This window comes from Gouania willdenowi, chromosome 19, assembly GCF_900634775.1.
Source record: "Gouania willdenowi chromosome 19, fGouWil2.1, whole genome shotgun sequence".
NCBI lineage: Eukaryota > Metazoa > Chordata > Actinopteri > Blenniiformes > Gobiesocidae > Gouania > Gouania willdenowi.
The window spans coordinates 22,244,948-22,796,745 of record NC_041062.1 but is presented as its reverse complement, the minus strand read 5'-3'; the positions used below and the strand labels follow the sequence as shown (position 1 = coordinate 22,796,745).

The 551,798-nt window shown below is 40.3% G+C and overlaps 9 protein-coding genes, 1 non-coding gene and 1 pseudogene across 29 annotated transcripts in view; 7 read left to right on the top strand and 4 right to left on the bottom strand.

The window, feature by feature from the left end:
* LOC114481074 (1-phosphatidylinositol 4,5-bisphosphate phosphodiesterase delta-3-A-like) overlaps positions 1-27,839 on the bottom strand; it is a 38,709-nt gene extending 10,870 nt beyond the window's left edge. The window contains exons 1-9 of the mRNA XM_028475440.1: positions 27,642-27,839; positions 21,342-21,397; positions 21,149-21,260; positions 14,448-14,676; positions 11,371-11,500; positions 9,564-9,789; positions 6,198-6,399; positions 5,142-5,286; positions 2,382-2,534 (exon numbers count right to left, since the gene is read on the bottom strand). Coding sequence (XP_028331241.1) covers positions 2,382-2,534; positions 5,142-5,286; positions 6,198-6,399; positions 9,564-9,789; positions 11,371-11,500; positions 14,448-14,676; positions 21,149-21,260; positions 21,342-21,397; positions 27,642-27,726 — 1,338 coding nt within the window. The 5' untranslated portion in view covers positions 27,727-27,839. The remainder of the gene's footprint in view (positions 1-2,381; positions 2,535-5,141; positions 5,287-6,197; positions 6,400-9,563; positions 9,790-11,370; positions 11,501-14,447; positions 14,677-21,148; positions 21,261-21,341; positions 21,398-27,641) is intronic.
* A 5,024-nt stretch (positions 27,840-32,863) lies between these two features.
* On the top strand, positions 32,864-60,215 carry acbd4 (acyl-CoA binding domain containing 4). Of its 5 annotated transcripts, XM_028475445.1 has the most exons (12): positions 32,864-33,001; positions 36,146-36,267; positions 39,718-39,838; positions 41,659-41,743; positions 42,548-42,668; positions 43,421-43,549; positions 49,785-49,873; positions 49,940-50,144; positions 52,742-52,953; positions 53,021-53,074; positions 56,080-56,120; positions 58,757-60,215. In XM_028475445.1, the coding sequence occupies exons 2-12, from the start codon at positions 36,177-36,179 to the stop codon at positions 58,944-58,946; spliced, it is 1,338 nt and encodes a 445-aa protein (XP_028331246.1). In that variant the 5' UTR covers positions 32,864-33,001; positions 36,146-36,176; the 3' UTR covers positions 58,947-60,215. The 5 variants fall into 5 exon arrangements, with proteins under 5 accessions (XP_028331246.1, XP_028331247.1, XP_028331249.1 ...); XM_028475446.1 differs by lacking the exon at positions 56,080-56,120; XM_028475448.1 differs by lacking the exons at positions 49,785-49,873; positions 49,940-50,144.
* Positions 60,216-71,337: 11,122 nt separating this feature from the next.
* LOC114481167 (rho GTPase-activating protein 23-like) lies at positions 71,338-181,280 on the bottom strand. Of its 9 annotated transcripts, none has more exons than XM_028475692.1 (25): positions 116,326-116,699; positions 100,369-100,560; positions 98,108-98,138; positions 97,294-97,386; positions 95,920-95,998; positions 95,773-95,833; positions 93,891-95,274; positions 93,285-93,449; positions 91,373-91,481; positions 89,835-89,874; positions 89,515-89,652; positions 87,460-87,768; positions 86,590-86,651; positions 86,289-86,395; positions 86,086-86,198; positions 83,996-84,148; positions 83,838-83,916; positions 83,073-83,146; positions 82,902-82,991; positions 80,484-80,609; positions 80,364-80,405; positions 79,545-79,638; positions 78,400-78,424; positions 73,710-73,744; positions 73,501-73,638 (listed from the first exon to the last, which is right to left on the bottom strand). In XM_028475692.1, the coding sequence occupies exons 1-24, from the start codon at positions 116,539-116,541 to the stop codon at positions 73,729-73,731; spliced, it is 3,798 nt and encodes a 1,265-aa protein (XP_028331493.1). In that variant the 5' UTR covers positions 116,542-116,699; the 3' UTR covers positions 73,501-73,638; positions 73,710-73,728. The 9 variants fall into 9 exon arrangements, with proteins under 9 accessions (XP_028331491.1, XP_028331486.1, XP_028331488.1 ...); XM_028475693.1 differs by having other exon boundaries at positions 73,710-73,741; XM_028475690.1 differs by lacking the exons at positions 78,400-78,424; positions 116,326-116,699 and adding an exon at positions 180,800-181,280 and having other exon boundaries at positions 71,338-73,638.
* Positions 181,281-186,811: 5,531 nt separating this feature from the next.
* On the top strand, positions 186,812-229,675 carry csnk1db (casein kinase 1, delta b). The gene is made up of 10 exons (XM_028477035.1): positions 186,812-187,229; positions 195,498-195,608; positions 207,037-207,185; positions 214,577-214,805; positions 214,904-215,074; positions 215,165-215,313; positions 220,135-220,297; positions 221,528-221,667; positions 222,566-222,627; positions 229,036-229,675. The coding sequence occupies exons 1-9, from the start codon at positions 187,154-187,156 to the stop codon at positions 222,596-222,598; spliced, it is 1,221 nt and encodes a 406-aa protein (XP_028332836.1). The 5' UTR covers positions 186,812-187,153; the 3' UTR covers positions 222,599-222,627; positions 229,036-229,675.
* slc16a3b (solute carrier family 16 member 3b) lies at positions 227,909-248,280 on the bottom strand. Of its 3 annotated transcripts, XM_028477034.1 has the most exons (7): positions 248,134-248,280; positions 236,820-237,060; positions 236,595-236,738; positions 235,113-235,708; positions 234,213-234,393; positions 231,425-231,701; positions 227,909-230,421 (listed from the first exon to the last, which is right to left on the bottom strand). In XM_028477034.1, exons 2-6 carry the CDS (start codon positions 237,040-237,042, stop codon positions 231,427-231,429), a joined length of 1,419 nt encoding a protein of 472 aa, XP_028332835.1. In that variant the 5' UTR covers positions 237,043-237,060; positions 248,134-248,280; the 3' UTR covers positions 227,909-230,421; positions 231,425-231,426. The 3 variants fall into 3 exon arrangements, with proteins under 3 accessions (XP_028332835.1, XP_028332832.1, XP_028332834.1); XM_028477031.1 differs by having other exon boundaries at positions 227,909-231,701; XM_028477033.1 differs by having other exon boundaries at positions 227,909-231,701; positions 236,820-237,056; positions 248,134-248,245.
* Positions 248,281-251,532: 3,252 nt separating this feature from the next.
* ccdc57 (coiled-coil domain containing 57) lies at positions 251,533-326,393 on the top strand. The gene is made up of 17 exons (XM_028476943.1): positions 251,533-251,653; positions 255,302-255,464; positions 272,928-273,050; positions 275,826-275,934; positions 286,022-286,158; positions 286,231-286,302; positions 287,991-288,191; positions 290,371-290,529; positions 290,729-290,891; positions 291,904-291,996; positions 312,623-312,794; positions 312,900-312,982; positions 313,747-313,966; positions 316,118-316,218; positions 324,151-324,240; positions 325,164-325,323; positions 326,206-326,393. Exons 2-17 carry the CDS (start codon positions 255,319-255,321, stop codon positions 326,391-326,393), a joined length of 2,217 nt encoding a protein of 738 aa, XP_028332744.1. The 5' UTR covers positions 251,533-251,653; positions 255,302-255,318.
* LOC114482061 (U6atac minor spliceosomal RNA) lies at positions 277,196-277,285 on the top strand. Its single transcript, XR_003676310.1, has one exon. It is a non-coding gene; the product is annotated as a U6atac minor spliceosomal RNA (small nuclear RNA).
* Positions 326,394-329,255: 2,862 nt separating the features above from the next.
* fasn (fatty acid synthase) lies at positions 329,256-400,273 on the top strand. The gene is given in 43 exon segments (XM_028475419.1): positions 329,256-329,660; positions 332,276-332,411; positions 333,843-333,995; positions 334,086-334,259; positions 335,856-336,056; positions 336,325-336,447; positions 336,527-336,642; positions 337,397-337,531; positions 337,611-338,070; positions 338,148-338,335; positions 344,715-344,904; positions 348,330-348,424; positions 348,580-348,714; positions 350,948-351,151; positions 352,648-352,763; positions 352,854-353,029; positions 353,099-353,290; positions 353,373-353,453; positions 357,468-357,650; positions 359,229-359,408; positions 359,505-359,708; positions 362,546-362,862; positions 371,605-372,000; positions 372,072-372,236; positions 373,769-373,884; positions 376,191-376,333; positions 377,818-378,021; positions 385,642-385,792; positions 385,970-386,148; positions 386,722-386,841; positions 387,859-387,981; positions 389,185-389,408; positions 389,487-389,676; positions 390,213-390,364; positions 390,665-390,756; positions 392,110-392,504; positions 392,650-392,841; positions 393,705-393,908; positions 394,010-394,221; positions 394,305-394,350; positions 394,353-394,405; positions 394,486-394,737; positions 399,598-400,273. Coding segments are annotated over 42 exon segments (7,470 nt in total). The 5' UTR covers positions 329,256-329,660; positions 332,276-332,284; the 3' UTR covers positions 399,709-400,273.
* A 22,223-nt stretch (positions 400,274-422,496) lies between these two features.
* rab3gap1 (RAB3 GTPase activating protein subunit 1) lies at positions 422,497-477,517 on the bottom strand. Of its 3 annotated transcripts, XM_028475527.1 has the most exons (25): positions 477,419-477,517; positions 477,254-477,309; positions 475,560-475,638; positions 475,340-475,472; positions 470,306-470,384; positions 469,861-469,980; positions 466,414-466,579; positions 460,829-460,928; positions 460,417-460,498; positions 460,221-460,289; positions 456,908-456,981; positions 456,735-456,827; positions 448,829-449,001; positions 448,348-448,434; positions 445,888-446,060; positions 445,524-445,578; positions 443,612-443,941; positions 442,131-442,268; positions 439,483-439,710; positions 439,283-439,379; positions 436,688-436,791; positions 435,958-436,073; positions 435,780-435,882; positions 426,874-426,897; positions 422,497-422,985 (listed from the first exon to the last, which is right to left on the bottom strand). In XM_028475527.1, exons 1-25 carry the CDS (start codon positions 477,455-477,457, stop codon positions 422,752-422,754), a joined length of 2,952 nt encoding a protein of 983 aa, XP_028331328.1. In that variant the 5' UTR covers positions 477,458-477,517; the 3' UTR covers positions 422,497-422,751. The 3 variants fall into 3 exon arrangements, with proteins under 3 accessions (XP_028331328.1, XP_028331330.1, XP_028331331.1); XM_028475529.1 differs by lacking the exon at positions 426,874-426,897; XM_028475530.1 differs by lacking the exon at positions 426,874-426,897 and having other exon boundaries at positions 422,843-426,118.
* An 8,033-nt stretch (positions 477,518-485,550) lies between these two features.
* LOC114482066 (uncharacterized) lies at positions 485,551-485,668 on the top strand (annotated as a pseudogene).
* Positions 485,669-534,802: 49,134 nt separating this feature from the next.
* The window catches only part of si:ch211-214e3.5 (zinc finger protein 518A), a 21,919-nt gene continuing 4,923 nt past the window's right edge, over positions 534,803-551,798 (top strand). The window contains exons 1-3 of one of the 4 annotated variants that reach the window (XM_028476932.1): positions 534,803-534,920; positions 538,200-538,282; positions 551,488-551,798. The exon at positions 551,488-551,798 is cut by the window's right edge and continues 4,923 nt beyond it. In XM_028476932.1, the coding sequence (XP_028332733.1) occupies positions 551,508-551,798 (291 nt within the window). In that variant the 5' untranslated portion in view covers positions 534,803-534,920; positions 538,200-538,282; positions 551,488-551,507. Of the gene's footprint in view, positions 534,921-535,035; positions 535,409-538,199; positions 538,283-539,355; positions 539,912-551,487 lie in introns of those variants that run through there. The other 3 variants (XR_003676279.1, XM_028476931.1, XM_028476930.1) reach the window with 3 other exon arrangements.

Below are 551,798 nucleotides of genomic sequence, written 5' to 3'. Positions count from 1 at the left end.
ATATCATCCCTGAAAATAATTTCCACATTCATGTTAGCTAAGAAGGGTGAACAATTAACTGCATTTACGATCTGGTATCATGACTTGTTGTGAGCGAGCAGAGAGAAGAGTCAATGCTGTGCTTTAAGTTTTGTAGCTTTTTTCTGTCCGTTTACACGGCAACAGCTTTTTGGTGATTGAAAACTTGCATTTTGAAAAATGTTTTGTAGAGTGGAAGTTTTTGAAAAGGCTTCCCTCTCTCTCTCTGTGTAAACAGGGCACAGACACTTCCTGTGTCACGGGTAGCGCCTCAGAGTGAGGAACACTGTTACTGTGTCTCATTCTTTGGAATTTACCTGAACTTCTCCAACAAAGTGTTGATTTACTTCATCATCACTTGGATCCGTGTAAATGTATTTTATGCCTGCACCAGATTCTGACCACAAGCACAGTGGTGCACTCCTGCTTCGGGCTTTAGATACAGTATTTACCCGAACTTTTTAACATAGACATAGGTTGGATTCTGCTTGGTTGCTGCATGGATGAATGAACAACAGGTGATATGTTTGGATTAACGCGAGAAAGGCGCAGAAATGTTTACTGAGGAGGTGAATGGAGGTTTTTCTCTGGTACATGAAGAAATGATGTTGCAAAATGCATAAATGACTGATTCTTGTCTCATGGAGATGTGTGTGTCACATATGTGTGTTACAGCAGTGTAAGCACGTGCTTTACAGCTGAAGTAAATCTCTATGTAGCATGTAGCATCACATGAAGCTGCTTGTCATGTTTATGGTTGGATGAAGAACAAGTGACTAATAAATAAAGCTGAGTCATTAAAGAAACTTGCCTACATGTGTGTCTGCAGCACTGTGTTCAGGATTAAAGCAAGATCTGCTTTATTCTGGTTCAGGGCGTATTCTGACGACCACGGGCCAGGTCAGGTCTAACTTTGTAGGTCTGATTTAAGTTCGACTCTTACTTGTGTTCAGAGGAAGTGTCTCTGCACCAGTGGGCGTGCACTGTAGCTGTTCTCACTCAACGTAAATGAAAAATGACAACTTGAACATGATGTAGGGTGATAATAACTAATCATCAAAGCAGCGTTTAGGTTTATGTGATGGGTGTTTTAACTTTACAGTTTGACCCACATCCCATCTGTTATCATTAAGGAGGTGGGGTTTATGACCTACACTGCAGCCAGTCAGCAGGGGAAACTTTAAAAATAAAAGCTTCACTCCATCGGGCAGCTTGTCCCATCCATTCTTTTTAGTCTATGCTCTGCACATGCACTTATTTTGGTTCATTGCAAAACTCCACCTCCATCTATTGGCCTGGCATGTATACTACATTATTTTTTATGCTTCCAGCGGTCTCATGTAAACAGAGATCATTTTGAAAACATTGCCGTGCGAATGTGGAACGTTTTGGAAACAAAAACAAAACAGAAGCAAAACGTTTTCAGTGTAAACAGCCTTAATCTGTTGCAATAGCCTTAGCCGCGACAAAAGCTGACTCTGCAGAACAGTATAAAAACCTAGTAAAAATTGGGGCCACAGGAGCCACAGGAAAGAAGTAGTGCTCATGGTTCAGAGCCAAAGTTCAAGCAAACAGGAGCAGCAGCGTTGCAACATGGGGCGCCCTTTCCTGGCTTTGACACTGCGTCTGTATCCTACAACACAGCAGGGACTAATAATACAAATGTAATTGTCATTTATCTATTGAGTGTCTAGTTAAGTTCAGACAGTGTTTAATTAATTGTTGTAATCTGCACTTTAGTTTGTGTAATTTATTACTGACATATACTTATGTTTACTTTGAGTTGTTGTGGTGAAGGCCTACAAGACTGTAAGACAAAGTATTTAGTAATTTTACAAATGTATTTGAAGTTGATTAACAGAAGAAGAAAACCCAACTTTCATATTCATTTGATTTGAGATAGATTTATTGCTTGTGTTTGTTGAAAAACACATGAAAAGAGAACCTCGAAAAATGTAATCGCATATCAAAACACAATCCCAATAATGAGGGTGGAAAAGAATCCCAATTATTTACAGATTATTTTCCAAAATTTAATCCAAAATATTATCTGTTTAATCTTGTTTTCTAAGCATCCAACGCTATGGAATGGGTTGGACAGAAATCCAACCTACAGCTGTTTAACAGATACAGAAAGACCATGATGCCCAATCATCAGAGTCGCTCACAGAGTTCAGAACTTTATCTGAATATTTTACAATCCCAGCTAACATTAGAGTAATGAAAGGAAGCAAACAGGAACGTCTTCTGTGATTATCTCCCCTCCCCCCAAAAAAGTAACCACTAAAGATCACAGTATTTGTTTCTGTTAATGCTCGGTGGCATTTGCACTTTTTTATAGCAACCCAACTATCATTGCACACCTCTGGTGATGGCAGGTAACGTGAGTCCAGACCAGAGAGGGGTTTGGTGAGCAACTCGTCCCCTAGGATGGAGCGTAGGAGTCGGGCCATGACGGCCTGCTGGTCCACGGAGCAGTGGTTCTCCAAAGACAGGATCAGAGGGTACGGAGATGCCTTAAAAAGAGGAATAAAAGGTGCAAAGTCAGGGAGACAAACTGCTTTTAACAGTACTATTCACTTTATTATCCATCATTAAGCCATGTACAAACTTCAGCAGTCCAAGCTACGGTAACTCATCAAATGATCCGTACCTTGAGCCAAATAATATTTTTCCTTTTTCACTTATTTTCCAGCCTTATTTATTTGCACACAGCCACAGACGCGTGTGATAGAATCGTACTCTGCCTACAAATGTTAAGGATGAAGGGTCAGAAAGAGAAAAAGCCTCTAAAGCAGTGTTTTTCAAATGGGGGTTCAAACTCGGCACAGTCGGTCAAACTCCTGAAGTTTGCAGACGACACGACCATCATCGTCTCATCTCTGATGGAGATGAGTCTGACTACAGGTGGGAGACAGACCGGCTGGTGTCCTGGTGCAGCCAGAACAACCTGGAGCTCAACGCTTTAAAGACAGTGGAGATGATAGCAGACTTCAGGAAGAACCCAGCCCCCCTCACCCCCCTTACCCTGGGAGACTCTACAGTGAGCTCTGTGGAGTACTTCTGCTTCCTGGGGACCTTCATCACCCAGGACCTCAAGTGGGAGCTGAACATCAGCTCCCTTATCAAAAAAGCTCAGCAGAGGATGTACTTCCTGCGGCAGCTGAAGAAGTTCAGTCTGCCAACAAAGATGATGGTGAACTTCTACAGCTCCATCATCCAGTCCATCCTCTGCTCCTCCATCACCATCTGGTACGCTGCAGCTACGGCCAAGGCCAGACTGCAGCGTATCATCCACTCTGCAGAGAAGGTCATCGGCTGCAATCTGCCCTCCCTCCAGGACCTGTACGCCTCCAGGATTCAGATGCGTGCAGGAAAGATTGTGGCCGACCCCTCCCACCCCGGTCATAAACTATTTCAATCTCTCCCTTCTGGAAGGAGGTTTCGGTCCATCAGGACCAGAACCTCCAGACGCAAAAACAGCTTCTTTCCCTCTGCCACCATCCACATGAACACACCCCAAGTCACCCACTGTTTTCACAGTATTCTGAATATTTCCACGTTTAACGTATTAGGGATGATGATTTTATTTTTTTATTTTTTTCACTTTTTCTCGTTTTTGTGTTTTGTGTGCATGTATGTGTTGATTGTTGTGTGATAAACAGCAGAAGTTCAAAGTGCTGACCATTGAATATAATGAATGGTAACTTTTAATAAATATAATCAATAAATAAGTATAATGATTAACTACCAAAAAAACTTATTAGATCAGATTAATTTAGCAGCTGAATTGAAGAAAGGCTCTTTATGAATATACAACACAATTCAAATCTTACATTGTTTAATTTTGCACAGGAATTGTAGCAGAATAGATATGAACAAGGAAAGGGAATGAAGATAGTTATGGTAGATGAAGTGTAAATATTCATTTTTGTGTGAAGCTGTTTATATCAGGTGACAACAAAGGCTGTCACCTGATATCCAAATGGTAATTTGGGAAAAAACTAAAATAATATAACAAAAAAGCAATAAATTGAGCAGTGTTTGTTTGTTTTGTGCTCTCTTTTTTGTAATTTCAGGAACATGAAAAATGTAATCCAAAATGTTTGTTTTAGGACCTAAGCATTATTTTGTTATAACACTTGGATGGGAAAGGTAGTGAAATGTGCGGAGCACTTTTGATCAGTGGCGACGGGCCAATAGAGGGCACTGGGTCGCCGGCCCACCACTCACCACATTAGTTTGAGTAAGACATAAAAAAATAATACGCATTAATAATTAATTTAAAATAATACAAAACAAATGTATATCTGTATTGAGATAACCAGAATAAATATTATATAGATAATGATGATGACTAAAGTTCAGTTGTTTTGTTCATCTGTGTCTGACTGGTGACCCATTAACTCTTGTTAAAAGCTGTACATGCGCAGTAACTCCTCTTCAATACAAGTCTATGGACGTCTAGAGACAGTGTACGGCTGTGCAGCAGCTCAGTTACATAACAACACCTCCCACCATGGGAGGGGCTGACGTAACAGTGGTCCGTCATAAAGTGACTGATTGACAGGTGAAGCCGTGGGACGGTAGAGAAGCAAAATGAAAAAAGACAAATTAAATAATTCTGCATTTTAACACACTTTTCAGAAAAGGCAAAGAAACATGAAAAAACTAGGAACAACTAAATTTGATGATTTCCAATCTTGAATATGTCCATATTTTGTAAAATAGGTCTTAAATTATGTATGTGCATTTACCACTTCCTTTTAAACCCAACTTTTTTTATTTAATTACTTGTTCAACTAACTTTTAAAAAATCTGAAAAACTAAATTAAAATAAAACAAATTTAATTTCAAAAACTATAATAACCCTGACACACACTTACTCACTCCATTGTATTGGTTCTTGCTCGTTAATTGGTTCTATGGCAATACATTTGGTTAGTTTTAATTTAAAGCAGTTCTGTGACTGTAATTTTCCTAACTTATTTGTTCAAAGCTGCACTTGTTGTATGTCTACGTTGAAGTTGTTGCCCCCCTGGAGAAAAATGCACCATCTGCCACTGCTTTTGACTAAATCAGACACTGACTTTCTAATAGTAACAGTCAAATGAAGTCCTCACTTTGAAGGCATATTCCTTGATGGTCTGGATGACTTGGACAAAGGGCACTTTGGAGGTGAGTGTATGTCCATGATAGATGACTGGTTCACCTTTATCTCCATCCCAACAGTCCAGCTCCACACAGCGACAGCCGTTTATCAGAGCTCTGCCAAACACACCAACAGGACAAAGGTGTCATTCAAAAAGGTTCCTTCCATTAACCCACTGTGTTCTATTGTTTACAATAAATGACAAACATCCATCATTTACTCAGACAATAGTTACCTGAAGTGCTGATATTAAGAGCTACAGTGTGTGAACCAGTTTGTACAGTTACAGTTACAGGGTACACCTTGAGCCCTGTTACAGCCTAATATGTGATAAGAACCCCAAATGTAACATGACACCCCCCCCCACACACAAAAAAACATAAAAACTTTTTGCCTTTTTTATAAATATAAACTTTAATATATATATATATAAGCAATAAGCCCTTTAATCCATAAATTGATTCACTCTATAATGTAATGAAATTATCACACTATTAGGGGAAAAATATTTTGCCTACCTCATAATCTAATAACAAACCCAAAATGTTAGAAGTGGTGACATTATGGCCAAAAAGGTTTTATGTTTTGGGTTCAGCACCTTGTTACATTATTGTCCAGTAGTAACAATTTTGGTTTTACTACCACTTTTTGTATATTATTGCATTTCGTGTTCTATTACTTCTTTTTCTTTTTTTTAAAATAACATTTCGGGTCATTGTTACATATCTCTAACAAGTCCTCAGCTGCAATCAGATCTACTGTCTTTCTTTCCTGATCCAGCATTTTTACATTTGTTTTTTATGCAGGTGAATAGCTTAATCAGGTTTTTGATTTTTGGTTTCTTTGTGAAATATGAAGTTACTTGTTCCCTGTTAGTTCGATAAATTTGAAAATGAGTTATTTTTTAGGTGGAGCTTGAAAGTCACCTTTGTTCAAAGTGGAGAATACCCAAAAACAGTGACAGTGTGTCTACGCGTGTGTGGCTGTTAGTTAAGGAAAGTATTTCGAACAGAGCGTGTATCGGTACCGAATGTACGGCTCCACGCTGCTGTCTCCCGTCAGCTGATCCTTGGTGAGGTACGTGTTGTGGGAGGAGGAGATGTAGTAATGTGAAAGAGGATGCTTCATGTCCTGGTAAACTCGACCATGATCAGGGTTGAACATGCAGTTTTCCTTGGACAGCATGTACATGGTGAAACCATTGGGTGTCATGAACTGGTTCTTCTGGGCTGTACTGGGCAAAAGGAAGACACAAGTCAATAGAGACAAGGAATCAGTCATGATACAGTGTTAAATGAGATATCTACATGTAGTATGACAAGATGGAGGTGATTGTCTTTGGTAACAGAAGAACGAGGACAGCGGTCAGTGAGCATCTGGAGTCTCCATTTTTAAAAGATAGAGACCAAATCCCAAACCTTGGTGTTCTGATTGACTCAGATCTGACATTCAGCAATCAGATGAAATCTATCACAAAAACAGCTTCTGCCACCTAAAGAACATCTCCAGAGTAAAAGGTTTAATTACTCAGAAAGATCAGGAGAAGCTGGTCCATGCTTTGATCTCCAGCAGACTGGACTATTGTAATGGTCTTCATCAAACATCTACAGCTGGTTCAGAACAAAGAGGTCAGAGCACATTACTCCCGTTGTAACGTCCTTACACTGGTTCCCAGTGAGCCTCAGCTGCTGGTGTATAAATCTGTGAATGGGTTTGGTCCAGAATACATAGTCAGGTATGAACCCAGCAGGTCTCTCAGATCTAGCAAACTAAAAGCTGCTGCTTTTAGTTGTTATGCTGCAAAGAAGTAAAACAAACAGAGGGAGAAGAAGATGTAAGCACCCAACAGAGAGGGAGATTTTTAATAACTTTATTGTTATTTTATGTTTTTAAAAACTATATATTAATATGGATATTTATGTAGTATGTATATATATACATATATATATATACATACTACATTATATATATATATATATATATATATATATGGCAAGCCATTCAGGAAATTATATATGTATATGAAACTTAATATATATTTACGAAAGACAATATATATATATATATGAAAGACTTAATATATATATATGAAAGACTTAATATATATATATGAAAGACTTAATATATATATGAAAGACTAAATATATATATATATGAAAGACTTAATATATATGAAAGACTTAATATATATATATATGAAAGACTATATACATATATATGAAAGACTTAATATATATATATGAAAGACTTAATATATATATATATGAAAGACTTAATATATATATATGAAAGACTTAATATATATATATGTATGAAAGACTTAATATATATATGAAAGACTTAATATATATATATATGAAAGACTTAATATATATATGAAAGACTTAATATATATATATGAAAGACTTAATATATATATATATATGAAAGACTTTATATATATATATATATGAAAGACTTAATATATATATGAAAGACTTAATATATATATATGAAAGACTTAATATATATATGAAAGACTTAATATATATATATGAAAGACTTAATATATATATGAAAGACTTAATATATATATATGAAAGACTTAATATATATATGAAAGACTTAATATATATATATGAAAGACTTAATATATATATATATATGAAAGACTTTATATATATATATATGAAAGACTTAATATATATATGAAAGACTTAATATATATATATGAAAGACTTAATATATATATGAAAGACTTAATATATATATATGAAAGACTTAATATATATATATATATGAAAGACTTTATATATATATATATGAAAGACTTAATATATATATGAAAGACTTAATATATATATATGAAAGACTTAATATATATATATGAAAGACTTAATATATATATGAAAGACTTAATATATATATATATATGAAAGACTTAATATATATATGAAAGACTTAATATATATATATATATGTATGAAAGACTTAATATATATAAAGACTTAATATATATACATGAAAAACCCGGACGCCATCTTTGTAGTCATTTATGTGGTTTGATAGAGAAGAGGTAAAGACAGGCAGACACTGTGATTTTTTCAATCGTATCAGCTCCAGCTCAAACTCATGTTCTAACACCTCTTCTGTATCGAATGACTCTGAGTAAATGGGCTAAAGTTGTAGATAGAGGCTGTTAGGGAACTTTCTAGAGAAGTGCTGCACCTCGTTTCGTCATCCCCCCCCCTGTCCAGGACGTCTCCTCACACAAAAGGACTGTTTAGGATTTATTTCAGCAGTTTTCTGGTCCTGCTCATGTTTTCATTCAGTCTGTGGATGTTTTAGCTCGTAAAAAGCTACTCACGTTTATGTTTCGTTTCGCGGTGTTACGATCCAAATAGTATCCAGATAATCTGGTGACTGACTATCAACTGTGAGGCTGGTGTGAGGAACAATAGATGTTAGAACTTCTACATTTGAGACTTTTACCAAAACCAATTTTATGGGCAGTTTATTTTGCACGTTATAAAATCTTTTAAATGAAACGTCATCGACACAAATGACACCTCTGCTATCAGTGTGAGGTAGAAAACATGATACAAGATCATTTTTATCAAACGCAGCAGAATAAAAGTCTGTCTGTCGGTCGTTCTGTGTGGTGTTTTTCATATATATATATATATATATATATATATGCAGTATTTTACGTTTATATGTAGTCTTTTATGTAGTATAGGTGCATTATTTATTAATATACGGTAGATATTTGTGTATGTTTAATATTACCAAGATAAACTCTTGTCAAATTTGTGAATGATTTGTTGTTTTTGTTTAGCTTTTTTATACAGTATACCTGTTGAAAATAAATCTCATTCATTCGTAATTATTCAAACTGTTTGTTTTCCAAATGTTACTTTTAATCATGTAAAGCACACTGAATGACCTTCTTTCCTTTGCCAAATACAGCGACCTTGGCTCAGTGGTAAGTCATCCAATAACTGAAGGGTTGGGTGTTCGAATCCTGCTCTATCCAAGTCATTGTCATTGTGTCCTTGGGCAAGGCACTTTGCCTCATATGAATGGGTATGAATTGTGCATGAATGGTGTAGGCGTGAATCGGCAGCCACACTGCTGTAAGTATGTCCAAGGGCAGCTGTGGCTATAATGTAGCTTACCACCACCGGTATGACTGATGTGAAGGGACTGGTGGGAATGAATATGAATATGGTCCCGGAAAAAAGTGCAATATAAATCCAAGGCATTATTATTATTTGTAGTAGGATAATAAAAACTGTCAGCACATGATGCATTTGATACATGAATATATTGTGTTCTCTTTCCTCACCTGCTACTGTACATAACGAAGGACAATTTGGGGAAATTGTTTAAAAGTCAAAGAAATGAACCTTACCCCACTCGTTAAGTTCATAGGTGAGGATGAGACTTTGGGCGTGAATGAGCGAGGCGTCCTCGCCCTGATCCTTCAGGAAATCCCGGAGGTCCACAGTGGAGAGAACGCAGCCGTTGGCAGAGTAACGAATGAAAACAGCATCTAGTTCTGGTCTGCGGAGCAACTCTCTGCAGAAGGCTTCAATCTCTTCGTGATCCAGGCGGCCGTCACCAGACTGATCGCATTTCTGACAGAATGACACAGATCAAGAGGAAATGATGTCATAGAACAGTGTTTCCCAAACTTTCCACAGTCCCCTCCCCCTTCAGAAAGATAACCTGTAGCCATGTACCCCTACTCTTACAAACTTAAAAAACACAATAATGTAATGCAGTGTTTTTCAACCTTGCGCTCGTGACTCCATGTGGGGTTCCCTGGAATTCCAATCGGGTCCCCAGAAATGTCTAATAAATTTTGTAATAATAAAAAAATACTGAAATGTTTCAATTATTATTCTTTTTAAAATTATAACGCCACATGCAAAACCATTTTAAACAACTGTATTCTATACTTCCACTTTCTACAAATGTAGTTCAAATAAAATGTGTGCAATAATCCTGGCAACAACAAACATTATCAAAAGCTAATTCTTGAAAGAAAAAAAAGGTCTCTGGAGACGCCAAAAATGTGTGATATTAAAATGGGGTCACAACCAAAAAAAGGTTGGGAACCACTGATGTAATGTCACATACAATGCAGCCCTACAGTGAAAATTGTCTCTGAATTTTACCTATCCTGTTGAGGAACAATGTATAATAAAAAAAACAATAATAATCTGTAACCATGGTTACTCTTACATCTGCTAATGTGTAATTTATGCCAATGCATGGAGGCTCCTGGCTGCTGGTCATGTTATATTCTAGTTTCCAATTTTTCTTTTTTAATCATGTACCCCTATGACAATTTGCGTACCCCACTTTGGGAACCTAGGTCATAGAATATCTAAGTCTGATCCAGTGTTTTTCAACCTTGGGGTCATGACCCCATGTGGGATCGCCTGAAATGTATAGGAATTGATTTAAAAAATTATGTTTTTGTAATTTTTTAGATTATTATTCTTTTGTCAACTTACTACACCACACAATCTCAAATAACTGCATTCTATACTTTCACTTCCTCAAATATAAATCTAGTTTTAAAAGATATGTTATAAAAATAAAAAAATTACTTAAATAATTAAACAATAATAAAATACAATAATATTTTTGTATTTTTTTTATATTATTATTCTTTTTCAAATTAAAAACACTGCAAACTATACTCTCAAACTGTATTTCATACTTTCTCTTCCATCCATCCATCCATTTTCAGACCCACTTATTCCTGTTTGTCAGGGTCGCGGGGGTCTGCCGGTGCCAATCTCCGGCTCTCATTGGGCGCTGGGCGGGGGTACACCCTGGACAGAACGCCAGTTACTTTCTATTCCTCAAATATAAATTGAGTTAAAGAAAAAATATATATAGTATAAAAAGATCTGAGCTGATGCATCTCGTCACCATAGCGCAACTCATAACGCTATATCACAAACATGATCAAAAAGTTACTTAAAAAAGTGTCTGGGGTCGGCAGAGCTTTGTGATATCAAAATGGGGTCACGATCCAAAAAAGCTTGGGAACCACTGGTCTGATCATTTATTTTCTCAATGAAAATTCCACTAGTCATTAATACATTAGTAATTACAGCAGTGTTAGATACTTATAATACATGTTTTTGATAAAGTAACTATAAGTTCTTATTTGAATAACATGTTATGTGGTGGGATCCTACCTGGAACAGACTGCGGGCGTATTGGTCACTCAGGTCAATATTGATCATCTGCAGCAGCACCTGCACTTCATCATAGCTCATTTTGTCATCGTGGTTCTTGTCAGCTCGACTCAGGTAAGCATGAATCCAGGTGAAACACACATACAGTTAAGGAAGCAGTGTTATATTAGAATCATATGCTTGTCAACAGGCTCGGGAAGGTGTAAACATGCAGAGAAAAACAATGTCTGGCAGCTTCTGCTCTAAAGATAGAAAATACAAATGGTGAACTTAACACAGATAAAGACACAGTGTAGGCCTCAGACTCAGAGATCAATCAATCAAAGTGTTTTCTTCCAAAAAATGGGAAAAATTATATACAGGTGGAATTTGCTGCTTGCAAGTTTGTTATTGGCTCTTCAGAAAAGTTGCATTATGGGATTGGGAGTCCTGTAGATGAATGGAAAGGTGACGCTTTCATAAAAAAGTTTCTTTAAGAAGTGATTTGACCTTCTTGTGTTTTTTTGAAAAGGAAGACAGTGATTCACACAGACTTCAGATCATACAAAATGCTGCTGCCAGACTTTTGACCGGTGAATCCAGAACAGTCCACATTACCCCCATTCTGAGTCTTCATTGGCTTCCAGTCAAATTTCGCATCGAGTTTGAAATTTTAGTCCTGACTTTCTGTGCGTTGCATGGTCAGGCCCCTCATTATATCGCTGACTTGTTGTGCCCCTAGACTTGAGGGCGCAGCCTTCGGTCTTCAGGCCAGGGTGTCCTAAAGATCCCAAAAACTCATGTTAAAACCCGGGGAGAGCTTGCGTTCCAGGCAGTGGCCCCCAGACTCTGGAATGACTTGCACCAGTCCCTCCATGAGCTTGACTGTGTGGACTCTTTTAAAAAGCATTTGAAAACTTTGCTTTTCAGAAAAGCTTTTTAACTGATTTTTTACTTCTGTCATCCTCCTGTTGTTTTAAACGAACCTTTGTTTTGTACAGCACTTTGTGATTTTTATCTGAGAAAAGCTCTTTATAAATAAAAAATAACTTACTTATTTAATGACATGATCAGGATTTTTGGGCTGATCGCCAATCAGTGAGTTCAAAAAAACGATCACTCATCACCGATCCAATCATATGAATTCAGGTTGTTTTTTTAGGTATTAACCAAATTCCTTTGGTACCTGATACAGATTCACATTAAATCAAACGGTACCATGTTTCTGGAACGAAACGCAGATTTGTGACTGTGAGGGAGAGGGCATGAAGAACATAACATTTGTTGTGAGTGTGTGTGTGTGGGTACGTGGCCCTTTAACTGTGAATTAATGCCCTAGTCGCTCGACCATGTGCGGAGTGAGGGAGCGTCTGTGAACGAAGCAGATTGATTATAAGCTGTACGCCGTTTTTGAATGATTGGTAAACGTTGCCGCTGCTGAATTAAACCTGAATCCAATGTCATACTCAATGACTGCTGTGAAGCAAGGGAGTTAACCTCGAAGTTGAGGATGGCTTCAACCCCCGGAGCGAAGTTAGACTCGCAGGTGTACAGCGGCGATGGGGCGCACACACACGCACACTTCTGTGTCCACCACCGTCCTGAAACTGACAGAAATATCCAGTATGAAAACGCTCCGCTCCGCTCTCACAATCTCCATGTTAACAAGCACGCACACACATATAAACACACACAGCCAGACACTAACGGCTTTCAGAGCCAATAGATACTGTGTGTGTGTTTGCTGTGTGTTGCTGCTGAGCTATCTCACTGCATGGAGTTGCTCCGTTCCTCGGACAAAGGTCTTCTCTGCCTTTTTTTGCTGGCTTTGCCATGATGTAAGTTTGAGAAAAGTGAATTTGTAGACAACCGTGTGCAGCCATGGGACTGGTCATAATCTAGCATTAGTGTGTATTGGGCTGCCGTAAAGCAGTACGTCTTGCCACCGGGTCGGAAGCAGGGAAAGTTGCAAGTGCTGTTTTCTGGCCAGAGACAGCAGGGGGGATGAAGACCCCCGATCACCCTATAAACACTTGTATTACCCTCACGGGGACTATGAGAAGGATTTATTAAGGTGTAAAGTTACTTAGTTCTGCTTCAATTGCATAAAATGCAAAAAATCGACCAATCCAGTATAGCCAATCAGATTGGTGTAAAGCCTAATTCACTTTGCTCTGCTTTGTTTAAGCTGTTCCCCGTGATATGACAATTTCAGCCATAAAAAGCAAAAATATTTACATCCACTATGGTTTTGACACAACTTTCAATTCTATGAAAACACCACAAAAGTATCTTTGGTAGTGTGTTGGGGGGTCACAATGGTATCAGTAGTGGGTGAGAACGAAATACAGGTAGTTTTAAAATGGTTCTTTATGTGGTTAGGGAGCTTTAATTTGCAACTTCAGCCAAATCAGAAGAGAAAAACAGATACGCCTTGTTTTATTTTGAGTTTTTTTTTTTAATCCTGCCTCAAGTCCCTTAACCCCGAACTGCTCCCCAGGCGCCGCAAAATGGCTGCCGACTGCTCCCCAGGGATGGGTTAAAATGCAGAGGACAAAATTCAATGTATGTGTACTAACATATATATATATAACCAATAAAGGCAAAAAGCCCAATTTAATTTAATTAATTTAAAGCACTAAGCTATTTTACTATTTGGGGTGGAGTTAGAGTTAAGCAAGGCAAGTAAGTAAGGGTTAAGTAAGTTAAGATTAGTAGTCGGGATGGTTAGAAGTCTCTGGAAAAAGAGAAGCTTCTTGAGAAGAAAAGAGAAATGCCATTTTATTCTTTTTAAACATATTAAACTGTCTGGACCTTAAATTGAAGGACGTGGGTACCTCTTGTTGGGTTTCACTTCAGTTCATGTTTTGATGTCTGTTACTCTGATCCGTCTTTGTCTGCAGGTTCCTTTTATCTCATCACTAATGGCTTTGTCTGACAGAACGATTTTATAGTTTTTTGAGTCCAAGAATAAGTTTTTAGTTTAATAAATATAATTTCCAACCAGGTACATCTGATGTGATGGATAGAGTGTATTATTACCAATACAAAAACAAACTGTTATAAACAGCTCATTACACCTGCAATTACAAGGATATTGGTCAAGTTTCTCCTTCTGAGTCATGTTCTTCACCCTTTCTTTCAAAGTTCTGATGCCGCGGGCCCAGTGCTGAGCTTCCTCTTGGCTTTGGCAGAGCAAATCCAGGCTTTTGCGGTTCCCTTTGAAGACCACAGTTAGACATCTCCCCTCAGGTACCGAGCTAGCCATCTTACGCAGGGTCTCTGACTGACAGCCTTCACGGATGCACTCCACCTCCATCACAGGGACTGACAAAGAGATTAAATTAACATTTAGAAACCAACTCATAACAACAGCAGGGTTCTCTGCACACCCCTGAGCATGATATTAGGTCATCCTGTGTTTGAAATCAACAATACAAATTGATTTAGCAACAAAATGTAAGTTACAAAGTAGGAACAATGAGTTTAAACTGGCAAATAAGGGGCATGACAAACAATGAATGTGGCTAATTTTGCAAAAATAAGCATGAAAAATACAATAATGGGTCAACATATGCAACATCAGGTGGGAAAATTGCTGGAAAGGATTTATAAGTGCTGACAATGTCTTGAAAGTGGAACAAATGAACAGAAAAGGCAATGACATTTGATGGAGAAGTGGCAGAAATGGGGGTAATGCAGGCCCGTCGCCAGAGGCGCCCTCCCAACAATATAAAGAAACAGTTGTGTTTATGTAAGTTTTTAATTTTATTCATGTAAATCTACATAGCAACAGCCGAGTCCAAAAGGAAGTGACGTCAATTTATTTAGCGCATATTTTTTAAATGATCTGCCTACCAGCATATATTTCACCTAACAGACAAATACAAGCCAAAAATATGGATTTGTACACAGCGGTTACGCTAGTGATCAGCACATCAAACTGTATAAAGACTGCGCACAGATAAAGGCTTTGACGCACAGTGGGACCTCAGCTCCTCCAGGTACTAGTTCAGGGTGCGATGCTGATCCAGTGAGCGTCAGTGTAGAAGAACCACCGATACTTTACAGTCGAGGAAACATTTGGGCAGCCACAAAGTGAAATAGATGAAAAGCTCGAGTTTAAGAGGCTTTAATACAGTGTTATTAATGCAGTGCAAGGTGAGATAGATGTGCACAGCACCAAGCTCACCGGACCACCTGCTGCTCTGAACCAAGAGGTTGAGGATCATTTCCTGGATCCCTCAAAGCTAATCTCTTAACTCAGATTGGCTGGAAATGTGGCTTGTGAATTTCTGATGATCCCAAGGTTGAGAACCCCTGCTCTAAAAGTGGATGCTGCAGTCTTTAGGGGTCTGTGATGGAAGTGACACATGGAGCATGGTTTACAGAAGGTTGCTCCAGTGACACAAAGGCGTTAAAGCTGCAGTATGTAGAATCCTCTCTCCGTTCCCTGTTTCGAAACCAAAAAATAATTTCCCTTACCGGTATCCTCTTAGCATTTTTTTTCTCAATAGAGACTAGTGACAAATGTAGTGACTTTATCTTGTGAATTTTCTGGTGTTTTAGAGACTGACATGAATGTCAACTGTATCTGCAAATGAATTGTCTGGTGTCTCCACCTTGGATAAGGTTCTCTTATAGGTTACATGCGATGTATCCCGTCTGTTCTCACTCTCCCTCTGACACCAGTATGTGGGGCAGACCCTGCGCAGTCACGGAGGTACGTGAGGACGCAAAGCGGTCCGTTCCTCCCGAACACATTGTCCTTTAAACTGTTGCTACTCCACCACGATCTTCCTTTTTTCCTCCTGCTTTGCCATGTAACCGCTGTGCCGAGCGCCGCGATGGAGACTTCTGCTGGAACATCTGCCATTACACTTTCTCTACTGAGATCGTGAACGCGCATAGACTTTTGACGAGCAGCCAATACTAACGTCCAAAACAGCTTATGGATTGGCTGACATCCAGCTTCACGCTCAGAACACTTTGAATTACAATATGCTCAAAGATGATTATGGATTTTTGACCAAATGATGCCAAAAAAAACTTACATACTGTAGCTTTAAATTAAAAAAAATAGTATGTGTACGTGTACCATATCCCACAAGGTGTGAGCAACTATAGACAAGAGAACCTTTAACACTGACAGACAACAGGAGGGACTACTGTACAGTAAAACCATTTATTCTAGTGTACACACTTACTGACACACACTAACTCACCAGATGCCAGCTCACAGCCAAACCCAGTCCTGTGATGATTAAAGTCATGTTCTGTACTGGAAAGCAAACGCAGTGGTTGAGTGTATAAGAGAACCACAAACTCCCGCCTCCAAACGCTGTCCTCTAATCTAACAGTTTAAAGTGCAGCAGGACCGTCTGTGTTTTTACACTAAATATAGATGAGCTCTGTAATCACAGCGCTGTGTGTGTCCCTAAGGTTGAACGAATGAAGAGAAAACAGTGTGTGCAGCAATAAGTAGCATTTAAATGGAACTAAAATAGACTCCCAGTCAAAGTGTAGCTCCTCTGAACCCAAAAAGGAAAGGCAGCTTGTTACTAATTATCATATGGAGATAACTCCTAAATGTTGGGTGGCGGCCCAGCAAGTAAACTTTAAAAAGCCTTACAAACCACATTTGAGTTTTTTACTTTTTCCAGATATGCGTTTTAAACTTATACTTCAGTTATTCCTGTTCCGTGAACATGAACATGAGCAAATTCTGCACAAGCAGTTTTTACTTTTGAGAAAGCAACTAGAAGTTTGGAACACTGAAAAATTATCTCTTACCCTGCACTCGTTTGAATAAATAAACAAATGCAGAACTGTCGAAATCTGCTATGTTAAAGCTTTAAATGCCAGATCTTTTTTCAGAAAAAACATTTTCCTGCTCACGTTAGGAATTGTGAACATTCAACACAAAGACATCTTCCCTCGTTACACATCTCCTTTACTGCCTCTGATTTGAGGCTAACCTGTCATTTACATGTTTTGAGCAGTGTTTGGATAATAACACTTGTAACACTGTGCAAATTTCAGCACAAGATTTCTCTGTAAGGAGAAAGAACTTATTTTTGTTGTTCAATATATCTTTGTGTGTCTTACAGAATGTTAAAATCTCCGCATAGAATTAGTCTTTTCTTGTGCAGAATTTGTCTTTTATATGTCAATTTATAGCCCAGCAACTACATGTTAAGGGAAGTTATTATCATTTTGATGACCAATAAACTGGAACTGGACAGCATACAGCTGCAGTCCTCTCTTAAGAACAGGTCTGCATTCAATTATGTCAATCAATGTGTATGATTTCCTTTAATTACAGGAAGTGGGAGGACAAACAGTATTCACAATATTTGATCAGTGCTGAGTGACAAACAGCTACTGTCTGAAGGATAAGACTTATTCAGCATAAATGATCCACATAGTTTCCTGCTGCTGCTTTGTTTTGTCTGGTCTTGTGAATCTAATAGGAGCCTCTCTTTGCATGTCGTCCAAAACTGGACTTATGGAATTGATCAGTTGGTCTCTCAATGTAATTGACCAATTTTTTTGACAAAAAGATCTGGCAGTAGTGAGCCCGCCTGTCGGAGGAAGTGGCGAGTTGTGTGTCTGTTGATTGGAATTATGGTAGCAGGCATGCTGTTGATTGGAGCTGGCAGCTTTCTGACCTATCGCAAAGTCTGTATTACGTTGAAAGCTGTTTTGGGAATGCTGCCAGCCATTTCTGCATTTCTCTCAACACTCAGGTTCCCGTGAAAAATGTTCTCAAAAGCAAGCAGGAGCTGCTTTGGAGCGTTTACGCAAAATTTAATCCAACTTGGAGAAGGCTTGCAAGTTAAAAAGGATTACTGCTGGGAGACCCGGGACTCAAGGCTATCAGAAATTAGCTAACCTGAATCGAAAACAAATCGCTCATCATCTTTGGCTCCCAAAGCCAGCCATCCAAGGCAGTCTCATCGATCACCAGCGGCTGGCAATCCTTTCCTCTTCTCCACCCTGGACTGCACTTGTTGTACGTAGCTTTGGATAAAAGCGTCTGATAAATGAAATTGTGGAATTGTAAATTTAACAAATTCACATTCTGAAAGTGAAAAACCATTCTGCACCAGGTTTTTTCTTTTTTTATTGGGCCCCAACATGACACAGAAATGCCACACATGCATCTTTTAGGAAATGATGCATTTACCCTTTATTTTTCCCTGGAAAACAGGAGTAATCCTGTCATTGGTCTACGATGCACTGGCACGCCTTGGGATGTGGGATAAAACTCGTACTGGGCTTAACTTTAGACACGTTAATCCCAAATACCTGCATTAGGTAATACCACTCACTCCTTCCCAATGTCCACAGCCACCACCATTATAGCTAAGCTTCACACTTGTCACCAGACTGGCTTGATTACACAACATAATAAGCACAATATGTTCTACTACAACTTCCTCCCTGCTCCCTTTCCCCTTCCCCCTCCCCCTCCACCTAGGTGTAACACTGCTCTCCCTTTTTATATCCTCCCTATAATAAAATATTTCTTACCCTTCCTTAGGGAGGGCTGGTGATGGTCGCAATTAAGCAATAAAATAAATCAATTTATTTTATTGCAATAACAAAACATGCATTGCTGTCTCATAATGATTGCACTTCTTGTAGTGTCGACCTTTGACAGCATGTGCAGACAAGTTAAAAAAAAAATAAATAAATAACAGTAGTTAACTGGCGGGGGGAGCGGCAGACCCATCCACCCACATACCCAATATCTTGAAGAAGCGTGTCTAATTAAAAAAATGTAATTCATAAATACATTTTAAAAAGTAAGTTGATAACAGAATAGGAGAAAAGAAAGAAAAAACTGTTTCTCCTTCTCATGATTTTGATTTATCCGTATAAATTTCGCTAATCTGTTTTGTCAGCTTCTGTGTGTTTGCTTTAAGTTTTAAACATGTGTTCATGCATATTGTATGTATGAGAGTCTGTGCATAGTGAGGATGTGTTTGTATGTACTGTATGTGTGCAAGTGAGTCAAAGAGGAGGGGAGGTCAGGGAGGAGAAATATATATATAATTAAATAAACTAGTGCAGTGACCGTAGGAAGTATGTTTTGCTATAAAAAAGTTGGAGTTTCAGTGGCTTTTTCATGGATGGCCAAATGAGGTTGTTTCTGAAGGTGAGACGTCAGGGACATTTAGGTTAGTTGTGAAATATGTAGAGTGATAACTATTGTGTTTTTATATATTTAAATGAATAAATTGGGAAAAAGCAAAGCACCAGCATGAAGTTATGCCTGGAGAAAAACTTCATGCACACACACATACACACACACGCGGTTCACCCAAAGCGAGCAAAAAGTGAAGCCACAGCGGTGTGTTGGCGCTCTGCCGGCCGGGATGCCACATGACTGCCGTGAAGCACCGTTTCTCGAGTACCCCTGTCTCAAGTCTGCTATCCCAACACAGAGCCTCTAACCGGCCCACTGCGTGCATGTTCACTAGACACACACACACAGAGCGGATCGCTGCTCAAAACCAGAAGGTGAGGGGGGTCTCTCCAGCGATTGGCTGTGGCGCGCACACGTGACTCCACTCCGGTGGACAATTTTATAAAATAATTAATCAATTGCAGTCCAAACAAATCTGATGTTGTACACCTTTGAACCAAAAGTCAGCCATGTTGAAAGTCTCAGCTCTGTCTGTCCCTGATAGATAGATAGATAGATAGATAGATAGATAGATAGATAGATGATAGATAGATAGATAGATAGATAGATAGATAGATAGATAGATAGATAGATAGATAGATAGATGATAGATTGATAGATGATAGATAGATAGATAGATAGATAGATAGATAGATAGATAGATGATAGATAGATAGATAGATAGATAGATAGATGATAGATAGATAGATAGATAGATAGATAGATAGATAGATAGATAGATAGATAGATAGATAGATAGATAGATAGTAACCCTTTGTAAGCTGTTAAAATTTTTCATAATTTTGCGTGATGTTTGGTTCTGTGTAGTTTGGATTGGTGTTCAATGTTCATAGTGAAAGGCATCCATAAATGATATACTTCAGCCTTAACCCCTTCAGCCATTATGTATAGACATTTTTATTTGTTTGCCTGTTTTTTTCTGTGTAAAGCCTTATTTTAATGACTGAACAAAGAATAAATAAACTAACTAAACTATTTGAAGAAATGTAATCGCCAGTAAAGTCATCAAAATTGGGAAAGACAAAGAAACAATTACTAAATGTGAAATAGGTATATTTTGAATCTGAAATGAAATTGACTAAATTTAAAAACTGAAAAATCAGATTTCCTATACATTAAAACTAAGTAGTGGCTGTACTGAAAATTCTGATGTTTTATTAAAATAATGGTCCTTTTATAAGCCAGAGATTCAAACACTCACCAATAACTAAAACAACTGATGTTTGCGCATATGACTACTTTACAATCAGTGGTGAGTAAGCACTTTTTCTGTTTCAGGATATTAGTCTGTCAATTTAAAGAGTGTATATTGTGAAAAACATGCAATGTATGACTACTAACAATTTCTAAAAAATTTACACAGCAGTTCTCAGAAACAGGACGATGCTAAGAGTTGATTACTTCTCAAATGAGTTTTTGGCCTAAAAATATATAGACTTGTTGAAAATGGGTCAAACGTAACCTATGAGAGTCCAAACTGTAGTAGAAGAACACACGATTCAGGCGTCTAGTGTACGATCAGCAGAGGCTTCAAACAATGACACGTGCATGCTCACTCTAACCAATGACTACGTGCACACTTACAGGATTGTTGCTCCTTGGCCCGGCTGGATGTCTTATGTGACTGACACCACACAGTCACTCCATCGTCCAGCAGCTTCAGAGTTCGTCGCTTCTGCCAGCGAGGCGAGCGGACCTTCACACGAGCAAAGATGATCAGACATTAATCCTGGATTCCTTCTCACTGAGTTTAGAGGATTTGGAAAATGAATGATACCTTTATCATACTGGAGCCCTGCAACATGTGCTTGACATCTTCGTCATCCTGCACTCCTACAGAGCACAAACACAGTCTTTAGACTGAGTCTTTAGACCAAACTTGATTTAGTTCAGGGGCCGAATACGGATCATTTCAACATAAATGTGCCATAGTTTACACTTCTACGTATACATAAACTACAAAACATGAAACAAACTGACAATATCCAGGATCTTCACTTTAAATTTCCTGGACAGCAAAGTTTTACACCATCACAGCCCTAAAGGATGTATTTGATCTCTAATCCTGGTATGTCAGACATAAATAGTAAGCTGATAAATCACACAAACCAAATAAAGCACAAAAACATGATGTCCTTTTGACAACCTGTGAATCTCTTTTATGATATTTTAATACTTTCCTTTTCAATTATAATTTATAACTTTATGGCTCGTCTCTACATTCTTACAGTGTGTATTATTCATTACACTGTGTTTGTGTTTGTATGGGACTTTTTGTCACAATGGAAACACTAAAGAACCCTTTACTCTAATGAGAACACATTATAGGGAGGAGGTATTAATGATGTGTTCTCATTAGAGAGAAGCCAAGAATATAGTGAGGAACTCATCTCATCCTGGTCAACACTTGTTTGTTTGCTGATATAGAACATTCAAATCAAAAACAAGCAGAATAAGAAACAGTTTTTATCCTAGTGTCATCGTCGCTGCCCTGAATGCTGCTCGCTGCTAAAGGGGGAAACGTGCAATAGATTGGACGTCTGTGTGTGTGTGTAACTATTTATTTATGCATTGGTGCATAAATAAATAGTTACACACACACACAGATTGCATTAAATTTCATTGCATCTGTGCAATGACCATAAAGAATATCTATCTATCTATCTATCTATCTATCTATCTATCTATCTATCTATAGATAGATATCTATCTATCTATCTATCTATCTATCTATCTATCTATCTATCTATCTATCTATCTATCTATCTATCTATCTATCTATCTATCTATCTATCTATCTATCTATCTATCTATCTACCTACCTATCTATCTATCTATCTATCTATCTATCTATCTATCTATCTATCTATCTATCTATCTATCTATCTATCTACCTACCTATCTATCTATCTATCTATCTATCTATCTATCTATCTATCTATCTATCTATCTATCTATTATCTATCTATCTATCTATCTATCTATCTATCTACCTACCTATCTATCTATCTATCTATCTATCTATCTATCTATCTATTATCTATCTATCTATCTATCTATCTATCTATCTACCTACCTATCTATCTATCTATCTATCTATCTATCTATCTATCTATCTATCTATCTATCTATCCATCCATCTATCCATCCATCCATCCATCCATCCATCCATCCATCCATCCATCTATCTATCTATCTATCCATCCATCTATCCATCCATCTATCCATCCATCCATCCAGGTCCTACTGGAGAGGAATTGGATTATGTTGTTAACTGTGTCACTGCACACAGCTCTGGATGCTCCACTTTAAAAACACATTAAACCATAAAAGTGTGGTGCCTTAGTGTAATTCTAAATTACGTTATTTAGAATAGGCAACACTAAAACTGGCTTTATCCTATAAAAAAATGTTCTCCTTAAGGCCAGGCCTTATTACAGGATAATCCTGCATTTCTATTCAGCACTGACTCTATTCCTGTTAACCTGAGCAGTGATCACTTCATCAACTTCTTCACAAATTAGATTTCAACATTTACACAAAGCTAATGTGCTCCCTGCAGCAGTAATCAATGATAAGTCCAACATACAGCGTTTATCCACTTTCTCTCCTGTTGGTGTTTCTGAATAGATCTCAATAGTTAGTTCTGCTAAACCAACAACCTTTATTACCTCCACCAAGAGCAAAGTGCAGAGCGGTAAGGTTATGTTTTACCCTCTGGTTATCTGTCATTCTGTCTGTCTGTCAGTGTGTCCGTCATTCTGTCGGTGTGTCTGTGAGTCTGTTAGCAAGATAACTTGAAAAGTTATGAACGGATTTCGGTGAAATTTTCAGGAAAAATTATAAATGGGACAAGGAACAGGTGATTAAATGTTGGTGATGTTCTGGCTACCAAAAAAAAAAATATATATATATATATATATATATATATATATATATATATATATACATGCATATATTGAAATGACCAGGATAGTTATCAGGCTTCTTCTCAGAGCTTGATGATGAGTTAATCATTTGAATTAGGTGTGTTGGAAGAGGGAAACATCTAAAACATGCTGGATAGTGGCTCTTGTGGACCAGGGTTGGTCACCCCTGTCATAGGTTCTCTCAGAGTCAACAGCTCAATGTTGACAGATAGTCATGGTAATCCTGAGTTTACATGTAGCCGTGACCGGAGCATGTTAGCTGAGCTTGAGCTGCTTGGTGGAGGTCTGTGCTCTCTGAGTGCTTTTCTAGTTATCATTATTATTTTATTAACCTGTCTGCATGTTACACTAACTAAACTTTTCTGTGCTTTAAACATCATAAAGTGCTATATGGGCTTCATACACATGCCCAAAGTAATTTTTTCATTGATTCCCTCAATCGTTAGTTAGAGGGTGATTTGCTACTTTCTTACTGCAGGGTGAGCCCAAACACCTCGCTACAATTTGATGAAGCGTTCCCACTTTAATGACAAATTTGATGCAGCACTGAGCTGGAGAAGCCGCGCCTCCAGGAAGCTCTCTGCCATGATTGACAAGTAAACATACACGTCCACGAAGGTGATCATTTTAGCGTCCTTCATGCAGTGCTATGTATGTATTTTCTACAGTCTATGTATGTACTGGGGAGCGCCCCGCCCCCACGCTCTGTCTCCTGTTTATAAAGCAGCATCAGCTCGGCTATGGAGTGAGTAGGAGGAGGGCGGGCCGTCCTCTGGGCCTATGTCACCGTACAAGGAGGAGGAAGTCAGTGTCCTGTCTATAGACGCGCCTACTCAATATGAATAAGTAGGACGCAAATCAGCCTGTTTGTGTAGAGTTGCTCAGAAAGTGAGTGTGGGAAAATAAACCTCAAATACTGTTTTTGGGGTTTTTAGAACAAATGGAGATGTGTGAAAAATAGCATATGGGACCTTTCAGGATGTTTTTTCGCTGATCAGCACTAATATTCTGAATTGGATCAACATGTCCTTAGTAACTGGTTTTGTGCCCAAGCTGTTTTTAAACCTCTAAGCTGACTGTTGATCAACCATTACTGACCAACATCCAAACTTTATCTTGTTTCAAAAACTTGAAAGAAGCCATTGCATGTCTACCATTCTCGAGTACTACAAACTATATTTTAAACTATTTACAAGATGTATATATATATATGTGTGTGTGTGTGTTTAGGTTATTATTTACAGCGTAAACACTAGTGTATTTAAGTTCAATTAGTTTTGGTATTAGCACTTGTGGTAGCTGCCCATTAATTACAAATACATATTTATAATGTTCTTCAGATCATAGAACACAGATAACCTCCTACACACATGGTTATATATAGTTGTGTGACAAAGAGGCCCCAGTGTGTATTTTAAGGCTCTGCCTGGAAACAAATGCCGTTCCACACCTGCTCTAAATGCAGATGTCAACGAAGCCTTTCTTTCTAATCTCACTCATTCACTGCTTTTTTTTTTTTAAAGGATTTTTTTTGGCTCTAGTGGCCTTTATATGACAGTTGCTTGACAGGAAGGGGGTGAGAGAGAGCAGGGAATGACACGCAGGAAAGGGTCCCAGGCCGGGAATCGAACCTGGACCCGCTGCAGGTGAGGAACTACAGCCTCCGTACATGGGGCGGGCGCTCAACCCACTGAGCTACACACCACCTCATTCACTGCTTTTCACGTATTTATTTTCATTAAGTTGTGTTTGTCAGTGTGTCTTGGGTTCCAGGGTAGCTTCAGCATCTACTCGGCTGCTTTAGAAGATGTGAATGTTCCCTTTAAGGCAGGGGGCACCAAGTAGCCCACATGGACCACAAGACGTACCCTCAGGCCTGTTCTTACAGGAATAATAATAGTTTAGATTGATATAGCACTTTTTTCAAAGAGACTCAAAGCATGTACAGAAACCATTATTCATTCACACCAGTCATACCGGTGGAGGTAAGCTACAATGTAGCCACAGCTGCCCTGGGGCGTATGACAGAGGCGTGGCTGCCTCTTCGCGCATACGGCTCCTCTGACTACCAAAAGTCATGCACATTTCATAAGAGGCAATGTGGGTAAAGTGCCTTGCCCAAGGACACAACACCTACTTGGATACTTGCCCGACCCACAGGAGCACCAGTGACCAATGAGTTATGTCCAAAATCTGATTTACCTGCCAAGCTTAGAACTCACAAAGATAAATACAGGTGACAGATGTAGTCAGAGCCTTAGAAGATAGTACATACTGCTGCACTTGTCAAATTTTTCTATTAAATTAAGCATCTTTCAATTTTTATTTCATTTGTTAAAATAGTTGTTAGTGGCGAGTAAACTCAGAACCTTGATTGCCTATGAAATATAATGAAAATTAAACAATTGCATGAATTAAAAAAAAAAGTGTTGCATGTTGGAACATTACCTACTTTTTTAAGTTACTGCTAGTTTTCCTTATTATCTTACTCTTTAATTAAAGTGAAACCGTAAGAATTTAGCATTTAAAAAATGTTTGATTCACTGTTGAAGCCTTTTTTTCTGAAGCAGGTCAAATACCCTCAGATAGAAAATCTGGTTAAAATGATTTCATTAAAAAATATCCCATTCTGTCGGTAATCGCAGTGACCCAGTTAGAAGTTTATCCAATCATGGAATTCCACCTGAACAAGAGTATTTTATATCATTATAGAAAAATAGCATTGATGGCAGGAAATATTAATCCTGATGACAGAGGACGCTCCATTTCATTCTTTAATGAATAGTTTTCTCATCTTCCACTCAAGAGGTTAAGGATTGGATTTATCTTGTGCGTCTCTGAGTGTTTCATCAGCAAAACACTGAAGCACAAATTAGATGACAATGAAAAAAATTGGTAGGATTTAATTTAAATGGATAATTACAATACAATACAATATTACATAATCTATATAGTTCAAACTTTGGTCCCCAATCTCTGTCACTACTAAGTGATTTCATGTAGAAATGTATAGTAGAATTAAATAATGTTACACATCATATAGTTTTTGTATTAAATCTACCATTTTTATATGTTTATTTTACTGAAACATTGAGACTAATGGATTTTAAAGAGATGTGATCATTTCCAGTGAAATTTAATAAAAATTAAACAGTTGCATAAGTTAAGAAAAATAAATTGTTGCATGTTGAAACTTAAAAATGTCCCAACTTTTTAAGTTACTTTTACTCTTCATTCATTATCTTACCCTCTAATTCCAGTGAAACTATGGGGTTCCGATTGTAGAGTTGTGCATGCTAAAATAAACAGCAACTTTTTGCATCATTTAGCAACAAACCATCTTTAAAAACGGGGATTTTTTTTACATTACTTTTGACTAGATTTACAGCAATATCTGTGAAATTTGTGATATTTACTTGTAAAAATTCAATGTCAATGTTAAATCTAAATATTATAAATCCAAATCGGAATGCAAAATGTTAAATCTGAATGTTAAATATTGAATTTAAATTTAAATTTAAATATTAAATTTAAATATTAAATTTAAATATTAAATTTAAATATTAAATTTAAATATTAAATTTAAATTTAAATATTAAATTTAAATTTAAATATTAAATCTGAATGTAAATGTAAATCTTAAATGTTGAATCTAAATGTCAAATGTAGATCTAAATGTTAAATCTAAATGTCAAATGTAAATCTAAATGTTAAATCTAAATGTTAAGATTTTCATTTAGATTTAACCTCCACGACCCTGACAGAAGGAGCAAGCGAATCAGAAAATGAATGGATGGATGGATTTAGATGTAACATTTATATTTAAATGAAACATTTTGATTCATCATTTAGATTTAGATTTAACATTTAACATTTAGATTTAGATTTAACATTGACGCTATACTTTCATGAGAAAACAATTATCACACATCTCACAAATATTGCTGCACTTCTGGACAAAACTAAACATAAAATAATTCACATACGTTGTTTTAACTGTAAAATTGTAGTATTTAAGAAGTGTATATCAAACTGGTAGCATTGGGATTATTCCGTTTCTTTGATATAAACAGTGAATGATTCCATGGCTACAATGTGACGTGCATTGAGGATGGATCACTGATACTAATGCTGATGCTCATACTCACCCAGGTTCCTCAGAGGGTCGATGGCCTTCAGCCCGGACGTCCCGTTCTTCTCCCGCGGAGCGTCTCTCTTTTTGTGGCCCAGCATGATGCGCCTCGCCGGGCTGCTAAAGGCGGTGTGTCAGTGAGGCTGGAATGTTATCCATGCCTTAATCCAGGCCGTGTCACTGATTTATAAAGACGGAGCAGCGACGGACAGAAGCTGCTCTGAAGGACCACAGCAAACACAGCCACCGCATTTTTCAAAATAAGAGTTTGACATCAAGCGGGTTTCCTCAGCAGGGTTGTCGTCCAGCTATAGCTCAGTAAATACAGCATTATAGCATCTTGGAATAATAACAGGTCTTTTCACCTTTTTATTACACCGTTATTCTACCAGGAAAGTTCCTTTGAAATGAAGGACCTTAAAGTCGCTGAAAACCCAAGACATTGTTACAAAATCACTAACAAAATAAACATGTGACCGTACAAGAAACAAATGAAAGAGAATCTTTAATAGCTTAACTTTATTTGTAAAAAATTATAATAAAATAAAAATAAATTACGTACATGTTGTTTGTCAATGAGTTAAACTCGATTAAAGGCTCTATTTTTCTCTACTGCGTATGACTAAGAGGGAATTTTTTTTAATCATATGAATCATATTAATGTTTTTATTGCTGATTTGAATACTGTCAATGGTTGTAATTTTTTTCTGATACACTTTTTAGTCATGTAAACACATTGAATTGCCTTGTGTATGAAATGCGCTACACAATTACATTTCCCTTGCCATGCCTATTACTTTCCAGTAAGGGTGGGACAATATATTGTGCGACAAGATTTCACAATATAAAAATGTCACAAGACACATCACAGATGGTACAAGTGGTATCGCAATGCTGGAAGTTATATGCTAAGATTCTTTAAAAAAAAAAAACATTCACAGACAGGAATATGTTTTAGAAGGATGTCAATGTCAATTTCTCAATTTGCACAGTGGTGCTTTTTGCACTTTAAATAGGAAAAATATATCTTAATATGTTGTTTATTTTGTTTTTTTATATTTACTTGAGTTGAAATGGTCACACCCAGAGGAAGTAAGAATGTCCAGAGTTAGTTAAATAAAACCACGTCTTTCTTTTTTTCCAAAAACATCGTCCCCTATCTTTATTGTGAGTATATTGTACATCATATTGTCTCGTGAACTTTGTATATCATCCCACTCCTAGTTTCCCCTCATTTTGCAACATATTCAATGAAGCAGAAGAGTGAACAACACCCTTTTATACTCAATTGAGAGCAAACAAAATGAAAATATGTTTTTTTTTTGTTTTTTTTACCATTCAAGATTATTTTTCCAACAGCTAAATTTGGGGGTCTTTTTTTCCCTTTTCAGAATACATATTGTTATCGTCAAACATTATTGTCTATCGCACCGCATCGTAAACTCTGTCTATTGTCCCACCTCTACGATTTACAGAACTTGTTATTGTAACTGTGCTTTTATTATGAAATCCAAGGCGCCATATTTGATGTGTGTGTCCGGCAGCTTCACAGCAGCCTTTAACCCGATTATAGTCTGAGGATGGACGCCCCTGAGCACGAGTAATAATAATAACCTTCATCTTCTCAGTCCTCTAATCTACAGCGTTGACCTAAATTACAGTCGAGGCGATAAACTGTAAATATGAGATCCTATAATGCTGCCCACTGTAATTTTGGCAATGGTGCTGCGCTGACCTGTGCTGGTCTGTAATGAATTATAACTGATGCTCTCTGATCTGACTACATCCTTTAAAGCAGTGGTTCTCAAACTTGGCTCAAGTACCCCCATTCTCTTATTTCTGAATCCAAGTACACCTTTTGCTCAGGTTACTTTAAAAAAAAAAAAAAAAAAAAAAAACAGCTATAGAGCATAAAGATGGAATGAATGAGTATTAACAGACACACATTTTAAAGAATTTAAATTCATAAATAAATGGACAAAACTGTATTTAGTGTCTCATGAATAGATCTTATTCTTCACTTCTACATCATCCCACCTGGTGTGGGACCAAAACTAACCTTTGTATTTTCAGTTCATGTTTCAAGATCATTTCATAATAATTATTATAATGATCATTTTGAGCTAAAAACGAATATACCATTGATCACCGTTTGTTTTTGTTTTGATTGAGTGATTATCCTTTTGTAGTCACAAACACAAACAATATTATCACACCCAGTGGGTTCTCATGCTGCCAATTTATTCTGTCCATCAACACCATCAAACCAGTACATCTCTCGTCTGACGTCATCACCAACATGCGCTCGCTAACATTGTATCCTCATTAGCATTAAAGAAATAAACAAATATAGATCAACTGACATCAAATAACTTTATTAACACACACACGTATATGTATACATATATTATAAACATGTTCAGAATCAGTTTTATTGGCCAAGTACAGTTTAAAAACAAGAAAAGGAATTTATCTTGGTGGATGGTGCGAAGAACAAAAAGCAAGCAAACCAGAAACACTATAATATTTTTTTATTATTATTATTATTATTAAGCGGCATTGTAGGGTTCGAAAGAGTGGCCGGGGTCGGCAACCCATGTGTATCAAATATGAGACTGTTGGAACTTTGGATATGAGAGTTATCGCGGTTTTCAATTAAGGCGTGCGCCATCTAAGAACGCAAAGCATGATGGGTAATTTTCACATTTATTCTTGTTTAGGGCTGGAGAGTCAACATGTGTATCAAATATGAGGCTGTTTGAACGCTGTATATGAGAGTTATAGCAGTTTTTCTATTATGGCGTGCAAAATGACGCCAGTTGAAAAAATCCCAGTATGAAATGGAAAACCAGTTAAAAATCACTCTCAGTGAATTTGATGCAAATCCATTGAAAAATGGATACAGCATTTAGAATGTGATGGCAAAGGATTTTCCAGTGACATAATAGGCCCCTCCCACTGATCACAGAATCTTTTATTCTCCATCAGCGACCTGCTCCCATCTTATAAGATTTATCCAACACTATTTTGAAGTCAACACCACATCGTTTTTCCTCTAGAGCTGGTAGCGTCTGACGCCACATGATGGGTAATTTTGACATTGAGTCTTGTTTAGGGATGGACAGTCAACATGTGTATCAAATATGAAGTAGTTTGAACTATGCATTTTTTGATATTGGCGTGCTAAATGGCGCCAGTCGCGCCACAACCAAACCGTTAAAAATATGCAAATTTTTTTGATGATTTTTAATCTTCAGTGGGTCCTAAGTGTTCTGGCCAAGTTTAAAGCGAATTGAGTAAAGCCCCTCAGACTAGTTTGCGCAAAAGCGAAACTCCATTATTCCAAGATGGCCGACTTCCTGTTTTGTTTTGGGCAAAGTCATCTGTAACTTTTTGCTCATCCTGGGGTCAAGAATACATGTGGTGAGTTTCGTATGAATAGGACAAACCTGCTGGTCGTGCAGTTCCATCGCATTTTTTACATCTATAATGCGCCTCATGCAGCCATTTTTTGAGCGACTTTTTTCAATTTTCATTTCAATTATCTCGTTTTTCAGCAGACTGGAGGTGTGTGCAAATTTTGGTGGGACTTTGGGCATCTTAAGGGGGTTAACAGGTGTGGAATAATAATAGGGAAAAAGAGCAAGAACAATAGGTTCCTACTTCCAGTATGCGATGTGGGTCAAACTGTAAAGTTAAAATAATCGTCACATATTTTTTTTCCAAACCTAAACTCTGCTGTGATCATTAGTTATTATCACCCAACATGAAGTTTGTTTTGAATAAGTTATTTGAGGTTGAAAACGGGATTTGATGTCATATATGGCAATGATTGACAGTCGCGGATCTTGCCTAGCTCTCTTTGTGAAAAACATCGTGAGGGAAAGCCGAGACGCCATTAAACTTTTTCTTTTTTTTTTGAGCCATTAGTACTAGTACTAACCTCTATGATCTGATCATCTGAACAAGATATTGGTAGAATTTCCAGTGGGAAAGATACTTAAGTTCTTGGCGTAGCTGGGCTGCATAAGTCATCAGGGCAGTATGCTAAATGGGCGGGGTGTGTTACCAGGTCTCCTCCCACCGGACCTTACTGCGCAGACTCTGGCACCAAATGACATCAAATTTTCAGGATGGAAGTGCCCCTAAGCTCTGTATTTTGGCTTCAAGAACGTTGAGTGGGAACAGCTACAGTGCACGGCACGCCCACTGGACCAGACGTGTGTATGTTTGACATGTCTGGGGCACTCAAAGTCCAATTGTTTGGCTTGTGTGAGTGTAAATTGTGCTGAATCACAACCAGCCTGACCAGGAAAGTAGAGGTGAGCCAAAGTAGGGCCCAGTCGGCCATGCCTCAGCCTTATCTGAATCTGATGACGAACGTGCTGGGCTGACAGTGTGTGAGTGGTCAAGCCAGCGGGGGAGAGCGGAATGGGGGCATTCCTGCTTTAACCCAGTACGGCCTGGAGGGCATTATCCATTACGTTTGACGTATTGGCTAATATAATATAATATAATATAATATAATATAATATAATATAATATAATGTATTTTTGATAATGATATTTTTCGTATTTGACGTATTCACAACATTGAGCACCAGTTTTGTTCCCAGAAGGTGCAGCTAGTAACCTTCTTGTCAACTAGCGTAAACCCCAACAGACAGGCAGAGAGTCTGAGTCACCCAGAATAAGTTCAAACCCTCTCAGTGACTTTGGTTCTAGAGTCGATGCTGTGTGTGGAGGTGAGACAGACAATGTATTGTCTATTCAGCAATGCTCAACCTCCTCCACCAGCTCCAGCTTCCTCCACTCCAGAGATGTGACAATCACTGTCCAAAATAAGTTTCCATGACTGAGGATTAGGCTGCCGGGCCAGACCTACAGGCCTCTGGTCAAGGCCTGGTTTCAAGGAGGGGCCCTGGCAACCTTTGTGGGGTACACAACCTCTCATTATTGTCAGACATTTGGGTTTTTATACAATTCCTAGTGGTTTGTAGTAATCTATCATCTTCTGGCCCACTTGTTCCTCTTCAGGCTCTGCTAGGGCATCAGCCTATTGCACACACACACACACACACACACCCACGCACACACACACACACACACACACACACACACACACACACACACACACACACACACACACACACACTACATTTATTATTATTATTATTATTATTATTATTTAAAAAAATTAAACGGGGTACTGGGCGTGGCATATGTATCACCACGTGACTGGACACGGAAGTGGTGTCTCTGTGTGTAAACTGCTGTGGTCCGTCCCGGAGGGGCAGGAGACTGCAGGTCAGTCTCAGCTTAGGTGGACATACGGACTTTACCGTCACCGTGGAGCTGACAGAAGCTGCTGACTCGGTGAGCACTGTGTGTCTGTGTGTCCAGCGTGCTGTGGTAGGAATAGTTACACACCGCTCACTGCTAGCTTAGCTGTTAGCAGCCAGCCCGGTGTGTCCGTAGGGCTGCGTTCAGTCAGTGTCGGTCCTGTCCAGAGAATAAGATGTTATCATGTCAACTTGGTAGTTAGATCAAAACAGTGTGTGAACAATGCAGTTTATGAGCGGGGAGCATAATGCTGCTGGTCCCGAGAAACACATTTTTTATGGAAACATTGATAGATTATAATTTTTTTTAAAAAAAGGCTTTAAAGGCTGTTAAATGTCTTTCCTCTAAAGCGGTGGTTCTCAACCTTTTCAGCCCGCGACCCCCAAAATAAAGGTTCCAGAGAGTGGGGACCCCCACTGTAGCTGAAGGTGGTTGAACATTGAAGAACAGTCATGTGGAGACAGGGGCATCTATAGAGGGTTTTCACCTACATCATGTTCTGGGCAGTAACCCGGATGCGATGGATAAATGTCCAAACCCACAGAAAAGCTCCTCAAAATGTGATACAGATGCAAAGGCATACAGGGAAGGACTGAAAAGTTAGGGTTTATTGGTGGTGGAGATCCATACGAGTTGGCTCCCTCGACTTGGATCAATGACGACCCGGAGAGTCTCCCATCTATTACGTATCCTGATATGGTCAACTACCTGGTTTTAAAGGGGACATATCATGCTAAATCCACCTTTTTAGCCCTTAAATGCATTTTGTTGTATATTTAGAGTGTTTAGAAGTACAGAAAAGTTCAAATTAGTCTCTTCAGGTGTTCCGTTGATATTTTTATATTATGTTTTGGTCATATTTTCTGTTTCGATTTTTCAATGCTCTATTACGTTTTTTGAACAATAACGTCACAGTATTTGCAGTGGAACTACCAAATTAAGACATCAACTCCAGGTCCAACACTTCGAGCAATCCGCCATTTTTATTTCTCGCTTTTATTTTGTAGTCCAAGCCCAAGGATGCCGAAGTTACGAGAGGATAAGTCAAAATGTTTGGTTGTTGGATGTAGTAACCCACACGCTTTATTACACCGTCTCCCAGCATCAGAACCTTTCCAAGTGCCTGGTTGAGTTTTATTTTTACGGAAATGTACCCACATCTGTGGGTAAGGTCATTTTAGTGTGTGCAAAGCACTTCAAGGATGACTGCTTCAGCAACCTCCACCAGTATAAAGAAGGATTTGCTGAAAGACTTTGTCTGATTGAGGGTTCAATTCCTTCTATTTTTGGAGACGACGAACAAAGCATTTCGGTAAGCTGTAAATAACGCTAAAAAGTGTGATGATAAGACGTCCCTGTCATTGTTTTGTTAGCATTAGCAGTTGCACCGTCTTCATATGTTAGCGCTGTGTGCTCGTTTTAGATCCTTGATGATATGGCCTACGTGGTTTAATTTAAGTCTAAAGTTTTCATTAGTCATTTCATTTTGCCGTTTTTGTCTCAGAAAAGACTATTAAAATGCATTTCGTGACGTTAGCTTGGTGCTAGCGTTAGCTCAGTGCTTTCGTTAGCTCACTTGTTAGGGTTCTGCAGGTTCATCATCTTCATTTTCATCTCGCTCCGCCGGGTCAGACTCTGGCTGGAACATGTAAGGCTGGATGGACAAGTCTTCTGTTGTTGACATTTTGTAAATAACGTGTGAATAAACATTTTTTGCGCCGCTAGACAAGCGTATCCCTCCCATCAAACTACAAAAATGGCCGAACAGGGTGGAGTTGAACCGAGTGTCACATCTGCAACCTGGAGAGGGATCGGGGTGTGAAGTGTCTCATTTACATTCAAAGAGACCGCACCAAAACGAGTTGCTCTCAGAAGCACATCAGAAAAGGGGTAGAAAAGGGGCCTGTGGAGCTATAATAATGAGGAATTCAGACCCAAGCATTGCAGTTCCGCTTTATATAGACCACAACTGTATGATTTATATGTAAAAAGGAAGGATTTAAAAGCATGATATGTCTCCTTTAACCCTAACCCAATCTGGGTCATCCTTTTGATAAAGGTTAGACTTTTTATCTGGAATACAATTAGAAATACAGCACATTTTAGCTTTACTTTTAACAACTGTGTTGCTACTGTAGCAGGCTATTAAATGTGATTATATTAAGTCAATAATGCACAATCCAGTAGCTTCATATGGAATATATTCTTATCATCACACTAGAAAATTAGTTTCGAGCCACCCCCATCAACAAAGGGGAATAAAGGGGAGAGCTTTTTGGCGCCCATCCAAGTCAGCAAAATAATGGTCCATTGTTTTATGGATCTGTGATAACCTCATTTATTCATTGATCTGAATAATATCCACTGTTATCATTGAAATGTATTATTATTTGCAGAGTACCTCTACGCATGAACAAATAGTGCTTACACTACAATGTATGTTCACTGTGGAGACGTGGCACCGGCAGCAGGAAATTTCTGGATTTAGCTTTACCGGTTGCCATCACTCCTTCGCTAGAGAGAAAAACAATGACGGACTTTCGAAAAAGTTTATATCAAGTTGGGGGTTGAGGCCATGGGTGGAGTTACCAGCGGATGGGAGGGTATTTTCTTTCTTGATATCACTTGTGACGTCATAAATCTGGAAAATTTGAAACGGAGCAATTTTCTGTGTTGTAAGACTTACAAAGACCACAAATAAACGACTTGATGGATTTATTTCACATTTTGTGTGCCGGTGGAAACTGAAGTTACCGCATATGTGATAAAAAAACTGCAAAAGTGGATTTTTCATAATATGTCCCTTTTAAAGTTCTGCTGCTGGTGTATAAATCTGTGAATGGGTTTGGTCCAGAATCCATCAGTGAGATGTTAGTCAGGTATGAACCCAGCAGATCTCTCAGATCTATGGACACAGATCAGTTAGTGGAGCTCAGAGTCCACAGCAAACATGGTTACGCTACTTTTAGTTGTTATACTGCAAAGAAGTGGAACAAACTGCCACAATCTAATGATAACATTCGGAAAACAACGCATGAAAAAACACTAAGAACTCCTTATTACTGAGCCCTTCTCCTCTTCCCTTAGTGAAAGGAAGGAGCTGCAGCAGGCCGTACGCTTCGTTAGAAACATTATCATTGTTCAACTTCGTCTGCTTTATGTTTTTGTCTCCTTCAGATCAGGCCACACTTGTCCCCTCCAGAGTGTCATGCCTGTTCCAGCCATGGCTGAGCCTGTCCTCGATCATCAGAGACGCTTTGAGGCTGCTGTGGACGTCATCCATAATCTGCCCAAAAATGGTACTTGCTCACCAAATCTTTTTACTGACACATTAATAATACTGGTGTGTTAATTAGAGAAATATATGTACCCAAGTATTAAAGGTGGGATGATATATTGTGAGGCAAGATATCAAAACATCACAAGATGCATCATCTAAAGCAGGAGTTCTTAACCTTGGGGTCGTGAGGCATCGGGAGGGCGTTCCCAGATGCCTTCAAGAAACTAAGAATATTTTTTAACAATTTGAACCCATTTGTCTATTTTTACCCTTTTTCTGCAACTACACCAAGCTTGCCATATTTTAACCTATTTTCATAACTTTTCCTTGCCATGTTTTTGCCACATTACTCCCATTTCTGCCACTTCTCCATCAAATACCTTTTACACATTTTTTCCACTTTTAAAACATTTTCAGCACTTATAAACCCTTGCCACCACTTTCCCACCTAATATTGCATATGTTGACCAATTATTGTCACTTTTAACCTCTTTTCACCATATTTCACGCTTATTTTTGCCAATTTAACCACATTCATGATTAGTCATGCCCATTATTTGCCAGTTTAAACTAATTGCTCCAATATTGGCACTTAGAAAAAGTGGATAAAAGGGTTCAAACTGTCTGTTTTTGGCCACTCTAATTTACAACCTTTAACCAATTTCTGTGGTTTTTAAAATCCCCTACAACTGGTATTGCGCAAGGGCAGGGTCAGGTAAAAAAAAAATCCACATGATTTACTACAAACCATATTGTTATGATTTTTTTTTTTTATTTCATATGATACCCAGAGTACCATATCTTCCAGGCTATAGACCGCACCGATGTATTGGCCACTTTCCAAGAATATAGAAATTTGTCAAGAAAAATCCACGTAAAGGCCGCTTCGTCACATAGGCTGCACTCTATTGGCTGTAAGAATGTGCGATATATCGTCGTTCACGAAATATTGTCAAAAACATTCAGAATCAGAATCAGAATTCCTTTATTGATCCCAGGGGGAAATTGCTTTTGTTTCAACCACAGAACACATCACAAAGAAAGAATAAAAACATTAACAAAGACAAAGAATAAACAATAAATAAGTGTATAATTAAGTAAAGACTGTTAAAAATAGGGGTCAGAAACACACACATTACAGTAGTAGAAAAAAGTAGGATAGATAATAATAATAATAGTAGTAATAATAATAATAATAATATACAAATATATACCAATATGATTCAGATATTTACAAAATAATACAAATATACAAATATGATTTAGATATATACAACAATCAAGCTGTGAAGTTACAAAGATAAATTATACAGTTTGATCGCCACAGGCAGGAATGATTTCCTGTGGCGTTCTGTGGTTGGATCAGCCTGGTGCTGAAGGTGCTTTTGTAATTGACCAGCACATCATGAAGTGGGTGGGAGACATTGACCAGGATGTATTTCACCTTGGACAGGCTCCTCCTCTCACCGGTAAGAATATGTCATCCCACGATAGAAACAGTAAATGCCCATGTCACAAATTAGCGAGGGCCACAGGCCATTTGTCCCTCAATTTAGACAAGAATGTCCCTAAAAACCTTGTTCCACGGGCTAAAACTGCCTCTGTTTGTTGTCAACAACGTATTATCCTCTGGAGCGGAACGCTGTTCATGGTAGCTCTGCAGCGGAGCCTCCACGGTGTGCACCACCGCCGCTCAGCCCTCACACACACAGAGACGTCGGTGTTCGTCACAGCTACCTGAAGCTGACGTGCTTCGATACATCATGGAGCGCTACTTGGTTAAGACCAGATAACCATCCAACAAAGTGAACCAATCCAAGTTCCTCCATCAGATCCACAAACATGGGAACAGAGATGAATTCGTAGCAACGATTATGAACTGGAAACTCAACTAAAGCTAACGATGCTAAGCTAACCCACCGACACACAGACTAAGAGCTAACGCTAACCACTCCATAATAAGGAATAGACCAAGTAAAAAGAACACGTCTTACTGTCATAAAGCCACAGAGAGCCATTGATTTGTTTACGGTCAGATTTAACACTTGTATGAAAGGATAATGTCACAAGATGTGTGAAATGTTAGCATAAATAAAAATGTCACTATTCATCCGTCCCAACTTGTGAAACACAATATTTTTTCATTATATTTCAAGTTCACAAGACAAAGCTGGTCCCATTAGACTAATGTAACTATTGAGATTATTACACATAAATATACTGAATGATTAAATCATAAGCTTGATCTGGTTTAATTATAGGAAATCAGAGAAATAATTATTAACCGTAACTTTATGTAACTCATTATCAGATAAATAAACAAGATTCAGCAACAGTAAAAACACTAAACCTATTTTAATGTGTCTAGTGTTGATGTGTCTAATGTTGATGTATTCAGATTTATTTGTGTTTGTAAGGAACCTGTTTACACTTTAAGTTGGGAATTGTTTTATTTGTTTATAGTTTTTTTATTTATCATGATATTTATTGTTATCGTGATAAATACCAGAAATTATCGGGATATTTTTTAAGTCCATATCGCCCATCCCTAATTGGCTGATAAGGGTGCCCTTCAAACGACTCGACCAATCAGAAGGTGCAGCTAAACGGGCTCCTATGCTACGGTTTGGGTTAACGGAGATTTTTGTGTATTCTGATGAGTTTTGATCTACACATGAAGTCCCCTCCTCACTGCTTCACGTCTACATATTAGTGCATTTACATTTTTTACGGATGCTCTGCTCACTTTGTCTCTCAGCTTTCCTTTACCGTCACAGAGTCCAGTCCATTATTTTAGTCCTATTACTACAAACTGCGCTCTCTGCTCCTCAGTTCATCCTTACATGAGCTTCTTCCATACTTACACTGTGTATAACCTTTTCAACTTAACAGAACAAATATGAAAGCAAACCAGAACAGTCCGGTTTGTAGTAGATCGTATGTACGTTTTATTTTAATCTAAAGTGACAATAATGGGTCAACATATGCGTCATTAGGTGGGAAAAGGGAGTAATGTGGCAAAAATGCATTAAAGGGAGCAAATATACGGCAAGAAAATGTGATCAAAATTTGTTAAAATATGGCAAGTTTGGTGTAGTTGCAGAAAAAGGGTAAAAATAAGCAAAAATGGCCACAAGTTGTTGAAGAAATATTCTGAGTTTCTTGAAGGTATCTGGTGACTCCTCCCAGTGTCTTGTGACCCCAAATGTGGTCCTGACCCCAAGGTTGAGAACCACTGCCTTTGGAGAGAAAAGCACAAATGTGTGCATATTGTTGTGTGCTATTGTGCTCCAGTGATTTTGACTAAGAATCCTCTTTCTGGTCAGACTTTATTAAAAAATAAATATTTAAATTTATATTGTGTCACCATCTTAAGAAATGATATTGAGATTTTCTCCATGAAGCCCGGCCGTAGACATATGTTAAGCACAGAGTTAGTAGTGACCACGCTGTGTGTGTGTTTCTACAGGCTCATACCGGCCGTCCTATGAAGTGATGCTGCGTTTCTACGGTCTGTACAAGCAGGCTGTGTGTGGACCCTGTTCAGTGCCTCGACCCGGCTTTTGGGACCCAGTGGGCCGTTACAAATGGTCGGTGGGTGTGTGCATTGCATATCTATTAGAAAGTGCTTTTCTTTGCTGCTGTTAACGTTTCTAAATACATACGCTCTATTAATTACTAATGCTCAGTATTGAGACATTCCAGCAGCACCAGTGGTTCAATCTGTGCTGATGTTGCTAACCAGGCCTTCTCTGTTAGTGCTTGACCTTGACTGTCCATAGGCCGACAGCTGAACACGTTATATTGTCTATGCTCCTTTGATGTAAAAAAAATTAAATGTGTCATTAAGCTTTGCACTTGCTCGACTGACTGATGATTAGGGTCGTCTGTGGAAAAAAAGTCAGTTAAACTGTCTGACAAGATTGTGTCTGTTACCTTCCTGGGGCCTTATTTATGAAACAATGAGTAGAATCGAAGTTAAAAGTAAACATATGTAAAAAAAAAAAATCTGAAAATGAGCTAAGCCAAAAAAAATTTGTTTTATAAAACCATACGGACGTCACCCGCACGCACTTTTCCCTTTAAAAATCACAGCCCAGCTGGAAGTTTGCGCAGGAGATTTCACTTCATAGGCCACCCTTTGACATGCCCACATTCTACCATAAATGGTGAAAGAAATGCATTAATCATTTTTAGTGGCAGAAGTGACCAGGAAAAGGAATTTAAGAATGAGAAAGCGATGCATGTGTATGATGGGCAGAAAAAAGAGGATTTATTTAGTGGCCATAGTAATAGTGTAAATAAATGAAAAATAAGTTATTAACAGTAGTGTAAAATGTGTCAGAGGTGAAAAGAGTGTTTCTGATACAGGATAAACCTGAGCCCACACTGTCACACCTTCACAGGTAAACTCAGCATTTAGGGAAGTTGTAGGGCAGCAACAGAGTGCGAACACAGCTGACCTATTAAGGCTTGGTTATTGTAATTCACGGTTTACATGTCTTAGCAGCTGAAGACCTATATGTTCAGATTTGCCTTTAGCTAATCTGTCTGTATTTCTGCATTGTGACTGTTCTGTATTAACTCTGTTTTATTTTTTCTGATTGTGAAGCACTTTGTGATGTTTCTGCTCTTGAAAGGTGCTATATAAACAAACTTTTACTTACTTGCCTCCTCCATGCTATATAGGCTAACGTGCAGCGTGTTAAATGGCTTTCAACACTGCTGTCTGTTACAGACACACAGACACCGCTGTGCTTCAGGATACATGAATCATGTGTTGATGCCACCGTGCACCAACTTTGTCCGATTGTATTCACATTTTACAATCCATATACTGTACTTGCAGTAATTTTCACTCTGAGCCTTAATATGAAATACATGAGCTAATGTCTCACTGTTCACATCTATAATAACATAGCAGGCTTGGGTATGATCATGTGGATCTACAACTCTGATCTGTGAGCACATTAAATGTAGGAGATGAATCTTTCTTCAATTCACCCCCTACCCATCGCTTCACCCTCACTCTCATTTTCCCATGTCTCCAAAGTGTCTGTGCTCCAGGTTCAGAGTTGGCGCACCAGTGCGTACATTCTTACGCTACGTTTATTTTATAAATCACAACCTTTGCTTGAGAAGTGGCGGATGCCACTTTCAAGCCCCTTTTTTTGCATAAGCAAGCTTTATAAATAAGGCCCCTGGTGTCCAGCTGTAGCGTTGTGGCATGGATTAGCAGTCAGTCACATGGTAAAGGCTGCAGAGAGGTGGATTTTCTGTCTGTTGTTTCTTGAAAATCTGCTAAGTTTAAGTATGGGTGAAGGTGAAGATGTGAGTAAGACCTTATGACAGTAAGCGCCCACTTATACTGCTGTGTGTGCGTGCGCGTGTGAATGCGCGTGTTTTCCAGGGATGCATGGAGCTGCCTGGGACAGATGAGCAGTGAGAATGCCATGGCAGCGTATGTAGAAGAGATGAAGAAAGTAGCACAGGAGGTGTGTTTCCTTCAGCTACTCTCACACAATGTGCATTGACATTAAAGTGTATGCACACATACGCCACACCTGGATGTCCACCTAACAAACATAAATATATCAGTCACACATAGAAGCAGGTGTGGCGTGAGTGAAACTGTAGCGATCGGGCTCATCTCTATCGATCACCGTCTACGTGACATGTAAACACTTTGAAAAAAATATTAGGCGCTTAGGCATGTACAAGTGTGCAGGTATGTAAGTGTGTGTGTGAGTTTTGAGTGTATAAAGGACCACCATTTAGTCCGGTTACAGTCTGTGTCACGGCATCTGTCCATAGAGTGGTAGTGACTGTAGTGTTGCGCTCTGAGTCAGATCATTGCTGTGATTGGACAGGATACAACACTCGCACACACTTACTGACGTGCACGAGTGTACACGCCTGCACGCGTAAGCGCCTAACAATGTTTTCCAAGTGTTTACATGTCACTAGACGGTGATCGATAGTGAAGGTCACCTGATTGTTATAGCTTCACTCACGCCACACCTGCCACTACACCTATCTACTTAAATTAAGTAAGTTTAGTGAAAGTTAGGCAGGCAGGTACACGTGTGATGGACTGGTGCGCATGAATTTATGAATTTAGAATGGATCCACCCCCCATACACACACACACACACACACACACACACACACACACACACACACACACACACACACACACACACACGTGTTCATCACAGTCAGCACCAGGTCTCACAGGCCTCTGTTTATGAGGAGGAATCATCACGGCATGTAATCAATCTTCTTGAATCCTTCTCCAGGTCATTGACACGATGCCAATGAATGAGAAAACTGCTTCACTTTTCCACCATTTTGAACCTCTCTACCTGGTGATCGATGACATTCCTCGGCCCCCAGACTCACTGCTGGCCCTCAGAGACGGTCAGTCACACATTCACCATTAGATCAACAAACCTGTGTTGTTTCCATTCCAATTAAACTTCTGAAAAAACGTGTAAAGATCAAGTCGACCGGCCTACTACTGTCAGTTGTCTTTAATCAAACTTTATTTATACTGCAGCTTTCAAACTAATTCAATTGTAGTCCAAAGAGCTTTACAGGATTTTACTCAAGTGTTTGACAAATGTAAAATGATAAAAAAAAAGGTTTAGAGACTAATGCACACAGAAGTAATTTAATGAAACAATTGAAAATACAATGTTTATATTTATAAACAGAGAAGGGATAATTTATAAAATATAAAACATTAAAATTAGCATAAAAACAGTAACAGTTAAAAATAGCATCAATAATAAAAGATTTAACATATTAAATAATTCAAAAAACTAAATTAATAAATTCTAAGCAAAACAATGTTAAAGCACTACATAAAAGCCAGATTGAATAACTAGGCTTTCAGCTTGCATTTAAAAATCATAGTATTATATACTCAGTCTTTGGAGACATTATAAAACATAATGGAACTCAGTTCTAATGATGTCAGAGTTGGATTTAGTTTGATTTTTTTTGTTAGGTGGAACCAAATTCTCAGCAAACAATGAAAAGAGAAAAAGCTTCTGTGTTGTGCTTCGTAAGACGGATTTTGGTTCTTTTGCATTCAGTCCACATGGACGTGTTGTTTTAGTGCTACCACCACGCTTCCTCTCACCGGGCTTTCCTGTGCGTCCCTGCAGGCCTGAATAACAGAGAGAAGACTGAGAGTCCAGCACTAAGGACTGATGAGCATGAAGAGCACACAGACACCCCCCAGGAACTGAACGAGCAGGAGAATGTCCAGCTCACTGCCAACACTGTCCCTCATGGTGCGTCCGACAGAATTATTATTATTCAGGGGACACAGGATTATTTTTTATCTGTATTGGTGACTCAACACTTTGAGAAACTAAAATGGCTCCTATGTTAAGTTGAGGTTTCGTTTATTCAGACAAGGTTTTTCAGGAAATTTTTATCTCCTGACATGTTTTGACTGTTAACTGCCAGTTTTCATCAGAGGAGTTCTGCTGATTGCCTTTGAAGTTTCACTTGACTTCCATGTAATAGTTCCAACGAGATGAAGATGAAGGCTGGCAGTTGACAGTCGAAACATGTCAGAGATAAACATTTACTGAAAAACCTTGTCTGAATAAACAAAACCTCAGCTTAACATACTATTCAAAGAAAAGACCAAATGAATGTCACTGGAACTACAGAATGGTTCCTATTTAAAGGGATCCTCCACTCTTTTTACAAACGTGGCCTAAAACCTTTGAAATGTACTTATTAGAAGATCTATGCCAAACAAAACACATTATTACGTGACATATTTGTTCTATTAATGTTTGAACATAGGTTTTAAAACCGTATAGTTGTCCTTTTTTAGCCATCTTGAAATCACGTGATTGAGGATGTCACATGGCCCCACCGCCTATAAACATTCCATGGTTTTCTATTGGAGTGAGGCATTCTTTTTAGATCATTTAGTGGCTTTTTCAGTCAAAATGACAACTTCTGCTGCTTTCGGTTGCTCTAAATAATCACGAAAAATTAAAAATGTTGATGTAAACCTCTTTTGTTTACCGAAAAAGGATAATGACAGTTGTGACTCGAAAATACACTGTGACCGCAGGAGGCAACAGTTCCAACTCTGTGGTTTGGTAGTAGATAATGAAGCAAAGAAGAAAAGCTCTCCTATGGGAACTTTACTCTCCCTTAAAGGGTGGGTATCATGTTTTTTTCAGGCACATAGTATCATTCTATAGCATACTCAAATAATTATGCTACTCAATTTTTTGAGGTAAAATGCAGCAAATATAAAAAAAAAAAAACCTAAAAGAAATTTCCCTCTGTTGCACACGATTCATAACGCCTCGATTTTGTCTCTGTCTCTTTAAGAAACTCCAAGCTTGTCTGACGCACCCATACTCATTCATATTCATATTCATATTCAGTACTCATACCAACACGCATGGATGTTTACTTCTTCTACTTTTTTACTTCGCTACAATACATTAGAATGATTAATCAAAGTAAGGAATGCTAACGTACGGATGGAGATCTCTATCACCAACACGCACACACGCTTACCCGTGCTGCTGCTGCTGGCGCTATAGTCCAGAATAGGGATCACATTGTGTCTGTGTACGTATTAATCAACATTCAAATAAGCTCTTGTTTTAAAGCAGTCATCTGAAAAGGCAGGCAGCTGCTACGATGAGCAGAGTAGACCGATAAACACGCAGTTATCTCTCGGCTGTTTGCTGTGACTGCAGCTGATTTGACGAAGCTGGAAGCGGGGGAGGGGTACGAGTTTTATTTACATTTTTATTTTGTTTTTTATTTTAATGCAGACATTAATAAGTACAGACAACATTAAGTCATGGGTTTCTTGCAGAAGTATTTAAAATAAGTAAATGAAAAGCTACTGTAAATCTGCGGAGGTGAACATAGGAGGGGGGGCTCTGCTGTGCAGCAGTGGGCGGTAACTCGGCTGGTGTCTCTAGGAGGTGGGGGCGTTCCTTGGAGGACTTAGGCTTATTTACATACATGAATGAGCCATGGCAACACTCCAGGCATGTTTTTAATGAGGGAATGACATAGTAACATGATATAAATCTTGAAAAAGTTGATTTTACATAATATCCCCCCTTACACAGTGTGCAGCTGACACTCCAATGGCTAAAGTTAGCAAGTAAATCACAGATTGTTGGACACACAAACCGTGAGGATAGAACTCCTTTTGATTTACTGACTAACTTCAGATTATTTAGAGCAACCTAAAGCAGCACAAGTTGTCATTTTGACTGAAAAAGCTGCTAAATGACCTAAAAAGCAGGCTGAATGCTTCACAGATCAGGCTCAAGGCCTCTGTTTCTGCAGTGATAATTTCATCTGAGGTAAAAGGCAAGCAAGCGCCACCTTGTGGTTGTTTTAGAACCTTCCTGTAAAGCAGAACAAGCCATGTTGTGTTGAAAGAAAGCAGCCGTGAAGTCATGTGCATGGTTTAGTGAATGCTCACATACTCCCTTAGGCTGGAACAATGAAATGAAGGAGTGGATTCATGAAAACACTGTAGGAGAACAGGAATAAAGAACTATGGGCTGTTTGTGCCTTTTGTTGTTCTCTCAGTCAAACTTTAACTGGGGGTTTCCACTGGATACGTCTCCGCTGCGCCACGGCACCGACCCGGTATTTCACCGCTGTCCGCCGTTCGGTAATCCACACCGCTTGCGTTTTGAGTGTGCCACAGTGCACTCCGGTTGGACGACTGTGACGTCATGAGACAGAGTAGTTCTCACGATATTTATGTAATCGCGCGAGAACGCAGATAAATGCGTTAGAAACGCAACAATAAACAAATAAACAGGTCAGTGTTCCTAACGAAGGAGAACAAGAAGGTTAGACTCTGGATTTGTCATAGACACATTTTTTAGCAACAGCCAACAGAGAAGAGATAAAACTGCACCAGTAAAACATGAACTAAATCAAAGTTGCTGCAGTTTACAGTGTAGTTACAGTATGTGAGGAATCAATATAGTGAGTGTGATTTTGTTTTTACACATTATGATGTTTGGTGACTTGAAATATAATCTGAAGTGTTTTATTTCGAAAAGTAACCTGATATTTTATTGCGGAATAAGTAGGGATGTAACGATTAATCGTAAGGCAGTTAAAAATAGATTCATAGGTATCACGATTGACATCAATACTTTGAAAATTGAATCGCAGTACTTCTTTTAAACAGCAGAAGGCGCTATATATTTATCCCTTCTCTTGTCCAGCAGTGTACCGGCGGGCGGAATCTGCTACTATTTTCTTTCTGGCCGCATGTTACATGTTAATAAATGATTCCTTACCCCTTTAGCACCGAAAGAATATTTGTAATATTATGTGAATATCTGTAAAAGTCACATTTTTCTATTAGCTCTGTCTGCTAGCATAGAGTCTCTTCTTCACTGCCAGATTAGCTGCATGCCAATCGACCACTGGGTTACCAGCGCCCTCTGCTGGTCCAAACAAATATCTGACGTAAATCAGTGCAATGACGGGTTTTTTTTTTTAAAGTCCAATTGTTAAGGCACAAAATAAATATTCAGTTGCACTTTTAAAAAGAAAAAGAACTATTATGCAGTTTTGCATTGTTTACTATAGAACCAGAATTTTAATTAATAAGCTTCTTCTTCATTGGTATTATTCCTTTATTTATTTATTTCATTCAAGATTTATTTTTAATTAAAGGGGACATATCATGCTAAATCCACTTTTTTAGCCCTTAAATGCATTTTATTGTATATTTAGAGTGCTTAGAAGTACAGAAAAAATCTAATTAGTCTCTTCAGGTGCTCTGCAGATATCTTTATATTCTGTTTTGCTTATATTTTTCAATCTGTTTCGATTTTTCTATTCTCTATTATGTTTTTTGAACTATTACATCACAGTATTTGCAGCGAAACTGCCAAATTAGTACATCAACTCCAGGTCCAACACTTCGAGTAATCCATTTTTATTTCTCGCTTTGATTTTGTAGTCCACGCTCAAGGATGCCGAAGTTACGAGAGGATAAGTCAAAATGTTCGGTTGTTGGATGTAGTAACCCACACGCTTCATTACACCGTCTCCCAGCATCAGAACCTTTTCGAAGTGCCTGGTTGAGTTTTATTTTTCACGGAAATGTACCGACATCTGTGGGTAAGGTCATTTTTCTGTGCGCGAAGCACTTCAAGGATGACTGCTTCTGCAACCTCCGCCAGTATAAAGAAGGATTTGCCGAAAGACTTTGTCTGATTGAGGGTTCAATTCCTTCTATCTTTGGAGACGACGAACAGAGCACTTTGGAAAGCTGTAAATAACGCTAAAAAGTGTGAGTCTAAAGTTTTCATTAGTCATTTCATTTTGCCGTTTTTGTCTTTGAAAAGACTGTATTAAAATGCATTTCGTGACGTTAGCTTGGCGCTAGCGTTAGCTCGGTGCTTGTGTTAGCTCACTTGTTAGGGTTCTGCAGGTTCATCATCTTCATTTTCATCTCGCTCCGCCGGGTCCGACTCTGGCTGTAACATGTAAGGCTGTATGGACAAGTCTTCTGTTGTTGACATTTTGTAAATAACCACTGAATAAAAACTTTATGCGCCGCTACATAGCCGTATCTCTTCTATCAAACTACAAAAATGGCCGAGCAGGGTAGAGTTGAACCGAGTGTCACCTGAAGAGGGGGCGGGGTATGGAGTGTCTCATTTGCATTTAAAGAGACCGCACCAAAACGAGTTGCTCTCAGAAGCACATCAGAAAAGGGGTAGAAAAGGGGCCTGTGGAGCTATAATAATGAGGAATTCAGACCCAAGCATTGCAGTTCCGCTTTATATAGACCACAACTGTATGATTTATATGTAAACAGGAAGGATTTAAAACCATGATATGTCCCCTTTAAATTGCATTGTTTTGAATAGTTTATCAAGGGCAATTAAAAATAAAAGGAAAATAATACAGTATTTTCTATATTCTATATTTTTCAGTCATCATTTGACTACAGTCCCATTTTGTAAAATAAATCGTGAGAGAATGGTATGGTGAACCCAGTATCGTGAATCGAATCGTATCAGGAGTTGAGTGAATCGTTACATCTCTAGGAATAAGTGCTTAATTTCCTGTTTAGTTTCATTTGCTCTGTGCTGATTGATAAGTCGTGCTCCAGTGTCCACCAGAAATAGAAGCCCTGCGTATATCTGGTGGAGGGCACCGGAATACCGCAGCTGGGAAGGACTGACGCGGAGGTGATGTAACGCAGCTGAGCCGCATCCAGTGGAAATTGGTGGTAACACTGTTCCTGATGGTGGGCGTCTTAGAGCAGATTATTATTATCAACCCTGCAACACAACAGGGGAGCATCAGGAATGGGTTTGAGCAACACAATGACCAGCCTCCATCAGTAAGATGATGCTGGACAACAACCTTGGGATCAGGACCCCATTTGGGGTTGCAAGACACTGGGAGGGGGTTCCCGGATGCCTTCAAGAAACTAAGAATATTTTTTTTAACAGTTTGAGCTCATTCTTGCTTATTTTGATCCCTTTTCTGCAACTACACCAAACTTGCCATATTGTAACCTATTTTCATCACTTTTTCTTGCCACATTGTTGCTCCTTTTAATTTCTGCCACTTCTCCATCAAACTTCAATACCTTTTCTGCATTTCCTCTACTTTTCCCTCCTAATGTCTATATGTTGGCCCATTATTGTCACTTTTAAACTCTTTTCACCATATTTCATTCTTATTTTTGCCAACTTAACCACATTCATGATTTGTCATACTCATTATTTGTCAGTTTAAACGAGTTGCTCCAATAGTGACACTTTGATCCTTTTTTACCACTTTGTCTGTCCGTTATTGGCCACTCTAATTTGCAACTTTTAACCAATTTCTGTGGTTTTTAAAATCCCATCTTTAAGATGTCTATATACTATGGCCCAAATAATAATAAACTTCCATGATAACAGTGGATATTATTCAGATGAATAAATAAATGTGGTTATCACAGATTCATAAAACAATGGACCATCATTTTGCTGACTTTACGGATGGACCCCAAAAAGCTCTCATTTTTATTCCTCCTTATAGATGGTCCTGTCTCCACATGACTGTTCTTCAATGTTCATGTCTGTGTTCAAACACCTTCAGGTACAGTAAGGGTCCCCGCTCTCTGGGACCTTTATTTTGGGGGTTGCAGGCTTGAAAGGTTGATAACCACTACTTTAGAGGAGCAGTGGAGTGTATGTGTATACACATATAGCATATAGTTATAACTCTATGGCTGACTCACATATTGTAAAGTACACCAATGCAATTAATTTCAATGTAAAAACTTAAGAATTGTAAAAAACAAAAAAGAATGTTCCATGATCAGGGAGCTCAGTAGTTTGATGGTTATGTTGTTTTTGCGGTCGGTCAATTTGTTGTCTCAATAGTGTTGGAGACGTCAAGATGATGTTCAAGTGTTGCGTGTGTCCGACAGTGTTGATAAAACTGTGTGTGTAAATTTGACCCACTGTGAGTGTTGTGGTGCTGCAGACTGTAGGCTGGCAGAAGGTCTGGTGGTGACCAGCGACTCAGAGAGCGACATATTCTGTGACTCTGTGGATTCAGTGGAGCAGCTGAAGGTCAGACTATGAAGTTCTGCAGCGAAATGTTGGACAAACATTTCTGAACTCAAACTCTGCTTCCAGGTTCAACTTGTCAAGCCCAATGGATTCCACAACAGCCCCGTGTCCCAGGAAGGCTCAGCAGGTCTGTGTGGCCGGGGACTGGTGGAGGGCCGACAGGTGGGAGCAGGCCGAGGCGGGGAAGGAGCAGAAGAGGGGAAAGGTCTGGGTTCCAGCAGGAGAGGTCGGGATGGTGGGCGGGATGGATCCCACCACAGCTGGAGACAACGTAAGACAACGTAACCACACCCACACATCTGTCACTGAAGAGAGTCTTCCTCAAACGTTCAGTCCACACAATCCAGCGATACTTTTAGAAACTCAAGACTGAAGTTTAAGCACCAGTTCTGCTTGTTCTCTGCATAAAGATGAAGATGATTTTCCTCTGGTGTAGAACTAAGATTCTTTGACGTCTGCCTTCCTTAACTCATTCAATGCCATTGACGTACTTTTACGTCAATTAAATTTTTTCACTTGGATTACTAGAAAACACCCTGGCGGAGGTCCCTCATCAATAGCTAAGCTGTAGGGTGATGTAGTGCTCTGAAGGTGGCAGCAGGGCACCGTTTAGATGATAGATTAGCCACTGATGCTACCATTAGCTAAGGAGGAAGAAGCAGGGACGAGGAAGATTATGGTGCTACGGAGTGATATTGTAAAGTATCCAGCAGCTCACAGCTCCACATACTAACAGAGAACATGTGTGGACCTGAGTGGATTATTGATAATGTTGCGATCGCGAGATAAAACCGTCAACTAACCGAGCCAAACGGTTAGCTCTGCGTGTCGGGAGGAAGAGGAAGTTACATCTGTGTGATTGACGGGGGGAGGCAGTCAGCAAAACATTCAACTGTGAGCCAGATAGCAGTTTAGAGGCAGAGGAAATTAGTTTACGAGACATAAAATGACGCTACGAGAGTTTATGCTGAAGTTCCCAGCAGCTCACACTCGACCAGAGCATGTGTGGAACTCTGTCAAGTAGGGATGTAATGATTCACTCAACTCCCGATACGATTCGATTCACGATACTGGGTTCACGATACGATTCTCTCACGATTTATTTTACAAAATGGGACTGTAGTCAAATGATGACTGAAAAATATTCCTTTATTTTTTTGGGAAAAAACTCTTTATTTTCAATTGTCAAAAGAATCCCTTGATAAACTATTCAAAACAATGCAATTTAACTAAAAATAAATCTTGAATGAAATAAATAAAGAAATAGTACAAATGAAGAAGAAGCTTATTAATTTAAATTCTGCTTCTATAGTAAACAATGCAAAACTGCATAATAGTTCTTTTTCTTTTTAAAAGTGCAACTGAAAATGTATTTTGTGCCTTAACAATTGGACTTTTGAAAAAATAAAAACTGTCATTGCACTGATTTACGTCAAATAATTGTTTGGACCAGCAGAGGGCGCTGGTAACCCAGTGGTCGGTTGGCATGCAGCTAATCTAGCAGTGAAGAAGAGATGCTGAGAAAAACGTGATTTTTACAGATATTCACGTAATGTTACAAATATTCTTTCGGTGCTAAAGGGGTAAGGAATCATTTATTAACATGTAAGAGTAGAAGGCGGCCAGAAAGAAAATAGTAGCAGATTCCGCCCGCCGGTACACTGCTGGACAAGAGAAGGGATAAATATATAGCGCCCTCTGCTGTTTAAAAAAAGTACTGCGATTCAATTTTCAAAGTATCGATGTCAATCGTGATACCTATGAACCGATTTTTAACTGCATTACGATTAATCGTTACATCCCTACTGTCAAGTATTGGAGAGTGTGGCGATGGTGAGAGAAAACGATCAAAACATGGGACGGGCGCTGACACATGTCCGGGAGGAGAAGGAAGTTGCGTGTGTGCAGAATGACAGGAGGAGGAATGCCAAAATACAGTAAGAAATCCATTAAACTCTGACCCAGATAGCAAAATAATAAGAATTTTGCCATCAAAAGCCTGGTCTCAGTGGTTTTTTTTTTGTAGTTTTATATGAGGAAACTAATGTTGAGGTGTCTCCAAAGCAAAAAAAAAAATTGCTTCAAAGTCACTAATAGATTTTTTCAGAAAAAGCAGTTTTTCTCAGCTTTTTGTCACAAACTGGCGATTTGTGTGAAACTTGCCTCTATTCACTTGCTGATTACAGAAGAATGAAACAAGCTAGAAACAAAATTATTTTTGTGATGAAATTAGAGACTAATCTTTCAGAATTCAGATTGTCATAATACAAAATATTTGGTGGGTCTTTTAAAATCAGTCAAAATGCTCAAACACAGCTGGCATTGAATGAGTAACAGTGTTTTAAAGGGAAAAAATATCTGACAGCAGGGGGCGACAGTTGAAACTCTGTGGTTTCTTAGTAGAAATGAAGCAGAGAAGAAGAGCTCTCCTAATGGGCCTTAATGTCCCCTTAAACAATGCACGGCTCTACTACAAAACCACAGAGTTGGAACTGTTTCATTTACTTTTGAAAAGTTAATAAAATTAATATTTAGGCCACATTGTTACAAAAACACTGGAGGATCCCTTTAACCCCATGGTGTGTAAACGTCCATCAATAATCTCCTTCCCAGTCCTTCCCTAGTATACTGTTACCCACCAGCATCAGACAAGCCTTACCAGTAATATCAGAAACAGCTTCCAGAGCTTTAGTTTGTGCATTTACCTAACAATCTAACATGCACACACACACACACATCTTTACTGGTTACTTTTAATGAGTTTTATCACATTCTTGAGGACTCTTTATATTATTTAATGTTTGTGGACTCCATTGACGCTGCAGTAAACCAAAGTGCTCACACTCACTTCAGTGCTCCATCCTACAGGCGGTGACCCGCAGGGCAACGCCCGGCGAGGGCCACCAGGGGCCGCCGGTGGGGCCGGACGAGGAGGGGGGGATGGATCAGAGGGCGGCGCAGAGCTGCTGCACGACGCCCACCTGCAGCAGCAGATCATCCTGGCTCTACGGAGGCTCAGAGAGGACATGAGGAGTGTGATGGACAGGCTGGAGGGGGTGGAGCGGCTCGCTGCCACACACGTGAGCTTTGAAGTGGAACCACCCTTTTAAAATACACCCTCAACTCAATTACTGTTTTGTGTCACAGGCTCAGGGAGCAGAGTGGAGTCTGTGTCGACGCTGTGCAGACCTCCAGGAGCAGGTCAGTCACTCTACACGACACAGTGTCAGAGACGTTACTGTTGTTTATTAGAGGCTCACAGGTTTGTAAAAAACACTGATTAAAACTATTGATGCACCGAAAATGGCCCAAAAGTAAATTTTCAGTTTTCAGCTGAAACATTTTCCTCACCGTCTGTATTTACTACATCTGAGCACTGAATCTTTTTCTGAGCAGAGTTGACAGTTGTTTCGGTGTCTCGCCGACACAGTAGTTGCGTCACATGTAGCCCTCTGTTAACACGGACCACACGGAAGCCATGCGCCTCAGCAGTAGAATCTGGTTTCAGTTTGTCAGTGCACGTTTAACAGAGATGCTCTTTACTACATCACGACAATAAGCCTTTTCACACTCTGGAACTGCGCATGCATGACTTGGGGAGTTCATAGGTTGAGAGGGATATAAAGTCAACAAGCTCGTTCACTCTGTTGATATTTTCAACCTAACATCGTTTATAATTTTATTACAGAGATCTTTAGTGTTTTAATAGTGTTTATATTATTAATATTACACATATTCAGACTTGAGGAGGGGACCAAGGTTTTTCGCTGATGCCACTTTCGGCCGATCCGAGCACTTTTAGGGGATATGCTACGAATCTAAATTACCTCTTATCGAGCTAAATTCCGAAATTTAATCAGTGTGTGCTGGACTACAAAGCTCGCTGGAGCCTAATTACAGTTGGCAATTAATGATGAACGTCTAACCTGGTCACGACCAGGTTTGGCTCTGGCTTGGGTGTCAGCGATAGGGATGGACGATATTGACAAAAAAAATTATCCCAATAATTTCTGGTATTTATCACAATAAGGATAAAAAATCACGATAAATAAAAACTATAAATAAAAAATAATTTAAAAGAAATTCACAACTTAGTGTAAACAGGTTCTTTGACTCAAAGAGTTCATAAGCTGATATTTTATGGACTATATTTGTGCATGTGGGTCACTCTATTAGTGTTATTGTATGTAATTTATTTCCTCATTTGAAATAAAATTATTTTCTAAAAAAAAAAGCACATGAAAAGCAAAAATAACTCCATTATTGTTTTTACTGCAGATGAATCTTGTTTCATTTTTCTTATGAGTTACATAAAGTTATGATTGATAAATAACTCTGATTTCCTATATTTAAACCAGATCAGGCTGATGATTTAATCATTCAGTATATTTAGGTGTAATAATCTCAATAGTTACATTAGTCTAATGGGACCAGCTTTGTCTGTGAACACGTGAAATATAATTAAAAAATATTGCGTTTCACAAATTTGGACGGATTAATAGTGACATTAGTATTTATGTTAACATTTATTTTGTTATTTATATTGTGTGACATGTTTAGCTTTTATTCTTCCATACAAGTGTTAAATCTGACCATAAACAAATAGATGGCTCTCTTAAGACGTGCTTTTTTTACTTGGTCTGTTCCTCATATGGAGTGGTTAGCATTAGCTCTGAGCCCAGTCTGTGTGTCGGTGGGATAGCTTAGCATAGTTAGCTTTAGTTGAGTTTCCAGTTCACAATCGTTGCTACAGGTTCATCTCTGTCCCCGTGTTTATGGAATTTTGAGTGGATCTGACGGAGGAACTTGGATCGGATCCCTTTGTTGGATGGTTATCTGGTCTTAACCAAGTAGTGGTCCATGATGTATCACAGCACGGAAGCTTCAGGTAGCTGTGACGAGCACCTCACACACTCAGACAGACGGCGGTGTGTGAGGGGGCGGTGCACGTCAGAGCTTCCGTAAACAACGTTTCGCTCCAGAGAATAATAAGTTGACAACAAACAGGGGCAGTTTTGGTCCGTGGAACATGTTTTTTTTTGGGAGGCATTCTTGGCTAAATTGAGGGACAAATGGCCCGTGGCCCTCGCTAATTTCCGACATGGTAGTTTATCGTTTACATCGTGGGATGACAAATTCTTACCGGTGAGAATGTTTTTGACGATAAAATATCGCACATTCCTAGTTAGTGAGTCGAAAAGCCCCGCCTCCTGACCAATCAGATCTCTTTAAAAAAGGACCTGCCCATTGTTAGATGATCCTGGTTGGTGCAAATCTGACAGCTGAGTTTAGGAAAGAAAATTAACTCACTCAGTGCCATTGACAAGATAACTCGTCATTTGCATTTTTTCACGGAGATTACAAGAAAACACCCTGGCGGAGGTCTTTCATCAATGTCTAAGCTGTGGGGTGACCAACTGTGCCCCGAAGATGGCAGCAGTGCACCTTTAGATGAGACATTAGCCATTGACGCTACCCAGCAAAGACGGAAGAAGCAGGAGCGAGTGTGAGGTATCCAGCAGCTCACAGCTCCACATATGAACACAGAACACGTGTGGACATGAGTAGATTATTGATAATGTTGTGATGGTGAGATAAAACCATCAACTAACTGGGCTAAACAGGTCATCACTGCGTGTCGGGAGGAGCGGGGAGGAAGCTTAAATCTTTCAGAATCTGGTGTCAGATTTCAGATAGTCATAGTAGAAAATATTCTGTGGGTTTTTAAAATCAGTCAAAATGCTCAAAAACGGCTGGCACTGAGGGAGGTAGAAAATCTGAGAATGGCTGGCACTGAATGAGTTAATTATAAATGCAATCCTTTCATTTACTGATGACATCATTTAGGAAAGATAAAGATTTATATCTAATGGGCTGCTGCAACCTGTGTCTCGATCCGTGTGCGCAAACGGCTGAAGTCATTCATTCTTTCATTCATTAATTCATTCGCTGGGGCTGACATCAGCAGGAACAATGTGCTCTCATCCCAGTGTGTGTGATAGGTCTACTTGAATAGAGACACGTGTGTACTGTAATAAAGTTTATCTGCAGAGCACTGTCCATTTATCATCCAGTGGATTAATATAATAAATAATCTTGCGCTTTTACGCATTAACAGTGTCTTCAGCTTCCTGCCTTTTCTGTAACAACAGTGTTGTCTTTGATCTGAATTATGGATTTTAATTATTCATCATTTTAAACTTCAGCAACCTGGTCGGTACCAAGTTATGAAGTGGATCAGATCTGAGTGAGTATAGAAGCTCCGCCTCCTGCTGTGCGCTGCACTAATTCACTGTTGCTCTTCACTGTCATCATGGATTTATATTCATTATATTTGTTTAAGATCATAAACTGTTCCTCCATTCATTGTAAAGATGCTCAGTCTGCCAGTTCTCTCCATTGATCGGTCAGATGCTGCAATCTCCACCCCTTTCATGTGCACATGTGTAGCGAGGCTGTAATCACTTGGCTTAAATTAGTGTTGTGATTATTGGTGATCGACGTTCGTAGTACAGCTCCTGTCTGACAGGGAATGTTTGTTTAGTTGAAGCTAGCTAACGGAGATGAATCCAATCTAGATTCATAACATACGCCCTTAAAAACCAATGGAAGCAGCTCAGCAGCAGTGTGAAAGCACGACAGTCCCCTCACTTCCACACAGGTGACCCCTGCTGTGGGAAAACACTGAGGACCTGGGTCTTCAGTGGGCGGGATTCGGACCCTACATGGGAATGATGCACGTATGTAGAAGCAGTATCAAAGTTTATCACATTCTTTCTCCCAAGCTTTTAACTTATGATTGTGTTTTTTTCTGTTTTTCTTTGTTGTTAGTTTCTTTTTCTGACTTACTGTATGTAGTTGTTCTAACAACTGTAAAGTGTATTTGAGTTTTTTTTTAAAAGCGCTTATGAATAAAATGTATTATTATTGATGGTGAGATTTCAGTGTGAAAAGGACAGAATGAGTTTTCACTTTGAAAAGGTACATTTATGAAGTCCACTATTCACTAATTAGGTCCATGATTATTTTTATCAAGCTATTATTATAATTCAATTTACAAATTTGAAGGAAGTGCACAAGATAAACACTAAACAGGCCGATAAGTGAAACCGCATTATCAGCTGATTGGTCACTGTTTGAAAAGCAGGAAAAACGTGCAGCATTAGCAGCTAACTCGGCATTTCTGCCTTAGAGAACGATACCACGTATCCGCAAAAAATCTTTCAAGGAATTAACGAAAAATAATTAAAATCTCTGTCAGCCAAGGCAAGTTTATCCCTCTTGACCTTTGAACTCATGCGTGAGAAGTTAACGAGAGCGAGATTTCTGAGTGTGAAAAGGCTTAAACTTGGGCCGTGTTTTAAAGATATATACTGTATATTGATTTATACTTTGGCAATGGTTTAATTTTTGTGAAGTTGGTACACATTCAGAGCCATAAATGCAACGTGACTAATAATTTCTTTAGATTTTCGGCCTTGATAATTAAAGGATTCAGAAGTTAACTGGGACCTCTGGTCAGGTTTGAACATTAGAGGCTGAGCCACTGCACAATCAAAAGGAGAAACCACACTTTAGAGAGATTTTTCATATTTTTGAGTATGATGTAATGATCTATTTAATCTTCAGACCTGGATCAGCCTTTGCACTATTTCAATTAAATGTGTTTCCTTGTAGAAATGAGTCTTTCTAGTGTAACTGAACCCCCAGGTTTGTGCTGATCTGTCACAGCAGCCCCGCCCCCACAGCACTGCACAATTCCACATGGAGCTGTCAATCAATGCTCACTGAGGAAACCAGTTCCTCCTCCCATCTTTTATGAGAGGGGCGGGGTCAACAGTGATGTCACTGATCCAAAAAGACATCAATGATCTAATCTCAGCCAATAGCAAAATTAAATTACAGTAGCTATTGTTCAACCCATAGAGGGCAGTCACTCACATTTTACAACTAAAAACACTACATTTACTGTAAATACTGAGACTAAAATGTGAAGAGTGAGACTAGATCAATAAACTATATAACTTCATACATAATCATAAATAGATTCTGCAGAAAAAGTGGTTTTAAGGTGGAATTACACTTTAAAGGTGTGTTCATCTAATGCAACTTCAGTGACTATAGTGTCTTAAATCACCCGTGATGAGTCGCTTGAACATAGTTTCATCACTTCATTTACCCCCGTGACATAGGGAGAAACTTATTACCTGTCATGACAGGATTGCTTGAAAAGTTCAACATTAACAATTGTGAGCGACTTCCAGCTGAAATTGCGCGAGTCGCGTGCAGCGTCATTTACATTGTTTTTAAATGTAATCTAGTTGCCAGAGTCGCTTTAGTCCCTTTCGGTATGAACGCACCTTTAGGATTATAAAGGGCTGGAAAATTCCCAGTAAATTTCCAAGGGAACTTAGGCTTTGGAATTTTAGGAATATTTAATTATTTAAATTTATTATTATTTACTGAGCATTGAGGGTAATTTTAATTGTCTGATGCTGATATTTTAGTTGATGTTACAATATTTTTTCTAACTGTATGTAACATCCCCGTTAAGGGAACTTTGGAAATTCCAGGTATTTTTTCCTGTTAATTCCTATTGAAAGTCCAATTTAGAAAATTCACAGAACTTTGCAACCCTTGTTTGTATTATTTTGTATATATGCTAATAGTTATGTTTGCTTATGATGATTATTTAGAATTACTCCTCATTTCTGGTAAAATATTCCTATGAAAAGTTTATTTGATATTACATTTTCATGGAAATGTGCCAGTTATTTTCCATCTCATTTTAGCTGTAGTGTATGTACACAGATACACAGGGTTGTGATGCAGTGTGTAGTCGTGTTTGTGTAGCTGTGTTGTTTTTGTGTGACTGTCCTTCAGGAGGAGAAATGGTGGCCGTGGGATGTTTCAGCTCAGACCATCATCGTGCTCCTGCTGTGGCCTTTCGTGGCTCAGGGTTTGGTTCACCTGCTGCGGAGAGCTCACAGGAGAAGCAGCAACGCTCCATGAAGAACACACACACACACACACACACACACTACTTCCATCCCTCCACAGCAGAAGAAGGTGAAATCTGAGTGGACTGGAGTGATCAGAGGATCGTTGGCTTTTAAGATGATTTTAATTTAACCCCAACATGTATGGGGTACCCAATGAAACTCTGCTTCACTGTTTCATAGCCGACATATTTTGAACATTTAGGTTTTTTTTTTTTTTTCATTTGAGACAGAAATTAATATAAAACAGCATGTTCTACATCATTGTTAAAAATGTGTAAACATGGTAAATGTGAACTCTAAAATCAAAAGGTAAATGTTAAATGTAAATCTAAATGTTAAATTGGTCACCAAGTGTAAAGCTAAATGTTAAATGCTAAATTATACAAAGTGGGCTGCTCAGTGCCTGTTGATCACGAGGCTCCGCCCACACACCCCACCCTCCAAGGTCTTCTGCATCCTCTGTGTCTTCATCACTGGCTAAAGTGCTGCTACAGTTAGGACAACTGCTGATGTGCAGCCCGTACACCAGTCATTACCGCTCTTTAGAGTCAATTTGGAGCGATCCTGCAATGTCTCGCTCCTCCCCTCTCCCCACTCACTGAGCTGCAGTCGTGGTGTGGGCGGGGCCTCATGATTGACAGGCGCTGACCTGCCCACATTGCATGATTTCTAAACATTTAGCTTTACACTTGACGACCAATTTAACATTTAGATTTACATTTTTAACAATGTGCTGCGTATGGAACACATGCTGTTTTTAATGAATTTCTGTCTCAAGTGAAAAAAAAAATGAGCTAAATCTTCAAAATATGCCAGTTATGAAAAAGTGACTGAGTTTCTACATTTGGCACCTCTAAAACACATGGATGTTTATCAATCACAGTGTGAGCAAAGGTGCTGTTTTTAAATGGAATAAGTTACTGTATTAGTCAGTAAAGCCCAGGATAATCACTGAATGTCTCTTAATTGACTCAACCATTAACACCAGTTTGTGGGTCACTGTAAAGTCCAATCTGTCCTCAAAAGTAAATACAATCATGGATCCACTTCTTGGAAAAAAACTTTCTACAGTTGAAACGAACTGAAGTGTGAGAGCGAGGGCAGAGCGGACACTAAAGGGAAAGAACCAACAGTATCTGTTTCATAAACCAATCAAACATGAAACCAGATGTTTTTAACAATGATGAATCTGAGACAAAAGACTCTACGCTTGGTTTTTTCACATCATTCCCACATTATGGAACCTGGAAAGGGATAAATGTGGTCAATATTCACACAATGTTCTGGGATTCCTTCTTAACTCAGAAATGAGTTCAAATTAAAGATGACATTAAATTAAATACTGTGTGGTGTTTGAAAGAGTGTTTGGGAATGATGGTCCAAATCAGGATTTGGAGGTTTTCCTTCTCCGTGGATGATGTTTGCTAAAATAATCAGCTCTACAGCACCGTGTGTACAAACACTTATTTCCTTTAGGTCCATCCTAAAGTTTACACAGCTGGATTCACTTCATGCACTTTTTTGAGGATACTGAGTAAGAAATCTAGTTCAGGGATTGAATAATAACTTGAGAATGTGAGACTTAAAGCTGCTGGAGACAAGTATTTTACAACAGATAAAGACAGTAAATAAAGTGATAATAAATAACAGTAAATTATAATAAACACTTGGTTTATTGACATTGTGAGAAGTGGAGTCCCGTAGACGCAAAGAAGTATTTTTACATCATTCTTCACTCGTCAATAAGATTCAAGATACTTTATTATGCAGACATAATAAAAATTAGGTTAAGGCTCACAACACAATTAAATATAGAAATGTTTAAATAGAAAATATAAAAACTTTAAAATAGCACTAGAAATATTTAATATGGAAATAAGCAAAGGAGTTTACAGTAGAGATAAAGCATTTTCAACCTATATTTGTTTTTAATTTATTGAGCTCTATGGCGTACATATATGTATGTATGTATATATATAGGGGTTCTACACTTGGTCTTTATCTGATAAAATATATATACTGTTTCTAGAAACATTTTAAATTTGGTCTTATGGTTTCATTGTTTGGTCAGTTCTTGGCAGCATTTGGAGTATTTCTGAGAATTCTGATCAAGTCGTTCTCATGCAACAGGGTTAATTGGCTAGGCTAATACTGGGGAAATGCTAAGCTATTGCTCGGTTAATGCTGGGTTAATATTATTGCTAGCTAATGCTATTGCTCTGATTGAATCATTTTCATGCAACGAGGTTAATTGGCTAGGCTATTGCTAATACTGAGTAAATGCTAAGCTATTTCTCGGGTAATGCTTAGCTAATGCTATAGGTTAATGTTATTGCTAGACTAATGCTAATATTAAGTTAATGATAGTTTATGTTAATACAACGTTCAATGATGCGGGTCAGCACCTGCATCCTCACATTTTCTTCTGGTTTGTATGATTTTTGCTTTGATGCTAATAGTTAAGTTTGGATATGATACAGTTATTAAAAGTTTTTGGGGCTCCTTGTCTCCCATTGTTGCTGCACTTACGGGCCCGATGCGGCACCTGGGTTCACAGAAGTGGCTCTTGCACATACATCGGTCGTGGATGTACTGGCCCTGGGCTGTGGACTCTCTGACAGTGGTGACAGAGGGGAGGAGCCTGTCCAATGTGAAGGCCATCATGGTCAATGAGTCCCACCCACTCCATGATGTGCTGGTTAGTCACAGAGGCACCTTCAGCACCAGGCTGATCCCACTACGGTGCTCCACAGGAAATCATTCCTTTACAATTAACTGTAACCTCACAGTTTGATTGTTTTAAATATTACTTTGTTCTTTCTGCTTTGTTTTTATTTGTAATATTTTCTTGAGCGGCTGTAACGAGAATAATTTACCCCAGGGATGAATAAAGGAATTCTGATTCTGATACGCACAACTATAACATCACATTTTAGTCTCACCTTAATATAGTCAACTCCTTCCCACCACTTTCATCGTCTTACCCTGACTCCCTCTTCCCTGTTCCCTTCCCCCTCACCCACGTGTAACAGTGCCCCCTCTTTTTATATCCTCCCTTTAATAAAGTGTTTCTTATCCTTCCTTAGGGAGGGCTGGCGATGGTCACAATTATGCAATAAATTAAATTCATTTATTTAATTGCAGTAACAAAACATGCATTGCTGTTAGGGATGTAATGATTAATTGTAAGGCAGTTAAAAATCGATTCATAGTGTTATGGTCATTTTTATATTCATCATATCGTCAAATGTATGTTCATGTGTACAATTTGTCATGCTTTAATACATGATGACTGCATTACTCTTTACACTTTTGAACAGCTGAATCATGATTAAACAGTACAGATCGTATTATTCTCAGTGCAGCACAGAGTCTCTGCTCACATGCAGATATACACTGACGCACACACTTATCAAGGACAGATAAGAGTGGCGCCCGATCTTCCTCACTTTTATACATGTCTTCATCATCCTCCAACATTTTCACTGTGGGAGCATCTGACTCCCTCCCTTTTGTCTCTCACTGCTGGGACCTTTTCTTATCTGTATAAAACCTTAAGCTGAAACTGTTGGAGGGGAGCGGCACTTCCTTCGGACGTCCGCCTGGACGGACGCTAATTTTTTTTCACTTTGTTCCATCTTGTACCTTTTTTCTTAGTTTTAGAATAAACTTTTTTTTATATAAAATCATCAATGCTTCTCCTGGATTCCATCATTAAACCAGAGCAATAAATCATGTCTCCAAATGAGGTCAACCGTAAATTCAGCCGTAACAATTGGCGATCACGAACAGGACCATCTTCTGTCCACCCCTCGGACAGAGACTGGATCACGAACCATCGGTTGAACCTCAAACACCAATTCGGACTAAGGTAAAGCTGCCTTTATAAAAATATATAGATATGTAAATTTTCATTTACATATATATATATTTGCTCTGTGTTGATTTTTTTTGTAACCAGTCAAGCATTGTATTGATTTTCAGCTTTGATCTTGATCCTCAGCTGTTCTGTGTTTTGACGCAGTGAATAGCCATGAGAAAGGCTCAAATGGTTGCTTTTTAATGCTGTAGGTTCTCTCTGGTTTTCTTCGGGCTCGGATATTCTGTTTAGGCATAAAATACAGCTGGTCATTATTTACTTTGTTTTGTTCGGACACCCACAGCCTGTGAGGTCATGACCATAGATAGACGGGCAACCAAAGTTTCCAAAACATCCCAGCGGTGCCATGATCTGAGTTCACCTCTGTACCGAAAGCAAAATAGATTAAAACCCCGAACCTAACCTAAATTGTGTTTCTGTGAATCAAACAGATGAACAACCCAATAAACAAATAATATATGCATACGCATATACAATCTTGGTATGATGTGAACTCAGATCATGCTTTCGGTGAGTTTTACTTTTTTTTATCTTTGTTTTTATTTTGTGAATGGTTGTTTGGCTTTAAGGCTCTCATTTTGGAGAGAGCCGGGTTTGGTTTTTTTGGTTTTTTTTCTCTCTCTCAACACACACACACACACACACACACACGAGAGAGAGGGAAGTGCGCGCACGCACACGCACAGGCACGCGCACGCACAGAGAGCCAAACACACACACGCACAAGAGAGAGAGAGCCAAATACACACACACGTCGCTGCTGTGTTTCTGCTTTGGTTTTCTTTTTTTTTGGGTTTTTTTTTCCTCTCAGAACGAGGACACACACACCCACACACACACGCGCACACACAAACACGCACGCACGCACCCACGCACAGAGAGAGAGAGGGAAGCACGCGCACGGGAGCACGCACAGCGCACGCGCACACAAAGAGAGAGAGAGAGCCACACCCATGAGGGAAACACACACACACTCAAACAAGAGAGAGGTGGTGCCCCTCACTGGCCAGTTTAGTGCACTACACACTTGTGACACAACATTGTGATTTCTCACTTCTCCCCCTGCCTACAGAATAGTGCCATTACACACAGACACTATTTTTATTTTAATTTTAAATTTTATTTTGATTTCATGTTTGATGGGTTCACTCTAAAATGAATATGAGCAATACACACTCAAACACACACACAGATGAATACAGTATTTCATTTTATTTTATTTTAATATTACTGTTATCATCATTATCATTTTTTATTATTTCAATGTTAGTTTCTGTTGGCTTTGCGGTTGCCCCTGAAGAAACGACATCTTCAATGAAAGAATGAAATCACCTTCAACTCTTACGCTAATGAAATGTCAACATCATTCAAAGGACCAAGCATCAGAAGGAAATGGACAATCAAAGGTCTGTGACCTTTCAGGACTCAAGGACTCAACTCCCATTCAGCAAAGCAATGCTGAAATAACTCGCTCAGTCCCAAGTCAACTCTTCATCGTCTATGAATGGGCCGCATGCCAATGCTGGGATTAACACATCCTGCCCCATCATCAAAGACTGAGAACCTGTGGGCGTCGGAGTGGACACTCCCCCACCAATGAGTTGCGAGTTAAACGCCACGACTACTGCCTGCATGATGGGCAGCAACTGCAGACTGGTCACACGTCTGCTGGAAATCTTCACCAAAAAGGACACTGTTTCAAAAGCCACAAGGATACCAAGCAACAAGAAGTCCACCACAGCCTTTGGTGGTAGTGCTAAATCACTTTAGCCTTGAACTTTGGCATGGAGGGGGACAACTAGCAAATAGCCAACAAGCTTCTCCTTCGATAGCACAATACTAACCCCTCTATCTTTTGACTGTGCACTAGATTATTTTGTTTTCATTTATTCTCTCACACGCAGACAGACCAGACATACAGTCACACACCCACATTCATAACTATGAGCTGAAACACAGGGCCACCAGACCAAGTGTGCCCATCATTTATCTTTGCTTTTATTCATTATGTTGCTCATTTATTTACACTGCTTTTGCCTTTATGAGAAAAGAACAAACAAAGGGGAAGAAAATAGTGTTACTGATAAGGTGGTTTTTGTTTGCTTTTCTTTCATTTATTCTCTTGATTGAGGGGAGGCCCCCCACAATGCAAGATATGTTTACATCCGCTGAAGAAAGAGCCCTCTGTTGCCTCAGCTTTTGGAGCTGAAGTTTTAATTTTTTATTATTTTATTGGCCATGATTTTTTTTGAGCTCACACGTTTTTCTCCTTTGTTATTTCTGAACGATTCTTCTTTTTCTCTTTTGTTTTTACTCAATTTCAGGAAAATTGAGACAGAGATTGAGGACTGCAGCCTCAACCAAGTTTACATTTTCAGAATCAGAATCAGAATCAGAATCATCTTTATTGGCCAAGTGTATGTTGTACACATGAGGAATTTGACTCGGTCAACTGTGCTCTCTCCAATAGTGAAAACATTCAATAATAAACAATCAACTAGAAGAGATGATAATAAGTATAAACATAAGTATAAATATAAACAGTAGTTAGACTAGAATGTGCAAATAACAAGATGATAATAATAATAATAATAATAATAATAATAATAATAATAATAATAATAATAATAATAATAGTATAAAAAAAATAAACAAATACAAAATAAAAATTAAAAAAAAGAAGATAAAAAGAAGGAAAAAAATAATAGAAAAGAAAGATAATAATAAAATATAATAATAATAAAAGGAAAATAGTGCAGTAGAGCATTGATAAGTAGTGCAGGAGAACATTTAAATTAAAGGTATGTACATTTTGACATTTTTTGACCGATACCCTCGTAAACAATCTGTACCTTACCCTTTTTGAAGCTGCTTGCGACAGACAGCCTAGTTCAACATTCATTGTTTTCATTTTGCGTGCCTCCCCCTTACCGCGTCGGACTGTCTGGCCGGCCCAAAGCCACTCGACAGCAGGGGGGGATACCAAATTTTTCCTGAGAAAAAAATGTCCCATTAGTTGCTATGAGTACATAGGCAATTACTTTTCAAACAAGAAGTCCTGGTTTAATGTGCAGAAAAAGGATAAACCTTGCTAGGGAAAGCACTCTTCGGGGGATAGTGGTCCACCTGATTTGATACATGCTTGGTAACCGAATACCGTTCTGAACAAATTTCTACGTTCCCTTAGAGTGAGGGTTATTAGAGGTTGCGTGCTCCGTTCAATCTTAGAGGTGCCCAATAAAGTCCTGACAGTCTGCGTTGGTGTTTATAATTCTCCTGCTAATTCGGAGGGTTTTTATATCTCCGGAGTAACGAGTGGTCGAGTTTGAAATTCTCCCAGCTTTATATTTTAAATAAAGTCACAGGTTGAGAGGTTACCCTTCCCCCATACTCCTCCCAGCTTTATATTTTTCTTAAAGTCAGAAGTTGGAAGGTTCCCCTGGAAATTCTCCCAGTTTTATATTTTCATAAGGCCAGGTTGAGAGGGTCTCCGGCTAATTCAGATATTTGTTTTAAGTTTCTGGAATTTGCAGCTGTTGAGAGTTTCCCCCAGGTTCGGTACCGGGGTTGAGTTTGTTATTGAGGCACGGCCGTGCGAGTTCTGCCTGATCAGCAGCTAGTAGACTGTCAGTTCCGCGGGCGATAATCTAAGACTCCGCCAAGGCGGAAGTAAAAAGGAGCGTACCTCTTAGTAATCAGATGATACCAGTAAAAAAGCAGTTAATTAACACTAAAAGGTTGCCAAGCATGGTGGGGCAATAAGAGCTCATTGACCCTGAGAGACGAGGTGGACCGGCTATCGCCGCTGGTGGGTTAGATGAGACCTATATTCTACTTAGACACTGCAGCAAAACCTTGTGAATGCATGGACGTGAAAATTGAGGCATGAACGTGTGCGGTGCATGAATGACTGAATGATGACACGTTACGTATGCCTGAGAGAACCGCGTTGTGAGTGCGAATGTGCCGTGGACGTGTCACTGAGTGATTGACCGATGAATGGCTGTTTGACTACACATGTTCCTCTGTTTCGCCTTCCTTTCCTCCTGGGTTTTGATGCACTAGATCTTCTCCCTGTTTTTGCCAATTATGTAGTGGGGTGTTCAGAAAACACTGCTGCTTGTTAAAAGAACTATGGTTTTAGGCCTTGGGCCTTCTAAAAAGTTTACCAGGTTTTAAAGGTTTTTTTCTGGGTGTTTAAAAACACCAAACGACGTTTTTTATATATGATACCACTTTCAGTGGAATGACTGGCTTTGACCTTGACTGACCTTACTGTTCATGTTCAGTGTCCATGTTTTTGTTGTTATACGTGTATACTCGTTGTTGTGTGCACTTGTCTATGTCTTCGTCTTAGTTGTTGTTATTGTGTAGTTTTTTCCAATATACAGGTCGCTGGCTGTATACTCAAAGGAGACGAATCAAATCCAACTAAAGAAAAGAGATATTTTAAATTATTCATTTAAGTCTTAATGTTTTCCTCTCTTTCTGTTTCTGAGTGTTTCCTAACAGACAATGCCACCGCCTTCTCGACTCCGATCCTGCCTCCCCCAGCCGCCATGCCTGGTCACTGCTCTTATGATGAAGAATGAGAATTAAAGGGAAGTATTGTCCATAACTATAACGGGGAAGCAAAGGAAATAGATTGAAATAGACACGTGACAATATGACATTTTGTGGATGTTCTAACATAATATCTATTCCAGAGACTACAGAGACTTCCAATCCAACTGCAAAAGTGGGGACAGATCTTCAAATTTCCAAAGGGAGCGTACAGTTGACCCTGGCTTTGACCTTTTAAGGCTGAGGAGGAGGAGGTCGAGAAGGCTGGAGGGCACAAAGGCAGGCAGACACAAGAGAGAGGAAAACGGAGACACATCCAAAATGATCAGATAAGTAATTTTCCAATGATATTTATCATATGGTTTTAAGAATCCAAATGCATTCTTATGTAAAAAAGGGAAGGGAGGGGCCAACGTCCCTCTGATTTTTGATTTATATTTTATCATAGGAAAATAATATACCCCAAAACCCTCCAACCATTTTCTTCTTGTTCCACCAGCACTTAGCGTGCAAGACCATAAAACACCTTCACTGGGTTTAGACACGTTTAAGGGAAAAATTAAGTGTTCTCAACATTGGGTTGGTGGCCCAATCTGGGTCGCCTGAGATTTAAAAAGGGTCCTCCTGAAATTCTTGATAATTGATATAAGAGATAGTTTAAAGTTAAGTAACTTCCAAGTATTTAAGGAAGCTCTCCAAACCGTGCTGGGGCTCGTCACCCCTACGAATGGGATAAACACAGAGAGCAAAAGACAATATGATTGTTCGACTCAACTTAACTTTAATTCTGTCTAACCTTAAAGGGCCAATAATCTTGCTTAACTCTAACTCAGACACAGAATAGGAGACACTTTTGCCACCAATTGACCTTCAAAATTAAGTAAATTACATCTCAAATAATAATTATGAGGGAAAATAATGAAATAAATGAACTGACAAATTCAGCTCTATAAAAGAATTAGGCTATGTAAATAGGTGTGGAGTGTTAACATTATTCAGAATAAATAAAGGATAGAATAAGATTTCTCCTTCACAAATAAGAGATAGCAAAGAAAAATGAAACAAACAATTTAAATAAATAAATAACATAATTTATTTATTTGGTTAAACTTATTTAGCTTTCTCACATCTCCATGTCTCCCAATTGTATGTATTCATCTTGAGAAGACATGTAATCACACTCCACACTTGTCCGACTTGCATGTCCTTCTCCGTCCGACTTGCATGTCCTTGTAAGCAGTGGTTCTCAAATTGTTGCTTCTCACCAGGTAAGTAGACGTACCACAGTTTGAGAATCACTGCAACTCCAGCTATGCTTCTTCTTACTCCAGGAAAAGAAAATCGAATTAATACTTCCTGCTTTTCTTTCAGCCTCATATTTTCCCACTCGCGTGCGAATGGGCTACAGATAACTTTGAGCTAGGTATGGCTAAAAGCTCACTAACCCACACCTAACCATTGTGTGATTGTGCAGCAGCACCTTTTAGGATCTGAAAAGCTCTCAGATCCTGACCTCTGACCTGTCTCTGCCTTCCTGGAAGCTATAACTGAGTGCCAAAGCCATACTAACTATTCATTTAGTTAGTTAACTAACCCTAACACCCCTACTCTTTAAACTTTTTTATTTTATTTTATTTTATTTTTATCTTATTTTATTTTATTTTATTTTATTTTATTTTGTTTTGTTTTGGTGTTTCCCCCCCCCCCCTTCTGTTCAGGTACCAGCCAATCCCAAGAGAGGTTGCCAGGTGTGTGGAGACTACCCTTCCTCAGACAACAACCAATCATCTACAACGCCGACCGGAAATGAACGACCCACACGGCAGTGAAGGTCGCGGAGCGGGCGACATGGATCCAAGATGATTGCCGACACCAGCTGATGCTGAGACGGAGGCTGACCGAACAATGAAGGGGGAACCGACAAGGCCACTGAGACACACACAAGAAAACGCTCTAGAACAAGGGCCTAGCTTTGTTTATAAGCCACACCAAATGCTCATAGCTAGGTTGAGGGTGGACAACCTCACACCTAGCTGCAGGAATACAGTCATAAACCCTTCTGCTACGATTGAGGAAAATACTCAAGGTTCTTCACTCATGGTGCCGCCAATCAAGTGTTACCACTGAACTCAGCCGATGAAGACGAGTGATGTCCTTGATGCAAATGATGATTTTTGCTTATCTAGATGTAATAAAGGATGATTTTTGATGATTCATGCCATTGATAATAATGATGAAGTTTTTTTTAAGGTTTATTTCCACATTTTTCTTGATATATCTGTGCCTCACAAAAGAAGAATATATCCAATGTATGACAATAACGATGCTAATGGTTAACCCTGACAGACAGCAAAGGTGGAATATAATAATTTTGTTTCTTGATTTGGTCGTTGAGGGCGACCAAAAGTGGGGAATGTTATGGTCATTTTTATATTCATCATCATATCGTCAAATGTATGTTCATGTGTACAATTTGTCATGTTTTAATACATGACGACTCCATTACTCTTTACACTTTTGAACAGCTGAATCATGATTAAACAGTACAGATCGTATTATTCTCAGTGCAGCACAGAGTCTCTGCTCACATGCAGATATACACTGACGCACACACTTATCAAGGACAGATAAGAGTGGCGCCCGATCTTCCTCACTTTTATACATGTCTTCATCATCCTCCAACATTTTCACTGTGGGAGCATCTGACTCCCTCCCTTTTGTCTCTCAGGGTTGGGACCTTTTCTTATCTGTATAAAACCTTAAGCTGAAACTGTTAGAGGGCGCGGCACTTCCTTCGGACGTCCGCCTGGACGGACGCTAATTTTGTTTCACTTTGTTCCATCTTGTACCTTTTTTCTTAGTTTTAGAATAAACTTTTTTTTATATAAAATCATCAATGCTTCTCCTGGACTCCATCATTCAACCAGAGCAATAAATCATGTCTCCAAATGAGGTCAACCGTAAATTCAGCCGTAACAATAGGTTTCACGATCGACATCGATACTTTGAAAATTGAATCGCAGTACTTTTTTTAAACAGCAGAAGGCGCTATATATTTATCCCTTCTCTTGTCCAGCAGTGTACCGGCGGGCGGAATCTGCTACTATTTTCTTTCTGGCCGCCTTCTACTCTTACATGTTAATAAATGATTTCTTACCCCTTTAGCACCGAAAGAATATTTGTAATATTATGTGAATATCTGTAAAAGTTACGTTTTTCTATTCGCTCTGTCTGCTAGCATAGCATCTCTTCTTCACTGCTAGGATTAGCTGCATGCCAACCGACCACTGGGTTACGAGCGCCCTCTACTGGTCCAAACAAATATTTGACGTAAATCAGTGCAATGATGGTTAAAGTCCAATTGTTAAGACACAAAATACATTTTCAGTTGCACTTTTACAAACAAAAATAATTATGCAGTTTTGGATTGTTTACTATAGAACCAGAATTTAAATTAATAAGCTTCATTTGTATTATTCCTTTATTTATTTCATTCACGATTTATTTTTAGTTAAATTGCATTGTTTTGAATTGTTTATCAAGGGATTCTTTTGACAATGAAAAATAAAAAGAAAACAGTATTTTCTATTTTTTTTCCCAAAAAAAATAAAGGAATACTTTTCAGTCATTTGTCTACAGTCCCATTTTGTAAAATAAATTGTGAGAATCATATCGTGAACCCAGTATTGTGAATTGAATCGTATCGGGAGTTGAGTGAATCCTTACATCCCTAATTGCTGTCATTAAAAGATTGCACTTCATGTACTGTTAGGATGTGCAGACAAAGTTAAAAAAAAAAGGGTTTTTTTGTTTTCAGAAAATTTCCTTTTTATATCCTTCCATGTTTTGACTTAAAAAAAGTTGTCTGAATAAATAAAACCAAAACATATTCAAAAAGAAGACAAAATGCATTTGCTGGTATTAAATTACATCCCATTACTCTGATCAGGATAAGCAGGTACACAGTGGTCAATGCTTCCTTTGTCCATTTTCTTTGCACACAGAATGAATGACAGCCCTAATTTCCAAAAACAATAATTTATTATATATATACTTTATATACACAGGTTAACTTAACAAGGGTTTGTACAACTGTTACAAAATTGGTCCACACCATGAAGTACATGCACAAGGGCACAGATGGACAGTCGGTATAGACGTGTTTAAGACAAACATGGAAATGAGTCTGCAGTGCAGTTGAGGTTGGACTGTGAGGTTAAAGGTCGACACAGACACTTGGTTTGCTCTGTTCAAACATGCTCATCCATCAAACTCTTCACAGTTCTTTGGTACACGTCCGTTTGAAAGAGAAAATGCCCGGTGAATGTTTTACAACTGGAAGAACCAAAGTTACTGCAGTCAACAGGTGTGACAGTGCACGTGTGTCCCGTGCACTCTGCAGTGTAACCACAATAGGTTGGGTTTGGCATGACATCACATAGCTGCCTTATAAACAGATCCCACACAAACACACACACAGGGAAAACACAGAAGGCTTGTGTTGAACACTTATGGTTTGCATATTTTGTTTTGTGACATGGACTCCATGCGAACAGGAAGCAGGTGCCTGAGTGTCCTCATCTGTCCACAGAAACCTTTGGAAGAACGAGTAAAGGGCTGAGCGGTCAGTGAGGAGAACATGTGTGAGAATATCTCATCTTTGTGATGGTGAGATCAGGTGACAGACTGGGAGGAAACAAGTGGAGCATGGATGCTTCATTAATGGTGGACAGTGTTCCTTTCACCAAAATAGGAGACTTTGAGACTTGTTTTGTCTTCTGTGACTCATGAAAATAATGCCCCGCATTCTCACATTTGAATCATTAAAGATGGGACATAATGTTAAAATGTTTTTTGTGCCAAAAGATAGTAGTCGCATGAGGTTTACCATGTGAGAGTGGCTTGGGAGCTGTGTCTCAGATATAGAAAGGAAGTAAATTTGGGAGGCATCATCAGTAGTGTTCCTTTGTAGTAGGGGGTGTTTTTGCCTTTTTAACACCAGGCACCTTCATCATAGGTGGCCAGCTACAGGGTGGTCAAGTGTTTCCCATTCTCTCCTATCTGCAGCTTTGGGCCACCCTACCCTTTGATCTTTTTTTTGTCCCTAAAAGTGTCTGCTCTTTGATTTCTTCCCTTGATGTTTTCTGTGGCTGGGTGGAGTCCTCCACCAGCATCTCTGCAGCTGCACCAACCTCTTCAGTGGCATGGGTGCTGATGCTCTGCAAACTGTGGTTTTGTTCCTGTCGCTGTGCTTCAATGGACTCATTTGATTGGTTGCTTCGTAAGAAGTACTGGCCAATGCAGTTCTCTTGTCTCTGCTCTCTCAACCATCCTCCCTTTCCTTGGTGGACTCTCAACGCCCCAAGTGATGTTATTTTTCCCAGCCACCGGTGCACACCTGTCCAATGCCAATGAGAAGCCTGGTTGTTGTTGGTTGGTGACCAGGGTTTGCAATGGAAGATGAAACAGTCAAGTTAAACCATGACTGTGTGACGGCGCCACATCCTGGTCTTGTCTCGCGGTTCAAGTCCAGATCTTCTTAAAACCACCTGTGAAGGTCCAGCAAATCTTTGATCCTTCCAAGTCAACGAGGAGAGTGTACGCCTGTCTCTCCTTGCATCTCTTGGCTGATAGCCAGGATGTGGGTGTGGTTCTTGAGGAACCCAATCATATGTGTGCCTACCTGCTGGTCCTTCTCTCACCCTGATCACTTCCACCTTGTCTGGTTTCCATCCTCTACCCAGCTCCAGCTCCACGTTCATGGACACGGCTCGCGCTCGGGCACTTCTACTCTTCCTGTAGCAGACTGGCGCACACTGGTTCCACTCTGGCAGATGGTTACCAGTCAGGTATGGATTGGGAGGCCTAAGTGGGGAAATCCAGAGGGGCACAGCGGGCCGTGCTTTGGACTGAATCTCCTGAATCTGAGTCCTTGGATAAGAAAGCCAACAAGCAGTGTAGGTGCTGTGGATCTGGTGGTTTGAGTGTAGAAAAGGCTTTGGGTTTCTATCCCTCAACCCCTTCACATGCACTGATAAACCTTTTCTCTCTGTGATGTCGCGCAATGTTTCTTGATGTGTTTGGTTTCCTTTCACTGTCACTTTGTCTCCTCCCTGGTCTTCTTCTTCTTCTTCTTCTTCTCCTCCTCCTCCTCCTCTGAAGTTGCTGGCTTTGACTGGTTCATGTTCGAAGTCGTCGTCGGTGCTGCTGCCTGGCTGGGAGGTACTGAGGCTTTTTTTACGTTTGCGGGGCAAAGCAGAGATGATGGATTTTGGCAGGAAGTCCTTGGCATTCAGGTCTTTTCTGGACCAAGAGGAAATCTGAAAAATTACAACCTTGGATTAGCTATGTTAACTAGTCAAGATATTTGTTCTAAGACTTTGTGTCTTACCTTTGACTTAACTGAACCGCTAGTGGTGGAATCTACTGGTGAGGAAGAAGATAAATGTTAGAACCATGTTGTCATTGGACAAATGCAACAAGCAGATACTTCCCAACTTACTAACAATAATAAGACGTCAGGCAGTGAAATATGTCTGAAAGTGAACAAACATCCTACAGCAGTCAGCCATTACATTATGACCACTGACAGATTGGGTTGAGTGGGTGGACTTTACTAGGGAACTTAATGTGTTAGAATGAAGGGAAGTGGGAAAGTGTAAGAAGGGTTGAACACAAACACATGAAGCTCCTAGTTAAGCACTGTTATTGGGTTAGGGTTATAGTTAGAGGCCCAGTAAATTATCAACCAACTGATCAACAAACAAAAAGCCTAAAACTTTTACAGCTTTACACCCATAATCACGTGTAACGCAAACCTAAGTAAAAATATTATTCACAGCTCTTAAACATTGAACCAAACAAGACAGAATCTTTATTTCTTCAGAAAATTGTCAGATTCATCCTTAATGAAACTGATGCAATGTTTTTAATTTTGCTTGTTTATTTTTCATATTCTTCATTATTATTTATTATTTTTCTTTAAATTATTTTCCTTTGTGTTATTTGAAAATTGACGTAATGGGTGGAGTAGATTTTGGGTGGAGCTCCAAATGTTTCCACCTGAAAGTTAATCGGAGTGAACGGTTTAGACCTTCTGACAGAAACCGGATTCCGGGGGGTATTTCATCAAAGTCTTCTCAGTAGAACCAGGCCTATGGTTTAAACCTGGTTCAGCTAAGCCTTCCGTGACCCGCTGGCTTTTCCTATTCCATCAAACTCTTCTCAGTTTGAAGCTCCCCGGCTGAGCCAATCAGCTGACAGTGTTTATCTTAAGTGCTCGTGCACGGCTTCCTGCAGAAGACCGTGAGGTAGATACCAACGGGACATGACATTAAAATTAAATCAGGGCTTTCGCCTTTAATTGGCCATGTAACACACATGGAATTTGTCCTCTGCATTTAACCCATCCCTGAGGAGCAGTGGGCAGCCATTTTTGCGGCGCCTGGGGAGCATCATCTGTTAGTGAGCAGTGAAAATAAAGTTGAAGAAGTTTCTGTGCTGTGAACATTTTAAAAGTAGTAAATGGTTAAAGTTGGTGTTATTTAGTCAATTTATCACAGAGAACAACTGAAGCATGTGATCACACACTGATCGAGTTTTTAACATCTGTTTATAATAAAAGACGATGCTGTAACTCACAATTAAATATGTCATTTATGAGACTTGTGAGTGTTTCGATGAATAGTTTTTTGGAATTCAGCACGAAACATTAAATTCAAATGAACGGAGGGAGCAGCTCAGCTATGTGCACCGCTGGATGTCACATCCAAGTTGAATGATCCAACACTGCTCCTGGTGCAGGAGAGCAGCTCACCTCCTGAGCTGCTGATCAGGGAGACTTAGTGCTCTGCCCTGTGACTGTCCCTGAACAGCCCCTCCCTCTCTGTATATTTAGAGCTTTCTCATTATTAATCTCTGGAACCTCAATGAATATGATATATACAGTGCAGTAAACGGAGGCGATGGATACGTACGTGTCCAAATGGGCATGCTATTATTACTGATGGTTTATACACATAAAGACTGATTCAAATGAAACTCGTTAAAAATACGGGACACATTAAGCACGTATGATGATTCTATCATTATTTAATTTGATTTTAAATCTTACTTAAGCATTTACCATGATATTCTGTTTAAATTCCTTTAAAATACCTTTACTTATTTGCTAAAGCCTATACTGTATAATAGTGTTAACCGAACCACTAGGAAAAAAGCTCTAAACCTAAAAATAGGAACTAAGAACTAAGATTATATCGTAGAACACCAACATTATATTCATACATGATCCACCATCTACACATAGGTCTAATGGGCTGCAATGGGATGATGTCCAGTCAGACACAGTTGTAAACAACATATACAGTATATATATAGTTTTTCCTGCAGTCTGTGCCTTCTTCTCACCCTCCGCTCTCTTTTCTGTTTCAGGTGTCTTAATGCTGACACACTCGGCTGAACTAGAACACTCGGATGGACTTTCTTTCTATCCTATTCTGTTCTCTTCTCTATTGAACCAGTCAAAGCAGATTGCTCCCACCTCTGAACCTGGTTCTGCTGGAGTTTTTTTCTTCCCACTGTCGCTAAATGCTTGTTCATGTGGATCTTGTTGGGTTCTTTCTTTTTTACTATGAAATTTATATTTTGTTTAGCGCTTTGAGATGACTTTGTTGTATTTTGCGCTATATAAATAAAGTTGAATTGAGATAAATACTGCATTAAAGCGGTATTTAAAAGTATATCTGAAGTCTTTTTGACTCCTTTTTCCTTTTGTAGATCTTTAAGTGTTTTAAAGCATCACTAAAATTTTTTTAATAATGATGACGTGGTTTCATGAGAGTTCGTCTGCAGCTTAAGTCAAGTCTGCTGCTTAAACCTGGTCGAGAACAGGTTTGACCCACAAACTGTGTTACTATGGTAACCAAGGTGTTTTCTCGTTGATGAAACGGATGTTCCAGTTAGAACCCAGTTTAACGGAGCCGGACTCTCAGGTTAAACCTGGGCTTAACCCTGAGCTGGGTTTGATGAAATACTCCCCAGAATGGCAGTGGCCTCTTTCAGCAATATGAAGCTCCTGACATAAAGGTCCTACGACGATATATCGCAATATTAAAACGTAACAAGACATATTGTCGATGGTACAGTTACTGCCAGGAACTGTAGCCATGCTAATATTAATGCTTGTTTGATGTTTTGGAAAACATGCAAAGTTCGTCCACGAATAGAATAAATATTTTGAAGAATGTCAGGATGACGACATGATTTGGTTTTCAGTGGCATGAATTGTCCGTGGCACATGTTGCACTTTAAAAAAAGAAACATTTTATTTATGTTATTGTTTACCCAGAGTAAGTATGTGAGTATGTCCAGAGTTAAAGTCAAATAAAAGCAAGCTTATTTTTTCAACTGCACTATGTTCTGTCTCTTTTCCTTTCTAACATATTGTCTCATATCATGTCTATCGTCCAGTAAAAATAGGAGTAAAATAACAAGTGTACGGTGTACATTTTAGGACATCCTCAGGTCTCAGAGTGATGTATCAGGTATCAGCAAAACCTCTGTCACTTGTCAAACCAAACAGCATCAGATGAAACGGCCTCAGCCTTCAGAATAAAAGTCATCAGACATTGTATTTTAAAAAAACTGGAAATAAGCATCAATATGCTGCTTCGGACACGAGAGGAAGTTGAAAGCTGTTAATTTCACTTTATTTTTAAAGGTTATTTCACAATGTATTTATTCATCAAGAAATACGTTGAAAAAGAAAAGAAAAGAAAAGATTTTCAACTTACTTCATGTTTTCTTCCGGTTCCTTCAAAATAAAACACCATGTATGATTACTTTTATTTTGAAACCTGAGGCTGTTTCATTTGACGGCCTTTGCTTTGACAAGTGAGGCCGAGTCATCTGACGGATGTTTTAATGAGTCATGAGTTTGCTTGGTTTTCCTGAGACCTGAAGATGTCCTAAAATGTAAAAGTGGTTTAAGGTTTCATTTGGTCTTCAAATCCCTATATCTCAATCCAATGTATAGTGTATAGATTATATATGTATATGTATAGATTGGTAAGAAGGGGTGCAGATATCATATAATAAAGGCTAGATGTCTTAGGGCGGAGTCTCTAACGTCATCACCGGCGGCCATCTTAACACAGGCAGCTCTCTGTTGGAGTCTGTGGTACCTGAGGGAAGGTGAGTGATCTGCACAAACTTAAACACTCTTATCTCTTGACGGATCTACAAACTGTTTGGTTTCTTACAAATGTTATTAACGTGTTAAAATTGCAGGTTTCTCTTCAAAAAACTCATGCTGCATAGTTGTGTAAGGCTGAGACCACCAGATTTAAGTTTGTTAAAAACATCTTACATTGTAATTCCTATGTGAAATTGCTGAGTGAAGATGTCAGACTTTTGTGGGGCCTGATGCTGTAATCGCCATGTTGTTTTATTATTATTACTTGTTTTAACCAAACATGTAATTATTAAAACTATTTTAATACATTAGTAATATTCATTTCATAAAAGTATACATATATCTCATGTTGCCCTTCTGTACGCTGAGTTTTAGTAGCTCATATATTGATTTGACATAAATTACGTGTGTGTGTGTGTATGTGTGTGAGTGTATTCATTACACCTGTCTAAAGTCCAATGGAGAAATAAGCAGGTGATCCCAAACTATTGACCAGAAGTTTTACATAATTATCCATAAGTGCTGTGTTATAACGACACCTCTGACTTTTAAAACAAACCAAACAGCTTGAAAATTGGTAGAAATTGAGCAAATATGGTTATTTAAAAAGTGGATTCACCACTACTACACAACGTTACGGGGAGGCAAGATGGCCTCCAGTGCGGACGTGCGACTCCATTAGCCGGCAGCGCAGACTTGACATCTAGCCTTTATTATAGATGTCTATGGGAAGGGGAGCATCAGTGGCACCAGGATAGGATGTGTTGGCATCATTAAAGGGAAGCGCTAACATTTTCAAGAGTGATTAGCTTCAAGATCAGGCAAAACACGCGTGAACGGTCCATCGTGAAAGGACAAACACACAGTGAAGGAGACCTGGTCCTACCGGAGAGGCTGGTCCACAGTCTCAGCTAGAGCAAAGGTCAGCACGGAAACAAGTAGAGAGACATTGGAAACACCATGAGTGCAAAGAGCAGAAGAAGAACAGCAGGAGAAACAGTTCAGAGTCTGTACGGACAGATTTCAACGATGGTCACATGGTTTTACATCAATGTCAGATTGGAGAGCAGTGGATTTGATTGAAGAAGCTAACGTTAATTAACTGTGAGATGTAAAGATGGAATGATAAAGATGATTGTTTCATTACATTTCACACATTATCAACCTGAAATTAAAGAGAACAAAGAACGTTGATATCTGACAATGTACAATGACACGTCAACCAAATAGAAGCAGTACTATCTACTGCCACCTAGTGACATGGAGGTGTATCACATTCATCATCTTCTTAATTTATTTTCATTTGGGCCATGTTGGAAAAACCATTGAAGGTGTCAAATATTTTATATTAATATCTGTAACTCATATGTAGGCTCCATTTTGTTTGATCCATTCAACGTGCGGTACGATCATTTTTAAAGAGATGCATTGATTTTCTTCAATAAATTCAAAATAAACAAACCTCAACAGCCTTAAAAACTTTAACTGCCAAATACTGAATGGAGTAACTCAAAGAAAAACTGTAGAGCAGACATGTTCAACTGGACGCCCTCAGTCTACTTTTGTGGGGCCGCCAAATAAAATAAAGGTCATTCCAAATTTCAGGACATCTTACACACTTCAGTCTCAAAAAATTCTGAATTTTTACCAATTGTTCCGTGATTTTTCAATAGTCACACTGTACATTTTTAGTTTGATCAGATGAATACTTTGTATTTGTGTTAGGGCCGGAAAAATTAGCGCGTTAACGATTTGTGTTAAATTTTTCATATAAACGCATTAAAATGAATTGACGCATCAATTAATTTGACCATCGCTCCTTCCCGAGGCACAGTACAATAAACTCCATACAGAGAAGAGGAAGTAATGTGCCATGGACACCCAGTGTGCCAAGAAGACACACTTCAATTTCTGACTTGAATGTTGATCATCGGATCAGATACAATCACATGTTAATGGCCCTGCTGTGATCGCTCTGAGCTGTAGACTGTATGAAGTGATGCTTTAAGCAGTATTTCTCCCTCCTCATACCTGAGGCCTCTCCTGGCATCCCAGGCTTCCCAATGTTTGACAGCAGATGATCAATGTTGGGTACAGGCTGCAAGTCCTGCTTATCCTCTGGAGCCTGCACACACACACACCAACACAGACACGGTGACCAACATTTTTTCCATCTACAATTATAATTTTTCTCCTGAAAGTCAATTACAATTACATTCTCAATTACTAAATTTCAAATTGAATTAATCACAATTACTGAGCCCGACATAAAAAGACCCCAGAAAACGTAACCTTCGTCTTGTGTTAGCTTTCTGTTAGCATCTGTAATGACAACGGGTCAGTTTTGACTCATGTCCTAAATCAGCTGTAAAATACACTAATAAATATGATCTATCATCTAATTTGTTTCTCATCTCTTGGTTAACTTGTTAGACTTCCTTATCTAAGAACATTTTTAGTTTTAATATTTTTGGTGTGGGCATTTTCTCTCAGTATACCCTTTGATTTCAACTTTTTTTTAAAAAAAAAAATAGTAAAATGATCCTCAAGAGCAGTGGAAAAAAGTTGATATGAAACATATTTTAATAATTGTTAACTACGTATGTGTAAGCCATGGAACTGTAGCATTGTTCCCATGTTTTGCGTTTAATGAAATGGTAAATTACAGTTTTTATATAATTTCCATGCCAATTACAATTACAAAGTCAATTACCTGAACTCCATTGCAGTAACATATTTTTTCAATTACAATTACAGTTACAGTATATATAAGTCATAAATATAATGACCAATTACACAATTACAATAATTACCCTTGGGGTAAGTTCTTTTTCGTTTGCGCTAACGTACCTTCTCCTCATTAAGTTCTCCGTCACTGAAGAACCAGTCGGACTGTTGGAAGCAGGAAACACAAAGTTAAGGCACAGAAACACTTCCTGCAGCAGTGGAGGACAGCTTTATTATCCTTACATGCAGGATGAGCGTTTCCACTATTTTGTAGCGGTCGGGCATGTGTGTGACCATATCAGTCATATTGTCCTCTGACGTCCTCACCAGAGTCGGCCCAAACACCAGGGCTAGGTTTCTTGGTTCCATCTGGAAAAAACGGTTTGTATAAATTGTGTGTAGTTTCTCTCTGCTCCAGCCTTAAAATCAAACCCTCTACCACCTGGTCCATGGTCTATGGGTGCTTTCACACACACCTCTTTGCTCCACACCATGCTTTGCTTCTTCGGATACTCCGCCCTTTTTACAATATGTGAAAGGTGTCAGGGCAAAATTGTTAGTTATGTTTATTAACATATTTACTCATAGACCTTATTCTTTTTAAGGCTTTAAGTTGAGACTTTTCATTTCTGCTGTCTCATGTTTTCTGCTCTCTTCTCGAGGTCAGCTTCCCAAAACACATCTTATCCCTCAGACACAGAGGCGTCACACACTCACATGCCTACACACACTCACATAGTCACACATACACACCCAATACACATCCATTCATACACACAAACACCATACACGCACACACCTCCAACACTCACGACAATCAGGAGATACCAGAGAACTGGTTGTTTTGACCTAAAGAAGAAACTGTCTCTTTTCACCCTCTTCTTTCACCTCCACCCTGTCCTCTTTATCTCCTGGGGGGAGGAGGGAGGGGGACTGAGGGGGAATATACGTGATGAGTTAGAACTGTGTGCCACTCTGTCATCGGACGTCCGCCCGGGGCGGTCACTAATTTTGTCCATCTTTGTACTCCTTTTTACAATAAACCTTTTTTTTTAATAAAATCATCAATGCCTTGCCTGGACTCCATCACTCAACCAGAGCAATAAATCATGTCTCCAAATGAGGTCAACCGCAAATTTGCCGTGACAAAGGTCACTGGAACTCTGGTGCAGAGCAAACAAGCAAACTCTGATCCTCTAAAAAATGTAGGTCTCGGTTCGTCTGTGTGACGTTCAGAAAGTTTGGTGAGCTTGGCAAATAGAATGTGTAAAAGCGGACAGGACCAAATTAAAATGCAACAATGTTGCAAATTCACCGCCTGAATTGCACAGAGTCCACCAGACTATGTGTGTGAAAGCCCTCAGTCACATGTCAAACTAAGGCCCGGGGGCCAAATCCAACCCTTTACAAATTGGCCCGCAGGAGGAAGTAAAAATGACTGAGAAAACATAAATCATTGTGTAAAGGACCAAATAATCTAGTTGTGGGTATCTCAGTAGGGTTGCAAAGGGGTGTAAAATATCTGAAAAAATTCCACAGGAACTTAAATATTGGTATCTATGCCTAATAATCCACTAAAAATCCACAACATTTCAACAGATTTATTTGGAAGTAGAACTTTACAATTGTTCAAGTGGAGTTTCAATGAATTTGTCACAAATTCAATGAAACTCAACAATATTTGTTTTCCCAAGCTTATAGAACACAATGGAAGTCGTTTTTACTCTTAAATTGTTGACAGAAATCCAAATGTTTCCAAATTCCTGCTCAATCCTCAAATTATTTGACAAAATGTCTCCAAAATAAATATTGCCACTAGCTTTTACCTGTTGCTTGGATATTTTCGGTGCCTTATATACGCTACATACTGTACATGCTTTTATTTCATTTATACATAGAAACGCAAAGTAGCACTAATGTTGAAAATGTTTGATTCCCCACCTCTGTGCCCCATTTCAGATCAAACTTTTGGCCCCTGAACTAAAATATGCTCGACACCCCTGGTCTAAGAAATATTAGTAACTCAGAGAAATGTGGGGCTTTGACTTCTTCTTCTTTGACTAATTTTAATTCTCTGCTCAGGTAAATGAACAGAACCAGTAAAGTGTAGAATTAGTGTTGGTCCAAAGCAGTGGTTCTCAACCAGGGGTACGTGTACTCCTAGGGGTACTTGAACACATGACAGGGGTACATGGAAACATTGATGAATCTATTTCCAACATGCTGAGTCACTTTTAAGCCTATTTCAGACACTGTACATGCTCATCCATAATCATTTCCACCCGTTGACAATAAACAGCATTAATGGAATAAACAATATTGTGGCCTTAATATCCTACTAAATTGTTACTAACATGTTATGCACATTACTAAAAATTGAAGTAAATACATTCTCTGATATACAATAATTGTAATGCACAAAATTGATTTGGTGTGCGTTAAATGTAGTTTGACATTTTCAAGCTGTAAGAGATTTCAGAGGCCAACATGTTATCATGTAAATAAAAGAAGAAAAGTTCCTAAATTAGAGTGACGAAGGGGTTCTCCTAATCTGAAGAGAGGGGGTACATGAGACAGAAAGGTTGGGAAACCCTGGTCTAAAGAATGGCAGCCCAACCTCTTGAAAGAGTTTGCTATCATCTTTCTTTAAACCATATTTACCTTGTTCTTCTCGGCGTGGTCTGCTACCTTTTTAAGGTGGCCCACCAGGAACTTCATGGTGTGATAATAATGATTTGGCAGGTCATGGATCTAAAGTCAAGCAAACAAGAAAACAAAGGTAAGAAGAGCACTAGAAACTGGCCTTTGTTCATCCTACACAGCTTGTGTTACCAGCTTCTTCATCGTCTTTAGTCTCTCCTCCGTGTCTTCTATTCGGTTGGCCTCAATGAAGTCATTATATTTGTCTGTGGGAAAAAAGAACATTTGTTTTTCCAATTCAATAATGCTGTCTATTATGATCCATCATCAGTTGTTTCTTCAATGTCTTCTATACGTCCTGTACATCAGAGAAGGGACACGTTTATCACAGCAGAACAAAAGAATGTGATTGTCATCAGAGCCAACATTCACGCTCCGATTTATCACTAACCTGAGCTTTAATACAGGAAAGAAAAAGGGTCATTTTGTGTATTTTTGGAGTCATTAACATTTTTTTAATAATGTTTTAGTCGTTTTACATTTTTCTGGCATATTTGTTATTTTTCAAGATTGGAGTAATTTGTGTTTTTTTTGTTGTACCTTTGTATAATTTTCTGCCATTTTCTTTATTTTTGCTCTCATTTTCTTTATTTTTCTGTTACTCATGTATTTATTTTCACATTGTATTTTTGGCGTTATTGTTATGTATTTATTTTATATTTTCCTGTTATTTTCTGATTTTGTGTTGATGTGATATTTCATTCAGTTATTTTGTGTATCTCTGTCATCATCGTGTGTGTTTTTGGAGTCATTTTCTATATTATTGCTGTTGTTTTCTGTATTTCTTTTGTGATTTAGTGTGTTTTTGGAGTCTATTTGTGTGTTCACTTTGGGTAGTTGCTGATGTCTGGTGTACAGAGTGCTTGCTAACTCAATGATGCCACATCTGAAACTCACCATCAGTGAACAAAGGCTCAGGCAGTTTTCGAAAGAAAGATTTTAACAGACTGCTGATGACATTCAGGTCCTGCCATCTCTGAGGAGACACACAGAGAGCAGAAGAACATGAGCTAAGAAAGAAGACAGAACCAGCTGAGGTGTGCTAGCATCCATACCTCCTCTGCAGTGTTGATGTCCATCCCCTTGTTGAGATGCTCCTGTAGGTTGGACACCATAGCGTTGTTTCCAGGGACACGGTAAATACCAGTGTACTCTAGACCTGTGGCTTCCACATTCCCACAGCACATCTCCACTACCAGAGGAACAAACTAAACAGAGAAACCAGGGTCACCTTAAAGGACTTCTACTGCCAATCATTATCCAGTACAGCCATCAAATCCAGGTTCTCTCTATAGAACTTAGGCTCACTGGTTTATACCTTCAGGACCCCATTTGGGGTTACGAGACACTGGGAGTTTTTGGCCACTCTAATTAGCAACTTTTAACCAATTTCTGTGGATTTAAATCCCATTTCACCATCTTTTCCACCATTTTTGGTCACTTTTAAAACCATTTTATTACTGATTAAACAACGATTTACATCTTCAAGATGGCTATATACTATTAATAGTAAACTTCCAGGATCACAGTGAATATTATTCAGATGAATAAATAAATGTGGTTTTCACAGATTCATAGAATAGACCATCATTTTGCTGACTTTATGGATGGACCCCAAAAATCTCTCCCCTTTATAGATGGCCCTCTCTCCACAAGACTGTTCTTCAATGTTCATGTCTGTGTTCAAACACCTTCAGCGACAGTGGGGGTCCCTGCTCTCTGGGACCTTTATTTTGGGGGTTGCGGGCTAAAATTGTTGAGAACCACTGCTCTACATGAAAACGTCCTCCACTGGCCTTTATTCAATGATAGCTGAGGCCCGGCCCACTTTAACACATTTTCTTAGCCATTCATCCATCTATCATCCATCTATCATCCATCTATCATCCATCCATCCATCCACCAGTTCTTAGGAGATGAAATAGGTTGTTTGATAAGGTGATTAGCTAAATGTGTATTGTGAGCAGTAGTTTGCTCAACTTTGAGTTGAAACTGCAAAATGCTAAAATCCCATAACAGCAATATCTTCAGACAAGAATGAACTAATCTAATGTTTGCTGAGAGAAAAGCTTTTATCCACACAGAGCAGCAGAGGCTACAGGTAATAAGACCTGCAGGTGCCACAAAACAATCACTGTGAGCAAACACTCATTTTTACACTGGACGTTAGCTCAATGCTAAGCTAACCTCCCAGGTTTGCTAGTAAGTTTGAGGGCCTGACCTGTTTAGGAAAAACAGACATGACTCAGCTTTGTTTCTGCTCTCTCGTAATGTTATGTCATGTGATGCTATGTCAGATAGTGTCCAGGGCAAGTTGATGTTTTTGTATATTTTTAGGGACAATAACGCACCCAATTTACTTGAAAGGCCTTTATTAAGAGAACACTGCTTTATTAGCACTTCAGAGGAAGATGTCTGTCACTATTATTACTAATAAACTTAATAAGGCTTCAGTCTCAGCTTTTAGAGTTCTCAAAGTAACAGTATTTATCTGATAAATATCCACTGTTATCCAGGAAGTGTAATATTATTTGGGGCATAGTGTGTAGTCATTTTAAAGATGTAAATCCTTGTTATAAAAAGTAGGAACAATTAGTTTAAACTGACAACTAATGGGCATTACAAATTGTGAATTTGGTGAAATTGTAAAAACAAGCTTTAAATATGGTGAAAAGGGCTTAAAAGGGAAAATAATGGGTCAATATATGTGATATTAGGTGGAAAAGTGGTGGAAAGGGTTTATAAGTGCCGAAAATGCCTTGAAAGTGGAAAAAATGTGCAGAAAAGTGGTCAAAATGGGAGTAATATAGCAAAAATATATTATAAGAAGGAAAAATATGGCAAGATATAGTGATGGAAACAGGTTAAAATATGGCAAGTTTGATGTAGTTGCAGAGAAAAAGTAAAAATAGGCAAATATTTGTTTAATTGTAAAAAAAAAACTATTCTTAGTTTCTTGAAGGCATCTGGCATCCCCCTCCCAGTGTCTCGCGACCCTAAATGGGGTCCTGACCCCAAAGTTGAGAACCCCTGCTCTAAGAGACCATGTTAAATGGACTCTAATGAGCGCATTTCTTTGTTCATCTCATCATTTAACGGCAAAGTCTCCCATTCCCATTTAGGTGCTGAGTCATTGGGTCTTTACTTTATGGTTGACAGCTGGCTGACAGTCCTCCAGTCGCACACCGAAAGCCTTTGGGCTGCCTGTCTTCTTGGTTTTCTTCATAATGTTGATGCCCCAAAGTGCCTTGTTATCATCTTAGTGCAAAAAGATGTGAAAGATGTGAGGTAAAGCATGTATTTACACCATTGATGGAAGTAAAAGGAGTAGAAGAAGGGTCGACCCACCACATTTTGAGGCTCGGTTCACTGACCCGTTGTCCGCCTTAGTCAAAAGGAATGGCGGTACCATGCGATGCGCTCTGGGAGACGTGTCGGGCTTGGTACTGGTCAGACTGCACAGACAGACTGGTTTAAGAATGGCCTTCAGTTATGAGGCACACTGGTTTATTCTGCGTCCTCAAAGATGGGCTCAGTTCAATGTAAATGAAAACTGACTGCCTTGATTCTCTTGGGTTTTTGGTGCCTGCGTTTCAACAAATTTTTTCTGACGTCAAGGCATCAGTGATTAAACTGTTCATGGACTGACCTGTGTTTCCTGTAGTCATTCATCTTCTTGTTGATGAGGGCTTGTCTTGAAAATCCGATCTCCTAAACATGAGCAAAGCAGTGAGCACAGTGTGGGTGCAGCACTTACCCTGGATTTCTACTGGATGTGTATCTGCACCGAAACTGCTCCACTGCGTAACTTCAGCGCAATCTGTAGTCCAGCAATCTCCACCTCCTCCGGTTTTGCTACGGATCTGTTGCAGCAAGGACTCAGGAGATCCCGCTAATTCACTTTTAATCACACATATGTGTGATTAAACCAAATGCAATATTTATATGCGACATAAGATTTTAAAAGTGCTCAGATCAGGCCAACCATGGTATCAACGGAAAGGTCTGGTCCCCTTGAGTCCGAATATGTTATTAGTTTCCGGGTAGAGTCTGAATTGCTCAGTGTTCATTTTTTCAAAAATGTGGTATCAGACATGTTTTATTCCCCCGAGTCTGAGTATGTGCTCGGTTTTTGGATAGAGTCCAAAATGGACCAGTTAGAGGTCCTGGAAGGTCGGTGTTTTCCCCCTTGAACAAGTAGTATTTTATTTTGAAAATAATCCAGATATTTTATTCTGTGTTTATGTACTACTTCCTGTCCCACACGGGCTTATTTTTGTTAACTGGCTGCAGCACAGCTACAGCATCCAGCAAAAACAGGAGTGTTGTGTGTTTGATGCAGAGGGCAGCAGCATGACTCAGCAGTGACTGTGCTGTGCTGGAGCAGATTCACATGCGATGGAAATTGACACACTGACTTTAATGAAAACCTATCAATTGCGTTACTGTTTTGCAGCAGTAACTGTGCAGTGATGGATCCAATGGAAATCCAGGGTGACACTTTTAACTTCACACTGACCTCATTATCAGTCTTGCTGTTTTCCCTGATAACTCTGATCCAGGCCAGCATGTCATCCCTGTCCTCAGCTTGGAGCAGGTACTCACAGAAGTCCTGTGTGGTCAGCCTCAGGGTGTGTTTACGCTTGGTTTCACTGTAGGCGATGTCGATAAGGCAGCCACGGATGCTGATAGGTGGATGCTCGTCTTGGCTGGGTCCTGCTCCAGCTCCATGAAGCACGGCCTCTCTCTTGTCTTTGTAAAGGAAGAGTGAATAGGAGCGCAGCACAGAGAAGGCGCGCTTCCATGGTCGTATTCCACCTCCGACTTTCTATAACAGGAAAAATCAAACAATGACTTCCTGCCACTAACAGAACCAAAGCTTATATTCATAAAATACAAAACTATTCAGATCAATTCATCTTCTTTCAGTGTAGATAGAGCTGCCAACTCTCACACATTCACACATTGGTTGATTTCACACGGTCTCACTTAAAATTTCTCACTGGGAAAAAAAGTCGCTCCACTCCTGAACGAAAACCTTACTACTACCTGCAATGACCATTGATGCCGGTCAGAAGATGAAGAGGAAATATACAGTAAGTAATTTCATTTACCAAAGAATTCAGAAGTCGGAGCTGGAAATGATGTCACAGCTAAGTTATCAGCTTTCCAGTTGCAAAGACTGTAAACAAGATGGTGAAGTCTACTAAAGCTAATCTTTCTGTTGCCTTGTCTGAATATAAGCAACATCTGAACAACTGCAACTGTCAAACTATGGAGGTTACTGTCAAATGTATTGTGTGCAAAGATGTAAAATTCCTATAATCAAATCACAGTTGCATTTTGGGATTGTATTCCTGTGGACCAGGCATTAGGCGATTAAAACAGGGATTCTCAACCTTGGGGTCAGGAACCTATTTTGGGTCTCGAGAGGGGTCACCAGAAGCTTCGAAAAACTAGGAACAACAATTTGAGCCCATTTTTTGCTTATTTTTACCCTTTTTCTGCAACTACACCAAACTTGCCATATTTTCACCACTTTTTCTTTCCATACGTTTGCTCTTTTTAATGCATTTTTGCTATTTTACTCCCATTTCTGCCACTTTAATATCAAATTTCAATGCCTTTTCTACACATTTTCTCCACTTTCAAGACATTTTTGGCACTTTTTCCACCACATTCCCACCCAATATCACATGTTGACCCATTATTGTCACTTTTTACCTCTTTTCACCATATTTCCTGCTTATTTTTGCCAATTTAACCACATTCACAATTTGTCACGCCCATTATTTGCCAGTTTAAATTAATTGTTCCTACTTTTTTCTGCCACGTTTAAGCCAGTATTGACACTTTGAACTCTTTTTACCACTTTTTCTGTCTGTTTTTGGCAACTCTAATTTACAACCAATTTCTGTGGTTTTTAAAATCCCATTTCACCACATTTTCCACCATTTGTGGTCACTTTCAACCCATTTTATTTCTGATTAAAAGAAGGATTTCCATCTTTAAGATGACTATAATAATAATAAACGTTCCTGGATAACAGTGAATATTATTCAGATGAATAAATAAATGTGATTATCACAGATTCATGGAACAATAGACCATCATTTTACTGACTTTATGGATGGACCCCAAAAATCTCTCCCCTTTATTAACCCTCATAGATGGCCCTGTCTCCACATGACTGTTCTTCAATGTTCATGTCTGTGTTCAACCACCTTCAGATACAGTGGGGGTCCCCGCAGTAGGTCTCGGGTTGAAAAGGTTGAGAACCATTGGATTAAAAAACTGTAATGCAAATGCTGCGTTTCTGCCAGTAGTGGCAGAAATGTATGAAAATACTGGATGCCAGCCCCTGTTTAACAGAGGAACCCCTCATGGAGACATATTACCTGTTGTAACTTGTTGTGAGCATTACAGTTTACTTTACTCAATAAATGTGCAGAATTGAAGAGAAAATCACTGATTTAAAATAAGCTTCAATCCCTTGAGTTTCATTCTATTAGATATCTGTAACATACTGTGGATGTGAGAGGTGACAGAGCGTTAGGTATGGGCGGTTCTGTACCTTTCCCTTTTCCGTGAGGATCTGTTTGTAGTGCAACCAGCCCTCTTTACGCACATCGCTAAAGGTGATGGTTCCCAGCTCAGAGGTGGAATGACGCTTTGAACGAGCCTCCTCCTGCGCTCGCAGGCTCTCCAGAGACTGCAACACAAAGTTCAAAAACTCACAGTACATTTACAACCTCCGATTTACAGCTCAGTGTTAAACAACAGACTTGATGCATGTTTGTATATTGAACCTAAAGGTACACATATTATTAAAGGTATGTATTTAAATTACATCCAAAGTTTTTATGGAATAAGTATCCCAGACCAATCACTCACCCCATCAGTGAAAAAGCTTTTGACCCTTTTTGGTAATTTACTGTGGAGACAAAAAAAAGGAGTATGCTGTGAGTAAAACAAGTACGGTAAGTAAGTACAGTATGTAGAATTATCATACACTTGAACTATGTGAAAAACACAACAGGTACAAAGCTGCTTAAAGCTGCTGGGAACTATATGAAAACATGTTTAGACCACAGATAAAGACAAACATAGTTGAGGCTTCAGAGTTCAATAAATCATTGGTAATTTTTCTGAACACAGGAGCATTCACTCTCAAACAGCTTTCACTCTCAAACAGCATTCACTCTCAAACAGCATTCACTCTCAAACAAATGTCGAAGGTTGAAATTTGTGCTTGCAAGATTTTTTTTACTCCATCACAAATAATGGGTTTGTTGAAAAATGGTTTGGACAAGTTTTAGGCATTGCATTGTGGGATTGGGAATTCCGTAAAAGAATGCAAAGACTGGGCGAAGTAGAAAAGCTGCTTTAAAAAGTGTTACTGCTCGCAATCATTGACGAACGCCTTGCATGGCAGCTCTGTCCCAACTGTGTGTGAATGGGTGAATGAGCCGATACAATAATAAGCGCTTTGGGACTACCTTGGTGGCAACAAAGCACTATATAAATCAAGTCTGTTTAATGCTTGTGTTTCTTTGCCAGTAAAGAAAGACAGTGATTTGCTGGATGTTATTTTTGTTCTGCTTTGCTCATGGCGTTCCCTTTGATATGATGTCACTCCACGAGTCATTACATTTTGGCTATATTCGGGTGTTCCAATGGAAAGCCACAATATCAACATCCACCATTGTTTTGGCTAGGAGTGTGACAATCTCGATACGGCGATATATCGCGATATTTTTCCTCACGATCGATTATCAATATGCTCCCGCTATCAATTTTTTATTTTATTTTTTTGAAATTTTTTTTTTTCAAAACGTTTTCTGCTTTTACACTCAAATGTGCAGGAAGGTCTTCACAGAAATTTTGTCACTGTTTATTGAAGGAACCAATATATTGTTTACTGGAATATTGCACTATAATGGTGTCACTGGTAAGAAAGACCCCATTTTTTGTTTATAGAAAGCACTATTGGAGATACTTATTAGTTTACATTGGTATGTTGACAATTATATACAGAAATGTTGCACTAAAATAGAGTCACTGTTCATAGGACACTTTTTCAATTTATTGTCCTTCAGAGATGTAAAATAAAAATCACTTAATCTTTTTTTTTTCTTGTTATGTCATAGATTATCATAGATTGATTTCTGACCAATATATCGATAATCGCAGTATCGTCATATCGTGAGATAATCGTTATTGTGAGCTTTGTATCGTGTATGGTATCGTGAGGTACCCAGAGGTTCCCACCCCTAGTTTTGGCACAACTTTCAATCTATGAAGAAATCTTGAAATCTTTGGGTCACACTGGCATCAGTAATGGATGAGAACAACTTTTGGATGAATTACAGGCAAAGTTTAAAAAACGTTAGGATCATCCCCAGCAGCTTTAAAGGTGGTTATCAACTCACGAGAAGACCCGGCCTTCCTCCCTGAATGTGTTAAGGCCTTCGTCGCAGGACTTGGATCTCTCAGTTGTGATGGCCAACAGGTATGATGAGCGGCGCCCTTTAATACTGCCTGTAGAGATGGCAAGTAGACACAAAGAAGACAACAAAACAGATACACAAATTAGACATTGAGTTACTATGACAGCTGTGGTTACAGTGATAATCAGGTAGAAGATGAATGGGTCTGACATGTGTGATGAAGAATAAGGGTACATTCATTGGGTTAGTTGTCAAGCTCTTAGAATTTTTCCGTTATGTAAAAAAAAAAGATTAAACTACTCTCATGTACTAGCCAATAAGATGATGTAATGAGTCCCTCTGGCATCTTGTCTATTGACCATTTAACATGTGATAAGGCAGCCCAAGCACTAGCAGACACTGTAGATAAGTAATCACAACAACCCACTGCAAGAAGCAACAGCCAAAATAACTTGGAATATAGTCACAATCTCTGATGTATACATCTTTTTTCCTGTTTTCAGAGGTTTTGGCACTTTGTTTTTTCAGTACTCTAAGGGGCGTATTCACTAAGATCTGAAATAAAGGGTAGTAAACCAGGTGCGTCCCTAAATCCTTTGGTGGCGCTGTTTCCTCACCGGCTGTGGGGAATTCAATAACATTGAGGCGTAAATTGGTGAGCGTGTAGACATGGTTGACGCCGCCCTATTTAAATGAACATTTTGCTCATTAAATGTGGAGAGGTGAGTGCACAGAAGCACAAAATGACATTTGAAGAAGTTAAATTGGAGGCAGGTGGACTTCTCCGTCTGCTGCACACAATTTAATAAAGTAGAAAACTAATTATACAAATAAAAATGCTGTTTAATAAACGTTAAAACCTAATATTATTTTTCCCCTCTGATTTAATGTAACTGTCCCGTCAGGTCCTGTAACTTTGCTCTTAAACATCATCCAGCAGGTCTGAGCAGCTGAGTAGCGCTGTGTCACGACTCATGCACACTCTCAGATGTGAGCATTGTGTCATCGCTGGTCTGTTGATTCTGACCTGATGCTCCTTGTATCAATGCAACACAAGAGTTTGAGTCAAAACATGTAGAGGACAACACAGGAGCGTCCGGAGCGACAGCACAGAACCACGCTGGACTCCCGCTGTTTCTCGTCCTCACACATACTTTACTCTGCATTTTCTTTCAGTGGTTCTTTATATTGATTATTGTTTTATGTAAATTATTTTTGCATACTTGAAATGTTCAATGGAGCCTTTTTTTCCATCTCCGCTGCATTTTGTGTTGATATTTATTGCAGCTATGATCTCTGTGTGTGAGTTTGCACCTGCCCGTGGGTCTTACTATTTTCGGCGCAGAAACAGTCACCGCAAACAGTTCCAGTTTATATGAATTGTATTGTGTCCACTGCATCAATTTGTTTGCATTTCCCCCTCCTAGTTTTTTGCGCTTCTTTTAAAATACGCCTACATTACATATTCATCAGAGGACAACGCGCTAAATGGATTGTGGGCCGATTGTGATGCGCTGAAGAAATGCAGTCCTGATTCCCTTGGGTTTGTACCACATATCAGTGCTTGGAGTGATGTTTGCACTTACCCCTAAACCTTTAGTGAATCCGCCCCTAAGTTTTATCTTTCAGTGCTGCCACATCCTTTTACTCACACATTTAAGGAGTGGAACAAAGCACTATTCGTGGAACCAATGAATATTACAAGTCTAGTAAAGCTTGGGTGGATGTTTTATTTCTCCAGTTGTAAATAATTGTTAACTTCCTACTGACAAAGGCTAGACAAATGAACTCTACCATATCATGCCAACAGCATTAGACATAAAAGACTTGAGCAATATGGAGAACATGCATTCGTTTGTAAGGACCATATCATTACTGGGTGAGAGAGACTCACTGCAGTCCTGAGAATGAAGACGGACAAAAGGGGAGATGGAACACAGGGTGGGGGAGACATGGGTGGAGGTGAGGATGGCCAGACTGGGGGCCTGGGAACTGGAAACCACAGAGCAGGCTGGTACAAAGCAGGACTGCTGGTCAGTACAGGGACTGGTGACTTCATCTGTAAGGTCATCATCACAATGGAATAATGAAAGGTGAGTTTACACCCAGAAGCCTTAGAGTTAGGTGGGGTTTGGTTGTCAAAGTGGTGTTAAAAAAATCAACTTATCAACTGTGGAACGATGGGAACAGTGGCAGCTGCCTTTTGCACTGAAGACTTTGTTTCTGCTTCACAAATGGTTTAAGTATCACTATAATCCATTTGTGGTTTGATCAAATATACAAAAATTCTTAACATGATTGTTTTGGCAACAAAAGCAAAACCAAATTACTCGCACTTTTAGTTGTGACCAGTGTACCATGACCTGATGACACTGGAGTGTGATGCAATTAAAAAAGCTGCTTTTTTAAGATGGAAAGGGGTTACCTTTATGTGAGCATAGAGCTGTGTAAATACCTCAATGCTGAATAAGTGAGTAGTTAAAGAGAAAAGTCCACTGACCTATGAAGGGAATAGAAGACAAAGAGTCCAATGCATGCTGTGCCAGGCTACCATTGGCTTTACGGTTCAAGCCTGTTTCTCCTGAGACTGGAGTGGTCCCGGGTGACGAGGTTAGTCCAGGTGGCTCAGGTGTCTCCACAGGTAGGGTGTGGTGCGAATGTCGTAGAGACAAAAAGTGAGTTCGCCGACCTAGGGGAGGTTTCTGCCTTAGCACCACCTCTTGATGAAGTGAGACAGGAGAACTGACTTCTAAGTCCTCTCTGAGACGGAGCTTCTCCTCTTCTGATGAAGACAGGGTGGGGGTGGACTTAGGACGGGGTGTCATGCCCCTGTCACGGTCCACAGGACTGTTTCTGTTGCTGGGGATCCAGTTGAGGTGAGGGCCACTGTAGCTGGACTCTCTGAAGGAGTGGGCTTGCTGGAGGAGGAGGCCGGTTTTATGAGAAAAAGAGGGACTGTAGCCCACTACTTGGTCGTCTTTCACTCTCCTAGTCTGTGGCTCGGCGACTTGCTGGCCAGACTGTCGCCCATTGGGCAGCATCGCAGAGGAAGTCGACGGTATGGTGGTTTGGTGGTGATGTTCATGTGGGGCTTTGTTCTCTCTCGGTTCGCTGGGTGAAACCAGAGCAGAAGCTTTTGCCAGTGTTTCTACAGAACGCCCATAGTTGTGCTCATATTCAGCATAGGCTGCCAGCAGGCCCTCTGAACATGATCTGCTTCCTGACCCCGGTGCTCCGAGCCAACAGGAATCATGGGAACCAGCAGCTGCCTGGTGGTGCTTCAGCAGGGTGTCTCTTTGCCGTTGCTCTGCTGTGATTTCAGGGACAGTTTTGGGTCGTGGACCAAGTGCCAGCCCAAGCCCCAGCCCTGCCAAGCGATCCTGAGATATACTATGATGACGGGGAGACATGTGCTCTGCAGCCTCCGCCTGGCTGTAGTACCAGTCCGATAGAGCTTGGTGACAGACGGCGTCAGCATGTGCATGACGTGAAGCAGGAAGGCTACTCTTTCGCAGTGCCGGTAGAGTAGCGGATGCGATGGCTGCATTGTGGTTTGCAAAGTGGAAATCCAATGCATTGATGGCTGATGCGGAGCGGCCACGATGCCGCCGTGATGCTGCAAAGTGGCCCAAAGACTCCTCAGCACTCCCGGACCAGCCAGAGGTTTGTGTGGCAGAAGCAGTAGGGTAGGGGGTATTATCCAATGGCAGCGTGGCATGGCCAGGCCGACAATGCCAGTTGTCCTCGTGGAATGTGTGGCCCGGCTCTGGGTTGGTAGCATTAGGCTTGGTGGAAGTGTAACCACGAGGTGGAGGCTTAGGGAGATTCTGCGCTTCACCTGTGTACGGCTCATTGCCTTTCAGGTAGGCGCCTTGGGAATACGCCTACGGACAAAAGGGGCAGGGCACGTTTCATCACATGGTTAAAACAATCAAAGAACCAGCACTAAAGGAATGGCAGCAGGAAGAACTGAGGCAGCCAAAGTTAGGAGCTGATTTCCACATGTCCAGATCTCTGGCCTCAACTGGTTTCAATGGTTACATTAAAGTTTATAATTGCCTCATTTACTAGATTCTGACTGTGATTGCAGCCTCTTACTCTTTTAAAACAGTTTCAGTTTGCATGTTTATGTTGTTTCTGAACAACAAGCTTGTCCAAAAAAAAGACCACATGCCTTTGCCTGTTTGTGAAGACACCGAATGGACAAAAAAAAAAAACAGTTTTTAAACCTACATTTCTTTAGTAAAGTCAATCAAGTTGTTTTACAGATTCCATCTTTAATTCTAAATAACAAAAGTGAAAGGGAAAATTTGAGAAGTTTTGGTAGATTCAAAGAGCAGGAGAAATTATGGTAAGAGGAGTAAAAAAAGAAGAATACTCACACTTACCAACTGCAACACATCTTCATCCTTTGGCATGATTGAGAGCTCTAAGATGTTTTCACTGAAGAACAACAAATGTCAGAACACGTAAAAAAAAACCTGGTCATGAGCACACACCGATAGATGTTATTGCCGACAGTCTCACACCTGTTTTGTATGAGCGCAATAACCTGAGAGTAGGTCTTTCCCAGGATGCACTCTCCGTTCACCTTCACAAGCCTGTCCCCTGGAATGAAGAGACACATTCAGAACATGTGTATAGGAATGACTTATTTTAACTACTCTATAAACTCACAATGTACACTGCTTTAATGGACTGAATACAAACAGTACTAATAACCAATCCTAATCTTATCTTCTGTTTAGTTAACTGAATAACCAAATTGGTAAATATCGCCACTTGGTTATTCTGATTCTTTCCTTCAGACCATTTGGATTTAGTTGAGTTGATACATTGCTACATTTACACATAGCTTCTATTATTGTACTGTTTATTTTATCGTCTTTGCACTATATTTTTATTCGGGTGTCTTTTGGGTTTTCTGTGTTGCCTTCTGTTGTATTTTTTTACTGTACTTCATCTGATGTGAGCTGTCATGATAGTAAATTTCCCCACTGCTGGATCAATAAACTACTAACTACACACAAATAAAGTAATAATGAGAAGCCTAAAAATCTAGCAGAATTTAAAATAGCATTAAATTATTAGTCTTAATTAGATATGGACAAAAAATACTGATTTACGTCGGCATGTACTTCATATTGAGTAAAAAAAGAAACAAACTTTCAATAGCTGACTTAAAAAATGTATTTCCTTTTTGGTTTTCTTATGTTTCTATGTTACTGGCATTATGAAACATGATGTTAGTTTATTTAATTTTATATGTGAACTGAATTTCCTTTTTTGTTTTCTCAAGCTTTTAATCACAGATTATAAACAATGTTTTTTATTTCCTGTATTTTTGACTACTGCTCTTTTAAATTAGTTTTTTATGCAGTTGATTAGTTTAATCTTTTGATTCATTATGAAAAATGACGTTACGTGTTCCCTGTTAGATCAATACATTTGAAAATGTGTTATTTGTCAGGATTATTTCGGGGCAATGGGTGCAGGAGATTCTTGACAGTTCACCTTTGTTCAAAGTGGGGAATACCCAAAACATTTTGAGAACCACTGTGTTAATTTAAGCCTTAAAAACTGTTATGATGTCCCAATTTGTCTGACACATAAGGCACTGGAAAAGACACTCAATCAGTGAGCTAAGGCTAAATGTTTGAGGGTAAATTTAATTACAACATGAATTAATCAGGAACAGCTCACAGTGTTTCTCCTTATTATCACATTAATGAAGGTAAAGAATAGAGACCAAGAGCTTCCAAATGTGGTCTCAAGTGCTACAACACTAATCTGTGCTATTTTCTAACAAACTTTTAATCATAATGTCCTCACTGATGGAGAGCCTGACTTGCTCCTTGCGTCTCACTGTCCCTTTGTGGAGTTGAAGCGATAAATGATTCTACCTGTACACATTCCGGCTTGTTGTGCAGGACCATGTTCCTTCACACTCTTTACAAAGATGGTGTCCATTGGCTCCAAACGAGGGCGCCAACAACCTGACAACATACAGACAATGCTTGGCACTCCTGACGGGAACCCCAAATATCAGTGCACTGTGCAGCCTGTTCGGTCAGTCCTTGTGTAACAGAGGCTGATGGTTATTATTTATGGTTATTATTTTCCCCTAAAAGTCAATTACAATTATGTTCTCAATTACAAAAGTTCAAATTCAATCAATCACAATTACTGACCTTTAATAAAAAACCCCATAGGACTTCCTCTTCTGTTAGCTTTCTGCTAGCATCACTAATTCTAACAGGTCAGTTTCTTCCCATGTCTTAAATCAGCTGTAAAATACACTAAAGAATATAACATATCATCCAATTTGTTTCACATCTCTTGGTTACTTTGCTAGACATCCTAATCAATGAAAATATTGGTGTTAATATTTTTGGTAATATTTCTGTCAGTATAGCCCTTGATTTAAATTTGCTATTTTTTAATAATTGTTGATTACGTATGTGTAAGCCATAGCACTGTAAAATGGTTTCCTAGATTTATGTTTGAATTAAACTGAAATTGAAAGTTTTTATATAATTTCTATACCAATTACATATACAAAGTCAATTATTTGAATTACATTAATTTTAAACTATGATTATAACAGCAACAGCTTTTTTCAATTACAATTATGTCATTATTGTAATGAATTATCAATTACGCAATTACAATTATAATTGACTCCAACCCTTGTCGGTGGACACATAAAGCACATACCTTTCCCATGTGCATTCCCGTTCTCCTCATCCTGTCAGAAAACAAAACAAATGTTAAAGGAAAAAACAACCACCAGGGGGCGCTGTTAATATTCAGCTTCATTTGGTCATATTTTTCTCCTCATAGCTGTGTCACTGAGTGACATGCTGACTCCCCGTCTCACTGTCATTCCTGACCCTCGAAATTCAAAGCGTTCAACGCACAACAGTGATTACACGTACAGGCCTGATGCATTAAAGCTGGTGAATGTTAGCACTTTTAACATACTGTATGTAATGATTAGAAGTCCTAACTGAACATGTATAAAATCAAACTGAATCTATCGGCGATTATTCTACAGATCTTTGACTGATATTTGATTAATCTACAGATATTTAATTGTCCACTGATGTCGAGCAAAAGATTTAACTTCAACCTCCTGTTTTACAGACAGGCTTAACACGGCTTTAGTAAAGAATTATTCACACTATTTTGTGCTTTTTAATTACTTAATACTAACACAGTAATAATATATCATATTGAGAATAGAACAGAATACACCTTGACCCCCAGAGGAGAAATTCACATTTGCAGCAATACAGAACAAGAAGAACAAAAATAAATACTAACATAGGATATAGGGTTAAAGTTAGGTTTAAGGAATCTCATGATAACACTAACATTAGGTTAAAAGACACTGAGAAGTGACAATAAACAATCCTACAAAAATATATCAGTACCAGACATGGGCAACTGGTGGCCCTCGATCTCATTTTGTGAGGCCCCCAGAGTAAATGCAACCCCCATCCAATAAAAAAAATATTAAAAAAAACACAGAAGACGTCTCACACAAAATAAAATAAACACAAAAGGATTTCAAAAAGATTCAAAACAACAACAAAAAACATAAAATGACTCCAAAAAACACATAAACAATAAAAACAATACAAGAACTGTACATACATTACAGAGAAATCACCATAATGACCACACAAAAAAAGACAGAAAAAAAGACTATATACAAAAATGAAAAGAAAAAATACAAAACAAATCACAAACATAAACCCTTAGTTTGTTCCTGTATCGATTGGTCAAATTGGTCATTATTTTAAAGCTTACATAAATGTTAATAATGTAACCTGGGGGGTCACAGGTCGAGAGGAATAAAAACGTCAACAAGCTCATTAGCTCTGTTGATATTTCCAACCTAACAGTGTTTGTAATGTTATTCCAGAGATCTTTAGTGTTTTAATAGTGTTTATATTATTAATATTACACATATTCAGACTCTAGGAGGGACCAGGGTTTTCCGGTGATGCCTGATCCAAAAACCAACGGGAGCAGCAGTATCAAAGGGCAGTCTTCTTGCTTCCACACAGGTGACCCCTGGTGCATGAAAACATCGACTACCTGGGTCTCCAGCAAGCAGCATTCATACTCTACCCGGGAATGATGCACGTATCCGAGTACTTTTGTAAAATTCCGCCCGCTGGAGACCCAGGTAGTCGGTGTTTTTGTCCACCAGGGGTCACCAGTGTGGAAGCAAGGGGAATGCCTTTGCTTCCATACTGCTGCTGAGCTGCTCCACCGGTTTTCAAAAGTGGCATCAGCAAAAAACCCTGGACACCTCCTTGAGTCCGAATATGTGTAATAATAATATAAACACTACTAAAACACTAAAGATCTCTGGAATAAAATTACTAACGCTGTTAGGTTGGAAATATCAACAGAGTGAACGAGCTTGTTTATGTTTCTCTAACCTATGACCCCCCCAGGTCACGCATGCTTAGTTTCAGAATGTAAAAGCCTTATTAGAAATGTTTTTGGTTTACACGTGTTTATTTCCTTTATGTGCTCTGAAAAAAACACAAAAAGGCCAAAGGAAAAAGCCACACACACACACACACACACACACTTTTTTTGTGTGTGTAAAATTATGTCAATTTTGGCTTTTTTTCTTCTGCCTTTTTGTCTTTATTCAATGCACATTAAGGAAATAAATATGTATACCAATTTGTAATTGCAATAATTACAGGGGTTCTATACTTTTGTCCATGACTGTATGTACTATTAGTAATTAAAAAAGTACCAACAAAATGATCTTTTTAAATGAAATGAAATAGGTTAAAATTATTTTTACACCATGGGTCATTTTCCATACCGATCTAGCAAATGGATATATTTAGAATCTGACACACACTGCACTACATAACTGAGGGTGATGTTGAGTTATTTTGAAGAATAAAGTTATGAACAAGAGAAGCTGGACAGCTGAGCGTCACCTTGAGGCTGTGGAACGTGGACTCTGGAGGGTAGACGATGAAATGACGTAGAGTAAATCCAAAACCCTGCGAATTCTTCTGGAGGAAAATTGTCCGAGGGCCTTGCCACGACACGCCCTCCACCTCCCCCGAGGACAGCGGCCGGCGCCTGTTCTCAATAGCAGACACCATGGCATCTCTTCGCCCTTTGGCCTAACCAGGAAGAAACAGAGAAAAAGTAGGGATGAGAAAGGACGCTCCTTTTGTCTGTTATAAGGAAAACAAACGATGACTAAACATTACCATGTGAACCTCAAAAGACAGAGCAAGTATGATTTTCAAAAGCCTGCAGAGGAATGGTGTGTGCTACTGTGTCACAGACTTAGGAGCACTTGCAGAGGAAGCGTGTGGATGTGGGCGTCTGTAGTCCATTCACCAAGGACTCTGCCCACAAGGCCTGAGCGGGGCAACATTCTCACTTCCTTTTCCTTGAGAGGAAACACTAGGTTCATACACAAGCTCACCAATAATTACATTTATTACATTCATCTGACAATAGAAGAAGTAAAAATACACAACGACTATAAATAACAGTCTCGGAACAACAGGAAACTATCAGTGCTCATAAACACAGATCTGGAAAATCAGATGAACAATAGACAAAGCACAGATCAGTGTGTGACTACACCCACCTGACATCTATATGTATTTCCAATAAAAAAGATCAGTCAACCTTTTGGAAAACAACATGGCAGAATCAAAACACCCATAATTAAAGGAGATGAGCGTTATACTGTAACAGTAGCACAACAGGTCAAAACATGGAAAGTCAAGTTCTTTCACATTATTCTTTCAAAGCCTATAATGTAATAATATGAGCCAAAGCTGACAAACACACAGGCTGTGTTCAAAATCACATACTAGCGTACTTAACAACGCCAGCGCAGCCCGGATGATGGCGGCCCCCAGGCCAAAAGCCCCACCCCACCATAGGCAGCGTGGCGCCACACCAAACCGCAGCCAGTCCTCGGGCAGACGGCAGGAGAACGCACCCCGAGACGCCCCACCCAAAGACCCACCCCCGGGATACCAACGCGCCGGCACAGCACCCACGGGGCCCGGCTTACCCAGCCAGCAGACCAACCACTCCAGGGGAGGCCCCTGCATGGGCAAGGCCCCATTGCGATGCACCAACACCCTCCCTCCCCTTGACATTTCTGGCAACAGTGCGCTCCAGGGAACAAAGCCAAGGCGCTCAGACGGGCCGGCGGAGCGACCCACAGTAACACCCCCCGCCGAGCAGTAGCCACCCCTGAAACCACCCCCACCCCGGACCCCCCGGCCTCGAGCCACAAACCCCACCACTCCAGGCCCCCCGATGGGCCCACCCCCAAGCCAACCCACCCGGCCCGGCCCCGCCCGCACCCCCAGGCAAAAGTTAGTGCGTTAGTAAAGAGTGATGCTGGCTGTTGCTTGCAGGTATTTATTGCTTTTTAATGTGTTTTTAACCTTTTAACTTCTTAATTCTGTAGATCATGCTCTGTTTGTGTGAACGTTAGCAACAAACTACAGCACAATTTCATTCGGGATCAATAAAGTATCTATCTATCTATCTATCGTCTATCTATCTATCTATCTATCTCATAGTTCTGTATCTAGCAGTAACACAAAGCACCATGGTAGACTTCATGTAAGTTGCAGTGAGTCTTTTTTTTACTAATCTTTTCTTTGTTTTTGGCGCGAGCCACTGCCACACATTTAAAGTCAACCTCAGTCCGCTGCAACAACAAAAGGAAGTGTTTTTCTGAAAAGAGGAAGTAGAAAGCAAGACCTTCACATGTGATCTGCTAAAGCTGTTGCTTCTAAGAATAGTTCCAGGGTGGAGAGACACACTTTCCACAGAACACAGCCATTTACTACAAGATATTTTCGTCTTTTCACTTGTTTACATTAAAGGAGTTGTTTCCAAATGGTATCGTTGGAAAATAATTTGCATCAATTTCCGGTTAACAAATTGCTAACTATTTAAAAAGGTTGGGAAAAAATATTGTATATTGATCTTGTCATATCATGATGTTTATTTGTTATATACAGTATGTACTTCTTTCTAGGAAATCCTACTTCCCATAAGCAAACAATCACCAAATTTTGCACAAAGGTCCAGTCCCATCCCAGATTGCCTCGGCTATAAAACAAGGCCAATCGCCATATGTATCATATGTGTTACAGATCTGCAACTTCCACCAAAAATGTAGCTCCAATACCCAAACCTGTAAAACTTATTAAACTTATCTCCTCCCAGAACTTTTTCCTAATCGACACCAAACTTGCTACAGCACTTCTTCAAACTGTCCTGCACAAACCCTCCACACAGATTTTTGACTTATCTAAAAATTTAACCTACAGTGCATCAAAATGTTTAAATGTAGACAGTAATGCAAACATAAACTTGCAAATCTTTGGTAATTTTTTTTAATTGTTCAAAATTGTCAGAATTTTGTCTCAAAAACAGAACAAAAAAATTTAAAAAGTTTACAGCAATTTTAATTTCACCCTCATGCAAAAAAATAAACATCCTTTTTTCATTTATGGAGCCAAATAAATCATTGTTTTTTTTGTTTTTTTTTTGTTTTTTTTTTCTCTTTTACCTTGTCTGCACACGCTGTTGAAGGTTAACACTACAAGAAGTGTAATCTTTTTAACAGCAATGCATATTTTATTATTGCAATTAAATAAATGAATTTATTTCATTGCATAATTGTGACCATCACCAGCCCTCCCTAGGGAAGGGTAAATACTTTATTAAAGGGAGGATGTAAAAAAGAGAGGGCAGTGTTACACCAGGGTGAGGGGGGTGGGGGGGGGGGAGTTAACAGGGAGGAGGGATACAAGATAGGAAAACGAATGGGTGGGGAATAGTCAATAAGTTTCAAGTGATGTGATGTGAAATTGTGGTTGTGTATATTGTGCTTATTATTGTGTTATCAAGCCAGTCTGGTGACCAGTGTGCGGCTTAGGAATAATGGTGGTGGCTGTGAGCAGAGGAGGAAGTGAGTGGAAGTTACATAAAACAGGTATTTGGGAACAACGTGTCTATGGTTGAGCCCAGTATGAGTGTTATCCCACAGCCCGAGGCCAGTGCGTCCATGACAAATGTGATTCCAAGAACCGCTCCTGCAAAACCCATGAGCCGCCCCCGGGCCCGAAGAAGCAGTCGGGCCAGCAGAAAGAGCGGGAGATCTAGGGGCCCCCGGCGACCACCCCACGGCCAAGCAGCCCCCCGAACGCCCCCAAGATCCCAAGCCGAGAGGCTGCCATTGCCCCCCCATACACACCCGAGAAGGCCCCAAGGAGCCAAGGACCCAGCGCACCACGCCACCGACTCCAACCCCCACGGGGGACTGCCCAAGCAGGGGCAATCCGCCCCAGAAGACCCCCGCCAGGACCGGCCCGGCCAGCCGGCCAAGCACCCCGGGCCCCAGGAGCACCCCCAGGGACCAGGACCCCCCAAGGGCAAGCCCCCCGGGACGCGCCCCCCACCCCAGCCCAGGTCCCGGCCACAGCCCAGCGGGACCGCACAGCCCCAGACGGCACAAGGCCAGCAGCCCAGGGCCCGCCGCCCCCCGGACAGCGCAAGCCACGGGGCAGCGCCCCCCGCCGGCCCGCGAGCAACCGGCGACCCCCACCGCGGGGACGGAGGCACCCCAACGGCACACATCCAGCGCGGGACAGCAGCCCCCAGCCAAAGATGCCCCGGACCCACCCACCAGTCCGCAGATGGCAGGACATACCCACCAGGCGGCCGAAAGCAACCTCAACCACCGGAACAGCTAACGCCGCCCCCCCAGTAAACAGCATCATCCCGAGGCGCCAAACAACCCTGCCCCAACCCCGGTGAGGACACCAGCACCCCCCCAGCACACCCATCCCCCAAACCGGCGAGGCAGGCCGCCCCGGGCCCGCACACCGCGGGGCCCGCCCCCAAGGCCACCAGGAGACAAAACAAGCACCAAGCCACACCCAAGGGGGAGAGGCACCCCCGCGCCCCACCCGGCCGACACAGCCCGGAAAGACCCCGCAAGGAGAGACCCCCCGAGACCCACCGCCACGCCCGACCGCACCATCTTGATGTACTTTTACTCTATGCAGTGGCCCAGCCACCAACAGAGGGGCCAATTGTTATAAACAATTTACCAACATATCCATGCTGTTTGGATACTAGGTATAAAAATGAAAAACAGCATGACAACATTGAAAACTAGAATATACTGTAAATAGACCAGCAGTCAGGAGCCTTCATGCATTGGCCTCTGTTAGACTGCCCACTAGTGGTTACAGTGAAACATTCTTATCAAACAAGTGCAAATATGACAAGAGTAACAAGTACTGTCATGACTTTGATGCCCTCTGACATCATGTATTTGTGTGAAAGTGGATTTTCAGCTTTGAGAAACATGAAAATAAAATACAGGAAAAGGCTTTTCGTGGAGAACGATTAAACTCAGACTCTCACAAATTCCACTAAACATTGCTTGCATTGAGTGATGTGCATACTCTCAACCTCAGCCTTCTCATTAAAGTTGTAGAGTTCTAATTCACAGTTTCAGGCTGATAAACATGTTGCATTACTGCTATGTTCAAGAAACAATTTATTTTCCTGTTTAAATTATGAACACATAATTTCCTTATATGGAGGGATCTTCAACCATCATGTCATGACCATCAAATGCACAGTAAAAAAAATTGGACACATTTCTAACTGTTCTAAAAATCTAATAGAAAACAAAAACTATTGTGTACTTGCTGTAGTTATGTTAAAATAAATAACAATAGGCTATAAAAGTCACCCTGACGTTGACCTTGAAACTAATAACTGTAAAAAATCTTGTGTTTTCCATTTACAGAACATGAACATGTGTGTGTGAAGTTAAGGTTTATACTGACTAATCAGTGTTTATATATTGATATATTTATATAATGTGTGTTTATTCCAACAGGGCTGGCCTGAAACACTGCAGACGCTCTGTGTGATTCTGATGAAGCGTGTATGATGTGCTGACTCATTCTACATGTTTTATTTCCCACAGGCGGAGGCCTTCAATGTTTTGGGTCAGTGGGGTTCACTATGGTGAGCTCATAGTGATCGTCCACTAACTCACTATAAACCAGAGGTTGTCCTTGTAAATGGCAAAAAATAATAGGCACAGAAGTCCTGCAGATTTTGATGTCAAAATAAGATGGCTTCCTTTAGTTCAAAAATAATAAAAATTGTAACCTCAAAAAGGTTCTGTATTATTATACGTATATCAACTAGTGCAGTGCCCATAGGAAGTATGTACTGCTATAGAAAAATGGGAGGGTAAGTAGCTTTTTATGGGTGGCCGTGTTCGGGACGTCATCACTGTAGAGCTAGGACTGATGACATCATCGCTAAGTCCGTCTCCTCAGGAGGTGAGGCGTGGGGATGGGGCGTCCAAACAATTCCGACGTTGCACACCCTTGAACCAAGCAGCAGCCATGTTGAAACTCTCAGGTCAGTCTGATCCTGATTAGAGGTGTGAAAATAAATCAATTTCACAATATATATATATATATATATATATATATATATATAGATTTTATGATGCCAGTGTTTAACACTGTATTTACATTTTTTGAAAATGTGCAAAAACACTAATAATAAATAATAAATAGAACGTTTTGACTCAATTTGTCTGAATGATCAATATCTTCTGATGCACATATACAGCAACATGATTTTTCAACTCTACATTTAATTTTTATATTAACTGGGTAGAATATATCGCGATAATATCGTATCGTGACCCAAGTATCGTGATACCTACGTATCGTATTGCAACATCCTTGCCAATACTCACCCCTAATCCTGATCTGCAGATATATTTGAGGAATACACACACAAACACACAGAGATTCCTTGCTTTTATAGAGAGATGAAAAATCAACCCATGATATCAATCAACAGATTTGTAATGAACTACGACACCCTACATGCACTGGAAGCTTCTATTTCTGTATCATTTACAAAAAAAGTGTAGATGCAAACATTTGAACTGCTTTGTTTGATAGACATCTCGATGCTAAAGCAGTAAAGATAAAAAAGTAAATTTCTGCCTAGTTTTAAACTGGTGGCAATGATTAAGAAGAAGAGTGTTCAGTCATGTATGTTGTTAATGAAGTGTGTGTGGAGGTTCTTTCAATGAGCAGCCAATCGGATCCTGCACTAATCCCACTAATGCTAATGCCTGGGGTTGATGCAGTGGTTCTCAAACTTTTTTGGGCATTTCCCAGTTTTAACAAAGGTGAACATTCAAGCCCCACCTGCGACCATTGTCCCTCAATTAATCCTGACCAATAACACATTTTTGGAACAACGTAATATTTCATACTGAATCAAAAATTAAAAAAACTAAATTAAACTAATCACCTGCATGAAAAACAAAAGTAAAAGTGCAGTAGTCAAAAACAGAAAATAAAGAAACATTGTTTGCAATCTGTGCCAAAAAGCATGTATGAAATAAACTATCAGTTAACAAGTAACATCATGTTTCATTATGCCACTAACATTTAATAAATCAATTAAAACAAAAACTAAATTAAACTAATCACTTGCTTGAAAACCCAAATTCAAAGTGTTAATGACTAATAGTTAATTAGTTAAAAATACCTGAATTAATGGTACATTGTTTGCAATCCGTGGAAGAACATTTTCTCAGAACATTTTTTCAGTCACTTCATCTTTACACTTTAGTTCCATTTTGTTCCCGGCCGCATATCTAATGCAATCCATTAATTTAATGCTCTTTTAATTTCTGCTACATTTTTAGGCTTCGCATTATTACTTTCTTTGTGTGCAGGTGTTTTGTTTAGGGAGGTATGACAGGTGGCGTCATACCTTTGAGAAGCACTGTGAAGGCATTTTGGCACATTAATATTTGATATTTAGCCTCAAAACACCTAACCACTCCAAATATTATGGCTGTAAATCACCAGTTACATGACAATATGATATGATACTGATTTATTGGGCAACGGTACAATATTTGCCAAATCACAGACCTTTGATTGTTTTATGACATTATATTCCCATTAAACACATTCGGTTACATTTCACCTAAAGCTAGAAAAATACCAAGGAATGTTGATGTTTTGACAATTGAATTGTTTTAGACATTTAACTGAAAATCATTATTTTAGACAAAAAGAGAAAATATTTTTTCTGTTTTACCATCAATGTTGATTAGGGCAGTGTTTTTCAACCATTGTGCCGCGGCACACTAGTGTGCCGCGAGAGATCGTCAGGTGTGCCGTGGGAAATTATCCAATTTCACCTAATTGGTCTAAAAAAAATTTTTGAAAACATATTAATTATTATCTGCAAATAATATACCATTGTCGAGTGTCCGTGCTGCAGTAGTGAATAAAGGTGCGTGCAAACCGAACGCGACGGAAGCGATGCCGTTGCCTTAAATCCTCCCTGATCGGTAGTTTGCACATAGTGGTGCTTTTTTGTCAGTCCATCATTTCATCGCTCCAGCGACGCGATCACTATATGTGTGTGTGTGTGTGTGTGTGTGTGTGTGTGTGTGTGTGTGTGTGTGTGTGTGTGTGTGTGTGTGTGTGTGTGTGTGTGTGTGTGTGTGTGTGTGTGTGTGTGTGTGTGTGTGTGTGTGCGTGCGTGCGTGCGTGCGTGCGTGCGTGTGTGTGGCCCCGGTAACAGGGTAGAGACAGAGAGAGAGAGAGTGTTGATGACGTCTTTTTTTTTCCTTCTTGCTCCGCTTCTACGGTTAAATGATCAACTTAACGGAGATATTAAAGGATGACTTCACTCAGAATGTGTTTGATCAGTAGTTACTGTGGTTTTAAAGAAATTTACCGCTTTAATTTTGAACCTGATACTTTGAGGAAGTAGAACAGCCTCCGCTGCAGCCGTCAGCACTGAAGCGGGAGCGGGAGGGAGGGGCTGCTGCCTCCGCTCTACAGACAGTGGAGGACGGGAGATATCGCTTCATGTCGCTTAAAAAGTTAAAATTTTTCAACTTTGATCATGCAAGTCGCGTCGCTGAGGGGGGGATAAATTGACGTTGCGTCATTTACATTGATTTTTAATGTAATCGCATCGCTTCAGTCACTTCAGTCGCGTTCGGTGTGAACCCACCTTGAGAGCGTAATCATGTAAAACTCTTCCATAACACTAGATGGCAGCAGGTAGCGAATTGCATTGTCCGTTGAGACAAGAGAATTAGTGAGGCATGAAAGTGACAGCTGGCGGTAAAAGCATTGTGGGTAAGCGAAACTACGGTGACAGTGATGGAGAAGTTTTTGAAGAGGAAAAATACCAATTCCGAACTGGGCCCTGGACAAAATTCGGACCCAGAAGAAGGCCCTAGTATGAGTGGAGGAAAGAAAGCAAAGACGGTGAGCTCGAGGCAATACAGCGAGAGTTATGTTTCATTTGGATTCTCAGTGTAGAACAGTGAAATCTTTCCCAAATATTATTGCTTCTGTCATAATAAGCACGATATTTCTGTATTCCTGGTAATTAATAATTTTGGACAGAATTAGAGTTTGCAAAACACTTTGACGTTTTCTACTACCTTTAAGACCACATTGTTGTTTCATTTGTTATGTTCAAGCTGTATTTTTGAAGTGGACATGTTAAGTGCACTTTTTATTTGAAAGAAGAAATACAAATGATGATAAAGTCCTTTATTCTTTGTGTTTATTTGATTCCTATTCAAGACACTTTGATGAGAATGGCTATATTGTTAATATAGGCTACAGAGTATCATTTTTTAACATGTTTGGCTGGTGGTGTGCCTCGTGATTTTTTCAATGAAAAAAATGTGCCTTGGCTCAAAAAAGGTTGAAAAACACTGGATTAGGGGTTTGAGCTTGCATCGATTTAATTTGATTGATTAATCCTTATCATATCAATATATTGATCTCGATCAGTGGTGGGGCCCCCACCTCATGACTTAGGGGTGGCGGGGGTCCTTGACCATGAAAAATGAAAAACAAAAAAAAACAAAGAAATTCTTTGAAGTCAAATAACTTTCTTGTTACTGGTTGTAAATATGTGATTGCACATTTTATGTTATTTTTCTGAATTTTGAAGAAGAATCACAATTTTGACCTTTTCAAATAAAGGTTAAATTTGTTGACATTTTGTTGAGATGGGGGGGGTCATCAAACCCCTACTAATCAATGTGATTGGATGCAACTTATCAGTGCTTCTTTGCTTATTACAGTACACTAAACTTGTGAGTAAAAATAAGTAAAAAATCAGTTCGCGTTGCTCTTCCTGTTGTGTCACCATGTCTGATCTGGTGTTTGAATAGTGTGAACTGGTTTTTGTTTGACATTCAGACTGAAGCAGAGCTTTGACAAGGCGAGACAAAGCGCGCGCACGCACGCACACGCACACACACACGAAGAAAACAATCAAATGCACCATCAGGTGCTGTGATCCTTGTGCACACTTGAATAAATAGCATTTCAAATGATGGCGACACACACACACACACACACACACACTTTTCCATCTTTCTTTCCCTAAGCTCCAGGCCCCTCAGTGCTACATTATGTAATGGCTAAAGGAAGTTCAGAGATGTGGCACAACAAACATGAATGACTCAAACAGTATGTCGACGGGACAACCACAGCAGATCCATGTCCCTACCTGCCTTACTCGCATGCTGCCTGTAACGAATGCTGTTCCACAGAAACAATATGTTGCTGTTTTTGGATTTTAAAAACCGTCGAAAACACTGTTAAATTCTAGCGCTTAAACCAATTCCATGGTCTTACAGTGAAGTACTAACACTGCATAAGTTAGGATCTGGTCCATATCCCAAAAGGGACAGAGGCTAAATATAAAATTAGATTTTGCTCCTGAGGCCTTGGAAGCTCATGGTGGACTGAAGCGGTCAATAATTATGCCAGTCTTGATCAGTAGCTGAATCAGAGCAGAAATGATTCAAGCAAAATGAGCAGAAGGATCATCTCTGAGGAAACACATCAGTCCAAAGTCATTAGATCACATCGAACATGGAACACGATGGCGACAACTGAAGCTGCTTCTCCAGTCAGAATCAGTCGAGCCCAGAAAGATTTACTCACATTCCACTGATTCCTATAGATAACCACACTCACACATAAGGGACATTAGAATAACAGCACTAAGCTTACTAATGTACTAATACAGAAAAACTAGAGGAGTTTGATTTTACAAATACAGAATGGTTCTTAGAGAGGCACAATACTGGACTTTTGGCCGATATGGAAATTTGGAGAGATCATCTAGTTTGTGTAGTGAAATTAACAAACAGAAATATTCTGCAGACTCTTTATTATGCAGGTCCGCTGACAAACGCAGACATTCCTTGTATAAAAACAACAAATAAGAAAAATATGTCAACTTATACTAAAACACATCATATCTATTAATGCTAATTGTTTTAAAACCAAACAATGAAGATACTTGCAGCCTATTAAAACACTCATTAACATCTTACTTACACAAAACGGCATTTTAGCTATATATGAGGAAAATATTAAACTATTAAATTCATTGAATAATTCTACTTTGAGATTGTTGATTGGCTCGTACCTCCTACACACACAAGATGACGGCATTTAAACCCATTTCTCCATGAGGCGTCTACGTGTATGATGTCTATGGGTTGGTCAAGGAAGCAAAGCCTGTTATTTTATAAGCCTTTTCACACGCTTCCTCTGGTTCAGTTCTCGCACATGAGGTCAAAGGTCAAAAGGGATAAACTCGCCATAGCTGACGGTGTAAACGAGTCTGACAGAAACTTTTCTCTGTTGGATCATTCTTTGAAAAAAAATTGCAGAAACGTGGTGTCGGTCTCCAAGGTAGAAATGCAGTTAGCTGCTAATCCCAATGCTGCACACAAGTCTTTCCTGCTTTTCAACAGTGATCAATCAGCTGATCAGTGCTGTTTCACTTACTGGCCTGTCCATCTTGTGCACTTCCTTCAAATTTGTAAATTGAATTAAAATAATAGCTTAATAAAAATAATCATGGACCTGGTTAGTGAATGGTGGACCTCATAAACACTCGGAAATGTCACTTCACTATCAATAATAACACATTTTATTTAGAAGCGCTTTTGAAAAACAATTTACAGTTAAAACAACTACAAAAGTCCAAAAAAAAAAAAAAAAAAAACTACCAACAATAAAGGTAAAAAGAAAAACTACAGAAGTTGGAGACAGAGGAGGCTGGTTGCTTTAAAGCTGGGGTACTCAAATTATTTTCTTCAATTAAATAAAAGATTCATATTAGCATCATTTAGTATATCATAAAAGTAATCATTTCTGAAAAAACCGTACATCTGCGTGCAATCTGCGCCTTACAATTAAGTATTTTAGTTAATAAAAGCCCGGAAGACAAAATCTTGGCGGTCACCCCGTCCAGCTCCAATCACGGGATTCAGAGAAAGGAGGGGTGAGCAGAGCCCCCGAAGGAGCCTCCTCATTGGCTGCTGTGATATATAGAGAAGCGTGTGCACGGCGCAAACTTGTTCTCAGTCTTAGACTAACTTTGGACGCGAAAGTTTTCCTTCTAGACAGGTAATCTAATGTTCCATTTTCCTCTATTTTGTGTGCATGCTTTTCCGTGGCGACGTGCTTTACCAATAGTGCACGTTCAGCCTTGTGCATGATTTCCTGCACTTCCAGAGAGGAGGAGAGTGGGAGGGATTATCAGAGTTGGGGATGGGAGTTACGGTTCAAATTCAGCCATGCCCCTCTGTCGTAGTTGAAGATTCAATAGTGCAGCTTTAATATTGCTCACACAAGTTTTACTAAAGTACTCAGATACGTGTATCATTCTCAGGCAGAGTCCAAATTCCGCCCGCTGGAGACCCAGGTAGTCGGTGTTTTCGTGCACCAGGGGTCACCTGTGTGGAAGCGAGGGGACTGCCTTGCTTCCATACTGCTGCTGAGCTGCTTCCATCAGTTTTTAAAAGTGCTCGGATCGGCCAAAACTGGCATCAGCGGAAAACCCTGGTCACCTCCTCCTCGAGTCTGAATATGTGTAATATTAATAATATTGATAATAAACACTATTAAAACAATAATGATCTCTGGAAAAAAATTACAAATGCTGTTAGGTTGGAAATATCAACAGAGAACGAGCTTTTTATGTTTTTATTAGGGGTGTCCTGATCCGATATTGGTCTGATATTAGCCTGAAAACAAATATTGGATTAAAAATTCTGGATTAACCGATATTTTTATTTTTATTTTTTTTTCCCCCCAATTCATTTTTTATTTTTTTTTCCAATTCATTTTTTATTAAATTGTAGAATACTTTAGATATTATGTTGAAGGTTAAAATTAATGTAACCAACTGGTTAATAATAAATGGGTCAGTTTTTCTCAGACCTACTGTTTCATCACTTGATCAAGCCTTCAGTAACATTCCACACTACCAAATAAGTATTTTTTTTTTTTATTAAATACAAAATAAAAAAAAAAGTTTCCTGACATTTTATGAAATCATGCTAAAATCAGTGTGAAAAGGGCAAAACCCATAATGTTTACTTATTGGGAAAAAAAATTAAAAAGGTAACATTGTTATTATATCCTTTATTTAACCAGATAAAAACTTCATTGAGATTAGAAATCTCTTTTTCAAGAGGGAATATCAGTATTCATTTTGACATATACAATACATTTTAATATTAAAACAAGAAAAAAAAAAAAGAGAAAAATAGCAGCTTCTATCAGATTCTCCATAAACCGCCACATTGGTACAAACTTTATTTATCAATTCATCATGTGGACTTCCCATAGAATTAAACCAGGGAAATCACACAAGCTATTTTAATTTACTCCTTTACAACTCTAGTATGTATACCTCTTTGTACATCCAACCTTCAAACACATAGGGGTCTATTCTCACATCTGGACTTAACCGTACCACACGGTGATACAGCTGGTGAGGATGAACTCAACGATGCAGCTGTAGAAGTTGGTGAGGACTTTTGGTGGCATGTAAAAATTTCTCAGCCTCCTCAGGAATTACAACCGCTGTTGAGCCTTCTTCACCAGTTGTGTGGTGTTGAGGGACCAGGTGAAGTCCTCACTGACGTGGACCCCCAGGTATTTTATACTGCTCACCTGGATAGACAGTGGTTGATGAGAGCTCCTCTCCTTCCTCATGTCCACTATCATCTCCTTGGTCCTTTCCGTGTTGAGGGTGGGGTTGTTGTCCTCACACCATGTCATCAGACTGGCCAGCTCCCTCCTGTAGGCCGCTTTGTCTCCACCAGTAATACATCCTATCACCACGGTGTCTTCTGCAAACTTCAGGATGGTGTTGTCCTTGTGGGAGGTGACAGTCGTGACTGAACAGGGTGTAGAGGACGGGGCTGAGAACACAGTCCTGTGGGGTGCCAACATTAATGCAAATGCTGGCTAAGGTCTTGATCCCAATCCTGACAGACTGGGGCCTGTCAGTCAAAAAGTCCAGCAGCCAATCACAGAGGGTGGAAGGAAGTCTGAAGGAAAACACTTTTTAAGTGAGTGTGTGAGGAATGACCGTGTTGAAGGCTAAGCTGTAGTCGATAAAGAGCATCCTGATATAGTAGTCTTTACTCTCCAGGTGAGAGAGGGATGCATACTGTAGGGGGTCCAATGTGTCCAGTAAGCTGTTTTGAATGTGGGTCAGCACCACTCTCTCGAAGCACTTCATTATATATTGGAGTGTTACTGGCCTGTAGTCATTCAAACAGGTGGGGGGGCTCTTCTTTGGGAGGGGGACAATGGTTGTGGTTTTAAGGGAGGTTCTGGTTAGGACACACTCAGCTTCACTTCAATTCATTGAACTGTGCTTTTCATGCTGTTCTGAGAAGTAGCAAAAGCAGCCACTCCTAAAACAAGTATTTTAATACAAAATAAGCTATTAAATAAAAATATACTGTTAAAGAGTAAATAAACCCCAAAAACACTTTTTCAGATGAATGTCAAGTAGTGCTGTTTATAAATCTTAGTCCCACTCTTCACATTTTAGTAAAAGTATTTCAATTTTGCGTATGTAGTTGTAAAATGTCAGAGTTACTGGCCTCTAAGGGTTGAACGCTGCTATTCCAATTGAATTTTGCTATACGCTGAAATGGATTCTTTGGATTGCCCTGCGTCATCGACTTTCACTGTTGGCCTATAAAATCTGAGAGGAGGGAGGAGGGTTTCCTCCAATCACAGCCTTCAGTGAGCAGTGATTGACAGCCTCAATGAGGAAGTCCACTACGTCCCGTGTGAAACAGCCCGCTGTTAGCAGTGATGTTTTTGACTCTGTGCTTCTATAAAGAACAGATTCTGCGCTAATCAGGGTTCATCAAGCTGTGTGTGTGTGTACAGACACATCATGAGTGTATTCCCGTCTGTCTCTGTGCGTGCGCGGACGTGTGTCTACAACTTAGTTGTGGGCATGTCTTACTGCTACAGCAGTAACGCCCATAATCAGGGCTTTTATAACGCCATAATAGAACTCTCTATATATCAATCCTATAATCAAATCTATCCTGTCTCAGAGCGACGCCGAAAAGCTAGTCCACGCTTTTGTTACCTCTCGACTGGATTATTGTAATTCTCTTTTAGCAGGCTGCCCAAGCAAGTCGCTTAAGACACTTCAGCTGGTTCAAAATGCTGCAGCACGTGTACTGACTAAAACTAGGAGAAGAGATCACATTACTCCTGTATTAGCCTCTCTGCATTGGCTTCCCATAAAATATAGAATAGAATTCAAGATTCTTCTTCTCACTTATAAAGCCCTAAATGGACAGGCACCAGTCTATCTCAAGGAGCTTGTAGTGCCATACAATCCCCCCCAGAACACTACGCTCTCAAAATGCTGGCCTACTCATTGTTCCATTTGTCTCTAGAAGTAGTATAGGAGGAAGAGCTTTCAGGTATCAGGCCCCACTTCTCTGGAACCATCTACCAACCACGGTTCAGGGAGCAGACACCCTCTCTACCTTTAAGGTTAGGCTCAAAACATTCCTCTTTGGTAAAGCTTTTAGTTAGGAACCTGCTCATAGCTCATAGTTAAGATGCAATAGGCATAGACTGCCGGGGGGGGTCTGGCATGTTCGGTTGAAGAGAGGTTGGAGAGGGCGTTAAGAGAGAAGTCATTTAGGTTAGAGAGGGACCGGAGAGGGTCCCATTCCTCTCGCGAACACTCTGTCTTCTTCTTCCCTTGTGTGTTTGCTCCTGTACTCCTTCTGGCTTTTGTCTTGCAGGTCCGTGGGATCCTTAGTGTGGAGTTACAGAGTCTCAACAACTCTGTCTCCACCCTTTCCTCTGCACACACCCAACACAGCATAACGTGGATGGCTGTTCATCATAGGAATGGGATCCACACAAGGTTCCTGCTGCTTAACAGAAGGTTTTCCTTGCCGCCATGATGAATTCATGTTGGGTGTGGGATACATATGTATGTGTATACACGTATATATGCATATGTGTGTATCCATAAAATGAAGAGTCCGTCCTTAAGACTGCTCTACTGTAAAGTGTCTTGAGATACCATTGGTTATGATTTGGCGCTATACAAATAAATGATTGATTGAGATTGATTGATTGATATCTTGTATCTCGATAAATTGCCCAGGCCTAGTTCCAAGACTTTCATCAATTTGTCCATATAAGAAAAAAGTTTAGACGTATGATGTTTTTTCAAGTACCAGTAACCATGTGAAAACACAATAACAGTTAATAACGCTTTATAGAAGTTATCAAGTTACTAATAACGTTTCAATACTTTGAGTGTTTTTTCAACACTCCAAGTAAAAAATTGTATCCAGGACTATTATTCCAGGTACAGGTATTACAGTTTGCTAAAGGCAATTATTTACTGTTTTGATTTCATGTCAGTGTTGAATCAAAAGTTAGAAGTATCTCCAAAGAGTAATGTCAACCTACCGAGGACAAACGCTGACGTTGTAAAACTCTCCGTGATCCCCGTCGTCTTGGAGATGTGATGTGTGTCGGACGAGGAGAAGAGCACGGTGAAATACTCCTTAGAACTGCCAGCCAGATACAGCGAGGTTCAGCATCGCTACAGTCCACACCAACGGAACACTGAAAATGCCACTCGTGGCCCAATGGAGCTGGTGCAACACCTGACACTCTCAGCATAGCCCCAAAACATCAGCGTGATCATGTACCGTCTCTGCAGCAAGTGCTGCTTTAAAGCACACAACTGCTTTTAAGGCGAGAAATCCAAAAAACTAAGATATCTGATGACCTTTCCACAATCAAGTGCAAAAAGTCCTTAGTATGTTTGGGTTGAGCTTGAGCTTCATCTTTTATGCATGTTCACAGAGCAAGACAACATTGGATTGAAGCAGAACCGTTCACAGACATTAGGATCTAATTTCTCTAATTTCTCGACCGTGGCTCAGGTGGTAGTGGGTCGTCCTCTGATCGAGAGGTTGGGGGTTCGATCCCAGTACCTGACTATGTGTCGAAGTGTCCCTGGGCAAGACACTGAACCCTAAGTTGCTCCCAGTGGTCGACTAGCGCCTTGCATGGCAGTCCTGTCCCACTGGTGTGTGAATGTGAGAGTGAATGGGTGAATGAGCTGTTATGTGAAGCGCTTTGAGACTGCTTCAGTGTGGGGATAAAGCGCTATATAAAATCAAGTCCATTTACCATTTACCATTATCAAAGTGACGTCTCCCACTATTCTTTCTTGACTTAGTCTTCGTCTTTCTTAAGGGTTTGAGATCTACAGCGAGGAAATTCAATTCACTTATAGAGATGAGAAGTTCATTTCCCTGTAGGCTAAAAACATTCCTGGTTCCTGCGTTACCAGTAGTAAACAGAAGTAACTGTCTCATCTGAACAGTCCAAATGCAAAAAAAAGAAAGTATCAATTTCATTGACATTGTGCTTATCTTCAGATGTGTAGATCAGCTTCTCTTTCAAATCCATCCTGGCCCAAATAACTCCATTCATTGCCCACTTGACCTGAGAAGGCTCACTGTTGTCCAAGGTAAAAATTCCACAGTGATCATGAGCTTCATCCACTGTGTCCCCCACCATGATGGCACCATAGTGCAGTGTTGGCTGTGGCTGCCTCTCTTCACTGCTAAGTATAGTCCTCCCTCCACTCAACCCTGCTCTGCCTCACTTTTTGCTTTTTCTCTCTCTCCCTTTGGGTCTATTTGCTGACATCCCTGCACTCTCTCTCTCTTTCTCTCTCTCTCAGTCACATTCCACTCATCCTTTAGCCTCACGGTTCAGCCCATTGGTAGAGTAGTGTGTGTGTGTGTTGGATCTCCCTGTCATCTCCTTTTAGACTCACTACCTTCTAGCTGATGCTGTTGTTGGTGTTCAGGTTGCACAAATGCTGAAAACTGTGAAAGAAGCAGTGATGGAGAGAAATGCCAAAGCAAAAAGTGGTGCAACACAAGTTCAACATGCACGTAAAGTATTTATTTCTCACTATGTTGCGGAGGAGCCTTCTATTAAAAATAAATGTGGGAATGACAAGAGGTCAGACTGGGGCTTCATTATATAACTAGGAGCCTGTACACACGATTCAGGCATTCCTGCCTAATGTTGTGATGATTTTTCTTTTAACTGCCCTGACCCATTGAGCCACAAATAAGGAAACATCCCCGTGGAGAGCTGGACTGATTCCCAGCACGTTTTCTAATGCAGCATGCCTACATCAATATGCCAGCTAGATGTAGTGCAACCTGATGACGTACACTCCCCACCAGGGCACATGTTGATATTCTACTTAGTCACTTTCTCACTTAAAATGTTTTTATAACTTTCAAAGGTGGAGAATCAACAGAGATATTTAGCCTCAGTGTGCTTCAGGCTTTTGTTGTTGTGGGTTCCAAATGCATCTTGGGAATCTTGGAAGTATACTTCAGTGGGAATGGTCACCATACTAATCATAATAATTAATTTCATAGGAAACAGTTTATACTTGAGTTTGTAGTGTGTTGTACAGTGTGACATTTACAAACCAGCCTGTGTTCAGGCCACAGCAGGTGAACTGTGTGTGTATGTGTGTGACACCTGAACACAGCTGAGCAGCGTAGCAGTGAGAGGAGAGATAGTGCAGCTGAGGGAGGAGATGCTAAAATAGGATGACAGTTATACAAACATCATTTTATCAGCCTTCAACGTGCTTTCATTGTTGTGTCCTCCTCTTACCTTTTACATTTCTGTTCTGTCATTTTCTAGTTTACTTCTCCTTTACTTCCCTTTATTGTAAAATCTAAATTAAACAAATACTATAATGTATTGTTGCTGTATTTACTATATTATTAGTGAGGATGTAAGCGGTATCCTCACTTGTTATCCGTATACTTTCTTATAGTTAATATTGGTGTCAAAACGTTCAGATAATTTCTGGTAATTCTGCTATGTATGGGCTTTTTCATCATATCTTCTGCACAGAGGGTTCAGTGGCTAGGCTAACACTAGGTTAGTGCTAATGCTAGGCAAATGCTCATCCAGTGCCAGGTTAATGCTAATGCTATACTATACTATATACTATACTATGTTAGGCTGATGCTAATGCTGGGTTAATGCTAATGGCAGGCTAATGCTATTACTAGGCTAATGCTAATGCTAGACTAATGCTATTACTAGGCTAATGCTAATGATAATGCTAGGCTAATGCCAATGCTAGGCTAAATCTAGCTAATGCTAATGATAGGCTAAATCTAGCTAATGCAGCGTTCAATGATGCAGGCTAGCACCTGCATCCTCACTTGCATTGTCTTCAGGAAATGCAAATATTATTGATGGGATATTTATTATCTTGTACCATGCAGGTACGTATGTTACTTGTTACCCAGCTCCAGTAAAGTTGTGCTTATTAGTGCTCTATTCTTATTACTACTTTGGATGCTTTTCCTCACTATTATATTAGAATAGTGTGTAAGCCAAGTTTTTTTGCTGCAATGCAAAAAAGAGTAAATAGACATTGTTTTTAAACCTCTACCCTTTGACTATTGTGTGTGTAGCTTTCCTCTCATCCAAGGAGAACATGCAAAATAAAAAATACTTCAATTCCTCCCCACAGTTCATTGATTGGTATGTTAGGTTCACAGAAATCTCCAAATTGACTGTAGGAGTGAATGTACGCATCTGTTAAGCCTGCAGTGGACTGGTGACCTGTGCAGGCTTTACATAGTGTCCTGGGTAGGATTCAGAATGGCTGTGATTCTGTCTCTCACTGCAGGACTGGTATAATAAATATACATGTACTCCTAGGGGTACGCGATGGTGCTACTTGAGAGAGAGAGAGAGTGGAAAATTTCAAACGAAAGCTTTAAAAATACAAACAACAAAGGTATACAAACATGACAGTGTTTGTATACAAACAACAAAGGTATACAAACATGACAGTGTTTGTATACAAACAACAAAGGTATACAAACATGACAGTGTTTGTATACAAACAACAAAGGTATACAAACATGACAGTGAAATATACAAATTCATAATAAAACCCTTTGTCCTTTCCCGTATTAAGGTTTGTCTTTATTCTAAATAAAGAATAAAGACAACAGTGCAACTGTGATAAAAGTTTCCCATCTCTGCTCTAGTACTACTACTTCTCTCCTGAGCTTGATTTTAATTCTCTCCATCTGACTTTCTTTTTTAAACCAAACAATAATTGTGGAGAGTATTCTAAATGTGCATGATTGCTTTTACTGAGTATTGTGTTTAAAAAACATATAAATAAATCTTTACTGGTGACATGTCTCTAAATATGTGATGAGTTAATTCCTGCAGTGCATTCTTGACATTGTTTTAGTGAGTGTAAAGAACTCAAACTAAAAGAGGACAGAAGCCAGAACAGAAATAACATAATGTGATGTGTGAGTCAGAGGAGTGGATGCGTCTGTTCTGCCCTCATTCTCTGTTCCTCCAGTTGGAGGGTGAATGGCTACATGACAACGATGAGGAACGACATGCTAACGCCTACGCCTATTTTTATTTATCATTAATGACTTCTTTGAATTTGAATGACAATTAATAAAGTGAAGTCTTTGAAACATGTGAACAGTGTTTAAAAGATCCTCTAAAGGCCTATAATCTTTGAAATGTACTTATTATTGCACCATATTTATATTATTAACTTTTAAAAATAGGATTACTTTACAGCAGGGGTCACCAACCTTTCTGAAACTGTGAGCTACTTCATAGGTACTGCATGGTCCCAAGGGCTACCAATTAGAAAAGCACTTCTTAAATACTATATTTTCACAGTTTCACTTTCAATAGAGAGTAAAATAACAAGGAAGGCTAGCAGTAACTTAAAAGGTAGGAAATGTTGACGCTTTATTTCTCCGAATGTATGCAATTGTTTCATTTTCATAAAAATTTATAGAAAATCCACCTAAAAATTTATAGAAAATCCACCTACAACTATACACTAGATCCGCAACACTTAAAAACATTTGTTACAATGTTTCAGTGAAAATTAACTTTTAAAGATCACTTTATCTGCAGTTTTTAACTTTACTAAGTAGTAACTACATCTCATATCATTTATATTTGTGAGTTTGAATCCTGGAAAGTAAATCAAATTTTAGATGGAGCTCATTGGTGACTAGCTCCTGAGGGCCCCTCACATGGTCCATGCGGGCTACCTGGTGCCCACGGGCACCATGTTGGTGACCCCTGCTTTACAGTAATAGAGCCTGTGTTCCTTCATATTGAAATCACATGATTGATGATGTCACACGGCCTCACTGCCTGTGAACATTCCATTGTTTTCAATTGGAGTGAAGCATTCAGCCTGATTTTTAGATCATTTAGCAGATTTTTCATTCCAAATGACAACTTGTACCGCTTTTGGTTCAGGAAAAGTTAAAGATGCTGATGTAACCCTCTTTTGTTTACCTAAAGAGGATAAAAACAGACCGCAGGGGGCGACATTTCTAACTCTGTGGTTTGGTAATAGACAATGAAGCAGAGAATAAGAGCTCTCCAAACATACTCGGGCGAACACCCGCGCGAGGAGAGTGGACAGTCTGTGCAGAGTCCGCCCGAGTATGTTTGAGCCTTTAGGCTGCGTCTGAATAGTCCCTTCTATCTCTGTTCCTATCCACTTTTCCTTCCAATTCATATGAATTTCAACTCATTTTTAACAGTATTTGGAAGATTGATGATTTCCAAAAAACAGATGTCGTTTTCTTAAAAAGAGGGAACATTATTAAAAAGAAAATGATGCTTTCTGAATGCTTTGTCATGACATTCCCCTTAACCCATGAAGCATCTCCTTTCTGACCTGAATAAGACTTTTAAAGCAGTCACTTCTGTAAGAATGCAAAAAAAAGAAAACTTACCTTAAAAAATAACAGATAATACATCATCAGCATCACTCAGCCCACAGTTAGTCACTTGAGTTATATAAGCTGATAACTTCTAAATGTTCTAAGTGCGTGCTTCAGTTTGGGGAGGATGAGCGGTGAGGGTGGCATAAGAGAATGTGTAGGAAGAACAACAATGCGGGATAATAGAGAGCTGTCAGCCACAATCCCAGGCTCTTCACATGGGCCTTTGGAAAAGTGTTTGACAGAAGTGTGATGGTAAAAAAACAAAAAAAACCTTCTATTGTCTCAGTCTATGAACCCTTTAAAATAAAGAAAACAATGCTGTCTAAATCCTGGGCAACATGAATTAAAAGAAAGCCATCCGTCTCCATGTGAGAGAGAAACTTTGATTACTACTCGTTGTGCTTTTCAACAAGATGACTGATGTCTGACACTGTTGGCCTGTTGGTCATGATGAAGCTCTTTAAACTGACCTTGTAAACACCTAATTCCGAATGAAAATGTATTCATTTTATTGCATAATTATGACCAGCACCAGCCCTCCCTAAGGAATGGTAAGAAACACTTTATTACAGGGAGGATATAAAAAGAGAGGACAGTGTTACACCTTGGTGAGGGGGAAGGGAACAGGGAAGAGAGACTCAAGGTAGGAAATGGAAGGGCTAGGGAAGAGTACACTGTTTTAAGATAAGAGTGTAATGTGATGTCATAATTCCACATGCTAAATTCTGCTTTAAATTAATTCCAGTCATTGTGCACATGCTCATTTTGTCTTGATGACGTGCTGGTGACGACATAATCTAAGAAGGCTGCCCGAAGCATGTGGGATTTATTTAATAAGATATGGAAGATATGGATATATTGAAAAGAGTGGATGGACGAAAGCATAAACAAATAATACATAAACACATTCACAAGAACATATTACACACACAGACAACAGCAAATGAAACAGGCTTTTCATCAGGGTACATGACGCGTGGGTCTCCATAGTAAAACCCACCACATGTCTTTTAGATCCAATCACGACTTCATTTCTTTAAACATGTTATGGATCTTTCAGGGATGAACTTTTAAACATTGTTAAAACAGAATTAAGTAACTTTTTCACCTTCCTTCTCAAAGACCCTGTGAGGGTATTACAAGTGTTTATGGAGTGATTGGGGGTCTTTTATCCCCCCTGCTGTCTCTGGCCAGCAACTTCCCCTGCCTCCAACCCTGCTTTACGGCAGCCCAATACAAACTAATGCTAGATTATGCACACGGTTGTCTACTAATTAAAAACATCATGTAACCGTTGCCTATGTCTGAATAAAGCTGCTGTATGAACTCATTACAGCTCTCAAGTGAAGGTAACACAGCATCAGATTCACTGACCTAAGTTTTTAATATTATGTATGAAATTTATCCAAACAGTCTGTTCAATCATATTTTATCCATCGCGTGTGTAGGCTTTCAGAATCAACAGTGCAGGCTTAAAATGTTGTTTTTCTCTTTTGTTTTTCTTAATAATAGTAATCATAATAAAAATAATATAATATAAACTACGTATTTCATTTTGCTATCTTTAGTCTTGTCTATCTTCTCTATATGTAATGTTGCACCATTCCACAAAAACAGATTCCTCACATTGTGTAAAAGCTACAATATACTTGGTAAGAAAACTGATTCAGATTCTCTAAAAGCAGCATACCTGTCAAGCCCACTACCAGCCGTCCCACCCACCCAACCAAGCTCCAGTATCACTTATATTTTAAGACAAGTGTACAAGAAATCTAAAATAGTCACTTGTCAACCACTTCCTAAATACAATTATGTGACTAGAATCTAGTAGGTCAACCTTTTTTTTATTAACATTGAAATGCTGTAAACATTCCTACTAGGGCTGGTGATATGGACTAAAACTCATATCTAAATATATTTTCTCAAAATGGTGATATATGATATAAATATAGATAATTTTATCAAATAAAGTCTGACCAAAAAGACAATTCTGGGTTAAATTTGCTGATGCAAAATGCTACAAAGTGACATTTATTAACAAACAGCTGATCAATATGTGACACTCATTAATCATCTAACTGAGCTTTACATGTTGTTCTGAAAAGTAAAAGCAGTGACTCCTAAAACTAATATTTTGATTTATATGATATATGCAATATTATAGTTTTCTATATCGCCAAAATAGAAAACTCGATACATCTTGAATCTCCATATATCTCCCAGCCCTAATTCCTAAATTATAAAACAGCCTAAATAAAAACAAATGTGTATATGAAGCACGTGTTTATTTAATTTACTTACAGTTTATATACAAGTCAACACGTTGTATATTTACTGTTAATTTAACATTGCTTGTCTTTAAGTTAGACATTAACATTTTATTTTCATTATATATTTTATTATAATTTCTCATGCTCACTCATGTGGTTCTCTGGTATTCACTAATGACTTATTAGATACATTTATTTCAGACTTTACATTATTTAACACTTTTTTTAAAGCAGTGTATATTTGTAGAGCTTGTGATTGGCTGATTTTTCATGGTGACTTACATGGTTCTTCCACTGTGGTAAACGTTAAAATCTCAGTTATTAATCTAACAGAACGTGTAACTGTGTCACATCCTGATGGTCTTTATGAAGATAAACTATATGTTACATTTGACAATGTTTTTACACCAGTTCTTTGTTTTTTTTTTGCCAGAACGTCTTCATTCATCATCTCTGTTCTGAGTTGTTTCCAGGTTTGTTGCTGCTGTCAGCACTAATCTTGCAAGAACTTCAACCCAGACCATTTCAGGTGGAAGTTCTCGCGAGGTTCGTGACGGTGTTCAGTTTAGTAAGGCATCTTTTAATTATTATTATTATTATTATTATTACATTCAAATACGGGATTAATACAGGAAGATGGCGGGAAAGAGGGGTAAAATATGGGAGTTTCCCGACCAAAACGGGATATTTGACAGGTATGAAAAACAGCCACATTATAACTTTAACCAATCAGATGTTAAATCATCAAGCTCTACACACACAGTGTTATTATGACTTCTGACTGAAAGTCAATGAAGCTTTGCACAAACAAACTGAAAATATACAAAGAGAAATCAAATATTCAGATTAATTAAAAACAGAAAAAGTTGTTGAAAAAAAAAAAAAACATTAAAATGAAAAGGATAATATATTGGCCATGATTGCTTCACAGGAGTTTCACTTTAGATCAGTTTCAGTGTTTGCACCTACCAACCACTAGGTGGTGGTGCTGCACCGGTGGTTTGAGATGCTCTGACTTTTTTCTCAAACTTCTAAGTTCACAATCCTGCAGGTGGAGAACTGTGGCTTCCACCAGGTTGGAGTGAATTTTACCAGCACTGAGAATGTTCTCCAAATTAGTTTGTGTTTTAGTTTTCTATCCACAATACAAAGTGGATAGTAAACAATATCCAATTCTAATCTGACATCATTTTCCAAAAAAACAGAGATGTTTAAAGTAATAGAAGCTGACTGAAGAAGGAGATATATGTGTAGGATTATACATTTTAAGCAAAATAAATATTATAGTATTATTACACTGACAGTACGTAATTCTAAAGAATCGTAAATGTGTTCTGGGTTTTGCTTTTATTTTTCAATATTTATCCTGACGTCTCCAGCCTGTCCGTTATCAGTCTGTGTCGGTCATGGTTTAGGTGACAGTGAGTAATATTTCAGTTTGGTTTACATACTTGGTGTTGGCTAAAAAAACTAACAATAAATGATGATAAGACAGAGAGGCAAGCTACAATGATCTCATATAAAGGATTTTCAATATCAGCGAGTGGTGAAATAACCCAAAGTTGGGGTCCAAAATAAAATGAAACCTTTACACTATCAATTAAATCAGAGGTCAGATTATTTTTACATTCCAACATAGTTATAGGCTAATGAAGGAAATAGTCACCCAATAGCCAATGCATACAGTATATGTGACTAATCAGTGATGTGAACAGTCTATGTTCATAGCTCAAATCTGATCAAATTACAGGGAGCTGAGGCATATGCTCAATTGTTTACTGAAGGCCCAAACATAATCCAGCCCCAAACCCAGACAAACTTTTTGCCAATTTTGAGGGGCTGGCATGTCCACCAGATATGATGTATATTATATAAGAGAGTAGGTGGAGCAGTATTAGTATCTCATTTTCAGTTTCCTATGTGACGTCGTTCCTGAGATATTGAAAGCTGAAAATGGAAGAAAAATAAGGACACAAACCACCCTCCCTAAATTGTCCATATCTCAAAAAGTATTTATCCAATCAAACTAAAAATGTACAGTGTGTCATTTGAATTATTACAGAATTGGTAAAAATGTCAATTTTCGAGACCGAAGTGCATGGGATGTCCTGAGAAATTGTTGAAATGACATAAAATTACCCATATAGCATTTCTTTGTTTTGGAGATTGTTGTCAAGTAGGCCTGGGCAATATATCGAGATTCAAGATACATCGAGTTTTCTGTTTTGCGATATCAAACTTCACAATATCGTTTACAATGATATATTTTTATTTTACATTTTTTTTTGTAGTAAAATTAGACATGGGCAATAAAACGAGAACGATATACAGCATATCACGATAGAGATGTAATCAATGTAAAAACCCGGAAACAACCCCTGACCCAGAACCCAGGAATTCTGGGTGATGTATGCAGAGAAACGGTTTGAGCCGCTCCAAAATAGCAGTTTCCTGTTTCACCATATAGAGGGTTTTCACCGATGTCACGTTCGGGGCAGTAATCCAGATGAGCGGCCATGTTGGATGCACTCAAAGGTAAACACTGCATGTTGATTTTGGTAAATCAAACAGTTATAGTCCATTAGACACGGCTACTCTAGACCTACTATGGAGCCTTGGATTGCTACGCCAGCTACATCCAGCGGCGTGTGAAGCAGCGTAGCCTCGTGCCAGCGGAGGAGACGTAAGCAGTGTGATCGGAAGCAGGAGCGGAAATGACGAGCAGGGCTAGCAACCAAGCTAAAAGCTAATCCTCACAGAACGCCGCATCCGTACACCCTGGTTTCTAATATCTGCTCCCTGGAGAACAAACTGGACTGTCTGAAGCTGGATTTAAATGCAAGACGGGAGAGGAGGGACTGCTGCGCCATATTTCTTACAGAAACGTGGCTGAAACTAGGGCTGGGCGATATGGCCTTTTATAAATACCGCGATATTTTTAGGCCATGTCACGATACACGATATATATCTCGATATTTTGCATTACCCTTGAATTAACACTTTGATGCACAAAATCACACCAGTATGATGATTCTATATGTCTACATTAAAACATTCTTGATCATACTGCATTAATATATGCCAATTTTAAACTTTCATGCAAAAAAGGGGATATCACAACTAAGTCAAAGTTGACATAACTGTATTTATTAAACAGTGAGTGGCTCAAACATAAAATTGTCAACAGAAAGTGCACGTTCTGTGCAAAATTGTCACAGAGACATTTCAAAACAAGACATTAGTGCAGGATGCAACTCACATGGCATTTCAAAACACAAAATTAAAGTGCACTTTTTGTACATAATGCCACTACAATATTTTAAAAACAAATAGTGCCCTTTTGTGCATGTTGTCATTAAGATGACATTTCAAAACAACACTAAATTTAAGTGCACCTTTTGTGCATAATGCCACTAAGATATTTAAAAAAAAAAATCTATTCCAGGTGGGGCGGTTAGCATTGAGGGGCTAACACTCTTTTGGTCGGACAAGTGCAGCAAACTCACTGGGAAATCCGGAGGTGGTGTTTGCATAAACACCAATAACAACTGGTACAACAACGGTGAGCTAGTCTCATGTCAACTACTGACTATAAAATGCAGACATTGTTCTCCCTGATTTATTCTAACTTTTGACAGTCTATAAAAATGTTTTCACGCTCTGACTGATTGGTACAGCCAAAAATACGGCAATATTTCACCATTTCCTCTCAAAATTTGGCATTTACTTGTGTGCGTGCGCTTTGTTTATCTACTGAGTATCTCCAATATAGCGACTTCCCGGGTTGATGACGCATCGTGAAAACCCTCTATTGTGAAGCTGTTTATCAATAAATGTGCTTGTGTGGAATTTTGCATCAGCAAATTTAACCCAAAATTGTCTTTCTACTAAGACTGAGTTAAAAATATCAAGATTTATATTTATATCGCTATTTTGATAAAAAATATTGACTATATATATAGTGGAATATGAGTAAATAGTAGAGGTGGGGGGAAAAAAAATCGAGTCTTATAAGAATCGCGATTCTAATCATCCACGACTCTGAATCGATTCATTAACTTAAAAAATTGATTAAAGAAAATAAATAAATAAATAAATAAAATCTTTCCTTTTTTATTCTTTGCAACATACAAGACAAAAGACAGGGACAAACAACAATGTGATAACCCAACAGCATACACCCAGAAAAGAATGGGATGGAGAGAAGAAAAAATGTAAATTAATAACAAAATAAGATTCATTCATTCATTCATTTTCAGACCCACTCATTCCTGTTCAGGGTCACGGGGGTCAGCTGGTGGGCCCCAGCGCCTTAAGAGGCTGAGGGGCCCAACCCAGCAGACACGAGAGGCCGCAGTACCCACCTCCACCCCAGGCCCCCTCGACTCTTTTTGTTATGCCACCTTTTTTTGTATACCTTGAACTTGTATTTGTAGTCAGTGAGAGTTGAGACTTACTTCTGGAAGAAAGGGGCAGCTGGCCTAAGCTTTTATTTAGGCAATTTCATTTACGCAAGTTATTTGTTGAACAGTTATTAGTTTTTATTTGTTTAGCATGAATAAATGTTACCTTTTGTCTTAAGTTTGCCTTTTGTGTGATTTCATAACTGGAATCAGTTTATTGAAAAATATCTCATACAAACAATAATTTTTTGATGCCATAATTTGCCTTAACACACTATGCATTGTATCAATTTTTGAATCAAGAATCGTTTGAATCAAGAATTGGTTGAATCGAGAATCAGTTAAAACAAGAATCGATTTGAATCGAATTGTGACCCTAAGAATCGGAATCAAATCGTGAGACACAAAGATTCACATTCCTAGTAAATAGTGAACCACTTTCAAGAGTTAAGTTAATTCAACACATCCTAAATCTTTAATTCAATGTTTCTTTACTAGGGATGCCCACATTCCTCTTTAATTTAACATTACATCGATTAAAGGGCAGTAGTGGCTTCATAGTTAAAGAAGTGGGCTTGAAACCAGTTCAAATCCACTGGGAGTGGGTTAAAAGCAGAGCACAAATTTTGTGTATGTACTTATATAAGACAAAAAAGTGATGTATCCTTAATACCAGAACAGAAAAGGTGAATGCTACATGATGCGCACAATTCCACTGACCCAGAATGCATCTGCAGTGATACTTTAGAGCATCAGAAGATAAAATGTCATTGAAAGACAACATCCAGCATGAAAGTTTGCAAACGAGAGGTGAAAGACATCAGTTGGAATGATAAGAGTACAGATGTGTTCAGAGTGTCTTTGACACACTCAGTAATTGACCTATTTTTAGTCAACTGTGAAAAGGGTTTGCAGCTAAAAATAACAGCAAAATCCTTTTTATTCATTCTTTTGTGGTTGTGTTTGAATCTAAAGAAATCAGCTCAGTCTTTAAAAATAAACCCAACTGATTTCTTTCTTAAAATGAGATGATGTGTGAGCAAATCTATCTTAAATTACAGCTGAACACAAAGATTTCCATCTACAGCCTCAAATACAGAAATAATGACAATGTAAATATATATTTACCAAGAGATTATTTCATCCTCTTTACTTCTGCTGCAACATAAACACACTAGATCTTTTTACCAAACACTTTACCTAAACAATTACAGTGACAAACATTCCTGCAACATTATCCTTAGCATTCACATATAACTCTCTGTAATAGGAAACATGTTGGCCTTTAAATAGACACTTTACACAAAGATGTATCTGTAGGAGAAATGAACAGTTGTTCAAAGCTGGTAATTCATTACTGGGTAAATTAAGTTTACTTCAGAAATGGAAATAATGTTGTTGTTATAAGGTTTTAAAAATATATATTTTTATTTTATTTACTTAGAAATTTAGCAGAAATTGCAATCTGGCACTGAATAATATATCCTCACATGCATATTTTGGGAAAATCACACATTTACATGCAGTTTGTCTTTCTAAACGGTGGACAGATACAGAAATGTTTATTCTAACACAAAATCTCACATAATAAATAAAATAACCTGCTTTGAGTAACGTTGGACTCCTTTTTTAAATGCATTAAATCTTAATTTTTAGCCTGATAATCTATCTTGCAAGCGACTGCCAGCACCACTCTTTACTGGACACACTAATTCCAACAGACGAGAATACACACATGACTTATCTACACACACATAGCTTGATGAACCCTCTGATTAGAGCAGAATCTGATCTTTATAGTAGCACAGAGTCACAAACATCTTTGCTGAAGAGAGGAGTTCTGCATTAAAACTGTCAATCAATGCTCAACGAGGGCTGTGATTGGAGGAAACCATCCTCCTTCCTCAGCTTTAATAGGAGGGGCGGGACCAACAGTGAAAGTTGATGATGCACAATAATCCAAATAATCGGTCTCAGACAATAGCAAAATTCAATTGTAATAGGTGGCGTTCAACGCTTAGAGGCCAGTAACTGACATTTTATTCATGGTACATCATGGTACATCTAGATGTGTTTAACGATTCAGGACAGAGCACCTTTTGTTTGAACCCACCCACTTTTCAAGTGAGCAAAAGTATTGGAACATGTCGCTGAGGTGTTGCATTTTACATTGATTGCTTAAACATGAAATAGTTCTTGTTTTTAGAACGTTTTACCTCCTGAAGAGGAGACTAAAGGTAGAAACCCCCAGAAACAAACAAGAAGTGAAAGAAGCTGCAATAAAGGCCTGGAAAAGCATTTCACATGAAGAATGCAACAGTTTGGTGAAGTCAGTGGGTCGCAGGCTTAATGCAGTTAATACAAGTAAGGGTTATGCCACCATATATTTAATGTTATTGACTTTAAGTTAATTTAATAATGTCTGTTCCAATACTTTTGCTCACTTGAAAAGTGGGTGGTTTCATATAAAAGATGCTCTGTCCAGAGTTGTTTAACATCTAGATGTAAATACCATGAAATAAAAGCTGAAATTCTGAACTTTTGTCTTATATTAATGTTTTAATCTGAAACCCAAATGTCTTCAGTATACAACAAAAACAAAGAAATTCACCTTGCCGTTCCAATACTTTTGGAGGGGACTGTATGTATTCAGCAGAAAAAAGTGGGTTTGGGGTTTAGTTACCCTTTAACCTTAGATACGTTGATTCCAACTATCAGTTTTAGGTATAACCACTCACTCCTTCCCTGTTTACGCCCACCATCATTATACTTAACCTGGGTGCTGTGTCACCTTCTCTTATTTCTCCACACTTGTCACCAGACTGACTGAACTGATCACACAACACAATATGCACAACTACAACATCACATTTCACTCTCACCTTAGAAGAGTTGACTCTTCCCCACCCCTTCCATTTCCTACTCTGACTCCCTCTTCCCTGTTCCCTTCCCCCTCGCTAATGCTAGCTCACGCTACATGTGCTGCTGCTGTGAATGCTGCCAGAAGGTCCTGGTGCTTGGCAGCAGACAAACCATGACAAATATCTCTGTCTATGCTAAAGCCAAAGTGTTTCCACACACTGGACCCCAAAAGTGGTATGATAAATTTCTCCTCCATGCTAGGTTTTGTTGTCTGCTGGCACGTGGCGTTCACGTCACAGACAGTCGACAGAGTCGGCCGTAACGTCTTTATTATTAAAAGAGCTTTTAAAACATATCCATATAAAGTTTGCTGCTTAAATCTAATGTGTTATTTCCTTAAACTCAATCATTTACCTTTTACCACGATTTTAGATCAATATGTACCATCCGGAAGGCCAACTTGCCGAGCACAGATTGATGTATTGGATCATAGGACTATTAATCGATTAATCAATCTAATGGATGAATCCCTTAGATGAAACAGAAATAAAACATAAATGTGTAAACTGACACAGAAATGGATGGATTTTGAAACGGAATTGGGGAAATTTTAAAACTGAAAATTGAGGGTTCTACTACAGTGCCTATGCTCATCACTGAAACATGAGGTGGTTTACAAAGTCAGAGCAACAACCTTTCTACAGCTGTGAGATAGGAAGTACATATGTTATGATTTGGTGACCTTCAGGTGAGATAAAGCCACAGTGTGTAAGTGCAGTGTTATAACGCTGTTGCACAGGATATCTGTGTATGTAGCAGAGGGCATACTAAATAAAGTTTATAAACTTCCTTATCATTGAGGAAATATTTGAGGTCTGTGTGCATCCTGGACTAGCAGTGGGGCCACTTCTTTGTAAACCAAAACTAAAACACAGTACTAAATAAAATTCAACATTATGCAGATACTAAAGCACATTTGCTCTGATTAGTTAGCAAACAAACCTGTTCATCAGGACTTTTTGTAGTATGATTCTTTGAAAATTTGACAGCAACCCTTGGGATCCACTGCTGTACAGACTAGTAAGCAGGTACAGCAGGTGAGTTTAAATGACAACCTAGAGAGAAGCAGCACTCAGATCTTCCAGATGGAAGCAGCTACATCTGCACTCATTTCATCACTTCCACACGTTCCAGAGCAGAAGCACTCCTAAAATAGTCTGCTCGTCTTATATGGCAGGTCTGTGTGAGGCACAGGAGCGACGGCAGCGTAACAAGAGAAGTGGCTGCACAGCTTAGACTGCTGTCAGGAGAATTCTCCATTCACTGCCTAAATGTCTGCAGTCAACACCCAGGAACCAACACTGGATGGAGTCACTGGGTGATCTGTTCACTTCTCTTCATCCTTTCCACTAACCCTTAACAGTGAAGGCAGCGAGTCTCCACCCACTCTGCTTCTGCTGGAAGTTTCTTCCTGTGACCATTGTCGCTGATGCTTGCTCACTTGGAAATGCTGTTGAGATATGTCTGTTTTTAGTTTGAGGAAGTTTTCCCTTATTCACAGCAATAAGTTTGATCTCAAGTGAGCGACAGAAGTGGGAATCAAACAATTTCCACATTAGTGTTAATTTGCACCTCCATGTATAAATGATATAAAAGAATGTAGTATATAAGGCACCGACAATATAGATGACAGGGAGTGACTCATTTTTTAATTTGGGGAAATCTTGTCAAATAATTTGAGGATTCAGCAGTAATTTGGGAAAAATCAGTTTGAGAATAAAAATGACTTCCATCGCATGATACAAGCATGGGAAAACTTTCATTGAATTTGTCAAAAATTCAATAAAACTCCACTTGAATAATTGTAAAGTTCTACAGTACTTCCAAACTATCCATCCATCCATCCATCCATTTTCATACCCGCTTATTCCCGTTTAACAGGGTCGCGGGGGTCTGCCGGTGCCAATATCTGGCTCTCATAGGGCGCTGGGCGGGGGTACACCGCCAGTCTGTGTTGCCAGTCCATCACAGGGCAACACAGAAACAGACAACCATTCACTCTCATTCACTCCTATGGGCAATTTAGAGACTCCAATCAACCTTATTTCTGGTCATATACACTAGGGGTCGACCGATATATGGACTTTTTTTCAATATTGGCCAACATTGGCCTATAGAGTAGCCATTAAAGGAAAAAAGAAAGAACATAAAAAACATCCATTTGGATGTATGAATATACAACAATACTAGTATTAGTAATAATAATAGCAAGTGCATGGGAGAGGTAGACACCAATAGGCTAACAAATAAAAAGCTGATATAATAGGATAAGGATATAATATAATAGTGCCTGATCAAATATCCTTATCCTATTATATCCTTAATAGGATAAGGATTTTTGTTACTTGGTTGTGTACGGGTATAATTAAAGTTCAATAAATGTTAAGTTTAATTTCTAATATATATATTTATATCATATGAGTGTTTCAATTGTCTTTCATGATCAATGTGCTTTAAACTAAAAGTATATCGGCTTCCAAAATCGGCTTTAGATATCGGCCATCGGCTGAATTATTTTATTTTTTTTTTAAATCGGTCTCTGCGTCGGACTTTGAAAATCTCATATCGGTCGACCTCAAATATACACTGTTTTCTCGGCCATTTTTACTTTCCTCTGAGGGCCAGATTGGATGTTAAAAGGCCAGATTTGGCCCCTGGGCCTTGAGTTTGACACATGCTTTACTGGAACAACAGCCACTCTGAGCTCATGTTATCACTATGTGTTTGTGTGACTTCCTTTCTATCTTCCTTCTTTAAAACACAAATGCTTTTGTCCCATTGCCTCTGTGACACACACAGCAGTCAAACAGCAAACAATGGTCTGATACATCTGCACCAGCTGCTTTATGTTCACTGATGACTGTATGTACAATATGAGCATGGGTGCGCTGCATGCACACATGGTCAACGTATTAAAGTAACTACCGTAATTTCCTAATTAACTTGTAGATGAAGAGCGTGTCCTAAGAGTCCATCATTGATATGGCCCTGGCACCTTTTCTACTGTTTCTCTTCCCCTGCCTGTTGGTGCCTGTGGGGCGTGGCCCATAATCTTTTGGACCACCCACCTCTTCCTGGTTCCATCCCCAACCTAGTTCCTCAGCTGCCATCTTCAATCAAGCACCTTCTACAAGAACCCCTGGCTTCTCCTCTCCCAGCTGCCAGATTGTCTGCTTATCTATGCGATATCTAGTTGGCCGAACATTTCTAAAGACAAGGAAAGATTTTCTAAACTAGTTTTCAGACCCTTTTCATACTCAGTTATTTGTTCTCCTCTCGACCAGTTTTCTGCCTGCCTGACTCGGCATTGGGACTCACTTCCTCCATCAGTCAAACTCTTTGGAACTGTGTTTGGTCATCTGTTGTGTTGCTCTTGAGTTCACTTGGGGATACTGCAACAATCATCATTTTTTTAAACAAGCTGTTGGTACCAGAAGAATCCAGTGCTGTTGCAGCTGTGCTGTGGTGTCTGTAGTAAAATGTTGAATAGAAATGTCATTCATCTTTCGCATTTGTATTAATGAATTGTGTTTATATTATTAGATATTATTTTTGTTATGTAATTCTTTGTAAATAATAAAATAATTCACCTTCTCTGTTTACATCAATGAAGACTCTTGGTGAAAGTCACTGCTGTAAAATGCCACACAGTTACTTTTATTATCAGCAAGCAGCACAATATCAACATCTGATGCCACTTTTTTTTATGTTGCATCACTTTTGGTTTTTTCTTAAGGACCCTATTCAAGACAAGCTAGTGATGAAGATTAATTAATAAGGAAATTAATAAATTAATTGTATACTTGGTCCAACTAGCACAGCTTCCAGCTACAGCTAACCACATCCTTACCGGAGAACCCTGGCTTCCCAAAGATAGAGAATATCCTAGCTCAAAAAAAAATTTCTGGATACAAAATCGTTGTTCTTGTTGACATTGTCTATCAGCTCACCAAATTCCATTTAAATCAGTTGAGAACCTTTTGAGATATCCGAACAAGCATTCACATTAGTAGACAGACAAACGCCGGGGAAACATTAGCTTCTTGGCGGAGGTAATGATGGAGAGAACAACCAATTCCTCCTCAGAACGACCTCATCCCTCTGTCGTTTCTACCTGAAAATGGTTGGTTCTGTAGTCTGATTGTTGATTTTCCTGTTCACACACAATCATGCCATTGCTGTAGCGTCATCTCAACCACTCTACCATTGACAACATTCCTCAGCAGCCCACATGGTGGAAAAAAGAATGACCCACCGTCTGCACAGTCCTCTCTAACACTCACTTTCTTTCAAATATAAAAACGTAATGAGAAATGTATTAATCCTATGATAGATGCCTAAGGACTCAGGATGAACGAACAATGTGGAGCAAACCCCTACTTGTAAGCTAGCAATCCCACAACCTGACATCCAACCAGTTTCAAAAATCTGGAGCATCTCCTTCAGCAGAGAAACTTTGATGGCTCTGTCCACATCCACTTCTAACACCTAAAAAATGCAATCAAAAAATGCAGCAGACACCTCACAAGGGAGGCCCCCAGGAGGCATTAGAACCCCCATAACTGATTTCTCTCGCTAAACCATTTTGGCCACTTATACTCATCTTGTTCATGACTGTAAAGGTTTTGCACCAACGTCACTGATACCATGTGGGTTTTGTTTATGCTTCCATCTTGGATGGCATCAGCATGTCAGCAGTCCACAGTTCAGATTCTGTGACTGTGATCATGATTTATAACTGAAGCCACATTTAACAGGGTTTATACTTTTAAGTTATACTAGATCCACCTCCGAATGCCTAATTCAGTGGTTCCCAATCTTTCTTGTCTTGTGTACCCCTTGAGCCTTTTTGTCATACCATGAGTACCCCCTCATACGCGTGCATGATTCTCCAAAAGTAGAACATAACACAACTGAATATTCAACGCAAGTCATTTTATTTCATCTTCTTAAATTGAACAATTAATATTCAGGCAAAAGAAAGTATTAGCAGATTCCGCCCACCGCCAACACTTCTGGATAAAAAAAAGTACTGCAATTCAATTTTCACAGTATCGATGTGAATCGTGATACCTATGAATCAATTTTTAGAAATGTTAGCGGCGGGCGGAATCTGCTATTACTTTCTTTCTGGCCGCCTTATACTCTTAAACATTTTCATAAATGATTCCTTACCCCTTTAGCACCGAAAGAGTGTCTGTAATATTACGTGAATATCTGTAAAAGTCACGTTTTTCTATTAGCTCTGTCTGCTAGCATAGCATCTCTATGGATGGAAACACCAGTGACCCGTTTCAATCTAGGGGGTCCCTGTGGACACTGTAGAGGAATACAAGTATCTGGGGGTGTACTTCAACAATAAGTTGGACTGGACTAAAAACACCAAAGCAGTCTACAAAGCCGACTCTTTTTCCAAAGGAGGCTGAGGTCCTTTAACATCTGTCAGACAATGCTGAGGATGTTCTACGAGTCTGTTGTGGCCAGTGCGATCTTCTTCACTGTCACATGCTGGGGCAGTGGGTTGAGGGTTGCAGACAACAACAGACTGAACAAAGTGATCAGGAGGGCTGGTGATGTCGTGGGGGAGGAGCTGGACACCCTGAATGCTGTGGCTGAGAGGAGGATGCTGTCCAGGCTTCAGTCCATCTTGGATAATGTCACACACCCTCTCTATGACACACTGGCCCACCAGAGGAGCACTTTCAGTGGGAGACTCCTCCTACCCAGATGCACCACAGGACATTATTCCTGCCTGTGGTCATTAAACGCTATAACACCTCCCTAACATAGTCAGACACCCCCGTTCTGTAACCTGACTCTAATACAGTCGTTTTCATTTTGCACTTTCTGCACCTACTTCAACTGTACAGTTGACATTTTATACATGTATATGTATAGTTATATTTATAATGTTCTTAATAAATGTGGCTTGTATAATATATGTTGTTTTATTAAAGTATTTCTGATTCTGATGCTGATCTCCGTTCACGCCAATAAGACCATTTTTTTACAGCAATGGTGGTTCATGGAGCCTCACAATAGTTCCTGGAAGTGATCAGTTGATTATCGCAGCGCTAGAGCTACAGCAGAGTAGACAGTTTGTGATGCACTTCTGAACGGTAAGAAGACGTTTAATTAATCATATTGAATATTATTATTATTATCATCATCATCATCATCAGCTTATCTAAACCCATTAATGTGTGCATAATCAACTAATTATTAATTAATTAATAATACATTATTAACGTGTGCATATGATGATGTACTGTATAAATATTGTAAATCAATGCAGTTATTGATGACAAATTACCTAAAATCCCAGTTGTGTCACTTGAAATCAATGGATTCAATTTGTCCGCCAATAACTTCCAGGAACTATTTGAGTCAATTTCTAACTTACGTTGTTGCAACTCTCTCTCTAAACGTCTCTGGGGAAAGCCAATTAAAGTGAAACGATACAGAAAAGGGTAAACTAACAGAAATGGAAAAACTAAAACACATTTGGGAACATTTTGAAATGGACTCTAGCCTCTATTAAGGCCAATGTCTTCCAACCTTGAGGTCACCAGAAATGTCTAGTAATTGAATAAAAATAACTACGAATGAAAATGTTTTATCATTATTATTATCATTGTTATTATTATTAAATAATTTTTTTCATTTAAACAACAATCTTAAACAACTGTATTCTATTCTTTCTTAAATATTAATCTAGTTAAAATAAAATGCAGTATACGTAAAAACATCTGACCTGGCGCAATTTGTCAAAAGTCCTCATGACTCTAACACTGTAAAAAAAAAAAGAAGAATTCTAGAAAGAAATAGAAAAGGTCTTTGAGGCCGTTAGAAAGTTGTGATTAGGGGAAATGGGGTCACAATCTAAAAAAGGTTGAAACCACTGCCCTAAGCTCTGCAGTACGGGACGATGATGAGTGAAACTATGTGTAAAACTTGATTTGGTATTATGTGGAATTTATCTTAGCAGAAATAAACCAGTGGTTTCTTTCAATTCAGTTTTCCTACATTGTCATTTAATGTCACTTACATTAACACAAGGGGGTTAAGGTTAGGGTTAGAATCTTGATGAATCATAGGGAGAGATGGAGAGGAAAAATGTCCTTCGTACAGAGAGAAACGTCCAGCAGAACCACTCGTTTAGAACTTACACCATCAGCCTGGATTGGTTAGGGTCGGTCAAAAGGAAGCAATATGCCACCAACTGTACAGTTCCTATAGTAAACATTAGCATTAACAAAAGTCATCCATCAGAAACACACAAAACGTCTGAATAATGGACACTTTTCTTTAGTATGAGCTCATAAACTTGTTGCTGCCTCATCCCTGAACTTAACACTAAAGAATAGTTTGATCCCAGCATTCACTAGTGCTTGATTGAAGCAAGCAACACAACAGAGCACTCTCTGTGGATGAGACTGAAGTGTACTGGCCTCATGTCTGACCTTTTATCCTTGACCCACGCAGCATCCACCCACATCATTCTTGTTTTTCTCACTCCAACGCATGCATACACACACGCACACACACGCACACACAGCTGAACAGAGCTCCATTGTGACACTTTTCACAGCAAGTGTAAGCCTGTCTGTTCCCTCAACCCTAGCCTCCCTCTCTCTAACAGTCCACAAAACCACAGTGTCACTTATGGTTTGCCTTTATCCCAGATGTGTGGGGTCTCAGCGGCTCCATTCTGTGGGGGCTAGTACCGCTTAGTGCAGGGGCTTCATTACAGTAATTGTGGGAGTCACTTAGTGATATTGCCTCTTCAAAAAAATAAGTAATTTATTTACTACAGACCTTCCTTTCTTTGTCAAATGCTCTTACAGCAAAGTGCTCACTTAAATGTGCAAGAAAGAAACATTTCATCCATTTCTCCAATGAAGCCAAGAACCCTGGATTAGAACCTCAAATTTCCTGTTTCAAAAATTCCCAAACTCTGTTTCAGAGTTTACTAATTTGCACCTCATTTCACCGTCTGTTTACCCTTTTCCATTATATTTCCATTCCAACAGCTTTCCCTAATCAGATGTCAATACAGACTCTTAAACTTCCTGAAATCAGGCCACATATGCTAAATAGTACATTTAGCATACATACATACGTTTTTCATCACTATGTATTTGCACTGAATACACTCTGAGATTAAGTGAGATTTTGCACAAGATTTGACATCTTTTCATTAGCTAAGGTTGGTACATAATAGATCACCTGTTTTACAGTGAAACATCATGTTGGTGAGGGTTTAGTCTGTCATATTGCTTATTCCATTTCAGGAGGTAAACTGTCATATTTCATCATATTGTGGCAGATTTTGTTCACAAATTGACATTTATTGGTTTGTTCCCAGTATTCTGCCCCCCAGGAGATGGGTTAAATTGCAGAGGACAAATTTATATGTGTAACATTGTGTAACAACATATACCAATAAAGTTTGAGTTTGAGAGTATTCCCAGTGATATTAGAATTAAGTTAAACACACAAGTTAAAAATTGTTATATATCCCAAGAAAGAGTAATACTGAATGAAAAACAGAGTTTTCTTACATTTCCACACACAGTTATGGGCCAATGAAAGTAGTTTTAAAAAAAAAAAATGGTATTTTTTTGGATTTCCAGAGGGTGTCACCCAAGAACCAATGCATATATTTGACTAATCATTAGTGATGTGAACAGTCTATGTTCATAGCTCATAGTTTACTGAAGACTAGGGATGTAACGATTCACTCAACTCCCGATACGATTCACGATACTGGGTTCATGATACGATTCTCTCACGATTTATTTTACAAAATGGGACTGTAGTCAAATGATGACTGAAAAATATTACTTTATTTTTTAGGGAAAAAAACTATAAAATACTGTATTATTTTCCTTTTATTTTTCATTGTCAAAAGAATCCCTTGATAAACTATTCAAAACAATGCATTTTAACTGAGAATAAATCTTGAATGAAATAAATAAAGGAATAATACAAATGAAGAAGAAGCTTATTAATTTAAATTCTGGTTCTATAGTAAACAATGCAAAACTGCATAATAGTTATTTTTCTTTTTAAAAGTGCAACTGAATATTTATTTTGTGCCTTAACAATTGGACTTTAAAAAAAATAAAAACCATCATTGCACTGATTTACGTCAGATATTTGTTTGGACCAGCAGCGGGCGCTGGTAACCCAGTGGTCGGTTGGCATGCAGCTAATCTAGCAGTGAAGAAGAGATGCTATGCTAGCAGACAGAGCTAATAGAAAAACGTGACTTTTACAGATATTCACATATTACAAATATTCTTTCGGTGCTAAAGGGGTAAGGAATCGTTTATTAACATGTAAGAGTAGAAGGCGGTCAGAAAGAAAATAGTAGCAGATTCCGCCCGCCGGTACACTGCTGGACAAGAGAAGGGATAAATAGATATAGCGTCCTCTGCTGTTTAAAAAAAGTACTGCGATTCAATTTTCAAAGTATCGATGTCAATCGTGAAACCTATGAATCGATTTTTAACTGCCTTACGAATCGTTACATCCCTACTGAAGACCCAAACATGTTCCAGACCCAAATTCTGAGGGGCTGGCATGTCCACCAGTTAGGATGTATAGCAGATTTTTGATAACACTTTATATTAAGGAACACCTATTAACCACTTATTAGTTGCTTATTATCATTAGTAACATATTGACTCTTAATTAGTCATTATTAACTACTTATTAATGCCTTAATAAGTCCAAACAGGGTTAGGGTTAGCGTTATTCATATACAAATACTTCCTTACTTATTACTAATAAGTAATAATTCTGAGGTTATTGAGGAAAAACTTTTAGTTAATGGTGTACTGGTTGTATAATAAGGCCATTCAGAATAAGGCATTAATAAGTACTTAATAATGACTAATTAAGAGTCAATATGTTGCTAATTTGTCTGCTATTAAGCAACTCATTAATGGTTAATAGGTATTTCATAATATAAAGTGTTACCAGATTTTTTTGTACATTGTGAGAGAGTAGGTATTATTATACCAAATTTTAGTTTGACACAAACCCCCCCTCACTAAATTGTCCATATCTCAATACGCATTCATCTGATCAAACTGATTGAATAATCACGGAACTATTGGTAAAAATGGCAGAATTTTTTTAGGCTAATTTGTGAAATGACATGGAATGAACCATAAAAGACTTTGGTGTCCAGCAGCTTTAAACACATTTACAGGGCTGATTAGACTTCAACATTCAGCTGTAACATAACAATTCAACATGTAGAAACAAAAGTTTGGTCTATGCATGTTGAAAACATACGTAACAGACCCACTTTTTTCTAGCTTGTTTCTGTAATGTCGTGAAGTGAATCCAAGTCAGAGATAAATCTGTTGTTGCTGCCGCCTGGACTCAGGACTTATAAGGCAAGAGGAGTCTGCTTGACTGAACACGCAGAATCCAAGGGCTGAAGGCTGGCACACCTTAGATAACCCATAGAGTCAGACCATTACGATTCAAACAAATTCCCAAAATCACAACAGGAACCTTAGGAGCAGTTGTACAATTATTCAGTTATTATAAGTTGAGTAATGAATAAAGCAAAGAGGTGATGCGCAGGAATGAGTGGACTTCACCGTGAGGCAAGGACCGTTTTTTTATGGGGAAATGTCCTCATTAGGTGAACCGCTCTCCACCCTCCTGTCCTGGTTGCATTAAGCACTGTCTAAACCACCCAAACACTGTCTAAAATTGCCAAAAAAAACTGCACAAATCATCATTAACTCCTCCATACAGAGCCACCAGTGCCTATTTCTCATGTAGCGTAACGGCGCTCCATAAAAACACAATCAGCTTTAATCAGCTTCACCTGCTCAGAGCCTTTAAACAACATCTCATCAGAGCTACAGAAGATCTGTGGATAAAGTTGTTCTGTTGTTGTGGACGAGGCCATCGATGTAGAGTCTGAAACATCGTAGATTATTAATAACTTCTGATACTGTCAAATATTATGGCCCCTAGTGTGAAATAACTGATGTATCCTTGTGTCCATTTACTTTTGTGTAATCATTATGGTCTGGAATGATGTCATCAGGATCATTGCTGTTCTCATCTTATATGACATTAATAATTAAAAAGGAGCAGTCAGAATAATTTTGTTTAATTATGGGGTTTTTTATTTCTTAGTATTTATTTTGTTTCCTCACAGGAGTTAAAAACTAATATTTTCCGAAAAAAAAGATTATGTCTAAAAAAAAAAACAAATTTTAAAAAATTAAAGTGGAAAACACGGAATTTGGAAAAAAATAAAAACTTTTTTTACAGGGCCCTACATGACACCCAGCGCTACCTCTCCTGCAAAGCCAGTTCCTCTCTCTCCCACCTCCCTCCCTCTCCTCCTGCCTCTGAAATAAAATCATGGTTCACAACAAACCCAAACTTCTTCTCATCAGCACAAATCCACCCTCTACAAAGTCAACAACTTCTCACTTTGCATTGATGGTACGTCGGTTTCCCTCTTCTCAGGTTAAGAGTCTGGGTGTCATCGACAGTACACTATCATTCCAGTCCCATATCAATAACATCCCACGGTCTGCTTAATTACACCTGTGCTCCATCAATCGTCTCCGCCCCTCCCCCACCACCCAAACCAACACCATCCACGTCCACAGCCTCTTCACCTTCCGCCTGGATTACTGTAAGTCCCTCCTCTATTCCCTCCCATCAAAACTCCATATTGTCACTCCATCCTGCTCACTCCAACCCTCCTCCTGCATCCACCTCACCGTTCCCACTGCACCATGGGGAGCAGAGCTTCCAGTCGCTCTGCTCCGCAGCTCTCGAACTCACTGCCACCTGACCTCCGTAATTCAACTAACCACCCCACCTTCAAATCCAAACTCAAAACCCATCTGTTTAAACTCACCTACTCACTAACTCCATAATTTGTCCCTCATCCTCTGTATTGTTTGCTGTCTTCTATCTTTTTGTCCTATTTATACGTGTTTTTATCTTGTTCTGTACAGTGTCTTTGGGTGACCTGAAAGGTGCTTTTATATTGAATGTATTATTATTGTCTTTTTATTGAAAGAATGCTAATATCAGCCTTAGCATTCGAAAGGTTCAACTATTATAAACACTAATCTTGTAACCCTAACATACTTTCCTGTTTTCCTACTACATAATTGAAAGAATTACTTTAAGGATCACACCATACATTTGTAATTGATTTAAAAAAGAACCGGTTTCAGGACGTGCATAAATAAATGTAAATAAACAAATTAAAAAATGCAGTAATAAAATAGAGAGCAGTTTTCCTGGCATTATGAGTCTGTGTGGTAAAAAACAAAAAACATATGAAGCCAATTCCATGACCGTCGGCTACAATGATGTGTAAAATATAATGGCTTAAAAACAGTGGGTAACTCAGCTCTCTTTCTTTAGTGCAATAATATTCACCTTTAACATGTAAACATTCAATGTGCTTTTTAACCTTGGAAATGTTAACCCCAAATGTCTGAGAAAAAAAAAAAAACTATGTTTCAGGAAAGTATAGAAATGATTTGTGAAAAGAATTCCTGATATTTGAGGGTAAAATACTCTCCGACTGAATGTTCTTTCTATCTGATGTATACATGTAATGTTCTAATGCTAACTCCACTGCTATTATCAGTGCTATACAAGCCGACCTTGATGCTAACTGGGCCATGACACAATCCCACAGTAACAAAGTGTGAGTAATATGAAAACCTAACAATGAACGAAGGAGACAACTTCAACGCTCTCAGTCAACATCCATGTGATCTAATGTTAGATAACAATCACAACAATTTTTAAACAATCGCTCTTTTGTCGAGCTGGGTTTAAAAAGCCACATTTTTCAAATAGTCATTCAACTTTCAAATAATTTGTCAGCGTAGAAAGACGACTTGACAACGACAATGTGCCCTCTGTGATGGACGGCACCAGTGGGATGCCATATGGAAAAACATGCATTCCAGCCTGGTTTGTCGTCTCTATGCCCACCCATGTGGAGGGGGATGAAAAGCTGTCCCAGGAAATCATGTCAAACAATTCAAATGCATGTTTTTATACTGGTGGAACAGGAACTATAGATACTATGGGACTCTCCAGCTAAAGTCAGGAAGCATCAACAATGTCTACTACTACTGTATAACTTATGCTCCTACAACGATAATTCATGTTCTGAAACGTAAAGAGCAATCTAACCTGTTTTATGTATTATTTTTTATTTAAAATCAGGCCCCAATATGACAGAAATACCTCACATGCATTTTTAAGTACAATATCACACAAAACAGGTGACTGAATGACGAGCGAGTGAACAAAACGAATGTTAGCGCTAATAGAATGGAATGTGACGAGGGTTGGGCATCGTTTGGATTTTAACGATTCTGATTCTCAATTTCAATTCCTGTTCTAAACGATTCTCAATTCTGATTCCTTGAGTTGTGCAGGTCAACAGGTCAGATTTCACAAGATAATTTTTTAGTTTGAAAAAGCCTTTACACAGGCCATTTTTATTAATTCACTTAGTTGATACAGTGTAATTTGGTTGCTGTAATATAACTAGGGTATTCAATTACAAAGGTCCCCAACTGTAACTGTAAAAGTGAAACTGAAGCTGAAATAAAACTACAAACGAGTTGGCAGCAGTCTAAAAAACAAAGAGCTAAAAACTAAATAAAACAAACTCAAACCCTGGGCCAGTCATGTGACAAATCAATCAACAGTTCTTGTTGAGAAAAATTATTTCTATTCTGGATACAGAAACTATAAAAATAAATAGTTATATTGTGAACCTGTTTATATTGTAGGCAAGATATTATAAACATAAATGTAAATAGAATCTAAACCCACAAAATGCACCACTTTAAAAAGAAAGTAGACTAAAATAAGACATTTTTACAGTTCGTTTGGGTTGTTTTGCGCTTGCGCGACTTGCGGTGATGACACGCAGGTGACGACATAATCCAAGATGGCGGCGGCCCAGACTCCAGTCGAGATTATTTAATAAGAGCCTTAAAAAACATGCATATAATGAAAAGAGTGGATGGACGGAAGTAAAAACCTGCAGACTTTCACACAAACTTATTAAACACACACGGACCTCAGTAAACAGAACGGGCAGGCACTAGGACCCAGAGGTGGAGTAAATGCATCCCCGTACTGCATTCACAGGCTGTAATATCACCAGTTAATCATTTTACCTGCTGTTAGAGATACTATCTTTACCAGGGAGATAATATTTATTACTGGTGATTTTTTTCTGGAGTTTAACTGGTGATCAAACAAACACACACACACACACACACACACAAAAACCCCGCATAAACAAACGGAGCAAGCTGCGGAAACAAAAACAAACAGTGCAGGCTTTTAGAAATAAAAAAAAATAATTGAAATGCAAACATCTTCGTTAAGATTGCAGAACTGGACATTAGGAACCGCTTCTCAGTGCCCAACCCTAGATGTGAGCTTGTGTATAAAACATCCACACACGTGAAATACATTTCATGTCACAAATGATGGGAAAAAATGTATAGACTGATATTTAAACAAATAAAATTGCAGCTGTAATCCAATATTTATTTGCATAACTCTCTGGTTACAATCTGCCGCGACAGAAACACAAACTACTTTTCTCCTGTGAATCTGCGCTGCTTGAGTTTTGCAACACAATTTGCAAGACGTCTGTAGCAAAACTGATTTGTGCTTGGAGAAATCTTTTTTACCATCATTTGTGACATAAAATGTATTTCACGTGTGTGGATTTTTTATACACAAGCTCACATCACATTCTACAAGCTCTCCCATTTTGCAACATATCTACCTTCATATGATAAAAACCACCAGCTCAAATTTCATTGCTACAGGTTCATCTCTGTCCCCGTCTTTGTGGAACTTTGAGTGGATCTGATGGAGGAACTTCAATAGGTTCATTTTGTTGGATGGTTATCTGGTCTTAACCAAGTAGTGGTCCATGATGTATCACAGCACGGCAGCTTCAGGTAGCTGAGACGAGCACCTCACACACTCGGCGGGGTGTGTGTGTGTGTGTGTGTGTGTGTGTGTGTGTGTGTGTGGGGGGGGGTGTCAGTGCACACCGTGGAGGCTCAGCGACAGAGCTTCTGTAAACAGCATTCTGCTCCAGAGAATATTAAGTTGTTGACAACAAACAGGGGCAGTTGTGGACCGTGGAACAAGGTTTTTTGGGACATTCTTGGCTAAACTGAGGGACAAATGGCCCGTGGCCCTCGCTAATTTCCAACATGGGAATCTATCATTTATAACGTGGGATGACATATTTTTACCGGTGAGAATGTTGCTGACAATCAATCATAAATGATAAAATATTGCACATTCCAACTAAACAGGGAAAAATCAAGTGTCAGTCACTTGATTACACACAAAACCACAAAAACACACAATGACTCCAAATAAAACAACAAAACCACACAAACTGTGTTGTTTCCAATGTTAATGCTGTGATAAAAGTAGCTCAATCCTGTTCTAAAGCCTGATTCAACACTTAGGGTCGTGAGACACTGGGAGGGGGTCCCAGATGCCTTCAAGAAAAAAAGAATATATATTTTTAACAATTTTAGCTTATTTCTAGTTTTGTTTTACCATTTTTCTGCAACTGCACCAAACTTGCCATATTTTAACCTATTTTCCTTCTTTTAATGCATTTTTGCTACATTACTCCCATTTCTGTCACTTCTCCATCAGATTGAAATGCCTTTTCTTTACACCTTTTTTTTTTTTTAATTTTCAGCACAAATAAATCCTTTCCACCACTTTTTCAACCTAATGTCACATATGTTGACCCTTTTTTGTGACTTTTAACCTCTTTCAATTTCAACCCCAGTTCCAACTCTTTAAAGTATACATTACCCCAAACCCCTCCCCCCATTTCTGTCACTTTTAACCCATTTTATTTCTGATTAAAACAAGGATTTCCATCTTTAAGATGACTATAATGATGATAAACTTCCTGTATAACAGTGGATATTATAGAGATGAATAAATAAATGTGATTATCACAGATTCATAGAACAATGGACCATCATTTTACTGACTTTATGGATGGACCCCAAAAATCTCTCCCCTATATTGCCCCTTATAGATGGTCCTGTCTCCACATGACTGTTCTTCAATGTTCATGTCTGTGTTCAACCACCTTCAGCTACAGTGGGGGTCCCCGCTCTCTGGAACCTCTAGCAAGGTTGTGGTGAATTACAATTCTTCAATTACAATTACGTCTTGTGTTATTCATGTTCAATTACAATTGAATTACAGCAACCAGAATTTTTTCCAATTACAATTACAATTAATTCTACCCTGTAAGCCAATTTCAATTACTACAGTTCAAATACAATTAATCACAATCATTGAGCACCATAAAACATAACCTTCCTCTTGTGTTAGCTTTCTGTTTGCATCTCTTGTGATGACGGGTCAGTTTTGACCCATGTTTAAAATGGCTATAAAACAAACTAAAAAATGTTATCTATCATCTAATTTGTTTTTCATCTGTTGATTACCTTTTTAGAGTTCCTTATTCATGAAAAGATTGGTGTTAATAACTTTGTGTCAGTATACCAGTGGTACCCAACCTTTTTCTCGTTGTGACCTAGATCAACGTTTATAAATTACTTTTAGTCAATTAATGGGGAGATAATCAAGTGGAATCAAATCAAACTGGAATAATGAATCGTAATATTAAAATCGTTTATCCCAGCCCTATTGTGACCCCATTTTTAAATCACAGATTAACTTTCTTTTTTCTCTAAATATTGTTTTTTGATCTTGTTTGTTAACCTGTATAGACAGTATTAGTGCACAAAGTGACAATATGCTCCAGCTCAGATATTTTTTATACTGTATTTTATTTCATGTAGATTTATATTTGATAAATTCAAAGTCTTGTGTGTGTGGTAAATATGTATTATTTGAAAAAGAATAATACATATTTAAGCTCTTTGAGTTTTCTTCCTCTTCCATCACTTTATATCTATTTCTGTGCAATTATGTATTGTTTTTTTTAATTGTGCAAAATAGATAAACAAACATTAAATATGAATTTTAAAAAATGAAAAAAAAAAAAAACAATCTTTAATGTGTTTTTAAAATATCATTATTACTAGACATGGGGTCCTGACCCCAATGTTGAAAAATACCACACTACTGTAAACCTTTTTTTTTTAAAATTGTAACATGAAAAGCAGTGACAGGTAGTGGGAAAACGCAATATGAGTCACATATTTTAATAATTGTTAACTACTTATGTGTAAACCATAGAACTGTAACAGGGTTCCCAAGGTTTGCGTTTAATTCGATTGTAATTGAATTTTTATTAAATGAAATTTTGATGCCAATTACAATTACAAAGACAACATTGAGAAATAACAGTTACTTTATGGGAGCTTTGCTATCTCTAATCTTGCATTCGTTGAAACTTTTGGTTCATAAAGTCTTTTATTCTGCATTGAGCTGCACGAGCGAAACGGCCCGTGACAGTGAGCACGTGCAAAGTGCGGTGTTTACAGGGATGCTAAAGTGAAGGACAGCTCGGCTCAACTTGGAACTAAAGCCGCAAACACTGACCTCATCGTCCGCCTCCGGAGGGATTCCAACCAGGCAGAAAGCAACTCCATTCATTTGGTTCTCAGCGTAGGGTTCGTGGCCGTCCACAGAAGAAGGCAGGTGAACTACTACCGAGCGGACATGACGGACAGACTGTCCTCAGCTGCTCACAAGCTGCACTGAGGCACTGCTGTCCCGTTAGAGCAGCGTCAGGCCGCCATTGTTTCACAGCCATGCTGACGACCGGCCCTTCAAAATAAAAGCTTTACACGAGGGGCGTCAAACTCATTTTAGTTCAGGGGCCAAATACCGGAGCACCTTGACCTTAAGTGGGCCACCGATTTAATGCCTGAAAATGAGTAATAAACCGACAATGTCCAATAAAGAAGTTATATGTATCAGTCCGAACAGATCTACACTTTAGATTTCCTAGATTTTATGACCAATTTCTATTTAATTAGTGAAAATATGTATATTTTTTAATACTTTTATTTCAGAATCAGCGCCATATAAACCATAAAAACAAACACCAAAACATTACGTACTAAATTAATGTTTATTTCTTAGAGTTAAATGATTTTTATTATCACAGATGTTTGTTATTCCCTACAAAGAAGTCAGATTTTATTTATTTAGTTTTTTGCCTCAGATAAACCTGAGGCAATGATTTCATAATATTTTTAAGGGATACATATCAATACACTGATCCTAAATCAGTTTTAATTATGAAAAAATTGTTATCTGTTATTATTAGTTAAATTTTCTTTTTTTTTTGGGCTGGTCCAAATACAGTATGCACCAGTCTGTCACTTAGACACAGATTGGAACAAGAAAGAATGAGGAATGTCAAAAACGTGTAGCAATTCAGCTACAACGACAATATTTACATTTCCTGAAGAAAATGCAAGTGTGAATGCAGGCCCGCGTCACATGCTAATGCTAGGTTAATGATAGCATGATAGCATTAGCATTAACCTAGCATTAGCATTAGACTAGCATTGGCATTAGCATTAATATTAGCATTAGCATTAACCTAGCATAAACCTAGTATTAGCGTTAACCTACAATAGCATGCTAATGCTAGGTTAATGATAGCATTAGCATTAACCTAGCATTAGCATTAAACTAGCATTGGCATTAATATTAGCATTATCTATCATTAGCATAAACCAAGCAATAGCAATAACCTAGCAATAGTGTCAGTGCCCAGTTCAGTGTTGCCAACTTGGTGACTTTCTCGCTAAATCTGGCGACTTTTCAGATCTTCTTGGCGACTGTTTGTGTCAAAAGCTCCTAGCTACAAATCTAGCTACTTTTCCCAGTGTTATTTGAGACTTTTCTGTGCAGAGGAGACCCTGGCCCACACCACTCTGCGTCCAGACCTGCTTTCTATGAAGTGTCTTGCAATAACACATGTTATGAATTGGTGCTATACAATTAAAGATCAATTGATTAATGAAGTTATTCTGAGACGTAATGGCCTCTTTCAATGGCAAGATAAAAACATGAATCAACAGAAGAAAGTTCATTGGTAATTCTAAACATATTTATGGTGTTTTTTACTAGCTTTTCACCTCTCCCACAAGGTTATTCTTCTCCTGCAGCATCCATTACTATTTCATGCAAACGGAAATTACGTAAATTAGGCAATGATGTCATTCAGAAACTTCTAGCGCCTTTATGGGACAGCCAATAGCTACTTTCCTTACTGAGGAATGGACAACACTGGCCCAATCTTTTCATGAGCCTGATAGTTTCAGATCCTTCCAACGCATGTGCATAGACTATACGTCATTTTATTCGCTCGCAATCCTTACAACAAAGCTCCTGGGACGTGATATTTGAATGTAAACCGACCATACGATGTTTGTTAAATATTTTAGTAGTACACATTTAAATATAGGACTGTTTTGTGGTGTTTTCAATTGTTAATTAAAAAAAATGGATTAAAAACACAATCCACAACACTGACAATTCAAAACCAAACAGAAAATAAGTCGTGCAGGGTTTCAACCTTTTAAATAGTACACAAACTGCCGTAAAATAGGCCAATCGGATGTTGAGGCTTGTGAAAAGATTGTGCACTCACAAATAGCATTAACCTAGCAATAGCATTAGAATTGACCTAGCATTCATATGCATCCTCACTAATAAAGGGAAGGCAGTGGCTATCCGTATCAATATACCGACATTCTATCTGTACGCAGCGCCCCTATTTGGCCAGTTTAGGTCACGTGATAGGTCAGTCATTGGTCAGTTTAGGTCACGTGATAGGTCAGTCATTGGTCAGTTTAGGTCGCGTGATAGGTCAGTCATTGGCCACTTTAGGTCACGTGACAGGTCAGTCATTGGCCAGTTTAGGTCACGTGACAGGTCAGTCATTGGCCAGTTTAGGTCATGTGACAGGTCAGTCATTGGCCAATTTAGGTCGCGTGACAGGTCAGTCATTGGTCAGTTTAGGTCACGTGACAGGTCAGTCATTGGCCAGTTTAGGTCACGTGATAGGTCAGTCATTGGCCAGTTTAGGTCACGTGACAGGTCAGTCATTGGCCAGTTTAGGTCACGTGATAAGTCAGTCATTGGTCAGTTTAGGTCACGTGATAGGTCAGTCATTGGTCAGTTTAGGTCACATGATAGGTCAGTCATTGGCCAGTTTAGGTCACGTGATAGGTCAGTCATTGGCCAGTTTAGGTCACGTGACAGGTCAGTCATTGGCCAGTTTAGGTCACGTGACAGGTCAGTCATTGGCCAGTTTAGGTCACGTGATAAGTCAGTCATTGGTCAGTTTAGGTCACGTGATAGGTCAGTCATTGGCCAGTTTAGGTCACGTGATAGGTCAGTCATTGGCCAGTTTAGGTCACGTGATAGGTCAGTCATTGGCCAGTTTAGGTCACGTGATAGGTCAGTCATTGGTCAGCTTAGGTCACGTGATAGGTCAGTCATTGGCCAGTTTAGGTCACGTGATAGGTCAGTCATTGGTCAGTTTAGGTCACGTGATAGGTCAGTCATTGGTCAGTTTAGGTCACGTGATAGGTCAGTCATTGGTCAGTTTAGGTCGCGTGATAGGTCAGTCATTGGCCACTTTAGGTCACGTGACAGGTCAGTCATTGGCCAGTTTAGGTCACGTGACAGGTCAGTCATTGGCCAGTTTAGGTCACGTGACAGGTCAGTCATTGGCCAATTTAGGTCGCGTGACAGGTCAGTCATTGGTCAGTTTAGGTCGCGTGACAGGTCAGTCATTGGTCAGTTTAGGTCACGTGACAGGTCAGTCATTGGCCAGTTTAGGTCACGTGATAGGTCAGTCATTGGCCAGTTTAGGTCACGTGACAGGTCAGTCATTGGCCAGTTTAGGTCACGTGATAAGTCAGTCATTGGTCAGTTTAGGTCACATGATAGGTCAGTCATTGGCCAGTTTAGGTCACGTGATAGGTCAGTCATTGGCCAGTTTAGGTCACGTGACAGGTCAGTCATTGGCCAGTTTAGGTCACGTGACAGGTCAGTCATTGGCCAGTTTAGGTCACGTGATAAGTCAGTCATTGGTCAGTTTAGGTCACGTGATAGGTCAGTCATTGGTCAGTTTAGGTCACATGATAGGTCAGTCATTGGCCAGTTTAGGTCACGTGATAGGTCAGTCATTGGCCAGTTTAGGTCACGTGACAGGTCAGTCATTGGCCAGTTTAGGTCACGTGACAGGTCAGTCATTGGCCAGTTTAGGTCACGTGATAAGTCAGTCATTGGTCAGTTTAGGTCACGTGATAGGTCAGTCATTGGCCAGTTTAGGTCACGTGATAGGTCAGTCATTGGCCAGTTTAGGTCACGTGATAGGTCAGTCATTGGCCAGTTTAGGTCACGTGATAGGTCAGTCATTGGTCAGCTTAGGTCACGTGATAGGTCAGTCATTGGCCAGTTTAGGTCACGTGATAGGTCAGTCATTGGTCAGTTTAGGTCACGTGATAGGTCAGTCATTGGCCAGTTTAGGTCACGTGATAGGTCAGTTTAGGTCACGTGATAGGTCAGTCATTGGCCAGTTTAGGTCGCGTGACTAACCCTATCCCTAGTCTTATAAGACTAAATCTATCCCTAATCCTAACCCTAGACACTACATACGTGTACTTCGGTAACAGTACCAATAGCACTAAAGGGTTGTTCGTACGGCAACCGTACGAATAGACACTTTCTAAAAGGAATGACATCCATACAGTAAATAAATACTACAATAAACTGCGATGCACTGTGTAATCATGTAATTAAAAGGAACTTTCTATTAATGTTTTATTCTGACTTTTATTATATTGCAATAAAACCAGACGCCCATCATCCTGATTATGTTTATGTGGACTTTTATTTTCTTAAGAAATGCAGGCCAGCAGTGGTGTCCTTGTTTCCGTGAGCTTGACAAAGATGCCGCAGCATTGGTTCCAATCCCAGGCTGTTTGAAAGAACGGGTGTGGCGGCAGTGCTCGTGCTCAGGTTTTCTGATGGTAACCTTTTAATCCATTATTATAGTTATTAACAAAAACCCACCCAGCAGCAGAGGACACACTCAGTCCTCTGGATCATAATTTATGAGGCTTCAACTTAAAAATAATAATAAAATAAAATACAAAATAATAAAACAGCTATTTACCATTACTCAGGAGGGAGTAAGTTCATAAGGAGTTCAGTGTGTGAACGACTGGAGATTATCAATCATGGTTCATTTTGTTTTCATATTTAGTAACATACTGTATTTTTTAAAGTGACAATAAACAACTATGACTAAAAATAAAATAAAATACTTATACAATATCAAAATATATTGATAGTTTTGACAACTACTAAAAACTGTATTTTAATTTCGTCACAAGGGACGAAATCCTGTCAGAACTCATGTGGTCTTACACATTGATCACATTAATATTAAATATAATTATATTTAATACAATTAAACTTTAATAACATCCAGTTTCAGGTTATGTGGTGCCGAATGTAAAAACTTGGTCACCGTTTCATAGCCGACATATTTTGAACATTTAGCTCACTTTCCTTTCATTTGAGGCAAATTAATGAAAAACGGCATATCATTGTTAAAAAATGTGTGCTTGTGAAAAATAAATCTACAGTAAATACAAGCGTTAAATCTAAATGTAAAAGTTAAATATAAATGTTAAATGTATATCTAAATGTCAAAGAAAATTGTGCTAAATGTTCAAAATATGTCAACTATGAAAAAGTGAGTTTTTACATTTGGCACCAAATATCAATTAGCTTGATCAATGCTAATTGAATCTTTAAAGATAATACATAAACTCATCCACTTTAGTTGACTATATCTAAACTTATCAGCAGACCATAGAAAATGACATCAAAAATACCCATGATTTAATTTTATATATACGAAAAATAACAACAAAAAACACAATGAGACTTCAAAAACATAATAACTGAAAATAAAAGTGTGCACAACCCTTTGTTGTTTCCTGTGTTAATGCTCAGACTGGTCCTCATAATAAATGTCGACATGGATGTCGATCATATGACCCTCAGATCAAACGATCATGCTGTGATTAAAGTTGCCACCTCATACATTATCAGGTCTGTCTTGTATCACTGTCTTATTTTACTCAGTTATGCAAAAAAAAAAAGCTATATTACTGTTATTAATACAAAAGTAGTAGTAGTATTAGTAGTTCTCAGTCTGTTTTTTTAGCCCCTTGACCGCCAAAATAAAGGTGCCAGACCCCCATTGGGCCTCAGGGTGGTTGAACACAGACATGAACATTGAAGAACAGTCATGTGGAGACAGGACCATAAGGGGGAATAAAGGGGGGAGCTGTTTGGGGTCCATCTATAAAATTAGCAAAATAATGGTCCATTGTTCTATGGATCTGTGATAATCACATTTATTTATTCATTTGAATAATATCCATAGTAGGTGGAAATCCTAGTTTTAATCAGAAATAAAATGGGTTAAAAAATCACCAACAATGTTGGAAGAGGTGGTGAAATGGGATTTTAAAAAAAAAACACAGAAATTGATTAAAAATTGCAAATGGCCAAAAACAGACAGAAAAAATGGTAAAAAAAAAAAAAAAAAAAAAAAACGGTTTAAAGTGTCAATATTGGAACAATTAGTTTAAACTGGCAAATAATGGGACTGACAAATTGTGAATGTGGTTAAATTGGCAAAAAATAAGCATAAAATATGGTGAAAAGAGGTTAAAAGTGACAATAATGGGTCAACATGTGACATTGTAGCTACTCCTGGTCGGCTCAAAAAAGGACTTCACGCCTCGTACTGATGTCCACAGGCATTTATTTCTTCACAGCAGGAGAAAATAGTTGTGAAACACCGTGAAAACTATAAGTGGGACAACACATAGGACATGTTGTCAACTCTCCCATTAATTTATAGTATTTTGATCACAAATTACACATTTCAAATGCACAACAATACATAAACAAGGTGAAAATCATATTACCGTGTGCGCCTAGTTGACCAGTTGTAGAATAGTCTCTTTAAGGGAGAAAAATCTCATTTTCATCACCAAACCTTCCGTCCTGACTCTCTCCTCTGTAGGTATTTTCACACTCTTACATCTGGTTCCCTTTCGCGGGTATTTACACACTTTCATATCCGGTTCAAACGTCATGTCCTGTGACCATCAACAGGTAAATTACTCCTTTTACATGTTAAATAAAATATTAAATAAACTTTTACAACTTAAAGGCTGTGTTACTTAATGCTGTGGACATTATTTTTCCATTTTAATACTTAACAAATTAAACTTAAAGTAGCATAGTCTGAGCTCTTGTGGTAACTTATAAAACAGCGCCAGCTACACTCCCACCAAATCACCTTTGACAACAATGAAGAATTTACATTTCACACATTCAACACATCAATGGTGATTTCCAAACAAACCTTTCTCAATCATTGCAATAATTGCAGGTTTTAGCTTTTAGCTACTTTCAATGAGAACAACCAACTTTTGAACAGGTCTGTCTATTATAGATTGCTTTTGCAAGCGCTCTCCTTTCTTTCCCAGTTTCTTATCCCCGACTTGTAAAGTCACCTTTCTCACCAGTCCATCATCACTCTCATGTACCTTAATAACTTTACCAAGTGTCCATTCATTGCGAGGAATGTTCTCGTCCTTTATGATCACGATATCACCAACTTTCATGTTGCGTTTTGGAGCATGCCAACGCTGTCTCAGTGCTATGTTAGCGAGATACTCTTTCTTCCACCTGCTCCAAAATTGTTCTGACAGGTATTGGACTCTTTTCCAGCGTTTCTTGGCATACACATCTTCCCGAACAAAGTTGCCAGGTGGGGGAAGTGGTGCAGAACATTTCATGGTAATGAGATGGTTAGGTGTTATAGGCTCTAAACTTGTGGGATCACTCATATTATCAATCGTAAGTGGGCGACTGTTTACAATGTACATTGCTTCATACAAAAAAGTTCTTAAAGATGCATCATCCAGTCTTTCGGCACTTTGGGCAAGAACTTTACTCAGCACGCTTCTCACTGTTCTGATTTGACGCTCCCATGCACCTCCAGTATGGCTTGAGCTTGGTGTGTTCATAAGGAAGTCACATTGTTTCTCTACCAGGTAAGATTTTACTCTGGTTTTGTCCATTTCGTTTAGAGCTTTCATCAGTTCATTCTTAGCTCCGATGAAGTTAGATCCTTGGTCTGATCTGATCAGTCTGACGGGCCCACGGATAGCTATGAAGCATCGTAGAGCATTAAGAAATGCGTCGGTTGTCATATCCTCTAACATCTCTAGATGAATCGCTCTAGAACTCAGACATGTGAACAGAAGACCGTACCGCTTGTATACCTTTCGACATTGTTTGGTATAGAAGGGTCCAAAGCAGTCCATGCCACAATAGGTGAATGGTGGTGAGGGGTCAATGCGGTCGTTGGGTAGATCTGCCATTCTCTGTTGCTCTGGTGGGGCACGAACTCTTCTGCACCATACACACTGTCTGATGTACTGAGCTACTGCTTTGCTTCCTCCAACAATCCAGAAGCCGTGTGCTCTGATCTCATTTAAAGTTTGGCCTCTGCCTTGATGTTGGGTCTTTTCATGGTAATGTGCAATAATGAGATTGGTTATAGCACAGTCTTTAAGTAGTATTACTGGATGTTTTATTTCAAAGTGAGATGATGCCTTTGTTAGTCTTCCTCCTACTCTCATTACACCATTCCGAAGGAATGGGTCAAGTTCATAGAGTCTGTGGTTGCGGGACAGCTTTTGTGATTGATTGAGTTTGTTAAAGTCTTTCTGAAAGGCATCTTGTTGTGCAAGCTTCACAAGAGTTAGCATTGCTTGTTGTCTTTCCTCTACATTTGGAGGGTCTGCTGTTTTTATCTTTTTAGCCATTCGTTGGATGCGAGCAATGACGTTTATTGCAGTAGTCCATTTTGAGAATCTTGACAAGAACTCTTTAATATGGAACTGTTGCGTAGCAGTGGTTTGCAACACTTGTATTGTTTTGATTTCTGGATCTCCCACCATAAGCTCAGGTGTGCTTTGCTCCGTGACTATCTCCTTGTTCCATAAGAACTTGGGACCCGTGAACCAATTTGAGGTGATAAGGTCTCTGACTTTCAGGCCTCTTGAGGCGTGGTCGGCTGGATTTTCGTTTGTGCCTATGTAGTACCATTGCTCTGAGTTACTGGTTTCATGAATTCTTTGGACGCGATTAGCCACAAAAACATGAAATCTTTTTGCGTCATTATTAATATAACCCAGCACTACTTTTGAATCTGCCCAAAAGTACTCTTTATCAACTTTAAGATCTAACTCTCTTTTCAACATGCACCCAACAGCAGCTGAGGTTACTGCAGCTGTCAGCTCTAGTCTTGGGATGGTGACTATTTTGGTAGGTGCCACTCTTGCTTTACCCATGACTAGTGTGCAGTGTACTTTGTGATCACCCACTAATCTGATGTAAGAGCACTGACCGTATCCTTGACTACTCGCATCAGAAAAGTGATGAAGCTCTACACTCTGCACTTCACCAAAGTTAGCAGGTTTAAAACATCGGGGAATCTGAATTAACTTAAGATTTTCCAAATCATTCATCCAACCCTCCCACCTTATCTTTAGCTCAACAGGAAGAGGATCATCCCAACCAACACCCTTTTGACACATTTCTTGTAACACTTTCTTTCCTTCAAGAATAAAGGGAGCTAGGAACCCTAATGGGTCGTACAGGGATGCTACAACTGAAAGAATACCCCGCCTAGTCATTGGTTTCTCATCAAGTGTCACTTGGAAGAACAGGTTGTCTCTTTCAATGTCCCATTTTATGCCAAGAACTCTTTGTACTGGAAGGTCATTGCAGTTAAGGTCAATGTGTTTTATCTCCAAAGCTCTTTCTGTTGCATCGATAGAGTCCAGGACCTCTCGGTTGTTTGACAGGAACTTATGAAGATGCAGCTTTCCTTTTGCGCACAGAGCTTGGGCCTCTTTTACGAGTTTGATTGCTTCCTCAATGGTTTCTACACTTGTGAGGCCGTCGTCTACGTAGAAATGCTTTTTGACAAAGTTTGCAGCTGATGGGTACTCTTCCTCATTTTCTTTAGCCAAATGCTTCAAGCCATAATTGGCACAGCCAGGGGATGATGTCGCACCAAACAAATGAACTTTCATTCGGTATTCTTGAGGCTCTGACTCTGTGTCCCCATTTTCCCACCAAAGAAACCGCAAATAGTCTCTGTCCTCTGTGCTAACGTGGAACCTGTGAAACATCTTTTCAACATCACACATGACTGCAATGTTGTGCTTACGAAAACGGCAAAGAACTCCTGTTAGGCCATTTGTAAGATCAGGTCCAGTTAGTAGGTGATCATTTATTGCTATTCCTTTAAACTTGGCTGAGCAGTCAAACACCACCCTGATTTTGTCTGGCTTACGGGGGTGATAAACACCCTGGTGTGGTATGTACCACACGTTTCCAGGTGTTGGCTGTGAGTTGGGCTTTTCAGCATCACCGTCTCTGATAACTCCATCCATGAACTTTACATAGTCGCTTTTGAACTTTGCGTCTCTGTCCAGTTTTCTTTTGAGGTGCTTTAGACGAACCAGAGCAAGAGCTTTGTTGTTTGGGAGTTGTGGGCGTGCTTTAAAAGGAAGTGGCATTTCAAGATGACCATGCTCATTTTGCCTAATTTTGTCATTCAGGGTTTGAAGAAACTGAATATCTTCTTGGGAAACGTCACTGTGACCTTGTTTGGTGTCTGCAAAGTCCAACTCAAGTACCTTAATAATAGCAGAAGGTGTTACTGTAGGAACTTCTTTAACACTCACACGGTGACATAAACCAGTTACATTACTAGCATTCACAAGTTGAGGCGCACCCCCCACAATGCTCCAACCTAAATCGGTTCTTACAGCGTAAGGCTCATTGTCACCACCAGTGATGATCTCTCTTGGAGCTAGGGCTCTGGAGCAATCATAACCTATCAACAGTCCAACAGCACAGTCCATTAATGGAGGGATATCTTTAGCTAAGTTAGCAAGGTGTGGCCATTTTTTGGCTGTTTGACACGTGGGAATATGAGCATGTTCTAGTGGAATGAAGTCTCTTGTGTAAGCTGAAGGAAGCTCAATGTAAGTGTTTGAAAAGAATCCTCTGATCTTGAGTCCTTGTACTCTGTGGCTTTCCACAATAGAGTCTCTTTTGACCATAGTGGCAAGTTTTAGTTTGACTGGTTCTGTTGATACCTGCAAGATTTCACACACTTCCTCGTCTACAAATGTGTGAGTACTTTGTGTATCTAAGAGAGCATATACCAAAGTTTCACTGTGAGACGCATTACTTGCTGAGATCCACACGGGTACTATCATTGAAGTTCTTTCAATCTCCCCTTCTCCAACCGAGCAGGACAGTGAGGACATGCTCTCATCGACTGTGCTTTGAGCAGGGGGGTTGTCTGTAAAAGAACGCTCTTCATGTAAAGGAGTTGGATGGCTTCTTTTGCAAATGCTACACATAGCTCTGTTTTTACAGTCCTTTGAGTTGTGACCCTTTCTCAAGCATGCAAAACACAATTTGTTTTCCTGCACATAGCTTTTCTTATCCTTTGCAGACATTTCTGTTAGCCTTTGGCATTTATGTATGGTGTGGTTTTCTCCGCAGCAGATACATTTGTTCACATTCAAATTTTGTAATGGGAAGTCACTTTCCTTTTGTCTGTCTGATTCATTAGACTTGGATGCAGGGCTGGAAACATTTGAGGATTTTACATCAGTGATTAAGGTGTTTGCTTTGGCGTGCTTTGTTTCTCTCACTGGGATTTCTACCGGGGGCTTGAGAGCATGCAAAGATGACACTGGATTACAAGCTATACGTGCTTCCTTAGAAATGAAGGAAGCAAACTCTTGGAAGCTTGGATAGTCTTTGCTCTTGTCCAGTTGTTCAGTGACAAAGCGATTCCATCTGGATGTTATCCAGTCTGGGAGTTTGGTCAGCATTTTCTGATTTTCTTCACAGTCATTTAGTATTTGTAGACCTTTTATGTGAGGCATTGCATGACTGCATGTTTGGAGAAAATCACTATACTCTCTCAGCTTAACATACTCCTTTCCACCTATCTTTGGCCACCTATTGAGCTTTTCTCTAAAGGCTCGCTGTACAACAAATGAATGCCCATATCTATCATTTAACCTATCCCATGCTTGTTTATAAGCTTCCTCATCTTTGCGGTAGAAACTGCCTTCTAGAGTTGATTTAGCCTCGCCTGCTATGTACTTCTGTAAGTAAAATAGCCTGTCTGCGGGATTTGAGCACCGTCTTTCTATAAGAGCTTTAAAGCTTGTGCTCCACTCTATAAACTGTAGAGGATCACCTGCAAACACAGTAGGCTCTGGAGCTGGTAGTCTGCTTAGAGCTACTGCCTCTTGAAATGTTTGGAAAAATGCTTCATTTGGTGTGACTGGCTGTTCACATTTAACATAAGAGGTGGACAGATGAGGACCTACTTTGCTATTTACAGAACTGCATCTCTCACTTTTCATCTCTACCTCTGTGTATGCTCTCAACTTAGCCTCCATCATCTCGATGTCTCTTTTATTTTCAAGTTTTCTCAGGTGTTGACGCTGAGCCTCAATGACATCTTCCATGTCATTTTCTGCTTTCTTTGCAGCCAACTGAGCAGCAATTTCTGCCTTTTTGATTATAATGCTTGGTGATTCTGAGGGTTGTTCAGAACGATGACTGCATGCAGAAACTCTGGAAGATGTAGACCCATATATAGATTGAGCATAGTCATTGTCTAGGAGAGCACGTAACTTTGCTCTTTCTGCCTTAGAATCAAAGTCTTTTTCATCCTCAGTTAGTCTAACTTTCATGAAATGTAACAAATCAAATGTAATGGCAGAACATGCATCAACTTTTCTTCTGATCTCTTGGCTTGGGACTGTGAGCTCTCTAATGTTGTCATACAGTTTTTTTATGTCAGAGTCCAACATCTCAGCCTCATCCATCATGTTACACAAATCCTTTTCAGAACACTTTTCCTTTAATGTTGTACGAATGTCTCTTACTTTAATTTTCCATTTTTCATACAATGCGATGAACCTTTTCTCCTGTTGACCTGTTTCTTGGTCTTTTATTTCTTGCATTTTTGGTGTATAACGCCGCTGACGAGAGGATTTTCTTGTTTGTTTTTCAGTCAAATCAGGAATATTTTCACTTTCCACTTCCTGAACATTTGTTTCATCTTGCTTTTGAGACTCTAGGTCAATATGAATATCATTCAGAAATATTTGTTCATCTTGGAAAGACATTTTGGATATTTTTTAATTAATTATTTGTAGTTTAGCAGTGCTTAATCTTTTTGATTTATTTATTTTTCTTTGTTCATCATTAGCTGAGGCTTATTTCCATACTTGCACCAAACCTTTGATATGATTTGAGCCTGCTCCTGCAGATGGTAGACACTGTGGCTCAAAGCTTGCTGCAGGGTGAAGACAAATCTTGTACTCTGGCGTCATCGTCTGGATGAAGGGGGAAGTACAGCCAAGGGCTCTCACCGACGCGGAGTCTCGTCGGCAGGCATTACGTTTTCACTGTAGCTACTCCTGGTCGGCTCAAAAAAGGACTTCACGCCTCGTACTGATGTCCACAGGCATTTATTTCTTCACAGCAGGAGAAAATAGTTGTGAAACACCGTGAAAACTATAAGTGGGACAACACATAGGACATGTTGTCAACTCTCCCATTAATTTATAGTATTTTGATCACAAATTACACATTTCAAATGCACAACAATACATAAACAAGGTGAAAATCATATTACCGTGTGCGCCTAGTTGACCAGTTGTAGAATAGTCTCTTTAAGGGAGAAAAATCTCATTTTCATCACCAAACCTTCCGTCCTGACTCTCTCCTCTGTAGGTATTTTCACACTCTTACATCTGGTTCCCTTTCGCGGGTATTTACACACTTTCATATCCGGTTCAAACGTCATGTCCTGTGACCATCAACAGGTAAATTACTCCTTTTACATGTTAAATAAAATATTAAATAAACTTTTACAACTTAAAGGCTGTGTTACTTAATGCTGTGGACATTATTTTTCCATTTTAATACTTAACAAATTAAACTTAAAGTAGCATAGTCTGAGCTCTTGTGGTAACTTATAAAACAGCGCCAGCTACAGACATAACAAGAAAAAGTGATGAAAACAGGTTAAGAGAACAGAATTATAAACAATGTTGATCCATTGATGATGGTTTACATACTCAGGGTTGATTGACCCACTTCATACCAGTTGTAATGGAATCAGATACCCAGAGTTTCCCATCACTGGGTATGTTGACCCAGAGTTTATGGATAAACTCAGAGTTTATTAACCCTCCTTTATGGAACACCCCTCTGCTGACTTTGGAAGACAAAAAAACACAACTCTTCCACCCTCTACTGGCTGAGATCAGCTCTCACTAACAACATTATCTCTGCTCTTTATGCTCATTATTTTTCTCCCAAAATGATTTGACTATGACATCATTTGTGACGTCCAGTCATGCGTCATAGACCACAGAGGGTCAGTCAAATACTGTTATGTCAGCATTTAATTATCATGATGTGATAAAACATCAGACTGCTTCACAGCATTAGCAAACAAGTTCCATCCTTCAGTTTAAAACGGTACGATGATGTCAGCCACTATGGAAAGATGTTTAGATTATATGTTAAGGATAATTAAGCTCTACTGGTGCTCACATTTAGGAGTATGTGTACTAGTAGCAAAGTGACAACAAATATATACAATACGCCTCCAGAAACAAACAAAAGCGTAGCAAAAGTACACAAAGTGACATCAGAGATACACACTCACTCCAAAATCACGCAAAATGGCTCTAAAAACACCAAAACTACTCCAAACAAAAAACAAAAATAACACAATAAACACAAGTCCAAAAAAACAAAAACCAATACACAAAATTATGACACAAATACACAAAACAATGAGATAAATACACAAAACGATGACATAAATACACAACATAAATAACACAAAATTAAGGATGTATAAATACACAAAACGATGACATAAGTACACAAAAAGATGTCATAAATATACAAAATGATAGGATAAATACACAAAACAATGACATAAATGCACATAATTTTGACAAAATACACAAAATTATGACAAATACACAAAATTATGACAAAATACACAAAATTATGACAAACACACAAAATTATGACAAATACACAAAACAATGACATAAATACGCAATCCAAAAACACACAATGGGCGATGATGCTCCTTGCCTTGGTTGCCAACTGCAGTAAAACTACACAGAAGAAGAAAAACATACAAAATTACAGAAAGACGTGGACTAAACCTTTTGTTCTGTCCCGTGTTGATGCTCTGATTGGTTGTAAATGCTGACGTGAATGTTGATAATGGTGGTCCTCAGACTTTTGAGGCCCCCGCTGTGATAACAGTTGCCTGTGTATTTGCTCACAATGGTTACCCTGAGCTCATTTGTTATGCTCATGTCGTGACACACTGGTGTTGTGTCATTAGCTTGTATTTAGTGTGTTGACACAAAATGAGTTCAAACTATCAAATACAAACAGAAATATCTGACACCCTGTGTGCACTAAAGATAGCATAGCATGAAAATGACCAAAACAATCATTGTCTCCAGTCACTGAGCTTCAATAAGAAGAGAATACTGCGCTATCACCTGGTTGTTTTTACCGTCTCTGAACAAATGGATTCCAACCCTAATGTTGACCTGAGACTGAGGGATTTTCAGAATGAATGGATTCAATCCGCAATCAAAGAAGATTAGCATCTCTGCTTCTTCCAAAACATCTGCAAACAAAACTAAATTTTAGCAAAACATCAGACCCCTCCCACCCACCCACCACTCCCACACAGTCCCAGTAACAACAACAGCTGAGGATTTATTCTACACATTGTGTTGGAAAGTGATGATTGTCTGGGTCTGTGTGCGTGTGTGTGTGTGTGTGTGTGTGTGTGTGTGTGTGCGTGTGCGTGTGTGTGTGCGTGTGCGTGTGTGTGTGCGTGTGCGTGTGTGTGTATGTGTGTGTGTGTGTGTGTGCGTGTGTGTGTGTGTGTGTGTATGGAGCCACTAATCCTTCCAGAAAGCTGTGTTATCCTCAGTGCAGGGGGAGGTCTGTGTGTGGAGACACGCTCTACCCACACCCCCACCCCACCCCACAAGTTTCACCAGGATCACTGTTTGTGCACCGTGTGACCTCCCTCCACTCACCCCCCTAATGCATCCTGTATTATAAACTGATTCCTTTGTCATGTACACTTTCCTGGTAGATGGCAAAGGTAGACAACATGGAACATGCAATGAAGATGTGGAATATGAACTATCAAAACTGGTATTTATGGTACATTTTAACATTGTCCTTCACAATGTATCTAACATTGGCCCAGCGGTGCAGCTTTGACATGATCACATGTTTTCCTTATTATCAACAATAATTTGTTTCCCATGTTCCTTTATTTTTTCCAAAAATAGCTGAAATAAGAAACTGTATTAAGACTCCAAAGTAGTGACAGAAAGTAGTGTAAGTGTGTTCTCTCAGTCAGTCAGTAGATTTTAGGTTTTTAGTTCATGTTTTGTAATGTAAAATTGTCCGGGACTGGCTCCAAGCTCAAAATCAAACATCTCGTTTTGAAGTTAACTGGAAGTTTTGTCAGTAGCACAACGGAGGGTTTCCAAAAATCTCTGAAATGTCAGCATCAAATGTGTTTCCGTGAGTTTTATGGATGAAATGAGCACATGTTGATATTCTACTTTGTCACTTTCTCGCTTAAAATGTTTTCAGATGTTGGTGAAGAATCGACAGAGTTATTTAGCCTCAGTGTGGTTTAGGTTTTTGTCGTTGCATCTTGGTAAACTTGGAAGTATACTTCAGTGCGTACACTCATCATCCTCATCACTATAACCATACTAATAGTCAGTGTTGGGAGTAATAGTTATTTTTGTCATATATTACAGTAATATATAACTCAGTAATGTAACTCATTATAAAAGTGAAAAGTGGTCATAAATTATATTATTATTATTATATCATATTATATTATATGTTACTTAAAGTAACTCAAGTTACATGCATATTTAAATTAAGTACATATTTGCTTTGTTTTCTCACTGTTTGCAGTTATTTGAGGAAAAAAAGATGATTATTATAGTTAAATATAACTTATGGGGAAAAAAAGAGCTTTCTGCTCCTGAAACAGCAGAAGTATTTGAAACAAAACTTAGACCAATGTTAATCAGACACTATTAGTGTGATATAATTAGTGTTCTGGACCAAAAGTAACTTCTGATCGAGAGGTTGGGGGTTCGATCCCAGTACCTGACTATGTGTCGAAGTGTCCTTGGGCAAGACACTGAACCCTAAGTTGCTCCCAGTGGTCGACTAGCGCCTTGCATGGTAGTCCTGTCCCACTGGTGTGTGAATGTGAGAGTGATTGGGTGAATGAGCTGATATGTAAAGCGCTTTGAGACTGTTTCAGTGTGGCGATAAAGCGCTATATAAATCAAGTCCATCCATTTACATTATAAAAAAACAGTAATATACTATACAAATATATTACATTTTTATCCCAGTAACTAGTAATATGAATATATTAGAGTAACTTACCCAACACTGGTAATAGTATATAGTAACCAGTATATACTCATTGGGGCGACTTCACTAAAGGTTTCCGGGTATTAAAACGTGTGCAAACGTCATTCCACATGCTGATAAGTACCCCAGGGATGTCCGTGTGTTCAAGCACGTCACAATGCGCCCACAATCCCTGATGAATATCTAGTATAGGTGCATTACATAAGGGGAGCAAAACATTGGCTGGGGCAAGTGCAAATAAATTAGCGGACACAATGCAATTCATCAAAACTGTAGTGACTGTTTCTACACCGGAAAATAGTACAACTCACAGGCAGGTGCAAACTCACACACAGAGATCATAGCTGCAGTAAATGTTTACACAATACACAGAGGAGATGGAAAAAAATGCTCCAGTGGAAATAATTTAAATGAATCAACAGTCAATATTAACAACCACTGAAAGAGTAAAGTGTGTGTGAGGCAGAGAAACAGCTGAACACCAGAGGCAGCATGTGTGGCTGCGGTGCAGAGAGGATGCTGTGCACGGACATCCATGGATGTCACTCCGGATGCACCTGAGCTGTGTCTTCCTCTACGTGTTTTGACTCAAACTCTCGTGTCGCGTTGATAGCAAGGACATCAGGCAAGAATCAGCTGATCAGCTGCGTAATTTATGCAGTGATGGCACAAAGTTCCTATCTAAGGGCTACTCAGGAGCTGAGAACATGCTGGATGATTGTCAGTAGATCATCTTCAAGTGCTGCAGATGATTTCTCTGAAGCTGCATTAACTCGGATCAATGGCATCAACGGATCAATAGGATGGTTTCTGTCAGAAGCTGCTCTTGTTTTCCTTGGACTGATATGAGCAACGTTACAGGAACTGACTGGGGCAGTTATGTTAAATAACACACACACACACACACACGCACGCACGCACGCACGCACACACACACATTAGTTTTTAATGTTTATTAACACTAGAAGTCCCAGGGATTTCTATATCCCCCCAGAAGTCCCAGAGCAGGGTCAAATGAACTCTAGGACCAAACTGACGACTCTGATGGCTACAATTTGCATCTATTCATTTGTAAATGCTCTTTTCGGCCTGGGGGGCCTGGGGTGCCTGGTCCCTGGGGGTGAACCTTAACCCCAAGCCTAGCTCAGCCCGGCGGCCTAGTCCCATCCAGGGCGCCAGGGGTGCTCTTTTCGGCCTGGGGGGCCTGGGGTGCCTGGTCCCTGGGGGTGAACCTTAACACCAAGCCTAGCTCAGCCCAGTGGCCTCGTCCCATCCAGGGCGCCAGGGGTGCTCTTTTCGGCCTGGGGGGCCTGGGGTGCCTGGTCCCTGGGGGTGAACCTTAACCCCAAGCCTAGCTCAGCCCGGCGGCCTAGTCCCATCCAGGGCGCCAGGGGTGCTCTTTGCTACCACTGAGACCAGCCTGGGGGGCCTGGTCCCTGGGGGTGAACCTTAACACCAAGCCTAGCTCAGCCCGGTGGCCTCGTCCCATCCAGGGCGCCAGGGGTGCTCTTTTCGGCCTGGGGGGCCTGGGGGGCCTGGGGGGCCTGGGGGTGAACCTTAACACTAGAAGTCCCAGGGATTTCTATATCCCCCCAGAAGTCCCAGAGCAGGGTCAAATGAACTCTAGGACCAAACTGACGACTCTGATGGCTACAATTTGCATCTATTCATTTGTAAATGAATCACCTGAGAAATCAGCAGGGGGGAGAGCCTGACTCTAACAATGGAAGTCTGGAATGTTAGGGGGAAGTGCCCTGGAAGCTAAAGTCACAATGCCCCGTTTATTAACTCGTTCTGCTTGATGCTGGGGGAGAACAAACACAGACTACAAACATTGAAAGAAACAGAGTCACCTCTTCCAACACACCTGATTCAAATGATTATCAGGCTTCTGCAGAGCTGGATGATCATTTGAATAAGGTGTGCTGATTAGTGGCCCTCGAGGACCGGAATTGGACACCCCTGGAATACCCTGTTGTCATGCAGCCTTTTGTGCTGTGGGGAATAAATAGCTGGCTGCTTCCACCTGCTGACACTCCACACTTATTCTACTCAAAATGCAGAGAAGATTTACCACTCAAGAAGCGTTGGAATTGATCCTGAACAATGCAAACCCTTGTGACTCAGATGGGGAGGACATAAACCTTCAGCCAAATTCGGATTCGGACTCTGAGCTGTCTTCAGGTTAGATTTCCCAAACATCCTATTTTCATTTCCTGACTTTATTTTTATTTAAAACCGAAGAAAAGAATAATTTGAATTTGTTCACATTGCAGATGACGAGACTGCTCCTCATCTGGAAAAGAGAGCTCGGTTGGAGAGTGAGCCCACAGAGACGGCGAAAGAGGGCACAGTGTGGCATGAAGAACATGTGGGTACAATTCTCCGTTTCACTCCAATGGAACCGTACGCTGCAGATGGAGAGCCAACAGCAAAGGCCAGAAGAAGAATCAGGAGTTGCCTTCAGAGCTTCCTCTGTTTCATTACTGTTGGCATGCTCCGTCCCATTCAAGAATGGACTATTCAGCATGCACGGCAAACGGAGCAGACGGACTGGTTCATGATCCTCCATGAACTAATGGCATTTATTTCTGTTATTATTTTGAGGGGGGTGACCAAGGTTCCATCTCTGCGTGACAGCTGGTCAGCATGCCTGGGAAACCCACTTATCACTGGAATTATGTCACGAAACCGTTTCCAAGACATCATGCGTCACCTACGATTTGATGACATGTTTACGCGCAGTGAGCGAGTGCAGACAGATAAGTTTGCTGCAATTTCAGATGTGTGGGGATCGTTTGTTACCAACTGCATCACATGGTACAACCCTGGTCGACACATCACAATTGATGAACAGCTTTTCCCATCGAAGACTCGCTGCTGTTTCCTGCAGTACATTGCAACAAAACCCGACAAATTTGGCATAAAGTTTTGGGTGGCTTGTGATTTGAAAACAAAGTACATCTGCAATGTCCTCCCATATCTTGGAAAGGACCCCAGTCGTCCCAGTGAGGAGAGACTTTCTGAGAGTGTGGTGATGAAGCTGATGGAACCATTTATGGACAAAGGCAGGACGGTCACCACGGACAATTTCTTTACATCACTGACACTTGCACGACGACTGCTCAGCCGGAAAACCACCATCCTCGGGACAGTCAACAAGATTCGCCGGGAAATTCCTCAGTCAACTAGAAAGATGGACCGCAAGGAATTCACCACTCAGGTATGTTGTTGGTCTTTTTTATTCCATCAACACCTCTGAGTGTGTCATTGTGTTTAAAACCGCTATAATAACAACAATTTCTTCTTTTTTAGGTGTTTTCCACCACTGGTGCCACGCTGACGGTGTATGCGCCCAAACGAAAAAAGACCGTCTACATTCTCAGCAGCATGCACAGCGTGGTTGAGACTGAGGAAACCATCAAAAGGAAGCCAAACACCATCACCCAATACAACACCACAAAGTGCGGAGTGGATGTGATGGACCAGATGGTGCGGGAGTACAGTGTGCGCACAGGAACACGGCGATGGCCAGTCGCCGTGTTCTACAACATGATCGACATGGCGGCACTCAATGCACATCTGCTTTATCAAGCATGCACCGGGGTGCAGGAGAGACGGGTGGACTTCCTGGTTCAGCTAGCAAGAGAGTTGGCTAACTCTCATGTGAGTGAAAAGAAGGCACTCAAAGAGCAACTGCGCCAACAACAACCGCCTACACCTGGCCCTGGGAAAAGAGCTAAGTGTCAGATCAACCATTGCTGCAAGAGCAATCGCGCAACTGTGCGATGTGTTCATTGCCACAAATACACATGTGGCAGACCCCCATGACCTTGAAAAACAGGAACAAGTGGGTCTGAAGGTGGATGGATGGATGATTATATAGAAACAAATTAATACTAGCATGATTTTGCAAGAGGTGACTTCACAGTCTAGTCATGGTTATGCCGTGAATCATACGAACATGTCCCAGATTCTCCAGTCTGAACCTATGAACTCTGCACTGAGTCAGCAAAAACTTTATTTGCACTAATGCACTAAACAACCTCCTTTTAGAATTCAGTGTTCTGCAAACAATTTTCCTCTTTAGAAAGTGCTAAATATCAATCCTGTTTGCTGAAAACCTCAACCAAACACAAAGCAGTCCAACTGTGTTCTAGAAGATATTTGTAATAAACGCCCCAATAAGTGTCATCTATACATTACATTTTTGTTCCTGGAAAAAAAAACAGAGATCATGAGAATAAGAGTCAAAAACACATGAACATCTGGTAGGAGCAGTGTTGGATAGAACCTGGCCTGGCATAGCAACAGAGAGGCTGGTAGACCAGCACTGGGGGAGGGTGGGGTACACACCCATCTGTCTATTTACAGCACCATGCAGAGATTTTGCTAAATATCTAATCCATCTAATCCCCAGTGGATCTATGGGCAGAATGTGTAGCAAGGGGTGCTGACCAGTAGAGGGTGAGCTCACTGGTAACAGCTGATGAATGGGATGAATGGCAGGCCAATGGGGGATGCCTTTGGTAACACTTGGTCCATCACAGGGCTCGTTCTTAAAGGGTTGTAATGGCCGTCTCACTTTTATATCACTGATCGAATTAGAGTTGTGTGGCTTCAGAATGGTTCAGCTTTACAGAGCAATCCACTCACATCAGTGTCACCAGTCTACAGCCACTGGGAGGAACACACACTCCCATCTCTGGATTCTCTGAGCATCGCTGAGATGATAGCAAAAAATAAGCTGCATCAAACTTATCTGAAGTTACACTTTTTCATCTGAAGTATGGGAAATGTAATACAACAGTCCAATCTCACTGCATTTCTGGAGCCAGAAGATCTTTTTAGATAGAAACTTCCAATCTGACCATTTCTAACCAATGATCACATCAATAAGATTGGTGGGATTTATTCTTAATTGGAAATACATTTCTAAACTACATCTGAAGCCCTTTATTAAGAGTGCCTTTCAAAACTAACCATTGAGTGTCAGATTATATTATCATATGTTTTCAAATGATTGTTGCCTCTGTTACGAATCATTTATATCATGTAGCTGGAAACAAATGCTATTTAAAAAAAACCACTTGTTTTTCCCAATATAATGCTATCACACTCTTGTAAATAATTGTAATAACAGCTGTAAGTTAATACATTTAACAGCAACTCATTATCATGAGCTTAAAAATACAAAAAAATCAGATTAGAAATGACGCTAGCAGTGACAATTCTGTTGGAATCATTTGTTTTCCATCCAAGGGACCAATAATAGTTAGAGAAAGAGAGACCACATGGCAACATGCCATTACACAACAACCTTAATCTGCTGTATTTAACACCCACCAGCACTCCCATTCATAGCATCATCAGACCTGTCCAACAGTCTCTGGGAGCTCAGCTGAGCAAAGAAACCATCCAAATAAAGACACAATAAAAATAAATGACTGATTTACCACTCAGAAAAATACAGGTTTTCAGGGGACCACAAGATGGTTTACTAGATCAGACATGGGCAACTGATGGCTCTGGGACCACATGTGGCCCTTGGTCTACATCAGGGGTGTCAAACTCATTTTAGTTCAGGGGCCAAATACAGACCAGTTTGATCTCAAGTGGGCCACAGATTTTAGCAGGAAAAGGAGTCATTTCAACATTAATGTGCCATAGTTTGCACTTCCAGGTATTAATTACATATAAAGTATATGAGACAGGCAAAACCCAAAAATCAAGTGACCTTAAACTTAAATCCAGTTACATTTCCTTTATATTATAATGTAGTAGGATACTTTGCATTATTTTTGTTTTTTTCATCAATTTGAGATGAAAAAATGGCTGTCATCATGTGATAAAAGCGTGGGGAAATTTGTAAATTTGCACCCATGTGTATTTGGAAGGGAGGGGGGATCTACGACTACCAAATTATTTTGTAACTTACACAACGATACAGGTTTTTTTCTGTCATTTTCACTTTCTCCTGCGGGCCGAATTGGATGCTCCAAAGGGCCGGTTTTGGCCCCCGGGCCTTGAGTACGACACATATGGTCTACATAAATGTACAAAGTGTCAAAAATACACAAAACAACAGAAAAAATACACAAAATTACTCTCAAAACACACAAAATAACTGAATAAGGGCATCAGTATTTTGACCTTTAAGACTGAAAATTTATTGGATGTTGATTTTTTTTTTTTGTCTGAATTTGAGAGGTTTTAGACGTCATGTTACTGCAGTCTATCACGTTTTGTTTCTTGTATTTATGTTAAGTCTTCTCTGCTCATGCTTATACATCATCTGTGCTGTTACACACACCACCCTAAGGGATATACTATTATCAGGTCAGGAGCAAACAGACACACACGCACACACACACACTGCATGTAGGACAAAAATGAGGCTTTCATGGCATGATGCTATTTTAAAACCTGGATCCAGCTGAATGAAGTAGAGCGCAACAACAACTCATATTCACCAAATACTGCAACATATGCTGTGTATGTGTTGACCTGATCAGAAAAATCTGCTATAAAAGATGGATGAATGGATGGAGGCAGAGGCTGGAAGTCCAGAACAGAACATCTAGACCAAGCTCTGGTTAGCAGGTAGTAAGCTCCAGATCAAGCTCTGGTTAGCAGGTAGTAAGCTCTAGATCAAGCTCTGGTTAGCAGGTAGTAAGCTCCAGATCAAGCTCTGGTTAGCAGGTAGTAAGCTCTAGATCAAGCTCTGGTTAGTAGGTAGTAAGCTCCAGATCAAGCTCTGGTTAGTAGGTAGTAAGCTCCAGATCAAGCTCTGGTTAGTAGGTAGTAAGCTCCAGATCGAGCCCTGGTTAGTAGGTAGTAAGCTCCAGATCAAGATCTGGTTAGTAGGTAGTAAGCTCCAGACTGAGCTCTGGTTAATAGGTAATAAGTTCCAGACTGAGCTCTGGTTAGTAGGTAGTAAGCACCAGATTGAGCCCTGGTCAGTAGGTAGTAAGCTCCAGATCAAGCTCTGGTTAGTAGGTAGTAAGCTCCAGATCAAGCTCTGGGTAGTAGGTAGTAAGCTCCAGATCAAGCTCTGGTTAGTAGGTAGTAAGCTCCAGATCAAGCTCTGGTTAGTAGGTAGTAAGCTCCAGATCAAGCTCTGGTTAGTAGGTAATAAGCACAAAATCAAGCCCTGGTTAGTAGGTAGTAAGCTCCAGATCAAGCTCTGGTTAGTAGGTAATAAGCTCCCGATCGAGCTCTGGTTAGTAGGTAATAAGCTCCAGATCAAGCTCTGGTTAGTAGGTAGTAAGCTCCAGATCAAGCTCTGGTTAGTAGGTAATAAGCTCCCGATCGAGCTCTGGTTAGTAGGTAATAAGCTCCAGATCAAGCTCTGGTTAGTAGGTAGTAAGCTCCAGATCAAGCTCTGGTTAGTAGATAGTAAGCTCCAGATCAAGCTCTGGTTAGTAGGTAATAAGCTCCAGATCAAGCTCTGGTTAGTAGGTAATATGCTCCAGATCAAGCTCTGGTTAGTAGGTCGTAAGCTCCAGATCAAGCTCTGGTTAGTAGGTAGTAAGCTCCAGATCAAGCTCTGGTTAGTAGGTAGTAAGCTCCAGATCAAGCTCTGGTTACAAGGTAGTAAGCTCCAGACTGAGCTCTGATTGGTAGGTAGTAAGCTCCAGATTAAGCTCTGGTTAGTAGGTTGTAAGCTCCAGATCAAGCTCTGGTTAGAAGGTAGTAAGCACCAGATCGAGCCCTGGTTAGTAGGTAGTAAGCTCCAGATCGAGCCCTGGTTATTAGGTAGTAAGCTCCAGATCGAGCCCTGGTTATTAGGTAGTAAGCACCAGACTGAGCTCTGGTTATTAGGTAGTAAGCTCCAGATCGAGCCCTGGTTAGTAAGTAGTAAGCTCCAGACTGAGCTCTGGTTAGTAGTTAGTAAGCACCAGATCGAGCCCTGGTTAGTAAGTAGTAAGCTCCAGATTGAGCCCTGGTTATTAGGTAGTAAGCTCCAGACTGAGCTCTGGTTAGTAGGTAGTAAGCACCAGATCAAGCTCTGGTTAGTAGGTAGTAAGCTCCAGATCTAGTTTTGGTTATTAGGTAGTAAGCTCCAGACTGAGCTCTGGTTAGTAGGGAGTAAGCACCAGATCAAGCTCTGGTTAGTAGGTAGTAAGCTCCAGATCTAGTTTTGGTTATTAGGTAGTAAGCTCCAGACTGAGCTCTGGTTAGTAGGTAGTAAGCACCAGATCAAGCTCTGGTTAGTAGGTAGTAAGCTCCAGATCTAGTTTTGGTTATTAGGTAGTAAGCTCCAGACTGAGCTCTGGTTAGTAGGTAGTAAGCACCAGATCAAGCTCTGGTTAGTAGGTAGTAAGCTCCAGATCTAGTTTTGGTTATTAGGTAGTAAGCTCCAGACTGAGCTCTGGTTAGTAGGTAGTAAGCACCAGATCAAGCTCTGGTTAGTAGGTAGTAAGCTCCAGATCTAGTTTTGGTTATTAGGTAGTAAGCTCCAGACTGAGCTCTGGTTAGTAGGTAGTAAGCACCAGATCAAGCTCTGGTTAGTAGGTAGTAAGCTCCAGATCTAGTTTTGGTTATTAGGTAGTAAGCTCCAGACTGAGCTCTGGTTAGTAGGTAGTAAGCTCCAGATCTAGTTTTGGTTAGTAGGTAGTAAGCACCAGATCAAGCTCTGGTTAGTAGGTAGTAAGCTCCAGATCTAGGTTTGGTTAGTAGGTAGTAAGCTCCAGATCTAGGTTTGGTTAGTAGGTTGTGCCACTAACTCCTTCCCGTCGCTGGACAAAATGTTTAACAAACACTTGCATTAAAAACAGCTGACTAAAGAAAAAAAACATTCTATTTTTAAATGAAAAGATGAGATTGAAAAGAAGCACATGTTATCACTCTTCCTTTTATTAATCCATCTCAAGTGTTGTTATCATTTCATCCAGCATATTTCCATTGGATAAAGATAAAACACAATTAACGTTTAAGACATGTAGGAAAGAAGAGCTGGTGTAATTTTAATGTATCCCTCCCATCCCCCTCCTCTCCTCTGTGGACTGCTGATAACGCTCTGATCCGGTTGGAATGTCCTTTACACAATAGCATGCATACATTATGTGTCTCACTTCATCGTGTTTGTGGAGCACTTTTAAATCTCTGAGGTTTTACCATATTAACCAAGTGAAGTGTCAGATATTCAAGAAGAGACGACAGTTCCCTGCATAGAATACATCATTCAATATTTACTTAGTATTGTGTCATCTCAGAGGGGTAATGCTGTTTGGCCATGCTTTATTTTCTAACATCAACATATCTACATCTACATATGTTTGGGTCCTGCCCTTGAATATTAATTTTATTTAAAGAGAGTTTTTGAAACTGTGAATGATGTACTGGTGTTTGAAAGAATGTATATCTTCACGTTGGCATCAGAAGTCATCCCAACTGAAAATGAATGGCTTAATATAGTAACAGAAATTAAATATGTTGAATGTAAAGAATGATGTTTAAATTAAGACAGAGGAATTTGACTGAAAATGGAAACTATTAATCCTAAAATGAAGTATTTCATTCATTCTTCACTATTTAATGAGCTTAGTGAGTCTGTAATGTTTGTTTTGTGTTTTTCTACTTTGGATATTACTGTGGTCATTGCTGCGGTTTCTGTTAGTGTTATTGTGCTGAGAATATGTGTGAATTTGCAGAGCGATGGTGCAAGGTTCCCATCTGAGCGTGCATGACTCAGCTCTTCATTGGATATAGCAGAAATCCAAAAAATTCATCAACATTTCCATAAAATTTGACATATATATTTATATATTTATATTTTGGAATATAGAGCATCAGTCTTACAGCAAATACTTGAATCTAAATTGATTTTAGGGTATTTTCAGTGCTTCTTTTACCATTTAGTCAAAAATATAGTTAAAATGCCTGGTTTTGAGTAAAACAGTATCAAAATTCCCCGCCAACCTAACGGCTGGCTGTGGGGGACCCAGAAAGGTTTCTTTTCCTGTTGCCCAAAAACCCTGGCAGTGCCCCTGGGTGTGATTAATATAAAAGTGTCGGGCCAGCTCTCAAGAAGTTTTTATTTAACACGACAGTCACTTAAAACATGAAATTAGCACCGCAGACACATTTAGTTAGTAAACTAATTATAGTCACTGTTCCCCCAAATTTTCCAAACAAACTGTTGCGCTTGTATATATACGTATATAATATACATACATATACATATATATATATGTGTGTGTGTGTGTGTGTATCCATCTTTATCAAATAAAATAAATCACAAAAACAATAACAACAACCATGTTTGGACTGCAGGAGTAGACAAGACTTTATGAAGTAAACAGGTACAAGCATAGACTAACTTAAAAGTTAGTTAAATACTACAAATATTGAATCTCTATTTTTTTATTTTGGAGAAACAACTTAAAAGCAATAAAATGACCCACCAACGTCCATAAACTCCCACCGTGACACTGTCAATAAAAAAAGATAAAGTGGATGTTCATTTAGCCTGACTCATTGTTTTACCAAACCTTGATCTTACTGGAATTTAAAAGAATCTACGTGTATTTCCCAGCAACGTCACTGTTAATAATGAGTCTGGACAGGATGACTCATCAACCTGGAAATGTTTAGCAATAATGGAACCAAAGAAATTAGCATTCACACCACATGGACATGATTCCAGATGCTGGACCATCACAGTGGTGACTATGTTTCTATCATCAAAGATTTCAAAGATCAAATAACAATATGAGATCTACTTTCAGGATACTCTGCTCATTCATAGTCCACTCTTTATCTTGAATTTACAGATGCTGAATTCAATTGGATTGGGATAATTTCTCCCATGGTGATGTCTGTCAATGATGAGCTGCTTAGTTTTATATTAAACAAATACATGTTTATCTTGCCTGATTTTTCTTTTTATTTCTGAATCCAAAAAGAAAGCTGTACACCATCTTAAAAACTTAAATGTCGTTTTATTTCTCAAAACATTAGGACCACTGGCATAGGAATCAATGATTCATTTTCTCCTTCTGTCATTTTTATAACAATGAGAATGTTGTGCAGTGTAAAGCTTTGGAAAATGTTCTGCTGAGGAACTTTGGATTCCTCTGCCCTCATTCAATGATGTGACTTTAACTTGTGTGACACTTATTGAAGCATTTTACATGCACAGTATTCCCTGATATCAGAGGCCTCTTTCAGCAGGATAACCCTAACCCTCACATTAAGAACGAACAGGATGGGAAAGGTTAGAGGTACACAACAAATTTCTCCAGATCATCGTCCAATCAAACACATGGTCATTGTGTTGGACAAACAAGTCTGATCAGTGTAGAGCAGAGATGGCCAACGTTTATCACAGAGAAATGTGATTGCCTGATCTGAGGGGCCACATTATCAACACTCATGTCAGGGTTTAGAATAATGACCAATCTGAGTGAAACAACAAAGCGTTTTGTGTGTTGGTGTTGTTTTACATATTTTATTGTCATTTTGTGTGTTTCAGATCTCATTTTGTTTGTTTTTGCTGTTGTTTTATATATTTTTCTTTTAGTTTTGCATATTTTTCTGCTGTTTTTGTGTATTTTTGTAGTCATATTGGGCCTGTAATGCAACACTGGCTAACTTCTAAATCACCATGGTAACTTAAGCTGAACACACTTTGGCTGAAGACACCTAACCTGGTCGTTTTGTTCTGGATAAGATCTGAGCGTTCTAGGATCTGCCAAAGATAAGATCTGTCCATTGTTAGAAGATCCTGGTTGGTGCAGATCTGATAACTGCATTTAAGAAATAAAGGTTATTAATGGAGTCAGTGATGAAGCCTGTGTCTCCTTATGCATGGACGGATCAACTCATTCATTCATACACTACAGTGACGCTGTCAGCATCAGCAGGAACATACTACAGTGAAACAATGTTCTCTGATCCCAGTGTGTGTGTGATAAATTAAGTAGGACTACCTGAACAGAAACACGTCTGTGACGTAATAAAGTTAAACTGATCAAAGCGCTGTCCGTTTATCATCCCATGGAGTATTATTGGATAATTTTGTGCTTTTACGCATTAACAGCATCGGCAGCTTTCTGCCTGTGTTCTTTTCTTCCTGCTTTTTTTTTTACAGCTACAGTGTTGTTTGTGGTCTGAATTATGGATTTTAATTCTTCATATTTTTAAATAATTATTCCTGAATTGTGACGTAAATTGCTCTACACAGTTTCTCTGAGATTGTGATTGGTCTGACACTGTAAGCTCCACCTCTGTTACAGGAACACGCATGTCGCCAGGCTACAATCACCTGTCTTACTGTAAGTAAATGTGTTTATATCCTGCTTCTTAGTACAGGGGCTCTCTGACAGGAAATGTTTGGTTAGGTGAAGCCCGCTAACGGAGCGATATCAGGATATACTTATCCAGCTTCGTAGTACAGGTTCATTGTGTGTTTTAGGAGTTAGTTTAGTTTACTTTTGTGTATTTTTAGGGGATTTACTATTTTGTAAATGATTTTGTTTGTCTATGGAGAGTGATTTTCTGCGTTTATACAAAAATAGTCCGAGGGCTGCATGTGGCCCCTGGGCTGCCAGTTGTCCATTTGCGGTGTAGACTATTCTTGGTTGCTTTCAAGTTGTGTTTTCATTGCTCTTCATCTAAGTACAGGTACGATTATCTTTTCAAGTCAATTTTGATCAAGATTTCACAAAAGCTAACATAACATAAAACACATATGAACACTTTTTAAACATCTCATCTATGCTTTAACTTGGCTTTCTATACATAAATATCGCCATTTTGATCAATTGAATCCCTCTCATGAGTTCAGATCTTAAAGAATCTCACAGGCGTCAGGGTGTACAACTGTAACTGGTAATGAAGGAATTTTTGGACACAATTCGAACTGTGCAGGATATCCTGAGCTTTTCCCATGCGCACATGCACTCCCTCTAAAAACACAATGCAACTCTACAACAGGAGGTATTCCAGCTTTAATGGTTGTTGTATCCTGAAATAAACACTGCTACTGTTCACACACAGTAGAGCTCACAGAGCTCCATGTCTTTCTTTCATAGTGAATAGCAAAGAGAGAAAGACATACAGGGTCCAACTCCACATAGCACTCACAGCTAGTTTGAGTTCTTTGGCTAAAAATACACAAGGCTCCATTCACTGTGAAACATGCCTTCATTCTCACACTAACAGGCCTTAATGAACACACACTGTATTAAAACTCAGGCAGTTTCTCTAAGGCAGTGGTTCTCAACCTTTTCAGCCCGCAACCCCCAAAATAAAGGTTCCAGAGAGACCGGGGACCCCCACTGAAGAACAGTCATGTAGGGACTGGGCCATCTATATGGGGGAATAAAGGGGAGAGCTTTTTGGGGTCCATCCAATCAGTCAGCAAAATGATGGTCCATTGTTCTATGAATCTGTGATAATCACATTTATTTATTCATCTGAATAATAACCACTGTTATCCATGAAGTTTAATATGATTGGGGCCATAGTCTGTAGTCATCTTAAAGATGTAAATCATTGCTTTAATCAGAAATAAAATGGGTTAAAAAGGGACCAAAAATGGTGGAAAAGGTGTTGAAATGGGATTTTAAAAACCACAGAAATTGGTTAAAGGTTGCAAATTAGAGTGGCCAAAAACGGACAGAAAAAGTGATAAAAAGGGTAAATAATGGGCAAGACAAAACATGAGGCAGGCACAGAAGTCAAAAAAATGAGCATGAAATATGGTGAAAAGAGGTTAAAAGTGACAATAATGGGTCAAATATGTGACATTCGGTGGAAAAGTGGTGGAAAGGGTTTTTAAGTGCCAAAAATGTCTTCAAAGTGGAAAAAATGTGAGGAAAAGGAATTGAAATTTGATGACAAGTGGCAGAAATGGGAGTAATGTAGAAAAATTGCATTAAAAGGAGCAAAAATACAGCAAGAAAACGTGATGGAAATAAGGTAAAATATAGCAAGTTTGGTGTAGTTGCAGAAAAAGGGTAAAAATAACCAAAAATGAGCTCAGATTGTTAAAAGAATATTCTTAGCTTTTTTAAATGATCTGGCGACCCCCTCCCAGTGTCTCATTTCCCCAAATGGGTCCTAGCCCCAAGGTTGAGAACATCTGCTCGAAGGAACATGATTTAATTTGTAGCCAAAGAAAATAAACCATGTATGACTTAAAGATTCATCTTATCAGTCCAAGTTTATCGGTAAAATAAACTTGCATCATCATCCCTGTAAAGCATGAATTGGACATCTTTGATTTGAAACGTTTGCAGATGTAGAAAGTAATAAGAAGTCGTTCCTAGTTTCAAAATAAAAGCCTGCAGGAAGAAGCTGACCCCATAAACTCAACATAAGTTTGACAATATAGAACCCAGTAATGAATACCAATATTTACCTTTTCTCTTTTTAGACTAGAGTTTTATTCATCACAGCAAGACCAATGAAATACATTTTATGCTTGTGTCCCTTTGCATTTCTTAAGAGAAAAGTTATGATGTGGCCCTTTGTTTAATGTCAAAGAACAGTCTCAATCTGCCCCTAACAAAGTGACTCTGTACCTTTTTAAATGGAAAAGAAAATACAGTCAAGAACTCAAGAGAACCCTTTATTGAAAGATGATTAATGCCTATTTAAAAGTATGAATACCTTTGGAAAAACAGCCACAAAATGTGAGTGAGGGGCTTGAGCTGCTGTGTGAGACAGTCACCCTCTGATGTACACCAATCACTTCAAAGGGATGCAGGTGTGTGTGTGTGTGTGTGTGTAGGCTCACCTGGGCCATGTTGCTCAGCAGGTCTCTGAGAGGCTCTTGGTCCTCAGCATGGCTGGTGAAACCTCAGGGCTGACGTTGGTGGATGATGATTTCAAAGCTTCCAAAACTCTTCACTTTGTTGTGTGTCTCCTGTGATGTCACTGATGTGTGGCAGACCCACACACCAGCATACATCACCTACTTTCCTCCTCTTCTGAGATCTAGAATAGTACGCGGCTCCTTAGTGCAGCCCTCCTCCTCAGCTTTGTGTAGTTGTTGTCTATGACTTGTGTTCAACCTGATCCCTGTTTGCTTTTCAGACGACACAAGAAAAGAATGTTAGTGGAGCTTCTTTAGATTTCATCAGATCGATGCCTCTCCCTTTTCCTCCTCGTCTTCTTCTTGCTCATTCTACTCTCTCTCTTGTTGTCTGATGCCTCTCCTTGGCCTTCTTTCTCCAAAGCCCCCTGTTATGTGTTGTGTGTGCCCTCCCTCAGTGGACGCAGCATTAGTGAGAGACAGAATGAAGGGGAGGGCAGGAGGGATCAGAGGGATAGAGTGTGTCTGTGGGTGCCACGTGACCTGATAGTGTAGTAGGATTCCCCAAGCAGCTGTCACACTCATTCCTTCATGCTGTCATCAACTCCCACAATCTCTTCTATCACCTTTAAACTAATACAAATAATAATTATAATTATTATTATTATTATTGTGTGTGTGTGTGTGTGTGTGTGTGTGTGTGTGTGTGTGTGTTTGTGTGTTTTGAAGTATTTACAAACACACATTTTGTGCATTTTGTTGTCCTTTTTTGTGTTTTTGGAATCATTTTGTGTGATTTTTCTTGTCTCTCGTGTGTGTTTTGGAGGCATTTTGTGGCTGTGGTGGGTAAACGGTTAAGGAAGAGGGCATGTAATCGAATGGTCACTGGTTCTAATCCATTCACTGTGGGATGTTGTCAGACCCTAACTTCTTGTCTTGTACGTCGCTTTAGGTAAAAGTGTAAATTAAATTGTAATCTTATCTAGGTGAAAAATAATTTGTCATTTAGTGCATTTTTATTATGTTTTAGGAATCTTTTTCTGTAGTTTTGTGTATTTTTGGACTCATTTTGTGTGTTTTTGTTCTTTTTTTGTATATTTTTCTGTCTTTTTGTTGCTCTTTTGTACATTTTCAAGTAAGTGTTTTTGGAAACATTTTGTCTGTTCTTTGTTGCTTTGGTAGTCATTCATATATTTTTCTGTAAATAAAAATCCAGTAAGTTTGTGATTTTTTGTTGTTGTCCTTTATTGTGTTTTTGGAATAATTTTTGTGTATTTTTGTTGGCCTTTTGTATTTTTGTTGTTGTTATAGTTGTCTGTCATTGTGTGTATTTTTGTGTGTGAGAGTCAGTTTGTGTATTTTACTGTATTTAAAAATGCACATTGATTTGGATTTTGCGTGTCATTTTATTGTCCTTTATTGTATCTTTTGCATTATTTTGTGAGTTTAATTGAGGGGCCACTCAAAATAAGGGGGCCGCTTGTGGCCCCGGGGTCACGGGTTGTCCATGTCAGCTTTAGATGAATGATGTAGTTCAGATCCATGAGTGTAAACCCATTTTGATCTGGTGTTAATGCCAACTTTGTGAACATGATGAGCTAAGCAGGGGTTAAACTATAGATAAATCAATCGGTTTATTCACATGTGCCCAGCTGTGTCTAAAACGAAAAAAGCTCAGAAACGTCTAATGGGGGCAAACTGGCAACATGTTTAGTTATTGAAACATGATGGGATGCACCGAGTCATTCTACACGTCAGGAATGAGGAACCCAACATCCTGTGGTGTTTCCTATGGGCTGTAAAGCTGGAAACTCCCTTCCAACAGGAACGGGCAGGCCAGCAGGTCACTGTATCCTATTGGGGTCCAGTTCACTCTGTCAACAAAGTACACTGACTCCTTTCATCCAGGCAACTGTTTGGGGCTAAAGAAAATGCAATAAACTTCCATATTAATGCTAATGCTTCTGCTTCAAAACAGCTGCTGAGGAACATTTAGCTCAGTGTTCTACAATTTATAATAAAAATGTTTACCATTCCAAAGTCAATGGCGCCATCTGTTGTACATTATGCGTACTACTCACAGGGTGTAGCTCACTTCATGAGTAAATGACAACGTTTCCATTTTAAGTGATGTAAAGATATGGGGTGCAGAGTGTAAAAACGTACACATTTGGCTCAATTTCCTCACATTTAGCCATTTTTTCTCTCATTTGAGACAGAAATGAATGTAAAATGGCATGTTCTATATTATTGTTAAAAAAAATTGTATAAATAAATGTAAATATTAAATCTAAATGTAAATCTAAATGTTAAATGTAAATCTAAATGTTAAATGTAAATCTAAATGTTAAATGTAAATCTAAATGTTAAATGTATAACTAAATGTTATAACTACATCTAAATGTTATAACTACATCTAAATGTTAAATCTAAATCTAAATGTTAAATCTAAATGTTAAATTGATCGCCAAGTGTAAAGCTAAACGTTTCAAAATTAGAAAAAGTGGGCAGGTCAGTGCCTGTCAATCTTGAGCCCCCGCCCACACTACTGACTACAGCTCAGTGAAAGAGTGAGACATTGCGGAACCGCTCCAAACTGAAGAACTCTAAAGAGCTCTAATGACTGGTGTATGGGCTGCACATCAGTTGAGGTACTGTGAGGACAAATTGAGCATCATATTTCAGGCAGGCACAGAAGTCAAGCTAGCCCAGCCCCATCAGCTGACAATAGCTGTTAACAACAGACAGCATCCTGCTGACCGGTCTCTCTGCTTATGGCTTTCCATGTAGCTAATGGAAGAGCGAGGGAGAGGTCCCTTCACTTCAGGCTTTCCATGCAGCTGCGTAAAAGCGCAGAAAGGTCCCAGAACAGAGACTTACCGCCAAATCTAAACTGCATGCTAATAAACAATTTGATAAAGTGATCCTGACTGAACTGCCCTCAGACAGTTTAACAGATGTAGATTCACGGAGAGTACCACCATGCTGTATGTCAACTCACTTTAGCCAGTGATGAAGACACAGAGGATGCAGAAGACCTTGGAGGGTGGGGTGTTTGGAGCGTGGGCGGGCCTTGTGATAGACAGGTGCTGACCTGCCCACTTTGTACAATTTCTAAACATTTAGCTTACACTTGGTGACTGATTTAACATTTAGATTTACATTTACATTTAAATTTAGATTTACATTTAAATTTAGATTTAACATTTAGAATCAATATTTATATTTCCTGTTTAAAGATTTTTGACAATGATATAGAACATGCTGTTTTAAATTAATTTGTATCAAATGAAAGAAAAATAAGCTAAATGTGAGCTAAATGTTCATAATATGTCGGCTATGAAACAGTAATCGAGTTATTACATCTGGCATATAAAGGTGTAACAATAGGGTGCTGAAAGTTGTGCATGTTAAAATAAACAGCAACTTTTTGCAACATTTAGCAACAAACCACATTTAAAAAAGTATTTGAATTTTTTTTATGTAAAAAAAAAAAAAGCAAAACATTAAATCTAAATCTTTCATTTTGGTATTCCTGGTGAATTTGCATATTAGCTAAATATTTAGTTTCACCTGGAACATTTAGATTTGACTTTTAACATTTAAATTTTAAGTTAGATTTAGATTTGACATTTAGATTTAGAGTTAACATTTGGGATTGATATTTAACATTTCGATTTAACATTTATATTTACATTTAATATATAACATTTAGATTTAGATTTAACATTGACATTTTTTTATGAGAAAAGTAAATATCACAAATACTGCTTAATAAATGTTACAAACACACACACACACACACACACACACACACACACACACACACACACACACACACACACACACACACACACACACACACACACACAGTCTTATTGCAATATATTACAGCATATACAATAATTTAGAGCCATCAAAGTGCAAAGAGCTTATTTAATAATAAAATACTAATTTACCTGACAAAAAACATTCAAACTTGAAAGATAGATGTATTTTATGTAACACTCTTTGTTGTTAGAAATGTATATGTTTATGAGATACACTTTTGAGAATGAGAGTACCTGTTGAGCTGAGATGCATGATGGACATACAGACTATATTAAGAGTTTTGAACATGTGACTTCAGTTCTGACCAATGCTTGTTAACAATAACTTGATAAAATATTTGCAAATTACAGAATATTACACCAAAAGACAACAAAAATAAACTAAATGACATTTTCAAAACAGAATATTACACGAAAAGACAATAAAAATACATTAAATGACTTAAAAAAAACAGAATATTTACTAAAAAACAAAAGAAAAGACTTTAAAAAAGAAAGAAAGAAAATTATAGAATATAACACTAAAAGACAACAAAAGAACACGTAAACATAAACGTTATTTATTAATGATGAAGAATGCAGTGTACGTGCCGTTGATGGGGGCGTGACATGGGATTCCACGTGCTTGCCATCGTTACACAATCTTGAGAACAACAGTTCTGCCACGTGAGTGTCTCCAGAACGTCGTTTATTGGTCCGCATGCAACCAATAAGAAAAATGCTGATGGGCGGGATCACGTACATCCAATGAGAACAATCCAAAGAGGCTCGTCCTACTACAACCAATCAGAAAAAGCCATAGAATTTCAGTAGGCGTGGCTAAGAAGTGGAATCTATCTTTTCGTGTGAATGCCTACAGTAGAATGTATCAATTTATCTGAACATTCTAATACAATGCTGCACTAATACAGTCATAATAAACATATATACATATATGCTGTTTTGCATTTAATAGTCTTACCCCAGCAAACACAGTTATAAAATTAGGTTTTTAATTGTGTTCATCTTTGGATTTAATATGCAAACTTGTAATAGAACATTAATTGAGGTTCTTTAAGGTTCAGGACCCCATTTGGGATTGCGAGACACAGCTAAACCACATTTACAATTGGTTATGCCTGTTATTTTCCAACTTTAACTAATTGTTCCTACTTTTTTTCATTTCACTTTTAAGCCAATTTTTACACCTTTTCTACCACTTTTTCTGTTCGTTTTTGTTCACTCTAATTTGCAACTTTGAACCAATTTCTGTGGTTTTTAAAACCCCATTTCACCTCTTTTTCCACCATTTTTGGTCACTTTCAACCCATTTTATTTACATCTTTAAGATAACAATATAGTATGGTGTAAATGATAATAAACTTCCATAATAACAGTGGATATTATTCATATGAATAAATAAATTATCACAGATTCATAGAACACTGGAACATCATTTTGTTGACTTTATGGATGGACCCCAAAAATATCTCCCCTTTATTCCCCCTTATAGATGGTCCTGTCTCCACATGACTGTTCTTCAATGTTCATGTCTGTGTTTAACCACCTTCAGCTACAGTGGGGGTCTCTGGAACCTTTATTTTGGGGGTCGCGGACTGAAAAGGTTGAGCTCTAATTCATGTGAGTAGACTTTGTAGTCTTTGCTCATTTAGTAGTAAAATAATTTATTGTGTATGCATAGTATAAAAAACATTATGTATACAATGCAGTTCTATATTTCAGACTCTCGCAAATACCATATATACCACAGTAAAAGCTAAAAGGTTATAAACGTATATTTCTAAAAAGAAACACACTTTTAAGCCATGCAGATGAGATTTGCAGCAGTTTGTTCCAATTATTTGCTCTAAGATTCGAGTTCAAACCTTTATTTAAATATATTTCTGAACTTTTTACACAGAAAATTACTTTTTGATTTTAACAGAGTACGTTATTTGGGGCAAGCATGGCAAATGTTTGCGTTGTAAAAAGAAGAAAGTATGTGGCAAATATTGGGGGAAAAAAAAAAAAAAAAAAAACAGGACCTTAAATACTTTTTCAAAAAATGAAATTGGTGAACTATGACATAGTTTAACACATCTTAGCATTTATTGCGTCGTCTTTAGTTTAATTTTGTGTCTACAGTGTGTTTCTCGTGCGGGTCGTTGCTAGGGGAAGTGACGTCACCGTCAGCTGTGGACGGAATGACGCGGAGAGGTGCAGGAAATGGACTGAGCAGTGGCTGAAAATCCATCTCCATCGTCGCGTTTCTGGGAATTATTTTTTTTTTAAATCATGTAGAACACAAAGTTAACTTTTCATACTTTGGGCTGAGGATAATATTACTGGTGATTGTTGGGCAGAAAGACCGTAAAGGGATGGTGACATCTGAGCTGGTGCTAGAGAGTAACAGTAACAGGAAGAGACTTTGTCAACACTGACTGTATTAATAACAGTTTGGATAACAGAGATATCGACATTACAAACAGGATAGTTAGTGAGATAGTTTGAAAGCGATCCTGACAAAATGGAGCTCAGAGTGGGGAACCGTTACAGACTGGGCAGGAAGATTGGAAGTGGATCATTTGGAGACATTTATTTAGGTGAGTGTGTCATACACGTCTTTGCTTGCTTGAAGAAAGAAGGTCAAATGTGGTGTAATTATAGTAAAACATTTTGCCGTGTGTTTTATTTTTAGCTTGCCACTGCGCTTCTCCTTTACGGATTTAAACACGATTCACTGATCATATGCAGCTAAAAACCGTGTTTACAGATTGCACAGCTTCTACAATCTATAAAGTCAGCGGTGACACGATCAGCAAAACCTGCAAATCTCTGACAACAATAACATCTTCCTTCTCCTTAAGCCACACCCCTTTATTCAAGCCACACCCCTTTAATCAGCTTGGAAAGTATGAGCCAGATGAGCTGAGTGACAGCATTGTTATCCAATCTTTCTGAGGAATGTAAATTATTGGAAGAACTTACAACTATCAGGTGTTGTTACGTCTGGAGACGTATGAAAACGGAAACGTATGAATAGCATGCCACTCTATGCATACGCATCGCCCCTCATTGGCCAGTTTAGATAACGTGATAGGTGCACCACGTGACTTAAGGTCCCATCAGTTTTATTTTAGCTCATATTTATTGTTAGCTACCCCGCTAACCCTTTTATTTTAGCCCTAACCCAGGAAATACCCTGAAATCAGAATCAGAATCCTTTTATTGTCATTGGTACTCTTTAGAAGCACAACGAAAGTAAAAAATAGCAGCTCTCGTAAAATAAGTGTGAACAGCAATAAAATGTTATTTTTTTCATATATGTATTTTTAATGAGGGAACTTGCTGTGTTAAATATGTTAAAATGAAAGAAGATATATGACCAAAGCGGGATTCGAACCCACGGTGGCGGAAAGGAAGAATTCTTGAGTCAAGCCACTCGGCCAACCTGGCACAGTGGAAAACACAGGCCACATTACGCATATGTAGAAAAGATCCGGAATACGTACATTTCCGAAATCAATAGTCCTGGGGTCTATTGATACGTTTCCATGTCATTAGACAATAGACACTTAAATAATTAATCTAATAATAATCACGCCTGCCCAACTTGAAAACTTTTCCCATCAAACACCTGATTTAGCTGCTCTACTGTGCCAAGACATATGATCACCTCTACTAGGGATGTAACGATTCACGATACTCTCGATACGATTCGATTCACGATACTGGGTTCACGATACGATTCTCTCATGATTTACTTTACAACATGGAACTGTAGACAAATGATGATTGAAAAATATTCCTTTATTAAATACTGTACTGTTTTATTTTTATTTTTCATTGTCAAAAGAATCCCTTGATAAACTATTCAAAACAATGCAATTTAACTAAAAATGAATCTTGAATGAAATAAATAATGGAATAATATAAATGAAGAAGCTTATTAATTTAAATTCTGGTTCTATAATAATGCAAAACTGCATAATAGTTCATAATAGTTCTTTTTCTTTTAAAAAGTGCAACTGAAAATGTATTTTGTGCCTGTTAAGGCATTGGACTTTAAAAAAAACAAACAAAAAAAATAAAACAGTAATTTCACTGTATTTACATCTGAAATTTGTTTGGACCAGCAGAGGGCGCTGGTAACCCAGTGGTCGGTTGCCATGCAGATATTCTGTGCTGCTATGCTAGCAGACAGAGCTAATAGCAAAACGTGACTTTTACAGATATTCTCGTAATATTACAGATATTCTTTCAGTGCTAAAGGGGTAAGGAATCATTTATGAACATATTTAAGAGTAGAAGGCAGCCAGAAAGATAGTAGTAGCAGATTCTGCCCGCAGCCTACACTGTTAAACAAAAGAGGGATAAATCAATATAGTGCCCTCTGCTGTTTAAACAAAATACTGCGATTAAATTTTCAGAAAATCGATATCAACCGTGATACCTATGAATCGATTTTTAACTGCCTTAGGATTAATCGTTACATCCCTAACGTCTACTGTGTAAAGTTTGAAGTAGGGGTGTGCATTGCCATGAATCTGCCGATACAATTCACAATTTGCATGCCACGATACAATATCGGGGTGCTGCTCACCAGCAATTTTTCATCCCCACCTAAAATGTAGAAATATATAATTCTAAGGGCCAAATTTGTGAAGTAAAGCTAAAGTTTTTTTAAAAAAAATCTTTGTTGATAGTGCCCAAATTTATTTGTTGAATTGATGGTCATGATTAATGTGTTATTCATGCTTGTAAAAGTATCAATACTAACAGCCCCATGTTCATTTCTTAATATATCTATGGTTCATCTCCAGTTTTTTTCCCCCGCGCCTGTTTCTATTGACAACTTTATTTGCTGCTGCTGACACAGACAGACACACATGCAGCTGAACACTAATAGGGCCCTATAATTCCCGGAATCAAACAATGAAACTGGTTAAAAGCGGAAATGGACAGAATCAACATGAAATGCCGTGGCAAGGAACGTTTTTTATGGGAAATGTTCCAGGGGACCACTGATAAGGTGCACCACCCTACCTCCTCCTGCCTTGGCTGCATTAAACACTGCCTAAAACACATCAAACACTCTCTGAAATTGCCCCAAAAAAACCTGCGCAAATCATCACTAACTCAAACACAGAGCCATCAGTGCCCGTTTAACTTTGCTGTGCGAGTCAGCTTTAATCAGATTCACCTGAACAGAGCGTTTGAACAACATCTAACCAGAGCTACAGAAGATCTGTGGATAAAGACCATCAATGCCAGGAATTGTACAGTCTGAAACATTGTAGGTTAATAATAACTTTTGATACTGTCAAATATTCTGGCCCCTAGTGGTGAAATAACTGATGCATCCTTGTGTCCATTTATTTTTGTGTAATCATTATGGTCTGGAGTGATGTCATCAGGATCATTTAAATTAAGTTTTGATAAACTTAATTTAAATGAACCTAAATAGGGCTGGGCGATATGGCCTTTTATAAATACCGCGATATTTTTAGGCCATGTCACGATACACGATATATATCTCGATATTTTGCATTACCCTTGAATTAACACTTTGATGCACAAAACCAGTATGATGATTCTATATGTCTACATTAAAACATTCTTGATCATACTGCATTAATATATGCCAATTTTAAACTTTCATGCAAAAAAGGGGATATCACAACTAAGTCAAAGTTGACATAACTGTATTTATTAAACAGTGAGTGGCTCAAACATAAAATTGTCAACAGAAAGTGCACGTTCTGTGCAAAATTGTCACAGAGACATTTCAAAACAAGACATTAGTGCAGGATGCAACTCACATGGCATTTCAAAACACAAAATTAAAGTGCACTTTTTGTACATAATGCCACTACAATATTTTAAAACAAATAGTGCCCTTTTGTGCATGTTGTCATTAAGATGACATTTCAAAACAACACTAAATTTAAGTGCACCTTTTGTGCATAATGCCACTAAGATATTTAAAAAAAAAAAAAAAGTCCGCGAGTTTAACGGTATGGTCATTTTCAACACCGCACAGACTACAAGCTGCGATATATCGAGTATATTCGATATATCGCCCAGCCCTAAACCTAAACAATAAACCTGATCAGATTCAGTAAACCATTGATACCTGAGGGGAAATTGGGTGACTGTGACATTAATCCTGTTTTCATACATCTTTATATGACAAATTATTGAAAAGGAGCAGTCAGAATAATCAATGTCACTAAAACTTAAATCTACCTTTTAATTGGATCTTACTTTATTTTTGACAAACATTTTTGTGTAATTATGTTTTGATTATTATTATTTTTCTTATATTATTTTTTTTTTGAAAAAAAATATATTATTATTTCTAAAAAAAAAAAAAGATTTAAAAAAAATTAAAGTGGGAAAACATGGAACTTGGAAAAAAATGAAACAGAATTTGGAAAAAAATAAAACTGATTTTATATGGCCCTCATCGTAACACTGATTTAGCTGATGTCGACACGGCTGCAGCTTGGCTAGTGTTGCTGCTGGGGGCCCTACACAACCAGTTTTAGTCAAAAATGAGAAGGGAAAAAATGTAAAATTTTGTTATACTTTCTTAAAAAAGTTTAATAGTTTTTGTTGTTTACAGGTGTTGTTAAATGTTGCGCTACATGTCACTTAATTTAAAAATACTTTGTATACTGTTCATAGTTTCTATTCTCAACTTATTAAAGGAAATTATGCTTCTAAATTTTTGTCTTTTTTTGAAATTCTAGTATCGTGACAACCGTCGTAATATTGGGACTGTTATAATATTAACGCGCCAAAAGTCATTAATTTTATATTTTTCTATCTTTTTTTTGTCTATTGTTTTTAATGAGATTATGAAGCACACTGTTTATATTGGACGGTGATTATGGATTACAAAGCAAAGGATGCACACAGTAGAGTGAGAAGAAAAAACCTGACCTGACAAAACACGGCCTGAACCTGTCCGACCTGAATGGAGCCGATGTCTCTTTAAGCCCGAACCCGTTTCAACCCGACAGTATTCACATTTGTGTGCGCGCATGTAGAATGATCTGTTGCAAGTAGGGATGGGAGTTGATAAGAATTTAGCGATTTCAATTCCATAATCGATACTGCTTATCGATTCGATTCCTTACCAATTCTCTTATCAATTGTCATTGGGTGAGGGAATTAAATATTACTAATGGATTTGTTTGCTTTAACTCTTTATTATATTATTTTTGTTCCCCTTTAATTAATCCACCAGGTATAGATTGTTTTCACTGGATACTATTATATACAAAAGTGCTATATAAAATTGATGAATTATTATTATTACAACATTTGACACAATTTGGCTACAAACATTTAAGAATATTTACAGTGCTCCTTTTGAACTTGAACAACTTGATCCAAAACTAATTCAGACATAAAACAAATAATTCTTCTGTAAAGAACAACATATTAACCAAAAGTACAGCTGCACTTATTGTTGTGTTTAAACAGTAAAGTTTTAGTTAATTGCCTTTTTTAACAATTCTATACAGTAAATGGACCTTCAGAGACACCGTCCCCTGGTTGTTACATGTGACATCATCGGCCGTAGGAGTAGGGATGTAACAATTCACTCAACTCTCGATACGATTTGATTCATGATACTGGGTTCATGATACGATTCTCTCACGATTTATTTTACAAAATGGGACTGTAGACAAATGATGACTGAAAAATATTCCTTTATTTTTTTTGGGAAAAAAATAGAAAATACTGTATTATTTTCATTGTCAAAAGAATTCCTTGATAAACTATTCAAAACAATGCAATTTAACTAAAAATAAATCTTGAATTCAATAAATAATACAAATGACGAAGAAGCCTATTAATTCAAATTCTGGTTCTATAGTAAACAATGCAAAACTGCATAACAGTTCTGTTTTTAAAAATGCAACGGAAAATGTATTTTGTGCCTTAACAATTGGACTTTAAAAAAAAAAAACAGTCATTTCACTGTATTTATGTCAGATATTTGTTTGGACCAGCAGAGGGCGCTGGTAACCCAGTGGTCGGTTGGCATGCAGTTATTCATGCAGTAAAGAAGATATACTATGCTAGCAGACAGAGCTAATAGAAAAACGTGACTTTTACAGATATTCACATAATATTACAGATATTCTTTCGGCACTACAGGGGTAAGGAATCATTTATGAACATGTTTAAGAGTAGAAGGCGGCCAGAAAGAAAGTAATAGCAGATTCCACCCACCGCCAACACTTCTGGACAAGAGAAGGATTAAATAGATATAGCGCCCTCTACTGTTTAAAAAATGTACTGCAATTTTCAGAGCATCGATATGAACCGTGATACCTATGAATTGATTTTTAACTGCCTTACGATTAATCGTTACATCCCTACGTAGGAGTGCGACAATATCTTGATATGGCGATATATCACAATATTTTCAATTTTTCTTTCAATTTTTAAACTAAACACAACGATCAGTACCAGTTTGTCTCCCGTGTCTGATTACTTGTTATGAGAACATAAACTGGTGATGAGGTGTGTGTTTTGCTGAAGTTTGTTGTTTTTGGAAGAAAAGTCAGTGCAAGAAGCAACTTTTGCGCAAGTGTGCAGAACCCGGAAGTGAGTAGCGTAGCAACAGAGACACTACAAACACAGCATGGAGGACAGTGCTGCTGTGGGTGGAGGAGGTGGAATTTTCGTAGTGGACAGCAAACAACTATATGGTGGAAGGAGCTTCATTTGGTGCTAGCATTAACTCATTATACAGGACCTGGAGGAGTTTATGTTACATATTTGCGACGTAAGAGGAACCGATAAGCGGAATTGACAGGCAAGCAAACAAACGATTCCTAGGAATTGGATTACCGGGAACCGGTTCTCTGAAAAAAAAACGGTTTTCGAGTCCCATCCCTAGTTGCAAGTTATAATAAACATGACAAGCATGTTAAATAGATGGTGGGGCTGACGTATTTTTTTCTGGGTTATGCAGATTAAAAAGAGAGTTAAAGCAACCCATGCATGCCTGGTAGTCCCTTCTATGTGTAACAATTATGACGACGGTACCGATTAGAAAGGAAAAAACAACAGAACAGCTTCTTACGCTGGTTGAAACACAGTGTAGGGGCTGACATTACAGCGTAGGACAGGGTTGCACACACTTTTTTTGGCTCGTGAGCTACTTCTACCACATACAGCTCTTCACAATTTACTGTGTACAGGGGATTATAATTGTAAATAATTTGATTTTAATATTTACACTATTACAATTATTATTACTCTTACAGTTATTAAAAAATATTTAATATTTGTATAATATGAATGCAAAGCAAATGTATTTGTATAGCGCATTTCATACACAAGGCAATTCATTGTGCTTTACATGATTAAAAGTGCAACAGAGTTTGTTCCACTTCCAATACAAAAATATTATTGAAACAGTAACACCTAAAGACTGAGTGTGTGTGTGCATGTCAGCAGTTTGTTTCCAGCACAGCAGCATCTCAGATCATCTTTCATCAATGAGCCACAATAAAAAGCACATTAGCGGTGCCAGTCAGTAGCACACAGAGCGTTTCAGTATTTGTAGCTCACTTTGTTCTTTAGAAGAACTTCCATGGCGTTCACACACGTAGGTTGTCAGGTGCTGCTAATAAATATACATGGTTGGCCGGTGGAGCAGGCAGTGGCTGGCGGAGGTTCTTCTTCTTAGAGTTTATAAATGAACAAATTGGTGAACTAGTGCCCCCCACCAATTGAGGTCAAAAGCTGAATTGTTTGGTTTCATTTCTGATATATGTGACTGTGCCGTTGACATTCATTTATGAGGTCTTGCGGCCCACGTGCGCGATTGACACAAAATGCCTCAGCGATTGACCGGTAGATCGTAATCAACGTATTGTGCACCCCTGGAATAGGGGATCAAAATCACAGCATCCTACGCTCAACAGCGCTGGCGAGAACCCTGAATATATTCCTATTTGTCCCGATGCTAAACAGTATGATATATATCTTCATCAATGACAAATTTCTCCTTCACAAGTACAAAATGGTATGAAATACAATTTAATTCATTTTTTCAAACTTGTGAGATCAAGTAAATGGTAACTAACTGTAATTCAAGAACAAATATCCAAGACAAGTGGTAGGTTTATCAAACTGTCAAATTACATTTTTCAAACAAATGTTACTTTTGCTTCTACAACAGATTCTGGTTCTGTTCAGTTAAGTTCTTCAATTCTTTTAAAATTGTAATCTCATACATCTATAAAAGTGCCCTGTTTTTTTTTTAATGAAAATAAAGGGCAATCAACTTCCAGCTAAAAAGTAGTTTAACTGATGTGGTTCACTAGTGAGCAGGAGTTTACAGTATATGTCGTGCTATGCATATGTTAGCACAATTAAATTGGGTTTTTTTTGTTAAAAAAATATGATTAAAAAATTGATTTGGACAGTTTTTGGATCAATACGATAATCGCGCTGTGAAATATCACAATATATCACCGAATCAATTTTTTCTTACACCCCTTGTTTAAAGTCTTAAAAATTCACAGGAAATAAAGAGCTATCCATGGCAGTAAATGGTTTAACACAATACATTTTAAATTAGTTTGATTTGGGCAGCATAATGTGTACTGATGATATGACTGCCACATACTACCCCCATCTATCTGAGTGCACCAACATGGAGCATGTGTGTGTCAGAAAGGGACACCTGATCCATTTCATCTTCAGGCAGTATGGGATAAAAGTAGGACAATTACTGTGATGTAAACTAGGGTTGATAAATGTTTGTTCTTTTACTCAAAAACCACTTCCTCAACTGTGCTTATCTCCATCTTCAAATCTCATTTGCTGTTTTATAGGCACAGATATTTCTGCGGGCGAAGAGGTCGCGATCAAGTTGGAATGTGTGAAGACCAAACACCCCCAGCTTCACATTGAGAGCAAGATATACAAGATGATGCATGGAGGAGGTGAGTGAGAGCATGACATGCTTGAGCCTAAAACACACTTACCTTCACTTTGTCTATTTTTCATTCTAGTGTCTCCTTTGTTGACATCTTCTATCTACACAAAGGCAGACAAACTTGATAAACCTTCATAAAAGTGAAAGAGCAGTAAGACTTCACAACTGCTGTTTCTTTTATGGCTTTTTCTGGCACACTGATTTTCCACCTTTGAAAGTTCTGAAAACATTTGAAGTGAGAAAGTGACCAAGTAGAATATCAACATGTGCTCATTTGATCCATAAAACTCACGGATACACATTTCATGCCAACATTTCGGAGACCCTCCATTGTGCTACTGACAAACCTTCAGGTTAACATCAAAACAAGAGCCTTATTTACTAGTGATGCACCGAAATTCCGGCCAGAGAATGTTTTTGGCCGAAAAAAGTCGACCGAAACACAATCACCGTGAGCAAACAGGGCTTGTCTGGAAATGGGCCAACTTGTCTGCGGCTGTATTTCAATACACCTGAGCATTACATTGTCTTCTGAGCAAAGTTGATGCGTGTTTAATGTTTCTGTGTCACATTGACACTGTAGTTACGTGTCACACTGCAGCCTGACGCATCGCTGCGCCTCATCAGTAGGATCTGATCTCAGCTCATCAGATGCTCTTTACTACATCACGATGGTATTTGGTCCACGTTATAAAGATCATTACTTGGATGGCATTAAAGCAGCGTGCACAAAAAATTATGCACAGTGTTATCAAAGCACACAGAGACGCATGCACGTGTGCGTCTTAGAGATCCACACGCTCTGGTACTAAAATCAATGGTAGAATTTATTTGTAGGCTTTCAGAAATACAGCTTTTACTTCTAGTTTAAAAAAAAAAGTCTGATAAGAAAACTAAAGTGCTTCTTTCAGATTAACTATTTTTATCAATAAAATTTAAGAAATATGTACTTCCCTAAATCCATGGGAGAAATTTTACTAAGGCTTTAAAAAAATACAGTTTTTCCATCCAAAAAATAAAACCTCTTCATGAGAAAATGAAAAATCATAGTAAAAGAATTTTAACTGTTAACTGAATTTTTAAATATAAATGATTTTTAAAAAGACATTAAGTTACACTCATACAGAGTAAATTAACCTTTACTTTCCAATGTTTTAGTGGGAGAAGTTGACTTTAACTTTTAGCTCTAATCCATTGAATTCTCAGTGACCACTCATATACTCCTTGCTGTGCTGTGAGGGAGTGGGAAAAGATTCTTGGAGATCGTTCATACTGTGTACTTAGCTCCGGGGTGTCCAAACGGTAGTCCACCAGGTTTTCAATGTGTTCCTGCTCCAAAACTCCTGAAATCCTGAAGTAGCTTTGCAGGAAGTCTGCTAACGAGACACATTGAAAACCTGGTGGACTACCGGCCCTCAAGGACCACGTTTGAACACTCCTGACTTAGCTCTTTGATTTTGTGTCCTCACCTCGGAATGCTGCGAAAAGGTCTCTTCAAAATGTTTGTGTCTGGTCTCATAGTGGTGTTTAATATTTCTACTCTTTACGACCGCAACAGACTGTAGGAAACGCGTACATATCCGTCCACGCATCTTGGAAAACAGTTTTTGCGGTAAATTTTTCAGATTTTTGACAAGGCCAATGTCTTTATGCAGTGTCTCTGTTAAACAGGTACCTTCTCTGGAGGGGAGTTGTACATTAGGACTGTAAACTACACCTATTTAACTTGAAGCACGTCTCTTCAGAGTGTCCAACCTGACCCATACATTGATTGAGGAGATTGAGTAAATATTAGAGAGATATCATCACGGGTGCACAGTCAGTGCCATTTTGTTGACCTCAGCCTGTCGTAGTGACATCACAGCATTGGGCCTAACCTTCCTCTGAATCACATCAATGTCCACCCAGAGTGGTTCCCCAGTACTGCCACTCCCACTCCACCTCATTCATGTTGTGCAGCAAGATCTCAGGAAACCAGATTGTCTTTTAAGCTGTGCGTATGAGACCGTCTTTAGGTATTATAATTTTTTTTTTTTTTTTTTTTTTAATTTTATTTATGAAATGCAAGTCACAGATATAACTGTATACAAAAGCGTACAATTTCTTTTCTTTTTATACAATTGAACAATTTGGACAAAAAAGACAAAAACTTGATCCAAACAAAACAAAGAAAGCCCCGTCCTCCCCTCACCCCAAACCCCTGAGCCTCTTAAATAATTACCGTGCAAATATGACTACAAAATAGATATGAAAAAGTACATACACATATATACACTCACTGTAGCTCTGCACAGCACATACACACATGTCCACACATATTTAAGTGCACATGTGCAGCTACCCATCTACACATGAACCATGCATGTGCGCATCCTCATACCTGCCTGAATAGCTGTCAACAACAGTACAGAATGAATATCGATGGCTGCCCACTCCCTGGTTGTTGATGCGGAACCGCCATGCTGGCATATTTTATAATGAATATGTGCTGGGGGGGTCATCTGCCGCCAGTGGACCGACACAGTGAGAAGTGGTGCTCACATGAGCCCACAGTGGGTGCTTACAAACAGACTTCCATAGCTGGGAGCCCATCCAAATAGGAGAGCAATGGTCTCCAGTGGGAATAGAATTTATTAGATCAGCCTCGAAGTGAGAACTTGATCTTTTCAAGTTTAAGAAGAGAGAGAATGTCGTGTAACCAAACTTTGACTGAAGGTGGTTGGGAAGACTTCCTTAACAAGAGGATTCTTCTACGAGCAATAAGGGACACAAAGGCTATGACATTGTTTTGAATATTCGTAGTACGAAGGTCGTCTGGAGGTTTGCCGAAAATGGCAATATGTGGGGTAGGAAGTATATTAATGTCCAAAACATCTGAAATTGTTTTAAAGAATAGTTGCCAAAATATGGACAGTTTAGGACATGACCAAAACATATGAGTGAGATTGCATGGGGTTTGAGAACATCTATTGCAATTTTGGTCAACGGTGTCTGGATAGAGGGTTGAAAGTTTCTCCTTGCTATAATGTAATCTATGCAGGACCTTAAATTGTATGAGAGAGAGTCTAGCACAACTGGACGACGAGTTAACAGCCCTCAAGGCCCCCTCCCAGAAATCCTTAGAGAAATTAAGTTGTAGTTCTGACTCCCAGTGTACCTTTTTTATTAATAGATTCGCTCAGAGGAGAGAGTAATTTATAAAAGAATGAAACATGGCCTTTTGTTAAGGTTTTAGCCTTAAGAATCAAGTCTATTCCACTGGGTGTTGGAGTCTGTGGGAATGATATAGTGTGCGTTTTTGCAAAGTTCCGCAGTTGAAAGTACCGGAAGAAGTCTGATTTATGTAGGTTAAGAGTAGAGATTAATTGATTAAAACTTGCAAACACACCATCCATGTACAGGTCTCCCAAATTACATAATCCCTTCTTTTCTAAGGTGGCAAATCGTGAGTCGGTCTTCGCTGGAATAAAGAGATGATTATTGCAAATAGGAGATGCTAGAGGGACAGTGAGCCATCCAAGGTGATGCCGTATTTGTGCGCAAATTTTAAGAGTTTCAACAACAACTGAATTAGAAGTGAAATCTGACAGCGTGAGGGGCAAGGTACTGCAAGCCAAAGCCAACAGAGATGAGGAACATGAGACGGACTCACTTCGGCACCACTTGAGGTGAGGGCTTGTGAACCATGCTATAATCTTGTTCATAGTGGCTGCCCAATAGTAGCCAATAAGATTGGGCAGCCCCAGCCCCCCAATTGATCTATCCCTGCAGAGCAGTGTTCGATTTGCCCTTGAACGTTTATTAGCCCAGATGAAAGATGAAATAATACCATTTATGGCTGTGAAAAACGATTTCGGAAGAAACACTGGGAGGCATTGAAAAACATACAAATATCTCGGTAGTACATTCATTTTAATTATTTGTATCCTACCTGCTAAAGATAACGGCAGATAGTCCCATTTTTGTAAATCTGATTTAACTGCAGCTGTCAATGAGGTCAAATTCCTCTCTCGCATAGTTCGTATAGAGTGTGTAATTGTAATGCCAAGGTAGTTAAATCCTGTGATGGCTGGTTTGAAAGGAATAGACGAGGGAGGTATGTCTTTGGCTGACTGGTTTATTGGGAAGTATTCACTTTTAGAGATGTTAAGTTTATATCCAGATATGCGACCAAAAGAGTTCAACAGTGTCAGGATTTGAGGAATGCTTTTCAGAGGATTTTTGACATATAAAAGCAAGTCATCTGCATATAATGAGACCCGATGTTCTATGCCCCATCTTTCAATACCCTCAAATCCTGCTCTCCTCTTCAGAGCAGCCGACAACGGCTCAATCGCCAGTGCAAACAGCAGTGGGGATAACGGGCACCCTTGTCGGGTGCCCCCCGAAAAAGTGAAAACGGTGTAGAGCGTTGATTATTTGTGCAGACTGAAGCATAAGGAGAAGAGTAAAGTAGTTTGACCCATGAGATAAGATTACTATTAAACCCAAACTGTTGCAGGGTAAAGAAAAGATATTCCCACTCCACCCTGTCAAATGCCTTCTCGGCGTCGAGAGATATTATGGCCTCTGGGACATTGGAGGGGATGGTGAGAGGATGACGTTAAGGAGCGTTCTTATGTTAGAATATGAATGTCTTCCTCTTATAAATCCTGTCTGGTCATCTGAAATTATCAGGGGCATGACGGACTCTAATCGACGAGCTAATAGTTTTGCGAGTATTTTAACATCTACTGGAAGGAGTGATATTGGGCGGTAGGATGCACAGTTTAGTGGGTCTTTACCCTTCTTGAAAATTAAGGAGATGGAAGCTTGCATTAATGTGGGTGGCAGGGTGCCTTGTTGAAATGAATAATTAAACATGTCGAGTAAAAGTGGAGCTAACTGATCTGAGAATTTTTTAAAGAATTTGACCGGGTATCCGTCAGGACCAGGTGATTTGCCACTGTTCATTAACTGTATCGCTTCCTTGATTTTGGACAGAGTGATAGCAGTGTCTAGTTTCAGATTATTTTCAGGTGAGACCTTGGGTAGGTCTAGATTTTCAAAAAAATTATTTAGTTGATTTCTATCCGTGTGAGATTTTGATGTGTATAGCTGGGAAAAGAATGACCTAAAAGTACTATTTATTTTGTCCGGGTCAAAAGTTATGGAGCCTGACTCGTCCATTATCTGGATAATTTGATTCGAAGCGGATCTCGTTGTAAGCTGATGTGCTGATAGGCGTCCAGCTTTGTCCCCGTGCTCATATACTAGTCCCCGAGAGCGAAGGAGGAGCTGTTCAGCTTCAGTGGTGAGAAGGAGATCTAGTTCGGTTTGAAGTTTTATTCTTTCTTTGTACAGGTCCGGTGTACCTGTATTTGACAATCGATTATCCAAGTCTCCGATAGATTCCTCTAGCTCTTTTTGCCGGGACCTCCGTAATTTATTTGCATGTGAAGTAAAAGAAATTATTCTACCCCTCAGATAGGCTTTGAGAGTGTCCCATATTATAGACGGGGAGGTTTCATTATTTATATTAGTTTCACAGAAGAATGTATTAGAGTCCGAGATGTACTTACAAAAGTCAACATCTGTTAGTAAAAGAGGACTCAGACTCCAATGTCTGAATCCTTTTGGTTTCATACTAAAATGGAGGTCCAAAATTACCGTGGAATGATCCGACACTGTGATGGGTAAATACTGAGTAGAGATAATTGCTGAGGAAAGTTTTTTATCTATCAGGAAATAGTCTATACCGGAAAAGGAACGGTGTACATGAGAAAAAAAGGAGTATTGTTTAATGGAGGGATGTAAGAGTCGCCAGGGGTCAATAAATCCGTATTGTGCCATAAATGTGAAAAAAGCCTGGGACATTTTAGTTGGTGTGGCTGATCGTGTGACAGACCTATCTAGTATCAGGTCAATTACACAATTCATGTCTCCTCCCAGTCTGTTAGTACTCTATCTGGGTTAAAGTGTACATTTTTCCTGATCAATATAGCTGTACCCCTTGTTTTCACATTAAATTGAGAATGAAAACATTTGTCAATCCAAGGCCTATTTAATTTTCTGTGATCTGCGTTACATAGATGAGTCTCTTGAAGAAACATTATGTCGGCATTGAGGTTTTTGATATGGGTCATAATTTTCGTACGTTTGATCGCAGCGTTTAGCCCACCAGTATTTAGTGAAATGATCCTCACAGCCCGTCCACTAGCAGCACCCCCATTGACTACACTAGCCATGATCCAGCATCCAGCAGTAGATTGGTAGGTCAACTCCAGGGAGCAAGCAGCCAGAGGTGCATGTGAACCTCTGCACAGAGACAGCACAACATGAGATGAAGACAAACAAAAAACAAAATTCTAAGTTAACAGTTTCAGGTAAAGAGGTTCTTCCCCACCCCACTTCCCCATTCCCCAACTCTTCAACCTTCCCTTTCTGTGTCATCTTTCCTCTTCTTCTGTCTGTCTCAGCTCTGCAGCTTCTTTATACTGTTTGAAACCCCCAAAGTCCTTTGTGTGAACCTTGAACATGTTAATAACTTTTGTACAACGCGTAGATAGATATGGGAGAGGTTTTGAATATTCAGTATAAATCAATAGCAACAATGAATTGAAAATTAAATAAAGTAAAGTAAATAATGAAAAGAAAAATAAACAAGTAAAATTTAAAATAATAATAGTAAAGTAAAATAAATAAATAAAATAATCTTGTGCAATGTACGTATAAACATTTGAGAGGTATTGAATACCTGAAGCGATTAAATAGTCACAACATGGTGAAAACAAAGTAAAGCAAATTAAAAATACTAATAACAAAAAAAAATAAAAATAATAATAATAAGAGATACTGAAATACAATACATTAAACACTTGGATTTGAAAATTAAATGGTCAATTGTAGTCACAATTCCTCCCTCATTATATACATAGAAAAATTATAGTAGTTTCTCACCATGTAGTAACTTAATAGCACAACATCATCCTATGAACTATTGTCCGGCTACACATCAGAACAGTCAAACAGTGAGGCTTCAGGCCTGAGCTCCACAATGTCCAACACGACTCCAAACCTCTCCAAGCAAACAAGATAACCAAGTATATTGTCCAAATAGAGTAAAAAATAAATAAACACTGACTGGTGCTAAGGCACGAAAGGTTCCCGTTTGAAACCAGCAGCTTACCGATGTGTAATGTTAATTTTGCCCCCTCTTGTAAGGAGACTAGGTTACCTTAGCCCACATCAACGGCCGGTGAGTTAGAACCTAAGCTAATCAGGCCTCGAGGTTTGTTGATAATCGGCCACAAAGACTGAGGCCTCCTCCGGAGATGAGAATCTCCTCCTCGCTCCGTTCTCTAGGGTAATCTGCAGTCGGGCCAGGAAAAGGAGTGCAGGCCGAAGGTTGAGATTGTAGAGCTGGGCCATCACCACACGGTATTTAGCCCGTTCCTCGGTGACCTCTGGCGTGTAATCCTCTAAGATCTGAATTGGTGACCCCCGGTACTGGAGCTTCCCTCGGCTTTTACGGGCCTCTCGGATGATCAATTCCCTGGTCTGATAGCGATGGAGACGGACTATCACCGGTCTCGGTCGGGAGCCTGGTTGTGGTTTAGCGGTGAGCGTCTTGTGGGCCATGTCCAACTCAGGAGGAGACTGTAGAATCTGGTCACCAAATATCTCTGCCAGAACGTCAGCGAAGAAACTTGTGGGTCTGGGGCCCTCGATGGATTCAGGCAAGCCGATTATTCTAATGTTATTTCTGCGGCTGCGGCCCTCCAAATCGATAGCCTTAGCCCTTAGCTTGGTGTTGTTAGCCTCAAGTGCCACACACTTCTCCTCCAGTGCCCGGATCCGCTGGTCTTGCAGCTCGACATGGGATTCTAAAGAGTCTATACGTTGACCCTGCTCTGTCATCGTTGACTGTATTTTTTCAAGTCTCATTTCCAAAGCGGCAAATGAAGCTTTAAAGTCGGCTGCGAGGCTTGCTCTGTGGGCCTCCAGCATGGCGGCTATGCTAGTTAGCGCTGTGTCGCTATTAGTCGCAGAGGCATCCGCTTCTGTCTTTTTTGCCGACTTTGTAGTTTTCGACATCTCTCTGGGCTGGTTTAGGTTTAGATAATAGTTATAACCCTCGAAGCAGGTTGGGGGTTTTAAGGAAAAAGTATATTTTCAAAGTTGTAGCTGCGGGAGACAGAGACGACGCACCCTATCCCATGTTCACCCAAACCGGAAGTCTCTAGGTATTATAATTTAAGGTGATATACTTTTTTGTGAGTGCTGTCATTTTCTCTATTACATTTACATTATTAGTATTATTATTATACATCAATTTTATATAGCGCTTTTCTGGGTACTCAGTCGCTTTACAATGAAGGGAGCAGTGTTGGGGGTCGGTGCCTTGCTCAAGGGCACCTCGGCAGTGCTTGAGAAGTGCCCTGGCACCTCTCCAGCTACCAGAAAAACTTCTGTTCTTTAAATCGGGGCTTTTGCCGAACCCTCGGGGTTCCCAACCCATGTTCCTACGAACTAAGTCACTACACGCGAGAAATACTTTTTCTGCATTGAAAACAATCAACGTTGCACAGGATTCTCACAGATTTCATGCCAGTAGAGTTTGTCAAATCCAAGGTAAAGCAGACCGCTCACTGTTTCTTCTCCCCATTTGTTAAACAAATGCAAACATTCACCAATTGTTAATTAAAAAAAACTAAATTAAAGTTGTATGAAAAAAATAAATGGCTCAGTTCACACTTGTCTCACCTTCCTTATCTGACTGCACATCTTTTTGCAAATAATCTGTATTCAACAATTCTTTTTTTTTAACTTTATTTTTATTATTATTTTTTTCGCAGCAATTAACAAGGGGTACTCTGTAATGTCACACAATTATGCAGTTATATGTCACAATTACATATCACTGATGAAAACTACAGAACAAACAGAACGGCAACAACAGTAACATTTTGGGGGGGTCATGTGCATCGCAAGCAAGTATCATTTACATCATTCGCACAGACAAAGTATTTCAAGTTTAATTTGTTCCATATGCTGTATATTCTTAACAATTTCTATCCACTGATTAAAGGTGGGTGGTTCCTTACAAAGTCAACGCCTTTTTGCTGGCAGCCATATAAATCTACAGAAGGTATCTATTCTTTTTGGGTAGTTCCAAGTCTTTTTTCCCAGGTAAAAAGTCATGAAGGTAAATACAAAATTGTTTTTTACAAAACTTATTACTATATTATGAACGTCATTCCAAAAGGGTCTGATAACTGGGCACTCCCAAAATATATGTGTGTGGTCTGCCATATTGTTACCACATTCTCTCCAGGCGTTAGATTTTTGTTTTGGAGTTATAAAAAATCTGATCAGGCTTTTCCATAGGAAATCTCTCCACCATTGTGAAGCTGAAGTTGAGATTTGAGTCTTGGTCATATTCATCCAATCCTCCTGACCGATGGAAATTCCTGATTCCTTTTCCCATTTTTCCTTCACATAATTAATTGAATGGCCTCTTAATTCATTTATATATCTGTACAGTTCTCCAATAATCTTTTTAAACAATTTTGTTTTATAGGCCCTAACGAACATTTGTGTGATACCTGTCATATTTGTAGGTAAAAATCCCTTAATATTGTTATAGTAATGTCTGAGTTGAAGGTACCTATAAAAATCCTGTTGGGTAAGGTCATATCTCTCTGACATGGATTTAAAATCCGGGAATTCTAAATAATTGAGCAGAAGACGCAATGTAGTGACTCCCTGTTGCTCCCACTGTTTGAATCTTCCATCATGAATGGCCAGTCTAAATTCTGAGTTGTAAATAGGCCATATTAACTCACTCGGTGCCATTGACGAGATAACTCGTCATTTCAAATCCAAAGGCTCAGTGCCATTGTCGAGATAACTCGTCATTTGCGTTTTGACATGGGGATTACTAGAAAACACACTGGCGGAGGTCCCTCATCAATATCTAAGCTGTGGGGTGTTGTCGTGACCAACTGTGCCCTGAAGATGGCAGCAGTGTACCTTTAGATGAGATTAGCCACTGATGCTACCCAGCGAAGCAGGAAAAAGGGAGATCATGGCGCAACAGAGTGATATTGTGACGTATCCAGCAGCTCACAGAGCCACATACAAACAGAGAACATGTGTGGACCTGAGTGGATTATTGATAATGTTGTGATCGTGAGGTAAAACCATCAACTAACCGGGCTAAACGGGTCATCTCTGCTTGTCGGGAGGAGGGGGTGTGGAGGGGGGCACAAAATACCCCCAGCCTGTGAGCCAGATAGCAAAATAATGAGATGAGAGATCATCCATGCTCAGCAGAGCTGAGAGGGAGAGAGGAAAGGCGTTTACGAGACAGAAAATGGCGCTACGTACGAGAGTTGACGTTCCCAACAGCGCACACTCGACCAGAGCATGCGTGGAACTCATGGATGGTGTGGCGATGGTGAGATAAAACCATAAAAAAAACTGGGCAAGCAGTGCATGTCGGGGAGGAAGTTACGTGTGTGAAGAATGACGGTAGAGAAAGTTGGAGGAATGCCAAAATACAGTAAGAAATACATTCAACTCTGAACCAGATAGCAAAAATAATAATAATTTTGCCATCAAAAGCCCAGTCTCAGTGTTTTTTTAAAAATGTTTTATGTAAGGAAACAATGTTCAGATGTTAGAGTTGCTGACAGGGTTTTTTTTTTTTTTTTTTAACAAAAAGGCTTTTTTCTCAGCTTTTTGCTCTGAAACTGAAGATTTGTGTAAAACTTGCTCTAGTCAACGGCTGATTACAAAAGAACAAAACAAGCCAGAAACAAATGTTTTTTTTTTGATGAAAGTAGTGACTTCAATCTTTCAGATTCTGGTGTGATTTCAGATAGTCATAGTCGGAAAAATTTGTGGGTCTTTAAAATCAGTCAAAATGTTCAAAAACGGCTGGCACTGAGGGGGGTAGAAAATCTGATAATGGCTGGCACTGAATGAGTTAACATCCTGTTGAAACTTAAACTGGAACTCCAATAGCTATTTAGAAATCTTTTTTTCCAGTTCTGACTTTGCTTTGGTCATGGTCTCGTTAATGGTGTCCCGGATAAAAGCTAGCGAGGCCGTTCCTGCTAGCACAGCCTTGTCAGTGCTAGCCGTATCCTCGATATCCATGTCTCTTCTCTTGCTCCTCAACGCCATGTTGCAGCTCTTTTTGTCTCCCCCTAACATTGGAATTTGCCGAGAGACACTTAAACACAAAATTCCCTGATTTACAGGGGGAAAAGTGGAAGTCCAGTCTGGAGCCGAGCTCTCACACAGCCATCTTCACCCACACATGACCGGAAGTCCCCAACAATTCTATGTCTCCTAGAAAAGCACTCCAGCTAAATTGCCAAGTACGCAGTTAGGTTTCCTTTATTTTTTTTCCCTGTGTATGATGTTTTACTTTTGTTTGTTTCAAGTGGGCATTCCGATAATAAAGTGGTGTGGAGCTGAAGGTGACTACAATGTGATGGTGATGGAGCTGTTGGGGCCCAGCCTGGAAGATCTCTTCAACTTTTGTTCCCGCAAGTTCAGTCTCAAGACGGTTTTGCTGCTTGCAGATCAGATGGTGAGTCTGCGGAGTTGGCAAACAGCCCATGAGTGTTTCAGACATCGACTCCACAGGAACTCTGGAGTACTAGAGATTACCGTGAAGCTTTTCCATTGGCAGTAGCCAAGCTGTGAATAGATTTAATTGCAAACTAAGGCTTTTTTGGAAGGTCTTAAAAAGGTATTGAAATCAACCTAATGATTGCTACATACTGTATTCCCTGATATATACTGAATGTGTTTTTCCAAGTCCAAGGTTGGTCATTGAATATTGTCATTATTTGTCTGTTCTATGGTAAATGGACTTGATTTATATAGCGCTTTTATGCCTACACTGAAGTAGTCCCAAAGCGCTTTACAATATTAACTCATTCACTCATCCACCGATTCACATGCAAGGTGCTGGTCAACCACTGGGAGCAACTTAGGGTTCAGTGTCTTGCCCAAGGACACTTCGAAGCATAGACTGGTATAGAGCTCTCGATCAGAAGACGACCCCTCTACCACCTGAACTATGGTCGCCCTGTTCTAGGGATGGTATATCCTAAATTGGCTAAAAATCAATGCAAATACGAGGGGATTACAATTGATTCAGCACAGTATGTGATGCTTGTTTTGACATCACGCTCTTGGTTCAGCCGCATACTTGGTTGAAACAAAAGCAGCAGCGGAAGAAGAGCTTTAATCATATCAATAAAAGAAGACAGAAATGCGTCCCAAACCCGTCCGACCTGCAAATTAAGCCGATGTCTCTTTCAGCCTGAACCTGTGTCAACCAGACACTATTCACATCCATGCGCGCTAGGGATGTAGCGATTCACTCAACTCCCGATACGATTCGATTCACGCTACTGGGTTCACGATACGATTCTCTCATGATTTATTTTACAAAATGGGACTGTAGACAAATTATTCTATTTAGAAAATACTGTACTGTTTTCCTTTTATTTTTCATTGTCAAAAGAATTCCTTGATAAACTATTCAAAACTATGCCATTTAACTAAAAATAAATCTTGAATGAAATAAATAAAGGAATAATACAAATGAAAATGAAGCCTATTAATTTAAATTCTGGTTCTATAATAAACAATGCAAAACGGCATAATAGTTCTTTTTCTTTTAGAAGTGCAACTGAAAATCTATTTTGTGCCTTAACAATTGGACTTTAAAAAAAAAAAAACCGTGATTACACTGATTTACGTCATATTTGTTTGGACCAGCAGAGGGCGCTGGTAACACAGTGGTCGGTTGGCATGCAGATATCTTGCAGTGAAGAAGAGAAGCTATGCTAGCAGACAGAGCTAATAGAAAAACGTGACTTTTACAGATATACAAGTAATATTACAGATATTCTTTCGGTGCTTAAGGGGTAATGAATCATTTATTAACATATTTAAGAGTAGAAGGCGGCCAGAAAGAAAGTATTAGCAGACTCCGCCCGCCGCCTACACTTGTGGATTGCGCCCTCTGCTGGTTAAAAAAAGTACTGCAATTCAATTTTCAAAAAATCGATATTAACCGTGATACCTATTAATCGATTTTTAACTGCCTTACGATTAAACGTTACATCTCTAGTGCGTGCCCATGTAGAATGATCCAATTTGAGTTGACATGCATTTGTGCACCTTTCTTGCACTAATCGTCCAAAACCATGCTATAACGAAGAGTTACCCGGGGTTTCCACTGGATATGCCTCCGCTGCGCCACGGCACCAATGATATACCAAGAATATCTGTAATACTACGTGAATATCTGTAAAAGTCTCATTTTTTATTAGTTCTGTCTGCTAGCGCATAGCATCTCTTCACTGTTGCCAACCAACCACTGGGTTACCAGCGCCCTCTGCTGGTTCAAACAAATATCTGACGTAAATACAATGCAGACTGGTCCAATTGTTAAGGCACAAAATACATTTTCAGTTGCACTTTTAAAAAGAAAAAGAACTATTATGCAGTTTTACATTGTTTACTATAGAACCAGAATTTAAATTAATAGGTTTTTTCTTCATTTGTATTATTCCTTTATTTATTTCATTCAAGATTTATTTTTAGTTAAATTGCATTGTTTTGAATAGTTTATCAAGGGATTCTTTTGACAATGAAAAATAAAAGGAAATAGTACAGTATTTTTTAGTTTTTTTCCCCAAAAACATAAAGGAATATTTTTCAGTCATCATTTGTCTACAGTCCCATTTTGTAAAATAAATTGTGAGAGAATCGTATTGTGAACCCAGTATCGTGAATCGAATCGTATCGGGAGTTGAGTGAATCGTTATATCCCTAGTTAAGAACGTAACTATGGTTTTATGAATCCCGAATGACCGCCAGAGGTGGTGCTTTAAGCACTGAATATTCCCCTTCGAGCATGCGCAGTGCGAGTATGTATACCAACAATGTCACCCGTGACCCCTGGATGACCCGGAGGAAGTTTATATCTTCAGGTATCACTCTAGGGCACTTTCCTAGAATCTTCTCGCGAGCACACGAGGATTCTGAGTGACAAAGAGGTGGTCATTCGGGATTCATCGAACCATAGTTACATTCGGAACTCTTTGTTGAATCGGAGGAAACGAAGGGAAGGCATACAAGAGGCCATCTGGCCAAGGATGAGCCAATGCGTCCTGGCCTAGAGGACTGGTCGTCTCGGCCAAGGAGAACCACAGAGGGCAGTGGGTCGACTGCTCCGAAGCAAAGAGCTCTACCTCTGCCCTGCCGAATATGCTCCATATAATGTTCATTACCTCCGGGTGGAGGTGCCACTCCCCTGACGGAGATTTCCGTCGGGAGAGGAAGTTTGCCAAGTGATTGTTGCTGTCATTGTTACACTGTTCACTAAAACCCCAATGGAAGTTGTGACCTGGAGTGGCACCAGGCAACTCTTTTCCACATTCACTTTGAGTCCAAGTCGAGCCGCATGGGAAAGGAGACGCTCTGTCTTGTGACGGATAAAGCACAGATCAGCCAGTCGTCCAGGTATTGGAGAACCTTCAAGCCCTGAGACTGTAGAGGTGCTAGGGCTGCAGACACACACCTCTTGAAGACCCTTGGGGAGAGAGAGGCCGAAGGGCAGCACCCTGAACTGCCAGCGGCGGCCGCGGTATGCGAAGCGCAGAAACTGCCTGTGTTGCTGAGCAATTGGAACGTGAAAGTACGCGTCCTTGAGGTCTATCGATGTGAAAGAGTCCCCATGAGCCACCATTCTGGGGACATCTGCTGTGGTCTGCATGTGAAAAGGTATGACCTTCATAAATTTGTTCAATCCTCTGAGGTCTAGGATTTGGCGCCTTTGGCCAGGAGGGCAGACAGATCCTGGTCTAATGTGAGAGCCTTTGCCGGGTTGCTGATGGATCCGGCCGAATGTGGAGGGGCCGGCGGCGGAATTGAAGTTTGTAGCAGTGGGTTAGGGTGGCAACCACCCATGGGTCTGAAGCATGAGTAGCCCACTGTTGGAGCTGCTGATGCGAAGGCCTCAATCTCGGCCCCCCCAGCCCCTTGGGGCCTTAGTGGGAGGGCGAACAGGCAAGCAGAGCCCTGAAAATCCCGGACCGCTCTCCGTGCGGGACACTGGGCATCACAATGACCAGTGGAGTGAGTTTTTGGCGGCACGTGGGTGCGAAAAACAGCCGGGAGGCCCCTAAGCCATGCGACGAGCACGCGCTCCAGCATCATAAACCCTCGTGAGAAGGTCATCGGTTATTAGACACTGGGGTCGAGGGCACCTAGCATCCCTTCGCAGTGCTTCATCCGGGGACACAATAAGAGAAGCGATGGCAAGCTCGATGGGCGGAGTGCGAGCCAGGCCAGCCCCCACTGCATTATGCATGGCCGCCAGGGTCCGCCCATCTGCAGAGCGATGGGAGCAAGCCTTACTGTCCTTCCAACAGGACTGTAACTTCTTCAGATAATCCTCCGAATGTGGAATAGCGAAGGCTGTGGGGGCAGGCCTGCGCCTGAAGAAGACGCTTGCAGGTGCCGTCTCCGCCTGCTGTGGGACAGCTGTAGAGCCAGGCGCATGACAGCGGGCATGGAGTTGTCTTCCACCTCAGCCCCTGAACTCTGATCTGAGGAGTGGGAGCCCTGCTCAGACATCTGAGATCTGACATTCAAATTCTCTCCATAATCAAAGAACTGGTTAGCCGAAGCCGCCAAAGAGAGTGTATCCTCCTCGGGCAACAGCGTTGGCATTGGGGGAGAGAGTGCCGCATCAGCCACCAGGAGAATAACCGGCTTGCTGTCGGCCAGCGGGGATCTCATCTGAGCCATTTCAGCAGACAGCTGCTTGACTCTAGATGATAACGCTCTATGGCCAGACTTTGTTCTCTTCCTGGAAGGGGCAACTGCTGTAGCCTCTGCCTGGGGAGGGGAGGTCGACTTTGGCTACTGAGCCTTCCACCCCCGCCAACCTGGGAACCCTGGCTGCTCGAGGCAAATAGCTGCAGTTCATGCAGGGTTTGCCTGATAGCGCCTCCCGCAGGTGCTCAGGACCAAGGCATGCGGGGCATAGGTTGTGGCCATCCTCTGGCTGTAAAGAAGCCCCACAGGATGTGCAGACATTAGAGCCAGCCATTGTAGCTGCACTGAGAAGCCACTAATTTCAACAGAGGGAGCGGACGCCTGTCCGGTATCACCCTGCACTCCTCGACTCAGCCTGAGCCCGGACGCCGTAGCTTGGGCGAGTATAGGGACCGTATATTGGGGAAAGGAGCTTGCACGCTGCCTGCACAATAGAGGCCTAAATATACTAAACAAAAAACAACCACCATACTGTGGTCCTCACCCGAACTGGGCTCTTTAATAGAAGATGACACTAGCTTACAGCCGGTGAAGCTACTGTAAACAAATCCACGCTGGGCTCTGTGCGTGACCATATGACCCACCAGCAAACAAATAAAGTCAGCTCACTTAAACTTCGAGAATAGGCTGGGCCAATGCAGCAGTCACCGACAATCTTTGTCTTTTGTTTTTTTTTCTTTAAGACAAACCGTTGATCTGCCGAAAGAGAGGCTACTTACCCCGTCAGCATGTGTCGTCGGGACCAAACAAAAACCATATGCTGGGGGAGGCGGCGCTTACGCGGCCTGTGCCAACAGAGGTTGCTAATGGGTGAAGCTCCCGCTTTCCAAGCACTCACTGTCGTAGCTCCTGGAGAGCGATTGTACGCTGCTCCGACCTACCACGGTCACGAAGCTACTAGCGACGGCAGCTGTATGCACAATATTCCAGCAAACCGCGTGCAAGAATAAAAAAAAGGAAAGTGCCTTGGAGTGATACCTGAAGATATAAACTTCCTCTGGGTCATCCAGGGGTCATGGGTGACATTGTTAGTATGCATACTTGCACTGCACATGCGCGAAGGGGAATATTTAGTGCTTAAAGCAGATGAAATAGAACAATCAAAATTAAGTCAGAACCGTTGCAAACAAACACACAGGCACACACCCACCTTAAGAAAAATATGTAAATTCCAAGCCAGGAACATAAGCAAGCTTTTCTTATATTTTTATTTTCTATGTTTTTAAAAAATAGATTTTTTTGTTTAACTTTGCATGGTGATGAATTAAGAAATGTGCCGTTTATGTAAGATTTTAAGAAAGTTATAAGAAGAATGTATATTAGTTTAAAAATTCTTGACAATTTAAATAAATAGAAGAATATTCTGTATTGAGTGTATCCTTTCACTCCTAGTCTGTTTCTATAATATAATAAAAAAAGTCGTAGGGCAGACTTTCTTTAATCATTTTATTTCAAAATATGGGAACGAGTTGAAGTTTATGAAGATATTGGCAAACTCTGTTAATACCAGCGACCAATTTACTATTTTTTCCGGGCTATTGGCATTCCAATTATTTAGCAATTTTCTAGGAGAGTTCTACATAAATGCCACACCATCACTTAGGCTGCACTCTATTAGCTGATGAGGGTGCCTATCAAATGACTCGGCCAATCGGAACGGGCAGGTAGGCAGATAGATATTTTTTTTCATTGTACAAGACAAGTCATACAACGACATTGTAGCTGATTGGATTACTGTTACAACATGAAAAAATACATAAAATAGCAAGTCTTGACACGATCGCTTCTGAACAATTTAACCCAACGTGGTTATTTGGCAACTAAATGCTGTTTATTGTTTCCTTTTATTACATACTGGCTGATAGTTACACTGTCCGGAGTGTTGCAGCATGCTCTCTCTCTCTCTCTCTCTCTCTCTCTCTCTCTCTCTCTCTCTCTCTCTCTCTCTCTCTCTCTCTCTCTCTCTCTCTCTCTCTCTCTCTCTCCTCTCTCTCTCTCTCATCGTCTCTCTAAATCTCTCTCGGTCTACCTCTCTCTCAATCGCCTCCCACTCTCTCGTCTCTCTCTCTCTCTCTCTCTCGATCATCTCTCGCACTCTCTCTCACATCATGAGGGCATCAATACTCTCGCGTCTCGGATCTCTCTCTCTCATCGGACTTCCGGTTCTCTCCTCTCTCTCTCTCTCTCTCTCTCTCTCTCTGTGTGTGTGATGTGAGCAGTCAGTCTCAGCACCGATCGCTCCTGATAAACCTAACGTGGTGATTTGACAACTTTAAGTCATTTATTATTTCCTACTATTAAAACTGGCGGCGATATCTTACATTTTAAACCTTTTTGTTCTCTTTATATGCTCTATACATACGAGCCAGCACTGCTCCCCGGTCCTCAAACTTCAATTTATTACCGGTATTTGCTTCTTATTTAAGCAATCCACAATCTTATTTTAGGCACAGAAAATAAAAACAAATATTCAACAGATGTATGAGTTCGGCTGTCCCTCTCTTAAAGCTGTGAGTGCTTTCACTTTCCCCGCATTATCCGTTTAGTTCACTGTGATGTTCAGTGGCGGTTGCAGTTCAGTCATTTTGCTGTAGAGATGACTGTCAGTAATAATCTTCTCTCCATCAGTAGATATCTCACATTCACCAATTTATTGGAACTCTACACTATTTTTAGAGGCTTGTAGTTTTTTTTGTTTATATTACATGAATGCAGTCATTTTTAATTGCAAATTGTAGAAAGAACTCTGATAAGTGGCAGAAGATGGATGGATGGACCCAGCAGGGACTGATATTAGAAGCGAGGGCACAATGGTGTTAAAATTTTTCCCCCCTAAAATCTTAAGCCCACTTGAGATCAAACTGGTCCATATTTGGCCGCTGAACTTAATTTAGTTTTACAACCTTGCCTTAGACCACAGAGTGCACACACGAACACGATGGTTGTAAAAAGGCAGTGTTTAACTATTTGAATGTAAACGCTGACTGATAGAATTCTAACGTGTGACTCCTGATTCAACAGAAGATCAGCTTGAACACATCATAGCTTTCATGTATGGGATGAATAAACGCGCTGCTCTCCAAGCTCCTTTTAACACTGCGTTCTTCTCTCCTACAGATCAGCCGTATTGAGTACATCCACTCAAAGAACTTCATTCACAGGGATGTCAAGCCAGATAACTTCCTAATGGGACTTGGCAAAAAAGGCAATCTGGTCTACATTATTGACTTTGGCCTGGCTAAGAAGTACCGCGACGCTCGCACACACCAGCACATCCCTTATCGAGAGAACAAGAACCTGACTGGAACAGCACGCTATGCCTCCATCAACACACATCTTGGGATCGGTACAAAGATTCACAATATTTTCCTATTTAGACATTTAACTCTTTTATTAGTAACTCAGGTTAGCTTGTTTACGTTTTGTTCTGCTTGTTTACTACAGAGCAGTCCAGACGTGACGACCTGGAGTCTCTGGGTTACGTTCTCATGTATTTTAACCTGGGATCACTTCCATGGCAAGGACTTAAAGCAGCCACTAAGAGGCAGAAGTACGAGCGAATCAGTGAAAAGAAAATGTCCACCCCAATCGAGGTGCTGTGTAAGGGCTACCCCTGTGAGTGGACGTCTGTGAGCCTCCTTTTTGTTGTTGTACAGTAGATATGACCAGAACTCCAGAGTGAACGCTTGTCCTTTCTTGTCACAGCTGAGTTTTCCACTTACCTGAACTTCTGCCGCTCACTGCGCTTCGACGACAAACCCGACTACTCATACCTGAGGCAGCTCTTCAGAAACTTGTTCCACAGACAAGGCTTCTCCTATGACTATGTGTTTGACTGGAACATGCTGAAATTTGTGAGTGAAATTTGTTTCTGTCTTTACTTCTGTGAAGGTGTTGGTTCCAGGGTTGGGGTCAATTCCATTTTAAAATTACAATTATGTATTCAATTATCCATGTTCAATTCCAACTCAATTATTTTTCCATTTACAATTAAAATTACAATATTTTTTCCCCCAAAGTCAATTACAATTTCATTCTCAATAAAGTTCAATTACAATTAATCACAATTACCATATCTTAAATCAGCTGTAAAATACACTTAAAAATATTATCTATAATCTGATTTGTTGCTCACCTCTTGGTTACCTTTTTAGGCTTCCTAATCAATGACAATATTGATATTAATATTTTGGGTGTGGGCGTCTGACCCTGTATACCCTTAGATTTCAATTTATTTTTCAATGGTAAAACAGAAGTGGGAAAGTTGAACTGAAACATATTTTAGTATATGTTAACTATGTATGTGTAAGTAATAGTGATGTAACAATTCACTCAACTCCCGATACGATTCGATTCACGATACTGGGTTCATGATACGATTCTCTCACGATTTATTTTACAAAATGGGACTGTAGACAAATGACTGAAAAATATTCCTTTATTTTTTTTTGGGAAAAAAAATAGAAAATACTGTATTATTTTCATTTTATTTTTAATTGTCAAAAGAATCCCTTGATAAACTATTAAAAACAATGCAATTTAACTAAAAATAAGTCTTGAATGAAATAAATAAAGGAATAATACAAATGAAGAAGAAGCTTATTAATTTAAATTCTGGTTCTATAGTAAACAATGCAAAACTGCATAATAGTTCTTTTTCTTTTTAAAAGTGCAACTGAAAATGTACTTTGTGCCTTAACAATTGGACTTTTAAAAAAAAAAACCATCATTACACTGATTTACGTCAGATATTTGTTTGAACCAGCAGTGGGCGCTGGTAACCCAGTGGTCGGTTGGCATGCAGCTAATCTAGCAGTGAAGAAGAGATGCTATGCTTTCGGTGCTAAAGGGGTAAGGAATCATTTATTAACATGTAACATTGACATGTAAGAGTAGAAGGCGGCCAGAAAGAAAGTAGTAGCAGATTCTGTCCGCCGGTACACTGCTGGACAAGAGAAGGGATAAATATATAGCGCCCTCTGCTGTTTAAAAAAGTACTGCGATTCAATTTTCAAAGTATCGATGTCAATCATGATACCTATGAATCGGTTTTTAACTGCCTTACAATTAATCGTTACATCCCTAGTAAGTAATAGAACTGTAACAGGGTTCCACTACTTAAAATTATCGCCCTAAATGGAAAAAGGGGATTAAAAAAATCTAATTTCAAGCATTTTTTTTAAAATTTCTGTAAGCATTTTATCAAACTGGTTACAAGTACAATTAACATCAAACAAAAAGGATGAGTTATTTTTGTCAGTCTTTTTACTCTTTAACTAAAGTGGTGTAGCATTAGCAACACTTGCTACATGTCAGTCTCTGATTTTGATTTGTTTTTGAGGTAACACTCATGTTAATGAAGTCCTACTTTAAACAATCATATGAGCTAAGGATGCACCGATCGGGGGGATTGGCGATCGGCCGATCCTTGCATATGAAACCGATCTTTTCCGCCGATCTTTTCTACACATGCTGCACTTTATTATTTCTGTAGAATGTTTGACTTTTAGCTTTTGTCCTGTCAGCTGTTTCAAGTTATTTTTAGAATAATTTTTTTACATTTAAATATCCACAAAGCTGCTGCATTTGGAAATTTTTTTATTTTTGCTCTACAAGGAAACTTAAAACTCCGGACACTTTATTGGTTAGTTTGTCCTGTAGATTATTATTATTATGTCATCTACCCTAAACTTTTTGATTTTCTTTATTTGTAAAATCAAAATACTGCTGTGCACTTTATTTTAGGCAAAGAGCTGAAAACGGGGCTGCAGTGAAACTTGATGGAAAAAGTTTATTTAGTTTTTAAAATGTAAAAATTAAAGATTAAATTAACGGATATAATTTAGTATTTTAGACAGCAATGTTCTAAACTTAATTTATATTTGAAATAAATACCTCATGTGCAGTTAAAACAACACGTTTGTATTCTTTCACAGGTATTGTTCAATATTTTTCAATAAAATATGATTGCAATATTCAAGGTGTATGATGGCAGTTATGAAAAAAAATCGGGATCTGCCAAAATCGGTATCGGCCGGTCAGGCTTTTAAAAATCGGTGCATCTCTATGAACCCTTCATTTCCCACAGTTTAGACATTCATATTCTTTACAAGATAAAATGTTTCTGCTTTGGTTACATAAGGCCTGGGTGATGTGGACCAATATTCATGCCTCTATATTTTTCCTCAAAATGGCGATACATGATATAAACCATTTATTTTGATATAGTTTTACAAGAAAAACAATAATGGATCAAAGACCGTTTTATTAATCACTAGCAGCGCAATATCAACATGTTGTGCCACTTTTGACTTTTTCCTTCATTGAGACTGAATTTGTGATGAAATTCTGTAGTTTTGTTTCTTTCAGGGAAGCTCTGAGTTGCTCAAAGTAGTTTTTGAAGTAAAGAGGAGGGGTCACGTGAGAGGTGTGTAAACAGAGCTCCATGAACTGCTGTAGCGTAACTTATAGTGAGTAAATTACAGAAGAGAAATACATGCAGTGTTCCTTCAAACGTCTCTCAGTGCTTCCAACACTCAGAAGTGATGGAGTTTTAACAGACAGACATCTGCACTGAGCCTCTGACAGACAGCCGCTGACACGGAGAAAGCAGATTCTCAAAATCTACGTGTACGTGCACTGGGAGGGAGCGGAGCATTAGCGGAGGGTACTTTTCTGTTTGAGCACTTAAAATTCTTCAGTGTCAGTAGTGTTGACGTGAAAAAGCCTTTGAATGTGCTGTGTATGGGCACGGACAAGGCACAGCGAGGTGATTTGGCAGATTGTCGTGTTTTAATCCAAGTTAATATTCTCAGAGCTCACACAATTAGTTCCAAAGTGTTATGTTTAATTAAATTGTAAATTACAGTTTTTATATAATTTCTTTGAAAACTACAAAGTCAATTATCTGAACTCAATTAACAGCAAAAAATATTTTCAATTATAATTGCATCATAATTGTACTTTCAATTATGCAATTACAATTATAATTGACCCCAACCTGGTTGCTACCTTGTTGTTATAGTTTTTTAATGTTTCACTCTGACAGCTGATGATTTCCTGTCATTGTTATCCTGCAGTGTTTTAGCGTTTTTAAAGTGTTATCATTGAAACAGGAGTCAGCAGTCAGTTCTGGATTAACCCTCGCTGTACATCAAGGTGACCTCACTGAACATTCTCTGACTTTGAGCTTTTCCTTTAGGAGTGTTGCACGTGTAGTTTTTGGTGAGGGTGAAAAGAGTCTTGGTAGCTCTGCACATGGTGTCGGTGGGGAGTATTACAAAGGTACCACATGGTTTCAAACCACTGTTGTTGGGGTAGGGTCTCCAAATTTTTCATTTTAAAAAATTTCCAAAATTCCGTTTCAGGCTTTATTCATTTCAGTATCACTTTACGCTTTTTAATTTTGTTTTCATATCATCTGTTTAGATGGCTATTAAACTTCCTGAAATCATACCAAACATGATAAACAGGGTAGAAAGTTATAATCTGTTTTTAATTTTACATTCTTCAGATGATTTACAAAATCGCTATGGTTAGGCTTAAATCATGTGAGATCTTGCTACATTAGCTGTACTGCTAGCCCCTCAACCACTAATGGACAAAATCTAATGGAAATGTGTGAAATGCTCCAAATCTGTTATTTAGGAAACCTTTAATTACCACCAACCAGAAAATTGTGCTCGTGTTGCATAAAATCTCTCACAGCCGTGATGCTTCTGCTATTATGTGTCACTAAGTAAACACACCACCAGCTAAACCTGTCTTTGTTTGCAGTCATAATAATCTGAACTGCTTGTTCATCTCAACACATTAAAAAAAAAACTCTTCAGATGAAGCTCTACATTCTTTTTCAATCACATGATAACATGATCATCACTCGGTTTGTTACACTTAGCGATAGCTTGTGAACGGGATTATGGGCAGAATTGGACATACTGGTCCGTTTGTCTCACTTTCTAGACTATCAGTCCCCCGTTTTCCAGTAAGAAAATAGTGTGTAAATGTAATATTGTCCTAAAACATGCATGTGAGGCATTTCTGAGATTGAAAGAAAAAAGAAACGGTTCCGATAAATTTTTCCATGTGAGAACATGAACTTTGTTTCTTCCGTTCGTTTTTCAAGATCACGGAAAATTGGATGCCCTTTTTGAGGAGCAGACATTGATCTACCACTGCAGGGAGTTTGACTGCCAACCCTCCATAAATCTGTACATTTACTGTCACTACACAGACCATTGATTATTGCTGTTTAACACAATATACCCAAAGAACATACTGTAACAGGATAACAGCTCATAAATGCAACCTTAATGAAGCTAAACCCTGAATAACATTTTAATTAATTAATTAAATTGGGGCTTTCACCTTTAATTGGCCATGTAATGTTGTTACATACATGGAATTTGGCCTCTGCATTTAACCCATCCCTGAGGAGCAGTGGGCAGCCATTTTTTTTTTTGCGGCACCTGGGGAGCAGTTCGGGGTTAAGGGACTTGCTCAACATCCCACAATGATGGCCCAGGTGAGGCTTGAACCGGCAACCCTCCGATTACAAGCCCAGCGTCCTTACTTTCCTTGTGATAAATGTCACAATTCACTTGTTGATCATCTCTACTCAGTGTATTCTGTGTCATACTCATCATTTTTAACATGTCGCCTTGCTCTCCACTCAGGGAGCCAACCGAGCAGCAGAGGAAGAGCGGCGGGATCGGGAGGAGAGGTTGAGGCACAGCAGGAATCCAGCTGGGCCCAGAGGATTACCCGCTCCATCAGGACGAACCAGAGGGAATCAGGATGGAGCTCCGCCCACCGCTTTAACACCCACCTCACACACAGGTTTGCTCACATAACTACAGTCAGGATGTTTAATGGATTGTATTCAAAATGTTCCATTATCTTTGTTGTGGCTGTCAGTTTGCAAAGGCAATCAAGTGTTAAATTAGCAGAACAGTGGCCCTCTAGGAATAGGTGATCACCCTTGCTACAAATAAATCTATAGCTACAAGTACTCACTGTGATTTCAATCTCTTTTATGTAAGGAAATCTGTTAGAGACGATCATTTTTTAACAGATAAAGGCATGGTTTAGGCCTCATAGATCAAAACAGTGAAGATCATTTACTCACAAATCAATGTCGAAGGTTGAAACTGCCATGGAAACCGCCAAATGCAGAGTGATGTCATATCACAGGAACAAGGTGTCAAGTGATTTACTCTCTTCCTTGTCTGGCAAAGCAAAACAAAAAATGAAGTGAAACAAATGCCATCCTTGCATTCTTTAGTTCAGGGGCCAAATATGGACCACTCTGATGGTCAAAACAATTTCAAGGTAGTCTGTACTCTGACATACAGGGCTTTAAATTAACACCTGCCAACCCGCTAATTGATGGTAAAAATGAACTTTTGCAGGTAACATTGTAGCGTTACTAGCCATTTTGGCTTGTGAGAAACAAAACAAAACTGCAATGATGATAAACTTCCTGATAACAGTGGATTTTATTCAAATGATTAAATAAATGTGGTTATAACAGATTCATAGAGCAATGGACCATCATTTTGTTGACTTTATGGATGGACCCCAAAAATCTTTCCCTTTTATTCCCCCTTATCGATGGCCCTGTTTCCACATGACTGTTCTTCAATGTTCATGTTTGTGTTCAACCACCTTCAGCTACAGTGGGGGTCCCCGCTCTCTGGAACCTTTAGTTGGGGGTCGTGGGGTGAAAAGGTTGAGAACCACTGCTCTAAATGCCCGGATTTGGCCCCCTGGCCTTGACTTTGATGCGTGTTCTACAAGGTTCCCAAACCTACGATGCGTGAAACTTGTCTTTAATTGTAGTCACATGACCCATTTATGGTAGGAATCCTCTACATTTGTTTGTGAGTAAATGATCTTTGATTTATTGAGTAGTCTTTATCTGTTCTCCAGCAGCTGTAAATGCACATTTATCTAATGCACAGTGGCTGGTTCTCTGTTGATGCTAATCTATCTATAATGGAATAATATTCTTCATTTTCTTGAAATAAATCATAGGATGATTTGATATGTTTGCTCTTCTTGCTTCAGCGAACACGTCTCCTCGACAGCTTTCAGGTGTGGAGCGGGAACGCAAGGTTAGCATGCGGCTTCACCGCGGTGCTGCGGTCAACGTGTCGTCCTCTGATTTAGCGGGGCGGCAGGACACATCCCGCATGTCTACGTCACAAGTAAAGGACACACTTTAAAGTACACGTGTTACTGTTAGTCTTCCATTTCGTTCTTTAGGTCATCATTGCAGTTTTAAATGCGGTGCAAGGAAATCTTTTCCAGAATGACAGTGATTTAAAATCAGGAACCTACCACAGTATTTCCTTGTCCAGTTCAATGTCACTATAATCCAGTTTTTAAACTTATTCTGTAGCGCTTCCTTTTCAAGGATGAAAAAACTTTCAATAAAACGATATGTTCACGTTTTATTTATTCAGTCTTCCTCAGAGGCAACTCCTGATTGTATCTTTACAAGTTCTTTCATAAGGAAAACATCTACTGATTGCTTTCATGTGTCCTTATGAGTTCTTGATGCCTCTGAGGAAGACTGACAGTTGGCAGTCGAAACATGTCAGGAGATTAAAGTAAATTTTTCTGAAAAAAAAGTTGTCTGAATAAATGAAACCATATCATATTAAAAAGAAAAAAAAGAATTCTGGAATTATTTTTCAACAAAACAGGTCAAAAATTTCATCTTTATTGAAAAAATTGTGACTATTCTTCAAAAGCATTTAACACACAACAGCCATAAAACATGCAGTTGCATATTGTAGAATGGTAATAATAAAGTTTATTTACTAGACATGAATAAAGCACAACCATTGTCGCTCTACAATTTGAGAACGATTGCTATAAACCAAGAGTAACATGGATAATACAATAAAACACAATATGTCACATTGGTAATTTGAATGTGATTGAAACCCCTTGCAGTTTAAACCATTAAAATAGATTTAATTAAAGTTAACATTTGTAGTGAGTTCAGTTTGGGGTTCAGAGATAATCTTGGCAGGCTGAAACTGATTGGATTTCATTTAATGGGCTTTCTCTCTTTTTCCTTTTTCTACCCAACTTCAGAACAGCATTCCGTACGAGCATCATGCCAAGTAGATGTGACTGCGTTGCTCTGGAAACATCAGGTGAGTCTGAACCGCAGCTCTACATATTATTCCACATGGTTTAGTGCTGGTTTGTAGCTTGTCCACAGAAGGGAAGCAGCTATTTCATCACTTATTTAGTCATTCTGGAAATATGTAATGTATGAGAAATTACTTGTTACGCTCTGTAATTACTTTCATGAAATGTCTTGAGCTGGTGTTATTACAAATCTTAAGTTTTGCTTAAATAATTTAAAAATGGGATACTGCTCCTCAAAATGTACAGTAGTCCCTCGTTTATTGCGGGGGTTATGTTCTAAAAATACCCCGCAATAGGCGAAATCCATGAAGTAGTCAGCTTCATTTTTTATAATTATTATACATGTTTTAAGGCTGTAAAACCCCTCCCGACACACTTTATACACTTTTCTCAGACAGTCGTCGACATTGTGGGTTTTGTCAGGGAGAAAACTTGCAAACATACAGCACTTGAGAGCGCACAGGATCAAAAAATGACCCTGTTTGCTTCATATGCGCGTCTGAAGCAAAGAACCACCCACCAGCGACACATCCAACTCGGTGAGTTTCACTGCCTACTGAAGCGAGGAGCTGCGCTCCTTTTTCTCCTCTCATAAACATAAACCACCAGTGAAAAAAGCCGGTGTGATTAGCGGCTAATGCTATCCTAGCTCAGTGCTGATTTTCAAAGATGAAAACAACAGAGAACTTTTACCTGCTACTACCACCTCCTCGCTGATTCTCCTCCACACCAAATCCTTCCTAGTTGGTCCTGGTTATAAAGGCTGTGTCATACAGCTCCAGGTGGTCACACACAGCTTCTACTCCATGGTTGAATGAGTGAACAGACTGGTGTTCGTGTTGATGGCCTGACGTCATCGTCAACAAAGACTCTGATTGGCTTTCGTCATGCAAAACAGTTGCAGGAGTTCAATATTTTCAACTCTTGCGAACGTGCGATTATGATAAAAAATCGGGAGCGTGCTCGCACAGCCAATGCTCTTGATGTGCGGATCGAACCGCACCGCCACACAGGAAAGATTTGCATTGGGACGCATCTATCCTTTGACTTTGTATGTAATCTGGATGTACAGACATTTCTTGACGCATCCGGTGTGAACGCAGCAGCCAATCAGGACGTAGAACATAATGCGCGGGTTCTCCCTTAGCCAATCAGGACGCAGAACACAATGCGCGTTCATACGCTGTAAAAAAAAATCTGCGAAACACAGAGGCCGCGAAAGGTGAACTGAGTTATTGTGTAGGAGTGGTGGCCTAGTGGTTAAGGATGCTGGCCTTGTAATCAGACTCAAGCCCCACCTGGGCCATCACTGTGGGATGTTGAGCAAGTCCCTTAACCCCGAACTGCTTCCCAGGCGCAGCAAAATGGCTGCCAACTGCCCCCCAGGGGATGGGTTAAATTGCAGAGGAAAATTTAAATGTGTAACATCATATACCAATGAAGTTTGAGTTCAGTTTAAAACTGTATTTCAAATGAATTACACTCATGGGTTTTGTTCTGTCTTGTTATTCATACCAAGGTTATACATATATACATTAAAAAAGGCCTTTAGCTTTAACAGACTCTGGATTTGACCCTGTTATTACCAGGAGACGAGTTTCATTCATCTAATCGATGCTCTTACCTGGATCATTGCATCATTGTCCAGACTTTCCTCTGGTTTTTCATGGTGCGCAGTAGACATGGTGTGTTTCTTTTAATGTTAACAGTAAATACAACAAAATAAATATACATATTATTTTAATTATAAGTAAAACAATCCTATATTAATTCTCTCATTACTGTATTGTATTTATTTATGTGCACATACGTATGTATATATATATGTATGTATAGGATCTTGTGCAGACAGAGGGAGTATTTTCCCTCAGACAGTTGAGCTGTGACTGGATTGTTGCTGCTTTTCTGGGAAAAGGTGTCAATCACTCGGGCACTCGTATTGTAAACGTGACCATGAAGGTCAGTGCTGTTAAACGTATTCTTTAATTGTAGGTAAGTACAAATGGAGTTTAGGTCACTAGATTTGAATTCACAGCATTAACATGTTGTTTAATAGCTCTCTTCTTTTTATTATTACTAAGTTACTGAAGTTATAAATGCTATGCATTAGAATAGATGTAAAACTCTGTGTTAGCTTATTGCTTTTCTGTTATATAGTGTGTTAGGGCCACATAAAAAACAAACATCTGGGCACTGCGAGATTAAAGTCGTAATATTCTGAGAATAAAGTCGTAATTTTATAAGAATAAAATTGAAATACAAACAAGATGTTGTGTGTTTTGCTGTCACTCGTGGAACATTTGAGATTATATTTCTCTTTGGGTTTCACACATGGTGAAATACGCTTTAGTGGAGGAGGAAGTGGTCAACTTTAGGGCCGTTGCTGTTATGGCGCATTCACACCAAACGTGTCAAAAGCGGCATGTGTACATTCACAGTATATGGTGGACAAGCTTCTACGGAGTGTCGGAGGTCCCACTGCACGTCTTCTGTGCAGCGCATTTTAAAGCTTTTCGCACTGCGGATGCTTTTGACGTGGGTCCGGCGCCTCCAACGCGGCCGACGCTGGTGTTGGGAGTTGTTTTAAATTTTGGGGCATATTTCGTTGACCAATCAGGAGCTTTCCCCAACCATGACGTATTTAGAATAATGAGGGGAAAAAAGCTTTCTGCTGGAATACAGCACCTGTAGTTGGGGTCCTGGTAGGAGATGCAAGCGCCGAAGAGGGTCAGCAGGTCGTCAAACTGGGCACGGGAGAGACAGAAGTAGCGCTGAAAGCGACTCTCATCTGAGCGCAGCTCTGGTGAATCCAGAAACGACGTTGAGGAGCAAATAAAGCCAGGCCACTCTCTGGATAATGTAGAGCCGATGAACGGGAGTCGGAGGCGATGTGTTCAGCAAGGAACTCCAAACTTTATTCTCCATTCGCCCACAGTTCTCTATAGTCCTCTAACATCACAGTGCACACACTGAGTCACACCAAAATACATTCGACCAGAAACACCACCTTCTCAACACAATAATGTTCCCCACCACTTCACAGTCACTGGGTGAATTATGAATCGCCACAATATCATCCATTGTATGAACACCAACGGCAACAGAGAAGCCCCTCCCATCGACGCGCTGCCTTCTCAACATTTTCTACGCTAGTGACAAGCGTACTGATTCAATGAGCACTAGCGTCCAACTACGTGCGTGAGAAGTTTATTTTTAAGATACGGCTTTATTCTCAAAACATTACGACGTTAATCTAATAAAATTACAACTTTAATCTCGTAGTGCTCAGCTTTTCTTTTCATTTTAATGTAGCCCTAAAACGCCATTGTGGTTATATTATAAGTCAAAGGTTAGAAACCCACATTATTCCATCATCAATATAATTAAAGACAAGTTATGTTCTAAACAAACATTTGTGCTGCATCGTTTTGGGCCGTAGCTTTTGTGAACATGTCCTGCTGTGAACGCGGTTTGCCTTTTTAGTCTTTGACAGTTGTTTTTCTTTGGGGCTAATTATATAAAATTCTTCAGCTTCATCTCAGTGTTTGGTGTCAGAATACTGACACATATTATTGTACTCATTAATAACTGACACACTGACATAGCAGTGCTTCTCCAGTGCTTCTCCTTGAGGCTCAAACGTATTTGCTTCTTACTTCTTTCTGCAATGATTTTTCTCTTCTTTGACATTTTGGATCATCTTTTAATTCTTCTTAAATCCAGGTGTTGGAAAGTAGCCTTTGTTAGTAAACTTAGAGGCAGATGTGGAAACACTGCAACCTAGTGGTAGGATGCCATCACTTCATAGATCGAAACAATCTGAGCAGTGTGGGAGACGTTTATGGTTCAAACATTATTTTATTCTGAAATGACCAGATTTCCCAGGATGGGTGGATGTCAGGCATTAATGTATTGCACTTTGTATTACTTGTATGCACTTTATCTGATTATTGGCAATATATATTAATTCATTTTATTGTTTTATTTTTTTATCTTTTTACTATGTGAATGATTGAATATTTGAATTGTGATAAATGAATTGTCTGTGCAGCAGATCCCTCTAAGGAGACTAACTAAAGACACTTTGACTTTAAAGAAGCATGAACTCTTATTTTTCAGCCCATATATGCTTAAATTCTCTCAGGCCACTTAAAATGATGTGGCCAGCCAGATCTGGCTCACATGCCTCGAGTTTGACATGTGATGTCGAAACGAGGCAGAAATGATGCGTTGTCATGTAAATGATATAAATAACATGAGGCTATTCAGTGAGTTTCTATTAAAGTATAAACCTATTCTATTGGAGAGGTCACTTTAAATTATTTCTGGGTCATTTCAACACATTTTCAGGTTTCAGAAAATTCTAAAATTTGTACCAATAGTTTTTTTGTTACTAGTAAATAATAAATGATAAGACAGAGACGAGCTACAATGGCCTCATGTAAAGGATTTTCTATATTTGTGAGTGGTGAAATAACTCATAGTTGGGGTCCAAAATAAAAATGAACAAGTTGCCAGAAAAATTAGTTTTATGTCCCAAGAAAGAGTAACCTTTATACTATAAATTCAAACAAAAATCTGATTTTTTTTTTCTTACATTCCCACATGCCAAAACAGACCAATGAAAATGTTTTTTTTTTTGTTTGGGATTTCAAGATTGTGTCACCCAAGAACCAATGCATACTGTATATGTGACTAATCATTAGTGATGTGAACAGTCTATGTTCATAGCTCAAAGCTGATTAAATCACAGGGAGATGAGGCATATGCTAAGTTGTTTACTGAAGACCCAAAAATGTTTCATACCCAAACCCAGACAAACCTTTTCCCAATTTTGAGATTGGCATGTCCACCAGATAGAATGTATAGCAGATGTTTTTATATATTCTGAGAAAGTAGGTGCAGCTGTATTATTAGACCACATTTCACTTTCCTGTGATGTAGTTCCTGAGATTTGGAAGTTGAAAATGGAAGACGAATAAGAACTCACATACCCCCCTCACTAAATTGTCAATATCTCAAAAAGTATTAATCTGATCAAACTACAAATCTATAGGAAATAAAAAGTCAGATTTTTTTTTTAAGAGAATGAAGAGTGTGGGACTTTTGTGAAATGACATGGAACGACTCAGCTGTTGTGATGTGTCGCTATGTAGAAAATAAGATTACATCAATTGAATCTGATTATGTTCTCTGTTGGCTGCCAGTGAGAGGGCATCCTCTGCACATTGTGTTCAAGATAAAAACCAAGTGAAGAAACCTCACAATCACACAACAATTTGGTGTTAATTATGATTTTTATTTGATCAAAGAACAACACTACAAACCACTGAAGACAAGAACAAAAATAGAAAAGCAAAGTCCTTTTCTATTGACATTAATCTAAGTGTTTCATAATGTTATTGCAGTAAAGCTTATTGCACATATAACATTGCTGATGAAAATGTCCACAGTAATCTGTGAGCGTGTGAGTCATTAAAATCAGGAGCTGTCATTGTTAAAGGGTGGGGTGGGGTGGGGTGGGGGTGTTGAAGTTAAATAAATCTGCATAATTCCTCATTTGCTAGATTATACAAAAGAAGAAACCCTTGTTTTGTCCCCGTCATTATTACAGGAAGTCCTGAGCAGCGATGCTTCCTGTAGTGACCCTTCAGCACATTTAGCTGCTTTAAGTTCACAGCAGTGCATTATGGGTATTAACTGGTGATGCACCAAAAACATTATCAACCAAACACTTTTTCTCACCAACACAACCCTAACCTGAAACAGGATGTGGTGCATCCAGTGCGCGCTGTTATTTATCATTTATTATTAATGGTTAAGATATATCAACGTTTCATTTAACTATGTATTTAATAATCAAACAATATTTTGATATCTCTTAACTTTAAAAAAAATGAATAGAAAATAACTTTCAACTTTTGTAACCGAAGCAGCACAAAGTGATGTTGCGTATTTCCTGTTTCTTCAAAATAACACGTCATGTCGTGTTTTACGGCCTGATGACTTTTATTTTGAAGCCTGAAGCCTTTTCATCCGGTGGAGGTTTCACTCTGACACCGTAGTGCACGTATTCTCAGCATTAAAGCCTCTTATAAGACGGAGCACGAAGTGAAAACAATGAACAGTTCACTCAGTGTGTCCACACGGACCCCCTACATCGTGGCCTGACATCTAAATAATCCAAACTATCATCAGAGGCATTAATGAGTCTGTCAGCGCACTCAGATTTATTCAGATCCTCTGCATGTCCAACACAAGCAGTTAGGATTAAAGGACTGATCACCATCCCACAGTGATGGACCAGGTTGGATTTGAGTAAATAATGAGTTTTTTCTTCATTTGAACATGTTTCTTTTGGTGAACTGGAACTAAATGGGCTGTTTTTGCCCTTATGTTGTTTGTTTCAGATGGAGTGTGATTCCCACCTGTTGGACTCTAATCTTCCTGCTGTGAGAGCGTAAAGGACTCGTTGCTGCTGCTTCACATTGTTCTAATGGAGCCGTGCACTGCTCTGACCTTTCAAAGCATTCCAAACTGTTGGACAGACAGACTCGCATTCTACTGTGGAAACGGGGGGGGGGGGGGGGGGGGGTCTGGGTCTTTTTACAGTCTGGGTCGGTCTCATTCATCAGATGAGTTTTTCTGCTCGACTTCAGTAAAGTGAGGCAGAACTTATTAGTTTGTGATGCCTCAGCTCATCTGTTCTCTGATTGGTTCTCGTTGTTATCACAGTACTATTGGAAATCATTACTTTTCTACTTTTGATTTGTAGAAATTTAACTGTATTCACACACAGTCAGTCATCTGGCATTCGTCAGGTTTTCTATACTTTCTATACGTTCTCTGTAGTTTCTATAGTGTAGAGGCTGTGGAGTAAATCTGTCTGTGTGGGTTTAATGTGATGAGCAGTGGGAACTGAAGCAGCTTCTGAAGTGAACTTTGATTTTGCTCTGAGTGCAGCCTGAAGCTGTACAACGATTTGGGCTTTTTATCTGCTTTGTACTTGTGTATTTGGCCTGTAAATAAAAGACTCACTTGTATATTTCACATGTTTTTGTTGTCATGATTTCAAGACGCAATAAAGCATGGGGCAGAATCACAGATTTTAGACAAGGAAAAATATCAATTACAACATTAATGTGCCTTAGGTTGTACTTCCACGTAAAAATGATTAACATAGTATGTAAAACACACACAATATCCAAGCATTAAATGACACTTCAAACTCAGGACGGTTCAATAATTGCAATAAAAACGACTGCACTCGTGTAATAAAGGCACGGAAAATAGAAACCCCTCCAAATAGTTTAATTGAATTTGGGACAGAATTATTTGGACATTTACATAATGATTGTTTTCTGTCCTTTTTACTTTCTCCTGTGGGTTGATTTGATGCTCTAAAGCAGTGGTTCGGTTTCCAACCTTTTCTGGATCGTGACCCCTTTGATATCACAGATTTCTGGTGACCCCGAATACTTTTTTCCCTATATTTATTATTTTGGATTGATTATACTGTGTAACAAATACATAGTAGCCAGGATTAGTGCATAAAGTGACAAGATGGGTTGTTGAAGTATCAACCCAGTGCTGAGCTGACACTGAACAGGCCAAAAAACCAGAGAAACACGAGGATCACACAATAATGCTGTTAAAAAAGTGTCCAGGCCGAATCTTCACACATCTACATCAGAACTGCATTTGGTGTTGGTCCACATTCCCACTCAATGAAGTAGATCCTAAAAGCTGGAGTGGGAGTTTTCTTGTGTAACGGGCATCTCTTCATCATGGCTTTCCTTTGGGTTTGGAGACAAACACTGTAAATCTGATCAGTTCATTCCAATAAAACACATTGGCTAACATAACTTGTAATGTCACGGCTTTTGTCCACTTTTCCATTTTCTCTCTCAGGTCAAACAGAAGCTTTTCATCAAGCTGTGTTCCCTAAAAAGTTGCATTCTTTGTGCATCAGCAGCAGCGCTCCAGGGGAGCCACAAACTGCAGCATCCAAACTCAAGCATCTTTCTGCCACAGTTTCAGTTTCACTGATTTCTGAACAAAACCATGTTTCAGTAATACGTCTCAGTTTGGTTTCTAGTGCTCAGTTTTCTGCACAATCTGGTTTGTAATCGACTCAAATTTAAACAATGTCCTAATTTGATATCGATATCCTATACCGGTCAGATATCAACAAAAAAAACAAGTAATGGGTCTAAAATGTGTGATATAAGCACAGCGATACAAAAATAGTTTTTATTGGATTTACTGCGGTTATTTTTTAGGGTCTTCTCACTTAAATTATTTGTAGAATATTCTTCTGTTTAAGGTTGAAATGTCAGTAACCCATTGGTTAATAATAAATGAGTATGTTTTCTCATACCACATAATATAACATTCAACACTACAAAATCAGTCAAAAGTATGTGTGATTCGTGCTGGTATCGGATCAATATCAGATGATTCTTAAGGCAGCAGTATCGTATCGGAAATGAAAAAATGTTCCTCTGTGAAATTATTTTTGACCCAAAGCCGTTAACACTACGATGCTTTTCTAGTTCTTATTAGTGTTCTAGTTTTATTCTGAAATGTAAAGTCGTGATTTCATAACAGATTATAAGCAGAAGCGTGTATGAGAGCATTTATCACAAACTACACACAAACGAGAGCATTTGTCAGATTTCCCATTAAATCAGCGAGCGCTACGTTAGCTACAGCGCTACGTTTGTACGACAATCGGACGGACGACGGCTCACACAAAGTGACTCGTGATTGCACTATTTCCACCTGTGCAGTGCTGACCTTTATAAGGTTGTCTCAGTGTCTTTGTTCGCCACACACACGTTGCCATTGTCCGTTTCTCTGCCATCGTTAGCGTCCTCGATAGCCTCCGCACAACACCTCAGCCCCTCCTTCTCTGCAGCGTTTATGGGCTCCTCTATGTCGGCCTTTGAGTTTTCCGCTTTTCTTTTGATGCAGAAGAAGTTACCCAGGCTCAAGATGATGGCCGACAGGACGACCTCGCAGCCTGCGAGCAGGAACACATGCATGTACTGGTGGGTGTAGTCCAACAGGCGACCTACGAGGAGTAGGAAATACAGTGGGTCTTTAAAGTGACAACAACAAACAAAGTATTTGTATTGTCTTCCTAAAATGAGCTTTATAACCAGTTGGAGTCAGTGGCCACCATCTTGGATGGCCTGTGGTCATCACAGTTAAGTACTTGGGATGAAATGTTAGCATAAAGTCTGCAACATGATGGTCCATTGTTCTATGAATCTGTGTAACCACATTTATGTATTTATCTGAATAATATCCAGGAAGTTTACTATTATTAATTGCTCCATAGTATATCGTCATCTTAATGATGTAAATCCTTGTACAGAATTTGGTTAAAGTTGCAAATTAGAGTTGCCAAAAACAGAGAGAAAAAGTGTTAAGTGTCAATATTGGCTTAAAAGTGGCAGAAATGGGGGGGGGGGGGGGGGGGGGGTAATGTCATTTAAAAAGTAGGAAGTGCCAAAAATGTGCAGAAAAGACATTGAAATTTATTGACGAAGTGACAGAAATGCAGGTAATGTAGCAAAAATGCATTAAAAAGAGCAAATATATGGCAAGAAAAAGTGATGAAAATAGCTCAAAATATGGCAAGTTTGGTGTAGTTGCAGAAATAAGATACAAAATAAGCAAAAAATAGCTCAAATTGTGCTCAAATATTCTTAGTTTCTTGAAGGCACCTTGCGACGCCCTCTCAGTGTCTCACGACCTCAAATGGGGCCTGACCCCAAGGTTGAGAACCCCTGCTCTAAAACATGCATGAACACTATTATTCTTCCTACTGGAAGCCGCTATTATTGTACTTATTCATTATTTATTTAATGCACAACTTTCCAAATGTGGTCATTGTGTTTAAAACATTTAAGGAACCATTTTACGTTATTACTGAGAAATGGAGACGGACTGAAACACGCACTTCCTTTTTTATTATTGGCATCAATATTTTTGGTGTGAGTGTTTTCTATCTAGATTGAAAAAAAATATGATAAACTGATTCTCATGAGCAGTGACAGGTAGTGGAAAACTTGATATGAAACATATTTTAATAATTGTTACATACGTACAGTATGTGTAAGCCATAGAACTGTAACATTGTTCCACAGGTTTGTAAATTAGTTTTTATATCATTTTCATGGCAATTACAATTACAAATTCAAAAATATAATTGTCCCCCAACCCTAGTCCTTGGTTAGCTTCAGCATCGTCTTTAACGTTGACTTTTTTAATATAATAAATACTGCTCATCCAAATATTGTACTTTTTATGGTGTATATTATTAGCAATAGTGTTTAAGTGCTAAACACTCTTCCAGGCTAATGTGATTCACATTCACAACTTTTTAAAATAATATCCTTAAATTGCTTACTTTAAATATAATTTATTCTTTAAATATTTACATTCAAAGAATTTGAACTATTTGTCAGCAGCAGTGGCGGCTGGTGCATTTTTCTCCACAACAGGGTTTGTGTAGCTTTGAACAAATAAATAGAAAAATTGCAGTTAAAGAACTGGTTTTATTTAAATTAACCACAATGATTGCTACAGAACCCATAAACAAGTAAGAATAATTGTAGTTTATACAATAGAGTGAGTGAATGTCAGGGTTATTATACTTCTGGAAATTTAATTTGTTTTGTTTTTCAGATTTTATTTTATTTTAGTTTTTTTGTTTTAGTTAGTTTAACAAATAATTAAATAAAAATGGGGGTGACAAAGGAAGTGGTAAATGAACATACACAATTTAAGACCTGACAAAATATAATTTAACACCAAGTTTACAAAAGATTAGAAATCATCAAATTTACTTTGTTCCCAGTTTGTTCATGTTTCTTTGCCTTTTCTGAAAAGTGCTTTAAATGGGTCCTTTATAAATGCTGGGTCAGCAGGTAGGCAGGGAAAGCAAACATTTTTAATTTCTCTGACTTCATTTTGCTTCTTTCTTTCTATCGTCCCACGGCTTCACCTGTCAATCAGACACTTTAAGACGGACGACTGTTACAGCAGCCCCTCCCATGGTGGGAGGTGGTGTTGTGTAACTGAGCTGCTGCATTCAACTGCACAGCCGCATACTGTCTCTGGGCGCAGCTTATCTGCGCCCATTGACATCTATAGACTTGTATTATAGAGGAGTTACTGCGCATGTACAACTTTTAACAAGAGTTAATGGGTCACCAATCAGACACAGATGAACCAAACAACTCTACACATAATAATTATCTATAGAATATTTATTCTGATTATCTAAATACAGATATGCATTTGTTTTGAAGTATTTTTAATTCATTATTGTTTATTATTTTTTCATGTCATGAGTGGTGGGGCGGGGCCTTAGCGCCCTCTAATGGCCAGCCGCCACTGGTCAGCAGTACAACTACAGTCTAATAATCTTCAGTCGGTCGTAGTAAACATTTAAAATCACATATAATCACAGTTTCTGTCTGAGTGGGGACATGGAAGTTAAGGTTCTTTGGAAAACAGCACATTTTGTACTGATGACGGGAACATTTTTTTAAATCAGACATCATGCTCTGACCTGCTCCTGGAGGTCCCACCAACACAGCAATGGCTTCCATCAGCAGAACCAGCCCGAGGGCACTGGAGAACTTCTCTGTTCCAACAATGGTCATGAGAACCTCAAACTGAAGCGCCCCCACCATGCCGTACGACATCCCGAAGAACGCACAGAAGGCCACCAGACCAGTGTAGTCATCAGCCTGAAAGCACAAACAAAGCTGGTTTTCAGTGTTTGGTCCGTGCATTTTGAGGATCAAGTTGAAATTTAATGGCAAGATTAAAGTCGAAAAATGAGATTAAAGTAGAATTTTCAAAATTAAACTAAAAATACAATATTGTGATAAAAGTGCAAAGGTTTGCTTTTGAAGTCAAAATCTATAGAAGCTGATGAGGGCCAATGTAGATTCTGGTGTCCACATGGACCTTAAATGAATATGAGAGGTATAATCAATTATTGTAATACATTCATTAATGTTCCGCTTACATTTTGGCTTATGACTTAAAGAAAATGTATTATTACCTTGTAAACAACAAACATAATCAACAAATTTCCAATTCTAAAGCCATAGATTCTAAAACACAAATCAGTTTATTTTCCAAATACAACTTTCACTTTCCAATGGAAAGCAGGCAAGTGTTAATGATATGTTTACATTAACCCAGCAATAACCTATTACAGAAACAGAAAAATAGTGCAGTGAAACATACAAACACACAAAAATGACAGAAAAATATACAACAGGATGACAAAAGTGGCAACAAAAATGCACAAAAGAACTGTGAAAGCACACAAAATGAAAGAAATACACACAGAATGACTCCAAAAACACACGTTTCATGTCTTAATTCTCAGATCACTTATTTTTCTAAGTGCTGACATGAATGGTAACCATGTGACCCTCGAATCAAACATAGTTACCTGTGAGCCGATGAGGTCGGAGCAGCCGTTGAATATCATTGCGAAGGCGAACAGGTAGACAGTTCGGGGCCGAACCCACTTCAGTCCCGCTATTAACCCTGACAATGGTCGGGCAAACATATCCACAAATCCCAAGATAGTGAGCAGCAGCGCAGACTTGGTGTCCTCGTAGCCGAGTCCTTTAGCATAGTTGACGACAAATACAGGGGGCACAAACAAGCCCAGCACCATCACAGATGCTGCTAACGTATAGATGAGAAATCCTCGATCCTTGAACACGCTGAAGTCCAACAGCTTCTTCTTTACCGGGGGTTTGTCTGCTGCTTGGTGCTGCTCCACGTCCTGGGACGTCTTGGGCGGCACTAAGGGCCTCATGAGAGCACCACAGGCACAGCAGTTGAGCAGCATGCCCCCCAGGATGAGGAACCCCCCCCTCCAGCCGTAGTGGTACTGGAGAACCTGTCCCAGAGGAGACAGACAGCACAGCGCCACAGGACTGCCTGCTGCTGCCAAGCCATTGGCAAGAGGACGCTTTTTACTGAAGTATCGATTCAACATGATCAGAGAAGGTTGGAAGTTCAACGAGAGTCCCAGACCTGAGAGACACATTGGCTTTAGATCACAGAGATAACACAGGCTCCATCCCACTTTTATGGCTTCTAATTTAAACTATTGTCAGGAACGTTGCAGAGAATAACACTCGGACTTCACAGTGTGTATTAGGGTTGCAGTCAATTACATTTTTCAATTACAATTACATCTATAATTATCCATCTTTAATTAAAATTTCATTATGATTACAGTAGCCTGCATTTTTTCCTGGTACAATTACAATTAAAATTACAATTATTTTATCCCTGAAAATCAATTAAAATTATAATTATTCACAATTACTGATTCGTTAATAAACAAGCCCTTAAACTTACCCTTCCTCTTGTGTTAGCTTTCTGTTAGCATCTCTTATGGTAACGGGTCAGTTTTGACCCATGTCTTAAATCAGCTGTAGAATATACAATATAATATAATATATAAAATTATATGATATATAATTTGTTTTTCATCTCTTGGTTACCTTGTTAAGTTTCTTTATCTATGAAAATGTTGGCATTAATATTTTTGGTGTGGGCATCTGAGCCTTTTTTCTGTCAGTATATGTAACCCCATTTTTTTAAATGGTAAAATGATCCTAAAGAGAAGTGACAGGCAGTGGCAAAACCTATGAAACATATTTTAATAATGAGTTAAGTTAACTACACAGCCACAGAGCTAGAACATGGTTACCCAGGTGAATTAAATTGTAATTAACAGTTTTCATAGAATTTTAATGCCAATTACAATATATCTGAACTCAATTATGAATCTATTATGATTACAACAGCAACATTTCTTTTTGCAATTACAATTACCATTCTAATTACATCATAACTGTAATTAATGATCAATTACCAACCCTGGTGTGTAGTGTTAACAGAGAGGTCGTACCTGTGATGACTCCTGTGCATAGATAGATGTGTATGATGCTCGTAGCAAAAGAAGCCAGAATCATTCCCAGTGAAGCAAAGAACCCTCCGACAATCATCACTGGTCGGCAGCCGAACCTGTTCACCAGTATACTGCACAGAGGCCCTGAGGACACACAGCAGATAGACGCCATCTAGCATCGTGTTGTAAACAGTAAATCATAGAGCAGAGTGTGGTCTGGGGTACCTGTGCCGTACAGCATGGCCAGCAGTATTGATGAGATCCAGGCAGTGTCACTGTATCCCACGTCAAACTCACGAATCAGCTCTTTGAAGAAAACGCTGACAGCTTTGGGGAAGGCGTAGGAGAAGCCGGTGATGACAAAGCCCCCGGCCAACACCGCCCAACCCCAGCCGCCATCAGGTGCCTTCACGGCACAAGGGCTGTCGTCCACCACCGCTCCACCCATGGTTCAATCTGAGGCTGGCTGTGAAACACACACACACACACACACACACACACACACACACACACACACACACACACACACACACACACACACACACACGCAGCTTAAACTAAAGCCACTTCCTGCCAGGGGTGTGAAGAGTACTGACAAGTAGAAGTACTTACTTGATTTAAATTGTACAAGTAAGTCATACATAAAATATTCAAGTAGAAGTAAAAAGTAGCTCAATTAAACAGTTCTCAAATTAAAAATTAGAAATTAGGGGTTTGTATAAATCTTGCCACGGTTCCCTTGCAAACAGTAAACATAGAGACTAGATCTTGCACAATTTGAACTTAATTTATCATACTAATACTATATATACTATATAGCCTGTCTAGGGACAACAGATGGAAATTAGCAGTTGGCTACAATCTCGCATATTTACATTTTTTTTTTTTTTTTTGAATGTTCATCAATATGTATTGTCCCTACTTAAATAAAGTAATAAATAAAAATAAAATATATATACATATATATATATATATATATATATATATATATATATATATATATATATATATATATATATACTGTATATTAGGAAAGTCACGGTATTGACAATATCTCAATACCGCAGTATTAAAAGTGTCTCAATATCATCATCATTATGTCACGGTATAAAGTAATGTAGTTTTTGTGTTAGCTGTAGCAGACCGTTTCAGAGTAAACTACAAGTACCATAATGCTTTGGGGCGTCGTCATAGGTTACAGGCGACTGAGCCACAGTCAAGGTCAGAGGGGAAGAAAACATGGTGGTTGGTGACAGCCACCTGAGCGAAGTAGAAACGGAGGAGTTTGTAGAACTTTGTTGTTGTTGTTTTGTGGAGTAGACTATCGTGAGACAGGGTAGTTTTACCAACTGATGTTGTGTTGAGCAATAGTCTTGGCTGAAAAATAACCCAAAATTGTACCAATTTGTAAATAGCTGTGTGTGTGTGTGTGTGTGTGTGTGTGTGTGTGTGTGTGTGTGTGTGTATGGGGGGTGAATCCATTCTAAATTCATGCACAACAGTGCAACACATGCGTAAACGAACGCGTACCCTGCGTCTGCACATCTGATCTACATTTTCCATGGACTTATAATGGGTACATGGGCACAATGCAGGTATGTAAGTGTGTGTGTGAGTGTTAAGTGTATACAGACCACCATTTAGTCCGGTTACAGTCTGTGTCACGACACCCATTCATAGAGTTGTAGTGACTGAAGTGTTACACTCTGAGTCATCGTTGCTGTGATTGGACAGGATACACACACTCACACACACTTACTGACGTTACATGTACTACATAGTGAAGCACACCTGATGACTGCAGCCTCAGTCATGCCACACCTGCCACTACACATAACACTTCAATTAGGTAAGTTTAGTGAAAGTTAGGCAGGTACACGTGCGATGGACTGGTGCGCATGAATTTAGAAGTGATCCAACACCCATTGTGTGTGTGTGTGTGTGTGTGTGTGTGAGAGAGAATGTTCTATACTCTTTGTATTGCGGGTGGGTGAGTTTTATTGTATTGAAAGTATTCTATTGTAATGTAGAAAGGCAGGAGTTATAAACTAGCATTTGAGATGATGTTAACTTTGTTCGTTGCAAAGATTTGCAACGAACAAAGTTCCTCTGTTAACCCAACAAACAATAATCATATTGGTAAGTAAAACGGGGTATAACTTTTCCAAATGAATTATTAATCACAGTATAATATTTAAATCCAGTGGATATCACTATTGGAATCATTTTCTCTGCTAGTGTGTGCACGTCTCAGCCCAGCTTGATGTTTTCAGCTGCTTCCTGAATGGCTGTCAGTTTGCCTTCAGATGACAGAGTGCCGTACCTCAGGGGTTCGAGCAAACTTATTGCTCATTAATAATAACTAGTGCAGTGCCCGTAAGAAGTATGTCTAGCTATAGAAAAGTGGGAGGTTTAATATTTAGCACTGTAATATAGGCTAGCATACATCTGCGGCTTGCTGAGAGAAAGAGATGTGTGTGTGCATGTGTGTGTGTGTCTGTGTGTGGCTAGTCGACGAAATGAACTGTGCAGAGCATAATATTTAGCACTGTAATATAGGCTACATATATATAATGAAAGCCTATTTTTATTTTCATTTTATTATTTTTTATTATTATTATCATTATTATTCACCTTAGTTACAAACCTTGCTAACTGAGGACACCTGCTGGTCAATATTTACGAGGTGTTTTTTAGGATATTAGACCCACTTAAGTTGTTTTTAAAAGCCCTTTGTGCAGTCACTCCTGTAGATTCTGTCAACTTTGAGCTGTTCTACAAAGCTGTATTTAAGACAATTTCATTAACGGTATCATTGCAATCCAAACAAATCCAACGTTGCACACCTTTGAACCAAGCTGCAGCCATGTTGAAAGTCTCAGGTCAATCTGAGCCTGATTCGCAGAGATATTTGAGGAACAGACACAGAGATTCCTTGCTTTATAAATAGCATTTTTGTCGTGAAAGGGTATGAAGTTAAAGCAGAACTAAGTAACTTGCGCTTAGCGATCCCCCTAAAGGACCCTTTCGCTTATGTCACTGTCGTAAAAACTCTGCACCCCCGCCGCCTGCCCCACCCCACAGCTATACGCAACAGTGACACTAAGGATGCTTTCACACATATAGTCCCATGTGACCATGTGAACAGTATGAGCAAGAGAGACAAGTAAAATACAAGAATGATGAGGGAGTAATATGGAAGTGAGTGTGGAAAAGTGTGTGATGTGTTTGTTTGTGTGCTGACAAAGCGGCTCTGAAAATGGATGGATGGATATTTGTGTGTGTGCTGCCTGATGGAGTGCTGGGTTCTGAGCGCGTGCACATGCGTGCCTGTAGCCATGACGACAGTGTGCGATTGCGGTGTGCTGCTGCTGAGCTGTCACTGCATGGAGTTGCTCCGTTCCTTAGACAAAGATCTTATTTGCCTTTTTTTTGCTGGCTCCGCCATGATATAAGTTTGAGAAAAGTGAATTTGTCCAGCCATGGGGCTGGTCATAATCTAGCATTAGTTTGTATTGGGCTGCCATAAAGCAGTACGTCTTGCCAGTGGGTCGGAAGCAGGAACGTTGCAAGTGCGGGAGAGACCCCCCAATCTCCCCATAAACACTTGTATTACCCTCACAGGGGCTATGAGAAGGATTTGTTAAGGTGAAAAAGTTACTTAGTTCTGCTTTAAGTCACAAGTCATTTGTTTTCAAGTCTAAGTCAAGTTGTAAGTCCTTCTTGATTTTGTCAAGTTGAATCTAAAGTCATCAAACCATCCTTTTACGACTTGTGTTGTAGTGTGAAATGTTAGAAAAGTCCTGATCTAGTGATATTACTTCAACTGAAAAAAATCATCAGCAACTGTCGGCATGAGAAAAACTGACCATTTATTATTATCCAATGGTTTACAGACATTTTTAACACAAGAATATTCTACAATTGAATATAATAGACCCTGAATAATAACCTAAAAAAATCTAATAAAAACATACTTATAATACATTTATCAGAGGTTTTAGATGTAGGGCAATAGAATCCACCCCATGCTGCATTCACACCGGATGCGTCACAAAATGTTTTTGTGCGACTAGATTACACTACATACAAAATCAATGGGAAAGACACGCAAAGAGGCAAATTCTTCTGTTTGGAGGTTTGATCCGCGCGGCAAGAGCGTTGGCAGCAGCATGTGTGCACCTGATTTTTCGTGACATTCTTCATTTACTTGAGTTGAAAATATTCAACTCCAGCAAATGTTTTGTGTGACTCACAGGCGCAAAAGCTAATCAGAGTCCTTGTTGACAATGACGTCAGGCCATTAACACAGACACCGGTCTTTTCATCCATTTCAGCATGGAGGAAAAAAATAATGGTGGCAATGTGTGACCACCCAGAGCTCCACGACACGACGAGTTTTTTTTACTGGGACCGGACTAGGAAGGATTTGGCACAGCTCCTGAAGAAAACATTGAAAATCACCAAGTTGGATGGGTCGCTGATTAACCTGGTGAATCAATCAAGTGTTTTGACGGCACTTCAGCTTCCACAGAAAGTAAAGAGCAGCGATTTTACTGGGGTCCTCCATTGTTGATGGTGTAAAGAAAGGGAGTCTGGTTGGCTGCACTTTTATATTCGCTTCAGACGTGCATGTGAAGCGAATATGGGGAAAACGTTTTTCGATCCTGAGGAAGCTTTCACGAAGAGCTCCATTTGTGCCGCGTCCAGTGTGAACGCAGCATTAGACAGCAACATCCTGAATTCAAACAGATGACTGAAGGGTTCCAGTATATACTTGATGTAATACCAATAGGATTATACTTAGAGCTGAGGCTTTGGAGGTGCTCAGACAACAATAGGGATGTAATGATTCATACTGGGTTTACGATACGATTCTCTCACGATTTATTTTACAAAATGGGACTGTAGACAAATGATGATTGAAAAATATTGTACTGTTCTCATTTTATTTTTAATTGTCAAAAGAATCCCTGGATAAATTATTAAAAACAATGCAATTTAACTAAAAATAAATCTTGAATGAAATAAATAAAGGAATAATACAAATGAAGAAGAAGCTTATTAATTTAAATTCTGGTTCTATAGTAAACAATGCAAAACTGCATAATATTTATTTTTCTTTTTAAAAGTGCAACTGAAAATGTATTTTGTGCCTTAACAATTGGACTTTAAAAAAAAAAAAAAAACATCATTGCACTGATTTATGTCAGATATTTGTTTGGACCAGCAGAGGGCGCTGTAACACAGTGGTCGGTTGGCATGCAGCTAATCTAGCAATGAAGAAGAGATGCTATGCTAGCAGACAGAGCTAATAGAAAAACGTGACTTTTACAGATATTCAAGTAATATTACAAATATTCTTTCAGTGCTAAAGGGTTAAGGAATCATTTATTAACATGTAACATTGACATGTAAGAGTAGAAGGCGGCCAGAAAGAAAGTAGTAGCAGATTCCGCCCGCCGGTACACTGCTGGACAAGAGAATGGATAAAATATATCGATAAATATGAATCGATTTTTCATTACATCCCTAGACAACAATATTCAAAGGAATCAAAAACAAAGGACATTTGTTAATATTGCTTTTTTTTTTGACATTATTGTAGAGTAAATGTGGAACCACAATGATGAAATGCCTTCAGTGTGTTGTAGCAGGGAAACTTCTGTAAAACATCCATGTCTTCAAGTTTACACTGAGAGAAAAGAAGTCAGTGACCAGGACGTGAACCCTCACAGTGAGACACTTCACTAACTCTGCTGACCCCTAGAACATTCAGTGAGGACTGCCAAGCATTGTCTTTCCCACTGAAATAGGACACGGATTAGCTTTAATCTGTGATGACAGACCACTGGATTGTATTCTGCATTCCATCGATTGTGATTCGGATTAATCGAGATTCGATAGTAACTGTGATTTCCCTTCTCTAAAAACTAAAGTGGAATCATACACTTTTAGAAACAATACGAGTCACAGTTCCAAAACAAAACAATGCACAGTGCACTACACTACATGTAGTGTTAACATATGACCACATACACTCAAGGTTAAATAATACAGAAATAATAACATAAATAATCGATTCTAGGGGAAAATATCGCAGGGTTCTTGCCACCAGCCCTGTTGAGCGTAGGGGCCCCCTATGGTGTGATTTTGATCCCCTACGCTGTGATGACGCCCCCTACGCTTTTCTGTTGTTTTTTATTTTTAACATTTCGCTACCTTCGTAATAAATATTTGTTGCATACTTGGACACAAAATGGACTCCAGGTGTTAATGGGTTGTTTAAACTCTCTATTTAATACAGGCGGTTTGCTCAGATGCTCCCGTCTTCACCTGAGGCCCCCTGCAGCCACTTAGCTGCCCCTGATGCTGCCTGTGTGCATCCTCGCTTTATAACTCTCAACGGATCATTCTCCATGTGCGTGCACAGATGTGAATAGTGTCGGGTTGAAACGGGTTTGGGCTTAAAGGGCCCATGTTACGCTAAACCGACTTTTCTGTGCTTTAAACATCATAAAGTGCTATTAGGGCTTCATACACATGCCCAAAGTGTTTTTTTCATTGATTCCCTCAATCATTAGTTAGAGGGTGATTTGCTCCTTTCTTACTGCAGGGTGAGCCCAAACACCTCGCTACAATTTGATGACGAATTTGACACAGCACTGAGCTGGAGAGGCCACGCCTCCAGGAAGCTCTCTGCCGCGATTGACATGTAAACAGACACACCCACAAAGGTCAGCGTGTCAGCATCATTTGCGCAGTGCTATGTATGTATTTTCTACAGTCTATGTATGTACAGGTGAACGCCCCGCCCCCACGCTCTGTCTTGTGTTGATAAAGCAGCATGGGCTCAGCTACGGAGTGGGTGGGAGGAGGGCGGGCCGTCCTCTGGTCCTACATCACCATGCGGGGAGGAGAAAGTCAGTGTCCCGTCTATAGACACGCCCACTCATGAATATGCATAAGAAAGACGCAAATCAGCCTGTTTGTATAGAGTTGGTCAGAAAGTGACTTTTCAGAGGCTAAAACTCTGGAAAACAGGCGAGTTTGGGAAAATAAACCTTAGATACTATGTTTTTGTGGTTCTTAGAACAAATGGAGATGAAAAAATAGCATGACATGGGACCTTTAAAGAGACATCTACTTCATTCGTGTCGAACAGGTTCGGGCCGTGTTTTGTCGGACTCTGGTCTTTTTTTTCGACCAGATTAAAGCTCTACTGTGTGCATCGGCATTCTCCACTTTGTAATCCATAATCACCGTCCAATATAAGCAGTGTGCTTCATAATCTCAATAAAAACAATCAACTAAATAAAACTACAGAAAAATATAAAATTAGTGAGTTGGGGAGGAATGTCATAACAGTCCCGATATTACTGCGGGTCCCACATAATACTTCATTTAAATTTGAAAAAATGTTTTGCTTTAAAGTAAGGCTGTAACAAAGATGAAAAAAAAACAACTTTAGCTTTACTTCACAAAATTTGGCCCTTGACATACAGGAAATAGTGTTTCAGGGGTTATAATGTTCAACATTTTGCAGGGGTATGAGATTCTCTATGCTGTGAGAAATTCCAGGTGAGGACCCTGAATCAATTTTTAATATTGTCCCCAAAAAAGAAATGGTGATATATTGTGAGTTAATATTTCTCCGACCCTTACATGTGTAAGTGTGTCCATGTGTGATTTCCAGTGTCTGTCGTCATGGTTACTCTGCTGTCTGAGCTACTGCTGTGAGTGTATTTGTGGCATGTTTGTTACCACAGCCAGGTTTGTGTTTGCACTGTGACATCCAGAGTGTTTTACATGCCTTAGATTAGGATTAAATGGTACTATCATACTATTTACAAATTAAAAACTTTTGTCAAGATATCAACTTAAAAACTAAGTGACCCCACCGATGACGCCAAATGGAAGACCATAGAACATAACTTAATAAAAAATACCTCTCGCTTCATTAATAGGTGACATAAACCTTCTCAATAACTATCTGAACAAACTCCCTCCCTGGGTAAGAGTTCCAATGAACATCTGGAAAAAAATACTCAAGGACAGAGAATTTGAACAAAACGCAAAATAAATAAATAAACTACAAAATAAACCTCAATTACTATGTTTTTGGGGTTCTTAGAACAAAAGAAGATGGGTAAAAAATGCTTGACATGGGACCTTTAAGACAAAAACCGAACGGGAAGCAAAGGTAAAGATGACTGAGGAGGACTGACTCAACATCTGCAAAACACAGTCATTCACCTCAAGCTCAGGTCTGTGGAGAGAGTTTATATAGAAAAATACCCTAAGATTTTTTATCACTCCAAAGGTCAAAAGGTCCCAGACTAACAGACCTGACCTTAGTCACTGTTGGAGGATGTGTGGCAATACGTCTGCTGGACATTTCCACATTTTTTGGGAGTGTCCTACGTTTTCACTGTTTTGGGGAAATGTGATAAGAGAAATTAGATCAATTGTAGGCTCTGATATAGACTGCTCTTTCAGTCTTATGTATTTAGAATTTACCAATAAAAATAAAAAAACAAGATAAGTATTTAATAAAAATTCTATTAGCTAGTTGCTAAAAAGCAATAGGCAGAAAATGGCTCAGTAAAGAGCCACCGTCTATTTCAGAATGGAAAGAGATTATTTCTCTCTGAGATATGCAGTGCTAAGTTTGAGAGGTACTGGGAACCATGGAAATCTTACACAAATCTGAAACAGTGAAAGTGCTTGTTCTATCCTGTATAAATGTCTTACTCTATAATTTGTAGAATTATTATCTTTTATTTTCTTTTATTTAGAACCTCTACTGACCCTGTCTGCTACCCTTACTGTTATATGTTTGTACCATGTAAAAATATATAAAAATAAAAATTAAAAAAAAGTCTGGACAACTTTGATTGATCCAAAGCTTTGCTATTCACAGCATATAGTTATTTTAAGCCTTCATAAAAAAAACAACCTGTTTATTTCAACAAAACCTACTTCTAATGACATGCACTTTTCATCAAGATTTGGAAGATTTGAATGGATAGAATATAATGCTTTATTACTGTATGGATCAACATAAGCATCACATCCTGTAAGTGTCACAAGTTGTTGCATGAATGAAATAAATTCAAACATAACTATTTTAAAGGTCATTTCTAGTTTGTGTTCTATAGCAAATTTCCAATTCTAAAACAGTGGATGTGGGTTATAATTAATAGGGAGTCCATGTGAACAGTTTTCATGCTGAAGGATGCTGACCTCTGTACTGGTGCATTCAGCAGTGTGTGTGTGGTGTGGTGACCACAGACATGTGGCCCCAAGATAGCGTTCTATTTTTAAAGCCCCCACTACAAAGGCCAGAGCTTTAAGCTAAAGTGAAACATCAAATACACACGTTAGCTGGACTGTAATAGACCCACAATCTTAGGGATGCAACATTTGATTTAGCTCACACCTGTGCAACTCTTATAGACCAACTCACTGTTTTTAATCATTCTGAGTCTGTTTTGAATTGTACATATTAACCAACAATGGAATTTAAAAAAAAAAACAACTTGTCATTGTGTTTAAGTTTTTGAAATTTAATTATTAACTTTAACACTTAAGCATGTGTAATTAAATAGTTATTCTGAACCGGGAACTACACACACACACACACACACACACACACACACACACACTAACTATTTGTTTTTGTCCCTATTCGATTTCATCATGACACTTGGATGCAGATTTTATTTTTCATTGTAATTCTTAACACTTTTAATTTCCTTATTTTCCTTATCAAAAAACAAAAGTTGAATCATACACTTTAAACAAGTCAGTCAGTCCCTCTGACGGTTACTCCAACTGCACAGGAAATTGCACTACACTACATGAAGTGGTAACCTATGACAACATATGCAGACAAACATTAAAACATTTAAAATAAGTACATAAACAGTCGCTCTCATAAGGCCAAACCTTGTTCTAACTCCATATCAGAGATTCTGATCATGGTACCATGATCATTCACACTTTAAAGGCATGGAATAAATGTATATCTCCATTAATAACCATATAGTTACATCACAATGTATGGAAAGCCACATTATTTTGAAAAATCACAATAAAATGCACAATCCTGGTCTGATCCAGATGAATCTTGGTGGAGAAATTAATGAACCAACCAGACATAACTGAGTCAAAATTCATAAAGATCAGTCAATTATGAACCGAGATATGAATTCTTTTCAATTTCACCAATGAGGAGAGATAGAGATTTTTCACTTCATCAAAATCATCCAGAATCAGTAAATTGATCAGATATAAATATTGATTTTTATATTGTCACAAAAAATATCCTAACACATGATAAATTTATCTTTCCCACCTGTAAATAAATGGGGAGCTGAATGTAAAAACTTGGTAACTTTTTCATAGCTGACATATTTTGAACATTTAGCAAATTTTTCTTTCATTTGAGACATAAATTCATATAAAACAGCATTGTTCTATATCACTGTTAAAAATGTGTACACAACAAATGTAAATGGTAAATCTGTTCAAATGTTAAGTTGGTTACCAAGTGTAAAGCTAAATGTTCAGAAATTATGCAAAGTGGACAGGTCAGCGCCTGTCAATTATGAGGCCCCGCCCACACCACGACAGCGGCTCAGTGAGTGAGGAGAAGGGAGGAGCCAGACATTGTGGGATTGCTTCAAACTGACAAACTCAAAAGAGCGGTGATGACTGGTTGACACCAAGGATGCAGAAGAACTAGGAGGGTGGAGGGTGGGCGGGGCCTCGTGATGGCTGACCAGCCCACTTTGCATAATTTCTAAACATTTAGCTTTACATTTGGCAATCGATTTAACATTTAGATTCAGATTTAACATTTACATTTAGCATTTTCATTTCTATTTAGATTTAAAAGGTATAATTCACTTTCACATTTAGATTTAAAATTTACATTTAGATTATGTTATTATTGACACATTTTTAACAATGATATAGAACACGCTGTTTTTCATTAATTTGTCTCAAATGATGTCAAAAAATAAGTTGGATATGAAAAAGTGAGTGTTTACATTCAGCACTCCATATAAATAAATCACATATTCATAAATTATTACATTTAAAATGTTTTCTTTCACATTTTGGTTTGTGGACTAGGAAACCTAAAGGAACATAGATGATGATGATGATGATGATGATGATGATGATGATGATGATGATGATGATGATTACACATTTTCTGTCACAGATGCCAGCACCAGCATCATCCTCATCATCAACGTGGCGCGCTGTATGTAAGCACGTAGGCACTGAAAACGCTCGCGCACACGCACACACGCCGCACGCTCACACGCACACTAATACTAATCCTTAAACTAATACTATTAATAATAATACTTCTGATAGAAACTAAAGCTTGGCTCGTGATGTCGATGAAATCCTGTCACAGACAGTGTGAGGATGTGCACAGGTGTGCGCGTGCCTAACTGATGGCGACCGGCATCACGTTACATTACACCTCCTAGTTACTCTCCAACAGCTGAGCTGAGCTTACCTGTGTTTAGGTGATGAACTCAGAGCTCCACCTGGGGGGGATGCTGTAGGCCTCGGTCCGGACCGCGCTGTGCCGCCTGTGGCAGCGCGTCCTTCGTTAATACCGGGAGATCACTGACGCACGTCACGCAGGCTCCGCTAAGCCCCGCCCCTCAGCCCAACATGTTGCTGGTACGTGCACAGCTCCGAGTCCGCCCGGTACAACCTGCAGCATCAAACCGTGACTGCAGCTGAGCACATACACGTGTCTACACCCCCACACCCCATTGACCATTGTTTGGCTTCTGTCACTTTATTCAAATAAATATCACTCACACACAGGTGATCACAGCACAGTTTGCTTTTCATCGTTATGGAGGTAAATTCAAGAAATTAATTTAAAAAAAAAAAAGAAAAAAGAAAATGATGTTTTATTTCCACCAAGTGACTCATAAACAAACATAAAACATCATTCACAAACGAATGCGTTTCCTTTTTGCAAATAACAGACATGCCTATTAAACAAATACAGCATGTTTTACACACGCAAAGATACGTCATCAATTGCAAAAAAAAGTACAAAACATGCATAACGTTGGAACACAATATTTTGGGCAAATCAAGGATAAAGTTGAAATGTAAAGTCAAAATTTAGAAAATAAACTCAAAATACAATATTGTGATAAAAGGCAAATTTTGGCTAATAAAGTCAAATCTACAGAAGCTGACGACGGCCAATTCCCCATATGACAACAAAGAGCAGATCGTGGGAGTCTACAAAGTGCCATGTATTGATGAATGCCTTAAACTATACTCCAAATTTAGGTTAAATAACAAAGACATTATTTCTCTTTTAGCTCATAAACATTACGTTGTAATCTCTTTACGGACTTCGAAGAAATATTGGCAAAAACTTAATCTGTTCAGAAGGAAACCCCAGTCTAGTTTGAGGAGCTACGGAAACACATTATGGCCAGTTTAGATGGAGGCTGTTGTATATGGTGAATTGGCCCTAGTCAGCTTCCATAGATTTCAAACCATTTACTATTATCACAGTATTGTATCTTGAGTTTATTTTTTTGAAATTTCGACTTTATTCTAGACATTTTGATTTCATTCTTGCCAAAAATGATTTTCTCCATCAAAATTGGCCCTAATCCTCTTGCGTACATCTGTGTGTGAATCTGCAAATCCGATAATTAGTAGCTCCCAAAAGTCATGTGACAATGGAAAGAGTGTGCTATAAGTCACAAGACAGATTTTGTTGTTGTTATACAATTGTTTTTTTATCCTTGAACAATTTATTTGTTTTATTATTTTTATATTATATGTTATATTTAAAAATGGTCACTGATTCTGGACCTTGCAGATCCACACTAAAGCGCAGATGCACTTTACTTTTGCTCTCCCATTTTCATCCTAATTCTTACTATTTCTACAAAACATGACTGTGTCCATTAACAGGCTCTTTTTTATCCTCTCCTTAGTGCAACAGGTTTGCAGTTTTTTATTGGACTATTTCTGATTATTTTGTCAATCTGTAGTTTTTATTCCATGTGTCCAGAACTGTGCCACAATGTTGCTAGTACTACAGATACAGAGGAAAATTTGTCAAGTACGCCTTTACCTTGCAAAGAAGAAGCATCTATAACTACTTTATTAAAATGTGTTAATGTGTCATGTGTCACACATTTCCACTATACTCACAATAATGTGCCTTTCTCAAAAGGTGGTCAGTGGGTGTCCCTAGTGGTCCGTTTGTTTATTGGGAAAATATGTTTTTAAAATTAATATCATATTTTAGAATTAAAAGTGAATCTTGAACTGTTCGCAATCGACTCCAAAACAATGTAAATTCTATTTGAATTTGAAATGTGTCAGTAATGGGGGTATTTGTTTTACTTTACGACTATTTTGAGACACCACCTCGTAGTTATGCAAGTGTGTGTTTTCTCAAAATTCAAAGCGCAGAATAGATTGGAGGTTTAAGATGAGGTCAATAAAAGTAAAATAAACAAAAAGGTGCATGTGATTCAGACGCTTTAAGTGGTTCTGCCGCAGCAAGAAATTATTCCATGCATGCTAAATCCCAAGAGAGCGGTTTGTTTAAATGACATTTATTTGTAATATGCTGTTAAAGTAGTAAACATATCTATTGTTATTGGATTTTTGTCTTTTATTTGTGACGAGAAACACTGCCCTAGGGTTTTTCATATACACATTACGTTGACTTATTATGAACACCATTATAACCATTGTACCAAAGAAGTTGGTTGAAAGTCTAAATCAGTGCATTGACCATTATCGGTTTCATTGAGTTTGTGACCAATCTTTGTGTAATTTATTAGAATTTTGGGTGATTCTTTCAGTGAAATTTTTTTTATTAAGTATTTTAAGAAAATTGAATTAGATTGTAAAAGGTTAAACACACCTTGAGCATTTTGATAACAGTTAGGAACATAGTTGGTGGAAGTCCAGAAATCCTCTACAATGGATAATGTGTCTCAGCCTAGAACATTTAACATAATCTTTAATTATGACTGATAATTAATAAATGGATGAATTAATGTTTTATTTTTTCCTCCCACTAATTACCGTATTTTTCGGACAATTAGGCGCACCGGATTATAAGGCGCACTATCAATGAATGGACCTGACTGGGTCTATTTTAATACATAAGGCGCACCGGACTATAAGGCGCACCGGTTTGTTATTATTAATATTATTATTATTAAGACGCATTAAGCGAAATAAAATAGAATACAAAGATACATACAGTATAATATCATACCTGGCAGAAGTGGGAGCTGAGATGTTCTTTGAGACAATATATGAAAATGGCGATTCTTGGGACAGCGCAGATAATGAAATAATCTACTTTGAGCTTCAGAATTTCTTTAATGAATATATAAAAAATGAAAAGTCACATTATTATTATTATTATTATTATTATTATTATTATTATTATTATTAATAATAATATTAATAATTAATATTAATTATTAATTATTAATTATTATTATTATTATTATTATTATTATTATTATTATTATTAATAATAATAATAATAATAATGATATGACATTTAATTTTTTATTAAAATAAAACCCTAGATGAAATATTAATTATAATCATATTTTTCTTTTCTTTATTTTTTCTTTATATGTTTTGTAACGCATGACCTCTGTATTTAACATATTATGTATAGTCTAGGCCAATGACATAAATTTGAAATATTTATTTTATATATTTTTCTGCGTTTATTTCCTAAAGATTCTAAAGATCGATCCATAATTGGACTCTGATTTAATATGAATTTAAAACACTGCTTCCATACTGTACATGAATAAGCACGTGGAATGGGAAAATGTGGTAACATTGTGTGCTGTGAAGGACAATTGGCGGACGTGCAGCCGGTCAGGTGCACTTCCGGTTTACTACTGCCGGGGGGACGGGCTTCCGTTGCCATGTAAACGTTTACACCGCCAAGCAGTGAGCGTCATGATGGCGGACACGTAGCCGCCCGTGGAGAGGAAAACACGGTAATTCTGTGAGCCGGGGCTCCGGTGTTCCTTCACACGGTGGAAAAGCCTCTTCCTGGTCCCAGACACGTCACCGTGATGGGGTTTAGCGGCCCAGCGGCTCCCCTGCTCTGAGCTCTCTGTGCTCCAAGGTGCTGCACACACTGTAAACTAGAGATTATCCTGGGGTTTGGCTCAGCATAATCACCCTATCCTTGTTTTCTGCATAAAACCGAGCTGGGCCCGTCCTGTTTACACGCTATGTGTGGAGGGTTCATAGTCAGTGCTCAGTGACCGATACAACACATATAATTAACATATATTACCATATATAAATTCAGCATTGAGAAAATAAAACACACTTAAGAAATGATACAAAATACAACATGCAGTGTTGGCAACAAACACAAGCTCTCTCCACCAGCATGACAGTAGTTTGAATAAATAACAATGGTTACTGATTTATTAATGTGATGTCCTGTGATAAGTAACAGGTGTGCAATAATATACACTACAGGTCAAAGGTTTTAGAACACCCTCATTTTTCCAATTATTTATTGCAATTCAAGTCGTGCAAGGTTTGGTTACCCAAAACTGAAAAATAATGTACACTTCAGAATTATACAAATGGGCCTTTTTCAGGGCACATGAAGTGGGTTAACAATTTAAAGCTGTTCTGCTGCAGTGAAGGTTGAATCATCCTTGAAAGCTGGTGCTATAATTCCTACAGGTGTTCCAGAACTTTCCTTGGTTCCTTACAACCCATTCTGTCTGCATAAAAGCAGTGTTGGAACTAGGATGAGTATTGGCAAGGATGTTGCAATACGATACGTATCGTAATACGTCACGATACGATATTATCATGATATTCTACCCAGTTAATATCAAAATTAAACGTAGAGATGAAAAATGAAGTTGCTGTATATGTTCATCAGAATATATTGATCATTCAGAGGACAAATTGAGTCAAAGCTATTCAAAACATCCTATCTATTATTTATTATTAGTGTTTTTGCACATTTTCACTGCAAACAATATAATACAGTGTTACACACTGCCATCATAAAATAAAGTGCAACCAGTTTCTTTTCACTGAAACTACTGTGTAGAAGTCTCAAAGTTACCATGACAACATAATGACGGCATCGTAACAACTATAAGTGAGAACATTAAGGATAAATCACCCTGAGTTACTGATAATGCACAAAAATAAGAAAAAATAGTTTATCCTATTGTGTCAGTTTAAACACTGATCTGAGAAGATTATATGAAAATAAAATGTCTGCATACATAAATATTGCAGGCATTACACACTACCATCATAAAATCAAGTGCATCAAATAACCATTGCAACACATTGAAAGCATTGTAACCACCACTGAAATATTGCACAAATACACAAAAATATTGCACAAATACACAAAAATATTGATTAAATATCCAAAAAAATAAAATACATTTAAAAAAAAGGTGAACAGTATTGTTCATGGATTCCATCATTTCTTTTTCCAACTCAAATTGTTTGTTCTATGCTTTCTTTTCAGAGTGCAATGATACAATAAACTGAATCATTTTCAGTAAAAAAAACTGAAAAAAGTGTTGTGTTCTAAAACTTTTGACCGGTAATGTACAGTATGTGCTAACTGTTTAGAGCAGACAAAAGTCTAATTTTGTGCAGCACCCAAAGTAAATTCAAAATATCGCTCCAGAAACTTACAAAATGATAGAAGAATACACAAATGGATAGGGATGTTCAATAACAGATATTTACTGAGGGTTCTCACCAGGATTTTTTCACATCATAAGGGGGTCGCTTGGCTCGGGAGTTTGGTAGGAGGGTCCGAGGGCATGCCACTTGGAAAAATTTGAAATTTATAACCCTCTGAAACATTATTTTCTGCATTTTGAGGGCCAAATTTTGTGAAGTTAAGCTAAGGTTTAATTAATAGTTTTTGTTTAGATTACTATTGCAGTGCCCGTAGGAAGTATGTACTGCTATAGAAAAGTGGGAGGTTAAGTAGCTTTTTCATGGATGGTTAAATGAGGTTGTGTTTGAACATGGGACGTCAGGGACATTTAGACATTCTGCTGTCATTGATGTCTAACTTTACCACTAATATCATCAGTAACTATCTAAACTGGTAATTATGGATGCTGATCCGCAGAGATATTTGAGGAACACACACACACACACACACACACACACACACACACACACAGACAGAGACAGAGACAGAGACAGACATATATTATTTGCTTTTAAGAGGTATAAGGACTGATAACATATTTCTATAATACTGTACATTGGGAGATTGGAATACATTCTAATGTTCTAACTGATGACATCATCACTGAGTCCTTCGACTCAGGAGGTGGGGCGTGGGGATGGGGCGTCCAAACAAATCCGACATTACACATCGTTGAACCAAGCAGCAGCCATGTTGAAACTTTCAGTTCAGTCTGATCTTGATCCGCAGAGATATTTGAGAAACGCCACACACACACACACACACACACACACACACAGACATACAGAGATTTCTTGCTTTTTTAGAGAGATGAAGCACACTGTTTAGATTAGACGGACGTAACGTACGCAGACTGGGCTCGCGAACTGTCTGCACTCTTCACAGCTTTCATACTCAAGCGCACCTGGAGCACACTGCCGCACAGTAGTTCCCAGCAAAATCCTACATTTCCCACAATCCTTAGCACTTCTCTGTAGACCTTGTACTCTTTCTGAGACGTGTTTTAAATGTGTCGATACTTTTGTAGCTTCTCCTGCTCTGTTTCACCTGGTGGTGAAATGCAGGCCGTTACATCTAATGTGGGTCGATTTGAAAAATACATGTCAAGCAGTGTTTTGTGTGATACAGCGGATTCCGCACGGTCATAAAATCTGAGCTTTGCACTTAATTGTCCTGGCTGGCAGAGCCCGCGATGTCCGCCTGAGTATGTTTCAGCCTCTACAAAGCGGAGGATGCACACATGCAACGTCAGGGCCACTGAGTAGCTGCAAAGGTCCTCGGGTGAAGGCAGGATTATCCGAGCAATTTGCCTGTAGTAAACAGACGGTGCGGCTGATGTATGTGTTTCTGGGTTATGCAGATTAAAAAAAGAGTTAAAACAACGCATGCACGTCTGGAAGTCTCTTTTGTGGCCCTAGGCTGGTTGAAACGCAGCGTAGGGGCTGACATCACAACATAGGGGATCAAAATGACAGCGTCGGCGGCCCCTACGTTTAACAGCTCTGCGATATATGCACAGATCCCCTCCCCACCAACCTAATTTTAGGCCATATTATATATATATTTATATATGTATATATATATATATATATATATATTTACAGGCTTTCTAATAACCGTTACTCAACTTTCAGTTAGGAAATGTTCATGTGTTGCCTGGCAACAGCCTTGTCTCCCTTCCAGTGGTTGACCTATTTGCTCATCCTTGAGGTCATGCTGTTGTGCTGACTACAGTATCTATGGCACTCTGGTGTCATATTGCTTAAATATATCTCCATGGAAATAACAGTTTAAGGCTACTTTTAATGTGATGCCCACTGGATGTATTCCACAAACAAATTCAGTTTCCATGTTTACATTGATCAGGTCTTGTTGTTTGATTCAAACAGAAGTCCCTTTGTTGATGTTGGTATTTCTGCAGCTCGAGTGCCTCTTGGAATGGAGAGTCCAGGTTTTCTCTCTCAGTCAAAAAAGGACAAAAGATGGAGATGTGGGAATATCAAAGTTCTAGAGCCGGAGAGGGAGAGGTTCCAACAGTTGGAACGTTCTTTAAGGAAGGCCCAGGAGGAGAACTCATGTCTCAGGTAACTGCATCTCCTGCTGATTCCTTTAAAGATAAAAGTGCACAGTACATTCATGAAGAGGAGGAGAACCAGGTGGGATCACTTGAGAAGTTACACCAAGTTTCACGACTTGCATTATGGGTGTAGTCCAAGAGACAAATGCATACAAGTGTTTTTACTTTATTCTTACCGCGATTAGTCCGTAAAAACACCAGAAATGTGTTGGGGAGTTACTTTGGCAGAGAAATTATCATATGACAAATAGGGGCGGGATTTTAACGCAGAAATTACGATGAATTGATTTCAAGAAAATAACACGCTACAAAAATTTAACGCATTTCATCTCAGTTAATAAACAGCACGGAACTGTTTGTTGCACGTTTTTTCTGGAACGCCGATTACACTGATGCACACGTGACGTCAGAGCTCGGCTAAAAGCTACCAAAATGGAGGACTCAGATGAAAGCGCGCTGGTAGCGCCAGTGGAAGGACATTTTTATCTTAAGAAATGACCTGACGGTAGCCTTGATATAAGCGTGGTTCTGTGTAAACTGCAAAAAAGAGTTTGCAATTCAACCCTCCGTTAATCCTCTATTAAAATTTAAAAGTTTATTGTATTTTTGTCTGTGTTTATTATTTGATTCATTCATCCACTAAAATCCATTTAGATTGAGAAGTGTTTTTTTTTAGGGCAAATATTGTTATACACTTAAAATGTGATTAATTTAATTAATTAATTAATTATGGCCCAAGTTAATTAGATTCATTTTTTTATTCAAGTATCACCCCTAATGACAAATGAGACCATCAGGTCTTACTACTGGAGGACTTACTGTAGGGCTACACGATTATGGTCAAAATGTTAATCACAATTATTATATATAATCTGTGTTTTTATTACACTACTTTTAAACAAACAATATGTGTACAATTTACAGTGCAAAATGAAGCTTTAAATAAAAAATAACCCAAGAATTTAAAATGTTCCAAAGACTAACAGAATAAATTCATTATTACACAATGCAAAGCCTGTATTTTGAATGTAAATATTGACAACAATCAGATTTATTTAACCGTGGCAAACAGAATCGTGATCACGATTAAAGTTTGATTTATTGAAGATAAATAAATAATAAAATGACTAAATAATGTCTTTATAGGTTATAATGTACATGATTACTGTAAATCAGCCTTTAATGATTTTGAATCTTGTACATTTTACTATGGAAGACACGTGAAGTAAATGTAGTAGTTTGCACAAAAACAAAGTTGATTCTACCAGTTGTTGTTGGTTATGAAATTCGCTACAGTTTTTATGGTTTTAAGAACCAAAGTGAATGAATCAAAGAAAATGAGTATGACGCCTAAAATCACAGAAAGCACCAACAGCTGAACTCCCAAAGCTTTTGCTAAGCTAACAAAAGACGTTTTTCCTCACTTAGCTGTGGCATTGTCTGCCTGTTCAGGCCTTTCTGGGTTTATTTGTGTTGGTTTTGAAATGTGTGTCTCAGATACATGTATCAGTCCCAGAACAATGGAGGTTTCTTCACTGTGGGGAGTACCCAGCATGTATCCACTAGGAACGCTGACTTTGGAAACATTTCAGTGTTATTTCTCAAACTCTGACACACTCACTTCCACAGATGGCACGCATGCACGCACGCACACACACCATGTGTTTAAAGTCTGTGTAAAAAAAATTCTGCCATTTTCTTCTCAACACATTAAATAGGTCATAAATATATTCCTTAAAACATATACAAAGCCATTCAACTATTTAGAATTTAATTGTGGAGCTAGGCCTCACAATCTGTGTTTCAAATTTCTGTGTTCAAGATTTAATGGGTGGGTCAGAAATCATAGCCGCGTTACGTAACGGAGCCATCATTAGCATAAACTTGATCCTGCTGCTGAAGCGTAAAAATACGTTTATACATTTTCCCGCTCGCTCTCGAGTCCCGGATAGGATCTCTTTCGTCAGTTTGCAGCTAGCTAACCAGTCAACCAGTGAACTAGTGATAATAACAGTAAAAACACCTTTTATCTGTGACTGACAACGTTTGGCGGTGTTTCATGTGCTGCAGCCATGAAAGGAAATTATAAAACTCTGGCACTTTTAGTCCGTCTCGGTTCTCTCTTGGAGTCCACTAGAAACAACTCTCGTATCACTCCGCAAAAAGTTGAAACAAGGCGGTGTTGAGTTGAAAAGGCAGTGACGGGGGCGGAGGTTTAGGTGGACCAATCACAGTGCTTACATTTACGGATTTTTGGGAGTCAGTTTCAGGCTCTGATGGCTCAAACAGATAGGGTTGGGTCCGTCTCATGACGCTGCTAGCGCTAGCTTCCATTGTTACTGTAGGTTACGTCCTCCTACAGTACTCGGAGGAGGCGCTCGTCCCGCTCATGGGCGTGGTTCCAGCGCCTCTAACTGACACGACCCCAGCGTTTCAGAGCGGAGAAGTACTTGTTTTTCCATGATTTTGATACGTAATTTTATATACTTCAAATTTGGCTCAGTGGTCAATGACACATGTTTCTGTTGTGTAACAAACTCATAACATAAATTTATTTTTGCTTTACACAGACTTTAAATAATCTGAACAATGTTTGGTTCCTAAATGCTAAAGTGCTAACTAGGCTTTACACAATCATGATTTTGTGGCTGATTGGCGATCAGTGAGTTTAAATAAAAGAGTGTCACCGATCCAATCATATGAGGAGTAATGGGTACCGAATTTAGTACTTTTTAGGTACCGACCAAATTCCTTCTCTACTACCTGGTACCGATTTATGTAAGATCAAAGTGTACCATATTTCGGTACCTTTAGATACTTCTTTGTGACTGTGAGGGACTGGAGTAGGCATTTTCCCTCTTCACAGGTGCATAGTGGAGGTGTAGCACACGCATGCTCCTGTATCCACCTGCTATCTGAAACAGACAGAAATGTTCGGTATTAAAGATAAAGTATATGGAGCGCCTTGCTCCGCTGTCCGCTCTTTAATCAGACTCTCCTTCACCCCCCAGCTGCACTGACTGAATAAACAAAACTAGCTCCTGCACACGTGTGCACACAGAGATGCTAACAGCAGACACTGGCTGTGTTTCCATTACCCTTGGAAATGAGCAAAATCTAAATAGCACAATAAAAACTAGTAATGGAAATTTTGAAAAAACACTCAAATATCGCAAAAAGGTTTTTATGCTTTAATGAGGAGGTATTTCAGACATTTTGATATTGAAATGTGTCGCAAAAGCGCCATGAAACCAATTTTTCCGCAAATACACACAACACAGGACATGACGTTTTACTCAAAAAATTATTACTGCCACATTAGGTGTTAAACTGCAAAGGAATACGGAATGTTAGGAGGAGGTTCCTGCGCCGAAGTCTCACGGGAGTTGCGGGGCTCTAGTCCAAAACAACGTTCAATGGAAACACGTTCAAAGCACAATTTTACTTTGTCAAAATTTAGAAATATCGCTTTTATGTTGCGAAAATCTGTAATGGAAACCCAGCTACTGACTCTGCTTTCAAAGCCGATAAGAAGCACACCAGGCCCAGCGCTCCGCTCCGACAGACAGATGCGAGATACTATAGAGCCGTGTCACGTAGAGCAAAAATGTCTGTTGTGCGGAACATCTTTGGTGCAAAGAGACGATAAAACAATGTAATGGGATCATCTACATAAAAGTTTAATCACAACAATGACGTCATTAATCAGATCGGCGAATTGAGAAATTACAGCCGATCATAAAAATTGCATAAAATGCAAAATATCGGCCGATCCAATACAGCCAATCAGATTGGTGTAAAGTCTAGTGCTAATTTAACATATTGACTTGTTCACTAGAAACGTTCATTCTAGGTTTTTTTCTCCAAAAAAAGGAGGATAAATATTAAATAAGACAAAATGAAATCTTAGTGATTGAATCCATTGTGTTGCTAAATCGTAGGGGCAGGTTAGTGTGAAAGAGAAGGACATGACTTTGAATAAACTAATCACCAATAACAGTAAGGGGTGTCCCAATCCGATATCGGATATTGGTCTGATATTAGCCTGAAAATGAATATCGGATATTGGATTCAAATTTCCGGATTTTCCATTTTTCCCCCCAATTCATTTTTTATTTATTTTATTCAGTTGTAGAATACTGTAGATATTATGTTGAAGGTTAAATTTATGTAACCAATTGGTCGATAATAAATGGGTCAGTTTTTCTCAAACCTACTGTTGCTGACTATTGTTCTCTGTTTGAGTGACATCACTTGATGAAGCCTTTTCTAACATTCCACACTACAAAATAAGTCATTATTAGCTTTTTATTAAAGAAAAGAGAGAGAAAAAACAAAACAAAAAAAGTATGTATGATTCAAGTTGTATCGGGATAGAGCTGGGCAAAAAAATCGATTGAATCAATTAATCTAATTTGTAGATAGAAATGATTTTTACTTTGCACTTTCGAGTTTAAAAATAATAATAAAAATAATCATTAATCAATCATTTTTACATTTTTTTTCCCACCACAGTTTTTTCGGACGTTTTCGCGTTCCAATGTGAGCCAGCCGCAATGTGTTTTCCCTTTGAGTAGGATATACTGTATGTGTGCCACAGGCATGTTCAATTTTTTATTCGCACTATGCTGAGATGCTAAAGGAAGAGTTTATTATTTTTTTAATTGTAATGTTATATATTATAAAATATGTAGTTATCTGATTTCTTAATCAGAAAATTTAAGCTACTGTGAAGTTGCTGTTGCACTTTTGCTTAAACCTGGTTAAAGCTTGAAATAGTTGAATGACAGAGCTTCATTTACTTTTTATTTTGGGATTGTTCTATACATTTTAACTCTTGAAGACAATCACAGCAATAAAGTTGCACTTTTGACAATATATCTGATGTCTTCAGTCATTTTTAAGTGCATTGGAAAAAAAAATTTGAAAATGAAATCGAAACTCGATTTGTTTTTAGAAATCTGAGATTTTTTTTTAGGCAAAATCGCCCAGCCCTATATCGGGACATCCTTAATAACAGCATCAGTTAGACATTTTGCTTTGTAGATCTTCCACAATTGTCTTTGAAAATAATAATAACGAAAAATAATTCTGATGTCAAACTAAAATTACAAATGCACAGAAAGGCTAGTGCCCTGTACGTACACACTGAAGTGCACACAAACAGTACATACACATTATGAGTACTTTCAATTACAAACAGACTCACCAACAAAGTGTATCGCTCCGTAAAAACTAAGTGCACACAAAACAAAAGGGAATGAGACTGAACCTTACCAATAGATTTTCATTAATGTTGTATGTCCTAGGTTCCCAAAGTGGGGTACGGGTGCCCCCAGGGGTAGTCAAATTGTCATGGGGGTATGTGAAACTAGAACATGAATAGATCAGCAGTCCGGAGCCTCCATGCATTGCCACAAATTACACACTGCCCTCTAGTGGTGAGCAAATACATTACATGGCCAGTCGCCTGCTCTTGCATTGTCTTATGTGACTCTCGTTGATTGATTTACACCTGTGACTGTCACTCATTCCATCTTGCGGGACTAACAGATGAAAATGAATAACTAGTTAAATAAAAGTCAAATGTCCTTCCTTGTGGACTGCTTCCACTAGTCAGTCCACAGTTGAAGCGTCACCTGCCAGTGACAGCAACACAATATTTAAGGTGTACGGCAGAACGGGATTCTAGCAGCCATGCACTTGTAGACAGTGTTGGGAGTAACGCATTATAAAATTAACAAGTATTATATTCCTTTTTTCAGTAACAAAGTAATATAACGCATTACTGAAACAAAAATCAGCAATATATTACTCGTTACAATCTCAGTAATGCTAGTTACATGGAGACTTTAATGAATTCCACTGATATTCCAATGAAAAGGGAAAAAGAGTGTTGAAGGCAAAACCGTAAATTAGAAGAAGAACCTCCGCACATACTTCTTTCCTGCAGAGCTGATTGTTGCAAATCATAACGCATGGCCATGGAAACGGACTGCACATTTGTCTATGGTGGAGTATTTACCACTATTTCAAATTCATTAATTCATACCTAATGATACCTGAACATTAGGGCTTTCTTTTTTGTTTTTGTTTAATAGATGATTTTTTGTTTGTATATTTTTATTTAATGAACAGGACTAAATTGACTCTTTATTTTGTCATTGTGATATAATATCCTTGTGGCTATGCTCAGGTCCCTGCATTGATTATAAGTTTACATTGTTAAATAAGAACATGTTAAGGTGCTGAAGACTGATTCAAAGGTCAATACAATGTTACAAGGAAAAGGCGTGTCGTGTCACATTTGTTGACATTAATCTGTATTGGTATCAATGTAATAAGATTAGTATTTTAAAATGGCTTCACATAACGTAAATGTGCGATTAGCTAAAAATAACTTAAAGTAGTGTAACTCAGTAAAGTTTAGGAGATGGTAATATTGTAATACAAATATGTTACGTTTTTATGCCTGTAACTAGGGCTGGGCGATATGGCCTTTTATTTTTTTATTTATTTTTTTTTTACCTTGTCTGCACATGCTGTCGAAGGTTAACACTACAAGAAGTGCAATCTTTTAACAGCAATGCATATTTTATTATTGCAATTAAATAAATTTATTTATTTCATTGCATAATTGTGACCGTCACCAGCCCTCCCTAGGGAAGGGTAAGAAATACTTTATTAAAGGGAGGATGTAAAAGAGAGAGGGCAGTGTTACACCAAGGTGAGGGGTTGGAGGGGGGTGGGGAAGTTAACAGGGAAGAGGGATACAAGATAGGATATAGAATGGGTGGGGAATAGTTGTTAGGTTTTAAGTGATGCGATGTGAAATTGTGGTTGTGTATATTGTGCTTATTGTTGTGTTGTCAAGCCAGTTTGGTGACCAGTGTGCGGTTTAGGAATAATGGTGGTGGCTGTGAACAGAGGAAGAGGTGAGTGGAAATTCCATAAAACAGGTATTTGGGAACAACGTGTCTAAGGTTGAGCCCAGTATGAGTGTTATCCCACAGCCCAAGGCCAGTGCATCCATGACAAATGTATTTCCAAGAACCGCCACTGCAAAACCCAAGAGCCGCCCCCGGGCCCGAAGAAGCAGTCAGGCCAGCAGCAAGAGCAGGCAGCCTAAGGGCCCCCGGCGACCACCCCACGGCCAAGCAGCCCCCCGAACGCCCCCAAGATCCCAAGCCGAGAGGCAGCCATCGCCCCCCCCATACACACCCGAGAAAGCCCCAAGGAGCCAAGGACCCAGCGCACCACGCCACCGATCCCACCCCCAACCCCCAGACCCCCCACCCCATCGGCCCCCCCACCCCCGCGCCCAACCCCCCGAGGGGAGGGCCCAGAGAACTCCCTGCCCGAGGCCCCAGCGGAGGAGCCGAAGCCCACGCCCAGCAGACGACCAGAGCCGCGCCGAACAGGCAGCCAGCGGGCACCCGCCGGCGAGCCCAGCGCCAGCAGGGGCCCGACCCCAGGCCGGAAGGACCCGGAACGGATGCAGCACCAGGAGCAGCCCGCCCAGGGAGGACGACCACACCCCAAGCCGCATAAGGCACCAGGGGGCCGCCGGGAGTCCCCCCGCCGGCCCCCAGGCACCCCAACCTAGCCCCCCATGGCGCCCCAGATCACCCTTCGCTGATGCCGCCCGCGCCACGAGCTTCAGTTTTTTTTTTTTTTAAAGCCAGGGCCCCCCCCAAGGGCCAAGCCAGACCGCCCCGCCGGGACGTGGCCCCCTATTCCGGCCCCCGACACCCTACCTCACGGGGCACTGCCCAAGCAGGGGCCGTACCAGTAGGTACGCAAGGGCGCGGCACGCGCCACCCGCCCCGAAAGACCCCCGCCAGGACCGGCCCGGCCAGCAGGCCAAGCACCCCGGGCCCCAGGAGCACCCCCCGGGACCAGGACGCCCCAAGGGCAAGCCCCCGGGCCAAGCCCCCCGGGACGTACCCCCCACCCCCGCCCAGGACCCAGCCACGGCCCAGCAGGACCGCACAGCCCCGGACAGCCCAAGGCCAGCAGCCCAGGGCCCGCCGCCCCCCGGACAGCGCCAGCCACGAAGCAGCGCCCCCCACCGGCTCGTGAGCAACCGGCGACCCCCACCGCGGGGACGGAGGCACCCCAATGGCACACATCAAGTGCGGGACAGCAGCCCCCGGCCAAAGATGCCCCGGACCCACCCACCAGTCCGCAAACGGCAGGACAGACCCACCAGGCGGCCGACAGCAACCTCCACCACCGGAACAGCTAGCGCCGCCCCCCAGTAAACAGCATCACTCCGAGGCGCCAAGCAACCCCGCCCCAACCCCGGCGAGGACACCAGCACACCCCCAGCACACCCACCCCCCAAACCGGCGAGGCAGGCCGCCCCGGGTCCGCACACCGCGGGGCCCGCCCCCAAGGCCACCAGGAGACGAAACAAGCACCCAGCCACACCCAAGGGGAGGAAGCACCCCCGCGCCCCACCAGGCCGACACCGCCCGGAAAGACCCCGCAAGGAGGGACCCCAGCAAAGCCCCCCTGAGACCCACCGCCACGCCCGACCGCACCATCCTGATGTATTTTTACTCTAAGCAGTGGCCCGGCCACCAACAGAGAAGCCAGGCCCCCACCGGAGAGGCCCAAATATGTGAACCAACCCACCACCCTGTTATGGTGCCTCTCCATTCCCCAATGGAGAGGCACTTCCCTATCCCCTGTGTGAATGTGTGTGTTTAGTGAATGTATGGGGTGTAATTAAAAGAAGGGGGAAGGAGGGGAGCGGTGCTCCCCATCCTGCCTCTGTGGATATATGTGTATGTGGTGTAATACGCCGGAGGGTGTACGTGAGTACGTGAGTACACCCTCCGGGGGGTGGCATGTTGAGGTGCGATTAAAATTGGAGGGATTAGTATGGTAACTAGAGGTGGGAGTGCCGCCCCCACGCCACTACATAGTGACACAGGTGGCGGCCCCCTCCACCCCCAGTCCCACCATCCAGCCCCCCAAGGGTTGGGTATGGGTGTGTGGTGCATTCTGTGAATGAGCCAGACCAGCTGGGAGTGAGGTGAAGTGTACATGTAGGAGGCCTGTCTGGTGTGAGCCGGGCCCGTCCGCGTGGCGGGCCACGCGAGAGGGTAGATGGTGCAGACGGGCAAGCGGCACTGCGGGCCCCGGAGCAGCAAGGCCGGAGACCCCCCACACGGCACCCCCCCAGACCACGGCGGCACCCCCCACCCCCGGGCGCAGCCAGGCACCAACCCCATCCCCCGGTGCTCCAGGGGGCGACCCCCGCCGCACGCCAGCCCAGAGCGACGCCCCCCCCGCCGCCAAGGAGGGCGGCCGAGCAGGGGGGAGGCCCGTGCCCGCACCAGGGCCAGCACAGGCCCACCCGGCGCCACGATATAACACTCTCCACCGGGAGGCGGCCCGGCCCCCCCGACGAAAGAGGACACCATCTACCGCCAAGCAGGGCCACCCCGCCAACCACGGACCGGCAAGCCCGAGTACCGAAGCACCCCCAGCCCGGTACCGCCATCCCACACCAACGGCGCCAGTAGAGCCCCCCCCCCCCCCCATGGAGGCGATCCCCGACGACCCACGCACCGGCGCGAGACACCCCCCCGACGCCAGCACACCCCGGACGACAGCGGGCCCCAGGCCACCAGCCCCGCCCCGCCCAAGGCCGCGCAGCGCCGCCACGCGCCGCGGCCGGTCCCCGGGCAGATGACAGGAGAGCACGCCCCCGGACACCCAGACCACGGATCCACCCCCGTGACCCCCCCGCCCCGGAATGGCGCCCACGGCGCCCGGTGCACCCAGCCAGCAGACCAGCCAATCCCGACGCGGATCCACCAGGCCAAGAGCCAAGCGCCGCGCCCCCGCACACCCACCCAACACGACCCCCGGGGAGGCCCCATAGCACTCCCCACCCCTAGCCGTAACGGCCACACCCCGGCCATTGCGGTCAAACAAAAGCCCCGGAGGGGGCCCCGCCTGGCTCGTCGCGCAAGCGACATCCCTGGCGAGGGCGCGCCCTAGGGAGCCAAGCCGAGGACCCGCAAGGGCCGACGGAGAAACCCACAGCCACACCCCGCCACCCAGCGACCCAGGAGGCAATCGCCGACCCCGGGCAGCAGCCACCCCCAAAGCCACCCCCACCCCGGATCCCCCCGGACCGGAGCCAAGGACCCCACCACCCCAGGCCCCCCAACGAGACCACCCCCCAGCCAACCCACCCGGCACGGCACCGCCCGCCCCCCAGGCGGGAGCCACAGCCCCCCCACCAGCGCCCCAGACCAACGGGAGCCCCCCAAACCCAACCCAACAGGATGGCGGGCGCAAGAGCAAAGGAGGAGGAGGGGGGGAGGACGAGACAGGGAGCAGGAGGAAGGAGCGGCAGGGGAGCATGCAGGGCCCCAGCCCCAGAGACCAACCAGATGCGTATGCAAGGGGCAACAGCGCCAAATCAAACAGCCCCGGGACCTCGTGAACACCCAGAAGGAATGCACACCCGTGCCGAGGCAACAAGACACCCCGGCAACCCACCCCAGCCATCCTGGTCAAGACCACCCCAGAGGCCCAAGGCGGCCCAGGCCTACAGTTGGGCTAGTGCGTTAGTAAAGAGTGGTGCTGGCAGTCGCTTGCAGGCTAGATCATCAGGCTTTTAAAAATTTAGATTTAATGCAATTAAAAAAGGAGTCCAACGCTCCTCAAAGCACATTATTTTTTTTTGTTTTCTGAGAGCAGACATCTTTTCCATGGAAATAAATTCTGTGAGGAGATTTTGCCATTGGTTTATGTTTAAGGATTTTTTGTCTTTCCAATTTAGTAATATTGTTTTTTTTGCTATGGCTAGTGCCGCAAGGATTGATTGTGATTGGTTTGCTGGAAGTTGAAGCATTGTCAGGTCTCCAATCAAACAAAGATTTGGAGATAAAGGAATCCTGCAGTCCAAAATGGAGGACAGTTTTTCAGTGATTAGAGTCCAAAAGTGTTGAACTGGGGAGCAAAGCCATAAGGCATGTAGATAGGAATCCGCTGTATTCTGGGTGCACTGAGAGCAGATGTCTGTTGCTGAGAAGCCCATTTTATGCATTTTCTGTTGGGTAATGTGGGATCTGTGGAGGACCTTGTATTGAATTAGCTGAAGGTTTGTGTTTTTTGTCATCTTAAAAGTATTACAACAAATTTCTGTCCAGAAATCAGTGCTCGGGGTGATTGAGAGTTCAGCCTCCCACTTCGCGATTGGTAAGTAATTACAGTTAGTGTTCGAGAGCGCTCTGTATATTTTTGAGAGTTTTTTTGATTTTGTTGAGATTTTTTTCATATATTTAGCCAGTTCTGGAGGTTGTAAAGTAGTTAAGTCTAGTGGAGTAGTTTTCTTTATTGTCTCTGTTACTTGTAAGTACTGTAGAAAGTTACTTTTATTTATATTGAATGCTTGGGTTAGATTGTTATATGTCCTGAGCTTATCATTTTCGAAGAGGTCTTGGAGATGAATAATTCCGCTATCTTCCCATGTTTTTAGATAGAGTGGTGTTTTTCTGTTTCTAAAGTCAGGGTTGTGCCAGATTGGAGACAGCATGTTAGTTTTTAATTGAACATTTGTTATGTCCAGGGCTTTCCACCACGCAGTCAGGGTGGAGGCAATCAGTGGGTTTTTAAAGCAGTTATGACGTTTCAGGGTCACAGTGATAAAAGGGAGATCAGAGAGTTTAATATGTTTGCAGTCTAGCTGTTCTATTTCTAGCCAGGTGTTGTGGTATTCTTTTGGTTTTAACCATTCTGTTAAATATAGAATTTGGTTTGCTAGGTAATAATGCGTGAAATTAGGGGCTTCCAACCCTCCCTCGCTTTTATTTTTTTGAAGAGTTGAAAGGCTTATTTTGGGTTTTTTATTCTTAGCATAGAATTTTGTAATTGCAGAATCTAATCTTTTGAACCATTGCGTTGGTGGTTTCAGTGGGATCATAGAGAACAGATAGTTTATTTTCGGTAAGATTTTCATTTTAACTGAGGCTATTCTGCTAAGGAGTGAGATGGGGAGATTGTTCCATCTCCGCAGGTCTTCTGTGACTTTATCCAACAGAGGGTCTAGATTCAGTTTAATTAATTCATTTAGGTTTGGTGATATATTTAAGCCTAGATATTTAATTATATTTGTGGGGGAGGGGTATTGTGGGTTTTGGGTTGCTGGGTTCCATGAATTTTTCGTTAAAGGAAGGATTGATGATTTTGACCAGTTAATGGAATAGTCTGATAGTTTAGAGAATCTGTTTATTAGTTTAAATAATTCTTCTAATGAAGATTGGGGTTCTTCTAAATAGAGTAAAATGTCATCCGCATAAAGATTAATTTTGTGTTCTGAAATGGATGAGTGGATTCCTCTAATAACAGAGTTCTGACGAACAGCTGATGCGAGAGGTTCAACAAATATTGCAAAAAGCAAAGGTGAGAGTGGGCAACCTTGTCTCGTTCCCCTCTGCAGTGTGAAGCTTTGGGATGTTATTTTGTTTGTGGTTACTGAGGCCTTAGGTTTAGAGTATAGGGTGGAGATCCATTGTATGAATGAATCTCCAAAGCCAAATCTGTCAAGGACAGCAAGGAGGAATGACCAGTTGACTCTATCGAATGCTTTTTCTGCGTCTAGTGACAAGATTATTGTTTTCTTTTTAGAGTTCTGTGCCATGTTGATCAAATTAAACAGCCTTCTAACATTGTCTGTGGAGTGTCTATTTTTAATAAATCCTGTCTGGTCTTGGTATATAATTGACTGTACGACTTTCTCTAACCTGGAAGTGAGTGCTTTGGAAATAATTTTTATGTCTGTGTTAATAAGTGAGATGGGACGGTAACTTGAGGGTAACATGGGGTTTTTGTCTGGTTTAAGTAGTAATTTAATGTTTGCTGTATTCATGTGACCTCCTACATAACCTTTATTTTTAATCTCTGTTACTACTCTGAAAAAGAGCGGAGCCAGTATTGACCAGAAGTGTTTTAGGAATTCAGCAGGGAACCCATCTGGACCTGGTGCTTTGCCTGTTGACATGCTATCCAAAGCATTTTGTAGTTCTTGTAAGGTTAATGGTGAGTCTAAGGTGGTTTTCTGCTCTATGGTGAGCTGTGGTAGGTTTAAGTTATTGAGGAAGGTTTTCATATCATCAGGGTCAGGGTTTAAGTTTGATGAGTATAGGTTTTGATAGTAATCATGAAAAACCTTATTAATGTCCTGAGGTAAGTTTAAAGTTTGACCTGAATTATCAGAGATTGCCGCTATGAAATAGTTTTCTTTGTTGTGTTTAAGCTGATTTGCTAAATATTTGCCTGATTTATTATTGTAGTCAAAGTTTTTGTACCGTAGTTGCTGTAAAATAAAATCCGTTTTCTTAGATAAAATTATGTCCAGATTAAGTTTTGTATTTTGGAGTTTTTTCCATAAAAGTTCAGACGGGTTAGCTGCGTATTCTTCCGTAAGTTTCTTAATTTTTCTTCAATCGTTTTTTCTGCTATCTGTTCCTGTTTTTTCTTATAAGAAGAGTATGATATAATCTTCCCTCTGATGACAGCCTTGCCGGTTTCCCAGAGTAAGGACGGTGACACTTCCAGAGAATCGTTTGTTAATAGAAAGTCCTCCCATTCTTTTCTTATCATTTTACCAAATTCACTGTCATTAAGTAAGGAAGTATTAAAGCGCCACAGAGAGGATAATTTCTGGTTAGGGTCACACTTCAGGGTGAGGGATATCGGGGCATGATCGCTAATGATTATAGGATGTATTTTAGAGGAAATCTTATGTGCAATGGATTTATTTGAGAGAAAGAAGTCGATTCGGGAGAAGGATTTATGCACAGGGGAGAAGAAGGTGTATTCTTTTTTAGTTGGATTGTTCAGTCTCCATACGTCTCCTATTCCAAGATCATCCATGTAATTCATTAATACTTTAGCAGATCGAGACGGTTTTGTATTTGGGCACTTACTGGATCTGTCTAATGATGTGTTGAGTGTCAGATTGATTGACCTCCGATGATTACAGATGAATCTGCAGAAAGGTCCGATAGCTCCGAAAAAACTCTATGGAAGAATTCAGGGTCGTCGTTATTGGGGGCGTAGAGGTTTAGAATTGTGAAACATTTATTATAGATTACCACTTTGATAATAATATATCTACCCTCTGGGTCTATGGTGGAGTTGATTATGTTAAAGAGCAACCTTTTGTTGAAAAGAACCGAGACTCCTCTTTGCCTGGAATTGAAACACGAGTTATATATTTTGTTAAAATTTAAGTCTGTCAGAGATTTTTCTTCTGATTGAAGTAAGTGAGTTTCTTGAAAGAAAACAATGTCTGCATTTAATCTTGATACATAATCAAATATCTTGATCTTTTTAGCCTGCGAGCGAATGCCACGCACATTCCAAGATGTTACTGTAAACTGAGACATGGAAAGGAGTGCGGTTTAGTCCTTACGAATGTGAGCGTAACCAAGGGTCTGAGAGCATTTGTGCACAGCTGTGTCGTGATAGACTTCAATGCAAGAAAGAAAGAGAAGAAATGCTTATCATGCGATACCACCACAAGGTAAGGGGCTGGGTTGAGAAGGTTAGTGAGAAGCACAAACATACAACAACAACAACCAGTACCAAAAGAATAAAACACGCAATGGGTAATTATATAAAGCGTAGGAAGGGGGGGGTATTGAGTGGATGTGAAAGAAAAAAAAAGGTTAGGGGTTGGAGAAGAAAGAGGTGACATGGGGGTAGAGAGTGTCATGTGAAACTGTACGAGCCTATACGTGTTTACCAACATCTGAGCAAGCATACACACACATACATACACACACATTTAGTATATATACACATATCCCTTATTTTATTTTATTTATCTTTTGAATTATTTCAATTATTTTATATATATATATATATATATATATATATACATATATACATATACATACACACATATATATACATATATATACACATACACATATATATATATATATATACACATACATACATACACATACATACACATTTAATTATTATTGTTTATATTTCTTTTTTTTTTTTTTTATTTGTTTTTTTTTTTTTTTTTTTTTTTAAAGTTTTGTTAACATACATATATATAGATATACATACACATAGAGTACATATATATACACACACACACACATACTACCTTTTACCTTTTAAATAGTGCTACCTGAACTATGGCCTTTTATAAATACCGCGATATTTTTAGGCCATGTCACGATACACGATATATATCTCGATATTTTGCATTACCCTTGAATTAACACTTTGATGCACAAAATCACACCAGTATGATGATTCTATATGTCTACATTAAAACATTCTTGATCATACTGCATTAATATATGCCAATTTTAAACTTTCATGCAAAAAAGGGGATATCACAACTAAGTCAAAGTTGACATAACTGTATTTATTAAACAGTGAGTGGCTCAAACATAAAATTGTCAACAGAAAGTGCACGTTCTGTGCAAAATTGTCACAGAGACATTTCAAAACAAGACATTAGTGCAGGATGCAACTCACATGGCATTTCAAAACACAAAATTAAAGTGCACTTTTTGTACATAATGCCACTACAATATTTTAAAACAAATAGTGCCCTTTTGTGCATGTTGTCATTAAGATGACATTTCAAAACAACACTAAATTTAAGTGCACCTTTTGTGCATAATGCCACTAAGATATTTAAAAAAAAAAAAAAAAAAAAAAAGTATCGAGTATATTCGATATATCGCCCAGCCCTACCTGTAACTAGTAATATATAACGTAATAGTTAGTAGATAGCCGAGCTATTAGCATGGCCATTGGTCAAATGAGGTTGTGTTTGAACGTGGGACGTCAGGGACATTTAGGTTTGTTGTGAAATGTGTAAAGTGATAACTATTGTGTTCATATATGTTGGCTTTTAGCAAGTTTAACCCCATCTATTCCAGTTTCAGCTTGTTGTCAGTCTGATCCTGATACACACACACACACAGCTTTACGTTGAGTAGTATCTAATTTAAAATAATTTGTATGGATGACGGTGTAGTTCAAACTGATTGTTTTTTCATACGTTCATCCATTCATCCATTTTTAGACCCGGCTGTTTCGGCACACAGTGGGCGCGAGGCAGGGGTACACCCTGGGCTGAAACATGAACTTTCAGAAAACTGTGTTAAATAGTTTGTGTTGTCACAGTGTGTTGACTGTGTCAGCACTTCTGTAAAAACAACGTTGCTCAGAAAGTTATGCTTTTTAGAACATTGGAACATAGGGATGACATCATCATTCTGGAGGTAGGACTGATGACATCATCATTGTGATGGTAGGACTAATGACATCATCAATTTAGAGGTAGGACTGCTATAGTCGCTGTAGAAGTAGAACCAATGTTCCAATGTTCTAACTGATGACATCATCACTGTAGAGAGGACCAATGTTCTAATGTTCTAACTGATGACATCATCACTGTAGAGAGGACCAATGTTCTAATGTTCTAACTGATGACATCATCAATGTAGAGAGGACCAATGTTCTAATGTTCTAACTGATGACATCATCACTGTAGAGAGGACCAATGTTCTAATGTTCTAACTGATGACATCATCAATGTAGAGAGGACCAATGTTCTAATGTTCTAACTGATGACATCATCAATGTAGAGAGAACCAATGTTCTAATTTTCTAACTGATGACATCATCACTGTAGAGAAGACCAATGTTCTAATGTTCTAACCGATGACATCATCAATGTAAAGCCAGGACTGATGACATCATCACTAAGTCAGTCTACTCAGGAGGTCGGGCGTGGGGGTGGGGTGTCCAAAGAAATCTGACGTTGCACACCCTTGAACCAAGTAGCAGCCATTTTGAAACCTCTTTTTGATGAGCTAGTTCTCCAGCCACATCTTGTATTTTGTGCTGCAGTTCCAACTTCATTTGGTAGCATTTGTCCATATACTTTTGGGTTTCTTCCTGCACATTACTTACATTCATGTGAACACACACACACACATACATTCCCCCGTGGCGACCGTGGCTCTGGTTGTAGAGGGGGTCATCCTCCGATCGAGAGGGGGTTTGATCCTGGAAAAGTTTGGGAACCACTGTTGTATGTGATTGTACAGCCAGACATGTAATATTGAAGATGCTCCTACAACAAAGATACAGTCCATGTTTTCTCGTCACATTCTAACCATGTTGTTCATTATACCACAGGGAGTATTCATTCTTCCAAAGTATAATCTCTTCGTTTCAGTTTTGAATATTTTTCCTCATATAAAGCACATTGTTATATGTGAGCCACAGGCTTTCCGCATTTTGAACTTCCTAAATCCCCCCTAAAGTGAAAAAGAAATGTATGAGAAAAATAAAAATTGGGATTTTGTGCAGTTTCTTTTTCAGTGGTTTGGGATTTTATCTGTTGGAATTTTGTTATGGATTCGTGCAGTGGTTACACTTCCTTTATACATGACAGGAAACTGTTCCATCAACTGAGTGAGGCTTTTCATTTCAACCTGGCTCTCCTGGATGACCAAAACAAGGAACTGAAGACATACGACAGTGTCATAACCAAGGCTCTGACCCAGGAACACAACAGGTACCCACTCTGATAGACAGCTCTTTACACAACAACAACAAATACTGGAACTGTGAAAAGAATAAACTTTGGAAATTTGGTCACACTGCAGACACATTATCAGCATTCTCGTCAGCATTTAAAATAATTAACAATCTGAACATTAATACAGATTTTCATTTTATGTTTTCATGTCATCTTTGTATATTTGTGTGGTTGTTTTGTGTTTTTATGGGCTCATTTTGTAATTTTTTTCTGTAATTCTGTGTATTTGTGTCATTGTTTTGTGTGTCATGATTCACTTTGTATATTTTTGTTGTATTTTGTGTTTTTGGAGTAATTACCTCCTCCATGAAGCTCATCCTTTCACCAGTGTTTCAATGTGTGCTTGAATGACCCATATAAAAGTGGCCTGGGTCAGATTTGAAAAATTCTGAATTGTACTGTTCACATAGATGGGAAAAAAATCAGACATGGGGGAAATTCTAGAAGCTGGAAGATGTTAGGGTCAACTTCACCCCCTCCCTCTGAAAAGAATTGTGTGTGGGTGGGGGTGTGGTGTGGTGTGTGTGTTGTGGTGCGTGTATGTGCGTGTGTCTGATATTGATCTGAACTATTGACCTTCTGTTATATTTGTCATTACCTAATGAGCTCTGAGTCTGCAACCTTTACTCGCAAGGAGCCGTTTTGCCTCATCTCGCCTGGATTAAAGTCCTTCCAGAGCCAAAAGAAAAAACCTTCTCAATGAAGACAATACAGTGTATGAAATTCTACACAGTTAAAATAATATTAAGTAATTTTACGAGTTACAGTTTTTTTCGATTGCTTAAGCACGATTTTCAAAAGAGGGCCCATGTTTTCAAAACACTAGACACAATTAGCAAAACACTACAGATCCTTTGCATAATTAAACACTTGTAAAAACTATATACTTTTTAAAAACCACTCTTTGTTACCATCTGAAACACACACGTTTCACATTACTGTACTCTGTTTGCACGAGTTACACTCTGCTGTAATAAACCTAAAACACTTTTAGCACTTCTACTTCCCTACGATTAGAGTAGGCTACTATCAACAAAGTACAAATATAATGTAAATTCACCAAACACTACACAAGACCAATGTTGCAGACTATTTCTCAACACGCCCAAAATGTTGACATGGAGATTCATAATACTGAAACAAAATGTGACAAAAAAAAATTATTCGTCTAGCTGGATCTGGCCAGAGAATTTCATCTACATCGCGGGCAATGTCGTCATTAGCAAGACACCTTGGAAAGAAATGTCTTGAATGACAAATCCACCCTTGCATTGCTGCTACCTCCATCTGGTCACAGGCTTCCTCCATGGATTGGATGAGGGGTACCTCAGCCTGGAAACGGAGGTCATCCTTCCACCGCCATGCCGAGAAAAACTCTTCTATAGGGTTGAGGAATGGAGAGTATGGTGGAAGATATAAGACAAAATTGTGTAGTTCAGTGTAGATCTAGTACACATATTACAGTACAGTATAAGATTATGAGACAGTATGCATGATCACACTGCTAAAGTGAATACATACCTCTGCATAATCATGCCGCAGTCATTTCACCCTTTCGGAATTGCGCTCGAAAGGCACTCGATAAATTAGCTTCATTTGAATATGGTTCTTTTTTAGGATGCGTGCCAGTGTTGATGTCAAGACCTGATGGACATTGTTGAATACTGCGTGGCTATTGACAATGTTAGCTTGGAGCTGATTGAGTGTTATTGCATAGTTGGCCAAAACCATGTTTACTATCTCCCTCTCTGTGAACATGGGAGGCCTTCCCCCTCGTCGTTCCCGACCCTCAATCCTATGTAGAAAAAAAAAAGAACAGTGTATGATACAAGTAATTTCACAGGAAACGGTAACAGAAGTGCTGATAGTGCATAGATTACAGTACTGTAAGCAGTTACTGAAACCGTGCAGATGTTTTTGATATGATGATATTTTTAACAATATCTATTTTCCAGTCAAAATGTTCTTATCACACTTGCCACTGAATATCGGCTTAGATTTGGCTGTACTCGTAGTCCAACCCCCCTTAGCGTCAGGCCGTGGTTGACAACGTGGTCAACCAGTGTTGCGCGGATCTCATTTGTCAGATTCGGTCCTCTTTGAGAACCTTCTTGTCTTCCTCTTCCTCTACCTCCAGAATGGCCTCCTTCTCTTCCTCTGTCTCCTCGTCCTCCTCGTCTTACTCTTTCTCTGACTTTTTTCATTGTGCTTGAAGACCGATGAACTCACCTGCTGCTTTTTATAGGGCTTACACACCTGATTGGTGTGTCTACAATTAAGCAAACGAGTGTTTGCACACCTGATGACTGTGTTGAACCAATTGGTTGGACGATGTGGTAATTTGACAGTCAGTGCTTTGGTATTGTAAGGAAGTGACTTCATGATAGATTTTTGTGTGTAATGTATGTTGTGTGTTTAGTGTTTTGCAAATCACTGTGTGTAGAGTTTTGCAACAAGTGTGAGGTTGACAATGTGCTTATAGTTGTGCAAATATGATGTTTTGCTTCTTGAGTGCAAGGTTTTGCTAATAATGTACTACTTTTAATTTTAGTGTGGAAGCAATCCAAAAAAACTGTAATAGATTTGCATGGCTACAAAAAAATAACTTGAATTTGATAACACGATCACGTTGGTCAACACATGTTAATTGCTAATTTCTTGCAACACATATAGCATGCATATTAAGGTGGCATGTTAGCAAATAAATACATCTCGTGCGTGTGCGTGTGTGTGTGTGCGTGTGTGTGTAAGTAATGTACAGGAAGAAACCCAAAAGTATATGGACAAATGCTACCAAATGAAGTTGGAGCTGCAGCACAAAATACAAGATGTGGCTGGAGAATTAGCTTGTCAAAAAGAGGTAAGCACACACGCACACCCCATGTGTTTAATTAATCTGGTCAGATTCCTAAATGCTACAGTGCTAATATAACATATGAACTTGTTCACTAAAAATGTTCATCGTAGTTTTTTTGTCTTCAAAAAAGGAGGATAAATGTTGAATTAGACAAAATGAAACCTTACTGATTGAATCCATTGTGTTTCTAAATCCTAGGGGCAGGTTTGTGTGAAAGAGCAGGACATGACTTTGAATAAACTAATCACCATCAACAGTTAGGGGTGTCCCGATCCGAAATCGGTCCGATATTAGCCTGAAAATGTATATCGGATTCAAATTCCAGGATTTTCCAATTTTTTCTTCAATTGTAGAATACTGTAGATATTATGTTGAAGGTTCAAAAATACGTAACCATTTGGTTAATAATAAATGGGTCAGTTTTTCTCAAACCTACTGTTGCTGACTATTGTTCTCTGTTGGAGTGACATCACTTGATCAAGCCTTTTCTAACATTCCACACTACAAAATAAGTCATTATTATTTTTTATTAAAGAAAAGAGAGAGAAAACAAAGTACGATTTGAATAAACTAATCACCAATAACAGTATCAGTTAGACTTTAGTGTAGATCTCTTTAGTTTTTGTTCCACACTTTATAAGCATGTGTTATTCCTTGATAATGAGCCATTCTTTAGTGGATTTGTTCGTATCCTTAGGGTTCTTATCCCTTAGGCATGAAAGGTCCAAAGCACAGTTGGTGTGTCGTTTGTCTGCTGCTATGTACCGGTAGTTCTTTTAGGACACCAAACATTTGTTTAATCTTTGCTCTCTGTTCATCATTGCCATTTACATTTGTCTGTACTGAAGGACACACTGACGACCTCTGTCATTATTCTGGAGACTAAACCATCTTGGGATGTAATGCAGGGATTCATTTCACACAGGGGGGGCTTTATCATCTATCTCTGCAGGATAGCCTCCCTAGTTCTGGCAGGTGTTAGTTTCACTCTGGTTCACCTCAAAACATGGTGTTTCTTTTTAAAAAATGTTTTTGATGCAGTAAGCATTTGATTTGAAGCTGAATGTCTGGAATCCCAAAGAGAGAAAAATGTTATTTTTGATAGTGTTACATTTGTCGCATACAGATAGTAGACCGTTCCTACTGGGGTGCCTTATGTTTTGTTGAAAATAAGGTTAGGTTTGAAACAAGCACATATTTATTCTTCCTAATGCCCTATCAAATAAATCCTTCTTGATTGGAATTGCTTAAAGTCTCAGTTTACAGGTTAATAAAAATGAGAGAAGGCTAGCACCTCTCGTGACAAGGATATAGATGGCTGTGCCCCTATTTTGTGGCACTCTCACTATGTTTTCAGGCAACTTGTGTTCTAGGGGCTAAAGAAGCAGACTAGTAAGCTGTGGTTCAGGTTCTAATCACACAGTGACCACCATCACTGGATCTTGACAAATAAGGTCCTTAGCCCTAAATACTGCTGAGTGCTCCTCAGGGATAGGTAACATGCAGAGAACTAATTTCCTGACAATGCAGTATCCTCTCATTCTAATAAAGTAGGTAAAACATCCCATACTTCTACATCTAAAAGAAAATTAACACTAGCATGACCAGAGTGGTGTCATTTGACACCTATACCTTTAATGTCCAAGCTGGTGTCATTTGGCGGGTGTGAACAACTCAGCTTGTGACCATTGTTATGTTACTGAGGCCACTACTCCCCCCTCAGCTAGGGTGGGGGGGGTGGCTAGGTAGGTTCCAGGACACAAAGACCTTTTGTAATCTCCTTTGTGTTTCCCATACAGCAGCTACATAGAGGTTGCAACTTATATTTCAACTTTTGCAACAGAAAGTAGTAGGTAGTAATAGTGAGACGGCAACAGTTTGTTTGCATTCTTGGTGAAATTTATTTAATAGAGATTTTGTGAACAATTCTGGCACTGCCACACCTCCTTTATGCATTTGCCACATGCAAACTTGTCACAATACATACAACGCTTGGTGGCACGGTTTTTCCTGCAGCAACACTTCACCTGGCACAATGCCCTTTTCCCCACATCAGGTGTGGGTGGTTGTTGCTGAAGGTTTTGCTCATTCACCTCCTTGGCTGCCATATGAGACTGGGCAAGCTCATTTGCAAGCTCCAGCAAGAAGTCCACCCTTCTCTCCTTGACCCCAGTGCATGCCTGATAAAGCACATGTGCGTTCAGCGCTGCAATGTCAATCATGTTGTAAAACACAGCGACTGGCCAACGCCGTGTTCCTGAACGCACAGTGTACTTTCGAACCATCTGGTCCATGACATCCACACCGCATTTCATGCTGTTGTAGTCGGTGACTGTGTTTGGCTTTTTTTTCCGAGTAGCCTCAGTCTCCACCACGCTGTGCACGCTACTGAGGAGGCAGACAGTCTTCTTTCGTTTGGGCACATAAACAGTCAGTGTGGCACCAGAGGTTGAAAACACTTGTGTGCTGAATTCCTCACGGGCCAAATTCTTTTTAGCTGAATCTGGAAGCTACCGGCGAATCTTATTGACTGTGCCAAGGAGGGTGGTCTTCCGGCTGTGCAGTCGACGTGCTAGTGACAATGAAGTGAAAAAATTGTCGGTTGTAACAGTTCTTCCTTTGTCCATAAACGGTTCCATAAGCTTCATCACCACATTTTCAGACAATCTCTCCCCAGGTGGACGACTGGGGTCTTTGCCAAGATATGGGATGATTTTGCACACATACTTGGATTTAAGGTCACATGCCACACAGAACTTGATACCAAACTTGTCCGGCTTCGTTGCAATGTATTGCAAGAAACAGCAGCGAGTCTTAGTTGGAAAAAGTTGCTCATCTATGGTGATGTGCCTGCCTGGGTTGTACGAAGTGATGCAGTTGGCAACAAAAGACCCCCAAACGTCAGAGATTGCAGCAAACCGGTCAGTCGCAACTCGTTCACCGCGTGTGTCCTTGTCGTCGAAGAGTAGATGCTGCATGATGTCCTTGAAACGGTTTCGAGCCATAATCCTGTTGATCAGGGGCGGTCCCAGTTTTGCTGACCATGCGTCATGCAGCGATGGAAGGCGGACAATCCCCCACAGAAGCAGGATGGCAATGAACGCCATTAGTTCAGGTATGGCCATGAACCAGTTCTCATGTTGTGTCTGGAGTGCATGCTGGACAGTCCACTCCTGAATGGTCCGAAGCATTTCCAGAGTTATGAAGCAGAAGAAACTCTGTAAGCGACTCGTCACCTTTCTTCTGGCCAAAGCAGTTGGCTCTCCATCTGTGACGTGACCTTCAATTGGGCTGTGATGGAGAGGCCTTCCGACCTGTTCTTCATGCCACACTGTGCCGTCTTTTGCCCTCTCTGTCAGCCACTCGTGTGTCTCCAGGCGACCTCTCTTTTCTGAAGGTGGCGAATCCTCCTCATGTATAGGGTGATCATATTTTTGAGATGTGATTAATGAAACATTAAAAACACAACTGCCATAATCAGCAAACAAAAAAAAGGATGTTTAGAAAATCTTACCGGAAGAAATTTCAGAGTCAGAACTCAGCTGAAGGGATATTTCTTCTCCATCGGAGTCACAGGGGTTGGCGTCATTTAGGATCATCTCCAAAGCCTGCTGAGAGCTGTAAACTTTTGACATCCTTGCTTCTCAGTCGCCAGAGTCAGTGAAATATCTGCCCTGAGTTGGCTATTTTTTCACCTTGAGGTGATAAGCCTTTTCAAACTTTCACTATGGTTCAGTACTTCCGCATTGGGTCAAAGGTCAAGAGGGATAATGTCAGCATAACTGACGGTGTAAACAGAGATTGAGATTGTTTTTCCCTGTTGAAGCATTGATTCTTTGTGCATCTTGTGCACTTTCTTCAAATTTGTAAAATAATAGCTTAATAAAATAATCATGGACCAGGTTAGTGAATGGTGGACCTCGTGAATTTACCTTTTTAAAGTGAGAACTCAAACAGTCCTTTTCACACTCGGAAATCTTGCTTTACCATAAATAGCAACAATACATTTGATTTATAAGCACAAAAACAATAAAGGTAAATAGTGAAAATACAGGAGTAGGAAACAGGAGCTTGGTTGCTTTATTACTGTTTTTCTTTTTCTAATTTTATTTATTGTGGTTTATTAATTGATCACAACACACATGGCTCATATTAATTTGGCCATTCTTATCCAATAATTCCATATAATGTTATTTGGATTAACAAACATCTACCTGGGAGAAACTGGTTTCTCAACACTGGCCATCATTTACACCAACCCCCAAAGTTTGTCACTGCCCAGCTGCACATTCCTATCGAATGGCTTTATTTACATAAGAGAGGTGGCCCCACTGAGTTGCAATTGAGTGTCATTTGGCGGCCTCTGGGCAGGGCAACAGGAGTAAGAAAACCTTGGGCATGCTAGTGTTAAAGCTTGAGAGATTTAGGAGCTAAAATTCAGAATTCCTTCAACCTTGATTTTACTTTGATTGAGAAGAGTCATCTGTTTCTATTGCACATAAAATGCTCCTTTCATGTCTTTTGTGCATTCTTATACATCTTGTATTAAAAATCCTGACCTTGATATAGATAAGGCGGATGCTTACATCCCCACTCTTACTATAATACTGTAGTCAAATATGTGAGGCTGCTGGCACCAAAGTGCACAATCAAAGGGTTTTTCTGTTGTTCCAAGCCTTTGCTCTTTGCTCAGATCAGTGTGGGGCCAAGCAGTCTGCTTCCTGAAATAACCAGTAGATTTACCTGACTTTCATGGGGGAATACTAGACCTTAAAAAACCTGGCTACTCTCTCTCACTGGGAACTATGAAGTTCCTTCACTATAAAGTCGTTATTGCTAGAAGATTCTGCTTTGTCTCTGGTATAGTTTTGATATGTGTCTGGCTTCAGAAAAAAACCCCATGAAACTGGACATTGACTTTTAGATCCTCCTCATAAACATTGTACCTTTTCGACATTTGAGTCAAATAAATGGCACCACTGCTTGTTTTCACTTGCTTATAATTTGCGTTAATGATTAAACTTTTGCCTTACTTTTGGTACTCTATTATCTCTGCTTCAAGTTGCTTCATCTTTGTACATATTACATTTTTTACTTTTATTGAAGGAGGTCAGGACTGACTGGTTTTATAGCATTAAATGCATAAGTGAAGTCTACAAAGACTTCACCTGCTCTCCAGGTGTGTGAGCAACTTTGCAGGGGTTAAGCTTCAGCTGGGGTCCCAGTGAGGGGCTCCTCAGATGCTGATACGGTGAGTCTGATGGTAAGGGGGGTGTGAGGGTTTTCCAAGTAGGCATAGATCTGGTTGAGGGCGTCGGGCAGAGTGGGGTCTCTCTGTGCACCTGTGGTGTTGTAGTCTGTGATGCATCTGTTGCCCTGCCTCATACATCTCAGGTCAATGCAGAAGAAGTGCTCCTAGATCTTTTGGGCATGTGCGACATTGGCCTTCTACACCCCTGCAGTCATCTCTCTCCCGCTCGCCCTGAGTCTGTATTTCCCCAAAGCCAAAAAAAACAAAAAAACAACGGTATTATAGATGAATCTTTCTATCCTTACATTAGCTTTTGTAAGAGGCTTCAAACCCAGCTGCAGCACACTTATCATAAGATATTTAGCATAACTGCTCACAGCCAGAAGGTACACTGAAGAAAAATGTACTAATACTCCATCCAAAAATAGGAGGATAAATGATGCCCTCAAAGACTAAATGCAATCTAACTAATTTAATTCAGTGATTTGTTAATTAGTATGGGCAAGTTTGTGTGAAAGTGCAGGACTAGTCTGTAATAATCTCCATTTGTTAAATTAGACATTTTGCTTTGTGGATCTTCCATTATTGGTAATTTCTTAATTCAAAAACAATAATTCTAATGTCACATTAATATTAAAACTAAAAAATATTTGAAACAAATGAAACAAAGACAAAACAGAAAGGCTGGAATATTCTGCAGATTTCAAATCAGTCAAACAAAAAAAAAAACATTACAATTCAGATCTCTTTAGTTTTTGTTCCACACTTTATAAACATGTGCTGTTCCTTGATAATGAGCCATTCTTTAGTGGATTTGTTCGTATCCTTAGACTTCTTATCCTCTTGGCAGGAAAGGTCCAAAGCACATATCTGGCACCAACCCTCGTAGTTAGTGTGTGGTTTGTCTGCTGCTATGTAGTTATTTTAGGACACCAAACATTTGTTTCATCTTTGCTCTCTGTTCATCAGTCCCTTTTACATTTGTTTGTTTTGAAAGACACATCGAGGGCCTGTGTCATTATTCTGGAGAGTAAAATGATCTACTCCCTACATGGGTAGGGACATTCACATTGACTTCAACATTGGGTGTTTTCCTAGATCCTTGTGTATAACGTACTGCACAGGTAAGAGTTCGGACTTTGGCCACAGGCAAATAAGCGGGTTTACTTTTGTTGCCTTGTTGGCACACAGTTTCTAGTTACACCTCTGCAGCAGTGTTCTCAGTCTGCTCTCTAGTGACTGCTGGCAGCTCTCTTGTTCCAACCACTCCCTGGCATATAAAACCGGTGTGATTGATCCCATGCACTATACAGTACTTGTGAACAATTACACACAGACTCCCTGCACACACTGAACATCTGCACACACCACATACCCCTACTAGTAGGGATTTGTATTGATTTAGTGATTCCGATGCTTTATCAATTCCTGCTTATCGATCCGGTTTTTTAACGATTCTCTTAACGATTCCCCAATAGGGTGAAAAACAAGTAGTACATGAGTACCTAAAAGAATACAACCTGGTTTATTAAAATAAATATCAGGTTTATTAATATAAATCTTAATTATTCACCACTGACAATAAACAATACTCAATTGAGTCCTCATTAAACAAACAATACTCAAATGAGTAAAATAAGTCCACAAGTCACGTGGCTATTGGCTTAGGACAGGGGTCTGCAACCTAAAAAATACCTTTTTAATGAAGACAACATAGTGTATAAAATTCTATATATTTACAATTATATTGAATAATGTTATGTAAAGAATATTTTTTTAGATAATGTATTTGAAGGGCTACAAAAAAAACTTGAATTTGATAACACACAATAATGTCAACACATGATAGTTTCTTGCCACATATCAAGCAGGCATATTTAGCATGTTGGCAGTTAAAGTGGCCGTACCAGCCTGACATTGCCAGGTGCCACAGTGGAGGACAGTTGCTCCAGTGGTAAGTGTCATTGTGTCCTTGGGCAGGACACTTCACCCACATTGCCTAGAAGAATGTTTTTCCTCTAAAGAAAGTTTCCTATCGTCTCTAGCGCTGTCATCCTTCCGGTAGTGTTATCCCGCTTCTCGCTAGAGAACGTAGCAACAGCGGCCACGTGATATCAATTCACTAATGTACGTGAACTTACATATAGCATTTAGTATAGCGCGATTATGTCCAAAGGCAGTGGAGAAAGCTGCCTTTTTATGGAATGGTTGTCATCTTGGGGAACTGACTGCGCATGCGCAAACACATAAAACAGGGAACAGAGGCAGAGCAATGTCCTGTCCACTGGACTGCATCTGAGGCACCTTTGTGCTTACGGTTGCAATATGTATTTTTTGGTGTTATTTGGTCAAAAATCCATGGTCATATTTGAGCATATTGTAATTCAAAATGTTCTGAGTGGACAGTGACAGCCCTGTAAATGAGCTTTAGAAATACAGGAGCGTGACGCTGGACTTTAGCTAATCAGGGATCTTTCTACCAACAGGGCGATCCCATGAGCTGTTTTAAGCATTACTATTAGCTGCTCAAGCTGCCCGTCAAAAGTCAATGCGTGTTCCCGATCTGAGAGTAGGGACAGTTCTATGGCTCGTTTTGTTTTTTTGTAATCAGCCGTTGAATAGAGCAAGTTTACACAAATCTTCAGTTTCAGAGCAAAAAGCTGAGAAAACAGGCTTTTTCTAAAAAAAAACCCTGTCAGTGACTTTAAAGCATTTTTTTCTGAACATTGTTTCCTTATGTAAAACAAAAACAAAAAAGACACTGAGACCGGGCTTTTGATGGCAAAATTATTATTTATCTATCTGGGTCAGAGTTGAATGGATTTGTTACTGTATTTTGGCGTTCCTCCAACTTTCTCTCCCGTCAGTCTGTACACACGCAACTTCCTCTTCCTCCCGGACATACAGAGTGTCACTGCGTTCTGCGTTTTTTTAAATTGTTTTATCTCACCATCGCCACACTATCCATGAGTTCCACACATGCTCTGGTCGAGTGTGCGCTGCTGGGAACGACAACTCTCGTACGTAGCGCCATTTTCTGTCTCGTAAACGCCTTTCCTCTCTCCCTCTGAGCTCTGCTGAGCATGGATGATCTCTCATTCAAAGGTGCTGCTACCTCCTACATGTCACCTATTATTTTGCTATCTGGCTCACAGGCTGGGGTTTTTTTGTATCCCCCCCTCCTCCTGACACGCAGCGATGACCCGTTTGGCCCGGTTAGTTGATGGTTTTATTTCGCCATCGCAACATTGTCAATAATCCACTCAGGTCCACACATGTTCTGTGTTAGTATGTGGAGTTGTGAGCTGCTGGATACGTCACAATATCACTGTAGCGCCATAATCTCACTCGTTCCTGCTTCTTCCTCCTTTTCTTGGTAGCATCAGTGGCTAATCTCTCATCTAAAGGTGCACTGCTGCCATCTTCAGGGCACAGTTGGTCACTACACCCCACAGTTTAGATATTGATGAGGGACCTCCGCCAGGGTGTTTTCCAGTAATCTTTGTGAAAAAAGCCAAATGACAAGTTTTCTCGTCAATGGCACTGAGCGTTTGGATTTAAAATGACGAGTTATCTTGTCAATGGCGCTGGGTGAGTTAAAGCCTAAAATACTTTGTGAATTACTTGTATCCTTAATCTTAAAATTTGAGGAATTCTAACATTTTTCTAAGAGTGACATCACTAAAAGCTACTTTTATCCTTAGGATGCTTTGTGAATACAGGCACAGTTTTTTTGCTGACCTGCCAGTCGGGGGAAATTAAAAAAATGCCATGATTATGGGCGGAGCTCCTGGCGCAATTAAGACACACCCAGTTTATACTATATAATCTCCAATGAACAATCTATGGTATGTTAACTAGCTATTCACTACTCACAATACCTATTCACAATTCTCTCAATCCAACCTACTCAGCACAGATTGGAGAATCGACAGTTGCTTGGTTTTATAGGAGGCGGGGCCAACAATGACGTGAGAAGCCAACAAAATGTCACCATATTGCACATAAAATGCTCCTTTCATGTCTTTTGTGCAGTCTTATAAATCGTGTATTAAATTTGATATAGAAAGGCGAATGCTTACATCCTGACTCTTACTACAATACCTTAATCAAAGATATAAGGCTGCTGACAACAAAGTGCACAATCAAAGGCTTTTTCTGTTGTTCCAAGCCTTTGCTCTTTGCTCAGATCAGTGTGGGGCCAAGCAGTCTGCTTCCTGAAATAACCAGTAGATGAATTTGACTTTCATCGGGGAACAGTAGACTTCTAAAATAAACCCTGGCAAAGATCCACTCAGATAATGGCTACTCTCTCTCACTGGGAACTATGAAGTTCCTTTACTATAAAGGCAATATTGCTAGAAGATTCTGCTTTGTCTCTGATATAATTTTGATATTTATAGCTCCAGAAAACAAACTATAGAATTATGTTTTGTCATATATTTTGACTCTTCATTCATTTGTCAGATTGTCCCATAATCTTTTCGGGACTGTTGAGTTTAAAATGTTGCACTGATGTAAGTCATTAATTCATGAATCTTTAATTTTGTATACTTTATTGATTTCACAATGGAGAAATTCACTAACTATCCCTGGGGAACAGTTGGCAGCCATTTTGTGGTGCCTGGGGAGCCGTTCGGGGTTAAGGGACTTGCTCAACATCCCACAGTGATGGCCTAGGTGAGGCTTGAACCAGGAACCCTCTGATTACTAGGCCTGCCTCCTTAACCACTAGGCGATGTTTGTGACTAAACTAATCAGAGCCCGCTGGAAACTGCTGTTATAGTTGAATGTTTTTATCCTTTTTTGTGTATATATAATATCTGTGTTCTTTTACAGATGAAGCTTCTGTCCAAAGAAAGTGATATTTACTGCATGACTCTCAAGGCAACAAAGAGGTTTTGTCAGAGGCTTCAAACCCAGCTGCAGCACACTTATGATAAGATACTGAACATTACTACAATCACAGACAGCAGGTACTACTATCGCATGTCTGATTTAGTCAACGTTGTGTGCATATTAAAATTTAACTGAATATTTTACTACAGGATAAAGAAGCTTGAAGAGAAATTGGAATTCATGGAGATGAAATTGAAGGAAAAAGAAGATCAAGTAAAGAAGTAAGGCATCATGTAACCATGAAGGATAAAGAAAGGAGGAGGCATATAAATATTTTGTTACACAGAACCACACACACAGTATTGTAGGGTGACTGACTCTTTGAGGAAGATCCAAATGTAGAAGGATGAGGTATGAAAAGTGATCCAAAAGATATTAAACCGATATCAATATTGGAGCAAGACACTCTTAATTCAAAGTAAATTCCAAGTTGATGAAATCCAGAGGTGAGAAGAACAGAGGAAGGTAGATTAGCAACATAATTAACAGAAGACAAAATCAAAACATGAATAGTAGTGAAACAGAAACCAGAACAAAACCCAAACAGAAAAAAAAACCTTGGAACTTACAGCCTCCAATTTGTGGGCCCTAAACCTAGACAAATGTCCAGACTGGAACATAAGAACTGAACTGAAATAAATCCAGAAAACACCAGACTGTAACAACTATAACCAAGATGAAAACAGGCAAGCAAGCAAGTGTGAGCCAGCTGTATATTGCAGTTAAATTGTGTTCTTCCTGCATTGATGGTCAAAATAGGTGTGGTTTACGATTCTGATGACTTGCCTTTAAATTAAGGTTTTTAGTGGGAAGGTATATCATATATAGTAATAATAATATTTTTTGTTCTTATTATTATCTTTTTTTTTATTTAATTGACAATTGACACAGAAGTAGACCATGACAAGACAAGTAAAAATATTACTATGACCACACCAAAAAACACACAAAAAGTCAAAAATCTTAAATTTAAAATTAAAAATTAAAAAGGCACAGCGAAAGTGGCGCAGATGATTTTTTATTATCCTGTGGAACAGTTTTTGGTCTGGTGGCGGGATTAGGACAAAGATACACTTTACTGTGAAAAGTAAAAAGAATAAAAATATGATATATATTTTTGTTGTAAATCCTTCCTAAAGCTGCACACAGCAACCTTAGAACATGTGTGTCACACATAAAGTAGCTCAAATGTACGGTGGCTGGGAAGTGTCAGGTGAATGCATTTACAGAAAAACACGAATGCAAAAAGGTCACAACACAAATGCAAAATGGCCACAACGGAAGTGTTTCCGCAACGGAAGTGTTTGCGACGGACCGGTATTATGATATGATAGCCTAATATGAAAAATATAAGAGTATCCTAATCAACTTTCACTTACTTTCATACGTGTTTCGATGTCGTCTTCTTGTTCTTTTCTGTTCTGGCGGGTTAAAAACATCCACCAGAAACGTGTCCGTCGGAAACACTTTTGTTGCGGAAACACTTCCGTTGTGGCCATTTTGCATTCGTGTTGTGGCCATTTTGCCACAACGGAAGTGTTTCTGCAACGGAAGTGTTTCCGACGGACACGTTTCTGGTGGATGTTTTTAACCCGCCAGAACAGAAAAAAACAAGAAGACGACATCGAAACACGTATGAAAGTAAGTGAAAGTTGATTAGGATACTCTTATATTTTTCATATTAGGCTATCATATCATAATACCGGTCCGTCGCAAACACTTCCGTGGTGGAAACACTTCCATTGTGGCCATCTTGCATTCGTGTTGTGACCATTTTGCATTTGTGTTGTGACCTTTTTGCATTCACCTGACACCTCCCAGCCACCGTACAAATGATTTCTATTCAAGACGACTCCAAATTAAGTTTTATTGCACAAATGGGTTCAACTTTTCCTATATTTGTCCCAAGGTTTGAGGATATGGTACCTGCTCTGCAATCGATGAATGCTGACATGAAATCTCAATGTCAGGCTCAGGCTGAGAACCTGCACAAGACTGAAGAACAGATTGTTAGCCTAAAGGACAATCTGGAAGTTTTTGCAGCACAGGCTCAAAATGTGCAGGAGGCATATCAACAGGCAGTTCAGCAGAGAAATGTAGAAATACAAAGGTGAGGCAAAAAGTGAATAAGATAAACCTGAATAAGGGAATTAATATTGTTCCCTTTGAATACCGTAATTGAGTAAAATAAATGCTCCTCTTTTGCTCCTCCACTTGCTCATGATTTGCTTGATTGTTGATGCCCTTAAGAATTTGAACAGTTTCCTCAGGTTTGCATTGCTGATTTGAGACTTGCTTTAGTTTTTCCTCCTAGATGTGCTCCAATAGTTCTTTGATTGTTAGTTTTGTTTCCTTTGTTCCTTCAGTGGTGGTCTAGTGGTTAAAGCTGCAGTATGTATAATCGTGAGAGCATAGAAACAACCACGCTGCCCCCTCCCCTCCCTGTTTTGAAACCTATTGTCCCTTACCAATATCCTTGTGAACGCTCCAGCTGTGGAGCTCTTAGCAACTTTATCCTTAATAGAGACTAGTGACAAATGTAGGGACTTTATCTTGCGTTGTTTGAGTGTTTTCATGTGTTTTAGAGACTCTGACAAGTATCACTCTCTAGTTACTGCCCTGAACAGTGGTTGCTGCCGTGAGCTCCTCCCCGCCACAAGCTCACAGAGGTGGCTGTGATCTCAGCTGCTGCTCAGAGCAGAGTGACAACCATCACATATGCTTCTCTTAGGTTTACATGTGATGATCCCGACTGTTGTCGCTCTCCCTCGGAAACCATTACGTGGGACAGACCCTGCTCAGTCACGGAGGGATGCGAGGACTCATAGCGGACCGTATTGGAGTCCGTTCCACCTGAGTATGTTTGTGCCTTTAGACTGTCGCTTCTCCACGTTGGTCATCCTTATTCCTCTTGCTTTGCTGTGTAATTGTTGTGTTTAAGACGAGAGACTTCTCCTGCTCTAAGTACTTTAATACAGAGATCGTGAACGTGCATTGACTTCAGTCAAGCAGCTAATCGTAACACCTTAAAACAGCTCATGGAGCACTGTTTGTAAAATGATCTCTGATTTGGTGCAACGTCCCGCTTCAGGATTTCCCATGGCAATATCGGCTCTACACGGTTCCGCACTCCTCACTTTCGGGACTCGATACTGTTTTTCCAGAGCGTTTTCATTGAGCACCAACCTGACACGCAAAACGGCCAGACTCCATGGATTGTAGTTTTTTGCTGACAACCTCAGCAGGTCGCCAACCCAAATCAATGGTGGCCAAATGCTTCCTCTCTGTGCGTGAGTTGATGACTCTATGGTGTAATGATTTTCAGAACCGATCAGTGTCTGCTTTGAGCCTACGTCACATTTTCAGACCAAGACTGCTTTTTTTGGAACAAAAAACAAAAAAAAGCAGCACCAGGTATCATGGAAGAGGTACTTTTCCCCAGTGGAAATGGGAAAAAGGAGAGTAGAACCAATGCCGCCAGTGGAAACGTGACTTAAAACTCTTATACAGGGCCAAGAGAAGCTGCAAAATTACATTTTCCATTTGTCCATCCACTCTTTTTATTATATCCACGTCTTCTAAGGCTCTTATTAAATAAATAGTCTCGGCTCGAGTCCAGGCGGCCATCTTGGATTATGATATCACCGTTATTGCGACAGGACGAGCATGCACAAAACGACCGGAATTAATTTAATTTAATTTAAAGCTGAATTAAGCGTTTACAAGATCGAGAAATTATTTAATTCGTAATTAAAATTGGAATAAACCAGCCACCTAATTCTGAGTTTAATTTGGAATTACAATTTTCATTGAAGTGTTTACAAGGTCAGTTTAAAGAGGATTTCACTTTTATTCTGAATTTAAGGGTAATTAAAGCTCTTACGTATACATGCCACTGTCCTCTCAGAACTCTTTGAATTATGATATGCTCAAAGGTGATTATGGATTTTTGACCAAATGAAGCCAAAAATTACATACTGCAGCTTTAAGGTAGCAGGCTTGTAATCGGAGGGTCACTGGTCTCAATCTCATTTGGGCCATCATTGTGGGATGTTGTCCATCGACTTTAACTTCTCCTCAAGAGCTACACCATGGCAGCCCACTGCTCCTCAGGGATTTGAATAAATGCAGAGAACAAATTTCATGCATGTAGCTCTGCGTACAACTAGACAATAACAGTGATCTATCAATCACCCTTGCTTAGTGTGTATTTAATGTAGACAGTGACATTTATGAAATATCCCAAATCTACCAGATAAAGCAGTCCTTGTCGTCTACATGCTTTTAAGGCTTTTCACAGCGCTAGAAGAAACTCGGAACAACTGGGACCAGTATGTCACAGAGACGTCTCGTGAGATAGTTGAGAAAAACACAGAAGTGATCATGCTTCAGAAAAGAGCAGCAAAGCTAAGCACTGACGTGGAGAGGAGCAGAGAACAGATGGAGAGGTGAGGTGCCCAAAGTAACACTTTCTAAGATTTCAGTGAAAAAATCTCTTGATGCCATTTATTGTTTGTGTGCACATTTATGAAACTTGTGCGTTTCTGTCAGTATGGGCGATGACCCAAACGGGATGTGCTCTTATTGACATCTTCACAACTTTTTCATTCTGTGTTTTATTCAGGGCTGCTTTGTTTTTGCCCTCAGGTATAAAGAACAACTGAATGCTGGTTTGAGGAGAGAAATCAACTTGGAGCAGATGAAAGTCCAACTAGAGTTGGATTGGCAGAGTCGCTTTGAAGACTTAAAATCTGATCATTTCCTAAACAATGAGCAGCTAATAGAGGCCTTGAGCCAGGCCAGAGACCAGGTCAGCCAAACACAATTCCACTCATAGCTTCCCACAGTAGCTGGAGTTAACAACCACACACAGTTTGTTTGAAGTAAACATAAAGAGGTTTATCATCCTTAATTTAGTCCTCTAGTCTTAGTCCTTGAACCAAAGTCTGATTACAAACTTGTAAATTCAACTTTAAAGTCTGAGATAATTGAAAATGATCAAATAATTGATTTATGCTGAAGTATCTTGGTTTGTATAACACTAGTGCAGTGCCAGTAGGAAGTATGTCTTGCAATAAAAAAATGGGAGGTTAAGTAGCTTTTTTATGGATGGTTTACATGGGAGCTTTAATTCCTCTTTAATTCAGAATGAAAGTAAAATTCTCTTTGAACTGACCTTGTAAACACTCAATTCCTAATGCAAATTTAATTCAGACTTACACATCATGAGTTACCATGACTACCTATCAACATTGAGCTGTTTTAAATTATCCTGAGTTACCATGACTACCTGTCAACATTGAGCTGTTCTGCAAAGCTGCATTTAAGACAATTTTATGAAATAATTTATGAACGGTATCATGGTAGTCCAAACAAATTTGATGTTGCACACCCTTGAACCAAGCACTCTCAGGTCAATCTGAGCCTGATTCGCAGAGAAGTTTGAGGAACAGACACACACAAACACGCAGACAAAGGTCCATTGCTTTATAGATAGAAGATAGACAGATAGATAGATGTTATGGTTTCATTTATTCAGACAACTGTTCCTTAGGAAATCCACTTTGATCTTCTGAAATGTCTCAACTGACAACTGGTAGTCTTCATCAGAGGCATCTACTTATTGCTTTGATGTTTCCTTTGAAGGTTTCTTGACTTCCTCGTAGTAATTCCAACAAAAAAAAACAGTCAGTTGAAATATGTCAGGAGATCAAAGTTAATTTCTTAAGGAACAGTTGTCTGAGTAAATGAAACCTTAATATATTTTTAAAAAAGAAGCCAAAAAGAATCTTGCTGGAGTCTTGTTTTATTTCCACTTCTAGGCTGAAGCAGAGCTCAGGGTGAAAGAACAGGAAGTGAAGGAGCTGACCATCATGTTTCGGTCTGTTCAGGCAGAGAGAGATCAGGCTGTACAGGTAAGAACACATTAGTTATCCTGCTTTACCGACTCTTCAAAAACAACTGGGTGGCTCGTACAAGACGTTTGGTTTCTGTTGAGTTCATGACTTGAACTATTACAGTTCTAAGATGTGTGCACACTTATTTTTACAAGTTTAAAAAAAAAAGAATAGTCACTATTTTGACCTTTTTCAATACATTTCTTACCTAGGTTGTTGAAATTTTGTTGCGATGGGAGGGTTTTCATTCTTTGAAGCAGGAACAATAGAAAAAGTCTGACTTCAAGGGTGTGGTGGTGTTCTGTACACAGAAACAGAGGAAGTACACCAACTGTTTGACTGTGGACTTGTCAATGTCTGAGGCAGTCTCTCACTGAACTGTGTCTGAATTTGGCTCCATCTTTCTGCATCCAGATACATGTACACGTCCTCTACGCCTGTTCATGTTCTGGTTCACTTGTGTTGTTCTTTGGCTTCCTTAAAATGAGACGATGCACTTTATTGTGCAAAATATTTAGGTGGATGAAAAAAAAGATTACAAATCGAGTGAGATATCATAAAAAACTTTTAAAATGAACGAGGAAAGATTGTGAATTTAAAACAATAGTTGATTACTTTTTGTACAGAAGAGGATTAGGGAAATAGGGCTATGTGCAGTAATATTAACACTTTAACTATAAACAAATCTATTAATGCTAACCATGTGCAATAGGGCTAGTGCAATAATATTAACACGTTAACTAACAACCAACAAGGCCACGGGTGGTGTGCAATGATTTTAGCACCAACCAACCAGGCTAAGGGCGAGGTGCAATTTCTTATTTATGACAAACTTTTGGCACTAAAGCACATTATTTTCTTCCTTATGTACTTTAGCTGCAATGCTTGCTTTATTTCTGGTCTGTCCTAAACTAAATGTTGTTATATTTGAGTCTTTGTATTTGATTATACTGTCCGTTATGTCTGATTTTACAGCTGTTTATTTTTTGTCTTAAATGTTCTTTCTGTTGTACACAACAAATTGCCGGGGACTACAGATGGAAATTGCCTGTGGCTACAATTTGGTACATTTACATATTTGTCCATTAATGTACATTGTACATTGTCCCTTGTCACAAATAAATAAATGAAATAAAAGTAATTGAAATTTAATGTTGAGATTAAAGTTCAAAAGATGAGATTAAAGTTAAAATTTCTAATCATACTAATAGTATATAGTAGACAGTATATACTCATTGTGTGTGTAATGTATAGTATTGTAATGACGAGCCTCCAGCCGTAATCCAAGTTTTGTAGTCTTTAATGAAGCACGTTGAAACCCGACTACTGTGGGCCGTAGTCGACGCCAAAATCAAACAGAACACAGCCACCAGGTACCGTCTTACTCTGTAAAAACTCAAAGCCGACTGGACACGATTTTACACTCTTTTTCCCCGCCTACACACCTCCTCCCCCCAGCCTCCCAGCCAATCACCACTTAGAACACCCGTAAAACAAAGATACACATTGGTAGGGAAAGCTGCACGTAACGATGGTGCCTTCAAAGCCATGGGACATCTCAACATTAGTGAATTATTGAATACACAACAAGTAGAACAACATAAACATAGGACCCAGTCGTTACAGTATGTTATTATGCGATTTCAAACACAGCCTTTGTATATCAATTTTATTTTCGAAATTTCAACTTTACTCTTGGCTGATTAAAGCTACAAAGCAAAATTTTAGAGTGTTGCAGGGAGGCACTCATCGGTTTATTAATTGTAATAATAATAATAATAATAATAATAAATTTTATTTGTAATGCACTTTACATTTGATACCAAATCTCAAAGTGCTATAGGATTTAAGTACAACAGTACAACACAACATATATTAAAAGACAGGACTAAAAACAAGCGTTTGCTGTTATAAAGAGACAGGACTAAAAGATGCATTAACTGTTAAAATCGACAAGTTTATCATCCGTTCTCGCTCCAGCACTCCGAAGTAATCTCTGAACTTAAGGATATGACTACACAAAAGTTTTATTGGCCTCTTATCTTTTATGACTAATACAATCACATCACAACACATACTACCAAAAAGGGGGTTTGGAATTGCACATATTAACATTAATAGTCTTAGGAACAAAATCAGTGAGGTCACTTATTTGTTGTGTAAATACAAACTACAAATACTTGCTATTTCAGAAACTCACCAGAGGGGTATTCCATAAAGTAGGTTATGTTCAAACTCTGAGTATGTTCAGGCTTAAATGAGGGAAACTCTGAGTATCTCATTCCTAAACGCGAGGTACCTATGTTCTTCTCTGATTATGTTACCATGGCAACATTGTCCGTGAACTAAACCTGGTCGCTGGCAGGTTTTATCAAAGAAACCCTGGGTTTCTACCTGGCTCCGCCCACCTGAACACTGTTTCTGAACACTTTAATAAACCTTAACACTCTTCTCTGAAACACATTAGTAACATCACACACCACAGACGTGTTCACATCATTACTAATGTTGTGTTGCTTTACGTTTTTTGTTTTTTTTTGTTCAAACGGTAGTTTTCTTTATAACATTGTGGATGCAGATCAATAAGTGAAAGACACTGAGAGGTTGATCTGCATTAAAACATCTACTGACGTCTGTAGTAAAGTTCACTGAATACAAACTTTGTGCAGCCATCCTATGCTGCTGACACGTCTCCTCAGACACATTTTATTCATATTATTCACCGCTCGTCACGTCACTGAAGCAATAAAGTGATAAAGCGACCAATAAGTGTGACTAATTACGGGTGATTTAAGCCACTATAATCACTGAAGACAGAACGCACCTTTGGAACAGACTCATATTCCTCAAACACCGGCTTATTTCACCCATTACGGTGAATAAATCACTATTTTCTGGGTGGTTGCCATGGCAGCTCGACTCATCTTCGATCCATTGATGATGGCTTTTTAATCGTGCGCGTGCACGTCAGTAACCCAAGGTTTACATACTCAGGGTTGATTGACCCACTTCATACCAGCTGTAATGGAATCCGATACCCAGAGTTTCCCATCGTGGGGTATGTTGACCCAGAGTTTATGAATAGACTCAGAGTTTGTTTACCCTTGTTACGGCAGAATTTACGGTTGACCTCATTTGAGACATGATTCATTGCTCTGGTTGAATAATGGAATCCAGGAGAAGCATTGATGATTTTATAGAAAAGATTTATTAAGACTAAGACTAAGTAAAAAAAAAAAGAGTACAAAATTATGTCCGTCCGGCCAGACGTTCGATGACAGAGTGAGACAGTTCTGATCCAATACGTATATTCCCCTCAGTCCCCCTCCCTCCTCCCCCCAGGAGATAGAGATACAGAGAGAGGGAGGAGGTGAGGACAGAGGGAGCTAAAAGGAAAGACAGTTTGTTCTTTTGGGTCTAAACAACCAGTCCTGTATCTGTCGGTTGTCATAGAGACGGAGGAGTGTGCGTTTGTGTTTGTGTGTGTGAATGAATGGATGTGTATGGCGTGTGTGTGTGACATGTGAGTGCGCACACAGAGAGTGCCTACGCACCTGTCCTTGGGAATGTTTTGGGGACTATGTGAGTGTGTGTGTAAGCATATCATGTGCTTTGGACAAGGCAGTCTGACCCAGAGTGAAGACAAGTTAAAGTTGAAGACATGAGAAATCACACAATGAAAAGTTACACCCCAAGGCTTAAGGATTAAAATATAAGTAATTATATTATTAAGCATAACTAATTATTCTGCCCCAACAATCCACTCTTTTTGGACAAAGTCCAACACAAAAAAGCGAAATTAGTTAGTAAGTTGTTTAACTTTAGCACAGCCCAAAACACATAAAACATTAATCAAAATTAGTGTAATTCTAGCGCAACCTCATGGTCCGTAGGACAAATGATATTGACACCGTTATAACACTATGGATATAAGCATTATTTTTTTCAGGGGACACTGCACAATAAAATCAAATATCCTTAGCAACTAACATCATTGGTGATCAATGAATGTGGAATATATATCACTAGTAGCAAAAACACACATGGTATAAATGTCAGCACATCACAGCAACAAAAACATATGTAGGTGTCATCAGTAAGCAGAGTCATCATCTGAGACATCAAAAACACTCATCATAAACACTTCAGGCTGGGCTTCCGGCGGCGGAAGGGTTATAGGACGTGGCGGTCTTTGTTCATGGCGTCAAACGCCTCTTTTGGCCACGGTCTGTAGGTCTAGGACCATTCTACTTTGTGGGACCATTAAGCGTATATTCGTGATTTCCCCCAGAGAGGCCAGTAAGGGCCAAAAATGACGCGTTAACAAAGGACTTAAACCTGTATTCTAAGGTTTCGACGCGCAGCCGTACCCCAGATCGTCGTGTGGATGAAAGCTATTAGTCCCGGGTGTATGAATGTGGGCACATGTGTGCGAATTATGTGCGGTGTCGCATTCAGGACTAAGTAAAATTGAAATTATGACCGGGAATCTGGCCTAGTTTGCGAGTTCCGTTTCTGGCGAAACAGAAGGGAAAAAAGTGTGGATCGCGTGTAATCTACATACATAGCGGAAGATGTGTCATCGCGTAGTGTAGTCAGTTTTTTTTACTGGCGGTTTAGAACAACGGTTGGGGTCCCCCATGCCGAAATTAGAGCGAGACAAATAACAAAAGGAGTCGGAAGCATCCATTGGTATCGGTTAAGCGGGGGTGTGTTGATGACACAGGCATGTAAGAACAAAAACAGTTGGATAGGCCCCCTCCTTTTAGCTTGATAGTGCGCGTATCGGTACCAGGTGTTCGTGAACATTGGTCGCAGCTAAAGTGTTGTGGAGGACGATGTCGTTTATCCAACGTTTATTTCTGCTTGCATTCGTCACCCTGTAAAAAGAAGCATTCATTAGGAACAACACTTGTATTCATTGGTTCAAGTCCAGTGTCCTCGATTGTCCCCCTGGAGGCCAGGAGCCAGAGGAGTACTGGAACCGCGGACAGGACCATCGCCCCAATCGATGACCAGAACACGAGTGACATGAAACGACAGAATAATGGCATAATTCCAGCCTGCTCCTGGGGCATAAACAGAGGGGCTCGTGACCTCTTCATCACAGCGGGAAAATGCTTGTGATCTCCCACGATGTCCTCAAGGTTGGATTTCAAAGGTTTCAACAGACCATATGCCCCGTTAGAAAGATTAGCTTGTAACCCCGGGGACTTTTCTTCTGCCCTTCGTTGCAACTTTCAGGGCACACAAAGGCTCCTCAAAACACTGCTCCTAATCCAGAAAAGAGGAAACGCTCCTTACTGCGGTTCCACGATCAGTGGTGATGTTGGTACTTCCTCCGTTGGACCAGTCGCCTCAAGATCAGGGTCGACTGGTGTTGGCACCTTCCTGCAGTGTGATGCGTGAATCCACGTGGCTCGCTCTGCGACCTTCACAGCCGTGTGGGTCGTTCGTTTCCGGTCGGCGTTGTAGATGATTGGTTGTTGTCTGTGGAAGGGTAGTCTCCACACACCTGGCAACCTCTCTTGGGATCGGAAGGTACCTGAACAGAAGAGGGGGAAAAACACCAAAACAAAACTCTTGGGATTGGCTGGTACCTGAACACAGGCGCGATCCCACTACTGAGGCTTTAGCTGGTACCTGGACAGAAAAAAAAGGGGTGGGGGGGAAAAACACTCACCCAAAATAAAATAAAACAAAATAAAATAAAATAAAATAAAACGAAATGAAATAAAATAAAATAAAATAAAATAAAATAAAATAAAATAAAATAGAATAGAATAGAATAGAATAGAATAGAATAGAATAAAATAGAATAGAATAGAATAGAATAGAATAGAATAAAAGTTTAGGGGTGTTAGGTTTAGTTAACTAACTAAATGAATAGTTAGTATGGCCAGGAAGGCAGAGACAGGTCAGAGGTCAGGATCTGAGAGCTTTTCAGATCCTAAAAGGTGCTGCTGCACAATCACACAATGGTTAGGTGTGGGTTAGTGAGCTTTTAGCCATGCTAGCTCTGTAGCCCATTCGCACGCGAGTGGGAAAATATGAGGCTGAAAGAAAAGCAGGAAGTATTCATTTGATTTTCTTTTCCTGGAGTAAGAAGAAGCATAGCTGGAGTTGCAGTGATTATCTGTGGTACATCTACTTACCTGGTGAGAAGCAATTTGAGAACCACTGTTTACAAGGACATGCAAGTCGGACGGAGAAGGACATGCAAGTCAGACGGAGAAGTGTGGAGTGTGATTACATGTCTTCTCAAGATGAATACATACAATTGGGAGACATGGAGATGTGAGAAAGCTAACTGAGTTTAACCAAATAAATAAATAATGTTATTTATTTATTTAAATTGTTTGTTTATTTTCTTTGCTATCTCTTATTTGTGAAGGAGAAATCTTATTCTATCCTTTATTTATTCTGAATAATGTTAACACTCCACACCTAATTACATAGCCTAATTCTTTTATAGAGCTGAATTTGTCAGTTCATTTATTTCATTATTTTCCCTCATAATTATTATTTGAGATGTAATTTACTTAATTTTGAAGGTCAATTGGTGGCAAAAGTGTCTCCTATTCTGTGTCTGAACCAGAGTTTAGCGAGATTATTGGCCCTTTAAGGTTAGACAGAATTAAAGTTAAGTTGAGTCGAACAATCATATTGTCTTTTGCTCTCTGTATTTATCCCATTCGTAGGGGTGACGAGCCCCAGCACGGTTTGGAGAGCTTCCTTAAATGCTTGGAAGTTACTTAACTTTAAACTATCTCTTATTTCAATCAATTATCAAGAATTTCAGGAGGACCCTTTTTTAAATCTCAGGCGACCCAGATTGGGCCACCAACCCAATGTTGAGAACACTTAATTTTTCCCTTAAACGTGTCTAAACCCAGTGAAGGTGTTTTATGGTCTTGCACGCTAAGTGCTGTTGGAACAAGAAGAAAATGGTTGGAGGGTTTTGGGGTATATTATTTTCCTATGATAAAATATAAATCAAAAATCAGAGGGACGTTGGCCCCTCCCTTCCCTTTTTTTACATAAGAATACATTTGGATTCTTAAAACCATATGATAAATATCATTGGAAAATCACTTATCTGATCATTTTGGATGTGTCTCCGTTTTCCTCTCTCTTGTGTCCGCCTGCCTTTGTGCCCTCCAACCTCCTCGACCTCCTTCTCCTCAGCCATAAAGGTCAAAGCCAGGGTCAACTGTACGCTCCTTTTGGAAATTTGAAGATCTGTCCCCACTTTTGCAGTTGGATTGGAAGTCTCTGTAGTCTCTGGAATAGATATTATGTTAGAACATCCACAATATGTCATATTGTCACGTGTCTATTTCAATCTATTTCCCCTTTGCTTCCCAGTTACAGTTATGGACAATACTTCCCTTTAATTCTCATCCTTCATCATAAGAAGCAGTGACCAGGCATGGCGGCTGGAGGAGACAGGATCGGAGTCGAAAAGGCGGTGGCATTCTGTTAGGAAACACTCAGAAACAGAAAGAGAGGAAACCATTAAGACTTAACTGGATAATTTAAAATATCTCTTTTCTTTAGTTGGATCTGATTCGTCTCCTTACAGCGACCTGTATTTTGGAAAAAGCTACATAATAACAACAACTAAGACGAAGACGTAGACAAGTGCACACCACAACGAGTATACACATATAACAACAAAAAAACATGGACACTGAACATGTAAGGTCAGTCAAGGTCAAAGCCAGTCATTCCACTGAAAGTGGTATCATATATAAAAAAAACGTCGTTTGGTGTTTTTAAACACCCAGAAAAAAACCCTTTAAAACCTGGTAAACTTTTTAGAAGGCCCAAGGCCTAAAACCATAGTTCTTTTAACAAGCAGCAGTGTTTTCTGAACACCCCACTACATAATTGGCAAAAACAGGGAGAAGATCTAGTGCATCAAAACCCAGGAGGAAAAGAAGGTGAAACAGAGGAACATGTGTAGTCAAACAGCCATTCATCGGTCAATCACTCAATGACACGTCCACGGCACATTCGCACTCACAACGCGGTTCTCTCAGGCATACGTAACGTGTCATCATTCAGTCACTCATGCACCGCACACGTTCATGCCTCAATTTTCACGTCCATGCATTCACAAGGTTTTGCTGCATAGTGTCTAAGTGGAATATAGGTCTCATCTAACCCACCAATGGCGATAGCCAGTCCACCTCGTCTCTCGGGGTCAATGAGCTCTTATTGCCCCCCCATGCTTGGCAACCTTTTAGTGTTAATTAATTGCTTTTTACTGGTATCATCTGATTACTAAGAGGTACGCTCCTTTTTACTTCCGCCTTTGCGGAGTCTTAGATTATCGCCCGTGGTACTGACAGTCTGCTCATCTGCTGATCAGGCAGGAATAGCACAGCCGTGTCTAACTCAACAAACTCAACCGCGGTACCAAACCGCGGGAAATTCACCCGCCGTCCGTCTCCAGAAATGTAAAAAAGAATCTCTGAATCAGCAGGGCTCAACCACCGCTCTTGAAAATAAGAGTTTGGGAGAATAATTCACAACAGTACCAAACTGAAGGAAAACACAACCTCCGGTACCAAACCTGAAGGAAACTCACCCGCCGTCCGTCTCCAAAGAAAAAAGGATCTCTGAATCAGCAGGGCTCAACCACCGCTCTCGAAAATAAGAGTTTGGGAGAATAATTCACAACAGTACCAAACTGAAGGAAAACACAACCTCAGTACCAAACTGAAGGAAAACACATAAACTCAACCTCGGTACCAAACCGAGGGAAGATTTCGCACAACTGTCAGGACTTTTATTGGGCACCTCTAAGATAGAACAGAGCACGCAACCTCTAATAACCCTCACTCTAAGGGAACGTAGAAATTTGTTCAGAACGGTATTCGGTTACCAAGCATGTATCAAATCAGGTGGACTGCTATCCCCCGAAGAGTGCTTTCCCTAGCAAGGTTTATCCTTTTTCTGCACATTAAACCAGGACTTCTTGTTTGAAAAGTAATTGCCTATGTACTCATAGCAACTAATGGGACATTTTTTCTCAGGAAAAATTTGGTACCCCCCCCCATGCTGTCGAGTGGCTTTGGGCCGGCCAGACAGTCCGACGCGGTAAGGGGGAAACGCGCAAAATGAAAACAATGAATGTTGAACTAGGCTGTCTGTCGCAAGCAGCTTCAAAAAGGGTAAGGTACAGATTGTTTACGAGGGTATCGGTCAAAAAAAAATGTCAAAATTTAAACTTGTTGAGGCTGCAGTCCTCAATCTCTGTCTCAATTTTCCTGAAATTGAGTAAAAACAAAAGAGAAAAAGAAGAATCGTTCAGAAATAACAAAGGAGAAAAACGTGTGAGCTCAAAAAAAATCATGGCCAATAAAAATTAAAACTTCAGCTCCAAAAGCTGAGGCAACAGAGGGCTCTTTCTTCAGCGGATGTAACCATATCTTGCATTGTGGGGGGCCTCCCCTCAATCAAGAGAATAAATGAAAGAAAAGCAAACAAAAACAACCTTTTAGTAACACTATTTTCTTCCCCTTTGTTTGTTGTTTTCTCATAAAGGCCAAAGCAGTGTAAATAAATGAGCAACATAATGAATAAAAGCAAAGATAAATGATGGGCACACTTGATCTCATGTGGCAAACAGAAGGGTTCTGTGTGAAGTTCTGGTGGTCCTGTGTTTCTCATAGTTGTGAATGTGGGTGTGTGACTGTATGTCTGGTCTGTCTGCGTGTGAGAGAATAAATGAAAACAAAATAATCTAGTGCACAGTCAGAAGATAGAGGGGTTAGTATTGTGCGAAGGAGAAGCTTGTTGGCTATTTGCTAGTTGTCCCCCTCCATGCCAAAGTTCAAGGCTAAAGTGATTTAGCTCTGTGCGTGCGCGTGCCTGTGCGTGTGCGTGCGCACTACCACCAAAGGCTGTGGTGGACTTCTTGTGGCTTGGTATCCTTGTGGCTTTTGAAACAGTGTCTTTTTGGTGAAGATTTCCAGCAGACGTGTGACCAGTCTGCAGTTGCTGCCCATCATTCAGGCAGTAGTCGTGGCGTTTAACTCGCAACTCATTGGTGGGGGGAGTGTCCACTCCGACGCCCACAGGTTCTCAGTCTTTGATGATGGGGCATTGGCATGCGGCCCATTCATAGACGATGAAGAGTTGACTTGGGACTGAGCGAGTTATTTCAGCATTGCTTTGCTGAATGGGAGTTGAGTCCTTGAGTCCTGAAAGGTCACACACCTTTGATTGTCCATTTCCTTCTGATGCTTGGTCCTTTGAATGATGTTGACATTCCATTAGCGTAAGAGTTGAAGGTGATTTCATTCTTTCATTGAAGATGTCGTTTCTTCAGGGGGCAACCACAAAGCCAACAGAAACTAACAATTTAAATAATAAAAAATGATAATGATGGTAACAGTAATATTAAAATAAAATAAAATGAAATACTGTATTCATCTGTGTGTGTGTGTGTGTGTGTTGCCCATCAAACATGAAATCAAAATAAAATTTAAAATAAAAATAAAAATAGTGTCTGTGTGTAATGGCACTATTCTATCGGCAGGGGAGAAGTGAGAAATCACAATGTTGTGTCACAAGTGTGTAGTGCACTAAACTGGCCAGTGAGGGGCGCCACCTCTCTCTTGGGATGGGTGTGGCGTGTGCGTGCGCCCGTGCGCGTGCCTGTGTGTGTGCTCTCTCTCTCTCCCTTTCTCTCTCTGTACGTGTGTGTGGGTGTGTGTGTGTGTGTGTGTGTGTGTGTGTGTGTGTGTGTGTGTGTGTGTGTGTGTGTGTGTGTGTGTTCACACGTCAAAAAAAAAAAAAAAAAAAAAGAAAAAAACACAGCAGCGACGTGTGTGTGTGTTTGGCTCTCTGTATTTCTCTCCCTTTCTAAAAAGCTGACACTCGTCAAATGAAAGCATTAAAGCCAAGCCAAAGGGAGAAATCTGATTCCACGTTTAAACAAAATAAAAACAAAGATAAAAAAAAGTAAAACTCGCCTGAAAGCATGATCTGAGTTCACATCATACCAAGATTGTATATGCGTATGCATATATTATTTGTTTATTGGGTTGTTCATCTGTTTGATTCACAGAAACACAATTTAGGTTAGATTCGGGGTTTTAATCTATTTTGCTTTCGGTACAGAGGTGAACTCAGATCATGGCACCGCTGGGATGTTTTGGAAACTTTGGTTGCCCGTCTATCTCTGGTCAGGACCTCACAGGCTGTCTGTGGGTGTCCGAACAAAACCAAAGTAAATAATGACCTAAACAAAATATCCGAGCCCGAAGAAAACCAGAGAGAACCTACAGCATTAAAAAGCACAGAACCTCAACCATTTGAGCCCTTCTCATGGCTATTCACTGCGTCAAAACACAGAACAGCTGAGGATCAAAATCAAAGCTCAAAGCTGAAAATCAATACAATGCTTGACTGGTTCCAAAAAAAAATCAACACAGAGCGAATATATATATATGTAAATGAAAATTTACATATATATATATATTTATAAAGGCAGCTTTACCTTAGTCCGAATTGGTGTTTGAGGTTCAACCGATGGTTCGTGATCCAGTCTCTGTCCGAGGGGTGGACAGAAGATGGTCCTGTTCGTGATCGCCAATTGTTACGGCAGAATTTACGGTTGACCTCATTTGAGACATGATTCATTGCTCTGGTTGAATAATGGAATCCAGGAGAAGCATTGATGATTTTATAGAAAAGATTTATTAAGACTAAGACTAAGTAAAAAAAAAAGAGTACAAAATTATGTCCGTCCGGCCAGACGTTCGATGACAGAGTGAGACAGTTCTGATCCAATACGTATATTCCCCTCAGTCCCCCTCCCTCCTCCCCCCAGGAGATAGAGATACAGAGAGAGGGAGGAGGTGAGGACAGAGGGAGCTAAAAGGAAAGACAGTTTGTTCTTTTGGGTCTAAACAACCAGTCCTGTATCTGTCGGTTGTCATAGAGACGGAGGAGTGTGCGTTTGTGTTTGTGTGTGTGAATGAATGGATGTGTATGGCGTGTGTGTGTGACATGTGAGTGCGCACACAGAGAGTGCCTACGCACCTGTCCTTGGGAATGTTTTGGGGACTATGTGAGTGTGTGTGTAAGCATATCATGTGCTTTGGACAAGGCAGTCTGACCCAGAGTGAAGACAAGTTAAAGTTGAAGACATGAGAAATCACACAATGAAAAGTTACACCCCAAGGCTTAAGGATTAAAATATAAGTAATTATATTATTAAGCATAACTAATTATTCTGCCCCAACACCCTCCTTTATGGAACACCCCTCTGGACTCTTCTTTTGATGATACTGAGCTATATATTGAGGGTTATAACATTTACAGAAATGATAGAAACAGATTTGGTGGTGGAGATGCTTTCTATATTTCAGATCATTTACCAACACAAATCAGAACTGATATGATGGGATTTAATATTGAAATACTATGGTTGCAAGTTCATTTACCTCACCGCAATCCAATTCTGCTCGGTTGTTGTTAACGACCACCAAATGCCAACTGTGAATATTTGGATACAATCTGTGAAATGTTAGATAACAATACTGCTGTGGGTCAGGATATTTACTTTATGGGTGATTTTAACATTGACTGGTTCGCTCAAAACTGTCATTTTTAAAATACATTGTTTACTGCCACTACTACATGTGGATTCACAGGTTATTAATGAACCATCAATAATAATTGTTAAGAATAACAGTCTTAGAACTTCAACATGTATTGATCACATTTTCACCAACTGCAGCAAAGCAGTTTCTGTTCCCATTAGCTGCAGTGATCATAATCTGATCATAATTGTAATTGCCACTATGGTGTTTAGACCTGGACCCACAGTAATATTTAAAAGGTCATACAAAATGTTTAATAATGAGAAATTTGTTGATGATGTGAAAGCCATTCCTTGGGCTGAGGTATTATCTACTCACAATCCTATAATTGCACTTTCAAGATTTAATAACTTATTCCTGCCTTTGGTTGAAAGTCATGCTACGCTGAAGAAATTTACGGTCAAAAATAAAATCACACCCTGGTTAGATGACGATATTAAAGACTCTATAAAAGAGATCAGATGAAAAAGACGGCAATTAAGACAGGAGAGAAATCTGACTGGGACCTCTATCGTAATGAGGAACTCCGTCACCAAACTTAATAAAACGAAAAAGAAAATCTATTTTGAAGATCGAGTTCAGAAGGCAGGAAATGATAGTAAAAAACTATGGAATGTTTTAAATCAGCTGACAGGTAAGAATAACAAAATGAATCCGTCCTTTCTTAAGTTAGATAATACATTTATAACAAAGCCTGTAGACATTGCTAATTATATCAATGATTATTTTATAAGCAAACTAGATAAACTAAGAGAAAATATGCCTAATCTAAGTAATATCTAATCTTATTTATTCATAAAAAACAAAACTATGAAAAATAAAAATATCAGGTTCAAATTAGATAAAGTAAGTACTAATAAGGTAAAAGAATACCTGAAATCCTGTAAAGAAAAACCCCCGGGTGTTGATGGCCTTGACAGTGGGCTTCTCAAACTAGCAGCAGACTTTATTGCTCCTGTTTTAGCCCATATAATAAACCTCAGTTTTACATGTACATGTCCACAAGCATGGAAACAGGTAACAAATACCAAAATTATTCCATTAACAAAAAAAAAGAAACTTCCATTCGCAACTTCAAATAGTCGACCCATAAGTATTCTACCTGTTAGGAAAAATTATAGTCTATTGTGTATGAACAAATCAATAACTATTTTTCTTCTAACAACCCAATCAGACTTTCAACATGCTTACAGAAAGAGTCACTCCACCACCACAGCGCTGACTCACATGTCTGATGATTGGCTTAGAGAGATTGAAAAACAGAATATAGTTGGTACTGTGTTTTTTTATTTCTCTGCTGCTTTTGATATCATTGACCATGACTTGTTGTGGTTTTACAGTTATCTATCCAACAGAATGCAGACAGTGTTTTTTAATGGCAGCTTTTCTAGCATCAGAAACGTAACATGTGGAGTGCCACAAGGGAGTTGCCTTGGTTCATTATTGTTCACAGTTTTCACAAATGATTTACCATATAATATAGATGAAGTTAATGTAGTGATGTATGCTGATGATTCCACCATATACACATCAGCACACACACACATGGAATTAGAAAGTGTTTTAAATACTGGACTACAAAATGTAGTTGACTGGGTAACATCAAATAAGTTAGTGTTAAATACAGCAAAGACAAACTGTATGATTATTGGCTCCAGTTGTGCTATTTAGAAAAATCCTGTATTAAACATTCAAATTAATGACATTACAATAAATCAAATACATGAGACCAAGCTACTGGGTGTAACGGTAGACTCAAAATTATTATGGAAAAAACATATAGATAGTATTATTGCAAAAATGGGTAGGGGTATATCTATTATGAGAAGACATGAGGTATTTAAGGTGTAGAACAATGAATTCGGCTGTCAAAGCATTAATATTATCACACCTTGACTACTGCCCAGCAGTTTGGTCAAATGTCACTGGAGAAATGATGACTTATGCAAAATAAAGCTGCTCGTACAGCACTTAAATGCAACTACAGGACAAATATCATCACAATGCATAAAAATCTTAACTGGTTATTTGTCAAAGACAGACTTTTGTATTCACTAATCATTTTCACCAGAAATATTGTTGTCACTAGGTCACCTTTTATTTTGTTCAGGAGTCTTTCTTTTAGCACGGATAATCATGATATATAACCAGACATGCAGTAATGGGTCATTTTTAGGGGTATTAAAGAATGGAACTTACTGCCTGGTCACATCAAACTCACTTTTAATATGGATAAGTTCAAAAGACTTAAACTGCATCTGTTGGGTTGAGGGGTGGTCTGGGTTTGGTTTGTGTGTATATAGTGGGGTTGTTAACATCTGTGTACCCTGTGTTTGTGTGGCCTATTTGGTTCTTCAGATGTGTGCAGACTTGTAGGGTGAGGTGGTTGGGGTTGGTTGGTCGGTTGGTTGAGAGGGAAGTAACGGTAATGAGAATAACATTGATTGTGTTTTTGTTTGTTTTTTGTTTTACTTTGTTTTATATTGTTTTTCAGTTTTTGTTTGCTTGAAGTGTGATTTATTTATTTTTATTTTTTTTGTCTGTACAATGTTTTTTGGTGGACCCCAGGAAGAGTAATGGGTATGCTTATAAATAAACAAATAAATAAAATAAGCTTGCGTAAAAAGGTGATATTTAAGTCTTTTCTTAATAGCGTCCACCGTTTGTGGGGCCCTGAGGTGGTCTGGGAGGGCGTTCCACAGGCGGGGGCGGCGGCTTCAAGGGCCCTGTCGCCCATTGTTTTGAGCCGTGTCCTGGGCGTGACCGGGTCCTAGTTGAGGTGTGAGGTGTGAGAAGTTCAGTGCTGTAAGTGGGGGCTGCACCCCGCAGACAGTGATGGGTGTGCAGGAGGATCTTATATTCTATGTGGGACTGAATGGGGAGCCTGTGCAGTGTATGGAGGATGGGAGTGATGTGCTTGTGTTTTCACACCTCATCAGGACCCTGGTAACACTGTTCTGCACATACTGGAGCTTTTAGAGGCTCCTGCCAGGGATCCCGATGAGGAGTGTGTTAAAGTAGTCCAGCCTGGAGGAGACAAAGGCGTGGACGAGCTTCTCTGAAACATGAAGGGAGAGGGAGGGGCGCAGTTTGGAAATATTACAGAGGTGAAAAAATGTAGTTTTGCAGATGGAGGTGACATGACTGTCGAAGGAAAGGTGGGGGTCAAATTTAACCCCCAGGTTTGTGACAGAGGGAGAGAGGGGAATGGTGTGTCCAGATAATAAAACAGAGGTGATTGGGGAGGAGCAGAGTTGATGAGGGGTTCCAGTTTGAATGGCTTCTGTTTTTGAACCATTTAGCTGCAGGAAGTTTCAGCTGGTGAAGCTTCTGATTAGGACAGCAGAGTGAAAAAAAATAAAGTTAGAGGTTAGAGGGAAGTGCTACCAAATTTAATAAAGCTATAGATATGTTACATTCTCCTAGTTCTGCAGGGTTTAGTTTCTCTGTGCTAATGTTCTGGTAATATGATGATTTATGGTTTATTGAATGTACGGTATTTTGTTAGCACTAAATAATCTGTTAAATATAAACTCTAAAATGCTACAACAAACCTCCAAGAAACACGAGCTCTGAGATTAAATATATTGAATTGAATTTGAATTTTTATTTCGGCGTCTTCACAAACAAAAAAAGTGCAGAACAAACACTAAATTTTCCAATTCTTCAGCTGAAAGTGTGTAGATTGAAGCAAAGCTTATATATACACTACCTACCCCATCACAACAAAACAACAAGGTTCTCTGCATATTATCACACACAAAAAATACTGAATGTATATCACTATTTTCCCAATATACATTCAATATATATTCTGCACAAGTTGTGTATACAGTTTATACATTCACATCAAAAATATTTACATCACCTCCAGACTCAAGCCCACTGAACGCAGCCCGGGATTAGGAGATGTGTATAGATCTCATCCAGAGGATGACTTTCCCACCTGAAATTGACCAACCTGCACCCAGACATCATCCTCTGGTCCAAGTCCTGCCGTTGCGTCTTCATCGTTGAGCTTACAGTCCCATGGGAACAAGCCATCGATGAAACATTCGAACGGAAGAGGCTGCGGTACGCCAACCTAGCAGCTGAAGCAAGGGGCGGGGCTGGAACGTGAAGGCGTGGCCTGTGGCAATCTTTACTAAATTTCACTACACCCAAGAATACCCAAATTGTCGTGCTGAATATTTAGGGATTTTTAACAACCAGTCCTATCAAGAATCATACATATGAATGTATATGACATGTACATAATATTAATATTATACTATTTCATTTTTATGACACAAATTTCATCAATTAAATTTAGAATGGCAATATATAAATTAATAATAATTAATTTAATAATTATAGTTAATATGGTTGTCTTAATAGAAACCGTAGTTGATAATAGGGCTGGGCGATATATCGAATATACTCGATATATCGCAGCTTGTAGTCTGTGCGGTGTTGAAAATGACCATACCGTTAAACTCGCGGACTTTTTTTTTTTTTTTTTTTTTGAAATGTCATCTTAATGACAACATGCACAAAAGGGCACTATTTGTTTTAAAATATTGTAGTGGCATTATGTACAAAAAGTGCACTTTAATTTTGTGTTTTGAAATGCCATGTGAGTTGCATCCTGCACTAATGTCTTGTTTTGAAATGTCTCTGTGACAATTTTGCACAGAACGTGCACTTTCTGTTGACAATTTTATGTTTGAGCCACTCACTGTTTAATAAATACAGTTATGTCAACTTTGACTTAGTTGTGATATCCCCTTTTTTGCATGAAAGTTTAAAATTGGCATATATTAATGCAGTATGATCAAGAATGTTTTAATGTAGACATATAGAATCATCAGACTGGTGTGATTTTGTGCATCAAAGTGTTAATTCAAGGGTAATGCAAAATATCGAGATATATATCGTGTATCGTGACATGGCCTAAAAATATCGCGGTATTTATAAAAGGCCATATCGCCCAGCCCTAGTTGATAACCTTTAAATACAAGTGCCTGATTTGTTTAAACAACATAACAGGATGGACTTTATGGTCATTTTTCTCAGACTAGTTTGAAGTATTTATTTATTTTATTGATTAATGTATTTGACAGGGACAATGCTGTCAAACATAATGATGAGGTGATGCATATAGAGTTGATAGCTACTGATCATTCTCATTTCCGGTCCCTGGTTGGGCTCTTCCACAACATTGCAGTACAATATAAAATATACAACAATTAAAAATATCATATCATGCAATTCAATAATCCAATATTGCATTTATATGATATGAAACATTCACTAATTCATTCTCCCACACAATATACACACTATTTACAGATGAGTACAGTTTTTTTTTCTTTAACCAGGTTTTAGTTTTGATGGTGCATGTCTTCATGTCTAGGATGGTTTTAATTTCTGATGGCAGTGAGTTCCACAGTTTACAGGAGAATGATCATCTTACAGGAGAAGGGTCATCCTTCCAAAGGATGACTGTGTGAAAGTTGTCCTGCAGAATGGGATTTTACAGTTTTGATTTGAGGAGCTTCTGGTGACTCTGTTACTGTTTCATCTTTCAATGAATCGACTGAGTGGCTCAGCTGCTACATTGTTTATGCACTTGAAAATTCATTGGAGAAAACAAGTGATTAAAGCTTTCAAAGCTTAGTGATTACAGTAACAGTACTTTGATGTGTGAAAAGGTCATAGCATGCATTCCTGATGAGGAATGTTTAACGCACTCTAAATCACTTTGTTTTTTAGGGTTTGGCTTTTATACTTTGTTCCAGTGGAAGGATTGTGAAATTATTTTTATATAAGTCTTTAACAATCTTATAACATCTCAGGCAATTTGAGGGGGGCTACTGAAGCACAAACTACTGTTAATGAATAGTATATCATTCACCTACACTAAGTCTCTCACATCCTTTTTCCTTTACCTTTATTTAACCAGGAAAGTCTCATTGAGATTAATAATCTCTTTTTCAGGAGAGTCCAGTAAGCATTTAGGTCTAGGGGACTTGCTCAAGGTACCACAGTGGATTTGAACCTGCAACCCTCCGGTTACAAGCCCACTTCTGTAACATATAGGCCACTGCCCTAAAGCTTAATCTTGATGTCTTTATGTGTTTGTTGGAGATGTGCTCTTGTATTAATATGCACCTTGAGATTAAAAGTGTCAGTCAATGCAGTTTATCATCAAATATCTTTTATTTGCTCTTTGTTTGCAAACTGGAAATTTCAAAAGTGCAGATAGTCAAAAAAAATTCCAGAACATACCTAAGTATAATATTTATTGAATGATGTCGATCAAAGTGTAATAAATGTATATTGTTGTCATGCTTGTACACCTTCACAAAATAAGAATTAAAAAACTGAACAAAGACTTCAGATAAACAAACGAAAAAGACAATTCAAGAATTAAATGTAACGCTTAATGATCACTTAGAAAATAAAGAGATGTACAAAAATGCTAATTTACTTGCGCAAACAATGCAAAAAAATTCCCTGAAACTATAATTACACATATTAACTACAACTGTAAAATAGAACTTCCAACTAAAGTTACTATCTCAAAATCTCAGCGTACATTTTGAGCAGCAGATGTTCCTGGTGAACGTTGTGTGTCACAGTGTGAGTTTTTACTGAGAATGGTTGATAAGCATCATTTAAAATGTGTCAGTGTCTTGTTTTGTGCAGTAGTTGATGTTAGTTTGTCTTATAACACTCAAAATCCATTGTTCTTATATTTCATGAACTTAAAACAGTGTTTACCACGTAACATATTTTTCCATATTCTGAAGCCATTAGTGTGAATTATAAATGTATCAAACGATACCCTGCGCCTTCAGATGGATATTGTTGTCTTTATTATAATAAATAATTAGTTATTTTAACATAAGGACCTAGATTTGCACCTCATTTTGCCACTTTTTTTTATTGCAAGTCTTGCCTTCATTTTCTCATCTTTAGGAACACTGCCCAACGACGTCCAGAAATAAAAGTGTGCTTTATGATACACATTTTAAATGCAGCTTTGCAGAACAGCTCAATGTTTACAGGTAGTCATGGTAACTCAGGCTAAGATGTAAGCTACTAAAGTAGACCAGCAGATGTCCTCAGTGACCAAAGTGTGTTTCCTGTAATATTGTAAACTTTAATGACTATTCTTCAGTGATATTACTGAATGAAGTTAATAAACACTGCTTGTTTTGTAATATTGTAAATTGATTTACATTCATTTATAATCCTGTGTGAATGAAATGTAAAGATCTTTGTAACTCTAATAAGCTCTATTTAAATCAAGTCCAGTTTAACAATGATTATTTAGTCAGAATTTCCTAAATTTTCCCACAATTTGAACGATTTGGTTGGAAGATATTTGGATAAAATGGCACAGCTAAATCATCACTCTATTGTCAGTTTAATTTATACCAGCATCAACATGTGAGGGACATGTTCATGAAGTACTGATGTGGAAACAGCTCCTCCTAGTGGCTGAACACTGCACTTTCAGTTGAACAGGATTGGAAACAAAAAGTGCGTCATATTATGGTAGATTTGTGTCTTCATTATTCAGTCACAAAAAAAAAAAGTTTTCAATAAAATAATCACTTCATTCAAAAAAAAAACTTTTTCAATAAACTTCAATCAAAAAAAAAATTTTCAATCAAAGAAAAAGTTTAAATGCGAAAAAAAATTTGAGCCCCCCAAAAATTGGATTTGAACACTTTTATTCTCTGGTTGAAAATATTTATTTTTGGTGGAAGTAAACTTTTTTTTAAAAAAAAACACAAATCTTCTTCCATATCAAATGAGATTTTCCAATCCAATAAAAAAATATTTTCTGTGTGATTTAGATCAAATTGAATGATAATATAAATTCACATCTTTCAAGGAAAATTGGTCTAAACTTGACAATGATGTAAGTCTCATATTTTTTTTCTAGAATAATAAAGATAAAGTATCAAAACATAAAACACAATTACAAACTGTGCTAATAATACATTTAAATCCAAATCACTCCACAGAGTTTCACTCCAAAGGTAGATCCTCTGGCATCAGGAGAGATTCAACGTTTGCAGGAGCAGAATAACAGCCTGTGTGCTGCGATTTCCCAGATGAGAGAACAAATACAGAGTTTAACCCTACTACGACATGCCAAGGATGAGGTCATCGCGCCATCAACCGCAGCTCTCAGCTGTATGTAGTGTTGCCTCTCCTACCGTTTACAACTGGTTTTTAGAACATTATGTAATGTACCTGTAATACTTGTGGTTTATGTGTTGTGCAATGTTTTTCCTTCAGGTGAACCTGTTCTAAAGAAGCAGAATGCAGCAACACAAACCTGTGCATGTGACCATTCAGCCTCAGCCAATGCTAAACAAACGGTACCACAACAAAACAGACTTTACCACCTGAATTTTGTCCTCTTTGTCTGTGTTCGTAATTGCATGCTAACATACCATACACTACACACTCAATGAGTATATACTGTGTGATTAGTATGATGACCGTTCCCACTGAAGCATACTTCCAAGTTTCCCAAGATGCATTTAGAACCGACAAGGACAAGAACCTGAATCACACTTGATTTTTCACCTTTGAAAGTTCTGAAAACATTTTAAGTGAGAAAGTGACCAAGTAAAATATCAACATGTGCTCATTTGATCCATAAAACTCGCGGATACACATTTCATGCCGACATTTCGGAGATTTTCAGAGAAACGCCATTGTGCTACTGCCTAAACTTCCTGTTAACTTCAAAACAAGAGCCCTATTTACAAATGCGTTAAAAACTAATAGAAGACAAGAAGCAATGCTTTTGTTTTGAAAAGGGGATGTTTGATTTTTATCTTGTAGCCGGTCCCAGGACAATGTTACATTCCACTCGCAATGCATCGTGTGACGGTTAAGTATTACTAGTGTGCCCACAGTGCATACTTAAAAAATGTATATAGTATACATCCAGGAATTTCTTGCGTACTGAATCTTATCATACTGTCTAATGTGAACACACTACTTACTTACTACTGCTTTTGACGTCAGACTTAGTATGATTAGTACACTAGGATGATATTTCAAACACAGCCTCAGTCTTCATCCACACCAAATACAAAATGGTAAATACTGATTGTTTTTAATGTATTTCCAGGGAACACGGCTATGGCACAACCAGGAAGACGTGTTTTATCTGCAACAGCAGATGGAGTTAAGTGGAATGTCATACCAATGCAGGAAGAGAAATGCTCCTCTCCTGTACAGCAGGCTGAAGCAGGCGGTGTCCTTCATAGTCCGTCTGAGTGCAGAGAAACAGCAGCTGATAGAGATCGTAAATCGCCTCCGATCACAAGCCTCTCCTTGTGACGCGCAAGGTGCAGTGACAGATACACTCATCGTAACACATCAGTGTTAATAAATTAACCTCAACTCTGGAAATTCACGTTATAGCCTTAAAGATAAAGAAGTGTGTAGATCAGTTCTAAGGCTAAACCCGTTGATGTTTTAAAGTTGATTTTGGCAAAACACTGAATCGTACTGTACTTGCTCCAAATTGAATTTTATCTTTTAACCCTCCTGTTATCCTTGTGGTCAATTTGACCCCATTCAATGTTTATCATTCAAAAAATAATTGTTTACTTTATTTTTTTGCTCCGTATTTCATATTTCTTCGGGTACAATTGATTAAGCATAAAATTATAATGATGACATTTTTCAATGTGTTGAACATGCATTGGTGTTCCTCTGGGCTCAATTTGACCCCAAGCTGTTTTATCTGTGTTGAGGAGGAATCTGATTTTGAGGCATTTCATCTGATGAGAATAAGAGTATTGACTCTCCAGCAGAAACAATCCCTTCCAAAAATGGGAAAGACCAACATCAATGAGTCATAAATGTGCAGTACACCCCAAATTAGAAAAGATTTGGATGAAAGATTATCAAGATACACTTACTCTAAAACTGAAAGTTTGACCTGATGGTGGCACTGCAGGAAATGTCATATCATCAGAGCAACCAATAGGGTTCATACTCTTGTGGTCATTAATGTTGTCAGTAAATTTGAGAAGATTTGATTGAAAACTATTCAAGATAAATTAATTCCAATATAAAAGTTTGGTAACAATAGGAAGGTCAAAACAAGACCTTAAACTATTTCTAAAAACTTGATAGACTTTTTTATATATATGTTTTTATATTTTATTACAATTACATTAAAATCAATGTAAATGACGCGATTTCAAGTTGTTTGTCTCAAGTGACGCGTTTTGCGTGATTTGAGCGACTTTTTAAGCGACTTCAAGCGACAACTCTCTTAAAAAATGCTTTTATAGAGATAAAGAATCAATCTTTTTCTGTCAAAGTTCAATTGCAAAATGTGTATCATTTATAACCAAATAATCCACTAAGGCACATTTGAAATGCAGCTGTTTACATTGTAATGATATTTCCTAAACTAAAAAACATCTCCACATCTTTATCACTGCTCTTTTTTTGTTCTTTTTTTAAAGAAAAATAAATTCCACACTGAATCTGTTGCATGAAAAAAAAAAGATGTCTAAGTTCTGTTTTCAGTTTGTCTTATCAGGTCATGAAATTCTTTTACTTTTTTAGTTATCGGGCTGCCATTAATCAGATTGTTGAAATTTATTTTTAAATGATAAAAAAAAAAAAAAAATTGTCAGAGGCGTCTGCTGATCTTGGAAACATCGAAGAAAACATCAAAGTGATGAGCAGACGCCTCTGACTAAGACTAGCAGATGTAAATCGAAACATCTCAGGGGATCAAAGTCAAAATTAAATCTTAACATGTAATTAAAAAAGAAGACAAAAAGAATCTTGCTGGAACCATAATGACATCATATATATATATATATATATATATATATATATATATATATATATATATATATATATATAAAATTTAGTTTTCTACATTATTTAATGTAAAAAACTACATTATTTAACTTCCTCAAATGTCAGTGCTTTTGTCGCCACATTAAATGGGCAAAATGCTCATTTAAATAAAGGCGGTCTGCATCAGTTCTGCTTGTGCACTAATCATTGCTGCAATCTTAGTGAATTCCGCGCAGCAGGTGAGGAAACTGCATCACTAAAGGATGTAGGGAAACAACTGAATTACCACCATTTATTTCAGATCTATGTGAATCCGCCCCTCAGTGTAAAACCCAGACAGTGAACAGTTTGTTTTTATTTTCACAGAAATACGAGATAAATTGGGTCCCTATTAGTTCAATAAGTGATGGGTAGGTTTGTGTTCAAATAAGGACAATTCAGATTTTTTGGGTGATGTTGGCAACCCTACACAACCATTGGCAAAAGGAATTTCTCTCCTAAAATAATATTATTTTATTCATTTTCATTGCATGTCTGTGTACATAATCATTCGATCAGTATTCAAACCTGCAGACACTTTCAGAGACACCCTGTGCTAATAAAAGAATATCCATGCACTTGATTTACGCTCAATAGAACCTATAGCTACATAAAGTTGTGTGTTTTATCAGAGCCAGTGGTGCCTGAGAGGGAAATCTCCGTGAAGGAACCAGGAGTGAAGCAGAACCAGCTCTCTGCTCTGGAACAGCAGCAGTACAAGCTCACTACTCAGGTATCAGCACTGGTTCTTCCTCGTGTAGCATGCTTTAAACGGATCATCCTCTGATTTTACAAATGTGGCCTAAAACCTATTAAATGTACTAATTAGAAGATATATTCCTAACAAAACCATATTTGTTTTATTAACTTTTAAAAATTTGACTATTTTACCCTTTTAGAGCCTGTGTTCCACCATCTTGAAATCACGTGATCGATGACATCGCACATCCTTTTTCAGGCAAAATGCCAGTTTGTGCTACTTTTAGTTGCTCTAAAAAACAGGAAACGTTAAAGATGTTGATTTAACCCTCTTTTGTTTACAGAAAGAGGATAAAAACTGTTAATCTATGACCTCAGAGGGCGACAGTCCCAAAAGAAAACCACACAGACATTAGGAGAGAAGAACTCTCCGAAGCGACCTTTACCTTTCCTTAAATATTTCACAGCTGATGCTCTGGTGGCTGAAGTTAGCGAGTACATCGCGGATTGTTAAACACACAAACCCTGAGGATAGAAGTCCTTTTGGGTGAGAGTCCTTCAACAGTGATCTACTCGCTAACTTCAGTCACCAGAGGGTCGGTCGTGCACTGTTTAAAGGGAATATTTAGGGCAACCAAAAGCAGCACAAATTGTCATTTTGACTGAAAAAGCTACTAAATGATCTAAAAATTACTCCAATAGAAAACAATGGGATATTTACAGGCAGTGGGGCCATGTGACATCATCAATCACATGATTTTAAGATGGCTGAACGCAGGCTCTAAAACTTTAAACGAGTCCCATTAAAGTCAGGGCCGGTTGTAGGCAGGCACACAGTGGATATAAAAAGTCTACACACCCCTGTTCATATGCCAGGTTTTTGTGATGTAGAAAAATCACACCAAGATAAATAATTTCACAACTTTTTCCACCTTTAATATGACCTATAACCTGTACAATGCAATAGAAAAACAAACTGAAACCTTTAAAGGGGACATATCATGCTAAATCCACTCTTTTAGCCCCTAAATGCATTTTGTTGTATATTTAGAGTGTTTAGAAGTACAGAAAAGTTCAAATTAGTCTCTTCAGGTGCTCCGTTTTTATCTTTATATTCTGTTTTGGTCATATTTTTCAATCTGTTTCCATTTTTTGATTCTCTATTACGTTTTTTGAACAATGTCACAGTATTTGCAGCGGTACTGCCAAATTAGGACATTGACTCCAGGCCCAACGCTTCGAGCAATCCGCCATTTTTATTTCTCGCTTTTATTTTGTAGTCCAAGCTCAAGGATGCCGAAGTTACGAGAGGATAAGTCAAAATGTTTGGTTGTTGGATGTAGTAACCCACACGCTTCATTACACCGTCTCCCAGCATTAGAACCTTTTCCAAGTGCCTGGTTGAGTTTTATTTTTACGGAAATGTACCCACATCTGTGGATAAGGTCATTTTTGTGTGTGTGAAGCACTTCAAGGATGACTGCTTCATCAACCTCCACCAGTATAAAGAAGGATTTACAGAAAGACTTTGTCTGATTGAGGGTTCAATTCCTTCTATCTTTGGAGACGACGAACAGAGCACTTCGGTGAGCTGTAAATAACGCTAAAAAGTGTGATGATAAGACGTCCCTGTCATTGTTTTGTTAGCATTAGCAGTTGCACCGTCTTCATATGTTAGCGCTGTGTGCTCGTTTTAGATCCTTGATGATATGGCCTACGTGATTTCATTTAAGTCTAAAGTTTTCATTAGTCATTTCATTTTGCCGTTTTTGTCTTTGAAAAGACTGTATTAAAATGCATTTCGTGACGTTTGCTTGGCGCTAGCTCGGTGCTCGTGTTAGCTCACTTGTTAGGGTTGTGCATGTTCATCATCTTCATTTTCATCTCGCTCCGCCGGGTCAGACTCTGGCTGTAACATGTAAGGCTGGATGGACAAGTCTTCTGTTGTTGACATTTTGTAAATAACGTGTGAATAAACATTTTCTGCGCCACTAGACAATCGTATCTCTTCTATCAAACTACAAAAATGGCCGAACAGGGTGGAGTTGAACCGAGTGTCACCTCTGCAACCTGGAGAGGGGGCGGGGTATGAATTGTCTCATTTGCATTTAAAGAGACCGCACCAAAACGAGTTGCTCTCAGAAGCACATCAGAAAAGGGTAGAAAAGGGGCCTGTGCTATAATAATGAGGAATTCAGACCCAAGCATTGCAGTTCCGTTTTATATAGACCACAACTGTATGATTTATATGTAAAAAGGAAGGATTTAAAAGCATGATATGTCCCCTATAAAGGGGAAAATATAAAAATAAAAAACTCAAGATAACCTGGTTGCATAAACTTGCACACCCTTAAACTAATACTTTGTTGCAGCACCTTTGGCTTTTATTACAGCACTCAGTGTTTTTGGGTACAGTCTATCAGCGTGGCACATCTTGATGAGGCAATATTTGCCCACTCTTCTTACCAAATCTGACAGATTGCGAGGGCATCTCCTGCAGGAGAAGCCCTCAGGAAAAGCCTACTAGAACAGCTGAACTTTATTTGGGGTTAATCAGAGTCACTTAAAATGGTGACAGGTGTGTGCTGACTCCAATTTAACATGAGTTTGAATGTGATTGGTTAAATCCGGACACAGCCCCCGTCCCCAGAGGGTGTGCACACTTCACCTCCCTGAAAGGTTTCAGTTTGTTTTTCTATTGCATTGTACAGGTTATAGGTCACATTAAAGGTGGAAAAAGTTGTGAAATTATTTATCTTGGTGTCATTTTTTTACATCACAAAAACCTGGAATTTGAACAGGGGTGTCTAGACTTTTTATATCCACTGTATATGACTTCAGAAATGTGAAGGGGGCATCATATGTACACATCATGCTCCAGAACTTTGTTTCCCCTGTGCTTATAGTAACAGTGTTTTCTTCAATGAATTAGATTGTTAGCTATGTGTCCAACCCCAACCCAGAGAAGTGGATTGCACTTAGTCTGGCCCCGACCTTCAGACTTGTTCAACTTGGGTGTCCCACCTGAAGACTAAGCTCCTGCTGGTGTATCTCTTAAGGTCAATGAGGCACACAAACATGGCCTTACCCCCTGACCACCTTATTGTGGTCAGGGGGTTTGGCCATGGTAGCTGTGGTAACCACTGAGTATGGTCTGGTGACAAAAGGGGGTGAAAGGGGGGCCGGGGGGCTTTGGGCTCAGAGGTGGGCCCTGCCACTTAGCTGGCAATGGAGTCAGCTGAAATGTGCACCTCAGCCCTGGTGGTGACGGTGGGACATAGTTGGGCTGTGGGCATGCACAGCTGGGCTTCAAACTAAGCCTCCATGGCCACCGTGTAGTGCGGTGACGTGCGATGAGGTTCTTGGCTGGTGAGGCACTGACTTTTTCAGAGTCAGATTTACAAATACAGTATTTCCTTCACTTGCTCCCAGTCCGATACAGAATTGATTTTAGAACACTGTTATTTGTTTTTAATTGCCTCAATAGCCTTGCCCCGCGTTATCTGTTGGACCTACTCGTGTCCTACTCCCCAGCACATTCACTCAGGTCAGCCGATCAAGCATTGCTTATGGTCCCTCAGACGCATCATAAACTTAGAGGAGACCGAGCATTTTCTGTTGTTGGCCCCAAACTGTGGAATGAGCTGCCTCTGTACATTTAACAGGCTGGCTCCCTTCCTGTTTTTAAATCACACCTTAAGACACGCATGTTCTCTTTGGCGTTTAACCAGTGATGAAGGTAATTTTTACTGTTCCAATTGTATTTTGTGATACCACTGTACTGTTGTATCTATAATTGTATTGTTATTGCCCTGTTGTACAGCACTTTGGTCAACTGAGTTGTTTTTAATAGTGCTTTATGAATACATTGGATTGAACCCATTTATAGAGTAGCTTAAATTCATCATTCAATTTGCAGCTTGCACATTGACCACTGGTTGTGTTTTATATCTCATATTAACATTATTACACACACACACAGACATATTTGACCATGGAAGAATGTTATGGATGGCGGCGCTCACAGACGCAGCAGCTCAGAGCTTTCTTTATTTGTGCATTCTTTTGTGTTTATCGTGTGTTGTATGTTTGTCCACCTACACTACTCGCTACAGTCATCTGGACTTACTGGACATCGGTTTCCAACTGAAGATGACCATCTCCAGCGACTTCCATTGCACTAACAAAATTCCGGACAAGATAGCATGACCAGCAGGATCTCCGTGGATTGTTATCGGGTCTGGCAGGCGACACAGGCGGCGACATAAGAAGAAACAAAAGCGAAGCTGCAGGCCGGGCTACTTGCTAGGCTAAGGAAACAGCTTCTCAAACCTCCGCTGCCAAGCCTCTACCTTACAAACGCCAGATCCTTGGTATACAAAACTGACGATTTGGAATTACAACTGGCTGGTAATCACTACGTTTGTGATTGCTGTGTGTTTGTTGTCACGGAGACATGGCTACGTACACAAATCCCAGATGCCGCGGTGCAGCTCGCAGGCCGCATGCTACACAAATGGGACAGGACGTCCACATTATTGCAGGGGATTTTAATAAGGCAAATCTCAAAACTGTATTACCAAAATTCCACCAATACATAAAATGCCCAACAAGAGGGGAAAACACTCTGGATCATGTGTATTCCAACATCAAGCATGTCTATAGAGCTGTACCCCTTCCCCATCTGGGCAGGTCAGATCACCTCTCACTCCTCCTCATCCCAGCATACATCCCCCTCAGTCAACAAACACATCCCACAAAGAGGAGCATCACCACCTGGCCCGAGGACGCCCTCCCCGAGTGCAGGACTGCTTTGAACACACACAGTAGGATTCCTTTTACCATGAAGACCTGGACCAGGTACAGTACTCTCTTACGTTAAGTTCTGTATTGGGAATGTCACTGTGGATATGTGCATCCGGGTGTTCCCTAATCAGAAACCCTGGATGACAAGCCAGGTCCGCATGCTCCCCCGGGCCCATGACTCAGCATTTAGGTCAGGTGACACAGTATTGTACAGCACCACTTGTGCCGACCTGAGGAGAGGCATTAGGACTGCCAAAGCAGAACACAAGAGGAGGATAGAGGAACATCTAAACAACCGTAGGCAGGTGTGGCAGGGCATACAGACACTCACTAACTACAAAGGCTGTGCTGTGACAGCCATGGAGATGCAGAGTTGGCAGAGGAGCTGAATAGCTTCTTTGCCCGCTTTGAATCCAAAACACTCAGCCACATCATTCCAGCAACCACTACAACCCCCACCAGCCTCCAACACTCACCCCCCACTCACACTTGAGGCACAGGACATAAGGCGGGTGCTCTGTGCAGTGAACCCCAGGAAGGCTGCAGGTCCAGATGGAGTACCTGGGAAGGTGCTCAAAGCATGTCCCAAGCAGGTATCAGAGGTCTTCACTGACATCTTCAACTTATCTCTGGAACAAGCCATCATCCCACCCTGCCTGAAATCTGCCATAATCATCCCGATCCCATAAAAGTCGCCCACAACCAGCCTCAATGACTTACGCCACATAGCCCTCACCCCAGTCATCGCCAAGTGTTTTGAGGGCCTGATCTTGAGACACATCAAAGCCTATCTCGCCCCTACCTTGGACCCGCACTAGTTTGCATACCGGACTAACAAATCCACCAAAGACGCCATAGCCATTGCTCTGCGCTCAAGCTGAGTCATTTGGAGATACAGGGGAGCTACGTCAGGATGCTCTTCATTGACTTCAGCTCAGCATTCAACACAATAATACCAGATATTTTGATTCCCAAGTTAGCCAACCTGGGGCTCTCACCATCCACCTGCTCCTGGATAAAAGACTTTCTGGTCAATCGACCCCAGCAGGTGAAACTGGGTCCTCACCTCTCCTCCTCCCGCACTCAAAGCACTGGCTCTCCCCAGGGCTGTGTGCTGAGCTTACTACTTTACGCCCTCTACACATACGACTGCAGTCCTGCCCACCCAGAGAACCTCATTGTCAAAATTTGCTGACAACACAACAATGGTGGTGCTGATCACAGGGAGAAATGAGGCAGCCTACAGAGATGAGGTCCTGAAACTTGGTGAGTGGTGTGCATCAAACAACTTGGCACTAAACATCACAAAGACCAAGGAACTCATCTTGGACTTCAGGAAGGACAGAGCTGCCCCTGCCCCCCTGTACATCAACGGTGGGTGTGTAGAGCGAATGGAGTCCTTCAAATTCCTTGGTGTCTACATCTCTGCTGATCTCTCCAACATATTAATTATATTATTCATGCTGATCAAACTGGCTTTGTCCCAAATAGGTTCTAATTTTTTAATGTAAGAAGGCTAATTAACATAATATATCATAAACATGAGATACGCAATAAGACGGTCGCTCTTTGCTTATATGCGGAAAAGGCGTTTGACCAATTGGAGTGGCGATACATGTTGAAAGCTTTGGTGGAGTTTGGGTTTGGCACTCGGTTTATCTCTTGGATTGAATTGTTATACACCCAGCCCTCTTCATCCATTTTAACTAATCAAGAAAAGTCGGCCCCCTTTCAGTTGCACCGTGATACATGGCAGGGCTGTCCACTCAGCCCCTTGTTGTTTGCAATTGCAATTGAACTTCTTGCCATCAGTATTAGACACCACATTCTTCTCAGACCCATTCACCTGGGGAATATAGACCATCACCTTTCTTTATACATAGATGGCAGTGTAATTTTCCTCTCACAGCCTGAACAGTCCATCCCTGTTTTACTTGACCTCATAAAATGTATTGGCAAGGTCTCAGGATACACAATTAATTGGCAAAAGTCTGAATTCATGGCCATTTGTGCAGAACTTGACCCTGAGTTTTTACATAATTAAATTAAAGTATCTTGAAGTACTCCTTTCAAGAGATCCTAAGTCTTGAAGCAGTAGAGAAATTAAAAGTCAGTGTTGAAAAATGACGTACCCTTCCTCTTTCTATGGTGGGCTGCATAAACGCTATCAAAATGGGTCTCTCTTCCCAGGTTCTATATCTTTTTCAAAATCTCCCTATTTTTTTGACAAAATAATTTTTCAAATCATCAGATTCAATAATTATGCCTTTTATCTGGAACTACAAAGCACATATAATTTCCAAAATTCATGTACAGAAGTCAAGAGTCAGAGATGGGTTAGGACTACCATGTTTCCTCCACTAGTACTGGGCCGCCAATCTCATGGCCCTTGCTTACTGGCAGGAAGGTTATAAAAAAGAAGTCTCAACAGATACTCCTGCGTGGGTCGCCATTGAAAAGTTTAGTGTTGAAAACAGTTCTCTTCCAGATCTTCTTTTCTCATCACCTGCCCCTCCTGCAACAATGAAAGTAAATAATCGTGTAGTCCTGAATTGCCTGAAAATATGAGAGCAAATAAGGAAGAGCAGCAAACTGCCAAACACCTCTGTGCCCCGGTGTGTAGTAACCATACATTTCTTTCGTCCCTGTCAGATGATACTTTTGAGACTTGGAGACTAAAGGGTTTAGTCACGTTGAAGGATTTGTATATTGGTAAACTTCAGGACAAATTCTCTCCCTTCTACTCACTTTTTCCGATATTTACAAATAAGAAACTACATCCGCCAATCTATGCCTAATTTTCAGACTCTTCCTGAGAAAAAAAACATTCCCAGTCTTTTGCTGTGCCCGCCTGCCTTAAAAAAAAAAAAAAATTCAGGCTTTTTAAAAGTGTTCTCTAAACAAGTTAATTTTACCACTTTCATTTGAGGGAGGCCTGGGAGAAGGATCTAGGGATAAGTATTACAAATGACATTTGGGAGGAAAACCTAAGCAGACCCCAATCATGCTCAGTTAATACAAGGCATCAGTTAATTTATTTTAAAGTACTACACACGTTTTGTTCGGCAAAGATCTTCTAATAAGGACATTTCAAAGGTTTTAGGCCACATTTGTAAAGAGTGTGCATGCGTGTGCGTGCGTGTGTGTGTTGTCTCATCAGGAGTTGGAGCACGCTCTAAAGCAGAGTGTGTGCACTGCTGATGAACCTCTTCAGGAAGGTCCCTGTACAGCGCCCCCTATTGCTTTCCAGGTACACAAACCCTTGGAGCTGCTCTTTACATCAGCTGTATGAGAAAAGACTCCTAACGAACCAGTTTTATTTCACCTTAAATGCAGCACAAAAGTTCAAGCATGTATTGAGTATCAATATATCGAAGCTGATTAGGGCCAACTGAAGATGAAAATAAATTTGGGCAAATCAAGAATAAATTTGAAATGTTGAGATTGAAGTTGAAATGTTAAAATTAAAGTTGAAATTTCAAGAATAAAGTTGAAATATAATGTTGAGATTAAAGTCGAAAAGATGAGAATGAAGTCCAAATTTAGAAGTTTAACTCAAAATACTATATTGTGATAAAAGTCGAAGGTTTGCTATTAAAGTTAAATCTATGGAAGCTGACTAGGACCAATTCACCATATTTGACAACAGTCTCCATCCAAACTGGTCCTAATCTGTTACTGTAGCTCCTCAATAGTCACAGACGGACAGAATGTTTCACTTCTTTCAAACTTCACTAATTTTTCCTTCTGAATAGATGATGTTTTATCTCTTCACAGTCTTTAATGAGATTACAACAACATGTTTATGAGCTGGAACAGAAAGAATCTTATTGTTATTAAACCCAACTTTAAATCATAGTTTAATGCATTCAGCGATACAGAGCATTTTGTAGACGATCTCATCAGTTGCTGTAGATTTCATAGAAACCTTCAACTTGTATTTTTGACTTCATTTTCAAAAATTTTACTCTAATTTCGTCTTTAATCTTGACATTTTAGCTTTATTCTTGATTTGCCCCCCAAAAAAAAAATTCTCCATCAAAATTGGCCCTAATCTGTTTCCGTAATAAACCATTTGGTTAGCTCAGCTGTTAGAGCAAAGTCTGAAATAAACTTACAAACTAAATACGTTATATTACGTAATAGAAACTGATCAACTTTTCTTTTCTCAAGAGCCACAAAAAGAGGTCAAAGCCACTTCCTATGAACTGGCCAGAGACCCCACACTCAGATCTGTCCTCCTGGCACTTATCATCAGCGGAATCGCAGCAGGATCTGAGGGAATTGTGGGAAGTAGTGGATCATGAACTCAGTTTGGATACTTCCTCAGAAGGTGAGCAAATCTGTGAAAGGAAATCAAATCCCCTTTCAGAGCTTTTCAGGAAATAATGGATATTAAGTAGACAGAGATAGACTGCAGCACCTTTTCCTGTATCAGGATGAGCAGGTATTGTTTAGTTTAGGGGTGGGCAACTTTTATCGCAGTGGGGCCACAAACGTGATTGTATCTGATCTGAGGGCCGCATCATCAACATTCATGTTGACATTTAAATTAATGAGCAATCTGAGCATTAACACAGGAAACAACATAGATTTTCTCTGTATTTTTGTGTGTTTTTAGAATAATTTTGTATACTTTACTCTTATTTAATGTTTTTGATGTCATTTTGTATATTTTTCTGTTCTTTTTGTTTATTTTGGTTATCATTTCTGTAATTTTATGTTTTTGGAGGCATTTTGTGGATAGTATTTTTGCATTTTTTGTGAGATTTCTCTTGTCATTTTTGTCCTTTTGTGTGTTTTTCTATATTTTTTATGTCTTTTGAAGTGATTTTGTATATTTTTAGCTAATTCGTCATTGTTGTGTATTTCGGTTGTCGATTTTGTACATTTTTTTTTGTGAAGTGTATTTTTGTCATGTGTTTATGTTGGGGGCCACACAAAGTAAAACAGCTGTCCGCATGTAGCCCATCTACAGGTATTTGGATTAGCACAATGGCACTTGATGGTTATCTCTTTAAAGCACAAATGTTCAGCACCTTCAGTGATTATTAGGACAACAAATAAAAAACTATGAGTACACGTTTACCATGAATACAGAGATTAGATGAAAGCCACTGTTTACAAATGTTGTGATTTAAAAGATAGGAACTTGAACCATTTGAAGTCAGTGAGAATCTCTAAATTACCTGTGGACTCCATTGTGCATTCACAGGTGAAATTGTGCAGAGGAGAAAGGAGGCAGCTAAGTTGGCTCGTCCTGTTCTCCTTAAAGCTGTGCTTGGCAAACGTTTGACTGAAACGAAGGGAAAAGCTGCTTTTAAAACACCATCCAATGTCACTGAGAGCAGCAGATATGAAGCAGCGAGAAGACAAAGCAGAGTTAGACTGGAGGTGCTTTAGCGTGTGTTTGTTTGCCATAAAGAATAAACTATTTAATCATTATTAACTCAGTTTACTGTCTTTGTTTGAAATGTGTGACATCATTCATGCAAATAAAACAGGTCCAAAATGTAAAGAATATACACAATGATACTGTGCTTTTGCTATGTCTAGACCACATGTGTCAAACTCAATAAATTTTTAAATCTACAGTTGTTTAAGTGCTCTAAATTTTCCAAAATCCTGCAATGTTCCTCAAATTATTCCACAACATTTCCATAAACTAAATAGAAGTTTGTCACAAAATGATGGAAACCTAAAGTTAATGTCCTGCCGATTGTAATAATACATTATGTGTGCAAACGGCATAATAATGTTGAAATTACTCATTTTTCCTCCTAACTTACCTTACGGCAGTGGTTCTCAACTTTTTCAGCCCGCAAAGGTGCCAGAGACTGGGGACCCCCACTGTAGCTGAAGGTTTTCGAACACAGACAGAGCTTTTTGGGGCCCATCCATAAAGTCAGCAAAATGATGGTCCATTGTTCTATGAATCTGTGATAACCACATTTAATTATGAATTTAAATAATGTCCACTGTTATCCAAGAATTCCCTTATCATTTGTGCCATAGTATAGTGCCATATAGTCGTCTTAAAGATGTAAATCCTTGTTTTGAATGGGTTAAAAGTGACCAAAAATGGTAAAAAAAAAAAAAAAAAAGGTGGTGAAATGGGAGTTTAGAAACCACAGAAATTGGTTAAAGTTGCAAATTAGAGTGGCCAAAAATGAACAGAGAAAATGGTAAAAAGGGATCAAAGTGTCTATATTGGAAAAATTTGTAGGAACAATTAGTTTAAACAGGCAAATAATGGGCATGACAAATCGTGAATGTGGTTAAATTGGCAAAAAATAAGCATGAAATATGGTGAAAAGAGGTTAAAAGTGACAATAATGGATCAACATACTGTATGTGACATTAGGTAAGAAAAGTGGTGGAAAGGGTTTATAAGTTAATGTTAAAACTGTACTGAAGAGGTATTAAAATTTGATGGGGAAGTGGCAGAAAAGGGAGTAATAAAGCAACAATGTATTAAAAGTAGCAAGAATATGGCAAGAAAAACGGCTAAAAATAGGTTAAAATAAGTTTGATGTACAGGTAGTTGCAGAAAAAGATGAAAAATAAGCAAAAACGGGCTGAGATTGTTCAAAAACATTCTTAGTTTCTTGAAAGCCTCTGGTGTTGCTGCTTTGTTTTGTTTTTCGCACCATCCACCAAGGTAAATTCCTTGTTTATAAACTGTAGTGGATTCTGTGTTTTGTATTTATTACATTGAAAAAACATGTTTTTATGCTGGAAACACAGTAAAGGTCTGATGTTTAACTGATCGTGAATCTTGGCCATGACTTTGTTGATGTTTAAAAATAGGTAGTAATGTTCTATTGTTTGTTTTTTACTTAACAGAGAAAATCTGAGGAAGAATCTCATCATTTGTTTCATGATGATGTTGGTAAAAAGAAAAAGGACTCAGCTATTATGTTCCCGTTGTATGATGATTGTAAGTTGCAATGTTTCAATTAAATTTAAAAAATAAATATTAATTTAGGATAGATTAAATAATGGAGACCTTTACTGTTTCCTTCTCTGATTTTTATTTTTTATTCATGAATCTCAGAATGGGTGGAAGTGAAGTATTATGGTAAGCCCTTTTAACATTCAATAGCTAGTCTGGATATGTCATTTAGATATCTGCAATTTAATTCTTTCTAGTCAAATTGAACATTTCAGACATCGACAATGATAATCTTCCTATCCACAACGTAATTCCTCCTAGGATAAATGACGTCATTTTCCCCATTGATGTGTATGGATAGTCAAATGTAGCTTTTATGACAGTAGTTATGACAAGAAGGAGGAGGGGCTAATGTGAGACAAAAAATGTTCAATACGACATAAATTTCTTGCACAACTCTAAAGTGAACGTAGCTGTTGCTCCCCACAAATACCTTAATTGTAACTTATTTCCTAAAGATCTTATCAATTACCGCAACCGCCATTTCTTCTGCTAACACTAAAATTACGTTTCCTCTTCTCCTCCAGGTCATTTGTTCGGTATCCAATGAGAAGCCTCGCATGATGAGCGTCATATGAGTCATAAACACAATTTGGACTCGTCACAATGCAATTACAGATATCTTTAAACGTAATTTAAACGAGTCAAAACTCAGTTACAGATACTGTATCTGTAAATGGTATTTAGGATGCGTGACGAGGCGAAGGGCTTTTTTGGTGACGTCATTACAGATATGTCTCAGTTTTGATTAGTCGAAACTGAGTTACAGATATCTCTCACTGTATTTTTGACTTGTCAAAATTGAATTTTGAGTAGTCACAATTGTGTTGTTGGTATCGATAATGTTAATTCTGGATAGTGAAATGTAGCTATTAAATGTTAAAAGGGCTTTATAATATACATCAATGGGGAAAGTGACGTCATTTATCCTAGGATGAATTACGGTGTGGATATCTGACATTACAATTGTGGATAGGAATAAAATCATTGTAGATGTATGAAATGTTCATTTTGACTAGGAAGAATTAAATTGCTGATATCTGAATGACATATCCAGACTAGCTGAATGTTTGCTATGGTAGTACTGATCATGTCTTCTCACGCCATCACACATCCTGAACTTCAGTAACCGCGACCCTTGACGTCACTGCCAGGCCACGCCTCCTAATCACCCTATACACTGCGCGGCTCCGCCTCTTCGCCTGTGAATTGTCAACACCCTACACACCCGCTCTCTCATTGGCCAATGCACACGTCTCATCGTTTTCCCACGTGCACGGACTGACCCCTATCTGTTGTGTGACTGACTGTGGAAGCTCCACCCACCGGAAATTATGCAACGGTAAAGCTAAATGTGAGGAAAAAGCGAATGCTGCGCACCGTGACGTTTAAAGTGCTTAAACTATATGAAAGCTGTGACCTTTGCAGATGTTTGAACAATGTGTGTGTAATGGACACAAACAGTTACAAAAGCAAAGAGGGGCGGATGTCCGAGGAGCGAGCAGGGCGTCTGTGAACTGGAGTAACCCCGCATCACGGTGTGCCGCTGCTCCCATTGGACTGTGCTGACAAGCCACAGTCAGCCCATGTGGCGTGGTTAACAACTATCAGACAACTGACTGAGCTCATCAACCAGGGCACGGACATCCCACCTACCGACCGACCGACCGGGGATCCTTCACCCGGCGCACCGAGCTTCCCACACCCAGACTCTGGTAAGATGTGAAGCATCATCAGCCTGTGGATGAATGAATGAATGATTCACGGCATCTTTTGTGAAACTTTATTACACTGAGGGCCACAAACATTGGTTGTGATAGAATAGATTAAATTAAATGTTTGTCTTTTCAGAGTCATTTTGAGGATTTGTGAGTTACGTTTTATGTTTTTGTTGGCATTTTCTATGGGGTGCTGATTGTAAAGTTGCGCATGCTAAAATAAACAGCAACATTTAGCAACAAACCATGTATTAAAAACGTACGTGATTTTATTTAATTTTTTTACGTTACTTTTGACCAGATTTACAGCAATAAAAGTGAAATTTGTGATTTTTTTTCTCTAAAAAAAACAAACAACAAAAACAATGTCAATGTTATGTCTAAATGTTAAATCTAAATGTTCAATAAATAAATGTTGTATAGGGTGTGACTGGACTGACAAACTCATGAATGGATTGGCCTCTATATAAAAGAAAAATAAAGCTGAATACAAATAGCAACACTGAAAGGAATCTGATCTAAAAATATAGTAACATTCTGACCTGACAGTTTGTCATTCCATCATCACCCTAAACATCGTGTTATGCACACACGTGCACGGTGTCTCCTTTAAATCCACAGAGTTCTGCATTGTGACTTGTTGTGGAACCACATTCTTTGCATTGGTCTGTTGGAGGAAGGGACTTTTTTATCTACAGGCGTTTATACTAAAATGTTCTTTAACCATAAATAGGATTTATTTTTCTATGTCTTAAACTTAATTGATTAAAATGTAGCCGTTTGAACCTCACATGACGAAGGTGTTGAGTAAATGTAGGATATACTGTACAATAAAACATCTTAGGAGTCATTCTTTGCTTTGATTGGTAAAAACATTATTTTTTAATGTGTTTTCCTGATGAGTTTCAAACTGATGACAATGTCTTCAAATGCAGGAAGGATTCTTTTTTTTGTGTCCATTTATTCTGATCTCCTTCCATGGAATAGGTTATAATAAATATTTTTAGTCTTTTGGAAATTTAATTTTTTTTTTTTAACATTGTCTGCACATGCTATCAACACTACCTGTAATGCAATCTTTTTGCGACAGCTATGCATGGATTATTCTCACAGTGAAACAAATACAGTTATTTTATTGCCAAATTGTGATCATCACCATTGGGAATTTCATATGCCAGCCGAATAATGGCCGTCCATCGCAATCTAGATGGACATAATAATGTAAAAAAAAAAAAGTACATACTGTATATTGTGGAAGCACTATTTAGGATGTGTTCTTGTGTTTAGCATTAACACAAAATAAGTGGTGAAGAAGGCAATTTAAGCCTGGCTTCACTGTCTGCTAGTGCTAACTTCATCCTTTTTTTATTTCTGTTTCACAAATGTGAGGATTGTATAAATGGCACCGATGTAGATGACAGTAGTACAGTACAGTAAACTAGGCCTTCTGACCATTGTTTTGAGGGAGCCTTGACTATGAAGGATGACCTGCACTAGTTGCTTCAGGGGCTTTTATGACTCAGGTCAGCTGTTGAAGACCTGGGATGAACCACTTGCTTGTTTCCCATTGGGCTGACATCACTGCACTTATTCAAGGCTTCATATTGGGACGTAAGAGGTGCTTTTGATTCTGGGCTGACGACATTTGAACAAATCAAATAAAGCAAAATACGTTCTTTACACATGGGTTAGATCAATAAAAATAAATGTGTATTACGTTCTAAAAAGATGGATTAATGAAAAAGAAAGAAATAAGAAGCTGTTGAACAAAGCTCAACTTTGTAAGCTAATGACATGATGCATGGGGCAATGTACTGTAGTTCTATATTGGTAAAATTAATATATAGCCAAGAAGGACATTTCTGCTGTTAGTGTAATTGGATAGACTACATCTCACACGCGTAAAGCAGACATTCCCACCCCACCTTGTCTGTCCCATTGACCTCCTCCAGTGGAAGAGATGTTAACTAGAGCGTGATGGGATCTGAAGATGTGGGGGGTTTCTTTTCTTGTCATTGAGCAACATGCAGCTTGCTTGTCCTCAAAAACAACTAAACCTTTGACTGCGGTACCTGAAAACAGTTATTAGTTTAGATATTAAGATTAAGAATGCATTTCCTGTTTTGGGAGCTCAATATGTTGTAATCAGTAGTGCACATCACTTAAGACACATTAAAAAGGCATAGTCCAAAATGGAAATGACACAAATAACAACTAACTAGTTCTGTAACATCAGAGTCAATCCAAGGCCGTGTTCTGCTGCTCAAATCTCCTCAGCTCTTGAACCTCAGCCTCTCAGAGAGAGAGAGCTATACATTGAAAAGGCCAAACCTTCAAACAGATCTCCTACTCCTACTTTCATCTCAAGAGTTTGTGTTGCTGAATAAAACTTTTGCTCAAGCAGGGAAGCAGGGCTTTACACCAACGTTTACTAACTGGCAAGTGAAAAATAATTATAGTGTTGCAAACTGTCATTACCCATAACGCTAACTCTAACTTGCCCAACATAGCAAGAAAGAAAATGAAGTAATTTATAACTCAGCCGTAGTAGAGCCGGTGGGTCAGGTTTAACCAAACCACTGACTGGTGACTCTCTCCTTCTGTGTCCACAGTAAATCACAATGGATGAGATAGTCATAGCTGGAATATCTGGCCGCCTGCCAGAGTCCAGTAACCTGGAGGAGTTCTGGGAAAACCTGATCAATGGTGTAGACATGGTGACGGAGGATGACAGGAGGTGGACACCAGGTGAGTGCTTCACATGGAGCGGAATTTAAAGGCAGAAATAAACCCGTAATCCATTCTTACATTTCTATTGATCAACTATTTACATTTCTCAAATTGTGATACAAACCAGGCGAGTCCTCATAATTTAAATATTTCGATTACCATCCATCCATTCATTCATCCATCAATCCATCCATCCATCTTCTGATGCTTACCTGTAGTCCGAATGCGGCCACTTCCTCCAGCTCTGTCCGGAGATCCCTAGGCCAGCTGAGAGCCATAGTCTCTCCAGTGTGTCCTGGGTCTCTGTCTGGTGGGACGTGCCCTCAACACGTCTCCAGGGAGGCGTCCAGGGGGGCATTCTAAACATGTGTCTGAGCCACCTCATCTGGCTCTTCTCAATGACTTGGATGAGGCTTATTGTATTGCACTATACAATATTGTATAGTATATAGTCAATATACTATAATTCAGAAGCTGACTGATGTTAAATGTAAGATCAATATTTAGCAATCATATAAAATCCAGTTGATAATTGTAAAATATTGAAAATTGGTTTGGAATAAAATTGAAACATCATTAATCAAATGGAAAGGGGAAATGGGGCTGAATAACCAGGCCTAGACATGTTTGGAGATGCATAGATTGTTTTTGAAAGAGTCCCACTATGAGATCATCTTTATAGAGAAGATGTAGGTCTACACTCATCCTCTTTGTCATTGGTTTACTCAACAAAGATGCCAATGAAAACAGTAAAAAAAAAAGTATTTTTTAGGATTTCAAGAGCGGGTCACCCAAGAACCAATGCATATATGTGACTAATCATTAGTGATGTAAACAGTCTATGTACATAGCTCAAAGCTGATCAGTCTACAGGGAGCTGAGGCATATGCTAAGTTGTTTACTGAAGGACCAAACATGTTAGAGTCTGAAACCCCAAAAAACTTTTTCTCAATTTTAAGGGGCTGGCATGTCCACCAGATAGGATTCATAGCAGATCTTTATGGATATTGTGAAAGACTAGGTGGAGCTGTGTTACTATACCACATTTCAGTTTCCTATGTGATGTAGTCCCTGAGATATTGGAAGATGAAAATGGAAGAAAACAAAGGACGAGCGATAATCGACATACACACCTCACTAAATTGGCCATATCTCAAAAAGTGTTCATCTGATCAAACTAAAACTTTACAATGTGCCTATTGAATAATCACTCAACAATTGGTAATTTCATAATTTCTTGAGACTGAAGTGCGTGGGACATTTGTGAAATGACATGGAATGAATCAGAAAGGTCTGCATGATGTGCCTTTGTGTGAAGTTATGTTTAGATGGATGTCTCCACAATAATGTATTAATGAAAACATACAGTCTTAAAGGTACAAGCAGCCCTTTGAGAGGAATGGTGTGTTAAACTGCCTTAGTAACCACTGCTCTGTTGTTTGTTTCCAGGCCTGTATGGACTCCCTAAGAGAAACGGGAAACTCAAAGACATCAGCCACTTTGATGCATCCTTCTTTGGAGTGCATCCCAAACAGGCCAACACCATGGACCCCCAGCTCCGCTTGATGATGGAGATCACTTATGAGGCCATTGTAGATGCGGGTGAGACAGATAAGTTGTGGTAGTTGTGGATGCTGTACATGATCTGCATTAGCCCTGGTGGAGAAATTATATTTGAATGATGTGATGTAGGTCTGAGCGCGTCTGTGCTGCGTGGCAGTAAGACTGGTGTCTACATCGGAGTGAGTGGTTCAGAGGCAGGAGAGGCGTTTAGCAGAGACCCTGAAGAACTGCTTGGCTACAGTATGACGGGCTGTCAGCGTGCTATGCTGGCCAACAGACTCTCCTACTTCTTTGACTTCAGTGGTAAGTGCACACAAAATGAGCTATTGTTGGTTAGCATCATGCTTAGCAACGTTGGCTGCACTGGAGTGTGTAAACTGTGCACACTCCAATACAGTAGGTTACAATAGGCACTTATTCAAGTTGGTTGCAACACCCCAATAACCAAGAAAGAAGAAGCATGATGCTAAAGTTTCAAGTCTCCCACTCTAAAGGGGAAGTTCAAGTGAGTGATTTGGGAAAGTTTAACAACAATACAGGACTTATATTCCTCAATAACCACTATTTTGAAAACCATTAAACAACATCCATTAGATCAGGGGTGTCAAACTCATTTTAAACTCATTTTAGTTCATGGGCCAAATACGGATCAGTTTGATTTTAAGTGAGCCACAGATTTTATGTGGAAAAAGAGCAAATTCAATATTAATGTGCCCTGGTTAGCACTTCCACGTATAAATGAAATATAAATGATAGAAGTATGTGAGTATATCTTTTCTTCACTTAACTTTACCTGATTCTGGGAATTTGGGGAGTAAATTGAGGAAGATTTGCCTGATTTTGGAAAAAAATTATTTACCGATTTGAAATTAAAAATGACTGCTGTCATGTGATATAAGAGAACTGGAAAACTGAGCTCTGCAAATATTGTGGATTTTAATTGAAATTTTATATATTTTTTTTTTGGGGGGGGGTCAATTAGTTGGTCAAGTCAATTAGTTGGTCATTTACAAAATGTTTCATGTTTTTTCTATCATTTTTACTTTCTCAAGCGGGCCAAATTTGATGCTCTAAAGAGCTGGATTTGGCCCCCAGGCCTTGAGTTTGACACTTGTGCATTAGATTATCATTTAGGTTTACTTCTTCCTAATAAAGATAATAAAGATGAACTAAACCCCTGCTTTCTGCTGACCTGCCACTAGGAGGGAAATTTAAAAAATGCCTTGAATGTATGAATTGATGTGTCACTACAACCACAGGCACGCACAATCACGACATGAAGCTCACACACAGCCCTACAGACACCATTCAGGGGCAAACAGCCCTGCTCTCCCATCACCTCACGCACACAGTGATAAGCTTGTACGCACACATTCAGAGACAGACGTGAATACACACATGATGTGTCTGTACACACACACATAGCTTGATGAACAGAATCTGCTCTTTATAGAAATACAGAGTCACTACTGCAGAGGGCTGCCTCACACGGAACAGTGGAGTTCCAGATTGGAGCTGTGAACGAATGATCACTGAGGGCTGTGATTGGAGGAAACCCTCCTCCTATCAGCTTTTATACGAGGGGCGGGGCCAACAGTGAAAGTTGGTGACGCGCGATGGTCACAATAATCTGTCATCCAATAGCAAAATTCAATTGTAACAGCCGGTGTTCCAGTGTTCAACCCTTAGAGGGCTGTGACTCTTACATTTTATGACTAAATACGCAAAAAACAAGATACTTTTACTAAAATGTGAAGAGTGGGACTAAGATTAATAAACAGCACTACTTAATACCCAAATAAAAATGTATTCAGCAGAAAAAGTGGGTTTGGGGTTTAGTTGCTCTTTAATTTGAAACTTTTGCTGTTTCTAATGCAGTCTCTTCCTGTCTTTGATCAGGTCCCAGCATCGCCATAGATACGGCATGCTCCTCCAGCTTGCTGGCTTTAGAAAATGCCTTCCATGCCATTAGCCAGGGCCACTGTGATGCTGCTGTGGTGGGGGGCGTTAACCTTCTACTAAAGCCAAACACGTCAGTGCAGTTCATGAAACTGGGCATGCTCAGTGTGGAGGGAACCTGCAAGTCATTCGACTCATCAGGTAAAAATTATTTATTGTCCTCTTTTATGAATCCGACTGGAAACCTGAAAGCGTCCTGTCACGTTTGAAAATCCTCTGTTTAAAAAGCCTTGACGATGTATGACGTTAGCATTTTAAAATGCAGTGATGTGAAACACATCCAAATGTTAAAGATTTGGTCCCGTTTTCACAAAGCATTCTAAGGCTAAAAGTAACTCGTAAAGACATCATTATCCTTGAATTCTAAGCTTTTTGTGACTAAATTACAAAACATGTCTTCTTTTGGCAGGAAGTGGATACTGCCGCTCTGAAGCTGCAGTTGCTGTGTTACTGACCAAACGATCGTCAGCCAAACGGATCTACGCTACGCTGATTAACGCAGGCAGCAACGCAGACGGCTACAAAGAACAAGGTGGGAGACACAACTAGTCACTCAGCATTCAAACACTGACCTCACTAAAGCATCTCCCACTTTTCCCACGGTTCTCCAGGTGTGACGTTTCCCTCAGGCCAGATGCAGCAGAGGTTGATGCGTTCTCTGTACCAGGAGGTGAATATATGTCCTGAGCAGGTGGAGTATATCGAAGCCCACGGCACAGGAACTAAGGTGAGAGCACCCAGCTGACCGAAGCATCAGTGACAGACAGGGTTGGGGTCAATTATATTTGTAATTGATAATGAATTACAATTATGATGTAATTATAATTGTAATCATAATTGAATTGTAATTGATTTCAGAAAATGTACTTTTTATTTGTAATTGGTATGGAAATTCTATGAAAACTGTCAATTATAATTTGAGAACCATGGAGAACCATGTAACAGTTCTATGGCTTATACACGTATGTAATTATTGATTATGAAGATGTGTGTCATAGCAAGTTTAGGATCGTTTCACCATTTCAAAAAAAAAAAATTGAAATCGAAGGCTATACTGATGGCCCTCACCAAAAAAGTTAAAACCGATATTTTCATGGAAAAGGAAGCATAACGAGGTAACCAAGAGATGAAATACAAATGATAGATAATTGTTTTGTACATTCTAAAGCTTATGTTAGCCATGGGTCAAACTGACCTGTTATTATGATATGCTAACAGAAAGCTAGCACAAGAGAAGGGTTACATTTTATGGGGTTATTTATTTTAGACTCAGTAATTGTGATTGATTGCAATTGAAATTTATTAATTGAGAACGTAATTGTAATTGTCTTACAGGGGGAAAATAATGATCATAATTTAATTGTAATTGGAAAAAAATGCCAGTCATTATAATCATAATTGAGTTGTAATTGAACCTGGATAATTGAAGATGTAATTGTAATATTAAAATGTAATTGACCCCAATTCTGGTACACATGCAGGTAGGAGACCCCCAGGAGGTCAATGGCATTGCTGAAGTCTTCTGTCAGTCGAGACAGGAGCCTTTACTGATTGGTTCCACCAAGTCCAACATGGGTCACCCTGAGCCGGCCTCGGGGCTCGCTGCCCTGATGAAGGTAAGAAATGCAGCACACACACATTTGGGTTTATGACATCATATTTTGACTCCTCCTCCATCATTCCCCCGGCTTTCAGGTGCTACTCTCTTTAGAGAAAGGAGTGTGGGCTCCTAATCTGCACTTCAATAATCCTAACCCCGACATTCCAGCTCTCACTGACGGTCGGATCAAAGTAGTCGACCAGCCCATTCCCATCAGAGGAGGCATCATAGGGATCAACTCCTTTGGATTTGGAGGCTCCAATGTCCATGTCATTCTTCGTCCAGGAGAGAGATCGGCTCCCTCCGCATTGCAAAGAAATTTTCCCAGAGTCCTTCAGGCCTGTGGCCGCACAGAGGCCGCGGTGACCGCCGTGCTACGTAAGGGAAGAGAGCAAGATGCAAATGACAGCTTCCTGTCTTTGTTGAACGATGTGTCGAGAGTTCCCAGTGCCAGCATGCCTTACCGAGGGTACACAGTGATTGGTTGTGAGGGTGACATCATGGAGGTGCAGCAGGTGCAGACCTCAGAAAGGCCTCTGTGGTACATTTGTTCAGGTGAGTCCATATTAAAAGGCAAAGCTTTGCGTTGGTGTGTGGCTGTGTTGATCCATTAGTCTGTTGTGTGTGAACAGGTATGGGGACACAGTGGGCCGGTATGGGCCGCAGCTTAATGAAGCTGCCTGAGTTCAGAGAGTCCATCTTGCGCTCTGATGAGGCGCTGAAGGAAACCGGCCTTGTCGTGTCTCGTCTGCTCATGGATGAGGATGAAGAGACTTTTGAAGATACAATTAACGCCTTTGTTGGTCTTGCTGCTATGCAGGTGAGAGAAATACTGTCTGCCTGGCTCTCTTAGGCCCTGTTTATACAATAACGTTTTGCTTCCGTTTCTGTTTTTGATTCCAAAAAGTTCCACATTCACACGGCAACGTTTTCCAATGATCTTTGTTTACATGATACCACAGGAAACATAAAAAATGATGTAGTATACATACCAAGCCAATAGATGGCAGTGTAATTTTGCAATGAACCAAAATAAGCGCAAGTGCAGAGACGCTTCCTCTGAACACAAGTAAGAGTAGAGCTTAAATCAGAGCTAAAAGTTAGACCCAACCCGGCCCGAGGCTGTCAGGATATGGCTTGAACCAAAATAAAGCTGATGTCTCTTTAAGCCTGAACCCTCACGGCGAGCACATGTATGTGAGTTTCTTTCATAACTCGTCCTTATTTACTAGCCACTCATTCTCGATCCAACTATAAACATTATAAGCAGCTACATGTGATGCTGCACACTATGTACCGGTTTTTTTCAGCTGTAAAGCGTGTGCTACCACTGCTGTAACACACACACTCTACATACGTGACACACACATCTCCACAACAAGTTTTTTATAGTACTACTATGCGGAAGTCAAGGAAACATCAATCATCAAAGCGATCAGCAGACGCCTCTGACGAAGACCGGCAGTTGACAGTGGAAACATGTTTAAAATGTTTAGGTGACATGGTAGTAGATGTGGAAGTATTAGGACAGACCTGGGCATTTTACGGCCCGCGGGCCACATCCGGCCCTTTGTACGTTCCTGTCCGGCCCGCTTGATGCCAATCAAAAATTAAAAAATAAATTAAAAAAATATCTATGTCGAGTGTGAAATAAAATGGTTCTGCTTTTATTTTGATAAGCCTTGTCTCTCTGCTTGCGCCTTCAGTCACTACCGTTTCCTGCATCGTCACACCCACAGCACCATCTTATTGGTTACACCCATTGAGCTACGTCATGGGTAACGGCCAATCAGCAATACGCGCGTAGTTAGTAAAAAAGTGCGCGAAGGTGAGGTGATGCCCGGTTACCCCCGCAATGTCAGCTCACGCTAAAAAAAGAAAAGTGCATAGCGAATGCCGTGTTTTCAAAAAGACATGGACCGCCAAGTATTTCTTTACCGAACTAAAAGGGAATGCCGTGTGCTTAATTTGTGGCACACAGGTCGCTGTGTTCAAAGATTATAATTTGAATCGCCACTACACGACCAAGCACGGGGATAAATACCAGAATCTGTCTGATGAAGAGCGCACACGGGAGGCTGATGCGTTGATGGGAAAACTGAAAATTTAACAAGGACTTTTTACCAAACTTCACACCTCCAGAGATGCAGCCGTCAGGACAAGTTTTATAATTTCTCACAAAATTGCCAAAAAAAGTAAGGCGTTTTCTGATGGAGAGTTTGTTAAAGAGTGCATATCTGTTGCGCTGATATGCCCCGAGAAAAAAAGCGCATTTGAGAATGTGTCACTCTCCCGACGCACTGTAACAAGGCGGATTGAGGATATCGCTGGAAACTTAGAGCTTCAGCTGAAAAACAGTGGCCGACTTTGACTGTTTTTCTCTGGCTTTGGATGAGAGCTGCGATGTACGTGACACCGCCCAGCTGCTCATCTTCTTACGTGGGATAACTGCAAACTTTCAAAGCACGGAGGAGCTGGCAGCCATGCAGTCAATTAAAGGGAGAACCACAGGTGGTGACTTGTTTACGGAGGTAAATGCGTGTTTGGACATGTTAGGACTGAAATGGGACAAGCTGGTAGGTGTGACAACAGATGGTTGTCCAAATCTGACAGGGAAAAATGTTGGACTTTCAAAGAGGATGCAGGATAATGTGACAGAAATTAACCCTGTGCAGAAATTGACATTTTTGCATTGTATTATTCACCAGGAAGTGTTGTGTAAGACAGTATTAAAAATGAACCATGTTGTTGATACTGTCACTAAAGCAGTTAACTTTATCAGAGCGAGAGCGTTAAATCATAGACAATTTGTTGCACTTTTGGAGTTAAATGAGAGTGAACATGGTGACATAAGCTACCACAGCAACGTCAGGTGGCTCAGCCTGGGCAAGGTACTGGAAAGTGTCTGGGACCTGAGAGACCAAATTCAGTATTTCTGTGGGGAGAAAGGATATGACATCCCGGAACTTTCAGATGAAGACTGGGTGGCAGACCTCGGATTTGCTGTGGATGTGACTGCACTCATGAACGATCTTAATGTCAAACTGCAGTGCAAGGGCCTTTTTGTGCATGAGATGTACAGTGCAGTGACAGCTTTCATGAGAAAGTTGCAGTTTCTCTCAAGCCAAGTGAAGGACAACATTCTGACCCACTTGCCAACACTAAAGGAAGCCACAAGATCTGCTCGATCAGATAAGATCGATTACCCCCAGAAGTACTCAAGCAAGCTAAAAACACTACATGGAGAGTTTTCGAGGCAATTTCAAGATTTCAAAACTCTTGAGAGTGAAATGCGAATGCTTTCTCCCCCCCTCAACTACAATGTGGACAATGCACCAAGCGATGTTCAGATGGAGCTCATTGAACTGCAGTCTGACCTACTTCTGGCAGAGCAGTTCAGGTCAGTCTCACTGCTGGACTTTTACTCCTCCCTAAAAAAGGAGATCTTTCCACACCTGAGAAAGCATGCTCAGAGGATTCTAGTCCTCTTTGGATCCACCTATGTATGTGAACAGACATTTTCAGTGATGAAGTTCAACAAATCCAAACACAGATCCTCCATCACTGATGATCACCTCTCAGCTGTTCTTCGCATAGCCACCTCAGACATTCAGCCAGATTTCAATGCCCTTGTTGACGCCCAGAACAGACTGGATTATTCACACTGAAGAGGTAAAATGAGGTGGAAAACATAACAAGTTATTGTTTGTTGTATTGCAGTATTTCTATAAACGTATTAAGTTGTCGATTTTGTTCCACAAACAAGGAAAAACAACAGTGTGAACAAGTTAAAAATAAATGGCAGTAATTCAATGATTGTTTTTGTTTTCTAATTTCAATTTCACTTAGCCTAATATAAATATTTAAGGATTAAGAGTTTAAATAAAACCATCAAAAGTAATCTGCTTTTGTAGAAAGTTAAGTTAAGTTAAATGAAAATATTATTTATCTTACTGTATATCAAAAATCATATTGAACAGAATTGAAATATTGTCGATGTGGCCCCCCAGCAGTGCTCAGGTTGCTCATGCGGCCCCCGGTAAAAATTAGGACATTGTTTATATGGCTCACAGTCCTTCCCTTTCTAAAATCAAAGTCCTTCTCTATTCTCGGTTGGATTTTTGGGCCCAGGTTTTATTGATGTTAACATTAGACTTTTCTCACATATCCTGCCACTTTAATCACAAACAACTACAGAGGTTGTGTATACTTGCTAAGAATCTGTGACACTCAGAATGAACCAATCAGTATTCAGTGCTCTCCTGTCCAATAGCATGAATATTTACTGAGCAGAGAATAAAACTAGTCAGAGTGCCCGAGAAAGTGTGAAATGTTCCACTGCATTCTTTGTTTTTAAACATAGAGAAGCGTTCAGCATTTCTTCCACTAGAAAGTTTGTACGCGTTCAGTTTCATTCAGATGAAGAAGCTGTAAACTACTTGGTCTGAACCCAAACTGCGTCTGAGGTGCCAAAAAAAACAATTTTGATTCCCTGTTTCCTCATTAATGACGTACACATGTTTGAAATTTTAACTCAGATTATAGGTCAATAAAAATGCATAAAAGTTACACACGTACACACGCATGTAAACATCTTCTCATTTCTGAACCTTGTAAATGGACTTGATTTATATAGCGCTTTATCCCCACACTGAAGCAGTCTCAAAGCGCTTTACATTCACCCAATCACTCCCACATTCACACACCAGTGGGACAGACTGCCATGCAAGGCGCTAGTCGACCACTGGGAGCAACTTAGGGTTCAGTGTCTTTCCCAAGGACACTTCGACACATAGTCAGGTACTGGGATCGAACCCCCAACCTCTCGATCAGAAGACGACCCTCTACCACCTGAGCCACGGTCTCATATACATTGTACTTGTGTGAAAACAGGTGTAAATTTGAGTGCACATGTAGTCGTACGACAGGACCAATGTGTGATTCATGAAACATTCGTATCTGACCAATCCCAGCAAACAAATGATCGGGTGTTGATAAATCCAGTGGCTGAATTCGATCGTCATTAACTTGTTACGCCCTTCTGTTTTCGGAGGTCCCGCCCACTGAAGTCAAGCAAGAGGTGTGGTAATTGGACTTAAAGGAACTCATTTAAACACTCTGAGGAAGAGGATCAGCGACTGAGCAGGTGACGTCTGCCCCCCTGGGTTCGCTGAGAACAACTTCATAACAGAGATCCTGGAGAGACGCACGGATATAAAGTTTATATCGGCCTCAGTCCGCATGCTTTAGGCAATAAATATCACATTAAAAGAAATTAACAATCGAAACCCTTGAAAAAAGGCTAAAAATGACTACCGGTAAATGTTGTCCCTTCAATATTTATGCCTTCAGCCAATTCCACATGTAATTCGTCACTTTACTGATTAAAAACTGAAGCGCATTTGTCAAAGTTTAAGCAACTATTTATACTTAATGCATGAATGAAATACTTTTTCTTCTGTACAGTCCCAACAGGCTGTGCTGTGCACATCAAAAGGCGTCTCATTTACCAATACAATGTTGTGGAAAAACTGATCAGGGTAAAAATAATGTCACACACTGTCTCTGGGGTAATCAACAGCATTCCCCCTGGTCTAAGACTTTGCAAATGAAGCGCTGCGTCCCATGGGCGTGCACATGAAGGTTTATACAGTATTCCGTCAAAGGAAAACCAATAAAGTGGAATCTGTAATAATGTGGGCTTTTTCAAAATTCATTTTATTTTGTTCATTTTGTTTTAATAATTTGTTTTGATCTGTTCTAAATATGTCTGCTTATGCTTAAATGAGGTTTGGTTTATACTTTATTTTCAGTCTTACTGGGGGTTTCCACTGGATACGTCTCCGCTGCGCCACGGCACAGATCCGGTTTTGCCCCGCTGTCCGCCGTCCGGTAATCCACACCGGTTGCGTTTTGAGTGTGCCATAGCGCACTCCGGTTGGACGACTGTGACGTCATGAGACAGAGCAGTTCTCATGATATTTATATAATTGCGCGAGAAGGCAGATAAATGTATGCGTTATAAACGCAACAATAAACAAATAAACAGGTCAGGGTTTCTATAACGAAGGAGAACAAGAAGGTTAGACTCTCTGGGTTTGTCATAGCCACATTTTTTATCAACAGCCAACAGAGACGAGATAAAACTGCACCAGTAAAACATGAACTAAATCAAAGTTGCTGCAGTTTACAGTGAGTTACAGTATGAGAGGAATCAATATAGTGAGTGTGATTTTGTTTTTACACATTATAACGTTTTAGTGATGTAGTTACTTGAAATATAATCTGAAGTGTTTTATTTTGAAAAATAACCCGATATTTTACTGCGGAGTACGTGCTTATTTTCCTGTTTAGCTTCATTTGCTCTGTGCTGATTGATAAGTCGTGCTCCGGTGTCCGTCAGAAATAGAAGCCCTGCGTATATCTGGAGGAGGGTACCGGACTACCGCAGCTGGGAAGGAATAGACACGCACCGCAGCGGACCTGGTGGAAATTACCACATAGACTAACCTATCAGCTCCGGTGGCACGGCGGAGGCGTAACGCAGCCGAGCCGCATCCAGTGGAAATTGGGGGTCAGTCAGATTTGGCTGCTGAACCATAAATCCACACATTCAAATTTGCGTACATGAGCTCAGACCTGACGTGAGATTTGATCGTAGCATACGCTCACGTCACAATTGATAAATACCGAAGTTTGCGTGATTATGGTCAAACGCTGATCGTACACTCAGATGTGAACGTATGAATGGTTGATAAATGAGGGCCACTGTGTGTATTGTCTGTAATGATTTAAGTGGCATCACGTTGTTCTGTCGTATTGTCTCCATCTTGTCTTGGTCATGTTGCTCAATAAAAATCTGATGAATAAAAAAGCGTAAGCGTTCCCAACACTGATGTACGTATGACATTAATTATATCCAATGGGGAGCCACTCTAGTGTTTTTAGGTTTGTGGTTTTTCAGATATAATCTATTGAAAAGGAGCAGAAATCTAGCATTCATTAGTTGTTCACCAGTTTGTGTTGAAAACAGCATTCTCTCCCCGGTAAAGTCAGTAGATGTTGTAGAAGGGAAAGGGAGAGTAGATCAGGGAACATCTTGGAACAGATAAACAGGAATAGAAACCAATGTTATATCTCTATTTATAATACCAAGCAGATCATCTGGCTAACGTTTCTTCTGATTGGTGTCCAAACAGATCGCTCAAATTGATCTTCTCTCTAAGTTGGGTCTTCAGCCTGACGGCATCGTGGGGCACTCGGTTGGTGAGCTAGCATGTGGCTACGCTGATGGCTCCCTCAGCCACAGAGAGGCCATCCTGGCTGCCTATTGGAGGGGCCGTTGCATTAAGGAGGCCAATCTTCCTCCAGGGGGAATGGCAGCAGTTGGTGAGTAAGGACGCTCTGCACTGAACACAGATGTTATCCACGTTAGTTATAATTGTCTTTTTGTACAGGCTCTGATTTTCCTTTTCAAAGTTTACCCAATCCAGTGTTTTTTCTGCATCAGTTCAACCTTTTCTGTTTCATTTCCGTTTAATCGCCTTTGGCTAATTACATGTCATTACTAACTTTGGAACTTCCCAGAACCGTGGCAAACATGCTTTATATGGTTAATTAAATTGACTAATTTCACATTTCATCATTGTATTGCATTGCATTGTATTGTATTGTCAATGTGGGATATTGTCACAAAATATGTGGGTTTAGATGATGTCATTGAGCTATTTTCACTTCATGACGTCAGCTCTGTCACATGATTTTGTGCGAGCATTTATATTTCTCTTTTAAGGAGATGAATTGCTTGCAAATATGCATGTGAGGGTAAATTTCTTGTCATTTGCTTTTTTCTTTATTTTGATTAAAATGTAATAATAATAATGAAATAATAATTACAATAGGTTCATTCATATAATTTCAACAAAGTTTCAGAAGTTCGCTCTCAAAAAATTAGTTTTTTATGCCATTTGTCCCTTAGTAATTCAATAGGCACACTGTACATTTTTTGTTTGATTGGATGAATGCCTTTTGAAATATGGACTATTTAGCGAGGTGTGTTTTTGTCGATTTTTGTGTGACCTTATTTTACTTCCATTTTTAACTTCCAATATCTCAAAAATTATACCACATATTAAACTAAAATGTGGTATAGTAATACAGCTCCACCTACTCTCTCAGAATATACAAAACGATCTGGGTTTGGGGCTGGATCATGTTTGGGCCTTCAGTAAACATATTTGCATATGCCTCAGCTCCCTGTAATTTGATTAGCTTAGAGCTATGTACATAGACTGTTCACATAATGATTAGTCACATATATGCATTGGTTCTTGGGTGACCCTATATATATAGTGTAAAGATTACTCGATCTTGGCATGTCAAACAATTTGTCTTCATGCAACTTCTTTATTTTTATTTTGGAACCCCAGCTTTGGGTTATTCCACCACTCGCCAATATTGAAAATCCTTTACATGAGGCCATTGTAGCTTGCTTCTGTGTCTTATCATCATTTGTTGTTCATTATTATCAGAATTTTTTGAGACCGAAGTGCGTGCGCCATTTGTGAAATGACATGGAATGACCCAATATCGTCATTTCTGATTCAGGAAGTTAAACCGTTTCTTCCATCTGTTTTCTGCGATTTTGGAAAATAGTAATCTAAGTGATTACTCTTCCCATCTTAATAACTGTGGAATCGTTACTGCCAAAGTATGCGGCGCATTACTGTAATTGAAGCGGTCGCTTGGTTAGTGGGCAGTGCACGAAACAAGCTCATAAAAGATGGCTGATTGGCTGAGGTTGAGTAAAATTTCATGGTAAGCCAATCAGGGGTAGAGTTGGGCGGGTGTTCAAAAGCATCAAAGCCGGACACACAACGAAAAACACAGGTTACGCACAGCGGAGACACAACTGACTGGCCCGGGGGGGGGGGGGTGGCAGAGAGACAGACACAGCAAGGTGGCATGTCTGTAGGAGGCATTTTTGTTCCAGGCAAGGTTTTAGCGCACAGAGAGAGAGAGGAAGGAGGGGGGGAGAGAGCAAAGGATCCAGGTCTAGTCGTGACTCTCCTCATCCACTTTCAAAAAACTGCAAATTATCGCATTTGGAGCTCACAAGATGTATTTTTTTGTTTTTATTTATTACCTGTTTATATTTGGATTCCTTAGTTATGCTATACATTGTACTTTTCAGTTAGATTGAAAGCTCCTCATATTGTTAATACACTGTTCTACTTTAAGTTCAGTTTATCTACCAATTGTCTGAGTTGTTTTGTTTTATTTGCACGACAGAGTGTATATATGTTATTTATTTTAGTGCTTAACAAGCATAATTACATTTTTCCCAGTTGTGGCCTGTTGAGGTGCAGTTCCTAAACATCTGTAGTTATATTATCGATCCACTATATAAACATAATATCTACGTACATGGCAGTCGATTGGAGGCTGGTCTCATTTTGTCCCACAGCAACATTAAAATAATTTTGATTTGTGTACATTGTTTCTGTTAGTAATGTATTGCATTAATTGTCCATTTAATTATAATATTCAGATTTATCATAAATAACTCAACTTGCATATGTATTTGAAGTTCCGTTAAAGAGGGGTGGAGGTGGGCTCACATTTGAACATTTAAAAATGTACTTGAAAGTAATGCAATCATTACTTTCTGAAGTGACTAGTTACAGTACTTTTATGATTTGTAACTGAGTAACTACTTTAGTTACTTTTTGGAAGACGTAACTAGTAATTGTAACTAGCTACTTTTTGAAAAAAAAATTTCAATAATTATTTTATTGGCGACCAGCATTTCACACAAATCAATACAAGATGTACAGTTATTCCACAGCTGTTTTCCTTTTTGATTCATGGTACATTAGAACAAAGAACCAACAAAACAAAACAAAAAACATCCCCCCAAAGTAAAGAGGGAGAGAAAGAAAGAAAAAAAAATGCATATTAGTTGGTGAAGAAAAATAGGTACATAAATAGGCAAAATAAAATATATAGGGAGGCGGATGAGGAAAATTATTAAAAATAATAGAAATAGTAAATAAATTAAGGATGCCGAGTGTGCTCACTAAAGAGTTTTAACTAAAAAAAAAAAATTAGATGAGTCCGATTGATTCAGTTGGGGTCCAGAGAGGTAAGGGGATTTACATATGTGACGAGAGGTTGCCATCTTTTAAAAAAAAATGGCTGTTGAGCCTCTTATTTATATTGAACTTTTTCCAAAGACAGAAAGGACATTAAATCACTTAACCAAGAGGTAATAGGAGGAGCGTTTAAGCTTTTCCAATGTAATAGAATACGTCTGCGGGCTATGAGCGAGGCAAAAGCGGCAACGTCAGAATTTTTTTAGTGAGATTAGTTGGAATACGAGGTACCCCAAAGATGGATATCAGTGGGTAGGGTTCTAACTTAATATTGAGGGCAGTATTTAACAATTTAAAAAAACTTGACCAGAAATTAGACCACATCTATCACAGATATCATTCATGCCTGAAAATAGTCTACTAAGTCTGTTTTTGGTGAAATTAATTTTATGGAGAACCTTGAACTGGATTAGACTAAGATGAGCACAAGAAGGTGTAGAATTGACCCTGATCAATGCCTCCCTCCACCACTCATCTGTCAAATCAAAGCCAACTCTCCCTGACCCTCACAAGGGAGGACATGTTCAAAGATGAAATAAGGTCAAATAATAGTGAAAAACTAATTATTTTTTCAAAGTAACTTGTCCAACACTGAACGTGACACAAAAAAACCAAATGGCTGATGAAATGAGGACACCTGTATGAATCTGTGTTTCACAGGTTTGACCTGGGCCGAGTGTATGGCACAGTGTCCTCAGGGTGTTGTTCCAGCCTGTCACAATGCTGAAGACACTGTCACCATCTCAGGTCCCAAGGTTAGCATTTCTCTCACCTGTATTTATTGTTTTTACATGACAGCATTTTTAATGTTCCAAATACAAATGTGCAGTGGTGCATATAGCACTGCTTTAAAGCATTTACATCACAGAGAGTGATGTAATGCATATGATTTTTTTAAATTTTTACTCAGGACGACGTCAGTACATTTGTGTCCAAGCTGAAAGAACATGGAGTGTTTGCCAAAGAAGTGCGCAGTGCTGGCGTTGCGTTTCACTCCTATTACATGGCCTCTATTGCACCAACCCTCCTGACTGCTCTGAAGAAGGTGAGGAGCTCTGCTGAGACTCATGAAGGCTGCCTCACTCAAACAAATCCAGTTTTCGGTTGAAAAATGATCTAAAAACCTTTTTTCATAATGTGGTTCAACATAGAACATAAGTGACATTTACACAATTAATTTTAAATACTCAATAGAAAATAGATGTTCTCCTGCATTAATTTCACAAACCACAATATTGTGTGTCATTAAATTCTCTGAACAATAAATATTTTTGATTTATACAACTCTTTTTATCACTGCGAGGGCCGGATTCACTAAGATCTGAACTAAAGGATGCTTCCCTAAAGCCATTGGTGATGCAGTTTCCTCACCTGCTGCAAGGAAGATTACAGCAATGATTAGCGCGTATGCAGAAGTGGTGCAGACCGCCCCATTGAAATGAGCGTTTTGCTCGATTAATGTGGAAACGCACTAGATGGAATTAAGGACGGGTTCTGACGCGCTGAAGACTAGCAGTCCTGATTCCCTGGTCTTTGTACTCCTTATTAGCGCGTGGAATGATGTTTACACACGTTTTAATATTTAAAACTTTGGTGAATTCGACCCCTAGTGTGTGTTTTCTTCACATCACACACTGGTGTCTTCACTCTGTTTATTTTAATGTGGCAATGCATCAACAGTTTGGTTTTTAAAGTCCTCTCATGTCAGGTGCTAATTTGTCCTCCTTTTAAAATAATCCTATTTTCATATTTTATTTCATTGTATATAACAAATAAATAAATGGGCCTAAATATAAGAGTAAATGAGAAATAAACAGTGATGTGCCATGAGCACTAGGGTTGGGTAGGCAGGGCGTTCCAAATCAAGACCACCAATGTCAACACCAATGACAATTTCATATGTTTCTGCTGGCAATTGTTAATTCAATTCAACTTTATTTGTATAGCGCAATTTACAAGGTAATCTCAATGTGCTTATCAAAATATAAAATTCATAATAAGAAGGAAAAAACCCAACAAGATCCACATGAACAAGTATTTAGCCACCTAACAAAATCAACATCGTAAAACACCATTAAAGAAACATAAACAGTTATTTAAAATAGCCTCCATACTCTCCCAACAAGATATATCTCATGACACGGCAGCACATCTGTTGTTTGTGTTGGAAACACAGAGAAAATGACAACAACAATGGCCTCCTCCTGCCTTACAGAGATTAGGAAATAGCGATGTTTAGCGATTTGGGCTATGAAAAGCACAAACGGCTGACACTTTCAAACTTATAGTTATTGTAGGCTATCGGAAATTGAAAAATAAATAATTTATAATTAATTAATTCATTCATTTTCAGACCCACATATTCCTGTTCAGGGTCGCGGGGGTCTGCCGGTACGAATCTCCGGCTCTCATTGGGTGCTGGGCGGGGGTACACCCTGGACCATCACAGAGCAACACAGACAGACAGACAACCACTCACTCTCATTCACTCCTATTGGCAATTTAGAGACTCCAATGAACCTTACAGTCATGCTTTTGGATTGTGGGAGGAAGCCGGAGTACCCGGAGGAAACCCACGCAGCATGGGGAGAACATGCAAACTCCATACAGAAAGGACTCAGGTGTCCACCCCAGGGCTTGAACCCAGGACCTTCTTGCTGTGAGGCGAACGTGCTATTATAATTAAAACAAGTAATCAAAATATCAATTCACGCTTGGGTAGGCACTACCTACCTTGCCTTCCCTGACTGCACGTCACTGGAAATAAATGTGCTTTCTTATCTGGGAAAAAGGACGCGCCTAATAAAACTATGGAGACAGGGATACACAAGGCTGCTCATTTATTTACTTTATGAATAATTTATTCAGTGCTCTGGTGGTCAGTTTAAAGTGTTTGAAATGCTAAATATGTGCTCTGTGTTATAGCATTATTAGCTCAACTCTTGTAAAGTAAATCTATTATTAATGTAGGCTAATGTTCTCTGTTTAAAAGCAGCTGACTATTTTGTATGTTAAAAGTATTGAATACTGAAATGAAGAAAGAGATAATATTTTGGAGGCTAATATTTTCAGCAAAGCAAATTATATTACAGCTAAGACAACTTTTTGTATTTTTGACTCTCAATGTTCTTTCCTCTTAGACTCGTATTTGTAAAAGGTTTTTTTTTTTTTTTTACTTTGGCCAAATCCTAAACAATTCTTCTTTTTTTGCTGTAATGGAAATGGCCACCGTCACTGGTTTAATAAACATGAATCCAATCATCTGTTCTGGGTTTCAGGTGATCAAGGAACCAAAGCGGCGTTCAGCGCGCTGGCTGAGCACCAGTATCCCTCAGGCAGACTGGGACTCTGACCTGGCTCTGTACAGCTCAGCTGAATACCACGTCAATAACCTGGTGAGCCCAGTGCTCTTCCAGGAAGGCCTCAGTCTGATACCTGAACACGCTGTGGTGCTGGAAATTGCTCCTCATGCTCTGCTACAGGTGAGCTCAGCACACCACGTATCAACATTCCCCCGTGATCGATGCTGCTTGTGCATCATAACTATTATCCGTATACTTTATTATGCTTTGTTATTATTTGTCAGTGTCCTGAAACTATTCCCACAATTATTAACCAATTTCAACAAGTAATGTATCACATTTTTCAGAAAATTCAGCACATTTTTATGTTCAAGTTTTTTTGTAACTATTCAAGTTTTAAAATTATTCAACTTTTTGTTCAAACATTTTCCCATCCACATCAGCCATTTTCAACATTTTAAACATTCATTTTTGAACTTCAACTGTTCAGACATTCTTCAACCAATTTCAACCTTTCAGCTAATACCTTAAACCTTTCTCTATAATTAACCCTTTTTGGCTTGCATTTACTATTATGAAAAAATCACTTTATATTGGTTTTGCTACAGTGATATACATTGATTTAGCCTCACTCAGAGGGCCAAAGTTGAATAAGTTATTCCACATTTTGTAAAGAGTCGGCTCCAAACGGGCGAGTGGGATTTTTCTCTTGTTATGACTCCTCCTCCTGTCAATCTGTGCTCCTCCTACCCTTCAAGAATGTGAGCTCCTTGCTCAACATATGGACCACGGAGATTCAAACCATTGACCCTCCAATTACACGCCAGCTCCTTTAACCACTAGGCCACAACTGCCCTTTATCCACAGCATATAGATTATCCAATATGTAGATAATCTGAACTGTAACCCACCTCGTAACCCACCTCGTATTGCCTTTGTCATGATCTGATGTGTTTGTGACCCAATGCGATGCAGTGGTTGGACAAATAATGGACTATCACCTTAAATGCACTATTCTTGTTGTTAGAAGAGGTGAGGATGACAAGAAAGTGACTTTGCAGTTTAACATTCCACTGAGTGTTTTAAACTGCTGACTCAGCAGACAGTTTACTCCGCTGCTGCTGCAGCCATGTGTTTTAATGTAATGTGCAGTTTTTTGGCTGAAAACAGTAACAAGAGTGTGTGGATAGCAAAAGACAATCGCTATGGTGATCAGTGTTGGTGTGTCGTCTGGGTCTACAGATACTCATGCTTATACATGAAGGCCCCAAAACAGCCTGTTTTTAGAAGCGTTGTGAATGTAACATTTCAGAGGGCTAAAACATGTGAGATTGGGAAAAATACTATGTTGTTGGGGTTCATAGAACAATTGGAGATGGGTTAAAAATAGCATAATACTGCTAGGTTAATGCTAATGTTAATGCTAGTTTAATGCTATCTAGTATTAATGCTATATTAATGCTAGAGAAATAGTAATGCTAGACTAATGGTAATGCTAGACTAATGGTAATGCTAGACTAATGATAATTATAGGTTAATGTTAATGCTAGGCTAATGCTGATGCTGTGTTTGATGCAGGTCAGTACCTGCATCCTCACTTGCTTTTTCTTCTGGAAATGTAATTATTCTAGTTCTCACTACATTCTCAGGACAGTCTCACATTGTTTTACCTACAGGCCATTCTCAAACGTAGCCTGAACGACACGTGTTCCATCCACCCTTTGATGAAGAGAGGGCATGTAAACAACCTTGAGTTCTTACTCTCAAACATTGGGAAGATCTACACCAGTGGGTCAGTAAATGCTTCACTTCATTCTTTCTCTTGTAATTCATGGACTTTCTGAAGCTGTTGGTAATTGTGTTTTTGTGTCACCTGGTTCAGCATTAATGTGGATGGGAATGGGCTCTGTTCGGCTGTGACCTACCCCGTGCCCGTTGGTACCCCTCTGATCTCTTCCTTACTTCAGTGGGATCATTCCCAGACGTGGGACATTCCCAAAGCGGAGCATTTTTTCGTTGGTTCAGGAGGATCCAGATCAGCCGCCACTTTCAACATTGGTAAAAGAAACTGCATTGTCAAACTTTTCCTTCTGCTTTTTAACACTTCCTGAACTGTGTGACCCCCAGACACGAGCTCAGAGTCTGCAGACCACTACATCCTTGGACACTGCATTGATGGGCGTGCTGTCTATCCAGCCACGGGTTACCTGCTGCTAGCTTGGCGCACTTTGATGAGAAGCCTGGGGGCTGCTAAAGACAGCATCCCTGTGGTCTTTGAAGATGTGACTCTTCATAGAGCTACCATCTTACCGTCATCAGGTGAGGAGCGAGCGCTGTGAGTGTGAACGTGGAGTTTCACTCTTATATTGACTTGGTTTGTTGCTTCTTTCTCGTCTCACAGGCTCTGTGCAGTTAGAGGTTCACATCACGCCTGCCACCAACAGGTTCGAGGTTTCGGAAAATGGGAATCTGGCTGTCAGCGGTAGGCCAATATTTCTTTGTAGTGCTTGTTACAGTGCAAACTCTGAAGGAGTCGACACAAACAGACAAATCCAAAAAGAGTCATGCAGAAACTCCCCTAGTGTCAGACGAAGCTTTGAGAAAAGCCCAGCTCTTTGACCGTCACCGCATCACCCTGACCATGATGTAACCCCCCTCTATTTGTGCTCAGCAGACGTTTGAAGTTGTGCTGTGGTATCTGATCAGGACGTTATCAAACTTGTTCAAATTCTGACATTAAGGACATGTTCAAATATTGCCCAATATGTGTGTCACGATTGTAGGAGGACAAGAACACACATCAACATCTCTTAATAGACTCTTAATAGATTTAACTCTTATTATATTATAAAAATTACATTTCATCATTCACAATGTACTAAATAACATTTCTGAAGAAAAAAAAATTCCTATGGAAAGGTCTTAACAAATAGTTAAAAGATTAATTCTTAAAGAAACAATTTATTACACTTGAACAAAAGAGGAAAGGAGGGACTCTTTGGTAGGTAAAAAGGTGGGTAATTATATCTTGAAACCTTCCTCCTAAAAAGAACATGTTTAAACATTTGATTGTTTAGTCTAAATTAATAATAGAAACAGGAATGTTCCTAGGATATAAATGATTGTTACTAAAAAGTAAACAAGCCAAAGATAATGGAACATTGAGGGCAAATTATGTTTTTAAATTAAAAGTTGAGAGTCTATGGAGGTCTGTTTAGGTGTCTTCTCCCTAAATTCCAAAGAAGAAGATTGTGTTTTTTGTTTAGTGTTCCTTTGGGGGCAGGTATCTTAATGTTAAATGTAACTGTTGTGTTAAATGGGTTTATAATATTGTCTTAAATGACCAATCGCCCCTGAATCATGGCAGACTTTGTGATATCAGCAAATATACAACAGTTAGTTCCGATCAAGTACTTTGATTAGACAACAGACATCCCAAGAGAGCAACAACAGCGCCGGGACTTCTTACGGACCATATCACTCCACTGTACATCTGATCTAAATACCGTTAATTACCGTTACATCTTGGACAACACTGCAGTACACTGTGGGGCGGATTCACTAAGATCTGAAATAAACCAGTTGCGCCCCCAAAATCCTTTGGTGACACAGTTTCCTCACCTGCTGCGAGGAATTCATTAAGATTGTAGCAATGATTAGCGCACGTGCAGAAGTGGTGGAGACCGCCCTATTTAAATGAGCGTTTTGAGTGCGTGAAAAAATAAATTTGAAGCAGCAGAGTTGGAAGTGTTAGTAGAGGAAGCTAATAAAAAAAATGGATGAATTACAGCAAAGACATGTCAGTGTTAGCAGGAGAAATGTGATTTGGGAAGAAATCAGTGAAAGAGTGAATGCTGTGGGGAAAAGTCGTAGAACAGCAACTGAAGTTAAGAGAAGATGGCAAGATGTAAAGCACAGAACAAAGAGTTGCCATTGATAAGTCATCAACAAATAACCGTTGATGTTATTTTTTCCCCTTAATATAACATGTTTGCTCCATCATGACTGTAATTTTGCTTTTAAAACATCATTCAGCAGGTCTGAGCCCCTGAATAGTCATGCATACTCAGATGTGAACATTCTTCCAATCGCTGCGTAAATTGTGCATCTGATCAGCTGATTCTGGCCTGACTTCAACGCGACACGAGCATTTGACCAACAAAACATTGAGAGAAAACACAGGCGCTCACTGAAGCAACATCCATGAAGCGGACGCACATATAGGTTTGAGCTCCGTTTGTCCGTCTGTTCAGCTTTTCTCAGAAACTGCTTTTTGATAGGATAGCCAAATTCAGTGTGTGGCTTCAGTTTATCAATACCTTGATGGAGTTCGAAAATGATAGGCGCACAATTGTTTGTTATTATTATTATTATTATCCCTCTCATATATTATGGCAGTTGGTAGTATCGAATCATTGGCACATAACAATATATAAATGGGGCCCATTATCCCGTACGTGTCACAGGGGCGCTAGGGGGCCCCCGGGTGCCCCATTTTTCAAATGACTATTCCTCTGTTAGTTCTCCTTAGATCGAAATGCAGTTTGGTATGAATACTCTATGAATGAATATGATGAGATGCTCGCAGCCCTTTTGTTTTAAATGGGGCCCAGGGGCCCATCCCCCATTTCTGGTACACATTTCGTGTGATATGTCATTTTAAAGGTAATTCATAGTAGGCAAACAGTTCCAGATTGGATTGCGTTTTCTGCATTAATTTATTTACATTTCCCCCTCCCACTTTTTGCGCCCCTTATGAGATCCACCTACCTTACATAATTCATCGGTGGGAAACGTGCTAAATTGGGAAGTGGGAAGGCGCATTGGGACACGCTGAAGACACAAAGTCCTGATTCCCTGTAGTTTGCACTCCTTATTAGCGAGTGGAGTGACGTTTACACACTTTTTAGTACCCTTAAATGAGACATGTCATGCCTTTAAATCCTTCCTTTTTACATATAAATCATACAGTTGTGGTCTATATAAAGCGGAACTTCAATGCTTGGGTCTGAATTCTTCATTATTATAGCTCCACAGGCCCCTTTTCTGATGTGTTTCTGAGAGCAACTCGTTTTGGTGCGGTCTCTTTGAATGTAAATGAGACACTTCATACCCCGCCCCCTCTTCAGGTTGCAGAGGTGACACTCGGTTAAACTCCACCCTGTTTGGCCATTTTTGTAGTTTGATAGAAGCGATACGATTGTCTAGCGGCACAGAAACTTTTTATTCACACGTGATTTACAAAATGTCAACAACAGAGGACTTGTCCATCCAGCCTTACATGTTCGAGCCATAGTTGGACCCGGCGGAGCGAGATGAAAATGAAGATGATGAACCTGCAGATCAACGTCTTCATATGGATGTTAACAACTGAGCTAACACAAGCGCCGAGCTAACGCTAGCGCCAAGCTAACGTCACGAAATGCATTTTAATACAGTCTTTTTGGAGACAAAAACAGCAAAATGAAATGACTAATGAAAACTTTAGACTTAAATTAAATCACGTAGGCCATATCATCAAGGATCTAAAACGAGCACACAGCGCTAACATATGAAGACGGTGCAACTGCTAATGCTAACAAAACAATGACAGGGACATCTTATCATCACACTTTTTAGCGTTATTTACAGTTTACCGAAGTGCTCTGTTCGTCGTCTCCAAAGTTGGAAGGAATTGAACCCTCAATCAGAAAAAGTCTTTCGGCAAATCCTTCTTTATACTGGTGGAGGTTGCTGAAGCAGATGTGGGTACATTGTCTTGAAAAATAAAACTCAACCAGGCACTTCGAAAAGGTGGCAGACGGTGTAATAAAGCGTGTGGGTTACTACATCCAACAACCGAACATTTTAACTTATATTCTCGTAACTTCGGCATCCTTGAGCTTGGACTACAAAATCGCAGCGAGAAATAAAAATGACGGATTGCTCGACGTGTTGGGCCTGGAGTCAATGTCCTAATTTGGCAGTTCCGCTGCAAATACTGTGACATTGTTCAAAAAACGTAATAGAGAATCAAAAAATTGAAACAGATTGAAAAATATGCCCAAAACAGAATATAAAGATATCAACGGAGCACCTGAAGAGACTAATTTGAACTTTTCTGTACTTCTAAACACTCTAATTATACAACAAAATGCATTTAAGGACTAAAAAAGTGGATTTAGCATGATATGTCCCCTTTAAACCTTTCGTGAATCCGCCCCTGTGTGCTCTCCACTTCTGGAACAACTTTTGATGGCGGAGCGTAATGATTATAAACAAACTAATTTTGTTACCTATTACTGTTAACTAATACACTGCTCTTGTAGAAAAGCAATATCAAGCTTGTGATTTCCCCCACTACTGCTGAATATGTCAGACTGAGAAGGTGATCAGTGTGATCGATTCTCTAGCTGTAGAGTCTTTGTGGATAAGATGCAACATCTAAAAACTGTAGCTGTTGTTTCTTCTTGCATCTTAGTGAAATTGTCTTTAAATGAATCCCTGTGTTTATCAGGTAAGGTGAGCCCACTGGAGGAAGCTGCACTTCAGTCGTTTCACCATCACATTTGTCAGCAAGATTTCAAAGAAGACGAGCAGCAGCTGAGGCTGACGTCTCGTGAAGTTTACAGAGAGTTGAGGCTGCGTGGCTACGACTATGGAAACACTTTCCGAGGCATCCTGGAGTCCAACATTACAGGTGACCATTAGGAAGAGTTTTTGTTTTACTTTGAATGAGTACAGAATAATCAAAGTGTTAATGTCCTGTGGTTGTTTCTGTCTCTTATGTTTGAATCCAGTGCATACATTGGCCGTGTTCGAAATCGCATACTAACGTAATATACACTACACACTCTGAGTATATACTGTCTATGGTATACTATAGTTATGGTTAGGAGGGTTAGGATGGTGACCATTCCCATTGAAGTATACTTCCATGTTTCCCAAGATGCATTTGGAACCTACAACGACAAAAACCTGAAGCACACTGAGGCTAAATATCTGTTGATTCTCCACCTTTGAAAGTTCTGAAAACATTTTAATGGAGAAAGTGAGCAAGTAGAATATCAACATGTGGTCATTTGATCCATAAAACTCATGGAAACACATTTAATTCCGACTTTTCAGAGACCCTTCATTGTGCTACTGACAAAATTTCTGGTTAACTTTAAAACAAGAGCCCTATTTAGAAAAGATGGACCGTTTTACACTCACAATACATCATGGGGCAGTTGAGAACGACTAGTGTTACCACTATGCACACTTAAAAAAATGTCCCCATTAAGTATACATCCGGGTATTCATTCATTCCATACCATCTAATGTGAACGCACTGAATACTAACTTTGACGTCAGACTTAGTATGAGTAGCACGTAGGGATGTAACGATTAATCGTAAGGCAGTTAAAAATCGATTCATAGGTTTCACGATTGACATCGATACTTTGAAAATTAAATCGCAGTACTTTTTTTAAATAGCAGAGGGCGCTCTGTATTTATCACTTCTCTTGTTCAGCAGTGTACCGGCGGGTGGAATCTGCTACAATTTTCTTTTTGGCCGCCTTCTACTCTTACATGTTAATGTTACATGTTAATAAATGATTCCTTACCCCTTTAGCACCGAAAGAATATCTGTAATATTACGTGAATATCTGTAAAAGTCACGTTTTTCTATTAGCTCTGTCTGCTAGCATATCATCTCCTCTTCACTGCTAGATTAGCTGCATGCCAACTGACCACTGGGTTACCAGCGCCCTCTGCTGGTCCAAACAAATATCTGACGTAAATCAGTGCAATGACGGTTTTTTTTTTTTAAAAGTCTAATTGTTAAGGCACAAAATACATTTTCAGTTGCACTTTAAAAAAAAAAAAGAATTATTATGCAGTTTTACATTGTTTACTATAGAACCAGAATTTAAATTAATAAGCTTCTTCTTCATTTGTATTATTCCTTTATTTATTTCATTCAAGATTTATTTTTAGTTAAATTGCATTGTTCTGAATAGTTTATCAAGGGATTATTTTGACAATATAAAATAAAAGGAAAATAATACAGTATTTTCTATTTTTTCCCCCCCAAGAAATAAAGGAATATTTTTCAGTCATCATTTGTCTACAGTCTCATTTTGTAAAATAAATTGTGAGAGAATCATAGCGTGAACCCAGTATCGTGAATCGAATCGTATCGGGCGTTGAGTGAATCGTTACATCCCTAGTAGCACGTTAGTATGACATTTCCAACACAGCCATTGTCTCTAACATCAGGGGCCTTTTTCAGGAGATCGTGGAAAGCTGCAGTGGACGTCGAACTGGGTGACGTTCTTGGACAGCATGCTGCAGATGATCGTACTCGGGCTGCCGGGCCGTAGTCTGAGGTTGCCAACCAGAATTCGGTCCGTGTGCATTGATCCATCGCTCCACCTCAGCAAAGTCAGCGAGTACTCTGAAGGAAAGGAAGGTCAGCTGATGTTTCCAAGTATCCACCACATCTTTCCCATCAGGCCTTCATTCTGAGTTCAGCTCAGTAATTCAGGATGTTTTGATCTTTCCTTAGCTGTTGATGTCAGTGTCAACCATTGCCTGGACAGCCTCACTGCTGGAGGAGTTCAGATCTGTGGGCTTCATGCCACTGTGGCCCCTCGACGGCAGCAGCAGCAGAGCAGCCCCATCCTGGAAGAGCTGCTGTTTTCTCCCTACGTGGAGACCGAGTGTCTCTCAGACAACCAAAGTCTGGTGGAAAAACTGAGCTTCTGCAAAGGTATGCACATGTTCTCATTGTTCTCCAACAGAACACTGCACTAAAATCTGCATCTCAAAGATTATTACCGTTTATACATCTGTCGACACACACTCTCATTGTTAATGTTAACAATGGGAGAAGACCAAAACACCCAGACAAAAACCAGAGAAGATGCAAACTCCACACAGACTGATAAGTGTGTGACTTCTGAGGATGCATTTCAGATTGTGCTTCTCTTGTTCCTGATTGATAAAATATTAATTTATTTTAATCTCAATTAGAAAAGTTTGACTGCAGAACAGTTTTTTGTTCTTTTTTTGCATTAAAAAACATTAGCTGCACTGTCCCATTTCACGCCTACAGACATCATATAGAGATTAGAGATGGACAACTTTTAACAGATTGGGCGGGGCCACACACATTTGATTGTGTCTCATCTGAGGGTCACATGATCAACATTCATGTTGTCGTTTTGTGCTTTTGTGTTGTCGTTTACTGCCTTTTGAGTGTTTGGAGTCATTTTGAATATTCTCTCATTTTATGTGTTGTTGGAGTCCTTTTGTGTAATTTTGTTTTTCTATGTATATTTGTAGTCGTGTGTGTTGTTGTTTTTAAGGTCATTTTATGCATTTATTTTGAAATGTATGTCCATTGTGGGCACACTTGGGGTCATCTGGAAATAAAATGGGGTCGCCTGAAATGTCTAGTAATAAAATGTAAAAAAAAAAAAAAACTGATTAAATTTCTATTTTAAAAATGTCAATAGTTTTTTCTGAATTACATTGTGTATATATATATATATATATATATATATATATATATATATATATATATATATATATATATATATATATATATATACACATACATACACATACATTTGTATTAAAGGTCCAGTTATATGCTCATGTCCATTTATACTAAGAACCCCAACAACATAGTATCTGAGCTTTATTTTCCCAAACTCACCTCTTTTCTGGAGTTTTAGCCTTCTGAAAAGTCACTTTCATGACTCTTCTAAAAACAGGCTGTTTTGAGGCCTTCATGCATATGCATGAGTGGGCGTGTCTATAGACGCAGACTTAATGCCCCGGCTAATCACTATAGCGATTTTTTTTTTGCTATCCACACACTGTTGTTATCGTTTTAAGGCAAAGAACTGCACATTACAGTGAAACACATGGCTATTTAAGCAGCTATTGTGATTGTGAGTCTGACAAACACACGCACATATTCTGACCACAGGAATAGTCAATTTAAGGTAATCATTTGTTTTGTTCGACCGCTGCGTTGAATTGTGTCTCAAACACGTCAGATCATGTCAAAGGCAAAACGAGGCAATCTAACGGCTACTAAGAATGGAATGGATTGTGTGCGATCACACTGCACTTCGGAATATCTATATACTGGATAATCTATACTGAACGTAAATATATTATTTGTGGAAAAAGGGACTAGTGGTTAAGGGAGCAGGCTTGTAATCAGAGGCTCAATGGTTCTAATCTCTCTGGTCTATCACTGTGGGATGTTGATCAGTCCCTTATATTAACCCTAATCCCTCCCTGGGCGTTACACAGTGGATGTCCACTGCTTCTCAGGGAGGGGTTAAATGCAGATGACATATTTTGCGTATGTAGCTTTACATATATGACAATAAACTACATTGTATATTCTATATTAAACCGCAGTGTTTTTTTCACTTCTGAGGTAGTTTGAGAGAGAGGAGCTCACATTCTCATAGAGTATGATGAGCCAGGATTGCCAGGAAGAGGAGTTTTCGCGTTGTGACGGCAAACACGCCCGTTTAGAGCTGACTTTTTACAAAATGTGGAATAACAAGGTAGGGAGGAAACAGAACTTTGGCCCTCTAAATGAGGCTAAAGTAATGTATGTCACTCTAGAAAAACCATTATAAAGTTAATTTGTTCATAATGCTGCCCCTTTAAAACAAAAAAATCATTTTTAATTTAAATTTTTTTTGTTTATCTATGTCGCACACTTAAAAAAATGTCACAGAAATATACAGTGCAGGAAGAGGCAGAAAGCTCCAAGAGCTTAAATAATAATTAAAACACCACACACAAACTCAAACAACTATATTCAATACTTTACCTTTCTCCAATATAAATCTAGTTCAAATAAAATGCAGAATAAAATGTCTGAGCCGGCGCTTATTGTTACTTTGTGCACTGATACTGGTTGCTCTCTTTATTTGTAATACAGTATAACAAACATGATAAAAAAAAACTAACTTTAGAGAAAAAAGTAACTGGTAAATCTTTGCCAGACAGTGCATGGCAGGCCAATGTGGAGCCCTAGCCCTCACCCTGGACAGAGTGGGGGGTGTTAGGGGCAACGGGGGGAATGCGTAAAGAAGCAAGCGTGGCCAATCGTGTGGTAGTGCATCTACGCCGAGGGGAGCATCCGTGCTGCGCTTTTTACAATTACATTTTCAATTATCCATCTTCAATTACAACTTCATTACGATTACATTGACTTGCATTTTTTTCCAGTTAAATTAAAATTATTATTATAATTTTTCCCCTGAAAGTCAATTACAATTTTGTTCTCAAATGATAAAGTTCAGTTACAGTTAATCACAATTACTGAACCTTTAATTACATTGTAAATTACAATTTTTATATGATTTCCATGCCAATTATAATTACAAATTATCTGAACTCAATTACAATGCAATTGCAATTACAGCAGCGACATGTTTTTTCAACTACAATAACAATTATGATTAAGTCATAATTGTAATTGTGTAATTGGTAATTAATTACAATTATAATTGAACCCAACCCTGATGTAAATTTTATGGTATCATAATGGAATAAACTTTGTGGTTTCAGGTCTGATTGGGAGACTGCAGCAGAAGATGGCTCCACATGGCATCCACCTGCCCATCCCTGACCTTCCACATGAGTCCTGCAGCGCTCCTCTGAAGGACTCGTCCTCGGAGCCGGGTCTGCTTCAGCTGCTCGAGACACTCTGCATGCTGGAGCTGAACGGAAACCTGCGTTCAGAGTTCGACCAGGTGGTGCAGAGAGAGCGAGACTGCCTGCTACAGGACCCTCTGCTCCACGGTCTGCTCCACAGCCCGGCCCTCAAACACTGCCTGGATCTCACCTTAGAGAACAGCACACCAGGAAAGATCAAAGTCGTGGAGGTAAGAATAAAATCCAAATCCAAACTCTCTGAAAGTCCTGAACTTAACTTTATTTACTTCTATAGCACCTTTCATACATAGGACATGTAGCCAGACAGCAGAGATCAATAAAAAGTTTTGTCTAAGGAAATGAAATCAATTCAATGGAGAGGCAATCGAAAGTATAAAAACGTGGATTAAAAACATAATTTAAAAGAAATGATTATTGGGTGTGAAAAGCCAAATGAAATAGACGTGTATTTAGTTTTCTTTTAAAAACATTAGTGGAACTGGATAAAATGAATGTGGAGGGAGATTGAGTTCCAGAATTAGGAAAATAAAAACAAGACGCCCTCTCCTCGGGGCAGGTAGGTCACGCGTGGAACATTTAGAAGTGAGGCAGTCAAGGATCTGAGAGATCTATTAGGGACATAAAACCAGAGGAGGTTTGTAATGTATGGGGGAGCAAGGCCATTTATAGCTTTAAAAACAATTAAAAGAACATTAAAATCAATTCTAAAAGACACTGGGAGCCAATGCAGAGTTTTTAAAAGAGGGATGATGTGCTGGCTAAAATTCTTGCATCAGAGTTCCGGATGAGTTGTAGTTTTTTTTTAATTGAATTTTGGGGTCGTCCAGTAAAAAGAGAGTTACAGTAACCTAAACGGCTGGTGATAAAAGCATGGGTTAAAATTTCAGCGTCTTTTTGAGTAAAAAAGGTCTCATTTTGGCAATGTTTCTGAGGTGAAAAAAAGATGTACATGTGACCTTATTAAAATGTGGGATAAAATTCAAGTCAGATTCTAAAATCACCCCCAATTTTGTGATGCTTGTTTGAATGTAACTGTTAAAACTTCCCAGTTTGGATTGTATTTGCTCTCGTTTTTGTCTGTTACCAATTAAAAGATTTTTTGTCATTTAATTTTAAAAAGTTCTCGCTCATCCATGCATTAATGGTTCATACATGCAAATCAGTCACTTTTCGGCGAAATTCGGTGTTTTTAACTCAAAATAGGTAATTTATGGGAATTGTACATATCCAATTTTTTTTTTCTGGGGGTCGTCATAGGTTGTTTACCGCTCCCTGCATGCTGGAGGTTTGATCCGTGCCACATGTATCTAGCGTACACAAACATATGTAATTTTCTATATATTACTCCACAGCTGACTAATATGTGAGCGCATAGCCCTCAGCGCTCGCGCTCCGTATGGAGTGAACTAGACTGGTTTCACTTGACCGGAAAAACACTCAGACGCTTATCAGGTATGTAGGGCCCTATATCTATCACGTTAAGGAATCATTTAATCGGCCATTAAAAACTGAATCCACTGAAAGTGACATAATGTGAATGAAAGCCATCATCATAATGGGGATGTTGATTAATTCCCCCGCCCCGCACCAGAGCTAACCATGTCTAATCGGCCACCCGCAACACCGACTAAACTGCCAAAAAAAAAAATGCAACTTTTGTGTTTGTGAAGCTCCACCCGTTTCTGGTGAAGCTACAAACAGGGAGGGAGGTGCTGAGCAGCCTCCGTCAGCTTCACCTGCTGAGTGTTTAATATGAACAACATCTCATCAGAGCTACAGAAGATCTGTGCAAGAAGTTGTTGTGTTGTTGTTGACGAGACTGATTCCAGAGATTGTAGAGTCTGAAACATCATAGATGTCTATTTATTTTTGTCTAATCATCTGGAATAATATCATCAGGATAATTTAAATTAGGTTATTTTAAACTAAGTTGATCAAAACTTAGTAGAACTGCACAGATTCAGTAAACCATTGATCCATGAGAGGACATTGGGTGACGTTAATGCTGCTCTCATATATACATCTTCATATGATATATGATTATAAATAATGAAGAAGGAGCAGTAAGAATAATCAATGTCAGCACAATCTATACCTACCTTTTAATTGGAGCTTACACTGGGTTTTAAATTACACTTTTATTTTGACATACATTTCTGTTTAATTATTGTTGTTCTTCTTTTTTCATTTTGTTTACTCATAGGAGTTGAAAACCAATATTTTCTGAAAAAAAATTATCAAGTTTCTTTTAAAAAAAACAGAATAAAAATTAACAATGTGGACAACAGAATTCGAAGGAAAAAAAATGAAGTTTGGAAAAAAAATGTATTATAGTGCCCTATGTAATTCCTGTTAATGTTTGCTAGTTAATTCAATTCAACTTTATTTATATAGCGCAGAATACAACAAAGTCATCTCAAAGCACTCAGCAATATAATATAATTCAGAAAGAAAGAAAGAACCCACGATGAAAGAGCAGTGCAGCTGAGAACAAAGCAAAGCAGTGGAGAAAGAGAGAGTGGCTGGTAAACGGCTCATAGATCAACAAAGAAAGCTTACGAGGCTTGTTCAGACCAAAAGAGGAAAGAAACGAGGCTCATGATGGAAAATGTTAAAAGGACTATAAAACCAGTAGCTCAGCTGCAATGGTGTTAAGTAACAAAGCCAATAACTGTACAAATGTTAGCTACTTTTACTTTAACATCACAATTCTTCATATATATATATATATATATATATACTGTATATATATATATATATTTTTTTTTTTCACAAACCACAACTTGAGTGGCGGGAATACATGTTTTTTTTTTTTTTTGCTTGAAGAAAATAGTGTATTTTGCCTTAATGTACTCTTCAGAGTGTTCAAGATTGCTTAATTTATTTGTTCAAATCAAAAAGATTCTCTGGGATTGGATCCCGTACGATGTTTTTTTTTGGCCACCTTCTTCACACGCCTTTGGCGTTTGCTTGTCTGATGGTTGGAGTTGCATGCAGTAAGAGAATGCAGAGAATCAGGGTCATTGGGGAAGACGGGGAGATATAACTGGATGTCGTCAGCATATTTATGATAGTTGATGTTATGTTGTCTGATGATATTTCCGAGTTGTAGCATGTAAAGGGAGAATAAAACGAGACCAAGAATGTTTCTTTGTGGGATACCATGGTTGAAATCATGATGCTGCAACACGCAAGACCCAAGGCTGAAAGAGAACTGTCGGTTAAAAAGACGAGAGCTAAATCAGGCTAAAACAAGGTCGGAGAGACCGGCCCATTTCACACCCTGTTCCTCTGTCAGGCTTTCTCTGATTTATTTTTTTTTTTTCTGTTGTCTGCACATGCTGTCAAAGGTCAACACTACAAAAAGTGCAATCATTATGAGACAGCAATGCATGTTTTGTTATTGCAACAAAAAGAAATTGATTTATTTTATTGCTTAATTGTGACCATCACCAGCCCTCCCTAAGGAAGGGTAAGAAATATTTTATTATAGGGAGGATATAAAAGGGAGAGCAGTGTTACACCTAAGTGAAGAGGGAGGGGGAGGGGGAGGGGAAAGGGAGCAGGGAGGAGAGAGTCATGGTAGGAAATAGATAGGGTGGGGAAGAATAGATTGTTTTACAGTGAGGGTGAGATGTGAAGTTGTAGAATATATTGTGCTTAATATGTTGTATAATCAAGCCAGTATAGTGACAAGTGTGAAGCTTAGCTATAATGGTGGTGGCTGTGGACAGGGGGGATGAGTGAGTGGTAGTACCTAAAGCAGGTATTTGGGATTAACGTGTCTAAAGTTAAGCCCAGTATGAGTTTTATCCCACATCCCAAGGCGTGCCAGTGCATCGTATACCAGTATATGTGCAAAAAACCCCGGGCCCGCAGATGCAGCCAGGCCAGCAGAAAGAGTGGGGGCCAGGGAGCCCCAGGCCACCCCCCCACGGCCGAGCAACCCCCCAGACGCCCCCAAGATCCCAGGCTGAGAGGCAGCCACCGCCCCCCACACACACACATCCGAGGAAGCCCCAAACCGCCGAGCACCCAACGCATCCCGCCCCCCCCACCCACCCACACCCAAGCACCCAACCCCCGAGAGGAGGGCCCAGAGAGCCCCCCGCCCGAGACCCCAGCAACGGAGCCAAGGCCCACGCCCAGCAGACGGCCAGAGCCATGCCGAAAGGCAGTCAGCGGGCGCCCGCCGGCGGGCCCAGAGCCAGCAGGGACCAGACCCCAGGCCAGAAGGACCCGGAACGGAAGCAGCACCAAGAGCAGCGCCCCCAGGGACAGCGACCATGCACCCCAGAGCGCCTTTCCTTGATACCACCCGCGAGATGAGCCCTAGACAGTGCCCCCCACCCCCCCCACCAAAGGGCCCAGCCACACCGCAGAGCCCGGGCCACCCGGCGCCGCACCCACAGGCATGGTAGGGCACAGCCTGCACCACCTGCCCCGGAAGACCCCCGCCAGGACTGGCCCAGCCAGCCGGCCAGGCCCGCCGGACCCCAAGGGCACCACCGCAGGACAGGGAACCCCCAAGGGCGCGCCCCCCCACCCCTGCCCACGAACAGGCCACAACCCAGCAAGACCGCACAGCCCCAGACGGTGCAAGAACAGCAGCCCAGGCCCCGCCCCACCAGGCTGGCACTGCCCGGAGAGACCCCGTAAAGAGAGCTCCCAGCAACACCATGACATAGCACCCTCCACAGGTGGGCTGCCCTGCCCCCCCCCCCCCCCCCCCCCCCCGACGAGAGAGGACGCCACCAACCACCCAGGCAGGGCCACCCCGCCAGCCACGGACCGACAGGCAGGAGAATCCATGCACCCCCAGCCCGGCACCGCAACCCCACACCAACGTCGCCAGCAGAGCACCCCCCTCCCACGGAGGCCACCCCCAATCACCCACGCGCCGACACGAGACAACCCCGATGCCAGCACAGCCCGGAGGACAGCGGGCCCCAGCCATTAGCCCCTCCCCGCGCAAGGCGGCGCGACACCCCGCTGAACGGCGGTCAGTCCCCGGGCAGACGGCGGGGGGGGGGGGCGCGCCCCGAGACGCCAAACCCAAAGACCCACCCCCGGGACACCCCCGCCCAGACACGGCACCCACGGGGCCCTGCGCCCCCAGCCAGCAGACCAATCGCTTCCGATGCGGATCCGCCAGGACAGGAGCCACTGGCTGCGCTCCCACACACACACACCCAGCACGACCCAGGGGAGGCCCCAGCGCGGGCAAGGCCCCACAACTCACCCTTCCCTCCCCCGAAGCTACACAAGCCGGCCCCTGCGGTCCCTCATGTGAGCCCCCGGGGAGGGGGCAGCCCGGCCCACCATGCCAGCGGCACCCTCAGCGAAGGCGCGCCCCAGGGAACCAGGCCAAGACGCCCAGACCGGCCGCCGGAGCAACCCACCGCAACACCCCGCCACCCAACAACCCAGGACGCAAGCGCCGCCCCCAAGAGTTGCCACTCGAAGCCATGAACCCCACCACCCCAGGCCCCCAGACGAGCCAACCCCCGAGCCACCCACCTGGCGCAGCCACACCCGCCCCCCAAGCGAAGGCCACAGCCCCCCCACCAGCATCCCGGGCCGACAGGAGCCCCCCACACCAAACCCAACGGGAGAGCAGGCGCAGAGCGAAGGCGGAGGAGGCGGGGAGGACGAGACAGGGGGACAGAGAGCAAGAGGAAAGAGTGGCAGAGAAACACGCAGGCCCCAAGGGCCACCCAGATGTGCACGAAGGGGGCAGGAGAGCAACACCAAACCGCACTGGGACCACGAGAGCACCCGAAAGGGACGCACGCCCCCGCAGAGGCACCCAAAACACCCCAGCAACCCACTCAAGCCACCCAGGTCAAGGCCACCCCACAAGCCCATGGAGGTCCAGGGCTACAGTTAGATCAGTGTGTTATTAAAGAGTGGTGCTGGCAGTTGCTTGCAGGCTAGATCATCAGGCTAAAAATGAAAAATCGAGATTCAATGCAATTAGAAATGGAGTCCAAAGCAGGTTATTTTATTTTTTCTGAGAGCAGACATCTTTTCCATGGAAATAAATTCTATGAGGAGATTTCGCCATTGGTTTATGCTTAATGATTTTTTATCTTTCCAATTCAGTAATATTGTTTTTTTTTTTGCTATGGCGAGTGCCGCAAGGCTGGATTGTGATTGGTCTCCTAACAGACATAGATTTGGAGATAGAGGAACCCTGCAGTCCAAAATGGAGGACAGTTTTTCAGTGATTAGAAACCAAAACTGTTGAACTGGCAAACAAAACCATACAGCATGTAAATATGAATCAGCTGTTCACTGGGTGCACTGAGAGCAGATGTCTGTTGGGGAGAAGCCCATTTTATACATTTTCTGTTGGGTAATGTGGGATCTGTGGAGGACTTGTGTTGAATTACTAGTTTTTAATTGAACATTTGTAATGTCCAGGGCTTTCCACCACGCAGTCAGGGTGGAGGCAATCAGTGGGTTTTTAAAGCAGTTATGACGTTTGAGGGTCGCAGTGATAAAAGGGAGATCAGAGAGTTTAATATGTTTGCAGTCTAGCTGTTCTATTTCTAGCCAGGTGTTGTGGTATTCTTTTGGTTTTAGCCATTCTGTTAAATATAGAATTTGGTTTGCTAGGTAATAATGCATGAAATTAGGGGCTTCCAACCCACCCTCGCTTTTATTTTTTTGAAGAGTTGAAAGGCTTATTTTTGGTTTTTTATTCCTAGCATAGAATTTTGTAATTTCAGAATCTAATCTTTTGAACCATTGTGTTGGTGGTTTCAGTGGGATCATAGAGAACAGATTTTAGGTAAGATTTTCATTTTAACTGAGGCTATTCTGCCAAGTAGTGAGATGGGGAGATTGTTCCATCTCCGCAGGGTCTTCTGTGACTTTATCCAACAGCAGATCCAGGTTCAGTTTGATTAATTCATTTAGGTTTGGTGATATATTTAAGCCTAGATATTTAATTGTATTTGTGGGGGAGGGGTATTGTGGGTTTTGGGTTGCTGGGTACCATGAATTTTTTGTTAAAGGGAGGATTGATGATTTTGACCAGTTAATGGAATAGTCTGATAATTTAGAGAAGCTGTTTATTAGTTTAAATACTTCTTCTAATGAGGATTGGGGTTTGTTAAGGTGGAAAAAAGGAAGGTTACCTCGTTTTGGCTTGTAAAGACACCCTCTGCGTTTGGCAACTGAAGACGACCAGACTGAAGAGTTGGTGAATTAATAAAAAATGATTTTATTCTAAACTAAATAAAAAGAGTACAAAGTGGAACAAAAATTGGTGACCGCCCGGCCAGGCGATCCGAACACAGAGAGCGCGACACAATACTAAACCATCACGTATATCTCCCCTTAGTCCCCCCTCCCTCCTCCCCCCGGGAGATAGGGATAGAGAGAGAGGGAGGAGGGAAGGACAGAGGGTGAAAAGAAAGACAGTTTCTTCTTGAGTCAAAACAGCCAGTTCTCTTGGTATCTGCTGATTGCATGGGAGTGGGGGTGTGTGCGTTTATGTGTTTGTGTGTGTGAATGGATGTGTATGGGGTGTGTATGTATGACTGTGAGTGTGTGTAAGCATGTGAGTGCGTACACAGAGGGTGCCTGAAATCTCGACTTGTGAGATTTCAGTATTGTTTTGGGAAGACATCATGTGCTTTTGAGAAGGTGGCCTGACCCAGAGTGAAAAGCAAAGTTGAAGACATAAAAAATAACACAATGGAAAGTTACAACCCAAGGCTTAAGGATTTAAATATATGAGTAAATATATTATTAAACATAACTAATAATTTTGCCACAACAGGTTCTTCCAGATAGAGTAAAATATCATCTGCATAAAGATTAATTTTGTGTTCTGAGATGGATGAGTGGATTCCTTTATTGACAGAGTTCTGACGAACAGCTGCTGCGAGATGTTCAACAAATATTGCAAAAAGCAAAGGTGAGAGTGGGCAACCTTGTCTGGTTCCCCTCTGCAGTGTGAAGCTTTGGGATGTTATTTTGTTTGTGGTTACTGAGGCCTTAGGTTTAGAGTATAGGGTGGAGATCCATTGTATGAATGATTCTCCAAAGCCAAATTTGCCAAGGACAGCAAGGAGGAACGACCAGTTGACTCTATCGAATGCTTTTTCTGCGTCTAGTGACAAGATTATTGTTTTCTTTTTAGAGTTCTGTGCCATGTTGATCAAATTAAACAGCCTTCTAACATTGTCTGTGGAGTGTCTATTTTTAATAAATCCTGTCTGGTCTTGGTATATAATTGACTGTACGACTTTCTCTAACCTGGAAGTGAGTGCTTTGGAAATAATTTTTGTCTGTGTTAATAAGTGAGATGGGTTTTTGTCTGGTTTAAGTAGTAATTTATTGTTTGCTGTATTCATGTGGCCTACTACGTAACCTTTATTTTTAATCTCTGTTACTACTCTGAAAAAGAGCGGAGCCAGCATTGACTAGAAATGTTTTAGGAATTCAGCAGGGAACCCATCTGGACCTGGTGCTTTGCCTGTTGACATGCTGTCCAAAGCATTTTGTAGTTCTTGTAAGGTTAATGGTGAGTCTAAGGTGGTTTTCTGCTCTATGGTGAGCTGTAGTAGGTCTAAGTTATTGAGGAAGGTTTTAATATCTTCAGGGTCAGGGTTTAAGTTAGATGAGTATAAATTTTGATAATCATGAAAAATCTTATTAATGTCTTGAGGTTTAAAGTTTGACCTGAATTATCAGAGATTGCCGCTATGAAATAGATTTCTTCGTTGTGTTTAAGCTGATTTGCTAAATATTTGCCTGATTTATTATTGTAGTCAAAGTTTTTGTACCGTAATTGCTGCAAAATAAAATCTGTTTTTTTTTTTTAGATAAAATGATGTCCAGATTAAGTTTTGTATTTTGGAGTTTTTTCCATAAAAGTTCAGACGAGTTAGCTGCGTATTCTTCCGTAAGTTTCTTCATTTTTTCTGTTTTTTCAGGCTTTCTCTGATGATGGCCAGCTCTTCTCTCGTGTGGTGCCACTCCTCAACACCCAGCCCATGCTCCATGTGGACTACACAGCTACAGCCACCAGCCTGGATCTGCTGTCCTCTGTCCAGGCCAGCCTGCAGGAGCTGAATGTTGCTTCAGCTGAGTGGAACCCTTGGAGCAGCCCGGCTCCTGGAGGGGCCGTGTCAGAGGCAGACCTGGTCCTGTGTAATCAAGCTTTGGCTCCACTCAGGACAGATGCTGCGGTACTGGTGGCCAATCTGGCCTCTGCAGTTCAGCAGTGCGGCTTTGTTCTCCTCCACACTTTACTGAAAGGGGAAACTCTGGGGGAGACTGTTGCCTTCTTATGTGACACGGAGGAAAGCCACGCAGGGCTGCTCACTCAGGTTGGTCACGCTGTCTTTAGCTAATGCCGCCTTTCATTTCTGTTGTGTGACAAACGTTGTTTCTTCTTCAGACGGAGTGGGAGAGTGTATTTTCTGAGGCGTCGCTCACTGTGGTGGCCTTCAGGAGGTCTTTCTTTGGCTCTGCTCTGTTTCTCTGTCGCTGCCGCGCACCAAACCAACAGCCAGTTTTCCTTCCTGTGGACAGCACCGACTACGAGTGGGTGGATTCTCTGAAGGTTGGTTACTTCCATCTCACTCTGTTGTTATAATAAGCAGGACTTCTTCACTCATAGTGACTTCTTCACTATGGCTAGTGGTTTTCTAAATGTATTAGCCACCAGAGTTTTCTAAATACTTTTAAAATGATTTATTTATCAGGGACAATGCAATCAATAGTTACAATTAAGGTTTGCAGCTAGTGCAACACATAAAGAGCTTCTCGCTAGTGCTAATTCACAGCTCATGTCCCTGGTTGGGCCTTGCTACACAATTTACAATAATAAAATACACTACTACAGCATTTGTATAAAACTTTTTCAATCACACACGTACATATATAATCACACATACATTCACACAGACTCCGTGCTATTTACAAATGGGTACAACTTTGGTTTGTTTTCAGCGAAGACTTAACCCTAGAAGTGAACATTTTAAGCTGAGATATGGTTTTAAGTTCTGTGGGTAATGAGTTCTACAGCTTCGGACCTGAGTACGAAATGGCAGACTGACAGTCTTGCAGAGTGGAATCGTACAGTTGTGATTGATGGAGTTAACTCAGTTCATTTATACAGAGACATAACAATAACAGAGTTACTCAGGTGCTAGATTATTGACACATTTGATAGTTAGTGTGAGAAGCCACAACTTGCCAAAGTTTTCAAAGTTTAGCAGTTTATGCTTCTCAAGAATATTACAGTGATTTGTAGCGGATTGGCTTTTTGTCCATGATTTTTATTGCTTGATTGTATAATGATCCAATATGTTTAGTGGCTGTGGGAGCGGCAGTATGATATATGTGAGAATATCATAGCGTGCATGTACAGGAGGGCAGCCTGGTTTGGAATGTAATGTCTAATTAACTTAAAACAATTTAGATAACTGTATTGTTTGTGAAATTTTCTTGATATGTTTATCAAACTTCAGTTGGGGGTCAAGAACCATTCCAAAATAAACTTTTGTGTCTGTTTTGCTTTCTAATAAAAAAGAACATGGAAACAGATTTTATAATGTTTTGCACCAACTGATTTTCAGAATCAGATCAGAATCAGAAAGGATTTTATTCACCAGGTACAGTTTAAAAATGTCTGTTTACTTATACGGTGGTCACCTCTGTCAACCATTTATACGTGTGTGTTTGAGGCAGCCACATCAGTGTGGGATGTTTACCCATTTTTCCAAGGTATCAGTGGACAGCCATTTTGGAGGCATGTGGGGAGCAGTCAGAGGTGTAAAGAGTACTGATATATCCTAATCAAATTCAATTTCAATCAAGTAACAGTACTTTTACTTAAGTACAAGTAAGTCATACATAAATGAAGTGATGGTTCACGTTCCATTCTCCTCGATTTATCCACTAACTCCAGTCCTCTGAGTCTCATTCTGCTGAAGGTTTCTTCCTGTTCGAAGTTTGAGTTTTTCTCTCCATCATAGCTGCTCATGTGGAAATGATTTTTTTTTTCCTTGATATGAACCATATAATTACAGTTGGATTAAATCTAACTGATGTGTCATGACTGCTAACAGAGCGTGGCTGTGTGCATCATAGGTCATCATGGCAGAGTCGTCGGACAGCCCAGTGTGGTTGACTGCTTCTAAAGCTCACTGTGGCATTGTGGGGATGGTGAACTGTCTGCGACAGGAGCCTGCAGGCCACCGCATACGGTGAGTCATATTTACACCATCAACATAATAACGTAAAAGGAATTATCTCTAGACGTGAACTTTTTTCAATAAATATCAGATTAATAACTTCCCTTATTTTGTAATTGTAGAACTCACTCACACGTGCTGTCTCTTAGAGGAGAAAAGGACAAAAGTTGAACATATTGTGCAGATGTTTATTAATTAATGTGCCTATGTGGCATTTTTCATCAGCAAATTTAACCAGGAATTGTCTTTCTGGTAAGACTTTATTGAGTTAAAAATATTGAGATTTATATTGTATATCGCCATTTTGATGAAATATATTGAGATATGAGTTTTGGTCCATATCGCCCAGCCCTAGGCTAAATGAGTCCAATAACAGTGGTTTAACAGTGGTTAGTGGTTTGAATCCCACTCCTTGGTGCAAGAACTGAATAACAGCAACTCTTTGGTTCCACTGTTCAGGGCATATAGGGCTTTAGATGTAGCTTACCTCCAGCATAGTTTATACTACAGTCTGAATATATACAGATTGTCAGTGATGATGCAAAAGGCAGGAAATAGTGAATGGATACTCAAACGAGTCGAGACGGGTTCAGACACATCAGCTCCAAAGGCATTGAACATTTGAAATGTAAAACAGTTTATTATGCAGGAAGCCAATGGGTGTGTTTCACTGGATGTAAACAACATCTCTGTGTCCTCCAATATAAAACAGGATAGGAGACATTTGTTTACCTCAAACCTGCAGGACACACACTCTCCACTGGGGGTGTGAAAAAAAATCAATTTCACAATATATCTTTGGGTGCCGATTTGAAATCGATTTTATTATTTAAAAAAATCGATTTAAAAAAAAAATATATATATATAATTTAATCAATATGTTTGTGTATTTGTACAATATTTCGGTGGTTACAGTGCTTTCAATGTGTTGATATGGTTACTTGATGCACTTGATTTTAAGATGGTAGTGTGTAATGCCTGCAATATTTATGTATGCAGACATTTTATTTTCATAATAATCTGTTCAGATCAGAACAGATTATTATGATTAATATGATTATTATTATCCTATTGTGTCAGTGTTTAAACTGACACAATAGGATACATTAATTTTTCTTATTTTTGTGCATTATCAGTAACTCAGGGTGATTTATCCTTAATGTTCTCACTTAGAGTTGTTACGATGCCGTCATTATGTTGTCATGGTTACTTTGAGACTTCTACACAGTAGTTTCAGTGAAAAGAAGCTTGTTGCACTTTATTTTATGATGGCAGTGTGTAACACTGTATTTTTTTTTTCAGTGAAAATTTGCAAAAACACTAATAATAAATAATAAATACGATGTTTTGAAGCAAATAGTTTTGACTCAATTTGTCCTCTGAATGATCAATATCTTCTGATGAACATATACAGCAACTTGATTTTTCAACTCTATGTTTGATTTTGGTTAAAATATCGCAATATCGTTTCGTGACCCAAGCATCGCGATACATATCGTGTTGCAACAACCTTTCCAATACTGACCCCTACTCTCCACAGCCGTTGCTCGACAACGTCTTTCACACAGTAATAAAGATACGTGTGTTCAACCACACGGACAGAGGCAAAGTTTACATTGCATTATAATACTTTTGCCTTTCTTATGTTTAAATGCAAATTTGTCAAAAAATGCGGCCAGGGATTTGCATCATCATCATCAGCCTCTCTGATGGTGTTTTCTCTGCACTGTCTCCTATCTCATCCATGGTTCACTTTGGTCCACATAAGCAGCAGTAGTAGCTTGTTCTTCTTCTGGTGACGCTCCGAGAAAATAACCAGCATTCAAGACTGGTTTGTCGCGGTAAACTACGTTTAATCTGGTTGGTTGTCTATGATGTGATGCGTTTAAATGTTGTCTGGTCATTTTATTTTTGTAACAATTACAGTAACGTGAGTACTTTTAATCCATCACTCTCACCTCTGCAGACGAATACGGACAAAGCAGAGAGTGAAAGTGCTCTTGTTCCCCGTGAACACCGATGCTCTCATCTGTTGACATTTCTGATTGTGGAAATGTAGGAAGTTCCTACAGTTGCTTAATAAAAGCATCTTTCCATAAACAGATGTAAATGTGTCGTAAGTATGAGGAAAATAAAAACATTAATAATGTGTTGGCTCTGGGTTGGGTTTCGTCACTGCCCTGGGTTAGCGGTCGGGCTCAGAGAGCAAAATGCAGCCTGATCCACTCTATAAGAAGGACAAAGCAAACAGTACCACAGAGTATAAAGATATATCTTAATGCAGTTGTTCTAAACAGTTTATTTTCTCTTGTTATCAGCTGTATGTTCGTGTCCAACCTGAGCAGCTCATCAGAGGTTCCAAATCAGAAGTCTGTGCAGCCAATTTTGGACCAAGATCTGGTCATGAACGTTTACAGGGACGGACGATGGGGGAGCTTCAGACACCAGCTCATCACTAATGGTATTGACAATATTTACAATATTGTGTGTCTTATACGAGCTATCCTTGTATGATGAGGAGGGACATTAAACAGAATAAGCCAAAGCGATTGGGGAATAATTGTTGCCAAAGATTGAAAATGGTGAAAGAAATGAACTGATCTCCTTTAACTGCTGATCTCAGTCATTCAGCATGTAGTTTGAGTTTAGTAAATTGATGACCAAATGTCATCGATTGAACCAGGCTTTAAAGTTCTGATTTCTTTTAGTGTGTCATTAAGAAATGACATCCTTCAAACAGAGAATAATCAGGTTTATCATTCAAAAAACTGTGTACACTTAGATCATTCTACGAAACGGTTACAGTTCACTTTATCTATCCCTGAGGGGCAGTTCAGTTTCTACAGTCCACCACTACAGACATAGGCTGTGTTCGAATCGGTACACTCCGTACTATACACTACGAACTCAACGAGTATACTGTCTACTATATATTATTAGTGTAATGAGAATGGTGAGCGTTCCCACTGAAGTATACTTCCAAGTTTCCCAAGATACATTTGGAACCTACAACAACAAAACCTGAATCACACTGAGGCTTTGAAAGTTCTGAAAACATTTTAAGTGAGAAAGTGAGCAAGTAGAATATCAACATGGAGACCCTCCATTGTGCTACGGACAAAACTTCTGGTTAACTTCAAAACAAGATCCCTATTTACAAAATGATTAAAAACTCATGGAAGACAAGAAAAGATGCTTTTATTTTGAAAGGGGGATGTTTGACTTTTAACTTGAAGCCAGTCCCAGGACTATTTTACGTTCAGCTCGCAATTCATCATGGGGTGGTTGAATACAACTAGTGTGCCCACCGTGCATACTTCAAAAATGTTCTCATATAGTATACATCTGGGTATTTCTCGCATACTCGCATATGAACGCACTACATAGTACGTTAGTGTGCGATTTCAAACACAGCCTTAGACACAATCCTCTCATTAATCAATGAAACCAGCAGGTATTATATATGAGGATGTGTAAGAATAAATGGACTAAATAACACTGAAATAAATAAAATACCCAATAAATACAAGAATAATACCAATATTACATGAAAGAATAACTGGAATAAGGGTCAGTATTCTTTAATTGTGTTACATTGCTCAGTACCAGCATCCATTTGCAATAGAATGAGTAGAATTATACATTTACCTGCATGAACAAATACTTTTATAAATAGATAACACCAAACACATGGCAATTTACGTTCCACAAATGCTCATTTGTGTGAACACAAGTGATGTTCCACAACACTAACTTGATCTTTTTGGTACCGCAAGAACGAAATTAAACCATAGCAATCAAAATATGGACCTGTTTTAGATCTCTGAGCTCTTTCAGTTCCAATACATCCTAATCTAATAGCTGTGTCAGTATCCAGCTCTATAGATGTGTAGCAACAAAGTCGTTTCCAAAACCAAGTGTGTAATACTTTGCTGTGTTTTTTAGATGGAAATGAAGCGTTGACAGATGCAGCCTATGTCAACGTGTTGACTCGAGGGGACCTGTCGTCTCTACGCTGGATCGCCTCCCCGCTCTGCCATTTCGTGCCCACCAACCCGAGCGTTCAGTTGTGTCACGTCTACTACAGTTCACTCAACTTCCGAGACATAATGTTGGCAACTGGCAAACTTCCTCCAGATGCTATTCCAGGTACAACAGCCAGCTGAGTATTGCGGTTTGGCCTTTTGTTGTTTTTCCAAAGAACTCAAAACAGCATTAGCAAAAATCAAGGATGTAGCTGAAAAATAACGATCAAAGGTTACCTGTAGTTAGGCTTGGGCAGTACTACGGTAATACCATATACCGCGGTGTCATAAAAATGCAATGGTTACAGTTTTAATACCGTCATTAAAAAAAAAAGAAAAAAAAAATGCAGTGCACTTTTATAAGAGATAGAGAATTAATTTAATGCCTAAACATGATTCTATGTCCATGAGCACTTGTGTGTTCAATCAGTGTTGAATGGATTGTCGTCGGGTGACAGTGTAGAGGAGAGAGAGAGACAGAGGCTGTGTTCATACTGCAAGCCTTAATGCTCAATTCCGATTTTTTATTTGTCCGTTCACATTACCATTTAAAATGTGACCTGTATCAGACTCCAGTGTGACACTCTTTTTTCTTTTTTTTTTTGTGTGTGTAGCGCAGCTCTCACTGGTACCTACAGCTATGCTATAAAGCAGGGGTGTCCAATTCCGGTCCTCGAGGGCCACTATCCAGCATGTTTTAGATGTTTCCCTCTTCCAACACACCTGATTCAAATGATTAGGATCGTTATCAGGCTTCTGCAGAGCTGGATGAGGAGTTGATCATTTGAATCAGGTGTGTTGGAAGAGGGAAACATCTAAAACATGCTGGATAGTGGCCCTCGAGGACCGGAATTGGACACCCCTGCTATAAAGTGACGTCAACTTATAAAATGAGCATTAAATCCTCTGACCGTTCACAATTCTCAGAGCTGATGGAGTTTAACACAGGACAAATCTTCACTGAACCTCCGACAGGCAGCTGCTAACGCAAGGAAGCAGCATCGCTGTATGTCTGTGCACTGTTTTGGGGGGGGAGCGGAGCGTACTTTTTGTGGGGATTGAGCTCTGATTACCATTATTCTTTGATCTGTCTGTATTACTAACATGAGCCTGACTAGTAAATTGTGTGATTTGCCAGAGAAAAAAAACATTTGGTTGTGCTGTGTTTGAGCCACAGACGGTGAGATGGAATGGGATGAGAAGAGCGTTCACTCCGTGCTCACCGGTAATTATTGTGGTGACGTGACTAAAGCACATTTAAGACCTATCTGATCTTAATTTAGGACAATTGAATACTTTTTAAAGCCTTTTATTTAAAATATATATTTAAGGCTCTTTAAGGACCACCCTGTCACCCTGAAGTCAACAGTTTGGCTGTCTGAGCCTTACGTCATAATTAGTCACGGTAATACCGTGACTAATTATGAGGATGATATGATAAAATAGGGAGACGGTATAACGGTATCAAAATTTGGATACCACCCAAGCCTACCTGTAGTAGTACTGCAGCATAGCAAAACAATTGTTCAACTTTTCATTAAAGCAGCAAAATTGGTACACATGTTGATTAATGTATTCTGAATAGGGACCCCCTATTTGCTTTCACAAATAAAATAACAAATTACATTTGTATCATTTCTATTATATTTCCAACTAAAAAAAATTGGCATTTTTATGTGAAAATCCATTTTTGCACACATCAGTGACAGGTTCAGAAGTATGTTGTTGTGGTGGAAGTGGTGTGGTGTTGCAATTTGGTAATGTTGTTGTGCATCGGAACACTCCATCATTTCAGATATTGGATTAGCACTTGTTGGATGTGATTGAAAACGTCATGTCCTCCCGCTATTTGATACAGGCAAGATGCACCTTTGTAGCAAAAGTGACGTGCCGGTGTGCCTTCAAGGTGTTGCTGAAGCTAAGTCACTTCTGTTATACTTGATGGCATCATCATGGCAGATGTTCAAGCCAAGACATTTGAAGACTATACTCACCAAGTCTTTATCCCAAATGTTGAGGGGCAGCTGCATCGTGCTTCATGTCTCAACCTCATTAGGGATAGCTACAAAGATGGCTCCTTGAAGACGACAACAAGGGAGAAATGTGGAAAATGGGTCCGACAGTGTGTGGTGAGCACTCCAGCCATACCAGGAAACTGGCAGAGTTTTCTATGTGTTGATGCAAACATAATGGAGCTCTTCAGCTTCCTGTCCAATATGCTGGTGCAGTCCTTCCAAGATGAGACAAAGGAGCTGGTAGTCACTGATGGTGAAGCAGTCATCTGCCTTCCAGGCCAGGAAGATGAAAGCTCTCGGGCTCCATGCTGTCAAGAAAAGGCAGACACTCGCATCATGCTTTCTCTTCTGCTGACATTCTCTTCTGCTTCTTGGTGAAGGCGGTCACATTTTTCTCTGCTCCTGTTCTCCTCCCTATCTGCCCTCGCTCCTCGTTTTGTCCGCTGTCTTGTAGAGCTAATAGGAGACTCTCTCTGCATTCATCCGAAAACTGAAATTATGGAAATGGTCAGCTGGTCTCTTAATGCTATTGATCAAATTTTCTCAATGAGAAGACCAGTCATCTCTGAAGGATGAAACAGAGCACTGAACTTTTAGACTATCATGATGAACAAAACTCAAAAGTAACCGAGAGGCTACTTTGGAGCGTTTGCGTGGAATTGAATCTTGGAGAGAATGGAGAGGATGTATGCTCGGCCAACTGCTGTTTGATGCCACATTATTGGATTTACTGTGATCAGAGAAGGCATCTGGAGGAGTGCCCAGAGAGGCTGCATGACCCCCAGGGGCAGGATATCCTCTCCACCTCTCCAAGTTTTCTGAATCTGAATGCTGCAGCACATGACCACCGTCAGATTGAAGTTCGAACTGAACTTCTGTGTCACGTCGACTCTATGCCCACGGTGTAGAAGCATATATCAGACTTAAAGCTGCAGTTTGCAGAATCTCCGCTCCGTTTTGAAACTGAAACCTAAACTTATCCTCCCTTACCGGTATATTTTGTGAACACTTTTAGCTATTTTTTTCTCAATAGAAAATAGTGACAAATGCATGGAATTTATCTTGTTTTTGTAGATTTTTGTTGTAAAGACTCTGACATGAATGCATGTATCATCTGTAGTTACTGTCCTGAGCAGTGGCTGCTGCTGCCGTTTGTGACTTTAAACTGCTGCTTCTCCACCTCGATCGTCCTTTTTTCGCTTGATTTGCCGTGTTGGCCCTAACGCAGCGATGGAGACTTCGGCTGCTGAAACGTCCGCCATTGCATTTGGTACGTGAACGCGCCTGACTTCAGTCGAGCATAGTATCGCCCAAAACAGCCCATGGAGCACATGTGTTTGTAGAAAGATCTCTGATTGGCTGACATCCAGATTTCTAAACTTAATTTTCAGGGAAGAATAGATTCACTGTCCACTCAGAACACTTACAATATTAGATTACAATATGCTCAAAGATGATTATGGATTTTTGACCAAATGACGCCAAAAAAACGTACATACTGCAGCTTTAAGTCAGAGTTATCCAGACGTTGGTGCCATAATATTGGTTCAGGATACACGCTTAAAACTTTTCAGGCCGGACAAAATTTGGTGATATGCGAGGACCGCTTCAAGTCGAGCTGCTATGAGAAGGATCTGCGTGCTAAGCTTAAGGGCACAAAGGCAAAGACATGGTCCGACAGAATTCCTTAACAGTCTCTGTTCTGTGTCAGGAGAATTTAACTGTTTGTTAGGGCCCTGCTCCTCGGAGAAAGTGCAGCATTCTCCCGTCAATGAACAGATATCCTTTCACGCAGCTTTCATCACAGTTGCTAATCACATTTTTGTAGTTTCAACACCCTAACTACTCAGCCATGGATCGTTTCTGCTGGTAACAACAGCTCTGTCAGTTATGCTAATTTTGCATGCTGAGTGGGTGCAGGGAGGTTCACAAGAAGCAGGTAGTTGCTGAGAAAGGTGATTTAATCCTCTCCTAACATACAACCTGGATGCTGCACTTTATCACTGAGGCAGAGGTTACTCACGGCTGCTTCGCGCCAAAAGCCAACAGAAAAACTACACTTCCCAGAATGTAAACAGACCTGTTACACCTCTACCTTCTACAATGCACCACTTCTTTAAAGCAGCAGGTCGTGCCAATCAACGACCGTGTGTCATATTCTGACCAAAATGGCGGCTCTCAAATAGTTTATGCCCCAAGGTATGAAATCGTTTTGTTTTTAATACATTAAACACATTTTTTGTTGTATACATCTTCACTACAAATACCCATTATAGAAAGAAGTGTAGTGAAGGATAAAAAATACCAAAAAGGTTAGACTTTTAATCATGGCTGTCACTACACGATTCAGCATTTTTCTTCTTTTGGGTTTACTTCCATTACATTGTCGTCTTCTAATAACTTCAATCAATCAATCAATCAATCTTTATTTGTATAGCGCCAAATCATAACCAATGGTATCTCAAGGCACTTTACAGTAGAGCAGTCTTAAGGACGGACTCTTCATTTTATGGATACACACATATGCATATATACGTATATACACATACATATGTATCCCACACCCAACATGAATTCATCATGGCGGCAAGGAAAACCTTCTGTTAAGCAGCAGGAACCTTGTGTGGATCCCATTCCTATGATGAACAGCCATCCACGTTATGCTGTGTTGGGTGTGTGCAGAGGAAAGGGTGGAGACAGAGCCGCTGAGACTCTGTAACTCCACACTAAGGATCCCACGGACCTGCAAGACAAAAGCCAGAAGGAGTACAGGAGCAAACACACAAGGGAAGAAGCAGACATAGAGGGAGTGTTTGAGAGAGGAGTGGGACCCTCTCCGGTCCCTCTCTAGCCTAAATGACCTCTCTCTTAACGCCCTCTCCAACCTCTCTCCAACCGAGCATGCCACCCCCCCCCCCCACCCCCCTGGCAGTCTATGCCTATTGCATCTTAATTATGAGCTATGAGCTGGTTCCTAACTAAAAGCTTTACCAAAGAGGAATGTTTTGAGCCTAACCTTAAAGGTAGAGAGGGTGTCTGCTCCCTGAACCGTGGTTGGTAGATGGTTCCAGAGAAGTGGGGCCTGATAACTGAAAGCTCTTTCTCCTATACTACTTTTAGAGACAAATGGAACGAGTAGTCCAGCATTTTGAGAGCGTAGTGTTCTGGGGGGATTGTATGGCACTACAAGCTCCTTGAGATAGACTGGTGCCTGTCCATTTAGGGCTTTATAAGTGAGAAGAAGAATCTTGAATTCTATTCTATATTTTATGGGAAGCCAATGCAGAGAGGCTAATACAGGAGTAATATGATCTGTTCTCCTAGTTTTAGTCAGTACACGTGCTGCAGCATTTTGAACCAGCTGAAGTGTCTTAAGCGACTTGCTCGGGCAGCCTGCTAAAAGAGAATTACAATAATCCAGTCGAGAGGTAACAAAAGCATGGACTAGTTTTTCGGCGTCGCCCTGAGACAGGATAGATCTGATTTTAGCAATGTTACGGAGATGAAAGAAGGCAGTTCTTGAAGTTTGTTTTATGTGAGAGTTGAAGGATAAGTCCTGATCAAATAGAACCCCAAGGTTTCTAACAGTTGTGCTTCGTGTCAGAGTAATGCCATCTAGGGCAGTTAGGCTAGCATAGGTTTCTCTAAGGTGTCGTGGGCCCAGTACAATGACCTCAGTCTTGTCTGAGTTGAGAAGAAGAAAATTTTGGTCCATCCAGGCCCTAATGTCCTTTAGACAGGCCTCAAGTTTAGATAGCTGATTTGTCTCACCTGGCTTCATTGATACATACAGTTGGGTATCATCAGCATAGCAGTGAAAGTTAGCAGAGTATTTTCTCATAACATTACCAAAGGGGAGCATATAGATACAGAAGAGGATTGGACCTAGCACAGAGCCCTGAGGAACCCCGTAGCTTACTTTAGTGTACACAGAAGACCTATTATTCAATGTACAAACTGGTACCTATCAGATAGGTAGGACTTAAACCAGTTTAGGGCAGTCCCTGTGATTCCAAGTAATTTCTCTAATCTCTCTAGTAGAATATAGTGATCTATAGTGTCAAAAGCTGCACTAAGATCTAATAAAACCAGCACTGAGAGTCGTCCTTCATCTGAAGCCCAGAGTAGATCATTAGTTACTTTAACTAAAGCAGTCTCTGTGCTGTGTTGAGCTCTAAAGCCTGACTGGAAGTCCTCGAACAGGCTGTTGTTTTGAAGAAATTCACAGAGCTGAGCCGCCACAACTTTCTCAAGAATCTTTGAAATAAAAGGAAGATTAGATATAGGCCTGTAGTTTGCTAAAGTGCTGGAATCAAGAGTAGGTTTTTTGAGATGGGGTTTGATTACAGCTACTTTAAAGGACTGTGGCACGTAGCCTATTGATAGGGATATATTTATTGTCTCCAACAAAGATGGGCAGACCAGGGGAACAACTTCTTTACACAGCTTAGTTGGGATTGGATCTGAAAGGCAGGTCGATGGTTTGGAGGATGAAATAATAGAGTTAAGTTCCTGAAGTCCTATATGTGTGAAACAGTTTAGGTTAGGCCTATTTACATTTAATGGTACAGCAGGCCCAGGTGAAGGCAGGGAGTGGCTAATTTTATCTCTAATCTTATGAATTTTATCGTTAAAAAATGTCATAAAGTCCTCACAGCTGAGGGCTAGAGGAATCATGGGCTCAATAGAGCTCTGACTTTGTGTTAGCCTGGCTACAGTGCTGAAAAGGTACCTCGAATTATTTTTATTTTCTTCAATTAGTGAGGAATAGTATGTAGATCGACTATGTCGTAAGGCTGTCATGTATTTACTATGGCTTTCTTGCCAGAGTATTCGTGACTCCTCTGTTTTATTGGAGCGCCACATTCTCTCTAATTTACGGGTTGTTTGTTTGAGTGTGTGAGTTTCAGAGCTAAACCACGGAGCTTTCCTCTGACGTTTAATAGTTTTTTCCCTCAATGGGGCAATTGAGTCCAAGGTGGATTTTAGCAGACTAGCAGAGCTATCGACAAGCAGATCCAGTTGAGAGGGGTTATAATTAATATCATAGTTATTTATTGGATGGTGCACTGAGTTTAAGGCAGCAGGAATGGCCTCTTTAAATTTAGCCACAGCACTATTGGACAGATTTCTACTCGGAACTATTTTATTGCACAGTGCGAGATCCTCTAATATAATGTTAAAAGATATTAAAAATTGATCTGATAGCAGAGGATTTTCAGGGTAGACTTTTAGTTCATTAATATCAAGGCCATATGTTAGAACAAGATCAAGAGTATGATTTAAACGATGAGTAGCTTCATTAATAGTTTGAAAAAAGCCAACTGAGTCTATTAGGGACATAAAGGCTGAGCTCAGGCTATCACTATCTTTGTCCACATGGATATTAAAATCTCCTACTATCAGTATTTTATCAGAACTGAGGACTAAGTTTGATATAAACTCAGAGAATTCTGATAGAAATTCAGAATAAGGGCCTGGAGGACGGTAAATTATCGCAAATAAGACTGGCTGGCAGGTTTTTGATTTGGTATTTGAAATGGTATTTGACATTCATCTTCAAACGTCCACCCAATCACGTTTTGTTCAAACTGGTTTGAACGTGACCTGGTTCAACTGATTTCTGAACCACGCTGGTTGTCATCAATTGTAGTCCCTGTGCTGATTGTTTTAATTATTATCTGTACTTGTGTAATTTAGTTTTATGGGATGTTTGTGTTGTTGTGCAGGCGACCAAGCTCTGCAGCAGTGCATGTTGGGCATGGAGTTTTCAGGGCGTGACCCAGCTGGACGCCGTGTGATGGGACTGCTGCCAGCTAAAGGCCTCGCCACCAAAGTAGATGCTGACCAACGCTTCCTTTGGGAAGTTCCCAACAACTGGTCAGTTTACAGGAATGATGGGATGTGATAACAGACAAACCAAAGCAGGGTGTGACATGAACATAAGAGCTTTTCTCTGACCGTATCAGAGCCAGAGATACTGGTATCTACTTTTAAAAGCTGCTGTCTGCTTATAAAAGATCAAATCAGAAATAATGTAATTATCTGTTTGTCTAGGACTCTGGAACAAGCCGCCTCGGTGCCGGTGGTGTATGCGACAGCGTTTTACTCCCTGGTGGTGCGTGGCAGGCTTCGACCTGGAGAGACAGTTCTCATCCACTCAGGATCAGGAGGCGTCGGCCAGGCAGCCATTGCCATAGCACTCAGCAAGAAGTGTACAGTGTTTACTACAGTGGGTCAGTATTTAGCAAATACGTGTTTGTCAAAAGATGGTGACACATAGTGTACTTATCGTTAAAGTATATTTCAGTAACAAACTGTGATTTGTGATTGAGTCCCTATGATGTAGAAGGTGTATTACTTTATAAGGGGGGTTCTCAACCTTAGGGTCGCACTGGGGGGTGGTCACCAGATGCCTTCAAGAAACTAAGAATATTTTTTGAACATTTTGGGCACTTGAATCCTTTCCACCCTCCTTTTGTCACATATATTGACCCATTATTGTCACTTTTAACGTCTTTTCACATATTCTCTGCTTATTTTTGCCAATTTAACCACATTCACGATTTGACATGCCCATTATTTGTTTCAACTAATTGTTCCTACTTTTTTCTGCCACTTTTTTGGCCCCGTCTCTACATGACTGTTCTTCAATGTTCATGTCTGTGTTCAACCACCTTCAGGTACAGTGGGGGTCCCCGCTCTCTGGCACCTTTATTTTGGTTGTTGCAGGCTGAAAAGGTTGAGAACCACTCGTTTGTAAGATATTGTACGTTACAAAATATTTTTTACTTTTTTAACATTCCAAGGCTCCACAGAGAAGCAGAAGTACCTGCAGGACAGATTCCCTCAGCTCTTAGACGAGTCATTTGCTAATTCCAGAGATGCCTCTTTTGAAAAGCATGTTCTCCTTCACACGAACGGCAAAGGTAAGAGCCGCGGTCTGTGTGTCTATAGAAAACGTGTGTATAGATTCAGAGGTAATACGGCTCATGGTTTATTACACAACCCGATGCACCAACACAGAGAGAAGAAATCAATATAAATTAGGCTCAGGCTCTGGTTATTGTCTGTGGAACAAAAGTCAGGCCAACAGACTTTGTTCAAAGACTAATCATGATAGCGTCTGTGGAGCACGCAGCATAGCGTGCACAATGCATTTAGCACGTTTATCTCTGTAAATATGTAATGTGAACGGATCAGCTGTGGGACACAAAATATGGGGAGGAGGAAAAGTAAATGTTAGTGGTGGGACTCTATTAAAAAATATTTAATGAGAGACTTTGTAATTAATTAATCTTATTTAATCGCGTAACAATGTTTGACATGAGAAGCAGCGTTTTTCAAATTAGTTTATTTTCATCACTGTGTGCTAACATAATGTGCAACATGAATACGTAATATTATGATTGCATTGTTCTCAAAACTTAAATTAATTAAGCTAATAGGATTAAAGATTTTATGTAAACTTTCTAAAACAAATGTGTTTTTGGATTAAAATAAAAAACAGCTCTTAGTGCAGAACATTTCAGAGAAATGAATACTGAACAGTGCAAAATAGTTTGAATATTTGTGGCATTAAATAAACAGAGCAACTGATGAAGCTGATTAATTTAGTTTGACATAGTCTTTCTACAAAGCAGGTAATAAGTTGCGTCAGGTGATGTTGTCTATAGCACTGCCTCTGGCCCCGCCCACATCCTCTACCACAGAGAGTGGTCGACTGTCGACTACAATCATTTTTTCACTGACTTTGTTCATTTGTTTTTATAAACAAAAATCAACGGCCATGAAGCACAGCAACCACTTTAGTCTTTGTCTTTAAAAAATACTGTCTTCAGTCGTTTAAGCTCCACCAATATATTAACATCTGGTTTAATTTGAATTCAACTTTTTTTACTACTGATGACCCCTGATTCCTCTCTGTGTCTGTGTCTGTGTTACAGGTGTCGATGTGGTGCTAAACTCTCTGGCTGAAGAGAAACTGCAGGCCAGCATTCGCTGCCTTGCTCGTCACGGTCGATTCCTGGAGATTGGCAAATATGACCTTTCCAACAACTCCCCACTGGGTAGGTGTGAGATCAGATTAAATCCTGTCATGTAGCCGCTTCTATCTGAATTATTTCAACTAATCTTATAGATATGAGTGTTTTATTTATATGGTATGTAGTTCAGTCAAATGAATACTGTCAGCATCCTTTTTTGTGACGTGTTGTTTAGAACAGGTGTTCTCAACCTTGGGGTCAGGACCCCATTTGGGGTCATGAGACACTGGGAGTGGGTTTCCAGATGCTTTCAAGAAACCAGGAATATTTTCTATATTGAGTCAATTTTTGCTTATTTTTTACCCTTTTTCTGCAACTACATCAATTGTGGAACTTATTTTCATCAGTTTTTGCTATATTTTTGCTCCTTCTAATGCATTTTTGCTACATTACTCCCTATTATAGAACTTCTACATCAAATTTTAATGTCTTCTCCGAACATTTCTTCCACTTTCAAGACATTTTCGGGCCTTATGAACCCTTTCCACCACTTTTCCCATCTAATGTTGCATATGTTGACCCATTATTATTATTTTAACTTCTTTTCACCATATATCGTACTTATTTTTGCCAATTTAACCACATTCACGATTGTGATGTCCATCATCTGCCAGTTTTAACTAATTGTTCCTACTTTTTTCTGCCACTTTTAAGCCATTATTGACGCTTTGAAACCTTTTTCCCACTTTTTGTGTTTGTTTTTGGTCACTCTAATTTGCAGCTTTTAACCAATTTCTATGGTTTTTAAAATCACATTTCACCATCTTTTCTGCCATTTTTGGTCATATTTAGCTCTTTTTATTTCTGATTAAAACAAGGATTTTCATCTTTAAGATGACTTAATACTAGGGCCCAAATAATTTTAAACTTCCTGCATAACAGTGGATATTATTTAGATGAATAAATAAATGTGGTTATCACAGATTCATAGAACAATAGACCATCATTTTACTGACTTTATGGATGGGAGCCAAAAATCTCTCCCCTTTATTCCCTTAGATGGTCCTGTCTCCACATGACTGTTCTTCAATTCATGTCTGTGTTCAACCACCTTAAGCTACAGTGGGGGTCCCCGCTCTGGGACCTTTATTTTGGGGGTCTTGGGCTGAAAATGTTGAGAACCATTGGTTTAGAATGAGTCAATAAATCCTTTGCTCTTTTAAAGAAAACACGGCCTTTCGAGCTAAAGTAGTTTAAATGTGTTTCTTGTTTGTGTGACCCCCTCAGGCATGGCTGTGTTCCTGAAGAACGTGGCATTCCATGGAATCCTGTTGGACGCTCTCTTTGAAGACGGTAATCAGGAGTGGGAGGAAGTGTCCCAGCTACTGAAGGAAGGCATTGTGGGAGGTATAGTTCAGCCTCTACGGACCACAGTGTTTGAGAGGGACCAAGTGGAGCAAGCGTTTCGATACATGGCTCAGGGAAAGCACATCGGGAAAGTCCTCCTGCAGGTTAGTCCCTAACCTGCTCTTCTTCTACTAGTTCACCTCAGCAGGCAGTTAAACTGGTGCAGTGTCCTTTCTCCTCAGGTTCGCTCTGAAGAAAAGAGTTCAGCGGCTCCTTTGGTTTTTCCAGCTATGTGTCGCACATTCTTCTCTCCATCCCAGTCCTACATCATTACTGGTGGCCTGGGAGGTTTTGGCCTGGAGCTGGCCCGCTGGTTAATAGAGAGAGGAGCTCGTAAACTGGTGCTGACATCCAGAACCGGCATCAGGAACGGTGAGTCCCCCAGACTACCAGATAAAAACATTACGAAGCATGGTTTCATATTGATCATATTGAATATTGAATATTTATTGTGTCGGTGGTTGCACTTTGTTGACGGTCCCTGTGTGACGTCTCAGCGTCAGCTGCTCATAGGAAACAATGGGATATTTCCTGCTGAAATGACCAATAATTGTGTTGAAGATCAGCTCGTTGCAGCTTGTAGCTCATTGGCTATCTCATAACGGTTAGAACGAGACATTATTTGGGTGAAGTCTTGATGCGGGGATCTTTATGCTCCTGCTCTTCTGACATTGTTCCACTGACTGATGTTTCCTGCAATCATCATACTACACTGTTGTTTCGTTATCTCTAAATCTCGATATAATTATCCCGTTATCACGGGAAAATAAAGTCTCGTTATCTTGAGAAAATTAAGTCGTTATCACGGGAAAATGGAGGAAATTTTTTTTATAAAAAGCATGGCCCTTTAGGGCTTCCGTACACATCCATCCTTTCATATATCACGTTTATCTTCATTTTCTTCACAGGCTACCAGGAAAACTGTGTGCGAGCATGGAGGAACCAGGAAGTGCAGGTGTTGGTGTCGACCAGTGATGTTGGGACACCAGAGGGAGCTGAGGAACTGATTGCTGAGTCCAGCGCTCTGGGCCCAGTAGGAGGGGTCTTTCACCTCGCCATGGTAACGCACAACGCCATCAAAAGATACAATCACCTCAGCAGTGAATACTGGAGTCTTCATCTTTGTAGGATCTACTTCTTCTGAGCAGGTTGAGCTGCTTGGTTCAGCTCTTTAGATCAGCCTCCTGGGTAAAGGTCCACTACCAGGCCTTGGTTTACGGTGTTCTGGGTTTAAGATAGTCTGCAGATGTTTAGTGTAGGTTAGTGCTGGTTAGTGTTAGTGTAGGTGTTTGCTAGCGTTGCAGTTACAGCTTGAATATATAATATATATGTCTGTCTCTTAATGGTTTCTGGTTTCCAGGTACTTAAGGATGGCATGCTGGAGAATTTGAGTCCTCAGCAGTTCCTTGATGTGAACACACCCAAATATGAAGGCACTGTTAATCTGGACAGGTAGGACATACACAGTTTAACTTCCTGTTACTGTTGTCTCAAAGGCTGTTTTCAAAATCGCATACTAACGTACTATACTCTCAATGAGTATATACTATATATTATATACTATTAGTATAACTAGTATGTTGACCTCTTCCATTGAAGTATACTTCCAAGTTTCCCAGGATGCAAGATGGTGTGTGCGTGTGCGATTATAATAATTATAATAAATGGTAGTATGTTATTAGAGGGTGAGGGCAGGAGACAATAACAAGTTAATAATAGACAAATATGTGGGGGAAATATATATAAATATTTATATATATGCATACATATATACATACAGATAGTAAATAAAATTAAGAGAAGAAAGGAAAAAATGATGGATATAAATAAATAAGGAAGGGCGATCCATGATAGTTTCAACCTGGAGCCTGACACCCAGGTGAACTGAGGGGGCTAGGCAAGAACCCAGCGGACTTTGGGGGGGCTAAGAGGGACCCCACCCACAGACCTCCTCTATACTTCCTTTTCATTTGCCTTTTTTTTTAATTCCTTCCCTTCTCTCCTTTTCTGCTTAAGTATTATGTTAATTGTATTCATTTATTTTTCCTCTTCCCTCCCTGTCCAGGTATCCCTCTCAGCTCTGGGCTGCCTCTAGTCTTAGCAGGAGGAGGCTAACCCAGAGCCACAGAGTTCCCCACCCATGGAGGGCAGCTCCCAGACTAGGGATAGACCAATATGCATTTTTTTTTAGGGCCAATGGTGATACCAATTTTTTTCCCATCAGCCTTAACCGATGACTGCCGATTTTCTTGAACCAATATTACTTTTGCTCCCTTAATTTACATCATACAAATTACAAAATAATGATAACAAATGGTACAAGTCTCAATTTAAAAAAAAAAAAATCAACATTTATTGAAATGAACAAAAGTGAGGTAGAACAAGTAAGAAATATATCTGCTCTCTGTAAATAATGCAGCTCTGTGAATGATACACGTAAAAAACGCAAACATCGGCTGATAATATTGGTCTATCACTATCCCAGGCCCCTTTGGGAAGAGGCCTGTCCTCCAGGGTTATGATGCAAGCGGAGCAGAGCCCTATTTACAAAAGCATGAAAAAACTAAGACAGGACCATTTTATATTCCGCTCGCAATGCATCATAGAACGGTTGAGTATGACTAATGTGCCCACTGTGCAAAATGTTACCATATTCCACACATCTGGGTATTTCTCGCATCTCGTATTTTTTTTCATACAATCTAATGTGAACGCACTACATATTCATTTAGTCGTCAGACGTAGTATGAGTAGTACGTTAGGGTGACATTTATAACGCAGCCTAATTCTCTCTTTCCATTCCAGAGTGACCAGGAAACTGTGTCCTGACCTGGGCTACTTTGTGGCCTTCTCCTCAGTCAGCTGTGGCCGAGGCAATGCCGGACAGAGTAACTACGGTCACGCTAACTCTGCAATGGAGCGCGTTTGTGAAAAGCGCCGACACGACGGACTTCCCGGCCTTGCGATCCAGTGGGGAGCCATCGGTGATGTGGGAGTAGTGCTGGAGACGATGGGGGGGAACGACAGCGTGATCGGGGGCACACTGCCACAGCGAATTCTCTCCTGCCTGGAGGTACTGGATCAGTTCCTGTGCAGGAAGCAGCCCGTCATGTCCAGCTTCGTGTTGGCAGAGAGGACGGCGAGGCCAAGTGACTCAGGAAGCCAAAGAGACCTGGTCCATGCTGTCGCTCACATTCTGGGTAAGAACGACGTGTGTGATCTATGAAATGATCTTCCTTTACAGGAGGGAATGATGCTAAGCTAAGCTAACTCACCACTTGTAGAAACACATCGTAAGTTATCGTGAGCTAACTCGTGTGCTTTGCCTCTGCTCGTCATCAACAGGTGTGAAGGATGTGAAGACTTTAAATGCTGATTCCTCATTGGCCGACCTGGGCCTGGACTCTCTGATGGGGGTGGAAGTTCGACAAACTCTGGAGCGTGACTACAGCATCATCATGGTGATGAGAGACATTCGCCTGCTCACCATTAACAAACTGAGAGAGCTCTCCAACAGGAAGCCAGAAGGTTCAAACGGTATGAAAAAGATTTTTAGAAAAAGATTTTTCAAAGGATTTCACCTTTTTGTGGTGGAAAACTATTTCAGGTGATGAAGCGACACTTGCACAATGACATTAAACTAGGGCTTTTCAACCTTAGGGTCTTAACCCCATGTGGGGTCACCTGGAATGTCTAGTAATTACTGATTCAAAACATATATATTGCGAATTTTATCACCTTTAGATCATACATGGACAACAGGAGGTGAGCCACATGAGGCCCACGGTCTAATTTTGTGTGGCTCCCAAAGTAAACCAACAGAATGATGAAAACAAACACACAAAAAAACACAAAATGACTCAAAAAAACATAGAAATTACAGAGTAAATACACTAAAAGACAACAAACATACACAAAAATAACAAAAGAAATCTAAAATGTGAACAGAAATTGCAAAATTATCCAAAAGTTGACGACTAGAAATGCACAAAAGTAACAGAGAAATGTATGAATTGACAGCAAAAATACACAAAATAGCGTCAAAGTAACATACAAAATGAATTACTTATTATATATACTGTATATATATATATATTATAATATTTATATATGAAATTGCAACCCATAACATCTTAAAACAACTCTATTTTAAATACTTTCACTTTTCTCAAGTGTAAATCTATTTCAAATAAAACACAGTATAAAATATATCTGAGCTACTCCTGATCACAAAAATAATTCAAGAAAAAAAAAATGTTTTTGGGATCGCCAGGAATTTGTGATTTCGGAATGGGGTCACAATCCAAAAAGGGTTGGGAACCACTGCATTAAACAATGTTGTTTTAAAGATGTAGCCTATTAAAAGTATTGATGTTAGTCTGTGTTTAATCTGGCCACAGCCCAGAGGAAAGGTGATAACTCTGTGTCGGATCCAACTCGGCTGTTGGTCGACCCCAGCGCTCCCACTGTGACTGCTCTCAATGAGCTGCAGAGCCAGCAGAGGGCGCTGTTTCTGGTTCATCCCATAGAGGGCTCTGTCAGCAGCTTCCAAACCCTGGCCTCTAAGCTGAGCCTGCCCTGCTACGGCCTGCAGTGCACCAAAGGTACAGCAGTGATATAGTCTCCACAAGACTATATCATCATATAACTACATTTTTATAGCATTATGGAGTCAAAGTGATAAAGTGCTGGTCTTGTCCCACAGCTGCTCCTCTCGTCGACATCCCGTCTCTGGCCTCATTCTATGTGAAAAGCCTAAGGCAGCTTCAGCCTAAGGGTCCGTACACCATCGCTGGATACTCGTTTGGTGCGTGTGTGGCGTTTGAAATGTGCTCTCAGCTGCAGAGGGAGAGCGAGCCGGTGGACTATCTGTTCCTATTGGACGGCTCCCATTCCTACGTGGCAGCGTACACTCAGGTACGCACGCTCACGCTCAAGGAAAGATGGTACATAAGTGAGTGGAAAAGTAAGTGTGTGTGTGTGTGTGTGTGTGTGTGCAGAGATACAGAGCCAAGCTGACTCCAGGCAAAGAGTCGGAGGCTGAGGACTGAAGCTCTGTGGTGCGTTCATTCAACAGTTCATCAGCCTCGAGTACAACAAGGTACACGCTGACATTATTACTGCTGCGTATTTGTGGAGGATGAGTGTGCAAACCTGTATCATTGGTATAATCTCCTGCAGCTACTGGAGACTCTGCTGCCGCTCACAGACCTGGACGCCCGTGCCCGTGCGGCGGTGGATATCATCACCTCCAGCCACAGTGGCCTCAGTCGGGACACGCTGCACTTTGCAGCCACCAGCTTCTACCACAAGCTCAAAGCTGCTGATAGTTATGTCCCTGCAGGCAAATACAGCGGCAACGTGATGCTGCTGAGGGCCAAATCCAACAGTGAATATGAACGGAACCTGGGACATGACTATAAGCTCTCTGAGGTAAAGGGAGGGGCTTCTGTGCTCCGATGGGGAAGATCAGGGCTGGGCAATATGGACCAAAACTCATATCTTGATATATTTTTACAAAATGGCAATATATGATATAAACCTCCATGTTTTTAATTCAAATAAAGTCTTAGCAGAAAAATAATTCTGAGGTAAATTTGCTGATGCAAAATGCCACATATGCACATATATTTATCTGTAGTGTGGCTTGTTTAGGGGAATTTATGGATTCCCACTCATCAATCCATCTAACTGTGATTTTCATGCTGTTCTGAGAAGTAGCGAAAGCTGTGACTCCTTAAAGAGTTATTTTAATACAAAATGAGCTATAAAATATATATATACTGTATCAATATAGGAGATATTGTAATTGTATATATTGGCTAAATAGAAGACTTGATCTATCTTTAATCTCAATATATTGCCCAGCCCTAAACACGATTGCTCATATTTCTTTTTCTGCCTGATTTAGTTTAAGAAAGTTAAATAAATAGATAAATAGATGAAATATTACTATTTCAGTACCAGGAAGCAAAGTCTGAGATAGGTTGGACTCACACAGTCATTGGGATTCTTTTTCACTGTGATTCAGGATGTGTGGAGTTAAAGTCGATGCTTTCTATATTTACTACCAGGACTGGAATAGCTTTGAAGCTGAAAGAAGATGTATTACGATTACGGTTGAGACTTCAACGTGTAAATCTCGATTAATTAATTCTCATTTGATGAATTCCCGGTATTTCCCTAATACTGATGCACAGATCACAACCATAGACGGATAGATGGCAAAATGGGCATTTGCTCAGGACCCGAGAGCCAATGGGGACCCTTGGTACAATTTCCTGATATCTGCCAATTCAGTTATGTTTCGGTGGTACATCCCATGTAGGGGCTTGTCCTCCCATGAAGGAACCTCCAGCACCTCATCTTCTGTTCCCCATTGTCTGAGACATTCACTGAGCACGTCATCTGTTGGAGCCTTGGCCTTGATGTACTTATGAATCTTGGATGTTTCATACTGGATAGTGGCTCTCACACTCACTAGTCCTCGGCCTCCTTCCTTACGGCTAGCGTACAGTCTCAGGGTGCTGGATTTGGGGTGGAACCCGCCGTGCATGGTTAGGAGCTTTCGTGTCTTAACATCTGTGGTCTGTATCTCATCCTTTGACCAGCTTATTATTCCTGCAGGGTATCTGATTACTGGCAGGGTGTAGCTGTTTATTGCCCGGGACTTGTTCTTCCCATTGAGCTGGCTTCTTAGGACATGCCTTACTTGTTGGAGGTATTTGGCCGTAGCCACTTTCCTAATCACCTCTTCAAGGTTGCTATTTGCTTGTGGGATTTCGAGGTACTTGTAACTGTCCTCAATGTCTGCTATTGTTCCTTCTGGGAGTGAGTCCCCTTCTGTGTGGACTACCTTCCCTCTTAGTCACCATTTAACCACACTTCTCTAGTTCGAATGACATCCCAATGTCTGTGCTGTAGATCCGGGTGGTATGGATCAGTGAGTCTATGTCTCGCTCATCCATGTAGAGGAGGGGACTGATGGTGGCCCTATTCCTGAGTCGGTATCCATAGCCAGTCTTGTTGATTATTTGGCTGAGGGGGTTCAGGCCTATGCAGAACAGCAGTGGGGACAGGGCGTCTCCTTGGTATATGCCACATTTGATGGAAACTTGTGCAAGTGGCTTGCCATTGGCCTCAAGGGTGGTTTTCCACAACCTCATCGAGTTTGCAATGAAGGCTTTTAGAGTCCTGTTTATGTTCAATGATCCAAGTATGTGGCTTTCTTGTAATCAATCCAGGCAGTGCTCAGGTTAGTGTTTTGGGTTCTGCAGTCTCTAGCGACTGTTCTGTCAACCAGGAGCTGGTGTTTGGCACCTCTGGTATTTTTACTGATTCCCCTCTGAGCTGTGCTCATGTATTTAATCCATGTGCCCGCTTATCTTAGCCGCTATGATGCCAGACATGAGCTTCCATTTTGTGGAGAGGCAGGTTATTGGCTGATAGTTGGATGGGACTGTACCCTTTGAGGGATCCTTCAGGATCAGGATTGTGCGCCCTTTGGTTAGCTATTCAGGATGATTCCCATCTCTCAGCATCTGATTCATTTGTGCTGCCAAGCGCTCATGGAGTGCCGTGAGTTTCTTTAGCCTGTAGGCGTGTATCATGTCAGGGCCTGGTGCTGTTCAGTTTCTCATACCTGAGACTCTTTCTTGGATGTCTGCCACTGTGATGGTAACTGGATTCTGTTCAGGGAGGTTGCTGTGGTCTTCTCTCAGAGCCACCAGCCACTGTGCGTCACTATTGTGTTTTGCCTCCTTCTCCCATATGTCTTTCCAGTACTGTTCAGTTTCCAGCCTTGGTGGGTCTGCTAGGCTATTGCTCCCCTGCCATTGAGCGTACACTTTTGCTGGTTGAGTTGCGAACAGCTGGTTTATTCGTCTGGCTTCATTGTCTCTCGTGTACCTCTTTAGGCGGCTGGCCAAGGCTTGGAGCCTTTGTTTGGCAGTTTCCAATGCTTCAGGTTTGGGCTGTACCTCTTGGGGACTTGTTTTTTTTTTCATTGCACCTTTCAGGGCCTCTGTCAATTGGCTCACTTCTCCCCGTGCTGCCTTGATGTTAGCTTCCAGCCTTCTTTTCCATGGTGGGTATCTCATGGTTGCTCTTACGATAGCCAAGTGTCTCTAGGACCTGTGGAGTATGTCAGCTCATTGGTTTCAGTGATGGTTGATGTAGGTATCGCTCTCAGAGCTGCATTCACATCTTCTACAAGACTTTCTGGTGGTACTTCACTTAGCCTCTGTAGTTGGCTTTGTGGGTGCCTTGTGGACATTTTTACCATGATCTTTTTTTTCAGGTCAGTTGCTGCCTTGTTCAGCGTAATTGCGGTTATTGGGGTTTCGTACCTAATCTCTTGGGGGGGTTGGTGCTAACTCCGCTCTGATCTGGCCGCATGGCTCCACCTTGCCGTAGCATTGGTGTTGTACCAATCTCTGCTATCTTGTGATAGCAGTTGCCTTTTGTGGATGTTGGAACACTGAGTTACTAGGTGTTTCGCCTTGAGTTTGGACTGTGGGTTTTGTAGTAACCACTTCTCCCACATCCTTTGCATGTAGCCCCTCTGACTAGGGTTAATGGAGATGTAGGATTCCAACAGAGCCCTGTTATCGCATCTCGCCCATTTCAGTCTTGTTCCAGTAGCCCATTTTTCATCAAGGTGCTCTGGTTCCCCAGCACCTGACGCAGACCTTGTTTGGCCGGGCGACGTCTGAGCCGGCATGTCATTAATTTCATTGTCTCTCATCATTGTATGAGGTAGGCAGTAGCGTAAAGGGTCTTGCCCAAGGACCCATGCTGGCAGATGGTATTTTTCCCCAGCGGGGACTTCTGTGTGCAAGTCCAGTGACTTACCAGTTGAGCTAACCAGTCGCTATATATATATATATATATATATGTGTGTATATATACAGTGTGTGTATATATATATATATATATATGTTGGACAATTTGTGGATATAATATTAGAGCATTAATGTGTGATTACACAATGACCTACCTGATGAAATGCCCTCCCCTGTGGAGGGGGGATAGACCAATCAGAACGGAGAATTGGAGACGGAGCACTCAGCGCTGAGGGTCTCTTCTCTTTAGGTCATCGAGCCGGTGTTTATATGACCAAAACAAAGTCATTGTACTGGACTGTAAACGCAGTATGCTGAAGTTTGCCTCCATAGATTGTTTGAAAGAGGTTGTTAGAGTAATTTCTGAACAAAAACAGTCATGGAGATTGCTTCTCTTTGATTACACGCCCAGAACAGCAGAACAAAATGTATCACACAATCTTTTCAAGGCAATAGGGAGAAATGTGTGAGAGCTCCTTCTCTTTGGTTTGAAACGGAGATCCAAGGACGCTGCTCTTTGCCGCTGCGCTTTGCCGCTTTTTGCTCTTTAAAACGATCATGTGATCAGGACGCGCCGGCACGTCCGTCAGCCCCTGAGGGTTAAGTTTGTGCTTTGTGAACAATGCAGTCATAATATTCTTTATTAATTTTGGGGCTGTATGCTCCGGTCTGGACTTCAGAGCTTTTTTATCCAACAACACCTCTCTCCTGCGCATATTCTCTGGTCCAGAAATGAATGTATAGATTCTTTCTGGGAGTCTCTTTTGCAATATTTTGAGTCAGTAATAAGTGTGGCTTAAATTGTAACTAAGTCCATAGAGTTGTGGCGGTTTTGAATTAAATGAGATGGAGTCAAGGTGAAGGGTTGCTGGTCAAATGTGGACACATGGTTTATTTGATCAAAGGGTTTTGAGGCAGACTGGTCTGGGCTTCAGAGGTTTCAGTGTGAGCGGCCCATGAATCTGTAGTTGTTCTGTGCTCTCAATGTTTTTTAGTTGCTGATAGCGCTAGCCAAAACAATGACGGAGCTTCTGAGAGAGGCCTTGGTGATGTCAGTACGATAGTATCTGGCCTGCTTAGGGCAGTTTGACCATAACTGACCAGGAGAGATTCTGTAATGACATATCACATAGTTCTAGTACAGTATAATGTTTCAACCTTCCCATAGATTCATCGATTGTCATATTCCGTTTTAAATTGGAAAATGTGGCCAAATAATGTTTGGCCTTTAATTAGATGAATTAATTACAAAGTCTCTAATTAATTAAAAAACTTTTTTTTTGTTAAATTCCACCACTAATTACGATGAATGGGCTGTTGTTGTTTGGCATCCAACTTTTATGATATGATGAACGGCCGTGGTATAGGTGATGTTCATACAGTTTGTGTTAAAAATAAATATATGGGTGTAGCACGATGAATCAGGATGTTTCCTGTTTTTCTTCTGCAGGTTTGTGATGGCAGTGTGTCAGTCCACATCATTGAGGGAGACCACCGCACCTTTCTGGAAGGAGACGGCGTGCAGTCCATCAGCAGCCTTATCCACAGCTCGCTGCTCTAGAGCTACGTGTAGAGTAGTCCCGTTAATGTGTAACACAGTGGGTGGGGCCTGAACAGTTACTGATATCAAACTTGAATACACACATTAAGTCCAAAAATTACTGGAACAACTTTAGCTTTTATGCATGCTGACAGAAACGCATCAAAACCTTTGCTCATTAAGTCTTAGAATAGCCTTGTGTTGAATATAATGCTGCGGTGTCATTTAGCTTATGGGATGCTTCACTGTTTGGCCTCTTTTCTTGGTTAAGAAAGTCGTCAGTTTTGGCCAGAAGGAATTTTCCAAACCGTTTTCTTGAGCCAGCTCGGCACTGACCCATGAGGTGGATCCTGTTACTCTTTTAGTTTGTATCAGTGTAATTAGATATTCTGAAACAATCGGCTGTTACACTTCCTGAGCTTTCAATGAATCCAATGTGGTGAGAAGCTTAATTCTGACAACAACTCTGAGACCTTAAAGATCAATGAAGAGCTTATTGTCTTTTTCTAGATTCCTTTTTTGTTTTCTTTTGTGTAGCATTTCTAATTTGTAATGTATGACTAATAAAGACTTTATTAAAAACACATTTTTATTTATCTTATTGAAGACTCATTGTTGTGTCCATGGTCAATGCACTGAACCCACATTTCTTTGTATGAATGGATATGAATTGTGCATGAATGGTGGGGGTGGTTAGAGGGGCTGTAGGGGCTAATTGGTCAGTTTCCACCACCAGAATGAATAAAGGTTTCTGAAATACGCTATATAAATCCAAGCCATTATTACTAAAACTTGATCAATTATCTTAACCAGAATATTAACCCTCCTATTTTCCTCAAATATTACTATCACATTTTACTCTTGGGGTCAGTTTGACCCCAGAGATATTTTGCCTTCAAAAAATGACCACAAGAGTATGAACCCTATTGTTGTGGAGATGACTTTTCCTGCAGCGCCACCATCAGGTCAAACTTTCAGTTTTAGAGTTTTGGTATCTTGATAATCTCATATGCAAATCTTTTCTAATTTGGGGTGCACATTCATGACTCTCACAGAATGAACCATATTGAATGATGTTTGTGACCCCCACCACCCCCTCCTTCCGCTCATGAAAATATTTACTTATTTTTAATACCACACCCAAAACAGTGGAAATTTCCCATCTACTTTGTCATGCATTAACCCGAAACTATCAACTCTGCACCTGCAGGTGTAGGGCTGTAAGGTCACACACAGAGACAAGTTTTGCACAGCTAAAACAGCTTAAGGTCCCCAGAGGAACACCAAGTTAAAAAAAAATTATGATAATTTTTAGACAACCTATGTTTAATTATTAGTCAAAAATATATGCTTAAAAAAGGGAAAAACCCTCTACTTCATAATTTTTTTTAGCCTTAAAGTAAACAAAAACACAATCGTTTCATTATTTTAATGGTATTGTCTCTTTTAGACCACAAACCTGTCATCAGGTGAGTGTGTGTGTGTGAGAGAGAGAGAGAGTGTGTTTGGAGCTATATATACATATATATATCTGTTCATATTTGTTACTCGCTACATAGTTATTTATCACCCCGCAGTATAACCCTTGGATATCCACATTTTGTGAAGTAAAACTAAAGGTTTTTTTTTTTGTTTTTTTAAATCTTTGTTCCAGCGTTACTTTAAACCAAAAGTTATTTGTCGAAAGGCTGAAGGTGATGATAAATGTAGTCAAGGGCGTAACATTTTTTTGAATATTTGGTGGTCGAGAATTAACCTACTCTGGGGGGGTCTGGGGGTCGTCCCCCCAAATTTTTTCAACAAAATGCATGCAATTTCCTGCATTCTGGTGCATTTTAGCCTCATGAACAGGTAAAAATGTGGTACAATAATCTTACTGAACTCAGTCACACAGTGCATAATGAATAAACAAACTGTATGTCTTTACTTTAATGCCCAAATACTCACACGCTGTCTTGCGCGCACACACAGCTTCTTTAAGAAGTGTCTGGAGAGGAAGAAGAAGGAGCAGGAGCGGCCGGTGATGTCCAGGGAGTGGGGCAAAGCGGGGCAGGGGCACTGTAAGTTACTAATTTGGGCAAGTGGTTCCCCAGTCTGCACCAGGCATCCTCTCACCGTACATCCTGTTGCCCTGCTGCCGCAGCAGGACAGCCTGGTGCAGGCTGGGAAAACACAGTCTCATCCCCAACTTTTCACTGATGTAGGGGAACAAGGGATGATTAATATTCAAAAATATTAATTATTAATTTTTAATATGTTCGTTGCCAGAGGTGCCATCTAGAATTGAGTTTTAAGTGTCCTAGATCACTTTATTTTAATTAATTGTTACAGTTCCTTGTTTTTGTAGTGGGTTCTTGACGTCAGAATAGAGGTTTAATAAAGGTTTAAATGTCAATAAAAACACAGCGTTTACAATATGTACATGTTTATTTTACAGGCTATTACCACGATGATAGATTAGGCAGTTTCACAATTATTCACAGTTATTTTGACTCATTGGTATCACACAAAATGTACATTTTAACACAGCTGTATGGTATCTACACATTCTGAGTGTTTTAGATGTTTGCGTGAATTTGGGATTTATAGGGATTTCTAACGCTCTGAGGAAGAGGAAGAAGGAAAATGGAAAGTTAAAGTAATGAAATTAATAAAACTTTACCAAAAGGAAAAATATGGACTATGAATCTAGAATTTTCGATTGAGAGAATTTGTTAAGTTATAAACCACCTTTTTGCCAGAATTGTGTGTGCGTGCAGTTTTACCCTCCTTCGAACAGGCGTGATGATGACAGCTCCTTCTGCGTAACCAGCAGTGTGTGGGGAAAAAGCTTTTCCTGTGTTTTTCCGAAGACGTTTTCCGCTCATTCACTGTACGGGCCCGCGGGATACTGTCGGCCTGGCTGGGGTTCTGGTTCTCCTACACGGCACCACTCCTGGACGTCGATGGGTGGTTTAACTAACATGTTCTCAAATCAAAGATGCTAGAGTTCGTTAAAGCTTACTCATGGGAGGCTATAAAAATTGATTTGCTCCAAAAATTAAAAACTGCTTGGTTAATTTCAAAAATGGAGATAAAACTTAAAGTTAGCCATTGTGGAAGTGGCTGGTAGCCACTTCCTGACTGGAGAGAAGTTCAATCAATATCTCAAAAATTCAGCATCACTAAACTGAATAACATCTAACTGTTAAGTCAGATGCAAAGAGGAGGACTAGACAGACGTAAGAGCAAGACATAAGAGCGAGACGTAAGAGAGAAGACAAGAGAGTGTGACAAGGGGGAGCGAGGCCTTTTATAAACATGTCAAGAGGTTATCTGATTGGTCAAAACACATCTGCAGTGTGGGAATGAGTGAAACCTGATTGGCTGGCAGAAAGAAGCGGGAGGCTTAACTCTCCTGTAAAGAAGACAAAATGGTGTGGCTATCCCACATGTGCTTCTTAAACAAAGAGTCATAAAACTAGATAGGGTGTTACCATGTTAGGTCTAAAATGGAGCATGGGTGTGTGCCAACTGCATGAACCCTTGAAAAATGACTTTCAATTGATTATCCCTTAAATTACTGATTTGAATTATTTCTAGCTTTAAGCATAGCAAAGGAGGACAAATACACTTTTGATCAATGATCATGGAATATGAAGTTATAAACATTTCCCTTGAAATGTGATTGCATTAGTGCTTAAATATGTCAGATGGAGGCACACGATGAGTCTCTTTCCTGTAGACAAATGGTTAAAATCAAGGTCCCATGTCTGAAATTTGTTTAAATCACAGTTCTGCCTTTAAAGCATCAGATGGTGTATAGGTTTTATTCTTATTTCTTCCTTTTTAATCTTCATGTTGAGAAGGATGTCTCTGGTGTAGGGTGTCAGGTTACATCCCTGTTATCTCTGTGGGGTGTCTGTTCTTTGGGGAGGATGGGTGTCAGCAAAAGGTCTGCAGGAAGAAGGGCTGGGATTTGAAGAAATGTTCCTTGGTCCATTTTTCCATTGTCTGTTTTTGAGTCATAAAAGTGTAATAAAATTCCAAACGTGCGACAGTGTTTTTACCGCCTTTTGACCATCGACCAGGGTTCCTACACTGACGATAGGTTAGGACCCCTTAGCGTCAGTGTTCAACGCACGGGGTTCCACCTTGCCATTCATTTTCTACTCAAAGGGTCCCTATATGGTTCTGCGTAAAATTGACGGCGTAGACGCACATAGCACTCTACATACGAGTAGACCCCCTCCCTGTAACCTGACATGCTCCTCCCAAAAATCTTGACTACAAGTTGAGGCGATGTGGGACATAAGGGCTGTGATTGGTCCACTCTAAACCTTGGCCCGGTTCTCTGTCTTTTCTAGTCCCTGGTGGGGGGGGGTCCGCCGTGCTCCGTATGGCCGGCATGGTTTGGGGAGGGTGCCGCGGGGGGTCTCCGATTGTGCTGTTTGGCGCGCCCCTGGGGCCCACAGTGCCGCGTGCTCGTCTGCGTCATCTACCCTCTCCGGTCACCTGCCATGCGGACGGGCCGGGCTCATACCAGACAGGCCTCCTACATGGACACTTCACATCACTCCCTCCCAGCTGGTCTGGCTCACCCACTTGTTGCACCACACACATACCCAACCCTTGGGGGGCTGGATGGTGGGGCTGGGGGTGGAGGGGGCCGCTGCCTGTGCTACTAAGTAGTGGCGCCCTACTAATCCCTCCAATTAGTATGTTGGTCCCTCCCTCCAATTTTAATTGGAGAGAGGGACCAACACTTCCACCCTCCGGAGCTATTGCACCACATACACTTATATACACATAGGTTGGCCAGGGGGCTCGCCCTTGGGGGTTCCCTGTCCTGCAGTGGTGCCCTTGGGGTCCAGCGGGCCTGGCCGGCTGGCCGGGCCGGTCCTGGCGGGGGTCTTCCGTGGCGGGTGGTGCGGGCAACTTGCAGCATCCCCTTGGTGCCCTCGGCGACTATGGGCGTGGTCGTCGTCCCTGGGGGAGCTGCTCTTGGTGCTGCTTCCGTTTCGGGTCCTTCTGGCCTGGGGTCCGGTCTCTGCTGGCTCTGGGCCCACCGGCGGACGCCCGCCGGCTGCCTATTTGGCGCGGCTCTGGCCGTCTGCTGGGCGTGGGCCTTGGCTCCTCTGCTGGGGCGGGGGGGATTGGGGGTTGGGGTCGGTGGCGGGATGCGCTGGGTGCTCGGCTGCTTGGGACTTCCTTGGAATGTGTGTGGGGGTCAGTGGCTGCCACACTCGGCCGTGGGGGGGTGGCCTGGAGCTCCCTGGCCCCCGCTCTTTCTGCTGGCCTGGCTGCATCTGCGGGCCCGGGGAAATTCCTGGGTTTGCGGTAGCGGTTTTTGCACATATACTGGTCTACGATGCACTGCCCCACGCCTTGGGATGTGGGATAAAACTCATACTGTGCTTAACGTTAGACACGCTAATCCCAAATACCTGCTTTAAGTACTACCACTCACTCATAGATTGAGAATAAAGACAAATATAAATATATAAGGGGGAGTACTTGCACAATTGGTGGCTGACTAAATACTTTTTTTTTAACATTTTCATTTGGACATTTTATGTTTTTGTTAGTTAGCTCAGAAGTATTTCATTGTGCAAAGAGTTTTTTTTTCAAAACTAAAAAAAAATTTACAACTACTTACTGTATACCTGTGTCCAGTGGTTATTGCTATTACTCTTAGCTCCTACGAACCTAGGTAGCGACGTGTACATAGCCTGAAATGGGTTACATTCCCACTGGCCAAAAACCTCCTCAAAGCTGCAGTCCAGAGGCAGTAGCAACCAATTGTAGAGCTACTGATATGTGAAAAGTGTGGAGAAAATGTAAGAAGCCATATATGATTGGCTGAAAGCAAACACATCTGATTGGCTGATGAATCTGTCAATCGGTTTTATCAGCCAATGGTGACGTTTGTTGACCCGTGACGTCAGGGCAGTCTCGAAATTCACCACAGAGATTTCTCTCACAAATACACAGAAGTTTCACAGCACAGAAGTGGTTTGTAAATGCACATTCAGCAATTTGCATTATCTGTGGATTTATATTACAAGTGTGCCTCAAAATAATATTTGTGAAACAGATCGTGTGCATTTGTGAACGTTCGGTTACGCTGTAACCTTGGTTCTCTGAGTGGAGAGACTATCTCTCCACCCATATGTACGGGGACTGATCACACTGGGACAGTTGACGTGGATATTTCTTTAAGACACTACGTGGCCCATGCATGGGCTTAAAAGCCCCAGGTGTGCATGCAATCACTGATTCACATTGATTGGAACGGTTTCCGAGCGGCCTCGTGGTGGAGAGATAGTCTCTCCACTCAGAGAACCAAGGCTACAACGTAACCGAACGTTCTCTATCGTATCGAGACTATCTCTCCACCCAGTTACATATTCCATATGTACGGGGACCCTGTAAGACGCACCGCGAGGAGACTGAGGAGACAGAGCAACGCACGCCTCTTGTTCCCCCCCCCCGGGGTCCCCGACCCTGGTAGTCGAATGAGACGTCACCGCCACCAGAGTGTTCCAACAGTGCACGTGAACAATGACACCCAAAACCATGCTATGTACATAATACACATACACATACGTGGGCCCCTGACACCGCCAGACGCATGTGCCTACCCCCAGCCGAGGCGCCAGACGCAGCCCCCGGTATGGCCGACCTTGCCAGAAGCAAGGATCGGGCGTATGTGTACGGAGGGTTAGCCGGACAGCCTGCCTTCCCGCTAGGCCCACGGATAAGAAAAAAAACTAGGCCACCTCTAGCTCACCATCACAGGGGTGTGTAAAGGAGAGGACCCTGGTCCCTTTGGACTAGTACCCAGCCCCAAGTTTCCCCAAAGGAGGGTGCCGGTAGCCATATTAAGGCTGTAAAACCTTGCAAAGGTGGACGGACTCGCCCACGTAGCGCCGCACACACTCGGAGAGGGTGCCCACAGGGGCCCAGGAAGCGGCAATGCCTCTCATGGAGTGCGCCCCTACCCCTCTCGGAGCCGGAGCACCGGAGTCTGTGTAAGCCCGTTGGATCGTTTCCACGATCCAGTGAGACAGCCTGGATTTAGACACCGGCTGAAACAAACAAAAAGCTGGTCGGTCTTCCTGACAGCACCAGTCCGCTCAATGTATAACTTAAGCGCCCTGATCGGGTATAGCCTCAACCCTTCCTGCGCCCCCTCATCCCTGTCCCGGGAGGGGCGGAGGGACATCAACTCTACTGGCTGGTTTAGGTGAAAGTCCGAGAGCACCTTCGGCAAGAACACAGGGTTTGGGCGTAAGAGCACACCCGCACCGCCGAGCAGGAATCTACAGCAGCTCACGTGCATCGACAGAGCCTGTAGTTCCCCGACCCTCCGTGCTGATGCCATGGCTATGAGAAACGCAGTCTTCAGTGACAGCCACTTCATGTCCACCGTTTCCAGGGGCTTGAAGGGTCCCAGTCGCAAGGCAGCCAGCACCAGCTTCAGGTCCCACGTCGGGACCGCCAACCTTCTACAGGGGGCGAGCCTAGCAGCGCCTTTCAGGAACCGTGAGATGAGGACGCAGTCAACCTCGGCCAACTTGTTATCGCCAACACAAGCGGCCTTGATTGCAGCCACCATCCCCCTCAGGGTGGAAGGTGATCTCCCTGCCTCGAGCAGCTCATGTAGATACCGGAGTATCTCGGGGGCAGAGCAGGTCAGCGCATCAGCCCGATTCAGCCTACACCATGATGAGAAGAGGTCCCAGTGGTATGAATAGGCTGCTCTAGTCGACTGCGCTCGAGCACCCTGGATGGTCCGGACCACCGACCGAGCTAACCCCATGCCCAACAGGCTGGCCCTCTCAGGGGCCAGGCCCAGAGCCTGAGCCCCTGGGAAAAGGGATGGAACAGGGTCCTCTGCGCCTGACTCAGGAGGTCCCGGCGAGCTGGAAGTTCCCATGGACTTCCGTCCAGGAGAGGAACCAATCCCGAGAACCACATCATGTGTGGCCAGTTCGAAGCCACCAAGATTAGCCTCACCTCCTCCACCTGGGTCCTCAGGGTGGGAAGGAGATTGAAAGGGGGGAAAGCATACAGCAGCCCCGGGGGCCATTGGTGTGCCATGGCGTCAACGCCCAGTGGGGGGTCGTCCCTCCCCACAGAAAAGAACAACGGGCAGTGCGTGTTGTTCCGGGATGCAAACAGGTCGGCGACAGCCCTGCCGAACCGACCCCAAATCTCCTCGGCTACTTCCGGGTGCAGTCGCCACTCTCCCGGGGCCGGGCCCCCCCTGGAGAGCAGGTCCGCCCCCAGGTTCACCAGCCCGGGCACATGCATGGCTCTGAGTGACAGGAACCTCGTGCATGCCCATGTCCACAGACTGTGTGCCACCCTGCAAAGGGCCCGGGGAACCCAGACCCCCTTGCCTGCTGACGTAGGCCGCCGCCACTGTGCTGTCCATTCTCACGAGTACGTGACGGCCATGCAAGCTGAGTTCGAAGTGCCGAAGATGGCCCTCAGCTCCAAGACATTGATATGCCGGGCCATCCAGGCACCAGTCCAGCTTCCGCTGGCACCTTCGCCTTCGTGGACCGTGCCCCATCCCGTCAGGGATGCATCTGCAGAGATCACCTAGCGGTGCAGCACGGGACCCAGCAATCTCCCTTTGGAGATGTTGGCCGGTGTTTCCCACCATGTTAGGGCCGAACGCAGTCTCCTGGTGACCCCCACTTTGGCACGCAGGTGCCTCTGTGGACAGAGCCCCCAGAAAAAGAGGCACCTCTGTACTGGGCGCATGTGCACCTTCACCGATGCCGCCATAAGGCCCATGAGGCGAAGACAAAGCCTCCAGGTAACCCTGGCTCCCAGCGAAAACCGGGAGAGGCAGATCTGGAGGGATTCCTGCCTTTCCCAAGTCAGTGTCACTAACCCAGTCCTGGTATCCAACAACATGCCCAGTGCTGGCTGTAGACTGCACTTCTTTTTGTTGATCCGCAGTCCCAGACTCGTGATGTGTGCCAGTAAGACTGTGAGATGGCGGCGACACCCCTCCTCCGTCTGTGCACATATTAGCCAGTAGTCCAGGTAGTTCATCACCCAGAGACCCCGGCAACGCAGAGGCCCCAAAACCGCATCCATACATCTGGTGAAGGTGCCCGGGCCAGAGAGATTCCGAAGGGGAGGACACAGAACTGAAAGGTTCTGCCTTCGAAGGTGAACCTGAGGAACCGCCTGTGCCCTTCCCAGATCGGTATTTGAAAATAGGCATCCTCCAGGTCGACGGTTGCAAACCAGTCGCCTACCAGGACAGCCTGCTTCACTCCCGGTATGGTCAGCATCTTGCATTTCAGAGGCCAGAGGAACTTGTTCAGCCCTCTGAGGTCTAATATTGGCCGGAGGGTACCATCCCGTTTCGGGATGAGGAAATAACGGGAATAAAACCCCGCCTGACGGTTCTCCCTCCCCACCTCCCGGATGGCCTTCTTCTCGAGGAGAGAGGAGACCTCTGAACGCATAGCCCCTCTGTGCTGTAGGTCTGTGATCACAGAAAACACAGCCAACCGAGTCACAGGAGGGGTGCGCAAGAACTGTAACCGGTAGCTCCGGGTCATTGTAGAAACAACCCAGGGGTCTGCCCTCAGATCCTCCCACGCTGCACGGACCCCCTGAGGACAGGGTCCGGTATGGGAGGGCATAGCGTCAGGACTGAGGCGGAGGCTGGGGTGGCCTCTGGCCGCCGCTGCCTCGTCTCCCCCTCTTAAACTTACCTCGCCTGGCCGCCTCTAGCCGGCCCCTCAGATCCCCCTAACTCCAGTCAGGCTGAGGAGGTTTTGGCTGTGGTGGCTGGGGGTGCCGCCAGTCCGTTTCAGGGAGCCTGCTACTTCTCGGGCGCAGCGGCGGGCTTCCTGCGCCTGCTGGAGCATGGCCGCTGCCCCCGGCCCGAACATTGCCTACGGCTCTACGGGCAGTTTGAGGAGGCAGGCCCTATTGTCCGGCTGCAGCATGGACTGCGACAACCACAGGTAGCATCTGACCGTCCAGAGGCCCGACATGGCTTTTCCCGCCGCCTTGGCCTGCTCCCTCATCAGTTTAGAGAGAAGTGAGGAGACCTGCTGCAGCTCCAACAGCAGGTCGTCACTGCACCCCTCCTTCAACCGCTGAGTCAGATGGTGTTGATACAGGGACAATATGGCCCCCGTATTGCCAATCTGAGTCTGGACCGCCATAGCACCATGCATTTTGGTGAGTAGTGCGTCCATTGTCCTGCAGTTTTTACTGGGGCAGCTACTTCTCCCGAGCACCGATTGCGACGGCGACACCAAAGCCGCTAAAGCCTGGTCCACCGGAGGTAAAGGCCCACAGCCAATCCTCTCACGGTTGTGAACCGCCCCTAGGCATCTACAGAGCCCAGACCAGCGGCCTGACGGCGACTGGAATTGCTTCTGGAGCACCTCCTCAAAGTCCGAGAGGAGAGGGACGAGGAAGCGCGTGGAACGACTCCCCTCCGCGTCATCGAACCGGGAGGGGGGAGGCCCCTGGTCAGATGGCAGCTCTATGCCTAATGCCGCTGCCGCCCTGCTCACAATCTCCTGGAGGAGAGGGGGTGGCTCCGCCCGTTCCTCCACGACCGTTTCCTCCCCCAATGGGAAGGCATAATTGTCTGAGGGCTCCAGGCTCAACACATCGACCTCACCATCCGACTCTGAGTCAGACGGGCGGCCCCTCTCAGCCCCCACCGATAACATAGCTGGGGGCCTAGGAGTGGGAGGCTTGTCAAACCAGCCCTGTGATCGCACGTGCCCACCACTAGGGGGCAAAGGGGGACACAAGCCGGCTGAACTCTGTGCTGCTGGAGCCACGGTCCTAGGGCGCTTGGCTGACTGCAGTCCATGCACAGGTGTGGGCAGCTGTGCCCTAAAAACATGGCATCGGGCCTCCCTCAGTCTCACCAATAAGCAAAAACAGCTCATACAGGAGGATGGGTCATCCCTTGCCATAAATGCATGATCACTGCCCAGGCACATCACACAGTACTCATGGCCGTCCTCTGCAGGCATTCTCGTATCGCAGCCCCAGCAGTGAGGTCCCTCTCGGCTTGCCATACTGACGTAGCAGGCAAACCAGGAAGTGCTCTCGCACGCTGTGTTTTGTTTGTAGCCGAAGCAGCTAACAGTTGCTACAGCCGTCAGAGGACACAGCAGCGAGCACACACACACACACTGGAGGACACGCAGATGCGGAAGCCGGACAGCCAGCAATACACCTCGAGTCGCTCCAGCGCCAGGCGGAGAGGGGATGCCGCACCACGCCTGCCGACCAGGTCGGCTTCGGGGGTGGACCGTACCTGGGCACGTTAGCAGAGCGGATCGTTCAATACGCCCTACGTTACCCCTTCGCCAATTTCACTACCTGAGAATAAAGGGCAGACAAGCGATCTCGAGAGGGGCCCGGAGACCGACACCTACTCCCACACACGGTAAGCGCTAATCTCCCTCACATGTCTGTCTCTCACGTCTCCTACTGCAGGAGTGGAAATCAATGAATCAGTGATTGCATGCACACCTGTCAACTGTCCCAGTGGGATCAGTCCCCATACATACGGAATATGTAGCGACAAAAGGTGGCGCTACAAAGTATTAACTTAAGGGGGCTGAATAATTTTGCATGCCCAATTTTTCAGTTTTTTATTTGTTAAAAATGTTTGAAATATCCAATAAATTTCGTTTCACTTCATGATTGTGTCCCACTTGTTGTTGATTCTTCACAAAAAATTACTGTTTTATATCTTTAAGTTTGAAGCCTGAAATGTGGCAAAAGGTCGAAAAGTTTGAGGGGGCCGAATACTTTCGCAAGGCACAGTTACTTTCGCATATAACTGGGTGGAGAGATAGTCTCGATACTAGCTAGAGACCTGAACAGCTTCTACTGCAGGTTTTCACACCCACCCCCCAGCTCATTAGCATCAGCCCATCACCTGGACTCTGCCCTTCCTGCTCCCCCTACTCCCCCCCCTACCTCACCCTCTGTCCCCCCACCTGCCCTGAAGATCAATGAAAGAGATGTGTGCCAGCTTTTCAAAAAACAAAAGATCAAAAAGGCTCCAGGACCAGACGGAGTGTCTCCCTCCTGCCTGAAAGCCTGTGCTGAGCAGCTGGCTCCCATCTTCACACGGACCTTCAATACATCACTGGAGCTGTGTGAAGTACCTTCCTGCTTCAAAAGTTCCAGCATCATCCCAGTCCCCAAGAAACCTGCCATCACAGGACTCAATGACTATCGACCCATTGCTCTGACGTCCGTAGTCATGAAGTCCTTTGAGAGGCTGGTTCTGAGCCACCTGAAAAAGATCACAGGACCCCTGCTGGACCCCCTGCAGTTTGCCTATCGGGCAAACAGGTCTGTCGAGGATGCAGTCAACATTGGTCTGAACTTCATCCTGCACCACCTCGACTCCCCAGGGACCTACGCTAGGATCCTGTTTGTGGATTTCAGCTCTGCATTCAACACCATCATCCCGGACATCCTTCACCAGAAACTCACCCAGCTCACAGTGCCGGCCTCCACCTGTCAGTGGATCACCAACTTCCTGACTGACAGGAAGCAGCAAGTAAGGCTGGGAAGCATCACATCTGGCACCCGGTCACTCAGCACTGGCGCCCCCCAGGGGTGTGTTCTCTCCCCACTGCTATTCTCCCTCTACACCAATGACTGCACCTCAGGGGACCCCTCTGTGAAACTCCTGAAGTTTGCAGATGACACCACCGTCATCGGTCTCATCCGGGACGGGGACGAGTCTGCCTTCAGACGGGAGGTGGAACAGCTGGCTCTTTGGTGCAGTCAGAACCATCTGGAACTGAACCCGTTCAAGACCGTGGAGATGTCAGTGGACTTCAGAAGAAATCCCCCCCCACTCCCCCCCCTTACCATTTTAAATAGGGAATTGGCTACCGTGGACTCCTTCAGGTTCTTGGGATCCACAATCTCACAGGACCTGAAGTGGTCCTCCCACATAGACTCAACCAGGAAAAAGGCACAGCAGAGGATGTACTTCCTGCGTCAGCTGAGGAAGTTCAACCTGCCCCAGGAGCTGCTGATCATGTTCTACACCTCCATCATTCAATCTGTTCTGTGCACCTCCATCACTGTCTGGTTTGGATCTTCAACCAAACTAGACAGACACAGACTACAAAGAATAGTCAGGACTGCAGAAAAGATCATTGGTGTCGATCTGCCCTCCATCCAAGACTTATACCTGTCCAGGGTCAGGAAACGGGCAGGTAGCATCACTGCAGACCCCTCTCACCCTGCACACAATCTGTTTAAACTCCTCCCCTCTGGCAGACGCTACAGATCACTGTACGCCAAAACAACCCGCCATAAAAACAGTTTCTTCCCCCAGGCTGTCACTCTGATCAACACTGAACAGTCAAAGAGTGTCAGTCCTGTTTCTGTGAAAAAACCCTGGAACCAAACATAACAACCCTGGATCAATCTGACACTGAGAATGTTCATGTACATACCTTTAATTTAAATGTTCTCCTGCACTACTTATCAATGCTCTACTGCACTATTTTCCTTTTATTAATATTATATTTTATTATTACCTTTCTTTTCTACTATTTTTCCTTCTTTTTATCTTATTTTTTTTAATTTTTATTTTGTATTTATTTATTTTTTTTATATACTATTATTATTATTATTATCATCTTGTTATTTGCACATTCTAGTCTAACTACTGTTTATATTTATACTTATGTTTATACTTATTATCATCTCTTCTAGTTGATTGTTTATTATTGAATGTTTTCACTATTGGAGAGAGCACAGTTGACCGAGTCAAATTCCTCGTGTGTACAACATACACTTGGCGAATAAAGATGATTCTGATTCTGATTCTGATACGATAGAGAATCTGAAATACACCTGTGAAACAAAGCATGTGCATTTGTGAAAAACCCTGCAAGAGTTCATTAATTATGATACTGTTCTGATTCCATACCAAAGTGTCCAGAAGTAGAACAGGAGGCAGAGCATTCAGCTACTAGGCTCCTTGCCTTTGGAACCAGCTCCCAGTCTTAGTACAGGAGGCTGCTACTCTCTCCACCTTTAAAAGTAACTCAAAACCTACTTATTTACTAAACCGTATACCATATATTAGCAATAACCTAAAATGGACTTGGTCTCGTTGTTTTGGTCACAATCACAGACCATTAAACGCAATGGACAGCACCTCAGACCATCGCGAGACACGATTACATTCAAAACCTACTTATTAATCAAAGCTTACACCGTATAATTGCGATAACTCGTGGCCGGAGGATCACGCTGTGCCCCAAGCCGAAGATACCTCAGAGTTACGCAAGTCTGCCTTCTGTGGGATCACCGTAGATGCATCAAGTCAGCCTACTCCAGACCTGAGTCACCTCAACTCTTGGAGGGAGCTGGTAGAAGTGGCAGTGAAAGGGTTGCATGGGGCGGCCAACTCCCAGGGTCCCCCCACTACAGAGCGGTTGATCTTCCAGAGGGCTCAGATGGATAGTTTCCAGCAGGAGTACAGTCTACTGAAAGCTGGTAAACCGACACCTAGGAGCAGTCGACTTCTCACTCGGTCTCCGGAGCTGGATGAGAAGGAAGCGCTCATCCGTGTCGGAGGACGACTCCGTCAAGCAGAAGACCTCAAACTAGGAGCTCTTCACCCAGTCATCTAAGATGACTGGGTGGCGCCACCAGTATAGCTGTGCAGACTGCCGGCGATGGAGGGCCAAACCCGCTGTACCAAAGATGCTTTCTACTCCACGGGGATGGATTGCTTCGGGCCATTTGAAGTTAAGGTGGGCAGGCGCCGGGAGAAGAGCTGGGGTATCATCTTCAAGTGCCTCACTATCAGGGCAGTTCACCTGGACTTCCTCACCAGCATTGATATGGACTCTTTCCTGATGGCCCTTCGCCGATTTATTGCCCGCAGAGGAACGCCAGCAGAGCTCTTCTCAGACCAGGGGACGAACTTCAAGGGAGGTGAGCGAGAACTCCATGAGACTTTCATGAGAATCTCCCCTGAGTTACAAAGGCTTCTTGCACCACAGAAGATTGCCTTCCGATTCAACCCCCCAGCAGCTCCCCACTTTGGAGGGGTGTGGGAGAGGGAGATACGCTCAGTTAAGAGTGCACTCTATGCCACAGTGGGTGCTCAGCCTCTCTCTGAAGAAGTGCTTAACACTGTGCTTTTTGAAGTGGAGGGGATTCTCAACAGCAAGCCTATGGGTTACGTTTCTTCGGATGCCAGCGAACCGATGGTTCTCTACCGCAAGTAGTCTACCCTGAGAACGAGCCCCTCAGTCACCGCCGTTGGAAGCATTCGCAAGTTTTGGCGGACCACTTCTGGGCTTGTTTTATTCACCTGTACTTGCCAAGTCTTCAAGTTCGCCAGAAGTGGCAGGCTGCACCAGCTGACATTGTACTGGACAGTGTGGTGATGATCGTGGACCCACATCTTCCCAGAGACTTATGGCCAATCGGGAGGGTGGTCAAAACTTATCCCAGCTCTGACGGGCACATCAGGTCAGTTGACGTGAAGGTGAAGAAGAGAGTCTACACCCGGCCAGTTGCCCGGCTGGTGGTGCTTCCCGCACTTCCTTCGGGAGAAGATGTGGACCATTCCACTCCAGCAATCTCAACTCCACCTTAGCACTTTGTTGCCTTTAATGTATTACACATTTGGGGGCGGCTGTAGAAAAGGCTCCAAAGTTAATAAGTACAGTTGTTTGTGGAGGTCTCTATTTTTGTGTGCGGAAGATGTTTTCACCGCTGTTAACGCGAGAGGTGGACTTACTCACGTGATCAGTACGAGACTCGGAGAATGGGTGTTACGTAGTAAGTGGTTGACAAGTTGATCAGTGGGCTCCGGCAATAAAGTGACGAGTTAACTAGGAGTCGTGTGCGTAAATGAAAGCGTGAGTATCCACCTCTTGTATAGTTGTAATATTGATGGTGTTTACTTGTGTTCATGTGAGTTTGGTTGGTTAATGTGAGTGAAAGCACGAGCCTGCGAGCTCGCGGTGTGCGTGGTGTGTTCATGGGGCGCACCTGGCTCGGTGCATCCCTTCTGCATGTATTAGGTCTGATTGAGAGCATGTTTCTTTGTACTCTTATAATGTAGTGTTAGTATGGGTTATGTTTGAGCAGAAGTTCCAAGTTGTAAGTGTGAATTAAGTGTGTTTAATTAGGCTACTAGTCAGTTAAGTGAATTCAGTGACAGGATGTAGTAACACGCTGGGTATTTCACAATAAAAGCAGCCTGTGAGTTACCGCAGTTAAAGAGGTTCATAAAACCTGAAATGTTACATAAAGTTGGTTAGCAGTAACTTGATATAAGATTGGTATTTTTAAGTAACTGTGATTTCTGTGTTTTATATGTTAGTTCATAATGGTGTGAATGAGAAGGAGAAATGTGATATTAACAATTGAATTACTTTATCTGTGTGAGTATATTTTATATTAAGTTGATCCTGTTACTTTACATAGGTGAAGTCAATTTATGTTTGTTATTCTTTCTTATTGTAATTGTATTTTGTTATTCTGTCTTTATAGAAACCACACACACGTAAATCAAGTAAAGAAGAAGTTAAGCCTGAAACCTCTCTCTGCTCTTTTCTCCATTATACTTCGGAACGGTGGCCTTAAGTGGTGTTCTGGCCGACACCCTGGTGTGAACCTAGTGCATAACATAGAACCAGTGCCTAGCCTGAGCTATCATCGTTATCTCCACTACAACTACGACTATTATATTGCATTGTGCATTACATACCTAGATGTCATGAAAGTGTGACAGTTAACTTGTTTTAGAGTGAGAATTTCACCAGGATTCTGTAACTTTGTTGATTTGTTACAATTTAATGGAAAAGAGGAGTATAAAAGTTAGACAAATTTTCTGCCTATTCTTACGGGTATTTTACCAGCAGCTGGGGTTACTGGTCTAAAGAACCAATGCATTAATGGTCAAACCTATAATAATAATAATTAAAAAAAAAAAAAACATCTCAGGATTTTCTTTATTACAAATTAGACTCCAACATTGGTGAAACACAATCTCTTAATTCGGGGTGTGCCAAAATATTGATACAACAATATATCAAGATATTTCGTCTTGCGGTACTGGTGCCGAATATCTTTTTTTAAATGTTTTTTTTCCTTTTTGCACAAGTTAAATACTAAGGCAGCGAACCTCCCGCCCTCCCTCTTTTCCTTTAGAAAAGCGACCCAAAGATTAAAATACCTTGGCATTATCATAACAAAATCACTCTCTGAATCATTTGCAAAAAAAATTTCAACCGCTACTTGAGCCTGTAAATCGGATTTTGATATGTAGTCCACTCTTCCTTTGTCTCTTCTGGGTCGTGTCAATCTAGTCAAAAGGACAATACTTTCCTGTTTTCTTTATATCTTTGACCACATCCCGGTGTTTGTCCGCAAATGTTTTTTTCTACACTTGACCAGATAATTTAACAAATTTTTATGGTAATAAACAAGCCTTACCAGACTTTTGCCGATACTGTCATGTCAAAAAATCCTTTTCTGGAACGTTAAGATCGCTCTCAACAATCATCCTCTATGGGCCAGCATGGAACTAGCCTCCTCGTCTGTCACGTCAGTGGTTTGTTCACAGTTAAAGGCACACTGTGTAACTTTTGGGCACTAAGGGCGCTAGACTGGGTAACTTTCACGCAAGTGCCCCTAGTGGCCACAAGCGCCGCAGCACTGTCGCATAAATCAACAAACAGTCAGTCGGGCCAGCCTCCCTTTATCTTTTATTGTGTATCAGACAGTAGTTGATCTGTAACTTTGGGATAAGGATTGGCTCTATAAGGGCTGGGCCTGCCGCTGGAGTCCTGGCGCTCGGCCTTCCTCGCCGCATCGGTGGCGCTCCCCCTATTCTCTAGCCTCGCCGCAGTCGTCGGTGGTAGGAGTGGATGGGTTACGCCGGTCATCCCCTCCAACCCCCGGCAAAGGGGGAGGACCCTTGGCCAGGGAGTAGGGGGGAGCGCCATTGACGCAGTGAGGCGGGCCGAGCACCGGGTTTCCGGACACAGGGTTTCGCACCCCAGCCCTGAGAGCTAATCCTTATTCCGAAGTTACGAATCTGACTTGCCGACTTCCCTTACTAAAGAATCAACGTTTAACTGAACTATTGCGGTGATTAACCATCACCATTAACCGAACACAAAACTCCCATATTGTGCTGTTTTGGCTGTAAACAGAGGCTAACTCGTTTCAGCTGCCCACAGCAATGGCGCCGTATCGGAAAATGCCCGTATGTTGTGACGTCACGTGGGAACATCCAAGCCTGAGGTCACATGACTGCCGTAAAGTGAAACGTTCTCCAGGCATTCTCCAGGTTACATGACCTGGTGAAAGACGGTCTGTCTCCTCCAAACTTATAAAGTTGGTATTTGAAGAGGGAAGCCCTGCTTGGAGCATTGATACTGTCAAGTGCTGTATATTGGCCTGAGGAATCATTTAAAATAACTCATATGGGTCAACTGTTTAGGTTAAAAAGTCCACTGTGTGCCTTTAACTCTACCAACCAAGATTGTAGCACAGAACTCCATTGTTTCTGAGACCTTGAAAATTTGAAGTCAATTTAGGAAGCAACTCAGTCTACACTCCTCATCAAAGTTAGCGCCAGTTTTTCGAAACCTTTTAATTTTTTCATCTTGTTTCAACCTTGCATTTGAATTAGGAATGCATCGAATATTCGGTGGCCGAATATATTCAGCTGAATATTGCAAAAAAAGCCACATTCTGCCTTTGGTTTAGTGACTTAAAAGCAAGGCCTAATAGTAGCCGGAAAAGTGCGCGCGCGTTATTACAGAACCAGAGCAGCAGCTCCTCTTTTCTGCACACAGACACAGCCAGACTCTCCTTTCCCCTTCCCGCCCGCCATCGTCTGTCACAGCGTAAAAGTTAGAAGCCGTCCAATTCCACAACCGAGTCCGTCGTTGTGAGCCACAAATTCATAAAAATCCCCATCGTTTCCTCCTCAGTTCACAAGCGATGTCGCTGCAAAGGCTGGTGCAGCATTAGCTAGTGCTAACAGCTGATGTGTGTAAACAATGGTTCCGTGGCTCCAAGCAGTGACTCCCAACACGATCCACAGCAGATAAAGTAGTGCAGTTTCGGTGTCCAGTAGTGCAGTTTGCATTTACATATATGGCAATAAAGTATAATATACTGTATATTCTATATTAAACCGCAGTGTTGTTTTAGCTGTTAGATAGTTGGAGAGGGAGGAGCTCACATTCTAGGAGGCGTGTTAGGTGACGTCACCTGCCAACGTGGGCAAAATCCAACTCGCCTGTTTGGAGCTGACTTTTTGCAAAATGTGGAATAACAAGGGAGGAGGAAACAGAACTTTTTCAACTTTGTCCCTCTGAATGAGGCTATCACTGTAGCAAAACCATTATAAAGTGATTTTTTTCATCATACCTCTCCTTTAATGCACTTTAGTTTTTTTTAAATGCATGTTTTGTGTTATTTGAAGGGCTAATATAAATGAAAAACTTTGTTTTGCTTTTTTTGAAAAGCAAAGGCTACTGGAATATCTAAAAATGTCAGAATATTCAATAAACATTTACTTTCTTTAAAAAACATGTCTAGGGTTAGGGTTACTGTTTACAAGCTAGACGCTAGAGATGGGCGATATTGACTAAAAAAATATCCCGATAATTTCTGGTATTAATACAATAATGATAAAAATCATGATAAATAAAACCTATTAAAAAATAAATAAATCTGAATACATCAACACTAAACACAGCAGCTATTGTAGCCTTTCTACAATAGCTGCTGACGTTTAGAGTTTATGAGCTGATATTTTATGGAATATATTTGTGCATGTGGATCACTCTATTAGCGTTATTGTATGTAATTTATTTCTTTCCTAACTTGAAATGAAATTATTTTCTAAAAAAAAAAAAAAAAAAAAAAGCACATGAAAAGCACGAATAACTACAAGTGTTTCTACTCTCAATCAATCAATCAATTTTTTATTTGTATAGCGCCAAATCATAACCAATGGTATCTCAAGACACTTTACAGTAGAGCAGTCTTAAGGACGGACTCTTCATTTTATGGATACACACATATGATCTATCAGTATATGTAATTAAGATGACTATTTAGTAGGCTATTGTGTAGGTTTACATTAGGCTACATAATTAACACTTGTAGTAATTCTTTTGATAAATTAGCCCTGTGCCTTGTTGAAATATAACCAAACAGTCTTATTCATATTGTTGGTCTCTTTTTATTTACCAATTTATCATTTGGAGCATAATGCCTAGAAAGGAGAGGATAAGAAAGGAAAAAGAAGTGCTGTCTGATGACAAGAATGAGGTCAAGAAAGGCTGTATGTGAAAGAGATAACGCAATTAAAAAAATAGCAGCTATGCAACAGCTTGCCATAGAGAAAGACATCCAGGTAAATCTTAGTGAGGTCGTTAGACTTTTTAAAGACATGGCACCAGCTGCTTTAGAGAGTGGTAACGCTCACTCTTCACTCCTCACTCCAAAATGACACTTTGTACATTTCTTTTGTTCTGACAGGCTAATCTATCATTGTAGCTTGTAACTTGCTTAAAATCCCTCCATGTGCGTTCATTCCAAAGAAATAAAACAATAGTGATTGACTGATCAATGCTATAGTGTGAAACTGTACCAGTTCAAAGTCAAGTCAAGTAACTTTATTGAGATAGACATAATTATGCAATTACATTCAACATTTATTTTTTAAATCTCACACTGCCATAATAAGGCAGCCATCAGTTCTGCATAAAGTGCCCTTATTTTTCACTGAGCACCTGCCCCCCAAAATGTCTGTGCACGCCACTGATCACAGGATTAATTCTGCACACACACGCACGCACACATGCAGGAGCTGCTGCTGTTGGTGAATTAGTGATTGGAGCACAAAGCCAAAACATTTTATTTGTTGATAAAAGGATGATGGTAGTGGTACATCATGTAAGTGCTGAAAAAGAACAACTTTGTGCACTTTCTTCAAATGATCACTGCGACAAACTGGTGACTTGTGCGATATTTTAGCGTTTATGATTTATCGTCAAAAATATTCTCACTGGTAAGAATATGTCATCCCACGATATAAACAATAAATTCCCTTGTCAGAAATTAGCGAGGGCCACGGGCCATTTGTCTCTCAATTTAGCCAAGAATGCCTATAAAATCCTTGTTCCACAGGCCAAAACTGCCTGTTTGTTGTCAACTTATTATTCTCTGGAGCGGAACGCTGTTTACGGGCGCTCCGCAGCGAAGCCTCCGCAGCCGCGGTCTGCACCACGCCTCCCGCCCCCAGCTCTCTCACACACAGCTGGCGGTGCTCGTCACGGCCAACTGAAGCTGCCGAGCTGTGATACATCATGGACCTAGTGGTCAAGACCAGATAACCATCCAACAAAGTGAACCTATTCAAGTTCCTCCGTCATGACCACCTAAAGTTCCACGAACACGAGGACAGAGATGAACCTGAGCTAACGCTAGACAAAATAAAAAGACTGTCATAAAGCCACAGAGATTCATCGATTTGTTTATGGTCAGATTTAACACTTGTATGGAAGGATAAAAGCTAAACATGTCACACGTTGTGTGAGATAAATGTTAGCATAATATTAATGTCACTATTCATCCATCCAAACTTGTGAAACGCAATATTTTTTAATTATATTTCACGTGTTCACAGACAAAGCTGGTCTTATTAGACTAATGTAACTATTGAGATTATTACACCTAAATATACTGAATGATTAAATCATCAGCTTGATCTAGTTTAAATATAGGAAATCAGAGTCATTAATTAACCATAACTTTATGTAACTCATAAGATGAATGAAACAAGATTCAGCAGCAATAAAAACACTATTGTAGTTATTCGTGCTTTTTTTTTTTTTTTTTTAGAAAATTTTATTTTAGGTGAGGAAATAAATTAATTTCGTACAATAACACTAATAGAGTGATCTGCATGCACTGATTTTTAATGTGTTGATGTATTCAAATGTATGTGTTTTTAATAAACCCGTTTACACTTTAAGTTGTGAATTGTTTTATTTATTTATAGTGATGTTTATCGTTATCATGATAAAATAAATACCAGAAATGATCGGGATAATTTTCTTAGTCCATATCGCCCATCCCTACTGGTGACTAACATAGACGATGATTTAGGAAAATAACATCGCTGATTAAAGGTAGGGTAGGGGATTTTCGAAAGATAGCGTGATTTTAAATGTAGCTTTCCGGTTGATTCCGCCTTCACCCTCCTCCCCCCTCCCCTCTGTGCTCCGTCCTTCACTCACGTGCGCGAGCAGGGCTGCTGCTCGTTTCATATTGTCTAGGAACTTTGTCATGTCATGTCTCATTCAGCAGTAAGTAAACACAACTTTATCATTATAAGTTATAAAATTCTGTTTTAAGTCCGTCACCAGTGACGCGCTTTGAAGAAACTCCCTGTTTAGATTTAACGAAGCTTTTGTTGCATTAGAACAATACAGAAATGTGTTATTTTTTTTTTTGGCAATGCTTGACAATGTGCGTGATTATAGAATCTGAACTATACTCAGATTCTACTGTAGATAAGGCCCACATTCCTGTGATGATGATGAAGTGAGATAAAGTCATAGATATAAACTAAGTAGAACGGTGTGCCTTCTTAGTTTGTGTGATGGGTTCTCAGTGATCGGACATTTCATGGAGCATCATTGATGTTGGCCAATCAAATCACAACATATACCACTTATACTGTCTATAATCTATAACCAAACAAGCTGTGTCAAGTGCACATGTTGTCTGCATCTTATTTTATTAACAGTTGGTAAAACAATGTCTCTAACAATGCAATGAAAAAAGCTGCAACATCATGAAATATTGATAATGTGAAGTGCACAGTGTTTTCCCCTCACAAAGCCTTCATCATGCTACGTTAAACACACTCCTCATCTTCACTCAGTATCTTTGACTGTTGAAGTCAGAGCGCTTGGACGTCACACTTTACATTAGCAACATTCATAGTCTTGTTTCAAGACTCAACTAAGGTCCTCAGAAGAAGGAGATGTCCGAGGAAAAGGCCCCGGCCAGTCTGAACTCGTCCTTCATCAGGACGCAGAAGAGCCGCTGAGGCAGAGCTTTGGAATACGGTGCAGGGCGAGGGACACACGTACGCAGCAGGAGCTCCCGGCCCGCTGGAGGAGGGAAGTCTGGGACTTTGCTCACAGCTCCACTCGGCCTCTTATCAAACACAAGTTCATCGTCCACTGGAGCCAGGAGGGCGGCCTGCAGAGGGAGAGACGAGCAGCTGACACTACATACCAGTAAGCAGCAGGAAACCATTCGGTAAATGTGTGTTGGTGTGTGAATGACACTAATTACCCAAGTATGCTACAAACAGTCAGAGGTGTAAAGTAATGAAGTAAATGTACTTTGTTACTTCAGTAGTATTTTTGATTATTTGTACTTTACTTGAGTTTTTTTTATGGTTCCTTTAAAGTTTCACTTAACTTCCATGTAATAGCTCCAACGAGAATAATTTTGTCTTCTTTTAGAATAGTATGTTAAGTTGAGGTTTCGTTTATTCGGACAAGGTTTTTTGAAGGAACCATCAAGGGCGATCAACAGAACTCCTCTGACGAAGACTAACAGTCGAAACATATCAGGTGATAAAAAACATTCACAGGGAGGCTACGGCTAGCACAATATGCTGCTGCACAAACCTCCATGTCACAGAACAGACCCTGCTTTGAATGCACAACACAGAGACACACAGAGATAAAACACAGTTAGCATCGTGCTGCACATGCAGGAGGTTAGAAAAAAGGGTAACACTTTAATAACATATTGTCTCTTAATTAGACATCATAAAGTACTTATTAATGCCTTATTCTTATTAATGCCTCATTATATACTTAATGGCAGTCTCAGTCCAAACAGTGTTAGGGTTAGGATTAGTGTTAACTTTAACCCTTACCCTAGCATGTTGAGCTCCTAATTCATATCCAACAACTTCCTTACTTACTACTAATAAGTAATAATTCTGAGGTTATTGAGGAAAAACTCTTAGTTAATGGTTTACTGGTTGTATAATAAGGCCATGCAGAATAAGGCATCAATAAGTACTTAATGACTAATTAAGAGTCATAATGTTACTAGTTTGCATGCTAATAAGCAACTAATTAATGGTTCATAGGTGTTCCCTAAACTAAAGTGTTAACGGAGGAAACTATACTCAGATTCTACTGTAGATATAATAAGGCCCACATTCCTGTGATGATGATGTTAGATAAAGTCATAGATATAAACTAAGTAGAAAGGTGTGCCTTCTTAGTTTGATGACATTTCATGAAGCATCATTGATGTTGGCCAATCAAATCACACTCCTGCAACATATACCACGTATACCGTCTATAATCTATAACCAAACAAGCTGTGTCAAGTGCACATGTTGTCTGCATCTTATTTTATTAACAGTTGGTAAAACAATGTCTCTAACAATGCAATGAAAAAAGCTGCAACATCATGAAATATTGATAATGTGATCAATATTGTGTGGTATCACTTCCACTGATCAGTAACTGGCCGTAGTATTAAAAAAACATGATCACAGCCTCCCGAATGATATTAGTTCTTCTTAATACATTCTAATCGGCAGTAATCCTACCTTTTTTGACAACTGTAAGCAATTTTATAATGTTATACAAAGTAAACAGTTAAATAAAGCATGTTGTTTTATTCATAGTGTACATTTGTATGGGGTGCCGAATGTAAAAACTTGGTGACTTTTTCACTAGCCCATTTTCTTTTCATTTGAAACAAAATCATGTAAGACAGCACGTTCTATATCATTGTTAAAAATGTGTAAACATGAAAAATAAATCTAAATGTTAAAACAAAGTGTTAAATGTAAATGTAAATCTAAATGTTAAATAGGTCGCCAAGTGTAAAGCTAAATGTTAAGAAATTATACAAAGTGGGCTGGTCAGCGCCTGTCAATCATGCGGCCTTGCCCACGCTCCACAAACCCCACCCTCTGGAGGAGACCCTGGCCGATGTCCAAAAAGGTAAAAACACTGTCGCACATTTGGAATTTTATCACATTTTTATGACTCAAAAACAGACCAAGGACCAAGGAAAATTTCTTCAAATCCCAGACATTCTTCATTCTGACTTGCAGACCCCTTGCTGACACTCCCATCATCCTCCCGAAAGAAGAGACACATTCCTCAGAGACAACAGGGATGAAACCTGACACCCTGGATCAGAGACATCTTTTACAACATGACGATTGGAATGGAAAAAATAAAAATAAAACCTAAACCATCCGATGCTTTAAAGGCAGAACTGTGATTGAAACTAATTTAAGACATTTTCTTTTCAGCAGAAACAACTCTTTATATGTGCCTTTGTTTAATGAATGTTTTAATCACTAACTTAAGACTTTTCCAGGGAAGGTGTTTCTTAAATCATTTGTGTCATGTTTAAAGCTATAAATAATTCAAATCAGTCATTTATGATATCATCAATTGAAAATCATCTTTCAAGGTTAATGTTTATAACTAATCATACTCCATGATTATTGATCAAATGTTTCTGCTTTTGGGTAAAGTTTATATATCAATTTAGACAGATTGAGTAAACATTGAAAAATTACTTTGAAGGGTGACTTAGCACAAAAGTGACTCATAATAATGTTTTAATAATGTTTACAGAAGTTTTATTTAAGACTTAAGAAAATTAATTCTGTAACACACACACACCATCCTCCTTTTTGAGCCTAACACCCTCTGGTTTTATGACCCTTTGTTTAAAAGCACATGTAGGAATAGCCCACCATCTTGTCTTTACAGGAAAGTTAAGCCTCCCACTTACTTCTGCAACCCAATCAGAACTACACCTCAAATGTGTGGTCGGGTTTGGTCAGAGGACAATTTTAAAGCAAGCAATTTTCTGCACATTACCCTAATCTGATACATGGATTATGTAAATAGATCCGACGGGTCTCTTGCGTGCACTGCGCCCCTATTTGTGTTTCACTTTCGCTTGTTACCCGTGCGCTAACATTTACAGTTGTTTGTTAATAAAATCTATGCTTTCCACTAAAACAAACGTAAATATGTCATTTCTTTAAGAAAAAAATTAGGTTTTCACTGTTGGGTCAGACTTGGACGAGAAAATGTGGCTCGATCCAACTGTGACACGGTTATTTATTTACTCGCCGTTCATGTGATTGTTTACTGCAAGATCTGTGCACATGCCTCTGCATTTATCTGTGGAACCAAACAGTAGTTTAGTCCACTGTGCTTGTCTTCTTTCAGTCTCCAAGCCATCTTCTTCTCATTCTTCTTCATTACCTCCGCCCAAGCGCGAAGCGCAGAGCGGAAGGTTATGTTTTACCCTGCGTTTGTCGGTCTGTCTGTAGCAAGAAAATTTGAAAGGTTATGAACAGATTTGGATGACTTTTTCAGGAAATGTTGACAATTAGACAAGGATCATTTTGGTGTTTTGGATTACCAAAAATGAGGAAAAAAATGCTCATGGGTAATGCGCTGTGGTTTATGGGTAGTGGTAGGGAAGTGCATTGTGTATATGTACGAAGAGATCATAGGGAACAGACCGAGAGTGAAGTGGCCAAAAGCTGCAGATAGGAGAGATGGGGAAACAGTTATGGGATGCAAGCTCAGGCTTGATCACCCTCTAGCTGGCCACCTTTGATCAGGATGTCTAGTGTTAAAAAGGCCAGAACACCCCCTGATTCAAAGCAACACTACTGATGGTGTGTCCCAAATTTACTTCCTTCCCATATCTGGGACACAGCTCGCACGCCACTCTCAAATGGTAAACCTGATGTGACTACCATCTTTTGGCACAAAAACTATTTAACATCATGTCCCGTGTTTACTGATTCTTACATTCAGCGCCCCATACATTTGTGTCCAATAATAAGGAAGCAGCAGCTGCAGGAACGAGAGTAGGTTTGATTTTAGTAGCTGTAAAATATCATCACATTGCTCTAACAAAACGTTGTTTATAATAGTCTTAATTAATAAATCATGGATCAAAGGTTAATCATCATTAACATCTCATATTCAATGTTTCACACACAAAACCGTGTGTGCATGTGTGTAGCTACAGTGGGGGTGTAGAAGCAGGTCGGGTGCTTGTGTTTACCTCATCACTGGTGAAATCGCCCAGCTTCGTATAAGCAGCAGAAAGGGGAAAAAACAGAAAACCTAAATCTAAAAAACTACACAAAATGCTAGAAACAGCACCGTTTAAAGATTTAAGTTTAAAGATCATATCAAAAAATTGATTTGTTGCCCCATCCCCAATGTCATCTAGGGGCAATAAATCAGTCTTTTGACATTAAGGTATACCTTCCTTTTTTGATGAGGAATCTCATGTAAAGGGTCCATTCCATGTCAAACAATAATGATATTTTTACCAATTGTTCCTTAATAATTCAATTGACACACATTTTTTGTTTGATCGGATGAATACTTTTTGAGATATGGACAATTTAGTGAGCGGGGTATGTGTCGATTTTCATGCGTCCTTATTTTTCTTACATATTCAGCTTCCACTATCTCAAAAATTACACCACATAGGAAACTGAAATTTGGTTAAGTAATACAGTTGCGCCTAGAGTTTGGCACCGAGAACTGGTTCCAAATAGGAACTGGTTCCTAATGTTTGCATTTCGATTCTTTTTTTCGATCTTACACTAGTTTGTTTCTGCGGGGTTTGTATAAGGTGCGTTCACAACTGTAGCGACTGCAGTCTGTGCGTGTGTGAGAGAGTGTGTGTGTGTGACTATGGTTTCAGTTTGGACCACGGAGCAGAAGGGAGATAGAAACTAATCAACGGTAAAAAGCCCAGTAAAACTCCAGAAAACGATCACCCGGAATAAATAGTAGCTCCCTGGTAAATATAGTAGCTCTAACAACTGGTAAAAAGATAAACTTGATATATTACAGACTTGATATTACAGCCTGTGAATGCAGTACGGGGACGCATTTACTCCGCTTCCGGGTCCTAGTGCCAGCCGTCCAGTGAAGCCTGGTCCGTTTAAACGAGGTCCGTGTGTGTCCGTGTGAATGTCTGCATGTTTATGCTTCCGTCCATCCACTCTTTTCATTATATCCATGTCTTTTAAGGCTCTTATTAAATAGTGTCGGCTGGAGTCCGGGCCGCCGCCATCTTGGATTATGTCATCACCAGCGGGTCATCGCCGCAAGTCGCGCAAGCGCAGAAACCAAAATTGTGTTTCACAATAGAACTGTTGATTGATTTGTCACATGACTGCTCCAGGTTTTGAGTTTGTTTTATTTAGTTTCACATCTACTTGGGCTGCAGCTCTTTGTTTTTTTAGACTGCTGCCAACTTGTTTGTAGTTTTATTTGAGCAAGTTTCAGTTTTACAGTTACAGTTGTGGATCTTTGTAATTGAACAAATTAAACTGTATCACTAAGTGAATTAATAAAAATAGCCTGAGTAAAGGCTTTTTCAAATGAAAAAATGATCCTGTGAAATCTGACCTGTTTACCTTCACAACTCAAAGAATTGGAATTGAGAATCGTTCGGCAAGTGGTTAAAAAACCCAAAGTTGGCATCCAAAATGACAATGAAGTCGCAAAAAGAAAAATTGTTTCATATCACAAGAAAGAGTAACCTTTATACTATAAATTAAAACAGAGATCAGATTTTTGCTTACATTAGCCGATGTATGGGCCAATGAAAATTGTAAAAAAAAAAAAGGATTTTTTTCAGATTTCAAGAGACTGTCACCAAAGAACCAATGCATATACAGCATGCGACTAATCATTAGTGATGTGAACAGTCTATGTACATAGCTCAAAGCTGAGCAAATTACAGGGAGCTGAGGTATATGCTAAGTTGTTTACTGAAGGCCAAAACGTGTTCCAGACCCAATTTTTCCAATTTTGAGGGGCTGGCATGTCGACCAGATAGGATGTATAGCAGATCTTTTTGTATATTCTGAGAGTGTAGTTGGAGCTCAGGGTTCTTGCCAGCGCTATTAAGCATAGGGGCCGCCAACGTTGTAATTTTGCTCCACTACGGAGCAATGGCACCCCCTACGTTCCATTTTCAGCAATGTAGGGGGGATTTTCTGTTGTTTATTTGTTTTTTAATTGGTACCGTCGTAATAATTGTTGCACACTTGGACACAAAAGGGACTTCCAGGGATGCACAGGTGGTTTTAACTCTCTTTTTAATCTGCATAAGCAAGAAACACATACATCAACCGCACCGTCTATTTAATACAGGCGATTGGCTCGGATGCTCCCATCTTTACCTGAGGACTCCCCTGGCTAGCTGCCCCCGATGCTGCCTGTGTTCATCCTCCACTTTGGCAGCAAAAATTTCCGTCCAATATAAACAGTGTAGCTTCAACCGGACCGTCATTTCTATAACCACAGACTGTAAAATGAATGGACGGACAAGATCCCCGGTGGAGTGAAGCTTTTATTTTAGAGCTCCGCCTTGACTGGCTGCAGTATAGGTCATAAACCCCGCCTCCTCAATGATAACAGATGGGATGTGGGTCAAACAGTAAAGCCCAACCAAAATTCTACTGTGATCATTAGTTATTATCATCCTACATTGAGTGCTTAAGTGCTCATTTTTCTGTGAAGTTTGTTTTAAATAAGTTATTTGAGGTTGAAAAATGGGATTTTGCGTCATATGTGTAGGGCCCTACAAAATATACGTTAAAGAAATCGCGGACGGAATAACGGAATTGACCAATGAAAACAGAATCCACTGTTGAACGCGGAAATGGACATAATGGACATAAGGCAAGGAACGTATTTTTAAGGGGAAATGTCATTAGGTGCACCGCCTGCCACCTCCCACCCTGGCCCCATTAGTCAGTGCCTAAACAACCTGAAACAGTGTCTAAACTGCCAAAAAACGACGCAAATTATCTCAGATTCCTAAATACAGAGCAGACGAGTGCCCGTTTATCTTTGCTGTGCCTATGAAGCTCCGTCCGTTTCTTGTCAAGCGCTGCTCCTTGAGAACATGATCAGCTTTAATCGGCTTCACCTGACAGCGTTTAAACATCTCGTGAGAGCTACAGAAGATCTGTAGGAAAAGTTGTTCTGTTGTTGTGGACGAAGACTATCGATGCCAGGGATTGTAGAGTCTGAAACATCGTAGGTTAATAATAACTTCTGATTCTGTCTAAAATTCTGTCCCTCGTGGTGAAAAAACTGATGCACCTTGCATCCATTTGTTTTTGTTTAATCATTACGGTCTGGAATAATGTCATCAGGATCACTTAAATTAGGTTAACTTAAATAAAGTTAATCAAAAGTTAATCAATAAACCTGATCAGATTCAGTAAACCATTGATCCCTGAGGGGGATTTGCAATTGGGTGACATTAATGCTGCTCTCATACATCTTTATATGACATAGAAATAATTCAAAAGAAGCAGTCAGAATAATCCATGTCACTACATGACTATCTTACTTTATTTTTGACATACATTTTTGTATAAATATGGGTTTTTTTATTGATTAGTATTCATTTTGTTTCCTCACAGAAGTTGAAAACTAATATTTTATGAAAAAAAAATGATAAATATTTCTTAAAAAAAAACAGAATTTAGAATAAAATAATGTGGAAAACAAGTAATTTGGGAAAAAATAAAATGGGATTTGGAAAAAAATAAAACTGATTTTATACGATTATTGACAGCCACGGATCTTGTGTAGCTCTCTTTGTGAATAGCAGTTCAATCGTGAAGGAAAGCCAAGAAGTTATTTAACTTTTCCGTTCAGTTTTTTCATCTTTTTTTGAGCTGTCAAAATAAGTTGTTCAGCAGTAAACTGCTGTCCTCCGTGCGTATGTGTTTGTTTCCACAGGTCCCACACAATACCTCATTTAAATTTGAAAAGCACATCTTGGAATTAGTCTTTTGAAGACAATTTTATTTCTTGTCTATACAGTATCTGTGAGTATTTATTAGTGGATACAGTATATACAGTGGGTACGCAAAGTATTCAGACCCCTTTAAGTTTATTTTGTTTCTCATTAATGTACACTCAGCACCCCATCTTGACAGAAAAAAACTGAAATGTAGAATTTTTTGCAAATCTGTTGAAAATGAAAACCTGAAATATCACATGGTGATAAGTATTCAGACCGTTTGCTGTGACACTCATATTTAACTCACATGCTGTTCATTTTTTTTTGTTCTCCTTGAGATGGTTCTGCTCCTTCATTGGAGTCCAGCTGTGTTTAATTAAACTGATTGGACTTCATTATTAAAGGCACACATCTGTCTATATAAGACCTTACAGCTCACAGTACATGTCAGAGCAAATGAGAATCATGAGGTTGAAGGAACTGCCCAAGGAGCTCAGAGACAGAATTGTGGCAAGGCACAGATCTGGCCCAGGTTACAAAATAATTTCTGCAGCACTCAATGTTCCTAAGAGCACAGTGGCCTCCATAATCCTTAAATAGAAGAAGTTTGGGACAACCAGAACTCTTCCTCGACCTGGCCGTCCAGCCAAACTAAGCAATCATGGGAGAAGAGCCTTGGTGAGAGAGGTAAAGAAGAACCCAAAGATCACTGTGACAGAGCTCAAGAGATGCAGTAGGGAGATGGGAGAAAGTTCCACAAAGTCAACTATCACTGCAGCTCTCCACCAGTCGGGGCTTTATGGCAGAGTGGCCCGACTGAAGCCTCTCCTCAGTGCAAGACATATGAAAAGCCCGCTTAGAGTTTGCCAAAAAACACATGACGGACTCCCAGACTATGAGAAATAAGATTCTCTGGTCTGATCAGACCAAAATTGAACTTTTTGGCTTTGATTCTAAGCGGTATGTGTGGAGAAAACCAGGCACCGCTCATCGCCTGCCCAATACAATCCCAACAGCGAAAAATGGTGGTGGCAGCATCATGCTATGGGGGTGTTTTTCAGCTGCAGGGACAGGACGACTGGTTGCATTTGAAGGAAAGATGAATGCGGCCAAGTACAGAGATATCCTGGAAGAAAACCTCTTCCAGAGAGCTCAGGACCTCAGACTGGGCCGAAGGTTCACCTTCCCACAAGACAATGACCCTAAGGACACAGCTAAAATAACAAAGGAGTGGCTTCAGAACAACTCTGTGACCATTCTTGACTGGCCCAGCCAGAGCCCTGACCTAAACCCAATTGAGCATCTCTGGAAAGACCTGAAAATGGCTGTCCACCAACGTTCACCATCCAACCTGACAGAACTGGAGAGGATCTGCAAGGAAGAATGGCAGAGAATCCCCAAATCCAGGTGTGAAAAACTTGATGCATCATTCCCAAGAAAACTCACGACTGTACTAGCTCAAAGGGTGCTTCTACTCACTACTGAGCAAAGGGTCTGAATATTTCAGTTTTTGAATATTTGGAATATTTCAGTTTTTCTTTTTTAATACATTTTCAATAATTTCTACATTTGATTTTTTCTGTCAAGATGGGGTGCTGAGTGTACATTAATGAGAAATAAAATGAACTTTTTGATTTTAGCAAATGCCTGCAATGAAACAAAGAGTGAAAAATTTAAAGGGGTCTGAATACTTTCCGTACCCACTGTATATACCAAGCATGAGTAACTCTCAAACTACATTCATCCTCACCTTCACTAATTCAACAAATAATTTTTAGCTTTAATGTAAGGCTGGAACAAAGCAAAAAAAATAAAAATTCCGCGCCACGCGATCCCCCTATCCTGTGAAAAATTCCTGGTGAGAATTGTGGGGGGCGAAATTATTAGTTCATATATTTTAATCCTTAAGCCTTGGGTAACTTTCCATTGTGTGATTTTCATGTCTTCAACTTTGCTGGGTCAAACTGTCCAAAGCACTCTGTGTGCGCACATGATATCTCCCCATAACAATAATTGCACAAGGACACATAGGCACTCACATGCACACCCCATACACATCCATTCACACACACACACACACGAACACATAAAACGCACACTTCTCCGCAATCAGATACCGGGGGAACAGACTGTTTTGACTCAAAGGAGTAACTGTCTTTCTTTTTCCTCCTCTGTCCTCACCTCCTCCCTCTATCTCTATCTCCTGGGGGGAGGAGGGAGGGGGACTGAGGGGAATATACGTGTTGGATCAGAACTGTGTCTCACTCAATCATCGGACCTCCGGCCGGGACGGTCACTTCTTTTGTTCCATCTTGTACCTTTTTTTCTTAGTTTAGAATAAACTTTTTTTATATAAAATCATCAATGCTTCTCCTGGACTCCATCATTCAACCAGAGCAATAAATCATGTCTCCAAATGAGGTCAACCGTAAATTCAGCCGTAACAGAATCCTGAAACTGTTTTAATATACTAAATTTCAGTTTTCTATGTGATGCATTTCCTGAAATATTAGAAGCTGAAAAAGGAAGAAGAATAGAATGAGATCATTGTTGTAGTTGTGCTTCGCTTCTGTTCATTTCTGTTAATTATATGAACATTTCAAACAGTGCTCTGTAAGTGTAGTCCGTGGGAAAACAGCCACTTTGATGTGTAACAGGTTCTCTTTTGCTAAAGAGGTAAAATCACAATCAAAATATGATGTGCTAAATGTATCATTGATAATGTCGAAAGTTAAATCACAAACGGATATGTTGTGTGTTGTGTGCATGCTGTGTTCCTATGCTCTTGTACTTTATTCCTTGTAATTTGTTCCCTTGTACTGTGTGATATGTTATTTTCATTGTAATGATCTCGGGGGTGGGCGCTTATAAGCTCTTGCTTCGGCCCACTCCTTTTGAGCAGAACTTTAACTGCTCAAATAAACAAATAAACTAAACTAAACTAAATAAGGACAAGTGGAAATCAACACATACGCCACTCACTACATTTGCCATATCTCAAAAAGTATTCATCTGATCAGACTAAAAATTTACAGTGTGCTTATTGAATAATCAGAGAACAATTGGTAAACATTTCAGAATTTTTTGAAACCAAAGTGCATCACCATTTGTAAAATGACATGGAATGACCCTTTGACTCATTCAACGGTCATTTAAGTAGGGACTCCTATTATTTTCTGTGATCACAGAAAACAGAATGAAAAAAGCAGAATTCACATTCTGAAAGGCAAAAAGCATTCTGAACGCTTAAAAAAAACCTGCTCCAACATGACGGGGAAATACCTCTATTAGATGTTTTAGGACAATGTCACACAGTTACAAATATGTCAAATTTTGTTAAAAATCTTACATGTTAGTGATGATATTAGCCTGTGATTTAAAATAAATGCAGATCTTCATCTGAAATGTGTTTTTATTGTGTTCAGATTAATATGATAGAAGTATTAAACCACCAACTGGCTCAGTTGTGATTTTTTTTAATAGTTTTTATTTATCGTGATTTTTATCGTTATCGTGAGAAATACCAGAAATTATTGGGATAGTTCTATCGCTGAGCTCAGCGCGTCTGTGGGACGTGACAAAGCGCTCAGCCGCTCCGTATAAAATAACGTCACCCTATACGTACTCGCACGGATGCGACCAGATGAAATTTTCACTCTTAAAATAGTCTGTCTCGTCCTGCCCTCCTCCTCTGCCTTTGCTCTGTGCCTGCTCTCCCGTTAGGTTTGGCGTGGGGGACTCCTGTCTGCCCGGGATGCTGGTGGGATGCTTGTTGCACCACACTCACATACCCAACCGTTGGGGGGCTGGATGGTGGGGGTGGGGGTGGAGGGGGCTACCGCCTGTGCTACTAAGTAGTGGCGCGGGGGCGGCACTCCCACCTCTGGCTGCCCTACTAATCCTAAACTAAGGCACCATAACAGGCCCAAATCTGTGGGTAGTTTCACAGATTTGGGCCTGTCGGGTGGGGGCCCAGCCCCTCTGTTGGTGGCTAGGCCGCCGTGTAGAGATCGGGAGGGTGCGGTCGGGCGTGGCGGTGGGTCTCTGGGGGGCATGGAGGGGTGTTGCTGGGGGCTCTCTTTGCGGGATCTCTCTGGGCGGTGTCGGCCTGGTGGGGCGTGGGAGTGGCCGGTTGGCTGGGCCGGTCCTGGCGGGGGTCTTCTGGGGCGGGTGGTGCCTTGTCTAATCTAATGTTAATTTGAACTGTTCTTATGATAATTTTTGTATGTAATAGTGCAATTCTATGGACCTTGAGTCTGCTGCTAAGACATTCATTCAATCAAAATTCCCTTGATGTTTTTTACATAATTATCTTTTTAATGAACTCCTTTCTGTTGCTGACAAGGAGAGCGGAGGTAAAGGTAGCACTGCCTTGGGCAGTGTTTTAAGTGGGAGCCCCTGCCTCTGTCATCAAGGCATCAAAATCTGCGACTAAACACCTACAACATGAGACATGTCCCCAGTTAAATGATGGAGAGTTGGTTGAAATGAAATATTGAGAAATAATGTATTTTGTCAAAATTCTTGTTAGTTTTCATTTCTAATTTCTGGTTGATTAAAACTAGCATTAGGAGGCTACAGTGCAGGAAGAGCCGCTGGCATGGAGGTGATGACATCAGTCTTAAGGTATAAATCAACGTTAAAACAGGCCAAAGCCATGTAAAAAAAGGCCACTTTTTTTTTCGCCGGAACGCATCAGGTCACTTAAGTCTCACTTTTGTCATTTTCTGAAACTTGGCAGCCCTGCAAAATGACTCAGATAAAACACAAAACAACCACAAAATGAAAGAAAAATCACTCAATATTCTAAATGCCGACATGAATGTCAAAAATGTGACCCTAAGATAAGACAAGCTCTTTTTTGTGTGGCCCCCGCCATGATAAAAGTTGCCTGTCTGTTTTCATCTGGCCCACTAATCAGCGACCCATGGCCCAGTAGCAGCCTGCAGGCCTGAGGTTGGGAACCACTGTCTTAATAAACAATATATACACATCAAAAAGAGCTGTGCTCATTGAGTAATATTCTTACTTATATTCTACATCGTGAGCTCTATATATATGGTACAAGCTTTGTGCATCACATGGAGAATCCCTGTTTGAGTGGGATTGGGCTGGAGGCTCACTACACTTTCAGAGATGCTTGAGGTGAACAGCTGAGGTGTGGAGTGTATCTTACTTACCCTCTGAGCATTAATGAACAGTCTGTGGATGACACTGCCTGCAGGACCCTGACCAGCCCCCATCACCAACACCTCCGGTTCCTCTAGCAGGGAGCTCACAAACCTGGAACGGCATGAATTAAATGTTTTTTAAACCTCCATATCCTTGCCTATTACACATCTCAAACATCACACTTACTTCTGTAGCTCATTTGAGTCCTCATTCTTCTCGTCCTCAGTGACACCAAACTTGGCCTTCAGAGATCGAGCCCGTGTGATGACCATCTCCATGGCGATTAACTGGTTGATGAGCTCCTGCAGAGGGACAGATGTCATCGAAATGTCATACCAACATACTACTCATACTGAGGTCAAAATGAGTATGTAGTGCGTTCACATTAGATAGTATGAAAATTTAATTTAATTTTAATTTAAAACCAGAAACAGAAAAACGGAAAAACCAAAAACCAAACAAGCAGCGTTTTTCTGTTTTAAAATTAAATCTGGTTCTGTTTATGTGACATTTGGATATTTACACAGCCACAGACTGTTCAAGCTGCTACTGTTGAGCGTGTGTGAACAAGCAGGGTCAGCTTCTTCATCTTCCAAAACACATTCTTCCTATATTTTCCCACAGAAAGGTACACCAAACATCTCCAATTATTACATGCTTGAAATAGTTTTCTGATTTGCAGATTTGACTTTAAATGACAAGAATGAATGGATCAACATATTGAGTCTATCTGACGTTAATCCCTTCCTCTTACAGTGATGGCAATGGCACCGATAGTGTAATATATAAGAGCATTGTTTCCTCAAAAAAAAATTATTTTCTCTTTATCTGAAGAGAACTTTCAGAAAGAACCTTTTGTGCCTGTTAGTTAATGCTGTATCTACAATGCTCAGAGATGAATCCTGTTCTCACTCACCTCTAACTTCTTATAGTCGTCGTTGGGGGACTGCAGCAGTTTGCTGGCCTGAGACGTAGCTTGCTGAATGCTTTTTCTGACTGATGAAATATTTTCTGTTGTTTCTATTCCATAGGATGAAAAATGGATAGAATCAAAGAGCAGAATATTAAACAGGACGCCATGCATGGATAAAACAGGATAACAGGAAGCTGTGCTTTTGGAAACAGACAAAGGCTTGTGATCCCTGTTATTAGTGCTCGTCTAATCAATCACTAATCATATAAACTTTAATACCACAGAGAAATAAGTGAACCTTGAGTAAACAGATATTTTAGATTAGAGGTGCCCAACGCATCGAACACAACCTACCGGTTGATTACGAAGGCATTTTGTGTCAATCGCACATGTGGGCTGCATGACTTTATAAATGAATGAGATCAGCATAGTCACGTTTAACAGAAATGGAACCTAACAATTCAGCTTCTGACCACAATATGAGGGGGCGCTAGTGCACCAATCTGTTCATTTACAACCTCTAACAATAAGTAGAAGAAGACCCTCCTCCAGATCAAAGCCACTCACACGCATGGGCCCGACTGGGTACATTTATTAGTAGCATCTTCAGACAACCTATGGGTGTGGAAGTCATGGAAGTTCTTCTGAACAAAGCGAGATATAAATACTGAAACACTCTGTGTGCTACTGACTGGTGTTTTCTTTATTGTGGGTCTTTATGAAGTCAGCAGCTGTGTTTGATTCTTCTCTGGATTTGAACCATAACTGTCAAGTTTTGGATTTGAAAATAAGGAAAATTTTCTGCCGCCCACTACAAGCCATCCCACCTGCCCAACCAAGCTCCAGTATCCCTTATATTTTAAGATAGGCGTACAAGAAATCTAAAATACCTACTCATCAACCACTTACTAAATACAATTATGTGATTAGAATCTGGTTGGTCGACCTTTATTAACATTGAAATGCTGTGAACATTCCTACTAGGGCTGGTGATATGGACCAAAACTCATATCTCAATATTTTTTCTCAAAATGGTGATATATGATATAAATATAGATAATTTTATCAAATAAAGTCTGACCAGAAAGACAATTCTGGGCTAAATTTGCTGATGCAAAATGCTACACAGTGACATTTATTAACAAACAGCTGATCAATATGTGACACTCATTAATCATCTAACTGAGCTTTACATGTTGTTCTGAGAAGTAAAAGCAGTGACTCCTAAAACTAATATTTTGTTTCATATGATATATGCAATATTATAGTTTTCTAAATCTCCCAGCCCTAATTCCTAAATTATAAAACAGCCTAAATAAAAACATAAATATGTATATGAAGCACATGTGTTTATTTTATATACTTACAGTTCATATGCAAGTCAACACGTTGCATATTTACTGTTAATTTAACATTGTCTTTAAGTTAAACATTAACATTTTATTTTCATTATATATTTTATTATAATTTCTCATGATCACTCATGTGGTTCTCTGGTATTCACTAATGACTTATTAGACACATTTATTACAGACTTTACATTATTTAACACTTTTTTTAAAGCAGTGTATATTTGTAGAGCTTGTGATTGGCTGATTTTTCATGGTGACTTACGTGGTTCTTCCACTGTGGTAGACGTTAAAATCTCAGTTATTAATCTAACAGAACGTGTAACTGTGTCACATCCTGATGGTCTTTATGAAGATAAACTCTCTGTCACATTTTACAATGTATTTACACCAGTCCTTGGTTTTTATCACCAGAACGTCTTCATTCATCATCTCTGTTCTGAGTTGTTTCCAGGTTTGTTGCCGCTGTCAGCACTAATCTAATTTAATCTCGCGAGAACTGCCACTCAGGTCATTTCAGGTGACAGTTCTCACGAGGCTAGTGACGGCGTTCAGTTTAGTAAGGCATCTTTTAATTATTATTACATTAAAATACGGGATAATTACGGGAAAATACTAATACCGGAAGATGGCGGGAAAGAGGGGTAAAATACGGGAGTTTCCCGGCCAAAACGGGATACTTGACAGGTATGATTTGAACGCTGAGATGATCCGAGATAAACCAACTGCTGACCATCACCCTTTCACACAGTTTTGGTTCTGCCATCGTGAAATGGAAAGGCTGCATTTTTACTTGTCAATTTAGAAACTTTATTTCAAAAGTATTTGTTCTTGATTGCATTTAGATTTTTGAAACTAGTGCAGTGCCTGTAGGAAGTATGTAATGCATAGAAAAGTGGGAGGGCAAGTAGCATTTTCATGTATGGCCAAATGAGGTTGTGTTTGAAGGTGGGAAGCCCAGTAAAAGTAGGTACATAACATGAGCAATTAAACTCACAGTAACTCACTAGGACCTGAGGTCAAAGCCTACTGGCCCCTGACTCAGTACACATGGAATTAACTGCCTGGAAATGCAAACAACCACCAGCCAATCGTATGGCAGAAGCTCTTTGTCTATGATGTATCAGAATGAGCTGCTGAAGTAAGAATCCAATCAGGGACTGATTTTAGTGCAGTAGCACTCTGCATAGTTGTCGTTGGTGACAGAAGGCAATACATCCCATTTATACAATGAATATTATTAACTGACCTTCTTCCTTTAACTTCAGAATAGCAGCATGGAGCATACAGGGCAGAAGATGGTGGGCCAAGTCAGCAGGTTTCTGCATGGCCAAATAATGCAGAACCTGAAAAGAGAACGGACACATTTTAAAGCAGAAAAACAAACTTCTACCATAACAGAACCAAAGAACAAGCATTATGAGCATATGGTTTCCTCAGTGAAGGTACCTTCTCAGCCTCCTTGGTGTCATCAAAAAGTCTTCTTTGTCGGCGTGCAGGAGTGACCCTGGCTGTGTCCCACGCCTCTACCCACATGTTTCCTGGGATCTTCATCCGTGCACTGAGCTCTCCTTTCAGCACTTTGTTACCCTTCTCATCAACAACCACTTCTTCTACATAATCCCTCGGAGAGTACCAGCGAACAAAGTCCTCGAGCACACATCCTGGGTTTGCTGCCTGTGGAAAAAAGTAAACATGAAAACAAGTGCGTTAAAGTGGATTACATTTTTACGTAAATAATTACTGCCTGTAATCCTTATCTGTCCTCCTGTCTTCTTGGAAAAGTTGTTCAAAACATTAAATCAGACAAAACTAAACATTTAACTTTTAATTGGAATTTATTTCATAGGGACAAAAATGTGTATTTTTTTTTTTTACTTCATCACTGTAATGGTTAGAAAACAAAGTGTAAAGTACATACACTAAATTGGGAATTCTCAACCTTGGGGTCAAGACCTCATCTGGCATCGTGAGACTCTGGGAGGGGGTCGCCAGATGCCTTCAAGAAACTATTAGTTTTACCCTTTTTTCTGCAACTACATCAAACTTGGCATATTTCAACCTATTTTCATCACTTTTTCTTACCATATTTTTGCTCTTTTTAATGTATTTTTGCGACATTCCCATTTCTGCCACTTCTCTATCAAATTTCAATGCCTTTTCTGCACATTTTTTCCAGTTTCAAGACATTTTAGGCACTTATAAGCTCTTCCCACCTCTTTTACCACCTAATGTTGCATATGTTGACTCATTATTGTCACTTTTAACCTATTTTCACCATATGTCATGCTTATTTTTTTGCCAATTTAACCGCATTAATGATTTGTCTTGTTTATTATTTGCCAGTTTAATCTAATTTTCCCTACATTTTTAAATTCTATTACCATCAATTTGCCACTGTTAACCAATTTCTGTGGTTTTTAAATCCCATTTTATCACCTTTTCCACTAGTTGTGGTCACTTTTAACCCATTTAATTTCTGAGTAAAACAAGGATTTACATCTTTAAGATGACTATATACTATGGCACAAATATTAATACATTTCTTGGATAACAGTGTTTATTATTCAGATAAATAAATAAATGTGGTTATCACAGATTCATAGAACAATCGACCATCGTTTTACTGACAATATGAATGGGCCCCAAAAATCTCTCCCCTTTATTACCCCTTATAGATGCCCTATCTCCACATGACTGTTCTCCAATGTTCATGTCTGTGTTCAACCACCTTCAGGTACAGTTGGGGTCCAGAGGTCTCTGGCGCCTTTATTTTGGGGGTCGTGGGCTGAAAAGATTAAAAACCACTGCACTAAATGGTACAAAAGTTTGATTACATTGTCATGCTAAAAATCTATTTTGAAATCAACCCCCAGGACAAAAGTTTTCTAAATCCCACTGAAGTTTTTATCCAAAATTAAATAAGCAGAGGGCAGGATCAAGAAAAAAGACTACATAGTGAACTCTTCACAGCAGTGCAGCTGATAGGGAGGAGAGACTCAAGGTAGGAAATGGCAAGGGTGGGGAAGAGTTGATTATTTTAAAGTGAGAGTGAGATGTGAAGTTATAGTTGTCCATATTGTGCTTATTGTGTTGTGTATTCAAGCCAGTCTGGTGATAAGTGTGAAGATTAGGTATAATGGTGGTGGCTGTAGACAGAGGGAAGGAGTGAGTGGTAATACCTAAAACAGGTATTCGGGATCAAAGTGTCTAAGGGTAAGCCCAGTACAAGTTTTATCCCACATCCCAAGGCGTGCAAGTGCATCGTAGACCAATGTATGTGCAAGAACCGCTACTGCAAACCCAAGCACTGCCCCGGGCCCGAAGATGCAGCCAGGCCAGCAGAAAGAGCGGGGGCCAAGGAGCCCCAGGCTATCCCGGCGCACCCCGCCACCGACCCCAACCCAACCCTAAGGCCCCCTGCCTACATCCGCAACCCCACCCCCAACCAACCACCCGCCTGAAACACCAGCAGAGGAGCCAAGGCCTACACCCATTCTCATCTGACCTTTGTAAGCACTACAGGCACTTTTCACCTATCCATGCACAGTTTAAAGTTACACGCCTCATTTCCATTACATCTGTAGAGCATCCAATGTTCCCCCAAAGATAGCTCAAATGACTGAGATATCTACAACTGAATTATTTGGTAATTTACACAATTCATGTTTTTTTATCTGTCACTCACAAATTCACTGAAACTTCACAATATTTGCAGGGGTCACAGTTTTCCCTAAGCTTATATCACACAATGGAAGACATTTTTAGTCTCAAATTGTTGAAAGAACTCTCAGTTTTTCCAAAATCCTGAGATTTCTCTCAAATTATTCCACAAAATGTCCCCAAATTAAATAAAAATTGGTCACAAAATGAAGGAAAATTAAATGAAGACCCTGCAGGGACTGATATCTATCACTTTTTACTTGGATTAGTGCCTCAAATATCAGTTATACAAGGAACTGCAAACTAGGGTATAAACATGCTGATTACTCTTTTTCCCCACCTAAAGTCTACAAAAAAGAGAGCTTCTGCCATGTGATTGGCTGATAAGTGATTTTTCGTGTACATTGAAGATGATTCTTACTGGGTCGTCTCACCTTAAAGGATTCCATGTCCGAAAGCAGACATGCACTCTGCATCCGAGCTCGTAGAACAGAACCTTCAGCTGAGGATCCCAGTTTGGCAAGAACTTCTGACTGCTCCTCTAACAGATCCTCCGTCATGGGTGCAGGTTCCTGCCCACAAAACACAAGTCCACCGCTAATGGAAACCATTTCAAACAGACTTGGTCATTTGCCTGTGTAAAAAATTATTCCGACGATGATGAGGATGAAATGTCCAAATAATGTTTCACAAAGAGCATAATAAACCTTCAAGAAACATTTTTAATATGAAAATTTCAAAAGGTTGTGGCTTCACTGTTGTTGGATATAAAATGAAACTGTAAATAAGAAAAGTTTTTATTCAAAGAAAATCAAAACTTAATCATACATTAAATTGTCCACAATACTTCCTAATAATTACTGGAAGGAGGAAACGATTACCGGTAGGTTTGTGGGCTCCCTACCTTTTTCTGATTATCATTTCCTCATCTCCTATATCACGTGTCAAATCCAGCCCTTTAGAGCATCCAATTCGGCCCACAGGAGACAGTAAAAATGACAGAGATAACATGAACTATTGTGTAAATTACCAACTAATCCACTAATCCAGTTGTAGATATCTCAATTCCACCAATTTAATGAAACTCTGCAACATTTTTAGGGGCTTCCAGATTTTCTTTGTTTATATATTTGTCATTTTTAATTGTAAAATGTGGAAAGAAATATCAATTTTTTCACAAGTCTTGCAATTTCTTACAAACAATTCCACAAAATTCCTCTAAATCATACAAAAATTGGTTGCAAAATCAAGAATTTTCAGTAGGAACTGGTATTAAAAACTAGGACACCATTGATGTTCAAAAAAAAAAAAAAAAAATTTTGTGCTTAGACTCAATGTGTGAGTGGGAGCTTTGAGTTGTGAACCTTGGGTTTTAAGTGAACAACAGACCGAGTCTCAACTCTTCTTTACAACAATCAAATGTTGATCAAGTTGGATGAAATTGTCCTTTGTTGTGCGTTGTCCCTCAAACCAACAGTCGCCTCAGACCAGGATCAGCACGTTACAGGCTACAAAGAACGTCCCATTTTCTGTCTGCTTTGAGCCCTGACCAGAAGAGGGTGCTCTTCTAGTAGTATAGCTTCTCATTAGTTGCGTTTCCTTATTAATGATTTTCTACACAGGATTATTATCAAAAGTTTAAAAGAAAGAGCTATTCACATTTCTAAAATTGTCTACAAGTTTACCGGTACTTTACAGAACCTGTTTTCCTCTGAAGTGAATCATTATATAGTGACTGGAAAGTTGTGAAGATATTTTGGAGCAGTTGTAAACCATGGACTTTTGTCTGCCTGTTTATTTTCTTGTTTTTGACTTGTACAGCAGCTAGTAAAGTTGTTAAAACAAGTGCAGTATACATAAATACAGTTGATTATTGTTCTTTTCACCATGGGAATGTGGCAGTAAAGATGCTGACCTGTGTGACGGGAACATAGAGTGGCTCTGTGGAGTTGAGCAGCGTCATGTTGTTGAAGGCGTGCCGCCTTCCTTCTGCTTTGCTTTTACTGCAGTCCTTTCGTCCTTCGCTCTGTGAACTATCAGTCTCTCCTTGATCACTCAGACACTCAAAAAACTCCTCCTCGCTGTCACTCCACGAGTCCCAGGACTTTCCCTGAGACATCTCTCTTGCTGAATTGGAGGCAGCTGTTGAGTTTGGAACACGGAGGCTGCTGTGTTCTTTTCCTTTACCTCCCTCTTTGGAAGCTTCGTCTCTTGTTTTTTTCCTCTCTATACAACAGTTCAGCATCTATCAAAGCAGTAAGGTTATATTAGTGGCATCCAAACGGTAATTCTGCTGACTTTATTTGTTCTCAGTGGCCACATTTACATGAGAGCTTTAATTCCCCTTTAATTCAGAATAAAAATGTAATCCTCTTTAAACCGACCCTGTAAAACCCTAATTCCGAATGAAAATGGCTTCAATCTAAATTAAGTGGTTGGTTTATTTACAGATTTGAATTCCGAATGAAATGATTCCTCGACCTTGTACACATTTATTTGCGCTCTATTTATTTTGTTCTTCTCTTTGTCTGCACAAGCTGTCAAAAGTCAACATTACAAGAAGTGCAATATTTTGTAAGTTAGCAATGCATGTTTTGTTATTCATAATTGTGACCTCCCTAAGGAAAGGTAAGAAACATTTTATTATAGGGAGGATGTAAAAAGAGAGGGCAGTGTTACACCTAGGTGAGGGGGTGGGGGGAAAGGGAACAGGGAGGAGAAACTCAAGGTAGGAAATGGAAAGGGTGGGGAAGAGTTGATTATTTTAAAGTGAGATGTGAATTTGTGGTTGTGCATATTGTGTTGTCTAATCAAGCCAGTCTGGTGACAAGTATGAATCTTAGGTATAAAGGTGGTGGCTGTGGACAGAAGGAAGGAGTGAGTGGTAATACCTAAAACAGATATTTGGGATCAACGTGTCTAAGGTTAAGCCCAGTACAAGTTTCATCCCCACAGCCCAAGGCATGCTAGTGCATCCAAGACCAATATACGTGCAAGTTTAAATTCGCTTTAAATTAAATCCGGTCGCTTTGCGCATGCTCGTCCGGTCGAGATGACACGCTGGTAACAACATAATCCAGGATGGACGAGCAAGCAAGCGTTGGACTCTAGCTGAGAGTATTTAGTCAGAGGCTAAGTAGACATGAATATAATGAAAAGAGTGGATGGACAGAAGCATAAACATGCGGACATTCACACGGACATTGGCAAACAAAACAGGCTTCATCAGGGGACATGAATCCCTGCAACAGAACCCAGAGCTTGACTAATGACGCGCAGGTTGTCAAAGTTCTCCTTCCACTCAACATCCTGTAGATGAAGATAGAGCAGCCGTTGCAACTGCTGGCTTTGATTGGCCAAAGAATGTCTTCTATGTCACTTCTCCTCCTCGGCGGACAAAAGTGAAACAGTACATTATTGTGGAGCGGCTGCTTCAAAACTACAATCAAAGTAAAGTGAAAATAGTTCTTATTATGTGGTCTTCTATGTTTTAGCCAAAAAGAAAAAGTAGATGTGAATACGTCAAGTCCGTCCCCTGTACAATCTGAACCCTTCCCAACCCCCAGATCTACAGTGGAATTCAATAAAGGCGAATAAACATGTTTTCATATAAATCTCAAATTGGAATTACTACTTCCATGTAAACACAAAGCAGAATACTTTAATTCTGAATAGTTTAATTCAGAATAATTAAATCAGAATTAAGAAACATCATGTAACCGTGGCCACTGTCAAAGATTTGTTCTAACAATAATAAATGAGAAAAGACTAACACCAGCAGAAACATAGATATTTAACATCACTCTGAAGAGTACAATCTTATTTACTTGGAGCTTCTGATGCAAAATACAGCAGCGTAGATCAGGAGGTCCGGCACTCAACCTACAGATGAAGGAAGAACATGATGACTACAAGAATAAATTTTTTTCAAAAATATTGCCAGGATGGCTTAGAGGTACAGTCTGCAATCCTGTTCAGAAACAATTTTGTTATTCTGGGTGAAATGATCCTTCCATTCGCAGACTAGTCAATACATCATGTATTCAGAAAATGAGTGAAAAGAATCAGAGCTCTGTAACAGCTGCAATCCCATAAAAACTCTGACCAATCCCTGCCATTCAGTCTGGGTTGAAAAGAACCAATCATATCCACATATAATGTACAAGGGGACTCTAGTTCGCCTCTTCCTACCCGTAGACATTGTAGTTGTTTTCCCAACGATAGCGCAGTTCCAGAACAAGCTCCTGCCAGAGGTGTGCAACAGCACGAAGTCCGCCGTAGTTACAGTTGACAAGGCAAATGCACAACGCCAGCCGATGAGTCAGACTGTCAGTGGGTGCCGATTTCATCTGGATGTAAAGATTCTAGATAAAAGGAATAGATACCAGAAAGGATGAACAAATGTCAGTAAAAATCAGTGTGACACAGAAACCAGTAATAAAAATGAAATAAATACAAAAACTAAAACATAATTAAAAAGAAAAAACCACAATTAAACAGAAATGTATGTCAAAATAAAAGTGTAATTTAAATCAATGTGTAAACTGAAATTAAAAAATAGCTACAGATCGTAGTGACAAGGATTATTCTTACTGCTCCTTATTAATTTATAATATTTAATTTATAATCACATGTCATATAAAGATGTATGAAAGCAGCATTAATGTCACCCAATTTCCCCTCAGGATCAATGGTTTATGGAATCTGAGCAGGTTTACTAAGTTTTGATCAACTTAATTTAAAATAACCCAATTTAAATTATCCTGATATTATTCCAGATGATTAGACAAAAATAAATAGACACAAGATTCATCAGTTGTTTCACCACTAGGGGTTAGAATATTAGAAGCTATCAAGTTATCATGAACGTACAATGTTTCAGACTCTACCATCCCAGTGGTAGGGGATCATCACAGGGACCCTTACCACTCACCATATCACCTCCGTTCTACAACAACTTCACTGGCTTCCCATAAAACAAAGAATCAACTTCAAAATACTCCTCATTACATTTAAAGTACTTCACAACCTGGCCCCTCCGTACGTACAGTATCTGATCTCATCCACATCGCCACTCCTGCCCGCACACTCCGCTCCTCCTCCATCTCTCTGTCCCACCGGCCAAACTCATCATCATGGGGGGCAGAGCTTTCAGCCGCTCTGCTCCCCAGCTCTGGACCTCTCTCCCCCCTGACCTCCACATCATAGACTCCCTCCCACTCCTCCTTCAAAACTCACCTGTTCAGACACTCCTCCACCACCTAGCCACACTCACCATCTCAATGCGGTACTCTGTTTTATTCCGTTGCAACTGTTTTTTATTGTTTGTATTCTGTTGCTCCTGTTTTTATTGCTTTATGACTCCATTGTACAGTGTCCTTGGGTGTTTTGAAAGGCACTTTTAACTAAAATGTATTATTATCATCATCATCATTATCCCTGGCATCGGTGGCCTCGTCCACAACTTGTTCCCACAGATCTTCTGTAGCACTGATGAGATGTTCAAATTACCAGTAAACATTCTGTGCAGGTGAAGCTGACGGAGGCTGCTCAGTCCCTCCCTCCATGTTTGTAGCGCTTCACCAGAAACGGGGTGTAGCTTCACAGACAAAAGTTAAGCGGGAACTGCTCGGCTCTGTATTTTGGTCAGTTGCATATGTTTTTGGGCAGTTTAGTCGGTGTCGCGGGTGGCCGATTCGACATGTGTTTAGCTCTTGAGCGGGAAGGGGTGCAGGGCGACGGAATGAACTAATGGCCCCTCTGTGTTTCATTCCCATTATGTCACTTTCAGTGGATTCAATTTTTATTGGTCGATTAAATGATTCCTTAACTTGAAAGATACAGGCATAAGGGCCCTACATACCTGATAAGTGTGTTTTCACTGTAAAGTGAAACCAGTCTAATCCACTCCTGTGACCTGTCCCAAGCAGGTCCAGAATGCGAGCGCTCAGGCCTATGCGCTCATATATTAGTCCGTCGCAGACTAATAGAAATTACATTCGTTTGTGGAAGGTAGATATATGTGGAATGGATCTATCCTCCAGTGTGCAATGAGCAGCAAACAGCCTATGATACATCGCATCTTCAACAAGCAGCCGGGCACGCCCCAATCTTCTTCTTATATAAAGTGGCAGTGGTGGCCTTATGGTTAAGGAAGCAGCCTTGTAACCAGAGGGTGATTGGTTAAAATTCACTATTGGACACATAGTTAATACTAACTAACTGCTTGAGAGCTGGTTTTCAAAGACTTTTCTGGTTAAATAAAGGTAAAAAAAAAACAAATATATAAAAAAAAATTAAAAATTGCCATCTTTTCTTCACAGTCTTTCAGTCTTGATTTTGTCAGTGATGGCCTCTAAGAGAGCATTTGTCCTGATTTTATTCAGATTATTTTTGGTGCAAATATGTTCATTGGACTTGTACATGAACACCTCCAGTTCTATGGCTTCAGATTTTATTTTGCACTTTTGGCTACTTATTTCTCCAACCTTCTCTATATTAGAGATTATCTATCTACATAAAATTCTTGTTTCAATCGGGACGTCTCAACCATGTGAAAAATTTACAATTTACACTGCAATATTGGTGTAATTTGTGGCCTCCACCTTTTAACTCACACCTTTACCTTACTACAAGTACAAAGCCACCTACGGAATCTGTGTTCTTCTCCTGCTCATTGACCACTTCTTTCTTGATACTGTCTGATGACTTTTCCACAGCAGCATCAGGAAAGAGATACTGAAACAAAAAAGGGGATGGAAAGAAGGAAACACATTTTAGAAACAAGTACACAAAACATTATGCGAATGAGGATTGATCCCAGCTCAGCCTTTTTGTTTACTTCTATAAAAAAGATCATATGGTAAGTCACATGAGCAGTAGGTTAGCACTTTATTCTTTCCAATAGGCAAACATAACACAACCATGCAAAATACAAACTAAATTAATTACTCTGTAATAACTGTTACTATTATAGTAACTATTAAAAGTAAATTTAGTTAGAGTAAATTCTCAGTCATTTATAATAAAGTTTATTGCAAACAGTGAAAGCAGCATTACATATTATCCAGCTCTTGATTTGTTGATTTATTCTTAGCATTAGCAACCTTTTCTTTGAAGCAAGGATGCATACCAGAAGCACTGAATTAAGGACTTCATTGCTGAGTGGTGACTCGTCAGTGCGTCGGTGGCGGCGAATGTGTTTCCTGGCGGTGTGCACCATACTGGAAACGGACAGTTTGGTGATTGGCACAGCTGCTGCTGGCTCAGTGAGTTTAGACAGAGCTGAGGTGATGTCACTATTGTCTGCAAAGCAAAATAAAAAGAAAGTTTAAAAAAATTCTGTACAGGAAGAGCAATAGTTGTAGCTTATCAAATAACTAACTTATAGTTATATGATTATTTTATGACAAAGTCTTAAATGTATTTACGATCAATGAAAATGAGAAAAATGGAACATACTTTCATTATAGACAATCATACTGATGACATTATACTTTCTTCCCGTGCATATTTTGGAGTTTTGAGTTCAAATTCACATTAATAAATAATGTTTCAATCTGACTTAGCTTTGATATTGGTCAGTAAGTGTCTGTGATGACATTTTGAAGTCTAAAACTTTTATTACGGGCGACCGTGGCTCAGGTGGTCGTGGGTCGTCTTCTGATCGAGAGGTTGGGGGTTCGATCCCAGTACCTGACTATGTGTCGAAGTGTCCTTGGGCAAGACACTGAACCCTAAGTTGCTCCCAGTGGTCGACTAGCGCCTTGCATGGCAGTCCTGTCCCACTGGTGTGTGAATGTGAGAGTGATTGGGTGAATGAGCTGTTATGTAAAGCGCTTTGAGACTGCTTCAGTGTGGTGATAAAGCGCTAAATAAAATCAAGTCCATTTACCATTTATTAGGTACAGATTTTCTGACCTAGGTTGGACCTCCTCTTTCCTTTGATGTCACTAATACTTGGTGTTGTACATCCAACAGTTAATGTGTTGAAAACCTTCCTCAAATGTGGGTCCATGCTAACATGAGAGGATCACACAGCAGCTGCAATATTATCAGCTTCACATGCGTGATATCACTGATACCTCATAAATTACAACTCATCCAACAAAAAACGGAGTTACTTCATGCAGTTGCAAAATCAACAAGACAAAACACTAAGGGACGGAGTCACTCCACATGCTGATAAGGGGTACAAACCCCAGAGAATTAGGACTGCGCATGTTCAGCGCACCACAATCCATTTAGCGCGTTTCCCTCTGATGAATATGTAAAGTAGTCTCATAATTGGAGCAAAAAATGGAAGGGGGAAATGCAAATAAATTAAGGCCGTGGCTATTGATACAAAAACATATCAATAGACTGCCAGTCTATTCATACGCAGCGCCCCTCATTGGCAAGTTTAGGTGACGTGATAAGTGCACCATGTGACTTAAAGTTCCGTCAGTTTTATTTTAGCTCGTATTTATTTTTAGCTACCCCGCTAACCCTTTTATTTTAGCCCTAACCCAGGAAATACCCTAAAATGTTTATTTTGAAATGAATGAAAAAATATATATGACAAAAGTGAGAATTGAACCCACGGCAGCAGAAGGAATAATTCTTGAGTCAGGCGTCTTAGTCCAATCGGCCAACCTAACATGATGATAACACACAGGCACATTACGCTTATGTAGAAAAGGTCCGGAAAGCGTACGTTTCCGTATCAATAGTCCCGGGGGCTACTGATAGGCTTCTGTATCAATAGACACTTAGATAAATTAATGCAGTGGACGCAATGCAATTCATCAATTCTGGAACTGTTTGCGGTGACTGTTTCTGCGATGGAAAAATGGTATGACTCACAGGCAGGTGCAAACTCACAGCTTTACACACAGAGATCATAGCTGCAGTGAATGTTGACACAATACATAGTAGAGATGAGAAAAAAGGCTCCAGTTAACCTTTCTAGTACAAGAAAATAATGTAAATAAAACAATAGATAATATTAACAGCCAATGAAAGAAAATGCAGAATAAAGTGTTGTGTGAGGGAGAGAAACGCGCTGTGGCACGCTGCGGTGCAGAGAGGATGCTGTGCGCAGAAATCCATGGATGTCGCTTCGGTCTTCCTCTCCATGTTTTGACCATCAAACTCTTGTGTCCCGTTAATGGCAAGGAGCGTCAGGCCAGAATCAGCTGACCAGCTGCGTAATTTACACAGCAATGACACAGGTACCCATCTTAGCGTGTGCCTGACAAAGTGCTACTCAGAAGGTCAGACCTGTTACGCTTTCACGCGTGCATCCATGGGCTCCTCATGGCCCATCCTCCCCACCACCAAAGCATGGTCCTCGGACGGTCGGGAGAGGACATGTTTCATGGGAAGTTTGGCTCACGACCCCCTTTTCATGTCCACTAGCCCTCTGTACAATTGCAAGTGGAGGGTTCTTTGTCTATGAAGAGAGCATAGACATGACCAGGCCGCTGGTTCCATCTGGTGGTGGTTTTCATTAAAACTTAATAATAATTCATTATTTTAATTAATAATGATTATTATTGGTTGGAGGATCTTAAGCCTCCTCCCCTTGAGCCACTGGGGGAAGCTAGCCTTAGGGTTGCTTCCCTGTGAGCTGTGTTATTACTAGTGCTGGCTTCAGCTAAGCGGTTTAGTGACATCTGTGTGCTCTCGGTTCACTCGTCATACGCTCAGCTCTTGTCGCGTGATGTGAGGATGATTTTGGAGCCCAACCCCGCCTTTGTGCCGGCGGTGGTAGACTCTTCATCTCCATTTGACCTTTTGGCCTTCCTGCCTCGCAGGATGAGCAGCAGTCTCATTTGTCGTGTTCAGACCATGCATTACAAATGTACATGAACATGTAGGGGGCCTCAGAAAGAGCGATCAAGCTGTTCTTCTCCTGGGCTACTTCGCGCAGGGGGAAGCCTCTTGATAAGCATCACCTGTCACCCGGGCAATGGGGGCCACTGCTCGGGGCCTTGTTCAGGGGAGTGTCTGTTCAGGACATTTGTGCAGCAGCGAGTTAGTCCTTGTCCCTCTTATTTGTCCGGGTTTACATGCTGGACTGTTTTGCTGTCCTGATGTATAACGAACTTTGCGTTGCCGGCTGGTTTTTTCGCTCGATAAACATGTCTGCACTACAGGAGGTGCCATGTCCTATAATGAGACAGCTCACAAAATATTATGAAATAGAACTTTAGGTTCAGTATATAACCCCGGTTCTCTGAGTAATATGAGTGAGATGTCTAACCAGACAACCCTTCTTGCTCGAACGAGTGCAAAAAGGTGCTTATTTTGAATGAGGAATTGTACATCCGCCCTCCCTCTTATAGAGGGTGAGTGTGTCCCTGGCGGATGGACAGTTCTTTCCAGCCAATCAGGGCTTGGCAGATTGAGAAAAGTGCTTCTGAGGGCTACAGGGACTGTGTATCTCATAGTGAGACATCTCACTCATATTATTTATAGAAGCGGGGTTATATACATAACCTAAAGGTTTATAATCCACTTTTTACAGTGTTATGTGAGCTTTTTACATTTCTCACCTTTGTGAACAACAATCTTCAGTACTCTACAAAATCTCTTTTCCTTTCTCAGTTGATTGGAGCAGCCGTAAACTACACAAAACATGGCCATTTTGATTATTTCAGACGGAAGATTCTCAAGCTACCTGCCCTCCATCTGAATCTCGTGCTCACGCGATGCAGCAATGTGACATCACGTGAAATCAACCTATAAAGTTTGATGGTCACAATTATGCAATAAAATTAATTCATTTACTTAATTGCAATAATTCAACGATTGCACTACATGTAGTGTTGACCTTCGACAGCATGTACAGAGAAGTTAAAAAATAAAGAAAGTTTGGTGCGCTTGGCAAAGAGTAGGGTGAAAGCGGACCAGACCAAATTAAAATGCAACAATTTTGGAGATTCACCGCCTGAACCTCACAGAGTTCACCAGACTATATATGTGGAAGCATCCTAAAACCAATCTGGAAGAACAAGGACATCAGTTTAAAAACCAAATTAAGACTGTCCAAGACAAATGTGAAATCAGTTCTTCTTTTTGGGTTAGAGACATGGAAGCGAATGAAACATACAGAGAACAGACTCCAAGTCTGACACATCCTCAGAAGACCACACAGGAACATCACAAGGCTCGCCGTGGACCAGAACTCTCAGGGCAAACGAAAAAGAAAAAGGCGTCCAAAAACAAAATGGAGACGAACCATAGATACTCGGAGTGTTGAAAAAAATCGATTCTGTGGTATATCGTTTATCATTTAACTAGGAAAGTCTTTTCCACTGCAGGAGACATTGTAACTGCACAAAGAAATGCACTGAAACCTGGGCATGTTTTTTAATAAAATCTAAAAAGAAAGTACTAACTTTCTGCATTTATTTGTTGTCCTAGGCATATACCTCAGTTAAGTTGCACTAAAGCCATGTTGCACTAAAGTTGAAGTTGGTTCAAAAGCCACAGGCAGATTGTATGTTATTTTTTTCATTTTAAGTTGTTAGCGCAGAAGAAAAAAAAAAAAGAAAAAAAAAAGTTGTTTGCACATGGCATGTTAAAGCCAATGTTTTGAGTGTAAAATATGCCAATGAAATATATTTCATACATAATGTTCTCATGAAGGTGTACAAATTTACAGATTAGTTGCTTCTTAAGTCATATATTAAAAAAAAAAAAAATCTCAATAATCGTCTTATACTTCAACATCGGGATGTATCGTATCGTGACCTATGTATCGGGATACGAATCGTATACACACCTCTAATAGATACAGAGTTGAGATTCATGCTAAACTGCAGCCTAAGACAGAAATAGATGGCAAGCTGTTGTAGAGACCCTACATCCCACTAGGGGCGAAGAGGATAAGTAAGTAAATTCATCAGTGGTGTAAAGTCCCTTTCCACCACATCCCAAAGGTGTGTGATTAGACAGAGTTTAGGCCGTTGTAGTTTAATGAACTCATCTTCATGTTGAAAAAACCAGTTTAAAAATATTCAAGCTTTGTCACATGTTACTGCAGCCTGTCTCATTCATCCAAGGCAGGATGGAGCACTGTGTGGCAGAAGCATCCAGGCTGATTAGAGCAGCCAACCAATCTCCAACATTTGATGGCCCAGTATTGGTGAGCCTTTGTGAACTGGAGCATCAATCTGAAGAGCGTCAACCATCTGTGGTCCATGTAGTTCAAGGTTGGACATATTAACTATTGAAGGTAGAGCTGCACAATTATGCCCAAAATGATAATCACGATTATTTGGATAAAAATTTTAATCACGATTATTAATCACAATTATTCATCATGTTAGTAAAAACATCTGTATTTTTATTGAAGTACTTTTTAATAAACAATATATAAATAGTTTAAAGTGCAAAAGAAAAGCTTTAAACAAGAACAATGATAAATACTATAAAACTGTAAATACACTGTTACAGAGTGCAACTCTTTGAAAACAATTACAGCATATAAAGAAAAGTTAAGAACATTATTATTAAGCCGACAGGTCTTAAGCCAGAAACGGCAGCTTGTCAACACTTTCTGTCTTGAGTGTACTACGGATTATTAAATTAATACTAACTAATAGATATAACTTATGGGGGCGCGTCGACACATGCAACATGAGCACCCTCCCCACCTAAAAGAACCCTAAAACTCCAGTTTTTTCCACTGCCACTCACTTCCACGTGAATTTAATAAAGCAGTATCATGTCATCTAGTTGCTGAAAGTCACACAGGATGTGTGCCGATACTCATGGGGCAAAAAGCACGTGCAGCAGACGTGACCTACATACCTATCAAAAGCCAGCCCACCGTCTGGTTCTGTCCGGCTCGGGTCAGGTATGATATCCATCCTGTGTAGGGTTGGGCATCGTTTGGATTTTAACGATTCTGATTCCGATTCTCAATTTCAATTTCTGTTCTAAACGATTCTCGATTCCGATTTTTTGAGTTGTGCAGGTCAACAGGTCCCAGATTTCACAAGATTATTTTTTAGTTCGATACAGTGTAATTTGGTTGCTGTAATATAACTAGGGTATTCAATTACAAAGGTCCCCAACTGTAACTGTAAAAGTGAAACTTGCTGAAATAAAACTACAAACAAGTTGTCATCAGTCTAAAAAACAAAGAGCTACAGGTAGATGTGAAACTAAACAAAACAAACTCAAACCCTGGAGCAGTCATGTGACAAATCAATCAACAGTTCTTGTTAAGAAAGATTATTATTATTCTGGTTACAGTAGAAACAGAAACTATAAAAAATAGTTATATTGTGAACCTGTTTATATTGTAGGGAACATATTATATACAAATATGTAATTGGAAAAACCACTTTAAAAAGAAAATAGACTAATATAAGACCTTTTTACAATTTTTTGGGGTCATTTTGCGTTTGAGCGACTATGCATTGGTGACGACATAATTCAAGATGGCGGCGGCCCGGACTACAGCCGGCACTATTTAATAAAAGCCTTAAAAGACATGGATATAATGAAAAGAGTAGATGGATAGAGGCATGAACATGTAGACTTTCACACAGACTTATTACACACACGCGGACCTCGGTAAACGGAACAGGCTTCACCGGACGGCAGGCACTAGGACCCAGATGCGGAGTAAATGTGTCCCCGTACTGCATTCACAGGCTGTAACATCACCAGTTTATCATTTTACCAGTTGTTAGAGATACTATCTTTACCAGGGAGCAAATATTTATTCCTGGTGATTGTTTTCCAGAGGTTTTGGCTCCGCGGTCCAAACTGAAACTGTAGCCAGACACACTCAAACGCACACGCACACACACACACACGTTCTGAACAAATCCTGCGTAAACAAACAGAGCAAGCCGCGGAAGCAAACTAGTGCGGGCATTTAGGAATCAAAAAAAAGAATCGAAATGCAAACATCTTCGTAACGTTTCTGGAACCAAACATACGGAACCGGTTCCTACTTAGAACCGGTTCTCGGTGCCCAACCCTAATCCTGTGTGAGGAAAAACAAGGAGGGAGAGTTATAGACTGACATCTGGATGACAGATCCATGTTTTATTTCCACCTGACTTCATCCCAGCCCACAGTTGAAGCAGAGAGGGGTGGGGCTTATAGTTAACAGAACAGGCTGAGCTGTTAACAGACCAGGCTGACCTGAGAGCATGTCAACGTGTTGCTTTTTCTGAATAAAAAAAAGCAGAATATCTACTGAAAATCCAGCATCCAGCAGGTCAGCGAGCTGTCCTGAGTAGTGTTTTGTCCGAACCTTGTACCATCACTGTAAAAATTACACAGCTGGTGAGCTGAGTCTGGCCTGAGGCTCCTTGCCATCAACGTGACATAAGAGTTTGGGTGAAAACATGGAGCGGAAGATACAGCTCAGATGCGTCCAGAGCGATATCAATGGATCTCCGTGCACTGCATCCTCTTTGCACCGCAACGTGCCACACTGGACTCGACACGAGCTGCCTTCGGCGTTCAGCTGATTCTCTCCCTCACACACATTTTACTCTACCTTTTCTTTCAGTGGTTGTTAAGATTGACTATTGTTTAATCCAAATTATTTTCTTATAGTAAAAAGGTCAACTGGAGCATTTAATCTCCGCTGTGTTTTGTGTCAACATTTATTTCAGCTACGATCTGTGTGTGTGAGATTGCACCTGCCAGTCATTTGTACCACTTTCAGCGCAGAAACAGTCACCGCAAAAGGTTCCAGATTTGGTGAATTGCACAGCGTCCACTGCATTCATTTATTGGCATTTCCCCCTCCCATTTATTTACTCCCCTTCTGTGATCCACCTACTTTACATATTCATCAGAGGGAAACGCGTTAAATGGATTGTGAGTGCATTGTGACACGCAGAAGACACGCAGTCCGGACTCCCTGGGGTTTGTACCCCTTATTAGCATGTGGAGTGACGTTTGCATATGTTTTAATACCCCTAAACTTGTAGTGAATCTGCCGCTATGTGTAGATTCTACTCAATGTTTAAGAAATGAGGCCCCAGTACTGTGTAAAGCTGTTCAATCAGTCCTCTGACCTTTGCCCTCCTCCTCAGCCAATCCTCGTCCATAAACCTCGTCGACGGGCTCCTTTGTACTGCATAACCTAAAGAATTCTGTCAGCAAGTCACCTGAAGAAGAAGATCAGAATGGTAGCTTCATACATTAAGAATGAGCTGACCTGGTGTGTACAATGTTTGATCCCACTTACCGAGAAGGCACTGAGGGTTCTCAGCTGCTCTGACTCTGACTGACCAGTGTGGGGCCTGCAGTGGATCCAGGTCACTGCACAGGAAAACTAACATGTCAGATTATTCATCTGACTGAAGATGTTTATCATGAATATGTGCTTTATAGACTGGATGGTAAAGTGTGACACACAGAAATTCCCACTGCAGTTATTTCCCCTTTTCGGAATCACACTCTCACAAAATGACAGTAAATGTAGCAAACAATGAACCATTCAAGACTTTGTTCAATGACATCAGTGCATATTATAAGTAAGGGTTGATTAGGCCTCATTCATGGAGGTCTCTATTTCAGTAATGACCGTATCAGGACTTATATAAAATATAAATAGGGTCATATATAATAAACCACCATCGAACCCGTGGTATAATGATCAAAATTAAGCCAGAACAGTCGGCACATAGCACACACACACTGACACACCATAAGAAAAATATATAAATTCTAAGCCAAGAACATAAGCAAACTTTCCTTATATTTTAATTTTATATGGTTTAAAAAAATATATAATTTTGTTCAACTTTGCATGGTGATAAATGAAAAAATGTGCAATCTATTTTGGTTCATGACTTTAAACAGTTCCAATGGTTTGTAAATATGTAATAAGAAGAAAAAAATAATAGTTAATGTAAAACAAAATTATTGACAATTTAAATAAAAGAATAAGAATCTGTATTTTGACTAATCAGTTTTTTCTCCAAACTATGATCTCTATGTATTCAAATTAACAGGAGTTAAGTGCATCATTACATCCCAATCTTTGATTTATTTTTTAAAATCGGGATTCGAATCAAATCGGTGGTTGAGTGAACACCACTAATATATACTGTATTATATATATGTATACAGTATTAGTGATCGACCGATACATCAGCCCGCCAATATTATCGGCCCATTTTTCAGTTTTTTACGTGTATCGGCATTGGCCGATGATCGGTATTGGCATCGGCCATAAAAAATCCACATCAGTCATCCTGAGACTGTATATTTATATATATATAAAAAATATCTTGCACCCACATCTGCTCTAGTTGTTCTCTGAGCCCTAGGTACTACTCCAATTCCTACTCTGTATTTCTCCTTCTTTCTGATGTTGCAGTCAGCTAGTAATCTCTGAGCACTGCTGGGAACACTCATACCTAATACTAACACTAACAACACTGCTGGTGTTTGTCAACCACCACTGTCTGCTTGGTTAGCAGCAGCTATTTGTCAGTCTGGAAGCTGAAGTCCTGCTGGATCTTAGCCATGTTGTTATATATAGTGTAGACAGATTTCCTTCACATCTTAGAGTTCAAATCAAGAATGTTTCTGGACTTCTGAATCACTGACGAGAATAACATGATGCTAGTAGAGGGATGCACTCTTCAGGTGTTGTGTATGTGAGGCTATAAGGTTCCTTCGATGACAAGTAAAAGTATCCCTGCATCTTTAACAGGCCTTCAACTGTTGCAGCTGGCGTTTTTATTTTAATAATTTATTACAGGCCAAAATAAATATATAAATAAAATAAAACAACAATTCAATTCAAGGACAAATTGAATGCTCAGCTTGCAAATTAAAAGCCACCTTCTTGGATTACTGCTGGAGACCAGGACTCAAGGCTATCAAACTTGTGCTAGCCTGAATCGAAAACAAATTGCGTATCATCATTGGCTCCCACAACCATCCGTCCAAGGCCGTCTCATCTATCCACCAAGATGTTTATGCAGAGAGACGCTCCGTCCCCCCTCCTCCTCCTGTTTTTGTCCACTCTCATCTAAGTAATGGGGCACTACCTTAGTGGTGACCCACAGTCCTCTTCGCCTCCTGTCCTGCCATGTCATATGTGATTGTCTTTTCATCTTTCTTGGACGGGGATTTAACTGAAATGCAAATTTCCCATTGTGGGATGAATAAAGGATATCTCATCTCATCCCTCAAGCCAGGGGTTCTCAACCTTGGAGTCAGGACCCCATTGGGGGTCACAAGATACTGGGAGGGGGTTACCAGATGCTTCAAGAAATTAAGAATATTTTTTTAACAATTTGAGCCCCTTTTTATTATTTTTTACCCTTGATCTGCAACTACACCAAAGTTGCCATTTTTTAACCGGTTTTTCATCACTTTTTCTTGCCTTATTTTTGCTAATTTCAGCTAGATTACTCCAATTTCTGCCACTTCTCCATCAAATTGCAATGCCTTTTCTGCACAATTTTTCCCTTTTCGAGACATTTTAGGCACTTTTAAATCCTTTCCACTTCTTTTATCACCTAATGTTGTGTATGTTGACCCATTATTGTAACTTTTAACCTCTTTTCACCATATTACACACTCATTTTTGCCAATTTAACCACATGCACAATTTGTCAATATTGACACTTCCTTTTAACCATTTTTTCTTTTCGTTTTTTGGCTACTCCAATTTGCAACCTTGAACCATTCTGTGGTTTTTAAAATCCCATTTCACCAACTTTTCCACCATTTTGGGTCACTTTTAACCCTTTTTATTTTTTATTAAAGCGATGATTTACATCTTTAAGCTCACTATATACTATGGCCGAAATAATAATAAACTTCCTGGATAACAGTGGATATTATTCAAATAAATAAATAATCCCAAAAATCTCTCTCTTTTATTCCCCCTTATAGATGTCCCTGTCTCCACATGACTGTTCGTCAATGTTCATGTCTGTGTTCAACCACCTTCAGGTACAGTGGGGGTCCTCACTCTCTGACACCTTTATTTTGGGGGTCTCGGGCTGAAAAGGTTGAGAACCATTGCCTTAAGCAACACTTAGATCTCCTCCTATGACCATTGTACAGTAATGGACTAAATGGTAAATGGACTTGATTTATATAGCGCTTTATAACCACACTGAAGCAGTCTCAAAGCGCTTTACATATCAGCTCATTCACCCATTCACTCTCACATTCACACACCAGTGGGACAGGACTGCCATGCAAGGCGCTAGTCGACCACTGGGAGCAACGTAGGGTTCAGTGTCTTGCCCAAGGACACTTCGACACATAGTCAGGTACTGGGATTGAACCCCCAACCTCTCGATCAGAAGACGACCCACTACCACCTGAGCCACGGTCGCCCTACAGTGTAACTCCACAGAATGATATACAAATACTTTTGATGGGGAAACTGCTGAATCCCTCCTGTATATTGCTTACATTATTTACATGTTCACTGCCCTTTGTTCTGTGGGTAATGTCTGTATTTCTTTTTAGTAAATGGCGACTTAGGAATGGAAACATGCAGGACTTTAAACATCAAAGACTCTTACCTGTAAACGTCATTGTCAACAACAATGCCCTCTGTCAGACGAGACCAGGTAGTAGAGAGATGAAGTTCACTAAAACCAACAAAAGAAAACACCTTTGTGAGTTTATAATCACTGGCATTAATGATGACATTATTAGTTTGTATTTAGGGACGACCATCTCTTTAAAACATATTTTAATGCATCCATTCGGTTTCACCTGATTGGTTCCTCACAAGCTCCAAACGGAAGCTTTCCAAATTCTATCCCTCCCACCTCTCCCCCAAGAAGACTGTCAAAATCTTCAGAGACAGAAGGAAAAGGGAAAATGATGAGATAAAATAAGAGCTCGGTTTATACAATTCTTCAAATAGCATCTCACACATTAACTGTAAGTTTAAACAAATGAAATGGAGCATTTCAAAGAAAGTACGAAAGCATTTAAACTGTGACATGATCCACATGGCAGAAACAATTATGAAAACGTTTTAAAGAGCAACTGAAAAATATCCATTTGCAGCAAGTTTAAAGCCTTGGATGCTAACAAGTATTAAGCTAGTGCAATGTAGTCAATTCACAATGACAGCCAGAAAGGAAAAGAAACAGTCAGGTTTTATGTGAACTTCCACTACCTGGAGGCTGCTGTGGCCACGAATACTGCTGCCAATCTTGGAGGATGTAGGTGAAGCGGATGTCAATGTTGACTGGAGGTACTGGGAAAAGAGTTGAACCCTAAGAAATCAAACACGAGTGTAAATATAAGATGCATAATATAAACATACAATCAGTAGCACTTTGTACATTGAACGGTCAAAGACACAAAAATTCATATCTTAATAAACCCTTATGAAAATAATGTGAATACAGTACCACAAAGCAAGCATCACTCAAGTCTAATTTTGAAATGTTATATGTTCATGTATGATAAGGAAAAGTGGCATGCAGCTCCTGACGAAGCAGGATAACTGCTTCCATTTGAAAGAGACTACTTTTTTTTTTATCTATTGCTAGCTCTTTGTAGCATTTTGGACTATCATATTTCCAATATTAACATCAAATTTTTTTTAATGTCTGTTTTATTTCTCTATGTGTTTGGACGACCTGGTTGCTTAGTTCAAGCCATCAGAGGACAATAAGAGGAACTGTTTGAGGAGTATGCTACACTGGAGACCCACGTTGAACTAGTCCGAAACCAGATTCTGCGTGTTTAGACACATTTAATTGGAATCGGAACCTGCAATTCAAAATGGGTTTGGAGCCCATAAACAATAGGTGGGAAACAGTCTGTGACAAGCTTTTAGGCTCATAACTTGTGTACAAAATCTGTCTTTTAAAAAAAAAAAAGAACACCAAGCCAAATAAGGTATGACATCTAAAGATTATTTCAGTATATACATTAACTCGAATGCATGTGTAGTATTTATATGGCAGATCTAGCTGTGAACTTGTGACGCAGTTTTGATATTTTATATTTTTTCGATTCGTATCCACAAGAAGAAAAATCCACAAATGCAACTAGGATTCACAATCGCACATTTACAAAGTTGTATACTTTTTTCATTTATGCATTAATATTTATGGGTAGGTGCACTATTTGTGCAAATGTTCATTCAAGCACAAACAAATATTTGATGTCTGAATTTAAAGAACAGTTTCTGCAAACTCGTACATAAACTGCTGCTGCAGCATGTCTGAGTTGTACTGTATGTTGTACCCAAAATTTTAATTTTAATCAGTAATATGTATCATGATTTCTCCCATGAATGCATTGCAAATACAGTGCTATGAAGTATTTGTCCCCTTTCCCATTCTTGATTATTTTGCATATTTCTCACACTTAAATATTTCAGATTATCAAAACAATTTTATTATCTCACAAAGACAACCCGTGTAAATATAAAATGTATTTTCTAAATATTAACTGTATTTATTAAGGGCAAAAAAAAATCATAAACCTTTTTGATCTAATGTGAAAAAGTAATTGCCCCCCCCGGGGTGGTGTTCCCCTTTGCAGCAATAACTGAAATCAAGTGATGAGAAGTCTTTTACATTGCTGTGAAGTATTTTGTTCAACTCTTTTTTGCAGAATGGTTTTAACTCATATTTGAGGGTCTGGGAGCATAAGCTGCCTGTTTACGCTTATATTACAGCATCTCCATTGGATAGAATAACAGACTTAGACCTGGCCTCTCTAAACACTGCATTTGGTTTTATTTCAGCCACTCAGAGGTGGATTTGTTGCTTTGTTTTGGTTCGTTGTCCTGCTGTACAACACAAGAGAGCTTGCGCTTTAAGGCAGAAACTCCGGTGGCTGGGAAGTGTCAGGTGAATGCATTTACAGAAACGAACACAAATGCAAACAGGTCACAACACAAATGCAAATCGGCCACAACGGAAGTGTTTCCGACGGACCGGTATTACAGACGGACGGGTATTATGATATGATAGCCTGATATGAAAAATATAAGAGTATCCTAATCAACTTTCACTTACTTTCATACACGTTTCAATGTCTTCTTCTTGTTCTTAACTGTTCTGGTGGGTTAAAAACATCTGCCAGAAACGTGTCCGTCTGTAATACCGGTCCGTCGGAAACACTTCCGTTGCGGAAACCCGGTGGCCGGGAAGTGTCAGGTGAATGCATTTAAAGAAATGAACACAAATGCAAAAAGGTCACAACACGAATGCAAAATGGCCACAACGGAAGTGTTTCCGACGGACCGGTATTACAGACGGACACGTTTCTGGCGGATGTTTTTAACCCACCAGAACAGAGAAGAACAAGAAGAAGACATCGAAACGCGTATGAAAGTAAGTGAAAGTTGATTAGGATACTCTTATATTTTACATATCAGGCTATCATATCATAATACCCGTCCGACTGTTATACCGGTCCGTCAGAAACACTTCCGTTGTGGCCGGTTTGCATTCGTGTTGTGACCTGTTTGCATTCGTGTTGTGACCTGTTTGTATTTGTGTTCGTTTCTGTAAATGCATTCACCTGACACTTCCCAGCCACCGTAAGAAACTGATGGTCAGATGTTCACCTTCAGGACCTTCTAGTAGATTGCACAATTCATTGTTTTATCAATCACAGCGAGCAGTGAAGCATCCCCAGATAATAACTCTGCCACCACCATGCTTGACTGTTTGTATGATGTTCTTTTTCTTAAATGCTGTGTTATTTTTACGCCATATGTAATGAGCTGCAGAATTTCCAAAAAAGTGATTTTTTGTCTCATCGGTCCACAGTATATTTCTCCAAAAGTCTTGGGGATCATCAAGATGTTTCTTGGCTAATGAGACAAGCCTTTGCATTCCTTTCTGTCAGTAGTGGTTTTCACCTTGGAACTCTCCCATGGATCAATTTCTGCCCAGAGTCTTTTCTATGATGTAGTCCTAACACTGACCTAAACTGAAACCAGTGAGGCCTGCTGGTCTTTGGATATACTCCTGAGGGTGGATTCACTAAGATCTGAAATAAAGTATAGTAAACCATGTGTGTCCCTAAATCATTTGTTGTGCATGTAGACCGCACTACTTAAATGAATACTTTGGAGAGGTGAGTGCACAGAAGTACAAAATTACATTTGAAAAAGTTAAATTGTAGGCAGGTGGACTTCTCTGCTGCAAAAAGATTCAATAATGTAGAAAACTAAATGAACAAATAAAAATTGCTATTTAATGAACTTTAAAACGTAATGTTATTTTTTTCTTCCCTAATTTAATGTGGCTGGTCTGTCAGTTCCTGTAATTTTGCTCATATCAGTCCATGGAAAACAGGAGAAGCTTTGGACAGAAACCGTCCTATTGATCTGTTGATGCCATTGATCTGAGTTATTGCAGCAACAGAGTGTCAATCATTCTGCAGCACTTGAAGATGATCTACTGTGCACCATCCAGCAGGTCTGCGTTCCTGAGTAGCGCTCAGATGGGAACCTTATTGTGCCATCGCTGCATAAATTACCCAGCTGATCAACTGATGCTGGTTTGACACTCCTTGCTATCAACGCGAGTTTGACAGTTAAAACATGGAGAAGAAGACACAGCTCAGTGCGTCCGGAGCAACATCCATGGATGTCCATACACAGTATGCTCTCTACACCGGAGCGTGCCACACCGAACTCCACACGTGCTGCCTCAGGTGTTCAGCTGTTTCTCTGCCTCACACACAGTTTACTCTGCATTTTCTTTCAGTGGTTGTTAATACTGACTATTGTTCTATGATCTCTGCTTGTAAAGCTGTGAGTTTGGACGAGCCTGTGAGTCATACTATTTTCCGGCGCAGAAACAGTCACCACAGACAGTTCCAGATTTTATGAATTGCATTGCGTCCACTGCAGTCCTGATTCCCTTATACCTTCTACTACCTAAAAAACATCTCCAGAGTAAAAGGTTTAATGGCTCAGAAAGATCAGGAGAAACTGGTCCATGCTTTAATCTCCAGCAGACTGGATTATTGTAATGGTCTTCTGACAGGAATCCCCCAAAAGAGCATCAAACATCTACAGCTGGTTCCGAACACTGCAGCTCGGGTCTTAACCAGAACAAAGAGGTCAGAATACATTATTCCAGTTTTAAAATCTTTACACTGGCTCCCAGTCAGACAGAATAGACATTAAAGATCTGCTGCTGGTGTATAAATCTGTGAATTGGTTTGGTCCAGAATACATAAGTGAGATGTTAGTCAGGTATGAACCTAGCAGGTCTCTCAGATCTATGGACACAGGTCAGATAGTGGAGCCCAGAGCTCACAGTAAACATGGTGATGCTGCATTTCGTTGCTATGCTGCAAAGAAGTGGAACAGCATCAGCATCCAATGTGAACATTTTTAAATCAAAGTTAAAGCACTCTTTTTCTGTACTGCGTATAATTGAGAGGAAGATTTTTGGGGATGTTGTTTATGTAATATGTTTGTTGATGATTACAAATGATTTTAAAAGTTTTTCTGTTTTTTTTGGCCAACTTTAATGTTCTTTTAGATTTTAAGCTGTTGAATGTTTTCTGTTGCACTTTTTGATCATGTAGAGCACATTGAGTTGCCTTGTGTATGAAATGCGCTATCCAAATAAATTTGCCTTGCCTTGCCTTTCCTTGCTTTACCAGTGCGTGGAGTGACGTTTGCACACGTTTTAATACCCGGAAATCTTGGAGGATCCCAATTTTCTCCATGTGTGGCTAATGGTTCTAAACGTGGTTTGCTGCAGTTCCAAAAGCTTGGAAATGGCTTTGTAACCTTTTCTAGACTGATAGATTTCAATCACTCTCTCGTCTCGTAGCTTAATTCAATTTGTCTAAATTTCTTCAACAATCAATGCGGTAATCAAGCTTGTGGACAGTGAAACTGTACTCACATTTCTGAAGACACAGTTGGCTCATATTTTAACAATGGGGGAATTACTTTTTCACATCAGGTCAGAGCGGTTTATATTGAGTTGGGTTGTCCTCGTCAGATGATAAAATTGGTTTGATTTGATTGATTGGTGTAATAAATATACATATGGCCCTCGCGTTAACTTTTAGCTGCCCCTTAAGTAAATGCACAAAATTAGTTAACAATCCGTACAAAGTTACAGACATATACACTAGACAAAAATAAAAATAAATACGCAAAGTTACTCCAAAAACACACAACAGCAACAACAAAAAACAACACCTCCTAAGAGAAAAAAAATGAAATTACAAAACAACAAAAACACAAAAAACGAATACACAAAAAATGGCTCCAAAATGACAACATTGACAAACAAAAATACACAAATTGACTCATAACACACAAAACAAAACAAACAAAATAAAACAAAAATACGCTAAATGACTTCAAAATCACACATAAAACGACAAGTCAATAACAGAAAGAGCAAAATGAGAAAGAAATTACACAAAACCACAAAAAACAAAACAATATGTTACACCAAAAACACATGAAATGACAACACAAAGTTATTGTTCTTCCCTGTAATAATACTCTGATTGGTCATTATTCTAAATGCTGACATCAATGTTGATCATGTGGCCCTCAGATCAGAAAATCACTTTTTGTGGCCCTATTGTGATAAAAATTTGCCCACCTCTGTACTAATGTATAACCGCTACAGGTCTGTTGTCCCTTATATCAACCACACGCTATCATTCCTACAATATTGAAAGGGATGAAGTCACAATTGTTGAAGAGACAAAAGAAATAATGAGGGAAATCACTTCCATCTCACTTACTATTTTAGATTTGAAAATGTCCAGCAGCCCAGACAAATGGCTGTACTGACTCGGCACCTTGCGAACTTGAACCATCTCAAAGTCGGTACGCACACCTGGTCCTTGGCACTCGCCTACATACATGCGCCGCCATTTCTGCTGGATCTGCACAAATATTGGCACCTGACTGAAGGCAGAGGAGAAAAGTAGTCTTAAGAGTTATTATATTTATATATCTACAAATCATGCATACATAGTCAGTGGGACTTACCGGGTGTTGAAATAATGAAAAAGGAACTACTCAACTGATTTATGTTTGGAATATTATAATTTTATCCTCATTATCATAGTCTACAACAGGGGTACTCAATAGGTAGTTCTCGTGAAACTCTGATGCATTCAAGTGGACCGCAATTTTCCATATTACAAACTCCATGCAAATGATGCTGATACGGCGTGAAGAAGTGGTTTGTTAATTCATAATTTCCCAAATGAGCATCAGTGTCTCTGCCTGCCCGTCACACCATGTGGGCCAAAGTGCAAAGTATTGGCAACAGGAACAAGATGCCATTTCACTCATTAAACAGCAGTATAGTAAACAGTTTATTAATATCAGGGTTCTCGTCATCACTGTTGATTTGATATGTTTGATATGCAGCAGAGCCTGCATTTTAAATATAAAAATCGCAGACGATCAGGTTAATTTAACCATGGAGGTCAAAATCGTGATCACGATTAAAATTTCATTAACTGTGCAGCCTTATCGTCTTTGCTCTTGGCGCTCGGAACACTTCATGGAATGGAGAACAATGTAATTAACACCTGTTTGTGTGTGTCTGCTTATACCAAGACGCCCGCCCTGGTAAGAGGATCTAATCGACAACCGTGTATCAGTGGCGGCTGGCCAAGAGAGGGTTCTAGGGCTCCTCCCTACCAGTCACCATGTCAGTTTGAGTAAGACAAAAAAAATAATAATAAACATGTATAATTAATTGAAAAATTCTATGAAACACATTTATATTTGTATTTAGATAATCAGAATAAATATTACATAGATAATGATGATGAGTAAAGTGAGGGGATAAACTCATATTGGGCTTAACCTTAGATACATTGATCCCAAATACCAGTTTTAGGTAACCACTCACTCCTTCCCTCTGTTTACAGTAGGGTTGCATGATTTTTCTGACAGATATTGCGATTTCGATTCGATTTTTAAAAATATATACATTATACATTTGAATGCATATGAGTTTTTTTTTAAATTCTGTTTTCCACATTTATTTTTTTTTAATTACATTTTTTAGAAATATGAATCCATTTTTTCTGAAAATATTAGTTTTTAACTCCTGTGTGGAAACTCCCCTTCAATACAAGCAATTCAGCGGTCTTGGGGTGCACATTTTTGCACCCAAAGTTGAATGCGGCAGGATCTTTAACACAAAGCCACCCTCCAGCCATGGGAGAGGCTGACATCATAGTTGTCTGTCATAAAGTGTGGCTGATTGACAGGTCAAGCCGCGGGAATGGAGACAATAGCATGAGAAGCAAACTTTGATGATTTCAAATCTTGAATATGTCCATATTTACCACTTCCTTTGTCACCCCTTTTTTTTTTTAAGTGTTAAAAAACTAACTAACTAAAAAATTCAATAAAAAATAAAAAAACCAAAAATATCTGAAAGACAAAATTAAAATTTGAAAGAAATTATATTTCAAAAAGTATAGTAACCCTGACACACACTCACTCATTCCATTGTATAAACTACATTTGTTTTTGCTTGTTTATGGGTTCTGTGGCAATACATTAGGATATTATGAAAGAAATTCTGTCACTGTAATTTTCCTTACTTATTTGTTCAAAGCTGCACAAATCCTGTTTTTGGTGAACGTCTATTTTGGAGCTGGAACCCCCCTAGAGAAAAATGCACCAGCCGCCACTGCAGTGTATACGTGACTCGCATGACCCTTATTGGCCAACAACTACGGGATGTTATTGTTTACAGGCAAATGGGTGTATGTGACGTCTTTAATCACATTATTTCAAGATGGTGAAACACAAGCTCTGAAAAGGTAAAGTATCCCCATTTTTAAAAGTTAATAATACAAATATGGTGCAAAATAATGTGTTTTGTTAGGGATAGATCGTCTAAGGACATTTCAGATTTTAGGCTACATTCGTAAAAACAGTGAACGATCCTTTAAAGGGGACATATTATGTAATCCAAAGTTTTAGCCCTCTGAAAAGTCACTTTCTGAGCAGTTCTGAAATCGGGTCGTTTTGGGGCCTAACTAACTAACTAGGGCTCCTGCGGTGAGGGCGGTCTCCCATCCCCTTGCGTTAAGCCAACCTGGTGAACCAGTTTCTTCCAAATCTGGCGGCCCCGTGCCAGCAGATCTGCGTCCTCCACGGCAACTCCGTGTTGTCTGATGTCGCCCGTGATGATGTCAACCCATCATGTGCGGGGCTTGCCTCGTGGCCGTTTCCAACCTGGCCTACTTATGGATATTCATGAGTGGGCGTGTCTATAGACGCTCACTTCATGTCTCGCTTTTTTACAGGGTCATCAGTGATCACCAAAGTCATTTTATTTTTGCTATCCATTTTGCTATTATTGTTTTCAGCCAAAAAACTGCACATTACAGTAAAACACGATAAGTGAGTCCGTCTCAACGCTTAGGGTCTTACAGCAGCAGCAGCAGCAGTCATTCAAACTCTCGCCAAAGTGTTAAGCTGCTAAGTCACTTTCTCTTCCTCCTCTGCTCTTCTAACTACAGGAATAGTGCATTTAATGTGATAATCATTGGTTTTCTCCAACCGCTGCATCGCATGGTGTCGTTAACATGTAAGATCAGCGATACGAGGCGATATAACAGGTGCGCCGAAACACAGGAGCTGAGTACACCTCCGCATAAACAAATAGTGCTTACACTACAGTGTATGTTCACTGTGAAGGCGCGGCACTGGCAGCAGCCAAGTTCTGTATTTGGTTTTACCAGTAGCCATTACTCCTTCACTAGCGAGACAAACAATGGAGGACTTTTGCAAAAGTTTTCATCAGGTTGGGGGTGGAGTCCATGGGTGGAGTTACCAGTGGAGGGGAGGGTATTTTCTTTCCGATTTCACTTGTGACATAAAAATGTAGAAAATTTGAAACTGAGCAATATTTTCTGTGTTATACAGACCACAAACAAATGACTGGATGGATTTATTTCATATTTTGTGTGCCGGTGAACACTGAAGTTACCTCATATGTGATCAAAAACCTGCAAAAGTAGATTTTTCATAATATGTCCCCTTTAAAGTAATCCTGGTCTATAATAAAGGGGCAACACTGACCTCACTTTATCGTACATTAACACTAAAATTATATGGTTTCGAGTCATCTCACACAAAGCAGTTAGCATCTGTCAGTGTGTGCACATTCAGAAAGCTTCCATAAAGCTCTATGAACAAAAACTTCTTACCAGCCACTGTTGGCCAAAGAAATGGAGATGGAGCTTAGGAGGATGCTGCATTTGGACTCACTGATGATGGCCTCACATTTTGTTCCAGGGCTGATGACCACAAACTCTCGAATGCCATACCTGCCAAACAACAAGCAACTACATTAATACGCACCTTTGATTCTACTTCATCACTCCACTGAAAGTAAATAGAATAATTCTGATTTTGTGAAAGTGTATCCCAACCATGACCACCCCATGACATTTAGATCAGATGACTAACTGCTTTCACTTGTGATCCACAAGCACAAAAACATCCAACCAAAGAACAACAACTGCAACACAATTGGACATTTTACATTTTAAGCTCTAGTATGAGACTGTGGCGACTCAAGAGTCTGGATACAGCATCATTTCCCTACCAGGTCAGCATGAACCAACACTCTGTGCCACTTTGTAGACTCACCATCTGACCAGGCAGTGCGCCCGTGGAGGGAAGTCATTGTTCATGCAGAGAAGGTCCTGCATCACCAAAGGTAAGGCATCTGGAAGCAGAAGTTCCTCCATTACTACAACAGCATGAACAACAGTGGCCATTATATCAGCATTAGTAAAAGGCAGCAGAGAAAGTGATGAAGTTGAAGACGTGATGGGGTAGTGGTGGCCTAATGGTTACAGATGCTGGCTTGTAACTGGAGGGTAGACAGTCAAACCCAATGGGGGACCTTGAGCATGTCCCTTAAAACAAAGTGCTTCCAGGACTCTCTTGAAAAAGAGATTGTAAATCTCAATAACACTGCACGTTAAATAAAAAAAAAAGCTCAGCCAGGCTGTATTTGAAACATTTTAAAGGAGAATAGGGCAGAATCAAAAAAATCAAGACTCCATAGTGACATGGTGGCCTTTGGGGTAACTGCAGTCATCAGCCAAGTCGCAACGGGAGCACACATGAACTCTTAAGCAGAGCAGCTGATGCTGTGACTAAAGGATGGATACCTAACCAAAGCCTGACGGGATCCAACAGCACCGGACGTGTCAGGTCGGGTTTGGACACATATTGTCTGTGCACGCAGCGTTCTTCCATTCCTGCAGCAGCTGCTGCTACAGCCCTGAATAGCAGCCCTGAAGCGAGTGCAGCTTCAGCATGGCAGGCAGGACCATAAAGCAGAGGGGGACAGCCTTGAAGCCACATTCCTTTTTCTGCACAAGAACTTTGATTATCCTTATCTTTGATACGTGGATTATGTAAATAGATCCACTGAGTATCTGTTTGTGTTTGACGCTAAAAAAACGTAAATATGTCATTCTTATGAGGAAAAAATTAAATCGTAATTGCCAGTTATGGGTCAGGCTCAGGTTTGGGTCAAACGAAAATATATGGCTCGATTTACTTGCTGTTCACGTGACTGTTTACTGCAGAACCTCCGCGCATGTCTCTGCATGCCCCCCTGGAACCAAACAATGGTTTGGTCCACCGTGCTTGTCTTTTTCCAGTCTCCAAGCCGTCTTCTTCTTCTTTATTTCCTTTTTTCAATGCATTTTTTTGTTTTGTTATTGCAATTAAATAAATTGCATTATTTTATTGCATAATTGTGACCATCACCAGCCCTCCCTAAGGAAGGGTAAGAAACACTTTATTAAAGGGAGAAAATAAAAAGAGAGGGCAGTGTTACACCTAGGTGAGGGGGTGGGGGGGAGGTGGAGGGGGCAGAGAGCAGGGAGGAGCGATTCAATGTAGAGAAATGGAAGGGTGGGAAAGAGTTGATTACTGTAAAGTGAGAGTGAGATGTGAAGTTGTCGGCGTGAGGCTTAACTATAATGGTGGTGGCTGTGGGCAGAGGGAAGGAGTGACTGGTAATACCTGAAACAGGTATTTGGGATCAACATGTCTAAAGTTAAGCCCACTAAGTTTTATCCCACAGTCCAAGGCATGCTAGTGCATCGTAGACCGATGTATGTGCAAGAAACTACCACTGTAAACCCAAGCGCGCAAACCAGAGGCGGTACTTTGTGTATCGCCCAAGCAGGGGCCACCCTACGCCGCACCCACTGGTATGCAAGAGCGCGGCCCGCACCACCCAACCCAGAAAACCCCAGCCGGCCAAGCCCGCCGGTCCCCAAGAGCACCCCCAAGGGCGAGACACCGGGCAAAGCCCCCCGGGAGCACCCCCTCCAACCCAGCCCACGAACCGACCACAGTCAAGCAGGACCGCACAGCCCCAGACGGCGCAAGGACAGTAGCCCAGGCCCCGCCACCCACCGGACAGCGCAAGTCACAAGGAAATGCCACCCACCGCCGCCGCAGGAAGGAGGCACTCCAACGGCACCCACCCAGTGGGTGCTCCCCGTCCAACCTTTGTGTATATATGTGTATGTGGTGCAAATAGAGCCGTAGGGTGGAAGTGATAGTCGTACCCTCCGGGGGGTGGTGTGTTGAGGTGCAATTAAAATTGGAGGGATTGCTCGGGCAATATGAGGTGGGAATGCCGCCCCGCGCCACTACTCAGTAGCACAGGCGGCGGCACCCTCCACCCTCAGCCCCACCATACATGGGTTGGGTATGGGTGTGTGGTGCACCAAGTGAGTGAGCCAGACCAGCTGGGAGTGAAGTGAAGTGTTGATTTTGGTGCGAGTCCGGCCCGTCCACATGGCGGGCCACCGCAGAGGGTAGATGGCGCAGACAGGCACGCGGTACAGAGCCGCCCAAGCAGGGCCATCCCGCCACCCACCAACTGACAAGCGGGCGAACCCAAACACCCCCAGCCAGGTCCCGCCAACCCACACCAAATGCCAACAGCAGAGCCCCCCCTCCCCACGGAGGCCACCTCTGGCCACACGCGACGACACGAGACACCCCCCCCCCCCCCCCCCGACGCCAGCACAGTCCGGAGGACGGCGGGCCCCAGGCCACCCGCCCCACCCCGCCAAAGGCAGCGCGGCACCACACCGAACAGCAGCCAGTTCCTGGGCGGACGGCAGGAGAACACGCCCCAACCAAAGACCCACCCCCAGGGAACCCCCGCCCCGGCACAGCGCCCACAAGGCCCGGCGCACCCAACCAGCAGACCAACCACCCCCGACGCGGATCCACCAGGGCAAGAACCACAGGCCTCGCTCCCACACACCCACCCAGCACAACTACAGTGGGGGCCCCCGCACGGGCAAGGCCCCACCCCACCTCCGTCACGCGCCACACACCGGCCCACACGGTCCCCCAAGTGAGCCAAAGGGGAAGGGGGTGCGGGACCGCGCTAGCGATATCCACGGCGAAGGTGCGCTCAAGGGAACAAAGCCGAGGCGCCAAGAAAGGCATGCAGAGCGACCCACAGCAGCACCCCGCCACCCAGCGACCCAGGATATAGGCGCTGCCCCCGAGCAGTAGCCACCCCCACCCCAGACCCCCCCAGTCAGGAGCCACAAACCCCACCACCCCAGGCCCCCCAGACGGGCCCACCCTCAAGCTAACACACCCGACGCAGCCCTGCCCGCCCCCCAGGTGAAAGCCACAGCCCCCCCCACCAGTACCCCGGGCTGACAGGAGCCCCCCAACGCCCAACCCAACAGGAGAGCAGGCGTCAGAGCAAAGGAAAAGGAAGAGGGGAGAATGGGACAGGGGGATAGAGAGCAAAGGGAAAGAGCGGCAGAAAAACACGCAGGCCTCCAGATCCACGGGCCTCCCAGACATGTACGGAGGGGGCAGGAGCGCAAAATCAAACAGCCCAGGGTCCGGAGGACATCGAGAAGGAACGCACGCCCGCGAAGAGGCACCCAGACAACCCACCCAAGCCACCCAGGCCATCCCACAAGCCCAGGGAGATCCAGGTCTACAGTTTGATTAGTGTGTTAGTAAAGAGTTGGTGCTGGCAGTTCGCTTGCAGGCTAGATTATTAGGCTAAGAAATCGAGATTAAATGCAGGTTATTTTATTTTTTCTGAGAGCTGACATCTTTTCCAAGAAAATATATTCTATGAGGAGATTTTGCCACTGGTTTATGTTTAAGGAGTTTTTAATCTTTCCAATTCACTAATATTGTTTTTTCTGCTATGGTGAGTGTCGCGAGGATGGATTGTGATTGGTTTGCTGGAAGATCAAGCCAGGTCATCGTCAGGTCTCCTATCAGACATAAATCTGGAGAGAGAGGAATCCTGCAGTCCAAAATGGAGGACAGTTTTTTAGTAATTAGAGACCAAAACTGTTGAACTGGGGAACAGAGCCATAAGGCATGTAAATAAGAATCAATAGTTCCCGGGGTGCACTGAGAGCAGATGTCTGTTGGGGAGAAGCCCATTTTATACATTTTCTGTTGGGTAATGTGAGATCTGTGGAGGACTTTGTATTGAATTAGCTATAGGTTTGTGTTTTTAGTCATCTTAAAGATTAAAAGATTAAGATTAATTAAGATTAAGATTAAAGATTAAAAATTAAATCGGGGCTTTCGCCTTTAATTGGCCATGTAATGTTATTACATTAATGGAATTTGTCCTCTGCATTTAACCCATCTCTGAGGAGCAGTGGGCAGCCATTTTGCGGCGCCTGGGGAGCAGGTATTCCAACAAATTTCTGTCCAGAAATCGGTGTTCGTGGTGATTGAAAGTACAGCCTCCCATTTAGCGATTGGTAAGTGATTAGAGTTCGAGAGTGCTCTGTATATTTTTGAGTTTTTTTATTTTGTTGAGATTTTCTTCATATATATATAGCCAGTTCTGGAGGTTGTAATGTAATGTATTGGATCTACAGAAGTGTTTTTCTTGATTGTTTCTGTTACTTGTAAGTACTGTAAAAATTTACTTTTATTCATATTGAATGTTTGGATTAGATTGGTTTATGTCATGAGCTTGTTATTTTTGTTATTTCTTCTTTATTTCCAGCAAAGTGGACGACTCTCCTCTCCGTTGAGATGGCGTATCAGCATCATTTGACATCACGTCTGCAGAATTGCGCGGGAAATTCGGACCCAGAATTGCAGAACAAAATGCATCACACAGTCTGTTCAAGACAATAGGGAGATATATGTGTGGGCACATTCGTTTTGGTTTAGAACGCTTCATCACCCATTAGCATTAATAGACTCAAAATGAACATTTATTTATATGTCCATAAGAGTCTCAATATTTTTGCGGGTCCTACGTAATTCCTCATTTAAATTTGAAAAGCATGTCTTCGAATCAGTCTTTTGAATAAACTGTTATTTCTTGTCTCCACAGTGTCTCTGAGTATTAATAAGTGGGAGGACCCATACCAAGCATAAGTGGCTAACTACATTCATCATAACCCTTCACCATTTCAACAAATAACTGTTGGCTTCAAAGTAAGGCTGAAACAAACACAAAAAAAAACCCCAATGACTTCAGCTTTATTTCACAAAGTAGGGGGTTCCCTGCAACACTCACGCCGGCACCACTTATTTAATTTGCCACAAAGAAAATGGCACATGTTGTTTTACTGCAAAAAATAACATGCTTTACAAAACCTGAAAATGTGAAGAGGAAGATGACTTTACCTTCCTTGGGCTCATTCTCTCCTTCTTCTGTCACTGACTCCTGCTTCAGAAGATAGTGAGTGATGAGGAACTCAAAGTCAGCAAAGAAGATTTCCTGTGTCCTCTCTTCCCATGTGCCGCTGGTGTATTCACCCTAATAACAAACATGACGAAGGGCATCTTCGAACCAAGCTTGGATTTCAATTTCAGCATAACTGGAAAAACCCAAAAAGCAGAAAACCTTGAGAGGAGGACGTCTGTCGGCAGAGTTCCCAGTCAGCTTCCAGTCTCTCAGCACTTCCTCCACTTTGGACACAAACCTGAAGTTGAATCAGCGAGATCAGGTCAGCTTTGGGAAATGTTTCACTAAACACCAAAACAAACAGTGAGCAAAAGCAGCAGAAGAACAACAGGACGGAGTCCGTGACGAGTCACTCCATACAGCAGGCATGCGTTCGACCATATTCATGCAAGCATTGGTATTTATCAATTTTGACGTGAGCGTACGCTACGATCAGATCTCACGTCAGGTCTGAGCTCGTGTATGCAAATCTGAGTGTGTGGATTTAGTATTAAAGTATTAAACAAGCCTCAACTGTCATTTAAGCATAAGCAGACACACATTTAGGATAGATCAAAACTAATTAAACAAAATAAATTTAATTTCCAAAAAGCCCACGTTAATACTGATACCACACACACACACACACACACACACACACACACACACACACACACACACACACACACACACACACACACACACACACACACACAGGTGAAATTGGCTAAAAGGCATAATAAACACAGTCAAACGGCTTTTTTAAGGGTTTCGTTCATTACTTTTAATGTGTTATTTATTGCCTAAAGTGTGCGGACAACTGTTGGTGATATAAACAATACACTTCCTTGTCTCTCTCGAGGATCTTTGCTGTGAAGTTGTACGCAGCACACACAGGGGGACAGACGTCACCTATGAGCACCTTTACATGGTGACAGACAAGGACAAACGCACAGCAAACAGCAAAACTCTGCAAACACAGGAAAGCTGCAAAACTATACCTTTAATTCCAGTGTTCACACTGTCAAAAACCACATCTTTATTTTGCTCCACCTCATATATGAGGATTTCCTTTCTTTTCTTGCCAGTGTTTGTTTGACCGCAGTGGGCAAGGCTGAGTTTCATTTCATATTCTGATTAATCTGACCCGATGTAGTCACACTAAATAAGGGCCTAAATTAAATACAGAAGGTAGTCGTGATACTTCAAGAGAACAACCAACCATTCTGATTAATAAACAAGTCTGTGATTCAAAGCAATGACACAATAACACTACTCTAACATGAAACAAAAGGATGTTTATGATATGGGAGGTATTGATGCTGGGGGGAAAATATTGCCTTCTGCTCTAAATTAAGTGCCTTCATTAAAAAAATGTAAAATTTGAACAAATAGTACAGTTATGGGGAAGACAGAAGTGTGGAGATTTAGTTTTATTATTAATAATAATACATTTTATTAAACAAATGAAAAAACATGCAATAAACACCATTTACAATGAAAATAAGGTTTGCAAAAAATAGTCACTCGACAGTGCGGTTGATCAGCGGGAGTAGGCAAGTTGAAACAGATTGTTTTGAGTTTAGATTTAATTCTGGATCAATACTCCCTGATCTCTTAATTCAAAGCTATATAATAATGTGGCAAGTTGTTGTTTTTTTAAAAAAAAATATATATATATTTAAGTATCTATTATGAAGCAGGATTTGAATTTGTTTTGCTAAGGTACCAGCATTTTACCAGTGAAACTTGGTTCCGACCCACATGTTGGGAACCTCAGGGGTTTGAGCTGAATGCTAGCACTTTGTGCTTTGTGTGGATTTTGAAAACAGTTTAAGATGTGGACAAGCTTTATGGTGTTTACAGCGGCCTACCGTTCCCACTCTGACGCAGTGGTGAAGTCGGTGATCTCAAACACTTCAGACTCGGCCTGGAAAGCAAACACACACACAAACACAGAGAGACAGAGAAATAAAGTGCACAAAGCGAGTTATAGTTGTAACAAGCACACCTGCATGCGTTACAACACAAACTCTTACATCGGTGTCTGCGGCCATTCTCACATCACCAAGCGTCATTTTCCTCTTTCTGTCTGTTTAATGTTTGTTTACCTTCCTCCTCTATCAGCAAGCAGCTCATGTAATCCTTACTGCCACCTAGCGAGTGGGGGTCATACCGCAGGTTGTCAACATAGACATGAATTTTTTTTATTTTATTTTTTTTAACTTTATTTTGCAAACAAAGTATACAGACAGTATAGACATACATACAAAACACAATAAACAAGTGCCAGGGGGTTCACATACAATCAAATATTTTAAAAATTGTACAGATGTAAATAGTTTTCTGAGCGTTTTTATTTTTGGATTTCTTTATGAGATTTATGTAATTTATTATGTCACATTGAAAATGAATAAATGTTGGTTTTTGACTGGTGTACTTACACTTATGGATGTAGTATTTTGCCAAAATAATCATGAGGTTTATTATAACAAAAGCATTTTCTTTAGAGTAGTTTCTAAAAAAGACAATATCCTCCCATTTCAATGAAAAGTCTTTGTAAAGATGGACAATGATAAACTGATCCTTGAGTGTGAGCAGGACCAGAAGAGGTGTTGCACTGATTCCGGGTGGGTTCCACAGAAACAACAATTCACATCAATGTCTCTTTTAAACTTGGTCATAAAATGGTTGGCTGGGTAGTATTTGTGTAATATTTTAAAGGACACTTCTTTTACCTTATTGGTGATCAGATATTTACTGGAAATTGACCAAACCTTTTTCCAATGTATATCAGCTACAAAGCCTTTCCAGAACGATTTAATGTATGGGATAGAAATGACATCATTTTGAAATAAACTACGAATCTTCTTGTTACTTTTCTTTGATTGACGAAAGCAGGTCATACCAATGTCTGTCTCTAAAGGGCTAGGAAGAGAAAGAGGGTGGGGCAAAAAGTGGTTTTTGAAGAGCATTTGAATACCTATGGATATGGCATCAAATAAAATGGCATATTGTTTTGGAGAGATTGGAAATTTAAAAGTATATAAAGTTTCTGAATAAGACATAAGTTGCTCGTTGCTGTTAAATAACTGTCCAACTAATAAAACCTGTTTCTCTGCCCATTCGGGGAAATAAAGTGATTTGTTTTTATACAGAATATCCCTATTGTTCCATATAATGTATCTATGAGGTGAAAAGTTGTGTTTATAGATAAGAGACCACATAGACATGAATAGTCCTCATTGAGCGCTGGATCATACGTCATCGTCGCCGGCTCGCCGTCATATTGGAGATGGCAAAAACGAACGAAAAAGATGCCGAGTGCCTGTGCTGCGTGGAATTGTACCAGCCGATTTACTGTCCAAACTACTTACACTTCTTTTTTTGAGGTTTTATGGCGGTTGGCAAACTACGGATTAGTGCATTACCGCTACCCACTGTAAGTGAACCAGGAACAGGACCAACTAATTTGCAAAAAGTAAAAGTAAATAATAAGACACACACACACACACTCCCAATAAACCTCCGGATTATTATTATTTTAGTCTTCTGTTTGACCTGATCAGTGCAATTGATATAATTACGCGATAAATAGGATTAATTTATCCATAGGAATGTTCAGTATCCTCCTTTCTCTAATTGATCACCATTGTTAGTCCCCCCCCCGCAGTGTTTGTTTTGCTTCTGTTACGATCTTTCCCATTACCTCTCTTTCTTTTTCCTTCTCTACTCTTCTCACTGCTTCAGCATAGCTGATGTCATTAAACCTTTTTACTTTCTCAACTTCCTCTGCTTTCTTCCTTATTTCAACTTTTCTGTCCATAACTTGGTGCTCCCTTCCACAGTCGCTGCATTTTAGCTGCACATTTTCACTGCATTCCACCAACTTGTGTTAATAATAATAATAATAATAATAATAATAATAATAATAATAATGGCTTGGATTTATACAGTGCTTTTTTCGAGGAGACTCAAAGCGCGTACAGAAACCATTAATCACTCACACCAGTCACTCACATCAATCATACCTGTGGTGGTAAGCTACAATGTAGCTACAGCTGCCCTTGGGCATACTGACAGAAACGTGGCTGCCATTTCATGTCTACAGTCCCTCTGACCTCCACCAACCTTCATGCACAATTTATACCCATTCAAATGAGGCAATGTGGGTAAAGTGCCTTGCCCAATGATTCGATAGAGCGAGATTCAAACCCCCAACCATTAGGTTATTGAACGACCCACTCAACGATTGAGCCACGGTCACCCAAATAGGACATCTCTGTTTACCTCTACATACTGCTGCCACGTGTCCAAACCTCTGGCACCTGTAACACCTGAGTGGAGGGGGCCCATACGCCCTCACTGGGTAACTCATGTACCCAATCATCATTCTCTGAGGGAAAACCACTCCTTCAAACTCAATCATTATAGAAACATTTTCTATCTTCCTTCCTTCCTCAGTTCTGTACAATATTTTCACTAATTTCACTCCTTTAATCTATTTTTCCAGCTTCTCCAAATTCTCCTCAACTGCAATCCCAGTTATTACTCCTCGTGTTACTTTATTTTCTCTAATCACAAATCATCCTTCCACACACACTCTTCATTTTCATTGCCTTATCTTTTTGTTCCTTCGTTTTACAAATAACTAGCAAAATACCATTCTCACAAACCTCGCCATCTCAATCTCTCCCACTTTACTGTTGAACTCTTTAGTTAACACAAACGGACTCAGTCCAAAATTCTGTGGACCCCTCGAATCTAACTTCAATATTATTTTGAATCGAGCATGTTCAGTTTTCCTCCTTACTACCCTCTTTCGATCATCATCACTGCTCTCCTCTAGGTCCCTTTTATTCTTAATCCCTGGTTTGCCCTCATTTCTTCCTCGGTTTCTTTTCCCTTTCCCTACTTGAGACCAGTCTGAGTCTGTTATTGCTTTCTCTTCCTCCTGTGATTCAAGCTCTGACATGGGCATCCTACGCGCCGCCATGTTTGTCGCTAACACGCTGCGGTCAGCCAACCAACCCAAATTCATCCTGACTCCAGTAGGAAGTCCCAACACATGCTCGTTCAAGTGCCTGCAGTTTCAAGACTAGTCATTCCTCGTGTTCCTCGACTCTGTGAGCAGATACGACCAACCCGCCTACGCTCTCACGTCTCAATCACCCCCCAGCTGTCAACTGTCCAAACTAGATCTCATGGGATTACCTTTCACGGGTATGACTGAAATAATACTTTAGCTTGTATTTGGCCATTATATAATTACTTTACAAGCAGATTTTGTTGACTTTGGCTCATTTTATGTAGTCCCGCTCATCATACTGTGGATTCCCTCGGTGAAACCAGCCTTCAAACAACCAAGAAGTCTTTCCTATTTAACTAGATTATCGACTCTGAATGTTGTTAGTTGCTTAGCTAACTTTTCACATACTATGTCAGACGGGAGAGGTTTTCTGCCAGTCAATCATCCATACTCTGCAGTGAGCACTTCAGACAGGAGGACTTTGACAGGACATAGTGGGTATGTGTGCACACATATATATATATATATATATATATATATATATATATATATATATATATATTAGGGATGTAACGATTAATCGTGAGGCAGTTAAAAATCGATTCATAGGTATCACGGTTGATATCGATTTTCTGACAATTGAATCGTAGTACTTTTTTTAACCAGCAGAGGGCGCTATCCGGAAGTGTTGGCGGCGGGCGGAGTCTGCTAATACATTCTTTCTGGCCGCCTTCTACTCTTAAATATGTTAATAAATTATTCATTACCCCTTTAGCATCGAAAGAATATCTGTAATATTACTTGAATATCTGTAAAAGTCACCTTTTTCTATTAGCTCTGTCTGCTAGCATAGCTTATCTTCTTCACTGCAAGATATCTGCATGCCAACCGACCACTGTGTTACCAGCGCCCTCTGCTGGTCCAAACAAATATGACGTAAATCAGTGTAATCACGGTTTTTTTTTTTTTTTAAAGTCCAATTGTTAAGGCACAAAATAATTTTCAGTTGCAATTTTAAAAGAAAAAGAACTATTATGCAGTTTTGCATTGTTTATTATAGAACCAAAATTTAAATTAATAGGCTTCATTTTCATTTGTATTATTCCTTTATTTATTTAATTCAAGATTTATTTTTAGTTAAATTGCATTGTTTTGAATAGTTTATCAAGGAATTATTTTGACAATGAAAAATATGAGTAAAATAATACAGTATTTTCTAGTTTTTTTTCCCAAAAACCAAATTTGTCTACGGTCCCATTTTGTAAATGAAAAAATCGTGAGAGAGTCGTATCATGAACCGAATCGTATCGGGAGTTGAGTGAATCGTTACATCCCACAATGTTAGATAAAGATTTTTATTTATTCAATGTGTTTGAAAGGCTACAAAAAGTAACTTGAATTTGATAACACATGATCATGTGGTCAAGACATTCAAATTGCTAATTTCTTGCCACACATAAAACGTGCATATTTAACCTGCACATTGGTGGTTAAATGAATCTGTCCCCACACAATTAAAAATCTGTATTTTCTTCCAGAATAGTGTTTTTGATGGTTTAGTGATCAGATATACCAGTAATTTAAAACTTAAGGTTAGCCACAGGTGCAGGAAAGTTGATGGTCTGTAGATGTTGCAGGAGGTGAAGTAGGAAAGTGCTGAGTCATTGCTCAATGTGATTTATTTTAAGGTTAACAAATTGTTATATCTTGATTTTATTTGTCATTATTCATTAATAGCCTCTGTAAAAATATTACTACTGCAACGTGTGGCTCCAGAGCCACACGTTGCAGACCCCTGGTATAGGCATATACTTGTGTGTGTGTGTGTGTGTGTGTGTGTGTGTATATATATATATGATTAAGATATATGTAAATGCCCCCTGTACAGATACCTGTGTAAATATTTTCAGCAATCAATGAATAGTAAAATGATTCATCAAAATCAGTTAAATGTAAATGTTGGTCCTCTTTATTCAGAAAATCTATGTCACATTCACACTCCAGGATCAAGTTATATATTCTTATAACCAGATTATTTCCAGAATAAATTGTGTTAATATTTCAATATTTATCCACACAACGAGTGTTACATACTTTGGTAGCTGTAAAAAATCTTAAAAACATTAGAAAAACAAGGTAGATAAGTGCTTACTTATGTCATAAACATACAGTATAAGGAGTAAACATTAAATATAATCATAAAATTCAAAGTTACATACATTGTTTTTATGCCTCTTTGTTTACCATATATATTAATGTGTATGTGAATGAGTTAAAAAAAACCAAACTCTAATATCTTTGTAGAAAGGCACTTTATGACTTTCAGTCGATTCACTTGCATTAGTTTAGATAGATAGATAGATAGATACTTTATTCATCTCCAAGAGAAATTCACAGTTCCAGCAGCTTACAGGTTTACAGGGCAGCTTTGCCTTTACCAATATGGTGGCCATGCTGACGTGTTGCAGCAACGGACCAACCCACTCAATGAGGAGTCTACGCAATGTATTCATGTCAGTGGGCCCGCACTCTAGCTGTTCCCTCTCAGCGTTCTTGAAGCCAAAATACAGCGCTTAGGGGCATCTTGCAAATTTGACATCATATGGAATCAGAGTCTGCGCCATAGACTGTAAAAAAGATAAAATGGGAGTACTTCAAATACAAAGTAAGGGAATATGCCATAAAACGAAGCAAAGAAACAAAAAAGATTTAAAATGCTAAATGAAGTCAAACTAATGGACTAGTGGAGTGAGACGTGGGGTTTGTCCGAATAGTCCTTTGTTATCCACTTTTCCTTAACACCAGAAAGTGTTTAGGTGGCGGCCAAGAGTGTTCAAATTCTCTAAAAGCAATGGAAAGGAGGCTAAATGCTTCCTTTATAACCTCCTTTAGCCTAGGAAACACTGATGCATCCTTTACCTAAGGAGACAAGATAATACTGCCCCACAATTCCTTGCAGCGACAACACTTAAAGGGACCCGCTCATCCGAGCATTCACGGAAACTCACGCTGACTGAAAACAGCACTCTGTTGTTCAAGAAAAAGGGATCAGAGACATTTTTAGCCACATTGTTTTAGTCAACATATTTCATTCACCTTGGAATGCTTTGTGCAGTTCTACATTTGTTTGCCTACAACATTATGTAGGCCTATATCTTGCATAAATGTAACAATTTCAAACATCATCATACTTATTTTGGATTAATGTTGATTTCTGAGTTGAAGGTGAGTCTGAGCAACCTTTCAATGTGACATTCTTTTAGTTTCACTTTTGTTCCTCGTAGCCTGGTAGCCTCTTTTCCTTTGATTTCAATACAAACCTTGTGATATTTGAGATTATATCAGCGGTTAGAGGCACAGGGGAAAGTGTTATAAATGTACATTTTGTAGTCCATTTTTAAAGATTTTTTTCACCACGGCAGATGTCTATGGCAAGCCATTTTAACATTAAATAGCAACATTTGACAATCTGGAATTAACATTACTAGTACAGTGCCCGTCAGAAGTATGCATTCAAGTGGAAGCATATGGGGTATATTTGCGGGTGCAATTTTCCTGGTTTAATTCTATGGGACATGTGCATGACTTCATCATCACTTTTGTATTTTTTTGGTTTGGTGTATTTTCCTGTAACGTATGTTTTTTGGAGTCATGTGTATTTGTGTATCTTTCTGTTGTTTTTTTGTGCATAAATGTTTGCTGTTTTTTTTTAATTACATTTTTTTGGTAATGTATGTTTTTTGGAGTCATGTGTATTTTTGTATCTTTCTGTTGTGTTTTTGTAAATTTTTTGTGTAATTATTGTTTTTTGTTGCCATTGTAGTGTGACTCAGAAGTCATTTTGTGTATTTTTTGTGTAAATATTTAGTTTTGTGTATTTTTCGTATAAATATTTAGTTTTGTGTATTTTGAGCCAATTTTCATATTTTTGTTGTATTTTTCTGTAATGTATGTTTTTTGAAGTCATCATTATGTGTAGTTTTTATCTTTCAGTTGTCTTTTTGTGCATTTTTTGTATAATTATTGTTTTTTGTTGCCATTGTAGTGTGATTCTGGAGTCATTTTGTGTATTATTTTTTTTGGGTATAGTTTTGTACATTTCTGTTGTCATTTTAGTGTATTTTTTGTATAAGTATTTAGTTTAGTGTATTTTGAGTCATTTTCAGGTTTTTGTTGTCATTTGGTGTATTTTTCTGTAATATATGTTTTTTGGAGTCATTTTGTGTGTTTTTAGAGCCTTTGTGTATATTTTTCTGCATTTCTGTTGTCGTTTTGTTTACTTCCTGTATAAATATTGTTTAGTTTTTAGTTTTACGTCATTTGTGTGCCTGCCTAACTTTCACTGAACTTATTTATTTTCAGTAGTTAGGTGTAGTGGTAGGTGTGTCGTGAGTGAAGCTGCAGCAATCATCAGGCGGGCTTCACTATGTAGCACCGTCTACGTAACATGTAAACGCTTAGATCTGACTCAACACTACAGTCACTACCACGCTATGACGGGTGTCGTGACACAGACTGTAACCGGACTAAATGGTGGTCCGTTATACACACGCACACACACGTAGACGGTGATCGATAGTGAAGCGCACCTGATCGGTGTGTGTGTGTGTGTGTGTGTGTGTGTGTGTGTGTGTGAGACTCTCTACCTTGGACACAAATCTCCTCCGTTGGTTCTCTCTCACACACGCGCGCTGCTGATAAATGTGCAGCTTTCAACACAGCAGCCATTGCCGTCAATAACTTCCGGGTGAGGTCTGTCTGGTCAAAATAGCGAACGGTCAAACTAACATGAAAATAAACGTTTCGAAATGTCATCACCAAATAAAGAACAGTAAAAAAGTATTTTTCCTCAAAAGAGAAAAGAGAAGTCCACGGGAGTTCATGCACGCACCGGAAGTGAGCTGTGCAGTGAAATAGATATAGATAGGTTTCATTTCGGGGCCGTCCAGAAGTGAAATAAAATTAAAATAAACATTTTGAAATGACCAAATTACTCTAAAATAACAGACACACACACTTGGAGTATTTGGAACCTGTTGACTAAGTTTCAGGTCGAGCTCGCACCGCGTTGGGGAGATATTTGCTCCACACACAGACACAGACGTCCCTTGCTTTTTAGATTGATGATGATATCGACAACATAATTGTGACCATACCAGCCTGTCACTGCCCGATCTCATTAGATCTAGGAAGCTAAGCAGGTCTGGGCCTGGTTAGTAGTTGCATGGGAGACCACTGAGAAATCCAGGTGCAACAGTGGGGGACATCCAGTGGTATCTGTCATTGTGTCCTTGGCCAAGACACTTCACCCACATTGCCCAGTATGAATGTAGTGTGTGAGTGAGTGTTGGTGGTGGTCGGAGGGACCGATGGCACACTATGGCAGCCTCGCTTCTGTCAGTCTGCCCCAGGGCAGCTGTGGCTACAATAGTAGCTTACCACCACTAAATGTGGAGTGAAAGAATAACGCCTTAATTCTGTAAAGTGCTTTGAGTGTCTATGATAAAGCGCTATCAAAAATCCAATGCATTATTAGGGTCCGATGACCCAGAATGGGACAGAGGAACCTATTGTTTTCGCTTTTATTTATTATTATTATGTACCTCCCCACTTTGACCCCCTAAAAACGCCCGAAAACTCACTGAAAATTGCACGCACCTCCTGGCGAAAAATTCGATAATTTGGTGGCGTGAAAAAAACGAACAGAAAACGCACGCTGTGCGTGCGTTTTCGCCGCCAAAAAAACGATGGAACCGCACGACCGCCAGGTTTGACCGATATGTACGAAAATCGCCACATGTAGTCTTCGGCCCAGAATGAGCAAAAAGTTACATTGTGACCCCGCGCAAAACTAAACAGGAAGTCAGCCATCTTGGGTCAAAGGTCATAAATGGCGTTTCGCCCTCGAAACGCATCTGCGCGAACTAGTTTGAGGGGATTCATCCGATTCGCTTAAAACTTGGCAACACCACATAGGACCCATTGAAGATAAAAAGTTATCGAAAGAATTTGCGTATCTGTCACGGTTTGGTCGTGGCGCTGCCACAAAAATGCAATGCTAATTTTTGTTAGCACGCAGAAATGTCCAAATCTCCATAACTCTGGCACACAAACTATGATCAGCTTCAAATTTCACACAAAGGACATGTGCCCAAGCTTGGTCATGACTGCTTTGAAACATTTCCCATCATGCATTGTGTTTTCGACCGGTGGCATTTATGGTCATGTACACGGTTAGCATCAACAGGACGCCGTTCTAGGAAAAAGCCAAAACTCTAGATTGCAAAGTTCAAACTGCTTCATATTTGATACACATGATGACCGTACAGCCATAAACAAAACTCGAGAACCAATTTACCCATAATGCCTTGCGTTCTCAGAGGGCGCCGCTTCTGTGGTTGTCCAACACGAGCAGCTGTAGCGGAGAGACGATATGTCGTGTTGACTTCAAAACACTGTAGGATGAACCTACACAGAGGGTAGCAAATTGCTATGGAAGAAAAAACAGGCTGTGATCAGTGGGAGGGGCCTATAATGACACGGGAGAATCCTTCGCCATCAGCACGCTATAATAGGAAAATGCTTATAACGCTTCAATGCAAAGTTCAAACTGCTTCATATTTGATGCACACGATGATTGTCCATCCATAAACAACGCTCGATGACCAAATTACCCATCATGGCCAGTGGGAGGGGCCTATAATGACACACGAAAATCCCTTGCCATAACTACGCCGTTATACGAAAACGCTTATAACTCTAGATTGCAAAGTTCAAACTGCTTCATATTTGATACACACGATCACTGTCCAGAGCTAAACAACAAACGACAACCAATTTACCCACAATGCCTTGCGTTCTCAGAGGGCACCGCTTCTGTGGTCGTCCTACACGAGCAGCTGTAGCGGACAGACGATATGTCGTGTTGACTTCAATACACTGTAGAATGAATCTTATTAGATGGAAGCACATTGCTATGGCAAATAGAGCAGGCTGTGAAAAGTGGGAGGGGCCTATCATGACACAGGAAAATCCTTTGCCATAACTACGCCGTTATACGAAAACGCTTACAACTCCAGGCCAATTCCCAAATCCCCAACAGTGGTATACGTGACCGTGGGTTACCGCCCCCGGCCGCTTCATCGGACCCTATGACGCCGCTCGCGGCTTTAATTATTATTATTATTGTTAATAATAATAATAATAATAATAATAATAATAATAATAATAATAATAATTGTGACTAGTCAAAATTGAATTTTGACAAGTACAATTAGAGATATCTGCATTCAATTTTGATTAGTCAAAAATACAGTTAGATATATCTGTAACTCAGTTTTGACTAGTCAAAACTGAGTTACAGATATTATCTGCAATGACCTCACGAAACCCGCCCTTCGCCACATCATGCATCCCAAATGCCACTTGCCGATATCTGTAACTGAATAGTCAAAACTCTGTTTAAAGATATCTGTAATTACATTGTGACAATCATGTTCATGACTTATATGACAATGCTCATGCAAGGCTTCTCATTGGATACTGTGGTGGTTTCCCCTTTATCCTAATGTTGATGTGATGATGTGAAGAATTCTCCGCGGACACCTTCTTGATATAAACACAACATTTTATTATTACAAAGTGAAGATGAGTTAACTTTGGAGTTAGACCCTCCATTGCAAGGTCCTGAGTGCAGCAGAGCCAAAAGCTACCCTGAGGGCCAAACAGCCAAACAAACGCATATATGGATCTGATCAGAAACCTGAAACTTAACAGGTGGAGTTTAAAGCTTTAGTTTTAAACAAAGAAAGGAAGCCACAAACTTCCACATGTCAACAAACAAAGGTCGGAGTTAGATTCGTTTATGGCATGAAGCTAGAATTGGAGGAAGAGCAGGCATGTGAACAGGATACTTTCAAGGGTCACAAGACAATATCACATGCAAACAGCAGAGCTACAGAGATAACTGGCTAGAATTGTAAACCCCATATGTTTGAGGTCACCGTTGTAGGGCTATACTCAACTTTTAAGTGAAAAGGTATACAGCATAAATGAATATCATATTAAGCAGTCAATACACCTCAATACTGACCCAAATGACCTGGAGGAGATAAGAGGAAACACAATTTTAACACTGTTCTTAGCAGAAGTTGCGGTTGTTAAGGTGTTTGAGCAGAAATAATAACAATAAATACTCACTCGGCTTTCCATATCATTGTGTCTGAGACATAATCTTATCAAGTTTAAAGTAACACATAGACTGCTTTTCACAAGGGAGAGACTTTCCCAAATATGTCCTGCTGTTGACCCAACTTGTACTAGATGTCACATGAAGCCAGCTACAACTGGGCACATGTTCTGGGAATTCTCTGCCTTGTTTGAGTTAGAAATGTATTTTTGAGACCTTCTCAACCATATGTAAGAAAACACTGTAGCCAGATCCGCTTACAACCATTCTTGGAAGATGCAGTGATGATGTCACTTTAACTGTATCTCAAGCAAACTTTGTTGCATTTTGTACATTGGTCGCTTGTAAATTTATTCTTCATAACTGGAAACAGCCCAGAGCTTCTAAGTTTGCAAGTTGGATTAAGGAGGTATTATTTTTGATATCGTAAAAATGAGAGGATCAGTAGGATCCAAATTCCAAAAAAATGTACTTAGGCATCTAACACAATATACAGTATATATATACTTCCATGTACCACATAATATTTGGTTTTGTTTGTTATTTCATATCCTCTTTCCCCTTGACTTTGTGTTGTCTCTTTTTATTTTATTCCACACAGCAGTTATGCCTATTAGAACCTGTGGCCTAAATCTCACTTTTTTTCTCGCATGTTTTTTAATGATTATGTTGCCCTCATGGAATAAAGACTTTTCATCAACAGTCCCTCTGAGTACCTCAGATCTTCTCAAAACTTTAAGTTGGATCACCAAACTGAAGAACAGTCAGGGTAGGATAACGGAAGGGGTGAGGTAGAGTTGACTATTTTACGGTGAGAATGCAAAGTGATGTTATAGTTGTGCATATTGTGTTGTGTAATCAGTTAAGCCAGCCTGGTGACAAGTGTGGATAAATTGAAGTGGGTGACACAGCAAGTATAATGTATAATGATGGTGGCCATGAACAGAGGGAAGGTGTGCTTATACCTGAGAACTGATATTTGGGATCAACGCATATAAGGTTAAGCCCAATATTACGAGCTTATCCCACAGCCCAAGGCAGGGCAGTGCATCCACCACTGATGTGTGGGCAAGAGCCGCTTTTATAAACCCAGGCACCGCCCCGGCTTGAAAGTCTAGCCAGGCCGGCAACAACAACGGGAGCTGCCCCCCCAGGGGCCCCAGAGACCCCAGGCCGAGAGACAGACACCGCCCCCACATACACACCTGAGAAAGCCCCAAGGAGCTGAGGACCCATCCAAATCTTTTTTAATTTGGGGTGCACATTCATGACTCTCGCAGAGTGAACCATATCTCATAAAAAAATTTATTTACCAATTTTTATCTACTTTTTTGTAAAGTATTTGGGGTTATTCACTATAAAGTTTCAGACACATTCTCTTCTACATCACTTTCACTGTGAAAGAGCTGTTCAAAAACCTCATTGACAGTAAACCTTTTCCTAGAGGAGAGAGAGAGCGTGCTTATTTCACAGAGTACTGATATGTGATTACAGAATTTCTCCTGGTCAGTTCAGGTCAAACTGTCCTTAGCAGGCCAGATACTATCATACTGATAGACCAAGGTCTTTTCTAGGAGGCTCTGTCATTTTTATGACTACCACTATCAGCAACATACAAAACCCTTTGAGCACAAAACAACATCAGATTCATTGAGACACACTGAAAGCCTCTAAATCCCAGACCGGTCTGTTTCCCTAAAATCCTTTGACTAAATAAACCCTATGTCCATATCAGCAACCGATCAGCAACCAGAAAACTTGACTATGTCTCATTCATCCAAAACTGCCACAACAGTTGGGGGCTTGTCTCGAGATCTAAATACATCAGATAATGAGGTAAGGGCAGAAGTTTTCTTCTTCACGTTTCAGATGGAAATCAGCGCCTTGCCTGTAAATGATTGACGAGATAAAGAACTTGTTAAAATCTTATTTGATGGTGGTGAAATTGTGGGAAAATTTAAAAGAAATGTTCTTCCCAAAAGCAAAAGAGATGTGAAGCAGTCAATAACTAGGGGTCCAAATTTCTGATATGATTTGTCTTGTTGCTGGAACACATAGTCTGTATTCTTTACTACAAATCTAAATGTAATTTGAGATTTTGCATTGAATCCACACAAAATTAGCGATCCCATTTTTGGGCAATGATTGCAGCATATGGAAGAAGAGTTGCAGGGTGTTTCTCCGGCTAAGTTCAAGTGATAGTGTTGAGACTAAGACAAGAGCCCTCCCAATTTGGCAAAAGCGGAATTGGGTCTTGTTCCAATGTGTATTGGTCTCAATTTTCTCTGCTGTATTGGGTTTGTTGTTTTTTTGCTGTGTTGCAAAATCTATCAGTCTGTATCAAAACAGAAGTCGCCCTATTGGAGGTACTCAGCAGGTAAACAAAGCAGATCCCGAACGTCGAAGGAAAAGGAAATGGTGAATTATTGCCGTGTTTTTGGCCGTACCAATCGGTCAGACCGTGAAAAACATTTGAAGTTTTATAGACTGCCAAAAGTTATCACAAATCAGGGAGAACAATGTCTAAAGTTATCAGAGGAAAGGAGGCGCTTGTGCTTAGCGAAGCTAAACCAAGATCTATGAGGCAAAAAACCCAGAGACTAAAGGATGAAGCTGCTGCTCCTGCCGATGCTGCTGGGACTGATGATCCTATGACAAGTGATTAAGTCAGCAGTAATTTGTGCAGCACACGGACTCAAACTGATATGACTGATTTCATTAAGGCTATGACAAGTGAACTTCAAAGTCTTAGAATTGAAAACATTAATTTACGTTCTGTGAGGCACATGGCAAATGGAGGAGAGACTAGATAACAACTGCTGGATAAAAATGCTAAGAAGAATTACAATTGAGGCCCAAGTCAGCCAACCCCTGCGCCCTGTTTGTTTGGACCATGTCTGTACGCATTCAGAACGGGGTCCTTTTCAAACCACAGCTGTAAATTATGATGAGTGCCTGTTTTCCTATTGATTAGGTATGACTTGTTGATTCATTTCTGTTCATCTGTTACATATTGATTGATTGATTCAGCGCAGCAAAACCTCTGACTCATACCTGTCAAGTTTTGGGAAATTTTCTGGGGCCCACTACGAGCCATCCCACCTGCCCAACCAAGCTCCAGTATCCCTTGTATTTTAAGATAGGCCTACAAGAAATCTAAAATACCGACTTGTCAACCACTTACTAAATACAATTATGTGATCAGAATCTGGTAGGTTGACCTTTATTAACACTGAAATGCTGTGAACATTCCTACTAGGGCTGGTGATATGGACCAAAACTTATATCTCAATATATTTTCTCAAAATGGTGATATATGATATAAATCTCGATAAGTTTATCAAATAAAGTCTGACCAGAAAGACAATTCTGGGTTAAATTTGCTGATGCAAAATGCTACACAGTGACATTTATTAACAAACAGCTGATCAATATGTGACACTCATTAATCATCTAACTGAGCTTTACATGTTGTTCTGAGAAGTAAAAGCAGTGACTCCTAAAACTAGTATTTTGATACATAATAAGCTATAATATATACATATATATATTGATATATGCAATATTATAGTTTTCTATATCGCCAAAATAGAAAATTTTGGCGATATAGAATCTCAATATATCGCCCAGCCCTAATTCCTATATTATAAAACAGCCTAAATAAAAACATAAATTGTATATGAAGCACACGTGTTTATTTAATATACTTACAGTTCATATGCAAGTCAACACGTTGCATATTTACTGTTAATTTCACGTTGCTTGTCTTTAAGTTAAACATTAACATTTTATTTTCATTATATATTTTATTATAATTTCTCATGCTCACTCATGTGGTTCTCTGGTATTCACTAATGACTTATGATAGACATTTATTACAGACTTTACATTATTTAACACTTTATAAAGCAGTGTATATTTGTGGAGCTTGTGATTGGCTGATTTTTCATGGTGACTTATGTGGTTCCTTCCCCCGTGGTAGACATTAAAATCAGTTATTAATCTAACAGAACGTGTAACTGTGTCCCATCCTGATGGTCTTTATGAAGATAAACTCTCTTTCCCATTTTCAAAGATATTTACACGAGTTCTTTGGTTTTTTTTGCCGGAACGTCTTCATTCATTCATCTCTCTTCTGAGTTGTTTCCGGGTTTGTTGCCGCTGTCGGCACTAATCTCGCGAGAACTGCCACTCAGACCATTTCAGGTGACAGTTCTCGCGAGGCTAGTGACGGCGTTCAGTTTAGTAAGGCATCTTTTAATTATTATTACATTAAAATACGGGATATTTACAGGAAAATACTAATACGGGAAGATGGCGGGAAAGGGGTAAAATATGGGAGTTTCCCGACCAAAACGGGATACTTGACAGGTATGATTTGACTGTCTCTCTGAATGCAATTACAGGTTTGAACACAAGATTATCTTTATCTACTCTAACAGTATCAAAGACAACATCAATCTGAGTACTTTTTCTTGTTCTGAAAGCATTCTTTGGACTTCCCTAATTAAAAAGTAAGAATGTTTCTACTCTTACAAGACTTGATTTTTAGGTCATTGAGTTCAAACTTTTTCAAATCTCTTTCATTTTCACTTTTACCCCAATTGTCGTTTTTGCCATTTCTGACCAATTGGTTGAAATGCTGGTCTCTCCTTTTAAGAATTAGTGATTACAGCCAAGTTGCTGAATTTAAACAGTTAATGTCAAAGTTTTTATTTTCATCATACTCAAAAGACAGTAAATGTTTTGTTAAATGTATCATTTTTCGCACAGTGTAACTGCAACACTTTTGTTTTTGCTCCCATTTTTCATGAGCTGAACTCAAAGATCTAAAACATTTTCTATATAGACAAAATACCTTTTTCTCTGAAATATTGTTCACAAATGTGTCTAATTCTTGAGCACTTCTCCTTTGCATCCATCCCACCTCACAGGTGCGGCATATCAAGATGCTGATTAGACAGATTTTTGCACAGGTGTGCCTAAGGGTGGGGGGGGGGGTCATCTGTGTGACCGCCACTTGCTTCACAGAGTGCACAGTGACTTGCAGTCAGGGTAGGCAGTGCCTACCCAAGGGTGAATTGATATTTTGATTATTTGTTTTAATTCTAATATAAATATAATTTACTTTTAAATTTCCAATTTTTAGCTTTTCATAGTCCAAATGACTAAACACGACTATTTCCTGGTACGGCAGAGACGCTGCACAAGTCTCACTTCGCTGTAAGGCAGGAGGAGGCTGGAGGAGGCCACACCCTCTCCCAAAGGCACATTGCTGCTCTGCCTCTGGCCCCATAGCCTGTGTTTATATGTGTTTGCGCATGCGCAGTCAGTTCCCCAATATGCAAACCATTTATGTAAAAAGGCAGCTCACTACACCGCCTTTGGACGTAACCATGCTATGCTAAATGCTATATGTACGTTCACAGTGCATTAGTGAATTAATAAAGCGTGGCTGCTGCTACGTTTTCTAGCGAGAGGGATAACACAACAGGCAAGATGACAGCGCTAGAGATGATAAAGAAACTTTCTTTTGAGGAAAAACGACAGCTTTTAGAAGATGGGAGACCAAAGCCTGAGCTACCAGACCTTCAGCAAAAGAAAGGTCAGAAAATTGTTCGTACCTTCCACAGTGAAAGGGTACAAAAGGAAGGATTCACTTTGTGGATGCGACTCACTGAACCATCTGTTCTGAGTTGTTGTCGTTGTTGTCATTTTCTCCGTGTTTTTGTGTTTCCAACACGAACAACAGATGACCTGCCGTGTCATGAGATTTATCTTGTTCGGAGAGTATGGAGGCTGCTAGTAAATAATTGTTTAAGTTTCTTTAATGGTGTTTTACTATCTTGATTTTGATAGATTAACACTTGCCAGCTGAAGCATATGAAATTGTCATTGGTGTTGACATTGGTGGTCTCGATTTTCAATGCCCTGCCTACCCAACCCTGGTGCTCACGGCACGCCACTGGCACTGCAACATAGACTTGATGTTGCACTGCTATCACTAAAATGCACCTGTGTTCATTGTTACGCCTGTCCATACCATTACCCCACCGCCACCATGGGCCACTCAATCCACAACGTTGACATCAGCAAACTGCTCACCCACATGACATCACACATGCTGTCTGCCATCTGCGGGATTCATGCATGAGGAGAACACCTCTCCAACGTGCCAGACGCCATCAAATGTGAGCATTTGCCCACTCAAGTCGGTTACAACAACGAACTGCAGTCAGGTCGCGACCACGATGAGGACAACGAGCATGCAGATGAGCTTCTCTGAAACAATTTTTTACGACAGTTTGTGCAGAAATTATTATGCAAACCGATTGTTGCAGCAGCTGTCTGGGTGGCGGGTCTCAGACGATCATGGAGGTGAACATGCTGAATGTGGAGGTCCTGGGCTGGTGTGGTTACACGGAGTCTGCGGTTGTGAGGCCGGTTGGATGTACTGCCAAATTCTCTGAAACGCTTTTGGAGACAGCTTATAGTAGAGAAATGAACATTCAATTCACGGGCAACAGCTCTGGTGGACATTCCTGCAGTCAGCATGCCAATTGCATGCTCCCTCAGAACTTGCAACAGCTGTGGCACTGTTTCGGTGTGATTAAAATGAACATTTTCAGAGTGGCCTTTTATTGTGGCCAACCTGAAACACACAAAAACATGACTGTTAGGTCTCTAAATTGCCTGTAGGAGAAAATGTGAGTATGAGTGGTTGTTTGTGAGTGGTGGCCTAGTGGTTAAGGATGCTGGCCTTGTAATCAGAGGGTGGAAATAAGATCTGCCTTGAACACGGAGTATTTCATTTTTAAAAAAAAATAAACCGGATATTTTATTATGTGTTTGTGCACTACTTCCTGTTCTGCAAATACACTGAATAAAATACATTATCTTAGTATTAGGGTCTATGTCTTGTGACCTGTCAGTCATTGTGAGCATGTCTTCAGGAGCATTTAATAATAATAATGCATTGGATTTATATAGCGCTTTTTGAAAAAAGAAAGGTTAGGTGTAGGTATTGTTAGAATAAAGTGAAATTACTCTGTAGTTGTTCAAACCTGAGAAGCATCATAGAATCAGAGGTTTTGCTTTGCTTGAATCAATCAATCGTTTAATAACAGATTTCACATAACATGAATCAACAAGAATATCAAATCAATAGGAAAACAAGCACTCATCTAACACAGCTCTAGTCTGGAGTGGACACCCTTTCTAAAAGACATTGTCCGAACAAACAGTCCCAAGGTCGGCCACTTCCAGCCTCAATTGTAGTATTCCTCAGCATTTTATCCATCAGTTGTTATCTCGTGTCCCTCCTCCCTTTGGCATTGAGCATGGCTTCTTCTCTTCAGCCAACACCTGGGGTGTGCGCTATGTTCAAAAGCGTGTTACGCAAGACATTCTGATTGCCAGAGTCAAAACACTTGGTCTGTCTCACGTCAATGAGGAAAAGATAAAGACACAAACATTTTATATAAGCCAGGCAGTTTATGTTTTTTAATTAGAAGGCTTAACATTTATAATTGAAAAGATCAATAAATAAATAAAAATTACGTACAGGATTATTGATTGATCAGTTAAGATTATTCATCATTTAGGGGTCTAAGGCAGTGGCGGATGCTTTAAGACTACAAGGGAACCTCAGCTTCCCCTAAAATCAGTGGTCAAATATGTAGTGTTGTGTGTACATTTCATTGACTAAATATATGACAGAACACATGTATGTTTAGTTCAGAATCAGCTTCTTATAACAGGAAACTGACAGTGACAGCGTGACGTTCTTCATTCATTACCGCAGCGTCACAGTGTTAATAAACAGTGGTGAAGTTCAGCTTCAATTGACTTCAATGGCAGAGGATTTAGGGGTTGATCCACTGCAGTCAAACTAGACGCTCATTGGATAAATGCTCGGTTATGACGCACTTAGTCCCGCCCATCGGACGCCGGGCTTCACAGGAGGTCTATGGAGCAGTGGGCTGGATCTGTCTGTTCCGGACGCTGGAATAATGGATGATGATTGGATGATCTGTCTCAGGCTAATTCAATTTTGATTGACAGCGAAATGAGCCAATCAGAGAGTATGACGTTGTAAGCACACAGGCGGGTTTTTCAAATATTTCAGTCCGTTGCTCTGTGTTGACACGGAGACTTTGCTGATCCTCTCATAGCGAATTAACTTCTGACAAACCTAGTGTCTGTTTTTGGTGTTTGTGGAGACTGTTACTGCTTGTGTTGTGAGACTTTTGACCAAACACTCACACTCCAGCGCGCAGCAGCTACGCGCGTGCGTGCGTGTGTGATAATCTACAAATAGTTGTTGACAACAAAATCTGAATTCTACTAGAATTCACATTTAAATAAACAGATACATTTTCTGAAGTAGGCAGAAAATGAGCTTCCCCTGCATGAAAGACCAGCAGCCGCCACTGGTCTAAGGTGTGTGGGTATTTATATGAGTTGTTTAATGTGTATTAAGTACAAGTGTTTAGAATTTGGTACTTGGTTTCAAACTGTCTTTAGTGATAAACTCAGTGTCCTTGGGACATGTCTGACTTGTTTCGTTGCTTATGTAAAGCTTGTTGTATCGACAGCATTTGGTCGAAATCAGTTGCTTTGAAACTTTTTGTTCTTGTCCAAGAAAATAGGCCTTGAAAAAGTGACCTGACCGGTTTGAACTATTTAATGTAAGGATATATTTAGTATAAGGATAAATAATATAAGGGCTATCGACCAAAAGCGCATAGTCTGCCAATGAAGACGGTCTGAATCCAAGGAGGTGGACTGGGCCATGATGTAATTTTATTTGGGCTGTCTAGAAATCACGGAATCCTACCGCTTGTAAATGTCATTGAAATCTGTGAAAATTATAAAGCACACTTTTAATTTGAAAGGCCTTCTTTGAAAAACAATGTAACAGGATGATTTCATAAGATTATTGCAGTGTGAGAGATTTTCTTTTATTTCTGTATTTCAATGTTAGTCTCTGGTAGGCTCTGACACTCTGAACTCTGTTGCTGGTTTTCAACAGACACACACTTGTACACTGAGTTCATATAACCCCAAGTTCATGAAGCAGTCGGCTAGACTGGATCATGGTGATAAATCAGCCAAAAACTTTGCGCCACCCTCCCCTATTCTACGCGCCCCTTCCCAGAGCCCAAAGAAGACTACTCTGTACACATATTCTTGCTTGTGGTTCTCACCTGCGTGTGAGCTGTTTGCAGGAGCAGCAGGCCTGCTAAAACTTTCCTTGTGACTGATTAGAATAAACAGAACTGAGAGATAGTACTACTCTTGTCATCTGTCCTTGGAGCTGTTCAATTAAAAGATCCGGGAAGAAGGTAGAGAAGACCTTACAATTTAGTGCCATGACCCGGATTGGCTGACTCAGGATTCTTTAACTTTTGAGCAAAGGATTGACTGACTTCAAAATGGAACCAAGGGTGGACTGACGTACGGGGACACCGGGGATTTCCCAGTAGGCCAGGCCGCCGGTGGACCAGGCCACTGGGTCGGGCCATGAGAAAGAAAAAGAAAGGGGAATAATCATACCTGTCAAGTATCCCGTTTTGGCTGGGAAACTCTAGTATTTTACCCCTCTTTCCCACCTTCGTCCCGTATTAGTATTTTCCCGTAAATATCCCGTATTTTAATATAATAATAATCAAAATAAAACATTCCTGTGCCTCTCTAAACTGAATGTTGTCACTAATCACTGCCACCTGAAATGGCCTGAATGGCAGTTCTCGCGAGATTAGTGCAGACAGCGGCACCAAACCCGGAAACAACTCAGAAGAGAGATGATGAATGAAGACGTTCCGGCAAAAAAAACCAAAGAACTCGTGTGAATACCTTGGAAAATGGGACAAATAATTTACCTTCCTAAAGAGCAGCAGGATGGGACACAGTTACATGTTCTGTAAGATTAGTAACTGAGATTTTAACGTCTACCACAGCGGAAGGAACCATGTAAGTCACCATGGAAAATCAGAAGCGCCATAAATATACACTGCTTTAAAAAAGTGTTAAAGAATGTAAAGTCTGCAACAAATGTGTCTAATAAGTCAAGAGTGAATACCAGGTGTTACATACCACTGTGACCTGCATATTTGTATGTGTGTGTGTCGACAGTGTGACGTAAGCGGGAGTCCGGTCTCCCGGGGAATTGTGGGTAATGCTAAGAAAAATAAAGCTGCTCTCTAAAGCACACAGTCGCCGTCCTCCTGATTGAAACACAATATTGGCGACGAAGATGGAGTTTTTTCCCGTCTCACCTGTCTCTCCGTTCCTCGCTTTGCCGGGCGAGCCGCCGATCCCGTGGCCCCGCTGGTTTGAGGCCTTTGAGACGTTTATCGCCGCCGCCGGTGTTGTTGACGCCAGCGATGCTAGGCTAAAGGCCGTGCTCATCCACAGCCTGGGAAATGAGGGACAACGTATTTTCCGCACGCTCGGCCCCGCGAATAAGTATCGGGACTGTGTTGCCTTACTGACTGGACATTTCGCTGCTCCACAGAGCGTCATCGTCCGGCGAATCATCTTCAGACAGCGCCGACAGAGGCCCGGTGAGTCCGTCCATCAGTACGTCACGGACCTCCGATGCTTGGCTAGCGTTTGCAAATTTGAACACCTAGAGGACGAGTTTATTCGGGATCAGTTAGCCGAACACGCAGCTGATCACAAACTGCGTGAGAGACTGCTTATGTCCCCGGACGACACAACTCTGTCTAAGGCAGTGGAAATGGCGTTTCAGCTTGAGTCGGCTGCTCTGCTAGCATCGCGGCTAACGGCTACAGGTCCGCCTCCTTCTCTCTCCACTCCGCTAGCTCAGACTGTGACACCGGCAGACCAGGCTCCCGGCCCCGCTTTTCCTCACACCGAGCTCGAGGTTAACGTCGCGTGACGTCAGGGTGCCTCAGCACGCCGGCCATGCGGGAACTGTGGCTCGTATTCCCACGCCACAAGGGCACCGGTTTGCCCAGCCACGGGACAGAGATGTCGGCGCTGCGGTAGGCTCAATCACTTTGCTAAGGTGTGCCGCTCAGCACCCGCTCCCACAAGAACCCAGCGCCACTCATCCCGCCCATCAAGCCCAACCACCATTCACTCGGTGGGTGCCAACAACAGACCTTTCACCTGGTGCACGGTGGAGCTGGATAACGTGTGTTTACCGCTGCTACTGGACACGGCTGCCTCCAGGTCTCTTCTCAGTGAGTCCACGGTTCGGCGACTCTTTCCCAGACACACTATCAAAGCAGGAGCAGAGGAGCTGTACGGCTATGGACACACTAAAATGAACATGTTGGGCACTGCTACCTTTTCTGTTCGTTATGGATCCAGGACCCTCCCAGCATTTACGTTCCAGGTGTCTCGGCATGGTGCCAACCTCCTCGGTCTCGACCTGTTCTGCGCCCTGGGTTTCGCCATCACTGACAATCTGAGTGCTGCTATCCTGACCGTGGCCACGCCATGGCAGCTGCGCTGGCCGTCGCTTTTCACTGGGCTGGGCTGCCTCACAGCCTTCAACCACCAACCGCTCATCGACCCAGCTGTGAAGACTGTCATCCAACCTTTGCGCAGGCTGCCCCTCACTTTGCGTGATGATGTCACTGGCGAGCTACAGAAACTGCTGGATGCTGGCATCATCGAACGAGTCGATGCATCGCCCTGGATCTCCAATCTGGTGGTGGCAAAGAAGAAGACAGGCGGCCTCCGCCCTTGTGTCGACCTCAGACAGGTAAACAAAGCGGTGGTCCCGGACAGATACCCACTGCCCACAGTGGAGGAGCTCTCTGCACAATTTCATGGCTCAACAGTCTTCTCGAAGCTTGACCTTCGCCAGGGCTACCTGCAGGTTCCCCTACACCCTGGCAGCCGCAACCTCACCGCCTTTGTGACCCACATGGGGGTCTTTCGCTACACCCGGATGCCCTTTGGACTCAGCTCCGCTCCCAGCTGCTTCCAGAAAATCATGGCCACCATCTTCGCAGGCATTCCTGGGGTGGTTGTGTACCTGGACGACATTGTGGTGCACGGCGCAACATCCGCCCTGCATGACGACCGCCTTTCCAGGGTGCTGGATGTGCTCGCCGGTCACAACCTCACACTGAATGGGGAGAAGTGCATCTTTGCGGCTCAGTCTATTGAGTTTGTGGGGTTCCGCTTGACCGCTGAGGGGCAAAGCCCGCTGCACTCGAATGTCGATGCTATCCTGCGTCTGCCTGAACCCTCCTGCCCGGCGCAACTATCATCATTTCTGGGGATGACTGCGTTTTACTTGCGTTTCCTTCCCCTCTACTCAGACACTACTGCGCCGCTGCGTGCTCTCCTGAAGCAGGATGCACCCTGGATCTGGTCTCCTGCGTGCTCTGCTGCAGTCCGCCGGCTTAAGTCACAACTGACCTCCTCACCTGTTCTGGCCCACTTTGACCTCGACAGCCCCACGTTCGTGACCTGCGATGCATCCAACACTGCGGTAGGTGCGGTCCTGTCTCAATCTCACCAAGGGACTGAGCGTCCAGTGGCGTTCGCTTCTCGAGCGCTTACTCCAACAGAACAGAAGTACTCTGTGGGAGAAAGGGAGGCGCTGGCCTGCATCTGGGCATGTGAGCGGTGGCACATGTACCTCTACGGTCGACATTTCACACTACGGACCGACCACCAGGCCCTCACGGCCCTCCTAGTCACAACCGGTTCAGGCCACAAACCGCTGCGGCTTTACCGGTGGTCTGAGAGGCTACAGGCATACAACTTCTCCACACAGTTTACCCCAGGCAGGGAGAATGTGGTAGCAGATCTCCTCTCCAGAGCCACACCTGCCTCTGCACCAGACACCAGCCAGGACTCCTCAGAACCGGAACTGATCCTCTTGCTCCACACGCCCCTCGAGGCAGCTGTTTCACTGAAAGACCTTCAGTCGGCCTCTGCACAGGACCCTGTTCTCACCCAGCTCTGCACTTTCGTTCGTAACGGCTGGCCTGCCAGGGTTCCTGAGGAACTAGCACCCTTTCACCGGGTCAGAGGGGACCTCTCCTGCTGGAATGACGTCTGCGTGGCGAGAGGGCTATGCACAGTGGTCCCGAGCACTTTGAGAGAACGGGTCCTGGCCATGGTCCACGACGACCATCTGGGCGTCGTGAGGGTCAAACAACGCTGCAGGGGCCTGGTCTGTCGCGGGCATTGACCGCGACATCGAAGACCTGGTCAGAAACTGTACGGCCTGCCTCACCAGTGGTAAGACCGGCTCTCCCCTACCCCCACCCTTGCAGCCCGTGCCGTGGCCTCGGGCTCCCTGGACCCACATACAGGTGGACATTTGTGGTGAACTTCATGGCACCCCTCAGCATCAGCGCTTCCTCCTGGTAGCATACAATCTCCACTCCAAATGGCCGGAGGTGCTGCCTGCCGGGTCTGTCACCACTACAGTGGTCATCGGTTTCCTATCCTCTTTGTTCGCTCGCTGGGGTGTCCCTGACGCCATCACCACTGATAACGGGCCTCAGTTTGTTTCAGCTGACTTTGTGGCTTTTGCAGAGGGGAGGGGGATAAAGCACATTAGGACTGCCTTTTACCACCCGCAGGCCAACGGAGGCGTGGAGAGGTTTAATCAGACCCTTTAAAACGGGCTCAGAGCACACATGGCAGATGGCTTGTCGTTCTCAACATCACTGCAGAGCACCCTACTGCACTACAGAGCAACACCCCACACTACCACTGGCAACTCTCCAGCCCTACTGATGCTAGGGCGTGAACTACAACTTCCTTTGGACCGACTGCGCCCTCCGGTGAGAGTTACTCCAATAGCAACACCCTCCCCAGGCGACAGAGTGGATCAGCAGCAACGTACAATGAAGCGGTGGTTTGACAGGAGACACCGTGTGAAACCGCCTACACTCACCGTATCAGACTGGGTCCGAGTCCGGCGACCCACTCGATCTCACAAAATGCTCTCTTTCTGGTCTGCACCAACACAGATCACAGCACAACTGGGGCCAGCCACCTTCCGCGTTACCGATGGTTCACGCTGGCATGTCAGCCGCCTCCGGTGGGTGAAGCAACCGTCTGTGGCGGATCAGCAAGCCGCAGCTCATCCACGCTGCACCAGTGGGGTCTGGGACCTTCCAGATGTACTGGCGGAGACCCAGGCTGGACCAGATGTGCGGGCTGAACCCCTGCAGGCTGGACCCCGTCCGGTCCGAGCCCGCCAGAGGCCCTTGTACCTCGATGACTATCTTACCTACTTTTAATTCACCAGCATAGTGTATAGCCTGTGAGGTGGCAGAATAATCCACCGGGCTATACGGGTAAACCGGCAGTTTACCCGTATAGCCAGGTCGGTCGTTTGGCCTTGATGTTAGTTTGTGCACGAAGGGGGGGGGGTTCTTAGCTCATGACCATTGTTCAGATGTTTTAAGGGGGGGGTAAATGTTACATACCACTGTGACCTGCATATTTGTATGTGTGTGTGTCGACAGTGTGACGTAAGCGGGAGCCCGGTCTCCCGGGGAATTGTGGGTAATGCTAAGAAAAATAAAGCTGCTCTCTAAAGCACACAGTCGCCGTCCTCCTGATTGAAACACAATACCAGGGAACCACGAGTGAGCATGAGAAATTAAAAGAAAATATGTAATGAAGATAAAATGTCTAACTTAAAGACAAGCAACGTGAAATTAACAGTAAATACTAGTAGATACTACAATATCGCATATATCGATAGATATCGTATTCTGTATGAAAATACTTGTTTTAGGAGTCGCTGCTTTTACTTCTCAGAACAGAATGTAAAGCTCAGTAGGATGGATTTCTGAGTGCGTCCTCACCCTTACCTTCCCCATAACAAGCTGCATTACAGAACTCACTCACACATGCTGTCCATTAATGTGGCACATAATGTGCTGCTGTTTGTTATTAAATCAGCCTGTGTGGCATTTTGCATGAGCAAATTTAACCCAGAATTGTCTTTCTGCTCAGACTGCATTTGAAATAAGATTATCAAGATTTATATTGTAGATCACCAATTTGAGAAAATATATTGAGATATGAGTTTTGGTCCATATCGCTCAGCCCTAGTCGGAATGTTTACTGCATGCCTTCATCCCAGTTATGCACTGCGGGTGGAGCAGCCCTGAAATGTGGGTGTTCCCATCCAAATCTGGCTTTACTAGCATTCTCCAGTGTGGGTCCCGATATGGTGAAACATTAGATTGCACTAGAAATATGGACTTATAAGTTATATTTTGAAGCCACATGGATTCATAATATTGCAGAAGAAACTCCCGAAGTGACACTGACACGCTGTCACAGGGGTGGGGGGAGTCACACAAGCACACCAAAGGGTTGACCATCAGCATTTCTAATATGTTCACATTTACCAGTTCTAGAAGATGAGTAACATTTCACTTTATTTTACCCGTGCGTCGCGGAGCTGTGTGTGTGTGTGTGTGTGTGCATGCATGTGTGTGTATGCATATGTGCGTGTGTGCTGCTGCAGACAGATGTCAGACTGATTAAACTATTTTAACACTGTGTACAACGTAAAGCCACAGTTTGCTCACACTACAAGAGTAAATAACAAGTGAAACATTAATGACAGATGATGATGATGACGATGAGATGTAATGTGCGCGGATGACGATGATGATGATGATGTGCTGATCAAGGAGAGAGATTTTAACTCGGACAGAATGAGGCCGATCCTCACAGTGCAATAATCTGATCAATGATCTGATCAAATCAACCTGTTACATTGTTTATCAACAAAGGCATTTCAAATTAAAAGTGAACTTTATCATTTTCACGGATTTCAATGACAATTACAAGCATTGGGAAAACTCCATGTTCCGTGATTTCTAGACAGCCCACAAAAATGACATCACCGCCTCCTTTCCTTCAGCCCGCCTTCATTCACAGATGCGCTTTTTGGCTCCTTACGCGCGGTGGGCCTGTCAGGAACCTGGTAAATACACGTAGGAGAGAAGCGCGTAACAACAGGCGCGCAAAAAAGCGTCTAAAGGTTCTGTATCATGCAACTTTTTTGAGCTTTTAACCTTGTTACAATGATAATTCCTTATCAAAAACACCCCCAAAGTATTCTTTCCTGCATCTCTGAGAAATCATCAATAATCCTGCTCTCTGAGCTGCTTCTCTGCCCTCTATGGAAAAACGAGCGGCTCAAATGCTAGTAACGTCACTCACATTCTGAACCGTCCCCTCCAGGAAGTGCCTGCTGCTGGTGTTGTGCCAAAATCTGTGACCCGAAAAAATCTGTGACCACAGGTGGCAAAAATTCCAACCCCTGCGGCTTCTCAGCGGACAATTACTCCCCCTTAAACACATTTGTAATTCTTCTCCAGTCTGTATTTACTTAACCCACCGCAGCGTCATGTTTAAGGGGGAGTAAATAGCTCCTGATTAGCTACGAAGAGGTTTATGCAGATTACGTAGCACTCTTCTTCTCTACCGCCAAGAAGCCGCAGCGGTCACAGATTTTTTCAGGTCACAGATTTTGACACAACACCGGTTCCGCGCCTCCACAGGGAACACTGCAGTGTAGGCACCCATGGAGTAGACATCGTATCGACTTTGACTTGATTTGATGGTTTGTGACTCAATGCGACGCAACGTATGAGGTGATAAACAAATGATTATCACCTTAAATGCACTATTTCTGTATTTAATAAAGATGAGGAGGAGAAGAAAGTGAATTAGCAGCTTAAAACTCCGGTGTTGCTGCTGGATAAACACACAGCGCGGCGACGGACTCACACAATAGCCGCTTAAATATCCATGTGTTTTACTGTAATGTGCAGTTTTTTGACTGAAAACAATAACAACAGTGTGTGGATAACAAGAAAAAATCGCTTTGGTGATCACTGATCTGCCTCAGAGCAAGTCATGCAGGAGCCTAGCAGGCAAGTCAGTGTATACACACGCCCACTCATGAATTTGCATAAGCAGGCAGCAAACAGCCCGTTGGTCAGAAAATCAGTTTTTAGAGGGCTAAAACTCTGGAAAGTTTGGAAAAATAAACCTCAAATACTATGTGTTTGGGGTTCTTCGAACAAATGGAGATGGGTGAAAAATGCATGATATGGGACCTTTAAGTCCAGACTTGAGAACAGACCCCTTAAAGTGTTATGTGATTTTGCATAACACCGGACTTGTCGGTACAAAGTGGACTCACCACGGCTGTTGTAAACAGGAAGTTATGTGTCTCGCACTTTTTCAACCCTATGTATTCTTATTGTATTTTTACAAAATCTATAATGTGATGAAACAATAAAACGATTAACACGTATATGATCTGTCTCATAAAAATAAATAAACACTTGAGTCTGTTATGGCAATTTTTATATTCATCATCATATCGTCAAATGTATGTTCATGTGTACAATTTGTCATGTTTTAATACATGATGACTGCATTACTCTTTGCACTTTTGAACAGCTGAATCATGTTAGATTAAACAGTACAGATCGTATTGTACTCAGTGCAACACAGAGTCTCTGCTGAAGGCCAAAACTCAAACTCACATGACATACACGAACGCACACACTATCAAGGATAGATAAGAGTGGTGCCCAATCTTCCTCATAATATACACGTCTTCATCATCCTCAAATGTTTCCACTGTTGGGCATCTGACTCCCCCCTTCTCCTTACCTCAGGGTGGAACTTTTCTGTTATCTGTATAAAAGCTAAAGCTGTGAAACTGTTAGTTAGAGCGGGTCTTGCCTTTTTGCTCTGCCACGAGCCTTTTGCCTTTCATTCTTTCAGGATGGAAGCTTCTTTTTTACTCCTTTTTATTTTATTTTATAATAAATCTTTTTTATAAAGTCATCAATGCCTCACCTGGACTCCATCATTCAACCAGAGCAATAAATCATGCCTCCAAATGAGGGCAACCGCAAATTTGCCGTGACAAGTCACTTCCACTGGGAATCAATCCTGTGTCAATGAGAAAAACTAAATCCATACGTCCGTTGCATTAACCACTCGGCTACTGATCAGCTGTCAGCTCACTATTCTAATCTCTACATATTGTTTTTACTGGAGGTCGCAGGGGAAACGCATTGTTTCCATGTTAATTTGCGACCGTGTTTACCTGACTTTACACACGGAGAAGCTATCTCCATGATTCTTTTTGTTCTCAAATGACTCTAAGACCCTTTTTTAAACAATCTGTGGAGCCAAACTTCAGCGTGGTGCCTTCACAGTCCAGAACTATGACTTTGTTTTGGTTCACCTGGTGACCTACTTCTGACAGTCAAAAAACAAAAAATAAAACAAACCATTATTTCTCGTCAATGCCAACTGGTGACCCACTTCTGATGGTCGCAACATCCCACAAGTTATGCTGCTCACAGGTAGCCTGAGCACGTATACAATATAAACCTATTTAAAGACACTAAACAGAGAATAACAGCATGATTATGGGGTGCATTATACACTTCTGTATCATATGTTATTTTCAGCTTGAATGTAAAGTTACTTGGGAAGTCGGTCGGCAGTTAAAATGGTCGCCACTTAAACTATAACACTGGTATATAGATTCAACTGCGTTTTTCTAAAAAGACAAACAAAACAATATAATATGTTACCATTGTTGTTTTGATTATTTGGATTTTAAAACCAATCAGAAATATACCTTTTTCGGGTATTTGGTTTTTCTGTTTTGCTGTTTCTGGTTTTAAATTAATAAAACAAAAAAAACAATTAGTTTTTCTCTATTTTTTAATTTGTTTTTGAAACGAAATAACCAAAGAACGAAGGGTACACGAATTAAGGAGGAAGACGCACCGAACCACAAGCCCAGTTCCATGTAAATCCATGTACCCTTCATTCTTTGGTTATTCTGTTTTAAAACCAAATCAAAATAACAAATAGTGTGGTTATTTCATTTTACTGACTTAAAACCAAAACAGAAATACAGAAAAATCAAAAACCAGACAAGTGGTGTTTTTCTGTTTTAAAATTAAATCTTCTGTTTGTGTGATATTTTGATATTTACGGGAAACTATGGACGAGAGCTTCATGCTATAATCCCACCACAAGAGGAGGAACTCTTACTCCCTGTCAAAAAGGAACAATGCATAAGTCACATTACTGATGAACTGGTGAAATGAACCACCTCAGGTAACAATTAACAATTAAAGGGTAAGCATTACTTACAGACATATGCCCTTTAGGGTTCAGTGAAGAAAAAATTAAAGAATGAGGAGTAAAAACAACAGCTTGCTTCAAGGCCTGCTTCTTTGGAAAATCCAATGCGAAACTACGGCAAATCTACAAGGACAAAAAGCACAGTCAGTAAAATTCACACAACACTGATAGAGGGCAGCACACTCCCCACCTGGTATAATGTTCTATGCCACTATGTCCCTTTGAGTAGCAGCACAACGTCTGCGGTGGGTCTTGAATACACCCTGGTGGAGCCACCTTTAACGACTCTCACTTCCACTTTACAGACTCTGTTGTCTTGGCCCGGAAAGGTATTTACCATAAGTCCTGTAGGCCATTCATTCCGTTTGGCCTGCTGTCCTTTAGGAGTACAACATCTCCGATTTGTAGGCGAGGTTGGTCTGCTTGCCATTTTCTCCTTGGCTGGAGTGTTGTCAGGTATTCTTGATGCCATAGTCTCCAAAATAAATCAGCAAGGCTTTGAACTTGCATCTACTGACAGCGGTAGATATCTTTAAGGTCAAAGTCTCCTGAAGGTACAGACACACCGTCAACCTTCTGCGTTAAAAGCATAGCAGGAGTGAGTATGGTGGGCATGTCTGGATCTGATGACACAGGAACTATTGGCCATGCATTTATTATGGCAGTGACCTCTGCTATCAGCATGGTAAGAACTTCGTGCGACAGACGAGGGGAATGCACCTTGTGCAACATACCATCTAAAATACGCTGAGCAATCCCTATCATCCTTTCCCACACTCCCCCCATGTGGGAAGAGTGTCGAAGATTGAAGTCCCAAGTACAGCCTTGGTCTTTGAGGTAAGACTGAAGCTCTGCATCTTCTGGTGTTATGCCAAGTTCTTTGCATGCACCAAACAAAGTTCGTTCCTCGGTCCGAACAAAAGAGCTTTGCTGGACCCCTGATGGCAGTGAATCTTCGAAGCGCATTTATAAAACTTGATGTAGACAGAGACTCCACCACCTCCATATGAACCGCTCTTGTGACCAAACAGGTAAACATAATGGCCCAGCGTTTGCTTTCTGAGAGCCCTCCACTGGTGCACCGCACGCAGACGGCCCATATACATCCAAGTGTTAATGGAGAAGCTTGGATGAGCCGATCAGCAGGTCAGTTGGACATTTTTTGTTTTTCCATGCTCCCTCCTAACCTCCTGCAGGTGACACACTTGTATATGATACTCGATACCAGTCTTTTTCCTCCCAGAATCCACTGCACGGAAGACCTGATGGCCCCTTCAGTGATGTGCCTTCCTTGGTGTGCGAAACGTTCATGGTAATGCTACACCAACAATGTAGTGATGTGGTTGTTCTTAGGGATGATTATCGGATGCTTCTCCTCCCAAGAGATTGCAGCTGATGACATGTGACCGCCAATCCTCAGCACACCATCAGTATTCAGTCTCCCTCCGGAGCTTGGGAATAGGTTCTGACTTTCTGAATAAGCTTGGCTATTCCATGTGTTAGTAACTTCCAGCTGGAAAAGCGTTCAAATCTTTGTGAACCAAGCGGAGCTTAAGAAGTTTTTGTAGCAAAGGATGTGATCAGTGGGCGCACAGGGCGACCGTGCGGTGGTAGTGGGTGGTCTTCTGATCGAGAGGTTGGGGGTTCGATCCCAGTACCTGACTATGTGTTGAAGTGTCCTTGGGCAAGACACTGAACCCTAAGTTGCTCCAAGTGGTCGAATAGTGCCTTGCATGGCAGTCCTGTCCCACTGGTGTGTGAATGTGAGAGTGATTGGGTGAATGAGCTGATATGTAAAGCGCTTTGAGACTGCTTCAGTGTGGTGATAAAGCGCTATATAAAATCAATTCCATTTACCATTTACCATCTACATCAGAGTCTGTTTCAACAAGCTCTGGCTGGATAGATGTACTACACTGACAACTCTATAGTCAGTGTAGAACTTTACTGAGTGGATTTCAACATCTAGCTCGTCCACAAACATGTTGGCTAGCTCAATGCGAGCACAGCCGCCCAAAATTCCAGACGGGGTACAGTATGGGAGTGACGTGGTGCAAACTTGGATTTCCCCATGTAGAATCCAACATAGCTGTGTCCCTCCTTGTCGCATGCTCTGAGGCAAGCCACCACAGAAATGGCCGCAGTGGACGCGTCAGAAAAGACACATAGTTCCCTGTGTTGTGTGGAGAGCAAAGGGTATGGCCTTGGAATGTGGAGTTGCTTGAGTGCTTTGAGTGAGTCTTTCCAAGACCTCCACTGTGTCTCCTTTTCAGCTGGTATTTGAGCATCCCATCCATATTGCTCGGTGCACAGTTCTCTGACTAGAGCCTTGCCTTGTACCGTTATTTGAGCCACAAACCCCAAGGGATCAAATATGCTGTTGACTGTAGAGAGAATACCCCTGCGGGTAAATGGACAAAGAAGGCAAAGCTGTCGGTTTGAAGGTGCCAACTGAGACCTAAACTCCTCTGCAGGGGTAAAGGATCCACCCCTAGCTCCATGTCTTTCAGCTCTTTAGTGCGTTACTCGCGTGGAAACCCTGCCATCACTGCATTATGGTTTGAAGCTACTTTGTGCAGTCGAATGTTTGACTCGGCTAACATCTCTTTAATCCTTTTCAAGACTTGGATAGCGTCGTTGTCGGTTGAGAATGAGGTAAGTCAGTCGTCAACATAAAAGTTTCTAAGAACAAATTGTTTTGCCTCTGTGCCATATTCTTCTTGACCTTGCAGAGCAGCTCTTCTCAAGCCAAATATGGCAACAGTGGGATAAGGACTATTGCCAAATACGTGTACGGTCATGTGGTACTCTGTGATCCTTTTGGCAGGGTCATTGTCCTCGTACCAGAGGAAACGTAGGAAATTGCGGTGTTCCTTACAGACTTTGAAGCACTAGAACATTTGTTCTATATCCGCTGCCACCGCCACAGGTTCCTTACGGAAGCGAATGAGAACTCCCAAGAGTATATTGTTTAGGTCAGGTCCACTCAACAGGACGTCAGTGAGGGAGACGCCATCATGTTTAGCGCTGGAATCTAACACTGCTCGTACCTGGCCTGGTTTGTGCGGATGATAAACTCCAAAGATTGGTAGGAACCAACACTCTTGTCCTCCACTGTGTGGTGGGGCTAGTTCTGCATGACCAGCCTCAAAGATCTTGCAAATGAAAGCAACCACATGTTCCTTCATGTCTGGTTTTTTCCCAAGCATGTGGCGTAAGGTCAAAAGACGCTTGACTGCTTGTGTCCTATTGTTTGTGCCTTGGCTCTCTGAAGGGTAGCGGTGCTACCCAACTGTTTGAGTTGTCCATGAAGACCTCTCTGTCTATTATTTCTAGAAAGGCTTTATCTTCCACGGACATGGCAGGCTTGTTGTCGGGTGGTGTGTGCTGGAAGACTCCTTCACCAAGACCGTCTTTTTCTTTAAACAGGTCTGTCCTCTCATCCACTTTTGGAAAATGATGGTGATGCACTGGAGTATCAAACATCTCTCTGATGTGGAGACTGTTGGTGCAAGGATCAAACAGAGATGTACGCCTGTCACTCAGCACGTTGGTTTGGTAAACATTAGCACAATCTGGTTTGTGGGCTCTCCCAAGACAGACCTCTCCTACAATCACCCAGCCCAAGTCGAGACACTGGGCGTATGGAGCATCGTGGGGTCCATTGCATTGTTCTCGAACCTTGTGTGCCCATGGTATGTCTTGACCAAACAGGATAAGGAAGGCTGCAGAGGGATCTAGAGCTGGGATCTTGTCTACGACCCACTTGAGGTGTGAATAGTGTCTGGCGATCTCAGGCATGGGAATTTCTGACTTGTCATCTGGGAGCATGTCACATTCGATTAGAACGGTAAGTGGAATTTGAGTTCTACCATCCAATGACTCTATGATGAAACTGTTAGCTCGTCGGCCTGTGGTTTCAATAACTCCGGAGCATGTCTTCAGGGTATATGGTGATCTGCCGTGTAATACCAAAGAGTTTGAACAAGTCTGTTCTCGCCAGGAACTTATTGCTCTGCTCATCTAGGACAACATAAACCTTGACAGCTCTATCTCTCTGGTTTGCTGGACAAACTCTGCCGAGGCAGATTTTGGAGCATGATCTTGACCTGACCTTAGTTCCACATATGTCGGTGCATTTTGATGTGACTGCTTGAGAAGCTCTTTCCTCTTGCTCCCCACCTTGATCTCTTGTGGCTGCAGAGATATCTGTTATCCACTAAGCCGGTCCTGGATGTAGTGCAGTAGGGTGACTGTCACTCTTGCATTCTCTGCACTGAACATTTTTTCCACAGTCTTTAGCTAGGCGACTGCATGGTGCGCAGCACCTATAGCAAATATTCTGCTGTTTGAGATATGCTTTCCGCTCATCCAAGGATTTGCTCCTAAAACCACGACACCTACTGAGGGGGTGTGGTTTGTTGTGTAGTGGACATTGTTTGTCTGGGTCAGCCATCCTTTTTTCTAAGGAACTGTCAGGGTTGCTGTTCGAGTCTATTGAGACTTCTATCTTTTTGACAGAGATGGGCGTCTTCACGTTGTGTTCGTAGGAATACTCTGCTTTTCCCATGCTCGAACCACCTGTGAGTCAGGAAAAGCTTGGGTCATTGAGTGCTCTGGCTTGATCACAAACAAACTTTTCAAAGAAGGAGAAAGGTGGGTAAGATATCAGGTGGTTTTCCTTGTAACGAGACGCTAGAGAGACCCACTTGTCATGCCGGGAGTATGGCAGCTTTTGGACAATTGGAGTGATGCCATGAGATGTGTCCAGGTAATTGAGACCAGGTAAAAATCCATCTGCCCTGGCAGCTTAAAGCTCCAACAGAATGACTCCCAGCTCGCTCAACCTTTGATTGTCTCGGTTTGAGATTTTTGGAAAATCATCAACCTAGTCCATGCTTTTGTTACCTCTAGACTGGATTATTGTAATTCTCTTTTAGTAGGCTGCCCGAGCAAGTCGCTTAAGACACTTCAGCTTGTTCAAAATGCTGCAGCACGTGTACTGACTAAAACTAGGAGAAGAGATCACATTACTCCTGTATTAGCCCCTGTGCATTGGCTTCCCATAAAATATAGAATAGAATTCAAGATTCTTCTTCTCACTTATAAAGCCCTAAATGGACAGGCACCAGTCTATCTCAAGGAGCTTGTAGTGCCATACAATCCCCCCAGAACACTACGCTCTCAAAATGCTGGGCTACTCATTGTTCCATTTGTCTCTAGAAGTAGTATAGGAGGAAGAGCTTTCGGTTGTCAGGCCCCACTTCTCTGGAACCATCTACCAACCACGGTTCGGGGGGCAGACACCCTCTCTACCTTTAAGGTTAGGCTCAAAACATTCCTCTTTGGTAAAGCTTTTAGTTAGGAACCAGCTCATAGCTCATAGTTAAGATGCAATAGGCATAGACTGCCGGGGGGGTCTGGCATGCTCGGTTGGAGAGGGCATTAAGAGAGAGGTCATTTAGGTTAGAGAGTGCATTGATTGAGTGCATTTGCTATTGCTTCCGGTGAGCCATAGCAGTCTTCCAACCTCTGCCATACCATGCAAACGCCTGCTCCTGCATCATGGATGTGGACTGCTCGTATTCTCTTCGCATGCTTGGATGATTTTGGCCCAAGCCATTTACAGTAGATCGAGCTCTTCCCTCGAGGTCAGGTTTAAGTCCTCTGTAGAACTGCAGAACGATGCCTTCCAGGCCCAATAATTTTAGGATCATTATCGAATCTTAGCAGCCCGGAGCTTATCATCTCACGACATATTAAATACTTGGCCAGATCTGTTGTAGATGATGAACTGGGCTCCTTGATTCTAGAAGCAGCACTTGTATTTGGCTGAGGGAGTTGATAGCTATCGCTGAATGGTCTTGTATTGTGTGGCTGCGTTCTTTGGCTGGGAGTGTCTTTGGGTGAATTTAAACCGTGCAGATGCTCTTGTTTCAAGTGGCCAGTCTTGGATGGATATTGATCATGAAGGTAATGTGGAGTAGCATCATCCCTCAGTTTGAGTGTTTGCTGAGCAGGTAAGTCACAGAATTCATAGCAACTGATCTCGCTTGACGCTTCTTTACATTCCCTCATACTGTTTTCCGCTGCTTCACTGTCGTCCGTTGTTGGCCGGCGCATTGGTGTTGATGTGGGTTCTAGTAGCTTTGAGTCTTGGTAAGACCCAGGTTTTGGATTCTCCATGTACTTATGCTCAGCATATTCATTTTTTAGACGATCACAATCTAACTCTCCACATTCATTCTCAGCAGCTGCCTCCAGAACACCAGCTTCAGCGATGGGAGCCGCAGCTGCGCTTTCCAGCTTCAGCGTGTACAGACTGGCTTGTATCTCTGTTTTCTTTCTAGCAGCCTCTGCTATGGCCTTTTGTTGCTCCTCTTCAATGTATGCTTTTGCTTTAATCATGTCTTCTTCCTTTTGTGCAAACAGTGCTTGTGCACGTGTAGCCTCCACTTTTGCACGCGGCCTAGCTGCAACGACACTGGCTGTGGAATGTTGACTGGCTCTTGAGGCATTGGAACATACTGAGCGCATCTCAAATATGTTGTCATTATAGTTCATCATGTTTATTGCAGCTTGGGTGACAGGAGAAGACTGTGTGTTTCCCCGAAGATCCATTTTTCTGTTGGTGACCCGTTATTCTGCCCTTACTAGGATGTAGAGCTGATTTCTAGCTTGGCAGATAGCTAAACAGGTTCATTAATAAACATCCAGGAGTCAGCAGGTACATTTGAGATGTTTACAGTTAGAAGCACTGTGAAACTACAACACACAAATAAAATACAATGTTACTTATTTGTAATGTATTTTGACTCTTTCTTTCACATAAACAAACACTGAGTCATTACTTATTATGCACAACACAAGTAAACATTAATGTGTGCTGAAATGAGCATAGATTAACCACTACAGATATCTAGCAACTAGCTCAATGCTAACTTAACACGGAAAACGCCATTGACTGGCTAATGCATTAGCATCACTCCCGTTTTTTAAAGTTTTCCACAAAACTATGAACGTTTGCAGCAGACCACCTCAGGTAACAATTAACATAAAGTGTAAGCATTACTTACAGACATTTGCCCTTTAGGGTTTAGTGAAGAAAAAATGAAAGAATGAGGAGCAAAAACAACAGCTTGCTTCAAGGCCTGCTTCTTTGGAAAATTAAACTACAGCAAGTCGACAAGGACAATAAGCACAGTCAGTAAAATTCACACAACACTGATAGAGGGCAGCACAGGAACCAAAGGTGGTGTATTTGAATCTACTGGAGCTCCTTGTTTCTTGTGATCAACTTCCGTCTGTGTTGACAGCTGCTGTTAGCGGCTAGTGGTAATATCACGTGCGCAAAACATATTTTTACCTCCCTCTAATAAACTGTAATTGATTTTGCAAAAGTGACAAATGGTAGAAGTTCTAATATTTATTGTTCCTCACAGTTGATATTCAGTCACCAGTTTATTTGGATACTAGTTGGACTGTAACACTGTTTGGTAAAGTTTGCACGATATTCAGATTCTGACTTTCAGCATCAATAACTCTTTAACAAATTGTCATCGACACGCAAATTATGCGTCTTCGCCATCGGTGTGAGGTGGTCAATACGATACAAGATTATTTTTTATCAAACGCAGCAGCATAAAAGTCTGCCCTTGTATGTGGGTCCCTTCTGTGTTGTGAGCTTAAAACGTGAAGCTCTCATCCTAGTTTCCCTGTAAATATCCAAATATCTCATAAACAGAAGATTTATTTTCATGTCATTATGTAATTACGTCAGTCTGAGGTGTTGAAGGACTTTGCTCGGTTGTTGGAAGACATATCTTTGAAGCAGATAGGTTGTGTCTGAACAGGGAAGGAATGAAACTTCTGAGATCCAGCCTGTTCTACTCCACCAGTAGATCTATTATCAGTGCTGATGAAGACAAAGGAGAACATGCAAAATCTAAAAAGGAAAAGAGAATGGAGGAGTTGCCTTCAAAGAAGAAGGAGCTGAGTTCACAGGAGAAAGAGGAAAGCAAAGAGGACTGTGAGGAGGAGGAGAAGCTAAATCCAGCCCCCACCTCTGAGGGGGACCCAACTCCTTTCTATGAAGTTGCTCCCACATCCACATCATCAAGTGTCTCTGCTGAGTGTGAATCATTGGGTTCGGTTGATCAGTATGGGGAAAGATTTATCTAAAAAATATTTGAAAAACAGATCAACAATTTTCACATGTATTTTTCAGATTTTGACGTGTTTTTCAGATCCTCAAATACATCCACAATTTACACGTTTTATCATTTGTGTGTATCTATCATGAGTTATCATGTTTAAATCTTCAATTGTGCTTGTGAATTGTGTAAAGTGCATTTGTGGATCGGTCAGCGTGTGCATTTATTTTCGAGACAAATGTAACGCAGCTTTGCTCAGATTCGCACACAGAGCTGCCGACCCACATGTGTGAAAAGCACCACCCCTCCACTCTCTGCTGAAGATCAATTCCATTTACCGAAACAAAAACAGATGCTACAAGAATAGGTAATAACTTCACTGGTCTTTACTGCAGTGAAACTCTATCTAACCATCAAAGGGGTTCTGTTGATCTCACTACTACACTTGGTTTTGTAAAAAAATACTTTTTTCATAAATTTATTGGGTTTTTATTTAAAAATAAAAAAAATATTAAAATGCTATTTCATCAATTTAACATTATTTCCTCCCATTTGTTGGTACTTAAGGTGGCAGTCAGAGTAATGTATTGTTATATTATTAATGTCTGATTCTCTGTGTGGTGAGGATTATAAGTTAAATTACTATTAGTCTAGGAGCCACAAGGGTGGTTTTGTCAGATAAAGTATTTTTTTCTTTCATGTAGTTTTGGGCATGCTTATCATGAATCAGGGGGGTAAAACGTTTGGGCAATTTTAGTTATTAACCCCATCATGTCCAACACTCAAATCATCAGAACATGAGCATTTCCTATGATTCCATGGTATTAATTTGCATTAAACAGGTCAAATTTGTGAAACTTAATATTTATTTATACAGTGTTTAATGCTGGATGACATATGACTAAGTAGAATAGAATTAACCATTTTCTCCCCTCCCTGTCCCTTACCACAGGGCGACCGTGGCTCAGGTGGTAGTGGGTCGTCTTCTGATCGAGAGGTTGGGGGTTTGATCCCAGTACCTGACTATGTGTCGAAGTGTCCTTGGGCAAGACACTGAACCCTAAGTTGCTCCCAGTGGTCGACTAGCGCCTTGCATGGCAGTCCTGTGCCACTGGTGTGTGATTGTGAATGTGAGAGTGATTGGGTGAATGAGATGATATGTAAAAGCGCTTTGAGACTGCTTCTGTGTGGTGATAAAGCACTATATAAAATCAAGTCCATTTATTAAGTGCATTTATCCTGGTGAACGCTCCATTTTTTTCTTAAAGGTCCAGTGTTATGTTGTTCACATGAGGTCAAGGCTTGAGGGGCCGCACCATAAACAAGACACCACAGAGAAATCAAAGGTTATCAAAAGTATTTATTAACAAAATTCTAAAAGTATCAACAGAACAAACTAAAAGGGACTGGAGACCCTGGCCAAACTGAACAAAAGTAGGGAGGACACTGGGCCAACCCTATACAGGGCCGTCGTCCCAGCGTCCACCCTCTAAACTACAAAAACATACAAAACACTAAACTACAGGAACATGAAAACAGGACTACCAGAAATCTCCCGTCCAAACTAAAACAACAAACTTACGAAAATGTCCAGTGGGGCGCTGCAGAACTCTCCCCACATGTCAGCTGCTGGTCAGTTGTTGTGCCTCCCTCCTTCTGGTCCTATCAGCCCTTTATAAGCTCCTCCTCCCTCTCCTACCTGATTACTGATGTGAGCCAGGGGTGTTAGGAGAGAGGAGGAAGGGCAGGCTGAGAGGCCATGAGGCACCAGCCGTAACAAACCACAACAAGATAGTATTTGAGGTTTATTTTCCCAAACTCGCCTGTTTTCCAGAGTTTGAGCTTTCTGAAATGTCCCTTTAATTAAGCTTCTATAAATTGGTTGTTTTGGGGCCTTCATGCATATTCATGAGTGGGCGTGTCTGTAGACGCAGATTTCATGCCTCGCTGTTGCGAAGGTGATGATCAGTGATTACCAAAGCGATTTTCTTTTGCTATTCACACACTCTTGTTGTTGTGTTCAGCCAAAAAACTGCACATTACAGTAAAACACATGGCTGTTTAAGCGGTTATTGTGATTGTGAGTCTGTCTCAGCACTGCACTTTGAATGAAACATGATGCAGGAGTTTCCATTAGGGATGCACCCAAATTAAATGTTTTGGCTGACACTGAACCACCTAAAGAAATTATTATGCAAATTATTAGTTCCCCATTGCATTTCTGGCTCTGATTGTGTACTAATCACTAAAATTAAAACATTGCAATTGTACACAATTTTATTAATGCTTAAAAGAATAAATCACTTAAAAATATGAAAATGTTTATTTAGCACGGACATTCCAACAATGCACAATATAAGTTCTGTGTACATGTCTTTTGCGCGCTAGTTTAATTTTTTTTTTTTTTTTTTTTTTGTATATTCTGTTTATTACAGTTTTTCTTTTTTTTACAGGAACAATTACACAAACATTACACAGTAAACAAATGATACTGCACCAACAACAACAATAATAACAGAGCCGCGCGACTGGTCCCTATAGTAATGTATGTGGCAAACACAGCACAGTGAAATACTGCAACATTTACATATTTGCCTATGATGACATCTACCAATATAATATGTTCAAACCCAAATCAAACTTGTGTCCTCCGTTCAGTGGCAACAAATGAAATAAAATCAAATAAAGTTATCAATTTAAATCCAGATTATAATTGAGTCCCAGAAGTTCCAGTGGTTTTCTCCATTCCTGCAAAAAAAGATGAGTCCTTCCATTGATGCAATGTCCAAGTTTTTCCAGAGTCACAACCTCCGAGATCAGAGATTTCCACACAGAGATAGAAGGAGGGTCCTCTCCAACCCATTTTACCATTATAGCTTTTCTTGCTAGCATTAAAAGGGACTGGATTACATTTCATTATTTTTTAAAGAGGCAGGGATCTTCCCAAGCAGACACATAAGTGGGTCTACTGACACCTGTTGACCTGTTGCTTTGCTAACACTTAAACATACTGCCCTCCAGAATGTTTGGACTTTTTTACATTCCCACAAACAGTGGAACCTGGTGCCTATGCAAGATTTACATTTGGGGCAGTTTGGTGAGGTTCCTGTTCTATACTTACTATAAATTTGCGGAGATATGTAGATATGGTGCAAGATTTTATACTGTAATTCTTTATATCTGTTGCAAATTGAAATTCTGGAAGGCAGTCGTAAGATCTCATCCCATACATCATCATCTATTACACATTTAAGCAGAGTGCACCAGGATGTCCTTAAGCATGGCAATTTGCTCAAGTTCAAGCTCAATATCTCAGAGTAGAATTTGGATATGAAGTGTTTTTGTTGCTTACACCTGATAAAAAAACGGTCCAGTAAGTGTGAGTCGTTTGGGATTTCCAATGAGTTGTTCTTCGTATACACAAAGTGCCTGATCTGTAAATATTTGTAAAAGTCTTTATTTGTTATATGATACTTATCCTTCAATGACTCAAATGTTTTAAATTTTCCATTCTCAAAGAGATCAAGGATTCTAACAATACCCACTTTTCGCCAAGGTGTAGAGTTTGATCCTGTTCCCTGTGGTGAGAGCTCTGTATTATCTACCAATGTCATTAAGAGTGAGAGAGGATGAGTGTTATTGAATATTTTCACACATTTCTTCCATGCCCACAATACATGAGTTATCAACGGGTTATCCTTAGCTGTGTGTGGAATTTCCTTCAGGCTTTTGCCCAGTAGGTTCACAGGAGAGAGGGGTGTACATATAAACGATTCAATATCTAACCAGGGAGAGTCCGAGCCTCCATTCACCCACGCAGAGACAATCCTGGCTTGCAAAGATAGCACATAGTATTCTATGTTAGGAAGGCCCCATCCACCTTGCTCCCTCGGAAGCTGTAACCCTGCAAGTTTGACCTTCGGTTTCCTGCCATTCCAAATAAAGTCTGATAATGCTTTGTTCATATTTGCAATGTCATTTGCACGTAAATTTACAAACAACATTGATGTGGGGTACAATATTTTTGGAAGGACGGTCATCTTAATAAGGTTAATTCTACCCAGGAACGATACAGGGAGATTCTTCCATCTTGTTAACATTTCTTGGACTTTTTTAACCAGAGGAGTAATATTTTCTGAATATAACCGATTGAGCTGGGGGACAATTCTAATTCCTAAGTAATCAAACCCAGATGGAGCCCAACGAAAAGGTTGAATATAAGGTGGTTCTATTTTAATGTCATTATCTAGGATCATTATTTCTGACTTATCAAAATTTACTTTATATCCAGATATTAGGCTGAATTCTCTTAGACAAGTTGTTAAAGCTATTAATGACTGACAGGGTTTCGTTAACGTCAATAGAATATCATCAGCGTACAGTAACATTTTATGTTGTTTAGTACCAATCGTTACTCCTTGGATATCAGGGTTTTGTCTGATAGCCAACGCTAATGGCTCTATAGCCAGGGCAAACAAAGTAGGGGACAATGGACTTCCTTGAGCTGTACCTCTTTTCACTTTAAAGGGAGCAGACAGCAGACCATTTGTCAGAACCGAAGCTGTTGGTGCTTTATACAGCAGTCTGACCCACCTCAAGAAGCCACATCCAAAACCAAATCTCTTCATTACTTCAAACATGTACTTTTCGGCATCCATAGAAACCACAGCACCCAGCGTTTTGTTAGTATTAAGATGATGAATAATATGAAGTAGGCGTCTAGTGTTGTGATAGGAGTTTCGACCGCAGATAAATCCTGTTTGATCTGCATCCACAATTGTGTTTACAACATTCTCCAACCTAAGAGCCAGTATTTTGGAAAATATTTTGTTGTCCACATTAAGGAGGCTGATTGGTCTATAAGAGGAGCACAATTCTGGATTTCTATTCTTCTTCACTATTAGTGTTATGTTAGCCCCATACATGGATTCAGGGAGCACAGACTCCTCAAGTGATTTATCAAAAACCCTTAACAGAAGTTTGTTAATTTTCCCTTTCATCACTTTAAAAAACTCGACTGGGAAGCCATCTTCCCCAGGACATTTCCCCGACTGAAGTGTGGATATAGCTTTATCTATTTCTAATATAGAGATAGGGGATTCCAAACGGTCAAATTGATCCTTCGATATTTGTGGAAAACATAAGTGATCTAAAAGGCTTCCTGCCCCAAGTCTCTCCTTATCAATCTCACTACTGTACAGTTTAGTGTAAAATCTTTTAAAGCTCTCATTAATTTGACGATTATTAGTTTGTCTTTGTTGATTTTCATCCTGTACAGCTGATATATAGGATTTGATAGGGGCATTCCTTGCTAGGCGTGCTAAAAGGCGATTTGGTTTGTTAGCCAATTCGAAAAAATTTTGTTTTGTGAATAGTATATCCCTTTCTGCCTTCCTTGTTATCAGGTTATTTAGCGCTGTCCTAGTAGATTTTAATTCAATAAGCGTTGCCTCAGATCTTGTCTTGTAGTAGGTTTCCTCTAATAATTTTACTTTATTTTCTATTTCCAGTTGTTTGGCAGCTCGCTCTTTCTTCCTTCGACTTGTATAGGATATAATCATACCCCTCATATAAGCTTTATAAGTATCCCACACAATTCTTGGATCAGCTCCATTTTTATCATTAATTTCTAAAAATAAGTCTGTTTGGTCTGTCAAATATTTAATGAATTTTTCATCCATAAGTAGGGTTGCATTCATTCTCCAGGAGAATGAGCGTTCACTTGGTCTAGGAGGATGCATTGCCATCACCACAGGAGCATGGTCTGAAAGAGCAATGAGGCCTATATCAGCGTGTTCAACTAAGCCCAGGAGACATCTAGAAACAAAAATATAGTCAATACGTGAAGCAGACAGGTGGGGCTGAGAGTGAAACGTATATTGTTTTGAAAGTGGGTTATAATGCCTCCATATGTCTACCAGATCGAATTCTCTATTGATATTTAAAACAGCCTGAGCATTTTTAGATGCATTTGCATGAAGGGGGAGTCTATCCATCATTGGGGATAGCGCACAATTAAAATCACCCCCAATTATGATGTTGGGACAATCCATATCAGCTAAATGTCTAAGTAATGATGCATAAAATGCTTCATCCTGAATATTGGGCCCATATACATTTCCCAATACAATAACTTCACCATGTAGTATCCCTTTAACCAAAACAAACCTGCCTTCAGTGTCTTTAAAAGAGGCTGTAACAGTAAATGGAAGATTCTTGTGCAATAAGATCACTACGCCTCTCTTATTTGTTGAGTGTGATGAAAAGAAAATTTGACCAACCCATTCCCTACGATATTTTTTGTGTTCTTCATCATTCAAATGTGTTTCTGGGAGAAAGGCTATTTGAATCTTGTCTTTTTTAAGAGAATTTAGGACAGCCTTCCTCTTGACTACATTATTAGAGCCCCGAATATTCCATGTATTTATCTTAATAAACATTAACACCCAATTATATTATGAATTGTGAAGTCACCATCAAATTGAACCATTTTGTGGAAGAGGCCAGTCTGCAGCTCCAACATATAATAAGTTTAACCAACATAGAAATGTGCTCTGAGCAAAACCTGAACAAGCCCAGAAGCACTACGAACATCAACACATGAAGAGAGTGCATTACGAATGCACACTCCCCTCAGAATAAAACTTAGAAGTGAGAGGAAAAATAAAAAAAAATAAATAAATAAATAAATAAAAAAATAAATAAAATATACCTAGATGTACTCTTGATAAACAAAAAAAAGCACAGCTATGGGGGTCAAAAGCAACAAGAGATAACAGCTTCCCCCGCAGGACTGCAGATGCAATTACCAGCATATCACATTGTGAGAAAGAAAAAGGAAACCTTTAAATACAGAGCACTCTTCTTAAGCCATGAAGCTCATTGTTTATATTGCATTTGGGTCATACCTGGAACTGTCCAAATGTGGTTAACCAGACAATCAGAGGTTATTCAGATGCAGACATTTTGTTGACGTAATCATCAATTTCCTTTGTGGTGGAAAATGAGGAGCTGGTGCCGTCAGGGTGAAAAACTTTGATGACAGCGGGGTACAGAAATGAGTATCTTATCCCAGCTTCTCTCAGCTGTTTACGAGCATTGGCGGACTCCTTCCTCCTCCTTACAACCTCCACAGAAAAATCCTGATAGAATGATACGTTGCTGCCGTCGATGCTCAGTGTGCCTCTGTTTCTGGCTGCTTGCAGGATTTTCTGTTTGTTGGTATAATCATGCAGCCTCACCAGGACGGCTCTTGGCCCCTCTTTACCAGAAAGTCTTGTCGGTGGGCCCGTGCGATGGGCTCTGTCAAGCTTAATGCGGTCGGTTTGCATACCCAACACATCTGGTATCCACTTTTCAAAAAACTCAACCGGTGTGCGGCCCTCCGAGCCTTCGTTAAGACCAACAATTCTCAGGCTCTGACGTCGACTTTGGTTTTCGAAATTTTCCAGACGATCCAATGCCTTCTGCAGCTCGCCTTCCAGAGCTTTTACCCGGGGCGCTGTTGCCGCCGATGTGTCTTCGAGGTCTGAGATGCGCTGCTCGGCCGTTCCCATCATCTGTATTAAGCTGTCGAGCTTCCCCGAGAATTCGCTAACCGGTTTAATTATGTTGGCCAGTTTGCTGTCCAGCATCTTCTCTATGTTTGCAGTAACACAGTTCACTATAAGCTTGTCTCGTTGTTCACATAACTCTTCGTTGTTGGCGGAAGCAGGCCCGTGCACTGCTTCGTCCTCCGGTCCCAGCTCATCGTTCGAGCTATCGATAGCCTTATTAGCATTAGCTTTAGCTCCCTTCTTCCGTTCGTGTTTCTTCTTCTTGTTCGGTCCAGGGTGCGCAAAAAAAGCATCGAGTGACATGATAAATCTATCGTGCACCCGACGGACCTCTCCACTGGTCAGAAAATGTTTGAAAAGTAAAGTTTATAGCAGTCCTGCAGGGAGCCGACAAACTCACGTCTGTTCGGGTGTGTGCATCACGTGATCCCTGGTTTAATTTTAATCCAATCAAGAGATAATCTTTATAACGTGGACCATTTACAGTTGTGATAAAGTTCAGACGTGCACTGACAGCAGAGTTGTGGCACAAATATAATGCCATACATGCCGTGCTTCAGATTGTTGTGTAGGGGCACCATGGTACTACATTGTTGACGTGACAGAAACATAAAACACACGTACTGCTCCATTAACTCTGCTTAGAAATCTCTTCAGTGATCAGATTTATTCAATCCAGCCGCTCTGGGTCAGTCCACGGACACATTGGTCCGGTTCCAGACAAGCGCGCGGTGGCCGTGAATTGTCTCAATGCGTGTCCGCGCACTGTGTTGATGCACTGATGCATATTCTGCTTGCTTTGAAAATGTAACCCCCCAAAATAATCCCCATTTTTACAAAAAAAACAAAACAAAAAACCTATAATCTGATTACACGTTTTTTAATATACTGTCACAGATTACAGTTACATGTTTTTGTATACTGATTACGTAACACTGTTACTTGTAAACTGTTACTCCCCAAGCCTGCTAATACATAGCGACTGCAAGCAGGTATCGTGTGAACTGGTATCAGCTAGTCAGCCTGGACAGAATGACCCGGAGTCATTGATTTGACATCGCTTTTACCGACAGCTTGAGTCAGTAAAAGCAATATCAAAGCGCAAATGGAAAAGGCAAAGACTAAACAGAAAGAGAAATGACAAAATGGAAAAAGCAAAAACAAAATGGAAAAAAAATATACTACATTTGTATAATTTTTCATTATTGATTCTCTTTATATTTCCACATTTTCATCATTGATTCTCTTTTTATTTACAAATTTGTATTATTAATTCGCTTTATATTTCCACATGCATTTCCTTTTAACTTTGGCACTCCTGTGATTCCATCATTTTCAGCTAAGTGCCTGGATAATCTAACATAAACTAATTTCTCTAATACCTTAGAGATGCAGCTTTGAATATGGGGATCACTTTAGCAATTTTGAGGTCAAGGGGAATAATGCCAGATTGGAGAGATAAGGAAAGAACATGTGTAAATGGTTGAATTAAATAATTAATAGTTTCTTGAATCAAAATACTCTTAATACCATCATGACCTGGGGCTGAATGCTTTAGTTCTATAATGATTTTTTGGACTTCCTGTGTAGTTGGAGGATCAAAGATGTTGAACGGAAGATATTCTCCCTTAATAAAGCTACAGGGGTTCCCATCTGCTTCAAAAATACTTCAAAAATACTCAAAGTGCTGCAAAAAAAGCCTAAGACCTATAATGACCATAACTAGTAAAACAGTTTAAAACCCAATAACAACGAGGCATAAAAAAGGCTACGGAAAGGCCTTTGTAAAAAGGTTTGTCTTTAGGCTGCGTTTAAAAGAATCCACAGTCTGCGGAGCTCTCAGATGGTCTGGGAGAGCATTCCACAGTCTGGGAGCCGTCGAGCAGAAGGCTCGGTCACCCATGCTGTGCAGCTTGGTTCTGGGGATCTTAAGGAGGGTGCGCGAGGAGGTCTGGGGGATAAGAAGTTCCTTTAAGTAGGTTGGGGCATTTCCGTGTGCACACTGGTGGGTGAGGAGGGAGATCTTATATTTCATTTTCATTTTTTTAATTTATTTCATTCATTTCAAAAAAAAAATAATGCAACAACAGCATTTACACGAATGACAGGTAGCAGAAAGAAGTAAAAACTTATAATGTTTGCCCCCTATCAACACAACATTATTTACAGTTCCAGTTCCTTTGAGCTGTCTCATGCAGCCGTCTTATCAATTACAAGAAATCACAACGTAAAATACAAAATAAAGTTAATCAAAACAGAAAATACAAAATAAAGTTGATCTGCTACTCTGCAGTGTTATATTTCTGTAACATTGATAATTTAACATACTTTTTAAACACATAAATGGACTTAGAAGTTTTAATTTTACAATCAAGACTGTTCTACAGGGCGATTCCTTTGATTGAGATACATCTTTCCTTTACAGCTGATTGAAACCTGGGTTTTGTAAAAACCTCAGTACCTTTTAGTTCATATCTACTTTTCCTCTTGGTGTCTCTGTTTTGCAAATTGTTTGGTAAACTTTCCAGATGAGCTTTATACATGGTTTTTAGAAGATAATACTCTACTAGTTCATTAAATTTCAGTGTTTTTAGTTGTATGAATAAGGGATTAGTGTGGTCTCTGTATCCACTTCCACTGGCGACTCTAATCGCTCTTTTCTGTAAAAGAAAAATTGGATTGATGTATGTTTTGCAGGCACTTCCCCACACTTCAATGCAATAGGTCTGATATGGAACAATCAATGAGTTATACAACAGAAACAATGCATTCTTATTTAGAGAATCTTTGACTTTATGCAGTACAGCTATTATTTGGGAGACCTTTACTTTGACATTATCAATATGTGATTTCCATGTCAAGTGTTCATCAATCATAATACCTAGAAACTTAAACTCATGTGCCGTTTCAATTTCTAATCCGTTGATAAATAATGACGCTTCGGCATATTTCCTTTTACTACAAAAAATCATAAATTTAGTTTTGCTAATATTAAGGGACAATTTATTGGCATTGAACCACCTCATAATTTTCTGGAATTAATTCTCTACATTTTGCAGGACATCTTTTAAATGATTTCCTGAATATAATAAAGTGGTGTCATCCACAATACACCTAAGTAACTGAGACACAGACACAATGTAATTTACATATAGAAGAAAAAGTACAGGTCCTAGGACCGATCCTTGTGGTACCCCGCAAGTTATGTTACAATTTTTAGACTTTACGTTGTTAATTTCGACAAACTGACTTCTGTTTTTTAAGTAGCTGATAACCCATTGGTGTGCCACACCTCTTATACCATATTTATGTAATTTATGCAACAATATCTTGTGGTCCAGCATATCAAACTCTTTTTGAAGATCTACAAAGATGCTTACTAAATAGTGCCTTTTGTCTATAGCATTGGCAATTTCTTCATTTAGTTCCATAATTGCTGTAGCAGTTCAGTGATTAGGACGAAACCCATATTGGCTATTACTTAAAATCTTAAATTCATTTAGAAATGTATTCAGTCTAATCGCAAATAACTTCTCCAGAATTTTAGAGAACTGTGGAAGTAATGATATTGGTCTATAATTGGAAAATTCAGATTTATTTCCTTTTTTAAAGAGTGGAATAGCTTTGGCTATTTTCATGTGACCTGGAAATATCCCTGAAGTAAATGACAAATTACAGATATAGGTAAAAGGCTCAATAATTACATCTATAATTTGATTTATCAATACCATATTCATATCAGTAAAATCATTTGATTTTTTGTTGTACAATTTCAGTTTTATTGTAAATGTCAACATTATTCTTTGTTAGATAATTAGGAAATTTTGTTTTTACCTTGCCTTTTTGCATGACAGTATTTATTACGCTCCATGTGTCTTTTGTACTATTTTTATTTTTGTCTAACAATTTTTTGCCTTCTTATGTTTCCAACGAATTTGTTTTTATATGTTTTATACCTAACTTCATCATCTTTAGTTCTTGATCTTAGAAACAGTCTATACAAATAGTTTTTTTCTTGCAGGCATTTTTCAGTCCATTTGTCATCCATGGATTGTTAACAGCATTTTTCTTGTTATGAGCACTCGTTTTGGATATTTTACAATTTTTATCATATAGATTAATTAATGTTGTCATGAAAGCCTCATAGGCGGTATTAACATTATCTGTGTACACCCTATCCCAGTTCTGTTTCTTCAGATCTTCTCTGAAGGCCTCTATAGTCTTACTAGATTTATCTCGAAAGAATGTTGTAATTTCATCTTGTACAATGTCATAACATGTTTTCTCATAAATTATAAATATAGGGAGATGATCACTCACGTCTGTCATAAAGATACCACTGATTAATTTACCACGTACATTTGTAAATATATTGTCAATGATAGTTGCACTATGAGTGGTCACCCTTGTTGGTTTAGTTATCATTGGGTATAGGGCTGTACTTTTCATGTAATTCTTAAATTCACTTGATGCTGAAGGGTTTCCCAGATCTATATTGAAGTCACTACACAAAATTAATGATTTGTTATTAATTTTTTCAAACACCTCAAGGATTTTGTCTGTAAATAATTCAACACAAGGCCCTGGTGCTCTATACACACAACTGATCAACATATTTTTACCACTATTATTTGTTATTTCTACAGTAAGCACTTCCATCAAATTTTCCACAGCAATTGGTTTTTTTTTCCAATAATTTTACATTTTAGATGAGAATCAATGTAGAGGGCTACACCCCCTCCCTTTTTACTTACTCTGTTGACATAAAACATGTTGTATCCTTCAATCTGGACGTCATTGATATCAGAGTCCTTCAACCAGCTTTCAGTTATAGCAATCACTTTAAAAGTTTTATCTAACTGACAAAGTAGTTCTTTTATTTTTACCAAGTTACACTTTAAACTTCGACTATTAAAGTGTATGATAGATAATGCTTCATCAAGCACCTTGCTGATTTCAACATTATATTGTTGTACAGTATAATAATTGCATACATTTTCCTCAGGGTTTAGCAAGTCATGTTCAATATAATTTTCTAGATCATAAATTTGGTCATTGTTAGTGTCTACATGTGTCCATAGTTCAGTGTATGTCCAAGTGTATCCAACCTGATTTCTCCATTTACACTCCATCACCCCCGCTATGAATGTCCAGTCTTGTCAAGTTCCTTAAAAGTCTTGATGACCTTCGCTGAACCATCTTCTTCCCTGATCCACACGTTTCTATTCCATGTCCATATCCCAGTAATTTTCTTCTGTTTCCTTAGCATCCTTCGTGAGGTGTTCGTTTATATACACGTTCGTTCCTTTCAGTTTTTTAGCTTGCATTAGTACATTGTTCCTATGCTTCCTGCTAATGAATCGAATTACTATAGCAGGTACAGAGTTCTTGGACTTACTGGGCAATGTGTGGCAAGCAGATATTGCCTCTTTGCAAATGTTTATGTTGTTCCCATTAAGGAAATCCACCACCTGTTGCTCCAGTGACTGCAGCTCTTCCCTCGGAGCGTCCGCCGTCGTCTCTGCTTTAGCTGCCGCCCTGGCGTAGGTACGGTGTCGAGTCTTGATCCCAGTAATCACCAAATCGTTCCTCCGCATATACTGTTCCAGTTCATCAATCCTCTGCTCCAGCGTAGAGATCCGTGTGTCCTTTTCTCTCATCATGATTTTCAGTGTTGCTACTTCATTCACAAGTTTGAGCAGCTGCTCCTGTTGCGACGTCATCTTTGCCAGCTCACTAGATATGAAGTTTAATGATCGCTTGATCTCCTCCATGTTGTCTGCCGCTGGCATGTTTTTAGATCTCTCAGCAGTGTTAGATGCAGACGCACGAGGATGCAGCGGAGATCAGTGGTCAGTAATGGAGACAAATCTGACTGCCATCGCTGCGTCCTGAAGGTGAGTCAAGAGGGAATTCTTTAATGGCACCAAAAAAGGATCCCGTCTCCTTTGTCCTAACCCTGTAGCTCCACTGTCTGTCCGCTGCTCCCACTGACTCTTTACCCGGTGGAACCTAAACACCCAGCCTGGTACCTGCTCCCACTCAGCGCGTGCTGCTCAGTGCTTACACGTCCTATATTCAACTCTGTTCCAGAGGAAGCCAGTGCAGTGATTTTAGGATGGGGGTGATATGATCATATTTGCGCACCCCCATCAGGATCCTAGCAGCGCTGTTCTGGATGTATTGAAGCTTGCGAATGCTCTTGCTTGGGATCCCGATGAGGAGAGCATTACAATAGTCTAGCCTGGAGAAGACAAAGGCATGTACCAGTTTTTCAGAGTCGGGCAGAGAGAGTGTGGGGCGGAGTTTTGCGAGGTTCCTCAGGTGGTAGAAGGAGTTTTTGCACAGCTGCTTGATGTGTGTGTCAAACATCATGTGAGAATCCATTCTCACACCCAAGTTGGTGACTGCTGCGGAGAGTGGAATTTTCTGACCAGCAAAGGGGATAGAATTTGTGGGGGATGTTTGAACCTGATGTGGAGTGCCGACCAGCATGGCTTCGGTTTTGGAACTATTGAGTTGTAGGAAGTTGAGATTCATCCACGTCTTAGTCTCCTCCAGACAGGTTGTCAGTGTGGCTAGTGATGAAGATGATGAAAGGGCTGTAGGGGGTGACGGCTCCACCCTGATGTAGAGTTGCGTGTCATCGGCATAGCAATGGAATGACACGCCATGCCTGCTGATTATATGGCCAAGGGGGAGCATGTACAAAGTGAATAAAAGTGGGCCAAGGACAGATCCCTGGGGGACACCACAGGTGGCAGGCTGGGTAGAGGATTTAGCGCCACCAAGGGCGACATACTCAGTCCGACCAGCCAGATAGGACTGGAACCAGCTCAGGGCCATGTCGCAAAGACCAACAGTGGATTGTAGACGATCCAGGAGGATGGCATGATCTACTGTGTCAAACGCTGCTAAGAAGTCAAGGAGGACAAGAAGGGATGGACATTCAACATCCGCCGCCATTAGCAGGTCGTTAGTGACCCTTACTAGGGGTGTCTTGGTGCTGTGAGCTGACCGAAACCCAGACTGGAACTTCTCAAAAATGTTGCTGTCTTTGAGGTGGGTTTGGAGTTGTGCAGCAACTACCTTCTCCAGCACCTTGGAGAGGAACGGGAGGTTGGAGATGGGCCTGTAGCTACTGAGGGCTTCTGGGTCCAGAGTTGGTTTCTTCAGGAGGGGAGTGATGATGGCAGTTTTGAGAGCTGACAGAACAAATCCAGCCTGTAAGGAGAGGTTTATGGGACAGGTGATGAGGGGAGCGATGGCACGGATGATAGCCTTCACCAGGGTTGTGGGGAAGGGATCCAGGGCACAGGTAGAGCTCTTCATCCTCCCGATGATGCACTCAACATCTTGCTGTGTGGTGATACAAAAACCGCTGAGAGGCTGGAGGACTTCGAGCTGTGGAACGACAGCTGGTGCAGGGGGAGTAGAAGAGTCATGGAGGAGGGAGCGAATGCCATCAACCTTAGCTCTGAAAAAAGACATGAAGTCATTGCACTGCTTCTCTGTACTTGATGCTAGAGCAGAGCCAACATTAACAAAAAAAGTTATTAAAGCCATGAGCTATTTCAGTAGTATTTGTAAGAACCCTTTCCTTCATACACATTACCACAGGTACTGGTGCTGCTGATTTCTTTTTTCACGATTGAGCAAATGATTAATGAGGTTCCAGATAAACTTGAATTTGAAGCTTGGGTGAATTTGTCTGAATGGAACTTTTTTTTTTTTTTTTCTTAAATCAGCTATACATTTGTTTTTAAGTTTCTTAAAGATTTCTATATTTAAGCCGGTGGGGTTTGCAGTAGCTTTCCTTAAGAGTTTTTTTTTTTTGGTTTCTTGAAATCTTCAGTAATCCAAAGTCTTCCTTTAGAAAATGTATTCTTGGATTTAGAGTTGATTAAGGGAAAAGATTATTCAAAGGTGGAACTAATGTGAGCCAGAAATAGGTGATAAGCTGCATCAACATCTTTTAGCCCAAGAACCTCATCCCAAGAGACATGACTAATAGGCGTCTTAAAGATACCAAGTTGTTTCTAGTGTTTTTTTTTACCTGTGAGGTAGTTTGCGAGGAAGGAGCTCTCATTCTTATAGGGTAAGAGGAGCAAGGATTGTCAGGAGGAGGAGTTTCCACAATGTGACATTACAAATTGATAAAAATCCAACTTGCCCATTTGGAGCTGAATTTTTACAAAATGTGGAATAACAAGGGAGGGAGGAAACAGAACTTTTTCAACTTTGGCTCTCTGAATGAGGCTAAAAGAATGTATATCACTGTAGCAAACCCATTATGAAGTTATTTTTTCATAATACTGTCCCTTTAATAGAGACTAGTGACAAATGTAGAAATTATTTATCTTCTATTATTGGAGAGTTTTCTGATGAGCAGAGATCCCAGCTGACGGTCAGACCCACTTCACTCTGCATCCAGACTGCAAATTAAATGCGTTTGTTCTCTCCACCTTGGACATGTTTCTCTGAGGTTTACACATGATTTATCAGTGTGTTCTTGCTCTCCTCTAACATCAGTAAGTGGGGCAGACAACACATAGCCACTGACCTCCATGAGTCTGTTCCTCCTCAGTATGTTTGTAATTTTTTCTGCTGCTTCTCCTTGTCAATCTTCCTTTTTCTTCTTGCTTTGCCGTGGAACCGTTGTGTCTAATGCTGTGATGGAGACTTATCCTGATAGAACGTCCACCATTGATCTTTACTACAGAGGACGTGAACCTCGGGCTGCTCGATTATAGAAAAAAATAATAATCACGATTATTTTAGTCAATTGAATTCACGATTATTCAAACAATTATTTGTCAACCAAAAAGTTGTTTATTTTTTTGTAAAAACATAAAATATATTCTTTTAGCATAAATAAAATCCTTCAAACACTAAAATCAAGTATGTTCACTTTTGCACAAAACAAAACACTTCTTGCACATGATGTGTCTTTGCTCTAGGTCTTCATCATCAAACCCAAAGTGTTCCCATATAAGAGAATTTGACTTGCTACTTGTTTACCAAGTGTTTCTCCTGCCATGTTTCAAGCCCACTAGCAACAACTTTCCTCATGTTGGCCTGCAGGCTAGCTTTGGCTTCGAGAGGGGCAAGGTGGAGGGGAGGAGCTTGCATGGGCATGGATTAAACAACTCAAAGTTAGTATTAATAACGTGTGTGCCAAGCTTTATTATTTGTAGATGTCCGAAATAGTGGGTTTGTTTTATTTAGCAAATAACACATATGTAATATATACATATGTTTTTTTTTTTTAATATAATCGTTTTTCTCGATTATGTTATTTTTGCAATTGTTGAGTGTAATAATTGAAATCGTAATTGAATTTCGATTAATTGAGCAGCCCTATGTGAACGCACATCAACTTTAGTCAGGCAGCCAATAATAACACCCTAAAACAGCTCATGGAGCACTCTGTTTGTAAAATGATCTCTAATTGGTTGAAAGGTCACGTCACACTCCTGGATTTATAAAGCTAATACACAGGGCCAAGAGAAGGCGTAAAAGGGCACTCTCCATTCAAAACACTTTGTATTACAATATTCTCAAACGTGATTATGGATTTTTGACCAAATGGAAGCTAAAAAAAACTTATATACTGCAGCTTTAAGAGTTCAATAACACTGCAATGGCTTTTCAGGTTACTGTGGTCCTGGAGCATCCTACACTGAAGCATATGAAATCTAGAGCAGGTTTAGTGTTCTCTGGAAGAGCAATTGGGCAGAGGGATTTATTTATTGTGTTCTTTTCCCATCCAAAGACTTCTGGGTTTCGTGGTGGTGGGTCAGAATCAGGATTTCAATATAGAACTGTCTGAAAATGGGCTCTCTTCACATTTTCAATGAAAGCTTCCCTAATTGGTGGAAGAGCATGCATGTCTGGGGAAGACTAACCCTTCCCATACTTCTTACCCCAGGCAAGCAGCTTTGTACAAGCTCATTGGCAAACACCTCCTTCACATCAACATCTCCAATACTGGCTAATAATGCAATGACCCTTGAGTAGATGGAATTCAGGTCAGAAACCTCGGGTTCACCAATCTTCACAGATTTGCTGGAATCTTTTCTAGCTTCTTAAAGAGGGTACTGTAAAATCCCTCTGGCCATGCTCAAATTCTTTTAACATTGCCTCTCCAATCACGGTGGCCTTTTCATCATTTACAGATCCTGGCACTAGATACAAGTTCTGTTCATTTAAAATACGTTACTAAATGATTGATGGATTGAAGCAAAACAAGACCTTTGACTCTGTCTCTCTGATAATTCTCATGTTTGGACAACTACAGTAACTTCACTCTATTCTAACAGTACGTTATTATTAATTGCTATAACTGTTGTTATTATTATACAATTGTGATTTTAAGGTGTCTGAATATACAGTGTATCAATATTAGTAGCTTGGTGCACATATACCTATTGGAAGAGGTGAAAGTAAGGGATTACAAGTACTCACGTTACAGTAATTGAGTTGCTTTTATGGGTACTTGTACTTTTTGAGTTTATTTCTAAATCAGTAATTTTACTTGTACTTAAGTATGTTTTAAAAGCAGAAAAGTAATTGATTACATTACTACACCCAACTGTTACTGAGTTTACTATTATTTTTTTGTTTTATAGTTATCAATGGACATTGAGAAACTACAAAAAATGAAATGACCAGACAACAATCAAATGCATCACATCATAGCTGACCACACAGATTTGGTTCTGAAGGCATATTGAACATTGTGCATATGTTCTTAGTCATGCCTTTTCTAATCAAAGCCCACCCACTTGGTTCAGTTTGTGGTTTCTACCTATTATGCTGTTCCTCACATGACACATTCGGCATGGCTCTGTTTTAGAGTTCATAAATGTAGTTATACTTAAAGAAGTTTTTAATTTTGAATTAATTTAATTGGTGTTGTTTTATTTTAAATGTAATTATACATTTGGACAAACCATGCATTTTCTACAAATGCCTTTGTAGAAAATAAATTAAGTTCCAATTGTGCAGGATTTCATCTTATCCTTTTTAAGTTTATACATGAGATGTTTACTGTATGCAAGGGAACCGTGGCAAGATTTATTACCAAAAATAAACATTTGGGATGAAAGTACCTCAAACTTTTACTTTCAGTACTATTTAAATGAGCATAAATAAATGAAATTGTATATATGACTTACTTGTACTTGAGTACAATTTAAATCAATTAACAGTACTTCTACTTGAGTAAGTTATATCTGTACTGTTTACACCTCTGTCTATTGGTAGGTGGTGGTGTTATTATCATGGCTGATCTGTATGTGGGAGTCTACATTCTCCATTGCTGCGTCAGTGTGAAAACTGAGCTGTACATTAGTAATAAGATGGCTGTGTTATGTGGATGCTGCTACATATAATATCAGGAAGAAATGGATGACTTAGGTGGAGCGCTGAATTGACTTCGACTAAAGGGTAAAACAACTGCGTGCTTCCCTGAGTTTGTAAAAGGGATTGAAAAGGAAATGGCGTATATCCGCCATTGTTGTTTCCTTCTCCACACACGCACGCGCGCGCGCACACACCCGGGCTCACGGAGGCAAATAATAACGTAGGACTTATGTTGCTAAATACTGACATGTAGCGGACTTCTAGTGAAATTGACCACATGTGCACTTAATTTGAAACTTAGTAGCATTCGTTGTCTGAAGTGCGATGGACAGAAATGTACTGAAGGCACTAGTTTGACGTTAAACTGGCAGTAAGTATTCATCCGCTCCTTCATGGGTGTCAAGAGCACGGTGGTACCCGGATGGAGTGTCATGGCCGCCGTCGATGTGGTCCCTCAGAGCTCCGAGCAGGACGCCTAATGTGTCTGTTGAGCTATTCCGTCATGCTGAACACTGTTTAAAAAAATACCTGCGCGTTGAATGGATGTCGTCTGAACTTCCCTCAATTTCACAGTAAGAAATAACTGTTCCTTCGTAACTTTACATGTTTTAGCGAGGGTGGGGGTTTATTTATGCATTAAATAACTGCCTGTTAACTCCTCGGATCCTATACATTATGGTCGTGTGTGTGTTTGTGTGAATGCATCGGAGGAACAGGCGTGGGCAGAGCAGGGGAAGAAGGCGCTCTTACGGCAGGTCGTGTTTGTCCAGCGGTCGGTTGTCCCATTGATGCAGCGTTTCCTTACAAACTTAAACGAGCACAAATTATGCTGCTAAAGTAGCATTTTCTGCTCTAGTGTGTTTCTGTTTCTGTCTGTCTCCTTGTCGATGCATGCCCACAAGTTTGCGTGTGAGTCGAGCTTAGTTTGAGTTACTACTTTAAAGTCGATGTAACTTTTCCTCTGAGTCGAGCTTCATCTCTGTCCGTCCCATCTGTATGGGATGTTCACCCACACACTAAACCACTTTTTCCATCCACATTACTTCAGTATGATTGTATATATTGAGGTGAATCCCGTGTAGTTTAATGTAATTTGGGCCTTTCATTGTATCATTAAAATATGCCATTCTCCCCCAAGTTTTTTGAAAACGGAGTTGTTTGTCTTAAACAGAATGAAAGAGGATGATGATTGTAACGTCATCACAGCAGCCATATTGTCCTCCAACATGGCCTCCTCCAACTGCTGATACATAGTTACAGTATCAGGCTAACAACAGTCATGTTCGCCCAGTGATGTATTCTTGTCCTTTAGTTTGTTTCTTGAATTAGAACAATTTTATTGCCGCACAATCAAATACATTTTTAAAATATATTTAATATATTTTTGTATATATGTAGTGTATATATTTTTGCATATTTATAGTGTATAAAGGTAATACACAATGTATGTTTAAGATAAATGTCCATTCACTAACACTAACATGTATCATGTGACTACCCTGTTCAATCATGCACACTATGAAAACAGGTGTGCCTAAAGACTGCAACTCATGTCTGATGAAGGGCGGTCAGCCCGAAACCTCACGTTTTGGTGTAAAATAAAACTGAAATTGGGAGCTAATCACGCGTTTGTGCGGACCTTGTTTCTTAGCAACAATGTTATTGCCCACATTACATTACACATTACACTCCCATGTTAGCATAAAATAAAGTAAGCCTTCATTTTGCCATCATCAAAGAATAACATCAACACTACTGGACTTTCCTTTGTTGTTGACAACATCTAAGGTTGGGCGATTTATCCCGATAATTTCTGGTATTTATCATGCTAACGATAAACATCACGATAAATTAAAAGCTACAAATAAATAAAACAATTCCCAACTTAAAGTGTAAACAGGTTAATTAAAAACACAAATACATTTGAATGCATCAACACATTAAAAATTAGTGCATGTGGATCACTCAGTGTTATTGTACGAAATTGATTTATTTCCTCTTAAAATGAAATTTTCCAAAAAAAATAAATAAAGCACATATAAGCACAAATAACTCCATCACTGTTTTTACTGCTGCTGAATCTTGTTTCGTTCATCTTATGAGTTACATAAAGTTATGGTTAATTAATAACTTTGATTTCCTATAATTAATCCAGATCAAGCTGATGATTTAATCATTCAGTATATTTTGGTGTAATAATCTCAATAGTTACATTAGTCTAATGGGACTAGCTTTGTCTTGTGAACAAGTTTGGACGGATGAATAGTGACATTAATATGGAAAACGGTAGGGGTGGGTAATTCCTTAGGTTTTCACCTATGTGTTCAAGTGCGAGTGAAATGCTTGCCCTCTAGAGCCCTGGCTTCATAAAGAAAAAACACTGTGTAGTTGTAGTGATGGGTTTTCATGTTAAAGAAATTTGTGAAATAACTCCGAAGTTACAATACAAATGGTTGCATGGGAGAAACACTTTTCTCACCAAAAAAAGTCGACCAAAACAGAACGGGCAGGTAGTTTCATGTTAGCTTTAACTGAGATTTCCGTGTTTCAACTGATGAGTTTCCATCTCTATATGAAGTCTCCTCCTCACCGTGTGTACTTATCAGTCAATTTACAGTTTTTTATTGTCACTTTTTACTGGAACCAAACAGATACACCGCTTCGTGCAATCTTCTTACCGTGAACTACCGCAGAGCGATCACAGCGAGTCCAGACTTTGAGTCAGAATACGGACGCTATCGCGTCTGAACAAATCCAACGTGGTGTTTTGGCAACTTGATGCTGTTTTTTGTTTCCTACTATTACAAACTGACACTTTTATTGTAGACGGAGCGGAGAACAGAATAGCTTGGATACAGTCTTTAACCAGGCTGTTCTGATCTGTCTCCGTTTGTCTGTTCTCCTTACGTAAGTTTCTCCATCACCCTCAGACTTCAGAGCACTAATCGCTCCTGGACAAAACTAACACGGTGATTTAATAATGTTATGCTGATTGTTTTCTTCTATTACAAACTGGCTGCCTTACTTTATACAGGCTGCCACAGTCTTTCTCTGACAACATTTCTCCGTGTCTTTGCCAGGATGAGGGTGTGTGCATGACAAAATGACTGATTCAGTGAGAGCGCGAACGATTTTATGTAAACACTTTTCTTGGTTCACCTCGTCTAATCTTACCTAGCTCAATTTTTTGGCAGCATGAAGCTTGAAAATCGTAAAAAATCCACAAATTAGCCGTGTCATTGTTTAAGCCGCGAGCTTCAAAGCGTGGAAAAAATGTAGCGACTTATAGTTCGGAAATTAGGGTAATAATGCAACGATCAGGAGCCATTTAAATTTGTAACTTTATTTGCTTGTATTTTGCAGGTTGTGATGCTTTAACATGATCTGCTGATAGCCAGAGGCAGCATGCATTAATGGCTGGACAAAGACTTCTCAAACAGTCACAGGTAATACCAACTTTTACTCACAGTGATAAGGACCCCCTCCCAAAAAGATGTAATCCAATTTAAGATTTTATACTGTACAAACATAATCTCAGATTCAGCTGAAGGGTCATCTTCTACTCAGGAGTTTGGAGGTTTGTCTTTGTGTAAAAGTGTTGGGGTCAAATTTTGTTTTCAGGTGGATACAAGCCTCCTCCTAAAGCCTGAATCATGCTACTTTGTCAGGAGCTACGTCATAATACAGTGTCAATGTGACACAGTGGTTGACCAACACGAGTTCTGCGTCAAAAGAATGCATCACATAGGGCTGGGATATGCCTGAAAATTGTATCGCTATATAAGTGTTCCATATAAGTTGATTTCGGTAATTAATGATTTGTTTTTTAAACTTACTCAAAATAAGGATCAGAAGAAAAAAGGCTGAATTTAAAGGTTCCATATTATGCTATTTTTCACCCATCTCCATTTGTTCTAAGAACCCGAAAAACGTCATTTAGGTTTATCTTTCCAAACTCGCCTGTTTTCTAGAGTTTTAGCCCTCTGAAAAGTCACTTTCTGAGCAGTCCTATAAACAGGCTGTTTTGGGGCCTACTTATGCGTATTCATGAGTGGGCGTGTCTATAGACGCTGACTTTCCTGCATGTCTCGCTCTTGTACGAGTAGGATCAGTGATCACAAAAGCAAATTTATTTTGCTATCCACACTGTTATTGTTTTCAGCCAAAAAACTGCACATTACAGTAAAATGCAGGGATATTTAAGCATGATTGTGTTTATCCAGCAGCAGCAACAGTAGTCATTCAAACTCTCACCAGAGTGTTAAGCTGATAAGTCACTTTCTTCTCCTTCTCTGCTCTTCTAACTACAGGAATAGTGCATTTTTGTGCAACCGCTGCATCGCATTGTCACAAACATGTCAGATCAGCAATACAAGGCAATATAACAGGTCTGCTCCAGCTAGAGCGTTCTGTCCCACTGTTCCTCAGGGAGGGGTGAAATGCAGAGACGACATTTCGTGTATGTAGCTTTACATATATGACAATAAAGTATAATATATATTCCTTTTTACTATAACAGGTTACACAGAAGTGCCTGAACACATATCACTTTGCCAATGCACCAAACCACATGATGCGCTGGAAACCACAAGAGCGGAGTACACCTCCGCATGAACAAATAGTGCACACACTGCGGTGTGTGTTCACTGGAGGCGCTTTGTACAACCAACAACAGAACATTTTGCGTGTTGAGCTTCGAGCAACGACTTTGAGAAACACTACTGCTATCTCACCGCTGGACACACCAAACTCCACCTCGGGGATGAACGCTCCCCTCTCAGATGTCCCCTATCACAGCTCAGAGGAGTTTGACCTATGTAAATGACTCCTGCATTGATGTCACTGCAGGAGCTGTATCTGAGCGGAACAAAAAAACAGCCAGCAGCAATAATAATGATATTGATAAATATAAGGATAAAATAAAGGAGAGAGGAATTACTGCAGTAGATTGACTTCTAGGGGTGTGACGATACACTCAGCTCACGAGACATGACACAATATTGGGTTCACAAGAACGATACAAGATTTTAAGAAAACTATAATGACAAAATTTGATGGACCAACAGACTTTTATTTAACCGAGTTGCACATGCATTTTGAAATGTTTTATTATAACTCTTTGCATGCATGATGTAAGCATGAGCTTTTAATAAACGTCTTCCACAAATTGAAACTATAACTAAAATGTATTAAAGTTAAAATAAAACAACATATTTCTTTTTCCAAGTGCAAACAATATTATGAGCAAAACCATATCAAAGTTCTACTCTACCAATACAGGGTGCAAATAGTGCAAACAGAACCTGACCATGTATGTCATTAACAACATGCTGCCATGTTCTTTTAACTCTTAATAAAAGAAAAATTATAGGAATTACAAATTGTGATCCTTTGCTCTCTTTTTTTTTTTGTGTGAATTTCTGCCGTCATGCTAAGCTCTGTGTCCGTGAGTGTTGTTCTGCTGTAGCAAAGGCATGCGCACGCAGGCACATGCTCACATTCAACTTCAGAGCTTTCAATTGTGTCTTTCTTATCCATTTACACATGATTTGCACCGCAGCTAACACTGTTTACCTTCATATTTAGAAGTGCAACATTCAAAGGGTCCGGTCTGGAACGCGGCACAGCATAGCGTTCCGGAAGTGGTGTAATCAAATACACCGGTACGGTGGTATATTAAAAATTAATATCATAACGGAAATATATACCGGTATTAGGTATAAACCGGGTTTACCGCCCTGCCCTAGTTTATAGATGTATAAATCAGAAAAAAGCGTGTTTTTCATAATATGGGACCTTTATATACTTGTATTCAGGACTCGAGACTGTGACCAAAATGGTCGCATATGTGAGTATTTTTTCAGTGTGTGTGAGTGAAAATTTTATCTGGTCATATCCATGCGAGTTCGTATACTGTAGGGCAGGGGTCACCAACGCGGTGCCCGCGGGCACCAGGTCGCCCGTAAGGACCAGATGAGTCGCCCGCTAGCCTGTTCTAAAAATAGCTCAAATAGCAGCACTTACCAGTGAGCTTTTATATATATAGATTTATTTATTTAGTTATTCTTGTTTAAATCACACTTACATGTAACTTAGAAATGACAATACATATATATAAACACTTAAAATGTAAAGTGTTTTTTGTGTTTAATACATACTTGCCAACCCTCCCGATTTTCTCCTGATTTCTGCCCGACATTGTCCGGGCGGACCTTCCTTCACTGAGCGTCGTTTCCAGCCGGACAATAATAACGATTACACCGCATAAGAAGAGGAAGAAGACTCTTCTTCCTCTTCTTATGCGGTGTAATTATATTATTGTAATAATAATATTGTTGAAATAATAATAACGATTACACCGCATAAGAAGAGGTGTAATCGTTATTATTGTCCGGCCGGAAACGACGCTCAGTGAAGGATGGTCCGCCCGGACAATGTCAGTGAGGAAATTGGGAGAAAATCAAATCCAACCATGTGTAGGGAAGTGTTTCTGTTATGGTTATAGCCGTTGTTGTATAGGCTATGTTTAATTTTCCTTTTGTTGATTATTTTTATTTCAAGCATACATTGCATAGATTGATGGATAATTTATGCAATGTATGCCTTTTTTGTTTAATTTTATGTTATTTATTTTATTTATTCTACTACTACCACCATTTACCATTTGCACTGGTACTGTGGAATTTGTTCTTTACTTTATGTGTTTTTCAAATAAAAGAACACTGTGAAATTGAATTATTTCATTTTCTCTTTAAAAAGCAAACTACCCCCCCCCCCCCGCTCTTTTGAAAATCTCCCTAATTATTATTTAAGTGTGTATCAAACTGGTAGCCCTTCGCATTAATCAGTACCCAAGAAGTAGCTCTTGGTTTCAAAAAGGTTGGTGACCCCTGCTGTAGGGTGACGTTTTTATGGAGCGGCTGAGCGCTTTGTCATGTCCCACAGAGTGCACTTCTCTTTCTCTCTCTCTCTGCGCTGCGGGATTACCGTAAAACCGTCGGTAAACAGGTACTGCAAATTGGCCGACGGCTTGGTTGACCGAGGATTTTGGAGTGGAGGCTGGCTTGATCGCAGTGCTGCGGGTGAGGAGACGGTGCGCGCTCACGCAACTTGGCTGCGGGTAATGCAATGGTGAATGCACCAAGTATAAACACCAGTGTGCTCCTTTGGAATGCGCGCGGTCCGCTATGAACGGAGCCAAACATAACGAGTCCTTCACTGAGAGCGTGCTCACATTGAGGGCAGTAATAAAAAGGAAAAACGTGCTGAGCTCAGTGATAGAACGTACACGCTCATCAGAATCAGCATGGAGGGACCAGAAATAATGGACTATAATGCCAGGCCAGATGTTCAGCTGTGGTTCTCCCAGGGCAGGGGTCTGCAACCTGAAGCTCTGGGGCTTAATGTGGCCCTTTGACTCTTTTGCAATGGCTCCCTATAGCTGAGTTTTAAATCATTGGTAAGATAACTAAACTAAAGGTTGCAGACCCCTGACCAGGGGAAGAGGGTTAAGAGACCCACTATAAGAGCTGGACCCTCTGAATTTAATTCCATGGGGTGAAGCAATGCAGATGCTAAACTGGTTATGCTACTGTTAACTTAATTTAAGTACAGCCTTTCTGGAAAATAAAAAAAAACAGAATACATGTAACCTGTTGTTATGCTTTGCTGTTATTTAAGAAAAAATTGTTACGTCTTCTTTTAAAATTATATAAAGGAAATTACCTGTTATTTCAGCCACTGCTTGTTGCAGAAAAACTTAATATTGACACTGAAACATTAAAACATTTAGCAAATATATCTCGAGTCATTGTCAATCTTTACTTCATACAAAACTACGGTACGCCAGTTAAGTCAACTATTCATCAGCATGCATGTCTATGCTGTACACTCTCCCCACCGCCGCTCAAAAAAAAGGATAAAAGGTGTGACCAAATTCTGTGCTGGTGCGACCAACTGAGAAAGTTAGTTGCACCAGTGCCACCACTGGAAAAGTTAGTGTCGATCACTGGTATTTTAAATATAATCCAACACAACTGTAGAAAAACTGAAAAAAAAAAAAAAGCAGTGCACACCTGAGGTAGAACTAACATCTCTAACATGAAACCAACAGTACTGTCAGTATGAAATTGTAATTAGAAAACCCTTCAAAAACAACTCAACATGGCTTAACTGCAAGGAAAACTGTTTCACCTATGCAACATGCAAACAAAGTATAAAAGTGCCACTTTGTTGTGGCTTGAGCTGTAGACTTGCTGTCGATGAAACACACATTGTCTGTTTTTAATAAAACACACTGTAGGTAAAGAGACATGGCAGAGCAGTGGTAATAACAGAAAACACATCTTTTGTTCACGATTGGACTCCGTGTGGCGGTGTTTCTTGTGTGGTGCAGCCATGAAACAAAATTATAAAAATGCTGGCCTTTTATGTTTGCCTCAGTTTTCTTTTCTACTCAACACTCACACCCTTCCACTAAAAGTTGAGAAAGTTTTGACGAAAAAAGCCTTAACCGGGGATGAGGTTTGGAAGGAACCAATCACCTGTGCGGTCTGCATCCCCATGATGCGTAGTCAAGATTTTTAGGAGGCACACGTAATGTTACTGCATCCCACAGTTGTATATTTGCACTCGGGATGGGCGATATGGACTCAAAAAATTATCACAATTTCTGGTATTTATCTCGATAATGGTAAACATCATGATAAATAAAAAACTGTAAATAAATGAAACAATTCCCAACTTAAAGTGTAAACAGGTTCCTTACAAACACAAATACATTTGAATACATCAACACTGATGAACTGATACGTTATGGAATTTATTAGTGCATGTGGGTCACTCTATTAGTGTTATTGTATGTAATTTCCTCACTTAAAATGAAATTATTTTCTAAAAAAAAAAGCACAAATAACTTCATTAGTGTTTATCTTATGAGATACACAAAGTTATGATTGATAAATATATCTCTTATTCCCTATAATTAAACCAGATCAAGCTTGATGATTTAATCATTCAGTATATTTTGGTGTAATAGTCTCAATAGTTACATTAGTCTAATGGGACCAGCTTTGTCTTGTGAACACGTGAAATATAATTAAATATTGTATAAATATAATATTGTGTTTCACAAGTTGGGACGGATGAATAGTGACATTAATATAATGCTAACATTTATTTCCCACAACGTGTGACTTGTTAAGCTGTTACTCTTCCATACAAGCGTTAAATCTGACAATAAACAAATCAGTGGCTCTCTGTGGTTTTATGACAGTAAGATGTTTTTTTTTTTTTCTTTACTTGGTCTATTCCTCATGGAGTGGTTAGCATTAGCTCTTAGCCCAGTCTGTGTGTCAGTGGGTTAGCTTAGCTTAGTTAGCTGTAATTAAGTTTCCAGTTCATAATCGTTGCTGCGGGTTCATCTCTGTCCCCGTGCTTGTGGAACTTTTGGTGGATCTGACGGAGGAGCTTGGAGTAGTGGTCCATGATGTTTCGCAGCATGGCAGCTTCAGGTAGCTGAGACAAACACCACGTCTGGGTGTGTGAGGGCTGAGGGGTGGGGGCGGCGGTGGTGCACACCGTGGAGGCTCACTGCGGAGCTGCCGTGAACAGCGCTCTGCTTCAGAGAATAATACGTTGTTGACAACAAACGGGCAATTTTGGCCCCTAGAACAAGGGTTTTATGGGCATTCTTGGTTTAATTGATTGACAAATGGCCCGTGGCCCTCGCTAATTTTCCGACATGGGCATTTACTTATTGTTTCTATTTTGGGATGACATATTCTTACCGATGAGAATGTGTGCACAATCATCCTATATTGGTATTTATTTTTGTTTTTACTGTTTTGCTATTCTATGGATTTCCCCAATGGGGATCAATAAAGGTTTATTCTTTTTTTCCATAGGGTCTACAGTGGTGTGATTCATTACTTTTTTGCATGTTTTCCACACTTAAATGTTTCAGATCATCAAACAAATTTAAACAATAGTCAAAGATAAGGCAAGTAAACACAAAATGCAGTTTTTAAATAAAGGGATTTATTAATGAGGAAGAAAAAAATCCAAAGCTGCATGGCCCTGTGTGAAAAAGTGTTTGCCCCCCAGCTCCTGTTAAAACATAACTGTGGTTGATCACACCTGAGTTCAGTTTCTGTAGTCACACCCAGGCCTGATTACTGCACACCTGTTCTCGATTTAGAAATCACTTAAATAGGACCTACCTGACAAAGTGAAGTATACCAAAAGATCATCAAAAGCTATAGACATCATGCCGAGATCCATAGACATTCAGGAACAAATGAGAAAAAAAAAATTGAAATTAGATAATCAAAGAACATCATAACATAACAGTAAGTAGTAGTAGAAAACCCTTCAATGTGGCGGAATTACAACAATTCTGCAAAGATGAGTGGGCCAAAATTCCTCCGTGTAAAAGACTCATTGCAAGTTATGCAAACACTTGATTGCAGTAGTTGCTGTTAAGGGTGGCCCAACCAGTTATTAGGTTTAGGGGGCAAACACTTTTTCACACAGGGCCATGTAGCTTTGGAGCTTTTGTGTTTACTTGTGTTATCTTTGATTAATGTTTAAATTTGTTTAATGATCTGAAACATTTAAGTGTGGAAAACATGCAAAAAAGTAAGAAATCAGGAAGGGGGCAAACACTTTTTCACACCACTGTATTCTCCCATGCGCGTAAGTCAAAAAAGCCATGCAGCTGCACTGTTTTTAGCTGTGCGCTATTCTCCCCCTGTACTTAAAGGGGACATATCATGCTAAATCCACTTTTTTAGCCCTTAAATGCATGTTGTTGTATATTTAGAGTGCTTAGAAGTACAGAAAAAATCTAATTAGTCTCTTCAGGTGCTCCGTAGATATCTTTATATTCTGTTTTGGTCATATTTTCCAATCTGTTTCAATTTTTCTATTCTCTATTACATTTTTTTAACTATTACGTCACAGTATTTGCAGCGGAACTGCCAAATTAGGACAGTGACTCCAGGCCCAACACTTCGAGCAATCCGCCATTTTTAATTCTCGCTGCGATTTTGTAGTCCAAGCTCAAGGATGCCGAAGTTACGAGAGGATAAGTCAAAATGTTCGGTTGTTGGATGTAGTAACCCACACGCTTCATTACACCGTCTCCCAGCATCAGAACCTTTTCGAAGTGCCTGGTTGAGTTTTATTTTTTTTGGAAATGTACCGACATCTGTAGGTAAGGTCATTTTTATGTGCGCGAAGCACTTCAAGGATGACTGCTTCATCAACCTCCGCCAGTATAAAGAAGGATTTGCCAAAAGACTTAGTCTGATTGAGGGTTCAATTCCTTCTATCTTTGGAGACGACGAACAGAGCACTTTGGTAAGCTGTAAATAACGCTAAAAAGTGTGATAAGACCTCCCTGTCATTGTTTTGTTAGCATTAGCAGTTGCACCGTCTTCAGACTTCATATGTTAGCGCTGTGTGCTCGTTTTAGATCCTTGATGATGTGGCCTACGTGATTTAATTTAATTTTCTAAAGTTTTCATTTTGTCGTTTTTGTCTCTGAAAAGATTATATTAAAATGCATTTCGTGACGTTAGCTTGGCGCTAGCGTTAGCTCGGTGCTTGTGTTAGCTCACTTGTTAGGGTTCTGCTGGTTCATCATCTTCATTTTTATCTCGCTCCGCCGGATCCGACTCTGGCTCGAACATGTAAGGCTGGATGGACAAGTCTTCCGTTGTTGACATTTTGTAAATAACCTGAGAATAAAAAGTTTATGCGCTGCTACATAACCGTATCTCTTTTATCAAACTACAAAAATGGCCGAGCAGGGTGGAGTTGAACCAAGTGTCAGCTCTGTAACCTGAAGAGGGGGCGGGGTATGGAGTGCCTCATTTGCATTTAAAGAGACCGCACCAAAACGAGTTGCTCTCAGAAGCACATCAGCAAAGGGGTAGAAAAGGGGCCTGTGGAGCTATAATAATGAGGAATTCAGACCCAAGCATTGCAGTTCCGCTTTATATAGATCACGACTGTATGATTTATATCTAAAAAGAAAGGATTTAAAACCATGATATGTCCCCTTTAAGTCAGTCGCTGCTCGCCTCCATCCCAGTTACGCATTCTGGGTGGAGCGGCCCTGAAATGTGGGCGTTCCCATTCAAATATGGCCTTACGCGCATTCTCCCATCTGCTTAAGTCTTTCTCCTCTTACGCGCTTCCACACCTGGAATAAGTGCAACGCCTCGATAATGGGAAAGATTATATTGCACTAGAAATATGGACTTAGTTACATTTTAAGCCACACGGACTCGTGCGTCGTGGAGCTGCAGCTGTGATAACTTGAGTTATGCCTCAGCTGCTGCTGCTGCTCAATTAATTCTGACAGACGCAGACTTCTGTCCACTTTGCCACAGCGTTGTTTAACTATTTTCATACAATGTCCAACGTAAAGCCACAGTTTGATCCACTACAGAGTAAATCATAAGTGAAGCTGTCATATGTTTAGGTTGGTGAAATGTGCACGAGAGGATAGACCAGAAACTGTTCTCACACATACTGTATTTAAATGAGGCTCGTCTTTCTTTAGTTCGCACTCGCTCACATCCGCTTCATAAAGCATTAAACAATTTATATTTAAAACTGCGTATTATGTAGGAAGCCACTGGTTCTGTTTCACTGCAAACATCTGTCTCCTCTGGATTAAAGCATGATGCTCTGCAGGGTTATTGTCTCAAACCTGCGGTGCATCACACCTGGTCACGCTTTTAAGCAGGTACTGTATTGGTGACAGATGATGATGATGCGCTGATCATTTCTGAATGCAGGAATGAAACAAGTTAATAAAATCAGGCTTTCCACACAAACAAACATTAATCTGTCGTTAGTAGCAAAAAAGGAGAGATTTTACCTGTGGCTCAAACAGAAGAATGCGGACGATCCTCTCATACTACAATAGTCTGATCTAATCAACCTGTTACATTGTTTATCAACAAAAGTATTCCAAATTAAAAGTCCGCTCTATCATTTTCACAGATTTCATTGACATTTACAAGCGTTGGGAAAACTCCATGTTCCGTGATTTATAGACAGCCCCCCAAAAAATGACATGTCTGCAAGATATAACAATTTGTTAACCTAAAAATGAATCACGTTCAATGACTTGGCCACCTTCCTACTTCCAATATCTACAGACTGGCAAGAAATGAGCAATTAGCATGTGTTGACCACATGATCATGCATTATCAAATTCAAGTTCCTTTTTGTAGCCTTTCAACCACAATAACTAAAAAAAAAATCTTCTTTATATAACGTGTGTTCATGTAAACTGAGATGCGTAAGAATTTGAAGATGCAAGACACTGTTTTGTCTTAATGTCATTTTATTTTATTTTAAAGTGTTTTTAAGTTGCTCGATCAGTAAAATCAAGTCAAATTAAATCAAACATTTTTCTATATAATACACTGTATTGTATAGAAGGTATTGAGAAGGTGTTTTTTCATCTCCAGGAGGACTTTAATCCAGGTGAGATGAGGCAAAATGGCTCCTTTGAGAGTAAAGGTTGCAGACTCCTGACCAGGGGAAGAGGTTTAGGAGACTTTGAATTCCATGGGGTGAAGCAATGCTGATGCTAAGTTGGTTATGCTACTGTTAAGTTAATTCCAGAATCAGAATCAAAATTTCTTTATTAATCCCAGGGGGAAATTGCTTAAATTCAAGTATAGCATTTCTGCAAAATAAAAACATGTAACCTGTTGTTATGCTTTGCTGTTATTTAAAACATTTTTGTTACATTTTTTAAAATTATATAAAAGAAATGACCTGTTATTTCAGCTACTGCTTGAAAACATAATATTGACACGAAAACATAAAAACATTTTGCAAATATATCTCGAGTCATTGTCAATCTATACTTCAACTACGGTACGCCAGTTTAGTCAACTAGTCATCAGCATGCATGGCTTGAAAAAAAAAAAAAAAAAAGGGGTCCGACCAATTGAGAAAGTTAGTCGCACCAGTGCCACCACAGGAAAAGTTAGTGAGCCCTGATTTTTTGCATCTTAGTTAATGTATTTGAAAAGTAACTTGAATTTGATAAAGCATGATCATGTCGGTCAACACATGCTAATAGCTAATTTCTTGCCACACATAAAGCATGCATATTTTACCGGCACATTGGCGGTTAAATGAATCTGTCCCCACACAATTAAAATCTCTATTTTCTTCTAGAATAGTGTTTTTGTTGGTTTAGTTAACTTACCAGGGATTTAAAATTTAGCCACATGTGCAAGGAAAGTTGATGGTCTGTAGATGTTGCAGGAGGTGAAGTAGGAAGGTGGTCTTTGCACAATGTGATTTATTTTAGGTTAACAAATTGTTATTTCTTGATTTTATTTGTCATTAATCATTAATAGCCTCGTTAAAAAAAACAACTATTTCAATAGTTTTTTTTAAAGCTATAGAGAGCCATTGCAAAAGAGTCATTGAGCCACATGAGGCTTCAGTGCCACAGGTTGCAGACCCCCGCCCTGGGAGAACCACAGTTGAACATCTGGCCTGGCATCATAGTCCATCAGTTCTGGTCCCTCGATGCTGATTCTGATGAGCATGTATGCGCTATCATTCTGCTCGGCGCATTCTTCCTTTTTACTGCTGCTCTCAATGTGAGCGCACACTCGGTGAAGGGTACGTTATGCCTGGCTTTGTTTTTCGGACTGCGCCGCACTCCAAAGGAGTGCATTGGTATTTATATTCGGCACATTCACCGATGCATTACCCGCAGCCAAGTTGCGTGAGCGTACACCGTCTCCTCACCCGCAGCGCAGAGCGAGAGAGAGAAGTGCACTCTCTGGGACGTGACGAGGCGCTCAGCCGCTCTGTTCACAAAAAGGTCACCTTACGCACTCGCACAGATACGACCAGATCATGATGAAGTTTTCACTGAAAAATTACCCTGACTGCACGTCACTGGTATAATTTGTGCGGCAATAGTAAATTGATAAACAATGCACAGTGGGGTAGCATTTAACAGTTCACACTTCACAGCGTCTTGTCCCGGGACTTCCGTAATCAGTTGAGTAGGAATGTAAGGACATTTTGTGAAATAAAAAAAAAAACGCAATATGAAATTCACAAAATAAAAACAAGTACAGCACCACAATGACATTTTACCCTCCTGCTTCTCGTAGCAGCTCAGCGGCTGCAATGTTTACAAGATGGCGGACAAAGTGGATGTTTCGGTTTCCCACAATCCTTAGCGGGTCGATACAATGCTGAGCAGTGTTTTGTGTGACGCCAGGGGCCTCATGTACAAAAGATATATATGCCCAAAAATGTGTGTACATCAAAATCCTGATGTACAGAAACTGGAGTGAGTGTGGAAATGTGCGGTCTTTCACATCAAGTCCTGAGGTGGCGTATGTACGTTTCTACATAGTTGTTTTAAATTCTAAGAATTTATTACACACTACCAAAATAATAAAATGCATTCACACATGAACCTCTGAGCTGAACTGTCTGTCTATAATATTAATTAAAGTATCTTCACTGTTGAATCATCTCCGCCATACATGTTGCGGTCGGCCTAATCATTTTGAAAATCGCTTCTTTCCTGTGTTACTGGTGGTAAGATCAGCAACTTTTTCTGATCATGCTGAGGGGAATCTTATTTCAATAATGAATTTGATTTACAAATGTAAATCGGGGCGTAGACAGGGAGGGCGCATATGTGCGCTCACATTTTACAACTGTCAGAAAGTGTATCCCTCCATGTTAAAGCATATCGCCCATATTAAAGCGCTTGTATCGAGTGCTATATGATATACGTACATCATGTAGAACATCATAAATATTAACACTGCTCAATTTTACCAACATTACTCACTTCTATTTTAGGTTATGGGGGTGCTGAAAATTTCAAGCTGCATTTTGGATTTGGCCCAAAATGCAGCGTTCAAAACTTGTATGTTACAGAAATGACAAATAATAAAAAAAAACATTTCTTTTCATTCTTTACATGTGAAGCTAAACAGTCACACACCATCTTACACTTTTACAGTCAAATTGTTTTTCATCAACAAATATTGGGATTTTTTTTTTCCTTTTTATATCGTATTGTGAGCCCTACATCGTATTTAATATTGTATCGTGAGGTAACTATTTCTTTACATCCCTACAACTGAGGCCTCTTTTAAATTGCGCATATTAGACCCATACATTTTTAAACAATCTTTGTATGAGTTACTAACAAAGTTTGAATTTCTGCCTGTTCTGAGTAGTCTCAGTGGATACATTCCTGCGTAAAGCTCACTGGTTTAATCCATGCAGAGCCAATTAACTCCTCAAAACATAAAACTGACAGGATGATAGTGAATTTTGTTGTTAATGTTGTTTTGATTGCGTAGGTGATGCTTGATTGTCTGGAAGTTTGGTAAATTGTTGATACTGATATTGAGGGGTACAGTGCTTTTGCTGGCTAAAGTATACAGTACTGCACAGTATCATGTATTGTTTGTGCAGTACACAAATATTGATACTTTGCTCTTGTTTATTGTGAGAGCTTCGAGTGTGAAAGCTTTTTAAAATGTTTAGACATGTTTTATGTAAACTGTCAGTCTGTGTAGTTACATTTGTGTCATTAAATTATGTTTTTTTTTTTTTTTTTTTACAGATGACAGTTGTATTTTGACAATGGATGACTTCATAATATCTCAAAATTCTGCCCAAAACTGCAACATATCTGCCAAAGAATGTGAAAACAAAAAGGACTTTGTGTGCAACCATTTTAAAGAGGTGACAGCTGGACCACTCGGCAGAAGTTTTGACGAACTTTCCTGTAAAGCTGATGGGAATGCTACTAAAAATGAACTTATCTCAAAAACTCCTGGTAGGGTAAAACAAGGGGCTTTTTTTTCTGGAAAAATTTTAAGCTTTGGCTGCTCAGTATGTAAAGACAATCACACATTTAGTCCCAATGATCTG

What these genes read in the sequence shown, in the direction of transcription:
- acbd4 (XM_028475445.1), top strand. Translation starts at nt 36,177, where the DNA reads ATGCCTGTTCCAGCCATGGCTGAGCCTGTCCTCGATCATCAGAGACGC. An exon ending in ACTGCTGGCCCTCAGAGACG is followed by an intron (nt 42,669 to 43,420) that starts GTCAGTCACACA and finishes GCGTCCCTGCAG; the next exon opens with GCCTGAATAACAGAGAGAAG. An exon ending in ATGAAGTGGATCAGATCTGA is followed by an intron (nt 56,121 to 58,756) that starts GTGAGTATAGAA and finishes ACTGTCCTTCAG; the next exon opens with GAGGAGAAATGGTGGCCGTG.
- LOC114481167 (XM_028475685.1), bottom strand. Translation starts at nt 116,541, where the DNA reads ATGCTGAGAGTGTCAGGTGTTGCACCAGCTCCATTGGGCCACGAGTGG. An exon ending in ATTGCGCTCATACAAAACAG is followed by an intron (nt 95,834 to 95,919) that starts GTGTGAGACTGT and finishes GTTGTTCTTCAG; the next exon opens with TGAAAACATCTTAGAGCTCT. An exon ending in GATGCCAGGAGAGGCCTCAG is followed by an intron (nt 73,745 to 79,544) that starts GTATGAGGAGGG and finishes CTTCCTCACCAG; the next exon opens with TAGATTCCACCACTAGCGGT.
- csnk1db (XM_028477035.1), top strand. Translation starts at nt 187,154, where the DNA reads ATGGAGCTCAGAGTGGGGAACCGTTACAGACTGGGCAGGAAGATTGGA. An exon ending in ACTGGAACATGCTGAAATTT is followed by an intron (nt 215,314 to 220,134) that starts GTGAGTGAAATT and finishes CTCTCCACTCAG; the next exon opens with GGAGCCAACCGAGCAGCAGA. An exon ending in CCCGCATGTCTACGTCACAA is followed by an intron (nt 221,668 to 222,565) that starts GTAAAGGACACA and finishes ACCCAACTTCAG; the next exon opens with AACAGCATTCCGTACGAGCA.
- slc16a3b (XM_028477031.1), bottom strand. Translation starts at nt 237,042, where the DNA reads ATGGGTGGAGCGGTGGTGGACGACAGCCCTTGTGCCGTGAAGGCACCT. An exon ending in ATGCACAGGAGTCATCACAG is followed by an intron (nt 235,709 to 236,594) that starts GTACGACCTCTC and finishes TGTGTCTCTCAG; the next exon opens with GTCTGGGACTCTCGTTGAAC. An exon ending in GGTGGGACCTCCAGGAGCAG is followed by an intron (nt 231,702 to 234,212) that starts GTCAGAGCATGA and finishes TACTCCTCGTAG; the next exon opens with GTCGCCTGTTGGACTACACC.
- ccdc57 (XM_028476943.1), top strand. Translation starts at nt 255,319, where the DNA reads ATGGAGAGTCCAGGTTTTCTCTCTCAGTCAAAAAAGGACAAAAGATGG. An exon ending in TGAGCCAGGCCAGAGACCAG is followed by an intron (nt 290,892 to 291,903) that starts GTCAGCCAAACA and finishes TTCCACTTCTAG; the next exon opens with GCTGAAGCAGAGCTCAGGGT. An exon ending in AGAGAGATCAGGCTGTACAG is followed by an intron (nt 291,997 to 312,622) that starts GTAAGAACACAT and finishes ATCACTCCACAG; the next exon opens with AGTTTCACTCCAAAGGTAGA.
- rab3gap1 (XM_028475527.1), bottom strand. Translation starts at nt 477,457, where the DNA reads ATGACGCTTGGTGATGTGAGAATGGCCGCAGACACCGAT. An exon ending in TCTTTGGCCAACAGTGGCTG is followed by an intron (nt 466,580 to 469,860) that starts GTAAGAAGTTTT and finishes CTCTGCCTTCAG; the next exon opens with TCAGGTGCCAATATTTGTGC. An exon ending in GACTCAAATGAGCTACAGAA is followed by an intron (nt 435,883 to 435,957) that starts GTAAGTGTGATG and finishes ATGCCGTTCCAG; the next exon opens with GTTTGTGAGCTCCCTGCTAG.